The 576,716-nt window shown below is 36.5% G+C and overlaps 3 protein-coding genes, 1 long non-coding RNA gene, 1 other non-coding gene and 3 pseudogenes across 11 annotated transcripts; 4 read left to right on the top strand and 4 right to left on the bottom strand.

Moving 5' to 3' along the window:
• Positions 1-41,905: 41,905 nt before the first annotated feature.
• On the bottom strand, positions 41,906-178,575 carry LOC143644784 (uncharacterized). Of its 4 annotated transcripts, none has more exons than XR_013156869.1 (7): positions 177,306-177,527; positions 171,903-172,040; positions 171,251-171,382; positions 168,845-168,956; positions 127,509-127,645; positions 122,772-122,886; positions 41,906-42,053 (listed from the first exon to the last, which is right to left on the bottom strand). It is a non-coding gene; the product is annotated as an uncharacterized LOC143644784 (long non-coding RNA). The 4 variants fall into 4 exon arrangements; XR_013156870.1 differs by lacking the exon at positions 177,306-177,527 and adding an exon at positions 172,389-172,427; XR_013156867.1 differs by lacking the exons at positions 41,906-42,053; positions 177,306-177,527 and adding an exon at positions 178,226-178,575 and having other exon boundaries at positions 122,614-122,886.
• LOC143643945 (NOP protein chaperone 1-like) lies at positions 128,216-155,818 on the top strand. The gene is made up of 4 exons (XM_077112343.1): positions 128,216-128,230; positions 153,585-153,761; positions 153,938-154,221; positions 155,221-155,818. Exons 1-4 carry the CDS (start codon positions 128,216-128,218, stop codon positions 155,816-155,818), a joined length of 1,074 nt encoding a protein of 357 aa, XP_076968458.1.
• On the top strand, positions 171,895-172,043 carry LOC143645339 (U1 spliceosomal RNA; annotated as a pseudogene).
• On the top strand, positions 177,452-296,970 carry ANO5 (anoctamin 5). 4 transcript variants are annotated; one of them, XM_077114230.1, is made up of 22 exons: positions 177,452-178,365; positions 200,346-200,392; positions 208,732-208,785; positions 217,517-217,558; positions 220,317-220,430; positions 226,591-226,659; positions 231,653-231,937; positions 237,513-237,626; positions 240,487-240,602; positions 255,278-255,412; positions 255,777-255,882; positions 255,981-256,041; positions 261,603-261,754; positions 263,036-263,110; positions 264,672-264,894; positions 265,697-265,866; positions 266,487-266,584; positions 279,791-279,921; positions 285,478-285,683; positions 288,360-288,538; positions 291,225-291,330; positions 294,823-296,970. In XM_077114230.1, exons 1-22 carry the CDS (start codon positions 177,558-177,560, stop codon positions 295,042-295,044), a joined length of 3,513 nt encoding a protein of 1,170 aa, XP_076970345.1. In that variant the 5' UTR covers positions 177,452-177,557; the 3' UTR covers positions 295,045-296,970. The 4 variants fall into 4 exon arrangements, with proteins under 4 accessions (XP_076970345.1, XP_076970346.1, XP_076970348.1 ...); XM_077114231.1 differs by having other exon boundaries at positions 200,346-200,383; XM_077114233.1 differs by lacking the exon at positions 217,517-217,558 and having other exon boundaries at positions 200,346-200,383.
• Positions 282,954-283,060, bottom strand: LOC143645454 (U6 spliceosomal RNA). Its single transcript, XR_013157159.1, has one exon. It is a non-coding gene; the product is annotated as a U6 spliceosomal RNA (small nuclear RNA).
• Positions 296,971-329,942: 32,972 nt separating the features above from the next.
• On the bottom strand, positions 329,943-332,620 carry LOC143643692 (matrin-3 pseudogene; annotated as a pseudogene).
• An 8,435-nt stretch (positions 332,621-341,055) lies between these two features.
• Positions 341,056-378,613, top strand: SLC17A6 (solute carrier family 17 member 6). The gene is made up of 12 exons (XM_077112272.1): positions 341,056-341,141; positions 343,784-344,036; positions 345,745-345,863; positions 364,106-364,220; positions 365,320-365,407; positions 365,900-365,986; positions 368,667-368,809; positions 372,603-372,752; positions 376,238-376,370; positions 376,808-376,918; positions 377,371-377,498; positions 378,219-378,613. Exons 1-12 carry the CDS (start codon positions 341,056-341,058, stop codon positions 378,549-378,551), a joined length of 1,746 nt encoding a protein of 581 aa, XP_076968387.1. The 3' UTR covers positions 378,552-378,613.
• Positions 378,614-507,278: 128,665 nt separating this feature from the next.
• LOC143645250 (centromere protein Q pseudogene) lies at positions 507,279-508,055 on the bottom strand (annotated as a pseudogene).
• Positions 508,056-576,716: the final 68,661 nt, after the last annotated feature.

The following is a 576,716-nucleotide window of genomic DNA, read 5'->3' on the forward strand; positions in this document are numbered from 1 at the left end:
TAAAAGAAATAAAAGAAGACCTAAATTAATGGATGGACATTCTACATTCAAGGATTAGAAGACTAAATATAGTTATGTCAATACCACACAAAGGAATTTATAAATTCAATGCAATCCCAATAAAAATTTCAACAACCTTCCTTGCAGAAATGGAAAAGCCATTATGGAAGTTTAAGGGGTCCCAAATAGTCAAAGAAATCTTAAAAAAGAACAAAGTTGGAGAACTCACACTTGCCAATTTTACAAGTTATTACAATTCTACAGTAATCAAAACAGCAAGGTAATGGCACAAGTACAAGCATATAAACCAATGGAATGAAATGAAGTGTTCAGAAATAAACCCTTACATCTGTGGCCTATAGATTTTTGACAAGGATGCCATGCCCACTCAATGGGGAAAGAATAGTTTCATTAACAAATAGTGCTTGGAATACTGGATGCCCATATGCAAAAGAATGAAGGTGGACCCCTACCCATATAATACACAAAAATTAATTCAAAATGGATCAAAGACATAAATATAAGAATCCAAAATATAAAACTCTTAAAAGAAAAAAAACACATAGGGTAGCATCATCATAACTTTGTTAAGTAGTGGTTTCTTAAACTTTACACCAAAAGCATGAACAACATATACAAAATAGACTTCATGAAAGTTCAAAAAAACATTTTTGCTTCAAAGGACTTCATCATAAAAGTAAAATCAAAACCTATAGAATGGAACAAAATATTTGGAAACTGCATATACATTAAGGGTTTGATACCCAAAATACAACTGAACAACAAAAAGACAAATAATCCAATAAAAAAATAGACATTTCTTCAAAGAAGACATTTAAATGGCCAATAAGCACATGATAAAATGCTCAACATCATTAGCCATTAGGCAAATGCAAATCACAATCACAGTGAAATACTATTTCACACCCACTTAAATAATTACTATTAAAAAATGGAAAGTGCATGGGTAGTTTAGTGTTAGAATGCTCACCTTTCATGTTGGAGACCCGGGTTCAATTCATGGACCATGCACCTTCCAAAAAAGGAAAATAACAAGTGTCAGAGCAGATATGGAAAAATAGGAGCACTGGTCTTTGTTGTGAGAGTGTAAAATAGTGCAGTAGCTGGGGGAATAATTGCAAGTTCCTCAGAAACTTAAGTATAGAATTACCATTTGAACTGGAAATACCACTTCTAGGTATATATCCAAAATAACCAAAAGCAAAGACTCAGACACTCACACATCAGTCTTCTTAGTGGCGTTATTCACAATTGCCAAAAGATAGTAACAACCCAAATGTCCTTGAACAGATGAATGGATAAACAACATGTGGTATACACATACAATGGAATGTTCTTCAGAATGAAGTTCTGATACATGTGACAATATGGATGAACCATAAAGACATTATGTTGAGTGCAGTAAGATAAAAACAAAAGCTCAATATTGTGTGATCTCATTGATATGAAGTAATTAGAATAAGCAAATTCATTTAGTCAGAAACTAAGGCACAGGTTACCAGTGGCCAGGAAAAGTGTGGTAGCCTGAAGTTGTCATGTACCCCAGAAAAGGCCATATTCTTTTAATTCATTTAGGTGGGTACAGACCTACTATGGGTGGGAAATTTTGATTAGGTTACTTCAGTTGAGATTAGGTTATTTGGTTCAAGGGATGGGTCTTAATCCACTTACTAGAGTCCTTTATAAGAGGATAAAATACATAGAGAAGCTAAGAGATGAAATTAAGAGAAGCTCATAGAGAAACGCCCTGGAGAACCTAAGAGAGGACCCACAGAAGCTCACAGAGGAAGCCACTGGAACCTGAAGCTGAAAGCAATGAAACAAGGGAAGATATGTCTTCCTAAGTAATAAAAGTGTACCATACGCTAACAGCCTGTCTTCAGAGTCCAAGTATCATCCTGTTGATGCCTTGAGTTGGACATTTTTATGGCCTAAGAAACATAAATTGCAAATTAATAAATGCCCATTGCAAAAGCCAACCCATTTCTGGTACACTGCATTCTGGCAGCTTTAGCAAACCAAAACAGTAAGGAATCAGGAGTTAATTCCTAATTGGTATAGAGTTTCTGTTTGTGGTAATGGAAAATTTTCATATCAGTTAATGGTAATGGCAACACAACATTGTAAATGCATTATGCTATATTATATTATATTATATTATATTATATTATATTATATTATATACTTAATTTTATACTATAATGGAGTTACTAGGGGACATTTTAGGTTGTTTATAAGTTTCTTAAATAAAATTTTTAAAAAAACCATAGGAGTGTGCAATACAGTGAATCCTATTATAAACTATGGACTATAGTTAAGAGTATAATTACATTAATACTGGTTCATCAGTTGTAAGAAAGGTATCACTAATGCAAAGTGTTAACACCAGGAAAACTGAGTATGGGAGGAGTGTATATTGGAACTTAGTATTTTCTGCAAGATTTTTCTGTTAACCTACAACTTCTCTAATAAAATAAATTCACAATTGCTCTGCCTCAGCTTAAGACTTCTATAATCTGTTTATCATAGCTGATTGCTTCAGTGAAGGAGAGGATGTTAAAACTTTGTTTAAAATATTTATATAAGCCTTTTTATAAGCTCTTTCTGAATTTACCTTCTGCTCCTCCTTACAGATCCCTCCTACTTCTAGATACCCAATTGCAAACAATATCACACATAGGCGGGTGGCAACCCCACTTAACATCTGAACTAAACTCAGTTTGGGACCCACTGTCTGAGGCCACCACCGTAGGCCCCAATTTATTTGGGAAAGGCAGATTAGAAATTACTTAAAATATCTTTTGATATTTTCTAAACTTCAAACTCCTACCTATTAGATTTTAGATTTCTACCTAAAATGCTTTCTCCCTGCCAAAATCTCTGAGGCCAATTGTCAACTTTACTTATTATTTTCACCCCTCACTCATATATATGAGCATGTCAAAATTGATACAAACATTGATAACAAAAATAACAGGCAATTAAATAGAGCCTCAAGATGGCAATTTATGGATGACATGAAGCTTAAAACAGAACTTTCATAAAAACATCATTTTCTAACACAGAAGAACAATTGAGACACAAAAGCAGTTAGGAAAAATTGTATGTTTTGGAGAAAAGTGATTGCACTATGAGTGACAATAGCAAAAAATTGTGGACTATGTATACAATCACACTTAAAACTGGGGGAAATTGCTGCTGTTATTGGAATTGACATGTGACTTAAGGACATATGTGATTAAGACATGATAATAATTCTTCCACTGGAATTATCCACTCACAGTCCCTTGAGCAGCCTTGGCCAGGATCACATTTTAGAATATGACCTATATATTCCCATTCAGGCCACACTTATTTGTTTTTCCTCTTCTGGTTTCGTAATTTAAAGAAACAGTCCCAACCACTTGTCAATTAAGCTTGTGGAGAGTTATTATTGTAACAAAAAAGACACCAGTACATTAAAAATACCATACTGTATGCAAGGACAGAAATGGATCCCAGCTTGCCATGGCTTCAGGCAATTGTCATGTCTCCCTTTACACAACCTACTCCTTGCCCTTTGCTGCCCGGTCCTCAATGGTCCATTATTTGTTCCCGGAAAAGCAGCCAAGAAAGAAAATTCAACCTAAGTACTCTGGTGGTAAGAAAACAGCTGTAGTTCCTGAACCCCACAACAGTTATTTTGTTTCAGACGGTTTCAACAGAACTAAAACGGTGTCACTCAATATAATCTCTATCTTTTCCCATATTACTTGGCCAATACGAGTAGAAGATATGACCTCTTCATCTACTTGCTATTATAGTAGGTACAGGTCTCAGTTCTCTCAAAAGATAACTTTCTTTATTTTACTCTGTTAACCTAAGGTCCAGATTTAGTATTCTGACATGTTAATTTGTACAAAAAGTTATATATTTTTGTACAAACAGAACCAAAAGGGTACTGTTTTACCCTGTAGGATATTAACTAGTTTTATATCTAATCCAGAAATGTTATCCAAACAATTTATTTTTACATTGTCTATAAATGCTCTTTGAACTGGTTTTAATATCTTACTGGTTCTCTAATGAGTTGAGTAAAATTTTTGACATGTTTTCATTTTATAATATCCCTTAAATTAAAAGAGTGTGGCTCTCATGGTTTTCAGAGATAAATAAGTGTTTATATAAATATAATGTTCAAAAAATTCAGAGTAAAAACAAAATTAAACTTCTAATAGTTTAAAGGTTCTAGATTCTAAAAAGCCTATCTTAAACTGCTCAGAAACATTTGTATGTAATAATATAAGTTGACATCATTAAGGTGAATCTTTGGACACATTAGACTGGTTTAATAATTCTAATTTAAAAAATAAATAATACATATATTTGTTGTGTCCTTGAGTTCATTGATATGGAGTATAATAAACCTTATATTTAATTTTTTAAGATTTGAGTTTGTTTTCTTATGAACAGATTAGTTACTGTGATCTTTCTAACCTTCTTATACTATTTATTGCTAAGATAAGCCAACATTACTGATATTTAATAATTTAGGAATAGAGTGAATTGGCCTTGTGAAGGAGATGCTATGCTTACGTGTGTGTGTGAGCTAAGTACTTGATATAGGTTTCATGGCCTATAATGGATATGATGCTTTCGAGATAACAAAATGTTTCCCAATAATAATGATAAATGAAATATATCATTTAGAGGAGACAAATATGGAGAGTTTCTGAAGGGCAGAAAATAAAATTTCTTACTTTGATCCTAAACAAGCATGATAAACATTACACCCATTTTATTGAGATAAAGGCTAAGAATTTAGAAAGGTTAAGTGACTGAGTTCACAAGACTAATAAATAATAGATCTAGAAAATGTTATATCTGGCACCCATGCTCCCAGACAAATGTTTTCCCCACTCTGCCAGTGGTTTCCATATTTTGTGGACCACACAAACATAACAATAACCACATTCTACAGGTGCATCTCCAATATTTAAATATTTATTCACATATTATACATGTACTGCTAAATTCATACATCATGTACATGACAAAAGAAGAAAATATGCATTTTTAAAAGTTGAGATACAAAATATAAATAGAATTTCTAATATTTTCTTGCCATATCAATTGGATTATCTTTCCTAAATACCACCAGGAGTATATGCTAGACATTAATTTGCAATTTGCAATTTGTATTAGTGTTGATTAAGGACCTATCATATGAACTTACAACTAGTTTTGGGCCCCCCAAATCAAGGGAAATATGGAGAAACTGAGAAAAATGGATTTTCCTTTCTTAAACCTATCTCTTCTGCAGTGACCTTCTCAGAAATGCAATCCTTATTTTTACCCAGAGGTCCAGGGTCCAACATAATCTTGTCTCCCTTCTCCTTGCTTAATGTGCTCAAAGGAAACATACCATCACATTCCTATGCTCATTGTCTGTGAATAAATAACTTTATAAAAGAAGTTTTCACAAATTACCCAGAGTTATATAAGGACAATCAGTGTTTTTGCAATCAGAAAGGAGCTTGAATATGGAAATGAAGCATGCCTTCTGAATTGAATATGTTTATTGCTTATGTTTATCTTCAAACTACCCCATGAGAAATGCAAATAAGATATTATTTTCCATAAACAGTCAAGAGAGCTGTCATGGTACATACTGGGTTATAAACAAAATTGAGTTGAATGAATGAATGAGTCTAAGTTCATGGAGCAGAACTAGTTCAGTAAGTTGAAAAGTGATTAGACTTTGACTAGAGATATGAATGAAGCTGATCTGGATAGGATTAAGTAAGCCAGAATACAGGGTAAAGGATGATATGGTCCATATTTTAAAACTTCAACTTCTGTATGAGACCAAAGGGAGAGATGTTTATTTGTTTCAAAATTTATATTTTGGGTAGCACATTATTTGATTTAACTTATATGGTCAGTTTACTTAGCACCATAATTACATGGAATCTTGAATAGGGCATGAGATCTTGTTGATTTGTACAGGTTAGTGTGATGCTCCAATATATCCCAGAGTAATTTGGGCAGAGAAAAAGAAAGTATTTGCCAAGTTCTCTTAGGGGAGTGGGGAGAAAAGTGGAATTCTCTGGGGAATTCCTGATATTCTCTCAAGGTGTGGGAAAACCAATTCAATAACCTGAGCCCTTGTTCCTAAGGTTTGCCCCTATGAAACTTATTCCTGCTAAGGAGAGGCTAAGCCTACTTAAAATTATGCCTAGGAGTCACCCCCATAGAACCTCTTCTGTTGCTCACATGTGGCCTCTCTCTCTAAACCAACTTGGCAGGTAAACTCATTGCCCTCCCCTTATGTGGGGACATGACTCCCTGGGGTGTAAATTTTCCTGGCAATGTGGGACAGGACTCCCGGGATGAGCCAGGACCTGGCATCATGGGATTGAAAAAGCCTTCTTGACCAAAATGGAGAAGAAAGAAATGAGACAAAATAAAGTTCAGTGGCTGAGAGATTTCAGAGTTGAGAGGTTACCCTGGAGGTTATTCCTATGCATTATATTGATATCCCTTTTTAGTTCATGGAGTATTGGAGTGACTGGAGGGAAGTACCTGAAACTGTTGTGCTGTGTTCCAGTAGCCTTGATTCTTGAAGACAACTGTATAATGATATAGCTTTTACAATTTGACTGTGTGATTGTGAAAATCTGGTGTCTGAAGTTCCTTTTATATGGATAGATGAGTAAAAAATATAAATAAAAATAAATAAATCATAGGGTGTTCTAGTTTGCTAGCTGTCAGAATGCAATATACCAGAAACAGAATGGCTTTTAAAAAGGGGAATTTAATAAGTTGCTAGTTTACTGTTCTAAGACTGAGAAAATGTCCAATTAAAACAAGTCTATAGAAATAACCAACCAAAGGTATCCAAGGAAAGATACCTTGGTTCAAGAAGGCCAATGACGTTCAGGGTTTCTCTCTCATCTGGAAAGGCACATGGCAAGCACACTCACAGTTTCTCTCTTGGTTGGAAGGGCACATAGTGAGCACGGCATCATCTGCTACTTTCCCTCCTGGCTTCCTGCTTCATGAACCTCCCCAGGAGGCATCTTCCTTCTTCAATTCCAAAGGTCACTAGCTTGTGGGGTCTCTGCTTCTTGTGGCTATGTCATTCTGCTCTGGTCTCTCTGAATCTCCTTCATTCTCCAAAATGTTTCCTCTTTTATAGGACTCCAGAAACTTATCAAGACCCACCCAAATGGGTGGAGACATGTCGTCACTTAATCCAGTTTAACAATCACTCTTGATTAAATCATATCTCCAGGGAGATGATCTAATTACAGATTCAAACATACAGTATTGAATAGGGATTATTCTGCTGTTATATAATGGGATTTTGATTAAAACGTGGCTTTTCTAGGGGACATACATCCTCTCAAACCAGCACAAAGAGGGAACAAATGTTAAAATAAATTTAGTAGAATGAAATGCTAGTGATCAGTGAAAGGGAGTGGTAAGGGGGTATAGAAAAAAATAGGGGAAACAAAGGCTAAAATATATTGGAAACAAAGGCTAACATACTAGCAGTCAATGAGAGGGATATATGATTTTTTTCTTTTGTCTTTTTATATCATTTTCTAGAGTGACACAAATGTTCTAAAAAGGATCATGGTGATGAATACACAATTATGTGATGATATTGTGAGCCACTGAGTTCATATGATGGATGAACTGTATGTGTGTGAAGATTTCTTAATAAAAATGTGTTTAAAAATAGCTTAAATCTTAAAAATTAAAAAAAAAAGCTAACTTGCTTAAAAAAAAGACGTAATATGAACAAAACATGACACCAAAACTATGAAGAAGTACAAGAAGAAGGTGGTCTCTTCAAGGAGCCTGCAATCTAATTCTGAAGGAAACATAATCTAAAACTGCATATGAAAAAGAGGTGTAGAAAACTATATATATAGTTTATATATATATATATAAAACTATGCTATATAAATTCTGAGAAAGAACATTTACAAAGCACAGAAGCCCCTGAAAACTTCTTGGAGGAAATGAAATCTGTGCTGGACATTGCAGTGAAAAGGAATAGGGTGTCGGAGCTACCCATAGGAAGGATAATGTGAACATTTGATAGAAACAAGGGGATAACTGATGTGCTTGCAAAGCATGGCTTATCTGCCCTTACTGCTCCTCATGATACTAAAGGCATTCACTACTGTGATGACACTCCGGTTTATAAAATACTTTAGTTTATATTTTCTCATTTGATCTTAGCATTAACTTCATAATAACCTATGGTAGACAGATACTATAATCTAGGTGCAGGAACTCCAAATGCAAGTTCTTGCCACTATGTAGTCGTGCCCTAAAATTGGAAGTATTCAAAGAATACTTGTTCTTCCAGTTTTTCTTCTTCAGAATAGAGGAGATCTGGGTGATAAACATCAGGAAAGAAAGAAACCAGAATGAACCAAATGGTGGGAGGTGGGGGATCAATTCAAAAGACTTATGAACAAGTCCTTTTTTATTTAGCTGAAAACACAATAGGCTTCCAATTATTATGTTGTGTGTATTAAGGGGTAATTAGTGTTTTCCTTCATGCTTTTCTCTATGTATTTATCTCTATGTATGTATTCTAAAGAATCCAAGTTATTCTGAAAGAAGTCATTCCTGCCAGTTACCAGCTGTTCTGGATAATGTTTAATCAACTGATTGAGTTGGGTGCATATCTTAAGGTATAAAATTTTGTCTGATTTAAGATTCCACATATTATCTATATATCATATACTGTTTTGTATTCTGCCCCAGGAATACACTTATAAATTCTTTCTTAAGTGACAGTTATGATTCTTTAAAAACTCAAATCTTAAAATATTTAACTAGCGTGAAAAAGATGTGAAGCAATCAGACAGCTGGAATAAAATGTTATTTAAGGCATTATTAAAAATGTCTTGGTACAGAAAGCCACATGGTCTTTAGGCAGGAAAAGATGGAAAGATGGAATAACAGAAAATAACCTCAACAAAGAGCTCATCCAAAAATTCTTGCCAATTTAGGAATATATTCTAAAATGTATAATAAAATGTGTACCTTTGGAAAATCAATTTTACTTCCAGTAATATATTCTAAAAATAAATAAATAAAATAACCTAAAGTATACATGGATATTTATATACTAGGAGGTTTATTAGAGTGCAGTTTACAATATCGAAGTGGGAGCATATTTCCAACAATTTGGAATTTATTACCTAAATTATGATACATCCATACACTAAAATTTTAAACCAGAGGCTTGCACAAATTCTCATCTACAATTTCAATGTTCTTTCACCATATAGCACCAGGGCCTTGCTGCTCAAAAAGTGTGCAGATCACCTTCATCAGCATTAGCTGGAAGCTTATTGGAAATGCAGAGCTACTGGGTCAGAATTAGCATTTGAGTAAGAATTCCAGGTGATTCCTACACACATTAAAGTTTGAAAGCCCTGGTCTAGAAGTTAAGTCAGTGTCACACACCACTGCTTTACAGAATGACAGACAGTAAGTCACAAAAATATCCACAGAGAGAAGCAGAGATGGGGCTACTTCCAATCATCTTTTACAATGACAATTTGCCTGTGATAACGCAAGGGGTTTGTTGATTTTATTTTGGTGGTACTCTTCCTGTGGTCAGACAAGAATTCACCTACAAACAGAACAGAGATCTGGGTGAAAAAGAATGGGTTAAAGCATTTATCAACTAGTCTGTCTTTGGTATCTCTAGCTTAAACCTTCTCTCTAATCTTACCTTAGAAAATATTTGAATCCTATAGCAATGGTGCAACACAAAACAAAAACAAAAAGAAAAAAAAAAAAAAACCCAGCTGTAAACCCTTGTCAGGTATAAAAAAAGATTTCTTGGGATAAGGATGAGCTTAACTTTGATGGATCATGTAACTACACAGCATCCTGAAACAAAAAGCCATTTATTATAAAAGTTAAACCTGAGACCATTACAATGTTATGTACATCTGAATTTTCAGAGAGATTTTCCAATGCTTCCCCTGAGATCTCATATGCAGTTCCTTTCAAATGTTTAATAAACATAGGATCAAGACAAATACTGACTCATAAGAGAGCTCTGAGAATTACATGACTCTGCCATTTTATTCATGTTATACATTCAATTATTTATTCATCATTTTTGAGCACCAATGATTTGCCAAATACTATGGATTTAAGATTGAACACTAAATGGTCTCTATTTTCCAAAGGCTCGCAGTCTAGGAAGTAAAGCAGCAAAATTACTAAATTAAGTTTAATGCGGGATGTGCCATACAGGTACATGATCCAAATACTTAGAGTAGGTGTTTATTTCTGAAACAGGAGGAAGTTAAGGTTTCCCAAGGACAGGAACACTTTGCTTTGGTTTTCATTCCCACCAATTTTATACTCTTTGTCAAGAATAGCAGAATCATATGATATTCTATACCCTAAGGTACAGAATTAATAGCTACCATTCCCTGAATGACTGATACATGTGTTAGACGTTTTAGGTTTTAACATATTCTTTACTCAATCTCTTGCATCTTACTTAATGGCACCAACATCTATCTAGTTGGCTATGTTAAAATCCTGGGAGTCACCCTTGAATCTTTTCTTTCTCTCACCTGCACACAAATCCATCAGCCAGTGCTACTGTTTCTCCAACATATATCCCCAATGCCCACTTTCTCCCTTTCCACTGCCACCAGCCTAGTCCAAGCCACCATCTTCACTCAGCTGGTCCACTGCAATAGCTTCCTGAATGACCTGTCCACTTTCTTTCTCCTTAACAAACTATTTTTTTTCTAACAGTAGCCAGATAAATTGTTGTATGATACTGATCAAATAATGCTGAAAGCTAGTTGATAACTTTGCATTCTCACTTAGAATAAACAGAAAGCTTGTCCTCATATCCTTTAAGAGCCTTCATAACGTATTTCTGTAACCTCAACTTACTTCATCCCCCCATTCCACACAGGTCACATTTCTGTTTCTGATGTACTTTCCCATTTCTGAGCCTTTTTTATGCCTGATTCTCTTTGTCTGGAACTCTATTACTTCGTCTCTTTACTTATGGGACATTCTCATTCTTCTGGCATTAGTCTAAAAGTTACCCTTTCAAGGAGATCTTTCTGAGATTTTGCCCTGCCCCATTATCATCTCAATTATTTCCTTTATAAAATTTATCATCAAAGTATCAAAAAATGATGGCTTCAGGTGATCTCATCAACACAGTGAAGAAAGATTCCCCTAGAAAAGTCTCCCCTCAGAATCAGCTAAACAAAGGTCAAATCTCAATTGCTTGGAACACTGGAGGGTGATAGAGACTGGAGAGGGACTCCACAATACTGAGTCAAAGAAAGAAAAAATAATCAGCAAGATCAGGTAGGAGATCTTTATCCCGGAACTGCCAGTCCAGACCCATCTGCTTCACTGGGGCCCTCACACCTTGGAAGATGCACACGGGCAGCACATCCAGGGTCCCTCCTGTTGCAGTTGCAGACTACAGAGCCACACAGAGCAGCGACTTAGAACTCCACACCCCAGGCATAGGGATGCACAGCCTCAGAGACCCAGGGCAGAACACAAGGCAACTGAGGAATGCCACATACAAAACGGCCCCCAGGAGTGGGGGGAAGAGACACCATGGCAGATCTGTTGGTAAGAGATATGCACACTCAAGCCAGTATCAGTTTACTGGACCAATTAAAATCAAAATGGAGCTTTCTGGATTGACCCAATTTCTTGGTTGACCAAATCTGGGTCTCCAGGGTGGGATACCCTAGGGGCAAAGAAACCAGAGGCAGAAAAGCCTCATAGCAAAAAAAAGGGGGCACTGAAATGCTGTAAAACAAGATGGGTCCCAAAACTGCAAGGTGTAAAAGAAAGGGAGCAGTTGCTGAGGGAGAGAATTTAAACAAATCATAGGAGCTGGGAAGAAAATTCTGCACCAAACCTAACAGAGCAAGTTTCCAGGATTTTAGGAGAAGGAACAAAAAGAGGGGATTTTCTCTTGGAGGTAAAACAATCACACAAAGAGTAAAATCTTAAAAATTATACTGCATATTCAGAGCAAGAATAGAAAGAAGAAGAGCTGAGAAAATCTGAGCACTTAATACAGGCTATTGAAAACGTCCAGAATAAATGGGACCAAGCCAATCAACAATAAAACCTTGTGAAAGAGAGAGAAATTGACCTTCAGAATTAACACATCAAAATAAACAAATATCCAGATATCAGCAAAAATTTACAAGCCTTACTAAGAAACAGTAAGATATGGCTCAGTTAATGGAACAAATTAAAACTTCAGAGGAGACACAAAATTAATAATAACTAATTAAAGAAGTTCAAACAAATCTCCTAACTTAACTCAGTGAGATGAAGGAAAATAGGAATATATAGCTAAAGGATGTTAAGAAGACAATGTGTGAGCATAAAGAACAATTTGAAAATTGTAAAAGAAACCTATATATTATGGGGCTGAAAGGCACAAACATGGGATCTAAAAATTAATTAGAGATGTACAACAGCAGATTTGAATAGGCAGAAAAAAAAGAACCTGTGAACTAGAATACAGGACAACTAAATCATGCAGTCAGAAAAACAGATAGACAAAAGAATAGTAGAAGATAATGAGCAGTGTCTCACGGATTTGAATGATAGCATGCAGCATACAAACATTCCTACATGGGTGACTCAGAAGGAGAGAAGGGAAAAGGTGCAGAAAGAATATTTGAAGAAATAAAGGCCAAAAAATTCTGCAACTCTTTTAAGAGGTAAATATACATTTCTAAGAAGTGTAACGGACTCCAAACAGGATAAATCCTAATAGACCATGCAGAGTCACATACTAATCAGACTGTCAAATGCCAAAGATAAAGGGAATTCTAAAAGCAGAAAGAGAAAAGCAATTTATCACATACAAATGACCATTAATAAAACTGAATGCCAATTTCTCATTAGAAGTCATGGAAGCAAGAAGGCAGTGGTATGATATATTTAAGGTACTGAAAAAGAAAAACTGCCCATCCAGTTTTCTGGATATCCAGAAAAACTATCCTTAACAATTGGAAGATGATTTAAAATATTCACAGATAAACACAAACTGAAAGAATTTGTAAAAAGAAAAACAAAAAAATGGTCCACCCACAAGAATTACCAAAGGGATTTCTGGAGCTCAAAAGAAAAAGACAAGAGATAGTGGTTTGGAGTAGAAATGAAGAAACGAAGAAGTTCAATAAGGGTAATTAAAAGGGTAAATGCAAAACCTAGTAATACACCCTCATTATACAACTCTACTCTTTAATGCTTATGAGTCAGAATACAATAGAACAAGTAAAAGGCATATTTCCTGATAATGGGCATGCAAAATATGATGTGGTGAAGTGGTACAAAAACAATACAAAAAAGAGGAATCAGAGGAATATGAGAGCACTGAACATGTATGCTATTAAAGCTAAGTTGGTATCTTTTCGAATTAGTATGTATCTCTAGCACCATATCTATATCTATACGTATATCTATATCTATATCTATTCACAAACCCCAGGGTACCACAAATACAAAGAAAGAAAGAAAAATAAAACAAAAGAGAAATGAGAAAGCGATCAGTCAGATACATCACAAAAGATCAACTCTACAGGAAAGGAGGTTGCAATAAATGGAAAGAGAGACAACATAGAAATATAACATATACAACCCACTGGACAAAATAGCTGAAGTACTGCCTTTATAGTAATAACACTGAATGTTAATGGTTTTGACTCCCCTATTTTTCTAGTTTGCTAGCTTCCAGAATGATATACCAGAACTGGAATGGCTTTTAAAAAGGGACCCGTAAAGTTGCTAGTTTACAGTTCTAAGGCCCTGAAAATGTCCCAATTAAAGCAAATTATAAAAATGTCCAAATTAAGTCACCAACAAGAGGTTACCTTCATTCAAGAAAGGCCAATGAAGTTCAGGATCTCTCCCTCACTTGGGAAAGCACATGGTGAACATGGCGATGTCTGCTAGCTTTCTCTCCAGGCCTCTTGCTTCATGAAGCTCTCCCAGGGGCATTTTCCTTCTTCAACTCCAAAGGTCTCTGGCTGGTGGACTCTGTGGTTCTCATGACACTGCTTTGTTGCTCTCCAGTCGTTCTGAAGCTTTCTCCAAAAGCTTCCTCCTTTAAAGGATTCCAGTAAACTAATCAAGATCCACCTGGAATGGGTGGAGTCATATCTTCCTCTAATTCAAGGTTAATACCTACAATTGCGTAATTCACATCTCTATCGAGATAACCTAATCAGGTTTCCCACATACAGTACTGAATAGGGACTAAAAGAAACTAATGCTCCCACAAGATGAATTAGGATTAAAACATGCTCTTTTTAGGGTACATAAGTCTTTTCAAACTGGCACACCCATCAAAAGACACAAATTGGCAGAATGGATAAAAAAGCATGATCCAACTATTCATTGTTTACAAGAGTTTCACCTTAGACTCAAAGACCCAAATAGGTTGAAAGTGAAATGATGAAAAAAGATACTCCATGTCAATTGTAAGAAAAAAAAAGAACTGGGGTAGCTATACTAATATTATACAAAATAGACTTAAGACAACATAGGTTACAAGAGACAAAGAAGAGCACAATATATTAATAAAAGGAGCAATCTACCAGGAAGAAATAACAATCATGAATATTTATTCACATAACCATAGCGCCCCAATATATATGAGGTAAACACAGGCAAAACTGAAGGGAGAAATAGACACTTTTTTAAAAAATTTATCATAAATAAATAAAGACCTAACAGATATACAGAACATTGTACTCAAAAACAGCAGGATAAATCTTCTTTACAAGTGCGCGTGGATCATTTTCCAGGATAGACACCATTTTGCGTCACAACATAATTCTCAATAAATTTACGAAGATTGAAATTATACAAAGCATCTTCTCTGATCATATAGAATGAAAGTACAAATCAATAACAGGAAGAGTATAGGAAAATCCACAATATATGGAAGATAAATAGCACACTCAATCAGTGGGACAAAGAAGAAATTGCAAGAGTAATGAGTAAATATCTTGAGAAGAATGAAAATGAGAATAAAACATATCAAAAGTGATGGTATACAGCGAAGGAAGTATTGACAGGAATATTTATAGCCATAAATGTTTACATTAAAAAAGAAGAAAGAGCCAGAATCAAAGACCTAACTATACAGCTGGAGAAAAGAGAAAAGAACAGAAAACTAATCCCAAAGCATGCAGAAGGAAAGAAATTTAAAAGATTGGCACAGAAATAAATGAAATAGAGAATAATAAAACAATAGAGAGAATTAACAAAACAAAAGTTGGTTCTTTGAGAAGATCAATAACATTAACAAACCCTTAGCTAGACTAACAAAGAAAAAAGGGAGAAGATTCGAATAAATAAAATCAATTACTATTGAGCCCACGAAATAAAAAAGGAATATAAAAGGACACTATGAACAACTGCATGTCAATATTAGGCAACCTAGATAAAATGGAAAAATTTCTAGAAACACACCCACAGCCTGTACTGACTCTAGGAGAAAAAAAAAGATCATAAAAAACGAAATACAAGGAAAGATACTGAATCAGTCATCAAAAACCTCCCCAAAAAAAGACCTCATGACCAAATAGCTTCACCGGTGAAGTCTACCAAGCATTCCAAGAAAAATTAATAGCAACCTTGCTTGAATCCATCCAAAACATTGAATAGGACGAAACACTCCCCAATTCATTTCCTGATGTCAACATCACACTAAAACCAAAGCCAGATAAAGGAACTAAAAGAAAAGAAAATTACAAAACAATTTTTTAATGATTATATCCTCAAAAAGTACTAGTCCATCATATCTTTAAAGAGTTGCAGAATTTTGTGGCCATTTTTTCCTCAAATAATCATACACCATTATCTGTATGAATAAAACTGATTTTAAAAATTAACAGAAAGATACTAGTGCTGGAGAAATTGTGGAGAAAGGGATGTACTATTTCCTATTCAATGTCAGTTGGGAAGTAGAATTGTGCAGCCCATTTGGAGGCAGTGTTGTGGTTCCACAGGAGGCTAAATAAAGGATTACCATATGGTCCTGCAACTTCATTATCAGGAATGTACTCGGAAGAACTGAAAGCAGGGACAGGCATGGACATTTGTACACTGATATTTACGGCAGCATGATTTGAAATGGATGGGGGTGGCTTAAGGGTACATCAACTGATGAATAGAGGGGCAAATTGTGGTGTATACATATAATGGAATACAGAGTGGCTGCAAGAAAGAATGAACTTGTGAGACACTCAACTAGGTGAATGGACTTTGAGGACAGTACATTGAGTGAAATAAACTAGAAATGAAAAGACAAACATCAAAACACCTCACTAATGTGGACTAACTATAATGTGCAAATTCTGAGAATTGAATCTGAGAGCATAAGTTATCAGGGGAAGGATTAAAGTAAGAGCAACTATTTAAAAACCTGAAAAGAAGACCAGGCTTCAATTACAGATATGAGTGAAGCTGATCTGGGTAGGACTAAGGTTAATCAGACTAAAGGGTAAAGGATGATACTGACTGTGTTTTCAAACTTTAACTTCTGTGTGAGACTAAAGGAAGAGATATTAATTTGGTGAAAAATGTATATTTTCTGTAGCACACTATCTAATTTATCTTGTATGGCCAGTTTATTGGACACCATGATAATATGGAACATTGAATAGGGTGTGTGATCTTGTTGGTTTGTACAGGTCAGTGTGATGCCCCAACAAATCACAGAGCAATCTGGGCAGGAAATAAAAAAAAACTATTACAAAGTTCCCTTAAGGGACTGGGGGGAAAAGGTAGAAATATTAAACTTCCCTACCTGGGGAATTCCTGATATTCTCCCAAATTGGGCACTACCAGTTTAATAGACCAAGTCCTCAAATCTTGGGGTGTGCCCTTATGAAACTTATTTCTACAAAGAGAAGCTAAACCTACTTATAATTACATCTAAAAGCCACCCCCAGAGAACCTCTTCTGTTGCTCAGATGTGGCCTCTCTCTTGAAGCCCACTCAGCAGATAAATTTACCACTCTCCCCCCTACATGGGACATGACTCCCAAGAGTATAAATCTTCCTGGCAAAATGGGACATGACTCCCAGGGATAAGCCTGGACCTGACATTGTGAGAAAACCTTCTTGATCAAAAGGGGAAGGAAGAAGAAAAAAAATAAAGCTTCAGTGGCTGAGCGAATTCATGGAGAGTTGAGAGATCATTCTGGAGGTTATTTTTATGCATTATGTGTGCATTACACATTTTTAGTTTTTAGTGGATTATAATAGCTAGAAGGAAATACTTGAAACTGTTTAACTGTATTCCAGTAACTTTGATTCTTGAAGACATTTGTATAACTATATAGCTCTTACAGTGTGACTGTATGATTGTGATAATCTTGTGACTGATACTCCCTTTATCCGGTGTATGGACAGAGAAGTAAAAAAATAAGGACAAATACTATATAAATAATAGTGAGGAGGTAAGGGAAATGGGATAATTGGATTTTCCATTTTTATTCTCATATATATGTATTTTTTAATTATATTCTCATATATATGTATATACTTCTTTTTTTTTTTGTTTTGCTTGGGCAGGCACTCGGAATCAAACCCGGGTCTCTGGCATGACAGAAGAGAACTCTTCCTGCTGAGCCACCATGGGCCACTCTCTCATATATTTTTTTAATAATGAAAATGTTCAAAAATTGATTGTGTTGAAAGCACAACTATATGATGAGAATGTGAACCACTGATTGCATAATTTGGATGATTATATATGTGGTTATATTTCAATAAATTTGCATTAAAAAAAGAATTATACACCCTGATCAAATGTGTTTTATCCCAGGTATGCAAGGACGGTTCAACATAAGAAAATCAATTAATATAATATACCATATTAACAAAACAAAGGGACAAAATTACATGATCATCTCAATTAATGCAGAAAAAGTATATAGTAAAATCTACCATCCTTTCTTAAGAAAAAACAACTTGAAAAACAGGAATAGAGGGAACTTCCTCAACATGATACAGGCATATATTAAAAACCCACAGCTAATATCATACTCAATGGTGGAAGATTGGAAGCTTTCCCTCTTAAGATGCTGTGCCAATTTGAATCTGTGGTATATCCCAGAAAAGCCATGCCCTTAGATCCTCATTCAACATTGCTGGATGGGAGCTTTTTGATTGTTTCCATGGAAACATGACCCACCCGGTTGTGGGTGGTAACTTTTGATTAGATGATTTCAATGGAGCTGTATCTCCACTCATTCAAGGTGGGGCTGCTTACTAGAGCCCTTTAAGAGGGAACCATTTTGGAGAAAGCTTTAGAGTCATGAGAGCCCATGCAGCCAGAGATCTTTGGAGATGAAGAAGGAAGATGGCCCCAGGGGAGCATCATGAAACAAAAAGCCAGGAGAGAAACCCAGTAGACTTCACCACGTGCCCTTCCAGCTGAGAGAGATCCCCGAACTTTATCCGCCTTTCTCAAGTGAAGTAACCTCTTGCTGATGCCTTAATTTGGACATTTTCATAGCCTTAAAACTTGCAACTTAATACATTCCCCTTTTTAAAAGCCGTTCCATTTCTGGTATATTGCATTCCAGCAGCTTTCAAACTAGAACAGATTTTGGTACTGTCAGAGTAGGTGCTGCTGCAGTTTTCAAATACCAAACATGCTAGAATGGCTTTTTAAATGGATAAGGGGAAGATTCTTGAAGAGTTGTGAGGAGCTTGATAGAGTCGGCCTAAAATGCTTTGAAGAGCTGTTGGTAGAAATATGAACTCTAAAGATACCTCTGACAAGGTTCTAGATAGAAATGAGGTTTGTGTTATTGCAAACTGGAAGGATGGTGATCCTTATTTTAAAATGGCAGATAATCTGGCAAAATTGACTAGAGGCTTTGGCTGATAGGCATATTTTAAAAGCCATGACCTTGGATATTTAATAGATGAGATTTCTAAATTAAGTGTGGAAAGTGCAGCCTGGTTTCTCCTTGCAGCGTATAGCAAAATGTGACAGGAAAGAGATAAAACTGAGAACTGAACTCTTGGGTACAAAAAAACTAGAAGTTGATGTTTTGGAAAATTCTGGGCTTCCAGGGAGGGAGACTCCAGAGAATGGTGCACCATGTGAGGATTGGCCAAATGTGGAAAAGTCAGCCATTTCAGAGAAAGCAAGGATTGGAGATGAAGTTATCCGCAATGGAGTTGGAAGCTCTTACTGTCTGATGGGCATGATCCTCGCTTACTACGTAGAAAGTCAACAAGAGTGCTGTGGGACCTATATAAACAGAACCACTGCCAGTCTGGACTAAAAGCCTCAGGAGAGGGACAAAGTGAAAGTAAAATGTTTTCAGAGGCAGAACTATGGAGGCTAAAGTATGAGGTCAGGAGACCTAGGGCAAGGAGAATGGTCACACCCACATACTTGGAAGGGTGAGTTTGCCGCAAAGGTAGAGTGTGGGCCTCCCACCTTGTTGCAGTAGAAGAGTTGTACCCCTCAGGACTTGGAGGGAGTGGAGCATATTCCTTGGGGATTGGGGAGAGCTTGGCTACCACCACATGGAGGTATTGAGCATGTGCCTCAGAGGTGGCAGAGAGCCCAGGGTGCTTGGAGAGAGTGGAACCGAGAAAAAGGTGATCTCCCCAATGTCCCCCAAGGTTACATTTGGAGGGAGGTGGGCATCTGCATAAGCCCTTGGAAAGAGTAGGATTACTGCTTTCTAAAGCCCTAAAGATAAATGACTCTCAGACTGTGAAATCTGCTGGAAATTGCCCTGCATGTTTTTGAAACTGCTTTAATTTGGTGACCCTTGTGTTCCTTCCAAATTCTCCCTATGGAAATGGGCATATGTATCCTATGACTGTCCCTCCTTTGTATACTGGCAGCAAATAACTTGTTCTGAGTTTTACAGGTCCAGAGCCAGAAAAGAATTTTGCCTTAAGGCAGGCCATGCCTGAAACTAACTTTGATGAGATTTTGCACTGTTTCTGACATTGTATCTTATATGTATTGTTACTGAAATGGGTTAAGGTTTTCTGATATCATTATAGAATGAACATATTTTGCATATGGAAAGAACATGTCTTTCCAAATGTTCTTTCCAAAGGGTGGAATATGCCAGTTGAGTCTGTGGTGAACTCCAGAAAAGGCATGTCCTTTGATCCTCATTCAATACTGCTGGATGGGAGCTTTTTTGATTGTTCTCATGGAGATGTGATCCATCCAATTGTGGGTGGTAACTTTAGATTAAATGGTTTTAATGGAGATGTTTCTCCACTTCTTCAAGGTGGGGTTGCTTACTGGAGTCCTTTAAAAGGGAACCATTTTGGAGAAAGCTTTAGAGCTACGAGAGCCCATGCAGCAGCCAGAGACCTTTGGAGGAGAAGGAAAATGCCCCCAGGGGAGCTTTATGAAACAAGCTTAATTTATACATTTTCACAGCCTTAGAACTGTAAACTTGCAACTTAATGAATTCCCCTTTTTAAAAGCCATTGCATTTCTGGTATATCACATTCCAACAGCTTTCATACTAGAACAGATGCATACTGTTACCCTTTGTACTGGAAGTTCTAGCCAGTACAATTATATTTAATATAAATTCTAACCAGACTGGTTAGATAAGAAGAAGAAACAAATAGTATCCAAATTGGAAAGGAAGAAGTAAAACTTTAATTTAATTTGCAGATGATATGATCCTATATATTGAAAGTCTTGAAAAACCATAACAAAGGTACTAAACCTAATAAATGAGTTCAGCGTAGTGGTGGGATATATGATCAATCTTCAAAAATCAGTCGTTTTACTATACACTGTTAATGGGCAATCGGAAGAGGATATCAAGAAAAATTACATTTACAATGGCAAATAAAAGAATTAAATATCTAGGAATAAAATTAACCAAGATTGTGAAGGATTTATACAAAGAAAAATTTAAAAACTTTGCTAAAATAAATTAAAGATCTAAATAAATGGAAGGACAATCCATACTCATGAATTAGAAGTTTTAATATTCTCAAAATCTTAATTCTATCCAAAGTGATTTACAGATTCAAAATAGCTCCAATTAATTCCAAAAGCCTACTTAGCAGAAATGGAAAAGCCAATTATCAAATTTGTTTGGAAGGGTGAGGGCCTCATATAGCCAAACCATTTTGAAAATGAATGAAGTTGGTAGACTAATTCTTCTGACTTTACAGCTTTTTGTAAAGATAAAGTGATCAAAACAACACAGTATTGGCACAAGGATAGATATCTTGACCAAAGGAATGGATTTTGTATAAGGGTTCCAAGTCCACTCAATTGGGAAAGAATAATTTCTTCAACAAGTAATGCTGGGAGAACTGGATATTCATATGCCAAAGAAAGGAGAAGTGACATCTACCTCAGACCACATACAAAAATTAGTTCAATGTGGCTCAAAGACCTAAATAGAAGAACCAGGACTATAAAACTCCTAGAAGAAAATGTAGGAGGCATCTTCAGTACCTTATGTTAAGCAGTAATTTCTTAGACTTTACACCATAGCACATGCAATAACAACAACAAAAATAGATTAATTGGGCCTCATCAAAATTTAAACTTTTGTGTATCAATGAATATTATCAAGAAAGCAAAAAGACAACATACTCAAGGGGAGAAAATATTTAAAAACCACATGTGCTACTTTGAAAGGATGTAAGTACCCTAGAAAAGCAATGTTTTAATCCTAATCCCGATTTGTAAAGGCAGTCATTACTTCTAATCCCTATTCAGTATTGTATGTTTGAAACTGTAATTAGATCATCTCCTCGGAGATGTGATTTATTCAAGAGTGGTTGTTAAGATGGTTTAAGTGGAGGCATGTCTCCACTCATTTGGGTGGGTCTTGATTATTTACTGGAATCCTATAAAAGAGGAAACATTTTGGAGAAAGAGAGATTCAGAGGGAGCAGAGAATGTTGCAGCACCATGAAGCAGAGAGATTCAGAGAGAGCAGAGCAGAATGACATAGCCACAAGAAGCAGAGTCCACCAACCAGTGACCTTTGAAAAATGCCTCCCGGGGAGCTTCATGAAACAGGAAGCCAGGAGAGGAAGCTAGCAGATGATGCCATATTCTCCACATGCCTTTCCAGATGAGAGAGAAACCTGACTGTGTTCACCATGTGCCTTTCCTCTTGAGAGAGAAACCCTGCCTGTTTTTGCCATGTGCCTTCTCACTTGAGAGAGAAACCCTGAACTTCATCGGCTTTCTTGAAACAAGGTATCTTTCCCTGGATGCCTTTGATTGGAGTGATTTCTATAGACTTGTTTTAATTGGGACATTTTCTTGGCCTTAGAACTGTAAACTAGCAACTTATTAAACTCCCTTTATAAAACCATTCCATTTCTGGTATATTGCATTCCATCAGTGAGCAAACTAGAATACCATATTTCCAAAAACAATTTAATATCTACAATATATAAGGAAATCCTGCAACACAACAGGAAAAAGATAAACAACAAAATTTTTTAAATAGGCAAAAGACTTGAACAGACATTTCTCCAAAGAACATGTATAATGGCCAAGAAGCACATGAAAAGATGCTCAACATCATTAGCTAATAGGGAAATGCAAGTCACAATCACAATGAGATACCATTCTGCTCTCACTAGAATGACTAGTATTAAAAAAAAATTGCAAGTGTTGGAGAGGTTGTAGAGAAACAGTAACGATCATTCATTGCTGGTGGGAATTTAAAATGGTGTAGCTGCTGTGGAAGATAGTTTACTGTTCCTCAGAAAGTTATATATAATATTACCATATTACCTGGCAATCCCTCTACTATGTAGATACCAAAAAAAATTGAAAGCAAAGACTAGAACAGATATTTTCATGCTGATGTTCATAGTGGCATTATTACTAATTGCTAAAAGATGGAAGCAACCCAAGTGTCCAGTAACCAATGAACAGCTAAGCAAAATATAGTTTATCCATACAGTGGAATATTATGCAGTCATGAAAAGAAGCAATGTTCTGATACATGTGACAACATGGATGAACTTTGAAGACATTATATTGAATGAAATAAGCCAGACACAAAAGTACAAATATTGCATGAAATGATATGAAATATTTAGAATAGTCAAACTCACAGAGTTACACTCTAGAATATAGGGATCAAGGGACAATGCTAGGAACAGGGAAAGGGGAGTTAATGTTTAATTTGTGCAGAATTTCTATTTATGTTGAATGAAAATGTTTGGAAATGGATGATGGTGATGGCAGGACAACATTGTGAATATAATTAACAGTACTGCATAGTTAAAGGGGAAAATTTTAGGTCTTGTATGTTACCAGAATAAAAATTAAAAGGTAAAAAAATGTGATGGTTCAGGGAGGAGGATTTATGCTTTTGCTCTCTCTATAATCTTCACATTTAAAGCCACCATCAAACAAGTGTAAAAATTAGGCCTAAGAGTCACCCTCAAGAGAACCTCTTTTGTTGCTCAGATGTGGCCTCTCTCTCCAGCCTACACAACAAGCAGACTCACCACCCTCCCCCTGTCTATGTGGGACATGACTCCCAGGGGTGTGGACCTTCCTGGCAATGTGGGACAGAAATCCCAGAATGAGCTGAGATTCAGCATCAAGGGATTGAGAAAAACTCTAGAATGAGCTGAGACCTAGCATCAAGGGATTGAGAAAACCTTCTCGACCAAAAGGGGGAAGAGTGAAATGAGACAAGTGTCAATGGTTGAGAGATTCCAAACAGAGTTGAGAGGTTATCCTGGAGGTTATTCTTATGCATTAAGTAGATATCACCTTGTTATCCAAGATGTAATACAGAGGCTGGAGGGAACTGCCTGAAAATGTAGAGCTGTGTTCCAGTAGCCATGTTTCTTGATGATGATTGTATAATGATATAGCTTTCACAATGTGACTGTGTGATTATGAAAACCTTGTGTCTGATGCTCCTTTTATCTATCTTGTAAACAGATGAGTACAACATATAGAATAAAAACAAATAATAGGGGGAACAAATGTTAAAATAAATTTAGTTTGAAATGCTAGTGATCAGTGAAAAGGAGGGGTAAGGGGTATGGTACGTAAATTTTTTTTCTTTTTTTGTTTTATTTCTCTGTTGTCTTTTTATTTCTTTTTCTGAATTGATGAAAATATTCTAAGAAGTTATCATGATGACGAATATGCAACTATGTGATGATATTGTGGATTACTAATTGTATATGTAGAACAGAATGAGCATATATTAAGAATGTTTGCATTTATTTCTTGTAATTTTTCAATTAATAAAAATTATTTTAAAAAATGAATAGGGCGAACAAATGTTAAAATCAATTCAGTTGGAAATGCTAGTTATCCAAGAAAGGGAGGGGTAAGGGGTATGGTATGCATACATTTTTTTCTCTTTATTTTTTATATCTCCTGGATAGATGCAAATGTTCTAAGAAATGATCATGATGATGAATATGCAACTATGTGATAATATTGTGAATACTGATTATATATGTAGAACGAAATGAGCATATATTAAGAATATTTGTGTTTCTTGTAATTTTTTTAAATTAATAAAAAATTTAAAATAAATAAATAAATATAAAAACTATGACTACCATAGAAACACAATTTCAGGATAATATCCCCAGAAGTTCCACTGTATTCCAAACAAGTTGCGGTACCTAACACTTCCTAGATTAAGTTCTGGGGGTATCAGTGATTATCTCCAAATGTGTTTCTTTAATTCATTGTTTTATTTGTTTCTCATCTGTTTCCTCCATTAGGAGATAAGCTTCTTAATGTTCCCAATATGTAGCACAGTGCATGGTGCAATAAATATTAATTAGGTAAATAAATGAATCAACTATATAAGCACTGCTAGAACGACAGTATCAATAGAATGTGATATCTATGATATTCAATGCTCTTTGTCCTCTCATTTATTAAGATGCATCTTTCTCTAGAGAAGCAGAACCACAGGAGATACCTGTAAATACAAGATTTATAAAGGTGTCTCATGTAACCCTGGAAATGGGTGAGTCCAAAATCCACAGGACAGGCTGTGAAGCTGGCAGCTCTGATGAAGAGTCTGAACAAACTTTACAGGAAGAACTCACTGGCTGAAGAAGCAGTGAAAAAAAGTCTCTTCCTCTTTAAAATGCTTCAATTGATTGGATTATCTCTTCGGTAGAAGACGCAGCTTAGTTGATTGCAAGTGTAATCAGTCACAGATGAAATCAACTGCCTGATTATTTAATGCACCAGCCTTTTGATTTATCAGCCATTCACGAAATATCCTTGCAACAATGGTCAGGCCAGTTCTTGCTTGACCACACAACTGGGCATCAACATTTGGCCAAGTTAATATCAGAACCTAATCATCACACCTCACCTCTCAATTATTCATTCATTCCTTCATTCATTTACTCAACAAATATTTAATGAAGGATTACATGTCTAGGTTCTGTGGACATAGAAGTGAACAAAACAAACAAAAACCTTACTTTTATGAAACATATTTAGTTGCAGGGTAAAGAAAATAAATATAGCAGTTAAGTAAACTGTATATTATGTTAGAAGAGATGTGTCTTTGTAAAAAATAAATTAGCACAAGGCAATGAGAGTATCTAGGGAGGGTGGCAAATTTAAGTAGGGCATTCATCAGTATTGACAACTGAGCATAGAGTCAAAAGATGTACATAGCAGATGTAATTTTGAGAGCCTATTTCACTAATAGTCATAGTTTGCTTGGATCATAATCATAGAACGTGGCCCAGGAAGGAGTCTAGAGATCTCTGTATAGTGGGGTCTCCCAAATGGAAACAAAGCTACAACTTTCTCAAGGATTCAAATACAATTGAGAATGTCTGGGTGAGCCTGAATGTGCTTGAAGTCGATTCACATGCACCATTTCTTTATGGTTTGTTAGTTTGCTTGCTGTACATTCTTCTGTTGCATTTTGTTTTGTTTGGTGCATGAGCACCAATTGCTACTATTCAAAACAATGTATTATTACCATGGTGACCATAGATTGAGGGGTGAAATGTCAATGCAATAGAGGGGACAGTATAGAATAGTGGCATGTGAGAGGCCACACAGCATAGTGGTTATGAGCATAGACTCTGGAGCTAGATAGCCTGGGATTGAATAATGGCTCTGTTATCTAATAGCTCTGAGACTTTCTGCAATGCAAGCTACTTAAAGTTTACACGCTTCAATGTTTTCATCTTTAAAAATAAAAATAATACTCTACTCCATTCAGTTACTGAAAGAATTAAGTCAGCAATTTAATATAATTCTTTAGAATGATGCTGGGCAAATAGTAAGGGTCAACAAATCTTTTGTATTATAATCAATAATTTTTTTTTCTGATGTATGACTCTTCATATCCTGTCTGTCCTTCAATTTCTTTGGGGAAACCAAGATAGTTAACCAGACTCAAAATGAGCCACACCAATAATGAGATGGAGAAACATTCACAAGAGTTCTTCTCAGATAAAGAAAGCTCCATCTTTGACTCCAAGAATGAGATGCAATATATGCTTGGTGTAAAATCTACATCTTCCCCATCCCCAGAGGGTTGGGGGCAGGTGTTGGCTGGCACAAGGTCGCTTCAGAAGGGAGATAAAGCTATTCTATGTAAGAGAAAATGTGGAATTCTATTGTGAGGAATTCACAGATGAAGACCTGTGGATATGAAGAAGGAAGGGAGAGCAATCAGAAAAATCAAGGGATGCTTGGGGAAAGGATGAGAGTAAAAGAAGTTCCCAGGAACCACGGCAGAAAAGAAAGTTTGAGAAAAAAAAATTGTCTAAGAAGAGATTTTTAAGTTGTGTGTTAAAACTGACCCCCATCCTCATTACCCTAAAAAATGTAAGTAAAGTCCTTATTGCTCACTAATGCTTTTGTGTAAGGAAATTCTTCTTGGAAATTCAAAAGGATGTCCACTCCTTAGTTCAGGTGGATGGCAGAATTCCAACAAATGAACAAACAAATAAGAAGAGGCAGGAACTAGAGACAAGAAGGTTGTGAGAGTAGAAGTTCTAAGTATTAGCAAAAATTGTGCCAACATTTCAGACATACAAGACCATGGACTTAGTTGCAATCTTAGTCAGATCTCCAGCAGGCATAGAGAATAACCTGTGGATTATATCCATTTATTTTAGCCACTTTAATGATGTTTTAAAGCCTAGATAAGATCATGACATTTAAAATTTTTATTACTGTATTTTTTTAATTGCAACATCTTAACCAGAAGGGCATATAATCTCTTAGAAAACATTTAGCAGATATATGATAACATATAGGGTCAAGATTATAGACTGAGAGGATTCCACAGGTGAGAAAAATGAAAGAAAGCATTGCGGATAGAGATCAATGGGACGCTTTATGGAAATGAGGCAAGTTAAAAAACTGATGGTTAATTAAAACTAATCTCAATTAATAATAGGCATTTTAAAATCTCATAAATGCATTCACATCCATTAACTCACTTAATCTTTATACTAAGTCTATTGTGAAAATGGGTGAAGAGTTATTCTTGCTATTTCTTTGAAGGAGACCCATCTACTTTTAATATGATACATCTACAAAAGCAGAACAAACTGGGATGCAAATCCAAGTTGTCTGGCTACTGATCCATAGGCCATTTTTTCTTTTACTCAAGAAGTTTTATTAAAGTTTTAGCTTTAGTAGATTTACTAGTAAGGAGTCTTGTGACTGCAAACTACGCCTTTTTGCAAATAGTGAACAAGAGAGCCAAGAATTCACAAATGTCTAGCTATTGTAGGAGGTAGACAAGTTGTGTGTTCAGGACTTCTTACTACTTTTTGTACCCTATATATCAAATATATTCTTGCAATAGACATGGTTTTATGCTACCACCCCTACCAGATTCAGACACTTAATGCTAGGAGATTCTTGGTTATATGTGGCCTGATGCATGCTCTAGACTCTACATTATCATGGTTACTATGCCCAGGTGCTGCTTGTTCTTTAACCACTGAATAATGCTGCTTAATTTCAAAGATCCATATCATTGATTCTGACAGGTTTAAGCAAATATAATTACCATGTTCCCTGTGCTACATGGGGCATTAGAGGCTAATTTCTACAGAATTTGAAACAACTCTAATATAAGTCAATCCAAGTCTTCTGATGGTCAGTTTACTGATCTATAAAATGGGACTGAAAATAGTAGTCAATTGATAGTATTACTGGAACAGCAGATAAGTATATATAGGATTACTTAACATTGGTAAATGTTTAATAAATGCTCCTTATGTTTAATATAATTACTATTATTATTCTGTGAGAAGATTAATTATCCAACCAAGATCACAGAGCTAGTAATGAGTGGATTTGAATCCAGGCCTATCTGTTTCCAACCAAGATCACAGAGCTAGTAAGGAGTGGATTTGAATCCAGGCCTATCTGATTCCTGATTCAGGGTTTTTAACCACTAACCTATCCTAAGGCAGAAATGTAGTTATGTCTGGCAATGAGACTAAAGCAGAAGGTCAATGAAAATGAAGTTGGAATGGTGAGCATGAGAAAGGGAAAAAAATAAAAATGAAAAATTCTTTAGAATAACTTGACTTGATGAAAGCAATGACTAGAACCAGTGAGAAAAAAAAAAGCAAGCTAATGAGCCTCAGGCAAAAAAGTAAGAACTGGGCTTATCATTTTAATGGCTCATTTGCTTCCAAACATTAAACCAGTGAAGGATAGAAGGAATATTGGTGGCTAACTCACACCAGAAACCTGCACTTTTAAGAAATCTGAAAGAACATGGAGAAGTTCACTATTTGCAGATATGATTAAGCTAACACAGCAAAAGCAAGCAAATTTACAGTAGACATTTTCACATGAAAGCTAGAAGGAAACTTAAATACATACAAATGGAAAAAAAAGAAAAGAATGGTCTTTTAGATAGTGTTCAGAGTTAAAAATCAGTACATATATAGTATATATATAGAGAGAATATGTAGTATATGTAGCATATATATATAGTATATATATGAAAATAACATAATGAAATGTCCTATTGACTACCATAATTTTACCAAATTAATCAAATACATGAGGTTTCAGTATACCTTAGCAACGACAATTTTTAATATATTTTTTCTAATAATGTGATTACTAGTCAAAAGGTAGATCTATCAGAGTGTATCAGTTACTTGTTACATACCATTTTAGGTATTAATATCTATTTCACTTGCTTATTGCTGTGCAATACTATAACAATGCTTTAAAGCAACAATGATTTATTATTTCTCACAATACTTTGGGTTGATTGGTAGTTCCTGTGCTGGTCTTGTTTGCATTCACTTACGTGTTGCATGAAGCTGGGCACTCAGGTGTATAGATGGGCTTAGCTAGCACAGCTAGGATGCCTGCATCTCTCATCCTCAGTGGTCTATTATCTTTGGCGTTTTTCTCGAACACAGTAACCTCAGGCCAATGTTTCCAGGGTGAAGAGTGGAAACACAAAGATAAGACAGTGACCCAGCACCCAAGGAGAAAGAGAAAAAATAGCTAAGTGAGGTGCCACTTTCACAAAGGAAAGGAAGAGATGAGAGTGGATGGACACTGAGAACAAAGTCTTGAGGAATGAGGTGCTAAATGGATGAATATTTTGCCCTTGAATGTATTTGTCCTCCAAGGTTCATTATCTTGTTAAATGTCTACTACCTGCCCAGCTGCCCAGGCCTAAGAGCACCCCTTAATTTCCTCTCTTTCCCACAGAGCCTATCATTCCCTAAGCACTGTCAATACACTTTCTTAATAGTTCCTACAATCAGCTTCTTCCTCTTCATAGAGATAGAGAGAAAGTGCTTAGACATTGTCTTAGTTCAGGACTAAATTTCTGCTATGGACTCATATCTGGTCTATCTATCTCCCACCTTGTTGCCCTTTATATGTAGCTAATGTACTAGTTTTTACCCAAACCAGTGGGCACTTTTGAAAGAGAAGGGGTTGCTGTTAGCTATTACTTTAGGATAACAGGTGTAGAGCAGGACTATTCAAGGCAAATCAGGACATCTGTGGTCTCCCTTCAGTAGCTTTTATAAAATACAATCCTGATTGTCATTCTTCTGCCAAATATCACCAATAGCTTCCTGTGATCTTTCAAGATCAAGTTCAAATGTCTTCACATGGAATATGACTGGCCCATGCACAGTCTTGGGCATCATCTGTTCCTGCCTCTTCCCTCTGTGCTTCATGCTGTGTTATTGGTAAAACCCTAATTTTCCATGCCTCCATCTCTAGACTTCCACACATTCTGATAATGCACTTGTTGCCTTCTCTTAACCTCTACACTTTGACTACCTCCTTTGTCCTTCATGAATGTAGTATTTCAGGAGTAATCTCCTCCAGGAATATTTTCTGGTTCTTTACACTAGCATATATATCTTTGTTTGGCTATTACAGCATTCTAGGAATGCCATTGTAATAGCATTAATCATACAATATTATAATAATTTGTTTCCTTGGCATTTCCCCCACTAAAACACGAGTCTTTGTGATGTTTAAGTTTACGTATCAAGTTGGTGAGATTATGGTGTTCAGTTGTTTGGTGAAGCAAGAACAGGCTTGATTGTTACTGTGAGGATATTTCATGGATTTAAATTGTCAGACAGTTTATTGCTTTTGTGGCTGATTACATCAACAATCAACAAAGAAGATTTGCTTTCAGCAATAAGAGATATCTAATCAGTTAAAAGCCTTAAAGGGAGAACTGATTATTTCAGCAGTCAGAAAGATGAATTTCTATCTCTACTTTAGCCAGCCAGTTTTAACTAGGGAATTCATCAAAACCTTCATCAGAGTTCCCAACTTTTGGCCTACCCTGAGGAATTAGGTACCCAACCTCCAGTTTGCTCTGAGAAGTTCAGCCATCCAGTCTTCCCTTGAATAGATTAACCTGTTACGCCTAATAAACCTGGAGCCTCCTCTCCTGAGGAAACAGCCCTCACATTTCCATCAGAAGAGATTAACTTTATTTCACCAGTTGAAACCGTAATGGAATGCCCTGAGGTAGCTAGCTTGCAAGACATTGCTAATTCCTCTCACAATCCACACCCACCACCCCTCATTTCTTCCAGACCTATAACTTGACTGAAGTCCCAACAGACCCCAAAAGGTGAAGTACAAAGTGTGACCCATGAAGAGGTGTGCTAAACTCTAAAAAACACTGCATTATTTTTCCAATTTATATAGACAGAAATCAGGGGGATATATGTGGGGATGAATATTTAAGGGTATGGTATAATAGTTTGGAAGGAGCATAAAGTTGGGTCAGGGTGAATTTATTAATATGGGCCCCCTAAGCAGAGATTCTGGAGTCAAGGTTATAGCTCAAAGGGTTAGGAAGGGCTCTAACAGTTTGTTCAGGTGGTTGGCTGGAACATGAACCAAAAGGTAGCCTACATCGTCTGAAGTCAAAATGCCAGACTGCCCTGGTATAATGTACATGAAGGGATACAAAGGCTTAGAGAGATTGGAAAGAAAGTGGATTTAACACGTAAAAACTGTTCACTGCTCCTCGCTACCCCCCACCACCACCACCACACACACACACAGGATAGCCCAGAGGGCATACCTCTGACCAGGACAGTGAGGAATAAATTTGTTTGAGCAGTCCCCTTATTCCTGAGGAGCTCTGAGGTCACTCTTCTATGTAGGTCAGATATTACTGTGGAGACTGATGCCATTGAACTTTGACCCTTAAATATAATGGGGATGATATTAAATATAACGGGGTTGATAGGAAGCAAGTGGCAGCACTTAATTACCAAGGTCAAGGTGAGCATGGCTACCACAATGGATAGTGAAGTCAAAGCAGTAATCAGAGTAATCTGACTCTCAGAGACCTATAACATTGACTAGTTTTTCACGGGGTACCTAGAAGTGAATAGTTTCTCTCCACTCTTGGATCTCATAAAGGACTCTAGCAAGTGGACTAAGGCCCATCTTAAATGGGAGGGGTCACATCTTTTGAGAAATGAATATATTAGAGAGACTTGTCTACATGGTGCATTTATGCCTCAGTGATCTGTGGTATTAAGAATTCTGCTCTGCAGTCTATGCATCCAATGTTACTCTTACATATGTTGTCCTAGTATTTAGAAAAAATTCCTTTGACTTAATTTAGATATTTTTACGTCAATTGAGCTGCTGTTGAAGTTAACCTCTTCTGATTTATGAGTACCAGTTGGCTGTTTGTTTATATTTTTTAACAAATGCAACAGGATCAAATTACTTAGTAAGAACATTCTTGAATAGGATCATTTTTAGATATGAGACTCATTTGCACTCTATAATTGTCTCTGGATATTTGCTACTATATTTGGTTTCTACTTTCAAAGTGGCAGCTGACTGCATTTGTTGGGAAAGTTGACTTACTGAAAATGCAATTGTAGCATAACCTTAGGGTAGCCACATTTTCCTCATTCAAAGGGATTTTAGATTTTCATAAAACATACCTTAACTATTTTCATCTTTACTTTTCTTAAGGATTTTTGCTAGTTTAGGCTAGTCCAACAAGGAAACACATACATCAACCTATGGAAGATTTCTTATTCACATAACAGATAGAAAAATATGATTATGTTGACATTTGTCTATTTGAATAATTGCAATTAAAAATGATGAATTATTGTCAATGTGTTTTATTTATTTATATTAAATGGCTACTTAGGCAGATTATATAATTCATCCCATGGAAAAATAAAAGGTAATAAATCCATTTTAGGACCTGATAACCTGACTATAAATAATTTAAAGTGTGCAAAGTCTCTTTTAGAAAATAACCACAATTCAAGATAATTAGAATCCATTTGTTTTTTTTTCTACTTCTAATCAGTCACACAATGATTCATTTGAGGAATAAAACAAGTAGGCTAATTTGAAAAACAATATTAAGGTCTCAAGTTTTTAAATTAGCCTATTGTCATTCAAAATAAAAAGTCAAAATTTTATAACATTTGTAATTATTTTTAACTTGAATATGGGTTTACCACATGCCAAGAAAATTTTTCTATTCGTCTGAAATTTACATTCTTTAACTGAATGGTGAAATGCTTTATCCAAAAGAAACATGTCTTGTTTATAAAATGTGATCAAAAGACAGCTTCTGGATAAGGTATTTAGTTTATTATAAAGCCAATATCTCTTTTTTATACTTTTCAAAGAGAGTTCAGTTTATTTTGTTATAAAAATTAACCTCTCAAAGTAATATAGATCATGAAATATTGAAGTAGTGCAATAAAAATAAAAGAAATTTTAAATTGTTGCTTGTCTACAGAATATTACAAATGATAAAATTATATGATAACTTTTCTGCTTGTCTCTCAGGACCATATCTTTAACGGTTTTTTCTTTGTCATATTTTTCGTGTTCAGATTTCTTTGAAATTTGGCTTTCCTTTCTGAAAAATCTTTTTGACAAAAGGTCTGGCCTTTCAATTCATCTGACTCCAGTTTCCTTATATATGTTATCTTTGCTGATGTTCTTTATTTCTTCATGTGGATTTGAGTTACTGTCCAGTGTCCTTTTATTTTATACTGATGGACTCCTGTAGTAATTCTTATAAGGCACGTCTATTAGCAATAAAATATTTCAACTTATCTGGAAATATTTTGATTTCTCCTTAATTTTTGAAGTGCAGTTTTGGTGTATACAGAATTTTCTTTGACAGATATCTTTCCATTTCATTTCATGAATATATTATCCCACTGCCTTCTATAACCTCCATGATTTTTTTATTAAAAAACAGCTCTTGATCTTACTGAGGATCACTTTTATATGATGAGCTATTTTTCTCTTCTTGCTTTGAAGATTCTCTTTTTGTCTTTGACTTTCAAAATTTTGACTATGATATATCTAGTTGGGATGTTTCTGGATTTATGCTATTTGGAGTTTGTTGAGCTTGCTAGATGTTAATTTAATGGCTTTCATCAAATTTGAGAAGTTTTCAACCATATTTTCTTTGAATACTTTTTCTACCCTCTCCTCTCCTTCTGGGACTCTGATATGTTGGTGTGCTTATAGTGTCCTACAGGTCTCTGAGGATCTGTACATTTTTCTTCTTTTCTTCCTTTTTTTCATTTTGTTACTCAAATGGAATAATATAAATCAACCTAGCTTCAAACTCACTGATTCTTTCTTCTGCCAGAACAAATCTGCTGTTGAGCACCTCTGGTGAATTTCTCATTTCAGTTATTTTACTTTTCAACTATAGAATTTTTATTTAGTTCTTTTCAAATGTATATCTCTTTATTCATATTATCTATTTTATGAAACATCATTCTTATACTTTCCTTAATTATTTTGACATGTTTCCTTTAGTTCTCTAGATATATTTACAACAGATGATTTAAAGTCTTAGTCTAGTAAAACCCATATCTGGGCTTTCTCAGGGATTGTTTCTATTGACTGCATTTTCCCCTATGTATGGACCAAACTTACCTGTTTTTCTTTTTTTTGCTTTCTCATAATGCTTTGGGAAAATTGGACACTTTAAATAATTTAAAGTGGCAAATCTGGAAATCAGATTCTTTCCCTCCTCATGATTTGTTGTTATTGGTGTTTGTTGCTGCTGTTTATTTGTTTAGTGACTTCTCTGAATTAGTTATATAACTCTGTATTCTTTGTTGTATGTCACCGCTCTGCTTGGTTAGTTTATTGGTCAGCTAATGATTGTAAAGAGATTTCTTAAATACCTTGAACCAGTAAAGCTCCCACTCTTTGCCAAAGGGCTCTGCGTGTATGTTACTGCATGCTTTTAATGTTTTAGCTCTTTTAAAATCCACTTTACCTTTCACTTTCTGCTTGTAAAGAGAGTCAATATCCATCAGAAATTAGAGATTAGGGCCTTCTAAGTACTTCCCTGGGCATGCACACAGCACTGTTCATGCATGTGGCCTTCTAGATTAGTAGGAATACGTCAGGAACTTCTCAGAGCCTGTAAGGAAATCTCATCTCCAAATTTTCCTTTCAAGTTTTTTGGTCAGCCTCTTGTTTGTCCCTACTTGTACTGCTACCTCCTGTGGCTGTGATGTTAAATAAATGCTATCGATTGTTTTCAACAAAAGCCCAGGAAATAGTGCTTTTCTCATTGAATGAGCTCTGAATCTGATCGAATAAAGCAAACACTGTGAATGAGGCTTTTTCAGTGAGCTACCAGACTGGTCAAACAATGGCAGTACTCTGGGGTGGGGCTTTTGGGAGAACTTCAAACTCATTCTTCATCCCCAGTGGTTGCTAGGCTGTTGGTTCTCCCAGCTACCATGACTGTGAAGCTGCTTAATTTCAAGCCTGTATCAGAGCTGGGTATTGGGGAATGGGAATATAGTTAGAATCTTACTAAGTTTGCTTGCTATTATTTTTCCTTTTTTTTTTTTTTTTACATGGGCAGGCACCGGGAATCAAACCCGGGTCCTCTGGCATGGCAGGCAAGCATTCTTGCCTGCTGAGCCACCGTAGCCCACCCTGCTTGCTATTTTTACAGATATTCTGCCATCTTTCTTGACTCAAGTCCCTGGGCGTTGAAAGCCTTCAGTTTATTGCCACAATTCTGAAAATGATGACTTTGATATTCCTTCAGCAAATGTTTTTGTTTTTTCAATGGAGAAATGGATTTTAAGACATCCTTACACCAACATCCTGGAAGGGCTTCTTCCATCCCTTCTTTAATTAAGAATACATTTTTTAAATAAAAAAAATGTGATTGCATTCTCTTCTAAGACTTTGTTTATATTTCTCCAATATTTGATCAGTAAAGTCATATTTCTTTAAGTAAGTCTTTTCATTTGATGTTTTAACCATAGTAACATTTCCAAGTTTCTGAACCTAACCAATAATCAGCCATACTGACAAAAGCTTAAATGACTTTATTGAATACGTCTTATAAGGGACTCAACATAAAATGCCATAGTATGAACGCTCAATTTTGCAAACTTTTGCTACTAAAAGACAATAAGCTAGATTTCGTAACTCAAGCTAAACAGAGGATAAAATTCTGTTATTGTAGTTTCTTTGTTACAGAGCATTATCAAAATATTAATAATCTTCAAGTTTTATGTGAATAATGGAAATGATCAATTTCTTAAATAAACTGGAGTGAGATTTAGGAGATGTTTACTATAGTCCAAGTAAGAGTTTATAGAATCAAAACAAAGGTAGTTGTTCGACGCATTGAACAAAAGGGATAAAGACCTTGAAATATTGATAATCAGAGTTGATCCTCTATCAATACTGAAGCCAGATATCTTTCACTTTCTTAAATGTTAACAGACATGTGGGATTCAAATTATAGCTTATTAAAATATTCTTTACTTTTCCCTATGATTTTTTCTGATTTTCCTTAACAGTACCAGCTTCTTTTTTCTAAACCTTGCAAGTTTTTCTATACATAGAGCTGGAGTTCCTTCATTTTCCTCTAAGCTTGACTATATGAAAAGAAGGAAAAAACAACTTGGTTAATGTGACTTTTTTTTTTTTTTTTTTACTAAATTTTAAATTATTTTAGTTCAGGTGACCTAACGTGGAAAAATTATAATAATAGTGTTGGAAAAGAGCTTAGAGCACATCTATTCCAACCTATCGCCCAATGGCTAAAACTCCTCAACAACAAGTTTACTTGGTAGTCATCCAGCCTGCATTTGGATATGTAGAGTCATGGGGAATTCACTGGCTTGCTTGTTTTACACTGGGATAAATAGATAGTTGGAAAGGACTTTTTAAAGTTTACCCTAAATGTCCTTCACTACAGTATCTGGTATGGTTCTGCACTCTAAAGCAGGAACTCTCAATTTCAGTATCATTGACATTTGGGGGCAGATAATTGTTGTGGGACTGTTTTGTGCACATAGGGTTTTTGGTAGCATCTTTGGTTCTATCCAATAGATGTCATTAGAACACCTTACTCATATTGGTGATTGGTGGTTATCAAAAATATCTCCAGACATTTCCAAGGGTGCTCTGGGTGGAGATATCACTCCCATTAGAGAACCAGTGCCCTAGATTAACCCCAAAAACATATGCTAGGATCTAATAATTACCTAATTTCGAAATCCAATTCTGCTATTTTACTATGCCAAGTTACCTTGAGCAAGTTTATCTTAGCTCTCTGAGACTTGGTTGTATTTTTTAAATGAGGCTAATAATATCTACCTCATAAATATAAAGTCAGATTCTGTGAATGCAGATGCAAAACACAAAACACAGTCAATGATCAATAAAGGCCTTTTGTGGCCTCAAAAAGTTCTTGCTGGTTGACTGACTCTGGAATAAAGGTAAGTCTCAAACTATACAATTGAAAGGAAAACTTGAGTAGTATACAACTACAGATTTACTCAAACAAGATTAATCATTCCAGAGTTCTTCAGCAGCCCTGGCAACTAGGAGTATTCTCCTCATAAAAATACTCAAAGTGAAAATGGATTTCAACCCATAGACGCACACTGTACTTTTATGGCCTTAAGGACATTGTCAACTGTTAGGGCACTATTATGATTTCCCTGAATCTATTCTCAATAAATGTTATATTGCAATTAAACATAAAGAGAGACAGACAGAGAGAGAGAAAGAGAGAGACAAGAAGAAAGAGGGAGAGGAGAAACATAAAGGAAGAATGGGAAAAATGTATTTCTATGAGTCAAAAATCCACGAAAGTTTTCAGAGAAAGTTGCATTGTTACATCAATATCAGAATTAATTACATTCAATTGAAACAGGGCATATTGATGCAATTTAACTTGAACTTGCACACATTTCTACAGTTTAGGAAATGATGTTGCTGCATTCAGAGATAAAGTTAGACTAATTGTCAATTTTATAACTCTTTTCTTCAGTCCCATAGTATGAGAGTTAACATAAAAAATACAGGCTATCATAACATTTGTATTTTAGGTGAACCACAAATACATTTTAGTATAAATATGTCACAAATGTTGCATGGAACATTGTATACTTAAAAAAAATCATTTACTTGAAATTCAAATTTAACAGGGCATCTTGTTTCTGTTTGTTTTTAAATCTGGAAACCATATACAATATGCAGTACATTCAACATAATCCAGTTTTTTATATAATTTTTTTCCCTGGACTTCAGGGAATGTTCCAGACTTTCTTACTCAGCCTTCCTACACCAAACTGTACAGAAAAATGTGTTGCTCTCCAAGGGCAGAAGATAATGTCATTCATAGCATCTTTTACAACAATGTCGCTTAACCTGCTTTTATTGCTTTAACTAGTCTGTCTTTCCTAACACTCATAAATAAACATATTTCTCCCTCTGGCAATCTGTGCTCCAACCACATCATGGCTTTTGCATTGTGTTCCTTCTGCTTGCAACAAGCTTTCCTTTCTGCAACTTTCCACCATCTGCCTACTTTAGCCTACTCAAGTATCAAGGCCAAACTTAAATGCAACATTTTTTCTGTAACCTCCAGTCAGAGTGAGGGAGTGTGTCCTGTATAGAATGTATGGAATTGTGCTTTCACTAAACCATGTAACTATTCCTATTGAAGAACTCATACTCTATCCTAAGTATAGTGAAATCCCAAATAGCAAGGAACTTGATAATACCCCATTAGTGATTAACTCTTATCCTTCAGCTTCACTTTGTTCTTATAGTGTTACAGAATGTGATTAAACATTTCACTATGACATAGGGGAAGGAACAGATTAGGAAGAGAGGCACATCATTTTGGGAAAGATTGCAGGGAGGTTGAAGGTAGACACCCAAGTCACTTGTGTTCTTTGGGCCCAACAACCCTTGATTTGTGAACAGAATAGGCTCAACTAACTTGGAGAGCCCTCAATTATTGACAGTTCCCAGGAAGGACACAATACCACAATTGTCGCCATCCTTATTTAAGCTGGAACAGATAAGCACAGCCAGGTAATACCATATCACAACTGGGAATGGAAATGTGTAGGCTGAATCCTGGAATATGAGGAACGCTATCTCCATACAGAGTTGCATTTCAGTAACCTTGCAGTGCTACCTTATTTTTTATGAGATTTTTTTGTGAACCCATTTATCAATTTAAGGTGGGGTTTTCTGCATTATTTTTCTCCAGGTATTTTCTTTATTGAACAAAGAGTTCCGTAAGTGCGATGACTAGGGTTTACTCATCTCTGTAATACCAGAGTCAACCACAATGCCAGGTTCAGAGCAAATGATTCATAAATGAATACAGGCATTCATTTTGTGAATAAATTAAACAGAGTAGATCACTTGCTTTAACAAAACTTGCTTTAACAAAAGCAGGAAAATATTTGAATTAGGTTTTAGTATAAAAACACAAATTTACCCAACTTGCCCAAACATTTTTATCTCATTGTTTTCAATAAAATTACTAGTGGTTTAGCAAACTTAGTTGTGAACAAGGAAAGAGTTTCAGAGTTTTGTGGTTTTTAAATTTTTTTCTTATCAAATACAGGAAGGAGAGTGAAGTTGAAACTCTGATGAGAAAATATCCAGGAATGTTTATCCAATAACTTCTCAGTAAGTTTTTACATGCAAATTGTGGTAGGCAGAATAATACTCCCTTCTCAAAGTTGTATACATTCCATTCCTTGGAACCTATGAATATGTTAAGTTACTGGGCAAAGGATAAAGTTTGCAGATGGAATTATCATCGCTAATTAACTCATGTTGCGATGGGGAGATTATCCTGGATTATCCAGATGAGCCAGTGGAAACACAGTGTCCTTAAAAATGGAAGAAGAAAGTAGAAGAGTCAATGTTAGACTGACACAATATAAAAAAGACGTTATCAACCATCACTGGTCTTGAAGAAGGAGGCCACGAGTCAAGGAATCCAATAATCTTCCAGAAGTTAGAGAAAACAAGAAAATGAATTCTCACTGAGGACCTCCAGAAAATAATACAGAACATTCTGACAACTTGATTTTAGCTGAGCAAGAACCACCTCAGACTGATGCCCTCTAAAACTGTGAAATAATAAACTCATGATAATTTGTTATAGCAGCAAACGGAAATGAGTATACAAAAATCATGATTGTTTTCTCAGTGATATGAATAATCAATTTTCTCATTTATCTCCTACCTCAAAGTATGTGGTCCATCTCCTTCCCTCCTGCACACTCCTCCTAGCACACACTCTTCCAACTCTTGATATTGAACTTGGAACTTTGAATTTCCTAACTTCCTAGCCTCCATTTTTCTTCTCAGATAAAATTGAGTAACTACTCTGTACAAAATACCATTTAATGTGATATGACATAGTAGAAAGAACTTGGCCCTTGGTGTCTGACTTGGGGTTGAATCCAGTGTTTAGTCTTTGCCAGTTTCATGTCCCTGGACAAAACTCTTAACCCCTTTCTACCTCAGCTTCTCATGTGTAAAATGAAAATTATAATACACACTTGTCTGGCTATGAACTATGAAATAGGGTCTGCCAAAGTTTGATGGGCAGTTAAGACTGAAAATGAAGCAGACCACTCATATAGCTAAACAGTAACAGTTTATTGGGAATTTACAGACTGGGAAGCTTGTCCTGGGCAGCTGCAGAATGGTCAGAGTACTGCTCCACACCACCTGGAGACTTACAGGGGGGTTATAGGGTAAGGACAAGGAAGGCACAGAGTCATGTTGGAATTTGCAAGATCATAAACATTTCTGTGAAGTGTCTGATACGCAGCAGGAGGAGTTCTAGTACAGATAGTTATAGTGTGCAGGAATAGGCATGTGTGCTTTAAGGTGCACTTACAGGGTGGGTGGGGGTGGGGCCTGCCTTACCTAGGAATTTATGGCTTCTCTGGTTTATGGCCTCACACCACTTCAAGGCATTGTGTTCAAGAGTGAACAAACTGATGAATACATAAATCAAATCCTCAAATGGTGTTAAGCAGAGATGACAACCAGGAAATTATACCTCCTTCTGAATCAAGGGCCTTTAATACCACAGAGCCATACATATATAGAAAGCAGAGACAATATTGTGTAATTAAACATATTTGCTGACTAAAAAATTAATATATTTTATTATATATATTATATAATATTTATTAAAATATTAATATAATAGATTAATATTTTCAGCATCTTTTTCATATCTTAAGCACTTAAAAGTAAAAGATTTGAATGACAAATTCTTTTAAATATGGGTTCTGCCATTCATTGGCTATGTAAACCTCCATTTCCTCCTTTATAAAATGGGAGAGGTAATTATCTATTAGGGCCTCTGTGAGAATACAAAGTATGTTGAATTAGTTAGCATAATGTCCACTCTACAATAAACTCTCAGTAAAAGGTGATTGTTGTTACCATTGTTATTGTTAATTTAAAATGGTTTAAAAATTGAGACAACTGCAAAAAAGACTTTCCTTTGGTTTCCTTCCATTCCATATATTGCAATTTTCTTTTATTATTATTATTACTTTATTATTAATTTGCATTTCACCTACACATTTTACAGTCCTGACAGAAATCTAGATTCCTTTCTACAATATCATTGTTAGATTAAAAATCTGGGGTTTCCAAAAGCATAATGTAGTCTTGGTTCAAGAAGTTAATGATGTTTGAAAATTTTTCTTTGCAAAGATTAACCTAAAGAATATAAAATTTTGACAAAAGTAGACTTACAAATTTCTTGATGTTCTCCACAATGTTGAGAAGGTGTTGCAGTGCTCAGGATTTACCTAGGTCAGGAAGTTCTTGGATATAAGGTCTAAGTATTTCATTAGTCTCTCATGTGCATTACTTATTACAGGGGAAAGCATTTCAGGCAAGGAGAAAGGCTTTAAACTGGGTATAAAGTTGGTACGCGGGGATGCCATGTAACTGAGCATAATGAACAAAAGGGAAAGTTAAAGGAGGTAATATTGGAGGTTAGGAAAGTAACTGAGTCAAGTAATTAACCATTCAGATCTGGTGAGGCCTGGAACATATTTCCGTGATGAAGATATTCATTTAAGTTCCACTTTTCCTATTCTTTGGATCTCGAAAGGCAGCTGCAATATTAATTTACCTGGGGAGAAATTTATTAAAGTCAATAGAAATTTTTAAAAATGAATCTATATAATAAAGTTATATATAGTAATAAGTTATTCTGAAGGAAGATTGGGGGAAAAGAAGCAAATATTAAAATCAGTACTTCAATACTGTCCATAAGACAATTAATAGAAGCGCTCTAGGAAAACCTTGGTCCTTGTTAGATGTGGTTTGTGAATGGGAAAAGTTTTAAGTCTTTGAATGTATCTTTAGTTCACTATCACTCTTAAATAAGAAGTTTAGTTAGATATTACATTCTAGATGAGTTATGTCTTAATAACACATAAATCTAGTGTTTCACCATCTTCTGGCTTCAATTTTTACTGAAGAAGATAAGACTGCCTGCCGTTCCTTTGTAAGCATTCTGCTTTTCCTCTCTTGATGTTTTTATTATTTCCTCATTTCCTTTGTTTTCTGAATTTTCACTATGATGTGCCTTAATTGGATTTTTTTCATCTTCCAAAAAATTCAGTATGATTTTCAAACTGAGGATACATCTTAATTATTATTATTTCTGAAAAGAAAAACTCTACTAATGCTTTAAATATTGCCTCTTCCACATTCTCCATTTCTGAACTCCTTCCTGTTAGGTGTATGTTGGCCCTTTTTTATTGTATCTTCTATATCTTTTAATTTAGATATCATTTAACTTTTTCTATTACAATATAGGTAACTCTGTCTGTCTGTTTTACCTTCAAGTTCAGTATATCTATCTTCTACTAATAATAAATAGCAACTAAGATTAGCAAACAATTTTATAGAGCTCACTTGGTGTCAGGCACTCTTTGAACCCCTTTTTACTCATTAATTCATTTAATCCTCACAACAATCTTATGGGGTTTGCACTATTATTTTATCTATTCTATAGATGAGGACATGGTATCTAATTTTCTGTTTAATGCTTGAACACTTGCACTGGGTTTTTAATTTCATTGACTACCTTCTTTCATGTTCTCCTGTAGCACTAATTCCTAACCACAGCCACCTTCCTTCCATAGTCACCATACTGTATTTAAGGGATGCCCTTTATGAAAAAATATATAGTGTTGTTGTGTGTGCAGTTTTGAATTTAAATAAATGATATACTCTTTATATCTCGTAGTTTCCTACTTCTATCCAATTCATACAGCTCAGCTCATCATTGCTTCTGAAGGATACATTGTAGTCCACCACACACATATAGCACATTTTACTTATTTCATCAATCAGGAGGGTTAAATTATGCTACAGTTACAAATGACCCTGTTGCAGCTGCTTACAACAAAGATTTATTTCTCAACATGCTATAGTCTTCTCTTCAAGCAGTCTTTAATTGGAATGTTGGTAGTTGTCACATTTCATTTGCTAAAGTATATAATGTAGATAAACCTGATTTTATTGGAGTGTTGAAATATAAACCTTCCCATGGAGGGTAAAGATATTGGAAAATTGTTACTCAATCTTTCAGTCTGTCTTTCAGATTAACAAATATTTTAATTCTTCCACCTTCAATATGTAGAACTCACTCACTCATTCTCCAAAGGAGACAAGCTCCAGGCCCCATCAAGTCTCTGCTCTAAGAACAAATCCAGAATCACTAAGTGATGCTTAGTTTCTACCATTTCTGGAGATTAATATTCTTTATTTAAAAACCTCTGATATAAAATGAAAAGTTAGTGGCTTTACATACTCTCACAATACAATGCTAGCACAGAGAGAGGCTCACTGAGAAAGTGAAAGAATGGGAAAATATCTTCAAAGCCTTCAAAGTGTTTCCCTTAGAAATATTTAGGATTAAGGATATAATCCAGCTGGGATTATGGTTAGGATTAGGTTAGAGTTAGGTTATTGATTTTATCTGTGCTCTGCTACACAGGTGTGTAGCAATTTCAAAACCTTGCTGGACAGAAATTTCGAGGAATCACTACCCTCAGGGTGAGGAACATTCCTTTGGGCACCTAGATTCTTACAAATATTTCGAAGTCCATTTTTCCGTTGTTATATCATATTATTACTGGTATTGAGAAATGCCATTAATTTTTGGTGTGTTGATCTTATAATCAACAACTTTGCAAACTGTCTTATTACTTCTTAAAAATTATTACTGATTCTATTGGGTTGTCTATGCAAATGATGTCATCCTTAAATAATGACAATTTGAATCTTCTGTTCTAATTCTTTTTTTTCCCTTATTTCTTTTTTCTTGTGTGATTCTATTGCATACATTTCTCAAGTCCTCTAGTACTTTGATGAAAATAGAATTGACAGGGGAATCATTGCCTTAACACTAGCTTCGAAGGGAATGTGTGCCAAGTTAAGGAAGATGTTTACATAGGCTTTCTTCAGAGTCTTTCTATTCTTAGTCATCAAAGACTATCATAAGTAAGTGTGCAGCTCTTTCAAGTGCATTTTCCGAATCTTTAATGCTGGTCATTTGAATTTTTCTCCCTAAGTACATAAATGTGGTAAATTGTAATCATGTCATTGCATTATTTTTCCCTCAAGGCTAGAGTTTTCCAAGTCATGCTTAAGAAATTTTCCCCACTAAGATTTCTTAGAGATTATTTCCTATTATATATTTTATTGGCTTTATAGTTTTACTTTTCACGTTTTGGGCTTGACAGATTTTCCAATGTTAAGACATATATACATACATATTTGATAAGGCAGGTTGGTTTGGGCTTGTAATGTTTTGTTTAGGATATTTCCATATATGAGTGAATTTGGTCATTTCTTTTTTTCATATTGTCCTTACCCAATTTTAGGATCAAGATTATATCATCCACATACAATAGACTGAATAATTTCCCCTCTTTTATTTCCTAGAATGATTTATATTAGATAAATCTAATATATTCCTTGAACACATCTGAATGTAAAGATTATTCTGGAGGAGGGTATTATAATTTCACTTGCATCGTTACTGTTTTATTTTCCTTTTTTCTTATATCAATAATTTTTATTTTATAATTGTCTATTTATCTCTCAAATGTACTGACTAATGCTTTAGAGCATTCTTTACAATTATTAATCTCTTAATATAAATTTATTTCTTCTTTGCCAATATGTATTTTTTTAAAGGGGACAGAGACAGTTTCTATCTTTTTTCTTCTTGCCTCCTCATATACTTTTTTCCACTAGGTCTTATAAGGGGGTTATCAAACAATACAGTTTTCAAAGAACCATGATTTTGTTAATGGTATCATTTTAATCCTCTACTTCATTGATTCCTGTCCTTAACTTTATTATTTATTTTTTCCTGATTCCCTGGGTTTAATCTATTCCAATTTTCCTAGCTACTTGTCTAAAATTCTTTGCTCACTTGTTTTCAATCACTGCTGTTTCCTAATAAATACAATCAAATTTATTTAATTTTTTTAAAACAAGTACTGCTTTAAACTCAGTTCACAAATTTCCATATATGCGGATTTCATTCTCATTCAATTCTAAGTATATCATCTTCTCCTCTTTAATCAAGTGATAATATAATTATCTGTCTTGTATTGTTTTTAGGTTTCAAGACATAGTCTTTTAAGCTATTCTTGGCTATTGATTTCTAATTTAATACATTGTTACTTTGATACCAGAGAACACAGCCTGAGTGATGGTCATTCTTTGAAATATATTGAAGCTTCCTTTGTGACCATTTGTAGTGGATACTGCAGTGCACCATTCAGATAATTTCTCTAGGGCTAACTCACCTGTCCCCCACTTCTGGGAGTATCAGCATGTACCTCACTGGGAATTACCCTCAGTTGAAGGGAAACACCTCCTACAAGGCTATGTTCCTTCCTAGACAAAAGTATGCATGCAGAGACTAGATATGGTGAGCATGCAAAATTCCCTTTCCTCAGCTTGGAACCATTTTCAGGGGTCTTCCCAGGCCCAGAGCTCATATCAAGATTGACTAAGCCTCAGTTGCAACCTCATTGAACGTTGGCTACCCCCTCTGCCCAATCCTGCGAGTCTTACTCATAAACAGGTGTATCTTCCCAGAGCAGTACCTAATAAGTGTTTTACATACAACTCCCCACTATAGATTCTGTTTTCAGGGAAACCCACCCTAAGACATTGGTAAACATTTCAATATTGTGTCTGTGACGTGTGTGCTGAAAGAATGTGTATTTTGCATATGTTGTACATTCCTATAGGCCTTTTTTATTTTGAGCTGAAAATATTTTATTTTTATCATCTTTATCATGTTTTGAAAGGAGTTAAAATACTTCCACTACAATTATTGCATTATATATTTCTCCCCTTTATTATCTAGGTTGCAACTTTGTATATTTTGAGACTCTATTGTTAATTGCATATGTATTCAGGAACTCTGATATTCTTGATAATATTCAGTATATAATAGTTTTCATTCATGCTTTAGCATTTTATGCCGCTGGTTCTTTTTGTCTGATATCACAATTGTACAAACTTTCATTTAGCTTCTATTAGCATGTTATACCTTTTTTCAATCTTTTTGTGTGTTATGGCTTTAAATGTGAGGGATGGTTAGTATAAATTGAAGACATTCAACAGTTAAAGAGACTTGCCCTATCATAAGGGAAAAGAATGGCCTAGACTGAATGAAAGCCAGGCATAGCTATCTATTTTCTCTCTTCCAGGTATATCAATGACATGCCCCATATTATCCTGATGGATCATTCCATACCCTGTTGCTGTAATGGAGCAGGAGGGGCAGTGCCACAATCACCCACAGATGTGGGGTGACATCAGGCCAGCACTGGAGATCTCCTGAGTGAGCAGTCAACAGCAATGAACAGAGGTCAAACTGGATGAATGAGACTGTGAAAGTAGTCCCTATTAATATATATAATGGGCCAACCAGTGTAAACCAGGACTGACCTGGGCATGTATGATCACCCTGATTCTTCCCCCACCTCCTGCCTCCACCCTATGGGCTACATAATTATAACAGTATTGTAAAGGAAGAAATCCAAAGGGACAGAACAAAAGAAAAAAATTTAAAACACTCCACACAACTGAAGAGAATTTTCCTCAGCTTAAAAAATATATAAAACCTAAATATATAGAACTCAATATATTACAAGAAAAATTAATAAAGCACAAGACATATATATAGACATCCCAGCAAATCTTTGAATTGGATGAATAAAAAAGAATCCTTCAAGTATCTATGCAGAACAAAGTCAACCTACAAAGAAACAAGAACCATGCTTGCCTCAGACCCTATCTTGAAATGCTTTAATGCCAGAAAACAATGAAATGATTTATAGAGAATCTGAAAAGGGAAATGTGATCTTTTGAGGTTATAATCAGCCAACTTATCTTTTGTGTATTAGAATCAAATATACAAGAGTTAAGATTATGGCAGTTACTAATTAGCCAGCCAAAAAGTAAATCAAAATAGGAAAGAATGAGTGAGAAATACATAGAATTTTTTTTTAAAAGCTTGGATAATATTCCTCTGGGACTTTAAAAAATATATAACATCCAAAATCTTCAGAAGAATGCTGATACCTGTCAATATCATAACAGACTAAAACAAAAGCACCACTGAACCTGCAAGAAAGCAGCAAGATTCAGAATTCCTTTCACAAAGAGAACAAAATGAGACTTAAAAGTAAATAACCCCACAATAAATTATTATTCTGTTCAATATATTCTGTGTGTGGTTATCACCACACAAAGAATTCTCCTAGAAAAGATTTTTTCTGAGGTTGCTTTATCAATAAAATAAAAAAACCAATTAAGTATGATTATAGCTCCTTTACTGAAGAACTTAGGTCATTTGTGGGGAAAAAAAAGCCTACAAAAAAATTAGCTAAAATACTGATGCAAATTTCTGTGGCATACTCCCTCATTATACTTTTCTGTAATTTAATATTTTAATAAATGTTGTATTATAAATGAAAAAAATAAACTGCATAAAAAATAACCAAATTCCTGCATCTAGACTGGCCCAGAGAAACATAAATTTGTAAATAAAAGCACAGATGACCATTTCCCTCATCCCCATCATATTCTCCTGAACTATGTTTCTAGGAATTGCCTTTATCTATTAAAAAAATCAAGAATGCCTAATTCCCGACTTTCTCAGGCAACAGAAGATTGACAGAACAAGCAAAGTAGAAGGGAACTTAGAAATATTTGTGCTCAATAGTTCAAAACCAGGAGCAATTTTGTCCCCAGAGAACGTATGGCAAATCCCAGAGATATCTTGGGTTGTAATGCAACTTAAGGGACAGTGCTACTTCCATCTAAGTGGGTAGAGGCCTGGGATGCTGCTAAAGACTGTCCCCTACAATGTGAAGTATCCAGCCTAAAATGCCAATAGTACCAAGACTGAGCAAACATGATCACATTCAGTGCTTTGATTTTACATATAAGAAAACAGGCTCAAATAAATTTAAACTTGTGTCCAATGTTGAACAATTAGTATGTGGTGAAGAGAGTACACAGTAAGTGACACAGAATGTGACAAAGAGGAAACTACAAGTTATTATGTAAGAAGTCAGCTGTTTTTACTCTAGCAGCAGGGAAATGGCCAAAGTGAGGCTACAACTCATTCATATAGACAACTTTCACCTTTCCCTTAGGCAAGGAAACAAGCAGTTCCAAAACTCAGCAACACGGTTTTTTTGCTGTTTATCATTCAGCCAGTCCACTGCCTCTGCAAAGTGGATGTCCTGGTTTAAATTTATGAAAGGGAAGATTGGTTTCTGGCCATATTTAATGAGAACCTTAAAAAGGGTGCAGATTTTTAGTCTCTGCCAGGTGTTGTTTAATAATATCATCGCTCAGTCTTTGAGGAGACTGAATTCTGTCTGCAGCCTGCCAGGTCATAGTCCTTAAAAGTTTATAGTTTCATTAATTTTCTTTATGTGGATGTAGACAAGACATAACCCTCAACCCTCACTTGCTCTTTATAAGTACATTTTCTGAGGCCATTAGATTCAAGCAGATAAAACTTATTTGAAGCCATTTTGGTCTAGAGTCATATAAGAATTTTAATTTTCTGGATGTCAAAAAATTATACAGAGTCTCTTATTAGAACTATCAACTTTGATCATGTTACATTAACTCAGGGATTATGAGTTTATGTGGCTGGAGTAAATTGTGTGAATGTGATACTCATAGGCAAGTACCAGCTTATGAAGGCTTCAAGAAGTCATATATTTATTCAAGTGATTCAAAAGCTTTGTGTTTCCTCGCCTTTGAAGCATGGGCAAAAGGTCACATTTGAGAAGAAGGATTAAAAACTGGGATGGGCAGCTCAGGGTTTCTTTTAAGCTCTAAAGTTTAAGGAATTTTAAGTTAAAGTTTATACAGACTCTAGTTCTACCTAAAAGGAATAGGAAGGTTAGAGAAGCAAAGTAGAAAGCATGCAAGTTTTAGAACAAGATAGATCTAGGTTTCAATTTCAGCTTTTTCCCTTAATAGTTTCTATTCCCTTCTTCACCAGCAGATTTCTCATCTGTGTAATGGAGAAATAAATACAAACACCTATCAGAGTGCCTGGCCCACATTAGGAGCTCAGTAAATGAAGTTATTTCATTATGTTGCCGTTAAAATGTACATCCTACTTCATGCTTATGGTTCATGGACATAACTTCCAATCTTAAATGACACTCTTCATTTTAGCTCCTCAGCCTTTTTGCTATTGTACTGAGGGGAATTATTAATCCCCTACTTCTCAGCCATCATTCAGTTTGATATATATTCTAGTCTCCCCTAGATACTAAATTCATCCCTCTCCTTAGCTATATTTTTAATGTCTTCCTCAACTCAGCATATTCCCAGAGAACGCTAATGGTGATAACCTTTCCAGTTTGACCCAGGCCTCATAACTAGAGTAACCATACATCCAGTTTACCTAGAACTGTCTTCATTGATGTGTCTGACTTGCTATCCAGTTATGCATTTGTCCCAGATTTTTCATTTTTGATGATTTTTTAAAATTGTACTAAAGTACACTGGAATGGGTTAGGTAGACCTTCATGCTGTACTCCCAGCTTCTGCCATGGTTTCTTCCAGCAGTGTATGAAACACATGGGCAGTTAACAGATTAATTACTACACTTGTAGGTTAAATCAAGCTGACTGGAAATGATCCTTTCTGGTATCATGATCTTTATCAGAAGTTCCCTTTTAAGGACAGCATACAGGACAGTCCATAAAACAAAGTGATCTCCAATCCAAGAAGCCAGACACAGCTAACTCCTCTGATTTGAAGTAGCCATGGGATAAAGATTTGAGTATTTTACCTGCCAGCTACAGCACATACTAGCCAATCTTACTATGTTTTGGCCTACAAGGTATATGAATTTGCCAGACCACCAGTTGATGGGGCTAGTGGGAAACGAGATATTATAGTTGAGAAGTACGTGAAAAAGTATAGGATATAAAAGCTGATCATTTTACAATAGACGGGGATAGGGAGTAGTCAGAGTGCTCTTGGTCCAGTGGTTTTGTCATTTATTGAACCACACAAACCTGAAACTATTTAATTTGTTGATTAATAACACATTTATTTTTCAACAAACTCTTTGACAGCAATGAGTTAAAAATGAAAGTGGGTTTGTAAGACAATTATAAGGACTGAATTTTCTTTTCTCACAGAAGTTGATGAGGATCATGTTATGTACACAAAATATCTGTCAAAATTTATAATCAGTTGTGGGGGCCAGAGTGATATCACTGACCACAGTAAGATGTAAATCTGCTGAAGAAGTATCTGTGTCTACTTCAAAGCTAGTTGTAATTTTAAGAGGAATGTGTCCCAAAATGGCAATTTCACATGGACAGCTGCATGTTAACACATCACTCTATGATACAGGATTATTCAATTAGATCAAATGACTATTCTTCTAAATTAATTTGTTCATTTTCAGTTCCAAATTTTATTGGGCTTGTTTAAAAACTAAGTAAAATCTAATGAGTTGGCTCTGTTAGCAGAAGAATTCTGCTGAAAGTTTTAAGTGATGGCAGTTTTATATCAATGTCATAAGATACATTGAATAGAAAATATATTAAGTACAATAATATTGCAGTTATTTCAACCATTTCATGAAATCAAAGTAAAGCTTTTGAGAATTTGTTCTAGCAAAGATGAAATATCTGAAATTACTTGAATGCTATTACAAATTCAGTTTAAAAGTCTAACATTTAAGAAAAAAACTTATTTTAATGATAATATGAATGAAAATTTTGGTGGAGTACAATATTATGATTAAAACAATATTTTTATAGATCTATGGAACAGAAATATATGGAACTAGTTGTACTAAAATGTAATTCACATTTGTATTAAACAAAGTATATTATTTTACTAATTCAAAAGAGTTTGCCCACTTTACAAATTTACTTACACATACATGCAGATTATGAGTGACTAAACTACAGCATTTTTAAGAAAAATCTGATGTTAAATGTAAAAACACTTCAGGATGGCAGAACATACTTTCTTTATATATTGCCCATCGATTGGATTTGAGAAATACTTAAGCCTTTTAGGAACTATTTTGTAAATCAACATAAGATCCTTTTATGTTATTGAATGTTTCTATAAAAAAATCTTAAAGTATTGTTTCTTATTTGTTTCAGAATCATTTAGAAATCTTTAATCAAAGTATTCAACAAATGGAGATCAAAACAATCATGTCAAAAACAGTGCTAACAAGGAATTGGGCAAATTAAACAAGAACTCAAATGATGCACAAATATAAATTTTAAATTTTATAATTGTGCTTTGAAATATTTTTACTTTTGGGAAAAACCTTTTGATGGCTTATTATTTTCAATTGGACATATGAATATTCCTTGCCAGACTCAAATGAAACTGAGAGAGCATGCCACTTTATAAAATCTGATTTTGATTAAACTTGCAAAAAAATTCATAGATAGAAATAACTACCTGGACTCATTTGTCTTTAAAAAGTATGTAAGGGAGAGAAGTACTAAGAATGTACAATGAGGGTACAGTGAAAATATTTGGACTAAAGTATTTACACATATCAATATAAAACAAAAATTAGAATTGGGAATATGCTTCATTTAGAAAAATTTGCTATGAGCCTATCAAGTACCACTGCACACGGCAGAAAGACTATTTTTTTCTATTAAAAATATGATCCACAGAGTAGAGCCAATTTAAGTTGTCAGCACTTCAAATTTATAAACCAGAAGATTACAAGCAATTCTATGAAAACCTTAAAATAAAACATCATATTAAAATACATTTCTTGGAAGAATATAAGTGCCTTATTGAGAGCTATGGCTAAGAAATCGATATAAGTATATATAAATGTACTAAGAAAAACTATTATGTTAATGCTATTTTTAACATTCAATATAAATAAGGATTGGATATTTATTTATTCATTCATTTATTATTTTGCTTTGACATTCATAGATTTACTTTTTTATTTTATACAACTTTATTTTTGAAAATAGGTTTTGAACATAGCAATTTTATAAGTGTTAAAGAAATATTTCAAATACATATACATACATGTATGTATATAAAAAGTTTTAAAGTATCCTTACATTCTCAGAAGGGTTCGAGTGTGTGGACAATAAATTACATGGCTATGTTCCCTAGGATAATTGTCTTTAGGTCATCCTCTTCTCTTAAACTGAGTTCAGTCAATCAATGCAAAACTCACCTATATAAGATCCTAGTTAGCATCTTATAAATAGTGAAAAGGAGAGGGAGGAGGAGGGAGAGAGAGGGGGGAATGTGTGTGTGTGTGTGTGTGTGTGTGAGAGAGAGAGAGAGAGAGAGAGAGAGAGAGAGAGACCTCAACTACACACACATAAGCCCCTGGGGCAGGGGGTGGGGTAGAGAGAGAGAGAGAGAGAGAGAGAGAGAGAGAGAGAGAGAGAGAGAGAGAGAGAGAGAGAGAGAGAGAGAGAGAGAGAGACCTCAACTACACACACATAGGCCCCTGGGGCAGGGGGGAGGGTAGCGAGCCAAAGTTTACCACAGTCACTGTTGCATAGTTTGAAATTTCCAATCTAAATTGTCTCTTTTAAAAGTCTTTTTAATGGAGGTATAGTTTACATATAGTCAATGTCCTAGTTTTCCAGATTCCTATGACAAATACCACAAACTGGTTTTGGCTTAATTACAGGAATTTATTGGCCCACATTTTTGAGGCTAGGAGAAGTACAAAACTGAGGCATCAGTAAGGCAAGTTTCATCCCAGTGTCTGAAACACTTTAGTTCTGGGTGCTGGTGATCCTTGGGGTTCCTAAACTTATGTTCCTGCCTCCAGTTGCATAGTATATCCTCTCCATTCACTTCTGGTTCTGCTGACTTCCCATTTCCGACTTCCAACTTCTGGAATCTTGCTCCTCCTTGTGGCTTTCTTTCACTACGTTTGAATTTGTTCTTCCTTCAAAGACTCCAGTAATCGAAATTAAGAGCCAGCCTCATTCAGCTGGGCCACACCTTAACTTAAAATAACATCTTCAGAATGTCCTATTTACAGTGGATTCACAACCCTAGGAATGTGGATTAAGATTAAGAACACTTCTAAACTGAATTACATAAATTCAGTCTTTCACAGTCAAATAAAAAATCTTAAGTGTGTGGGCCTATTAATTTTTACCTATGTATACGCCATTTGACAATCACCAGATCAAGATATAGAATATGTCCCTTCACAGTCAATGACCACCTCCCCTCACCTAGCAGAGGGAGCCACAGTTATGATTTCTATCACCATAGATTAGTTTTGTCTGTTCTTGAAAATCATATTAATGGAATAATACAGTATGTACCCTTTGGGGACTGAATTATTTTGCTCAAAATAAAGTTTTTGACATTTTTCCATATTGAGATTTATTCTTACTCTGGAATTTGCCATTGTAGGAATACACTGCCATTTATTTATCCTTGTGTTGACAGACATTCATGTTGTTTTCGTTGGGGGGTGCATTATAAATTAAAAGCTTCTATGAACAATTTTTATAAGACTTTCTGGGAGCACATTAACTTTTTTTTCTTTTGGACATATGCCTAGGAGCAGAATGCCTGGATCATAGAGTAGCTATATATTTAACTTTACAAGAAATTGCCAGAAAGTTTTTCAAATTGGGCCATTTTATAATTTCACTAGAAATGTGTAAGGGTTTCAAACCCTCACAAATATTTAGTATAGCCAATTTGTTTATTTTTTTAATTTTTAGCCACTCTAATAGAAATGTAGTGATAATCAAACTGATTTTATTTTGCACTTAAGCACTATTTTCATGTATTTATTATCCATTTGGATATTTACTTTTCTAAGGTGCCTGTTTAAATCTTCTGCCATTTGTGGTAAGTAGTATCTTTTCCTTATTGAACTCTAGGAGTTTTATATATGTTATAGATATGAACCCTTTGTCAAATACATGCATTGCAAATTATATTATGAATATTTTCTCCTGGTCTGAAGCTTGCTTTTCCCTATTTCTTAATGGCGATTTTGGATGAGTGGTAGTTTTTTATTTTTATGAAGTCCAATTCATAGCATTTTTTTCCTTTTTTGATTAGTGCTTTAGGTATCATACCAAAGATAACTCTTCCCAACCCAATGCCACAATAGTATCCTCCTATTTTCCTACAGCCCTCACATTCAGATATCTGATCTGCCTCAAATTAATTTATGTGCATGGTGTGAGGAAGGTGGCAAAGTTCATTTCTTTTTCCTGAACATCTACTGTCTCCACTGTCATGTATTTAAACGACCTTCCTTTCCCTACTGGATTTCATTGGTATCAGTCAAAATAATTATTTTTCTTTTACACTAAAACAGAGATCATTTGTTAAATATCATTATGCAATTCAGCACAAAATGTCCTTCCTGGATGCCAGAGAGAAGGGAAATTTGAGGTCACTGTAAGAATTAAAGTAATTTGGACCTAGATTGATTTTATAATCAAAAGCCAGCTTCATTGTTTTCTCCATCAATTTTTGTAACCATTTCTCATTCACGCCAGCTTCAAGGAATGCCCAATTTCTATTTTAATAAAATGGATTCCTTGATCAAAACAATTATTTTCAGATGTAACTAATCATCTGGTTTCTACATCACCTTGACCTGAAAATCTTTTTCGCTTGTTCCTAGGCTTAGTGATTGTCCCATTTCCTCAAAAAACGAGACAATCATTCAGCTACAATCATGTATATTTGGAAAGAGTTCTATGGGAAATTGGAGACAGTCCCTGTCCTGAATTGGTACTGTGGGTGACCCTGAACATATTATTTTTTGGAACTTGGTCTTAGAGTCTCCATAGGTCAAATAATGGTGTTAGGTGGTTGTTCTTAAAAAAAAAAAAAAAACTTTTGACTCTGGGATTCAATGATAGAACTAGATGTTTTACCTTAACTACCTATGCTTCATCCATTAGTGCACTTCATAGTCATGAAAATAATGACAGTTTTTTTTTCCACTCCTTTTATTTAACTACCCAATCTAATTGAATACAATTAAAATTTGTGGTTTCAAATAGTTTTTCTCTGGGTTAAAAAAAAAACCTCATAAATGTAAATCCTTGCCCTCCCTTTTTCAGACTTGACACCAGTCTTATTCCTTTTGATTTGAGTTCCTCTGACCCATTTGCACCATCTGATTCATTATTCTTTGTTCTTGTTATTGATTGTCTCTTTTATTTCTCTTCTCTTTATAGTGATAACTATTTGTTTAAACAAAATTTTAGGAGGAGAGTCAAACATTTTAAATTGCATGTAACCTATTTCATTAATGGGAGTGTTAAGTATTGTTAAAGGATTTCTAGCCAAGTTGAAATATGTCAGCATCTCAGACACATTTTGAACCAGACAGTGTATCACACATCATTCTCTTATAATCTGCTGAAACTGCCACCCAATTTATATGTTCTGAGGAGCTCCAGAAAAAGTCCTCACACCCAAGAATGTTTCCCAGAGTTGTACCTGGCCACTGATGTTTAGCTTTATAAATTTTATCTTCATTTATTTTCATTTTAACATATTTTTTCTTAATCAGATTATATATAATAGGAATCTAAGTTTCATGAGGACAAGGATTTGTTTGCTAATGCAATGTCCCTAACACATTAAATAACAATGCAAAATAACAGATGCTTATTACGTACTTAAAGAATTAAAAAATTAAATTTATAAATTAAAAAAATGAATTAATAAAATAATACATTTATTACATAGACTGTGCAATGTTATTTTACTTCAAAAGTCTTGCTCTCAATTATTAATGGTTTACTATGATGACAACATAATTTGAGCATTTACTATTTGCCAGCTAAAATGTTCAGAGTTTTACTGGTCATTCCTTCACCTATTCCCCCAAACAATTATATGATAGATTTATTATTTTTATTTTCATTTTTATATTATTAAATTAAGGCTTAGAAAGAATAAACAACCTATTCAACATATCAAAATAAGCAAGCGGTATAATGAGGATTATGAATCAATTACAAATAACAAAGAGAAAAATTTAGACTCAAGACAAGATAAAAAATATCTCCCCAATTTTCAAACCATAATACAACCACCATGAGAATTGTAGCACAAATCTGAAGTTTTGGTTTTAGGTAACTGTAAAAGAATATAAAATGATTTTTCATGTTCTAGTCCTTATGCTGGAGGTGCCCTGTCTTTATAACTATCTTTTTAATGGTTACATATGCCATCATTTATCTCTCAGAGCTCCACAGAAGGGCACTACTTCAAGGAATAATTCCTTCTCCTTTTGGCTAAAAATCATTCTTACACAAAAGGCAATGATAACAAAACAATTACGCTGTATTGTCTGTTATTGCTCTTACTATTACCAATAGTAACAGCTAAACACACTGTAAGTTTATCATGAGCTAGGCATTGTGCTAAATGCTTTTCATCAGCATCTTATTGAGTAAAATATGTTTTTATGCTTTATAACTGCTTTATTTATTAGTATGTTTGTCAGCTCTTTCTCCAGAACAAATTTTTGGGAAAGGAAAAAAAAGAAGAGGAGGGTCCTAGACAGAAAAGTTAGAAGAATGAAGTATCCTAAATTTCAATTTTGCTGACAACATAATCAAGAAGCTCTTTATTATGAAGAACTATATTGGGCAGAAGCTTAATACAAATACTATTTACCTACCTTTGCATCCACTATATCCTTTCCATACTCGAGCCATACTCTAGCACCTTATTTCCAATGAAACAGACTTTTACAGCAGCCTCCAGCGTATCTCCTATTTCATAACAAGCTATTGCCACATTATTGTCTGTAGTGGTTAGGTTCAGGTGGCAACTTGGCCAGGTGATGGTACTCAATTGTTCTGCTGCTGTGGACTTAAATCATCAGCAGGTGAAATTCCTATATGGTTGATAACATCTACAGTCTGCTAAGGGGAGTGCCTTCCTCAATGAGTGACATTTGATTTATTTAGCTAGAGGCTTAAAAGGAGAGGTCAGAAGAGAGCTCAGCAGCTCCGACCCAGACATTTGGAATCACTCTGGGGAAAGATGTTTGAACCCAGAAACCAGGAGGGAAAGCCAGCAGATGTTGCTGTGTGTCTTCCCACATGACAGAGAAAGTCAGAGGATAGCCAGCTGCCTCTCCTCAGAAGAAATAAATCCCTTTTATATAAAAGCCAGTCCATTTCTGATGTATTGAATTCCGGCAGCATTAGCAAATGAAAATAATGTCCCTGAAAAATAATTCTGTTTTACTGAGTCACCACCCCAAATTACCTTAAAAGATCACTACTTCGCAGTGAACCATGTAAAAACTCTTTTCCCTCGCATAAAAGGGCAATTCAAGTCATTCGTATTAACATAAGAAAATGCAATGTCCCAGTCTTTTCACAAATTACATTTCCATATTCTCTTCTATGTGTATGCCAACACATGCATCACGTCCTGCTGTATATTTTTCCAGATATTAGTATATGAGTAATAATCCACATGTTCCTATTCTGTGTCATGCCTTCACTACTCCTTCCCGTCACCATGCATATCCAGGCATCACACAAAGGAGTTGCTACAGCACAGCCTTGTCAGCCACCGTCTGGGGATAGCTGAGGAGAACACAGGAGGGAAAGAGCTGACATTTCCTCAGTGCTAAGGTTTGTTGAGTGGCAAGAACTATAAGTCAGGCAGTATTTTATCACAATTTCATTTATGAAAAACTACACTTAAATAAATAGATCTAAGTCACACATCGAAAGGTGAGATATCATAAATTTGAATCCCAGTCCATGAAAGAATTGAGCCTTTTCTCATTTATACTTGTGTCTGCCTTACTCCTTACTCTCCTGGATCCAACCTTGCTCTTTCTTCTCCCTTTGCCTCTTTGTCTTGCTTGGAACTATGTTTTCAGCCATGGCCTTAAACTACTACTGATTATAATTCTGATTTTTACAATCAAGCTGAGAGGACTGCTTAATGTGATACCTTGAGCCCTGGCAGAGATCTTGATTTCCCTTTATTTTTCAGCCTAGCCATCCCAAGAAACAAACAGATAAACACACTAATTATACATCCACAAACTTCTCAATGTAAATTAATCCAGATTTCTTTAACCTTTCCAGGGATAACTAAGCTAGACTCTAAGCAGGTTTCTTTTAAGTAATATTAAGTAAAAAAGGGTGAAAGAGAAGTGTGTTTATGGGTGCCTGTGCTGGTTTGAAAGCATTAGGACTCCAGAAAAGTCATGTTTTAACCCTGATCCAATTTTGTGGGAGTAGCCATTTCTTTTAATCCTGATTCAATACTGTAGGTTGAAAACTTTCAATTCGATTATCTCCACGGAGATGTGACACACCCAATTGTGAGTGTGACATTTGATTAAATGGAGATTGACTGTACCCATTCCAGGTGGGTCTTGATTAAATTTCCCCCTTAAAATAGGAAATGTTTTGGAGAGAGTTAGAAATAACAGGAACAATAGTGTGAAAGAAGCTTCAGAGTCAGCAGAAACCAGAACAGAGCCAACACATGGAGAACAGAGACTTGGATGTTTGGAGATACTTGCAGCCCAGCAGACATTGCCATGAGATGTTAAGCAAGCCACAACCTGGAGAAAGTCAAGGGAAGCCAAGAGATGAAAACCAGCCCTGGAGAAGCAAAGTGAGGATACCCAACAAGAACAGAAGCCGAAGGCATTGGAGCCCAGGAGCAAGGGACCAGCAAATGCCAGCCACGTGACTACCCAGCTGACAGAGCTGCTGTGGACTAGTGTCAGCCTTTCTTGAGTGAAGGTAAATTCTAGTTGGTACCTTAATTTGCACACTTTCACTTCCTTAGAACTGTAAACATTTAACTTACTAAATTTCCCTTTTGAAAAGCCGTTCCAGGGTACACAGGTGGTTCAGTGGTAGGATGCTCACCGTTCATGTGGGAGACCCGGGTTCGATTCCCGGACCATACAACCCCCAAAAAAACAAAAACAAAAAGCTGTTCCAGTTGTGGTATATCACATTCTGGCAGCTTGCAAATTAATGCAGTGCCATATCTGTAGAGCATATATAGTATATATAGTGACCTTCTGTCACTAGTTATAAGACACCTCATCCCAAAGTAAAAGGGTTTCTCCTGTCACTTTAGGATATTTCTGATCACTGACTTTTTGGGTATAAAAATATACAAATTTCCAGCCTTCCTTTATTCAATCATTATAGTTTTGTTCTGAAACTTTTCCTAAACTATTTCCTCCATGTCAGAAGGCAGGAATTGTGTTGCTTCTTGTATTTGCTGGATAAGTGTTGGATCAAAAAATAAGGTGGCTATAAAACATGCCCAATTCATGAACATTTCCCATTTTTATAACTTTTCCCATTTTTATTAAATTCTCAAGCATTTAGCAAACCCAGCATAAAGATACTAATGCATGTAAAGGACATTTATTAAGAGTTTATCATATTCTAGGCATTGGTGTAAGTGACTAACATATATTAACACTTTTATTTCCTATAGCAAATCTATAATGTAAGGTACTTTTCTGGTCAAGATTTTACCAATAAGGATATTAAAGGATAGGTTATCAAAGCTATTAAATGGCAGAGTCTGGGTCTGAACTCACACAACCTACTTTCAAAGCATAGGCAATTAACCATCATACTATAGCAACCTCCTTTATATATTTAACCTATTCTTATCAAATAAAGGCACGTAGCTGTTTTTCTTTTTTTTTGCCTGGGCAGGCACTGGGAAACGAACTCGGGTATCCTGCATGGCAGGTGAGAATTCTGCCACTGAGCCGCTGTTGCACTGCCCTGTTTTTATTTTTTATGCAGTTTTATTGAGATATATTCACACACTACACAAACTATCTGAAGTATACAATTAATGTCTCACACTATCATCACAGTTGTGCATGATCACTTTTCGAATATTTTCATTACTCCAGAAAAGAAACAAAAAAACCCAAAACATCCAATACCACATCTCGCCCCCCATTATTGATCCATAATATTGGTGTGGTACATTTGTTACTGTTGGTGAAAGAATATTAAAATATTACCATTAACTATATTCCATAGTTTACAATATGTATATTTTTTCTTATATACCCCTCTATTATTAAATTCTTGTAATTTGTTCTAGTTCATCAAAGAACTTTTATAAATTTGTACAGTTAATCACAATCATTGTTCATCACAAGATTCACTGTTTTATATCTTCCCATATTTTAACCTCCAACTTTCTTTCTGGTGACATACCTGACTCTAAACTTCCCCTTGCCATCACATTCACATACAATGCAGTACTGTTAATTAATTAATAACATTCCAGATGACATTTTCCTATGAAAAATTTCTTGCCCTTAGAAAGTTTAACTGATTAAGCAGAGAATCACGAGTTATTCAGATATTCTATCCCAAGTCATTCATATTTTCTAAATAACTAATGAGGCCATTTCAATGAAAAATATTTTCTCTTAATCATAAGACTTTAATTGAACAGTGATAAATATGTCCTTTCAAGTTTTTATTTTGTTGTTCATACTACATTATCACAATGAAATTAACAATCACCAGGAACCCAAAGGACCTGAGCCAGTCACCAGAGTATTGGGTAGGGGAAATCAAATAAGATATTGTAAGTCATTTTTTCTCTACCATAAAGGAATGTATCATTGAACTCCAAGGCCTCAACTTTTTCTTGTGGACCTCCTGAGAAAGACTCCCCATTTAGCAAGATAAAGATATTGTAGCCTAAAATATATTTGACAGTCCATAGTTATTACAAGTTAGTTTCTTAATCTATCTAATGTTGTCTTTATCACATGATGCTATCACTTTTTATATGCAGAAACATTATGAATAAATGTTTTAAATACTTATCTGATAGTGAATAATGGAGCCTAAAACATTAGAAATAGCCTCAAGTTTGAACTCACATATGATATCTTGTTAAAGGAACCTAGTAACCTAGCCTAGACAAATTATTTAAATTAGTCCTGTCTCCAGTAAAATGAGAGAGGAAGTATCTATCTCATACAGTTGTTGGTATGAGGATTAAAGGTAGGTGTGGACGTGTAACATTGAGCACATGCTCACAAAATCTTGACATACTTTTCCTTAGGGAAAAAAAAAATTAAAAACATTTAAATATTCCAAAACAATGTAATGCTTGAGTTTTTCATCATACTCTTTAAATATGTCTAATAGTAGTGCTCTTGATATTTAAAATTTTTGATATTGTTAAAATTATTCCAGAATTGTCAAATTTTTCATTTAAAATCAAGTCTTTTTTTCCCTCTATATCCTATTCTTGATCCATAAGAGTAAAGAGTATCCAGGGATGTTGTACTCTCTATACCCCATTTAGATTATCTCAAAAGCTTATAATAAAGGAAAGAAGCTCATACGTGAATTCATCTGGTTGAACATCAAATGCCCAGAGCTAAGGTTATTGGAAAACATTTCTTTTAGATTTCAGACACAAAGGCAATTTTGGATACTCTACTTTTCTTTTCTACTATAAAGGCCAGTGAGCTCATTACACAGACCTTTCTGGACCTTATTGAATTCTGCTTCAGGCAAGTTGCTCATATTTGAGAAGGTTCACAGTAATATCTGCTATTCCATTGTCCATGTTTGTCTGAGGTTTCTTAAGCACTTGGCATCACTTACAGACATGCACCTGCCTTGTATCCTCCAGCATAGATATGTTCTTTTGTCAGAGGTATGGGGGATTTCAACACTCCAAGTTTCACATGTAGTATAGACTGTCCTCACAGGAGCTGCCTTCCTCTAATCCCCTCCTCAAATAACCATGTTGTTTGGCAAATGGCATTCAACAGGTGTGCATCGTGTCTTACAAAGTCTGTGGCTGCCAAAGGAATGTAACTAGAAAAGATCTAACACTTGTGTTGATCTGTAAGCCTCTGTAATGGCCTGGCAGCCATGGCTATAGGAAAAAATCCAAATACAAAACAAGTAGGCATGTTGCCATCTTAGCAGATGGACATGTTGTGAAGTAGCTGAAAGACTGTAACAAGTGCCACGGTTGTGGCTGAAGGACAGGATGTGCAGCCAATAATAGTCACTTGGCTTTTTACCTGAAACTTAAAATCCTCAGGTTCAGGAGCAATGTCATTTCTAATTGTGGCTTGAGCTTGGGACATTCCCACCATAAGAACTAGGGTCTGTTACTGTCATAAGTAAATACTGGGCCCTAGGAGACCAGCTGGATCTTTGAAGCTGCCAACAGGGCCAGCAATGGCATTAGCACTTAGGATGAGAAATGCCTCTCCTAGAGCTAAGTCAGCAAATGCAATCTGATTGTCAGAATTGGTAGGGAATAAAGATAGATCATTGCATGTTGGTGTTCTTTTGCCCTGTTTTCACTCTGAGTGAACAGGAAAATTAGATAAAGCACAGAATGGTCAGAGAATAAATCCTGCCTGCACTGGCAACTTAGACCAGGCTGGCCTAAGCCAGGGCTGGAAAGAAAGGAAAAACAACAGAGAGAAAACTGGACTCTAGATCAAAACTGGTTAAAGAAGTCACAGTATTACAGTAGAAGATGATGTTAAGTGCTTGGACTGAGAAGTCAGATCACCCTACATCCAAACTCCATATCCCACTTACTAGTTTTATAATTATGGCAATGTAACTAGCCTCAATTTCCTCATCCAGAAGACAGTAGTAAAAGTGCACTGCCTCAAAGTCAGTTGTTAGGATTAAATGGGTTAATGTGCATAAAACACCTATATCAATGCCTAGAACATTTTAAGTACCAGAAGGTCTTAGCTTCTTATTATCACATATGAGAGCTAAGGCTGTCACAGGAAAGCTTAAGATCTATTGTATTTGAGTTCCACAAAAAATCTGTCTTTTGTTCCAAGCTGTTTAGTTGTATACTCCTAGTCTCCTTTATGTTACTGTATTGAATTTTCCCAATAGAACTGCTATTATATATTGTTAATTGTCACTGTACAGCACAAACCATCCCCAACTCCCACAAACAAGACATACATAAAAGGACAATGTTGTTAATAATCTGCCCTCAGTCCACTGCTTGTCTCATTCTGTAAGTATTTTCGGGTCTTATATATCCATATCCATCATTTCAGATACTTCTTGTTGAACAATCTGAAATCCAGATGACTGCTCCTTATTCTAGACATATTTTTCCAATGATATATTGGATTTTCCATAGCCTTCCAACTCTATGTGTCCATGACTGAAGTTTTCATGTTCATGCCTCTGGCACATTTGCTGCTGTTTCTGTTCCTATATCCCTCCATTATCCATTTGCATTGGGTGCCCCAAATTTACTTTTAAAAGTGTTCTAGTTTGCTGGCTGCCAGAATGCAACACAACAGAGACTGACTGGCTTTTAATAAAAGAGGATTCATTTCATTAGTTCTCTAGAGGAAAGGCAGCTAACTTGCAACTGAGGTTCTTTCTTACGTGGGAAGACACAGGGTGATCTCTGCTGGCCTTCTCTCCAGGCCTCTGGGTTCCAACAACTTTCCCCGGGGTGATTTCTCTCTGTATCTCCAAAGGCCTGGGTTGAGCTTCCAGTGCTGAGATGAGGTATACTGAGCTGCTTCGGCTGTGCTACACTGAGCTCTCTCATTTAAGCACCAGCCAATTAAATCAAACATCATTCATTATAGCAGGCACACCTCTTAGCCGAGTGCTGATGTAATGAGCAACAGATGAGGTTCACGTACCACTGGCTCATGTCCACAGCAACAGAACTAGGCACCTTCACCTGGCCAAGTTGACAACTGAATCTAACAACCATATGTCCACCCCTTGTCAACTTGGCAACTACATGCATCAATTTAAACAATATTAAGGTGCAAGAAATTCTCTTCTGGCTGTGGACTTGTGAATCTCAAAACAAGTTGTCTGGTGCCAATATGCAAAGAGGGACAGTCACAGGATCCACAGGGAGAAATTGGAAGGAAAAACTGCAGGGCGAACACCATTGGATTTCAAAGTCTGAAAGTCATTTATCCTTCAGCTTTAGAAAGTGGCAGTCCCACACTTTCCAAGGGCCTACATAGTGGCCAACCTCTTTCTGAATCAACTTCAGGGAACATCGAGGAGACCATCTTTTTCTCAGCTCCACTCTCTCCAGGCATCAGGGCCAAACCTGGGCTCTTTGCCATTTCCAGGGCACATGCTCAACCCCTCCATGTGGTGGCACCCAGGCTCTCTCCAGTCTCCAAGGAGCATGCCATACCTTTTCCAAGGCCTGAGGCTGCAAAACTCTTCCACTGCAACGAGATGGGAGACTCATCCTCTGCCGTCAGAGCAAACTCACCTTCTCCATGTATATGGGTTGGTCCACTCTCCTGGTCGAGGTTTCTTGGCTTCAGACCCAAGCTTCCATGGTTCTCACTCTGCAAACTCCAATTGTCCCTTTGTGTCGCCCTTTGTCCAGATTGGCAGTGGTTCTGATTACACCTACAGTCTCTTCAAGCACTCCAGGACTTCTCCAGCATTCTCTTCAGAGTTCCTCCAAAATCTTCCCCTTAGCCATCCAAAAAACTGTTCCAACATATCTGGTATTTGCAAACTGCAGTAGCACCCCCACTCTCCAGTGCCAAAATGTATTAGTTAGGGTTCTCTAGAGAAACAGAATCAATAGGGAACACTCGCAAATATAAAATTTATAAAAGTGTCTCACGTGACAGTGGGAATGCAGAGTCCAAAATCTGCAGGGCAGGCTGTTTCTGATGGAGGGTCTGGACAAACTCCACAGGAGAGGCTCACCAGCTGAAGCAGGAAGAGAGCCTGTCTCTTCTGAATCCTCCTTAAAAGGCTTCCCGTGATTAGACTGAGCATCACTCATTGCAGAAGACACACCCCTTGGCTGATTACAAATGGAATCAGCTGTGGATGCAGCTGACGTGATCATGATCTAATCTATGAAATGTCCTCATTGCAGCAGACAGGCCAGCACTTGTCCAACCAGACAAACAGGTACCACCACTTGGCCAAGTTGACACATGAATTTAACCATGACAAAAAGTGTCACAAATTGGAAGATAAATTATATGATTATTATATGACCACCCTGTGTATCTCCCTTCTCATTGAACCAACCATAAAGTTGTTTCAGTTAAAAATCCTGTACTGTCCTTTCAAATAACATCACCAATTTCTAATCTGTTACCTAGACTGGCTAATTACAGCTCTTAATTATATATCCAATCTATTCATCCTCTACAATCACCCTTCTACTGCCTTAGCATAATACCTCATTTTTAAAATAGTTTTGTCTAAATCGTCTCTCTACATTCTATTTTATCCCAAACATATCATTCTCAAGACCACCCTAACAGATTTTTATAAAAACTAAACCTAACCATGCAATTTTCCAACTTAAAATTTCTTCAATAGCTCTATCAAACAAAAACAAAATTCAAGCTTCTACCACAAATGGGAATTTTAGTATTTATGTACATTAATGACTTCCAAATGTATATCCTTTCCCCTAAATAATAGACTTGAATGTTCAATTGCCTATTCCATATCTACATTTTAATAAGCATCTCACAGGCCAGAGAATACTTTGTGTAACCAGCAATCAGAGTAGAAATATCTCAAGATAGAAAAGCATCAAGTTATAGTCTTCAGAAAGGTATTGCCTTCATAGTACGGGCATATTTCCTAGACTGCACTTGACCAACCCTAGGAAAGTTTAAATTCAAGCCTCATAAGAACCAAACTAATTCTTAGTAACTGTGTGCCAGATTAAACTCTGAAACTTTTTAAAGGCATACAAGAATTTCCAGCACACAATAACATAACATTCACAATAGCTGGCATTCCAATCAAAATTAGCAAGCACACAAAGAAGCATGAAAATATGACCTACAACTGGGAGAAAAATGAATGAACAGAAACTGACCCAGAAATGACAGAAAGAACGAACTTAGCAAACAAGAACATTAAAATAGCTATTTTAAATATGCTCCCTATTTCTCTCCATGATGAGGAAAGAAATGAAAGATAGACAAAAAGACTCAAATTGAACTTCTAGAAATTAAAAATACAATATCTGAAATGAAAGATACACTGGGCAGAATTAATTTCACATTCAACACTGTGAAGACAAGGTTACTGAAACAGAAAACATAGAAGCAGAAATGACCTAAAATATAATACACATGAAAAAGACTGAAAAAATAAATAAAATGCTTGTGAAATAGCAACAAATTATTTAGCATGCCTGTAATTGGAGTACATGAAAAAGAAGTGAGAAAAGAAGAAATATTTGAATTAATAATGGCTGAAAAAAATTTCAAATTTGATGAAAACTATAAACCCACATATCCAAGAAGTTCAATGATCCTCAAACAGACCAAATGCAAAGAAAAGTACACCAAAGCACCCCATAATCAAATTCTTTATCCTGTTTATCCTATTTTATTTTTCTCATATCATTCAGGGACCATGTGACATATTATGTATTTGTGCATTTATTATTTTATTGTCTCTTGCTTCTCTCAGTCACTAAACTCTAAGCTCTATGAAAGCAGAAGCTTCATTTTTGTAGTTTGTCAACTTTATTCACAATGTCTAGGATATAATAGAAGTCAATTAGTATTTCTTGAATGAACAACCAATGACTGAATTAACTGATCCCTGATGATTTCTCCAACCTGATATTCTACACCCCAGTAAAATAAAACTACTGTCAGCTTTTTAAAACACAATTTTAAACTTCATGCCTCCAATCATTGCCTGTTCTGTCCCCTTAACATAAGCATCTCTCCTCTCCTTCCTTCCCTGTCATCCTCCAAGATTCAGCCCAACTATTACTTCCTCCAGAAAGCTTTTCCTAACAATTTAAACTGATAAAATGTCCCTTCTCTGTTTCCCTTATATCTTATGCATAGGTTGTAAATAACGAATGGAAATTGTTTACATATATTTCTCTTCAACTAAACTGTTCCTCAAAATGCTTAAGTAACCTGTCCAATATCACAGAGAGTAAAATATCTTTACTCAACATCATAGTTCCAGAATAAATATGACTATCCACACAGAAAACAAAGAAGAAAAAGAAAGAAGGCTGCTTATTTTGAGGAAGCTGTGAGATACTCAATTTTAGATAACAACAACATATTTAGAAATATACCTGGAGTCTAGCACAGGTCTAAAGAGGAATTAGAAATTTGGACAGAATTTTCTAAACTAGCTTCTAAGTAATATCAGTCCTCCAAGCTGATCTCCCAAGACAGGTTTCATGGTTAAATAAGTTTGAATAGGCTACACTCTGGGTCTACATCTTAGTGATTCACAGCACCCATTATCACATTGAATACTTCGAAAAGTTTCACTGATAAGAATCCAGTGTTTTCTCAATTAATGTGAATACAACATTTGTTTATCATCAACAGTCCTCCTAATATCCCTCACGATATTATATTTGGAATTCATCAGCATTTAGATCAAAGGTAAACAGTGAGTATGAACAATATTCTCCAGGGAGAGTGGGAGAACTGAGATGGTAAGAATCAATTCCAAAGATTTTCCCAGATTTTTATTTTGATTAAATTGAGATCGAATAAAGTGAGGCCTTTCAATTGGCATATTCTAACAGAGGGAAGGTAAGGACAGTAATGACAAAATACAGAGAAAAACCGGGCATAAAGAAGGGAATAGCTGCCCCCTAGGCACATGTCTTAGTTTTCCAGGTCTGCTATAACAAGTACCACAAACTAGTTAGTTTCAACAACAGAGGTTAATTGTCTCCAAGTTTCAGAGGCTAGAATTCCAAAATCAAGGTGTCGTTGGGATCATGCCTTCTCTGAATTCCATAGTGTTCTGGAGGTGGCTTGCCAGTAATCCGTAAATCAATCTTTACCTCTATCATGTGGAGTCTAGTCCTCCTCAGGTCCAAGTGTCCTCCGCTTATAAGTGTTTCAATCATATCGGATTAAGGCCAACCCTAAATTAGTTTGGCCTCACCTTGACTAATAACATGTTCAAAGAGCCTACTTAAAATGGGTTCATATCTGTAAGACAAGGGGTTAGGATTTGACCATATCTTTGTGGGGATATGATTCAATCCATGACAAGGCATTCCTGCCACAACCATCTTTTATGAAGTAATTGACAAGTGATACCAGAAAGCAGCTGCTATGAATTAGGAATTCAGAATCTCAAAGTGTTTAAGAGCTCAGGCTCTCAAAGAATGACTTTAATCAAGTCTCCTGAACTTGTAGAATAAGAATGGTCCCTAGGTTATAGAGTTACAGCCAGAATTAAATGACACGAGTGTTAAGCATTTCACATACAGTTTGGCATATTGTCAACACATTAAATCATTAGTTCATTATCGTTTTACAAAGAAATACAGGAGACACAAAAGAAAGGGAAACCTATGGTTTTGAGTGATGAAAGGTTTTACTAGAAAGGAAAGGGGTATATAGAGTAACTGTAAAACTTAAAGGAAAGAAAGACACAGGCACTGTGTCAAGAGTACAGAGATAGAAGTTTAGGTCCTGCACCTTTCCATGTTACTCTGGGGTTTTTAAAGAAGTCACTTCACTTCTGTAGATCTGTTTCTTCCTTTAAAAGTTGGAATAAAAATATTCACCTGGCTGGCTGTTAAAAAGATCAAATGATATAGTAGATGTGAAAAGTCTTTGGAAAGATATATATATCATGTAAGAAATGTTAGATAATATTATTAATGGAAAAATTATACCCACAAATTAAAATAACAGCAATGTTTTAGACCAAACTCTCAGAGAACTGCATCATCATTTTCATATCAAATATGGAGGAAAGTGATGCAGAAAAATGTCCAGTGGATAAGCTAGACATTCATTCTGTGAAAAAGTCAGGGCTAGAATTTCAGTTTTGTGGCCTCAGATCCAGTTCTTCCTATACAAGCTCAGAACTATTAGAGACCTCCCTAAATGTAGATCATAGATGCCACTTTACACTGTGGTCATAAGAAAAATCCTCTGCACTGCTGTTTGCTGCTTTGCTGCTTTGTTGCTGGTTGAAAAGCCCTAACTGTGCTGGGCAAAAATTACATATCCCCCTTGAGGTCAAGATATTAACATTTTCTGTATGGTTTGCTGGTGCTTTATCCATAAGCTATAGTAAATATCATTTAGTCTTATTCTCTATGTCATTGATAATTCTGACTTTGGCAGAAGCATGTATCATTCCAAAGAAATAAAGTGAGAAGATGAACTAGATTCTGAGATAATAGTTTGATATATGATGAAACTTTCTGCAGTTCAGTTCTTGCATTGTTTTTTTTTCCATTTGCTTGTTTGTTTTTCCACCTAGAATAAGGTTACCTCCAAAGGAACTTGGAAGTAATTTTTTAAAAATTCACAGGATCAAATCTCACCCAAACAGCTATTCGTTACTAAATAGCCTGTTCAAATAACTGTGCAAACCTACCACATTTTATGATAACATAGGATCAAGGTGGAAGTGGGAGGAGAAAATTAAAATGTCTTAATGAGAAAATCTATGTACTGTCTAAAGACTAGATGAAAATCCAGTTCGAAGACAATGAAATGGGCATTGTATTTTCCCATAAGGTGCTTTGCATTTTATGGGTCTCTAGTTATAGTGTGTGGACCATCATAGATGTGGACATGCCCCCAAATCCAGGCTTGGAAGGAAGCAAAGAGTACCTTAGCCTTTCTTCTCGCCCCATTTGCATTGGAAATATGTTTCATTGTTGTAGTCCTTCTCACATTTTCTGATTTTTCTATCAGGAGTCAATGCTTCCATATCTCATGTGGTTCTAGTGAAACTGTAAGTTATAGTGATCTCTACTTCCTCATATCTAAGATCTTGTGATTCAGGCTAACCAAACAGAGTACTTCATCCCCCTAGATATAGTAATTTTAGTTCAAAAATGGATACAATTCCCAAAGAAATCCAAGTATTCCCTGATATTTGATATTTGGAGTCAGAAGTCTTTTTGGATCATAAGCTCTAAAGATCCAAGATTGGTGATCTCTCCTACTGCAGAAAGTCTGTCTGACAATGGAACCTAAATTGAGAAGGTAAAAGATTTTCTTCCTAACTGGAAGAAATTCAGAGGGAAATGAAGAATGTTGAAAAAGTTGGTGAGATTCCTAAAAAGGGGCTATCAGAAACTCTAATGTAGTGTGTGGTTTATGCCTGACACAGCCTGAACTGCTGCAAAAGTTTCCCCAGTATCAAGGCAGAGAGCACAAACTATGGTTTTCCAGGCTCCCAGGTAGGGCTCCAAGGCAGCAGACAGAGGCAGACCTGGAGACAAGCAAAAGATAGCACAGCAGCAATATGAAAGGTTTGATGACCCAGGATCAAATCAGATGACTGATATCACAGGAGACTGCTATGTGGACAAATGACAATCAAGAACCAGACCTTGCTGTGCCCGGCAACATGAGCCTCAAAACTCAGCTGCTTTCCTAGGAGAAAGGGGCAGGACCTTAAATTGATTGAGATTTAAGTTCCTGCCATCAGGGGGATAAGGCTTTGAAACAGAAGTTATATTGAGTTAAAGAAAAACAAAGATTACAGTGCTTAAGCACTAGAGTTTGTGTGTGGACAGAGATTTTCACTATCAGTTTAGAAAATGCCTTTCAGGGTAAAATAAAAAAAAATTAAAATATTTTGTTTGCATTTGAAGTTACAGATCACTAAGCTTAACATTTTGTGTTAAGTATATTTTTTTAAAAAAATAAGATTTTTACAGCCAGTCAGCATATAACTCCTCATCAGCTGTGACCTCCAGATGCCTGCTTCGCTTCCACTTGTGCCTGGGGATATTTCTGTTTCACCTCATCAAAGAATTCTTCTATCCTACACCAGCTATAACATAAAGGTGAGCTGTTAATCACAAGGAAGGCTTGGCTAAAGAATGTGGCCCACTCAGCATTCTGTTATAAGATCTTCGACTTCAAGCCAGTTCTTTCTCACAAAGGTTGACAGCATCCCATCTGTATGCAAAACAAAGCACTGAGAAGTATTAGAAGCAATTCCCCATGCTGCAGATTAGCATTGTTTGCTACACAGAAAAGATAGATTTTGTCTTATTCAACATTTTCCTCTCCTTCATTTTAGAAGAAAGGAATAATATTTACTGAACACAAAATATGTGTCAGGAGACATACTAGCTCCTTTATGTATGAGATCTCATTTAATCCTCACAACAACACTGTTTAGAATGTTTCATTACTCCCATTTTCAAATGAGGAAAATGAAGCTCAAAGAGGTTTAGTGGCTAATCTTAGGTTATACAACTGATAAGGGAAAAATTGGGAATTGAAATAAATTTAGCCTGGCCCATGTACTTCAATTATACCACACACCTACCAAATTTGAACTACATTAAAAGCGCCTTGATGGTTCAATGTTGACTAAAGATCCATTAAGCGCTGTCTGTGTGATCTATTTGAGCAATACTCACCCTTGTCGATTCCCTCAGCCAAGAATCCTCTGTCCCCTCATAAGTATATCAATGGCTTTTTCTCATCTTTGGCTCTAAGATAAAATGTTACCCTGATGAACTTATCTAAAGTACAGCTCAGTTCCCAGTCTTCTGTCATATGGGTACTGTTGTCTGTCCTCTGTGCTTGCCACTTCCTAAAATGATCCTTTTTTGACCTGTGTTCTATTTCCTCCAACTAGAAACCCCCTGTGTGCCTTTAAGCAGTTTTCTGACTTCACTGTGTCCCTACCCTGATATTACCACAGTAGTCAGGATGATCTTTCTAAAAAGTAAGTCAGATTATCACATTACCAAACTCCTGAAAGCCTCCCTATCTCGCTCAGAGTAAAATACTACATCCTTACTCAGCTTGGTATCCACGACCTTTCTGCAAATTTTTCCCTCTACCCTCCCAACTCACTCTGCCCCATGCACTGCAATTGAGCACACTTCAGGGTCTATATCCTTGCAGATCATCTGCCTGGAATGGTATTTATCATATATCCTCACTCTCTCACTTCCCTCAAGTCTCTACTCATTCTACCTGATTGCTTAAAATAACGAAGTAATATATCTTCACTTTTCTATTTAACAAAAGTCATTTTACAGGCATCCGTACAAGACTAATTGCTTCTACTGACCATTAACAATACAAGCTTCTAAAGAAAAGTAAAAATGTGCTTATCTTGCTGTGCCAGTTTGAAGCTATTATGTACCCCAGAAAAGCCATGTCCTTTAATCCTCATTCAATATTGCTGGGCGGAATCTTTTGTTTCCATGAGATATGACCTACCCATTGTGGGTGGTAACTTTTGATTAGATGGTTTCCATGGAGATGTGCTTCTACCATTCAAGGTGGGGTTGCTTACTGGAGCCCTTTAAGAGGGAACCATTTTGCAAAAAGCTTCAGAGCCACCAGAAACAACAGAGCCCACACAGACAGAGACCTTTGAAGCAGAAGGAAAATGTCCCTGGGGAAGACTTATGAAATGAGGAAGGAAAGCTAACAGATGTCGCCATGTGCCCTCCCAGCTGACAGAGAAACCCCAAATTTCATCGGCCCTTTCTTTGGACTTAATGTATCTTTCCCTCAATGCCTTAATTTGGACATTTTCATGGCCTTCGAATTGTAAACTTGCAACTTAATAAATTCCCCTTTTTAAAAGCCATTTGGTTTCTGGTATATCACATTCTGGCAACTTACAATCTAGAACACTTGCTATGTCCAGAAAAACAAAAATCTAACCTTTACTGATCAAAGATTTAAATGATCTTATGTAGCTTTTCTTTCTATTCTACTTTTCTTCCATTTCTACAAGTTGGCATTTATTTATTTCCTTCATTGGTCCATTTATTCATTCAATGTACTTTTTTGAGCACCAGCTAAGTATTCAGAGCACAAAAGGAGTAAGACCCAGTCCCTCTCCTCAAAGGCCTCCAGAGTCTGCAAACCATTAAGAAGGACACTGTGACATGTACCACTCAGTTGTCCTTATGGGCAAGTGTGCCATTAAACCATTCCAGAGTGTCACTCTCAAGAATTATAAAAAGAAAAAGAGCAATCTGGAATCTCATTTGTGGATGGCCAGTATAACAAGACACATATAATACATTGATGAAAGTATTCATACCAAATAGAATATTTATATTTCTAAGTGCCCTGGCAATGCGAAGAGATTTTTTTATAACTCCATACTTTCTTAATTCAGTGTTCAAAGCCAACAAGCACATTGCTTAGTGATATCTTTGGATGGGAAAAAAAGTAGAAAAGTCAAGAAACTAATTTGATATTTATTTGCTTATCATACTAGGTAGCTAAATGTTAATTTTCCTCTGCTGATTCCCACTCCTGCCTTACCCCCACTCTAACAATTCCCCCTGGTTATGAAGAATAGGGAAACAATGGAATAATGAATGAGGTATGATTCAGAAGAAGCAATGGCACATAATTTCATTTTAATTTTAATTTGTTGATGTCAAAAATTGCATTTAATGTTAATGGAGAAGGACTATAGTAGAGTGCATTCAGGAACTCAGTTTGTTTGCATTATAAACAAGAGTACACTCAGTTATGGATATATAGAGGAGGCAATACTCAATTCTATGCTAGTAAAAGTGGATATAACTATAAAGAATTTTGCAATATGGGATTCTGTGAAATATGATTTTATTGCCATGTTATAATTTCCCCATAGCAGTTTACTTTAAAATAATTCCACATAAATAATGGGATATTGTATATGGATGTGTATGTGTTTATGGGTGCATGTGAATTAACTTTAATTTATACCCTAGAGACAGTCAGTTAGTACTTTAAGTACTGTAATCAAGAATCCACATTTCAGAGATGATTATGTGAGCATTTCATTTACTATTTACTCTCAATCTACTCTAGAAGATGTTAATTTGCAAAAGGCGTGCTTATTTCCAACCTATTGGTAAAAATAAGTGATGTTTAAGACCTGTGGTTGGCATGATCAGATAATAAATCTGAGAATATTTTATGCTAAGGCAGCCTATTTTCAAGGAGGCAATCAATTCTCAAAGTTCAGGGGAGAAGAGAAAGGAGAAAAGCTTAAACAAAATTTGGTCTACTAGTATTTTGTTCTCATAGATGAGTGCGGACTAGTTCAATAAATCATTTATAAGATGAGGAATGGGAATGTGGAAGGGCTGTGTCCAGTCTTGTCATAGGTAAGCAACACACACACAAAAAACCCAGGTAGCATTTATTCAAGGAAGAGAGCTAAATCTTGATAACAACAGTAAGTTTTGTATCATTTTAACTTGCCCCATTCTCATTCCCTGCCTCCACATGGATTGCCTTGGAAAAATAACACTGTGCATTCCCTGTACCAGAGAAGGAAGCTGGAGCTCTTGCAAAGCCTAATTCCTAAAGAATGATCAATATTTAATCTGTCGGCTGGCCCCCTGGAACACCCCACATGAAAGATTTGTCTTCATTTGACGTGACTTAAAATTCATCCAGTGCTAAAAAGCCTCATGAGGGGCATTTATCAAAAAACATTTAGAGGTAAGTGGTTCAAGATTACAGTTTCCTAAAGTTAAGTGGTTCAAGATTACAGCATCCTAAAGTTATGGATAACTGTTATGGGGCAAACAATAAACTAATCATAAAGCTTAAAAGGAAACATTGAGGAATGAGATGTCAATCCGGGCTATGAAAACTTTCCAACTTATTCCTGGGAATCGAAAAGGCCACATAATCCTGGGAATTAAGAAAGATCTGAAAAGGCCCTTACATCTCACTTCTGGCTAACCTTGAGGTTCTGAGGAAGTAAGAAGTAAAGGCTAAGGCAGAGCTGTAAACTGCTTGACTGAGTGTTGAAGACATGCCCCAACAAATACCCAGAGCCCCTTGGCAAAAGCTAAGAGATTTATTAGTTCCAGATATTTAAGGAAATCTGTGTCCAATCATTATTTAACCATTAAGTGGCAACTATAATGACTATATAAGACCTATTAGGCAAAGACTTTAAATAGGCCCTTTAAATATGTCCAAAGAGTTAAGGAAACCATATCTGAAGAACTAGAGGAAAATATGAGAATGATGTCTCACAAAATAGAGAATATCAATAAAGAGAAAGAAGCTATAAAGGAATGGAATAGAAAATCCAGAGTTGAAAATAACATAACTGAAATGAAACATTCCCAAGAGGGCCTGTCTTAGTTTGCCTATGGCTGCTGTTACAGATACCACTGTCTGGTTGTTTTAAAACAAATTTTATCGAGTAGAAGTTCAAAATCATGATTTCAGCAAAACTGTGTTTTCTCTGAAGGCTGTAGTGTTTTGGTTGTGGCCTCAATCCGTATGAAATCTGCAACTCAATCTCTGCCTCCATCACATAAGCACCATCTCTGTCTCCTTTTATCTTCTACCATGTCCATCTGCATATACAAAATCCAATTGGCCCAGCCTGATTCAGTTTTGGCTCATCTTAATTGGATCTTCAAGATCATATTTCCAAAGGAGTTCAAATTCACAGGACCAGGGGTTAGGACTGGGCCATGTTTCTGTGGGAAATATAATTCAATCCACAACTAGGACTCAAGAGATTCTTTGAGTAGACAGAAGAAATAGTCAGTGAATTTGAACATAGGTCAAATGAGTTATCCAATCTGAGTAAGAGAAGTAAAATATAGAATTACTAATAAATAAACAAACAGAACCTCTTAGACCTGTGTGACACCATAAAGCATGCCAACACATAAATAATGGGAGTTCCAGAATGAATATTTGAAGAAACAATTTGGCCTAAAATTTCCAAAATTTGATGAAAAGACATTAATCTGTATAACCAAGAGGCCCAATAAACTCCAAGATATATTGAATAAGATCCACAACTAGACACATTAACATACAGTAAAAATCAAAAGACAGAATATTAAAATCAGTAAGAGAAAGAAGTCACTCATCACACACAAAATATCCTCAATAATATCAAGACCCAATTTCTTATTATAAACCATGGATACCAGAAAGCAGTAAGATGACATATTAAACATGCTAAGAGATAAAACTATAAACTAAGGTTCTGATACTGGCAAAACTATACTACAAATATGAAGGAGAAGTGAAAACATTTCTAGATTTAAAAAAAAAAAAAAAACCTGGAAATTTTTCTATGTACTGGCCTGAACTAAAAAAATTACTAAAGGGTGTCCTTCAGAATGAAAAGAAAGGATACTAGACAATAACTGGAATCCACATAAAAGAAAAAAGAGCACATAGTTAAATATAAAAGCCAACATAAATATACTTTTATTTGCAACTTCTTTTTCTCCCCTCTGATTTAAAAGACAATTGCAAAAAGCAATAATTAGAATGTTCTGTTTATACTGTACAATGTATACAGATATACATTATGTGACAATTAAGAGCATACAAGGAGTAAAGTGGAGCTAAATAGGAGCAAAGTTTTTGTACAGTATTTAAATTAAATTGGAATTAATCCAAAATAACATTATGATAAATTAATATTTTAATGTTAATTTCTACAAAATGACTCAAAATGCATAGTACATTATATAACAAAAGATAAATAGCAAAAAATGTTAAAAGAATTAAAATGGTACAATAGAAAATATTTATTTAAAAACAGAAGGCAGTAATGGAAGAACTGAGGGACAAAATGACAAGAGATATTTAGAAAAAAACATTACAAAATGGGAAACATAAATCCTACCTTACCAGTAATTACATTAAATGTATATGGGCTAAGCTCTTCAATAAAAGGCAGGTATTGGCAGAATGAATAAAAATATACATAATGCAATGATGTGCTATGTAGAAATAACTTTAGATTAAAAGGCACAAACATGAAGTAATCAGAAAGAAGATAATAAATATTAGAGCAAAATTAAATGAAAGGGAATTTAGAAAAGTAGAGAAATATCAACAAAACCAAAAGTTGTTTCTTTCAAAAGATGTGCAAAATTTATAAACCTTTAGTTAAACTGACCAAGAAAAAATGACAGAAGACTTAAGTTACTAAAATCAGGTATTATTACTTATCTTACAGAAATAAAAAGGATGATAAGGGAACATTATTAAAAAATTGTATGGAAATCAAGATTACCAAGATGACTTGGACAGAGCCCTCAAAAGGCATAAACTCATATTTGATATAAGAAGAAATAGAAAATCTGAATAGACATATAATGGCTAAAAAGATTGAGTCAGTAATAAAAAGACCTCCTGCAAAGAAAAGTCCAGAACCAAATAGATTCATTGGTGATTTCTACCAAACATTTGAAGAAGAATTAATGCCAATCCTTCACAAACTCTTCAAAAATAAAGATGAGGAGGGAACAATTTCTAACTTATTATATAACAACATCAAAAATAATGAAATTTAAGCTAAGAAGCATAAAAGTTGTACACTGAAAATTATAAAGCATTGGCACAGGAAATTAAACAAGACCCAAATATATGGAATTATAGTTCGTGTTTTTGGACAGGAAGGCCTAATATTGTTAAGATGTCAATACTTTCCAAATTGACCAGATTCAATGAAATCAAAATAAAATTTCAACTGCCTTCTTTGCATAATTGGACAAGTGATCCATAAATTCATACACAAAAGGCAGTGCCCGAGAAAACCCAAAACAATCTTGAAAAATGAAGAACAAAGTTAGAGGGACTACATGTTCCCATTTCAAAATTTATTACAAAGTTCCATCAATCAAGACGATGTGATACTGATATAAGAATAAACAAAGAATAAACTGAATATAATTGAGAGATCAGAAATAAACTCATACATCTATGGTCAATAGATTTTTTTTTTTTTACGAAAGTGTCAAGACCATTTAGTGGGGAAAAAATGGTATTTTCAGAAAATGGTGCTGAAACAACTGGATATTCACTGGCAAAAGAATGAATTTGGAACCATACCTTCTTTTTGAGACAGATATATTATTAATGGTACATTTGAGGGTAAGTCTCTTGGGCCATAGGCATCAGTGGAAACCAAGAAAAACAAAGGTACAGCTCTCTCACTCTGAAAAGAAAATCAAATGTATATGGTTTCTCCCTGAAGTGGAATGGGGAAGCATGGAGGTGGTATGGAGAAGAAGCCAGAAGATGGTTTTAATTTATAAAAATTAACTTATACTAGGGTAGGTAGCCAAATACAAATCCCAGTGATATAGTGGCTGGAAGACTTTTTTTTTTATCTTTTTACTTTTAAATACTTTCAAACTTATGAGACAGTTATGCAAATAACACAAACCCCATACAGAGATCTCCAAATACTCCTATCTGCCCAGATACCCACATCCACTAATTTTAACATTTTGCCACATTTGGCATATCATTCCATCTGTCTGTCTGTGTCTACCTATCTATTTATCAATCCATTTTCTGAAAACTTGGGGTTTGGTTGTATGCATCATGCTCCTTGAACACTTAAATACTATTATGCACATTTCCTAAGAACAATGATATTCACTTATGTAACCACTTTAACTGCAGTTATCAAATTCAAGAAATTTAACTTCAACATAAAGCTTATAATCTATATTCAAATTTTCATGTGCCCTTTTATTTTCAATAAAATATTGTCCATTATTTTCAACAATATCCTTTCAAACCTTTTCTCCTACTTTGTTAGATTCCATCCAGTTGTCAAATATTGTATGCAACTGTCATTATCTCATTAGATGCTCAGGAAAACATTTAAGAACAAGAATATCCAATGCTGACTTTCCTTATCCTTAAGGTATCTTCAATTTTCATTGAGAGCTCAATAAGATTACACTCAAATTTAGGTCTTAAAAAGTAGGCGTTTAGGATCAGCAAAGAAAAAGAGAACTTAATTTGATAAAGAATTAGACCTAACAGACCTATATAGGTCATTACACCCCAAAACACCAGGATATAAATTCTTCTCTAGTGTTCATGGAATATTCTCCAGGATAGACCATAAGCTGGGACACAAAACAAGTCATTATAAATTTAAAAACATTGAAATTATTCAAAACACTTTCTCTGATCACAATGGAATGAAGCTGGAAATCAGTAACTAACACAGAACCAGAACTTTCACAAATATATGGAGATTAAATAATGCACTTTTAAACAATCAGTGGGTCAAAGAAGAAATTGCTAGAGTAATCAGTAAATATCTAGAGAGAAATTAAAATGAGGATACAACATAACAAAACTTATAGGATGCAGCAAAGGCAGTCCTGAAGGGGAAATTTATGGCCCTAAATGTCTATATTAAAAAAGAAGAAAGAGCAAAAATCGAGGATTTAACTGCTTACCTGGAGAAATAAGACAAAGGATAGGAAACTAACCCCAAAGCAAATAGAAGAAGAGAAATAACAGAGATTAAAACAGAGGTAAATGAATAGGGGAACAAAAGAACAATAGAAAGAATCAATAAAACCAAAAGTTGGTTCTTTGAGATAATAAATAAAATCAATAGATCACTAGCAAGGCTGACAAAGAAAAAAAGAGAGAGGATGTAAATAAATAAAATCAGAAATGGGGGGTGGGGGTCATTACCACAGACCCTGAAGAAATAAAAAAAAAAATCATAAGAAATTACTATGAACAACTATATGCTAACAAACTAGACAATCTAGACAAAATGGACAAGTTCCTGGAAACACATGAATAAGCTATATCAACTAAAGAAGAAATAGAAATCTCAACAAACCAATCACAAGTAAAAAGATGCAATCAGTCATGAAAAATCTTCCTACAAAGAAAAGCCCAAGGCCAGATGGTTTCACAGGGGAATTTTATCAAACATTTCAGAAAGAACTATCACTAATCATGCTCAAACTTTTCCCAAAAAATTGAGGAAAAAGGAACATTACCTAATTCATATTATGAAGCTAATAACATCACTTGAATGCCAAAACTGGGTAAAGATGCTACAAGAAAGGAAAACTACAGGCCTATCTCTCTAATGAACATAGATGTAAAATTCTCAACCAAATACTAGCAAATCAAATCCAACAACACATTAAAAGAATTATACACCATGACCAAGTGGGATTTATACCAGGAATACAAGAATGGTTCAACACAAGAAAATCAATTAATGTAATACAGAACATTAACAAAACAAAAGGAAAAAAATCACGTGATCATCTCGATTGATGCTGAAAAAACATTTGACAAAATTCAACATCCTTTTCTGATAAAAACATTTCAAAAGGTAAGGATCAAAGGTAACTTCTTCAATGTGATAAAGGGCTTCTATGAAAATCCCATAGCCAGCATTGTATGCAATAGAGAGAGACTGAAAGCTCTCACCCTATAATTGGGAATAAGACAGGATGCCCTCTGTCACCGCTATTATTCCACATTGTACTAGAAGTTCTAGCCAGAATCAGGCAGGAAAAAGAAATAAAAGCACCCAAATTGGAAAGGAGGAAGCAAAACTTTCACTATTTGCAGATGACATGATACTATACTTGGAAAATCCTGAGAAATCTCCAACAGTTACTTGAGCTAATAAACAAATTCAGCAAGGTGGCGGGATATAAAATTAATGTGCAAAGGTCATTAATGTTTCTATACATAAGTGATCACCTAACTAAGGGGTCAATTAAGGAAAAAATTCCACTCAAATTAGTAACTAAAAGAATCAAGTATCTAGGAATGAATTTAACTAAGGAGGTAAAAGACTTGTATACAGAAAGCTACATAAGATTGTTAAAAAAAAATTAAAGAAGATCTAAAAACACTTCTTGCTCATGAATAGAAAGGTTAAATATAGTTAAGATGTCAATTCTACCCAATCTGATCTACAGATTCAATGCAGTACCAATCAAGATTCCAACAACCTACTTTGAAGACTTGGAAAAGCTAGTTACCAAATTCATCTGGAAGGGAAAGAGGCCTCAAATAACTAAAATCATCCTAAAAAAGAACAAAGTGGGAGGTTTAACACTATCTGGTTTTAAAACTTATTATAAAGCCACAATGGCCAAAACAGCATGTTACTGGAACAAATCTAGATGTATTGGCCAATGGAGTTGAATTGAGAGTGAAGAAATAGACTACCAAATCTATGGTCAACTGATCTTCAATAAGACCCTCAAATCCACTGAACTGGGACAAAATAGTCTTTTCAATAAGTGGGCATGGGAGATCTGGATAGGAATAGTCAAAAGAATGAAAGAAGACCCTTACCTTACACCAAAAACAAAAATTAACTCAAGGTTGATCAAACACCTAAATATAGGAACCAGTACCATAAAACTCCTAGAAGAAAATGTAGGGAAACATCTTCAAGACCTAGTAATTAGGAGGCAGCTTGCTTAACTTTACATCCAAACCACAAGCAACAAAAGAAAAAATAGATAAATGGGAACTCCTCAAAGTCAAATGCTTTTGTATGTCAAAAGAGTTGGTCAAAAAGGTGAAGGGGCAGCCAACTCAGTGGGAGAAAATATTTGGAAATCACACATCAGATAAAGGCTTGATATTCTGTATACATAAAGAAATCATACAACTCAACAATAAAAGAATAAGCAACCCAATTTTAAAGTGGGCTAGAGATATGAATAGGCATTTTTCTAAAGAGCAAATACAGATGGCTAAAAAGCATATAAAGAGATGCTCATTCTCATTAGCTATAAAGGAAATGCAGATCAAGACTACAGTAAGTACCACCTCACACCTATAAGAATGGCTGCTATTAAACAAAGAGTAAACAAATGTTGGAGAGGATGTGGAGAATTGGGACACTTATGAACTGCCGGTGGGAAAATATAATGGTATCACTGCTGTGGAATATAGTTTGGCAGTTCCTTAGGAAACTAAATATCAAGTTGCCCTATAACCTGGCAATGCCACTACTCGATATATACCAGAAGAGCTGAAAGCAGTAACACAAACAGACATTTGCACACCGATGTTCATAGCAGCACTACTCACAATTGCCAAAAGATGGAAGCAATCCACATTCCCATCAACAGATGAATGGATTAACAAAATGTGGTATATACATACAATGGATTATTATGTAGTAGTAAGACAAAATGACATCCTGAACCACATGACAAGATGAATTAGCCTTGAATATATAATACTGAGTGAAATAAGCTATACACAAAAAAGATAGATACCGTATGATTTCACTTTTATGACCATAGTAAGGTTAAAATCAGAAGCTTATAAATCAGAATATAGGGGACCTAGAGATACACAGAAGATAACTGGGTGAACAGTTAGCTAATGAGGTTAAACTTAACTGAAAGGGAATATATAGAAGTGAAGGTGGTTCACTAGTCTATAAGTAATATTACCATATTGAAGGTGAACATGATTGAAAGGGGTTGTGTAGACTCATGTGTCACACTGATTAACACTACAAATATGAATAAATTCTTGAATGAACTACTGCAAAGGTATGAATCTTCTACAAAGAATGTACGGTTTTGGATATAAGGGGAACAACACTATTGCATGCTATAGGCTACATTTAACAGGTAAACATCAAGAGTACTGCAGCAATACCAGGGATACACAATGCAGGGAAGGTCAAAGGAGTTAGAGGCAAGTTTGGATTTTCTATATGGTGAGGGCGTGTGTTTATTGGCTATATTTCTGTTGGGAACAATGAAATTATCTAAAATTGATGGACTGTTGATTTTGGATGTTATACATGAGGCCCAGTAGATGGAGGTGGCTGAAAGACTCAGTGACAGAGGAGTAGATTATCAAACAATGGTGTACACATATGATTGGAAATTGTGCTGCTACAAACAGGAAGGAAATTGTGAGGCATGCAACGATGTGAATGAACACATGGGACATTTGGCAAGGCAAAATAAGCAGAAACAAAAGAGCAAATATTGTATGATCTCATTTATAAAATACTTATAAGAAAACTGGGGCCTAGACTATAAGCTCGTATAACAGTCACATTTAGTCTGGAGTGGTACTTGTTATTTCTGGACTTTGAGGGACTGTTTTATGTATGTGTAACCTGGTATATAGAGATAAGACCAAAGCTGATCAGGTCAGGATTAAGGAAACTCAGAATACAGGGGTAAGGAAGATGTTGCCTGTATTTTAGAACTTCACCTACTTTTTTGAGGCCAAAGGAAGAAAAGTTTATTTTGTCCAGAACCTAAATTTTCAGTAGCACATAATCTTTTTTTTTTTTTCCATTGAACCCAGGTTTGTGGCATGGCAGGCGAGAAGTCTACCTGCTGAGCCACCGTGGCCTGCCCAGTAGCACATAATCTAACTCAACCTGTCTGGATACGTCATTTAAACAATCCAAACACAGGGAGCCCAGAATAAGAGTGAGAGCCTTTAATTCTGTATAGCTTAATGTAATGCCTGGATATATCCCCCAGTATATTAAGCAGATAATCAAAAAGTAGTGGCAAAGTCCCTTGAGGGATGGGAGAGACAATATGGAACAATTAAACTTTACCACTGGGGAAACCCCAGGTTCCGTGCAGTTCTAGTTTGCTAGCTTCCAAAATCCAATATACCAGAAATGGAATGGTTTTTAAAAAGGGGAATTTAATTTAAGTTGCTAGTTTACAGTTCTAAGGCCAAGAAAATGTCCTAATTAAATCAAGTTTATAGAAATGTTCAATCTAAAGCATCCAGGGAAAGATACCTTGGTTCAAGAAGGCCGATGGCATTCAGCATTTCTCTCTTAGCTGGAAGGGCACATGGCAAACATGGCAGCTTTCTGCTGGCTTTCTCTCCAGGCCTCTTGTTTCATGAAGCTTCCCTGGAGCATTTTCCTTCTTCATCTCCAAAAGTTGATGGCTGGTGGACTCTCTGCTTCATGTTCTGTGGCATTCTGCAGTGGCTTTCTCGTGGCTCTAAAAAGGGACTTTCTCCAAAATGTTTCCTTTTCTAAAGGATTAATGGGTGGAGTCACAAATCCATGGAAGCTATCTGATCAAAAGTTACCACCACAATTGGGTAGGTCACATCTCCATGGGAACAATCACAATGCTCTCAGCCAGCAATATTGAATGAGATTAAAGGACATGGCTTTTCTCGGGTCCACCACAAATTCAAACTGGCACATGTGCCAAACATTAGGGACACCCAATCAATCTTCAGGTTTGCTCTTGTGAAGTTTATGTAGCAGAGAAGGTTAGCCTGCCTATAGGTATGCCTAAGAGTCACCACCAGAGGAACTCTTTTGTTGCTCAGATGTGGCCTCTTTCTCTCTAAGCCCAACTCTGTAAGTGAAACCATTGCCCTCGCCCCGACATGGGACATGACACCCAGGAATGAAGGTCTCCCTGGCGGTGCAGGAGATAAACCCCAGGGATGAGCCTGGCCCTGCACTGTGGGATCAACAATGCCATCCTGACCAAAAGGGGGAAAATAAGTATAACAAATAAGGTGTCAGTGGCTGAGAGAGTTCAAATAAAGTCAAGAGGCTATGCTGGAGGTGACTGTTACTCAAGCTTCAGTTAGACATTACTCTACCGTAACTTGCCAACCCCCAACCAAAACCATTCCTGCCAATTTAAGAATACCTAGGGTAGTATATAAGATTATACAAAGGTTCCATGCACTAGGGTAACTTTCCAGACACCTACAACTTCCAGATGGGTTCCTGGACGAGATAAGTCCCGAAATGCAAAGGGGCCAGACTTTCCAGAACATCAACTAGTTCCTTCCCCCATCCCATATTATTGACAGCCTCTTTTAACATGAAAAAGTTAGAAGGGTCATAGCCCAAATATCCCTAAAGAGTGAGAGAAAGATCAACGGTGATGGTGGAGTTATACAGAGAAGGTCAGGTTTAACAAATGAATATGAGTGCTGAATAAGTATATTGATATTTCTTTTAGTCTCCAGTACCTTAGAGCAGTTACAAATAAAAACCTAAAATTGTGGAATTTTAACCCATACCAAACTCTGAAATCTATTCTATTACTAATTGTTGCAATGTACTTTGAAAATTATTGCTTTTTTGTATATATGTTATTTTTCACAAAAAAAAGAGAATGAAGGATATAATAGGGAAGATAGGATTTAACAAGTGAATATGACTGCTGAATCAATATATTAATATTCATTTTGGTCTCCAGTGTCTTGGAACAACTAGAAGAAAAAATGAAAAATAATGAAACTGTAACTCATACCAAACTTTAAAATCTGTTGTATAACTACTTGTTAAAATGTACTTGGAAATTTATTGCTTCTTTGTATATATGTTATATTTCACAATTTTAAAAAAAGGTTAAAAAAAAGGTAGGAGTTTAGTTGACATTTGGGATTTCCAACATTTTCTCATAAAAAATAAAGTCAACTAACATTTATTAAACTTTTACTATGAGTCAAGCACACTAAGTTATTTTAATGCAGTATCCCATTAATTTTCAACATTAAATGGACACTTAGGGGAACTAAATATTATATAATTAGTGAGAGTAAGGATTCAAAACTACAGAATTGGCTCTACTACTCATCATCTTAATCATAATACAAATTGAAATTATGAAGTCATGGTCAAAGGTAGACTTGACTGTAAAAGTGGGATGAGGGGGTTCATAAACTTAAAATTCTAACAGCATCAAGAGGAATATTCAAATTGTAAATAAGCAGGTATATTGTCTTCAAACTGACTCCACAAGAAATGTTCTGATAAGATCAAATTTTGAAAAGACCGTAAATCAAAGTTGAAGGAAAAGACATGCAACCCAGGTAATATAAAACAGAGTCACAAAGAAACAGACTAAAGTAGATAAACTCAAGTCCAGAAAAGATACAACTTGGGGAAAATATTCAAGACAAATAATTAAGTTACATGCTTTAAATTTAAAGGAAGCCAAACAAGGAAAGAATACCCATTCCTTATGGATGATACAATAGCAACAGTTGACAGGGTGAAGAAAATTAACCATACATGTCTGATACATTTTTATCCTTTCCAGTTCAGAATAGAGTAAGGATAACTAACATTTAATGAGCACTACTATATGATAGTCCTATCTCAGACCTACTATATATATTATATATCTTAGTTTATATGTACTATATATATGCATTATACATATTCTCTCTTTACATAGAGAATAGATTATAGATATTATACACATACATAAATGTATCAGTATATACCTATATGCCTCAGCTCCTAAACTAGTTAGAAAATCACACAAGTATGTATACTTATCTCAGTTTTACACATAAAGAAGTTGAGATTTGGAAAATATTATTTACCCAAAATTAAAGCAGTACAGTACACTGTGGGAATTGCACCCAAATTAATCTTGTGCCAAATCCACAATTTCTTTCATAAAAGATGTGACAGAGAAATATTAATGAGCTAGGATTACAGAAAGTTGATACTAAGGAGATTTAAGTTAACTATATGAGGATCTAATATTCAAACTGAATTAGAGTGCACACACAGGAAGAAATCCTGTTAGTTCTGACATTCCTACCCCAAAGATAAATGTGCTTAGATAATGGTTTTCTTTTCTTCCATTTTTATCCTAGTTAATTTCTAGTTAATGTCTTAATTAGTTATATCCACATATCCTACATATACAGCTCCCTCCTGCCCAGCACATTAACACTGCACAAAAACTGTGCAGTTTTAAATTTTAGGCAACTCAAAGGAAACCACGAGTTGTTTCCCTATGTCAAAGGCATAGTAAGTGAACCTTAAGCACACAAGGTAAATACTTGAAATCTCCTCTTTAGCAGTATTCATCAATGGAATGTGGTTATCATTGTTACAGAGAAGATATAATAACAGGGCTGTATCAGTTATCTATTGCTGCATTATAACCACCCTAAAGTTAGAGCTTCAAAACAATGAGCATTTCTCTTCCACAATCCTGTGGATTAACAGTTTGGGCTGGGTTCAGCTGGCTAGTTCTTCTTTTGGTCTTGCCTGAGGTCACGAATTTGGTTGCAGCCATTTGGCAATTTATCTGAGGATGGATGATGTTTCAGTTTGCTAAAAGTGACAAAATGCAATATACCAGAAATGGGTTGGCTTTTAACTTACAAGTTTACAATTCTGAGGCCGTGAAAATGTGCAAATCAAGGCATCATCTGGATGGTACCTTCTCCCTCAAGAAAGGCTGCTGGTCAACAGAGACTCCTTTGTTACATGGGAAGGCACATGACAACCTCTGCTGGTCTCTCCCTTCTCTTACAAGTTTCATTGCTTCCAGTGGCTTTCTCTCTGACTTCAGTGGCTTTCTCTCTGAGCCTCTATTTGTTTCTCTCTTTTAGCTTCGGTCTTTCTTAGCTTCTATGTGGCTCTTTTCTGTATCTTCTCTCCGTCTTCACCCTCTTAAAAAGGACTCCAGTAAGAGGATAAGACACACCTGGGACTGAAAAAAACTAATCAAGATGTCCTACCCACAGAGGTCTACACCTGAAGGAATGGATTAGCTTTAAAAACATGCTTTTCTGGGGTACATACAACTTCAAATCATCACAAATGGTCTATGATGGTTTTGTTCATATGTCTGGCAGTTGGTGCAACCTATCAGTTGTTTCTCACTCTTTGTACGTTCTCTCATTCTAAAGAGGCTAGCTGTGGCTTCTTCATATGATGGTCCAAAGGAATCCAAGAGAAAAAAGGCAAAAGATGCATGGCCTCTTGAAGCCTATGTATGGAAGATGCACACCATTAATTCTACTACTTTCTGCTGCTCAAAGAAAGTCACGTGGCCGGTCCAAATATGTCTTGATAGGGAGAAGGAGACAAGTCACAGTGCACATTTTAAGCATTAACTCCCCATTCTCTACCCCCAAGCCAGGCCCTGGTAAACAATATTCTTGATTTTAACAATATGACTTGCTTATTCTAATTATTTCAGATCAATGAGATCATAAAATATATGTTCCTTTTGTGTCTTGCTTATTTCACTCAGCATAGTGTCTTCCAGATTCACCCGTGTTAGCGCATGTAACATGACTTCATTCCTTTCTACGGCTGAATAATATTCCATTGTATGTATATACCACATTTTGTTTATCCATTCATCAGTTGATGGAACATGGGTTATTTCCATCCTCTGACAATTGCACTGCTTTGAACATCACTGTGCAGATATCTGTTTGAATCCCTGCTTTCAATTCTTTGGGGTATACACCTAGTAAGGAATTGCCAGGTCATATGGTAATTCTAAACAGCTTCCTGATGAACTGCCAAACTGTCTTCCACAGCAGCTGCACCATTTTACATTCCCACAGCAATAAAATGGGTCTTCGTATTTCTCTACATCCTCCCCAATATTTGTAAATTTCTGGTTTTGAATACTAGCCATTCTAGTAGGTGTGCATGGTATCTCATTATGGTTTTGATTTGCATTTCGCTAATATCTAGTGAAGCTGAGCATCTTTTCATGTCCTTTTTAGCTATCTGTATTTCCTCTTTGGAGAAATCTCTATTCATGTTTTTTGTCCATTTTTTAATTGGGTTGTCTTTTATTTGTTGAGTTGTGGGATTTCTATATATATTCTGGATAATAAGCCCTTATCATATATGTGGTTTCCAAATATTGTTTCCCATTGGGCAGGTTATATTTTCACTTTTGTGATAAAGTCCTTTGATGAACAAGTTTTTAATTTTGATAAGGTCCCATTTATTTATTTTTTCTTTTGTTGCTTGTGTTTTGGGTGTAAACTCTACGAAACTGTTACCTAACAGAAGATCCTGAACATATTTCCCTACATTTTCCTCTAGGAGTTTTAACTTCCTGGTTTTTATAAATAGGTCACTGATCCATTTTGGATAAACTGTGAGGTAGGGGTCCTCTTTCATTCATTCTTTTGGATTTGGGTATTCAGGTCTCTCAGCATCACATGTTGAAGAGATTGCTCTGTCCCAGTTGGGTGGGCTTGGCAACTTTATTAAATGTCAATTAGCCACAGATGTAAGGGTCTATGTCTGAACTCTCAATTCAATTCCATTGGTCAGTATATTTATTTTTATGCTAGTAACATACTGTTTTAACCACTATAGCTTTGAAGTACCTTGAAATCAGGAACTGTGAGTCTTCCAAACTCATTCTTCTTTTTCAAGAGGTTTCTGGCTATTCAGGGACCCTTACCCTTCCAAATAAATTTGATAATTGGCTTTTCCAATTCTGAAGCAGGCTGTTGGAATTTTGATCAGAATTGAGTTGAATCTGTAAGTCATTTTGGGTAGAATTGACATCTTTATGATATTTAGTCTTCCAATCCATGAAAATGCAATGACCTTCCATTTATTTAGAACTTCTTTGATATCTTTAAGCAATGTTTTGTAGTTTTCTGCATGTAGGTCCTTTACATCCTTGTTTAAATTTATTCATAAATATTTCATTATTTTAGTTGCCATTATAAATGGAATTATTTTCTTGATTTCTCCTTCAGATTGCCCATTACTTGTGTATCGAAACACTACCAATTTTTGCATCTTCATCCTGTACCCTGCCACTTTACTGAATTCATTCATTAGCTCTAGTAGCTTTGATGTAGATTTTGGGGGACTTTCTAATATAGGATCATGTCAATTGTAATAAATGAAAGTTTTACTTCTTTGTAATGTGGAAGCTTTTCATTTCTTTTTCTTGCCTAACACTCTGGCTAGAACTTCTACCACAATACTGAATAACAGTGGTGACAGTGAGTACTCGTTTTTTGTTCTAAATCTTAGAGAGAAAATTCTTAGTCTTTCACCATTGCGTATGATGTCAGTTGTCATATTTTCATATATGCCCTTTATCATTGAGCAAGTTTCCTTCAATTCTTATTCTTCCTAGTGTTTTTATCAAGAATGCATGATGGACTTTGTTAAAGGCCTTTTCTGTGTCAATTGAGATAACTATGTGATTTTTCACTTCATTTTGTTAATGTGGTATTTTACATTAATTGATTTTTTATGTTGAACCACTTCCTGCATACCTGGGATAAAACCCATGTGATCATGGTATATAATTCATTTAATATGCTATTGGATTCTATCAATTATTTTGTTGAGCATTTATATCTATACAGGAAATTGTTCTGAATTTAACTTCTTGTCATACTTTTATCTGGCTTTAGTATTACGGTATATTGGACTTATAGAATGATTAGGCAGTATTTCCTACCGTTCAATTTTTTGGAAGATTTTGAGCAGGATTGGTACTAATTCTTCTTGGAATGTTTGGTAGATTTCACCTATGAAGCATCTGCTACTGGGCTTTTCTTTGTTGAGAGGGTTTTGCTGACTGATTCTCTCTTTGAGTGGAATTGGTCCATTGAGATCCTCTATTTCTTCTAGAGTCAATGTAGGTTATTCATGTGTTCTTATGAATCTGTGCATTTCTTCTAGATTGTTTAATATGTGGCATGCAGTTGTTCATAGTATCCTATTATGATCCTTTTCATTTCTGTGGGGTCAGTAGTAATGTTTCCCATCTCATTTCTGATTTTATTTATTTGAGTCTTCTTATTTTTCTTTGTCATCTAGCTAAAGGTTTGTCAATTTCATTGATCTTTTCATAGAACCAAATTTTTTTTAATACTTTCCCTGCTTTTTTTAATTCCCAATTTCATTTATTACTACTCCAATCTTTGCAATTACTTTTCATCTGCATACTTTGGTTTTAGTTTGCTGTCTTTTACCAGTTCCTCCAGGTGTGCACTTAGGTCTTTGATTCTAGGTCTTTCTTTCTTTTCAGTGTGAGAGTTTGGGGCTATAAATTTCCTTCTCAGCACTGACTTTGCTTTGTCCCATAAGTTTTGATATGTTGTGTTCTTGTTTTCATTTGTCTCAAGATTTCTACTGATATCTCTTGCAATGTCTTCTTTGATCCACTGAACATTCAAGAGTATGCTAATTTACTGCCTTATAGTTTTGAATTTTCCAGTTTTCTGCCTGTTATTGATTTTCAGCTTCATTCTGTTATGGTCAGAGAAGATGCTTGGTATAATTTCAATCATTTTAAATAATTGAAACATGTCTTATGACCCAAATATGGTCTGTCCTGGAGAATAAACCATGTGGACTTGAGAAGAATGTATATCCTGATTTTTTTTTTTTTTTTTTTTTTTTGGTGCTTTGCTCTGTATATGTCTGTTAGGTCTAGTTCATTTATCATATTATTCAGGTTCTGTTTCCTTACTGATCTGTCCGGATGATCTATCTATTCATAAAAATGGGTATTGAAGTCTCTAGCTATTGTTGTAAAGGTGTCTATTTCTCCCTTCAGTTTTGCCGCTGTTTGCCTAGTGTATTTTGGGGTACTGTTACTAGGTGCATTAAAGTTTATGATTGTTATTTCTTGTTGGTGGGTTTCCCCTTTTATTAATATATAGTATACTTCTTTGTTGCTCATAATAGGTTTTGAGTTAAATTCTATTTTGTCTCATATTAGTATAGCTACTCCAGCTTTTTTAAAAATTACTATTCTCGTGGAATACCTTTTTCTATCCTTTAACTTTCAATTGGTTTATGTCTTTGGGTCTGAAGTGAGTCTCTTGTAAACACTATATAGTTGGATCATGCTTTATTTTTTATTTTTGCCTATTCTGCCAATCTGTGTCTCCTGTTTGGGGAGTTTAACCTATTAACATTCAGTGTGATCAGTGTAAAGGCAGTACTTATCCATTTTATTCTTTGGTCTTAATATGTTATATCTTTTTTGTGTGTATGTGTCTTTTTTCCTTTATTGAAACTTCATTTTCTGTATAGTTGATCATTTGTGATATATCTGATTGGTTGCTTTCTAGTTTCTGTTTCTTTATATTTTTAAACTACTTTCATTGTGGTTACCCTGGGGTTTATATTATACAACATACATCTATAACTTACTAATTTGAAAGGATAGCAACTTCATTTCAGTAGCATACACATTCACTGCTCCCTCCTTTTCCCCTCTTTATGTTGTTTTTATCTCATTTTACCACTTTATATTATGCATGTATGCCTTTTCTTTGTTCCATTGTATTCTGAATCTTATAGGAATTAAAGAGTATTGGTGTATATTCAGGATACAGTACTCTCGGGTTTTGCATTTACCCTTTTAGTTACTCTTAATGAAGATCTTCATTTCTTCATAGTACTTCCAAGCCAGTCTCTCTTGTCTTCTTTCAACTTGTAGAATGCCTTTTAATAATACCTGGAGAGTAGGTCTTTTTTTTTTTTTTTTTTTTTTTTTATGAACTCTCTGTGTTTATCTGTGAATATTTTAAGCACCCCCTCATTTTTTAAGTACAGTACTGCCAGATAAAGGATTTGGGGCTGGCAGTTTTTCTCTTTTAGTAACTTACATATATTATACCACAGCCTTCTTGTCTCTTCGGTTCCTGATAAGAAATTGGCACCTAGTTTTATTGAAGATCAGTGTATGTGATGAAGCAGTTTTCTTCAGCTGTTTTCAAAATTCTCTCTTTATCTTTGGACTTTGATATTATGATTAGTATGGTTCTTTGAATAGGTCTATTAAAACTTATTCTATTGGGAGTAAGCTGCAATTTTGGACAAGCATACTTTTATCTTTCACAGGAGATGGGACATTTTCCTTTATTATTTCTTCAAATATTCTTCCTGTCCCTTCTCCCTTCCCTTCCCCTTCTGGACACCCATGAGGCATATGTTTTTGCACTATATGCTGTCATCCAAATCCCTGAGACACTGTTCAATTTTTTCTATTCTTTTCTCTATCTTTTCTTCAGTCTATATGATTCAATTGTTTTCTAGTTCTCTGATTCTTTCCTCTGTCTGTTTAAATCTGCTGTTGTATGCTTTTGGTGTACTTTAAATCTCTGTTATTGTGCTTTTCATTCCATAATTTCTTTTATGTTTCTTTTTATACTTCCAAATTCTTCTTTATGAATACACATTGTCTTCTTAACATACTTTTCTCTTTAACCATATTTTCCTCTAACTCCTTGATTTAGGGGATTCGTTTGAACTTCTTTGATTAGTTGTTCCAAATTATGGCTCTCCTCTGAAAGTTTTAATTTGTTCCCTTGACTGAGCCACAGTTTCCTGTTTCTTAGTATCACTTGTAATTTTTTACTGATGTCTAGACATCTGATTATCTTGAGTTAACCATGAAGGTCAATTTGTTACTCTTGTCTAAGGTTTTATTTTTGGTTGTCTTTGTTTTAAGGTTTTCCTTTGATGCTTGATTCAACTAATTGTAGACCTGTAGAGTAGCCCATGTTTAAGTGTTCAGATTTTCCCAGCTCTTCTTCATCTGATTCTTGCCCTGGATATGCAGTGCAGTTTTTAAGACTGTACTTTTTGTGCAATTATTTCACCTCCAAGAGAAAGTGTCCTTTCTCTGTTCCTTCTCTGGTCATTCTGTTCTGTTCCATTTGTTTTTGAGGAAAACTTTCTAGCTCCTAGGATTTGCCTAAATTCTCTCCCTCACTCACTACCTATCTTCCTTACATTTTCAATTCTGGGACCCATTCTACCTTACAGCAATTCAGTTTAACATTCTCCCGCTTTTTTAAAATTTTCTTTTGTTATGCTTTTTTTTTTTACTGAGAGTGTGCTGGGATTTTATGGATGGTTTATTCACCTCTGTTATTATCTCCTGTGGGGGGTAGGGCCGAGTACTAAAGAGCCCTTATTTTAACGTTTCCCAGTTGCAACTTTTTCCTTGGCAATTTATATCAGTAAGAGACAACCCTGACAACTATGGCGGAGATGAACAGTTTAAAAGCGCTATTTGTATTTTGTCTCGTTTAATCCCCTCGGAAGGTGAGATTAAGTTCCTCCCTCAAAATTTACAGGACTGGATAGTAGTGATCTGGGATACAAATCTACTATGCTTGATCCCAGCTCCTAGGCTTGCCCTCTACACATCCTGCCTCCTCTGCTTGCCCTACTCCTTGGTTCTGCTGGTTAAGATGTCTGTGTTATGCTTTTTTGTCTCCAGTTTCTTCCCCATTAAGATATCTCACCCCAGGGAGCCAAATGGGGTCAATATAGAAAAGGTGAGTCACTACAGAACAGTTCATTTTGCATTTAGGTCATCCAGCCAACAGAAATTTGATGTTGTATGTGCATTTCATCTCCACAGTTCTGCCATGGTCTCCAATCCTTCTCTCACTTCTACTTGCTTTGGTAGCAATTTTTCTTTTTCTTCAATTCAGCACTTATGGAGCCTTCTCTAGTCTGTATCATCCTCCAGAGTTCTAAGCAATTGGGATTTGGCTTTTATTGTCTGATTCTGAGGGAAGACTTTTAAAGGAACATTGATGATGTCACTCAGGAGGAATTATTGATTTACAAAATTGTGTTTTCTTTGAATTGAGCTTAGACAATGGCAAAGCTTATTTATAATATGGCAGCTCCAAAGATTCTGCCACCCAAGTGGTATTTATCTCCTTAGAGCTAACTTTCTCCTGTACTGTGTCTGCTTCCTTAATAGTTTTCAACCTAAAAGGATTAAACCACAAATTTGGAATACTAAGCAATCCTCTGATTTTTAAATAAAATATAGTCTATAGAATAGTAAGCAGTTGTCAAAAATAATGCATTAGAGATGTACACAGCAAAGAAGAGAGATTTTCAAAGCAACGGAGTGACTAAAGAAAAATATATATATATAACACTGAAGTGGATGTGGGGAGTGGTGTTGGGAGTAAGGAGTGGAAGTGAGGATCAAGTATAATGGACAAAAGATTTAAAAAATAAGATAAAAGAGGATAAAAAATAATTATGTGTCATATACTGAGGAATATGGTTTACTTAGTGCATCCAAGACCCAAAAGAACAAAATAATTTAATAAGATAGATATATATACTGATCTGAAAAGATGTCTGAGTTATAAGGTAAAACAGTAGTTGCAATTTTATTCCATTTTTGTAAACATAAATACACATACATATGCACACATACCTATGCTAGTGTATGTTCAGAACATTCCTAGCGATACATAAAATAAATTCTTAATACTTATGTCTGGTGATAATTGGGAGACAAAAGTTGTTGAAGGCCATTTCTATTATATTCATATAATCTTCTGATTGCTTTTTTAATGTAATTTTTTTTTGTATGCTGTATGGCGGGGTCACATTTCATTCTATTTCCATGTGAGTACCCCGTTATTACAGCACCATTTGTAGAATTTCTTGTTTGCTTGTTTTTTTGTTTGTTTTGGGAAGTGCATGGGTTGGGAATCAAACCTCAGTCTCCTGCATGGCAGGTGAGAATTCTACCACTGAACTACTCTCATACCCCACTTTTTTAATGTAACTTTACTGAGATATATTCTCACACCATAGAAACCATCTGAAGTATACAATCACTGGCTAACAGTATTATCATATAGTTGTGTATACATCCCCATGATTAAATTTAGAACATTTTGATTACTCCAGAAATGAAAGAGAAAGAAAAAAGAAAACACTTAATCCTCCCTTACTCCTTATCTCCCCCTATTATTGACCCATAGAATTGATGTGGTATATTTGTTACTGTTAATGAAAGAATGTTAAAATATCACTGTTAACTATAGTCCATAGTTGGCAATTTTCCCCAGATATCCTGCTATCATTAACTCCTTTGTAACAGTGTTGTACATTTGCTGTAGTTCATGAAATAACTTTTATATATTTGTAGAGTTAATCACAGTCATTGCTCACCACAAGATTCACTATGTTATACATTCCCATGTTTTAACCTCCAACTTTCCTTCTGGTGACATACATGACTGTAAACTTCCCCTTTCAACCACACTCACACACCACTCAGCACTGTTAATTATTCTCACAATAACATGCTACCATCACCTCTGTCCATTCCCAAATGTTTAAGTTCAACCTAGTTAAACATTTGCACATATTAAGTAACCACTTCCCGTTATTTAGCCTCATTCTATATCCTGGTAACCTATATTTTATATTTTATGTCTATGGGTTTACATATTATAATTAGCTCATATGAGTGAGAAAATATGATATTTGTCCTTTTGTATCTGACTTATTTTAATTATTATAATGTCTGCAAGTTTCATCCATGTTGTCATGTGCATCAGAACTTCACTCTTTCTTACTGCTGAATAATATTCCATTGCTTGTGTGTGTTCATATTTATGCACACATTTTTTTATCCTTTTATCTGTTGATGGACACTTAGGATGTTTCCATCTTTTTTCCAATTGTGAATAATGCTGCTTTGAACATTGGTGTGCAAATGTCTGTTCATGTCCATGATTTCAGGTCTTATGGGTAATATCCCAAGTAGCAGAATTGCTTGGTCATAAGGGAACTCTATTAACTTCCTGAGGAACTATCCAATCATCCTCCACAGTGGCTGTAACATTTTATATTCCCACCAGCAATGAATAAGTGTTCCAATTTTTCCACATCCTCTGCAACATCTGCAGTTTTCTGTTTGTGTAATGGTGGCAATTCTAGTAAGTGTGAATTGATACCTCATTGTGGTTTTGACTTGCATTTCCCTAATAGTTTGTGAAGCTTAGCATATTTTCTGGTGCTTTTTAGCCATTTGCACTTCCTTTTTGGAAAAATGTCTATACATGTCTTTTGTCCATTTTTTAATTGTTGTTTTTTTATGGTTGACTTGTAGGATTCCTTTATATATTTTGGATATCAAACCCTTATCAGATATGTAGTTTCTAAGTATTTCTCCAATTGAGTCGGTTGCCCTCTAACCCTTTTTACAAAGTCCTTTGAAGCACTGAAGTATTTGAATTTGAGGAGTTCCCATTTATCTATGTTTTCTTTCATTGTTTGTGCTTTTGATGTAAGTCTACGAAATTACTATCTACTACTAGATCTTGAAAATGATTCCTTACATTTTCTTCTAGCAGTTTGATGGTACTGGTCCTCATATTTAGGTCTTTTATAAATTTTGAGTTAATTTTTGTATAGGGTATGAGATGGGGGGGTCCTCTTTCAGTCTTCAGGTTATGGATATCTAGTTATTGAAGAGACTGTTCCTTCCCAGTTGAGTGGATTTGGAAGCATTGTCAAAAATGAATTAACCATAGATCTGAGGGTTTATTTTTGATCAATATATCTATCATTATGCCAGTATCATGCTGTTTCAATGCTTTAAAGTCAGGACATGTGATACCTCCCACTTCATTCTTCATTTTCAAGATGATTTGGCTATTCAAGGGCCCTACCCCCATAAAATTGATAATTTGCTTTTCCATTTCTGCAAAGTAGGCTTTTGGAATTTTGAATGGATTGTACTGAATCTGTAGATTAATCTGGGTAAATTTGACATTTTAACAACATTTAGGCTTCCCATCCATAAACACGGAAGTCCATCAATTTATTCAGGTCTTTTTAAATTTCTTTTAGCAATGCTTTTGCAGTTTTCTGTGTACAAGTCCTTTACATCCTTGGTTAAATTTATTTCTAGATATTTTATTCTTTTTTTTTTTTTTTTTTTTTTTTTTTTTAAAGACAGAGAGAAGGAAGGAAGGATAGAAGGAAGGAAGGAAGGAAGAAAGGGAAACATTTTTAAACATTTTCTTGTTTTTATTGTATTCTGTTTCTCCGTTTTTGTTACATGGGCTGGGGCCGGGAATCGAACCGAGGTCCTCCGGCATAGCAGGCAAGCACTTTGCCCGCTGAGCCACCGCGGCCCGCCGATATTTTATTCTTTTAAGTGCTATGCTAAATGGAAATGTTTTCCTGATTACTTCCACAAGTATCACATTGCTAATGTATAGAAACATCACTGATTTTTCATGTTGATCTTGTATCCTGCCACTTTGCTGAACTTGCTTATTAACTAAAGTAGCTTTGTTGTCAGTTCTTCTGAGTTTTCTAAATATGGGAACATGTCATCTGAAACAGAATTCCTTTCCAATTTGGATGGCTTTTATTTCTCTTTCTTGCTTAATTGCTCTAGCAAGAACTTCTAGCACAATGTTGTATAGTAGCAGTGACAGTAGGCATCTTTGTCTTGTTCCCACTCTTGGAATGCTTTCAGCTTCTCAGCACTGAGTATGATGTTAGCTGTGGGTTTTTCATATATGCCCTTTATCGTGTCGAGGAAGTTTCCTGTGATTCCAACCATTTGAAGTGTTTTTATCATGAAAGAATGCTGAATTTTGTCAAATGCCTTTTCTGTGTCAATTGATATGATCATGTGATTTTTTTAAAATTTATTAATGTGGTGTATTATTTCTTATATTGAGCCACCCTGCATTCCTGGAATAAAGCCCACTTGGTCCAGGTGTATAATTCTTTTAATATGCTGTTGAATTCTATTTCCAAGAATTTTGTTGAGGAATTTTGCATCTATATTCATTAGAGAGATTCATCTGAAGTTTTCCTTTTTGTAGTATTTTTATCTACATATATCCTAAGTTATACCTAAACTTTGGTATTAGGGTGATATTGGCTTCATTGAATGAGTTAGGTAGCTTTTGCTCTTCTTCAACTTTTTTAGAAGAGTTTGAGAAGGAAGGGTATTAATTCTTCTTGGAATGTGTGGTAAGACTCGCCTGTGAAGCCATCCAGTCCTTGGCTTTTCTTTATTTGTATGTTTTTGATGACTGATTCATTCTCTTTACTTGTGATTGGCTTGTTTGTTGAGGTCTTCTATTTCTTCTTGAGTCAGTGTAGACTGTTTATGAATTTCTAGGAAATTGTTTATTTCATCTAAGTTGTCTGGCTTGTTGGCATACAGTTGGTCATAATAACCACATATGATCTTTTTTATTTCCTTGGGGTCCATGGTAATACCCCCCATTTTGTTTCTGATTTTATTAATTTTTAGTTTTTCTCTTTTTGTTTTTGTAAGTCTAGCTAAGGGCTTGATTTTATTTATTTTTAGTTTTTCTCTTTTTGTCTTTGTCAGTCGGTAAGGGCTTGTTGATTTTATTGATCTTTTAAAAAAATAATTTTTGGTTTTATCAATTTTCTCTATTGTTTTTTTACCTTCCATTTCATTAATTTCCACTCCAATTTTTGTTATTCCTTTCTTCTGCTTGCTTTGGGATTAGTTTGCTATTCTTTCTCCAGATTCTCCAGTTGTTCAATTAGGGCATTAGTTTTAGCTCTTTCTTCCTTTTTTACTGTAGACAATTAGGAGTATAAATTTCCCTTTCAATACTGCTGCCTTCTTACCTCCATGGTGTTTGATGTGAAGCCTTATTTGACTTCCCTTGCATGTGATGAATCACTTTTCTCTTGCTGCTTTCAGAATTTTCTCCTTCACGTTGACATTTGACATCTGATTACTATGTATCTTGGAGTGGGTCAATTTGGAATTATTCTGTTTGGAGTTTACTGGGCTTCTTGGACTTGCATATTTATGTCTTTTTTTAAGGACTGGGAAATTTTCAGCCATTATTTCCCTGAATATTCTCCTTGGCTCTTTTCTCTTCTCTTCTCCTTCTGTGAAAACATGATCTGTATGTTTGGGCACTTAGTACTTTCAATCATTTTCTTGAGACTCTGCTCAAATGTTTCCACTTTTTTCTCCATTTGTTCTTTCATCTGTTCAAATTCAGTTGATCTGTCTTCTAGCTCACTGATTCTTTCTTCTGCCTCTTTAAATCTACTGCTGTCTGTCTCCAGTATACTTCTTATTTCACCTATGGTGTGTTTTATTTCCATAATGTCTGCTATTTTTTAATGTATTCTTTCAAATTCTTCTTTATGCTCTTCTAGTGTCTTCTTAATATCCTTTATGTATTTATACACATTTTCTTTCATTTCTATGAATTGATTCAGGAGACTTGTCTGCACATCTTGGACCAGATTCTATATTTCTTACAATTTTTTGATCTGTTTCATTTACTGGGCCATTTCTTCTTGAGTTTTAGTATGCCTTGTGATTTTTTGCTGATATCTGGTCAACTGATTATCTTGATGGGTATATTCTGGAGGCCAATTTCTATCTCTTGTCTAGGATTTAATTGTTGCTTGGTTTGTATTAAGATACTGCTTTGACTGTTGGGTTGTCCATATTTCTCAGCCAAATGAGGGCAAGTCCATGCAGTTGGTGCTGACCAGTCTGATGGTCTCTGAACTTTCTCAATTTCATCTCTTATAAAAAAGGACTCCAGTAAGGGGATTTTGACCCATCCTGAGTGAGGCAGGTCACATCTCAAGTAAAATAACTTAATCAAAAAGTCCCACCTACAACAAACCTACACCCACAGGAATGGATTAAAAGGGCATAACCTTTTTGGGAGCACATGACAGCTTCAAATCACCATGGTAAACTAGGGGAATTTGAAGCCCAAGATAACTAGGAAGACAGAGAATCTTTTTTTTAAGCAGTTTTATTGAGATAAATTCACATACCTCATAATCTGATGGAGAATCTTGCTTCATTTAAACCTTTAGAGACTCAAATAAGTGAGAATTCAATACAATGTTTGGGAAAGTAGAGGTAAAATAACATGTGCTGATTAGCAAGAAAGAGTGGTTATATGTTGGGGAGTTATTACTAGTTTAAAAGCAGAAGATATTTGTATTAATGAGGAGGCTGAAAAGTACAAAAGATTACTATCTTAAGTAACTTAAGAAAACTGTGCATACTTTCTCCACACTTTCGGGGTCATGTAGGCTAAGCTGACAAATTACATATAAGGGTATATGTGAACCCAGAATTGTATTCCTCTTTGCAAACTTTCTCTCCCAAACACATTAAGAAATACCTTGGCAAACATGGAAAACCATGTTATATGGAGTAAACACCATATTCTAGAGGTAGGACTGGAGAACCTATGGAGTTCTATGAAACTACAACAACAGAAACACTCTGGGATATGGAAGTTTAGCACAGCTTTTGAGCATGTATGTTACTCATATCTAACAGCAAAGCTTGTGCTGAATCTGTGTTTGCTCTAAAATGTTTTTAATATCCTTACCTCCATTTCTAATGCAAGAATACGTGAAAAACACTTTAAGAAGTTCCTGGCATATAAAAAGTGATCAATAAATTTAATTGCTATGCTTAATATATATTGAATGTCACCATGTGTCAAGTATTGTTTGAGGTCATGCAGAAAGTAAAGTGAACCAAAAAATAGACAAAGATCAATAATCTCATGAAACTTACATTTTAGTGGGAAAACAGACATAAACAATTAATAAGCAAAATATAGATGATGATAAGTATTATGAAGTAAAACAACAGCAGATAATAAGGCTATAGCAAGTAGGGAGTCAGGGTGGCAATTGCAATTTAAATAGAATGGTCAGTGATGCCCTCACTGAGAGTGACTTTTGAACAGAAACCTAAAGAAGATGAGACAGAAAGTCATACAATTATCTGCTGAGAAAGTGTTCGTAGTGCCCAAAACATTTAACCATGTCTATTGAACATATGCTAATCTATAACACTCTTACAAGTCTTGTTTGGGAAAACAAAAAACAAAAAACAACTACCAATCATTGAAGATTTCCTATGTACCCAGTACTTCACTTGCCTTATCTCACTTAATCTTCACAAAAATGATTTTACAGATGAGAGAAGTAGGATTTAGCAAGGTTAAATATCTTGAACACAATTAATCTGTAGCAACTCTGAGCTTTGCATTTAGGGCTTGACTTAACTCTGAGACTTAGATTTGACCTTTAGTCTATTGTCTGAATCTTGTGTTCATTTATTGAGCACCAGACAATTGTATGCTTTCACAGGGTCTTGTATTTTTCCTTTATAGCACTTAACATTGTATTTAAATTATTATTCACGCAGTTATTTGTTTCATGCATTTTTCACAATGGACATCACATTCTGGGAAGGAGGAAACTAATCAAGTTTTTCCCTTTCACCACTAAATCTGAAGTGCCTAACATACCATCAAAGCACACGGGAGAGGTTCATTCATATTTTCTGAATGAATCAATATGACATCCTCAAACCAAATGGACAGTGTATTCTCTTTCTAGCAGGGAAATTTTATTGAGAACTAAGTTAATGTCAGAAACTTTCTTGTTAACTACAGAGATGAAGAAAAGGAAATACAATGATATTAATGAATTTATAATTAATTGCTTTCTCTTCTGTGTGTCTATAGCACTTGACTTATACCTCTCTTTTTGTTCATTCTACAAACATTTACTCAGCATCATCTATGTGCTCTGCCCCCTATTACTTGCTGAGGAATGCAAAAATAAATAAAACCTCATCTCTGTCATCAGTAAGAGGACAAATGTGGAACTAATATTAGTCAAGGAGCTAATAAGTATCAGTTCCTATACTAGGTAATTATGTCCATATCTCACTGAATTTCCATCACAAACCCTGTGAGGATTTTAGAATTTATTTCACCCCTTTTAAAATGAGGAAAATTCAAAAATGGAGAAAAATTCTATTTCAATGACGTCCATGGGTCACAGAGGTAAATTGTTCAATTATTATGCATTTGACAAAACTCATCAAATACTATAATTAACATCCTTGAATTGCATTGTATATAAATTATACCTTAATAAAGCTAAATAAAGGCAACCATATTGGACAGTGAAGAGAATTCATGAAGTTATTTTTTTAAAGAAAGTTGTTACATGTTGTGTGTTTCTACCCCCAAAGGTAAGAAGGGAAGTAGAATGCTACCCACCTTACCTCAGGAATACTAAGGGGGGTTCCATGGTACCACCAAGAAACCTAAATTATGTTTTTTTCAACTGCCCAGGTAATTAGATCTGATGCAGATATAAGGATGCAAAGCAGGCTAGATTTGCAGGTCTGAGTGCATTTGACCTGCATTTCCAATTTGTTGGGCCAGAAATGTTTTTTTCTATGTATCAGATGAGTCACTTGAGGTCATTTTGGTTACATAGGGCTACATAGAGGGACTGAAGCATCCCAACAGCAAGAAGCTGGAGTGGACACTGGGATTGCAAGGGTAGGGGAAGGAATCACTAGTTACAATCCAGAAAACTTAAATGCATCTGCTCAGATCAAGGGAATTATTGACAAGAGGTCCCTAGCAATGGCAATATTTTTAATGAAAACACATCACTAAAGTCAATTCACAAATATTTATTGTATTCTAGATAATGTTAAGCACTGTTTTAAGTTCAGGGGATACATCAGCACATGATATAAATAAAAATCATTGCCCTCATAGAACTTATATTCTAGGGAGACAGTAAATATAAAATGGTGAGACTAGGAGGGATCAGGAACTCCAGGATAAAGGCATCATTGAGAAAGTAACAACTTGAGCAAAGATATAACGGAAATGAAGCAAGCTACAGATATATGGAAGTGCTGAGGACAGACCAGGCTCTTCCTACAGAAAACAGTCAGTACAAAGGCACAGAAGGTAAAAAAAAATGCTTGGCATATTTAAAGAACAAGAAGAAGATCAATGTGGCTGTTGTTAACTTATCAGAAATGAAATCAGAGAGATAATGGGGATCACATTACACAGGATCTTGTAAACCATTAGAAAAGCTTTGGCTTTTTTGTGAGTAAAAGGAGGAGTCATTTTAGGGTTTTAAGCCAAGATCACAGTGGCCACTCATTGAGAATAGAACAAAGGGTAAAGAGTGTAAATGGGGAGATAAGAGACTACGCAATCTGAATAAGGGATGATATCGAGTTGGACTCTACTAGTAACAGTGGAAGTGGTGAATTCTGGATGTATATTTAAGGTAGAGTCAACAGTATGTCCAAACAAACAAGAGGTATAATATAAAAAGAAAAAAGATATCAAGAATGACTCCAAAGATTTGAACCTTAATAATTGGAAAGATGATTTCTTATAATTGAAAGAAGTTTTAGAAGAAAATTGAGCTTTGGACATGTTAAGTTTGAGAGGAGTATTAGAAATCCAAATAAGCATCTTAACAGGCAACTAGAAATATGAATTTATAGACTAAGGAAATCAAAGTCAATCATACAAAGTTAGGATTCATCATCAAAAATATGTTTCACACAGGAGAAAGGGATAAGTTTTTTTCTAAATTCAAAGAGTACAAAATCGCTATATGGTTAAAAAACTAACAGATCCCTTTACCTCTGTCTCAATTTGCCAGGGCTGCTATGATAAATAACAAGGATGAGCTTAAATAACTGGAATTTTATTCTCTTACTGTTTTGGAGAAGTCCAAAGGTCTCAATACAACCATGATTTCTCATTAGGTATGCAGCATTCTGGTGCAAGGAATCCTTGGGATTCCTTGGCTTGCATAACTGCCTCCTAACATGGCAATCTGTCTCCTTATTCTCCTCCGGGGTCTTTCACTGACTTCTACTTACTAACTGCATCTGAATTTCCTTTGCTTATAAAGACTCGTCATATGAATTATGGCCAATTTTGATTAAATTTGGCCTCATCTAAACAGAATCTTCAAAGATCCTATTCAAAAATGAATCCACACCTTAATTAATAATAATATCTCCAAAAGTCCTTTTTATACATTGGTTCACACCCACAGGAACACGAATTAAGAATTGAGTATTATGTGTGGGGTATATTGCTCAATATCAAATCCCCGCCGCCTCTCACTCCTTTCCACTGTTGTGTGAAAGTCAAAAGAGTGAGAAGAATAAAGGAGCAAAAGCTTACTGTATCTCCATCACTGAGGGCTACCTGTCGCTACAACAAAACAAAGACAAAAATAAACTTGTTAGTCATTATTTCAGCATAGTAATTTAATTTCATTAGCAATTAGTTTATGCATTATAATATTTTCCAATTACCCATTTCGCTTAATCCTTCTTTCCACAACCACATGAAAAAAAAAATCTATTGGCTGTTTAATTGCAAAGAACTTCCAGTTATAAATGAGTTTGGTAAAGGATGAGGCTTTTATGAATGCATGGATGAGTGAAGCTTAAAATCCCTGCAAGCTACCCTGCTTAACACTGAGCAAATTGTAATAACCAATTGTTCTCCATTGATATTTCCATTTTTCCTCTAACCACAGGACATAAATGCCCTGATTAGGTGCTCAGAAAAATAGACTATGAAAAGTCAAGCAGCTTACAAAAGTATTTGCCTAGTTTGATACCCCTTACTTTTATGCAGACACAGCTCATCAGGTCAGTTGATAAGCTTCAGCACCAAGTTGTGGGTTGAAATGTCATGGTGGTGTACAACATTTTACTTGATGGCTTGAAAAGCTCCCTGGCTTAATTTACTTCAATTTTCCCATTTTATAGCAGAGTTCTCTTCTGAAAAGGCACATCAGATTTTTTATGACTCTATTAGAAGAGGAAATTATAAACATTGCTTATACAAAGCACTCAGAGAAAGCATCAGGTGTAGCTATCTAAAAAGGGTTGTCAGGATGATGTTACATTGAATGGTGTTCTGGATGCTTGAAGGAGCCTAAAAATATTCACCAGAATGCAAGCCCAATTGCCCAGACATACATAAAGGGATGAAGCAGAGTCAGAGGCCAGCTACTTGTTGTTTAAATAGAGCATTAATGTAAGAAAAGGTACTTGCTTGTTTCAGCAAGACTATTATCATAAACTTTGCAGAGTAATACCTTGCCTTTGATAGCACAACTCAGGAATCATTACAGGCAGTAGGCACAATATGTCTCATATAGTAATGGATGGCAGTTGAAACCAGAATTTCCCATCAGAAATGATCAATTTAGGAAGTTTTGTAAAGGTGATTTGAAACAGACAAAAGTCTCAAATATCCATAGCACTTTGCATTCAAAATTAAATAGGTTTGGGAAGATGGTGTAGTAGGAAGCTACACAATTAAGTATCTCCATCAGAACAACTATTAAACAGGCAGGAACTGTCAGAAACAACTATTTTGTAACTCCAGAGACCAGCAGAACTCTGTATAGAATTTAAGGAAGGGCAGGAGGAAAAGGCTGGTAAAAGTACAGTAAAGACTAATAAATTGTTCTCTCTGTGTGTCAGTTGCCAATGTTCATTCCCCATTCTCATGGTAAGCCATGGTGGGGTAAAGTCCATGGCTAGCTTGCTGGTGATAGAAAGGGATGCAAAAATCTACTCTCCCAAGATCAGGAATGGTCACAGCTGATTGCTGATCAATTCAAGGCCTGCAATTGTTAGGTAGGTCAAAAAAATGAAGCTTTGAAGAGCTCAGGAAAAAGCTCCTGGAACCTTCATGATCCCCTATGCAGGGTAGTTTGGACCAGGCCTGTCCTCCCTTTAGGTCTCTGGCATTGGTTTTGAGGCTAAAAGAAAGTACAAATTAAGGCATCATCAAGGAGATGCTTTCCTCTTAAAGACCAGCATCCTGGGGCTGGCTGCCAGAGATCCCTGGCTTCTCTGTCACGTGGTGGCATCTGCTGATCTCTCCCTTTTCTTTTGGGTTTAATTTATTTCAGTTTCTTGCTGCCATGTCTTATCTCATAATTTATCTCACCCATGAAGCTCACCAGTAATTGGATTAAGACACATTCTGACTGAACAGGGCCATGGCCACCTTAATTGAAGTAACCTCATCATAAGGTCCCACTTACAATGGATTCATACCACAGAAATGGATTAGATTTAGAAAATGTATTTCAGGGTTTGCAGGTTCAAACCACTACAATGAATAATGTGAGAAATTTAGTAAAAAGATAGAAATGTTTAAAGAGGAACCAAATAGAACTGATGGAATTGACAATTACAATAAGTGAAATGAAAAATTTCCAAGAGAGTTTCAAAAGCAGATTGGAGCAGGCAGAATAAATAATCAGCAAACTGGAAGACAAGACAGTTTAAATGAGTCAGAATGAGGATAAGAAAGAAAAAAGAATTACAAAAAGTGAAAACAGCCTAAAAGCCCTCTGGGACATCAAACCAACAAGTATATGCATTATGGGAGTTCCAAAAGAAGAGAGAGAGAAAGGGGCAGAAGGAATATTCAAAGAAATAGGGTTAGAGAACTTTCCAAACTTAGCACAATATGTGAATATCACATCTAGAAACCCAGACAACACCACAGAATAAACATGAAGGAAAACACACTCCATTACATATTGATCAAACTGTCAAAATCACAGGAGGAGAGAGTTCTGAAAGCCACAAGAGAAAAGCAGCATTACAAGGAAGTGCCAATCAGATTGATGTCAATTTCTCATCAGAAGTCATGGAGGCAAGAAGGTAGTAGGTTGAAATACATCAAGTGTGGAAGAAAACAACTATAACTATGAACCAAGAATTTAAATTTGTTGAGAGTTTCTTTTAAAAATGCAGGACAAATTAAGGCATTTCCATATAAACCAAAAGTGAGGGAGTTCATCACCACTACACCTGCTCTACAAGCAATGCTAAAGGCCATTCCTCAGACTAAAAGGTAAAGACACTGGACAGTGATTCCAAGCATCACAAAGAAATAACGAAATACAATAAACCCAGTGATTTTGATAATTATAAGTTCCAATACTATTATTTTGTAATTTTTGGTATGTAACTCTACTTATTTCCTACAGGTGCATTTTAATGCAAATTCATAAAAGTTATGATAAATCTATGGTTTTGGATGTACAAGGTACAAAGATATAAATAATAAAAGCATATAAAAAGTGAGGGGGTGGAGAAGAATAGGAAAAGTATATGTGTATGCTATCGAAGTTATCAAACTAAATGTGATTGTTATATATTTAGAATGTTTAATTTTAGTCTCATGGTAACCACAAGGAAAATAGATGAAAGATATATTCAGATAGAAATGAGAAGGCAATCAATACGTTACAACAAACAAAAATAAATAAATAAATAAATAAAAATTAACAGATGAATTGAGGGACAGGAGAGGTATAAGAATTACAAATAAAAAATAGCAAATAAGGCAGAAGAAAATCATGCTTTATCAGTAACGACTTTAAATGCAAAGTTTATGGATTTTCCATTTCAAAGTTTATGGATTTTCCATTAATCTATTAATGGATTAAACTCTTCAGTTAGAAGGCAGACATTGGCAGGAAGGATTAAAAAGCATGAACCAGCTATATTCTGTCTACAGAGGCACACCTTAAAGTCAAAGATACAAGTAGGTTAAGGGTGAAAGGATGGAAAATAATAGACCATCCAAGTAGCAGCCAAAGAGAGCTGGGGTGCCAATACTAGTATCAGATAAAATAACTCAAAATCAAAAACTGGTATAAGGGGAAAAGGTGGTCATTATATATCCATAAAGGGGTGAATTTAACAAAAAGACATAACAATTGTATATATACCTAACAGTAGAGCCTCAAAATATATGAAGCAAAAACGGACAGATTTGAAAGTATAAATTGATGGCTATACAGTAGTAGGACCCTACCTAGTTGGAGACTTCAGCCACTTTCAATAAAGGATAGAACATCTAGACAGAAGATTAATAAGCAAATACAAGACTGAACAATACTGTAAAATAACTAGACCTAACTAACAGACATACGATGAACACTTCACCCAATTAGAGAACACAATTCTAATTGAATGCACGTTGATCATTCTCCAGGATAGACCATACATTTTAATTTGCCAAAGCTGAAGAAATGCAATATCAGCCAAGAAAATGGGTTGACTTTTGCAATGGGGATTTATTAACTTATAAGCTTATGTTTCTTAGGCTGTGAAAACATCCAAATCAAGGCATCAACAGGCAATGCTTTCTCGTTGAAGATCAGAGACTGGCTCCTCTGTCACATGGTTAGGCACATGGCGACATCTGCTGGTCTTTCCCTTCTGTCCTGGGTTTCATTGCCTCCAGTTTCTAGCTTCAACGCTTCCTCTCTCAGCTTCTCTGGGGTTTTGTTCTCTGAATTAAAAGACTCCAGTAAGAGGATTAAGACCCACTTTAATCCACTGCATGCATCAACTGAAATAGCCTATTCAAAAGGTCCCATCCACAGTAGTTCTATACCACAGGAATTGATTAGTCTTAAGTTCATCATCTTTTCTGGGGGACATACAACTTTAAACCATAACATTATAGCTTATCTTTTCAGACCACAGCAGAATGAAACTAGAAGTCAATAACAGAGGGATAAATGGAAAATTTGTAGGAATTAAGCAACGTGTTCATTAATGAACAATGGGTCAATGAAGAAATCACAAGGGAGAGGAGGAAATAATATGAATAGAATGAAAATGAAAATATCACATACCAAAACTGGTTGTAGCAAATGCAGTATTGAGAAGGAAATTTGTAGTCCTAAATGCTTACATTAAAAAATGAAGAAAGCTTACAAATCAGAGACATAACCTAAAAACTGGAAGAAATAAAAGAGCAAACTAAGCTCAAAGCAAGCAGAAGGAAAGAAGTTACAATAATTGGAACAGAGATAAATGAAATAGAGAGGAAAGAAAGAGAGAGAGTGAGAGAATCAACAACCAAAAGATGATTCTTTGAAAAGATCCATAAAATTGACAAGGTTTAGCTAGACTGGTGAAGAAAAAATGAAAAAGGACACAAATATCTAAAACCAGAAATGAAAAGGGGACATTATAATGACCCCACTGAAATGAAAAAAATACTATAAGAGAATACTCTAAACAACTGTACACTGATAAATTAGATAACTTTGATGAAATGGACAAATTCTTAGAAACATACAAGCTATACTGACTCACAAAGAAAGAGATCTCAATAAAGTAATATGTGAAAAGATTGAATCAGAAGTTTCCCAACAAAGAAAAGCCCAGGACCAAATGTCTTCACAAGGCATTTTATCAAACATTTAAAGAAGACTTAACGCCAATCCTGTACAAGCTCTTCTAAAAAAATATGAACAGGAGGGAACACTCCCTGATTCGTTCTATGAGGCCAACAGGACACTCACACCAAAGCCAGACAAAGACACCACAAGGAAAGAACACTACAGAGCAATATCTCATACAAATATAGTTGCAAAAATTCTCACCAAATACTATCAAACCAAACCCCACAGCACAAAAAAAAGAACTGTACATTGGGATCAAGTGGGAGTTATATCAGGCAGGCAAGGATGGTGTAATATTGAAAAATCACTTAATGTAATACCCTACATTAACAGAATAAAAGGAAAAAAATCACATGATTATCTCAATTGATGCAGAAAAGGAATTTGACAAAATTCAGCACCGCTTCTTGATAAAAACACTTAGAAAAATAGGAATAGGAGGTAACTTCCTCAACATAATATGAAGAACCCACAACTAACATCATACTCAATGGTGAAAATCTGAAAACTTTACCTCTAACATCCAGGAACTGGACAAAGATTCCCATTATCCACACTGTTATTGAACATTGTACTAGAAGTTATTTCCAGAGCAATTAGTCAAGAAAAAGAAATAACAGATGTCCAAATTTGAAAATAAGAAAAACTTTTCATTATTTGCAGATAACATGATCCTATATACAAAAAAAATCCTGAAAAAAAATGCAACAAAGCTTGCAGAGCTAAAAAAAAAAAAATGAATTCAGCAAAGTGATGGGTATAAATTCAACGCTCACAAATCACTAGTGTTTATATACACAAACAATGAAAAAGTTGGGAAGAAGAAGTTTTAAAAATCCATTTACAATAGCAATTGAAAGAATTAAATATCTAGGAATAAATTTAACCAAGGATATAAAGGACTTATATATAGAAAACTTAAAACATAGCTAAAATAAATCAAAGAAGACCTAGATAAATGGAGGTACATTCTGTGTTTATGGATGGGAAAACTAAATAATGTTAAGATGTTAATTTGACCCAAAGTGATTTATAGATTCAATGTAATTCAAATTAAAATTCCAAAAGCATTCTTTGTAGAAATGGAAAAGCCAATCACCAAATTTACTTGGAAGTGTAAGCATCCCTGATTCATCTTGAAAAACAAGAATGAATTTGGAGGGCTCACACTTACAGATATTAAAACTTATTACAAAGCCCCAGTAATCAAAGCAAAATGGAACTGGCACAGGGAAAGTCACATACATCAGTGGAATCAAATTGAGAACTAAGGAATCAACGCTTATCTTTATGGTCAAATGATTTTTGAGAAGGGGGCAAAGAAGACTCAATTGGGAAAGAATAGTCTCCTCAATAAATGGTGCTGAGAAAATTGTATTTTCATCTGCAAAAGAATGAAGGATGACCCCTACTTCATACCTCATACAAAAATCACAAAATGGATCAAAGACTTAAAGATAAGAGCCAGAACTATCAAACTTCTAGAGTACAACGTAGGGAAGCATTTTCAGGATTTTGTGGTAGGGAGGCAATGGTTTCTTAGACTTTACATATGAATTACAAGGAAAAAAAGAAAAAAAACAGATAAATGGAACTTCATTATAATTAAAATCTTGTGCCTCAAAAAGACTTTATCACAGAAGTGAAAATACAACCTACTCAATGGGAGAAAATATTTGGAAACCACATTCCTCATAAAGGTTTAATATCCAGAAGATATAAAGAAACCCTTCAATTAACAACAAAAGATAAACAACCCAATTAAACATGGACAAAGTGGGGGGTGCAAGGGTAATTCAGTGGAAGAATTCTCATCTGCCATGTGGAGACCCAGGTTCGATTCCTGGCCCATGAACTTCCCCCAAACAAACAAGCCAAGCAAAGAAGCAAACAAAAATTCAACAAGTGGTGCTGCAATAACTGGACACTCACATGGAAAAAGAATGAAATGTGACCCCTGCCATAGAGCATAACAAAACATAAATGGGCAAATGACTTGAAAGAAGAGATACAAATAGTCAAAAAGCACAAGAAAAAGGCCCAACATCATTAGCCATAAGGGAAATCCAAATCAAACTACAATGAGACACCATTTCACACACACTAGAATAACTACTATTAAAAAGATAGAAAATTACAAGTGTTGGAGAAGATGTAGAGAAAGAACAATCATTCATTGCTAGTGGCAACATGAAATGGTGCATTCTATGGAAGACAGTTTTGCAGTTCCTGTGAATGTTAAGTATAGAATTATCATATGACTTGCCAATCCCACTTCTAGATAAATACCCAAAAGAAGTGAAAGCAGGTGCTCAAACAAATATTTCCACACCGATGGTCATAGTGGCATTATCCACAACTGCCAAAACAAGAAAGCAATGCAAGTGTCCATCAACTGATGAATGGATAAACAAAATGTGATGCATACATACAATGGAATATTATTCAGACATAAAAAGGAATGAAATTCTGATACATACAACAACTAGGATAAGCACTGAAGATATTATGTTGAATGAAATAAACCAGACACAAAAGCACAAATACTGTATGATCTCATGAAATAATTAGAATAAGCAAACTCACAGAACCAGTATCTAGAATATAATTTACCAGGAGACAGGGAAGAGATAGGACAGAGGGAGTTAAGGCTTAAAATGTACAAAATTCCTGTTTGGAACAAGGACAATGTTTTGGGAATGGATGATGGTAATGGTAGCACAACACTGTGAATATAATTAACAGCACTGAAATATATACCTGAATGTTAAAAGGGGAAATGTTAGCTCATATAATTTTTTAAAAAATCTATGAAACTGCCCCAAATAGTGAATGCTAAGTTAAACCATTGAATGTAGTTAACAGTATAATTATAAAAATGTGCTTTCATCAATTTTAACAAATGTACCACATCAATCCAAGGTGTTAATAATAGGGTGGCTTATGGGAATCTGCATTTTATGCGCGGTTGTTCTGTAAACCTAGAACTTCTCTATTTAAAAAAACAAACAAAAAACATTAAAACCAGCAGAAGTGACGCAATTACCCAGGACATTAGCAGGCTGCTACTCCAGGCACAATTCCTACAACCCACCCAAGTCTTTGCTGTTTAATCCCAGCTCTTCTTGCTCTCAGATTACAGAAAATCATGCGCAGTCATTCCTTCAAGGAGGCTCTACATCTCTGTTCTCAAAGTTAAACATGTGCAAGATCTAGAGTTCCAAGATAGGAAATCAGTGTAAATAAATATGAATGCTGAAGGTATACCGATGACCTTTAGTGTCCACTGTCACTAGAATTGCTCCTGCTCTCTCTCTTTTTCAAAGAATCTTTGCTTCCTAATATTTTAAGTTAATACATTCTGCTTGTAAAAAATACAAAAATTCAAAAAGAAAAGATAAGTTTCCTATAATCCCTCCAACCCAAGAAAGCCACTCTTAGTATTTTCATTTATTGTCCTCAGTATTCAACATAAATAAAATAAATGATACATATTGATATACCACATATATTCATGCTATATACATATATATTTACATATGAAAAAATTATAACATTGTATCTACTAACTTCTCCTTTTCATATTATAATGATTACACCCATTGAAAATCCAAATCTATATCATATTTTAAATGTTTTTATGATATCACATCCTATACATATATTATCCTTTGTCTAACCAAGCTCTAAATGTTGTAATTTATATTGTTTCTAATTTGGGCATTGTAAGTAATGTAATAAATATCCTTTAATAGATAAATGATTGTTCACATCTCTGATTATTTCCTCAATTTAGATTCCTAAAAATGACATCATTACCTCAGAAAATATAAGTTATTTTAATCACCTAGACACAGAAAACTGAATGACATTCCAGAAGTGTTTTTCTCATGTATGTTTCCTATAGCAATATATGAGAATAGCTATAGTATTAACCTCAGAATAGCCATCTTTTGAAAAGTATTTGCAAATTTGACAATTGCATAAGGAACATTGCTTTCTTTCAAAATTCATTCATTTGATTTCAATAAATTTAAACATGTAAAAATATATTTATTAGACAGGCATCAGAATTTTGTTGTGTCAAGCATTTATCTGTTTCTAACAATATCTGCAAGGGTTCTTTAATTTGGATTCCAAAATATGCAATGCATATTATATAGTTGCTATTTTGCTATTTTTACAGCAAGTAAGGAAACTACTCAAAGTCTAAAACCTATGAAATGGGAAGTCACTATAAACTTCCATTAAAAGAAAGAGTTTGGCATGTTTGAAGAATTGAAATACTTATATCCAATACGAAGCCTGGCCCCCAGGCAGTCAGTTGAGCTTTCCTTCTTTCACAGCTATAGTAATGATTCATCTGAAGTTCTCAGTCTTTGATTACACACTTGCTTAATTTTTTACTAGCTATGATGTTGAAAACTGATTTCCATCGAAGGTAACTCTTACGATTTTGGCTCTCTGATTTTTTCTGGCAGGCCAGAGATAGTTTTATGGAACTGCCACTCTCTCTATCACATGATCATACTTTCTGCTTTGTATTCCCAATATATACATGTCTGTAGTATTTAATGATGTGCACTTTTAAACTCCTAAATGGCACCCACTTTGCCTGGAATCCTAAGTGAAAATGTCTTTCCTCTTGAGTCTTGCCCACTTCCATGACATTTTCCTTATATTACTATACAAGTGATAGCTCAGGGGTATTTTTCCTTCATACTCAAGGCTCAGTATGTGACTAGCTATCCAGGTGTGATTTTTTAAAGAACATCTGCAATGTACAGTAATATATATACACAAAAATTGGTAAAAATGCTTCATATGGATAAGGCCAAATGTTGTGAATCTATAAACACCTAAAATAATATTTGTGGATATCCCCAGAGGCAGTTGTTCAAATATGATTAGAGAAAGAGAAGACGAGAGAAAGGAAAAGATAAAGAGCAAGAAAAATATATGAGATGCTGAACTTACTTTGGATATATTTAGCTTTTGATAAAATAAAATCTGAATTTAAAGTGGTAAACTTGTTCTAGAGAATGAAAAGGAGTTATTTGTCAAATACTTACTAAGTGCCCGGTACTGTACGTTATCTAACTGACAATAAGCTAGTGCTAAAATAAGGATACCTTCTATTTATTCAGTCAGGCACTGTGTTAAATACTCTACAAACGCTACTACATTAATCCACATAATACTCCTATGTAATATATATTATGCTGCCTTTTTATAGATGAGAAAACTTAGATTTATACATTCTCAAGATTAAATTGCTAAGAAAGTGGTAAACCTTAAGATTATGGACAGAAATTTGTCTGATTCACAGCTACATGCACTCAATTACTATGCTTTACTATCTCCCTGTGAGGTATATATAACTACCAATCTTAGAGTTCAAAAATTGAGGGTCAAATCCATTAAGCAATTTAGCCAGGAACCCAGAGCTCTTTTGCTTTGAAGCTCTAGATTATCCCCAAATAAAGGGAAATATATAAATAAATACTAAGTTGTTAAGAACAACTGGAAATGCATATGGCTAATGAATAGTAAAGGTGCCTCTGATTACTCTTACAGGCAAGAAAAGCAAGGGTCTTCACCAATCCTAAATCACAAAGAATTTTTTTTTTACATTCCAAAAAGATGTCCTTAAAAAATACCTCCTTTTTAAGTCAGGATGCTAAATGTAATTGATTATCTCTACTTTGATGTGAATAATTAGAACACACACCTCATCAACAGGGCAAGCCTTTTGAAACAAATTGTTTGGAAACGCCAATGAAAGGAGGAATTCTACTCAGAGCAACCCTCTGAATTTCCCTAATTCTCTGAAACATTAATTCTATAACAAGTGATGTTTCACCATGGAAATTCTAATTTGCAGGTTTCAGAACAGCTAGAGCCTATCTCAGTAAAAACACAAGCCATACTATCTCTCCCAAGTCAGAATAAAATGGCCATCAGAGTTTACTTTGTTAAACTTGAGATCATTATGATATATGCATAAATTCAAAGAAATTAAAGTGTAAAGGCCACTTGTCAACTAATTGTTGAAAAGACTGACAACAAATGAATTAGTGCCTGCTCCTCTTTCTCAGAGGTATTGTTCATTATGAATCATGTACACTAATTTTAAACCCGCTGATAGAGCATAATGATGTAGTTTGTTCAGAACTGGCTAGAGTCACTGCAGGCAAATCCAAAGTGGACACAGCATGCCAGAAGAAGAAACCACACACAAATGACATTGCCTGTAGATCACCTATAAAAGGTGATTATTCCTAATAACCTCAGTCCTTCCCTTTCACAATAACAGCCATCACCTTCACATTTCTATATATTTCTGAAAAAGTGTTTCATACATGAAATTAGGATGAAATTCAGCATCGCCTTAAAGTATGTTATCTTGTAGTAAGTTGAAGACGTGTACTAAAATGGCTGTTACAGATTAGAGAATATCTCTTTCCCTAGAAGTCTTCCAATGCAGATATAATGTAGGATAATTACAGAGTGTCAGGATCAGATTTTGTTTCAATTTAACATAACTAAAAATAGTTCTACCAAATTTAGCATCTTTTTTTTTCAGTAGCAGGAATAATGTAATGTCTTCTTCTTGTTGTTGAAAAACTACAAATCTAATGAAGTATTGCTGCTTCAAATTAAAATGCCATGTTTATGAAAGATATGTCAAAATCCAATGTCAAGGCTTTTATTAATTATGTTATGACAATTGAGTAATAGCTTTACAATTTAGGAAGCAAGTAAATACCATATTTTGAGAGGAATTTCTAAAGAATTGAAATCTAAGACATATACAGCTTTTTCAAGCACAATGTATGATTATGGCATCTGGCAGATTTTATCACCCAAAATTTCAGTCTACTCTATGCAGCTCCAGTAAATGGTCATCCAATCTCAGTTTCAAAACTTTCTTGAAAAGTACCTTACTCTTTGTTGGACAATTTGGGTGCAATACCTGCTTTCCTCCTTTCCTTCCTGCCTTCCTTCCTTTATATCTTATTTCCTACCTTCCTTCCTATATTAATGAATAATAGTTTGTGGACAAGTTTTGTGCTACTAGGTCTATGGATATAATAATGAAAAAAGATACAACTCCTGCCCTCAAGTAGCTTGCACTTTAAAATAAGGCACAATAAAGTAAAAAATTAATTGCAATGTAGGATGAAAGTGCTCAGACAGAGATAAACCCAGGTGAAAAGGAAGAAGAAATCAACAAATATTCAGTGGGCACTTATCATGCTCTAGGCACTGTGCCTAGTGCTTGGGAGTTCATAAGACAATTCATATTTATGAAGTAAACCTGCACCTGCGTAACTTTCACTCAGTCTATTTCTGCCCTCTGAAAACATGCAGAGTAATTCTAATCCTTCTGACATGTTCAATAGTCTTGTCAAATAATCTAGAGGCTTTTCCTCCTTTCCTAGCAGTACTAAGGCAAACTCGGCTTATGCCTATACCGAAGATGAGAGATAAGTCTTTGAAAGTTTCCTATTATGGGAAAATAAAGAGGAAATATTGTCTGGAATTTTCCACCCTTGTTGATTTCAGTTGTGAATAAATACCTAAGACAAAGCACTAAAAATTGTGACCCTCTGCAATTTCACTTGTCCAGAATTTGTTCTTCAGTGTTATTGATGAGTCAGCATCACCATCAACACAAAAGTCAATGCTCAGGTTAGCATTCCAGACTGCACTTGCCTTTCAGATGGCAAAGTCCTCAGAGGAGCAGTGCTATCAAAACTTTATTTTCCTAATAGTATACAATAGAGACTTAATTTCCCTTCATTACCTTTCCTTTTGTAAAAATGTTTTGAAGCATAATAAGTAATTTAAGATTGATAAATAATTATTAAGAAACAGGAAGTATGAATTAACTGAATAAAGCTTTGGTTTAATAATCAGGAGGGAGCCTTGGATTCCAGTTCCAGTTCTACCACTAATTAGTTATGTGACCTTGGGAAAGTCACTTAAGTATTCCAGATCTGTTATCATCAACTGACTAATCATAAAATGAACTTAATCTTCCCTTATACCAACTTTATTTATAACTTTCTATAATTTTGAAAGGACTTTATTGAAATAGTAAGAAATCTGTGGAGCATACAAAAAATGGATCTATAAATATTCCCCACCCCCCACTAATTGTCCCAGTACAGTAAATCTAAGGAATCTGTATTGACGACATATAAAATTTGCATATTAAATGTAAAGGTCAAAGAGTGAGGACAGCTCAGACTAAAACAAAAATAATTGTTTTTTAAGCATGAGGCAATATTCCAGATTCTTGACATGTTTTTGCTTACTACATCTTATAGTAACTCATCATATATGCCTTTATCACACCTTCCCCTTTCCTCCTCCTTATACTGAATAAGAGGACTTGGACTGTGTCTTTTTAAAAAATCACCTCAATACCTTCATCTTGATACAATAATAATAAATAATTGTTGAGTTTTGACTATGTGCCAGGAGATGTGCTAAGTGTTTTACATGATCTAACTCAGTAGCTGGCATATTTTACATATTCAGTAAATTTGTGTCAAATATTTGAATTCATAAATAAATTTAAAATGATTCCTAAATAATTATTGCATCATATGACAACTCTATCACCTGTTGTCTCTGTGGTCTGCTAATTTTAGGCCTTGAACCAGTCTACTTTTTACTGGTTCTCATTTTCCACTTAGAAAAGGAGGAAAGTAACTTATAAAGTGGTTGGGATCAAATGGGATTAGAACAAACAAATATTGTTTTGATAAATTTAGCATGGGTTTAATTACTTATTGCTTATTCTCATATTTAGGATATCTGATCAGCATTATAAATCTCAGACATTGTAGCAAAACAAAAAGAAGAATGCAGAGCTGGACACTGAGAAAGGTATACCTGCCTTACAAACCACTCATTTCCTACACCATCAACATCAAAGTCATCATCATCATCTTCATCTTTGTCAGCACTCCAAACACGAATGGCAAACATCCTAAAGCAGGGGTCACAAATGCAAATGCTTACAGAGCAGATACGAGAAGAGGGACAGATAGAGAATACAATAAAGTATGGAACATATCACTCATTTTAATTGAGTTGCCATTACTCAGCTCTAACAATTCCTTTTGGAAATTCAGGGCCAGGATTAGCAGACCTTCCAAGTATTAAAGAGGAGATGGAAATCCAATTTTTTATCTGAAACTTATGATTTTAAAAAATATTTTTATTGAGATATCTTCACACACCACAGGGTCCATCCGAAGTATACAATCAGTGGCTCACAATATCATCACAGAGTTCTGTATTCATCACCACCATCATTTTTTAGAACATCTGCATCACACCAGAAAAAGCAAAAAAAAGTAAAAAGTAAAACCTCATACATCCCATACCCCTTACCCCTCCTTCTCATTTCTGCTAGCATTATACTCTACCCAATTTTTTATGCTCCTTATCCCCCCTCTATTATTGATTTATTTTTTGTCCTTATTTTTTCACTAATTTGTCCATACCCTGGATAAAGGGAGCATCAGCCACAAGGTTTTCACAATCATATGTTCACACTGTTAAAGTTATATAGTTACACAATCATCTTCAAGAATCAAAGTCTCTGGAATTCAGTTCAACAATTTCAGATATTTCCTTCTAGCTATTCTAATACCCTAAAAACTAAAAAGAGCTATCAACATGATGAGTAAGAATAACCTTCCCCGGTAGGGAAGTTTAATATTTCCTCCTTTCTCCCAGTCCCTCAAATGTTCTTTGCAAATACTTTTTAATTCTCTGCCCACATTACTCTGGGACATATCAGGGCATCACACTGATATCTCTCTATTCAAGATTCCATGTAATTATGGTGCTTGAATAAACTGACCATAAAAGTTAAACTAGATAGTGTGTTACAGAAAATAAAAATTTTGTACCAAATAAACATCTCCTTGTTTGGTCTCACAAAAGTTGAAGTTTTAATATACACCAATATCACCCTTTACCCTTTAGTCTGATTTACCTTAGTCCTACCAAGATCAGCTTCATTCACATCTCTAGTTGAAGGCTAATCACTTTTTCAACTTTTAAAACAGTTTCTGTATGGGGTAATGCTGACTTTCATAGCTTCAGAGCTCTAACTCTGAGTCTCAGGTGTCACACAAATGCCCAAAGGTCCAGAGAATAAGCAGGTTATGCACAAATAGCTCAGCATCTTAGAATTTAGAAATAACAGTTACAACTTCCAAATAGATGTGACTGCTGGAAGAGCTTATAATCTATGAACCTTCACTATAGGCCTTAACCTGATTATCTATACTCTTGATTTCAATTTTTCTGAGTTTGTATATTACAGTTAGTCCATATGAATGAGGCATAGTATTTGACTTTTTGTTTCTGACATTTCATGCAACATACTGTTCTCAAGGTTCATTTACCTAGCTGCACGCCTCATAACTTCGTTTCTTCTTGCAGCTGCTGAGTAGTCAGCTGTATGTATACACTACAGTTTCCTATTCTATTCCTCAGTCAATGTACCCTTAGGCCACATCCATCCCTTGCAAATTACTAACATTGCCACCATAAACACCAGTGTGCAAATGTCCATCCGTGGTCCCACTCACAGTTCCTCTAAGTATATACCGAACAATGGGGTTGCAGGATCATATGGCAACCCCACCCTTAACTCCTGTGGAGCCACCACTCTGCTCTCCAGAGAAGCTCCACCATTCTTCTTTCCTACCAACAGTGAATAGGTGAATCTTTCTTCCACATTTTCTCCAGCATTTGTATCTCTGCTCATTTAAAAAAAAAAAAAAGCTTTATTCACATATCATACAATCAAACCTAAATTAAATATCATTAGTCCTTGGTATAAACATATAACCATACCTTCACCACCACAATCTATATGAGGACATGAAATTCATGATTAAAAAAAAATTCATGTAAACCAAACATACAGATTATAAATCGTATCTGTCCTGAGGGCCTCCTTTATTTATATCAGGACTAACGCCTTTCTGAGTCTCTTTTTTTTTTCAGTCCCTCTACTGAATAAATAATCATTTCCTATATCTTTTCTCTCCATCTCCCCACCAAATTTGAAGTTTTAAGCCCTCATCATCTGGTGCCTGGATTACTGCAATGATCTTCTAATTGGTTTCATTGCTTCTTTGCCAGATTAATTTTAATGAAATGCCACTTTAATCTGTTTAATCCCATGTTCAATAATCTATAACGCTTCTACAGCCCTTTCACATTAATTCCACACCCTTCTGCCTGAGTTGAAAGACTCTTATTATTTCATTTCAATTTATTTATCTAATTTTCCTCTTCCACTTATTCCAAAAGACATATATGGAGCCCACCCAGGCTCATCTTCTCCTGTCCTCGTAGCCACCATTTATTATTCCCTATGCTTTTGCTCTTTTTAGTCCCCCAACCTGTAATATACCCATCTGAACTCTCCATACCCATCGCACTCATGTTCTATTCATGAAGTCTTCCTTGACAACCCAGTCCATACTAAACAGACATTACTCTCTGAATTTCTATTTCATACATATTCAACAATAAATAGTTTAACACTAAGTTATTTTCTAACTATATCATATGTTAGTCTTATATATCTAAAGGATTGTAATACCTTTAAGGGTAAAGATCATATTTTATTATTATTGGGGTTTTCCATTGTATCTAGTTTGTGCTGAGTACCTTAGGAAAGCCTCAAAATGTTAAAAAGGATAATGTACTTGAACAAGCATAGAAGCCTGGTAAAAATTTTTGATGAGTTTATCCATATGTCTGATATCAATTTCAAGTTCAGGAATCCCCAAGACCACCCTTAGGTTTAATAATTCACTAAAAGGACTCAAAAGTTTACTTTCAGTTTAGTAAAGGAAAAAGTTGCATCTTAAAATCATCCAAGGATAGAAGGACACAAGGCAGAGTGCAGGGAAGTATGGAGCGTTCATTACCCTCTCCTCATGTCACAGGACAAGTTATTTTCCAACAACAATGTATGGGAACATGTGCAGAGTTCTGCCACCAGTGAAGCTCACCCAAGCCTTGGGGTCTAGACTTTTTGTTAAGGATTTAACACATAAGCATAACTCACTGCCTATGTGGCTGACCTAGGTCTCCAGCCTCTCCTGATGTTGAGCTGATATTACTTGACCCAAAGTCCCCACAATAAATTACATTGTCTTTGTGACTTAACACCACCCACCCACCCCACCATCACCACCCCTACCCCAAATCACACTGTTGCTTATCTGGTTGGCCAAAGATCCCAAGGCAACAGACACTCCAATCAGGCTTGACATTCCAAGGTTTAGAGTTTACCTCCAAGTAGATTTAGGCAAAGGTTAAACCTCATTTTGGGCAAGGCTAAATTCTTTACTACTGACCTTTGAAGTGAAACAAGAGTCTGGATAGAATCTTTAATTGTTATACAGGTCTATATCTAAATCTGGGCTATACCATATGAGAGCTGTGGACCTTGGGTTTTGAAAATCAATATTCTTATTTGAAATAATAATAATAATTTATGTTTATTGAAAATTTATCATTTCAGACACTGCTGTAATTAATACTAATCTATTATTCAAAGTCATCACAGTAACCCTCAAACTAGATACTATTTTATTACCACTTAATAGATGACGGAAAACTGAGGCATGGAGGATAAAGTTAAGCAGCTTTCTCAAATCCAGAGTCAGTACAGGTTAGAATCAGGATTTGAACTCAAAGCCATCGATCTATGTCAAGAGCCCACATACATAACCACAGTGCTATGAAAATGATATAGTACCTACCAAGTGGTGGAGATGGTGATCAGATAAGTAGTATCTGCTTCTCTTTTAGAAAATCACTGAGAGTGATTTTCTGGTCTTCAGTTTTCTTTCTGCCCTACCCACTTCATTGGAGCTGCTGAAATACAAAAATGAGATAATAAAACTGTGATACTAAATTTACTATTGTTTTTGTTCTTCCTATATGTGAAAGACTTTTCAGCCTCTCCATCACTAATAAATCCCTGTATTTTTTATTTCTTTATGAACCACTATAATCAATGCCATCCATAGCTAATCAGGGCTTCTGACCTGCCACAGGTAATAGATATTATAGATAACTAAGCAGATAAAATCCCAGGCCAAAGCAAGGGAACTTAAATTTTATGTCATTATTTTGCCCTAAGTCTATGGGGTATTAACATGTAAATGTGAAATTTCTACTGTGTTTTAAAAAACATTTGGAGGAAAGCAAACAAACAAAACCATCCACATTATTTGCCTCACAGAACACAGGTTGGCAATTATTACGCTAGTCAGTAGAGAGGCTGTGCAGGAGACTCACTTATTTCCCATCTTCCCTCCTTGTTGATTCAGAGATCTCAGATGGCCTTCAGCTCACTCAAGAAAGGTTTTATTGACTGTTTTCTGGTCTATCTGCAATCAATATTTATACGTAATTTTTTTATTCTTCCTACAATAACTGCTCTCTCCTTTGACTTGGGAGTTATAAAATCTTGTTGTAGATCTGTTTCGATTGGTGATCCAAGAGAGATGAGTAATACTTCCTCAAGTGAGGAGTTTGGAGGCAGCCAGCATGAATAGTCCATAGGAGACAATTAAATGAGGCAAACCTTTCTTCTGGAATGCAAACAGGCTGACTTTGTAGGAGCCACTAGAGTAGATTTTCCTAAAATAAAAAATTAAAATTCCAAATAGGCTATAACTAAAAATTTTGGCAGCTCATGTTAAAAAGCAAATATCCAAAATCGTATGTTTGTTATCTCAAACTGGTGAAAGTTTCTTCACATTTCCACTTCTATTTCTATTTATAGAGAGCTATGTGTAGGTATGAATTATGAAAGCAAATCTGTTTAATAGGTATAATATAACTTGATTATCTATGAAGGAAAACGATAAAAGGAGAACTATTGTACAACACTGTGGTCATTGAATACTGTTCTGCATAAAGATGAATGATATCAATCCACTCTTACACTAATATCTATAACATTAGACTTCAATATGTTTGATTATAATTCAACCTTACTATATTCCAAAATAGTAGCAGCCTAGTACTTAAAAAAAAAAAAAAGACCCAACTGCTAATATAGAGGGGATACTCATTAAGCTTTCATTTAGGAATAATATTAATGCCAGTGATGACCTTGTTTGCTCTCCTTTTTTCCTGTCTGCTGACCCCTCTTCCCTCAAAATAATAGTGCAACCAAAAGCGAGTGAGCCAAACAAGGCAAAATTAACTCTTAAAGGAGGATGAGCCTTTGTTTGAAAAGAAACTTCATCATGTCTAGAGATAAGATGCATCATTCTTAGAACTTTGGAAAAGGGGGAAAGTTTTCTGGGAAACCAAATCTTTAACTTCATCCTAGATTTTCAAAGTCATGGAAAATGGCAAAAGGCTTTTTTTTTTTTTTTTTTTTTTGACAAATGTCATGAGAAATCACTATATCAAAATTAGAAAAAAAGAAAAAGTTAAAAGGAAAATCATGAAAAATATGCCACTATTTTCCTCTTCCCTCCCTTACTTGCTGTAGCAGAGCCTCCGAACTTGTGTTCCATAGACTCTGGCATGTCATGAGTGGGTCAAAGTTCTACCCAGACTCCTGAGCTGTTCATCCTTTAAACATAATCATTAAGTTTCCCCAATATGCCTACAAATATGATTTTACCCATATGACTGTCAAAATTAAGCTTAGAAAGCACTGACCTATGGGAATCCTATTGAAGTCTTCCCCACAGAACACACCACACTAATCTAGCCAATTTGCATATGTATGTGTGTGCAAACTTTCACAATTAGCTTCTACTTCCTATTTCTTTAAAGTGGTGAATTAATATTATAAACGTTCTCCATATTTATGGTGCCTCATACATTCTTCCATAGACAGTGAGAGCTCAATAATAAAATGCTGGTTGTTCAGTCCATTTTATGTGAAAATGAGTACAGCAGAACCTATTACCCATTCATCCAAATGAGCCACCATTCAGAGAGATCCAGAGGGGGTACTGTGTCCTACTTTCAGCATTTAGGCCACATTCCATATGTTGAGCAAAATCCTAGAGAAGAGTTTGCGTTTGATGTTTCCAATTATATAAATGGTGAGTAGCATAATGATATTTTATTAGTTGAGTAACAGCAGGGATTTGAGGTAAGCCACAACTTAAATTACTGGCTATATGACTACGGGCTGATTGCTGGTCTTCAAAATTGCTTTAAAATAAAAAGTCCATGCATAATACTTTTTTCATCTATTCCTTTAGTTATATTATCAGTCACATAGACTGTGGGTTCCCCCTACTGGTTCTTAAATTGTAAGGATTTTGAAGGTAAAGATCTTACGATACCAATGAACTGAAAATCAACTTCAGAGAAAGGAATAGCATCAGAATGCTGTGAAGGTTCTGGTTTGGAAGGGCAGAGAGATGAGAAGTTAAGACTAAGGCTATTTGACCAAGAAGCAGTGAGATTTAGCCAATTCTTACTTGACATGTCAATTCATAGAATGTTTTTTATTAATTTTATTAGCCAATATTTGAAATCTGGATTTCAAGTTTCCCTTGAAAGGCTGCCAGTAGTTAGCCAATATTCTGACATGGCTATGGTAAAGTAGTGATTGCCCCTCTTAGATAGGGCATATCTACTAGTTTGCCACAACTACCAGTTCTCCCTATCAACTGATTCTGAGGCCTAGTGTTAGGTGCTCATTATCATCAGGCGTGAATAGTTATTATTACTTTTTTATATACTTGGCTCATTTCGTTCAATATTATTTTTTAATTATTATTTCATGACCAAGTTCCACAAGGCATATGGGTCTTAGACTGATGCTTTTGAAGCAAAGTCCAAATACTACTTTCTCCAGAAAACATACTGCTTCCTTTGTACCCATTTACTTCAACGCCTTTCAAAATGTAATATTTTTGTTATTTTGGTATTAAAAATAGAGCAAGTAGGCCTGAGAAAAGTATGATATGATAATTGTTTATAATGAGATAACTCTTATCAGTTAAACATTAGAACAGTACATATTAATAATATAGCTACCAAAAGAGTATAATTTAGAGTAACTGTTTCATTTCTGAACTCACCGCTACAGCTGCAACAGGAGCAAAAATAGAGTGCATATCCAAAAGACTTTATCTACCAAATAATAGAAGAAAAAATATAGTGTGACTCAGAAAGGAATCAGAGGAACATAAGAAACCCAAACCTCCTTTTACACCATATTTGTATAAAAGCAAAGGTTTATTTGGTCTGCCATCTACCCCCAAGAAACATGAACTTGCCACCTGTGTGCACTGCTCCTTAGTAATAGAGATTCCATGTGCTAGTGATTAACCAAAGTTGCAGTTGTTAAATTTGGTTCTGCTTATACATTTGGCATGAAATGAAGGGTTTTTTTCCCTGTCTTTTTTGTTTGTTTGGTGTAGGAGCAAGGGTTAAAACAAGACCCACAGAATTTGGGGGAGCAGCTGGCATCAGGGTGGTGGCAGCAGTAAACTGTGGATATTGTTATGTAGAACAGTCTGGGAGGAACAGAATGTCTACCCCAAATGGTTATGTTAAATATGAAGGAAGAGAGCACTGAAAAATAAGCACTCTGTTCCCTCTGGAAATGCATGCATGCCTTTTGTCACCCTGCAGTATATAGGCTGGATCTGGTTAAGAATGAAGTTGTCTGTTGTTTGTTATGGCTGATCTTCAGACCCCCTGATCCCATCTGTCTTTCTTTCTCATCATTCCTTAATATCCTTCGAGCTCCATTCCATAGGAAGCAACATTTGGGGCTTTGTTTTTAGCACTGGAGTGGTCACATAGTGCTTTCCTAAGGACTTTCTGTTTATTAGTCCTCCCATACAAGTTTGCTTTCCTCCCTTCATCCAGCTCTTGCTCCAAATGCCTCACTTTCCACATATCATGAGTTCCAATTCTGTTAAGAGATTACATAATAGATTAGTATGAAGAATATCGCCTGGGAGTCAGTATTTCTGTGTTCAAATCACATTTCTTCCATTGACCAGTTTTTGGGCCAGTTTCTCGTCTTAGCAAAATACAGATATAGAATACAGAAAAATGCATTCTGTTTTTATTTGATGATTACTACATTATTTGACATCAATGTACATGTAGTTACCTAGTTTAATCTTTTTGACTGAAAACAAAGCCAAGTCAAAGGGTCCACAGTTGATGTATAAGAACTGCACATGATCCAAACATGATTTAAGAGCATATGGATACCTTAGTCACACCTATTTTTCTTTTAGCAGGAATTTTGAAATGATCCCATGTTATGACAAAATGCAAACAAAATGAAAGATGAACAACCGAAACTGTACAATGAATTATTATAAGCATTAAATAAAAAGGCTCAATAATCCAAGCCAGCTAGTCTGGCACCTGGGAAGTTAGTCTCACAGAGAAGAAAATGATTAGGTCCCAATGGCTCAAAAGATCATGAGTGATAACCATTTTTATAAAACAGAAAATGTTTAAACTTCCCAGGGCTAAGTTGGCCATACCTGGCTCATGGGTTGAATAGTGGGCACCAGATATTAGGTGATGATTTGTTCGTCTTCACATTCTATTATTCTATCTTTGGACCTTCTTGATAAGGAGTATTTTCCAAAAGAGCATTCTATGGGACACCCTCAGTGTTCTAGAGAAAAACAAAGCAGAGAGGGAGTCCAAAGTTATTTAGGATATTCTGAACAGAACAAAATACAGTAAAAAGGAATTTGAAGAGTCTTCAATACACCAATGTGCTATATGCTTTGTGAATTTGAATGAGATATAGCTCTATTAGTTCTCAACTAGGTTTGGTACCATCCCCCAAGGATGATTTAGAAATGTATTATGGAAATTTTTATTCTTATGATGGCTGGAGACTTCCACTTGCATTTAAAGGCCAGGTACCATGGATACTAAATGTTCTACAATACTTGGAACAATCCCACACAACGCAGACTTTTCTTGTTCAAAATGCTGGTAGCCTCTGGTAGAAGGCTTGACTGGTAGAAAATGCAGCATTACCCATAAGAGATTGACAACAGATCCTTAATTTGGAGCACAATTTCTGACACTAATATTCCCATTTTGGGAAAGATAACCTAAGGTATATACTTAGTATTAGTTTGTAGCACTAACCAAGCTCCACCTCCCCCATTTATGAATTTCTCTCTTTAATGGGGACTTGTTGAAGATCAAAATTATTTCAATCCCTCTAACCATGGTGAAATGGAAGGTAGTGGAAGGGAGATGGGTATCTACAAGCAGAAATCCTGTCTCAAATCTATTGAGTGGGAAAGCCAGCCTTGTCTCTTTATGGCATTCATAACTCATTCAGCTTTAAGCATTAGAATGAATCTATCTTCAAAGTCCTGCCATACCCTAGGACAAATTGCTGAACTGGAGGCAAGTGGTCTTGGGACTAGTTTCAGGATGCTGGCCATAGAAGAGAAGATAATGATTTTAGAAATTGATTTTTCTTTTAATCTGACCTTTATATGTGATCACATAATCAGCTCTGGCACTTCTCCCAACTCCACATCAAGAAGTCTGTTTCTGTCCATTTGTGTAGAGACCCTCTCAAATTGTTTCTCTTTTGAGACTTTTCCCACTTTCACTACTGCTTGGATATACTCATCATATAATTCACCTCTAAGGGTTGAAGGGATTTTCAGGAGAGGAGAGTGGGGAAGAAACAAAGGATATGATGACCATTTTCTTTGCATCTTCTCCCCTGATAATAACATTAATTTTTTTAGCATTGCAAAGCTACTTAACTGGGTCATCTTGAGTAAATATCATTAATACACTTGAAGTCTCAGTTTTACTGTCTCTAAAATAGAACTACAAAAAGACCAACATCAAAGGGTTGTTATACAAAGGAAAGTCCTTGTCCCTGGCATACAGTTATATACTCACCATACAGTTAAAGCTGCTATTTTAAAAATTAATAATAATCAAGCAGAAGTTCTGGCTCTTAGCCCACAGTTCTTTGGCTATCTGCAATGTTCAAGAGAACGTTGTTGCTTCCCAGTGGGACTGAGTCGGTGGCTTTTCCATGCAGCTCAAACAATGCTGGTATTAGCAGACAGCTGCTACAGTCCACTAGCCTGGTTTCTCAGACAACTCCCCAGGCTTCCTCTTTCCATTCCCTCTCTTATCATTTAAAATTTCAGTCAGGAAAGCACAGCAGTAGAGGCTACAAAATTAGCAACATCTCCAATATTCAGCTCTGTGGGATTTACTACTCCCTTTTCAATCTTAACAAATCTCCAGGGTAATTTCTAAATAGCATTTTATTTATTAGTCTTTATTAGCTGGCCCATTTGGCAGCTTGTTGGAAATATGTGAATAACATGACTCAGTGTAAGAGAGTGAAGGGATCCACAGTTTTCAGAATCCACAGTAACCAGTACACATCCCTCATTTTTACAAATGGGAAAGCGAGGACCAGAGGGCAGTGTTACTTGTCAAGACTTCACAGTGGATACGCTATTGAACTGGGGTTAGAATCTAGTTATCCTGGTTCCTCCAGAGGACAGAGAATACCTGCTTTGATTTTAGATTGGTGCTTTTGTAGCCATAGCCAAAATAGCTGAAAAATTAAGCTCTAAGGTCCTTAATGAACTAGTAAGGTGTTTAGCTTAAATTCAGAATGTAGGTATCTCATGTAAGGGATTATGATTAAGAGTATTAATGGACTAAATAGAACTATCTCAACAAACCAAAACTTAGATCCATCTATATTTGTCTACAGAAGGAACATCAAGGAAAGAAAGTGGCCTAAAAGGTCTTGAGATTCACATTCCTCTTGGATGAAGAGAACGTCTCTCAATCTGATTCTAACATGGAACCTCCTCTTTAATCCCTGCCTCTTATACCATCTCCTCTTGACTACTGTATTTAAAAAGGTCAAAAGCTATCCATCTCACCCTCACCCCCATCTGCTTGCTGTCCACAGTGGATTTATGGGGAGAAATTTTCAGTGTTCACTCACATATTGAGGTAACTTCCTCAGATGGACCACAAACCTATCATTCTCTTCTGAGGTTTTACTTTATCTCCTGCTACTTCCAGGAGTGAGCACCACAACCCCAGGACTTTGACTCCTCTCTCTCGTCCCCTTAGCCCTGGGCTGAGGGAAGCCTATCTATGCCTCAATTTCTCCCATACATTCAGCCTGTCTCATTAAACCCTAACCTTCCTTCCCATTTTTCTCAATTGACTTTCAAGGCCCACTAAACCCAGACTCTAAATCATTCCTTTTTCCTTGAGATAAGACAGAACTTATACTTCAAACCCTTCCAGGGAGTGAGGGGAAATACACATGTTTTAGTTTGTAAAAACTGCCAGAATGCAATATACCAGAAACGGAATGGCTTTTAAAAAGGGGAGTTTATTAAGTTGCAAGTTTACCATCCTAAGGCCACGAAAATGTCCAAACTAAAGCATCTCTTGATTCAAGAGAGGGCAATGGGTCCAGAACACCTCTGTCAGCTAGTAATCACATGGCTGCTAGCTTTCTATCCAGGGTTCTTCAATGACTTCCCCGGGGGCATTTTCCTCCAAGGATCTCTGGCTGGGAGGGCTCTCGGTTCTCTTGGCTCTTGCCAAAAATGGTTCCTTCTTAAAGACTCCAGTAAGCAAGCCCCACCTTGAATGGGTGGAGACATATGTCCATGGAAACCTTCTAATCAAATGTTACCACCCACAATTAGGTGGGTCACATCTCCATAGAAACAATCAGAAAGTTCTCACCCAACATTACTGAATGAGGATTAAAGGACATGGCTTTTTTTGCGCTACTCAGCAGATTCAAACTGGCACAACACAAAATTTAGTTTTCACAGGATAGTAAAGAAAGGCAAGAAAAGCAAACCAATCAAGTGCCCCTCTTAAAATCATATGAATATTTATATTCTGCCATCATAGTAAATATTTGGAAGGTGAGGGGACACAAAATCCAAATCCAAATTCCTTACTCTGCTACAACTAACTCTCGGTGCTCAGTTTCTGTTCTTTCATTAGGATTTCTGCCTGAGAAATCTTCTTGCTTCCACTTAATCCTTAAACTCTTCCTCTTTTTATTTAATTTTAGTTACCCATTCCAGTTTTTAAGCTCTTAGAGTAGAAAAAAAAAATCCTTAAACTCTTCTTCTTTTTATTCCTTCTTAGAATTATCCATTTCAGCCTTTAAGCTCTTAGAGTAGGAAAAAGTGGGACATGGAGAACGACCCAACAACACAGTCCAGGACCAGAGCCATCTCTTCTGTAAATTCGGGATATTAGGATCTAACCGATAGTGTCATTGGGAAGATTAAAACAAGATTCTTCATATAAAGTATTTAGCACAGCCATTGACACATGATAGTGTCTAATAAATGTTTACTATTATTATACTTTTACAACAAAATCACCCCCAGAAAATAGCAGTATGTTTATTCCCTTTCAATAAAAATTCTATTCCCTAGCAGCCCCTCCCTGTAACACTATGCACTTGGCATCCTTAGGAGAAAAAAAATCAATTAATCATTTTTCTTTGGTTTCACAAGCTATGTATCTAAAATGAAATTAATAATAGGCAATCTCTTCTATCCACTTAATTAAAGAGATTGTGAACCAAGCATTGTTCTAGGCTCAGGAGAATAAAACAAAAAGATAAGCTTATTGAAATAGGAATTTACAATCTCCTAGAAAATTAACAACATTTAACCTCTTCTTTTGGCTGACTTGAAGTTAATGTTTCCACTTCTTTACATGTCATCTATATTTGTATTCAGCAGAATTACAGGAAAATTATTATTTATAAAACTTCCTTCCCTGGTGTCACTTGCTAAGAATGAGGTTTCCAGTCATTTGACTAATTCAGGTACTAATCACCAAACATTGATTTACATGGTTTCTGTTTCCCATATAATCTTATCTGAATGTAACTACCCTGGCTATAAAGTTTCTATCCCAGTAAACATTTTCCAATAAATGTGTTATTACCAAAAACTAGAATCAGACAAATGTTCCAAAAAGTATAAATACACTCAGAAGGCCATTCAAGAAAAACTGTTTTGAGTTTCAGTGAGCACATGCATATCTCATATTTCAGTGAGCACATGCATATGAAGCATTACCTAAAACTATGTTAAATTTATCTATATTGTCAAATGGCTACTACCAATACAAACAACAATAATGATAATGAAACATATCTCCACACATGTAGGTAAAGCCAAAAGAAAAACATATATTTCCAAAAACTACTTCCTCCAAAATAAATAAATTCAAGGGGACATTTACAGAAATAAAATCTTAACTATACAGTCATAAACCATAAGGAAAAAACAAGTGAGGCATTCAGAGAACCCAAAGGGGGTCTACATAGAGCATTTAGATGACTTCTGATTTTGAAAACAAGTGTAGAAAAGATAGGCCATAACGTCCTTTTGCACATACATGTTGCAAAAACATGTCAGGAGACTGCAGGAATTGCTTTCAAAAAGCTAGAATCTAGACAGGAACAACAGATGTCCACTACAGAAAGATAGCTAATATATTAGAAAAGCATTTGGCTAGCTTCAATAGCAGTAAGGGTAAAATCCACACTTCAGATTCAAAAACAAACACATTTTCAAGAATGCAGAAATTTTACCTAACATAATTTCAGGTGAATAAAACTTAGGGTTTTAATTTACCCAAGCTCAGTATATGCCAAGCATTTGACCTGGCTTCCTAAAATAACTAATTAAATTCACACTCGGTAAAATAGAAGTATGAAGTGAATGCCTCATTCCATCTGAACTGTAATTGAATTATGTGCCCACATTTTAGAAGAGGCAGGATTTCTGAAGTCTCCCTCAAACGGAATAAGCAAAAACAAAGGAAAACTTAAAGACAATGTGGTTGAATCCTACAAATATGTTTTGAATAATTGGTGCTTACATATAACTCCTTAATTTCTCTGTAATGGAAGTACATGGTCTGACTTTTAGTACTCATTCAACAAATGATTATTGAGTGGTTAGCATGTTCAGACACTCTTCTTGTTTATCTAAGTTTTATTTTCTCATGGTGCTTATACTTTATTAGGTGGATATAGACCAAAAAAACAGGCATATGATTATATAAAGTCAAATGATTATAAGCGCTAAGAAGAAAAATAAAAAAGATAAGGTAGGAGAGAGGGACTGAAGCAGAAGTGAGGGGGTGGGGGCAGTAACCCATTAGTTCCTCCCTTCATGAAAGCTATCTTATTCTGGACATTCCATGCAGCCACCTCTTCCTTTCTTCACTCCTCATTACATGAATGTCCCATATTCTGTTTACTGCCTCTGAAAAACAAATTTTTGCTCTGATAATACAAGGTTACACTAAGAACATAATTTGAAATGATAATTTCAGAATGATAAAAGTCTGCTATTTACCTGTCCCTAAAATAGATGAAGCCATAGACCGATTTCCTCACAAGGAACAGTGACTGCTCTTCCCTGCAATGTGGACTCCTACCTATTCACAACTCATTCTTTGTGGATTTGCCTTAAATGCTGCATCATTTTGTATGAAGGTGAGATCTTATAAAATTTGAGTTTTCGTGCATGCAAGTAAAAGCTGTACTCAGTGCTCAAATATATCTAGCAGTTTTATTTTGAAATGACAAAAACAATAATACTTATGTTGCTTTTGTATTTTAGTATGCTATGTTATAGTTATTAATATAAGTATATAGTATTTCATAGTTGGATACTACATTTCTATTAATTCATTTAAGAATAATTATTCCGATATTACTAAAGTTTTATTCCTAACAAATGGCAGAGCTACCAACAAAAATCAGGAGAAATAATTTATATTAATAGTGTGCATCCTTTGCCAATTTAGAAACGAGGAGTTTGACTAGGTAAAGTTTAGCCCCCTTTCAGCTCTAGGATTGTGGTTTTGCTACTATGGTTTTCCTAAGTAGAAGTTCAACTCTGTGTCCATATGGTAGCATCCCATGGTAATATATCTGCATTATTGAAAGGCCATCTGAAGGCAAAGTTGTCTATTAAAGGAAAAACTCAACTCTCGTGTTCCCCTTCTGTGAAATTAAGAGGCTGGATGAGAATATTTCTGAGGTATTTTCCAATTCTGTTATTCTACAATATGTTCTGTAGGGCTTTACGTTTTTTCCTCATCTCTTTCTACTACAAATATGCTTGCCAACATTTGTGAATTTTTTTTGTAAATTCACATGAAAATCTATTTATATTCCCTAAGCACACAAGCATATGTGATTTCAGAGACCCAGAAGCAATCTGAGCCCCCAAAACAACAATGAATAGGAGTCTGATTTAATTGGACAGGCTGATTTAAACATAGCTGACTCAAGAACATTAAGGCTTTCTTTTCCTAATCACAAATGACAGATGAATCAGCTCACAAAAAAAAAAAAAAAAAAAAAAAAAAAAAAAAAAATTCTGGCTAAGGACTTAAATGAGATTATGTTTAATGGGAGGATGCTCTCTGAAAAAAATTGTATTTCTAATGCACATACTCTGAAGCACTTGGCAAAATTTCTGGGGCCTTTTCCACTGAGAGTGGGGTTTGTGGTGGCACTACAAAACCAAAGTAACTGCTCAAAATCCTTACCCTTCCCTTATTTAAATGATGTAGCCAGGCACTTCCATATTTAAAAAATATATATTATAGTACATAGCTAAAGAAGTAAGCCAGGTTTGGGGGACATCATGACGAGACCACCATGGTACATCAGTCTGGAATGGGGGGAAGGGCTGAGATCACAGCACAGAACCATAAGCAAAGCCCATAAACTGTAGAGGCTGGGACCCCTCCCCACTGGCAAGGCAGGCTATGCTGGAGACATGTCCCTGTGGGAAAATGAAGCCATCTGTACCAGGAGCAAGTGAACGTAGCTCAGTCAAGCTCCAAATGTGGTTTTAATTAACTAATTTGGACTGCTGAATACAAGCTCTGAGCACAGATAAACCCAGAGAAAGCAAGAAAGGAACACTGAGGTCTCTCTCTCAGCAGAAAGAAGACCTGGCTGATGAAGAAAAACAAAACAAAACTGAGGCTTCTGCAGCCAGCCACACTCAGAATACTGGAAAACGGCTGTACCCTTTATAGAGCTGGGTACCAATTTCAGCTGTTGACTGGAAAACCTTGGGGGCTGAGGCCTGGCTCTGAAAAGAGATTTTATTTTATAGTATTCTAAGTAGCTCATTAGACAAAGCCTCAGGGATTCTCAATTGTCAGCACACAGAAACAGGCAAGTGTGGAGTTAGGATAGTTTGGGAGACAAAGTAACAAGTCAATGGAGGAGATAATTCCCTAAAGGGTGCATCATCCCCAAGAAAAAGTGTGTGTGCATGTGTGTATGGGGAGGTGGGGTGCTGTACCCAGCTAAGTGGAGGCCCTCCTTCAGAGAAATCACAGAAACAGCTTAAGCTTTCCTTCCACTTCAGCCTGTCTCAACCACCAGAATTAAAGGCTCCATATCACTTTATGTACACCAATTTTCCAACACTGCTGGGCAGGATAGGAAAAATAGAGTATAGATGCTCCACAGGAAAGTCAGCCTGTTGGATCTTATCCTCAGGGAAAGTTGATGCTGATTACACATGCCTCCTAAGATGTGAACCTACCTTGTTTGGGAAAATCTGACAGAGGCCAATCAAATCTGGGGAGACCCTCCTCAAAAAATGGTTCCAAAAGAATGAAATGTGACCACATTCAAGAAAAAGAGGATGGGAAAAATTGTAGCTATTGAAGTGGTGTGCTTGCATGTTTTAGTACCTTGCAAATTGAGTGGTTAAAAGTAAATAGATGTTGTTCCTCTGTAAATGCCTCACTGTTAACATGAACCAGTTTCAATGAAAAGGATTAAGGGGAGATAACAAAGCTCATCAGAATTTCCTGGGTCTAAAAATACCAAAAATACTATGTTGATCAGTTTTCAAAATATATAGGCGAGTGAAATAAGCCTTGGTTGCACTAGTATTGTGCTTGCTTAGGCAGGAGATTTCATTGCAATAAACAGACCAGTGTATGGATTAGCAAAATTTGATGGGTTTGTAACTAGTGGATCAATCTTTAATCAGCAAAAAAAAAAAAAAAAAAAAAAAAAGGGAGCAATTCCCTGTGTTAAATGCCTGGAATTTTAGGTAATGATTTTTTAATCTTCAAGGCTATATATGAATTGCTAGTTTTGTCCTTGGAAATAATCAAGTACAATCCCACAAAGTTTTCAAGTGTGAAATTTTTAATGACCAATTCTTTAAGACTAGGTTACATAATAGCAGCAATGCAGAGGCTGTAGAATTTAATAGTAATAACATTATCTGGAATATTTTATTTTACCAAATACAGTTTATGCTCTTGGAAGACAAGAATTTATATAAGCTTATATATTTCTTTTTTATTTCAATTAACACAGTGCTCTGTTCATAAAGGGAGCTCAATAAACTTTTACTTATGAAATTAAAAAAAAAAATGGTTCCATATAGGCAAAGCAAGAACAGAAAAACAAGAGCTAAAAAATTCTGAACAATTAAATAGAAGTTATGCTAGAAGTCTAGAACAAGTTGAACTGAACACCAAAGAACAGATAGAGAACAAAGCCAACCAAAAGGAAAACCCTAGGTAAAAGACTGAAAATGACATCCAGAATAAATTAATCAAGGAACTCAGGTGCTGTGTCACCAACAAAAATTACAAGTCATACTAGAAAAATGAGGATATGGTCTAGTCAAATGAACAAACTAACACTTCAAATGAGATACAGAAGTTGAAACAAAGTGTTCAATCAAACATGCTAAATCAAGTCCAAAATAAAATCAAAATATAAGGCAAAAGAGATGAAAGATATAAAGAAGACATTGGGCGACCATATAGAAGAACTCAAAAGCTTGAAAAAACAAATGGCTTTGAGGAATAAATGGCACAATAGAACAGATGAAAAACACAACAGAGACTTAAAACAGCAGCTTTGAAGAGGGAGAAGAAAGGATTAGTGAACTAGAGGACAGGACATCTGAAATCCTACATATAAAAGAACAGATACAGAAAAGAATGGAAAAATGTGTGAGCAAGGTCTCAGAGAACTGAATGACAATATGAAGCACATGTTGTTAAGAAAATAAATGTCTGTTAAGACTAGTTCATCATGTTATTAAATATGGGCAAAACACATAGACAGACATTTTTCCAAACAGAAAATACAAATGGCTCAAAATCATATGAAACAATGCTCAATTTCACTGACTATTAGGGAAATACAAATCAAAACCACAATGACGGGTGGGCCACAGTCCAGAGTTCTAGCCTGCCAGCCAGAGACCCAGGTTTGATTCCCGGTGCCTGCCCATGCAAAAAAAAAAAAAAAAAATCATAATGAGACATCATCTCACACCTACCAGAATGACCATTAGCAATTAAAAAAAACAAACAGAGAACTACAGAGAGGATGGGAAGAGACACACATTCTCTGTTGGTTGGAATGTATGATAGTGCAACCACTCTGGAATGCAGTCTGGAGGTTCCTCAGGAAGCTAAGTGTAGACTTGCCATATGATACAGCAGTCCCATTACTAGGTATATATTCAAAGGAACTGACTACAAGGACACAAATGGACATTTTCACACTAATGTTTATAGCAGCATTATTTACAATTGCCAAGAGTTGGAAATAGCCCAAATGTCCATCAACAAATGAGTGGCTATAAAATTGTGATGTATCCATATGATGGAATATACATATAATGGAATATTACACAGCTTTAGGACAGAATAAAATCATGAAGCATGTGACCAAAAGAAATTAGCCAGAAACAAAATGACAAATACTGCATGGTCTCACTAATATGAACTAGCATTAATGAGTTAACTTTGAGAGTTAAATTTGAGAACACAGGTTATCAGAAGATAGAAAGTGGGTAGAGACTGGGAATTCAAATCTGAAGGAGTACAGAATGTTTGGCAGGACTGATTATAAAGATATAGAAATGGAGAGCACAATACTCTCTGATGGTGGCACAATATTCTAACTGCATTCAACAAATTTGAGTGTGAGTATGGTTGAGGGAGGAATGCTGGGTGCATGAATGACAACAGAAGGAAAGATAGAGGATAAAGACTGAGATGGTATAACTTAGTGATGCCTAGACTGAACAATGATGGTGATTAAATGTACAAATAGAAGAATATTTTTGTATGAGAGAGAAGAGATGAATGTCAATATTGCAAGATGTTGAAAATGGGATGGTAATCAGGGGAAATCAATCAACACACACTAGGGTTATTTCAACACACACAGTGTTAACAGTAACACTGTAATATACTTCCAGTGAATGTTACAGAGGTAATATGCCAAAACTAAATATCAATAAGCAGTGGATATGGGGGAGGGGTATGGGATTTGTTTCAGAAGAAATGGAAATGTCCTCTCATAGATTGTGGTGGTAAAGTCATGGTTATGTGATTATACTTGGAACCACTGATTTTTTTTTACCTAGGTTTGATTGCATGAAGTAGAAATAAAACTGTTTACAAATAAATAGAGAGGGCCATGCAAAGGTGGTTCAGTGGCTGGAGACCCGGGTTCAATCCCCAGAGCCTGCCCATGCAAAAAAAAAGAATAGAGAAATACAAGTGCTAGAGAAAACGCGGAGAGACCACTGTTCCTAGTCACTTTGGTAGAGAGGCAAGATGGTGCAGACCCTCAGTGTTGTAGCTCCATAAGAGGCTAGGAGTGGGGTGGCCTTATGATCCTGCAATCCTGTAGTTAGGTGCACAATGAAGGAACTGAGAGCAGGGACAGGAATGGCCATTTGCAAACTGGTGTTTATGCAGCAGTGTTCCTAATTTGCAATCGATGGAAGTTACATAAGGGTACATCCACTGAGGAATGGAAGGGGGAACTGTGATGGATACATAAAAGGGACTACTGAGCAGGTGCAAGAAGGAATGAAATTGTGGGGCATGTAATTAGGCGAACTTGAGGGCACTATGTTGAGTGAAATAAGCCAGAAATGAAAAGATAAATATTATAACACCTTACTAATATGGACTAACTATAATGTGCAAACTCTGAGAACTGAGTCAAGAGCATAGATCATCAGGTGAACTTGTTGTAAAGGTTCCTAGATTTAAGCTCTTACAGCAGTCACATCTATTCCAGAGTCATAACTGCTATTTCTAAATTCTGAGATGCTGAGCTCTTTGTTTATAACCTAGTCTTTCCCTGGAACTTTGGGTATTTGTGTGACATCTGAGACCCAGAGTTAGAGTTCTGTAGCTACAGAAGTCACTGTTACCCCATACGGTAACTGTTAAAAAACACTAAAAAAAATTCAATTAGAGATATGAAAGAAGCTGATCTGGGTAGGACTAAAGTAAATCAGACTAAAGGGTAAAGGATGATACTGACTGTATTTCAAGTTCTGTGTGAGAACAAAGAAGAGGAAAATTTATATTTTTCATAGCATACTATCTAATTTACCTTGTATGGTCAACTTATTCGAATGCCATAATTACATGGAACCTTGAATAGGGAGTAAGATCTTGTTGGTTTGAACAGATTGTTGTGATGCCCTGATACATCACAGTAATGTGGGCAGAAGATTAAAAGGTATTTGCAAAGTCCCCTTGGGAGACTGGGGAAAAAAGGTGGAAATATTAAAATTCTCCACCTGGGAAAACCTGATATTCTCACAAGCATTGGGGAATGCCAATTTGATGGGCCAGGCCCTGAATCTTGGAGCTTGCCCTTATGAAACTTATTCCTGCAGAGGAGAAGCCAAGCCTACTTATGATAATGGCTAAAATTCACCCGCAGAGAACTTTTGTTGCTCAGATGTGGCCACTTTCTCTTTTTTTTTTTTTTTCAGGAGACAAAAAAGGACAATTTTTATTAATAAAAAAGGGTCAATCCATCAAGATATAACAATCCCAACCTTAATGCAGCTATTCACAGTGTTCCAAAATATATGAGGCAAACAATGACAAAACTGGAGGGAGAACTATTACGTTACAGACATACTACATCAATAGTTGGAGACTTCAGTATATCCCTTTCTTTTTTTCTTTAAAATTTATTTATTTATTAATTTAAAAAAATTAACAACAAACGAACTAAAACATTAACACATGATTATTCTGTTCTACACATATAATCAGTAGTTCACAATATCACCACATAGTTGCATATTCATCATTTCTTAGAACATTTTCATCAATTCAGAAAAAGAAATAAAAAGACAACAGAAAAAGAAATAAAATGAAAACAGAAAAAAAAAAGATTATACATACCATATCTCTTACTCCTCGCTTTCATTGATCACTAGCATTTCAAACTAAATTTATTTTAACATTTGTTCCCCCTATTGTTTATTTTTATTCCATATGTTCTACTCATCTGTTGACAAGGTAGGTAAAAGGAGCATCAGACACAAGGTTTTCACAATCACACAGTCACATTGTGAAAGCTATATCATTATACATCATCATCAAGAAACATGGCTACTGGAACACAGCTCTACATTTTCAGGCAGTTCCCTCCAGCCTCTCCATTACATCTTTTTTTTTTTTTTTTGTAACAATAGAAACTTTTTTTTTATTAATTAAAGAAAAAAAAGAAATTAACACAACATTTAGAAATCATTCCATTCTACATATGCAATCAGTAATTCTTAACATCATCACATAGATGCATGATCATCATTTCTTAGTACATTTGCATCGATTTAGGAAAAGACTAGCAAAACAACAGAAAAAGATATAGAATGTTAATATAGAGAAAAAAATAAAAATAATAATAATAATAATAAAAGAAAAGGAAAAAGAAAAAAACCTAAGACACAAACAAACAAACAAAAAACTATAGCTCAGATGCAGCTTCATTCAATGTTTTAACATAATTACATTACAATTAGGTAGCATTGTGCTGTCCATTTTTGAGTTTTTGTATCTAGTCCTGTTGCACAGTCTGTATCCCTTCAGTTCCAATTACCCATTATCTTACCCTGTTTCTAACTCCTGATGGTCTCTGTTACCAATGACATATTCCAAGTTTATTCTCGAATGTCGGTTCACATCAGTGGGACCATACAGTATTTGTCCTTTAGTTTTTGGCTAGACACACTCAGCATAATGTTCTCTAGGTCCATCCATGTTATTACATGCTTCATAAGTTTATTCTGTCTTAAAGCTGCATAATATTCCATCGTATGTATATATCACAGTTTGTTTAGCCACTCGTCTGTTGATGGACATTTTGGCTGTTTCCATCTCGTTGCAATTGTAAATAATGCTGCTATAAACACTGGTGTGCAAATGTTCGTTTGTGTCTTTGCCCTAAAGTCCTCTGAGTAGATACCTAGCAATGGTATTGCTGGGTCGTATGGCAATTCTATATTCAGTTTTTTGAGGAACCGCCAAACTGCCTTCCACAGTGGTTGCACCCTTTGACATTCCCACCAACAGTGGATAAGTGTGCCTCTTTCTCTGCATCCTCTCCAGCACTTGCCATTTTCTGTTTTGTTGATAATGGCCATTCTGGTGGGTGTGAGATGATATCTCATTGTGGTTTTGATATGCATTTCTCTAATGGCCAGGGACATTGAGCATCTCTTCATGTGCCTCTTGGCCATGCGTATTTCCTCTTCTGAGAGGTGTCTGTTCAAGTCTTTTTCCCATTTTGTAATTGGGTTGGCTGTCTTTCTGTTGTTGAGTTGAACAATCTCTTTATAGATTCTGGAGACTAGACCTTTATCTGATATGTCGTTTCCAAATATTGTCTCCCATTGTGAAGGCTGTCTTTCTACTTTCTTGATGAAGTTCTTTGATGCACAAAAGTGTTTAATTTTGAGGAGCTCCCATTTATTTATTTATTTCTTCAGTGCTCTTGCTTTAGGTGTAAGGTCCATAAAACCGCCTCCAATTGTAAGTTTCATAAGATATCTCCCTACATTTTCCTCTGACTGCTTTATGGTCTTAGACCTAATGTTTAGATCTTTGATCCATTTTGAGTTAACTTTTGTATAGGGTGTGAGATACGGGTCCTCTTTCATTCTTTTGCATATGGATATCCAGTTCTCTAGGCACCATTTATTGAAGAGACTGTTCTGTCCCAGGTGAGTTGGCTTGACTGCCTTATCAAAGATCAAATGTCCATAGATGAGAGGGTCTATATCTGAGCACTCTATTCGATTCCATTGGTCGATATATCTATCTTTATGCCAATACCATGCTGTTTTGACCACTGTGGCTTCATAATATGCCTTAAAGTCCGGCAGCTTGAGAACTCCAGCTTCATTTTTTTTCCTCAAGATACTTTTAGCTATTCGGGGCACCCTGCTCTTCCAGATAAACTTGCTTATTGGTTTTTCTATTGCTGAAAAATAAGTTGTTGGGATTTTCATTGGTATTGCATTGAATCTGTAAATCAATTTAGGTAGGATTGACATCTTAACTATATTTAGTCTTCCAATCCATGAACATGGTATGCCCTTCCATCTATTTAGGTCTTCTGAGATTTCTTTTAACAGTTTTTTGTAGTTTTCTTTGTATAGGTTTTTTGTCTTTAGTTAAATTTATTCCTAGGTATTTGATTCTTTTAGTTGCAATTGTAAATGGGATTCGTTTCTTGATTTCCCTCTCAGCTTGTTCATTGCTAGTGTATAGAAATGCTACACATTTTTTGAATGTTGATCTTGTAACCTGCTACTTTGGTGTACTCATTTATTAGCTCTAGTAGTTTTGTTGTGGATTTTTCCGGGTTTTCGACGTATAGTATCATATCGTCTGCAAACAGTGATAGTTTTACTTCTTCCTTTCCAATTTTCATGCCTTGTATTTCTTTTTCTTGTCTAATTGCTCTGGCTAGAACCTCCAACACGATATTGAATAATAGTGGTGATAGTGGACATCCTTGTCTTGTTCCTGATCTTAGGGGGAAAGTTTTCAATTTTTCCCCATTGAGGATGATATTAGCTGTGGGTTTTTCATATATTCTCTCTATCATTTTAAGGAAGTTCCCTTGTATTCCTATCTTTTGAAGTGTTTTCAACAGGAAAGGATGTTGAATCTTGTCAAATGCCTTCTCTGCATCAATTGAGATGATCATGTGATTTTTCTGCTTTGATTTGTTGATGTGGTGTATTACATTCATTGATTTTCTTATGTTGAACCATCCTTGCATACCTGGGATGAATCCTACTTGGTCATGATGTGTAATTCTTTTAATGTGTTGTTGGATTCAATTTGCTAGAATTTTGTTGAGGATTTTTGCATCTATATTCATTAGAGAGATTGGTCTGTAGTTTTCTTTTTTTGTAATATCTTTGCCTGGTTTTGGTATGAGGGTGATGTTGGCTTCATAGAATGAATTAGGTAGCTTTCCCTCCACTTCGATTTTTTTGAAGAGTTTGAGGAGAGTTGGTAATAATTCTTTTTGGAATGTTTGGTAGGATTCACATGTGAAGCCGTCTGGTCCTGGACTTTTCTTTTTAGGAAGCTTTTGATTGACTGATTCAATTTCTTTACTTGTGATTGGTTTGTTGAGGTCATCTATTTCTTCTTGAGTCAAAGTTGGTTGTTCATGTCTTTCCAGGAACCCGTCCATTTCATCTAAATTGTTGTATTTATTAGCGTAAAGTGGTTCATAGTATCCTGTTATTACCTCCTTTATTTCTGTGAGGTCAGTGGTTATGTCTCCTCTTCCATTTCTGATCTTATTTATTTGCATCCTCTCTCTTCTTCTTTTTGTCAGTCTTGCTAAGGGCCCATCAATCTTATTGATTTTCTCATAGAACCAACTTCTGGTCTTACTGATTTTCTCTATTGTTTTCATGTTTTCAATGTCATTTATTTCTGCTCTAATCTTTGTTATTTCTTTCCTTTTGCTTGCTTTGGGATTAGTTTGCTGTTCTTTCTCCAGTTCTTCCAAGTGGACAGTTAATTCCTGAATTTTTGCCTTTTCTTCTTTTCTGATATAGGCATTTAGGGCAATAAATTTCCCTCTTAGCACTGCCTTTGCTGCGTCCCATAGGTTTTGATTTGTTGTGTTTTCGTTTTCATTTGCCTCAAGATATTTCCTAATTTCTCTTGCAATTTCTTCCTTGACCCACTCGTTGTTTAAGCATGTGTTGTTGAGCCTCCATGTATTTGTGAAATTTCTGGCACTCTGCCTATTATTGATTTCCAACTTCATTCCTTTATGATCCGAGAAAGCGTTGTGCATGATTTCAGTCTTTTTAAATTTGTTAAGACTTGCTTTGTGACCCAGCATATGGTCTATCTTTGAGAATGATCCATGAGCACTTGAGAAAAAGGTGTATCCTGCTGTTGTGGGATGTAATGTCCTATAAATGTCTGTTAAGTCTAGCTCATTTATAGTAATATTCAAATTCTCTATTTCTTTATTGATCCTCTGTCTAGATGTTCTGTCCATTGATGAGAGTGGTGAATTGAAGTCCCCAACTATTATGATATATGTGTCTATTTCCCTTTTCAGTGTTTGCAGTGTATTCCCCACGTACCTTGGGACATTCTGGTTCGGTGCATAAATTTTATGATTGTTATGTCTTCTTGTTTAATTGTTCCTTTTATTAGTAGGTAGTGTCCTTCTTTGTCTCTTTTAACTGTTTTACATTTGAAGTCTAATTTGTTGGATATTAGTATAGCTACTCTTGCTATTTTCTGGTTGTTATTTGCATGAAATATCTTTTCCCAACCTTTCACTTTCAACCTATGTTTATCTTTGGGTCTAAGATGTTTTTCCTGTAGACAGCATATAGAAGGATCCTGTTTTTTAATACATTCTGCCAGTCTATGTCTTTTGATTGGGTAATTCAGTCCACTAACTGTTATTACTGTTTGGATAATATTTTCCTCTACCATTTTGCCTTTTGTATTATATATATCATATCTGATTTTCCTTCTTTCTACACTCTTCTCCATACCTCTCTCTTCTGTCTTTTCATATCTGACTCTAGTGCTCCCTTTAGTAATTCTTGCAGAGCTGGTCTCTTGGTCACAAATTCTCTCAGTGACTTTTTGTCTGAAAATGTTTTAATTTCTCCCTCATTTTTGAAGGACAATTTTGCTGGATATAGAATTCTTGGTTGGCAGTTTTTCTCTTTTAGTAATTTAAATATATCATCCCACTGTCTTCTTGCCTCCATGGTTTCTGCTGAGAAATCTACACATAGTCTTATTGGGTTTCCCTTGTATGTGATGGATTGTTTTTCTCTTGCTGCTTTCAAGATCCTCTCTTTCTCTTTGACCGCTGACATTCTAACTAGTAAGTGTCTTGGAGAACGTCTATTTGGATCTAATCTCTTTGGGGTGCGCTGCACTTCTTGGATCTGTAATTTTAGGTCTTTCATAAGGGTTGGGAAATTTTCAGTGATAATTTCTTCCATTAGTTTTTCTCCTCCTTTTCCCTTCTCTTCTCCTTCTGGGACACCCACAACATGTATATTTGTGCACTTCATATTGTCATTCAGTTCCCTGATCCCCTGCTCAAATTTTTCTATTCTTTTCCCTATAGTTTCTGTTTCTTTTTGGAATTCAGATGTTCCATCCTCCAATTCACTAATTCTAGCTTCTGTCTCTTTAAATCTACCATTGTAGGTATCCATTGTTTTTTCCATCTTTTCTACTTTGTCCTTCACTCCCATAAGTTCTGTGATTTGTTTTTCAGCTTTTCTATTTCTTCTTTTTGTTCAGCCCATGTCTTCTTCATGTCCTCCCTCAATTTATTGATTTGGTTTTTGAAGAGGTTTTCCATTTCTGTTCGTATATTCAGCATTAGTTGTCTCAGCTCCTGTATCTCATTTGAACTATTTGTTTGTTCCTTTGACTGGGCCATATATTCAATTTTCTGAGCGTGATCCGTTATTTTCTGTTGGCGTCTGGGCATTTAATCAGATTTCCCTGGGTGTGGGACCCAGCAGGTTGAAAGATTTTTCTGTGAAATCTCTGGGCTCTGTTTTTCTTATCCTGCCCAGTAGGTGGCACTCGTGGCGCTCGTCTGTCTGTGGGTCCCACCAGTAAAAGATGCTGTGGCTCCTTTAACTTTGGAAAACTCTCACTGTGGGGGAGGGTCGTCAGCCAAAGCGGCTTGGGGGAGTGCCAATCCGAATCTCCCAGCCGGCCCGTGAATCCGCGCGTGGGTAGGGTCGCCGGCCTCCGCGGCTTGGGGGAGCGCCTGTCCAAATTTCCCAGCCAGGCCAGGGTGCCAAGCATGGTGGGGGGGCTCCGGCCTCTGCGGCTTGGGGGAGCGCCTGTCCAAATTTCCCATCCGGCCCGGGGAGCCAAGTGTGGCAGGGGGGCGCTGGCCGCCGTGGCTTGGGGGAGTGCCTATCCACCATTCCCAGCCGGACCGGGAAGCCATGTGTTTGGAAGGGACCCCGGTCGCCGGTCTCCATGGCTTGGGGGATCTCTGATCCAATTCTCCCAGCTGGTTCGGGGGGCCGCGCGTTGGGGGGGGGCGCCAGCCACCGCGGCTTGAGGGAATTGCCTGTCCAATTCTCCCAGTCGGCCCGGGAAGGAGGGAGGGAGGGACTCCGGCCGCCTGCCGCCCTGGCCCGGGGAAGCGCGCGCCCCTCAGTGATCTCACCGCAGCAGGTTCTCCCAGCCAGTCAGCTGTTCCAGAATGGGGTACGCCGTCTTCTTGGTCTCTGTCGTGGCTCCGGGAGCTGTTCTGTACTGTTTCTACTTCCCTAGTAGCTGTTCTGGAGGAGGAACCCGCGCGTCTTACTAAGCCGCCATCTTCTCCGGAAGTCCCAATTTCTCTTTAAACCAACTCTGTATGTGAACTCATTGCCCTCCCATCTGTGTGGGCCATGATTCCCATGGGTGTAAATCTCCCTGGCAATGTGAGACATGACTTCTGGGGATGAGCTTGACCTTGGCCATGTGGGATTAAGAAAGCCTTCTGGACCAAAAGGGGGAAGAGAAATGAAACAAAATGAGTTTCAGTGGCTGAGAGATTTCAAATAGAGTCAAGAGATCATTCTAGAGCTTATTCTTACACAGTATATAGATATCCCTTTTTAGTTTTTAGTATATTGGAAAGCTAGAGGGAAACACCTTAAACTGTTGAACTGTAATCCAAGAGTCTTTATTCTTGAAGAAGACTGAATAACTATAGAACTTTTAAGGTGTTTTGTGTGATTGTGAAAACCTTGTGACTGACACTCTCTTTATCCAGGGTATGGACAGATTAATAAGAAGAAAAGACAAAAATAAATAAGCAACAGGGGTATTGGGGAAATGGGGTATTTTGGGTGTTTGCTTTTACTTTTATTTTTATATATTTGGAATAATGAAAATGTTCAACCATCGAATGTGATGGTGAATGTACAGCAATATGATGATACTGTGAACCACTGATTGTACACTTTGGATTATTATACGGTATGAGAATATATAATACATTGCAATAAAAATAAAAAAGAAAGCAAGGCCAAAAGAAAGGTGAATTTTATCTTATGGATTAAAAAGAAACACGAAGATGGTATTATTGATCTGTAAAGGCCTCCTGCCTCCTGCCTCCTACAGTCCTACCCTAGCCCGTTACTCAGAGCCCACCAGGTTCTGCCCAGCTGCTAAGAAATTATTTCCCTCAGCATACACTTAACTATATCCCCTCCATCCATACTCCAAAACCCCCATACAAGTAAGTAGTCCATCCATGCTGGTATATTTTTGCTTCATAATTGTTTTTTCTTTCTCATTTCCTTTTCCCTAACCTTTGAGCATTCTTGTTCTTACTTAGGTAAGATTTGTCTATAATTAAAATAATATTTGAGTCAACATGTATACTGTTTAAGAGCCAGGTGTTGGAATCAAACAAAACTACTCTGCTACTTTCTGATTGACTAGTATTAAGAAAATTACTCAACCTTTATAAGCCTCACTTCTTTCATCTGTAAAATGGGAATAATATTGCCTTCTCAAAGGTATTTTTGCAAGCATATAATTTCTACCCCATAAATATAGCTCTGCTTTGTTATTTTCACATTAAAGAGAGAGAGAGAGATAATCCTTTCAGAGGAATATAACTTGGAGGGTAAAAGACAAAGCTGTTTGCATAATCTCAGAGTAACAGACGTATTATATTGGACTGGATATTGGGAGATCTAGGATCCAGCCTTAGCCCCACCGCCTTGTAGCCACAGGCAAGCCCCTTACCACCCAGTTAGAAAAATAAACTATCATGTTAGGTTTTGCCAGTTATTAATTTATTTCTTCTCAACTATAAATTCATAGTTAATTTCCTGATCTGTGAAAATAGATATGGGCCCTTTAAATATTTTTCCTTTGCCAGCTGGCACAATGCTAAACTTTGTCAGTAGAGGGTGCTAGAGAGACAAGTAGAAAGAGGGATTTTCTTTCTGGTTCGTTGTGCCAGCCCAGCACGCTTCTGCAGCACACTGCTTTACCAGTGCCCAGCTCTTTCAGTGAATGACCTCTCCAGGACCCAGCTCCTGCAGCATGTGTGGCTTTCCCATCACCTGGCTTGAGTAATGCACAGTATTTTCTTTCTCTTGACCAAGCTGCCAGCCTTACTCCTTGCATGCCCCTACATTCTGTGTAATTCTCATTACTTCTCACTTGCCAATCCCTCATCACTCCAATCCAATTCTTCAAATTGTTTCTGGTCAAATTACTGCGTAGTGTTTGTCTTCTGAGTAGGCCATGACTGATACATAGATTTAGAATTTCAAGGCCCCAAATTACTGTGATTTCAGTGGTTATGTTATTAGGAAAAGAGTCTTCCAATTTCATTCTTAAGACTGCCTTGGAAGCATTATTTCTGGAGTATGATATCAGTAAAGGATGACAAGGCTTTTGGAAGAGGAGAACCACATTTGGAAGACCTGTAAACCTTCATTTAGGATGCAAAAGAGTCCAAATCCATGTAAATAATCAAGAAGTACATTCTAAAGCTTTGAACTGATTCTGCACCAAGTACATTGAAGTAAATGAAGCAAAATAAGTTATAGCAGTTATACCTAAAGCCAGATTTAATTAGAAACAAAAAGCCACTTACATGAGGTCTGTTTTATCAGAAGAATAATAGATTGCACATAAAAGAGAAGGAGAAGAAAAAGCAAAATGTTATAGAACTAACCATCTCACTCTTTTATTTGTTCTTTCAGCCTTGGGACCCAAGGTTTCATATAACGGCATGAAAAACTGATTTGGAAGTCACCTTATACCATGTCCTTCCTCTTACATAGCAATATTTTCATCTGCTTACACTTGTATTTTCCATCTCATTATATATTTGCTCGATAAGCATCCTGTAAGTATAAAGAAACCATTCTAATACTCTTTCCTACCTCCCCAACCCCAGAAATGGTTTGTATATCCATGTCACCGCACCATTAGGTTCTGGGATCATGTGGTCTCTTATGTCCTCTTGATTCTTGTTCTAAGTATTTTCATGTGCTTGGCTTTAGATCACTATTTTATATTTGCACATATACAATTATATTCACAAGAGATCTGGGATATTTAAAATACTATTATAAAACTATATTATTATAGTGAATGGGCAGGAAGCCAGGCAGACAGTCTGCAGTTGACATAAAATGTTATTTCCATGGTTGCTTTCATATTATAGTTGGTCCATTAAACTGCATGTGAGAAAAAGAAAAAGAAAACAAAAGTGAGTAAGCCAATGAAAGCAGATTAGATATCCTGTAAATTCTTTTTTATCAACCCTGATATACTCTCAGTACTGCCAGACCATCCTTCTATTTGCCAAATATACATAAGTAAGCTGACAATGCCTGCCCCTGGTTAGAGTAGAAATGTAACCCCTTCTTTTATTTGAGGACAGCACCTTCCTCTATATTTTTTGTTTGTTTCCTATATACTTTTAATTTCATGATATTCATTTTTCTTTGAAAAAGTACACTATTAATTATCCCTCTAACTCCTCTTTTCTTACATATTGCAACATCTCTTCCCTTGGTGTTTAAACAACCTCAAGCCTCTCCCATTTAAAAATAAAAATCCGTCCCTGGTGCCACATATTGCACTCACCTTTAAGACAAAAAATTCTATGTAAAAAAATTTCAACTTACTTCCAACATCACAAATCGAGTTAATCCTATCCCTTAATAATTTCTTAAATACATCCACTCTTACTATCTCCATTCACACATACAGATCCAAGGCAGTATCATCTCTACCAAACAACTGCAAAAGTCTCCTCAAAAGTATTCCTACATATATGCTTATCTTCTTACCCACCCCCATATCAATACATTCGCCATACTATAGCCAGAGTGATCTGATGATGTCACCTCTGCTTAAAACACTTTAGTAGCTTTCCATTTTTCTTAGAATATTGCCTTAGTCAGGCTATTATGATAAATACCACAAAATGGGTTGGCTTAAACAATGGGAATTTATTGTCTCTCAGTTTCAGACACCAGAGCCAAGGTATTGGCAAGAAAGATTGCTTCTGCCCAGGTTTGGGAGCATTCTTGCTGAATGGCAATCCTTGGGTTCCTTAGCTTTCCTAGTCACATAGCAATGCCCTCTCTTTTCTCCTCCAGATTCCTGCTGACTTCCAGCTTTTGGCTCCTCCTGGTAGCTTTCTCTGACTATGCCTGAGTTTCTTCTGCTTATAAAGGACCGCAGGCATCCTGATTAGGGCCCACCCTCATTCATTTGGGCCACACTTAGGATAACATCTTCAAGGTATCTATTCACAATGGGCTTGCATCCACAGGAATGTGAATCAAGACAAGAGCTTGCCTAAAATGGACTGTGTAATCCTCTCCAACACAAATCTAGATCAAAATCCTTGAGTGACTTAGAGGGTTCTGTTTGTCTTGGGTCTACTCATCCCACTCCCCTGAAGCTTGCTTTCCCTGTTTTAGCCACATTGGCCACGTTTTAATTAATCAGTACCATACTGTTTCTTAGCATGCATTTCACACGGAATCCTCTTACTTCCTTGTTTCATTCACGTAACTTCTAATTTATCTCTTAGATTCCACCTCACACTTCACCTCCCTAAGAGGCTTTCTTGATATCCCCATCTAGATCAAATCTTCCTAGCCTACGTTTGATTGCAACATTTACCTCTTCTTCATTAAATTTATAACCTCTGTAATGTTATATTTATTCATGTACTCATTTAATTAATCTTTAAATCCTCTAAAAGATTATATACTTATGGAGAGCAGGAATATACCCGTTTATTACACCCCTGGAACCTAATATAAGGCCTTAGTAAAAATATCACGAAATATTTATTAAGCACGTTAATAAATGAGTGAAATTTTACTGGATTTGCAGTACAGAATCACTGAGAGAGAAGAGACTTTCTGCCTTTGAGAGCAACATTTAACCACTTACAGGTAGAAGCGTTTTTAGAATTTCTCTTTTCCTGCACTTATTGATCAAAATGTGTTCCTCAGGAACTTGGGAAGCCCAGAGGTCAGCTGTGGTGGGGGTGGGGAGGTAGACAAGTGGCACAGTTCAATGGCAGGCATCCAAAACTCCTCCCAAACTCTTGGCCTCACTTTAGCCAGATTCGCATTGTGGCCTGTGTTATCTATTAGAGTTCCATGGCATATTTTGTTTGAATGAATGTCTACTTTCACTCCTTCCAGCAAAGCCAAACCAAACCAAAACAAAGAAAAAAATTTTTTGAAAACTATTGAATTAGGTAAATGTCACTGTACCAATGAGAAAACTGAGGCCCACATTAAATAAGAGGAAAAAAAAAAAAGAATAAAAGAAAAACAAAGCTGGAGAAGTGTCTCATGTAGAATCCCTATACTGGAAATAAAAACGAAAAGTCCCCAAGAACAGGAAAATCCCCTGGAAAGGATAAAGTACTTCTTTAATAACAAAGAGGGATAACTCCCCCCCTCCTCCATTTTAAATTCCCTTATCTTCTTACTGCCCTTATTCTCACAATATTTGCTGCATTATCAAGAAACGTATTTCACAAGTAAGTGTAAATATTTAATTTTCTGACTCTGTAAAAGAAAGCCACTCTTCTAACTAAGTTTCCAAGGCACTTTTCCTTCTGTCTTTTTTGTCATATAGAAATTCCCAAATAACTAATTGGCTGTCACTCATTTTAATTTCTGAATTCAATTTGAAAATATTCAAGTATGAGCTCAATCTGCACAGATACAATTCATTTAAGCTCAGGAATCCTAATAAAACAGGAGTAAAATATGTTTTTTCCCTTTTTTGTAAACACCAGAGGGCACTAAATACTGAAGAAAAAGAAATTTTACAAAGTGCACATAACAAATAGATTGTCTCACTAGAGGGAGCTAAGAAAAAGTTAAAATAATATACTATATACTCTTTCTAAATAAAATATATATGTTAGCTTGAAACAGGAGAGAAGAGTATTAATTATAATATACAGAAATATTATCATGAGGATTATAAGGAGAACAATTCAGGATAGATATTCTCTTGCTCAGCAATCCTAATGCGATAGAAAAGCTGTATCACATACAACCTAGCCATTCCCAGCCTACTCTCTCTTTCTTCCTTTCTCCCTCCTTCTCTCCCTCACTTTCTCCCTATCCTTCTACCTTTATTTCTATCTCCAGCTCTAGTTCTTTCCCTATAGCTAAGTAAATTCATATGTATGTTTAATATTTTATAAATTATAAAAAGGTCTAAGACTCCAAGAGAAAAGCTGATAAAAGGATGGCAGCAGAGAATTCACAGAAATAGACTTGTTTATGGCAAAAAAAAAAAAATTTCAAATTTATTAGTAAACAAGTAATGTAATTTTAAACAAAAACAAAATTATAATATTCAGTGCTGGTAAGTATATAGGGAAAAAAGGCACTCATACACTACTGCAGAAGTGTTAAATTGGTAAAATTTTTCTGGCACTGGCAAGCAAAGTAGAGACACATGTAGATAGAAGGATGGAGAGAAAGAGAAAGAGAGACAGAAAAAGAGAAAGGTAGAGATATATTTTAACCTGAAAATTTTCACCTCTTTAAATATAGCTTAGTGAAATAAACAGATATGTAAAATATGGGTGTACAAAGACATTTGCTAGCGCACTGTGACAGCAAAAATGTGAATAAACCTAATCTCCTACAGAGGAGACAATGGTAAATAAATTACTTATAGCCATAGATATGAATATGAAAGAAAGAATATTTTGCTTTCATTAAAATACAGGTCAAAAAAATTATTCAATTATATGGAAAAACATTGTGATATATGTTAAATTGATTAAAAACAGAAAATCGAATATATACACAACATATTCACAATATTTATAAAAACATTACCTTTATTAATAGTGTTTAGATCTATCTAGCAGATTATGGGTACCTTTTATTTTTCAATTTTTCTATATTTTCTATAATAGTAACATACTGCTCTTAGAGAAATATTTTTAACTTTTTATTTTGAAAAAAATCAAACACTGAAAAGATTTAAGAACAATAAAAATAAATCCTACTAGGAACAGAATAGGATATGCTGCTCCAAGGAGCAACTAAAGAAGTGACAAAATAATGACTGGGACAGCAGTTCCAGGGTGCAAGTGACCTGAAAGGGTCTTCTATACCACATAGGCAGGCTTGGACGAAAAACCTGAGGACTTGGGAGTCAGCGAATGGGATGAGTGGGCTTCCTCAGGACACCACCGGGGACAAGAGGCCATGCCTAGGATAGTGCCTGCCCGCAGCTATCTTGAGATATCAGACTCCTCAGCTCACAACCCAGAGCAACCTTGGGAAACCCGGAAGCTGGTAAACTAACTTTCTCTGATGACAGAGACCAACCAGCTTACTGCAAAGACCTTACTGGTCTCATTTCCATATGGAGGCCCCAGCCCTAGGAGGGCACAGACAGGGAGGTGGGGGCAAGGAAGAAACCACCGCACACCCCACGCCCTGCATCATACCTGTATTCGCCAAGCCCACAGGTGCCGCCATCCGGCCCCCAGGCCCCTAGTACCCCACGAGCTGCCCTAAGCCCCCACTCCCCGGCATCCCCGTGCCCTGCACACCCATACTGCACCCTGTGCATCTGCGCACTACAGCGCCCACATCACGCCCTGCCCCACCTGCCCTGCGACCTGCCTCGCTCTGAGACTTGCTCCACACCCAATGCCCCGCCCCCTGCAACACGTTCCGTGCTATGTCGTGTGCCTCATGCCCACATTGCCCCAAAACCTGCACCTTGCCCCAACACCTCAACCCCTGTGCAGTGCCCTGCCCCACACAGCCCCACCCTGCTTCGCCCATCAGCCCGCCCCCACGCCCTATGTTGCACTCTCTGACACAACATGTCCCCGCAACCTCCTCCCCCATGTCCTGTCCCATGCCCTCCGCCCCCATCACATGCTGCCTCCCATATGATACACATCCCATGCCACACCCTCCCCTTTGTCTTCCCCTTGCCCCATGCTCCATGCCACCTCCCCTACACACTCCATGCACTGTGCCGGGTGCTACACCCATGCCACATCCCATACCCCCTGCTTTCCACACCTTACACCCCCATGTCCCGCCCTGTGCACTGCTGCACCACTGAGCCACACCCGGCAGCACACTAACCAACGGGCATTTCCAGGTTGCTGGGTACAGAGCCAGCTGACATACCCAGTCCCACAGTCTAAAGTCATTCCAAGTAGCAGCCAGTCTCATCAGGCCTATAAGCAGAATCTCCACTGAGGTGCACATTGCCCACCTCCCAGCTCCGGGGTTGCTGCTTTTAGCCAGAATTGCACCAGGTCGCCATCCAGTTCACCTGGCTGCCCAGCTGAGAAGTGGGTCTGAGGGGAAGAGGAGGCCTAAGAGCGCCCTCTGCTGGGAAGAAACAGAAAGTGTAATCTGGGAAACTGCCTAGCTGCATTGCTTCAAACAGATCCTCTAGTCGAGTTGGATCCCCTGCATAAGGTCCAGGCCTTATTTGGCAGGGAATTAAGGATAAACCAAGTGCAAAAAGAGACCTTCAATGAAAACCCAACATAACACAGAAAACCCTTCGATGACTGAAGGAAATCAACTTTCAAAATAACCCTATCAAGTTAATAAAATGCCTTGAAGCCAACAAAAAATCACAAAAAAGAAGATGCAGGCAGGTATGGTCCAGTCAAATGACAAAATTAAAATACTGAAGGAGATACAGACTTTGGAACAATTAATCAAAAATGTTCATACAACTCCCCTAAATAAATGCAATGGATTGGCTAATGACATAAAGGATATCAAGAAGACATAGAAGAGGGGTGTGGAAGACTCGTGAGAGCATAGAGCTGTGTGGCAGGTCCCAGCGCAGACTGAGCTGCTTGCCTCCAACCTGGGGCTGTGCGGGGGTTTCAGCATCCAAAGAGCTGCTGGCGGCAGGGAGCAGTGGTGGAACAGGCATATTGGACAGATTGTTCATCAACTCCAGGCCTAATTCCAAAAAGAACACTCTTCAAACACTTCAAGTTGAGAGGAGTCCCTTATTGGGCCAAGTTCAGACCTTTCTTCCAAAGATGGTCCAGACAAATGAAAAGCTGATAAAAGAGATGGCAACTGTGCCACATGCTCATTTTGATACTAAAAATGTTGATGGGACTCCTAGAAAAGTTATACAAATGAATGTGGCCTTATTTGAGATGAATTGGCCTGATTTAAAAGAAGACATTTCAGAGGAGAATATACAAAACAGTTCAGAGGTGTGTTCAAAATCTGAGGATGAAGATGAAAGCACTCCATATGAAGCCAACATAGATCCCATTAAGCTTCCTAATTCAGAAGGTAGAAAAGGCAAGACAGAAGTTTTGGACAGTCCTGCAAGTAAAAAACTGAAATAGTGGAATAAATGATCTGCAAAGAACAGGTAATATATGCTTGCTAATTCTGTGAAAAAGAATATGATTCACATTATTATGCATTTCAGGTCTCTATGGTGCTTTTTTGTCATATTGGGTATACAGAGAAACAAAAACTGGCTTATAAGGAATTGGTGATCTTCCAGGGATAGACTTATCTTTGATCTCATGCTAAAGAGACTTAACATTTAGAAAGCTTAACTTTGTACAGGGTGGTACATGAACTTATTGGCATCTTATTGTTTTTATATTAAATTTAACACCTGGATGAAACAACCTAATTTTTTTAGGTTATTATAAAGTCAAATTTGACAGTCACCATCAAAGTGGATTCAATGAGGGAGAAATTTTTTTAAGGGAAAAAGTTTTTGCAAAGAAAAACATTACTTATATTTATCCTCAGCCAAATCTATTTACATTAAAAAAATTTTTCTTTCCAATTTGAACCTGGAAAACCAATGCTCTGTGATTTGATCATTGCGAGTGACTGCAACCGCTGAATACATGTAGAATTTACTGGTTGGGAGTGATTTTTGTTTTGTTTTCTCTTTTTTTTCATAAAGCAACACTCTCTGTCTGAGTTATTAAAAGTGTTTCACACAGTTGCTCGCAGTTTGAAAGCTATCAAATGCAGAAAACAGAAACACAGGAAAAGTAGTAGGCATGGGACAGTGAAAGGCAATGTCTAATTTTCCTTTCAAAGCTCAAAGTGGTCCCAAACTGAAGTTGCCTTTCTGCCTCATCCTTGATCCTATTAAACTGTTTGGGAATTCATCTGCCATCCTGATTTTTACTCAGGAAATTGATCTGAAAATTTAAAGGACTACCTATGAGTCTGTGGAACTCATGTAACCATTGCCTAATGTCTTTGGAATTCTTTTTGAAATGCTTTAATTACTCCTTACATTAGCCTGAGACATCTTGTAAATACCATGAAGATAGTTCTCAAGACCTTCATGGCCATTCTCATTGGAAATTACAACTGAACACAATTCACCAGTTCCCCTGGACTGGGCTTCACAAAATGTGTGAAGATGAACAGATCTAGAATCAGAATTTCTCAGCTGGAAAGGGGATCATGCTATGATTTGTAGCACCCAACACAACTTTAGCAAATGGTTGGTGTAAATAGTTAAAGATTTCCTTCCACTGGATATTGTGCTACATCGTGGGAAGAACTGCACTGACTAGTTCGTGGTGTGTGGCATAGTAGGCACTGAATAGTGTTAATGGACGTCTGAAAGTATGAGGTATACAGGGCATTTAAACCATGGTAGACTGCTCCAGGTAGCAAGATAGAGAAGTAACTTAACAGGAATTACTGAAATATCCATGTAGAAATAGCTGAGTTATCACTGAAAGGTTAGTTAGTCCAGAAACAGATACATAAAGATTTTAATATTGATCTTCAGCTAGCTCAGATGAATACAACTAGGCTTCCTGTAAGTTAAGTGAGTCAACTAAATTCAGGTCTTTTGGACATTCTTGTGACACATAGGAAAATAAAAAAACACAAAAATTTTATATATGCTAAGATGTGATTTAAAGTAAGTGTAAAATAGATGAATTATTCAGTATGTGATATCATGACTGGCTAACTACTTGGCTAACTACCATGTGCCAAAATACAATATATCTATGAACCAAAATTCAAATGTAAAAAATAAAGTTATAGGAGTTCCATAATAAAATATGGGTAAGTATTTAATAATGAAACCAGGAAACATTTTTTAGAAGGCATAAAATCAGATCCTGAAATCACTAAGGGACAAGAGGATAAAATTTTAACCACATAAAAATTAAAAAACAGTGGGTGGCAAAGAAATTTAAAAGGTAAGGACAAGCTGACATTATCAGGGTGCATATCAATATATAAAGAGCACTTATAAGTTAGTAAAAAGGACTAATACCTCAATAGTTGGACATGAAGAAATAATTCACATGAAAAAAATATGTTCAACCCCATTTATCAAAGAAATGCAAATGAGACCAAGATGGTATTTTTTTTAATCTGTCAACTTGGCAGGTAAAACAATAGCTAGTTCTGAGCACTTTCTGCATGTCAGATACTATCAGTGTTTTTCATTTAAGAATTGACACCACTCATACATGTATGTAAAATTCATCAAGCTCTATATTTAATTTAACATTTGTGCATTTTGTTAAGATATTTCAGTAATATCTTAATGAAAAAGTTGTTTTTAAACAGTTTACACTATAGTCTATTACAAAGTAAATCACTCTTGCACATTTGGATAGTCCAAATCTTCTTGCTCTGGCTGATGGCTAAGGTGTCATTTGGTCCTATTCTTACTGAGATTGATGAAGTCTTCCCTTCAAACATGTGGGTTTCCTCTTTTCTATGGCTTTATGGCAATCGTATATGAGAAACTTAGGTGTAATGGTCTTTCAGGCAAAATTTTCAATCTGAATGAATCTTCCATCTGTTCCCATAATATTTTAATTGTTCATCAAATATGGTACTTCAGAAGAACTGCCTTACAAAGTACTTTGTATAATTGTGCCTGTATCCATTACTGTGGTTCTAAAAAGTAAAGAAAAGAGGTCTTATTTTTATTTGTATTTCCCACAGTACCCAGCATAGCATGCCTTTCACTCAGTTGAAATATACCATAAATATTCTTTAAACCAAAAAAAAAAGAAGGCATAGAAGAGCATAGAGAAGGATTTGAAAGAAATCATAGAAAAATAATGGATATCAAAGAGATGAACAATACTGTAGACCAAATTAAAAATATACTAGAGACCCACAGCAGCAGATTTCAAAAGGTAGAAAAAAGAATAGGTGAACTAGAGAACAGGACAATTGAATTCAAATGCACAAATGGCAAAAAAAGATGGAAAATTTTCAATTGCATCTCAGAAAAATAATAGACAAAAATAGTGCACAAATATAAGAATGACTGGTGTCCCAAAAGGAAAAGAACAAGTAAAGGGCTAGGGAGATTAGCTGAGGAGATAATTGGGGAAAACTTCCCATCCCTTAAAAAAGGCATGGATATGCAAATCAAAGAAACCCAACAAACCCCAAATAGAATAAATCCAAATAGGTCTACTCCAAGATATACACTAATCAGGCTATCAAATGTTGAAAAGAAGCAGAGCATGAGGGAGGGGTATGGATTCTTTGTGGTAAAAAAGGAAATGTCTTCATATAGATTATATTGGTGAAGGTATGTCTATATACTTAGGTTGGATTTTATGATGTGTGAATAAAACTGTTTAGAAATGAACAGAGAGAAGGCGGGTCATGGAGGCTCAGCAGGCAGAGTTCTCTCCTGTCATGCCGGAGACCCAGATTCGATTACCAGTGCCTGCCCATGTACTTTTAAAGAGGTAAAATATTTCAGGTTGAAAGATACAATCTTCATCTTCCTATATATCTAGCCATATACAAACAAGTCATGTATGACAGTGCCTATTTTGCTTGCCAGCATTTAATCATATGATTTGGGTTTTGCATTGCTTGATTACTGTTTAAGCTGAACATAATTTTCTTTTTTCTTCACCATTATTAATTCTACTACTTTTTTAAATTATCTGACATATTCAAATTTCATTTACTATACCAATAATTTCCTTTATAGAAATTTTTCCTCCAATCAGCAAACTTCAGGATTACACATTACATTTATTTGTTATATGTCTTCAGGTTCCCCTAATCTGGAACATTCCCAAAGCTTTCTTTGTCTCTGACACTGACACTTTTGAAGAATATAATCCAGTTACTTTGTAGAATGTCTCTAGGTTTGTGTTAGTTTCCTTTTAATTCAATTCAGGTTATTATTGAACTGTTTTGGATATTAGTGAATCACATCAGGATATCTCATTTTGGTGATTAAAAAGCAATTTGCAGGAAGATGCTTTAAGATGATGCGTATGTATCCTGCTCCTCATCAAAGTTTACACTGCAGATTTATCATCCTTTGATGAGTCCTGCCTTAATAAATTATTACTATGATAATCACAAGATGGTGATTTTCTAGCTCTATCATTCCTTCTACTTTGAATCATTTGTATTCTCATATTTAAAAAGTTTTCCTTTTTCTTCTATTTACATTCATTTATTAGCCATACAGGCACATAGATTTTTCTTTTAGTCAGTGGTTATAATCCACTACTATTATTATTTATTTTGATGCTCCAGTCATCCCAGATTTGATCTTGGGAACCATTCAGTCTAGTGTCCATATCCTTTCGTCATGATCCCATCATTTTATTTTGCTTGTTTTGTTTTGTTTTTGAGCACTTCCTTACTTTCTGTCATCAGAAAATGTTCTTGTGCTTTTCCTGCCTCAACCCTGGAAAATTCCAGTCTAAAACTATAGGGTCTTCCTAACCTTCTTCTATTCCAGATTCGTATGTCCCTCTCCAAAAGTGAAAATCCTGTCTTGCAACATCACTAATGTATTTATTCATTTACTCAAACCTATTATACATAGAAAGTAGTTTCAGAATTTCTGCACTCATACCACTGTGAGGAAGCAATTTAATAAGCAGAGTTCAAGATTAAAATTCTTTTTGTCTTTAGACTAAGGGTATATATTGAAGTACAGTGTTCAAAAATTATTTTTTGAAAACTTTGTTCCCTTCAGTGTGGTTATGTTACTTGAAACACTTTTTACAAAGATCATTATAGTTGGTTAAATTTAGTCCACTTGAAAAAAGACAAAATGTGGGTTCTTATGGGCTTAATAATGCATTTCTCTTTATTGCAAACTTGGAATATTTTCAATATTTAGTTTTTCAAAATTTTTCCTGAAAGGTCAAAGGCAAAATATAACTTAAAATATAAAATAAATGCCCATGAATCCATATGGGTATAAATAAATGATTCAGTAAATAAATAAATGGGGTAAAGAGACAAATCTCCCGTGAAGAACACTTCCACATAATTTTGAAGATTCCTTGCCCTCTGAGAAATTAAGCATAATTCCCCACTCCTTAAATGTAAACTGTACATTGTGACTTCCTTCCAAAACGTAAATTATGGAAAGAGTGATAAACAGAATAATCTTATGGTGTAGAAACATGACACACTGCCCAAGTCAGGTGATCAAGGTCGATATCAGCAGTGACAAGTTGTCTTGATAATATGTGCCTTTAATATGATGTGATGAAATGGCACTTCACCTCTGTGAACGCTTCCCAAAAATCTATAACCCAATTTTCATCATGAGAATACCATCAGACCAGTTTCAGTTGAGGGACATTCTGGACATTCTCTAAAATACCTGACTATATTCCTCAAAACTATCAAAGTCAGAAGAAAGAAGGAAGCCTCAGTAAGTGTCAAAACCAAAAGGTGCCTAAGGAGATAGCATAAGTAAATTTAATATAGTATTCTGGATAGGATCCTGGAACAACAAAAAAAATCAAGTAAAACTAAAGAAATATAAACAAAGTATGGACTTGCAGTAAAAATAGTATCTCAATATTATTTTTTAAAGTACGATACTAAAGTTAAATGTTAATAATAGGGGAAATTGGATGAGGGGGTTATTTGAATTCCCTATATTATTTTTTAAACTCTTCTATAAATCTAAAACCATTCTAAAATTAAATGTTAATTTAAAGATAATATATATTGAGTATAAATTATTTGGAAAATGTAAAATATATGAAGATGGAAATTTAAGTCATCTTTCCCACAATTCCTATATTTTAGTATGTTCCTCTGTCTCTTTCTCTGTCTCTTTCTGTACCACCATCTCTATCTCTTCCTATCTTTCCTGTTATTTTTATATACTTTTTCTGTTTTTTTCTTGTCAAAGTCACTGACTTTCTTGGTGTGTGGGTGTGTGTGTGATTTGACCAGGATTCCAAAGTAAAAGAGATGTGAAATTTCAGTTATTGAATGCCTCATCCAGTTCAAAAATATAAAAGAACTGGAAAGTAGACAGAAGAATTGGTGAAAAGATTTCCTTGGAGAGAGCTATTTCTACAGTGTGAGTCCTCACTCCCTCCACCCGATATTAGATAAATTGTCTTTACTTCAAGTTTATTGAGGCAGGGCAGGGAAGTATTCATAGGACCACTACTCAGATGCTTCTTTCTGAAATTGAAAAACCCTGAAGACTAGTAACTTATTTGTGTTATAGAAAGCCAAAGTAGTTTGATGTATGATAATATGCATATGACTTCAGTGAAAGCCACAAGCTGGTGAGCACTTAAGTTTGGATGTATCTTACACTGAAGAAGTTAAATGAAGCAAACATGTACCATATAACTTCAAAGGTTGACATACTAAGCTGGAACCTGAATGAAATGTGCAAATGTTTCAGGTGCCAAAGTTTATAAGAAATGATAATAGTATTACAAAGCCATTTTGTATATGTGCTTTTAAGAGAAAGGTCAAAGGGAAAATAAGTAATAATCAGAGCTCAAAAATGTATATATGAGGGAATTTTGAGGGGACACTGTAGTTTGAAAATGAGACTAGAAGACTCATCTTGAAGCGGCATTTTCACAAGAAGCATTTTTTTTAATCTTAGATTTCAGCTTCCTTAGAGAACTTATGGATATTGGGAAGATAAAGCTCTTTCCTTGAGCCAAACCTTAGTGCCACCATTGTTGGTTTTCCAAATTAAATAAAATATAAGATGTGTCATTCCTGGAGTCAGACACTCCAAGTTCTATTACTGAATTTTCCATTCACTAATCATTTGAGCATACAGGGTCTAAATGTCCCATCTGTTTGAGAAAGAAGAGAACAGTGAAAGAGAGAGAGTTTGACTGGTGGGTTGTAAAGTAAATTTAATGACTATTACCAGCATATATAAATGAATGAAAATAAAATAGAACAGAAAAATATCACAATGCATTCCAATGTAAAGAGATTACTATGTGATGAAATTTTGATTTCAGATGGATATATGCAGATATATAAATATAAAACGTGTATGCATATTCTGATGCATAAACATGTGGGTCAAAATCAAAATATTTGAAAGTCATGGGAGTATATAATCTTTCAAATTCTGTAATTGTGGCTGCATGCTAATTTTTTGTCTTAAAATGCCAACTGCTAACTTCTGACACAGCTGTAATCAGGTTGCACATTGTGCTGGTTTGAAAACGTTATGTACTCCAGAAAAGCCATGATCTTTTAATCCTGATCCAGTACTGTAGGGTAGAACCTGTTGATTAGGTTGTTCCCATGGAGATGTGACACAGCCAGTTGTGTGTATGACCTTTCAATTAGATGGAAATGTGACACTGCCCATTCATAGTAGGTCTTGATTAACTTACTGGAATCCTTAAAAGAGCCAACAGAGAGCAAATGTAGACTTCTGGAGATCGAGACAGAAAAAGCCAGGGTGCTAAGCAAGGACTCACAGAAATGGCCAGAATCTGAAGAGAAGAAATCTCTGGTCTCAGGAGATACTAAGCTAAGAGATGAATCCCAAAGTTTTGCACTGGAGCAGCTAAGTGAGAGTCCACCAGATGCTTAGAGAGGAAGCCACTGGAATCAGAAGCTGGAAGAAACAGAACTGGGAATTAGCACCAGTAGATGCCAGCCACATGCCTTCCCATGTAACAGACATCGACCGTTCTTCGTAGTCAAGGTATCTTTTTCTGGATGCCTGTGTTTGGACATTTGTAAGTCCTTAGAACTATAAACTTGTAACTTCATAAATCCCCTTTATAAAAGCCAGCCCATTTTGGTATACTGCATTCTGGCAGCATTAGTAAACTAAAACACACATTGAATCCATTTTTAAGAACATAGTATGCTTCATTCTTCTCAATTAAAAAAAAACAGAATATTGAACAGTAGTTCATGAACTTTTCCATGACCGCAATGATCTCACTACCCATTTCCCCTTGAAATTTTCTGAGGTGCTCAGAGCTTGACTGATAATATTTTACCTTCTCTTAGGTATTCACAACTATAGTATACATCTACAAGGTGCCAACTATTGGGTGGGAATATGGAGAATTGAGGACTGCTTCTACCTTGAAGCAGTAGACAGACAAATGGAGTGAGACAAATGCAATACAACTACAATAAAATAAGTTATTATCCCAACACAACCAGAACCTTCCTTCTAACACTCATCACGATCCAACTTTTTGTATATTTACTTATGTATATACCACTCTCTTTAACGGGTGGAAACTATGCTCCACTTCCCTGAAGGTGGAGTGTATACATAAATTAATTGGAATTCTTCTGCACAGGATCTTTGTGTATTTTCTCCCCCATTTATTTATTCACTCAGTCTTCATTTTATATCAGTATGGACTCATGGATATTTATTTTATACTTTAGGTTATAACCAAACTATTTATTACTTTTTGTTACTCAAGTTGTTCCAGCTTTAGCTATTGGGAGCTCTTTCAGTTTACACCTGAGTCTCTTTGACATATGCCATCATTGCACTTATTTTTTAGGCAGTTCTTTACTTTGTGGCATTATAAGACATTTCTGGTTTGACTTGTGTATTCCCTGCTCCAGTTCTAGGACCAGCTATTTCTCCAAGGATTCTTAGTTCCTTTCATTAGAGAATGATATCAGAAACCAAGATCTTAGTAGTAGATGTGCTTGATGCTATTCGAGTTTTGTTGCTTTTAGGCCGTTTCAGCTGACAGCAAAAAAGTATATGTATGTATACTAATCATTGCATATATACATAACTATAAATATTTATATGAATCCTATTATGCTGATTTCTCTATCTCTATCTCAACATGGAACATACATCATTCTAGCCTTCTTCTTTTGTTCGTCTGTAACCTCCCATTAAACAGTGAGAAACCTATTTCTCACCATCCACTATTTATTAATAAATTGTTCAGTTCCAGGATACATGTACAGTGGCTTCATAATTGCTCACTATGCCTCATGTGTATGAACTAGAATACAGTGCTATATACAGTTCCTCCTGCTTTGGGATTTACAGACTCCACTTATTTGAAAAGTTACTTAGGTAAGCTCATCTCACCCAGCCAAGATGATTTTTGTCCAGCTTTATTTTCCAGAGTTTATATTATCAAAAGCTGAATTTTTTAATTTTCTAGGAAAAAATCATAATTTGCATTTGAATTTCATTTTGCAAAATATATCTGCTTTTTACCCACTCACCATCACTATGGGGTAGAAAGCCTCAACATGCCTGCCAGTTATTGTTCTCCATTGCTACTTACAAAAAAAGGCAGGTAAAATCAATTCATTATTTAGTTAATGGAACTAGTTCTCTTTCTTCTTGGGCACCATCCAGTCTATAGTTTCCAGTCTACTTTTTTATTTAAGTGTGGCCACGCAACTGGGTTTTACCCAAAGGGATGCTGCTCATCATTTCTGGGTTGGACCATCAAACCCTCCCATAAGATCTTACATTCACTTCTTTTCCCACATTCTCTAACCCACCCCCAGCCTGGGTTCTTATATTCAGAGCAAACTTTAAAGCCATTTGCTAATGATGGTGAGTCTTTGATCAGTCTGGGTGCCTGAAGGATAGGGTTAAATAGATTTAACACTGATAGGGAATACCCATTATAGACTTTAGTAAAAGGAGAAATACATTTCTCTTCCAATCAGTGTTAAACCACTGAGATTTTGAAGATTATTTGTTATATTAGTAATCTGTCCACTTAGATCCCTTATAGCTAGAAGTCTGAAATTCAGACACACAGTATAGGAGGACGGTTCGTGAAAAATGAAAGAGAATTAAATCTAAACTTCTCAAAGTGACTCCTTATGCCTACATGAAAGGGCCCCCACTTCTCCCACCTATCTCATCTTCTGCCATTCAGTTCACTCACTCAATTGCTGTCATTTGTTCTCTAGCCTAGTCCTTAAACAGACTAAGCCCATTCCTACTTCAGGATGTTTACTTATTCTATTCTCTCTGCCTGTATTATTCTTCCCTCAGTTCTTTGGAAGATTAGTTTCTTCTCATCCAGACCTCAGCTTAAACATCATCTTCCCAGAGAAGCCTTCCTGATGTCCGTATATAAACTATGTGTGAAGTAGCCTTTCTCATACCTACAACTCAATCATCCTCTACCACATTACTCTGTTTCTATGCATGTAACTCTCTGGAATGATCTTTCAAATAGTTTTACTTATTTATTTACCCTTCCCCCACTAGAAATTTCAGTAGACTTTGTCTTCTTCACTCTTGTGCCAGTATGTAGGACCATGCCAAGCAACACAAAAGATCTTCAGTGATATTTGTTGAATGAATGAATGAGATGAAAAAAAGAGACAAAGGAGAGAAACATATAAATTGTAGAGCACCATAGAAGAGCACTTGTTGCATCCTTCCAACAAACTTCCTTTAGTAAAGCCCTGGCTATATCTTCTTCTTTGTACTGTAAAAGATCCTAACATATAATATACTATAAAATAGATACTATACTGTATTATACTATAAAAACTATACTCTCAGAGAATAATACTGATTTAAATTCTTTCTCTGTATTTTCCAATGTATCTGGGATAATAACCAGCACATTGCATAGAGAAGGGAGTAAGTAATTCTCTTTAAGGATACCAGGAAACACTGTCAAGAACATGTCTTCACACAGTTTGAGGACAGAGAACATATACAATTAGCTTTTTTTTCTGGTTATAAGCAACAGAGGGTGACTTAGTGAAAGACCATCAGGGCTCAACAATTCAATACTTAACAGGAAGTCCAGGTTTGGGAAAGAAACAGGAATCAAAGGACCTAGAAGCAGAAAGCACATTTACCATCTTTGGGGAATAATGGTCTAGCCGGGGCACCCTGCCTTCCTGGATATTGCTGCTTCCACCACGACATGATTGAGCATGATCACTCTGTTAGACACTGGCATGGTGAATCAATTCTAATCTTCTTTTCCTTTTGTGTCACTTGCTCAAGTTTCATAAAAACTAAATAGGAGTTTCTAATTGGCCAAGACACTAGACAGTTCCTTAGATACTGCTTCCATAGTGTCTATGCATTCCAGAAAGCTGTACTTAAAAAGGACCAAGATGTTGAATATTATTGGAGAACTGGCAGTTGAAGTTGAACAGAGAAGGAGAATGACTTGAGGGGAGTAGGGAAGGCTGTGATCCAACTGGGAAGAGCCTTGAACATTAGGCACATGTATTTGGACTTTATCCAACAGCAATGTGCATATTAATTCTCTAACTGGATCATAAATTCATTGAAAGCATGAAGGATAAAATATTTATCCCTCCATCCCCACCTCCTCCTCACATTGCCTACTGTAGACATACACAGTACCAAGCATAGTGCTTTGTACATTCAATTAATAGAATCCTTTCAGTTGAGTCACAATATAAGGGGTTGCAAGCTGATATCAATGTATAATAAAAAAATATAAATAAAAAGTCAAAGAGCAGATTGATCTTTAGAAAGTTAGATGGTGGGGTAATTTTCTCCTCCATACTCTTTTATTTCCCCTTCTAGGAACCTGATGATACTTCATCCTCTTATCCTCTTCCCTAGAAGACATCCAGGGTAATAGAGGGAATATCACTTGAGTTTAAGGTCAATTAGATGCAACTTCTAATCTGTGCTCGGTTATATATCAACTATGTGACCATGGACAAGTCCTTGATCTCTCTGAGCGTCCACTTCCCATTCAGAAATCAGAACTCATATTAACTATCTCACTATTGTGACAGTTTCACCTGATAGAGAATTTCCCTTTCTCTCCCTTTGCCTTTCCCTTACTGAGGTACACATCCCAGCCCTGCACCTCGCAGCAATTCTCTAATGCTTTCTCCTTCTCTCTTCCTTATGCCCAGCCTAATGTTCTCATTCACTGGTATGTATCTTTGAAGAAGAAACTTATGATACAAATGAATAAAACTTTAATGGTACAATTAGAGAGTTATATTTGTAGGGCATCCCCCAGAGACATTTCCATAACATTAGCTGGTAATAATTTATGCATAATACCACATCTGCTAAGTAAGTTTCAGTTGTGATGTATAAAATTAATAAAACATTAGGAGGGAGAATAGCAAAAAGAATGAGAGCATCCGTAATAGGTTAGAGTCTTGAAAGTTCTCATCTCATCTTATCCTCAAAACAACCTTATAGAAGTCATTATACTCATTTTACAACTGAGGAAAATGAGGCCCAACAAGAATCTTTAAGAAAGAGCAGAAAGATACTAAGTGGCAGAACTAGAATTTAAACTCTGCAGTTTGCCTACCCATAATGCCATCTTCATTTCTTGGTTTCTCAACATTTACCACTTTCCAGTAGTTAGACAGAATCAGATGAAATTGACATGAAATTTTTAAGTAAAAAATGCTCAAATATTGGCAATTATATATGGCTCAATGTATACCTAGAGATATTCTGTGTAGAAATCATTAAATCTCTTACTACTACTCTAACTTTCCTATCTTTTCCTTTACTTTCTTCCACAATTTTCAACTTAACATTTTATAGGTAGAGATGAAGTGACATTGATTTGAATAGAATAGCACTGGGAAGATTTAGGAGGAGTATAAAGTTACAGTCTGTTCTCCAATGACCTAAAATCTAGGTGGGGAACTGAAATAGCTTCACAGAAAAATTATTTGCATGAGTTTTGTAGGACTGCTGTAACAAATTACCACAAAATTGATGACTCAAAACTGACAAAAATGTATTCACTCACAGTTCTAGAGGCTAGAACTCTGAAATCAAAGTCTAAGACTCCTTCTGAAGGCTCTAAGGGAAATCCTTCCTTACCTTTACCAAGTTCTAGTGGATTCTGGTGTCCTTGGCTTGTGGCAGTATAACTCCAAGCTCTACTTTTATCTTCATATGCCTTCTTTTTACTGGTCTCTGTGTGCCCTTTTCTGTCTCTTAGAAAGACATCCTCATTGAATATAGGACCTACTGTAATCTAATAGGCTCTTATCTATCTCCAACTTACCTTAATTACATCTGCAGAGACGCTGTTTCCAAATAAAGTCTCATTCTGAGGCTCTGGATAGACATACATTTTGGGGGGAGGGGGTGGGGGGGACATGGTTTAACAGCTTACCGTATCAAAGAGGAAAACAATGAAGAATGGATTGATTGGTCATTGATCAAGAAATATTCATGTGTCAAGTTCTGTGCTAGACTCTGGTGGATGCAGTGACAACTTTCTTGCCCTCATGAAAAAATGACAAAAATTATAGCAAACAATTAAATAATCACAGATGTAAAATATGCTCAGAGTGCCCGCCCATCAATACTTTTCTATTCTGAGTAAACACCCTACTGGGACAAGTCCTGGTCCTTCAAACCCTGCCCTGGAATTTATCTGCATGGCCTTCCTTGGTCTCAGTGGAGGAGATTTTGACAGATTAATTTTAGAAACAGCTTATTTTACAGGCTCCTATTTCTTTGCTGTTTTTTTTTTCTTTTTGAAGATGACTTTTTTTGGAAATTCAGGATTAGACCCCTTCCTTTGATGTAAAGCAAATATGTCATCAAGTAGGGTGGACTCATTTTCTCTGGGAATGACTGCTTATAATTACAAATAAGTATCTGGCTTTGGGCTACAAAATAAATAATGTGATTTAACAACTTTCTTTTAAAACATGAAATTACACACCACAAACAGGCTCAGTTACAGGCATGCTCATGATTTGGGGGGAGTCAAATATATTCTTGATGCTTCTTATGCCACTGGGTGGAGCACACAAAAGTGAACTTAATTAGTGGGATAAAACCTTACATACAATCTTTGAGGCAATGGAACTCTCTAATCACACTCTTTTTGTACTCATGGTTGAAACTGTAACCAAATTAGATACTTTGAAAATATCCTGTGTTTTCACGAACATGTTTAATAAAAGGTCTGACCAACTTTAGTGTACATAATTATACGCTTTCACTAACTTGAAGCTCTTGCATTGCAATGATTTGGTTTCCTATTTAATCCAAGTTTTAGAGACCCCTTTAAAAATGCAGTAGTGTATATAATGTTTTAGGGAATATGAATCAGCCAACAGTAAATTTGAATCCAAGCATTAAATCACCTTTTAATGGGAATCTACTATTTCTGAGAAGCTCTTATTTCATTGCCACAGCACTAAAAGATCATCTGAACACTGCATAATGGAGCACTTTCATCAATATATAAATGCATTGGGTCCTAAGGGTTTCTTCCAATGTTTTAAGAACATCTGTATTGGCATTTTTATGCATCAGATACTTGATTTCAAAGCTCAGAAATTTCTGGGTTGGCTTTATATATTTCTAAAAGTATTACACACTAACAAAAATCAATATTTTCTTGTACATTAAAGAATGAATGCATCTTTTAAAAATAAAGGCTCCAGGTTTCAAAAACAATCTACCACTTAAAATCAATTCAATGATGAAAATAATTTGTTATATAACACACACACACACACATACATACATATATATATATACATATATATGTCATATATGTATATATCTTATTTGCTATAGTATGAAAATGGTAACTCATCATTTAATATTTGAACAATGTAAACATGAGTTATTACATTTAATCTCCAAACAGTTCTGTAAGGTAGAAATTATTTTATCCTTTTCATAATAAAGAAACTGAGGCTCAGAGAAGTTAAGAGACTCACCAAATAGCACAGATACAAGAACAGAGGGAGCTAGGATTTGAAATCAGTTCCATCAATCTCCAAAGCCACAGACTTTCTACTAAGAAATATTGCCTGGTTGGATGGAAGGAAAGAACAAAGAGGCTGTTGTAGAAATAAAGGGGTGACAGTAAAGTAAAAGCAATAGAAATGGAGAGGAAGCAGTGAAATTTGAATGACTGCCAAAAATTACCCACTGTGGCTTCCATGTAGAAGAAATAATTTTCAATAATTGATGAATGAGACATGTAAAAAGAAGATACAGCAGGAAACTAGTTGTTTAGATATACAACATAAAAATATTGGACAAAGTCAAAGCTAATTTTAGTTTCTACCTTAAAAAGCAATATACTATGGTAGTTAGGATCATCAACTGTGAAGTCAGTAATTCAGAGTTAAGCCTTTGCTGTCTTTTAGTAGCTATGTAATCCTGAGCAGTCAACCTCTTTTAGCCTGATTCCTCAGCCAGAAAAAAAATAAAATAAAATATATATATATAGGGACTTAATAATAGTGCTCTCTTCATCTGGATTTCCTATTACAGCAGAGCCTGAGATAAGATTTGTGTGCAGGAAGATTATTTAGGGACATGATCCCAAGGAAAAGGGGACTGGAAAGAGTGAAACATGAAAAAAAGGAAAGCTAATTGAAGGCTTTCATTGTGGGAAAGTGGGGGTAAAACCATTCGGGAAATCTCTGAGGAGCTATATAGAATGTACCTCAGAAGTGTCCCTTCAAAGAATGGAAAGAGGAATATTTATCAATCATCCTGCATTGATTAAGGGCCACCCATGTTGCCCTAACTCCCTCCTACTTACAGGTTTATGCATGTGTCAGAATAAAGAAGAGTGGATACCCTTAAGCAACCCACACTGTGGCAGTGGAGAAGCCCCAGGGCAAAAAGCTTTAGATGCTCAGTAGAGTTGATGCAAGATATTCTCAGATTATACCTGTGCCAAAAAACAATAGTGAGAGAAAGTATATTAGTGGTTGCCAGGGGCAGTGGATGGGGAGAGGGAACGACGTGTAAAGGGGCACAAGAGATTATTTGAAAATATTGTATAACATGATTGTGGTGCTGGTTATATGACTATATACATGTCATAAAATGTATCTAATTGCACACCTCAAATTGATTAATTTTATTAATGTAGTTAAAGTTATTAATATAAATTATGTCCCAATAAAACTGATTTTTTTAAAATGTAAGCCAAGATGTGCGACAGGTATAAGAGGTGTCTGATAAAAGTACCTACCTTCATATCAAAACCAAAACTCAGTGCAGTGATAGAGGCAAAGCATACTATTCAAAGCTTAGCAAGTACTCAAATAATAATAGTATGAGAGCTAGTAATCACTAACTTGAGGTAATTCTGGTAACTATGAAAGAAGCAGGAGTTCGGAAGTTGAACTACTTTGAGAGAAGATAGATTTAGACTTGGACTTGTTAAATTTGGGCAATTTACTTACACGGCAGGGGGCATACCTCCCTCCTAGGGTGAGGCTCATTCACTGCATACCGGGTGTGCTGAACCTTGCGATTTCTTCAAATGCCAGAAACTCGACTGCATAATTTTTGGTAGTGGGGGACTGCTCTTGTGTTTTCCCCTGAAAAAAAAACATTAGGGTAATGTTAGAAATAAAAGCATCTTACAAATTTCATTAAGGATTTAGAAATGTTCAACAAAAGGTAGGTGTAGAGCTGGATATTTGAGTGAGAGTCTCAAAGAAGTAATGTTTAACGGAAAAGGATAAATTAAAATAACAAGAGAGACTTTGATGGAAGGTGAAAAAGCTGAGGAAATAATTGTGGGTACAAAAGAAAGGTGAAAATTAACATTCATTTAATGATTGCTATGTGTCAAGGTTTTACTATTATTATTCACAACCACCCCACCTGATGGATTTAAAATTTCCATTAAATTAGGAAATTAATGTTTAGAGGGGTTAACTGACCATCTCAATGTTACTCAGCCATTAGGTAGCCAAGTGGGGGTTCAAATCTGGGGCAGATGATTATGATCCAGAACACCTGACTTAAAAGCCCAATGCTTTCTTCCACATCACAGTGCCTGAAGAATGGGATGGGCGGGGACTCAGGATGATGCAGGTCTTGATAGCTATAGTAGGTGGTTTACAAAAGGATGGAGAAGCATAGGATTTAACGACAGAAGTGGGGCAGTTAAGGATGACCTTTAAGGGAATGATTTCTTTCAGTGGCATGGTAGGGACTGAAAAAGATTTGATGGTAAAGAAAATATAGAGTCAAAGTGTGTAGACTTCCAGTGGGAAAAGCTTATCTGTGAACGATCTCTCGGAAATTGTGACACAGATGTATTCACTCAAGGTCCAGGGATCCAGATTCTTGTTATGTGATCTAGCCAGTCTTAACCACACAGGTTCATTTTTCACCTTATTTATATGTTTGCCAAAGAAAAATAACAATTCTAAGCAACTGTCATTTTAAAAAAGAGGACATGATTGTTTTAAACTAAACGGCACATGTCACTACAGGGATATAATAGCATTAAAGCAGATGTGGGTCTTAGCTTGCAGGGAGATGGAGGAGAGAAGAGGAAAATGGTCCTTAGAAAACATTCTACATTGCCTATTCTTGCCAATGCTTACCAAAGGTCCAGCATCTGTTACAGAGAGAAGATAAGAGGCTGATGCTTAGATGTTTAGGCGACATTCCAAGTGACTCTCTAACTCTGCTAACTCTAATAGATTTTTTTAGGTAAATTTTATGGTTTCTTCAGAACTAGAGCCATCTCTCAGAATGACACTTGGACACTTCAGTGGTTAGTCCACTTGTGTAATACAATTAATATCCCAGCTGTCAGGAAGTAAGGGGCATTAGAGAAGTCTGCTGCTGTGTGAACTCAGGCAGTAGGAAATTTGAAGGTAGACCTTGGTCATGTCATATTATTCATTTACTCATTCATATGACAAATATTTATTGAAAACCACTCTGTCGGACACTATTCTTGTACCACAGATACAATACAGAAAACAGACAAAAGCTTGACCTTCATGGATTTTATAAACAAATATGTATAAACAAATACATACACAAAGTCAGAAAGTGATAACTGCTATGACAAAATTAAGGCAGGGTAAGAGGACAGTGATGTGGGTTGCTACCTTAGGGTGGTCAGCAAAGTCCTTTCCAAAGAAGTGATAGCTGCATAGAAACTTGTAAGACAGTGAGCCATCAAGCACCTGTGTGAAGATCTTTATGGGAGGGGAACAGCAAGTGCAGAGGCCCTGTGATGGGAATGTGTTCCCTGTGCTTGAGGAACAGCAATGAAATGGAGGCTGGAGCATTAAGCAAGAGAAAGAGGGAGGTAGAAAATAATAGGGATTTAACCAGAAGATTTAGCCAGAGTCAAATCATGTAAACATAGCTTTGCAATCCATGGCAAGGAAGGTGTTTGGATATTTTTCTATGTGTGAGAGAAATCTGTTTGATGATCGAAAGTAGTAGGGGAGTGCTATTTATAATATTAATTGATGTCACAAGCAGACATGAGAAAAAATAAGGAAGAATAACGCATCTTTGTTCTCTATCTTCTGTGAAGATAGTTTTCCATTATCTCTTTAGTTTGGGAGCCAATGCCATTTTCCTAGTGAGAAGGCAGGGTGGCCATGCCATCCTGGGAATTTAGATTTGTAGACAGCAAGTATGCACATGTATGCTAAACATAAAACCTGCTTTTTTGATCATGGCAATGGTTCTAGAGGTCAGCCTGTAAAGTCAGTTTTTTCTAGGAGATAGAAGAATGCAAGCTGGTAGAAAAGGTGAAGGTGATAATAAAGAGGACTAGGGTTGATTATCACTAATGGAATAATAAAGAGGACTAGGGTTTAAACGACCAGGATCCAGAAAAATACAGGACTCAAAGTGATCAATTTTGCAAATAAAGACACTTGGTGCCTCCTTGAAGCCAGGAGTTAGTGAATAAGGAATCTGTGCAGAGTCATAAGGTGCCAGGAATCCAAAGAAATGGTTGAAGCAACATTTTGTAAGAGGAAACACACTTGGTCCCACAACTAGTATTAACATATACTTGCAAATCTATTAATTTACCTCTTCCAGTCTATAAAATTTCTCACATTTGTTATATTTTTATTGTTTCCAAAGTCCCTTCATATATATGATTAATTCAGCTTTCACAACAACCTTGAGTAATGGGTAGAGCAAGTAAGAGTCTTAATATACACAAATGGGGGACCTGCAACTCAAAGAGGCAAAATAACTTGTATATGGTACTCATGTTGTCCTGCTCATTAAGAAGCAGAGTCAAGGATTGAACATATATCCGTTGACTCTGGTAAAGAGCTCTCTAGAACTCTGTGAATGGCAGTGATATGAAAATACATGGAATAAATGAATTTTTTTAGGAGCAAAAAACACTGAATGCTAGTAGTCCAAAAAGAAGAAACTTATTCTAGGAGAAAAATCAAGAAAGCACACAGATGTAGATTACAGACTGGAGGTATCATATCCTTGCTTTAGCTACCAGAAAGAGGATTCATTAGATGACTTTCTTTTTTGGCCTTCAGAGTCTAGCTTATGAACTTTTTCTCTTGAACCTAAGTTAAATCCATCTTCTCAATTATGTTCCTAGAATAAAAATATTCAAAAGCTGCCCAAGTGTAACACATTCAAATTTTATATAGCTCAGTCTGTCATACATAATATACCGACACTCCTAAAGTACCTGTCTATACGTGAATTCAGGCTTTCTTTCATCAGCTGACAAAGATTTCGAGTTGATAGATGAAAGTTTCATTTCCAAAGCATTGCCATGTATATATTTACAGCTCTATTTCTACAGTCATTAAAATTTTTTGCATACTACCTGTCTTAGTTTCCCAGGCTGCTATGACAAACACCACAGAATGGGCTGACTTAAAAAACAGGAACTTACTGGCTCAGTTTCAGAGCCTAGATGGCTGTAGTCTTCCCAGGATCGGTAGTGTTCTGGCTGGCTAGCAGTCTTTGGGTCCCTTGGCTTTCCTGTCACATGTTAATGTCCTCTCCTTTCTATTCCTGGTTCTGTTAACTTCTAGCATCTGGCTCCTTCCCCTGGCTTTCTTATTCTATGTCTGAATTTCTTCTTATAAAAAGTTGCAGTAATCAGATTAAGGCCCATTCTCATTTAATTGGGCTACAATCTAACCAAAATATCTTCAAGATATTCCATTTTCAGTGGGTTCATTCCACAGGAATGCAGATGAAGACCAGGAGCATGTGTTTTCTTTATGTACATAATTCATCCTTCTACATGACCATTAGTATAAAACATAAAAGTGAAAAATAAAAAAGATGCTACTGGATACTTGCACAAGCAGACTTTGAAACTAAGACCTGAAATCTTTCAGAGAACTGAAAAAGATAACTTCTTGGGCCCAATCATATACTTAAGTAGTGTGTTCCATTACTGAAAGAATGAATATGTAATTCTGTAAATGTATAGTTGAAGACTATGTCTAAAGAAGTAGTATAGAGTAATGGAGAAAATGGACAGATCCTAAAATTATGAATAGGGAAGTAGCACAAAATATGTCAGTGATAAAAATATGAGAAAATTTCTCAAAATTTAAAGAACTGTGGATAAGATATCGACGTTCATTAAAAGAACACAACTTGGCCTTCAACTTTTTGTTAACAAAATCCTAAAACAATTGGTAAACAGCAAGTTCAGCATAAAAACATGCCACTTGATTAGGGGCAAAATCATCAACATTTAATCTCTTATAACAGTCACTTCAAATATGATGCAAAACAAGAAAAATATAACATAATAGAAAATGATTGATTACCTTTATTTTGTTTAATCTATATAAAGCAAAGTTGCATCTACTTGTTTAATCACAATACCCAGAGCACTGAGCACAATACCTGGTATAGAGAAAGAACATAGAACATTCATATTTACAAAAATTAGATTTGAACCGAATACTGATTAATATTGAAGAGGTAAAAACAAAATAAATTATCATAATTTGTAATTTATTATAATTACATGTAAATATAATTATTTACATGTTTGTTCACATGTTTGTTCACCTTCCAAATACAATTTCAAAATACGCCATGTCTGTAAGTAAGGAATTGCCCACAGTTTCAAACCACTTGACTATAATGATCAACCTATCCCTAAAGGTTTCAGTAGGAAGCGGTATCAAGATACAGAGGAAAACGACTATTTCTTGTTCAGCTTTCACTATGGATTAGATAGACCTTCACCAAAACACTTCTCTCCAGGTTTCAGTTTCCTGATCTGTACAAAGTGATTTTTGGTTCTAAAATATCAATAGAAACGAAAATAAATAGAGTAGCAAAAAATAAATAAGGGCTGTCTTCCTTAATCACCATCTCCTTATTCTCAAATCATCCCATCCCAGCTTCAAATTCTTAAGACATTCTTTCCTCAGCACAAAGCTCTCTTAGCAAAGACTTTTACCTCACCAGTTAGTTCACTCATCTGTTTTGCCTCCTCTGTTAGACAGCAATTCCTCTTACTGTCTCAATTATTACGAGCAGGCAGTTGAGTTTTCCAAAAAAAACATACAATTCACAGTGGCCGATAAGGAGTGGGACTACCCACTCTGTGGTTGAAGCTCTCAGCACACTAAGCGACCCTTAGAGTCCGTGGAGCAGGGCTCAATGTAATTAAGGTTACTTTTAATAGCAGCTAAAATTTTAATACCTTATTGTGCTCCTCACAACTCTAGGAGGTGGACGCTATTATTATTCTCATTTCAAATATGATGAAACGGAAGCTTATAGTAACTCGTCCCACTCTTCCAACTTCTAAACGTCAAAGGCTGAATTCGAACTAAGGCCACAATGAATGATTTTACCTTCCCCTAACTCTAGAAGACAGACGTCCTGTTTCGCTTCAGGGAAGCAGGCGAGGCGCAAGGAAAGATTGCTATCCGCGCGCCGGAAGTGAGGGGGGGCTGGAGCAACCTAAGAGACCACCCGCCGGCTTTAAGGAGGGGGTCCCTTTAAGGAAGTAGGAGGCCCTTTTTCTCACCCGACAAAAATTAACTCCCGAGCCAGGCGGGAGTTCCCCTCAGGTGCCAACCGAGGTAGGCAAAGGGCCAGACAGGATGGACGAGGACCAGGACAAGTGGCCATGGGAGCAGCAGACTGGTGAATGGGGATCAGAGGAGGATCCGGAGAGAAGGGAGACAGCACGCCCGGGGGGAGAGGAGCCCTGGATGTGGGTCGACCCGATGGATGGGAACCTGGAAAGCCAGTTGGGAATGGAACTGACTAGCCAAGAGAGCCAGGAGCTGGCGGGCTCCGAAGAGGGGAGGGAGGAAGCGGAGGCGACGCCAGGCGGCTCCGCCGATAGGAAGGGAGATGAGCTGGCAGGCTCCGAGCCAGCCCGGCCGGGGGGCGGGGAGATGGCGATCCCCGAGGGTGGGGCGACCTGGAGCTCTGAAGCCGGGAGGCGGGGAGAAAGGCGGAGAAAGGACGGAGCGAACGGGAAAGGACAGCTGCGGGAAAGCAGTAGTAGAAAGGACCGGGTGAAGCTCCGTAAGGTGAGGAAGCCGGGTGACTGGCATCCGGACAAGTATCGGGAGAAGTACTGGGAGAAATCCCAGGAGCGCTACCGAGAGAGGGCAGTGAAGCTGAGGGACAAGGGCGCTGAGCAGGTGTTGAATCTCTACAAGCTGGAAAAGAAGCCCAGGGAGCTGAAGGGTCTAAGGGCAGTGGATTCTGCGGAGGAAGACGAGGACAGGCGAGAGAAAGAAAAGTTGCGGCGACCCACAGTCAGATTCAGCCTCCACCCCAGATCTTCTCGCCTCCATTCGTTGGCTTCCACTGCCTGCTGCCCCTCGGGCATCAGTGTCATTAACGAGCTGGCCAAGATGGGCGACCCGAATGTCTTCGAAATGGTGGAGGCGGAAGGTAGGAGCCCTTGAAGCGGCACGGGAGATAGGACTGGGCTGGGTGCGGAACTCGGCAACCTCACGTGCAGCGACCCTGGGGGACGTTGGCGACCTTAGGGACCGGGTCCGGGGGATGTTTGCAGCGGGCGCGCCCAGCGCAGGGCAGGGACCGCGGAACGGACAGCCAGTCCCCAAAGCGGGAGGGTGGGTGTCGAAGCCCCTCTCTATTCTCTGCTGCTCCAGCGCTCCCTGGGCCTGGGTCCTACGCCTCCTACAGTTCCGGGGACCACCCTCATGATGTCCTTGTGCGCGGTTTAGCCAAGAAGGTGCGGGCGGCTGGGCAAGTGCGCTGCGGCGAGGGTATGGGAACCCCCAGGCACAGGAAAGGAAGGTTTCCCAAAGAGAGCCGCAGCTTAAAGAACAAGACAATTCCCCAACAGTAGGGAGCTACTCCCTTGAGGCCTTTTGCCTCCCTTTCTTGGCTAGTTACTACTCCGGCTTTGAGTTGCCAATTAATTATGAAAGGGCCGGACCATAAAGTCTATCCGGTTGACAGTCTTAAGCCTTTGCGAATGTTGCTGCTTTAAACCTTTAGTTCTGTTCAGAAATATTTGGCCATTGTTTGCTGAGGCCTTTGCTCAGACATATTCTGTAGACCTGTTTTACATAAACACATTTTCCTAAAAATGCAAATAGTTTTCTGCTGCTATCACCAGGACCTCAGCTCCCTTAATGACACTCTGTTCTCTTTGTCTTGTTTAATTATTAGATCTAAACATGGAAACTATTTTTTCAAATGACGGGAGATCTCAGCATAATCACCAAGAAGCAGTGCATCTTCCCTTTTTTTTTTAACAACCTTGAGATATAATTTACATTGCATAAAATATCACCCATTTAAAGTGTACAATTCAATGATTTTTAATGTATTTACAGAGTTTTGCAACCATCCCCATAATCTAATTTCAAAACGTTTTCATCATCCCAAATAGAAACCTTAGTAGTCACTTCCCATCACCCCACCTCCCCCAAACCCCAACCCCAATCCTGGCAGCCACTGATCTAACTACTGTATCTGTAGATTTTGCTATTCCGGACATTTCATAAAAAGAAATCATACAAAATGTGGTCTTTCATGACTGGCTTCTTTCTCTTAGCATAATGTTTTTGAGATTTATCCATACTGTAACCTTTGTCAGCTCATCATTCCTTTTCATTGCCAAATAATATTCCATGGTGTGACTATATTGCATGTTATCCATTCATCAGTTGATGGATATTTGGGTTGTTTTCTTTTTTTTTGGCCATTATAAATAATACTGCTATGAACATTCATTTACATACATTTTTGCGTGGACATATGTTTTTAACTTTGCGATGAATTCCTAGGAGTGGAATTGCTGGATCATATGGTAACCCTATGTTTAACATTTTAAGAAACTGCCAACTATTTTCCAAGTGGCAGCATCGTTTTATATTCACACCAGCAGTGTATAGGGTACCAATTTCTCCACATCCTCATTTGCTTATTATTATCTTTCTTTTTTATTATAGCCATCTTGGTGGATGTGAAGTGATAATTTCACTGTATGGTTGGTTTGCATTTCACTAAGGACTATTGATGGCCAGCATCTTTTTATATACTTATTGCATTATGTTTCTGATAAATGTTTATTCAAATCTTGTGCCCATTTTTAAAAATTAGGTTATTTGTCTTTTGGCTATTGAGTTGTAAGAGTTCATGGATTCTGTGATACAAGTCCTTTATCAGATTCATGATTTGCAAATAATTTCACCCCATTGTGTAATTTCTCTTTCCATGTTCTTGAAGGGGTTGCTTGAAGCAAAGGCACGCCTTTTTTTTTTTTAATCAGAAATAATTTGAGAATAGAAGAAAATGAAGTGAAGCCAATGGAAATTTTAAGGTTTGATTAATGACTCCACTTAATGGTGCAACACATTTATTTGTTAGGAAAACAGTTTTCAGTGATGCACAAGAAATTATTTTTAGAAGTAAAAATTGCAAGTCCCTTTATACAGCGCTTTTGATGGTTTTCTCCTTTACTGAGAATTATTTTCCATTGTAACTTCATTAATTCCAAGGTCTAAATCTACATATTATTTTTATTTAAGGCACTCAAATAATTCCTTAAGTCAGTTCTTCTGAAGTAAAGCCGTGAGAAGAAAGAGAAATATATTCCTCACTGAAGGATGAATGGGAGAAAATGTGGAGTACATAATACTCCATGTATAGTGAAAAAAAATTCAGTGTAGAGTTACAGAGATTGACCATTATCCTCCTTCATATGTTAGAAGTATGATCTAATTTAGCCTCAGGATCATTTTACTTACAGGAATCTATACTTAAATTAGTATCACTTTGGCGTGAGGTCATATTGCAGCTTGAGTCCATCCCGGGGAGGTTTTAAAACTTCTCTCAAAATGATTTTTCAGTTTTCCTTTTTCTTGGCAAAGTTTTCTGTAATTTCTTAACACTCCCTCTTGGGTGATTTGGGTGTAGGTGGGAGAGAATGATGTTGTGGAAGAATACCATGTATTTGATGATTGGGCTTAATAACTGCTTCCTGCCTAAATTTCTGCCTCAAATTTGTTCTGAGAACTAAAACAAAAGCAGCAGAAGGGTTGACATTGGTGAGAGCAAGGCCTAAAGAGCAGGGTGGACCAAACCACTCAGATGACTTTTTTGTGTGTGTGTTTTTTTTAATATGTCAGTTGTTTCGCTGGGATAGTTTCACTGCCCATTACTGAGACCTCTGTTATTACTAGGGCTGTAGGAAAAGTGCATCATTATAATCATTATAAGCGTGTGGTTTTTTGGGTTTTTTTTTTTTTCTTGCATGGGCAGGCACTGGGAATCAAACCCAGGTCTGTGGCATGGCAGACAAGAATTCTGCCATTGAGCCACCATCGCACCACTCACCGTGTGTGTGTGTGTGTGTGTGTGTGTGTGTGTGTGTGTGTGTGTGTGTGTGTGTGTTTTACCATAGACAATCCAATGGGATTTAGAGCCCGCGTCCAAATATAATTGTTTCCTCCTAGAATTCAGTGACAACAATGAGGAAAACCAGGTATTGATTGAAGAGGGCTGAAAAAGACTTCATTCCATAGCATTGATTTTTTTCGGCACTAGTTTTATTTCTGCAGATTTCCTAGAGTAAGTTTACTGGATACATGTGTACCTCTGTCTGTTTATAATGTATTTCCCAAATCACCTTTAATTATTGAGTATAAGAAATTCAAACAATTTATTTACGTTGGATAAGGAAGATTTCTTCCCAGAGAGAGAGAAGGTTAATATTTTGCCATTTAGGCATAATAGTTAATATTTCTAGGATTTTCTACATGTTCTTTGAATCTATTTTCTTCCCAATTGTACACATAAGCAATCAGTGATCTCCAATTTGCTATTTTCCCACTATCTAGTAATTCTTGAAAAGATATTCCAAGGACAGAATGTAACAGAACACTTAAATTTATTATGTTAATAAATCTGCTAATAAAATATGTCAATGTTGCTGAAGTTGGACTATTAACTGGTAGATATTGTAAGAAAGTTGTGATTTGAAATGTTCATTCTGTAATTGAATTATGATATATATAGCATTGTAAAAGGCAGTTTAGGGATGTTAAAATGCTTATAGTTTAAAAGTTAAATGTTTGTAGAGAAAATCATAAAATCCAATGCTTCTGCATACTGTGTTATGTTACAGTTCAGTTCTGTGTACGTTGCTACATAGCTTGGTTACAGGACTTCTGTGCACTGTAAACATAAACAGCATGGAAAAAGTTAAATACTTCTATTCAGATTGTAAGTCCTAGTCTGTCTGGACTTGCTGTGTATATTGCAATGTTAAATGAAAAACAAACACCCCCCCCCCCCCCACTTTGTATTATAGTCATGCGGTCTTATGCATGCTAAACAGTTGGATAATTTGTTAAAAAAATAAGTTAAATGATTGAAAGTCAAGGATTGATCGCATCTTTACAACTACACTAAGTTCTACATTAAATGAAATCGGCTATCCTCTAGTAATACAGATATTTTGATTGATATATTTTATTTTATGCTACTTTTAGGAGTGTAAACTGAGAGGATGCTTTGGTAAATGCAAGGGCTATTTTTAGATGCTGGGTCTGCTGGAGTGTGTATTCTTAGTAATGTATTCCAACAGAAACTCAAAGTTCAATCTTTGGGTTGGCTTTACTTTTAACTCATATTTGATGATCCTCCACAGTAATTACTTCCAAGATCTTCTTATTTCTGGTTCCTTGTCTACAGAAAAAAGTATAGTCATAGAGCATTTCTATTTGTTCTGGAGGAAGCTGGAGGAATAACAAGAGACCGGCTTAGAGGTGTTGGCTTCAATTCTGCCTCTTCAAATAGGCCACTGTTTTGACTGAGGTCTGGTGTTTATGCATCTGTTTCCATTTACTAAAGCTGCCAGAATGCAATATACCAGAAATGGGTTGGCTCTTTCAAATGAGGATATATTAACTTAATAATTTGCAGTTCTAAAACTGTGAAAATATCTCAATTAAGGCATCAACAGGACAATACCCTCCCTGAAGTCAGACCACCAGGTTCCAGAACACTTCTAACATGAGAAGGTACACGGCGATGTCTGCTGGTCCTTCTCTCTATGAGTGTCTCTTAAATTCATCTCTATTAGAAGACTCCAGTAAAAGAATTGAGACCCAGCTTGAAAGGGATGGGTTGCATCTCAGTTGAAATAACCTAACCAAAAGGTCCCACCAACGATAGGTCTGCCACCCACAGGAGTGGATTAAAAGAACATGGCCTTTTCTAAGGTACATAACAGATTCAAACCACAGCATCTTTGTTAAAACTATACTATGTGAATAAGTGTGCAAGTGTGGCTGATTCTGTGGCATGCACAGCATCTGATTGTGTGTGTGAGAGAGAAAGCAAACAATGTGTAAGAGGAAGCATAATGTATGAGGAAGTAAATAGATTGTCTTCAATCTTGCTGCTTTTCAGAAATATTCAGGCACCGTGCCTAGGTAGACTCTCAGTGAGCTTGTACTTATGGAAGGTTCCCAGAGAGAGGTACATTCATCAGTGTGTGGGAGCAGGTAGGAGGCCAACCACTGGTACAAGCGAGGGGCTTCAGGTGAGTTTTCTTGGAGACGGGTGTTTAAACTGCTACAATGTAAAATGTAAGCAAGAATTAGCCAAGGAAGAAAACCAGTTATTCATTCTAGGCAAAGGGCGCCACAAACGCCCTTTGGGAGCTAGTAGGAATAGGAGGTCATCTGGCCGTTCTATACTGTTCCTTTTCCACATTCTGGAATAAACCCATTGTACCAGGTTTTGATAGGAGTTTTAAAATATGTCAGTTCTTTTATTTTAAATGAAACAAAAATAACTGGGAAGGGAGATGTTAGTGCTTGCTGTTTTTCAACTTTCTCATCTTAAAAATGAGATTATAAAATATGCTGATCAAGGCTTAGATCTGCACTTGGAGCTCTATTTTGTTTGGTATATTATTCTGCATAATACTGACTGTTTTTGCTGTCAAGAAAATAAAACCTTTAATTCAATGTTTAAGTACCATACTTTGAGCAGTATGTTGATCTCGAGTTGTTTGTACTCCAGAAAAACATGTCCTTAAACTTAATCCGTTTCTGTGGGTGTGAACCCCATTGTCAGTAGGACCTTTTACTGCAGTTAAGGTGTGGCTCACCTCAATCAGGATAGGTCTTAATTCCTATTACTGAAGTCCTTCATAAGCAAAATGAAATTCAGACCAAGGAAAAAGCCACAGAGGGAGTAACCAGAAGCTGAACATCATCTGAAACTAGAAGAGAAGGGAGAGACCAGGAGAACCCACCATATGCCTAAGAACCAAGGATTGATGGAGGTGAACCCCACAATGCCTCAGTCTTTGAGAAGAAAGCATCACTTTGATAATGCTTGATTTGGCATGATATTGCAGTCTAAAATTGCATCCTGGACTCAAAATCATCAGCTAATAAATTGCCATGTTTAACCCAACTTATTTCATGGCGTTTACTTGAGCATCCAGGGAACGAAAACAAAGGACAAAGCATGTTTGTCTTAGAATCCTATTCATTAACCATTTATTATAAGTATTTGCAAGATTGTTCTCCATTCTATTAAAAAAATCCAATGAGAGATGGTCAGAACATTGTGGAGTTTTGAGCTGTACTATTATTCATGAGTAAAACAGTTTTTTTTATTTATTAAATTCTTTTTTTAAAATTTTTTATTAATAAAACAACATACAAACACGCATTCTTTTTTTTTTTTTTTAAATGGTGATTTTAGAGTTGGTACATACTTGTGGAAGCCAAATGTAAAATAGAAAGAAATGTCTGGAATGTATCAGTGTGCGAAATATACATCTGGAGTAATAATGGAATATATGTGTATGTCGGATATTTCAGAACTGCCTCAAATCCTTTTTAGGTTTAATAATATTGAACACTGGAAAGACTGGTTGAATTGAAGCTAGATTAGATTTGCTGCATTTGCAAAACTTTTTGATGGGCTCTGTAATGGATTTTTAAAAAATTTTTTTAATTTACTTTTTAAACATAACAATCAAACACGAACATTCTTACCATGTGATCATTCCATTCTTGGTATATAATCAATAACTCACATAGTTGTATATTCATCATCATGATCATTTCTTAGAGCATTTGCATCAATTCAGAAAAAGAAATAAAAAGAAAAAAGAAAAAAATCATACATACCATACCCCTTTCCCCTCCCTTTCATTGATCACTAGCATTTCAATCTACTGAAATTATTTTAACATTTGTTCCCCCATTATTTACTCATTTTTAATCCATATGTTTTACTTATCTGTCCATAAAGTAGATAAAAGGAGTACCAGACACAAGGTTTTCACCATCACACCGTCATATTGCAAAAGCTAAGTCATTATACAATCATCTTCAAGAAACATGGCTACTGGAACACAGCTCTACATTTTCAGGCACTTCCTTAACAGACGAATGTACATTTTTAACATACAAACATTTCATACAAGGGATACAATCAATGGCTCATAGTATCATCATATAGTTGTGTATTCATTGCCATAATCATTTTTTGAACATTTGCATTACTCCAGGAAAAAGAAGTAAAAAAGAATAAAGAAAAAAACTTATACATTCCATACTCTGTACCCCTCCCTCTCATTGACCACTAGTATTTACATCTACCCAATTTATTTTAACCTTTGTTCCCCATATTATTTGCTTATTTTTTTATTCATATTTTTTACTCATCTGTCCATACCCTACTTAAAAGGAGCATCAGGCACCAGGTTTTCACAATCACACAGTCACATTGTAAAAGCTGTATCAATATACAATCATCTTCAAGAAGCAAGGCTATTGGAACACAGCTCTACAGTTCAGGTACTTCCCTTCAGCCACTCCAATACACCATAAACTAAAAAGTGGATATCTATTTAATGCAAAAGAATAACCTCTCGACTCTGTTTGAAATCTCTCAGCCACTGATACTTTATTTTGTCTCATTTCTCTCTTCCCCGTTTTGGTCAAGAAGATTTTCTCAGTCCCTTGATGCTGAACCCCATCTCATCCCGGGATTTCTGTCGCACGTTGGCCAGGGACGTTTACACCCCTGGGAGTTAGGTCCCACATAGAGGGGGCGGGCAGTGAGTTCACTCGCTTTGTTGGCTGAGAGAGAGAGACGCCACATGTGAACAACAAAAGAGGTTCTCTGGGGGTGACTCTTAGGCCTCATTTTAAGTAGGCTTAGCCTATCTTTTGCAGGAATAAGGTTTCATAGGGGCGACCCCCAAGATCAAGGACTTGGCCTATTGATCTGGTTATCCCCACTGCTTGTGAGAATATCAGAAATTCTCCAAATGGGAAGTTGAATATTGCCCCCTTTCTCCACATTCCCCTAAGGGGACTTTGCAAATTCTTCTTTATTCACTGTCCCGTTCTCTCTGGAATTTATCCAGACATTACGCTAACCAGGACAAACCAACAAAATCTCATGCCCTATTCAAGATTCCATGTATTTATGGTGTTAACTAAACTGACCATACAAGTTAAATTAGGAAATGCACCACCCAAAATATAAATTTTGCACCAAATAAACATCTCTCCTTTTAGTCTTACACAGAACTTGAAATTTTAAAACATGGATGATATCATCCTTTACCCAGTCTTCTGATATACCTTAGTCCTATCAAGAACAGCTTCGGGCGGGCCGCGGTGGCTCAGCGGGCAAGAGTGCTTGCCTGCCATGCCGGAGGACCCCGGTTCGATTCCCGGCCCCAGCCCATGTAAAAAACAAAAAACAAACAAACAAAATATAATAAAATAAAGATGTTTCCCTTTCTTCCTTCCATCCTTCCTTCCTTCTCTGTCTTTCCTTCCCTTCCTCCCTCTCTCTTTAAAAAAAAAAAAAAAAAAGAACAGCTTCATTCATGTCTCTACTCAATGTTTGATCACTTTTTCAACTTTTAAACAGTTTCTGTATGGGATACTGCTGACGTCTGTAGCCTCAGAACTCACTCTGTGTCTCAGGTATCACATAAATATCCAAAATTTCCAGGAAAGACCATGTTATATGCAAACAGCTCAGTATCTCAGAATTTAGAATTGACAATTACAACTCCTGAATATATGTGACTTGCTGTAAGAGTTTACAATCCAGGACCCTTTACAATAAGCCCCAACCTGATAACCTAAGCTCTCAACTTCAGTTCACCGAATTTTTATTTTATAGTTAGTACATATGATTGAGGCATGATAATATTTGCGTTTTTGTTCCTAACATTTCCTTCAAAATACAGCTCTTAAGCTTCATTCTTCAAGTTGCTTGCACCACAACTTCATTCCTTCTTGCGGCCACTCAGTAGTCCATTGTATATATACACCATAGTTTCCCCTTCCATTTCTCAGTCTTTGTACTCTTCGGTCACCTCCATTCATTGTGGATCATGAACACTGCTGCCAGAAACACCAGTGTGCAAATATCCATTCATGTCCTCATACTCAGTTCCTCCAGGTACACATTGAACAACTGGGCTTCAGGATCATATGGCAGCCCCACCCCTAGCCTCCTGTAGAACCACCACACTACTCTCCAAGGGCCTAGACCTCTCATTTCCCTACCAGTAGTAATTAACATCTCTCTCTCTCTCTGCATTCTTTCTAGCACTTGTTTCTCTCTGTTCATTTTTAGACATCACACATTTTCACACATCATATAATCCAGCCTAATTGTATAGACATGCCTTTGCTACCAGACTGTGTCTGAACACATATCCTTTTCTTCCACGCAGAATCCATACTCCTTTCCTAATCCCCCAGCCTGTTGACATTCAATTTTGGCATAATGTCTTTGTTAAATTCAGTGGAAGCAGTTATTGATGATACTAGACCCTACCTTACATCGATTGTACTTTTTCCCATATGCTATTTTCAGTACCCTGCAATACTGACATTCATTTCTTCTCCCACATACAAAAACATTTTTTAATTTGTATATTTAATCACCATCATTGTACGTAATGAGTAGAGCAATCTGATGGTAGTATACTGTATGATGTTTTATATTTTTCGAATCATTTTTTACTTATATTTTCATCTTTTTACTTTTATACACTCAGAAATCTGTCTTATAGCATTATTTATTATTTCATGCTTGGCTTTCAATAACAACATTTTTAGAGCAGATTCTGCAACAGAAAGATATGAAAATAAAAAGAATTCTTCTAACTCTATTCTGCTACTCGGAAACTTATCCCAAAGAATTTACAACATTTTTGAAAATTAAACTAGAATAGATTATGTTGTAGTAATAATAATACTGTTTGTTCCTTAGTAGTATTTATCATAATTTTTCCAGTCTCCTTCACAGATTTAAAAAGGTTAGTAATTATCATCATCATTTTCATTTTTATATTAATGCTTATTGTCAAGAATTATGAAAGCTCTGTTTGCTAATTAACAAAGTAGCCTTTTCTGGTTTCATGGATACTGGTAGAAGACATGAGACACCTGGGTCAGAGATGAAGGGCAGTTATTACTTACAGCAGTAACAGGAACCATAGTATCAGCTTTTTTTTTTGTGCCAGTTCCCTGAGTCCTAGTTGTTCCAAAACAAAGGGCAGTCAGTGTCTCCACTCACAAGATGTGCAGAAAAATGAGAGATCATGAAGTATTGTCACTCAACAATCTCTACCCCTAAATAATCACTCTTAAAAATAGACTTTGATTTTGCATATTGAACTTCATGTACTTGGAATGTTGCCCAACTAACTAGTATTAAATGGTGTTTCATTTAATTTATCTATTGGTTTTGGATTTCCTCTTTATGTAAAATATTTATAAATATTTTAAATTTTAAAAATTTTTCCTATTTAAAAAACAATTTCTGTCCTCTTTTCTTTCTGGATTTTAGCAATTCTGAACATATTGAAAATCTTCTCTAGCTCTGTGGATTGCGTTTTCAATCTTCATGGTGTTATTTAATGAAATGAAGTTCTTTTAGTACAGTCAACTTTGTCTATTAGGGTTAGCTTTTTTTGGTCCATTTTCTATAGATGTTTTTTTCTACTGTGAAATTATTAAGGTGGTTTCCTCTGGTCTTCTTCTATTTCATCATTTTTTCTTTTATATATAGATCTGTGGACCACCTGAAATTGATTTTGTATGTAACATGTGTTAGGGTGTCAAAATAACCTTTTTTTGCCCATTTCAAATAGATATCTAGCTCTCTTGTAGTATTTTAGTGAAGAGTCTAATCTATTGCTACTGGTTTACACTGTCAACTTTGTTAAGGTGCCATCCGTGTGAGAGTCTGTTTCTGTGTAGTTTTTCTTCTAGCATCATTCTTCATCTTTATGAGTATATAGGCTATTCTTAGCTCTTCACATTTCCTTATAAATTTTAGAATCAATTTTCTTCACATTCTTTCTTAAAAACGTGTTGCATTTAGATTGGAATTTAATTAAGTCAATAGATAATTGCTGGAGCATTTATGTCTTTATACTATCGAGTTTTCCAATACATGAACCTGTTATATCTCTCCACAGTTTTTTTTTTAAGTTTAATTTCCATTTGATGTTTTTTCCAGAGACTACTTTTTAATCATTCTTGAGGGACTCATCTTCTTACAGTGCTTTGGTTTAGGTTGTGCAACAGCACCTGCAGGTCTTCCTTGGTGTGGAATGTTTGGTCCTTCCAGACTTCACGAGAACAGTTTCTGAGAGTCTTGCTGTGAATGGCACAACTCATGCGGTATTGTAGTTTCACATGCAGGTTAGGAAGTACATAGGTGTTGAAGACATGCTTTGGAAATGCCCCTGTGAGCCACAGCTTCTACTATATTTTGAATGACAAACTTGTTAAGGGCCTAATCCTCGGGCACCCTGCAGGCACAGTTCCTGCAGGCAACAAGTTGCATAGAGCCACAACCTTTTTTGGCACCACCATTGTTCCTTCTTTTCTTTGTCATCTTAGAAGTGAGCATCTGAGAGATCCATACTCTTTTTCTGCAATAGATTTTAATAAATTTGATTATATTTGGCTTAAATTATGCTTGTGATTTGAGAAAATGTATAGTTTAATACATATAATGTGAAGGGAAAAATTGAAAGAGTAAGGAAGAGAGTGTCCCAGAGATTGTTTTGATTTTTTTAAAGTCCATTTTTAATCAAAGACATGGTATTTGGGTTTTTTTAACAAGCAGCATCTTTGAGAATATTTACTGTTCTTTTCGTCATCTCATGTCTACATCCTCTAGATGAATCCTTTAAAGATAACCATATCACCTTTCCAGCAGGGGACCTATGTGTTTTTTTAATGTTATTTTGTTTATATAAATTGTACGTTCACAGATTTTTTTTTTATGACCACAAAGTCTAATGGTGAAGTCAGAGTTTTTATATAAACCTTATAGATGACAGAAAGAATTTTTTCTTAATATATGCACTTAAACATGCTCTGGACTTTTTAAAAGCCACCCTGGAAGAAAGAAGACAATAGGCATTTCTCAAAAGCTTATGAAAGAAATAGAAATTTCCTTTTTCTTCTCTATTTTGATGACTACCGATTCAACATGATTCTGGGAGAGAAAGAAAAATGTAGTCTAAAGAGTCAGTGTTTGGGTTGTGCACCGGTGGCTCAGTGGCAGAGTTCTCGCCTGTTATGCTAGAGACCCAGGTTCGATTCCCAGACCCTGCTCATGCCCAAAAAAGAAAAAGAACAGAGAGGAGGTGCAAGAGGGTAGTTCAGTGATAGAATTCTCTCGGCTGCCATTCTGGAGACCTGGGTTTGATTTCCAGCCCTTGCACTTCCCAAAACAAATGAACAAACCAAAAGTGAATGTATATAGCATTTTTATATACATTGTTTTTATAAATGTATTTTTTTTAATTAGCAGGTTTTATAAAACACTGCTTTGAACTCTTAGTTTTATTCTGCTATTCCGGTGTTTTACACAGCAAGAGAAATGATATTTTCCTAAGGGTATTCTGATAAATATAAACACAGCAAGGACTGAGTTAGGGTATCTTTTCCCTTTAGAGTTGTTGTTGTGATGCTCACTAATTTAAAGCCAGTTAACACAGAGGGTTTTGTACTAATTGGAAAAATGTTTTTTAAACTATGTTTCTACTCAGTTGGCTGTTTGCATTCTATGACATGAAGTTTTGTGAGTTCTTATTGTCATAATCTTCCCTCCTCTTTCTTTAGTAAAACTCATTGCAGTCATTCAAAGCTTAGTTATTTGGAGTAGCTTGGCTAGGGAATAATGTAGGAGTAATGGAAAATCCACATCTCCTTTTTTTTGAGTAGGTTATGAAGAGATAAAAAAACAAATTTTCTTATTTGGAGGCCTAATTAGCTTAATTCATTTTACCTTAAGCAAGAATCAGTTCCTCTTTACATCAGAGAGGGTTGAGATCTCTTTCTATGTAAATTAGGGGGCATTCCCTTAAGTGACACTTTTGTTAAGAGCTCAAATGCCTTGACAGACAAGAACATGGACATTGTCTCGGGGACCTCAGAAAAGTGACATCAAGAGCTACCTGTTCTTTGGGACTTTTAGAAATGTTGGCTATCAAAACATCCACATCAAAGCCAGAGTAGTAAGCTCACTGATTATTAAGGAGTAAATCACAGAGTCAGAGCTGGTTGAAACCTTAGGAAACTTTTTGTTCCGTGGTTACAAACTAATTGCTTGTCAGCTGAACCTAGCACAAAGATATCTGATTGGGCCTTCTTGGCATTTTTTTAAAAATAAGTTGCATTTAAAAATTGGATTATTTCACATTAAAAACAATAAACAGAAAATATTTTTAGCTTATCTTGAAAAATAAGGAGCTATTTTGAGGCTGGGCCCATTTTCTTGCTTGGCGATGGTCACTGAGAGCTGAGTAACTGCTATCATGTCTCACCCTTCTCTGGACACACAATCAATGTATACATTTGTACTTCCCTTGTATTCATGGCCCCTTTGAACATCTGAATTTGAGAATCCTGCTGTAGTTCAACTCCCTCACCTTACATACTAAAAACTTGACTCCTGGAAAGGATAATTTGCCAAAGGGCACACAACTAACTTTCATTACATGAAAGTACATGTACATGGCACATTCTCAGCATAAGTTGGCATAGCAGTAGCAGCAACAATGGTAGAACTCTATTCCCTCATTGGCCTGCTCATTCGTATACTCAGTAAATATTAATCAAGCAGTTTTGATTTTCCAGGTATTGTGCCAAAAGAGCAAAGTCAGACTCTTTCAAGAGAAAGGGCACTGGGAGAAAAGAAAAAAATTACTAATCAAAAAGCACACCTAGGGTGACATCATCAGTATGGCAACCCGAGATATCCCCTGAAAAAGCCACTCCAGAGATTCAATGAAAAAAGTACAAATCTCACTTCTTTAGAACTCTGGAGGAAGGCAGAGACTAGAGAATGATGCTAAGAATGCTGAATCAAAGAAAGAGACAAATATCAGGTAGGAAACTTCCATCCTGAACTGGCCAGTCTTCTTCCGTCCCCCTCACTTAGACTCACACAGCTTGGGAAGAATACAGAGGCAGCAGCCAGATCTCCTACCTCCCACTGGAGACCTGGACCATAAAACACTCACAGCAGTGAGTTAGATCTCCATGCATGTCCAGAAACAGGGACCCAAGTCTACAGAGTCCCAGGGCAAAACACAAGCTGCCAAGGAGTGCTGAATACAAAAGGGTGCCAAGGAGTAGTTTCCAAAATGGAGATTAGGGAGGAAACAACAGAACCTACTTCTATCCCAAACATGGTGAATACCAGGCAGAAACTCTCTGAATCAACTGTTTAGGGATCCAAAAAACAGGGGAGTTCAGTACAATGCCCAAAAAAGTCTGGGATGAAGAGAATGAGAAAACATGGTCAGAGACTGTAATTCCCTCCATGGCTCCAGCACCCTTTTCCCACTCTGGAGGGAAGCAGGGATGGGCATCCTGATCTTTGCCTGGGGGGTGGCTGTGTACTGGAAAGACTATTGGAGTCCTAATACAGAGAGGACACAGCCCAATATGGGCCAAATACTGGCCGGCAAAGTGAGAACAGAGGACCCCTGCAGATTCAGTTCCTCCGGCCAGATGCTACCCACCACCACTGTTTCAATAACTTCAGATGGGACATTGCAGGGAAATAGATAGCTGAAGAGTGCCATTTGCTAGGCAGGAAAGAAAGCTCAGAAGAAAAAAGGTCTTGAGGGTTTTATTGAAGTCTTTTCAGACCCGATCTCAGGCCCCATTGGATCTGTTCGATGCCTCCCACCCAGATGCTGGTCTTGTTTTGGCTGGGAAATGCTGACAATCCAACTGTCAAAGAAGTGCCTTAATACAAATCCAAGTAATGACAGAGTTTTAGACAAGAGAGGAAAACCAACCTTCAGTATAAATCCATCAAGATAATCAGATGGCCAGATAGCAGCAAAAAATCACAAGACATATAAAGCACAGTAAGATATGGCTCAGTGAAAGGAACAAACTAAAATGTTGGAGGAGCCACAGAATTTGGAACAACTAATCAAAGATGTTCAAACAAATCTCATAAAAAAATTCACTGAGATGGCTAAAGAGCTAAAGGATGTTAAGATGACACTAGGTGAGCATAAAGAATAATTTGAAACATAGGAAAATAGCATCTTACAGAAATAAAAGACACTATGATGAAATTAAAAATATGCTAGAGACACAACAACAGATTTGAAGAAGCAGAAGAAAGCTAGAGATAGTAACTGAATTCAAACAGACAAAAGAACAAATTGAGAAAATATGGAAACATTTGAGCAGGGTATCAGGGAGATGGTTGACAACGTGAAGTGCACAAACATACACATCTTGCATGTTCCAGAAGAAGAAGAGAAGGGAAAAGGGCCAGGAAGAATACTTGGGGAAATGATGGCTAAAAATTTCCCAACCCTTATAAAGACATAAATATGAAAATCCAAGAAGTCCAGCAAACTTCAAACAGAATAAATCCAAATAGATGCACTCCAGAGCACATACTAATGAGACTGTCACATGCTAAAGAGAAAGATAATTTTGAAAGCAGAAAGAGAAAAGTGATTCACCACATTCAAGCAAAGCTGAATAATACTATATTCCAACTTATCAGAAACCATGGAAGTAAGAAGGCAATGGTATTATATATTCATGATATTGTAAGACAAAAATTGCCTTATCCAGTAAGCAGTACTTCAAAAATGAGGGAGAGTTTCAAATATTCACAAATACACAGAAGCTAAGAGAGTTTGTTACCAAGATACCTGCCCTACAAGAAATAACTAAAGGAAGTTAAAGACAAGAAAAAGAGGCTTGAAGGAGAGTATAGAAATGCAAACCATGAATAAGAGTAATTAAAAGGATAAAAAGAGAAAAAATAGATCTGAGAAATAAAAGCCAAAGGATAAAATGGTTTAAGTACTGCTTTTACACTAATAACATTAAGTATTTATGGATGAAACTCCCCAATGAAAAGACAGTTTGGCAGAATGGATAAAAAATAATAATCCTTCTATCTGCTATATATTAGAGACTCATTTCAGACCCAAGGATACAAATAGCTTAAAAATGAAAGGACAGAAAACTATGTTCTATACAAGTAACAACAACAAAAGCTGGGGTAGCTATACTAATATCAGGCAAAATAAACATTAAATGTAAAAATGTCATAAAAGACAAAGGACAGAATATATTAATAAAAGGGGCAATTCACCAAAAGGATATAACAATTATAAATATATATGCACCTAATCAAGGTACTCCAAAGAACATGAGGCAAACACTGGCAAAACCGAAGGGAGAATAGACATCTCTACAATAATAGTGCCAGATTTCAACACACTGCAGTAGATAGAACATATAAAAAGAGGACCAATAAGGAAACAACCTGAATAACATAAATGAACTAGACCTAACAAACATATGTAGAGCCTTGCACCCCAACACAGCAGGATATACATTTTTCTCAAGTGCTTATGGAACATTATCCAGGATAGACCACATGCTGGGGCACAAAACAGGTCTTAATAAACACAAAAATCCTGAAATTATGAAAGGCACTTTCTCTGATCATAATGAAATGAAGCAGGGAATCTATACAGCTGGAAAACTGGAAAATTCACAAATATATGAAGGTTAAACAGCATGCTCTTAAACAGCCGTTGGTTCAAAGAATAAATTGCAAAGGAAATCAGTAACTATCTCAAGACAAAATGAGAATACAACATAACAAAACTTCTGGAATGCAGTGAAGAGAGTGCTGAGAAGGAAATTTATAGCCCTAAACATCTAGCTTACAAAGGAAGAGAAAGTAAAATCAATCCTAACTGGATATATGGAGAAATTAGAAAAAGGACAAAGATCAATCCCAAAGCAAGCAGAAGTATCAGATAGGAAATAAATGAAACTGAGAACAAAAACAACAAACAATAGAGTGAATCAATAAAACCAAAAGTTGGTTCTTTAAGAAGATCAATAAAATTGACTAAGCTTTAGCTTGAATGACAAAGACAAAAAGAGAGAAGATGCAAACAATTAAAATTAGAAATGAGAGGGGCATTATTTCTACAGACCCCAAAGAAATAAAAAAAGATCATAAGAAGTTACTATGAACAATTCTATGCCAACAAACTATACAACTTAGGTGAAATGGCCAAATACATGAACAACCTATACTGATTGAGAAGAAATAAATGACTTCAACAAACCAGCCACAAGTGAAGAGTTTGAATCAGTCATCAAAACCCTCCCTACAAAGAAAAGCCCAGAACAAGATGGCTTCACAGGTGAATTTTTCCACACATTTCCAGAAGAATTAATACCACTTCTGCTGAAAATCTTCCAAACAATTGAAGAAGAGGGAACACTGTCTAACTCGTCCTATGAAGCCAACATCCCTCTAATATCAAAGCCTGATGAAGATATTACAAGAAAAGAAAATTACAGACCAATTTCTCTAGTGAATATAGAAGCAAAAAAAACCTCAACAAAATACTTGCAAATCAAATCTGACAGCACATTAAAAGAATTATACACCATGACAAGTGTATTTTATTGCACGAAAATCAATTATTGTAATTGTATATTACAATTACTGTAATACAGCACCTTAACAAATCAAAAGGGAAGAACCACATGATCATCTCCATTGATGCAGAAAAGACATTTAACAAAATTCAGCATCCCTTCCTGATAAAAAAGTTTCAAATTGTATGAATAGAAGGAAATTTCCTCAACACAATAAAGGGCATATGTGTAAAACCCATAATTAACATCTTGCTGTATGGTGAGAGACTGAAAGCTTTCCCTCTGAGATTGGGAACAAGACAAAGATGCCCACTGTTATTCAACATTGTGCTAGAAGTTCTAGCTAGAACAATTAGGTAGGAAAAAGAAATCAAAGTCATCCAGATTGGAAACGAAGTAAAACTTTCAGATTGCAGACAATATGGTCCTATATTTAGAAAGCCCTGAAAAACTACAATAAATCTGTTAGAGCTAATAAATGAGTTCAGCAAAGTGGCACGATACAAGATCGACATACAGAAGTCAGTTTATCTCCATACATTAGTAATGAGCAATCCAAGGAGGTAATCCAGAAAAACAAAAATTCCATTTACAGTTGCAATTAAAAGAATCAAATATCTAGGAATATATATAACTGAGGATGTAAAGGACCTATATTCAGAAAACTGCAAACATTACTTAAAGAAATCAAAAAAGACCTAAACAAATGGATGGGCATTTGTGTTCATGGATTGAAAGGCTGAATATCATTAAGATGTCAAGTTTACTCAAATTGATCTGCATAATCAATGCAATCCCAATCAAAATACCAACAATGTACTTTGCAGAAATGGAAAAGATAATTATCAAATTTATTTGGAAGGGTAAGAGACCTTGAATAACCAAAAAATATCTTTCAAAGTAAGAGCAAAGTGGGAAATGGACTCATGCTTCCTGACTTTAAAGCATATTACAAAGCTACAGTGGTCAAAATAGCATGGTACTGGCATAAAGACATACTGATCAATGGAATTGAATTGAGAGTTCAGAAATAGACCCTCAGATCTTTGGTTAATTGATATTTGACAATTTTCCCAAGTCCATTCAGCTGAGACAGAACAGTCTTTTAAATAAATGGTGCTGGGAGAAAGGGATATCCATTTCCAAAGCAACGAAAAAGGACCCCTATCTCATAACTGATACAAAAATTAGTTGAAAATGGATTAGAGACCTAAATTTAAGAACCAGTATTTTAAAACTCCTGGAAGAAAATGTACGGAAATATCCTTAGAATCTAGTGATAGGCAGTAGGTTTTTAAATGTTACATCCAAAGCACAAGCAATGAAAGAAAAAATAGATAAATGGGATCTCCTAAAAACTGAATACTTGTATGTTTCAAAGGACTTTTTCAAAAGGGTAAAAAGGCAACCAACACAATGGGAAAAAATATTTGGAAACCCCATATCTGATAAGGATTTGATATCCAGAATACATAAAGAAATCCTACAACTCACAATAAAAAAACTAACAACCCAATTAAAAAATGGATGAAAAAAAGAATAGACATTTTTCCAAAGAGGAAATGCAGATGGCTCCAAAGCACCAGAAAAGATGCTCAGCTTCAATGACTATTAAACCCTCAATGAGATATCATTTCATACCTACTAGAATTGTCACTATTAGCAAGCAGAAAACTACAAGTGTTGGAGAGGATGTGGAGAAATAGGAATTCTTAGTCATTGCTTATAGGAATGTAAAATTGTACAGCTGCCGTGGAAGACAGTATGACAGTTCCTCAGAAAGCTAAGTAGAGAGTTACCTTATGATCTGGCAATCCCACCACTCCATATATACCCAGAACTGAAAGCAGGGACATGAACAGACATTTGCACACCAAGTTTTCATAGCAGCCTTATTCACAATGGCCAAAAGATAGAAACAACCCGACTCTCCATAAAATGATGAATGGATAAAAAAAAAATGTGGTATACACTTACGGTGGACTGTTATTCAGCAGTAAGAAGGAATGAAGTCCTGAAGCATGCAACAAAATGGATGAATCCTGAAGACATTATGTTTATGAAATAATTTAGACACAAAAGAACAAACATCGTGTGATCTCACTGATATGACTTAATTTTAATATATAAACTCATTGACATAAAAACTAGAATATATGTTACCAGGAGATAGAATTAGCCTAGAGAATGGGGAATGTTGCTTAATATGTGCAGAATGTTTCGTTGGGTTGGATTTATTTATTTTTTGCATGAGCAGGCACTGGGAATCAAACCTGGGTCTCCGGCATGGCAGGCAAGAACTCTGCTACTGAGCCACTATTGCTGCCCTTGGGTTGGATTTAAATGTTTAGAAATGGATAGAGGTGATGGTAGCACATTACTTTAAGTACAATTAACTGTGCTGAATTGTGTGTGTGTGTGTGGATGAAAGGCGAAGCTTAGAGTCATGTATGTCACCAGAAGGAAAGCTAGACATTAAAGCATGGAACTGTGTAACAGTGAATTTTGTTGTGTATGTTGACTGATTAACAGTACAAATATAAAAAGTTCTTTCATGAACTTGGACAAATATATAAAACTATTACAAGGAGTTAGTAATAGAGTGGTGTATTGGAAAAATGCATTATTGTAACTATGGACTTCAGTTAAAAGTATTATTTTTATAGTCCGTCATCAGCAGGAATAAATGTACCACACTAATGGGGAGATAAGAGGTGTGGGATGTTTGGGGTTTTCTTTTTAATTTTTTTTTTTTTGAAGTAATGAAATGTTCTGGAATTGATTGTGGTGATGAATGCACAACTATGTGATGATACTGTGAGGCACTAATTGTATACTTTGGATGGATTGTATGGTGCATGAATATATCTCAAAATTGCATTAAATATATATATATATATGTAGGAAAAAAGCACTCTTATTCATGAAAAATCAAAACTCTGACAAGGGACATGAAGTAAAGATATATAAGATTACTTGAACTAAGTATGTAGGTGAGAGAAAGCTTTCCTGAGGATAAAGTGACTTTCAAGATGCAATCTGAAGGATATAAGTAGTTACTCAGGTAAAGGGAGAAAAGAAAGAGCATTTTTTGCAGAGGGAAAAATATGTGCAAATAGGTGACAGTGAAAAGTAGCATGAAGCTGAAAGAAAAGGTGTAATGTACTCAAAGAAAACTAGTGAGGTGGTCTTAAGAGAGTAAGAAAATGAGGCTAGAGAGGTAGGCTCTTTTTAGTAAATGTTAAAGAGTTTTGCTAAAGCCAATATCAAGAATGATTCTTGTCTGTTGTTATCAAAGCTATGAACCATTCATTTGCATTTTTAAAATAACATACTTTTCAAAAACTAAATCTTTCTTACAGTATTTATTTCACATTAATCTTGCTTTAACAAATGAACAAATAGAAAGAAAATGGCTTCCCTATTGAAAAATCTAGAACCTTATCCCCCAGCTGACTTATACTAGTTGATTTTGTGTTAAGTATAGTTTCATCCATGCAATGGATTTAATGATTAGGGAGAATTATGGAGTGATTTGCATAGTCTATGAGGATAATTTGCTCTGTTAAAATTATGTACAATTAACTTTATTTAACATTTGCTTAATATTGTTTGTGACATGTATTTTGCATAAGTTAAACAAGTGATAGATTTATGTTTTCTATATTTTTCAGAATATATACTAACACCTGCTAGAAGGATAGTTTGATAAATGATCCTTAATATGGTAACTATGTTTTATTCCCATTCCCAATGTGATATTTTCTCCAAAATTATTTTTATATAGAAAATTTCTACTTGAGAAATATTTCTGTTTTTCAAAATGGGAGTCGCTAGAGAATAAGAAACTGAATTCTATATTTGGCATTTTTTAGTGTCAGAAACTTGTTTGAACATCTGTTTCAGTCCAAATAACTAAACACATAATCATCACTAAGTTATCGGTATGGCAGGAAAGTGATTTGCCATGTTTAGGACCTGATAGTGCTATGTTAGTACTTTACTTGCAGCCAGTATTATTCAATTTCAGGGAAACATGGGGAGGAAATAGTAAATCTCACACTGAAAACTAAGAGATCCCCATAAGCATCCCTAGGGGAGGTTTCCTTCTTAGAGGTTTTGTTACTATGAATTAATAACTGTATTGGTCAGAGTTAAGTTTGTTTCTAATGGACAAGATTATATCTCATGTACAGTATTTGATGCTTTACACCTAGATTATAGACAGTTTTTCATGGTGACTTCTTTGGGAGGGAATTTTGAACAACTTAATTCCAGGAAGATCCAGTGTCTTTTTTTTTTAATTTTTTTCTCTTTGATTATTCCTTTTTTACTCTTCGCACAGACTTTTGAACATATGCTTATCAGTTGGCTAATTTAACATAGCTTTCCCTTTCTTATTTCATTTAGCAATAAATGCCACTAGAGAAGAAGACTCCGAATTCCAAGTAAGTGAGGTAAGTTAAATAAATATATATACGCAATATCTTCCTCATAAATCAGAACAAAAAAATCGAGGCAAGATTGGAAATATACTTCTTATGGATGCATAGTCTTTGTACTCCAGATGTTTACATTCAACCTATTTTGTCCTCTAACCTTCATTTTTTTAGTCAGTAAAGCAAAATCCTTGCTTCATGTAGATTTAATGTTGGATCTTTTAGACACAATAATAAGTGGACATCAGTTTGGATTTGTTTTGAGGTTCTCTGTGAAATAAACTCAGATATTCTCAGCTTTGATATTGAAGATAATATTATTTATCTTTAATGTTTACCTTTAAACATTTAGTTTAATGTTTTGCAGAAGTATAATGCAGTATAATATATAGCTTCTTTTTATGTTACAATTAATAATATGCAGTTAGTGCTTATCAGCGACTGTGCTGGGGTTGGTTTACATGACTCCAGTGGAATTAAGTTACATACTTTGTAAAACAGAATTATTTTAGCCAACGGCCTTATTTTATTTATATAAACTTTCAAAAACAAACTTAGACATTAAATTACTTCTATGCAGAGTATAAGCATTCTAATGGTATTGTCAGATAAAATAATCTCCCTGGTAGGTGCTACTCAATCCAGAACAGGTCTCTTAAAGGTAGATGTCTATGTATTCCATTAGCCAAGGTATAAATAAGGTCTTCAAAAAGTGATAAATTATCTGGGAAAATTTCTAGGAATGACTAAAATTCCCACTCTGGTAAGTGCTTACTGCTAGAATAGCTTAGCTGTGTGCTAGTTGGCTAGATAAAGCTTGAAGGATACAATGATTAGTTTCCCACAATTCTAGGATTAGTTTAAGACCACATGACCAAAATGCTGAGAAAAACAGTAGAATATCAGAACTGGAATAGACTATGGAAATCACCTAATCCAGTAATTTTTACAATGTAGTTTGTGCAGAACAACCAAGTAAAAATTAAGTGAAACATTTCTTAAAGATGCAGGCTCTTGGGCCTAACCTTAGACTACTAATCAGAATCATTGAGAATGAGACTAAGAAGCTGTGATTTTGAAAAAGGGTCCCAAGTGATTCTTATTGCCACTAATGTTTGAGAACCACTGTTATAAAGCAGAGTCACTAAAACTGAAGTGGCACAGAGAACATGTGCCAACATATTTATTAAATGAGTAAGAGAATTAAGAAAATATCTGGAGAATAAAGGACAAGAAAAATGAAAGTATTTGTGTCTTTGGAGCAGAACTGAAGAAAGGTTGTTCTTATGAGATTGAGTTGATCCAATTTAAATGATAATAAGTTTATTCTCATTTTTATTTTGTTCATATTAACATAATTTTCTCGTTACTGATCTTTATATGTCTAACTCAAGTTATGTCAATTTCAGTTCATAGTCTATGCTTCTATGTTCATCTTTCATTTTTATATAAATTCCAGATTTAAACGTCTAAAAGAGAAAAACCATTTAATTTCTTGCCCCTTTGTACAGTTCAAGAATGCATGTTACTTCAGGTATATCCCATCTCATCAGTTTTAGTAGATTTTTTTGTTTTAATTTTAGTTTTGCTTTTATAGGAAGGTAACAAGTAACAGGTAGGATTCAACCCTAGTAAGATAGCACTGTAATACCTTCTTCTTGAGAGAAGAAGGCAGAGAGAGACTGGCTAGGGTCCTCAGGACTGAAGAAAAAGACATTATAGCTAGTTTCCTATGGCTTTTTTATTTTGCTTTTATTTTGCCTCATATATTACATACTGGGTACTGGAGAAGCCAGTAACCCAGAAATACCAATTGACACAGGCAAATACAGCCCAAAGAAAAATCTACTCTCTCTAGCTTTTTGACCAGCAAAGGGGCAACCTGAGAATATAGAAAACTTTCAGTTAATAACTGTTCTACTGTAGCCACACATTCCAGAAAGATATCATGGCCACATGTGCTGGTTTGAAAGTGTTGTGTACCTCAGAAAGGCTATGACCTTTAATCCTGATTCAATATTGTAGGGTGGAAATCTTGGATTAGATTGCTCCTTGGAAATGTGACACACCCAATTCTGGGTGTGATCTTGATTAGATGGAGATTTGACTCCACCCATTCAAAATGGTCTTGATTTATTTATTAGAGTCTCTTAAAAAGAGAAACATTTTGGAGATACCTCAGATACAGATTCTTGGAGAGCAGTTGCTTCAGAGCCAACAGAGACACAGACATTTGGAAATGCAGAGCTCGGTAGACATCTGCAGGTGCTTTTCCATGAGATGCTAAGCAAGCCAGAACACAGAGTTGTGTCCCAGCAGAGCTAAGTAAAGGCCCACAGATGCTTAAAGGCGTACGCTGGCATCAGAAGCTGGAAGCTATGGAACTGAGAACAAGGACCAACAGATATCAATCATGTGCCTTCCTCTGTGAGAAACATCAGCCTTTCCTTAAGTCAAGGTATCTGTCTCTGGATCAGCAATGAGTTAGAAAATTTCAGCAAAAATGAAATGGAAATATTTAGGAAAAATGAAATGGAAATATTAGAACTGAAAAAACAAATAATTAAAGCTAAAAAGTCAGGCTCAACAGCAGAGTGGAAGGGATAAAGGAAAGAATAACTCAATATGAAAATAGAAGAGAAGAATTAGCTATTCAAAACAACTGAGGAAAACAGACTGAAAAAAATATGAATAGAATTTTAGATGCCTGTGGGGCAATAACAAAAGATATGCTATTTGCCTTGTCAGAGTCCTAGAAGGAGATGAGAAAAAAATGTGAAGCTGAAAAAGTATTTGAAGAAATAATAGCTAGAATTATCCCAATTTCTCAAAAGACATAAACGTACATATTCAAGAAACTGAGGGAGACATAAACAGGATAAACCTAAAGAAGTTTACTCCAAGACACATCATAACCAAACTAAAACTAGTTCTGAAAACTAAAGGAAAAAAATCTTGAAAACAATGACGAAGGTAAAATATTTTAACTACAGAGGGAGAGTAACTAGAATGACATCAGATTTCTAATCAGAAAGCATGGAGGCCAGAAGGAAGGAGCATAGAATTTTTCAAGTGCCCAAAGAACTGTCAATCCAGAATTGCATATACGATGAAAATATCCTTCAGGAATGAAGGAGAAATTAAAACATTCTCAGATACCAGTAGTTATGCTGGTAAAAAAAACTTTACCTACTTTTAGAGCATACCTACTCTAAAATATTGGCTAAAGAAGTTCTCTAACAGAAAGAAAATGATAAGTGAAGGTTTGTTATAACATCAGGAAGGAAGAAATAACAATGAAATGAGTAAAAATATAGGTGAATATATTTTTCTTCCCTTGAGTTTTCTAAATTATGTTTGATGATTGAAGCAAACAGTTTAAAACTTCTTCATGCGGCAGTCAATGTATAGAGAAACAATTAAGACAAATATATTATGTCATGTTCAGGTTCACGTGTCAGCTTGGCTGAGTGGTGGTACCTGTTTTTCTGTTTGGAGAAGTGCTGTCCTGTCTGTTGCTATGAGGACATTTCATACAATTAAATCATGAGCACATTGGCTGCATCCACAGCTGATTCCATTTGTAATCAGCCAAAGGAGTGTCTTCTGCAATGAGTGATGCTTAATCTAATCACTGGAAGCCTTTTAAGGAGAATTCAGAAGAGGCAGGCTCTCTCCTCTTCCTACTTTGGCTGGTGAGTCTCTCCTGTGGAGTTCATCCAGACCCTCCATTGGGTTCGTCAGCTTCACAGCCTGCTGTATGGATTTTTGGACTCTATGTTCTAACAGTTACATGAGACACTTTTATAAATTTTCTATTTATGGATATTTCCTGTTGATTCTGTTACTCCAGAAAACCCTAACCAATACATATTATAAACCAGGAAGGTTTATATGGGAACGGAAGTGAGATTTTTCTCCTTCAGTTGACTGGAAAATATGTACACCCATGTTTTATTTTACTGAGGTGCCAGAATGCAATACACCAGAAATGGACTGACTTTTATAAAGGGGATTTATTTAGTCACCAATTTACAGTTCTTTGGAAGAAAGGTAGCTGGCTTTACTCTCACTTTCTCTGTCACATGAGAAGACACATGATAACATCTGCTGGATTTCTCTCCCAGCTTCTGGGATCAAATGGCTCTTTGTGCTTGATTTCTTCTGTATCTCCAACTGTCTGGGTCTGTGTCGGCTCTGAGCTCTGATCTGAGTTGTGTTGGACTGTGCTGAACTCCTGAGCTCTTTAATGACCTCTCTCTTTTAACCCTCCAGCTAATTAAATTAAACATCACTTATTGTTCATCCCCTTAGCTGAACTCAGATGCAATCAGACAAAGATGAATTTCACGTGCTGATTATTTAAGTCCACAGCAACAGAACAACTGGGCACCATCACCAGGCCATGTTGACACCTGAACCTAACTACTGCAACCCATAAACTCTGATTATATGTATATATAATCTAATATCAAGATCAACCACAAAAAGTGAAATACACTCAAAATCTCTGTATATACAATTCAAATGAAATTGTAGAAATGTTCAAGTAGCTCACAGAAAGTTGGAAAAAATAAAATGTGGAGACAAAAGGCAAAGGGAACAAAAAGAAATGAAAAATAACATGGTAGATTTAATCCCTAATATATAAAAAATGATGTTAAATGTAAAAAGTATAAACACACCAATTAAAACATGCCTTTGGAGTGGATAGAAACAAAATAACTAGATGAGGAAGATATACAATGCAAACAGTATTCAAAAAGAGAGCACGTATGGCTATATTAATATCATATAAAGTATACATAAAAAAAAGGAAAATGACCAGGAATAGAGAAAAACATTACAGAATTTAAAAAAAGATCAGTCCATCAAGAAGATTGTGGGATTCCTAAAGGTGTATGCACCATTAAAAGAAGCTGATAGAATGAAAGAAGTTGTAGATTAATCTACAATTAAAATCGGAGACTTTGAAACCTCTTTCTTAACGATAGTTAGGACAACTAGATAAACATCAGAAAAAATGTAGAAGAACTCAACAATACAATTGACCAACAGGATGTAATAGACATTTATAGAATACTCAGCAAAAGCAAAATGCGTGTTCATTTTCAGAGAACATATATTAAGATAGACCATATCATGGACCATAAAACAAACTTCAAAAATTGAAGAGAGTGTGGAGCATGTTCTCCAACCACAGTGGAATAAAACTAGAAATTGATCATAGGAAGGTACCAATAAAATTTCCAACAATTGGAAACTAAACAGCATACTTCTAAGTAATCCATTGGTCAGGAAAGAAGTCATAAAATAAATAATAATAATAGTTCATTGAACTGAATGAAAATTTAAAATGTTACTTATCAAAATTTGAGGCCATAAGTAATGCTGAGAGGGGAACTTGTAGCACTTATTGCCTATATTAATAAAGAGGAAAAGTCTGAAATGAGTAATAAGCTCTCACCTCAAGAAACTAGAGCAAAATAAACCCAAAGCAAGCAGAAGGAAGGAAATATAAAGATAATAGCAGAAATCAAAGAAGTTAAAAACAGGGAAACATTAGACAAGATCACTTAAACTAAAAGCTCGTTCTTTGAAAAGATCAATAAAATTGACAAACTTCTAGCTAGTCTGAACAAAAACAAAAAAGAAGGCACAAAAACTAATATCAAGAATGAAACAGGGCTTGTCACAAATGATGGTATATAATATATATCAATCAAATGGATACTAAAGGGGGACTACAAACAACTCTACACACATATTTGACAACTTAGATGAAATGAAACTGCTTTCTCAAAAGCACAAACTACCACAATTCATCCAATAGAAATTAGACAATTTGAGTAGTCCTACATTAAGAAGTAACTCGAATATGTAATTTTAAAATCCCCCCGAAAAAAAATCTCCAGGGTCAAATGGTTTCACTGTAGAATTCTACCAAATATTTAAAGAAGAATTAATATGTTTTACACAATCTCCTCCAGAAAATACAAAAATGAACACTTCTCAATTCGTTTATTGAGGATTACTTTACTCTGATCTCCTAACTAGACAAAGACCACACAAAACAAGAAAACTACAGGTCAATATTCCTCATGAATATAGACACAGAATCCTGAGCAAAATATCAGCAAATATAATTCAATAATTTATAAAAATAATAATACACCATGACCGAGTGAGGTTTATTCCAGAGATATAAGGCCTGTTCATTATTTGAAAATCTATTGATGTACCTCACCATATTAAATGTGTAAATAATAAAAGTCACATGACTTCATCAATGTAATTAGTTTTTTGTTATTCAGAAGAAAAAGTTATGAGGTGTCTATTAAGTGGGACTCTGATGGATTTGTTTATTGTTAGATTTGTCTGCTAAATGTTGGAGCTGAGATTTGAACCTAGATGATTTGATTCTAGAGCTTTCTCTCTTAAGCACTTTACAATGATTTCTAAAAATATTGTTTTAAGAACCCCATCTGGAGGTATCTTTTTCTCTGAATTTCAATCTTTAAATCATTGCTTTGGAAGTCCAGAATATTCACGATAGTTATTCAGCTGCTATGATGATCCAGTTAGAACCTTTGAATACTGCGTCATCTTCTTGCAAGTGGAAGCTTGTGTCATTCATTCACTTCATTCCATCTTGTATTTTTCCTTCCATTCCATAATGATTGGGATCAGGGAAGAAGGCAACCTAGAATACAAAAGCCATGGCCATGGAAGATGTTTAGAAGGAAATACAGAATTGAGAATAGTATAGATTCTCCTGTTACCTAAGCCTGAGGTGGTTGAGAAATAAGACAATTAAGTGCTCAGAAAACATATGAAGGAAAGTTATTTTATTTTACATTTTGCAATCTGAAGATGTAACCCAGTTTTTTATTAGAAAGTCAGAACAAACTCATTTTTTCTAAAATGAGAGATTGTAAGTGCTTAGCCTGGTTGCTTTTGGAAAATTTCATAGATGATTTTCTTGTACCCTCCTATAAGGAAAACAACTGACCTTTCTCTAAGATAATTTTAAAAAATTATATTATGAGGAGTCTATATAAAATGAATCTTTAATTTTTATTGCATTAAAAGAAGAAAGGCACATGCATAATTTATTATCAGAGGCACTGATTTAGAATTGAATGATCAAAATATTCATTAACTTTTTTGATAGCTGATGTATTTGGATCTGTTTAAGGAATTTATTCAAGGTCCATACATAGAAATCAATAGGGTTCTGAGCATGTATTAACTCATATTCACTCATTTTTCCTAGAATTCTTCCCACCTGTTTCAGTATAACTTTAATACCATAGATACTTTCTTTTAATGTATGTTGTATCAAATACAATAGTGTGAAAGTTAATATGTGTTCAAAATTGTTTCTTCTTCATACTCCTTTAGGACAGAAAGATTATTGTCTCTTTGTAGTACTTTCTACCATGTAACTTTTGGAGCTTTTGATGTATTTACAAAGTGCTCTTTCAGTATGTTTAAAATATTTTTAAAATATGTCCTTAATACCTTTTTGTGCTGCTTTCCAAAACTAATTTATCGAGCATCATCTGGAGATAACTGAATGCTGGTCATGATTTACCAAGGGCCATTTAAGTGAATTCCCAGTCTGGGCCTGCCTTGTAGGTCATTTTGAGTTATCTGTTACCTCTACATAGAAAGCTTTACCTATCACTAGGGACTGCTGAGAAGTGACAGGTTGTGATCCCAGAAACTTGTTCTGTGGTATGCTGGTTATCATGGAGCAAGAAGATTTGAAATCCCCTCATAAACTGAGGAAGGTATTGATCAGTATTGCTTTAATCACAAAGTGGTTTTGTATGTTTATTTGCAAATATGACTTTTTTCTAGGTTTAAAGTACCGATTCTAAGAATATAGTGCTGCATCTTCTGAGGTATTCACTTTAGTAATTTCAAGCAAATGTTGAAATACATAAATAGCCAATTCTACCCTTTCTTTTGTTCCTGTTCTGAATTTCACAAGTTAAAAGGATCCAACTCTTTATTATTTCTCTGTAACATAATAATTCTTTGCCATTTCTTGAGTCACAAATTTTTTAATAAATAATCTGATAAAGCTACTTCCAAAATTATCATTCTCTCTCAGTCTCTCTTTCCACATACACACATACAAACACATTAATGGCACACATGAGTATATACATTTATACACACGTATGCATGCACAGGTTTGCATCCAATTTCATAGCTACCCTGAGTTCCAAGTTTAGTATATCTGCATAGAAAACCTAGAGTTTTTGTTATTGAAAGTTAAATGTTCCTTCCCCACCATCTGCATCATTATTAACAGCATTATATCTTCCCCCTGGTGCTAATTGCAGAACCTGAGCACGGGCACCGGAGAGACCAGCTTTCTCATCAGAGAACCATCAAAGGTAAGCGGCAATTAGTATTATATTTCCTTATTTATAGAAACAAATGGAGTATCTTTTTATAATGTGCAGTGGTGATTTTTTTTTCCCAGTTCACAATTATTTTTCAGATCCTCATACATGGTATTTGAGAATTGACTAAATTGGTAAAAAAAAAAAAAAAAATCAGTCTCTTATTGAGAAAAGAAATAATATCAGATATATTAATGACACATAAAGTGAAGCACATTGTTTTTAGTGTAACTTCCCAGTTTTACAAGTGAGGAAATGAAGGTTTTAAGAGGTTTAATGAGGTAATCAAAATTACTCATATGTTCAAGGGACACACATTGGACTAGAATTGAAATTTCTGAGATCTAGTTCAGTATTCTTTTCCCCTTACATCACCATTTGTTATCTGTAAGTGCATGCCTAACTAGTATCATGAAGAAGTAAGACTTGTTTAAAAATCAAATTGGAGTATCAATTGAAAGATAGTAAAGAAATTTTGAAAATTTCTTCAGTTGCTTATTAATTTTTTTTTTTTTTTTTTTTTTTTGCATGGGCAGGCACCGGGAAATGAACCCGGATTGTTTATTAATTAAAAGATGCTGTTTAGAAAACGGGGAAGAAAGTACAGTTATATTCTTATATTGACAATGTTAACATAGATGACGTTACTTATCTTTAATGTTCTGGTATGAAGTTTGTAGGGTTGATCAAATTATAGTAATTGAAATTTTGTTATTTTTGGCTTTTTATTTTTTCGTTTTGATCATGTAAAACATTTACATAATTCCAAAGTTAAAAACCATGTATCAAGTAAGATTTTGTGAAGAAGCCTGACACTTACACAATTTTGGTGTCACTTTTTTAGAAATTAAAGTAAAAATATTTTACATTTAAAATTTACAAAAATACTTGTCTCTGAAAGCACATTGCAAGAGGCCCTCCTAAATCCTCAGAAGGCATCAATGCAAGTAAAAATACCTGAAGTTTAGACTTCATTAGCTTAAAGGTAAATGCATCTCAGATTGAAACTATGAAACAAAGCATATTCAGAGAAAACTTCCTTCCTTCCTTGACCTCTCAATCCTTCTGTGGTAAAATTTTTTATTTGATTTATTCTTCTAATGCTTCCTTTCTTTTTCCACGTATAATTAAATATAGATGTGTGGGTGTGTAGATACATTTTTGTACTCATCTGTTCTCACACTGAAGGTACCATACCTTCTATCATCTGTGCCATGGTTTTTTACTTAAAAACATATCCTAATGCCAGAGACCTTGGTTCGATTCTCGGTGCCTGCCCATGTAAAAAAAAAAAAAAAACCACAAAATTATCTTAGGGGTGCATGGGTGTTTCAGTGGTACAATGCTCACCTTCCATGCAGGAGACCTGGGTTTGATTCCTGGACCATGCACCTGAAACAAAAAAAGAAAGAAAGAACAAAAAACACATCCTGGAGTTCACACTGTATTGTGGATAGATTTGTTTCTCATTCATTACTATGTTGCATAATATTCCATTGTCTAGATGTAGTGTAGTGTATTTAGTCCTTTAATTGATGGACATTTGGGTTGGTTTTAATCTTTTGCTACTGCAAATACTGCTGCAGTAAATACCCTTGGATATCAGTCTTATAACTTTTTTGCCAGTGTACCTTTGTAGTAGAATCCTTCTAAATGGAATATCTAAACAAAGAATAAATGCACATGTAATTTTGACGTATACTTCCAAATTCTCCTCTATTTTGCATGTCTAGTAAATGTATGAGAATGCCTGTTTCCCACAGCTTCACCAACAAAGTATGTTGTCAGGTGTTTCAATTTCTTCCTCTCTGATAGTGAGAAATAGTAGCTCAGTATATTTAAATTTATATTTTTCTCATTATGAGTGAGGTATGATTGTTTTTATAGGTTGAATGGTCATTTTTATTTATTTTGCTGGCTCATCCTGTTCATATAGTTTGTCCATTTTTTTGTCAAGCTGTTAGGTTTTTCTTTATTTTCTTTATTTTTAGATGCTTCTTATATATTAGGGATATTTCCTCTTGCTTGTGCTATAAGTTGCAAGAAGTTCCCTAATTATGTCATATGCCAATAACTAAAACTTAAAATATATATATATATATATATTGACAAATCTCTATACCCAACAAGCAAAAACTCCTCCTTACTACCTCCATCCCCTAGTAATCTTTAAATTTACTTTCTTTCTCTGCAAATTTATTACTTCTGGCATCTCATATAAGTGACATTATTCAAGAATTATACTGAGTACACGTGCAGCACTTTGGCTACCATCAACATACATTATGGAAGGTATAATGTAGGCAGTGAGCACTGGCCTCCTGATCTTGAGGGAGGGGTTGGATAAGCTTTCTGGCCATAAAGAAAGAAAATGCCATCATCCAGATTGAGGGAGGCATAAAAAACAAAAGAAGCCACTAGTTTTCCTCTACCCATCTCTGTGACCCCACAGCGGGATTTCTGTTGGGCTAGTACTGTTTAGTTTTTTAGGATTAGATGAGCAGCCATGAAAGCTGAGATGCAGGGACTTTGATGCCTATGAAATAAGATACCTCATTGTCTGTCCCATGTGACATTGGGGTCAGAAATGCCATAGAAGAAAATGGTACAACAGGGTCGGTTTCACTTCCCAAGCGGTGTTGAGAAGGATAGAACCACAGGTACCACTGGGATATCTTTGACAGAATTGGGTGTCTGATGAGCAGTCTGCTCCCATGGGCCATTTGGCCTTTGTGGGGTCAGTTGTATTACTTAGCTTAAGAGCTTAGCTTTGGTGATGTTGGACTGAGATGAAGGCGGGGAGTTCTTCTCTTGTGACAGGGATATTAGGCCCTATGCTAAATTATTTGTCTTTAATCAGGTTGTGTATTGCTGGGGGCTGGGGAGATATCCAGAAAATCAGGTTGCAGGGACTATGATTTGGGCTCCCAAAAGGCTTGCATGATGATAAGTTATTGTTAGGGTAGACACAAAAGGGGAAAATGGCATTCTTAGGTATTTTGACTTAAAATAAAGAGTCCCTGAGACAGGGATAGGTGGGTGGGAAATTTTGACGGTGCTATTTGCAAGGTTCTGTAGGACAGCAGGAAGGAGGAGTGGATAATAATTAGACTACTCTTCTTTGGAGATGATAAGGGTTATAGATGGAGAGGCTAAAGCTGGTGGTGGGCTGCTGCTGGCCATGCTAGCAATTTCTTGACCTGATTGTTGCATATCCAGCCGTGGCTGCCATTAAGAAGACAGGCTGCAGAATGAGCTAGGTGGGTGAATAATGGCTAGTATTATAGAGACAAGAGGAGGTAGAAGGCAGAGGAAAAGTAAGGGTGTTCATTCTTTGGAATGTCACATCTTTTCGGGGCTGATTTCTTAAAGATGAACCTGAGGTCGCTTACAGGCTGACAGGTATATGACGTTTGTGCCAATGCCAGCTCTGGAGCATCTGCAGGAACAAGTTTGACATGATAAGTGCACCCAACTGGTGAGTCTTTCCACTTTAATTGCTACCATGTTGAGTGTCACCTGAGGCTCCTCTATAATACTCAGATGTGAATTCAGCAGAGTCACACATGGTCTTGGGTACCCTCAGTCTTCTTCATTTGCCACAAACAGGATTTTAGGAACTGTCCTGCACCCCGTCGAGAAACAGTGCAGTTCCTGGCCCAGTGCCCATGTTGATGGCACTAGGTGAGGGACCTGGTGGATCCCAAAAGGATTTCTGGCACTCTTTTCTCCAGTGACCCTCTGACCCACATTGAAGTAAGACCTTTGAGTGTTGGAGCCATGATGAGGGTGACCTCAAGGAAACAAGGTGCTTTTAACAGTGACTGCAATAAGCTGAGCCTGCTCTATGTTATTTTGCTTACCTCTCATTGCCTTTTTCTCATCCTCAGCCTTGTACCTAATGTTAAAAACAGAAAAGACAGTTTCTAACAGGTCGTTAGTGGGAGTTTGCAGGTTCATGGAAAGTTTTTGCAGCTTTCTCTGAATGTCAGGGGCAAACTGGCTGGTGAAACGAGTGCCCAACAAAATCTGACCTTCTTGGGAATCTAGGTTTACATTAGTATGCATTTTTAGGACTTCTACTTACCAGGAAAAGAGCCGCATTTTCCTTATTTCCCTGAGTGATCTCCCTTAGCTTACTATAATTAACTTACTTGGTGATAAATTTTCTCATGCCTTCTAGCAAAGAGGTAACCATATTGTCCCTATTCCTGAGGTTGGCCTACCCTCACTTATAGTTCCAATTTGGGTTGTTATTGGGCACTGCCATTGCCCTTACTGAATACTGGTTGGGTTTTGCTGCTGCAAGCTTATCAACATGTGCCCGAGCTTCTGTCCAAATTCTGAGTTTCTCCTCTGGAGTGCAGCAAGTAGAAAGTGCAATGTGAATGTCACTCCAGGTTAGCTCAAAAGACAGGGCTAGATTTTGGAACTGCTCAGTAAACTTAATAAAGTTTTTTTAAAAATCAGTCAAATTAATTCTTACATTGGGAGAGGTCAGTTATAGAGAAGGGTACATGTACTAGATTGTCCCAGCATCTCCATTTGCTACTTTCCACAAGGGATGCAAGCCACTAATTCTGTCAGGTGGATGGAATGAAGCTCTACCCCATATAAGCCCAGCTGGGCTTGCTGGTGGGGGGGCATACGGTGGCAGTGAAGGTGCTGGGGTCCTGTCTGTTTTTTCTGGGATTTCTAGCTGCAAAGGTAGCTCTAATGGAGCTTCATTCCTGGGAGCAAGAGTTTTGCTTAGAAGGGGCTCAAGATCTTCTCCTCTAACGGAAATTGAGACATGGACATAAGACAGGCAAAAGTCCCTCTCAGGCCCTTGCCTTGATAACAAGCCACAAACATCAGGGCATAGGAAGTCTCTGACCACTTTCCTTGTAGGTTATAGTGCTAACTGGAGGATGGTTTTGTAGTTGAGTTCCATTAAAGAGCCATGCCTCCCCATTTTCCAGCTTATATTGAGGCCATGCAGCATAACAGAAGAAGATGAGTTTTTCTTTCTTAGGCCTCCTGTGGGACAATGATCCCAGTTTTTTAAGAGGCAACTGAGGAGATAATCCTCAGGGATACTGTTGGCATTTCCTATTCTCTCTGGAAAGGAAACGAGAGAAGCCTCACTAACACCAGTGTGACTGGAAATTTCCCTCTCCACTGGCCTAATCTTTTGGGAACATGGAAAGTACAGTCACTGAGAGTTCCCCAGGACACTTTTCCTGAGAGATGTTTCTAGGCCTTGCCTGGAAAATTCCAGGACAGTATTCTCAAGGAGTCGTTCCTCTCTGCCAGTCCAATCTCTTGGGAACACAGGGAATAACATCATTGAGCATCCTCAGGTCAGGTCACCAGGTGTCCCCAGGACATTCCTCCCCAGGAGATGTCCAGACATATGCTCCTGAAGAGAAGTCTAGGACAATGCTCTCAGGAATAACTTTGACCTTTAAGTTTCCTCATTCCTAGGGGCTACAAAAGTGAGCATAATCTCAAAGGGAAGCTTTGTATTTGGCTCCAGTGGGTCTCAATAGAGTCTAAATGATCAAGGCCTGAAGGGGAGGCACTCTCATTGGAAAATGCCCAATTCCCATGGGCCTAAACCAGAGGTGACTCCCTAGAATATTAAAGGCAGCACCTTGTTAGGTACAGGAATCCTTATTAGGTACAGGAATCCTTAGCCAGAATCCTGTGTTACAAAAGAGTGGAATGTCTCAGAAGGCATTGAAAGCCAGCAGAAGAGAAAGAAGGAGAATCTCATGGAGGCAGGGGTGAGGACCTCTATAGAAGAGGTGAAAAGAAGAACACATTCATCAGAGAGAAGGGTCTGAGTCCCCAAAGGGGAAAAAAGAGAGGCGTGGGGGTGCCTCAGACAACCGAGGAGAAAGAGAGAGAAATGGGGGGGAGGCAGGCAGTCATGGAGACTTGATTTGGCTCCCATTAGACTCCTGTTCAATATGAGGAGAAGCCCCCAGTCAGGTCCCAAGGGCGGTATCACCTGCCACCCTAAGCCTACTTGGATCTGCATGGTGTGGAGACAGACTGCTACCACCTCTAACGAGGGACCCAGAGGGTTAGAGTGGACCAAATTTATGTCCTCAGGGAGCCAGATCAGAGCTCCTAGATTCCTAGAGAGACAGAGTTGCATGAGGACATAGAAAAGGATAGCAGTGGGCCAAATGAGAAGAAAAACAAAAGCAGGCAGCCAAGCCTCCCCATCAATAGCCATGACTTACTAGTCCAGATAGTTGGAGAGAAGTGTGTCCTGGCTGCCTCATCTAAATATGTTGCTAATTCAGCTTGCAGGTCCTTGGCTGCACCACAAGAAAGAATTCAAGGGCGCAGCACAGATAAAACCATTAGATAGAATGGTTATTAAGTAAATATGTAGAGAGGGAGCATGTGGGTACTCTCTCAAGATGATAGAGGCAAGAGGCATCCAAAAGGCTTGTAGCCAGCCATCTAGTAGTTTTTTACATGTCGCTGTATGAAGTAATGCTGACTTTGAGAGCTGGAGAACAGTAACTCTGAGTCGTGGGTGTTACACAAATACTTAAAGTTCTAGGGAACTACTAGTTTATACAAAGAGCAAACATTTCCAAATTTAAAAATAACAGTTAAAGCTGTCTTGATAGAGAGCTGTAAATATCTAGGCATAGGGAATTTCTGACTACTTTCCCTGGTTTTTTTAGACTGGAGGATGGTATTGTAATTGAGAGTCACAATGGAGGACTGTGTTTTCCATCTTTTAGCTTATATTGACTGTTATAATTTCCCATTTTCTCTGGAAAAGGAAAAAGAGGAGACCTTTTGTCCTCTCAGTTTCCTGTTTCCTGGGGGCTAAAAAGAGAGCATAATTTAAAAGAACTTTCTGTTCAGCCACAGTGGGTTTTAATAGAGACTAAATGAGCATTGGTGAGGGGTGAGGGAAAGCTATTTAAAAGAGGATTATTTAAAATATTGCCTCCTTCTGCAAAGGAGAATTATAAGGAAGAAGTTTTGACAAAATTTGCAAGACCTTTATGGGTTTGTCCTGATATAAGGCAATCAAAGCTTTATATAAAGAATTTCTTGCCACTTTTCTTCCTTTATTAAAAACGTTTAATTATAAGAAAGGGTTAAGACTGACTGTCTTATTTGTGGGCCAATATTAGTCAACTTCCAAGTGATATTGTGGCCAGGCAGAATGCGTAGAAAATACTAGAGGCACCATCCATTTTTAAGGGAAAGAGATAAAAAGGCAGATTTCCATACCAGTGCCCAACATTCCAGGTCATCAGCTTGCCATTCTGAGTGCTGATCCCTTGGTCCCGTGGGATTAACCTCCCCATCTCCAGGTGTCCCCAGGGTTCTTGAAGACTCAGGAGATAGATGGGGTGCTACCATCCCAAATCTTCCTGGGTGTCTGTGCTGTTAACTTACTGCCTAATGTACTGCTTAAGAGAATAGTTGACATAAACAAAGAAATTTTAGGGAGGGGATTTCCTAGGTACCAGTCCCAAGTATTGCCATGATTGAACTAGAAGAAAAGAACACTTGGCATAGAAATTGAGTTCCTTCTAAGAACATGGCTTAGTATGTTTTTCAGGCAATTAAAAGGGTCTAGGTATGGATAATTGTAGGACAGTGCCAGGAGTGAGGCTTCCTCCATCCCTTATAGCACATATCTTAGAAAGTGAAAGCAAATGTACAACCAAAAGCCTATTCTTCCCAGCCAATGGTTTCTTTCTGCCCTGGATGATAACCTTTAGGACAGCCAATAGCAAAATATGTTGGGACTCAAGACATAGCAGATGAAGAGATGGAAAGACCCAGAAGAAGGATAGTCAGGGTTTTCGTTTAACCTGCAAACTTCGCTTCTGGTTTCCAAGGGAGAGATATTCCCATTAGAAAGTACCCAATTCCCATGGGCGTAAACCAGAGGTAACTCCCTAGAACATTAAAAACCTTGTTTGGTATAAGAATCCTTAGCCCAGAATTTTGTGTTACAATAGATGGGCATGTTTTAGAAGGCATTGAAAGCCTGACAGAGGAGAAAGAGGGATATTTTTTATGGAAACAGTTTTTTTACTGGACTCCTGCTTGACGTGGGGAAAAGTCTGCAGTCAGGTCCCACAGGCAGTTATCGCCTGCCACCTTGAGACTCCTTGGATCTCCACGGTATGGAGACGGGGCTCCTGCCACCTCCGAAGAGGGAGCCGGTAGCTCATGATGAAGCAAGTTTATGTCCTGTGGGAGCCTCATTTGAGACCCTGGATTCCTAGAGAGCAGTGTAAATGAGGACGTAGGAGAGGGTAAGAGTGAGCCAAGTGAGAAGAAAAAGCAACACCATATGACCAAGCCTCTCAGTATTCACTAGTCAGACAATCAGAGAGAAGTACCTCCTGGCTGACTCACCAAAATATGTTGCTGGATTTCAGCTTCCAGGTTCTTAGCCATGCTGCTAGAAAGAATTCAAGAGCACAGCATAGAGTAAGCAGACAGAAAATTTATTGAAAACACATAAAAGAGGACATGTGGGCACTCATGCAAAGACAGAGATCAGGGAAGTGAGAGGCCCCTCTCCCCAAACTTAAAGTGTTACACATACACACACACTCACACACACATCCACCCCATGCATTCATTGAGTGATGATATTGAGGGTTTCTTTGTGTGTCTGTGTTTTGGAATCTTTGTTTTAATCCTGGACAAGACTGCTAACTCTCTGTTGGTTACTTCACAGCCTGCAAAGCGATTCAATTTGTTCCTGAAGCGACGTCTTATGGTAAAACTGGTGCTGGATGATGATGCTCATGCTTTGAATGGCTGAAGTGATAGCGTGGGTCATTTCTGTTCTAATAAATATTGTTAATTTAGGATGATTTTGTCACTGATTCCTAGTCTCCAGTCAATTGAGGCTTTAGAATGGTGATTCTTAATCTTTTTTGGATCTGATAAATGCTCTGGATCCTCTTCCTAAAAAATGTACATACACATGTACACTATATATGGGTATATATGTGTACCTACAGGTATATATCTTATTTGCAGAGGTTTATGAACTCCCATCAGGAGCTCTGGTCTATGAACCTCAAATTAAGAACATCATACAAAGAGAAGTCGTCCAGATGTTTGCCTCATGACAAACAGACATTTCTAAGAACAAACCAAATATAAACACTCCCAAACACACATACACAGAAAAGATTGATCTCGGTGTTTTGCCTTGAGCAAAACAAAACAGTGATGTGTTTTAATAGTATTCGATTATATGTAGCAATGTAGCGAAATTATCAGGTTTTTTGGCTTCAATCAATTTTCATTTACAGCTCTGAGACTTTGGTGATATACAAGGCCACCAGGGATTTTTTTTTTTTTTACTTTTTTTTTTTTTTAATTTACAGTTTATGGTCAAGGCATAGCATATTGATAGAAATTTTGATTTTCTTAGTTAGCCGTTGGCTTCCAGTAGAAGGGAAGCATGTATGCCCATTTTGACTAAGCACTCAAGAAAATAATCGGAGTCACTAATCTTTTATATCTCTAGTCCTCCAACATTCAGAACATGAGTGTTGTTGCTTTTCCTGTGTATGGCTTCTGCCACCAGAACTGTTCTTGTGGGTTTAAATTTAGATTATCTTAGCTAAGCACCATGAACACTTCTACATGTACAATAGGATCTTGTTTTGTTCAGACTCAACACACGCGATTTCAGGTACACACGAATTCAGGTGTATACAATTGGTAATCAAAAAAAAAGGAAAGGCAGAGAAAGAGAACTAAAATTTTCTGAAGTTATTTCTATGACTAATTTTGTTTTCTTATTTTTACTAGAGTGTCTATTTGCCTTATTTATAAAATGATAGGTGATAAGTATGTTTGTGTAAGAAACACAAACATAATGATAAGTATATTGTGTAAGAAACATAATGATAAGTATGTTGTGTAAGCAACACAACATAGGTTTGCTATTATGTGTGATTTTCAACTTATGCAAAGGGATTTTTTTTTTTAATTTTTAATTTTTTTTTTATGCAAAGGGTTTTGAAGCATGTTGGTCACATAAAACGAGGTCCTACTGAATTAGTAATTATAAAACCACAATTCTACCATACAAAATATGACTATCTTAGGGCAAAAAGGCTGCTGTTTTCTTCACTTATTTTGTGCTTTGATTTATCTAATTAGAATTTTTTTCTTGCTGCAGTTGGCTTCCACCATTTTGATGAATTGTGAGAAGATAATGTTTATGCTATGATAATTTACAAGAATGCCAAAGATTTTTCCCTTTCTTTTTTAATGATTTATAATCAAGCTATAATAAGATAATAGTTTGACTTTGGTCAGTTTCTTTTACTTTCTTTTAGGAAAGTAAAAGGAATGTGAATGTGCATCCTTTAGTTGGATGCACAGGACTCCGAGGTAACATTTAAGTTATTATACTTTGCTACTTAATCTGTACACTCCTTGTATGTTTTTTGCTTCTTGTTCATTTTTCAGCCAATTCCTCCTGTGCTTTGGGAACTAGTACTTTCTGAGATACATCACAGGCTACAGATCAAATGATATTTTTGTCTTATTCGTGTATGATTAATCTAAATCTAGTTCCTTTTATGAGAAACCTGTCTAGCCTTACTTGGGTGAAAAACAACATAAAGTACCTTAAAAGAAGTTCATAAACTGATAAAAATACTGGTTATAAATTTAAATCCATCCCAGTTCCCCATTCACAGGTTGAATAAAGCAATTAGAAAGTTGTCTACTTTGTATCACAAAGTGAGAGAGCCCATTGGCATCCACTGAATCATCTCTGTTTGGGTCATTCTAAATATTACACATGGGCCATTCCTAGTATTAAGTATAACATATTTACATAAACTCTAAAGATTTCCATGTCAGTCAAACATGAAATTTCTTTCTGAAGCTATCTTTAATGTTTCTGTTATGTTGAAAGTGAAGGAATTAATGAACTCCACAGCATGTAGAAGTTGAATTTTTCTATTATAGTGAGAGAATTGATAATATCACCCTAAACAAAAGATTGATTTTGTCTCACCTGGGAAACTGATGCTGAATGAGGCTTTGCATGAGAGCCCGCTGACAAGCCACCTGCTTTCTAATTTTTAACTGCACCTCGATTTTCGTTAACTCCTTAAAAATTGAATTAGAAAATTGTGATTTTGTGAAACATTTATAAGCATTAATCATTAGTGCATTTTTCTTACAGTGAGATTCCATTAATCATCCTCTAATTAATTATACCCCTCAGAGTAGTATGTAACCATGGATTACACACTGAACTTATTGGTATGTTGTTGTATAAAGATAACAAATCTCTAATTATGTTTCAGGACCAATGTAGAAATATGTTCTTTTTCTATTTTGGTACAACTGCATCAGTTTCATTGTGTATACATGTAGTTAAAATACATTTCAATTCTGAAAAAAATTAAACAGTGAGAATATTTTAGATAATTCTTTTCATGTTTTTGCCACTTGAGAATAAAATTGTGTTAAAGTTATATTATTTATGTCTCCTGCAGTTTCAAAAACATAGACAAAGCAAGGATTCTATTTTCTTTCGAGATGGGATTAGGCAAATTGATTTCGTGCTTTCCTATGTGGATGATGTAAAAAAAGATGCAGACCTAAAAATGGTGAGTATTTAGCTAAATGAGAAATGGAAAAAATAAAAAGAAGCACATTCTGCAGCTTGACATAGATGTCTCCACTGTATCGTGTCGTGAGAGTCAGGTACCTCCAAAATGATACCAAAAGCTGAAAATGAGTGAGGATACTACAAGATAGTCAGGCAGCCTAAGAATGGAAGTGTGTAATCAGTTTTATTTTTTGAACATCTTGGAGACTAATTTCTTTTTCTTCTTCTTCCATGTGGCTTATGAATTTCTTATATAGTTCAACTTAGATATTAAATAAGACTACAATAATTGAGGTACATGTCTGAATCTATTCATCTTATGTGTGTAACTTTCACTTTGAAAATGTATGACTAATCTATTCTCTGTGAAATTGCCTTTGCATTATGCTATATCCCCTTTATTCTAATCCGTTTTCATTATAACACTTAGCATTTTCTAAACTTACATTTTATTTGTTATTGTACTTGGTTATCTCTCTCCATTATGATTAATTAAGCTCCATGAGTCCAAGAATTCTGTCTTGCTTATTCTTATGTATGCAAATGCTTAGGACAGAGATTGAAGCATAATATTAATTAGTTAATTAATCTATATGTATAAACATACATATACATGTGTATGTGTGTACATATATAAATACACATTTGCATACACGCATATGTACATTTCTTTTACAAAGTAAAATAATGATCTTAGTCTGTATCCTAAGGCAGCCATTCACTCCCCTAGACCTTACATAGGAAATAAGTGCCATGCAAGTTTAAAAAAATATATAGGTATTATCCCCAAAATACCTGTACATATCCAGGTTTGCCCCTTTCTTCCATCCTCTGTATGGAATCCCTTCCAACAAGCCTCTAAAACTCAAGGTGTGTCATCATCACTTCTCTGAATGTCCCCTTCAAACCTGGCTCTTCATTGTGATTTACTCCTTTCCTTACAGCCCTCTCAAGAAGCAGTTGTTTTTCTCTGAAATTGGGCTGTCTGCTCTCCCTACATTTGTTGTTGATTATAGGCCAGTCTCCCTTTCTTCTACCTAGAATCCCTGAGCTTTAAATCTAATTTTTTACTAGTATCACAACCTTGAACTTTTGATGTCATCTACTGGTCCCTGCATCTTATTTTCTATTTCTCAACAATTTTAGCTTTAAACTCATCATCACTCTTTCTACCAATACTCCTTTTATAATTATTGATAATTTCAATATACACATAGGTGATTATTTGAGCACTCTGGCTTCTCTGTTCCTTGAACTCCCCTTTTCTACTGTTAGCCTCTATCCTAATGCAGCCATTCACCCCCCTAGAACTTACCATTAATAATAAATGAAACCTCCTGATAATCCCATTCCATACTCACCTTCCTGTCAACACCTTAAAATCATTGCAGTCCATACCCTCCATCCTTCAACCCCCTCAAGTCCTTTGTACAATTATCTCATCACCTTTCGACTGTCCCTTGTCCCTTTTTTCCTAACCTTATCCAGCATAAGGCCTTCCTATGGCCATTAATTGTAACTGTTCTTTTACATATGTCATCAAGTCTCTTGACCCTCTTTCAGTTGTACTTCCTTGGCAAAACCACACCCCTAGTTAGATCAAAACTCTCCAACTACTACCTACCAGCAGTCATGCATAAAGGAAAACACAGAACCCACTGCCGAATTTTACCTTATATTTGTGCCCATGGAATTCAACTTAGTCCTAAATGTTGCCTAATATTTATAATCTACCTTCCTATTCTATTCCAGCCTCCTAATCTCCTGGATGAGTGTTATAACTTCTTTCTTCTCATACCTCCAGTACCTTGTCCCCATCTTCAAGCTTAGCTGACCACACTTTTCTGCTTCATTGACAAAATTGAAGCAAATAGAAGAGAAATTCTATAAATTTCTCTTACCACCACATCTAGTCATCATATCTTCACCAGTGCAATCTACTAATCTGTTACTATGGATGAAATATTGTTCCTATTTAAAGCCAACCCCTCCATTTAGGCACTGGATCCCATTCCTTCTTTTCAACTCTTTGAGGGTTCTCAACACTACACCCAGATGCAGTGACTCACTAGTAGGACTCAAGGGCTCAGCATATAGTCATACTGATGACTATGATTTATTACAACAAAAGGACACAAACCAAAGCCAATAAAGGGAAAAGACACATAGGACGAAGTCAAGTGGAACCATGGACAAGCTTACAAGAGTCCTTTCCAAGTGAAGCCACACAAGATGCGCTTAAAGCCCCCAGGAATCATGCATGTCAGCACATGTAAAGTGTTGCCTAGCGGGGGAGCTTATTAGAGACTCAGTGCCTTAGGTTTTTACTAGGAGTCATCTAATCACTTTGTGCTTACCATGTGCCAAAATTGCATACTCATCAGAAGGAAAGCAGTATTCAGCATAAATCTTATTGTTTGTGCAAACGGTTTAGGCACAATGAACTTATAAGTTGCGGAAATGGTGGAAACCTTACAAAGTCCAAGTTTCCAGGGGACAGCTAAGGACCAACCCTGCAAAGTAGGCCTTTCTAAGGACAGCAGTCTCAGGCCTGCTATGTTAACTGTTTTCTGCATACCTCCTCAAGGGTAGCACTCCAGAAATTTGTACCTCTCTGCCCTAAATAATATTCTGTGGTGTTATTGTTTACTAGAACATTTTCTGCAAAGAAACCAAATGTGTTATTAATTCTCCCATCTTAGATAAATATTCTGATCTGTTTCCCTGTCAGCTACTGCCCATTTCATAAATTAAAATCCCTTTCCTCTGACTCTCTCTTAAAACTTTTCCTATCAGACCTTCACCCCAATCACTCTGCTAATCTGTAGATAACTCAAATGTTCAAGTCTGAGTCCCATCTTACTTGATGTAGAACAGAATTTGACAATTTAAAATTCCCTTCTTCATTATGTATACTTGGCTTTTATAGGTCTCCACATTGTCCTAGTTTTTCTCCTAGCTCACTGCTTGTTCCTTTTCAAACTCCTTTTGTAATCCCTTGTCTAATTATTATGATTCCTCAAAGCCTAGTCTTTGAACCTATTGTTTTTATAACCTATCTTCATTTTTTGATGAAATTATCTTGCCTCACAATTTTGAACCATGTATTTACACTAATTCCAAAGTTTACCTTTCCAATTCATATATCTCTTCCAAGTGTGCATAATGAAATGACTGTCCCACATCACTATTTAGAAATCTTATAGACATATCAGATTCAGCATGTCCAAATGAACTTCTGAATTTTACCTGAAAACCTGATTCCCCTGCAGTCTTCCCAATATGCAATTATTCATCATACATTTAATAGTTGCAAAAGTTATTCTTTACAATATGTTGTAAGTGATCCAGTTAAATCATTTTTAGCCAATATTCGGTAAAACATAAATGCCATGAAAATTTGACACTCACAATAACTTAAAAATATATAAAATCCATAGACAAACCCTTCTTTAACAATTTGAAATTTTATGTAATTTCTTTTTCTCCTTAAACTCAAATTTCCATTCCATTTCCCCATGCAATTATATCGTGTTGTAATGATTTTATATTTACTAGTCTTTTATTTTTCCTTCAATCATAACTTCTCTACAATAAGAAGTTTCCTTTAACCTTTAACTCTATCAAAACCTTTTCTTTTATGTTGGATTATTTTTACATTTGTATAGGTACATGTTCTAGTTTGCTAGCTGCCAGAATGCAATATACCAGAAACAGAATGGCTATTTAAAAGGGGAATTTAATGAGTTGCTAATTTACTGTTCTAAGGCCGAGAAAATGTCCCAGTTACAACAAGTCTATAGAAATGTCCAGTCACAGGCATCCAAGGAAAGATACCTTGATTCAAGAAGGCCGATGAAGTTCAGGGTTTCTCTCTCAAGTGATAAGGCACATGGCAAACACAGTCAGGGCTTCTCTCTCAGCTGGTAGGACATAACGGCAAATACAACATCATCTGCTAGCATCTTCTCTCCTGGCTTCAGGTTTCATGAAGCTCCCCGGGAGGCGTTTTCCTTCTTCATCTCCAGAGGTCACTGGCTGGTGGACTCTCTGCTTCGTGGTGCTGCAGCATCCTTTGCTCTCTCTGAGTCTCTCATTCTTCAAAATATTTCCTCTTTTATAGGACTTCAGAAACTAATCAAGACCCACTCAAAAGGGTGGAGACATGTCATCCCCTAATCCAGTTTAACAAACACTCTTGACTAAATCACATCATCCAGGGAGATAATCCCATTACAGTTTCAAACATACAGTATCGACTAGAGATTATTCTACCTTTATGAAATGGAATTTATATTAAAACATGGCTTTTCTTAGGGGGCATGCTTCCTTTCAGACCAGCACAGTATATAATTGATAGACATATTTAAAATTTGATAAGTAATTATCAAATAGAAAAAATAAACTCTTTTCAAAGATGTATTACTTAGTGAAATGGAAGTAGGATATATTAGTTTTCCAGCTACTAAAACAAATGCCATACAAAGGGTTGGCTTAAACAATGGGAATTTATTGGCTCATAAATTTGAGCCTAGGAGAAGTCCAAAATCATGATGTCAACAAGGTGAGGCTTTCTCTTCCAAAGGCTGTAGCATTTTAGTGCTGGCTGCTGGTGATCCTGGTCCTTGACTTTTCTGTCACCTGGGAATACACATGGTGGCATCTTCTTTCTCTTCCAGGCTCCATTGACTTCCAGCTTCTGGCTGCTCCTCGGGGCTTCTTTCTTTTGTGTCCACTTTCTTGCTTTTAATGACTTCAGCCACATTGGGCCAAGACCCATCTTCATTCAGTTTGAGTACATCTTAACTAATAACATCTTCAAAGGTCCTATAAACAAATGGGTTCACACCTAGAGCACTAGGGGTTGGGACCTGAACACTCCTCTTGTGGGGGACATGATTCAATTCCCAACAGAGGGTCTTATAAAAATATTTTCTGTATTCATGGATGAATAAGATTTATTCCTAGAATTATGTGGTTCAGCTTCAATCATATTCCCTCTTTGTTTTTATGTATGTAAGTGCAGATGAAACTTGTTCAGATAAATAAGTAGATTGGAATAGGAGAATTATTATAGAAGCTTCAATCTTTTTTGAACTCTTGAATTATATTCGAAATTACCAAATGAGTTATAGAAATAATGTTTAATGGTTCTTTAAACTGACAAATCTATTTCTGAATCTTCAGTTTTGTTGAACTCGGAGAACTGATGACCACCTGATTTGCGAAAGCATTTGTTTCTATAGTTAGTAGAGTTATACTTTTTCAGTACTGGTAAAAATATTTTATTTGTCTATTCCTCCTTTTTATGGTTTCCTAGAAGTTTGTAGACTGCCTGACTTTGGTAACAAGAAAACAGCAATTATGAAAGAGTGGATGAGAAAGGAGAACTTTTGCATCACTGCTATAGGCCTATTCTCATTTGAAGCAAACATTGGAAGTGTAAAACCTAGAAAATGTACTCATTAGAATTATTTTGTATTCTTTATAAAGTTTGTAGATACCTCAATGTAGTCATACCCATTTGAAGACGAGTGTTCTGGAATATCGTAGTGAAGCCTTTTAAAATTTAGGTGTTGTTTTGAAGTTTCTCACACTAAAACCATGATTAAATCCAAATTATTTTTCACCATCATTGCATTATTTTAAAATCACTTGTAATTTGCAGGGAGTCCATTACATTTAATTTTACTTTTCTAAATGCAGCCAATCTATTCTTCAAGTTTAAAATAAAATAAAAGATATTTTAATTTAAAATTGCATTAAACATGTAACGTATTTGAGAAGAATTGATATCTTTATAATACTGTGACTTCCCAAATAGGAACATGATATGTTTCTGTAGTTATCCAAGGGTTTTTTTGGTGTGTTTTTTAATGTTATTCAGGAAGTTTTGTACATTTCCTCAGATAGAGCCACTGCACTTCCTGGAGATTATTCCTAGATATATTGACTTTTATATTTATCATGAATTATAGCCCAAGTGAAAAGCAATATATGACTCCAGATGGGGGCAATTCATAGAATACTTTTTTATGCAACCATGGGAGGGGCAGAGAACCCCATCCAGAGGAGCAGTCATTGTGCAATGAGTCTAGTTATCACCAGATTAAAAAAAAAAATCTTCTGCATAATTTTATTGATCTGTTTTGCCATAGGAAAGAAGAAAAGAGTTTCAGCTAAATCTCTGTAAAGCAGGTCTTGAATTGGAAATTGAAGACAAACAGGTAAATGTAGTGGTTAATTTATACCATAATCTTTGAGTTTTAAGTGTTGTTTTCTCCTCTTCTGGCCTTTGACTACATAGACTTTCTGTTTTGGGAAGAATAGCTTGTTTGGCTACAGATATGTGCGGTGGGTATGGTAAGCCTGTGGTCTTCCCAGTGAGTAGATAAGTTACTTGACTATGAGACCATCAGTGGGACACTTTAGAAATAAGTATATATACTTTCTATTCAGGACACAAAATAAAATGAAAAAGTGATCTTTGTTTCAAATCTGTCTCATTCTGAAGGCTGCCTGTAGGCTGGCACCCTAGGTAATTAATATGAATAACTTGTAGCATAATGCACTATTTATGAATGTGCCAAGCTCTTTTTACTTATTTTTACCTCATGCCATTTACTGATTTTCTAGAATTTCCTCCTAAATTGTTTTTAAAGCTCTAGTTCAGTTTCTGCTTTGTTCATGAAATCTCTACTACTCTATAGTTCTAAATTAATGCTCCTTAGTTCTTATTTATCCTCTTTTATTTCTGAACTAAAATGTATTATACCGTGCAATTTCTAACTTATTTATTTTCTTATGTAATGAACTCTTACTACTTAAAGTTCTCCCTCTATGTATAGGTTATACATAGAAGCTGGGTAAGAAGAGTGAGTACATCTTATACTTTGTATATATCCCTCATAAACCCAGAGCACAGTTATGAGCTCATAGCTAGTCTCTCAAAACTTAGTGATTGCCCAGAACTACATGTGTAGCTGTGGATTTGAGACTGAGCCTACACTGACCATAAAATATATATTCTTAAAAATTCTCTGTCTCTCTCTGTATGTATGTGTATGTGTGGGTGTGGTTATGTGTACATATACACACACACATTTTGGGAGATAATCCTCATTATTCGAGGATTCTATGTTTGAAAATTTGCATACTAACTAAAATGTACTTGGAACCCCCAAATCAGTATTTGTACACTCGTGATCATCTGCAGAGGTACAGAATGGCAAAAAGTTTGAATTGCCCAATGCATGTGTTTGTAGTTAAGGTTAAGAAAGACAGTGCTTTGCCTTTTTTTCCCAGCTTTTATAGCACCACCAAGTGTCTGTTTCATGGATTATTCATTGCTACTTTTTTGTGTTTTTGTGTTTGTAGTTGGTGATTTCACTGTTTAAAATGGCCCACAAGTGTTGTGCTGCAGTGCATTCTAGTGTTTCTAAGTGCAAGAAGACTGTAATTTGCCATACAGAGAAAATATACATTAAATGAGTTTCATTTAGTCATAGTTATAGTGCTGTTGGCTATGCTTTCAATGTTAATGAACCAATGGGATATATTAAATAAGGTGTCTTTAAACAGAAACACATAAAACCAGGTTTTGAATTGACCAGTTGATGAAAATGTGGTCAGACGTCTTTGCAGAGAGTTCCCACAGTTTCCTGCTTCAACAGTGCTTGAACAAAACCAAGCACTCGCCCCCTAGCCAGCCAGTCTAAGCCAGTCCTCCACCATCTCCTCACAGCAAATCTGGACCACTACAAGGCCCCTGTCACCACTCCACTACAATGTAGCCACTGCTGTCACTTCTCCTCAGCCACCCATCATGACAAGTACACCAGGGGATTCAGAGGCCACTCTGATGGTTTGGAGTTGTATGTCCCAGAAAAACATGTTCTTAAGTTTAATCCATTTCTGTGGGTGTGAACCCATTGTAAGAAGGAGGTTACTTCATTTAAGGTGTGGCCCAGGATGGATCTTAATCCTACTGTTGTTGTCATTTTAAGAGAAGGAAATTCAGACCAGAAAGATGAAATACCAATCCTCAGAGGAAGCAACCAAAAGCTGAACATCAGTGGAATCCAGAAGAGATGGGATAGAACCAGAAATGCCACTTGATGCTTTGCCATGTGACAAAAAATTGATGATTGCCCACCACCAGCTCCAGAACACCAGTCTTCAGAAAGAAACCATCACCTTCATGATGCCTTGGTTTGGACATTTTCCCAGCCTGAAAACCAAGAGTGAATAAATTCCCATTGTTTAAGCCAAACCATTTCATAGTATTTGCTGGAAGCAACCTAGGAAACCAAAACATATTTTGGTACCAGAAGTGGGGTGCTGCTATTGCAAATACCAAAAATGTGGAAACCATTTAGAAATTGGATAATGGTAAAGGCTGAAAGAATTGTGAGGTGCTTTGTAGAAAACCTTTGAAGAGACTGTTGGTAGAAATATGGATGCTAATGATGCCTCTGATAAGGTCTTAGACAGAAAATGATGATTGTTAATGGAAACTGGAAGACAGGTGATCCTTGTAAAACAGGTGATCCTTGTTTTAAAGTGGCACAGAATGTGACAAAATTAAGCTCTGATACCACATAGAAGGCAGAACTTGAGAGTGATGAACTTGTATATTTATCTGAGGACATTCCCAAGCTAAGTATAGAAAATGCAGCCTGGTTTCTCCTTGAAGCTTATAATAAAATGTGTGAGGAAAGGGATAAGCTGAAAACTTAACTCCTGGGCACAAAGAAGCAAGAAATTGATGGTTTGGCAAATTCTGAGCTTGGGAAGGTGAGTCTCCAAAAACTAATGCTTCTTGTGAGGGTTTAATGGAACCAGTCAGCCATTTCTATGCAAATCATGATTGAACGTGTAATATAAAAGAAGGATTTGTGGATTGTTCTTTTGTGTGATGCTTTGAACCCCGGTGTACTATATACAAAACTGACAGGTTTTTTTTTGCAAGATCTATATGAATCAAACTGCTGCCAGCCTGGACTAACAGGGACAGAAAAAAGGACAGATTGAAGGAAAGATCAATTCAAGGGCAGAACCAGGGAAGCTGAGGTCTAGATTGAAGACATCTTCTCAGGCTAAGAGAGTGGGCCCACCCATTTGTGCAGAAAAAGTGAGTCTGCCTTGACACTTGAAGAGGGCCAGCTTTCCACCCAGTTGATCTGGATGAGTGCCACCATCCCTATGTTCTGAGAGGGTGAAGCCTGTGTCCTGGGATTTGTGAAGAAAGGCTGACCAATACACTGATGCTTGGAGAGCGTGGATCAGAGTCTTCACCACAGTGTTTGGGGAGGGCATAGCTATTCAAACAGCATTTGAAAAGGGTGAGGCTGCCCCATCATGGGGCTTGGAAGACAAAATGTCATTCCGCAGTTGATTCTCAGGCAATGAAAACTAATGGCATATGCTCTGCAGGGTTTTGAAATTGTTTGGGACCCCTGCCCCCTGTTTTCCTTCCATATTCTCCCTATGGGAATGGAAGTATTTATCATTTGCCTGTCTCTCCATTTTATATTAGAGGCAGGTAACTTGTCTCCGTGCTTCACAGGTCCATGGATTGAGGGAAATTGGGCCCCAAGCCATTCCAACACATAAAAATTTTGATGATACTTTTTATTAAATATTGCTTCTGAAATGACTTAAAGTCTTTGGGGATATTGTGATGAAATTAATGCATTTTACATATAGAAATTACATGTCTTTGGGGGTCCAGAGGGTAGAATGTGGTGGTTTGGAGCTGTGGTACACCAGAAAAACCTGTTCTTAAATTTAATCCATTCCCATGACTGTGTACCCATTGTAAGTAGGGCCTTTTGATGAGGCTAGTTCAGTTAAGATGTGCCCCATCTCAATCAAGATGGGTCTTAATCCTATTATTGTAGTCCTTTATGAGAGAATTAAATTCAGATTAAAAAAAAATCTCAGAGGTAGCAGCCAAAAGCTGACCTCATGTAACCCAGAAGAGAAGGGAGACCTAGAAATGCAGCTGTGTGCCTTGCCTTGTGACAAATAAAGAACTAATGATTCCTGGAAACCAACAGCAAAATGGGAAGAAAGCATCACCTTGATGATGATGACTTGATTTGGACAATTTCCCAGCCTAGAAACCATGAGTGAATAAATACAAATTGTTTCAGCCAAAACATTTCATGGTGTTTTCTTGAGCAGCCAAAGGAACTAAAACAACCACCACCAACCTTTAGATCAGCCTGGTGCTCTATATCCCTTACACCAACCTGCTGATACCTTACTACTTTGACAGTGAAAAAGTCAAAGTTTGAAGAACTTTGACAAATATTTTTTTTCATTCATGAGGAGAGGGAACATGCTGAGAAACTTACAAAGCTGCAGAACCAACTATGGAGCAGAATCTTCCTTCTAGATATAAAAAAAAACAACAACAACAACCAGAAAATGAGGACTGGAAGAGCAGGCTTGATACATTAGGTGTCATTACTGCACAATATGGCCAGTACTGAACTGCATAAAGTGGGTACTGGCAAACACAACTCCCACTCATGTGACTTCATTGAGACTTATTACTTGAATGAGGAAGTGAAATCCATCAAAGAATTGGGTGATTACATAACTAAGTTGTGTAAGATGGGGGCCCTATACGCTGACTTGGTAAAGTATCTCTTTGATAAGCCCACCTTTCCTCAATTATGAGGAAAGCAAACCATTAGGTTGGTTTCCCCATAGCCATGGGAGTGGCTTCTGTGGTTACCATGGCAATGCATGCATGTTGGGTTTACCTTTACCTTTTCTATAAGTTGCATCAAAACATCCAGTATTTTCATTTGTACCATTCCTTCAAGTAAAATTATTAACCCATTAAAAAAAAGGTTGTGACCAGAGCCTTGCAGGAATCTAACCCTATATTTCCTTAGGGAATAGTTGTTCAGTGTTCACTATGTGAAAAGTTTATAGAACTTTACTACCACGAATGACAAGAAATGACTATGTAAAAACATATACCTATATGTACATATGAACATATATGCATATATATATGCAAGAATAAATATGTATCTGTTCTGAGCATTTGCTCTTCTAAATGTTTTGCTACAAAAATTTCAATTAAGAAATTGAAAGTGCTGTGACATCTTTTTGTTTGATATTTTATAAAAAGTTTTAATTATCAGTTTGATATTAAACATATCAGTGTGCTTTCTGTCATCTTGCCTCCATTTTCTACAGGACTCTGAAGATGGAAAAACTTATTTTGTCAAGATCCATGCCCCTTGGGAGGTATTAGCTACTTACGCTGAAGTGTTGGGAATCAAAATGCCCATTAAGGAGAGTGATATTCCCCCACCTGAACATAGCTCCTGTAATTGTATACTTGAACCTCTGAAACTCCCAAGGAATGTGAGCCATCCTCATCCTGAATATTTCACTGCACAATTCAACAGACATCGGCAGGAGCTCTTCCTCATTGAAGATGAAACAACTTTCTTTCCATCCTCATCAAGAAACAGAATTGTAGGTAGAAAAGACCTTTGGGCACATATCTTCCAGTAAGGGATATTTGCTTATTAGTGATTTTCTATATAGGCATGTGCAGTACTATATCTGCAGGGTGTTTCTGAGTCAATTTTGATAATTATTTGGTATTGTTGGGCAGTTTTGAAAATCCATTTGGACCATTTAAACCCGTTAACCATCCTTTCTCAAATTGTTTGAAAAACAATGCTTTAAGTTTAACAGTTCCTCAATAAGTTAAACAGAATTACTCTATATTCCATTCCTAAATGAATTCAAAACTGGTATTCAACAAATATTCATATATGAATGTTCATAGCAGTGCTAGTCACAACAGCCAAAAGGTAGAAACAGCTCAGATATCCATAAACTGAGGCATGGATAATCAAAATGAAGTATATGTATATATACTGAAATACCATTCATCCTTAAAAAAATAATGAAGTACTAATACATGCTAGAACATGCATGGACCTCAAACATTATGCTAAGTGAAGTAGTCAGATACAAAAGTTAAATATTACGATTCCATTAACATGAAATAATCAAAATTGGTGGATCCTCAGAGCCCAAAGCATGCAATTGTTTGCCAGGGCTTGTGGGAAAAGGAGACTAGGGAAAGACTGAAATGGGTATAGGTTATCCTTTTGGGAGAAAGAAAATGTTTTGGAACTAGATAGTGGTAATAGTTGCACAATATCTGAACATACTTAATGCCATTGAATTGTTCAACTTAAAATGGTTAATTCTGTTATGTGAATTTACTGATATGAATTTAATGGGTTTATCAAAACTAAAGGATAGCGACCAAAAGTCTGAATAAATTGAGTTATAAAAATAATTATGTTATGTGAATTTTACTTCGGTAGAAAATGAATAATTTTTATAGTGTGGCTACAGTAAAGAAAGGCATCATGCAATATCAGAAAAAGAGCTTAATTGAGTGCTAGAGGACTTTGGATTTATAAAATATTTATAAAATGGTTTTATATATTTAAGATTTTGGTTATAAATTCAGGACATTGTAGGAGGAATATTGGTTATTCTAGCATTGAAACACATAGTATTTAGGAACCCTCAGAATTCCTTTTACCTTTATTTAAAACAATTTTCAGCCTTTTATTTAATATTTCTTCTCCATTTATAGTCCCAGGATCTTTGAATTTCACATTAAAACTTGTCTCCTAAAATATCATAGTTTCTGTACCACTATCTCTCCATGTTATGATAGGGATAATATCTGCCTCATAGGCTACACTGAAAATTAAATGATTTAACATATAAAGGCTTTTAACAGGGCCTGGAACAGTGTACGTGCTCAATATGCATTAGCTATTACTATTTATTATTGATCTGACTCTAGAGGAAAAATAATCAAGTTCTAATAATTTTACCACCAGAGATCTAAGATCAGAAAGATTCTTCTTGAGATTACTTCTTCTCTCTTCCTGAGAGACTTTATTGATTCCCTTTTTGTTCAGCATTCTTAAGTATCTAGAAAGGATTTTGAAATAATCTTTTTTGAAGTGTGTAAATATATATTTGAAAAATTCACTGACAGGTATATTAAACAAAATGTAATTCATAGAATTTAATTATAAAACCTGAATGCAGAAACTAAAATATTCTTCCTTTTCTTACCAACAAAACCCAATCAAATTAAAAAAAACACACATTTCTAACTATAAACTTATACCCATTCCAAATCTAAGAGACAACCTTTTAGACTATAAAGAAGACATAAGATGGAATCAGAAGACCTGGTTTCAAGTCATAACTTGAAACTTGTATCTCTTAAAACAGAGATAATTATAAAACTGGCATTATTGTGGGAATCAAATGAAAGTATATGAAGCACTGCGAACTTGCAAAGTATTTCATATACACTTGTTAACTTTAAAAGTTGCTAATTAAAGGCCAAAGGAATAAATTAGGAACTTGATCAGGAACAAAATGTCAGTATTCATTTATCTTACTTCGTCTTTATATACATTGTGCTGATATCTTAAGTTAATTAATCATTAAAGCACAGTTTCCCCCTCCTTTGCAGTGGAGCAATACCGTTCTTGAACTTTTAAGGAAGTTTTCCAAAAGATTAATAATAGATAAAATTCCTTCTTTCCTATCTTCACCTAAAACATTTTGGTTTATATATGTATAAATTGAATGGAATTACTGGAACACTTTCATTCTTTTCAAAACACATTTACAAACATTAGGGCTATAGAGCCTCTAAATACCTCTAAAATAAAGATCCTTATGAACAGTACATGCTTTATTGAATTTATGAGAAATATCTTCATTGTTACTATACTGAACAGTTCTTACTTCAGCCCAATACTCTAGAAGAGAGGTCTGCAAATTACAGTCCGTGGGCCGAATCTTGTCTACAACTTATTTTTGTAAATAAAGTTTTATTGGAACACAGCTACACACTTTTGTTTTTGTATTGTCCCTGGTGACTTTCTCTTTTAAAAAGCAGGGTCAAGTAGTTGTGACAAAGACCACGTAGCCTCAAAGCCCAAGGTACTTACTATTTTTAGAGAAAGAGTTTACTGATCCTGACTTAGATGAGTAGCAATCAAGGAGTTTGGGGGAGAAGATAAAAACAATACTGTCACTTCCATTTGTAAGTGGTCTTAAGTTTTAACTTATTTTGAAATAACTAGTAACAGTAAAGGAAAGCATGATATTTAACATTTTTATATTTATCAAAAGGATTATAAATTTTTAAAAAGGTGAGAAACACTACAGAGCAGAAACTAATGCCTCACAAAAGTAATATCACAGACATATTGGGATAAAAGAAAAAAAAAACCTAAGCCACATGTATTTTTAAACTTCATCCTATATTTTAAGAGCTCTTTACCTACCAATATTACTCAAAGACCAACCTTTCACATCCCTTATGAGAGACATTTTATGTAGTTCCTGAGAAATTTTGTTCAATAGTAAGAGGGGAAATGGAGCCAATGACTATGTCACATATATAATAAGTTTACTTTGGTTGTTTCCTCGAGACAGTTCATATGCTCTTTTAAAAGCACAGTACTACTGTCTGCTTATGAGCAAACTTTATTGCCAATTTTTATTATCTGAATTCTATATTTCCTAGGCAAATATTTCAGATACCTTAAAAGTCCATCCCACCTCACATCATCACCACATCAGCTGTTGGAAGGAACTTCCATATGCATGCAAAAAAATCTTTGAAATCAGTATTACTCAGTAGCACAAAGTCTGGATGATTTTTTTAGATTGTATGTGAAAATTGTTTTTACCATCAACAAAAGAATAAAAGTTTTAGTATACAATGGCTCCCTACCTTCTTTATCTCATAGTATGATTGCCGAGCAGATTTTTATGGATGGATGGATAAATAGATAGATAAGTAGATAGATAAGATAGATAGATAGATAGATAGATAGGTGATAGGTAGATAGATGATAGATAGATAAATAGATAGATAGATAGATAGATAGATAGATAGATAGATAGATAGATAGATAGATAGATATTGATATGGTTAGACATAGACATGCATGAGTCATACATATATATATATGACAAATCATTTGAAAAAAAATCACACTCCTTAAATACAAGCAAAATTCTTGGTTTATCCTGCTGGTTAGGTGGGATGGCTCACACTATCATTTTGAGATTCAGATTGAACATATTGGGAGGAATGTGTACCAGATTGAAAAACAGATAACAAGCATCTGATCATTTAAATTATCCTCTAGGACAAAAAGCCACTTCTAATGATAGTGTACTGTTGCCAAGAAATCAGACCATTTACAGAGGTTGACAATCTAGTTTATGAACCAAATAGTGCAGTTGGAACATTTTCTTTTGTACTAATAATGTCATAAGATGTGGAACCATGTCAGTATCTTTCTCATCAAAGAATATTTCACAAATGGATTTCTCACTTTATAAGTGTGCTCCTTCCCAACACAGTTGCTTCTTGACAGTTTTTAAAAATTCTTTTGTCTTACATTTACTTTTTTACATTGTTCCAAATGTTTCAGATCCATATAACCAACTGCCTACAAGACATCTCTATGTCTAGTGCATATCTCAAAGGGACAAATCAACAATTTATAAATACATGTTCCATAAAGGAAATATTATAAAGGAGGGAAAGAAGTTTCTTTCCGCTTTGGCACCAGGAAAAATTCCATTTTTTCTTAGATTTGTATTTATGCTTATGATTTTTCCCTTTTGTTACTATTTATAGTAATACAGATCCTCCAAATTCCTATTTTTTTTGTTTTATAAATGGTTGGCTGAATTATTTTTCTCCACTGATCCACTGGAACGAAGTGCATGTTAGCTAGCTTGACCAATCTTTAATTAGGCTTCTCTCCATTCCATAGGACCCTGAACTTTAACCCATTGTCATCCTGAGTTTACTCTTTTTTTGAACACAAAGAAAGTCCTGGAACCTTGCTTACTCTATAAAAGAAAAGCCCTTTTCTGCCTGGTCTTTCAGATGTTTTTTGCTGATCTCATTCTGAGCCTTTTCCCTATTGCAGTAGTGCCCCTTGCCCTATTGCAATGGTCATTTTCCCCCTTTAACAGTGATCTTCTTAAATAAAGTCTCTCCTTTTGTTTATATTTGACAGTACCATGCCATATTTATTACCATAACTTTATAATAAGTCTTATGGGCTGGTGGAGTAAACCTTTCTACTTTATTAATATCCCAAAACAGAGTTCTTATTTTGGATGAAATTTTCCTAAAGACATAATCCATAGATGTAAAATAGTTGATATTCATCATATTATTATAAAAATTAAAATAAACTTGTCCAAGATGGAATATTAAACTGCTATTAAAATGATTGGCCAGATTGGGAAAAATGATGATTCAAGGACAATAACCATTCCAATCAACCAATTCCTTGGAATGATGAAGTACAAAAAAGAGGGCAGGGAAGTAAATCTAAAACAATGCCAAAAAAAAGACTAAAAAGAAAGTAAACAGAAAAGTAGAAATTCTGAAAGTATCTGGAAGATAAAGAGCTTATTAGATTGAATTGAGAGGAATATAAGCAGAGGACACCAAAGCCCCAGTTATATGCAGCAGAAAACTATTATAAAGATATAAGAGGTCTCAGAAATATGATAATCATGAGTTAGGAGCAGAACCTATATAAATGATCAGAGTAACTAATTGAAGAAGTATTCAGCACAACTTGACTATGTACCAAGTGTCAATTCTACCTCATATTCCCCTAACTGAATTGTTAGTAGTAGTGATAATAGACCCCAACTTGAAGTGCTGACTATAGTAAGAATTCCTGCATATGGGACATGAGAAGCAAAATAACTTGTGATCCAGCCTTGGAATGGAGAGCTCTCACACCTTGGAGCTAAAATATCTGAAAATTTCATAAATCCCAAACTCCACAACTTTCCCCCTAACACCAAATGGAAAATTTCTTTTATAATCCAAACATGTATCCATATTCAGACAAAGTAGACACTGTTGAACTGTCATTGAAGCACAATGTGAAAAGTATAAAGTTCTGAAATGTGATAAGGCCTATTTTTACCTGCCTTGTAGGTTTACTATATTCTCTCACGGTGTCCTTTTGGCACAGAAGAGGGGAAGAAAAGATTTGGGATTGAAAGACTGCTATCTTCTAACACTTACTTATCTGCCTACCCACTCCATGATGTAAGTATAGGTTTGATTTTGAAAAACAGCCCTTTTTTTCTGGTCACTTTCAAAGGTTGTAATGTTGGGAGGAAGAATTTTTCATTTGTTTCCACTTTTATGACAGCTTGCTAAATTCTCTCTGACGTTGAGAAAATCCCCCCCCACCACCAAAAATACCCTAACTCCAAGCTGAGAACTTTACCTACTCTACTGAAATGGAAGACATAGTTAATGCATGAGCTTCCGAATAAAAATTCATTTTAAAATTACTACATTTTCAGATGAATTTTCTTAAAAATCCCCTTTGAAAATAGCAATCTTATTCTAAAAGAACACTTGGAACATATTTGAAAATCTCATCTTCCTGGATTTAAAAAATTTTGAAGCCATAAAGGATTTAAGTATATTCATTCATTTGTTCATTCACCAAAATTATAATTAGTTTCTATTACATGCAAAGCATTCTGATAGATATTGTTGGAATACAACCATGAATCAAAGTACACAGTCTAGGAATTTCCTGGAAACAAAACATGTGTACAACTGCAATACAAACTAAAGTCTCTAGTCCATAAGATGCAGATAAACAACTGAGATTCAAAAGATTTTATTTGGGGCTGAAAGATCAAAGAAAACTGCATGTCAGGGTGATGGCATTATTATTTAAAGATTTCCATTATTTATTTTGAACAGAAAAAAACACTCCCATATTTTTCCTGCAAGTGTCTATAAAATCTATCAGTGTACAAAAACATCTTAAACAAGAAGTGGTGGTGTTTTTCACTTATTGAACCAAATCTGAAAACTTGGTTTAACAACTGTGATTCAGCCTAGTTTCTAGGGTGACTAGAGGGAAACCTTCCCACTTGGATATTGAGTTTAAATTTCACTATCTGTCGTGAAGTCATGTGGCTGAATCTCTATATATTACTATGTCATCATCACTTGGAATTTTATTTATTTTGTTCCTGTTTTACTCTTCCATATTTATAAAAGGCTTTTTGATAGTGTAATGCAAATGTTGCAAGTGTAATGCAAGTATTGGAACATTTAGCTTAGGAATATGAAAGAAATAAATATTCACATTGAAACAAGTGGCAGCTAAATCCTTCTCCATGTTTTTGAAGGTATTTGCTGCTGTAATGGTTTCTAAAAACCCAAAACGGAACTCTCTCTTTTCCAGGAGTTACATTATTTTGCCAGTTTGCTTCTTGTCAATATTTATTTGACAGTAGGAAAATTGACTGTAGGTAACTTAAACACTAGTCAATTGATTACTTTTCTATGTTTCCTTAAGGGTACAGCACATTTTCCCAAAATGAGCGGCAATTTTTAAAAGGAGTGTCAATTCAGGTGTATTCAACTTGTGTTAGAGAACCCATCCCCCCAATTCCCTCCACATTTTTCCCCTGGGCAAAATAACTCTAAGGGGATTATGAATGTGAAATAATGCCATGGGCATTTGGTTAATTAGAAAGATATCAATTGGATTAATAAACACTTTGCAGTCTGTTCTTTGTCAATTTATTTTTCACCTGAGGGCTTATTCTTAGGTTTTGAGTGTGGGATTTTTAGGGAAGGTTGGGGGTGGGGGGTAGGTGGGAGGGCTGGGGGTGGTTAGGCACTAATTCTCTTACTGTTACCAGGTCCTAAAGCCAAACTAATAGCCTCAGTAAACAGCAATTTTAATCTACACATCTAGGTTTCCAATAGTGTCATGCTCACTGGGAATTTAATGTTAATGAGTGTCCTAGTTTGCTAGCTGCTGGAATGCAATATACTAGAATGGAACAACTTTTAAAAAGGGAGATTTATTAAGTTGCGAGGCTACAGTTCTACGTCTGTGAAAATATCCAAATTAAAACAAAGCTATAGAAATGTCCAATCTAAGGCATCCAGGGAAAGATACCTTGGTTCAAGAAGGCCGATGACCTTTAGGGTTTCTCTCTCAACTGGAAAGGCACATGGTGATCATGGCTACATCTGCTAGCTTTCTCTCTAGGCTTCTTGTTTCATGAAGCTCCCCCAGGGGCATCTTCCTTCTTCATCTCTAGAGGTCTCTGGCTGCTTCAGCTCTCCTGTTTCTCATGGTTCTGTTGCTCTCTCCAAAATGTTTCTGCTTTTAAAGGATTCTGGTAAATTAATCAAGACCCATAAGGAATGGGTGGAGTCACATCTCCCTCTAACCAAAGGTTAATACCCACAATTGAGTGTGTCACATCTCTATGGAGATAATCTAATCAAGTTTCCACCCTACAGTAGTGACTAGAGATAAAAAGATACGTCTGCCTCCACAGAATGGATCAGGATTAAAACACGGATTTTCTAGGGCACATAATCCTTTCAAACCAGCACACTGAGCTGTCACTAGAGATAGTTATATTTATTTTTTACTTCATTTCTTCTCTTCTGAATGCAAGTTTGGGAATTAATTTTTACATCACTGTCTGAAAGAATCATTTTTACAAGATACCCAAGTAAGTATATTTCTCAAGATTTAGTGGAATTAGCTAGAGAGTCAAAAATGGTGAAATCTAAATGATTTAAAAATCTTAACAGTTTATCACATGGAAATTTTTCACATGTGCTAAATTTTAAAGTGGATACTCATTCAGTGTATCAGCAGTTCCCTTGCCTAAATGAACAGTTTAAATGAATATATTGAACAGCCTGTACTCTGCTAAATCCTGAAGGGATAATTATTATAATAGTTTATTACAGATTTTATTAACTGTTTTCATATTAATGGAATATTCAAATCTAAATGTAAAAGACAGTATTAACTTCATTCACTAACCTTCTTGTAAAATCGGTCTTCATTTACTTTACCTTGTCTTTTGTTTTGTCCTTCATGCACCGTCTTCTTGACTATCTGCAGGGCCAGTATTGGAAGCCATCAGAACCTTCCAATCCTGTCAATGAAAGGTATATACTTCACCAGAATTGGGCTCGGTTTTCCTATTTTTACAAGGAGCAGCCTTTAAATTTAATTAGGTAAGTTTTTTTACACAAGGGTCAGACCGAATTAAAACTTGAAAATGTGATTTTTATTCAAAATGGCATCATATTCTATAACTCCTATTTTTACACACTAAATTTCATAACTTCTTAGTTTCGTATCTATTCCTCTGTGTACTTCATTTAAGGGCCAAATGTTGTTGCTCAAATCCCTATGAGAGGCAATAGTGGTCAAGAAATTAAGTTTGGTATTTAGCTAGGCTGAGTTCATATCCAAGTACTGCCTCTTAAAAGGTATGTTTGAGCAAGGAGTTAGCCTCTATAAGGCTCACTTTTGTCTTCTATAAAATTGGAAATTGAATAACAATAGTACTTACCTCATGGGTTATTTGATTATTAAATGAGATATGCATTTTTTAAGCACAGGAGCTAGCACTTAGTGTTTCATAAATACTAGCTTTGTTTTGTTTTCTTTGTGATTTTTTCTTTTCTCTTAAAATCCGAGAATTTGAAAGATAGCAGTAATGCTATGTATGGATGTTTGTATGTATTTGAGATCAGAGCGCTCTGCAGACAATTGTTCTGTTACCCCTAGTTTCTTTAGACTGTTTCATTAGCTAAGGAAAAAGACTATGATGAGAGGTCCCTGCTTTGAGCCATAACAATACTGTGTTAGGAGACTCTGGCCATTATTCCGATAAAGGGACAATCAGATTACATATTTTCTGCAGTTTCCAACTCAGTGATAACACAGTGTTTTCTTTTTTGACTTTACAGTTATCTAATTACAACTTTATACCTGGTTATCAATTCTTTACTTTAAATTTTCTGTTAAAAATGTAAATTTATTTATAAAAAATTATCTCACGTAGAAAATCAGTATAATTTACTATTAATAGAAATTAATTAAAGCAATAGGTTTAAAATGTTTAAAAAGTTGTTACATTTTTGCTAGATACTGTCATCTAATGAAATATTTGTGCTTCCTTTTTATCATAAAAGAAAATAAGCAAGTGAAATGTAGGCAAAACATAAATAAACCAAGACTAAACTGAGAGTTAACGTGTTTGTATATCAAGAGAGTTATGTAATGGAATAAAAATAAATAATAGGGGAAACAAATGTTAAAATAAATTTAGTTTGAAATGCTAGTCATAAATAAAAGTGAGGGGTAAGGGGTGTGGTATGTATAATCTTTTTTTTTCTATTATTGTATTATTTCTTTTTCTGTTGTCTTTTTATTTCTGAATTGATGCAAATGTTCTAAGAAATGATGAATATGTGACTATGTGATGATATTGAGAATTACTGATTATATATGTAGAATGGAATGAGATGTTAATGTTTTTGTTTGTTAATTTTTTAATTAATAAATAAAAAATATATACATAAAAAAGAGGAAGAGTTATGTAATCACCTTTTGGAGGGATACTTATAGAAGAAACACCTGTAGGCGGTTAAATAATGTTAGTTGAATAAATACTCTCAATATATTTTGATCAATGTAAATCATGCAAACCTTTATTCTGACAACTTTGCTTCTTTGAAAATATCCTATGGAAATATTCTCCAGTGGCATATTGTTAAATGTTTGCACTTGTTCTTAGCAACATGGGAGGGGTTAACATCAAAGGGGCACAAGGAAATTTCTGAAGTGGTGGCTATCTTAATTTATGATAGTGGATACATGGATGTGTACATTTGGACTCATCAAACTTTACACTTAAACTGGTATATTTTTTGTATGTGCAGTACACCCCCCAATAAATTTGACTAAAAGAAACACTCCTCTAGTAGGATTTATCTTCTTGGGAGTCCAAGGGGAAAACTCATAAGGAGAGTTTCTTCCAAGAGAAATGAGCACTGTTGGCCTAGAAATGCCAAGATCCTTGCACAGCGGCACTGTTAAAAGCTGCCTCCCAGAGAGTTTCCTAGTATAGGGGAGATGTATCTGTGGACTTCTCAAGAGACCAGGAAGAAAAATCAACCTAGAGATGGGAGCTAAATCCTGCAGTGATGGAAGTAGGAAGTAGCAATTGAAGTGTTGGATTAGCGTTTAATGTGATCTCATTTTTAGCTTTTTCCAGTTATTGAGCTATTGTTCCCTCCTTTCTAACTTGCTTGGTGAAACTAAGGCTAGGACGGTCAATACTACACACATGTTTTGCCAGTTGGCTTGCTGTTAGGTTTTGCCAAAAGGAGGCACAGAGAAAGACTGAAAGTCTGGAGGAGGAAAAAAGATTTTTCTTTTCTTCCCCATTGTTTTGTATAGATTTCCTATTTGTGTCCTGTCTGCTTCCTATGAGCATGACATGCTTCTTCGCCTGACTGTGGTAGTTTCTTCCTGTCGCAGCTCAATGGTTGGCATTTTTCCATGCTTACAGAACAGTTCTCTGAGACCAGTCAGCCGGTGCCCCTCATCAGAGATCTGGGTCCCAATACTGGGAACACCACCTCTGCAGTTGGAGATACCAGCTCCAGATACACTCATCCCCCTCATAAAAGATGGTTCAGCTTCATGGGTCCTCAGCTTTTTTGTGATCATTTGATCATCTAATCAAAGTATGGTCCTACTTCTCCAATCTATAGCTAATATTTTTTCCATTGCTTTCACTTTTTATTTTTATTTACCTCATTAAGACTGGCCTGATTTCTCCACATTTTTTTTGCCGTGCTACTAATAAGCAATCTGTAGGAAATTACTTTAAGATGATGCAAATATTCTGCTCAACGAAATTTCCCTCTTAGATTTACCTCATGGAATGAGTCTTATAATGAATCTTTACTGTGTTGCCTGCAAAATGACCTACCAACTCTAGCATCCCATCCACATTTACAAGTTGATACTCAGTGATCTTTTACAAGCTCCATTGGGAACCTTTGAAGCTGGAACCTGTATCCTTGTGACATGCTCCTATTATTTATCTCGCCACTCCTCCTTTAAATTTCTGGCATGTTCCAGGCTCATCTTGTTTTCCTATTCCAGCCCTGGGACAGACATTTCTCCTAGGAGTGCTGATTTCTTTAAGTGGGAGATGGTAATAGAATCCAAGATGTGGCGCTAAGTGTGATCATTGTTACTGAAGTGTCTTTCTTATAGCCCCTTTCTGCAGACAGAGCTAAGAAAGATATGCATGCATATGCATACATGAACATAATTACATATATACACATACATGCACATACATCTCTTAGAAATCTCGAATCCACACTGATAATGTCTAATTCCAGTCCATCCCCTCAGTCATACTCTCTTTCCTGTATTTCATGTTTGTATTTTCCTTATTCCAAAGTGAGAAACCTGGTACCCAACAACATCAGCACATTTACTTATCCACTCAGTTTTATGGGGCATCTGAAATGGTTTCTAAATTGCTTTACCTGTACCACTACAAAAACAAACATACTGAAGAATTCAGTATTTCTTTTCACTCTTCTCCCTGCAGCCTCTACCCAAGACTTAGAATAGTTTAATTCTAGCTCGTAAGTTACTTCTAAAGATTCTTATTACGTCCCCTACCCTCACCCAGTTTGGCTGTTATTTACTTGAAGTACGGTTAGGCTCATTTGTTCAGTTTGTTTTCAATTTTAGTATTTATTTTCTCTTCTCATCCTTATAGATTCTGTTATATTTGTGAATATACACTATGTTAATATATTTTAAAAGTTCAAACTTTATAAAGAAGGTATATGTAGGGAAGTGGCATTTCCTCTCATATTCCTTCCACTCCATTCCTTGCCTTCTTCTCCCACTAATCCCCCATTACCATTGTAGCAAACCAGCATTTTACACAAACAGTAGCAGTGTATTTTTGTACTTTGCTGTTTTCACTTAACAATATATCCTGAAGATCAATCCGAAGGTCTGGAGACCAATTAATAGAGCTATTCCTCATTCGCTTTACACACCTTTGTGTGTATTTACGTTTGTCCAACATTTGGGCATTTATGTAGTTTTCTGAAGTTTTAAGTTTAATCCTGAGTGTTCTTTTTGCTGCTATTGTAAATTATGTTTTCTCTTATACCTTCTAACTGGTTCCTGCTTGTATATTGAATGCTATTGATTTTTGCACATTCATTTTATAATTTTCTGCCTTCATAAATTCTTTATTGAGGTAGTTTTGTCATTGAATCTGTAAAGTTTTCAGGTACACTAGCATGTCATCTTTAGATAGTTATAGTTTATTTATTATCAGTTCTTATGTCACTAATTATTTTCTGTTGTTAAATATCATAGGTTAATAATTCCAGAACAATCTGTACATGTAAACAGTAGTAGAGAGTTGGGATTGAAGTGTATGTATTTTTATTATTTTAAGAAAGTACCCTACCGTTCCTATTTATTAAAGAAATTTTTTATTAGGACTGGCTATTATAGTTTCTCAAGAGCTTTTTCTTCCTCTGTAGAGATAATTTATCTCTTTGTGCCTACTCGCTTGGTGAATTATATTAATGATTTCCTAATATTAATAATTTGTACATTCTAACGGTACTTGTATTAGAGTGTGTTCACTACTATTGTATTTAGAATTTTTATTACATTAGTAATGACATTTGTTCTAGTTTGCTAGCTGCTGGAATGCAATATACCAAGAATGGAATGGCTTTTCAAAAGGGGAATTTAATAAGTTACTAGTTTACAATTCTAAGGCCGAGAAAATGTCCTAATTAAAACAAGTCTATAGAAATGTCCAACCTAAGGCACCCAGGGAAGGATACCTTGGTTCAAGAAGGCTGACGAAGTTCAGGGTTTCTCTCTCAAGTGGAAGGGCACATGGCAAACACAATCAGAGTTTCTCTCTCATCAGGAAAGGCACATGGTGAACACCGTTAGGGTTCCTCTCTCGTCTGGAAGGGCACATGGCAAGCACGGCATCATCTGCTAGCTTCTTTTCCTGGCTTCCTGTTTCATGCCTGGCTTCCTGTTTCATGAAGCTCCTCGGGAGGCATTTCTCTTCTTCATCTCTACAGGTTGCTGACTGGTGGGCTCTGCTTTTCGTGGCTACGTCATTCTGCTCTGCTCTCTCTGAATCTCCCATTCTCCAAAATGTTTCCCCTTTTATAGGGGAAACATTTCAGAAACTAATCAAGACCCACCCAAATGAGTGGAGACACGCTTCCAGCTAACCAGTTGAACAACCACTCTTAGTTAAATCACATCTTCAGGGAGATGATGTAATTACAGTTTCAAACATTCAATACTGAATAGGGATTAGAAGAAACGGCTGCCTTTACAAAATGGGATTAGGATTAAAACATGACTTGTCTAGGGTACATACATCCTTTCAAACCAGCACAACATTCATGAAAAAATTTTTGACCTGTTCTTATTAGGTATCAATAATTTGGAAGTTTTCCTTCATTTTATGTATTCCTCAACCAATTTTTGCAGCATTAATGCTACCTGGACCCTAAAGGTATGGCAGAATTCCCCTGTGAAACTATTTGGGTCCGGTATTATTTTATGGTAATTCCATAATAAACTTTCTTTAGTTCTTTTATGAACAGTGATCTATTTAACTTTCTCTCTCTGGTAGTATAAGTTTTGGTAACTATTTTTCTACAATATTATTTGTTTAATCTAGGATTCCAAATTAATTTTCATGGAGTATGCACAGTAGTTGGTTGTGATTATTTGTTGTTGTTGTTGTACTCTCTGAATCAAGAGTCATTTCCCTCTTGCCATTTTTTAATTTGTGCTTTCTCTTTTTTCTTTAAGATTAGCAATTATTTGTATATTTTAATGAATTTTTTTCAGAGAACCAGCTCTTTGAAATCAATTTAGTTATTATTTTTCTGCACTCTAATTTGATAATTTCTGATTTTATAATAGAATTTTCTCTTTCTTATCCTTTATTTTGTTTTAATTTGTTGCTCTTCTCTAACTTTTTGTAAAGAATTTAATTTATTTTCATTTTTTCATTTTATTGACATAGGTAAGTTGGGCCATGAATTTTCCTCTAATCACTGTTTTAAAAGTACTCCATATATTCTGGTAGGTAGTATTTATTTGGACTTTATATTTTCACTGTGAAATGTAGCTTTCAACATTTTAAGGTATCTTTCTTGTCTTGTTAAATGTTTTTTGTTTGAATTTCACTTTGTCTATATATCACATCACAATCTCTGTTTTCTTATATTTCCATTTAGATGTTGAATCTTTGCCCATTCTTTATTTTTCTAGACTTTTGAAATCACTGTACTTTAGTTGTCACTTGTGTATGGGTAAAGTTGAATTTGCTTTACTTTATGAGTTAATAGCTAAATTAAGTCTGTTCACATTTGCATCCACTAGGATTAGTTGCCTGAAAAGAGATTGTAATTCAGGAATCATTAATTAATGTTATTGATTATGCTTCGTCTCAATTCTTTCAATTGTGTGGCAAGTATTGCATTATTATATTTGTTCACTATTTATTTCTCTGTTTGGTGTGTCTTTTTGTTCTTTTTTTAGTTTATTTTGCTATTTAGGAAGATTTATGTTTTTGTTATAGAGTTTACCTTTATACCTTTGATGCCTTAATCCCTTTATTTTATTACTTGACTTTTTACTGTCTAGTCTTTCAATTTTAAATATTATCTTCTACTCTCACCCACCCTTCCCCCATTACCTTTACAGAAGTCTAGGAACTTATTGTTCTTTCCTTTTTCTCTCTCCCTTTGTATCCTGTTTTTTTTTTAAGTTGCATACTTTTTACTTTGTCAGGACATATAATTGTCACATGCAATTTTTTCTATATAGATTCCAACCTTTGTTTTAGTCTTAACTCTACAAATAAATATAGGAAACGCTAACTATGAGTCATTTTACTGAAGCTTCTCCAGTCACACCTTAGTAAATTTCTCAGGAAGAGCACTTTTACAGAGAATTCCCTGATTCGTTACGTGATCACAACTGTTTTTTCCATGGCCTTGACACTTGAATGATATCTTGGCTGAATACAAACTCCTTGTTTTGTTCTTCTTTATGATACTTGAAAATGTTGCTTCACTGCTATATTGTTTTCTACGTTGTTTTTGAAATTTAGTACTGTCTAATCTGATCTAATACAGTCTAATTCTCTTGCCCATGTATATTATTTTATGATTTTGCCAGGGAGCTCTGAGAGTTCTGTTTGTTTGTTTTAAAGTCTGCTTGTCTTACTACATTTTATCTTGGAGTTGCTTGTTCTAAGTCAATTTTCTCTGGTACTTGGTGGATCCTTTCAATATGTGGCCTCTGTTTTTTTATTTCTGGAAAGTTTTCTTGTATTATAATTTTAAGCATTAGTTTTCCGTTTATGGCCTCTTATGCCTACCTTCATTTCAAGCAGTTTTTCTATGACCCTTTTTACTTGTTTATCTCATTTTTATTCTTTTGATAATTTCCCCATTTCTTTGATGCATTTTATTAGTTTCTCACTTATTATAATCTATTCTCTATTGGATAACTCATGATTAAAGCATCATTTCTGAGATGAGCTACCATTATTTGTATTTTTCTTCTATTTCTTTCTGGAGTTCAATTGACACTTGTTTTATTTCTTCCTTTATTTTGCCCATTTCTCTTAGTTTTTATATTCCTTCTGTTTTTCATATCTGAAATGTTTGAGAACGTTTCATTCAGTTTTTAGTGTTTTTTACAGTATTCTTCAGTGTCATGTTCTGTTGGAAGGAGAATTTTCATTATTTTAAGTAATTTGTTTCAGATTTTCTGTTTTTGTTGTTGTTTTATATGGCTTTGGATGAATGTGGTTTCCCTTTTTCTAGTTAGTCAATTTGCGGACAGTTTCTAGTGTAAGGGTGCCCTCTTCTGTCAATTCTTTTCCATTCAGCTTCTTTGATAGATGACGGTATGCGGGGCATATCCTGTTTCCCTTCCATTTCTGCAGAATTTTTAATAATCCCTTCTTATTTTCATCATTCTTTTTATTTCCACATCTTCAAGCAGTAAATCTTTCTCTTTATATCTGATTCTTCCCCAGAAACATTTGTTCTCTAAGGCTGCAACTACTGGTCTCATTCGCTTTCACATTTCTTCTTTACTGCTAGTGCTGTTAAATACTAACTTCTGTGTTCAAATTGTGGCATTTAGTTAGGTTTTCTTTTGTTAGGGTTATTTCATCTGTGTTCGTCTGTATTCTCCACCATGCTTTATATTTTTCTCCTGGAATTTCTTAAGTATCTTATTCTCTGTTCTCTATAGCTGGTGGGAATAGATGACAAGTGCTCTGTTGAAATTTGAATTATTTCTTGACCTACAGACAATTTGAAGATCGTGGTTGTCTCTGTCATTATGTCTGAAGGTCTATATCATGTGTGGTTTTATTTCTTGTCCCTGATTTTATGATTGATTTGATGGTTTTTAGTAAAATGTTCTGTGGGGAGATTTGATAAAACATAAACATATCCTTAAATGAAAAGATTTGTCAATGGATGCATAATTACAATGCACATATTCCTTTAATGAACATTTATTAAGCATTGCTATGTATCAGACAAGGGTCTAGGGCTACAAAAATAACCATGACAAATAGAAAAATTTTCAGGAAGCCACAAAAATGCATAATACTTATAGCAAACTGATATTCATGAAAGAACAGAGCACAGAGGAAAAATCACCTACCTTTATGACAACATAGAGAAAGTTTCACTGCACTTATCCTTGAGGTGTGTCTTGAAAGATAAGTAGCAGTTTACTAGGTAAACAAGTTGGATAAGAATATCCCAGGCAGAAGGAACAAGTGCAGGAGCATTGGGCTGAGAAAGAACACTTATTGGACCTAGTGGGTAATTGGATATGGAAAGATAAAGGAAAGGAAGACACCTGGCATGATTTGTGGTGCTTAGAAAGAGATTTAGAATATAGAAATTCAAATTCAGAGAGTTCACCATATTATATTATTTCTACCTCAAGCTTCAATTCTGTGTCCAAATACTGGCAAATCATTTTCTGCCCTTCAGACATTGACCATTTTTTTGTCATGTTAAATTATATTGTTCATATATAAGATTCCACAAGGGTTCCATGCACTAGTGGAACTTTCCAGAAACCTAAAGCCTCCAGATGGGTCCCTGGACCAGATAAGTCTTGAAACCTAGAGGGCCCAGTCTCTCCAGAACATCAGACAGTTCCATCTCCCTACCCACTGTCAGTGACAGACCCTTCCAACATGAAAAAGTTAGAATGGCCATAGCCCAAACACCACTAAAGAAAGGGATAGAAAGATCAAAGGTGATGGTGGAGTTATACAGAGAAGATACAATTTAACAAATGAATATGATTGTTGAATCATTAAATTGATATCTCTTTTAGTCTCCAATCTTAGAGCAGCTAGAAGTAAAAACTTAAAATCGTGGAATTGTAATCCACATCAAACTCTGAAATATGTGCTACAACCAATTGTGGTGCTATGCTTTGAAATCTATTGCTTTTTTGTATATATGTTATTTTTCACAAAAAAAAAGATAGAAAAAAGTCGATTGTGGGGATAAAATACTTAAACCTTCTAGCCTCCTATAATCTGGAGCAGCCAGGAGGAAAAATCTGAAAGGATCATATGGTAGCCCATGACAGACTCTGGGATCTGTCCTGTAACTACTTGTTGAAGAGTGCTTTGAAAACTATTTTTTTTCCTTTGCTTTGTATATATGTTATACAATGCAATAAAAAAATTAAATAAAAAAAAGAGAAAGAAGGGAGTTAATGCATGGAAAAATTGAAGATACCTTACCAAGGGCATGTATTAAGACTTAAGAGATCTAAGATCTCAATTCTCTTTTAATAAACTGATTTGGAGCAAGGCAAAAAAAAAAAAAATTATATTGTTCAGGGAAAATGGAAATACCAAGGTTGCCATCATTGACATATTACTCTCCTGAGCCCATTTTTTATTTCCAGTTTAACAACTCCATGTAAGTTTTCCTTTGTTATCAGCTATTTTGGATGTCTTTATAAGCAGAAATGAAACTGATATACTGTTACATGCAAAATAGCTTGGAATAAATGCAATGATAATGAATATAATGGTGTAATTGCAACTCCAAAGTAACATGATAGCTAAACTAAGTCTCTCAGATGATGACTTCACTATAATAACCAATCTCTTTGGATTCAGATGTTTGCATTTATTCATTTATTCCTCAAGCTTGCATTTAATTCAATTCTATAATCATTCTTTTGATTACTTACTACATCTTTGGCTAAGTCCCAAGTCTAAGGATACAAAATAGTAAGACAAATCTCTTTACACAATAGTTCAGAACCAGTATTACTGAATCTCTTCTATTTTAGATTCCATGGGGTCCTAAATGAGTTCTAAGTAATAAATAATATGGACAAGTTAAGAAAGCCATAGTTGTGCAAATAAAAGGCAAATTTTTACTAAGAAAAGAATATTTAAAAGAAAATTTCTCCTTACATTTGAGTCTTGATAAAATGTCTCATTTTATTGACTTTCCCTCATTTTCCTTATTTTTAATAATAAAGTAGTTTAACATCTCAAACTACTTTTTTTTTCAATTATCTATTTACACTGTTGACCATAATACAAGTCTGTGACATGTCTTTAGCTTTTTATCATTCTAAGAAATAGTTCAGTTTTTAATCTCTTATTGTTATGCATTTGTCACAAATCCAAAGTTTAGTAAAGTAATTCTACACTTCCACATATAATAAATGTTCATCTGAGAACTTCTCTTTTGTGAATCTTTTTAAAAATAGTTACAGATCCAGGGTTTTTTGAGGGCTTATTTTTCCTCCTATAAATTATCAAGAAATAATATTCTTGAATCCAGGCTGTAGCAATGGGCCAACAGGCTGGAGAAGGGGTGGGCCTCGCCATGGGGATGGGGGCGGTGCCAAGCTCAGGAGCCAGTCCCAGTTCTGCCACCAAACAGGGAGAGTGTGTAGGGTGACGTCAGGTGACCCCCTGCCTTCTCTGAGCCTCAGCTCTGGAAGCTCATGTGTGGAGAGGTGAAGTGAGTTGTGGGGTGGGGATTGCTGAACTTGGTGTCCTTTCATAAAGGTCCCTTTTGGTTTCCAGGCCTTTTGTTCTAGAGCCCAATATTCATCGTCCTTTGGGTTCAGTTGCCACTGTGAGGGGTGTCACCCTTCCAACCCCACCCCAGGTGGCCACATCCATCCTGAAATTGGAATCTGCTGAACATGTGTTTTAGGTTGCTACATTTTTATCCAAAAGTTCTTAGCAATATGTCAGTGTTTTTTAAAAAAAAGTGCCTTTTCATTTTTTTTCTTGAAACAAGAGAAAACAGAATACATACTACTAATTTTTTTTTTTAAGAAGCATACTAAATGCATGACTGCAGAGCGGTAGAGTAGTATATTTTTCATAATGTGGAGAGAAGTATTTGTACTGCTTTCTGGGAATGGGCTGGCCAGGCAGCTACTGTCCTGCCCTGGCAGCTGCACTCTATTTTCTGTAGAATGTGACACAGGCGAGAACCAGAGCCAACCCCACCTCCCACTCCAGGCCCTATAAGGAACAGGAGGCCCCTTAGCCTCTTGTGCCTGTTTCTACCTACTTTTGAATCTCTTTGATTTGGGGAGAGAAAAAGAAATATAACTTTTTGATAGTGTGATAAAAACATTCATTTGAGCTGCTGTTGTAAAAGGAGTAGAAGACTGTGATAGTATATGCTTTGCACTAGATAAATAAGGGTCTTTTTGGACGCCTCCATAGCAGGTGCTGTGCTTGTTTGGGTTGTGGGACCCCTGGGAGCACCTCTCATTGGGCCTGGCCATGCGCTCCATCCCTCCCATGGACAGTGAGGTCTGGTTCCTCGAGATGACTGTGAAGACAGGTAAATGCTGTTCCCTGGGCCTCTACAGACTCGCTAGCCAGGGCCAAGCTGAGCCCTTTCTAGGGTGTGAGCATGTGTGCTGTGGAGGATCACCTGCAGGTTTCAGGTTATTTTGCAATCAATCTGTCCCGCCAAAGGAAACCGAGGCAGGCTTAGGCTGAGGTGCTGCAGCTGCTGGTATGTGTGTGTGTGTGTGTGTGTGTGTGTGTGTGTGTGTGTGTGTGTGTGTGTGTGTGTGTGTGTGTGTGTGTGTGAGAGAGAGAGAGAGAGAGAGAGAGAGAGAGAGAGAGAGTGCGCGTGCGGGGGTGCACATTCCCAGGCTAACTTGCCAGGTGGTAAAGGGGCTGCCCCAGATTACTGGGAACATGCTCTGGGAAGCAGTGTGATGTGGTCTAGCTGACTGGGAAAGCATGACTGGGAAGCCCAGGCCTCTCCTGGACACTGTTTCTCCATTTCTTGGCAGTATGGAAAAGGCAAGGCATCCTCTTCCAATAACCAACAAGAGATAGTTGAGAACTGATTTTCTTTGGATAACTGACTGAAGGAGTCTTGTCTGTAACCAAGGTGAAATTCATAGTATGTTGTCACAGTCACACTTAAAATATATATCTCTATGTACAGGAATTTGCAAAGACATGTAAGCATTCTTTACTTTCCAAGTACATTTCTTCCCTACTCCCTGGAGAAAAAAGAAAAAAGCCATCCAACAAGGCAATCCTTTCAAAGTAATTTTAATATAATGGAAATAAATATACAGAAATTTAAAAAGTGGTTCTTCTGACCTCCTGGGTGTCATGGGAGAACATCACTGCATAGAAATGATGAGAGCAGTGTGACTTCAGATGGAACTGAACTATATAAAATTGAGTTCCTAGGGAAAATAGGCACTGACTTCTAGAAGGAAAGTCACTCCTTACTCAGCGACTGAGTGAGCCAATATGGCTGGTGAAGCTTCCTTTTCACTTGCATAAAGTGGCCCAGTCCAGGACTCCCAGTTTCAGCTGAAATCCAGTGTGCAGTCAGACTGCATAGCTGCTGCCACTGCAGCTGTACAGAAAGCCAGTGCATTCCCATTCTCCAGATGGGGAGGGCCACCCCAATTTCATTTCACCAGTCCCTTTCTTTCCATACTGCAGCTGTCTAGCATTTTACAGGATACACTGCTGCTTACCGTTTAGACGGCTATTCAGGTTGAATTGAAAAGCTTTTTAAAAAAGAAACATGATTCTTGAAATGTGAAAGGGAAAAGAAAGTAGTTCTTGAAAATGAGGTGGCTGAAATATCACTACCTTATGAATTTTTTTGAAAAACGTTTAAGTTAAACCTATAGCAGTAATACCGATGTTAATATCTTCTAAAATTATTGACTCTATAGTTTTTTTGAGGTTTTAAGGAGGTATTGTTCTTTTCCTGACAAGATAAATTATTTTTCCAATTTTATTTATTTTGTCCTCTGGAATGGGCTCTGTCTGTGAACCCTAACTTGTCCCCATGTGAGGGACTTGTAGGGACATCATCAGAGTCATCCGAATGTGATTCTATAATTTTGAAAAGCATTACATGGAAATAGACATACTTATTAATAAATTCCACAAAATCAAATTTTTGTATATAGATAGATATAGACAGATTTTTACGTTATGCAGTACTACAGTAACTGCTGTAGATTTTCAGTGAGAAAACTGGGAAGAAAACGAATATACTCACCCCACATGTGAGGGAACCTAAGGAAGTTGTGAATGGCAGGTTGTCAAGGGGATATGGTGAAATTAGAATTTACATTTCAACTTTAACGGGATATGGAAAGCAGAAGGGAAAACAACAATGAAAACACGCTTAGTTTCACTAAAAATAATGAAAGAAGATAGTACAAACAGAAATACACCCATTCAATTAAAAAGGAGTTTTGAAAATTGAAGAAGGGATGGTTCAATAAAATTAATATTTAGTATGTAAAATGTAATAGTCTCATTGGGAAATGAAGATTATACCCTCTGTGTTCAGAGTTGCCTTCTTTTTGTATGGAAATTACAATTTAATATTAAGTGCCTAAGGAATAATGGTATTATCTCCCAAGGGAATTTTAAAAAGGCTTCACAGATTTGGTGAGCTGAGCACATATGAATAAGGAGTAGGTTTAACCAGGTTTTAAAATATAAAAATAAAACTAGTACTCTGAGGTAGAGAAAATTATATTCTCTTCCTTGAAGTTGGGGGCAGGGTGGCATAGGGAACATGGAGATTCAGTTTGAAAAAAATGAAAAAAAATCTTGATTGTGATACTTGAACATTTATGCCAAGTAATGCTGTTACTTTTCAACTCTGTGAAAGGCAGTTGCTGAGCTGCAAACTTTATGGAACTTTTATTAAGTAGTTTTTATGGATTTTTTAGTCTGCTCCCTATCTCAGAATTCTCTGAGCATCCGTTGCATATCCAAACTTGGGAAAAAAAGGAAATAGATACATATAGACATCCCACCTAATGTGGTCAGAGTAACTTCTTCAATTTTAGAAACAGATAAAGCAAAATTCCAGGTTGATTTGTTAGGTTAATTTCTAAAAATTCCACTGTAGAATATTCTGCAATTTACTTCAGGAACATTTAAACCATCTCTAAAATTTAGAAGCTTTTCAGAGTACTGTATTACTTCAAAATTAAAACTTAAATTCCACTCAATCAACTTCGTACTTTTATTACATCTTTTAATCCTTCTACCATTCTATGAAGTAGACAACGTCCTGTGTTTTAGGATGAAACTAAGCTTAGAGAATATAGTAACTTTCCCAAAATTACATGGCTAGAAAGCAGTGGAGCCAAAATTAGAACCTAGGCCTGTCTGAATAAAAAACCAAGGCTCTTTGGACTACATCATTTTTCCATACTGATTCTAATTTTACCCTCTTTACAGGAGATATTATGGAGAAAAAATTGGCATCTATTTTGTCTTCCTTGGATTTTACACGGAAATGTTGTCCTTTGCAGCTGTAGTTGGCTTAGCTTGTTTTATTTACGGCTTATTATCAATGAAAAATAACACAAGCAGGTAAGTGTAACTGAATTGCCCAAATGGAGAAAATATTTCAATCTTATGCTAACAGAAGCTATTATAATAAGTTCCCTGGTATTTGCTTCATGGTGTTTGCTTGTGGCAGTGGAAAATTGATATTTCTATGGCCACTGGTTGTTCACTATGAAAAAGAGCCAAACAAAATGGCTGCTTCTCAACTGGTACTTTAAGGGAAGTCTATTTTTAATGATTGGCTTCAAAAATTGTGTACCTCAGAGCTTGACTTGAACTACTATCATTGCCCATGTGAGAAAGGGTATAAAGTTATTCTCATAAGAACAGCTTTGGATTTTTACCCAAACATACATCACTTTTAAAATAACTCCTCTTTCCCCTGCAGCCGTGAAATTTGTGACCCTGAAATTGGAGGTCAAATTATAATGTGTCCACTCTGTGACCAAGTATGTGATTATTGGAGACTAAATAGTACATGTTTGGCCTCAAAGGTATGTGTGAAGTAGGGTGTGTTGAAGAGATTTGGAATTTTTCTCTTTTGGTATTGCATTTGTACTCAGTGGTCTTTGTGATGTTATTATTTTTACAGTTCTCCCATTTATTTGATAACGAGTCAACAGTGTTCTTTGCAATATTCATGGGGATTTGGGGTGAGTACCTAGTCCCTATATAAACCAGCTTTCTTTATGTCATATGTTATTCAGCCCTTCAGTAGAATATATGTGGATTGCATTTCTTATATACTAAAGGTGATTTTAAGTCATTTTGCCTTTGTTGGCATCAGTAGTACATTGATGGAATATGGCCTAAACCTCAGTCCTCAAAGGTCTCTATTAAAACATCTGTACATTTTTCTCAGCGATAGTATAAATTTTGAATCTTCAAATGTTTTCAGCTCACCCTACTTCCATAGTAAAAACAGGCTCAGTAAGTAATTCTGGAGAGACAAAACATAAATATTTAAGTGCTAGAAGATATTCAGTTGTGGGTACAATTTGGAAAAAAGGTTAGAAACTAGCAATGGCTAAAAGATCAATTCTTGAGTCTAGACTCCCTGTGTTTAGTTTTAGTTCTAGCTTGCAGCTCCATGTGATCATATTCTTTCATATAAAGTGGAATTCCCCTAATTTTGAAAATACCCCTTGTTCTAGTTTGCTAGCTGCTGGAATGCAACGTACCAGAAACAGAATAGCTTTTGAAAGGGGGAATTTATTAAGTTGCAAGTTTACAGTTCTAAGCCTGTGAAAATGTCCAAATTAAAGCAAGGCTCTAGAAATGTCCAAATTAAGGCACCAACTAGAGGTACCTTCAATAAGAAAGGCCCGTGAAGTTCAGGGTTTCTTTCTCTACTGGAAATACAATAGTGAACATGGTGACATCTGCTAGCTTTCTCTCCAGACTTCTAGTTTCATGCAGCTCCTCCAGGGGCATATTCCTTCTTCATCTCCAGAGATTTCTGGCTGCATGAGCTCTCCTGGTTCTTGTAGCACTTTCCAAAATAGTTTCCTCTTTTAAAGGATTCCAGTAAACTAATCAAGACCCACCTGGAATGGGTGGAGTCATATCTCCCTCTAATCAAAGGTTAATTAACCACAATTGGGTGTGTCCCATCTCCATGGAGATAATCTAATCAAGTTTCCAACCTACAGTGCTGGATAAGGATTAAAAGAAATGGCTGCCTCCACAAAATGGATCAGGATTAAAACATGAGTTTTCTTGGGGTACAGATCCTTTCAAACCAGCAAACTCCAGTACTTCACCTTTTCATTTCAGAAGTGTCGTGAATTATTTCCTGTCATCAATTAGGAAAGTGTTTTCTATAAGAATAATTCAGCAAGGAGAGGCCTAAAGACTCATCTGAAAATACATCCCAAATCCCAATATAGACCTTTATCTTTCTACTTATAGTTTTTTTTTAACACTCACTAATCTGTCATATCAAAACTTGGCAAGGGTAGCCATAATCAAGCCAAAAAGACACCGAAACGTATGTGTATTGGGGGAGGTGGTATGTGAAAAGCAAAGAAATGTATGGGTTTCTGGCACTTCTACTTGACTTCTGTGATCTAAAGGGAGGAGCCTAGTGAGTTTTGTGGAGCAAAAACTGTAAATTTAAAAAGAGAACAGAGAATTGAGAAAATACTGAGAATTTGCCAGCACCCCCAAATTTAATGAGTTCATATGTATCTCTTCATTATGAGGTTGACAGATGTTGACTCTGTCATTACTTGGAAACAAATGTGTATAGTAGATGCAATTAATAAATAAATGCAATATTTTCAGTTGTTTACATTTAGAAAGATTGAGTACCAAAACCAGTCTTGTATTTTATTGCAAATAAAGGATCAGGAAAATGTGACACACCTAGCAACACTATAAGGTGAAATTTTGAAGAGGTGTTGGCAAACTTTTACTTTCAGGAAAGTTTGTTAGTAGTGAATTGATTGAATTTTTGCTTTTGAGTTTCTTAGCCAAGGTCTATGAAAACAGAACGTCAAGGACATTTAAGTATAACTTCTGATAAACAACTGAGCTGAATCAAAGAATAAGTGGGCAGAGTAGGTGTAAGGACAAAATTAAACCTGATTAAAGGAAGAACACTAGTCCAAGAGACTGAGGCCTAAAAATAGTGAATTCTGTTTTGTGCCGAAAAGTGGGAAATGCTTTTTTTTTTAACTTATTAGTTTGTTTATAATGAAAATACATACCCATCATAAAGAAATGTAAGTATTGTATAGAAGGGGGAAGAAAATCTTTTAAAATATCTTGGAATTTAACCTATATTTGGCAATCATTTCTCAGGCTATTTCACTCTATGTATGTGGCATTTGTGTACCCATAATTGTATATAAATGGCATAATATTATACATGATTTTAAGCCTGCTTTTTTAATTTAACAAACAATGAGTGTTGGAACCCCCTTAATTATAGAGGGGTGCATGTGGGTATGTACATGCATATTTATGACTAGAAAGTATTGCATTTTTAAAATTTATTATATGTTAACAAGTTCCCTATTGATGGACATTTATGTCACTTCCAATTTTTGACCATTATAAGTGGTGCTCAGATAAACATTCTTTTATATTCATACAGTTATCTTCTAAGAATAAATTCCCAGCTGATAAATGGCTATGAAAAGTTATATTTACAATTTTAAGTCTTTAATGTGTATTTCCAAATAGCCCTGCAGAAAAGTTGTACCAATTTATACTCCCATAAACATTCTTTGAGATTTCCGGTTTTCCACACTCTGGCAAAGCCTGGTTATTGGCATAGTTTTTGTCATTTACAATTTGATAGCTCAGAAATACTATCTCGTTATGATTTTTACTTGTATTTATTTGATTATAAGTGAGATTGAACATGTTAATACTTATAAAGCATGGGCTCTCCATGCCTATTGAAATCTTTGATATTTATAATAATTCACAGGTGCTTTTACATAATAAACATTGTAACCATTTGTCTGATGTGCAAATTGTACATATTTTCTCAATTTGTCCTTTGCATTTCATTTGTCCATACTCAATAAGAGTTTTAATTTCTTTGAAATCAGATCATAAAACTTTCCATTAGCCCTTTTTTTTGTCTCACATGTTTCTTTAGGTAAATCTTCTCCACTCCAAAATAATGTAAAATGTTTACCCATTTTTATTTTTCTACATTGTTAATCTAATTCAGGATATATTTTTAAGTATCTTTCTGTGACAGGCTTTGTCCTAGACAAAATGGTTATTCAAATATGCACATAAAGTCAATACTCTTGACTTTAAGGCATTTTTAGTGTACATGTCTCCATGGTGATAATTGTTCATAAGCCAATCTCAGTACTGAATTACATGCTCTTCTAGGGCAGTTAACATGTATTTAATCTCTATACTTCCAGTGCTAGGCATATGGTATACATTCAAATATCTGTTGAATGATAATTTGAATTCTAGCTGCATTTCTTCTTAATATGTAAAAAAGTCAAATCTATTCAAGCAAAATCTATAAGACCCAAACAAAGGGTCTCTTTATTTTCAGAAATCCTTTTCAGGAAATACCTGAACCCCATGATTCTTGTGTACCAAAGTACAGGAAACCTATAGTAAAAAAATTTTGAGTACCTATATCTTCTCTCTCCTTACATCACTGTTTTAACCAACTACTTTACACAATAATTATTTTCCTTCAAAATTTTATCTATATTGCCAGTGTTCTTCTTTCAACTTCAGAATTTCAAATTTTTATGGGCACTGTTATGATGCAAATCTGTTATATATTTGGTGGTTTGTGAACTGAATAATTAACAGCACCACTTGTATTACGCACAGTTACTCAGAGCTACTATAGCATGCTAACTGAAATCTGAGTAATGTTGTTGGGGGACTGGTGTGATTTAATCAATTTGTGGAAACTGAAATCCATAATTTGAATATTCCATGGATTGGAATCTTGCAAAGTAAGTATATTTAAATGTTTTAAGGAATTAAAAATGAACAAAAGAAGATTATAATTAATACATTAGCAAATGAACAAGGAAAAAACCATTAGCAGACAGGTAATAGATATATTCTCATTGAAAAGAAAGATATTGGAAGCAGAAGTCCCATTAGGATATTAGGACTATTTAGATAATTTTTAGAAGATATAGTTAGGGCTTTATAGTGTACAGATAGCATCCATAATTATTTGTATTATTTAAGAGATTTGGAGTAAAAAGAAAGATTCAATATTGAGTCTTTCATACTTAATATAAATATAGATTCATATTGATTATGTTAGTATTATATTCCTAAACAGGTACTCAACAAAAAGGTATACATATACCCACCAAAAGACGTTACAATAATGCTCACATCAGTAACATTTGTAATAAACCAGAAACAACTCACATGTCCATCAAACAGGAAATAAACAGAATTGTGATTTAGTCATCCAGTGGATATTTTAAAGTAATGAGAATAAATAAATGTTTACCACACGCAGTGCCATGACTGCAATTTACAAACTTAAAGGAAAAGAGAAAGCTTGACACACACAAAACTATATACCGTATGATACCATTTATGTACATTTAAAGACAGACAAAACTAACCTATAATCTTAGAAACCAGTATACTGGTTATCTATATGTCTTGGAAGAGTCTCAGGGTGGGCTTCTGGGGTACTGGGCATACTCTGTTTCTTGATATGGGTACTGGTTACATAGGTGTGCTCTCTTTGTAAAAATTTTTTGAGCTGTGCACTTATGTTTTATGCTTTTCTGTGAATATGTTATCCTTCAATTAAAAGTTTATGAAAGGTTAAAATGAGAGATTATTCTTGGGGATGGCTCTTTTGTTTTCCTTAAATATGCTTCTTAGATAACATTTCCCCACGCCTGTGAAAGTACTATAGTCCCAGTAAAATATACATGCATGCAAAATCTAGTTATGTAGTAAAAAGTTAAGCTTTAAATATGACCTCAAATTATTGGAATGAAGAGGATAATAATCCTGAAAAACAATTCTTGCTTAGATTCCTGTTTTAGTTTGCTAACGCTGAAGAAATTTAATATACCAGAAAAGGATTGGCTTTTGACAATGGGGATTTATTAGCTGACAAGTTTACAGTTCTAAGGCCATGAAAATATCCAAATTAAAGCATCCAACAGGAAGGTAACTTCTCCCCGAAGATGCGTTATCAGCAAGCCTGGGTTACTCTGTCAGATATTAAGGCACAGGGTGGCGTCTTCTCTCTCAGGTTTCATTGCTTCCAGCTTCTGGCTTCAGTGACTTCCTCTCAGAGCTTCTATGTGTTTCTCTCTTTTAGCTTCTCTGGCGCTTTTTTCTTTCTTTTATCCTCTTATAAAGGATTCAGGTGAGAGGACTAAGACTCACATTGAATGAAGTGGGTCACATCTAGACTTAAAATAAGTCTAGACCCACAGGAATCTTTTCTGGGGTACATTTAGCTTCAAACCATCACAATCAGTGTGTTAAGAAATTAACTCAAATTTTTATAAATTAGTTATTTTAAAATATTATTACATATTATTATGCCAAGCTTAATAATTCTGTAATTTTGTCATCAAACATAGCAATGACAAAGTAATCACCTGAGAAATGTGAATCACCATGCAACAAAAATGATTCAAAATGTACAGGTAGAGAAAATGATCTTTATTTCCTTAAGTTTCATTCTCCATCTGTTGATTGTTTTCACATATCTCTTTGCCTATAGTGACGTTGTTTTTGGAGTTTTGGAAACAGCGACAAGCCAAACTGGAATATGAGTGGGACATGGTGGACTTCGAAGAGGAACAGCAGCAGCTTCAGCTGAGACCTGAATTTGAAGCTATGTGTAAACACAGGAAAATGAATGAAGTGACTAAGGTAGTTTAGGAAACAAAACATTTCTCAATAAATGTGGTGCTATAGTTTCCCTCTCAAAAAATGATGCATATTTTAATTTGCTTTTAAAATTTCTCCCAACCTATAAATCATATGAACTTTTTAACTTGTTCCTCAAAAAATATATGTAGATACACACACACATGCATATCTATAATGTATATATACAAATAGCCAGATAAGTGTATATATATATCTATGTCTGTCTACAAGCATACCTTGGAGTTACTGTGTGTTCAATACCAGACCACCATAATAAAGTGAATATTGGTTTCCCAGTGCATATAAAAGTTTTATTTACACCATACTGGAATATATTATTGTGCAATAGCATTATGTCTAAAAAATGTACATACCTTAATTAAAATGTGACACAGACATTAAGTGAGTATATGTTTTTGGAAGAATGTCCCTGATGGTCTTGCTGGATGCAGGGTTGCCACAAAACCCAAATTTGTAAAAAGCACAAAATCTGCAAAGTACAATAAAGCAAAGTGCAATAAAATGAAGTACACCTGTATATGAAAAATTTTTATTACATATAAAAGTAGATAAAAAAATATAATGAACATCATGTGTCCATCAACCAGCTTCAATAATTAGTAATTCATGGCCAGTGTTGTTTCATTTATATTCCCATTCCTTCTTGCCACTAGGTTATTTTGAATCAATGTTAGATAGAAACACATGATTTAAGATTTCTGTTGTCAGCTATTTTTCATAGCATGGCAGTCTTCTTTTAGGGAAGATCTAACTGGATCTCAATGAAGCAAAGAATGTCAGCTGTTTTAATTAACATTTTCCATTAACTACTTAAAAACCTGAAGGTGGGAAAGGTTGGGCTTCCATATTGTGGAAGAACAGAATATATCCTAAAAATATAAAGAAGATACCCTATTAATGTCATGTGGAACAATTAACAGAGCAATTCATTAAAATAAAATTGCAACATCATTAAAGCATGTCCATTTAAGCAGCAACCCTCAGGTTTTGACTTTCTTTTGTGTCTCCCGGGCCCTGAGTACTACTCTAATTCAGCCCTCAGAAAACAGTGTCTCATGTCATGTATAAGATATTTCATCAAGGAGGCCCAAAAGTTACTACTTGAAAAGAAAGTACCATTGCTAGAATTTGGCTTTCCATGAGCTGTAGTGAGCCAGCCCTCTTGGGAAGTTTCTGCTAACTGGGCTCTAGGACTTTATTACCTGGAGTATCCTCTAGGAGGGGATTTTGACTTTTGCTGTGCTTCCTCCAAAATTATAGGAGATGGAACCTTTCATGCCTCTATATAATCGTATTCCATGGTATGTTTTCTCAGGAGCCACAGTGACATTTTGGGTGAGCATTTCTTATCATCTCTTTAACATGGGATCAGTTTAGGTTAATTTCAGTATTTGCTTTTATCAATGATGGCTCTTGATTCTTGGATCTCTCCTGTTTTTGCTTGTACCTCCTGTATAAAATAGACTGTAATTTACATGGATTTGCTGTAATTGAACCTTGGAGAAAAGAGCTAAAAAGAGAGAGATGCTTTTATCTTGAGGCAGTCTTCCCTCCCCCACCCCCTATACTCTGCCTGTAATTACGTCATAACCTGAAATCAGAATAGAGTAACAAAGCTACTTTGATTATGCTTGGCTAGTACAAGAATTCATTTATCTTCACTCCAAATATCTGTCCAAAATAAAGCAACAACCCATACAATTAAATTTCATTATCTTGCTGAGATACATGGAAGGAAATGTTTCTTCTCATAATTTATTGAAAACTTAATTAACATATCCCATTGTGAGAGTATCAAGGCTTCTCCACCCCTTTAACAGATAGAGTCTTTCAATCACCACAATTTATTTCCTTCCTTCCCCTTTCCAAATGTGTGGCCTCTTGAAGTTGACCCTTCAAGAGTTATGTTACCTTAGATGTCTTAGCATGTTGAGGTATAAATTATTAGCTATTGTAGAATAAGTTTAATCTCAGGAGTTTCTGTTGTCCCATATTTTTTTCCTTTATCAATTCTGTTAAATCTACTAATTTTCCTATTTTAAAAGCATTAGGGCAAATGTGTTTTCTTAGATGTTTAGCATCAATGAGTAGAAGTGATAGCATAAAAGGGGGCATTAATCAATTCAGGACATTTCTTAAAAAACATTCTGGACTGCAGTCCCAGAAGCATTATCTGTTTTGGATTTTTAGTTCTTATTCAACTCAGTTTCTCAACTTTTAGAATAAAATTCTCCAATCATTGATATAAAGCCATCCCTAGATCTTTGAGCTTTTGCAAAATAGTAAGTGTACAAAATGGATGCAGAATCTATACAAATATCTTACCTTAAGCTTGGTATATCAGAACACTTAAGACAATTTGAAGGGAAATTAAGTAGAATCTACAATTTGTTTTTCTTGAGAAAGCAAATGATCTTCATGTTATATGTTTTTAGCCTCGATCGAGATTTGTCATGCTTTTTCTATAAAGGACCAGATATAATTTAGGCTTCATGGGATGCTTATTCTCTGGCACATAGTCTTCTGTATTTTTCTTTAAATCCTTTAAAAATATAAAAACTATTCTTAACTCACAGCCATACAAAAATAGATGACAGGCAGCATTTTTGCAGCATTTGGCCTTCTGGCCATAGTTTACCAATCTCTTTCAAAGGATGGGCCTAGAGGATGGGCAATGGATACTTTTCTATTTTAGACATAACCAACTGCTTCCACGTACCTTGTCACTCCCTAATCCTTATACATTACCAGTGTTCATTATCTGCCATCTATAGTGAGAAAGAGCGGCTTGGTTTACTTTAAAGAGCTTCTAAACTTGAAATAATGAAACTGAGAGAGTTGTATATAACTTTAAGGTACAGGAACGAGAGTGACTAATTCTGTTTTCTTTACCTAGATGTCTCTTGTCATTGCCTCAATGGTAGCTGTAATTGTATACCGTCTATCAGTCTATGCTACAGTAGCTAGCTTCATGGAAAGTGAAACATCCTTGAAGCCTGTCAAAAGTGTCCTTACTCCCCAGCTGACCACATCACTTACAGGATCATGCTTGAACTTTATTGTCATCTTGATCTTGAATTTCTTCTATGAAAAGATATCTATCTGGATCACAAAAATGGGTAAGTTGTTTAGTTCTGTCCTCCAAAGAGATCTATGCAAGTTCTAATACCTGTACTACTGAATGCAACATTTGGTTATAGGGTCTTTGCCAGTATCATCAGGTTAAGATGAAGGAATGCTGGATTTGACTACATAGCTCATGCTGTGGGTAGAGCATCAGTTTAAAAAACACATTTTTCATTTTTTTTTTATGTCTCCTGATGTTCTGTTGTGATGTAAAGAGAATCTAATATTTTCTTATCTTGGGAATTCTTTAAATTAGAGCCTATGTTCAGGTATTTTAAGTAAAAGAAAGGAAAGATCATAAGCTGTCACACAGTTTTCAAAATTGATCAATTAATCTATGAGAGAAAAACACAATTCAGTTTGGAAATCAACTTGGCGATAACCTACTTTGTTTAATCTTGACTGAAAAAAAACAGTATTTTTTCCATTTTCTTGAAATGGGAAAGATCTGACATATTTTGGGGCAATCACCTAGTGTGTTGGAATGAGTGTAGACTCTTCAGTCTGATATGGATTTGAATTCTACATTTTGACTGCGTTGCTTCAGGCAAGTATTCTGCCCCCTCTAAATATTTAAATGCCTCTTAGATTTTTCCAGTAGTAAAATGAATATATAGCGTCTATCAGAAAGCTTGGCACAAATCCATATTTATTTAGTATCGGTTTTGGCCAGAGTAGGGAGCATTTCAAAACACTCTCAGAATAATGTAACAAGATATCAACTTGCCCCAGGTTGTACAAAATGCAAGAAAAAACAGAAAATTGCATTAAACCTTGATGTTTTTTACTTACCAGAAATTCCTCGAACTCACCAAGAGTATGAGAGCAGTCTTACCTTGAAAATGTTCCTGTTTCAGTTTGTAAACTATTACTCGTCTTGCTTCTACGTAGCTTTCTTTAAAGGGAAGTTTGTGGGCTATCCAGGAGAATACACTTATCTGTTTAATGTGTGGAGAAGTGAAGAGGTAAGATTTCTTTTAAGAAATGTGGTTTGCGGCTTTAATAACTCAGTGTTGTGTACCTTTTCTGTACTCAGCACTATCCCAGATACTAGTCAAAGAGCAAGAGAAGTCCAAGACGTTTACTTTGTGCACAGAATGAGTTTTAGAATCCTAGCATTTGAGAGACTTTCCAGTGCCTTTTAAGCAGTAAATTATATTGTGCTATTCTTTAGTAGTAAAATACGAGCTTCACAATGAGATAAGTGAGTTCCTCATTCTTTGGAGACTTCGGGTAAAGGATGAATTATTAGTTCCTCTATAGTTGGACTAGATAAATAGTTTCCAGACCTGGCTGAGCATTCAAAGCACATGGGCAAAATACCAACTTCCAACCCTAACCCAGCCATAAAGACTCAGATTTTCTAAGAATGAGACCCAGAAATCTGTTTTTAAAACAGACTCAGTTAAATCTAATGGTCAGCCTGGCACTGGTCCACAATTTTTGAAACTATTTGGTCAGTGTTCTTTAATATCCCTACCAACCAATATCTTGAGCTTCTAATTCTCTGGTTTGGTTTCTTTTAGTTGTTGCAAAAGTCATCTTTCATCTTTCACTTTTTTTCTCCCCTTTTGTTTCTGACTAGTGTGATCCTGCAGGCTGCTTAATAGAATTGACAACACAATTAACTATCATAATGACTGGAAAACAGATCTTTGGAAACATAAAAGAAGCCATTTATCCGTATGTATGGCTTACAAGTATTTTTTTTTTTATTTAAATAATCATGAGAGAGTTCCTCTAGAATAAGTTGGAGCTCTTTGATTTTCATGGTGCCTTTGAGGTAAATGTTTAAGCAACAAAAACTTTGCTTTTAATCAATAGTCAAGGATGCATGTAATAGAAGCTTTGAAACTTGCATCACTATTGCTTGAGTGAAGTTTAGGGGAAAATAATTATATCCTCTCCTCTGTAGATTCCATGGGTAAATCTAAATGTTATAACTTCTGTAAATTATTCTACATGTTACATATTATTTTTCAGGATTGCTAAAATTTCAACTTTCTTTGTAAAAATATTCATATGTGATAGACACATCTAGGCAAACATTGGTTGTAAATGAAATGCTAGAAAACCTTTAGCCCCAATATATTAAGGGGTTCTTTCTGTTCCAAAAGCATAGCAATAATGAATACATTATTAAAAGAGAAAACTAAAATGATGGTTAATCTTAAATATGAAATTAATATCTTCTTGGATAAAAAGATATAGAATCACAAAATCGTAAGTCAGTGATCTTTCAGGATTCTGAGTTAGTAAGTGATAGTGTCAGAATTTGCCACCTGTGGGGTAAAGTAGATTCAAGATCTAATTGAGACAGTGGACCTCACACTAAAGGCCAATTGACCTCAGTTCCTTTTACCCTATACATCATGTCTGGCTTTCAACAAAAAAGTACAAGGCACACTTTCAGGCAAAAAACATGATCTGAAAAGATGAAGCAAGTATAAGAACTGGACTCAGGTAAGGCAGATATTTTGGAATTAACAGACTGGAAGTATAAATAACTGTATTAATAATGTTAAAGGACTAACAGGAAAAGTGAACAATGTGCAATAACAGATGTGTAATACAACAGAGAGAGATGGAAACTAAGAATCAGAAGGAAATACTAGAAATAAACAATACTGTAACAGAAATGAAGAATGTTTTTGGCCACATTAGACTAGACTGGTCAAGAAAAGAACCAGTGAACTTGAAGATATATCAACAGAAACTTCTCAAACTGAAAAAAAAGAGGAAAAAAGACTGAAAAAAAATGGAGCAGAATATTGAAGAGCTGTGAGACAATTAAAAAAGGTTTTACCTGCACTTAACAGGAATACTACTAGAAGTAGAAGAAAGAGAAAGAACAAAAGAAATGATTTTAAAGTTATCATTACTGAAACTTTTCCAAAAGTAATGATACACATAATACCAGAGATCCTCTAAGTTCAAAAAACAGCAAACAGGATAAATACCAAAAGATTCACAGCTAGGCATGTCTTATTAAAACTCTAGAAAAATAAAAGGCAAAGAGAAAACCACAAGAAGCTAGAGAACAAGACACCTTAGCTATACAGGAGCAAGATTAAGAATTATGATAAACAAAACCAAGCAAGCAAGAAGATATGAAATGAAGTACTTAAAATATTAAAAGAAAAAAAAAATCCCACCAACCTAAAATTCTTTATCCATAAAAATTACCCTTTGATAGGGAAAGAGAAATAAGACCTTTCCAGGTGAACAAAAATTAAGGGAATTTGTAGCCAGAAATGTGCCTTACAAGAAATGTTAAAAGAAGACCTTGGGTGGGCCACAGTGGCTCAATGGCAGCTTTCTCTCCTCCCATGCTAGAGACCCGGATTTAATTCCCGGTGCCTGCTCATGCAAAAAAAAAACTGTATTAGAAAGAAGGGAAGTGACATAGATCAGAAACTCATATCTGCATAAAGAAAGGAAGTGTATTAGAGAACGAATAAGTGAATCTAAAATAAAATATTTCTGTATTTCTTATACTTAAATGGCCTAACAGATAACAAGTTTTTTTCAAAATAATAGTATCAACAATGTGTTGAGTGAGTATAGCTATGAATAAGTGAAATGAATAACAGCAACATAGTAAGGATGGGAGGAAGGAATTGAGAATACTTTTAAGATAACAGCACTACCAGTTACACTGCTTCTTTGCACACTTATTGCAAACTCTTGAGAAACCACTTAAACATTTTAAAAAGAAGTATAATTGGTATGTTGAGAGGAGATACAATGGAATTATAGAAAATGCTCCTTTAAAACCGAAGAAGGAATAAAAAGAATGGAAGATTTAAAAAAAAAAAGAAGTGAAGAATAAGGCTGTGCTGGTTTGAATCTGTTATGTACCCTAGAAGAGACTATGTTCTTTTTATCCAATCTTGTGGGGGCTAAACTATTGTTAGGTGGGACCTTTTAATTAGATTGTTTCCATGGAGATGTGACCCCACACATTCAAGGCGACTCTTAATCCTTTCCTAGAGCCCTTTATGAAAGAGTGCTGAGAGAAGCTAAGAAAGAAAACACCTCGGGGAGAGGCAAGAAGGACCCACTGGAGCTGAGAGAGCAATTTTGTAACCAGAAGCCAGGAGAGAAGGACAGCAGACGCCATCATGTCCCTTCCCATATGACAGAAGAACCCTGATGTCAGTTGCCTTTCTTCTGAGAAGGTATCCTCGTATTGGTGCCTTAACTTGAACATTTTCACAGCCTTAGAATTGTAACTTTCAACTTAATACATCCTGTCCTGGTTTGCTAGCTGCCAGAATGCAATATACCAGAAACGGAATGGCATTTATAAAGGAGAATTTAATGAGTTGCTAGTTTACAGTTCTAAGGCCGAGAAAATGTCCATAGAAGTCTATAGAAATGTCCAATCAAAGGTATCCAGGGAAAGATACCTTGGTTCAAGAAGGTCAATGAAGTTCAGGGTTTCTCTCTCAAGTGGAAGGGCACATGGTGAACATAGTCAGAGTTTCTCTCTCATCTGGAAGGGCACGTGGCGAACACAGCATCATCTGCTAATTTCTCCTGGCTTCCTGTTTCATAAAGCTCCCCAGTAGGCATTTTCTTTCTTCATCTCTAAAGGTCACTGGCTGGTGGATTCTGCTTCCTGTGGCTACATCATTCTGCTCTGCTCTCTCTGAATCACCTTCATTCTCCAAAATGTTTCCTCTTTTATAGGACTCCAGAAACTAATCAAGACCCACCCAAATGGGTGGAGACATGTTTCCACCTAATCCAGTTGAACATTCACTCTTGATTAAATCATATCTCCGGGGAGATGATCTAATTACAGTTTCAAACATACAATACTGAATAGGGATTAGAAGAAATGGTTGCCTTTACAAAATGGGATTAGGATTAAAACATGGCTTTTCTAGAGTGCATACATCATTTCAAACTAGCACACATCCCCTTTGCAAAAAGCCGGTCCATTTCCAGTTTATTACATTCTGGTAGCTTTAGCAAACTGAAACAAAGGCAAGGAATAAAATACAGTTGCAAATATTGTAGATACTAATCCAGCTATATCAATAATCAATTTAAGTGTAAATGGTCAAGATGCATCAATTAAAAAAGAGCAAATGTGAGAATGGACTTTTAAAAAAGAACTAGATATAAGCTATCTACAAGAAACCCACTTTAAATATAAAGACACAGATTAAAAGTAAAGAGATGGAGAAAGATATACTATGCTAACAATAATCAAAAGATTTCAGGAGTAGCTATATTAATTTCAGATGAAGCAGACTTCAGAGCAAGGGACATTATCAGAGATAGTTTTCAGATGGAAATTATATAATTGTATAATGGTTACATAATGATAAATGAGTCAATTATTCAAGAACATGTAACAATCTTTAATGCATATGTGCTTAACCATAGAGCATCAAAAATGTTGGTACACTATTGTAGTTGGAGACAGGCTATCAGTAACTAAAGAAAATCAGTAAGGATATAGTTGAGTAAACAGTACCATCAATCAACTGGACCTAATTAACATTAGAGAATATTTCATCCATTGTCAGGAAAATACATATTCTTCTCTAGCCCACATGGAACATTCACCAAGCTAGAACACGTTATGGACCACAAGACACACCTTAACAAATTTTGAATAATAAATATCATACAAAGTATACTAGCAGACTAGATATAACTAGAAATGACAGAAAGATGCTATACAATCCCAAAATATTTGGAAATTAAACAACATATTTCCAAATAACACATAGCTCAAATAAAATTTTCAAGAGAAATTTAAAAATATTTTGAACCAAGTTAAGATGAAAATACAACTTAGTCATATTGACACAGCAAAAGCAATTCTTAGAGAGAAATATATAGCATTGAATGCATACATTAGAAAAGAAGATCAAAAGTCTAAAATCTAAACCCCATAATAACCACAAAGAAAATATTTGTGGAAAGAAATGATAAGGGACCCAAAACGATACAATAAAAAATCGAATATATATGACAGTAAGCATTTATAGGAGAATTAATAGCAAAAGAAGGTATAAGATTTACAAAGACCAATTTGGAAAATAGGAGAAAGAAGACCTAGATTATCAGTAGTTACTTTAAATATAAAATGGATTAAATCCTCCAGTCAGAAGACAGAGATTTGCAGATTGAATAAAGCAGCATAACTCAAATTTATATTGTTTACAAGAACCTCACCTTAAATTCAAAGACACAAAAAGGTTGAAAGTGAATAGATAGAAAAATTGACCATCTAAACAGAAGATCAATAATATTTCAATTAGGAAATAGAACATGTGATAGAGAGTATAAATAAACTAGAGTGAGAGAGAGAGAAGAGAGGCGGAGAGTGAACACTTCACCAGACTGCCACAGGGTACATAGATCTTCTACGTACATGTAGATCACTCTCCAGGACAGACCATATACTAGATCAAAAGCCAAATCTCAACAAATTAAAAATATTGAAATCATACAGTGTATTTTCTCTAACCACAATGGAATGAATCTAGAAATAAATAACAAAGGTAGAACAGAAAAATCCACAAATAGGTGGAAATTAAACAATACACTCTTAACAATCAATAGGTCAAAGGAGAAATTAGGAAATATACTGAGGCAAACGAAAATGAAAACATAACATACCAAAACCTATGGGGTGCAGCAAAGGCTGAGCCTAGAGGCAAATTTATTACTCTAAATGTTTACATAAAGAAGGAAAAAGATCTCAAAAGACCTGACTTCAAAACTGGAGGATCTAGAAAAAGAAGAGCAAACCAAACACAAAGCAAGCAGAAGGAAAAAAATTGCAAAGATTAGAGTAGATATAAATGAAATTATAAAATAAAAAACAAGACAGAGAATCAGTCATATCAAAAGTTGGTTCTTTGAAAAGATCAGTGATGTTGGCAAACCTTTATCTGCACTGACAAGGTAAAAAGAGAGGGCATGCAAGTAACTAAATCAGAAATGAAAGAGAACTGTTACAGCCAACCCCACAGAAATAAAAAGGATTATAAATATATGCTATGACAAACTGAATGCCGAAAAATTAGATAACCTAGATGAAATAGAGAAATTCCTAGAAACGTGCAAGCTATACTGATTCAAGAAAAAAAAAAAGATCTCAACTGACAAGTAGCAAGTAAAGAAATTGAATCAGTAATCAAAAACCCCAGGATCAGATGGCTTTATGGGTGAATTTTACCAAACATTCCAAGAAAAATTAATATCACCCCTGCTCAAATTTTTCCACAATATTGAAGGAGTGGGAACACTTCCATTCACCCTATTTCCAAAGCCATATAAAGGTACTGTAAGAAAAGAAATTTACACACCAATATCCCTTATGATTATAGACACAAAAATCTTCAATAAAATTCTAGCAAACTGAATCCAACAGCACATTAAAAGAATTATACACCATGATCAAGTGGGACTTATACCACATATGCAAGACTGGCACAATATAAGAAAATCAATTAATTGTAATGTACCGCATTAATGGAACAAAGGGAAAAGATCACATGATCATCTCAATCAATGCAGAAAAAGCATTTGACAGAATCTAGCAGTACTTCTTGATAAAAATACTTAGAAAACTAGGACTACAAAGAAACTTCTTCAAAATGATAAAGGGCATATATGAAAAACCCACAGTTGGCATCATACTCAATGGTAAAAGACTGAAAGCTTTCCCTTTAAGTTCATGAACAAGATGAAGATGACCACTGTGGCCACTGTTGTTCAAAATTGTACTGGAATTTAAAGCCAGAGCAGTTAAGCAAGAAAACGAAATAAATGGCATTCAAACTGGAAAGGAAGAAGTAAAACTTTCTCTGTTTGCCAGTGGCAGGCTCATGTATACAGAAAATTCTGAAAAATCCAGAAGAAAGCTCTTAGAGCTAAAACATACTTCTGCAATGGGTCAGGATAGAAAAGCAATATACAAAAATCACTAGTGTAACTATACACTAGTAACGGACAATTTAAAGAAGAAATAAAGAAAAAAATCCATTTATAATAGCATATAAAGGTATCAAATATCTAGGAATAAATTTAACCAAAGATTTAAGGACTTACACTTGTGAAACAAAAAAATTGCTAAAAGAAATCACAGGAACCTAAATAAATTGAAAAATATTTTGTGTTCAGTGATTGGAAGTCTAAATGTTGGTAAGATGTCAGTTCTACCCAAAGTTATTTATTAATTCAACACAATCCCAACCAAAATTCCAACATTCTTCTTTGCAAAAATGGAAAAGCCCATCAACGAATTTATATGGAAGTATTAGGGACCCCAAAGAACCAAAACCATCTTTAAAAAGGAGAACAAAGTTGCAGGACTCCAACCGTGTGACGGTGGCTCAGTGGCAGAATTCTTGCCTGCATGAAGGAGAACATTCCCAGTGCCTGACCATGCAAAAAAAACAAAACAAAAGCAAAAAAACAGCTGTCAAAACAGCATGGTACTGAAGCAAAACACATATGCCAAAGTAATGGAACTGAGAGCTCAGCAATCAACCCTCACATGTATGCCCAACTGATTTTTGACGAAGATATAAAAACCACTCAACAGGGAAACAATAGCCTCTTCAACAAATGGTGCTGGGAAAGCTGGATATCCATATGCAACAGAATGAAGGTGGACCCCTTCCTCATTCCGTATACAAAAATAACTCAGTATATAAAGAAAACTACAAAAAACTGCTAAAAGAAATCACAGAAGACCTAAATAGATGGAAGGGCATACCGTGTTCATGGATTGGAAGACTAAATATAGTTAAGATGTCAATCCTACCTAAATTGATTTACAGATTCAATGCAATACCAATCAAAATCCCAACAACTTATTTTTCAGAAATAGAAAAACCAATAAGCAAATTTATCTGGAAGGGCAGGGTGCCCCGAATTGCTAAAAACATCTTGAGGAAAAAAAACGAAGCTGGAGGTCTCGCGCTGCCTGACTTTAAGGCATATTATGAAGCCACAGTGGTCAAAACAGCATGGTATTGGCATAAAGATAGATATATCGACCAATGGAATCGAATAGAGTGCTCAGATATAGACCCTCTCATCTATGGACATTTGATCTTTGATAAGGCAGTCAAGCCAACTCACCTGGGACAGAGCAGTCTCTTCAATAAATGGTGCCTAGAGAACTGGATATCCATATGCAAAAGAATGAAAGAAGACCCATCTCTCACACCCTATACAAAAGTTAACTCAAAATGGATCAAAGATCTAAACATTAGGTCTAAGACCATAAAACAGTTAGAGGAAAATGTTGGGAGATATCTTATGGATCTTACAACTGGAGGCGGTTTTATGGACCTTAAACCTAAAGCAAGAGCACTGAAGAAGGAAATAAATAAATGGGAACTCCTCAAAATTAAACACTTTTGTGCATCAAAGAACTTCATCAAGAAAGTAGAAAGACAGCCTTCACAATGGGAGACAATATTTGGAAATGATATATCAGATAAAGGTCTAGTATCCAGAATTTATAAAGAGATTGTTCATCTCAACAACAAAAAGACAGCCAACCCAATTACAAAATGGGAAAAAGACTTGAACAGACACCTCTCAGAAGAGGAAATACGGATGGCCAAGAGGCACATGAAGAGATGCTCAATGTCCCTGGCCATTAGAGAAATGCAAATCAAAACCACAATGAGATATCATCTCACACCCACCAGAATGGCCATTATCAACAAAACAGAAAATGACAAGTGCTGGAGAGGATGCAGAGAAAGAGGCACACTTATCCACTGTTGGTGGGAATGTCAAAGGGTGCAACCACTGTGGAAGGCAGTTTGGCGGTTCCTCAAAAAGCTGAATATAGAATTGCCATACGACCCAGCAATACCATTGCTAGGTATCTACTCAAAGGACTTAAGGGCAAAGACACAAACGGACATTTGCACACCAATGTTTATAGCAGCATTATTTACAATTGCAAAGAGATGGAAACAGCCAAAATCTCCATCAACAGAAGAGTGGCTAAACAAACTGTGGTATATACATACGATGGAATATTATGCAGCTTTAAGACAAGATAAACTTATGAACCATGTAATAACATGGATGGACCTAGAGAATATTATGCTGAGTGAATCCAGCCAAAAACTAAAGGACAAATACTGTATGGTCCCACTGATGTGAACGGACATTCGAGAATAAACGTGAAATATGTCATTGGTAACAGAGTTCAGCAGGAGTTAGAAACAGGGTAAGACAATGGGTAATTGAAGCTGAAGGGATACAGACTGTGCAACAGGACTAGATACAAAAACTCAAAAATGGACAGCACAATAATACCTAATTGTAAAGTAATCATGTTAAAACACTGAATGAAGCTGCATCTGAGCTATAGGTTTTTGTTTTGTTTTGTGTTGTTTTGTTTTGATTTTACTATTATTACTTTTATTTTTTTCTCTATATTAACATTCTATATCTTTTTCGGTTATGTTGCTAGTTCTTCTAAACCAATGCAAATGTACTAAGAAATGATGATCATGCATCTATGTGATGATGTTAAGAATTAATGATTGCATGTGTAGAATGGTATGATCTCTAAATGTTGGGTTAATTTCTTTTTTTCCGTTAATTAAAAAAAAAAAAAGAGAGAAGGGATAATTGGAGATGAAGGGATACAGACTGTACAACGGGACTGGATATAAAAACTCAGAAATGGACAGCACAATACTACCCAATTGTAATGCAATTATGTTAAAACACTGAATGAAGCTGCATGTGAGGTATAGGTTTTTTGTTTTTGTTTTTTTTCTTTCTATTATTGTTTTAATTCTTATTCTGTTGTCTTTTTATTTCTTTTTCTAAATCGATGCAAATGTACTAAGAAATGATGAATATGCAACTATGTGATGTTATTAAGAATTACTGATTGTACATGTAGATTGGAATGATTTCTAATTGTTTTGTTAATTCTTTTTTTAATTAATAAAAAAAAAAAGAATTACTGATTGTATATGTAGAATGGAATGATATCTTAATGTTTTGTTTGTTAATTTTTTTTTAATTAATAAAAAAAGTTAAAAAAAAAAAAAAAAAAATAACTCAGAATGGATCAAAGACCTAAATATAAGAACCAAACTGTAGAACTCCTAGAAGGAAACATAGGGAAGCATCTTCAGGACCTTGCATAAGGAAATGGTTTCTTAAACTTTACTCCAAAAATACAGCAACAAAAGAAAAAAATCAATAAATAGGGTTTCATCAAAATTTGAAACTTTGGAGCATCAAAGTACTTCATAATGAAAATAAAAAGACAACCTACACAGCAGAAGAAAATATTTGGAAACTATATATCTGATAAGGGTTTAATATCCCAAATGTATAAAAAACTCTTAAACTCAACAACAAAATGAACATCCCATTTTTTTAAATGTGCAAAAGTATTGTACATCATTTCTCCAAAAAGATGTACAAATAGCCAAAAAGCACATGAAAAAATGGTCAACATTATTAGCCATTACAGAAAAGCAAATCAAAACTACAGTGAAATACCATTTCACCCCCACTAGAAAAGTTACTACTATATCCTCTGATGGAGCTGGACAAAGTAAATTGAAAACCTGGGAAGTATTCACCATTCTAGGTGTCATTAAGAACATTCGTAATTCATGGGAGGAAGTAAAAATATCAACATTTAACAAGAGTTGGAAGAAGTTGATTCCAGTCTTCATGGATGACTTCGAGTGATTCAAAACTTCAGTGAAGTAACTACAGATGTGGTAGAAATAGCAAGAGACCTGGAATGAGAAATAGAGCCTAAAGTTGTGACTGAAAGGCGGCAATCTCACGATAAAACTTTAATGGATGAGGAGTTGCTTCATACAGATGAGCAAAGAGAATGGTTTCTTGAATTGAAATCTACTGGTGAAGATGCTATGAACATAGTTGAAATGACAACAAAGGATTTAGAATAGTTCATAAACTCAGTTGATAAAGCAGTGGCATGATTTGAAAGGCTTGACTCCAATTTTGAAATAAGTTCTGCTCTAGGTACAATGCTATCAAAATGCAATCTTTCATGAAAGAAAGAGTCAATTTGATGGAGCAAACTTCATTTTCTTTTCTTATTTTAAGAAATTGTCACAGCCACCCCAACTTCAGCCACAATTCTTATCAGTCAGAAGCCATCAGCATTGAGGCAAGACCCTCCACCATCAAAAAGATTACTACTCTTTGAAGGCTCAGATGATAGTTAGCATTTTCTAGCAACAAAGTATTTTAAAATTAAGGGATGTACATAGTTTTTTTAGACATAATGCTAGTGCACACTTAATAGACTACAGTATAGGGTAAACATAACTGGAAAACCAAAAGAATTCATGTGACTCACTTTTTTACAATACTCTCTTTATTGCAGTGGTCTAGAACCAAACCTGCAATATCTTTGAAGTATGCCTGTACAGTTCTTAGTAAGTCTGATATACATAAAACAAAATGCATTTTAAGTGTTTAGCTCTGTAAATTTTGACAATTATATACACCCATGTAATCACTACTTAAAAGAAAATGTAGAGTATTTATTGCTGCAGAATATTCCCTTGTGCCCTTTTCCAATTCCTCTCAAGACAAACATTTTCTGATTTCTATCACTATAGATTAATTTGTTCATACTTAGATTTCATACAAATGGTATTTCATACAAATAGGTATCCTTTTGCTGTCTTTTTACTTTTATACAACATAATCCATCTATTTGATGTTTGTATCAGTTGTTTGTTTCTTCTTATAGCAGAGTTGTATTCCATTGTATTTGCATACCACAATATGTCCATTCTCCAATTGATGGACATTTAGCTTATTTTCAGGTTGGGGCTATTATGAAGCAGGCTGCTTAGAACATTTTTGTATGTCTTTTTGTGGAAATATATTTTCTTTTTTTTCTTTTTATGAAGAGCCTGATAGTAATTATGATAGAGACCCTGCATGTCACAGGGTCTCTGTCATAATTGCTCATTTCTGCCATGGCAGCACAAAAGCACAAATGGACAAAATGATTGAATGTGGCTTTATTCCCATTAAACTTTATTTACCAAAAATGAACTGTAGACCCAATTTGTTCATGGGGATTTAACTTGCCAACTTGTAGTCCCAGGTAAATACAAAGGAGTGGAAATACAGCCTATATTAAATATATATATAACTTTTAACATTATTAGCATTACTGCCTTTCATATTTAATTCTAAATATATATATGAAAGATTTTTGTGTTTGATACAAGATAAAAATCCAATTTCTTACAGATATACATAAATACATATAGGTATATATATATATCATTGTCATAGTATCATTTATTTATAAATTTTCTCTCCAAGGTCTACAAAACCACTTCTCCTGTGTAGCAAGCGTGAGGCTATTTCTAGATTTCTGTTCTGTTCCACTAGTCAATTTCTCTGTCCCCGTATCAATATAACTCTCTCTTAAGTAATACAGCTTTATAATAATTTGATACCTGACAAGTTTTCCCACCTTATTCTTTTTTTCTAGAAATGTCTTGACTATCCTTGATCTTTTGATTTTCTGTATAAAATTTAGAAAATCTTGGTATATTTCACATATAAAAATATTTTGATTGAAATTACATTGAATATGAATCAATTGCAGAATTATTAATATTTTCATAATACTAAGTCTTCTTATTCATGAATATTTTATTAGGACTTTAATGGCTTTAAATGTTTAAATTTCTGCATATAGGTCTTATAAATCTTTTGTCAAGTCAATTTCTATGTACTTTAATTTTAGTTGCATTTGCAAATGGTATCTTTTTTTTTGGAAATGGTATATTTTTAAAATATTATGTGCTACATGACTGTTTTGGGCGTATAGGCATGAAATATATTGATCTAATAGACAACTACCTTGATAAATCTTTATTATTTCTAACAATTTTTAAATTTATTAATTTTTTGTACATAATCATATCCATTAGAATATTTCCAGTTATTTTGCCCTTATATTTTTCCTCTCCTAGTATGTAAAGATCTCCAGTAGAATCATAAATGCACTCATGCACATTCATATTTTCTTTTTTATTTTAAAGGCAATACTTTTAACTTTTCCCTATTAAAAGTAATTTTGGTCCCAGGTTTTTGGTAGATTCTTTTGATCAGATTGAGGTAATTTTCTTCTATTTCTAGTTTTCTGTAATCATTAAGTTTTGAATAAATATTTGAAATATATCAAATGTTTTTTTCTCCTCATTTGAGATTATTTTATCTTTTTTTTCTTAAATCTGTTAACGTGGTCGTTGCATTAATTGATTTTCAAATGTGAAGCAACCTATGCATTCCTCCAAGTAATCTTATTTTTGTCATGATACATTATCTTTGTACATCCTCTGGAATTTAGTTAGTTAATATTTTGCTTGGGACTGTTGTATCTATTTTCACATGTTAGTTACGCTTCTACATGTCCCTTTCTCTTATATTTTTCTAATGTAACCAATGTCCCATTTTCTTAAATAACCCAAATATATTATCTATTCTGAGTATCATCGAAGCCTAAACATTAATAAATTTAATAGGAAAAAAACGCTCCTCATGCTGTCCCCTCCCCATAGGAGCTGTCCCCATGATCTTTAACAGAACTGCCTCTGAGTAAATATATTTCCATGAAGACAAAGTTGTCTTATTTTCTTAATCACCTTAATAAAGAATTCATGACCATAATATGTGTCATGATAAGGAAACTAAACTGTGACTTGGACCTAAACTGACCAGGTAGCTCTATTTGCTTTGCAACCTTACTTAGCCTCTCCCTACTGTCAATTTCTAGATCTCCTACTCTGATTCTCTGACTCTTTTCTCTTTAACTCTATTTCAATTTTTTATTTTTATCACTTCCAACAGCTTTATTTTGAATTGGTGGAGACGCCGTAAAGCTCGGACCAACTCTGAGAAGTTATACAGTCGATGGGAGCAGGATCATGACCTTGAAAGTTTTGGATCCCTTGGACTGTTCTATGAGTACTTAGAAACAGGTAATTTTTATCCAGTGCCCTTAAATAAATAGTCAGGCTGAGTAAAATAAGTGTTTTTCAGCATTTAGTATTTTTTCATGCTTTGCAAATCGTTGGTGTTCAGTACGTCATTGGATGGTAGTATGAAAAGATGGATGGATAGATATGGAAAAGATTAATTCGCTAATTCTCTGTTCCTTCATGTAGAATGCAAAACAAAGTTAGTTACAAATCACCAATATTAGAGTTATTTTTATCAATTTAATGTTAATATTCTTGAGCCCAATCAAGTAAAGTTCACTGTGCTAGTTTGAAATGATGTATGTACCCTAGAAAAGCCATGTTTTAATCCTAATCCCATTTTGTAAAGACAACCATTTCTTCTAATTCCTATTCAGTCAAGAATGGTCGTTAAGATGGATTAGGTAGAGGTATGTCTCCACCCATTTGGGTGGGTCTTGATTAGTTTTTCAAGTCCTATAAAAGAGGAAACATGTTGGAGAATGAGAGATTCAGAGAGAGCAAAGCAGGATGGCATAGCCACGAGAAGCAGAGTCCACCAGCCAGTGACCTTTGGAGATGAAGAAGGAAAATGCCTCCCGGGAAGCTTCATGAAATAGGAAGCCAGGAGAAGAAGCCAGCAGATGACGCCATGTTTGCCATGTGCCCTTCCAGATGAGAGGAATGCTGACTGTGTTCACCATGTGCCTTTCCAGATGAGAGAGAAATCCTGACTGTGTTCACCATGTGCCTTCTCGCTTGAGAGAGAGAGAGACCCTGAACTTCACTGGCCTTCTTGAACCAAGGTATCTTTCCCTGGATACCTTTGATTGGGCATTTCTATAGGCTTGCTTTAATTAGGACATTATCTTGGCCTTAGAACTGTAAACTAGCAACTTATTAAATTCCCCTTTTTAAAAGCCATTCCATTTCTGGTATATTGCATTAGGCAGCTAGCAAACTAGAACAGATTTTGGTACCAGGAGTGGGGTGCTGCTGTGGTTTGCAAATACCAAACATATCGGAACGGTTTTCTAAATGGATAAGGGGAAGAATCTGAAGGATTTGTGAGGAGCTTGATAGAGAAGGCCTAGAATGTTTTCAAGAGAATCTTGATAGAAATGTGTACTCTAAAGATATCTCTGACCAGGCTCTAGACAGAAATGAGATGTGCGTCATTACAGACTGGAAGGAAGGCGATCCTTGTTTTAAAATGGCAGATAATGTGGCAAAGTTGATGAGTGGCTTTGGCTGGAAGGCAGATCTTAAAAGCCATGAACTTGGATATTTAGCAGAAAAGATTTCCAAATTAAATGTGGAGCATGTAGCCTGGTTTCTCCTCACAGCTTATACTGAAATGTGACAGGAAAGAGATAAGCTGAGAACTGAACTCTTAGATACAAAGTAACCAGAAATTAAAGTTCTGGAAAATTCTGGGCCTCCAGAAAGGAAGACCCCAGAGGAAATTACCCCACATGAGGATTTAACCAAATGTGGAACCAGCCAGCCATTTCAGAGAAAGCCAGGATCAGACATGGAGTTATCCAGGAAGGATTTGTGGAAACTCCTTATGTCTGGTGGGCAGGAGCCAAGACTACTGCATAAAAATCCAATGAGAGTGCTGTGGGATCTGGATAAACAGAGCTGGTGCCAGTCTGGACTTGGGGGTTCAGAGAAGGGACACTGTGAAGGTAAAATAACTTCAGAGGCAAAGCCATGGAAGCTGAGGTCTGAAATCAGTAAGCCTTGGGCCAGGAGAGCGGACCCACCCAAGTCCATGGAGAGGGTAATTTTGCCCCAAAGGCAGAGGATGGGCCTTCGACCTCAATTGCAGTGGAAGAGTCATGCCACCTCAGGCCTTGGAGAAGGTGAAGCACATTCTTTGGGATTTGGGAAGAGCCTGGCTGCCACCACATGGAGGAGTTGAGCATATACCCCGGAGATGGCAGAGAGCCCAGGTGCAGCCCCAATCCTTGGAGAGGGTGGAGCCAAGAAAAAGGTGGTCTCCCCAGTGTCCCTCAAGGTTGCATTTGGAGAAAGGCAAGCCACTGTGTAGGCCCTTGCAAAAGGTGGAATTGCCACTTTCTAAAGCCCCGAAGATAAATGACTCTCATACTTGAAATCTAATGGACTTTGCCCTGTAGGTTTTTCGAAACTACTTGGGTCTGGTGACCCCTGTGTTACTTCCTCCCTATGGAAATGGGTATATATATATATATCCTATGAATGTTCCTCCTTTGTATGTTGGCAGCAAATGACTTGCTTTGAGTTTTTTTAGGTCCAGAGCCAGAGGACAACTTTGCCTTAGAATATATTATGCCTGTAACTAACTTTAATAGGAGTTTGTACTGTTTCTAACTTTGTATTTCATTTGTATTGCTACTGAAATGGTTAAGGATTTCTGCTATTTTTATGAAATTAATGTATTTTATATATGGGGAAAACATGTCTTTTTTAGGGTCCAGAGGGTGGAATGTGCTGGTTTGAAATGATGTGTGTACCCTAGAAAAGCCATGTTTTAATCCTAATCCCATTTTGTAAAGACAGCCATTTCTTCTAATTCCTATTCAATCAAGAGTGATCATTAAAATGGATTAGGTAGAGGTGTGTCTCCACCCATTTGGATGGGTCTTGATTAGTTTCTGAAGTCCTATAAAAGAGGAAACATTTTGGAGAATGAGAGATTCAGAGAGAGCAAAGCAGTATGGCATGGCCACAAGAAGCAGAGTCCACAGCCAGCGACCTTTGGAGATGAAGAAGGAAAATGCCTCCCGGGGAGCTTCATGAAACCGGAAGCCAGGAGAAGCCAGCAGATGATGCCATGTTTGCCATGTGCCCTTCCAGATGAGAGAGAAACCCTGACTGTGTTCGCCATGTGCCTTCTCACTAGAGAGAGAGACCCTGAACTTCATCAGCCTTCTTGAACCAAGGTATCTTTCCCTGGATACCTTTGATTGGACATTTCTTTTTTTTTCTTTTGGCTTTTAATAAAAGGGGATTTATTTTGTTGGTTCTTCAGAGGAAAGGCAGCTAACTTTCCACTGAGGTTCTTTAAAAATATGGAATGCTTCACGAATTTGCGTGTCATCCTTGCGCAGGGGCCATGCTAATCTTCTCTGTATCGTTCTAATTTTAGTATATGTGCTGCCGAAGCGAGCACTGATTGGACATTTCTATAGGCTTGCTTTAATTGGGACATTATCTCGGCCTTAGAACTGTAAACCAGCAACTTATTAAATTCCCCTTTTTAAAAGCCATTCTATTTCTGGTATATTGCATTCAGGCAGCTAGCAAACTAGAACTTTCACTTTTTAACATTTGCCTCAAATTAGCTATAATACTATTTCTCCTTTTGTCTGCCTCAGTGACAGTTTAGAGTGAAAAATATGTTGAAAAGAATTTCTAGAATCTGACATACATTTAGTGTATTTCCTTAATTTTCAGGATAAAAAGAAGAAAACTAAAAGTAGTTCTGAAAAGAAAGCCCAAACTGAACTTTAAAATACATAAAATATTCCAAGGATTGAACAGATAAGAGATATTGAGGGGAAAATTTTGGAGTGATAACACTGGGGACTCTGCATAGTTTACTCAAAGTGTTTCCTCACAAACAACTTTCTCTGCTTACCTATTGACATTAAGGAGGATGACTTCCTTTACTCATTTTCAAGTACCATAAAATCATGGTGATATTAATAAGATGAATCTGAAGTTATTAGTAATTCCCCAGTGTAATACATATCTGTGATATCTGGATAGGTAGAATACTTAATAGAATGAAATATTAGTTTAGATAGCTAGTTGTCAAATTAAGACAGTCCTTGCTTTATAGAGTGATAAAATTGTAATTTTTAATCAATTTTCGTAAGTTTCCACTGAATTTGTACATAAGTGCATCAGAGATTTTTACTGAAATTATAAGATAAAATCGTGGTTTCCTAACAAAATTGACTACCACTTATTGAGATACAACTAAGAGTTTGTGCTGGATACTCTACATCCATTATCTCTAATCTTGGAATAATGTGGAGTAGGAAACTGAGAGTTCAATAGATTAATTTGCCATGGGCCATGCAGATTTAGGCACAGATCTGGGATTTGAACCTAAAGCTTTGTGGCCCTAAATTTATGTTGTTTCTATGCAATGCTTCCTCTTCTTTTCATACCTCTGGTTTTCAACACAGAAAGCAGGAGAGTACATATTTATTCACTTGGTTTAGTATATATGGCAAGACTGGTCCAATATTATGAGAAAAGCTGAAATCCAGAAATACTCTGGATTCATCTGAAAATAGAGAACCAGTGAAAGATTTTTTGCTTCCTTTAATAGAAAGCCATTCCTGTATCTCTTGTTTTATTTTCCTTTTCTTGTTTGGGAAACCCAGACTGCCAGTTGCATGTTTTTTGTTTGTTTTATTATTTTGGTTATTAACCCTAAGCATTGTTGGAAACAAGCAAACAAAAATGGGAAGAGAAGCCAGCCCAAATAGGGTAGTACCCTAAGTTTTAATGAGGTGAGTAAAACTTGTTTAGAAAGATGTCAAGATAAGGTAGAAGATTAAGACTTATACAAATAACTTATTCCAGAAAATGTATATTTCCTTTGCCCATATTTAATTCCTTTATGATTAATTGAGATGATTCATTTTATGCTTTATCCTCAAATATCTTGTTTTGTACTGTCTTGAATCTGTTAGCTATTTCAAATTTTGCTTAATGCATTTATTCATAAGGGTCATACTTGACTACCTTTATATGCCCAGCAAATGGTGAGTATAGGAAGCAAACAAATAAATAAGTCATCATCCCAGCTCTCAAAAAGCACATCGATTAGCCAGATAAAAAAATGTGATTACCCCACTATTGTGCTAATACAAATGTCAAGGCTAGACCTAGACGTAAGCTTAAGTCTATAAGGAAAGGCAAAGAAAAATAGCTGCTTCCTTCAGATAAGCAGATTTCAAAAAGGAAGAGCAAGTATTCTGAGCTAAGCTAAGCATGACCAGTGATTACCATACCTCCTATGTGGAGGTGGGTATTAATTTTAGAGTGTTGTGTCACCATCACTGCAACTTATTACCAAAACATTCTGTCACTCCCAACAGAAACTCTGTTCTAATTCAGCATTAACTCCCCAACCCCACCCCTAGCTCAGCTCATGGTAAACCATGTTCTAGTTTCTGACTCTATGAATTTGCACCTTATCTAATATAAGTGAGATACACAATATGAAACAGGTCTTCTTTAGAAGCATTTGAGTAGATGTGTTTTGCCCTAATATGTTATGTAATTTTAAAGAAATTCAGGTTAGCTTATTAATTTTACATGCAGAATCTCAATAAGTGGAAAGTGTGTTTCAATTTGAAGAGCTAAATAATTTCTTATTTAGATTGTCACGTTTGATTAATGAAATGTGCTTTACACATTTGTAAAATGTGTAAATGGAAATGGAAAGAGGCCTCGAGTACTTTTCCCTTGAAGATTACTCCAAAGTGAAGGATATGGCAGAAGCTGACAGTGTACCGACTCCCCTGCCCCACCCACAATAATGAGTTCATGCTTTTTTTTTCTCTACAGTTATCCAATTTGGATTTGTTACATTATTTGTAGCCTCTTTTCCTCTGGCTCCTCTTCTTGCCCTCTTGAATAATATCATAGAGATCCGAGTTGATGCTTGGAAACTGACTACTCAGTACAAGAGACCTGTAGCTGCTAAAGCTCATAGCATAGGAGTTTGGCAAGACATTCTTTATGGAATGGCTGTACTTTCCGTTGCAACTAATGTAAGTGGACCTATTTCAGTGAGGTAACTTTGTATTATATTTTGTTTCCTTGGAACTGAGGTATGAGTGATATTTAACTCTGTTGTTATTTACCTGGATTTCATCTTAATGGCAGTTCATAAAGATAAAACATTACTAAATGTTTATGCACTAAACACCATAGAGAAATTCATGGCACTTAATTCTTAGAAAATTTCTAAAACCAACCTTGTCATTAAAATACTAAGATAGAGAGAAAACAAATACTAAGTAATGGCATAGAAGATTTCAATAATACTGATTATCCATAAACTTATAGTCTACAAGAAGAAAATACACCAGATTACCCTATTATTGTTTATGGAGAATTTATTTTAAAATAAGAAAACCAAATTCCCCAAAGTAGAAATTTTGGAGTGCATATTTACCTAAAATAATGTTTTAAAAATAGAAATTGATACTAAGATATTCAAAAAAGAAGATCTAATTGCTTACAGTCACTTGTCTAAGTAAGCTTTGCATTAAGAGGAAAGAAATGAAATTATGGAGAGAACTTAATTACAATGAGAACCTACAGGAATTAGCTAAAACCAGTTACAGGAAAAATCAGATTTTCAAATTTATTATTTAGAACAGGAAGTTGGAATTAATAAAGATATAAGCAGAAGTAATTAAATTAGAAAAAAAATGTGACTGTGAGATAAATCTAGAGTTGGTTCGTTGAAAACACAAATAAGTAAAATCCTGTTAATCTCGAATAAGAAAAAAAATTATGTGATACAAGTGAGATTAAAAAAAATTAAAAGAGACTACTAGTACTGATTTATTCCAATATGTTTAAAAATCTATTTGATATTGTCACTTTTTTTGAAAATAAAACTGTCAACATGCATTCAGTAAGTGATATCACCTGAATAGACCAATAGCCATGGAAGTAATATTGAAGATACAGTTGATCCTCATTGTTCATGGATCCCCTATTTGAAAACTCCTCTACATACTGAAATTTATTTGTAACCCCAAAATCAGTACTCTAGTGATTTCACTTTCACTTGTGGACATACACATAGCGGCCAAACAGTTTGGTCACTGATGTGTATATTTCCAGCTATGGTTGTTAGGGTCAGGCGTCAAGTTGGCCAGGTGATGGATGTCCCGTAATTCTGTTGCTGTGGACTTGAATCATTAGCATGTGAAATTCATCTATGGCTGCTTATACCTGCAGTCGGCTAAGGGGCGTGCCTTCTGCAAGGAGTGATGTTTAATTAGCTGGAGGCTTAAACGAGAGAGCGCAGCACAGCACAGCCCTAGCAGCTCAGCATACCTCATCTCAGCATTCGCAGCTCAGCCCAGATGTTTGGAGATGCGGAAAGGAATTGCCCCAGGGAAAGTCATTGGAACCCAGGAGAGAAGGAACATGTCGTGTGTGCCTTCTCATATATCAAAGAACCTCAGATAAACTTAACTGTCTTTCCTCTGAAGGACTATAAACTTTTAACTAAATAAGTCCCCTTTTATTAAAAGCTGATCCATCTCTGGTGTATTGCATTCTGACAGCTTTGGCAGAATGAAGCATCAGCTGAAGTAGAAGAAGTTGTGCCTTCTTGTTTTAACCCTCATAGAGTAAACAAGTATACTATCCACACTAAATTTAGTGGCATGTATTTTGCATTTCTGTGCTTTTCATTGGTGATATTATGTTTAAAATGGCCCCCAAGGGCAGGCCGCGGTGGACCAACAAGCAGTTTTCGCCTGCCATGCTGGAGACCAGGGTTCGATTCCCAATGCCTGCCCATATATATATATATATATATATATATGGCCCCCAAGCAAAATGTTGAACTGCTACTTAGTATTCCTAAGTGCAAGAATACTGCGGTGTGCTATACAGAGAAAATATGTGTTAAATAAGCTTTGTTCAGGCTTGAGTTATAGTGAATATATATTAAAAAGATAAAACTACACATAAAATAGTTGACTGATTTATGAAAATATTGTGAACAGAAGCTCACAGTAAGTTAACACTTTGGACACCCTAAGAACAATGATCAGATATTCTCCAATTCATGTTTGCAACTGATTTTATAGACCATAACTACTGCGAATAATGAGAATTGACTGTATTTTAAAATCTACCCCTAAAAATATATATGCCAGAATCAAATTGATTTTAAAAGCAACTTATCTAACCTGAAAGAAGCATGCTGTCAGAGTTCAACAAAGAATGGGGAGATTCCATTCCTGTAGGATCAACTACTGAGATTAGTCAGAACAGTGAGAAATTTACCTGTACATAATCTTCTATCTTTCCATTCCTTTCCTCCCAAATTCTTCCACACACACACTCAGTCCTAGCTTGTGAAGTTGGTCCAGGCAGGTGAACTCTATTAAGTACAGTAGCACTCTGTTATGAAATAAGAAGAAATAGCAAGGCATGGTAGAAAGAACATGGTTCTTGGAGACAGATACATTTAGGTTCGAGTCTCAATTGAGCCACCTTCAAAATATGAGATATGGAATATTAGTCACAGTGTGTACATGAGATATGTTTCACATTTTAGGCCAAAGACTCATATACTCAGATGCTTTATAATAGGGTTTTTACTACTTTTGAAGCATGGAGCTAAAATGTATACAAATTAGAAATTTTTAAAGCTGGATTTGCAGCTCATGTTCTCTCTCTTGCTTTGTCCTCAGGCCTTTATTGTTGCATTTACATCAGACATCATTCCACGTTTAGTTTACTACTATGCCTACCCAACAGATGCCATGGAGCCTTTGAAAGGATTTATTAATAACAGCCTGTCAGTATTCCTGATATCCGATTTTCCAAACCGCACTGCACCTTCAGAGAAACGAGACTTCACCACTTGCAGGTTTCCTTTTGTTTGTTAAGGTTTTAATTGTACACTTTAAATGGATTTCTTAACTTCCCTATTCCTTTCATTTCCTGTAATATAAAACATTTACTTGAGAGAATAAAAATCCTGGATAAACAAAATGCATCAACTCTAGAATTCACAGATTAAATGATTCTGATTTGGAAATGTAAAATGCCTAGAAATATGAGAACTTTATGGATAAAGAAAATGTCAATTTCTAATTGTTTCTTATTTTCTAAATTGATTCAGAAGATTTCTTTACCAAAAAAATGCCCTTGGTTCCTAAACTGTAATATCTCTAGAGCAGACAGCATAGTCATTTAATATGTATAATTAAGTTAACTTGAATTTAACATGACACTTTAAAAAAGATTAAGAAGGAGAAGTAACAATATGATAATATGATCAGCCATCCCACTTAAAGTGTATCTTCCCTCCAAGGAGTACAGAATTGAATATGAAGCCTATTTCCAAAATCAGTGCCTATGTAGTATGAGGCTCTTCTTATTTGAAGATTTAAAGAATATATATGTTTATATGTCAAGTCTCCTTAATTAAACCAACTGCTTCATCTGGAACTGCATCAAAGCAGCAGCCAAGTTTGCAACACAGGAAGGAAGAATCGTTATATTCCATATTTGAGTAGAGAGAAATAACATCATAGTGTTTTTTTTTAAGCACATCGTTTAGTTTAATATTTAAACTATCTAATTTGAACCCCAAGCACTATTTCTAACCTTGTTTCTTTTAGTCCTGGTAAGAGAAAGACTGAATCGAGGTCTGATTAGAACTCAGATTAATTTTTAACTCAAAATTTTTATTAAAAGGCAATTGTTTTTATTTTTCTTTCAAGGGAACAAAAGAGCCATAAGCATTAGCAAAGAATGAATTATCTTTGAAATTTCTCGTGTTTGAACCAAATTTGGCTCATCAAATCGTTGATGGTCCCTTGTGATAAGCTTATTCCTTCTACATAAACATCGTAATGTTGAAGAGCATGGACACTGGTGTCAGATATCTTGATGTCCTCACTCCCAACTGTATGATTTTATATACTAGCTTACAGTAAATACTATATAACTGATATCTATTATTACTTCATGAGAAATTTGAGTTCATAAGGTTAATTTCTTACCACATTTTCTTTTTATCTCAAACACCGACATTAGATCTTAATGTTACATAAAATGATGAGTCTTACCACCACGTAGTAAGCAGCTTAATGACAGCTTACTATAGGTTAGGAAGAGAAGAAACTCAATGTCATAGATATTTTATATAATTCACTTATAAATAATTAAGCATTAACAATACATCTCTTACTTGACCATGATAGTTCTGAATGATGTAATAGAAAGTGCCCCAGACTAGAAATCAAGAATCTTAGCTTCTTATCCTTCCTCTGGCTCTGGTCAGTTTTGTGACCTTGAGCAAATAATGTAACCTGTAAGGACCTAAATATCCTGTTCTGTAAGATGAAAGTTGATGGATTTTTTTTTTACATAGATAAAATAAAAATAATAGAGGAAACTAATTTATATGATGAGTTCCAAGAAAAAATTCTTTGACTTTCTTTCACTTACTTACAAAACTTTTTATTAGTAGTTATAATTCAACACAGCAAAAATTTAACATCTATCCTGTTTCAGGCATTATGAACTGACAATTTTTTAAAATGAGTACCATATGGCTCTTGCTCAAGAAGCTCATTATAACATTATAACAAGGAAATTATTTTCAACCACCATGTACTAAGTTATTAATCTCTGTCAGTCCCATGGGTATGGGTGTCAAGAATTTTTAAATTCTTTACATCTTCTTTACTCATTGTACTTCACTGATATAAGGAGCTTGGGATGAGGGCTATATTAGGTGGGGGTGGGGGTGTCATATCTCAAATTCTATAATAGACCCATTAATTGTGAATATCTTTGAAATATTCAAGTGTAAATATCAAGTAAACCAGGGGATAGACAGTTCCTTATGCTTATAAGAGAAGTTCTAGGATCAGGATTTCATTTGTTAATATTTTTTATTTAAATAGCATTTGAAATGAATTAAAGCATTTAGGGAAAGAATTTAGAATAAGAATAGAAGAGACCCCTGGATTAAGGCTTTTAAGAGTGTGATTATTTAATGAGTCTGTAGAAGAGAATGAGCTTACAAAGAGTACAAGAAAACTCCAGAAAGGTGGTAAGAAAACCAAAACAATGTAGTGTCCTAAAACCCCAAAGAAGAGAGAGTTTCAAGACATTAGAAGTGGCCAACTATGGCTACTCTTAGAGATCAAGGAAGATGAAAATTAAAATGCCCCTTGAAGGAATGACAGTAGACAGTTGGCTTCAGTGGATCAATGGAAAGAACCAATTGAGTTAAGAAATAGGAAGAAAGAAAATGGAGACAACAAAGTTGGCTAATTGTTTTGAGAAGTTTGTCTTCAAAGGGAAAGAGAGAAGTTTCATTTGTATGTCTCCTGCTAAACCTGTGCTGCATTTATGTATCATGAGGCTGTGATTTTAGTGCATAAAAAAATGAAAGCAAGTTTCTTAATGGCAATTATTTCCACATGACCTGACTTTTGTGGTCAACTCAAATGATACCTTAAGAGAAAATAGAGGATTATGCTGCATCTCTTCAAGTTGAAGCTATACCTAATTTTTGCATTAATTTAATTTTTCAGATACAGAGATTACAGATATCCTCCTAATCATGACAAGAAATATTTTCATACTATACAGTTCTGGCATGTCCTTGCTGCCAAGATGACCTTCATCATAATTATGGAAGTAAGCCTTTCTTAGCCCTCAATCCAGTTAAACTCATTTCTCTCTTTAGACAGATATTTCTAAAGCTATCTGCTCATCAGAAAATTCACGTTATCCTAATAAATTGTTTTGAAGGAAGTATTTGTTGTTATGAAAAGCAATTTAAGGATATTTTCAATACAGTGAGTGTTAAATGCCTTTTCTGTACTTAAAATTGTTGACTATATCATGGTGTCAGAAAAGAGAAAGAAAAAATATGGCATCTTCTCTTGATGTTAGAAAAAGAGAATTCATTGATTTTAAAGAATACTGACTATTTACTGGTTCCAGAGGCTATTTTAGGTCTTCTGTCTATATCCAGTTTCCATATTATCTCATTTATTTCTCATAGCACCTTTTAAATGATATTTGATTATTCACCTTTGGCAAATGAATTGGTAACTCAGTAAAAACAAAGCAGTTTGCTTAAAGTTACTCAGCTAATATTAGCTGGATTTCAGCGCTAAATTTGCCTCACTCCTAAGCCTATGCTCTGTCCATTACCTTATGCTTCCCACCCTTGTACAATATCTAATGTATTTAAGGAGGTAGGACATGCAAGAAAAGATAGACAATACAAAGGAGGAATTTGACTAACCTACAAATAGAGCACTGCAAATCACAAGACATGGCTTCATAAGGGAGGGATAAATAAATATAAGGTACCTTATATTTATCCTACATAAAGCCCAATAATAGACAAATCTTACCCAGTCATGCACAAATTCCAATCAGCTTCTGTTTATTTTATTTTATTCTTAGTTTTGTAAAGCTTGCGGTGTAAATGATTTAAAAAGTCAAATATTTCTACATGGCTAATAAAAGAGTTCAATTTTATGTACTATTCCTCTCACTCCTCAAATCCCGATCTCCAAAGATAACTATTTGAACATTTTAAACTCATTCTTCTGGTAGTTTAAATTAAATTACCAGAAGGTAGATTAGAGTAGTTAAAATAAATTCATATTATATATGATTATAATATAATCATCCATATTATATAGCAATATGCTGCCATTTCTTCAATTTTTAATTTTATCTATTATTGAGTTTCTACTATGACAAATCACAGGTACTCACAGAAACTTTTATCCTCCTCCCACCTCTCAATATAATTACAACATAACTTTTGTTTATACAGATCCACAGTTCCTTTTTCTAAAATAAGGAAAACTGAACTGTTTTAGTATTTAACTGTGACCTCTGATCGGATACGAGTTAAGGCTACTTATAACTTTTTGTAATTATATTTAAATTAACTGTTCACTTATTTTGCTACAGAAATATCTAAGTGGTTGACTATAGAACGCCACTTCTAACTGTGTTGGAGCAGATAGATAGTATACAGTTTATGAACTAAATTATATATTTTTAATATTTAATAATTCTGAATTCTGAAAGGTTTTTGGCCCTGAGCATTTTGGATAAGGGATTATAGAAATATATCAATATCTGGGGTTTATAAATTGTGAAAAAATAAATATTAATCATTTCTGTTTCATGTATTATACTCTGCATATAGTTCTCTTATTATATTTTTGTTTGTTTTTCCTCTCTGTCTCTGTCTTTGTCATAGTTCCTTCTGAATTCATCACGCTTTAATTTCCATACTTACCATCAGAAGTTTAAATCCCCTTTCAGTCTGGGTACATTACATCAGGAATTCTATTGTATGATTTGAGAGGATTTGTTTGTTTTTTGTGTCATCCTGGACTGCTCCTCACCATCATCCTGGGACTTCTCTCCACCTTTGCTTGTACTGAAAACGATATTTCCTGGAATTGAAGTTTTCCCCATTTTTAGGTTAATTCCATATTTTAGTGGAGTACCGTTTAGTAATTTTCTGAAGAACAATTTGGGCAATTTTTTGAGACCTTGAATATTGACAAATTATTTTATTTCTTCATGTATGATTAATTGGGTAGAATTAAAGTTTAGAAATAATTTTTCCTGAAAAATTTCCAATCAACTTTATTTAGGTATTCCTGAAATTTTGGAAGACAATACTCCATTTTCTTTCTTCTTCCAATGTTTTTGATATAAAATGTGATACTATTCTGATTCTCCTATGTGTTTTTAGTTTTCTTTTTTTAAGTCAATACCATCCCTACTTTTACAAAACTTTACCAGACAATTCCTTGACATTGAGCTACATTCATTGATCTAGAATCTTAACTGAGCCCCCCAGGTTTGAAAACTTACCTTCTTTGCAATTTAATAAAATGTGTTTGTTTTATCTCTTAGATAATTTTCTTCCTTTGTCAGTTCTATCTTTCTGGAACTTCTATTATTCAGATAATAGAAGGGATAAACCTCTCGTTTTGGAACTCTGTAATCTATTTTCTCATCTACAAAGTAATGGATTAATATATTTGTCTTTTTCTCTACCATTTCTTTGTCCCTTTATCTCTGTTTCCTCTTAGTTCCTGTGTGTGTTTTTCAGTCTTTACCTTTCGTATTAGAGACTTTCCCACATATTTGGTTGCAATCTGCTCATATTTAAGTGAAGCACCAAAAAACTGAACATAAGGTTGTTGAGTGTATGAGGGGATGTGACTTGGTGAGTTTCACTGTAGAATGATAAGGCAATGTGCTCAACTTCTCATTGGGGATCTAAAAAATTATTTTAATATCTGTAGTTTTTGTTTCATAGGCTAGTTATTCTCCTCAGAGAAAAATCCTCCAGTCTTCTACTTCTTGAAATATTTTATGACTGCCTGTGTTCTGAGAGCTGAGCAAGGCAGGGGACTAGGGATCTCATGATATAGTAGGATTGAGTTTCAATCCTGTTTTGAACATGGGGCATTACCCCCATCCTTTGCTATGTCTGCTAACCCTGGAGACACAATTTTATGGTGCAATTTCTCCAGAAAATGAACCTCTCAGCTGCTTCCAGAGTAGAGTGTTGAGGAAGGTCCCTGGATATGGATGGGGAAGAAGCGCTACGAATTTAACTGCTCTTTATACCGAATTTTACCTAATCCTCTTGTTTACTACTCCACCCCGTAGTTGTACCTTCAAAAGTCCTTTGGATCTTATTTCCTGATCTTCTCTGATGATCTAAAATACATTTTATTTTTTTCTTGATGGTATCACCAATTGCAAGCTTAAGTGCCAGCTTTCTTCTCTCTATTGAGTCTCCCATTTCTTTGTATCTTTGTGGGTCGTAATTTTTAATTTTATTCTCTTATATATGTTTTTTAAGTTTTTAAGAGGGAGCACAGATATAAAGAGTGTGCAAGAACTGTGTATGACTGGAAGCTCTCTAATGGCATATTTTAGTGTATGTTCATCTGTTTAATGTCAAGCTTTGTATGACAGTTCCAGGAAAAGGACATGTATGCCTATTTGCCTGCATACCTCCCATGTTGAGCACAGTTTATTGAATGAACGAAATGGTTTTTAAAAGTGACTTCTTGCGGAATATCTGGCAATTCTAATAATGTCTGTGATTTTCTTTTATGTTTCCCCTAGCATGTTGTATTTTTGTTTAAATTTTTGGTGGCCTGGATGATCCCTGATGTTCCAAAAGATGTTACTGAGCGAATCAAGCGAGAAAAGTTAATGACTATCAAGATTCTCCATGATTTTGAGCTCAACAAACTAAGAGAGAATTTGAGAGTGAATTCTAATCTGTTCGCCAAGGAAGTCATGATTCAGGAAAACAAATTACAGCTGGCTAGTTCAACAATGTAATCAGCGTGAAGAGCTAGCAGCTGGTTGCCAGTTTCACTTCCTTTTTTACCCCACACTTAGGGCCAGGGGCCAGAAGCCATGTGTCAATTTTAATCCCTTGTTTTCTAAACTGAAAGTTTTTATATTCTTTTTAGAAACCAAAATTATAATATTGGAAGCGTACCAATTGTTGCTTAATTGACCTGGTCTTCTCCAGATATTGTTTGCTGGGTTCCTGTAAACGACTGTCAAAAGTGCAGGTAGAATCAGAATATTGGATAATCATGGGAAGCTGCAGTTTAAAATGAGACACTGGACTGGGACTGTCCATCATCTTCCGGTGCATCTGCACATTTTCATGGTCTTCAATTGGATTGTTTTGTATGAACTTCCATCAAGAAGAAAAAAAGGGAGTGGAGAGGCCTATTGAGCCACATATATCCTGCCATTTTAATATATGCAATGAAAAAAGCAAAATCAGATGACATAAGAAAACTCACATATTAAAGAATAGTGGGTAAAATATCATGCTATGGGTTTGTTCCTGAAATCGTGCTAAGTTAAACTGCCATCAGAATCCCAGAAAGTCCTTCCAGGTAAATGCAAAATTGATTTTTCAAGTGGCTCAACTGTTGGTTTTCAAGAAAAGACTTACAAGTTAGTTCTTTAAAGATAACATTTTGGTAACAGTAATTTCAAGTCTGTGGATTGTCTTAAGCTGGAAAACAGCATTATAAAGGTATTAGATTGTTCTTTTTCTTCAAGTAAATGAAAGATATTATATAAAAGTGTGTTTTCTTAGTATTTAAGGAATGCAAGACGATGTATATTGATTAATTTATCAATCTTAGAAAATTGTTGGATTAATTTTTTTAAATCATTTTTCTTCTAGAATGCCTGTTTTACATCATGAAGCCTTTTTTGAGCACTAGCTATTTGTATAAGTTACAAATTGTTTATAAAATGCAGTCTTTTTGCTCTAAAGCAATCTCAGATATTTTTATGAGTTTAAAATGTTTACTATGAATACATCAACTCATCCGTTGCTCAGTGCCTTGTTCCTATGCCTTTTACATATGAGAAGTGGTATTGTTGGCTGTTGATTTGATGTGATGCAGCATCACAAATGTAAGTTTGTTTTGAAAACTTGCCAGTTTAACGCCAACTGCAAAATTTAACACAAAAAAGGATAAATCAAGTAAGAAAGAAAAGATGGAGGTAATTGCTAAGTGAACAAGTGTATTTGTTTAATTATTCCTCTCAACGATAGGCCCATGGATATATACACCAATTCTTGTTCTTTTATGTTAAAAAATGCTATATATACATATATATGCACACATACATATATAATATACCACTATAGAGTGAGAATTATAGTCCACTTATACAGTAATTGGATCTCTAATTTCAAATTACACTTCAGTTCCAAAAGAATACTGTTTTTTTAATTACACACACAGAAGAAATTTTATTACCAGTTTTTTTAATCTGATGCTATTAAACTTTTGTAGAATTGATAGTATTGAGTAGATGGCAGATGGTATTTATTAATGATTGATAGTAAACTTTTATAACTGGGGATTATGAATTTTATAAACCACGAGACAGTTGCCCCAGTAATAGCAGTACTTATTTTGTCACCCACTGGAAAGATTTTAGGAACGTTTTTTCGTAATTTGAAGTGATCTCATTATTTAAGGATGATTTCACATATAGGAAAGGTATCTTTCTTGCTTTAGTAAACCAGTCTAGGTTACCATGCAATAAGTTACAGATATTGTATCTTTGGTTTGTCATATCAAACTTTTACTATGATGTTGTACATTGCACACAGTTCATATTGCTTCCTTCTTGGGTGCTGATAAAAATAAAGAAGAGTATGGAATTGTTTTTTGGACATAAGCCTTAATTTTTATTTCTTAAAAGTAGTTATTTTTTAAAAAGTAGTTATATAGCTAGATTGTATGATAAATAAAAACAAATTTAACTCAAAATTGTCTGTACACTGCCCTTTTAAAATAAATCAATTCAAGTATTGGGTTTCTAGAATGTATGGAAGAGAAATCATTTTAATATAAGCTAATAATTCCAATAATTGGTTGATATTTTCCTTCTAAAAGGTTATGGGAAATTACTTTGTATTTATCTTTCAGTTTTCTACCCAGATGTTTCTCCTTGTTTCACAGATTATAAAATGAAATGGAGGTATTTCACTTCCCTGAAAGTTTGCTAACCAAAATCTCTAGATAGAGAAATAGACTCAGATAAATTTGTCTCCTCTCGTTAAGCTGACTGGATATTACAGGCTGGCCAAAATGAGAGCATTTGACCACCAAAAATGAGTTGATATTTATCAGCGTGGCACATGTTTTATTTTATTTTTTTCAGAAATATTCTGGGAAGCATTTGAGATTTTATTTGAAATTATTTTAAATGCCAAAGCCAAATATACATAACTTTTTTTCAATTGTTCTCTTTCAACTTTGCTTTCATCAATTTTTCTGTGTATTCAAGAAGCAGAAGTCCCTTCCAAAAATTTTATTTTGGTTGTATCCATCAAGAAGGGAGTGTGAATGAAATGATGTCTTATTTTCATTGCACCTCTTGACTCCTCCAAACCTTCAAGTTCTTTTCACCAAGCCCTTAAGCAAGCCATAAAAGAAAAGGCGAGCAAGGAAGTGATGTTGAAGAAGAAGAAGAAGAAAGAAGGAGAAGAAATGGGGCGAGAGAAGAAGAAGAGAGTCCTGTCCTCACGAATCCTGTGTATTTCTGCATGGGAGGGAATTGTGTGGTGTGGAGATTTGGTGAAGTTGTGGGGAGTAAGTGGAATGTCTCTTTCAAACCCATCTAATGAGGGAGAGAGAGAAACTAAAGAAATTTCTATTTAAATACTATTATGTGTCAAAGGTAAAACTCTGATTCCCAAAGTGAGTTTTGTAGTGATGGGTCCTGTCTCTGCCCTAATCTCTCTTTATTGACCCTATTAAATGGTGAGGAATTTGTGCTGATCATTCAAAAGGTGAATCTGTTGTTTTGAAGAAAGCTCTCTAAGAGCTGTTTTTACATGGTAATGTAATGTTATTAAAGAATTTTACTAAGAAAAATAGCATGGCAAAAGCACCATTGTCCAGGCTAAGAAGTTTGTTACCATGAATCACCAAATCTATTATGTTCTTTTTTCTAGACAGATTTTTAATTTTCTACTTTTGTGTGTAATAGATCAAGTATATCAGTTATTCCAACATTATGTAAAAATTGATGAAAATATTTTTAAAATGGTATGGTTTAATGTGTATGAGATTCCTGCTTCCAACCCAGCGAAACTGTATGACAAGGTGTATCTTTCCCTTGAGTAATTATGTGCTGTTGTGTTAATCTAGAAAATAAGTAGTCCTTTTTACTTTTCTTGGTTTTTTACATTTATTTTGGGGAGAATATGCAGGAAAAAGTTGCTCTTTAGCAACATGTAAATAAAACCCAAGAAATTCAAATTCACATAGTGAATAAAGTAATACTTAATTATAATTACATTTTGACAACAACTCTATTTGTTCTAAGAGCAAAACATGGGTATAATTTTTCTGAGTTTGCATGCTCATAAGTTTATAAGACATTAGTTTGTTTAAAAACATTAAAATGCATTATGTATAAATGTTTCATTCATAAACTACACGTTTGGCACATTTAGAGATGTAAATCCTTGATATAAGAGTTAGAGGGTGTAAAAATTAGAGAAGATGGTAGTTTTTGTTTTATTTGTTTCTATTGTCTATTTTGGAAGGTGTTCTTAAGCGTGAACAGAAAAGCGCAAAGAGATAAACAGCATACTGAAATATTTTTTCTTAACAAATTTTTTTTCTAGTCCCATCTCCAAAGAAGTACACAACAATCTTCATTAGAATTCTCTGGGATGCTTGTTAGAAATGAACATTACTAAATCCTACCACAGACCTCTGAAAACAGTCTCAGAGGTGGAGTTTTTTAAAGCTCCAGGGTTACCTTTCTTGGGAGGGTAGTGGTGAGGAACAGGAGCTAAAACTGATGAAAGTTTCATAAAAATGTCAAATTCCCTATCTTAAACCATTTTTTTATAGCTCTCAAACATTCATTTATTTCACCCTGTCTTGGATGTATGTCAAGACACATAGGATAAAAAATTCCACATTTTTTAGAACTGCTGTGAGTAATTGAAATGTTGACAGCCTAGGAACCCTAGACCTGCAGTTCTTACTTAGTTTAAAAAAAGAAAAAAGAAGGGATTAAGTGTATTTGCTTCTTACAATCTAGCCAATAAAAGAAAAGTACAGACTGGCCAAAAATAAAGGTAAACACACCACACACAACTACCATGAATATCATGGAATAAGGTATTTGTTATAGAAAATAGGCCTTGTGAAATTATAGAAGGAACCAAGAAGTAATTAGTCCGGCAGGAAGAGTTGGAGGGTAAGAGAAAGTTTACTCTTTAACTCTCCTCACATGCTGGCATGGGAGGGCAAATTGTAGCTTGCAGGGACATCAGATGCTGAAGTAAAGCTAAGAATGAAAGCTAGTGGAGAAGTCTATGGAAAGCTGTTTCTTCTGTATAGCTACTGCTTCTGTGAATCTGCAGCCAATCTTCACTCATGGGCCTGGGACCACTGCTGGTCAGAAAGGCAAGTAAGTCAGGAAGAGCTAAATGTAGGGTAGAAAAAAGCAAGGACAAGCAAGAACCACTGGACACCTTTGTGCATCATATCTGACCTCAAAGAGTAATGGCTGCTGCTTCACTTGTGTCTTACTCTTTTGGCAAATCTAATCTGATACCAAAAAAGAAAAGATGTCTGGGAAAGGAGCTCTGGCTAAACCAAGTTGACATAGCAAAAAAATACCATACAGACAAAAAAAAAAAAAAAAAAAGAGTAAGACTTGTGACCATTTGAACTACATGATTAACAAAATAGACTTTATATGCAAGTATGAAACACTATACTCAATAATGGAAGAAAAAAATATCTTTTCAATCACATACTAAACATTCACAAAAATTGACCAAATGCCAGGCCATTTAAAAAACAAATACCTCAACAAATTTCAAAGGACTGAAATCAGTTGGATGATTTTCTGTATCCACAGTAAAAAAATGATGACTAGGAAAATTACTAAACAAAATTGAAATAACTCATGGAGCCAAAAAGTTATCAAAATGAAATTTTAAAAATACTTTTAATTAATGGTGTGCTTGTTTGAAACTGTTGTATACCTCAGAAAAGGCATGTTCTTTAATTCTGATTCAATATTGTTGGGTGGGATCTTTTTTATTAGGTTGTTTCCACGGAGATGTGACCCACCCAATTGTGAATGGGACCTTTTGATTAGGTGGTTTCGATGAAAATACCCATTCAAGGTGGGTAGCTTACTAGAGTTCTTTAAGAGGGAACCATCTTGGAAAAAGCTTCAAAGCTGACACAGAGACATGAGATGCAGAAAGAAAATGCCCCTAGTGAAGCCATTTGAAATAAGAAGCCAGGAGAGAAAGATGCCACCATGTACTTTCCCAATTGACACAGAAACCCAGAACCCTTTCTTGAGTCAAGTTATCTTTAGTTTGGACATACTTATGAGCTCAGAACTGTAAACTTGAAGCTTAATAAATTCCGTTGAGCATCAACTCATTTTTGGTATATTGTGTTCTTAGCAACATTAACAAACTAAAACACATGGTATCAAAAATAACTCAAATTTTGTTAGATGCACTAAATACTTCTTACAAGTTGTTATGGGGGAAATTATAACCTGTAATTAAGTTATTCCAAAGGGGGAAAAAACAGCACAATAATTAGTCTAAGCGTATATCTGAAGAAGCTAAATAGAAAATTGAACAAAAAAGAAAGGAAAAGGGAGGAAATCATCAATTTAACAGCAGAAATTAATGAATTAAAAGATATAAGAGAACATTGGTACTTCCAAAAGTTCATTGTTGGAAAAATAGTGAGTTCTAGTGAGACTAATCAAGAAAGAAATAGAAAATATAGAAATTCCCAAAATTAGGAAAAAGAAGATTCTTCAGTGCAGAGTTTTCACACATTAAAATAAGAAAATTTTAGAAGAAATGGACATGTGTGGAAAAGTGAGATTCAAAAATGAACTTAGGAAGAAATAGAAATTCTGAATAGCCCCCATAACTATGTAAGAAATTGAATCTGAATAAAAAATCTTCTACCAAAATAAAATCTACTAATTCAACTACTTCAATAGCAATTTCTAAAATCACTCAAGAACAAGTAATACCAGTCTTACGAATTGTTCTAGTTTGCTAGCTGCCGGAATGTAACACACCAGAAACGGATTGGCTTTTATTAAAAGGGGATTTATTTTGTCAGTTCTTCAGAGGAAAGTCAGCTAACTTTCCACTGAGGTTCTTTCTTACGTGGGAAGGCACAGGATAGTCTCTGCTGGCCTTCTCTCCAGGTCCCTGGGTTCCAACAGCTTTCCCTGGGGTAACTTCTTTCTCCATCTCCAAAGGCCTGGGCTGAGCTGCGAGTGCTGAGATGAGGAATGCTAAGCTGCTTAGGCTGTGCTACGTTGTGGTCTCTCATTTAAGCATCAGCCAGTTAAGTCAAATGTCCTTCATTACAGCAGGTATGCCTCCTAGCCGACTGCAGATGTATATCAGCAACAGATGAGGTTCACGTACCATTGGCTCACATCCGTAGCAACAAAACTAGGTATGCTCACCTGGCCAAGTTGACAACTGAATCTAAGTACCACACGAATATTCCACATAGTAGAAAAAGAGGAATCATTTGTTGAGACCCAAGAGAAATGAGGAGTCATCAACATAGAAAGGGTAAGGGTAATTGGTTACTTAAAAGGAGATTAATCAAATATGTAAGTATAGTAAGAGTAATAGTTAGTTGGAGAAAGGAGTTGCAAATATTTAAAAGGAGAAAACTAGAATCTACCCAGTCATGTTATATTATAATTAGATGTATTGGACAGAACTCATTGTTTTCAAATATAGATGAATAAATATAGATAAAACTGTGTGACACACACACAATACACATATATATTACCTAGTTCTGTCTACTGAAAAAGCTTGGGAGCAATAATATCTCCATTGTTCTTGGGATAATTATCACTAGCTCTGTCAATATTGAAATTAGCCATAGCCCGTATGAAAGGCAGCTCAAAGGCCCTGATCTGAAGAGGTGTAGGTAGGAACAGACATGTGAACTGACCAGCTGACCTCAGACACTCTCCTCTGCCTTTTTCCTCTTTAACCCCTAGTGCTTGTTTTTCCTGAAGATTTAAGAAAAGAATTGCTTGTTGATTGAGAGAACAGGGGAGTCTTTGTTAATGATTCTGTGTTGCCTGAGACTATGTTGCACTTGCTTTGTTCCAATTGACATTTCCATATGGAGGAGGTGATTCATCTAGAGGAGTTCACAGAATGCTATAATGATGTTACTGAGTACCAGCTCTCCAAAGGGAGGCAAACTGAGAACATGTCTTCCAAAATGGAAGTGTTCAAACAAATGGGTAATGGATTGAAAATAAACTTGATTAATTTGCCTAAGAAGTTAAGGGTGAATATAACAAATGAAAGAAAAATTATAAAGTCTAAAAAAGGAAAAAGCATTAATATTATCTAATTAGGATGTTGAGTGATATTGAGATTTATTTTTATTTAATAGGATCTTAAAAAGGAATGGCCATCTCATGTCCTCAGAATTGAAACTGTCAGACTTAGGTGTGTGAGAGATTATAAAATTCAAGAAATCATAGTGTTGGGGAATGTATCAAACAAGAGAGCTCATACACAATATGGCATATTCATCTCCAGGCTCAGGCTTTTTGATTCTTTTCCACACAATTGCCACAAAATTTCTAACAATGTACTTCTAGACCCACTCCCTTACTCTGCCAAAACCTGAGTCCTTCCTAGAAATTTCCATCCTAAGGAAGGTGGGGATCAGGAGGGGGAAATTAGCAGTTGATTATGTACTGGGCACTGTTAGTCACTTCACATATATCATCACTTATTTCTCAACATGACTTTATAAAATGGGGATTGTTATCTGATCTCACACGTAAGGAATCTGAGGCTCATAGGGGTGAAATGACTTCCCAAAGGTACAATATAACCTGTGTGTTTGTTTTTAAACTTGCTCAAACATTCAGTGAAGTCGCTATCTGCTGAAAATTAGTGCACATAGTTCAGTGTTACAGTTGCAATGTTAATTATTTTTGAAGGCTTCCCTGGAAGATTTGTCATAGAGATTGGCATCCTGAGTCAACAATGATGAATTTTCCTTGTCACATTCTGCACACAAGAAGCAGGATGCTGTACAAAGCAAGCAAAGTAGAAGCAAAGATACCAACCAAGGGCCATGATAAGAGTGACTTCAGTGTCCTGATGCCAAAAGACACGACTCCATTATGTCAGCTGAAGGTCTCTTTGATAAGTCTCTAACGAATCCTGGATCCTAAGAAAACAGGGCTTGTTGAGTGGAAGCAAGATGTCTGCAGCAAGTGTCATAGCAACAGGAAGATTCCAGGGGTAAAGGAGACATAGGTTGAAAGACCTGGGCCTGACTTAAAGTTCTTGTCTTGGCAAAATGCTCTAGCTTAGAGGTTACTTTGTTTCTTATGGAATCACTAACACATTGAAGGTAGGATAAGGGGTTAATCTAAAGAGTTTTTAAATAGGGTAACAAATGAGGAACAGCTCATAAGCAAGTCATGTGATGTCTGTTCATAATCATTTTCACAGTGGCACTCCAGTTTGGTGTACTCTTTTCTTTCTTTCATCCTTCATTATAATTGTTTATTCTTTCTCACTCACTCCTTGTTTCCTTCTTTATTCCCTTCCTTCTTCCTTTTCTACATTTTTCTTGCTTTTAATCATCTAATCACAGCTAAAACCTTTCACAACTAAAACCTGTCCGATTTCTTGTTTGGAAGAGATATCCGATGTTCTAGGATATTATATCTAGGAATTATTCTGCAGAGTCAGGACAAAAATGTTTTGAAGGAACAGAAAAGACAGATGGAAAAATTCCTTGGTTCTGCAGAAATTGAGCTGCTACAGAAATGAGCAGGAACTATCCAAGAACTTTACATAGCGAATTCTTAATCATTCTTTTAATCATGTTATATCTAATGTTTATCAAAGCATTCAAATATTTATTTTAACTTTTAGCAAGTAACATAATAAAGAAGCATGAAAATATAAAATAGCTCGGTACAGATGAATAAGGCATTGTGGGAAAAGTATATGGCGCATCCCCAAAATCTAAGGTTATAGTTTGTATAGAGATGCTGTCAATCTTCATTATTGGCAGAGAAATATGGAAATCATACACTATTGAGTGAGAGAAAAAAGCAGGTTACATAACATGAATTAGCCCTATCAATTAAAATTTCTTATTTAACTGGAGTACAAATGACTTTAAAAAGGCATTTATTAACCCAGGTCATAAGAAGTTTTACAGATAGGAAGTTTCAGGACTAGTTCATTGACTCAATTATGCCATCAAAGACAGCTCGCCCTTCCTTCCTTCCTTCCTTCCTTCCTCCCTCCCTCCCTCCTTCCCTCCCTCCCTCCCTCCCTTCCTCTCTCCCTCCCTCTCTTCCTTCCTTTTCTGCTATCCTTCATCCAATTGGCTTTTATCTTCATTCTCATCATTTCATATTACAAGACAGCTGCTATAGCTCCAGCTTCACAGCAGTATTTGAGGAAGGAAGAAGGTGCATCAATCAGGGAGCTTAAGTTGAAAATGACAAATTCACTCTTGCCAGTTTAAACTCAAAAGTGATTTATAGTATATTCTGGGCTCATGAAACCGTCCCTAGGGTAAAAAGAAAAGGTAGACTAGGTTTTCAGTAGAAAATTCCCAAATCCCACTGCAGAACAGGTCAGATGAAACTGCAGCCAGCCACTTGCCACTGCTTGGCACAACATTCTAAGAACTTGGTTTTATTGCAACTTGAGTTTATGTTCACTTCTGCATCAGAAGTGTCACCTAGCCATGGGTGACAAACCATCCAGATTTGTGTGGGGCTGAGGAAGTTCCTGAAACATGGGGGTTTCTGGGTACTGAAGGGTGTCTGGAGACACAAGACTTTCAGTGGCAAAATCTTGAAAGTTCTGGGCAAACCAAGATGAATAGATCACCCTATCTTCCCTCCCGTTGGGAACTATCATTTTCAATGATGCATCAACCACCAGCCATCTATGCTAACAAAATGCTAACAGGTGTGCAGAACCTGATTCCTAACAATGCTCATTTCCAAATCAGTCTCATTTAGAGTAGGTCTGATAGATGGAACTTACATCAAGTGCCTGTCGAGTTACAGGATTATGACATCTATGCAGGTGAATTCAAAAGATAGCATGAAAAATGTATACTTCAAATAGTGAGGGGGCAGCGAGAACCAGTTTGCCTCTTGTACCTTCCATTCTGCCAGGAAACATATTAGCTTCTTAGAAGCTCTCATTGGCTAGAATTGGTTCACACAGCACAGGGGAGATGGAAAAGGAGTAGTGGGCTTCTTAGCCTTTATAGTATAAAGCCACAAGGGAGGAATGAGCTGAAAATTGTACTGGAAGAGTCAACCAACCACGTCTGTGGCAAGAACATTTAGGTAAAGCCACATACTTCTTTCAAGATTGACACAAGGTATTGTTAGCAGCAATAAAGTTGTGTTTTGTTTTGTTTTTTTCCTACTTCAATGTATGGTCTGCAAACCATCTGCATTTAAATCCCCTCAGATGTTTAAAAATCTGATATTTTACATTCATAATCCTGGGTCTACCCTGTATAAACTAAGCTATAATTCCTGGGAGTTAAGGCTTGGGGGAATATGCATTGTTAACAAATTTCCAAAGTAATTTTGATACAAATTAAAATCTGAGAGCTACCAATATGTAGAGACATTTCCCAAAATGTAAGAAAAGTTATATCTGGGGGGTAGGATTTTTAGTGAATTAAAATTTGTATTCCCTTGTTTTACTGTTTGAATTTTTATAATAAGCAAAGATTTTTAAAATCTGTTTTTTTAAAAAAAGAAGCAAGCAAAAATATTCATAATTTGTTCCAAGTTAAATGAAAGAAAGAATGAATGACTGAATGTGTGAACAAATGAATGAATGGCATGCCATGGAGAAGCAGAATATAAAATCCTAAAAGAATAATGGCAAATTCCATATATTGATGACCCGCTTTGGAAAAGCGATAGCATAGGCCCAAAACAGGTCACATGTAAAGGGTTGTAATCAAACCATGTGAAGAGACACTATGGACTTTGATTTGGCCTAGAAAAGAAAAGGTTCAAAAGTGAGGAAATGGTTTGATCCGACTAAGTAATCTTTGCAAACATGCTGCTTCACATTTTTACCGTATTTATTTTTATAAAGCCATCCCTCACTTTTTATGTTATTTAGAGCACACAGCAACTGCATTCTAGAAATGGGATAGTATCGTTAACTCCATTGTTATACATGAAAAAAGATGGCATTAGACAGTTCAATGCAGTTTCTCATGCTGCGGGTTACTAACAGAGTTTGATCTAGAAAACTGGTGACTTGTCTCCCGTCACCATGTATCTTCCACCATAATCAAATAACTGCCTAGATACTTAATGCAATGGCATCAAGAAGAAAAAGGCTATTGTACACAGTGAAGGGTGCAGCTCCAGTGCCCTTTCCTCTGTGAAGCATGCTTGTCACCATCTAAAAAGAACCAATTTTGTCCTCCCACTGCCACCTTTACAATCCTCTGCCTTGGTTCTCATGACACATCAGTGCAGGTGTTTCTGTCTATTTCCTCTACCAGATGGAAATGTCTTAACAGTTGAAGCAGTCTTACTCATCTTCATATTTATAATATTTATCATAGTACCCAGAACACTGTGATTTCTTAGTATTGGTAAATGAAAGGATGGAAATTTGTGCATATCCATGCTCCTTGAATCCACATTTAGGTTATACCTCAGACATTTAAGGACTGTGGGTCTTGCAAATGCAGTTTTGTCATCTGAAAAATATTGTATCACTATACTACTTCATACTATATGATACTGTACCATATCATATCATACTATACACTAATTCGTAATAAGGTAATAAAAAATGAAATATCACATATAAAGCACTTCAAACACTGCCTAGACCTTAATAAATGGTCAATGATATATAATGCTGTACAAAATTGAGTGTCATATTGATATGGTTTTTTATTTTTGTTCTTGTTTGTCATTGTGATATTTACTGATTTTCAGTGTTCTGATTTTTTTCTCCAACTAGAATGTAAGTTCCATCAAGATGAAAAGTTGTCTATCTTGGTTGCCCTGTTATTCCAGTGCCTGCAGTAGAGGTTGGCACATAACAGGTACTTAATACACACTTTTTGAGTAAATAAATGAATTGAAATTTCATGGAAATATGTTAAGGAATCCAAGAGTGCCTAATTTTTTATTTCTTCTGTGAGTTCACTGAGGGAATTTTATACATAAGGATTCCAAGATGAACCAAAGGACTTCTTTATTAAAAGTTTTATAAGTGCCAGATATCCTGATATAGACAGGAGGGTCATATCTGCCTAACTTACTCCCTCAGTTGCATTAATGAAGGAGTTGGAAAGGGACAACACAAAGAGTGGCCTGAGGCTTTAACACGATATTCAGTCCATCCACAAATGTGGCCTGATTGATGTTATGGATTTCATCTGGGCAATCAATCTTCCTTTATAGGAGTAATGAGGAGGGAATACAGCAAAGGAAGTGAAGGTCTCCACTTAAAAAAGAACATATATATATATATATATATATACACACACATATATATACACACACGTGTATGTATATGTATAAATATAGTGTGTGTGTTTATAAATAAGCTGTGTTCATTTATCCCTCCCAGTCATTAAACATACAGTTTTTTACTAAGAGAGCAAGAGTACATATTCTTCCTAGAACACCAAACAAAAGGCATCCAAGGATAGACTCTTACATGTTGGGATAAAAGAACTCTGGCCCTGGTGAAACAAATTCTCAAAGCCCTTCTCATTCAGGCATTTCATGATACTGCATCTTAATCTTAAATGGAACAGCTTCCTCTAGTAAGGTAATTCAAGCAAGGGAATCTCTGGTACATGTGAAATAGATCTAGTTTTCAATTCTGATTCCAAAGTTTGAATTTGCAGTGTGATGCTAGGAAATCCAACCTATCTTCTCTAGTCCTTGGTTTTCCATCTGTGAACTAAGGGCTTTTGACTAAATAATGTTTTTATTCTAAAAGAATAAAAGTACTTTTATTTCTAAAAAGTATTCTAATATTCTGTGCTTTGTGGCTCAGCAAAAATTGTTGCCGTTTCAGCTCTTCCTATTTAAGGAAATAGAAAGGACTTCAGCTATCAAACTGTCAGTCCTAAAAAGTAGATTTAAAACCTGTGTGAGTCATGATTCACTTTAAAGTGACATATCCACCTGGGTTTTAAACCAGGACAGTCTGATTGCAAAGTTGTGCCACTGAATTGTCTCAAATGCTGTAAAAGCGATGCAGAAATAAATCTTGCATGCCCTTCAAAGGACATATTTGTTCCAGAACACCAATTTATTCTAAAGGTAGTAAATGATTCCTTAAAAGAAGTTTAATGCTGTTTATGTTCATTGAACAGTTTTATTTTTCTTAGACTGTAGACAGCCACATTACATAGCTGAAAAGTTCTAATGAGTTTCTGTCCATCTTCACACTAAAATATTGTTGCCCCAAGTCACGCTTCACCTAAGGAGCAAGACTTGCCTTGACTTGATCTTTTCCACTACCCTAGAAGCCTTTCTCTATTTCTAAAAGACCACCCTAGGGAAAAACAAATTGAATTCGCTGAGCTTTTATTTTTTTTTTCAAATTCTGGTTCTAAATTGGATTGTAACAGCCATGATAGAGGAAATTAGTTGAGGGCAGTGATGTTAGGCATCTCTTCCCTGGGGTTTTCTTTCCTTTGATTCAAGAACATCTCTAACGAGGACATGGTCACCTGCACCTAGTAAATTTTCACACTCTTCCATGACATATACCATATTTCTAGATTTGGCCAAGGACCTGGGTAATTTGTTCTCTTATTCATTCATTAACTCAACTAACTAGATGTTAGGCACTGAGAAAAATATTAATACTAATTAGTAATTTTTGAGTACTTCTTAGGTGCTAGGTACTGTATGCTATATATTTTATATAGAGAATTTCTTTCAATCCCTACAGCAATTGCTTGGGGTAATAATGTTATTTTGTAATTTTCACATGAGAAAATTGAGATTTAGACAGATTAAGGAACTCATCCAAGGCAGAAATAAAAAGGAGCTGGATTCAACCTAAGGCAATCTGGGTCCAAATCAAACTAATTGGAGTTCTTGTTTTCATGGAATGTAGAGCTCCATCCCCAGGATAATGGGGTATTCAAATGATAAGTACCTAAAGTGCATTCAATAATTATTTGATAGTAGTTAATCAATCATTACACATTGGTGGTAAGGCCTGATAAAAAGATATTGGCTATAAAAAGATTCTATTGAGGGTTGTGATGATTAATTTCATGTGTCAACTTAGCTAGTACAGTTGTTTGGCTGTTTGGTTAACTTGTTTGGTTAAGCCCTGGCCTACTTGCTATTGTGAAGGTCTTTCATAGATGGGGTTTTCATCTATAATTAGTTGAGTGCATCTACAATCAGTTTATTGCATCTAGAGTCAACAAAGGAATTCATCCTCAGATATGCAGGTGGTCTCCTTACCTAATTAGTAAGAGGTATTAAAAGTCAGAACTGAGAATTTTAGAGGTCAGAAACTCCACTTCAGCATTGGTTCTTGTCAGAATTTCAAGCAGCCAAATTCCTCTGGGGTATTCAGACTAAAAACTTAAACATCAGAGTTTCCAGCTTGTGATCTGAAATACAGAATTTGGACTTGCCAGCCCCCATGACCATCTGAGCCAATTCCTGGATGGTTCTGTTTCTCTGAAGAACCCTGACTAATACAATGTTGTCAGAGAATGCCTCCCTAAGGAAATGACACCTAAAAACTGAGACACAAAGTTGAGAAAGAATTAGCCAGGTAAAAAGTGAAAAAAGGTTGTGCTTTTTAGGCAGAGGTTTCTGCCCAATAAAAAGGAAATAATAAATACAAGAAGCCAGAATTTATTGGTTAACTACGAGAACCAGGTTATACGAAGCCCTTTATAAAGATTATCTCTTTTAATCCTTACAGAAACTTTTAAGATAGTTATTACTAGTATCTTCATTTCAAGTATGGAGAATGTAAAACTGGCATTGTTAAATAACATAACCAATGCTGTACATGCAGTAAGAGCAGGGCAGGGGCTGACATACTATTTAGGTCTAAATTTTATGTTTTTAATTACAATTTGCCGTAAGTGGGAAGGAGCCTGGTAACAAAGTTTAGGAAGATTATGTATTATATAAATACATTTAAATTTGTACTAGATGTCAGGTATTTTGGCAAAGGTTATGGGAACTGCATATGATGTAAACATGGACTCCATAGTTTCATGGCTGCAAGGTAAAAAAAGTGGCAAGTGTCATAAAAGAGGTTTAGATAAATAATAGTAGTAGTAGTAATAGTAATTCTCATGTGTTCCAGGCTCTGTGATGGGGGCCTACATATATTCTTTAATTTAATCCTCAAAATATATTCACTCTATTTAACAAGTAAACTTAGATTTAAAGAAATTTAATTACCTTCTCCAAGGTTGTACATTTCTGCCAATGAACGTTAAAGTTGGAGCCCAGTTTCCAGGGAGGAGATAAAGAAAGGCAGCATTAAAGAGAAGGCATTTGATCTGACTCTTGAGCTCTGAGTAAAGTTTGGCTGTTAGTGGTTGAAGGGGAAGAGAAATGGCCTTGTAAGTGAGAGCAGTAGTTGCATAAAGGCAGAGGGGTTGGGCCAGGGCCTCTGTGCGGAACAAAGAGCTCAGATTTGTTGGAGTATGTACAACACTAATAGGGAAAAATAGGAAATCAATTTCGAAAGTTAGATTCAGTCCAATTCTTGGCAAATGAGAAAATATCAGGAAGAACTGGAAATTATTCATTAGAGCTTGAGGTTCTGAAAGATTTTGCTAAAACAGAGGGAATAACCAGAGGATTGCTTCAGGAAGATGAATCCCACATAACTGATTCCAGTAATCCAGATGAAGATACAACCTCATTCAACTGGGCCACATCTTACCTACAATAATATCTTCAAGAGATCCTATTTACAATGGGTTCATGCCCACAGTAGTGTGGGTCAAGACCAAGAACATGTGTAAATTGGGACACAGAATTCAATCCACCATAGGACACAAGTGCCGTGAGAGATAAATAAAATCCATTCCTCTTTCCTAGGAAAACAACTCTAAATATGAACCCTGACTATTCATTTATTCAAATGTATCTATTGAGTACATCCTTTGTAGCAAGGGGAACTCTAGGGCCTGGAAATAGAGTTGTGAATAAGATAGATACAGTTTCCTGACATTCAGGAGTTTTCTATAGTGGAATGAGAAAAGACAACACACAACAATCACACACACCAAAAGACCAACAGATACCGGGCTAGGCAGAATGATATCCAAAGACGTTCATGTCAAAATCCCCAGAACCTGTGGATACATTCCCTTATTTGACAAAAGAAACTTTGCAGATGTAATTAAGTTAAAGTTCTTGAGATGGGGAGATTGTCCTGGATTACAATGAACTCTTCTAAAGGAAAGAGGGAAGAAGGAGTCAGAGAAAGAGATGAGACAGTGAAAGCAAACACCAGAGGAATGTGATTGCTGATTGGAGGCCACTGCCAAGGAATGCAGACAGCCTCGAGAAGTTGGAAAGGGCCAGGAACAGATTCTCCCTAAGATCCTGCAGAGGGTCACAGCACTGCCAATACCTTGAGACCCGTGTCAGACTTCTCACCACAGAACATTAAGATCATATTTGTGCTCTGACAATCCACTAAGTCTATGGTAACTTGTTAACAACCTCAAGAGGAAATCAAGGTGCTCTGTTTACATTTTGTAAACAGAAAACAAACAAGGTATTTTTAGATAGCAGTATACTCTATGAAAGAAGAAAAATTTCAAAGGATAATATAACAGTGAGCCAGTGAAAAGGCCCTAACACAAAGAAACACTTGGCTTTTGTTCATGTTGTGTAGCGAGCCAGAGTGAGAACAGTTTCAGCTAGAGAGGAGGTCTCACTAGAGAGGAAATGCTTTAAAATTTTGCATGTTATTATCTTACTTTGTTCAGAATAGAGAAATTTAAAACTGGTATAAATTTTAAAATTAGGAATTTTTCTGCAGTGAATATTGCTATGGTTCTACCTTTGAAAAGAGAGACATAGCTTCTGCTTCAAGGTTTACATGGTAAAGATAAATTTGTTTTAATTACAAAATGAATAAATTTTCCATTAAAACTGGAAGACTGAGCAAATGGGTTATATCTGCTCCCTCCTGGAATCTCACTAAATGATATTTAAACGTTTTTTTTTAAAGCTATAAACCCCAAAGGATAAAGAGAATGAGAGAAGGGATGCTGGTTTGAATCTGTAGTGGACCCCAGAAAAGTCATGTCCTTTAATCCTCATTCAGTATTGCTGGCTGGCTAGGAGCTTTTTGATTGCTCTCATGGAAATGTGAATCACCCGATTGTGGGTATTAACTTTTGATTAGAGGTAGATGTGACTCCACCCGTTCCAGGTGGGTCTTGATTGGTTTATTGGAATCCTTTAAAAGAAGAAGCATTTTGGAAAAGGTGGGAGATTCTGGAGAGCAGAAAATGATGATGAGAATGATGAAACAAAGACCCCATGTCACCAGAGAAATTTGGAGATGAAGAAGGAAAATTGACCTGGGGAGCTTCAAGAAGCAACAGGCCTGGAGAGGAAGCTAGCAGACATTGCCATGTTCGCCATGTGCCTTTTCAGCTGAGAGAGAAGCCCTGAACTTCATCAGCCTTTCTTGAGTGAAGGTAACCTCTTGGTGGTGCCTTAATTTGGGCATTTTTATAGAGTTGATTTAATTGGACATTTCCACCATCTTAGAACTGCAAACTTGCAACTTTCTAAATTCCCCCATTTAAAAGCCATTCCAGTACTGGTATATCGCATTCCAGCAGCTAGCAAACTAGAACATGAGGCCACAGCATTCAGGAGGATGCCCACTGTTATTCAATATTGTGCTGGAAATTCTAGCTAGAGCAATTAGGCAAAAAAAAAAAAAAAAAAAGCATGCAAATTGGAAAGAAAGAGGTAAAGCTTTTAGTTTGCAGATGACATGATACTATATGTAGAAAATCCTGAAAAATCTACATCAAAGCTGCTAAAGCTAATAAATGAGTACAGCAAAGTAGCAGAGTTCAAGAACAACACAAAATAATCAGTAGTGTTTCTATGCATTAATAATAAGCAGTCTGAAAATTGGAGGAGGAATTCAAGACAAAATTCCATCTACAATAACAATCAAAAGAATTAAATATTTAGGAATAAATTTAACCAAGGCCACAAAAGACCTATACATAGAAACCATAATAAATTACTAAAAGAAATCAAAGAAGGGCCAAACAGAGTAGCTTGAAATTAGCCCTGCTCTACGGAAGACTTAGAGAAGGGACAGGAGGGCTTCTGATGTGGCAATTCGGGAGTGCAGCTGACCTGGGAGAGCCTTCTGCAGCACATGGGGCAGCCCTGGTTGCAGAGGCCGAGGAACCAAGAGGCAGAAAGCTGGTGCCTGGTGTGGAAGTGCAGAGTCTGTGGGAGTGCACAGATGGGAGCTTGGGACTAGGAAATAAGCTACAGGTAATGTTCCTTGGGCATGCTACCTTCACCAGCACAGCCCCATGACCGGTGACTCACACCACACGGCATGCACCTGAACCCTGTCACCTGCGCCCATTCCCTGTGCTCCAGGTACCCCCATCCCACCAGCCCCCAGTGCACCTACCTGCCCCACACCCCCATCCCAAGTGCACCCCAACCCACCTCTCCTGCACCCCTCCTGAGCACTACCACCGTGTTCCCTGCAGGCTGTTACCAGCACATAAAGGCTGCAAGCACTAACCTCTATACCTAGGCAACCCCTGCCCCCCTCCCCCTGCCCATAGTGTCAGACAGCCTCACTCCACCCCGCCTGAGCTCTGCATATCCATTTATGGCACTCCCAGGCACACACGTGCTCACGGGCCCCTAACCACTTCATTCAGCTCTGGAAACTGCGCTTTACAGCAGTCCTAGAACCACGCATGTACACAGCCCTCGGCCACAATTCCTACCTCTGAGAAAGTACTGACCTGCGCAGCTGGGTCACATCTGTCCCCAATCCATGAAGGCATAACACCGACCTACTGCCACAGCTCTATGCATGCACCCAAAGGGCCCTGTGCCTTAGGCTAGTGTGCCCCCCAGACCGGTATACCTGGACAGCTACAACCTCCCTGGGTGCTGGGCACCCACAATCACAAGCATCAGTGTCATATCCTCAAACTGCACCTATACCTGCCCTGAAATAAATCACCACACTGAGTGCCCCACTGCATGACCTGCTCCCTGCTGTACCATCATTGGGCAAACACAAGGCCTTAGACTACTGAAAGAAATCAACTACCAGAGTAAATCAATCAAGATATTTACATGCCACAAAGACAGTAGAAGATCACTAAGCATATCACAATGCAGACAGATATAACCCTGCCTAATGACCAAATTAAAACACCAGAAGAGACACAGATGTTGGAACAACTAATCAAAGATGTTCATACAACTCTGCTTAATAAAATAAGCTGGATAGCAAATGACATAAAGGAATCAAGAAAATAGTAGAAGAGCATAAAGAGAAATTTGAAAGAATAAAAAGAAAAATAGTGGATATCACAGAGATTAAAGACTCTGTTGACCAAATAAAAAACATACCAGAGGCATACAACACCAGATTTGAAGGGACAGAAAAAAGAATAAGTGACATAGAGGACAGGATAATTGACTTTGAAGACTCAAAACAGCAAATGGTAAAAAAAAAAAAAAAAAAAAAAAAATGGAAAAAATTGAATGGGAACTCAGGGAAATAATAGACAAAGCAAAGCTCACAAATATAAGAATCACTGGTGTCCCAGAAGGAGACAAGAAGAGTAAAGGGCTTGGAAAAGTAGTTGAAGATATAATGGGGGAAAACTTCCCAACCCATGTAAAGGATATTTATGTCCAAGTCAAAGAAGCCCAACAAACTCCAAACAGAATAAATACAAATAGGCCTTCCCCAAGGCACATACTAATCAGTCTGTCAAGTGTTGATGACAGGCAGAAAATCCTGAAAGTGGCAAGACAAAAACAATCTACTATATACAAAGGAAATCAAATAAGACTGAGTTCAGACTACACAACTAGCACCCTGGGGGCGAGAAGGCAGTGGTAAGATATATTCAAGATCTTGAAAGAGAAAGACTTCCAGCCAAGAGTTCTGTACCCAGCCAAATTGTCCTTCAAAATTGAGGGAGAGATTAAAGTTTTCACAGACAAAGAAGTCTTGAAAGAATTTGTCAACAAGAGCCTGGCCCTACAAGAAATACTAAAAGGAGTTCTGCTGGCTAAAAAAAAAAAAAAGACAGGAGGGTGAGGTCTGGAGGAGGGCACTGAATTGAAGAGTACCACTAAGGGTAATTTAAAGAGTACAAAGAGAAAGAGGGAAAAGAATATATAGATCTGACAAAAAAGAAAAAAAATAAGATGGTGGAATCAAGAAACACATTTTCGGTAGTAACTTTGAATGTTAACAGACAATTTACCAATTAAAAGATACAGATAGGCAGAATGGATTAAGAAGCATAATCCAGCTATATGCTGCTTACAAGAGATTCATCTTAGACACAAGCATACAAATAAATTGAAAGTGAAAGGATGGAAAAAGATTTTCCACATAAGTTGTAACCAAAAGAAAGATGGAGTATACTATCATCAGACAAAATAGACTTTAAATGTAAAGCCATCAAAAGAGACAAAGAAGGACACTATATACTAATTAAAGGGTCAATTCACCAAGAAGATATAACAATCATAAATCTTTATGCTCCCAATTAAGGGGCTCCAAAGTACATGAGATAGACATTGCCAAAACTGAAGGGAGCAATACATGTTTCAACAATAACAGTAGGAAACTTCAATACACCACTCTCCTCTATAGATAGAACAACCAGACAGAAGATCAACAAGGAAATAAAGAAGTTAAATAATTTGATAAGTGAATTAGAACTAACAGACATATATAGGTCATTGCACCCAAAGTACAAGGTTATACATTCTTTTCTAGTACTCATGGAACATTCTTCAGGGTAACATCATATGCTAGGGTACAAAACAGGTCTTTATAAACTTAAAAACATTGAAATTAATCAAAGCATTTTCTCTGATCACAATGGGATGAAGCTGGATCTCAGTAACCACCAAAGATTGAGAACATTCACAAATATATGGAGTTTAAACAACACTCTCTTAAACAACTAGTGGGTCAAAGAAGAAATTGCTACAGAAATCAGTAGCTACCTGGAGATGAAAGAAAATGAGAATACAACTTATCAGAACTTATGGGATGTGGCAAAGGTTGTGCTGAGAGGGAAATTTATTGCCTTAAAAGCCTATATTAAAAAACAAGACAGAGCAAAAATCAAGGACTTAACAGCATACCTGGAGGAACTTGAGAAAGAACAGCAAACTAACCCCAAAGCAAATTGGACAAGAGAAATAACGAAGATTAAAGCAGAAATAAACAAATGGGAGAACAAAAGAACAATACAAAGAATCAATAAAACTAAAAGTTGGTTCTTTGAGAAAATCAATAAAATTGATGGGCCACTTGCAAGACTGACAAAGAAAAAAAGAGAGAATGCAAATAAACAAAATCAGAAATGAGAAGGTGTGCGTTACCACAAACCCCGAAGACATAAAAGAAATCATCAGAGGATACTATGAACAACTCTATGCCAACAAACTAGACAGCTTAGATGAAATGGATAAATTCCTGGAGACACACAAACAAGCTCCACTGACTCAGGAAGAAATAGAAGATCTCAACAAACCAATCACAATCACAAGCATAGAGATTCAATCAATCATCAAAAATCTTACAAAGAAAAGCCCAGGGCCAGATGGCTTCACAAGGGAATTTTATCAAACATTCCAGAAAGAACTAACACCAATCCTACTCAAACTTTTCCAAAGAATTGTGGAAAAAGGAACTCTACCTAACTCATTTTATGAAGCTAATACCATTTTAATACCAAAACCTGGTAAAGATGCTATAAGAAAGCAAAAATACAGGCCACACTCTCTAGTGAACATATATGCAAAAATTCTCAATAAAATATTAGCAAATTGAATGAAACATCACATTAAAAGAATTATACACCATGACCAAGTGCGGTGTTCTAGTTTGCTAGCTGCTGGAATGCAATATACCAGAAACAGAATGGCTTTTAACAAAGGGAATTTAATGAGTTGCTAGTTTACAGATCTAAGGCCGAGAAAATGTCCCAATTAAAACAAGTCTATAGAAATGTCCAATCAAAGGCATCCGGGGAAAGATACCTTGGTTCAAGAAGGCCGATGAAGTTCAGGGTTTCTCTCTCATCTGGAAAGGCACATGGCGAACGCAGTCAGGGCTTCTCTCTCGGCTGGAAGGGCACATGGTAGACACGGCGTCATCTGCTAGCTTACTCTCCTGGCTTCTGGTTTCATGAAGCTCCCCGGGAGGCATTTCCCTTCTTCATCTCCAAAGGTTGCTGGCTGGTGGACTCTGCTTCATGGTGCTGCAGCATTCTCTGCTCTCTCTGAGTCTCTCATTCTCCAAAATGTTTCCTCTTTTATAGGACTTCAGAAACTAATCAAGACCCACTCAGATGGGTGGAGACATGTCATCCCCTAATCCAGTTTAACAACCGTTCTTAACTAAATCTCATCAACCAGGGAGATGATCTCATTACAGTTTCAAATATACAGTATTGAATAAAGATTATTCTACCTTTTAGAAATGGGATTTATATCAAAACATGGCTTTTCTTAGGGGGCATACTTCCTTTCAAACCAGCACATTCCACCCTCTGGCCCCTAAAAAAGACATGTTTTTCCCATATACAAAATACATTAATTTCATAACAATGTCAGAAATCCTTAAACCTATCAGTAGCAATACAATGAAGTAAAAAATTAGAGACAGTATAAAATCTCATCAAGTCAGTTACAGGCATGGTCTATCCTAAGGCAAAATTTTCTCCATTTGCTCTGGACCTTTTAAAACTCATAACAAGTTATTTGCTGCCAACATACAAAGGAGGAACATTCATAGGATATATATATACATTTCCATAGGGAGGAAGGAACACAGGGGTCACCGGACCCATACAGTTTCGAAAACCTGCAGGGCAAAGTCCATTAGATTTCAAAGTCTGACAGTCATTTATCCTCAGGGCTTTAGAAAGCGGCAGTCCCACCCTATCCAAATGCCTACGCCTGCCTCTCTCTGAATGCAACCTTGGGGGATATTGGGGAGACCACCTTTCTCTCAGCTCCACCCTCTCCAAGCATTGGGGCCACACCCGGGCTCTCTGCCATCTCCGGGGCACACGCTCAACCCCTCCATGTGGTGGCAGCCAGGCTCTCCCCAAACCCCAAGGAATGTGCTTCACCTTCTCCAAGGCCTGAGGCGGCATGACTCTTCCACTGCAATGAGGTGGAAGGCCCATTCTCTGCCTTTGGGGCAAACTCACCCTCTCCACGGGCTTGGGTGGGTCCACTCTCCTGGCCTGAGGCTTCTTGACTTCAGACCTCAGCCTCCACGGTTTTGCCTCTGAAGTTATTTTTCCTCCAATGTGTCCCTTCTCTGAACCCCTCAGTCCAGACTGGCAGCGGCTCTGTTTATACAGGTCCCACAGCACTCTCGTTGGCTTTCTATGCAGTAGCCTTGGATCATGCCCATCAGACATAAGGAGTTTCCACAAATCTTTCCTGGATAACTCCATGTCCGATCCTGACTTTCTCTGAAATGGCTGGCTGGTTCCACATTTAGTTAAATCCACACTATACTCTGTAGTCTCCCTTTCTGTAGGCCCAGAATTTTCCGGGACCTCAACTTCTGGTTTCTTTTTACTCAAGAGTTCAGTTTTCAGCTTATCTCTTTCCTGTCGCATTTCACTATAAGCTGCAAGGAGAAACCAGACTGCACTTTCGACATTTAATTTGGAGATCTCTTCTGCTAAATATCCAAGTTCATGGCTCTTAAAATCTGCCTTCCAGCCAAAACTACCAGTCAATTTTGCCAGATTATCTGCCATTTTAAAACAAGGATCGCCTTCCTTCCAGTCTACAATAACACGGACCTCATTTCTGTCTAAGGCCTCATCAGAAGTGTCTTTAGAGTCCACATTTCTACCAACAGTCTCTTCAAAACATTCTAGGTCTTCTCTATCAAGCTTTTCACAACTCTTCCAGAATCTTCCCCATATCCATTTAAAAAGCCGTTCCAACATGTTTGGTATTTGCAAACTGCAGCAGCAGCACTCCACTCTCCGGTACCAAAATCTGTTCTAGTTTGCTAGCTGCTGGAATGCAATATACCAGAAACAGAATGGCTTTTAACAAAGGGAATTTAATGAGTTGCTAGTTTACAGATCTAAGGCCGAGAAAATGTCCCAATTAAAACAAGTCTATAGAAATGTTCAATCAAAGGCATCCGGGGAAAGATACCTTGGTTCAAGAAGGCCGATGAAGTTCAGGGTTTCTCTCTCATCTGGAAAGGCACATGGCGAACGCAGTCAGGGCTTCTCTCTCGGCTGGAAGGGCACATGGTAGACACGGCATCATCTGCTAGCTTACTCTCCTGGCTTCTGGTTTCATGAAGCTCCCCGGGAGGCATTTCCCTTCTTCATCTCCAAAGGTTGCTGGCTGGTGGACTCTGCTTCATGGTGCTGCAGCATTCTCTGCTCTCTCTGAGTCTCTCATTCTCCAAAATGTTTCCTCTTTTATAGGACTTCAGAAACTAATCAAGACCCACTCAGATGGGTGGAGACATGTCATCCCCTAATCCAGTTTAACAACCGTTCTTAACTAAATCTCATCAACCAGGGAGATGATCTCATTACAGTTTCAAATATACAGTATTGAATAAAGATTATTCTACCTTTTAGAAATGGGATTTATATCAAAACATGGCTTTTCTTAGGGGGCATACTTCCTTTCAAACCAGCACATGCGGTTTATACCAGGGATGCAAGAATGGTTCAACACAAGAAAATAAATTAATGTAATACAGCACATTATCAAATTGAAAGGGAAAAATCACATGATCATCTCGATTGATGCTGGGAAAGCATACAACAAAATTCAGGATCCTTTTCTGATAAAAGCACTCCAAAAGATTGGCATCAAAGGCAAGCGCCTCAATATGATAAGGGGAATATATGAAAAAACAATAGCCAGCATCATACTCAATAGAAAGAAACTGTAAACTTTCCCCCTAAGATAGGGTACAAGACAAGTATGCCCACTGTCACTACTATTATTCAACACTGTGCTACAAGTTCTGGCTAGAGCAATCAGGCAGGACAAAGAAATAAAAGGCATCCAAATTGGAAAGGAAGAAATAAAACTCTCATTATTTACAGATGATATGATACTATACTTGGAAGATCCTTATAAATCTACAGCAAAGTTACTTGAGCTAATAAACAGATTCAGCAAGGTGGCAGGATATAAAATTAATGTGCAAAATCAGTAGCATTTCTATACACATGCAATAACCTAGCTTAGGAGTCATTTAAGGAAAAAAATCCATTCAAAATAGCAACTAAAAGAATTAAATACTTAGGAATGAACTTAAATAGGGACGTAAAAGATTTGTACACAGAAAGCTACAAGCATTGCTAAAAGAAATCAAAGGGGATCTAAATAGGTATAAAAACATTCCCTGCTTATGGATAGGATGGCTAAATATAGTTAAGATGTCAATTCTCCCCAAATTGATTTACAGATTCAACACAATACCAATCAAATTCCCAACAACCTACTTTGAAGATTTGGAAAAGCTAACTACCAAATTTATCTGGAAGGGAAAATGACCCCAAATTGCTAAAAGCATCCTAGAAAAGAAGAACAAAGTGGGCTGATTAACACTTTCTCACCTATTATAAAGCCATAGTGGTCAAGACAGCATGGTACTGGCATAAAGACAGAAGCACTGACCAATGGAATTGAATTGAGAGTGCAGAAATAGAAAGCTTCTAGAAGAAAATGTAGGGAAACATCTTCAAGACCTAATAATAGGAGGTAGCTTTCTAAACTTTACACCTAAAGCACAAGCAACAAAAGAAAAAATAGATAAATGGAAACCCCTCAAAATCAAATGCTTCTGCACTTCAAAAGACTGTCTAAACGGTGAAGAGGAAGTCAACTCAATGGGAGAAAATATTTGGAAATCACATATTGGACAAAAGCTTGATTTCCTATATACATACAAAGAAATCTTACAACTCAACAACAAAAGAACAAACAACCCCATTATAAAATGGGCTAAAGGTATGAATGGGCATTTTTCTGAAGAGCAAGTACAGATGGCTCAAAAGCGCATGAAGACATGCTCATCTTCATTGGCTATAAGGGAAATGCAGATCAAGACTACAGTGAAATACCACCTCACACCTATAAGAATGGCTGCTATTAAACAAACAGGAAACTATAAATGTTGGAGAGGGGATGTGGAGAAACTGGGATAGTTATGCACTGCTGGTGGGAATGAATAATGGTGCAGCCACTATGCAATACTGTTTCGTGGTTCCTTAGGAAACTAAATATCAAGTCACCCTATGACTCAGCAATAGCACTACTTGGTGTATATGCAGAAGAGCTGAAAGCAGTGATACAAACAGACATTTGCTCACCGATGTTCATTGCAGTATTATTCACAATCACCAAAAGATGGAAACGAACCAAATGCCCATCAACAAATGAGTGGATCAACAAAATATTGTATATGCATATGATGGAATATTATGCAGCAGTAAGACAAAATGACGTCCTGAAGCACATGACAAGGCAGATGAGCCTTGAGGACATAATGCTGAGTGAAATTAGCTAGACAAAAAAAGGATAGATTCTATTTTTATGACCAGCGTAAAAGTATAATCAGAGGCTTGTAATACAAAATATAGGGGACTTAGAGATACGTAGAAGCTAGAGATGGATGAACCATTAGCTATTGAGGTTGAACGCCACTGTAAGGAAATAAAAGTGAAGTTGATTCTCTAGTGGGTCTATACGTAATATTACCATATTGAAGATGAACAAGATGGAAAGGATTTGTATAGACCTACATGTCCCACTGATTCACACTAGAAATATGAATTAGTTCTTGCAAGAATTACTTCAAAGATATAATTCTTGTATAAAGACTGTTTAAGTCCAGGGTACAGGGGGAAAACTGCTATTGCATGCTATGAGCTATGTTCAAAAGGAAACCATCAGCACTACCACAACAACAGAGGTAAATAATTGGGGGAGGGACAAGAGTTAAGGGGAAGTTTAGCTCTCCTATTTGGTGAGGGTGTGTTTATTGGTTTTCTTTCTCTTGGGAACACTGGAATTATCTAAAACTGAGAATGTTGATGGACTGTGGACTTTGGGCCTTCTATATGATGCCCGATAAATGCAGGTGACTGAAGGATGCACCGTCAGAGAAATAGATTGGCGAACACTGGTGTATACTTATGAACTAAGGTTGTGGGGCTACAAAAAGAATCAAAGTCATGAGGCATGCAATAATGTGAATGAACACGTGGGACATTTGGTGAGACAAAATAAGCAAGAAACAAAAGAACAACAATGGTATGGTCACCTTTAGAAAATGTTTATAAGGAAATAGAGAAATAGAGACCTGGATTGTAAGCTTTCAGAGCAGACACATCAACTCCAGAGTGGTGATTATTATTTCTGGATTTTAAGAGGCTGTTCTAAATATATAACCTGATATTTAGAGATAAGAATGAAACCAAACATGTTACAGAACCAAACATGTTACAGCTAAAGTAATTCAGAGCATAGGGGTAAGGAAGACAGTATCTGTATTTTAGAACCATACATACTCTTTGAGACCAATGGAAGAAAGGTTTATTTGATCTGGAACTAAAATTTTCTGTAGTGCATAATCTAATTCAACCTATCTGTATAGTTCATTTGAACAACTGAAACACAGGGAGCACAGAATAAGAAAGAGGTCCTTTAATCCTGTATAGATTATTGTAATGCCTGGAAACATCCTAGAGTATATTAAGCAGATAATCAAAAAGTATTGGCAAAGTCCCCCGAGGGAGGGGAGAAAGACTATGAAACTATTAAACCTTACCATCAGGGAATCCTCTGATACTGTGTCAAACTTTAGGAACACCCAATTCAATAGCCCATGCCCTCAATCATGAGGCTTACTCTTGTGAAGCTTATGTAGTAGCATAGAAGCTTAGACTACCTATAGGCATGCCTAAGAGTTACTTCTGGAGGACCTCTGTTGTTGCTCAGATGTGGCCTCGGTCTCTCTAAGCCCAACTCTGCAAGTGAAATCATTGCCTTCCCCCCTATGTAGGACAAGACATCCAAGGGTGAAAGTCTCACTGGCAACGTGGGAGATGACTCCCAGGGATGAATCCAGACCTGGCACTGTGGGATCAACATTCCATTCTGCCCAAAAGTAGGGGAAAAAAGTGTAATTAATAAAGTATCAGTGGCAGAGAGAGTTCAAATAGAGCTGAGAGGCTACTCTGGGGTTGCTCTTATGCAAGCTTTAGTTAGACCTTGCTACCTATCAGAACCTGCCAACCCCCAACCAGGACCTGATTCCAGCCAATCCTAAAGAACACCTAAGGCAATATATAAGATCCCACAAGGGTTCCATGCACTAGAGTAACTTTCCAGAAACCTACAACCTCTAGATGGGTCTCTGGTCCAGATAAATCCTGATACCTAGCCCAGCCTCTCCAGAACATCAGATAGTTTCATCTCCTCACCCCGTATTAGTGACCGATCCTTCCAATATCAAAAATTTAGAATTGCCATAGCCCAAACGTTCCTGAAGAGAGGTATGGAAAGATCAAAGAGATATGGAAAGAGGTATGGATGATCTTTTCATACCTCTGGAGTTATACATAGAAGATAGGATTTAACAAATGGATCTGAATTCTGAATCATTAAATTGATATCTTTTAGTCTCCAGTATTATAGAGCCGCTAGAAGTAAAAACCTAAAATTGTGAAATTGGAACCCATGTCAAACTCTGAAATATTTTCTACAACTAATTGTGGTACTGTGCTTTGAAATTTAGAGGTTTCTTTGCATATATATTATTTTTCACAAAAAAAAGAAGGAAAAAAATTGATTGTAATGATAAAAAAATATTTAAGCCCTCTAGCCTCCTATATTCTGGAGCAGCTAGAAGGAAAACTATGAGAGGATCGTATGGTAGCCCATGATAAACTCTAGGATCTGTTCTGTTGTTGAAGAGTGCTTTGAAAACTATTGCTTTTTTATTTCTTTGCTTTGTATAAATGTTATACTATAGAATAAAAAAAGTTAAAAAAAAAAAGAAGAAAGAAAGAAATCAAAGAAAACCTAAATAAATGGAAGGAATTTTCATGGATTGGAACACTAAACTAGTAACAAACTAGTGTTCTGCAGCTATGAAAGTCATCATTACCCCATATAGCAACCATTTAAGAAGCTGGGGGAAAAATCAGACTTCAACTAGAGATATGAATGAAGCTGATCTGGATAGGACTAAGGTAAATCAGACCACAGGGTAAAGGATGATATTGACTGTATTTCTTTTTTTTTTTTTTTTTTTTATCATCACAATTGACTTTTTTTCTTTTTTGTGAAAAATAACATATATACAAAAAAGCACACCACAACAATTAGTTGTAGAACAGATTTCAGAGTTTAGTATGGGTTACAATTCCACAATTTTAGGCTTTTACTTCTAGCTTTTTAAAAATACTGGAAACTAAAAGAAATATCAATATAATGACTTAGCAATCATACTTGTTTGTTAAACCCTGTATATAACTCCACCATCAACTTTGATCTTTTTCCCACTCTTTAGGATTATTTGGGCTATGTCCATTCCAACTTTTTCATGTTGAAAGGGGCTGTCGATAATATGAGAAGGGGGATGGAACTAGTTGATATTCTGGAGAGGCTGACCCCTCTGTATTTCAGGACTTACCTAGTCCAGGGACCCATGTACAACCCTAGTACATGGAACTTTTGTAGTATCTTATATAATGCCCTAGGTATTCTTTAGGATTGTTAGGAATGGTTTTGGTTAAGGGTTGACAAGTTATAAGCTGTAGCAAAGGATATTGACTGTATTTTAAAACTTTAGCTTCTGGGTGAGACCAAAGGAAAATATATTTATTTGATGCAAAGTTTATATTATCTGTTGCACACCATCTAATTTACTTTGTATGGTCAGTTTATTCAAACACCATAATTACATGGAAATTTAAATAGGGAGCGAGTTCTTATTGATTTGTACAGAGTAGTGTGATGCCCCAATGATAAAAAAGTACTTGCAAAGTCCCCTTGAGGTATTGTGGAAAAGGTAGAAATATTAAACTTCCTCACCTGAAGAATCCCTGATATTCTTGCAAGCATTGTGTACTACCAATTTAAAAAATCAAATCCTCAATCTTGGATCTTGCCCTTATGAACCTAGAAGCTAAGTCTAGTTTTAATTATGCCTAAGCGTCAACCTCAGAGAACCCCTTTTCTGCACAGATATGGCCTCTCTCTCTAAGCCAGCTCTGCAGGTAAACTCACTGCCCTCTCCCCAACAGGGGACATGACTCCTGGGGACAGAGTTGTAAATCTCCCTGGTAACATGGCACATGACTCCTGGGGATGAGCCTGGCCCTGGCATTGTGGGATTGAGAAATCTTTCTTCATCAAAAGGCAGAAGAGAAATGAATCAAAATAAAGTTTCAGTGGCTGAGAGATTTCAAATAGAGTCAAGAGGTCATTTTGGAGGCTATTCTTATGCATGTTATAGATATCTCTTTTTAGTTTTCAGTGTATTCAAATAGCTAGAAGGAAATACCTTAAACTGTTGCACTGTAATCCATTAGTCTTGATTCTTGAAGATGATTGTATAATTATATATATTTTACAGAGTGACCATGTGATTATGAAAACCTTGTGACTGAGACTCTCTTTATCTAATATATGGACAGATGAGGAGAAAAATAAAGACAAAAAAAAAATCTAACCTCTCTGAGATCAAGAGCTGTGTCTTATTTATCTCTGTTTTCATGGCACCTAGTAACAGATCTGGCACATGGTCATAACATATAAATGTTGAATCAAAATTTAAATGAATTCAATGTTTTCTTTTCTTTTTTTGTTTTTTTGGCAAGGAATGTGATAGAGATACTACTTTTTTTTTTTGGCTTGGGCAGTAACTGGGAATCGGTCCCGGGTCACCGGTATGGCAGGCAAGAACTCTGCTGAGCCATCATGGCCTGCCCAGAGATACTATTTTTGTGTGATTTAGATGTAATGTGAACATAAAATAAATGTTCACTTGACAGGAAAGATAATCATGAGAAGTAATATACGTGCAGTTTTTTCTAACTTTCCTTAGACATGACAGAAATATTTGTGAGCTCATTCAGTTCACAAATCTTTATTGAAGCAGTCTGCTGCTCAATAGAAATATAGAGTTAATCAAAATAAATAAGGTTTTTGCTTTCACTTACTTAGTCTAGTTAGGCAACACATTTAACAATTTAATACCAAAATAAATGTTATGCATGTAATAAAGGAAAAGAAGAGGTCTCTGTGACTTTGTGGGAGACCTAAATCTGGTAGGAAGTTCAATTTGTTTACCAATTATTATTAGACAAGGCTACTGATGAGCCTTGGCCAATGATGAGCAAAGCAATCAAGTAAAGAGGACAGATTCATAAGAAAAAAAAAAAAAGAAAAATCCATTATAAATCATGAGAGCTATGCTCCCAAAATCCGTTTACATAACTAATTAATTACATAACTCTATGATGAAAGCAGTCCAGTTTCTATGAATGCAGTGTGAGTTTTTGTCTTAGCCCAGTGAGGCTCCACCATCTCTATATCTGCATGTGTGATTTTGTGTGAGGTGGGACTCTGATCAGCACATGATGGTTTGTCTAACTCACTTCTCCCTTCCACTAACACTGTCTTCTGTAACAAAACTTTAGTTTCAATCTGCTGTATTGATTTTCCAGTGCTGTGATTTTCTTTTATTGGAATTGTCTATTGGCACACTGTGTGTCCTAAGTTAGGTTGAAGTTCAGAGAGGGCTTTCTGATATACGACATTTAATCTGATATATTATAAATAAGAAACAGTTGGAAAGACAAAAAAAAAAAGTGATGTTTTTAACAAAGGAATCATTTTGTGGTGAGACCCTGAAGTGGGAAAAAGCATCACATGGTTTATGAACTCCAGATGGTCTTTTAGTAATGTAGTGAGAGGAGAGTGGCAAGAGGAGTCTTTCAAAGACTTTTTAGGACAGATTAGTGCTTTTTGCATTCTATCCAAAGTATGATGGGAAGCAAGGGGTTTAATTATGACTATGGCACATTCACACACACATGCAAACACATATTTTTAAGGAACTCTGGCTCCAGTGAGGAAAATTGAATCGAGAGTAAAATTGTAGAAATCATCTTACAGGCTATCATAATAATTAAAATGAGTGACGATGTCTTTAGGAAACTAAATGGATTCTAGATATATTATAGAGGAAGAAGTAACTGGACCTGGAAGAAAGATAGGAAATAATATTAAACTAATGAAATGTTTAGGACAGTGTTTCCATAAACATATTCTATAACATACTTGTTATGTGTATGCTGATAGATGTTCTGTGAAATAACAAAAAGTGATTCTGTGGTTGTGCTGATTTGAAAGGAAGTACGCCCCTTAGAAAAGCCATGTTTTAATCAAAATCCCATTTCATAAAGGTAGAATAATCCCTATTCAATATTGTATGTTTGAAACTGTAATCAGATCATCTCCCTGGATGATGTGATTTAGTCAAGAGTGGTTGTTAAACTGGATTAGGTGATGACATGTCTCCACCCATTTGGGTGGGTCTTGATTGGTTTATTGGAGTCCTTAAAAGAGGAAACATTTTGGAGAATGGGAGATTCAGAGAGAGCAGAGCAGAATGACATAGCCACGAGAAGCAGAGTCCACCAGCCAGTGACCTTTGGAGATGAAGAAGGAAAATGTCTCCCGGGGAGCTTCATGCAACAGGAAGCCAGGAGAAGAACCTAGCAGATGATGCCATGTTCACCATGTGCCCTTCCAGATGAGAGAGGAACCCTGACTGTGTTTGCCATGTGCCTTCTCACTTGAGAGAGAAACCCTGAACTTCATCAGCCTTCTTGAACCAAGGTATCTGTCCTTGGATGCCTTTGATTGGACATTTCTATAGACTTGTTTTAATTGGGACATTTTCTCGGCCTTAAAACTGTAAACTAGCAACTTATTAAATTCCCCTCTTTAAAAGCCAAAAAAAAAAAATTTAAATGAGTTAACTTAAATTCAAGGTCTTCTTTAGTCCAAACCTATTCTGCCTTTTTAATATTCTGTCCTGTGATTACTCTTATAATCCTTCTCCCTTCCCAGGGTTTGAAATATATATCCTAAACCTTGAATCCATCTACCCATCCTTCTTCCATCTATATGTTTATCCACCCATTCAATACTTTTCAGGCGATATATCAAGATGCCCTTCAGTGGCAAGCAATGCAAACCCAAACTCAAACTGGATTTAAAGTTAATGTAAAGGGAATCATTTTTTCACCATTTCTTTTCTTTAATCATTCCAAACACGTAAAACCAATGAATATGGCCTAGGTTTTTTATTTGTATTCACTTAAGTAACTTGACTCCGCAGATATAAGCAGAAAGTTACAAGTAAACACAGATTATACATGAAAATTTCTTTTCACAAAGGTCACATGTGCAGGTACATGTATTAGAAGCATCCATCTAGAATTATTACAAAAATTTTTTACCTGCAGAAATGTAAAATTATATCTTGAAATATGAAGAGATGGTCTACACATTTCAAAATTCAAATTTTGCTTATACCGGAGATGTATGACGGTTCCAGCATTCAATTGACAAGAAATAAATACTGATTTAAGAGAAGGGGAATATTCTTTACATTTCACTGAAAATATATTGACTACTAGAATATGAAATCTAGCAGGAAAGTAGGGGAAAAATTACAAAATCTAAAGCCAATTACCTAACATTTCTTATTACCTAAAGAACAACATGACATTCAGAGAAAACTGTACCTGCATCTTAATTGCTGATCTCACATTAACGAAGTTCTACAAAAATGAAATTCAGTGAAGCTTCAAAATCCAAATAAAATGTCTGCAAGATTCAGATTAAAATGTGGAATGTTTCAGATAAAAGTAATAATAAAAATGCAATTGATTTTGTTCTTTATTGAATGGAATCCAAAGTTTTTGACATTACTTTGAAGTGATTTTGGAACTACTAAATTTAATTTCTTCGAATGTTTCTACATTTTTTCTTAGTGGGGCAAGTTATCTTAAATAGCTTATGGAGCCAGTCTCTACAAAGTACTTCTGTCTGTTGCCATTCTGATAAAACAAAAACTATCTCCATTAACTTACCCATATATATTCTAACACTTAAATGCATGAACAGATATCTATAATTTTTCCACTAAAACAAAAGAGTACAATATTTTTTCATCAGTACTGTATTTTAAAAAGGTTAATATTAAGAACAAAGAACCATTATCTTCTTTTAAATCGTTAAGTTTCTTGAATATCTTAAGCTTCCCTCTTCTGCCTGCATTCTTCTGCCAGTTTATTGAGAAATTTCTTCAATTTCAGATAATGAGGAATGCTGCTGCAATGAGGATTCTTTCAAACTTTTTCATTTGTATAAAAGACTGAACACAGCTTACAGCAAAACCCTGTTTTAGGTACCACATAGTCTGTACCAGCAGGGACCTTGGGCTGATACTGTCCAACTCCGTGCTCATCTGGGCTTGTAGAGTCTTCCTTGTTTTCATCACTTTAGCCATCTGCATTTCCACTTCCCATCTTCGTTGGGATCATCAGCACTCTCAGCAGATTCAGCCCCTAGTTCTGTATTTCCTCTTTTTAATTCCATTTTCCAGTGCTGCTTCATTTTCTTGATCAAGTTCTTCCATCTTATCCACCTTAATTTCAATCAAACTGTCATCATTTTTGTCACCAGATTGAAATGCCATGCCCGATTCATGAAGTTTCTGATGTTCCAACTCTTCCACATCACCAGTCTAGAGTGACAAAACCTTCCATATTCCTTGGGGAACAACACCTTTTAAGCTTTTTCTTTGCTGCTGCTGAAGAACTCATGTTTGCCTATTTTTTTCACAGCTTTGTCTGAAGACTTATCTTTCCCTTCAGTGCCAGATCACCTAAATTTTCAAGACTGGTCTCATCTTCCACTGAATTCCCACTTTCTCACAGTGCTGTTGCTGCTTCTTCATCTACAGTTAGCTCATCTTCAGATTCAAGAGAATGTTAGGTTCTTGGTTTGTCTGGTCATCGTTTATATCTTTCTCTCCATCTTCACCTGACTTCTCTTCTTGTTCTTTGCCTTTACCTGTAGTCTCTGTCTTCTGGGAACCACCAGTTTGGGATTTCTTATCACTTGGAGATTCTTTGCCATCAGGAAAATAAGATCTTTTGGGGGGGATTTATCTTTTTTCAGTAAGTCACTGCCTCTATTGGGAATCCCCAGTACCAGTTTTTTATATTTCTCAGACAGATCAATCTTTACACAACTGCCCTGAAACCAAAGGGCATTTTTCAAACAGTGATCAACAATTGCTATTGCATCTTCTCTGGTCTCCATCTCAATAAAGGCCTGACTTTTAATTCTCATCAGTATATAATTCTTTATTTTCCCATAGGGCTCAGCAAGTTTGAGGACAGCACTGTCAGAACAGTCAGAATGAGGCACTGCTGAGATGTATCACATATCCGAGCTCTTGCTTTTGATGAAAGTTTTGACCTAGCTTCCCATCAGGTTTCTTTATTCTTTTATACTTCTGGGGCAAAGGAACTTTCACTGGCTTGCCAAATACTAATGCTGGTGTGGTTCTATAAAACTCACCTGCAGCCTGAGCATCTTCTGTGGTTGTCATTTCAATAAATGCCTCATTAATTTTATTTAGAATCAGTAATTTGAAATAATCACAAATAATTCCACCAGTTGTAACAGTTGGTACCTCAGGTTTTTCCCTCACTGAAAATCCATGATGTGAACAGCTCTGCTAGTTTCCAGTCTGCCTTTTTGCATGTGTCTTGGCCCTTGCAGGTTTCCATTTCCAGCACACAGATTTCCTCTTGGTTCAACTGCTGTTCCCCCAAGATGAAATGAGGGAAGTGGAGGTCCCAGAATTCCTGGTAATGGGTTTGTAGATTGCTGCCACATGAATGGATCCCCCATTGTATGTCCTCTATCATTGTCAGGATTCCATTCTGCGTAGATTTCAAGAAGAAGCCGGCATCGATGACTGTGACTTGCTGTATTGATATGTTGATTCCACTCCTTATTAGAATAAACTGGCAAATCATTCTAATAACAAGCACAGATGGGGATAACCCTTTGGTAAGCATCCATGGAAGTCTTCAATATTGCTACTTGGAGGAGCACCTCTCTTTTTCTCAAAGAGGGATCTCTCTTGAAAGGGGCTAGGATGATGTCCCATTCTCTCATTCTCACTGTCAAATTTATGGTAGTTATGCAAGGTCGCACTAAAAACAAATCATCCCTATACCTTTCTCCATCTCTTAATCTGTCATCTTCATAGTCCATTCTGTCATAATAACCAGATTCTTGAGAAAGACTTCCATGGTCATAATTAAGCACTGGGTTGAGACCAGGACCATAATCATCAAAACTATCTTTTCTAAAGTGCCTATTTTTTCTTCCCAGTCATCCCTAAGCACAGTGTATGGTGGCTTGTGTGTAGCAGATCTGCCATTTCTACCACAACTGAATGTAGGTCCTTCTTCAGATATCCTCCTTTTAAGCTGTAGAAGGATTTGGGGCAAATTCTCAGGTGTAATCTTATCCTCTAGATAATAATCAGTTCATCTAAATCTCTAGCAGACCAACCAAAGCTGGCCAAAATGTTACTGGCCTAGTCTGCATCTCCACATTGTTGAGAAGACAAAGGGAGTGGACCTCTACTCTAAAGTTAAATATACACTGAAACTTACAGGCAGAAGACAGTGTACTATGAGCTCCCTGTTGAGTCAATGAAAAACTCCTTCTAAGATTCATTAAACTAGCAAGACGTGCACTACCCTGGTTCATCCTTCCAGGAGAAGCTGCCATACTTAAAGACTCAGATAGCACTAGCAGGAAAGCCTATTCCTGCTGCAAACAGGTCATGCCCTTGAGCCTGAGAATCCCTACTGAGACATGACTGTTGCAATGACTTGGACATTTAATACTATCTCATGCCTAGTTTATAGATTAAAAAATTATTTTAAGATGGCCGAAAAGAAAGCTCACACTAGAAAGCTAGGTTAACTTTGCCTCAAAAAATGGTAATGCCAAGAGAAAGTTTCAATAAGAACTGTAGAATCTTGTTCAGGCTGAGAACCAGCAGACAACTCCTTGATATGTGATGAGAATGGCACTGTACATCTGTTCGTCTTCCAACGAAGCCACAACCCCAACCTAATGGACCACTCCTTCTCAAAATTGTCATAGCCCAGAGGAGCACAAAGAGATGGTGGAACTTAATGTAATGTGCTATCTTTACTTATCTTGGTGTCACACATGTCTGTCAGACATCTGAGATACCCATGAAGGCAGGTTTCTCATTCAGATCAGGGCACGTGAAAACTCCACATAAAGACTGCCCGCCTGTCACTATTTCCTCTTTTCAGGAGGAAGCCAAGGATGCCCTCCTTTAAATCAGCCAGGGTTGCATCTCCCAAAATCCATAACTAGTTCCTTACATGTTTCTGGAGCTATGGTGAGGGATTCCTTTCTGGGCAGAGGCTGCAGGGGAAAGGCCAGCCAAGAGCCACGGAGAGCCCTGCCCCACTTGTTCAACATTTCTAATGTCAGAATAGTTAGGCAGCAGGTTTGAGGTGTGGTTTACTCTGGTCTCTGACTCTTTCTCTGCAATAAATAACTGAAAGGATTTGCATTCAATATCAAGGAACTCCAATGAATGGCCAAGGCTGCCCCATTCTACATAATAAAGACCACCCACTCAGCACAACATAACGGTGTCTTTACATTGTTATAACCCCATATGCAAGCAATAAAAATGGGTAAGTGGTGGCACATTCTTTCAATAACTATCAGTATCCTTTTCTTTGTACTGAGAGAAAACACAAATAACATTATTAGTATTTGAAACATTTACTGCAACTTTCAAATGGATAATTTAAAGCCACCTGCTGTAGACTGGCCTTTTAAATCAAAGAACTCTTTTTCTCCTTTTACCACTAGAGGGCAGCAGTTAGAAAACAGTTACTATTGCGCTGTTTGGTTTTACTGTCTATTGCATTACCTTGTAGTTGTTGTTGCTCCTCCAAAATTACGATTAGAGTGTGCTTACAGCAGTGAAATACTTCAGATTTAAATATTCTTCCTTATTGTCAAATTAATATACAGAGCTTTGCTTTCGAATATAAAACTTTATCATAGGACTGAAATTCCCCACTCTGTTAGAGTCCGATCCTGCCTCTGACAGAATAAATAGCTTAGAAAGCAACCTGAAGAATTTAAAGAGAAAATCCCCAGGTATTTCAATAATTTTATAATCCTTTTTTCAAGGAAGATAACATTCCACAAACTGGAGTGACAAACGAATGAGTGGTCCCCAGAGGACAGTCAAAATAAGGGGCGCAAAATAGGATCCCTATATGGCCCAGAGAAAGATATCTTAATCAGGTAAGATTTCATTTATTTATCATTTATCATATATTTACCTCTAAAATACCTTAAATCATGATGACCTTTGCCTTGGCCTCATTCATATTGAAACTGTTTTTCCTTTTATTCTTTTTACAAGTTGCAACTGTTTTTAAGTTTTATATTTTTTCCCAATCTTCCTTTATGCTTTCACTTTACATTTTTGTTGTATGTACAGAGTTGTGTTCACAGTGGGAAAGAAAAAACTGGAAATTATAAATGCCCACCTAGAGGGAAATGGTTGAATACATTATTATACCATCATGAACTATGATTCAGCCATCCAGAAGAATGAACTGGAGAGATTTCCATGAGAAAGCTTTGTGTTAGAGAAAAACAAGTTACAGAAGATTAGATAGGGCAATCCAATTTTGTAAAACAATGACAGAATACTCTGTATTTTGTGTGTCTTCATTTGTGTATATGCTTATAAGCACATGGTCATTTAATTACAGAGAGCAGGATGGAAGGTTACAAATATGTAACATGCTGTCTAGTGGGGATGGGGGTGAGGATATATATGGAGGAAGGTTCCCCAAAAAGAAATTCAAGGAAAGCTAATATTTCACTTCAAAAAATTAAGCATTTATGACCACATTTAAGCTTGTATATAAAATCTATATAAAGTTTATAAAGAAAAAACAAACAGGGATTGGATAGAGGATAGAGAGAAAAACAGACCGAGAAGTGTTTGGGATGGAAAAAAATCTTAAGATGTAGGAAGCAAGTCAGGAAAAAGAAAAAAAAATCCAAATTGAAAACATAAAAATAATAGAGAAAATCAATGAAACCAAAAGCTAATTCTTTAAGAAGTTCAATTAAACTGATAAAATCTGTAGCTGAGCAAACCAAAAAGAAGAGACAAGATACAAATGGCCAGTATCTCAAATGAAAGAAACTACTATGGATCAATGAGGGTAGTGATGACCTCTCCTTTTTAAAATATTTTTATTGAGAAATATCCCCACACATGCATTACAACCATATTGTACAATCAGTCGACCACAATATCGTCTTATAGTTGTGTACTCTTCACCATGATCATTTTTAGAATACTTGCATCACTCCACAAAAAAAATAAAAAGAAAGAAAAAAAAAGAACTCATACATCCCATACCCCTCACTCACTTTACATTTTTTACTTTAAAAAAAATTGGATTTTGTGTTTTTATTTTTGTTTTAAGAATTGAGAGAGGATAATAATTTCAAAGTCCTTCTGTCATTAACCATGTTACTCTATGTGCATTGTGTGGAATTCAAAATTAAAAATATTTATCTGACATTGGAAAAGCAGTATGTGATTACCCTTCATTTTTAAATATGGATTTTGCCAAGGTGTAATGGTGTGTAATGATAAGGATTTTTTTCTCTTTGGGTGTAGGGAAAAAAAGGCTGTAATATGATATATAAATCACTCTAATGATAAATTCAAATACATAGTAGATGTACACACAAAGAACACTTTGTATATATGATTACATACATGAAATGTTAGTGGTTAAAACAGAAACTTAAGGTAACAACATGCATTTCTTTAAAATTCCCTGCTTCTGGTTTTCCAACAGACAAATCATAGAGAAATCAAAAGACATCTTATACTATGCCATTAAATATAGCAGTGCAGCATATTGGGTTATGTACACAGCTGTGGTTCTCAAGACAAACTAAATTACTTCTTCTTTCTCTGGCTTTCAAGAAATTGTATAATAATAATTTCTTGGAAATGTCTCTGAGGCTAACCCTGTGAAGTAAAGTCAAATAGAGCTGAACTGAAAACTCTCCACTTAAAAACCCTCGATAAGAAAAAGCCACAGATGAAATCTCAAGCTTATTTGTATAGCCTGAAACTGAAAGAAGTGTGTAATTATTAAAGTGAAAACTGATTTAGGAGTTCTAGGTAAAATAAAGCCATACTGTCAAACAGGTTTTAAAGCAGTTTTCTCTTCATGAATGTGCATCTATACCTACTATAAAATGCTACGTAACTGCGCTGCCTTACTCAATTTACTATACCCCAGAAAAAGACTATCCCACAGTAGGTGCAATTATCTATTGAATGAATACTTGTTGAAATAATGAATCAGCTTCAGAATTAGATACCAAGACATATATACATATATTTTGTTTTTTTGCATGGGCAGGCATCGGGAATCAAACCCTGGTCTCTGGCATAGCAGGTGAGAACCCTGCCTGCTGAGCCACCATGGCTCGCCCAGGACATATTTTTTTTAATAAATTTGCCTTAAAAGCATCCTAGCAGTGATTTGTGCATAGCCTTAAATGTGATGCCTTTAAAATATTTTTCCAATGGTAGGGAAGAAAACTTATGGAACTTATATTACTATTTCAAAGTATTTGTAAAATTAATATGATTTATTCTATTGGTATTAGAATCTTTAATTCTTGATTAAATGATTACTACTCCTCTCTAAATCTTACACAGTGAAGTTTCCTTATAACTCTGGTTATCTGGGGAATTCTCCATCAGCTTATTTCTGAAGACATTCAGCACTCTGTCAGGAAGTTGTAAATGCATGACTCCTAAAGACACTTTTTATTTTTCCATGTGGATTTTGATAGAACAAACATGCAAAAGAAAGGAAAAGAAAACAGGTAGTTTTAATTACATAAAGAGCATAATTGCTTCTAAGGTATTAACATAGACTTCCACCAGAGGGCAACATTTGCAAGACATTTAAATGATCCTTTCAATTGAAAGACTGCTCACACAGGAATGTAAATAAATACATACCTGTCACGTTGTTGGGGAGTATCTTATGTAAATTTCAAGGAATACTATGAAAACAAAATAATCATGACCTATTAATACAATTATTTAAACAAATGTATATACAATTTAACACCTATTCCTCATTTAAGGAAAAAAACAAACAAAAAAAAACCTCTTTAAATATATGAAGATAGAAACTTGCAGAAAGGGGCATATTTCCGTATATTTATTGGTGTATTTTCTTTCCAATTCATTATAAACCATTTAGCTTTGATATAATGGAAAATCTTAGGGTGGGGGAAATCAAGGAAAAGTGAACAAACTTTTTAAAAATAAACAAACTAATTAAAAAGTCCTGGAATTTTAAAAGTCAAAGAGGTGATAGAGATCACCTTCTATAAACCCTTATTTGTAATTAGGAAACCGAAGTTTATTAAAGTTTAGGGACTAAGAGCTACACTGATGATAATTAGCCGAATCAGAATCCAAAACCAGGTCAGCTGACTCCAGATTCCAGAACCTAAGAAGCCATTGATACTCCATGTACGTTCCAGGTCCAAGCAACCCTGGAAACTTGTTAGAATCTTGGGCTCCACTCAAGACTTACTGAATCAGAATCTGTTGAATCAGAATCCGTGTTTTAGCAAGACTTGAACTTGTGAGAAGTACTGCTCTAACACAGATTGCTTCCTCATCACTGGTTGCAATAGTTCAAGAAATTAATTGTTGCATTTTTCTACTCAATACAGTTGGAACAAAACTTTCATTTTAAAGAATAATTATAAAGAATAAATGTGACCATGTAAATGAAAGTCATTCATAAATTATAATATGCTAAACACATTCGGTGTATTCAATGAGTATCCACTCCTTTTATTGCTATGAGTACTTGGGAAGAGGGAACAGTTCTTCACTTGGAGGAAAAGTTGTCCAAGGATGCAATCTTCAGCACTGTTAAAATTGCTTGGGAAATACTGGGATTTGGAAGGGTGTCCACAAAAAGGAAATTTCTCTTGATATCCTTAAATTAATAAATACATGTGATAACTAATATTTCTGTTAATTACAATAAACCTGGTGAATTTATGGTTACAAAACTACCTGCTCAGTGTTTAAGATATAAGAGCAAACATGAAGAAAATCTGTTGGGTTGGCAAATGGTGCCTGAATACATGTCTCCCATTATATTGGGAGAAGTCATTAATTTAATGATGCCCTATATGACATCTTTCAACTTCAGATGACTTTGTAAAACTCCTGTAACTTTCCATGTACAACATCCTTTCCCCCTTTTTCATCTATTTCACCAAGATGCCCTCTCTGGCGAAAGTGCTCCCCACATATACCATTTTCACTTCCCACCCAAGTCTACTGGGATGCCATCAACTTCACAAAGCCCAATTTTTAAAAAAATATTAAGACACATCACCTCCTAAATCCTTTTTGGACACTTTGTCTCCCAGGCTGGGTTTTATTGAACTTGTCTAATTTTACCCATAATGATTTGTAATTGTCCTAATGTATCTATTTCCCAAGTAGCTTGTGAGATCGTTGAAAGGGCATTCCCAGAACCAAATGCAAATTCTTAATACTCAATGAATATTTTTAGAATGAATAAATCATTATTAGGCATTATTCAAATTCAGATGCTCATTCTGGTATCAACAAAATGTGAGAGAGCGCCAGACGATATTTATTTCAATAAAGCTGAATATAATGTAATTACACTCTAGAAACAATGCCTTTGTGTTGGATTTTTATTTCTTGGGTGTTCCCTTAGATTAAAAAAAATGGAGGTATAGTAATCAGGTTTACTAATGATTTAGATCTCTTATCATTTGGGGTGAAATTTAAGCAGAAGTACATGGGAGAATCATTTTCATACCGTTATCCCATCTCCACAGATATGATTATAACTTTCCAAAACTTTTTGCCATGGATGTACCCAAACAAATTAAAGTTAATGAATTTTGTCCCTAAAGGTATGAAAAACACAGATATTTTGAAAAGTACCTAGAAGAGGCAAGCCCTAATTAACCTGAAACTTTTTTTTGGAAGAAGGAAGCTCATTGAATTTTTCTTTTGCTCATACTTGATGTCCTTTGTAGATGAATATTATTTCGAATCATTTGAGAGTTTTAGGAAAATCTGGTTCCATTTTTTTCTTAGGGATATGTATTTTAATGCATATTTATTAAAATAAGAGAAAGACATCTCCAGTATCCTTTTCCTTATCATCATTCATAATGCAATATAGTTGGACAACTATCAAATTTACTAGTGGCAGATGGCTTTATCTACTTTTGATCATTTCCTGCAGCTATCCATTCAGAGTATGCATATCCATCATATCATTTTGCCCATTCAGGGAACATTCTTACATGATTCTGTATTTAGATCCATGCTTCTGAGATTTGGTCCAGAGTCCCTAAGTAAAACCTACTCCCCCTGTTGGCTTAAATTAAATCCAAGGGTTTTGACCTTGAGAATGTGGTTCAAGGGCAATCTGTTTTGTAATCTTTTGCCTGAATTGCATTGAAGAGGTCTGTGAGTCATATGAAATGCATTAATAATTGATATCAAGCTAGTATAGTTTTCTTGATTTGCTTAATGAAACAGATCCATTGATGCTAGCCAAAGTCTTACATGAATGTCTCTGTAAAACTCTTACTTAAGATAAGTTGGTACAAAGAAAAAGATTTATCAGATTTTAACAAAATATAAGACTTCAAGTTAAAATAATTCTGAAAACATCATAAATGATGGGATTCAGAATATGACAATTCGCTAAGTACATGGTGTGGCCACAAATTCCACTCACACATTGATATTTCAGTAGTGTTCTATAAATCAGTTAACTGAAGAAACTTAAAATTTGCAAGGAATTTATATTAAACCGCCTGTTTCACAATTAACTGACTGCACTGAGTTAAGTCTTCCTTCTTTCCTGCCTCCTTCCTTCCCTCCCTCCCTCTGTCCCTCCCTCCTTCCCCCCCTCCTTCTTTCCTTTCTTCCTTCTCTTTTTTTTCTTTGTCTCCTCTCTCTCTTTTCCTATCGGGGTTAAAAAAATGAACAATTATGCACTTCAGTTGTATACAGTGTGTACGCAACCAAGCCCTGGTCCCTTGAAATACCACAAACATAAATGAAATACAGTGTAATCTTCCTTCTGTGCAGCACTGTTAGAGCTGGCGTCAGGGTGCTGAGTGAAACGTGGGATACTAGAAGTAAACTGTCAATTTTTAAAGTCTTCCTCCTTTGCAGAGCCAAATGCACCATTCTCCCTGCAAACCCTGAAGATGATGGCACAGTTCCTCTTGGTTTCCATAGTATCAATTCTTGAAGCGCCCCAGAATGGTCCTTGGTCTGGGCGATCAGCCCAGCTGCCCTAGAAAGTTTGCCACCCCTCCAGCCGAAAGAAATGTCTATTTCTCGGTAACTTACTCTGTCCGTGGTGCTGAACCATTCCGCCGAGACCCGCCCTGGCGGGCTCTGTCAGCCGTGCTGAAAAACCAGCCACTGCCCATCAGAACTGTGTATCTGTTATTTACTCACATCCTCAAAGAGCAGCAAGCCTTCTCCATCTTAATTCGACTTTACCGCAGAGCAGAGTTGCGCCGGCGTGAAGGGAGGAGACCATGGGCAGGCAGGAAACCTAACAGCAGCATTGAGACCTGAGATGCTCCCATGAGTTTTGGAAGTATTCTGCACCTTAGAACAAAGACAACATTTTTTTAAAAGTACTATTTTTGTGACTTTGCCCTTGCACAAGGGTTCTGTGATATTTCCGACTCCTTTTTAAAGCCAGCAGATTCTGAGCGCACTAAACCCTTCAAAGCCGAGAATTTACTTTTTATTTTTTTTTTCCAGTGGCCCGACTTCCAGGACAAGGACTTCTCTGCACCCGCCCAAATACCATGGCACTGCATGCGCCCTTTGCCACCGGATCCTCCCCTTCCAATGAGACTTTCTGATTGTGTCTACCAACTCTCCTATTAGGAAATCCGTGGGTTGCATGCAGCTATTCTGTTGTATTCTCGTTTCCACTCTCCCTCCACTCTCTCACACGATCTCTTACTGAAGGCACACCAATACCATTTTGCTGAGAAGAAAAAGCCCATAACTACCTTAATCGACTAAGACAATATGCGCAACCCTCACCTTTCATAGTGATCACTCTTTAAATCTGGCAAGACCGGACACCAGTTTTTGCAAGAATGGAGTCGGTAAAACAAAGGATTTTGACCCCAGGAAAAGAAGGACTAAAGAATTTTGCTGGGAAATCCCTCGGCCAGATCTACAGGTAAGAGAAAGTGAATCCATGCCTGCCTGGGACTCAGCATGAAAAAAAAAAAAAATCTTCAGGTCCATTTCCATAACCCCAGTAGCTTGGAGAGATTGTAATATGATCGGTATATCTTGTTTTGCTGCTCATTACTGGACTTCTCTGGAAACCCGTTTATTAATTCAGGATTATTGCACTAAATGCACCTGTCTGGTGTGTGTGTGTGTGTGTGTGTGTGTGTGTGTGTGCGATTTTTGTTTTGGTATCTGCAGAATCTCATCCTTTTCTACCCAGAATTTATTCTCTTTACAATTGAGAAATGGCCAGCATCTGGTCCAAGAACCCTTTGTTTGGTGCTTAAAGATATCCAGAATTAAACTCCTTTAGTCCATTAAATGAATAAAAAATACAAATCTCTGAAAAAAAACAGAGAAAATTCAGAGTAATAGAAAAAAGAAATGTAGATGCTAGCTTCAAAACCACTTGAATAGAGTGGGATCTTCCTTCTATACTAAAGGAAGAGGAACCAAAATTTATCAATAATTGATATCTAAAGCAATTCCTCTCTCTGTACCCGAAACAATGTGTATGCATTTTAAATTATTTATTCTCTGCTAGAAGTCTGTTTCTTGCATGGGAAGTGCTTCAACAGTTCTAGGAAAAACCGTGCTAATGGCCATCAAAATGAGTTTGAAAAGACTAGAAATGATTTTTTAAAAATATTTTACCCTTCTGGTAGTCACTACTAATTATGCTGGAAATTTCACAACTTTAAATCGTTTCAATTATGTTGCATGAATGTACTTTTTCTTTACATTTTAAGCAAAATCAAGGAAAGAGGGCAGATGCAAAAGGATAAACGATTCCAAGAGGGCACTAATTTACACGTTTGGGAAATTGTACGGGAAGTATAAAGAAAATGACTAATATGCCTTCAAATTTTCCAAATCTCTTTGTTTCCGGTGGGCTTCACTTAAGCAAGATCATGCACCTATGCGGCAGTAGATACCGCAACGGCCCTGCAGTCAGTCCCAGAATTGCCCAGGAAAGGACTATTCTTTCCCAGCCCAACTGCTTTTAGGTGCAGAGTTCAGCTCTGCATGCACGGGGATATGAAGACAATGTAAAAAAAAAAAATTACATTGGCTGATTTTTTTGTTTGTTTGGTTTTTGTCCCCAGAAAAAACTGCAATGTTTTCTAACACTGGGATTGGGATTTTGGAATAAACATTAAATTAGTCGCAAATGCTTTTATGACCTATTCTCCAGGTGATATTTTGTGGAATTTGAAAGTTTGGCATTCCTTTCTCAAATTGCTTGGCAGCAATATCACAAGCTATGCATTCTTGGAATTGTTCTACAATTTTCACTTGCTTCATCTGTGTGTATTAAAGCAATTGTGCCTCTATCATTTCAAAGAGCACACAAAAATATAAATTACACGGTGGATTGGAAACAATCTGCAAATTGTAAACCGAAAGAAAGGTTCTTTGTTTAAATATTGAAAGTGTCAATCCCAAGGGTCCAGGGAAATGTTACCTAACATATTTTTCATTTTTAGAATAGAAACTTCACGGATCTAGTGTAGACTAGAACAACACTACCATCCTTAAGTAAAACCATTCCTTCACTTCCATGCCCCCTTCCCCCAAGGACGAAAGTCCGAAAGGAATTGAATCATTGGAGTGAAATCGTTTGAAATGCTCTGCAAATTATCTATCCATCTATCTGCATGCATATTTGTGGGAGCCTCTACTTTAGTGTGAAAGATCTGACAGAGTTGATTTGGGAACGCGTTTGTGTTTCTCCGAGTCGCATTTTTCAGTTTTGGAAATGGGCCCATGACATTTTTCGATGTTTGTAACTGAGATAGTAATGACGCAAGATTGTGAATAATTAATTATTCATGTTCTGGCAGTAGGAAGCTTAGGTGTCGGCCATATGTTGCCGAGGTCTTTGTTTCAAACTCGAGTAAAAAGAAGAAGAAAAAAAAGTAAGATGTGTAATAGGGGGATTAAGCATTGCATTAGCACCCTGGCGCGCGGGAGGAAGGGGAGGTACAGCGGTCACAAGTCCTCTTTCGCGTGGGCACCGGCCACGAGAGGCCTTGGTCCCCGGGGCCCACGGGCTCAGCTGCTGGGCGGGAACCCGATGTTCTCTGCCCCGAAAAGCTGAAATTGTTCCGCGAAGGAAGGGGCAGCGCCGTGGCGGCGCCCGTCCGCAGCGCAGCAGCCTGCAGCAGGCTGGGTAGCTTGGTGACACTGGCTATCGCCCGGGTAAAAAAGCACTGCCGGAGGGAGGCGTCTACACTGGCGCTGAGGAAGCTCCTCTAGCTTAACACCTTGCCTCACGAATTGCTGATCCCCAAGAAAACTAGGCCCGAGCGGCCTGTGCATTGGAATTAAGGCGCTACGAGGTGGACCCCGAGGAAATGGGGACTAGGTACCTTAGGCCTGAAGGTATTAAAGTTGAAGAGACGCTGCTGCGGGGAGGGGGGATGGCCAGACTGCCAGAGGGCCTTAGGGTGCCCTGAAGCCCGGCGTCTGCAGTGCACTAGACCCTGAGTGAGGACTTAGAAAGTCGGTGCCCGTCCCCCAGCCCTAAGAGTTCCCGGGTGTCTAACCCGCGGCGTCCTTGCCTCCCCCTGCTCTGCCGCGCAGGGTGCTGGAGAAGAAGCAGGACACCGGGGAGACCATCGAGCTGACAGAGGATGGGAAGCCCTTGGAGATGCCCGAGAAGAAGGCGCCGATGTGCGACTGCACGTGCTTCGGCCTGCCACGCCGGTACATCATCGCCATCATGAGCGGCCTGGGCTTCTGCATCTCCTTCGGCATCCGCTGCAACCTGGGCGTGGCGATCGTGGACATGGTCAACAACAGCACCATCCACCGCGGGGGCAAGGTCATCAAGGAGGTGGGCCACATCACCTGTCCCAGCCCCAGTTTCCTCAACTGAAAGCGCATGGATGCTCCCTGACCCTGCCCAGCTCTCCATTCTAGAGTGGATCGTGACACGGAGCACCCCACTCCCCACCCCTACTTTCTGCTTTTGGGGGCAGGTCGCTTTTCTTCCCCGGGCCCTCCTTTCCTCATCTGTAAAGTCGAAGCTAGCCCTTGGTCGCTAAGATTTTCAGGAGAGTGACTTCATGCGAGAAGGTGTACTCGCCTAGCTTAGCAGCTAGCCGGGCACCAAGCCGGTGCCTAATACCGCTCGCTAAATAGCAATCGAAATCTGTTTCTTTTACCGAAAAAATAGAGCAGCGTGCTACTTATAATTTCTCCCTGACCTCCTCAAATTGCCGCCAAAATATTCTTAATAATCAAAATAAAATGGAAAAGAGAAATCAAATGTGCTCTGCGCATCTCAGCCATCCCCGCGGCAGGAGGGTGAAAGGGGTGGGTTCCTTTAGCGGTCTAGTGTCAGGGCGCGGGGAGGAGCCACCGCGCAGGAGAATTCTAGGGTCACGGAGATTCCAGCCCCAGGATATTACTGCGTGTGTGTCCCGGGGTGCGGATGGGGGCGGGGGGGGGGCTAGGGAGGGAAGAATATGACAAGGGCAGAGAAATCCGAGGGTCCCGGTTTCCTGTTTAGGGACCAAAGTAGCTATCAGCCAGGCGGAAGAGCAGAGGTTGGAGGAGAAATTCCTGGGGTGGGGGGAAGGGAAGATGCCTCTGGGCTCTGGTGAGTCCGACAGACCCTAGAAGTGCATTCATTTTGCAATTGCATTCAAGGGGGCGTGAGGAGGTTCCCTCTTCCCCGGACGGTACAAGCCCTCTTTCACCCTTCCGAAACAGATATTTCTGTCCCAGTTTAATTTGAGGTTCACTACTTGGGGCCCGGAAGATGAATAAAAGACCCAGTCTGGCCTGGAGTTAGCCCCGACCTTCAGGCACTTCCCTCGCCAGCACTCGGAGCAGCGCCTCCTTCCTCTGCGGACTCTCCAAGCTGCTCCAGCAGCTCCAAATCATTCCCGCCCCACTCACATATCCCAAATTGCCGGGGACATTGTCTAGCTGGCCACAAACCTCCGCAACTTCCCTCCCATATTGGGTCCCCAGAATGTCCCCATTTGGGTCGGGAGGGTTGGGTTCCATTCCGAAAGCGACTGTACGTCTGCATCTGCCCTGGCCGGCGTCGGTCAAAGGGACCCCAAGCCGGGCGTTTCTCCTCCCGACCCCGCAAACGGAAACTCTTACAGGGCGGGTCCAAATTCCCCAGGGCTGGACATTTTTATAATCTTCGGATCTGAGTTTCAGGACTGCTAGCTATCCCGGGGCCTTTCAGATCCCTCACTCACTGAGGCGATCAGACCTGCGGGAAAGGAAGGCGGGAGCAAAGCCAGGGCGCCCAGCCCCAGCAGGTTGGTTATTTGGGCCCTGCGCTATTGATCAGGTGTTTCGTTAACGAGCATCGCATTCAGTTAAAAGAGGCATTTTTTTTCTCCATTAAAAGGTATGGATTTAATTTGTTAGAAACTAAAATGTAGCCACCTCCATCCCGGGGATTCAGGGAGTGCTCTGGGCTGAGGGCACTTTGGCCTGCGAACCGCTGAACGTTGAGTCCCCAGACCAAGCACTGACCCTTCTCTGTCCCTCTACCCTGTTTTTTCCCTACCCCATAGAAAGCCAAATTCAACTGGGATCCAGAAACCGTGGGGATGATCCACGGTTCCTTCTTTTGGGGCTACATCATCACCCAGATTCCAGGTGGTTACATCGCATCTCGGCTGGCAGCCAACAGGTAACCCGCGGGGCCGGGAGGCAGAGGGGACAGCGGAGGCTGGGGGCAGGGGCCGCAGCCGGAGGGCCTCGACCACCCCGGGCGCAGTCTTCTAGTCCCTTGACACCAACCCCCAATTCCGAGGCTGGGGCTACTGGTCCCTCTTTCCAAAAGAAGTCTCCTAAAGGGATTTGGGGCGCGCCAGGAAGAGAGCATGCGGCCGCGCCCTAGGCAGTAGCTGCCGTGGTGCTTGTGGTGAAATGGTCAACGCGCCCTGCGGCGGGGTAGAGGCTGGGACCCGGCGAAGGGCCCGCAGAGCAGGGACGCGCGCGGGGTGGCTCAAGGCCCGCGGGTGTCCAAACGCCTTCACCGCAGCGCGCGGCGATCGCCCAGATGGTGCTCTGGGTCTGAAGGATTTGTTTCTATGGAGGCAGGAGGGATTTCCAGCGCCCGGGGGTGCGATTTCACCTGTTAATGAGCTCTGCAGAAAAGGGGTGGGCAGGGGGGACTGGGGTGGTGCTCAGCTGCAGCCCGAGATCTCCCGCTCGGCCTTGGTGGCTGCAGCCCAGGTCCTAGCGCCAGCCCCCAGGAGTGGCCTGAACCCCGCCTGCTGAGACGGCTTGAGGCAAGGTGCCCAAAGATTGATGGGCTGGAGAAGTTCAGGGAGCACAGCCTCCGCACGCTTGCGCCAGCCCTCCAGGTCTTGCTGGTGAGAGACCCCAAATAATGACTTCAGATCGTTCTTTAGATCTTGTACATATAACTTCACCCCTATCCGTTCCCCCAAAGTCCCATTTTAGAGGGAAAAAGACTAGAACTGGGCATCTCTTTAGTTATGGTCACTTTTCTCCCTTGTCACCTGGCCTCTCACCTCTCTTTAAAATTTCCCAGGTCCCATCTGGCAACTTTTGTCATCTACAATCCATTTATCAGAAAAAGAAAAGATGTCTTCCCTCCTGAGACTTGTCAGTTGTCCTCAGGGCCCTGAGAGGAATTACTGAAAATTTATTTCAGGCTTAGCGACCCTATGGCAGGATTTTTTGGAGAGTCCTTCAAAATGTCCAGAGGAGAGTGCCACACATTGGATAGAGGCTTTTTTTTAAAATGTCACCCTTTACCTGGTGACAGGGAGGGGTTACCACTCGGATTCAGCAGAAGAAAAAATAGGATTTTCAAAAAAGAAGTCAGTTTATCAGTTTAAAAATCATTAACTGGGTAGAGAAACCAATCTTATGGATGGCTCAATCAAAGAAAAAAATTGAATTAGGCAGAAAAATTTAAACAGAATATTCCCATAAATATTATTGATTATGAACATATTACTTTTTGGCTTTCAAATCCTTCATGCATAGTGTCTTGAATACTTTTTTTTCCTTTAAGGACAAATTATTTTCTAAAACAAAACCCCCAGAAAGAAACTCCAAACATGCACATATAAAATGTTTTTTACTTCAGGGAATAAATATCTACCAAGTCCTCACATAGGAAAATGCTAAAAAAAAACTCGATATAATGTCAATGAAAATGTCATGGCTGTGTCTTTAAGTCTTTACTCTGAATCAAAACCTTCAGCTTGCCAAATGTTAAAATGCTAACATTTTCCTGCCAGGAGAAAACACCAGGGATGCCCCAGCTTTCCCTCTTTGTAACACTGGGCAGCCAATAAACAGGTTTTCCTGGTTAAAAAAAAAAAAAAAGCAAGCTCATTGCTTTCATCTGTGTTGTGTTTAGTAATGAAAAGAGTACTGCTGACTCAGGTTCTAATTTATTTGTTAGATTTTCCTCAAAGGAAAAATTTCTGACTTTAAAATTCTTATTTGGATCTGAATTCATTTTCACCTTAAATGGAATTCAGTAAAGGAGTAAAAATGTTTTCACATACAATGTCTTGTACTTTAAAGGACTAAGAAAATCAAGTTAAAATTGATTTTAGTGGATGAGGAACGTGAAAAAATGATAGCAAGTAACTTCTTTATCATATGTTCGGATTTTGACATATTCGTTTCTCTTTTATTTTAATACAGTGAGACATTATAAATACACCAAATTCCCATATGAAAACAGGTTTTAAAAATCTATAACATTTCTTGTCATGATTACAAAAGTTGTGGCATACTAAACAAAAATACATGAAAAAGAAAGGACAATAAGATCATTTACAATTTAATCACCCAGTGACACCTATTATGATCATGTTGGTGAATTTCCTGCTGGCCCAAGAATTTTGCTACATCAAATTTTAGTTTATAATATCTTTTTAAACTTAAAATTTGGGAGTTGTTAGAGGTGTTGGAGCAATATGCTGTCAGGTGCGGGGGTGGGGGGGAGGCAGGGAAGGAAGTGCAGAGAGAAGGGGTCTATGCCTGTGAATTGTTAGACAAGTTCAGATGTTTGACCATTGTTCAATGTAGATGTTTTAGTTAATGCTGTATAGTAAATAAAGGACAAGTCCTAAAATCCAAAGTATATTAAAAATAGAGGTAGTAACATAATTCCAGTATAAATGTTCTTGTGTTAGTTTATGGGAAGAACTGTCTCCTGGGAATAACCTTTGTCAATCCACCTCTTGGAGAGTATTTCTGTAGTAATTGAAATGGTAGAGGAGGAAGAAGAGGAGGAGCAAAGGAAAATGTTCTTTGCTAGTATCTCTATATCTAAAAGATAGTTTTAGATTATAACCACCATGGTTCTATGTGCATTGTTTTGGTAGAATACCTCGGTTTATTGCAGTTAAGTCTCATTCGTTATTTCACAACACCCAAGTTTTTTTAGATATCCTGAGGTGACACTGTATAATAAAAAGTAGAGCTAGTCAATTAACACATGTATAAATATCTTTTTTTAAATTAGTAGAAAAGAAGCATCTTTGATATAGCATTATTAAGCCACCTCTGAGCAGTATGCATCAGGGCTGTTCATTAGGTTGTCTGCAGAGGGGCAGAAGGAAGTGCAGGGGAAGGAATGGATGAAGATGGGTTCATATTTCCATTTTGATGTAACCATCGTATATGCACATATCTTGGCTATACCATAGGAAAACATTGTTTAAAAATTCAATAGAAACTCACGTTCTTGCTAATATTTCAATATAGATCTGATAATGACTTTTCTTAGATGCATTATACTTATTACTCTTGTTTTATGTCTCATTTTAAATTGAGCATTAAAGGAATGCAGTGTTTGTAACCCCGCCAGTATCTATAGAGGCCCGTTGCCATTTTTGTCTTTTATGAAATTTTTGTCCCCAAGATCTTACTTAAAACAGAAATACATTTCCCCCCCAATTGAGTTGGTATCTTATATTCCTGGTTATCACAATACTCGTGGCTTTGGGAATTTAAATTTGATAAATATTGATGAAAAAGCATAATACATTCTGTGTGATCTCAACCACATAAAAATGTATGCTCAATTGTGCATATACACATAAAGGACCTGGAAGGATATCTCAAGTGTAAACTGTGATTCTAGATGACTTTTGGGCTCTTCGCGTGTTGTGTTTTCCAGTTTTCTATATTGCACAATTAACTTTAAAGTTTTTAAAATATATTATTTTAAGAACCTTCAAAAAAATTAAGAGTTTTTAGAACGAGTTTGAAAGATGCAGATTTCCTATTATGGTAGTTTTTTAAAAACAGTAAAAGCAACACAACAGGATCAGATTTCAACCTACAAGTGTTCTATGTCCATTCCAATAACTTTCTCCCTATAGATCATCTAATAGTAGAACAAGATTTCCCTTGGGTGGGATACTGGGGACAGATCCTTTCCCTCTAGGTGTAAAAGGAGCTCCCTTTGGGAAATCTTTGCCATGGAGTCACCATGATGTGTGGGACTAGAGTAGAGGAACTGAAATGTGTGGAGACAGCCCCTCGAGAGAGCATAGCTCCTGGTCACACCCCCTGACTATTTTCTCAATGAAAACAAACGGCAATGACTTGGATCTCCATTATTTTATTTATTTGGTTAAGCAAAAACAGCTTGGTCAGAATACAGATTCTTGGTCCCTTTTCTGGTCAGATTCTAAGTGTTTTTGCTTTCCTGCTCATTGAGAAGCCGGAGGAGCCTGGGGGAGAGTGAGCTCAGCCCCAGAGGAGAGGCTTGCGTCATTTTTTCCTCTTTGTCTTCCTTAAAGGGCTATTACACACCACGGCAGAAGAGTTTAGTGACTCCCATGGAGGACCTTAGGAAGGGGAGTCAAAGGAGGACTCTTCACAAAATCAAAAATGTTTTAAGATGAAAACATATTTAATATAGTGATAAAAGGGTAATGAGGCAAATTAATTTTGTCTAAATAATTCAGGGCATGGGGCTTATAGCAATTCAGATATTTACAAACATGAACTTGTTAAAGAATATTTAAACCTTACATTTAAAGAGTTGCGAGAAACCTGGACAAGTATTTAAGGGGAAAAACAACAGAATTTTTTTGCAGGGCATGACCAATGAAGGTCAGATACATTAAAAGAAGTTTGGCCAACATTGTGTTTTTAATATATGACATTGTATCCACAGAAACTGTTAGTTTTATTTAGATGGCAATATTATTTAAAATCGATTTAAAAAATTTTCTCAATCCTGCTTTAATTTTTGCGTAGCACTTACCATCATCTGTCATACCACCATTTTACTATCTATTTGTTTAATATCTCTCTTACTCCAATGAAATGTAAGCCCCATTAGGGCAAATAGTTCTATCCATGTTTTTTCATCACTATGCTTTTAGCATCCTAATGAGTGCCTGGCCCATGAGAGGTCTTTGTCAAATAAAGAAAATGAACATCAAAACAGTGTTAGGGGCTTTGAAAAAGACAGTGTACTAAAATGGTTAATATGTAGACTCTAAAGCCAAATTGTGTGGTTTCAGACTCCTGACTGTGCTACTTAATAGCTGAATGACATAAAATGTTATTAAACTCTCTGAGCCTCAGTTGATATTTCTGTGAAAGGGAACTAGTGAAAGTTCCTACCTCATATGGCTATTATGACAAATAAATAAGATAATATGTGTAACATACTTTACACTGTCTAGTATTTGAAAATTGTTGGCCCTTATTTGTTACTAATGAAATCTTAAACTTAGAAGAAACTGGAAGGAAAAAATCCCTTGTGACCATTCAGTATCACATGTGTTTAAATTTGACTTAAATATTAGAAATGGAAGCGTATTATTTCTGTTATGATAATGCCTCTTTCCATGTCATATTTCTGTCTTTTAAAATTATTTTCCTATATACATTATTCAAATTGAAATTATCAATCACCAAAAATGACACGTCTTATTTGAAGGCTTTTAAAGAACTCTTTTAAAATATGTTTTTAACCAAGAGTATAACAGAGAAATACATTTGAGCTTGAAGTTAAACTTTACTGTCAAAAGCTAAAATTTGTTTTTCCCTGCCCCATCCTTTATTTAAAGAAGCTTCAGTTTCTGCTACAATATTTTATCTCTTTTACGTATTGCTTGAGTTTCTAGCTTGGTTTTTAGTAAAGAAATAAAAAACAGTTATTTGAATAAAAGACTGAGCTGTACCACGTGGTGAGCTCCCTTTAGCTTGAAGAGCTGGACAGAGCTCTTTTAATCTAACCCTTCCATTTTACAGATGAGGAAGTAGAGAATCAGGGTGGTGTAACTTGCCCAAGGTCAAAAAAGAGCTCTGGCTAGAACTTGACTGTCAAGCAATCCATCACCACAGGCTACCTCAACTCTGAATTTTAACATCTCTTTGTGAAACTGTTCATTACCAAGTTCACTGTAAAGCAGCCAGTTGAGCCATCTGCTCTCTGAATGAATGACTACAATTTATCATACACCAAATCCAGGGGAGAAATCCACGAATTAGAGAGTGAAGCCTTTAGCAGGCCCAAGGGATTCTTAGATTTTTGTGGCAGGAGAAAATATTGTGCCTCCGTGTGTATGTGTACTAGCTCCCAAACTATCTGGCCTCAATACAGGTGATTCTCTTCTTCTTTCTGCAAAAGGCAAAATCAAAATCTGATGATAACTTAGAAATATAATATAACTTCTCTATGGCAGAAAATATGGTTTTTAGAGCTTCTCCTCTCTCCCCACCTCGCCCCTTTGGCAGTTTGGCCTCCTGAAAAAATTGCAGAGGTTTGAGCAGGACAGGGGCCAAAAAGAAGAGATTCTTCAGTGGAATTTTGATGGACACAACTCCAATGATAACTACAGATAGATCTAAAGGGCTAACATTTAAAAAAATGAACAAATTCAGGTGCATTGGTCTTAAAACTTGTGGATTTGATTTTGTAAAAATGAATTCTGATAAGGTTTAGATAAATATTCTTGCATGGCTGATAATTAAAAGTACTCTTGTGAGAATGATTTTCACAAAGAGATGAACAAAGGGGTTTTAAGACCAGCACCATTAGGTATTTTAAGTCCAGAAAGGAGTGATTTTACTGAAATTTTTTGTCTTTTTCTTTCACAAGAAAAGAATAGTAGAGATGTGTTTTATTTATTTTTTGGAATACTTCTTGAAAATCAATTCTTTCACCCCACCAGCAAGCACTCTCTACCCACCACCTCTCTGTCTACCCTCCCTATATAATTGAACTATCTATAATTTTTAGCCCTTTCTACTTACATATCCATTGCAACTTCCATTGTAAGGAGGAATTCCTTAACACTTCCACTAAAAAGAAAAAAAAAAAAAGCAAATTCCTTTTGTGTGAGAAGATAATTCAGGCAATGAACTTGAACAAAGCCTGCTTCGAGGGACCTACCGTCCTGCTATCCAGTAAATGGTTTTTAGAAGTCCAGTCTTAAAGGACCAGAGATAGCTATCTCTGTTCGCTCCTCTAACTGCTTATCAAACTTCTAGCTGCCTCCTTCCTATTGTGGACGCTATAGGTTAGGTGTCTGGGGTAATACAAAGAGGCCTTCCTTCTCCCAACTAAAAGAAAAAAAAAAAAAAGCCTTTACTACAAGATGAATAGATGAGTTGAGGGGGAGGGTCTCCAAGGGCTGGCATATGCTTTGTGCTCTCCTTCCATCCTCCTCTCCCCTCACCCTTTCTTTAACTCTGGCTTTTCCTGAAGCTGAAGCAACCTGCAACCGCAGTGCGACAGTTTCTAGAGAGGAGGGACACGATTTTGAGGGAGGAGAGAGTCAGAAGGGCAGCTGGTGGAGTGATTCTCCCCCTGCCATATGCCAGTGTTGGGGCTGTCTAATTTCTCTGTCATGAGTGATGAAGTCATTTTTACAACTTAATGATGTGCCATGGGACCCAGAGGGCTGGCTGGTGCCTGTGTATTCCCTTTTAATATGGGAGTAGGGGCATCAGATGTGAAAGAGGGAGGCACCCAGGCCCGGGCTTGATTAGATTAAATAGATTAAGCATCCTGGATCAGTCTGCTCCTGCGGACCCTTCCGGAGAAGATTAATCCCACACCTGGGGTGAGGGACAGTAGTCCTCTGTTAAGTGACAAGCCACTGCCCAAATGGAAATTGATTGATAGAGTCATGGAAAAGGGATATCATCTGTAGAATTCACAGAAGGCAATGATGTTGTTCCTGGCACCTCTTGAGGACAAATCCTTGTGGGGTGGGCTCTGCATGTGGGATATTTGTGGCTGTGGGTCATGGAAGAATCTGACTGGGAATGACACAGCTGACTCACTGTGCGCTACACTGAACGTCAATTATCAGACAGGGTGTGACGCAGGTTTTCAGCAACCATATTTGCTTTCCCAAACGTTCTTGTGTCATGAAGACAATTATGCTTTTCAGTTTCACTAATCCCTTTAGTGATACACAGCCACCAACCACACACACACACACGCACACACACGTACACATTCCTATCCTCTTTTCTTACAATTTGAAATGATAACTCACAATCACTTTAGGAACACTGGTATGTTTGTGTGTGTCTGACACGTAGAGCAAAAACAAATAGAAATTAGTTTCTAACTCAAAAATAATCAAATTGAGTTCATTTTAGAATGTCATTTGCTGCAGAGGAAATCATGAGGATAACAATTTTAAGTGGATTTAAAGTACCCTGTCATGTTATAAAGCTACTTTAATAAGCAAATGGCCCTTATTTTATTCTACAGATATTATAATGTTTCTTGATCAATTGAGATCACCCATCAGATTTTAGTCCTGTTTTTAAGGGACAGAAGAGTTTAAATTTTACATATTAGTTTGCACATTGTTTTTTCCTTTTCCCCCGTGGTCCAATTACTGCTGGGCTACATATGACATATATTCACACAAGAACTGGGTTTTCTCAGCTAGCTGCCAATTATTTCTTTAGCTTCCAATTATAAGAAGGACTTCAGACAGAAATGAAATAGCAATCTGATGGAGATTCAGCTTACTGTTTGGAAGTTCAAGCTTAGCAACATATATTAATAACTATACAGTTTGATTATTTGTTCAGAGAAAGCAATGCTTCAGTTAAGTTCTTACCTGAAAAAAAATTTGTATGGCTTGCTATAATTTTCCATTGATTGTTTACTTTAAAATAAAATACTGATATAAGCATAGGTCCTGCTGTTAGACAGAACCTGGCTTTAAAATTGAAAAAAAAAATCCAAAAGATCTAAATAATGGATAAGTATTTATTTAGGCAAATTAATTCATTTCCAGGAAATTCTTTTTTATTCAAAGTCTAGTTTTTCTTTTTTTTTCCTGCTTATTATTCACCTTTATTTGAAGAAGTAGTGATCAGTTCTTAAGGTTCTTTATTGAAATGGATTATAAAGAAAAGAGAGAGAAACAAAATATAAATTAGGAGACAAAGATTAATTTTCTAATTTCATAGCTGCATAATTACAGTGAACAGTCTTAAATTTATTTTCTATAATCAACAATTCATTTAAACATTCAATGATAACATAGGATATAATTATTTGATATATTAGCAAATTTAATGTTTAGCATAGAGAGAAACATTGAAAACATGCCTGTAAAATCCACAATGGGATATGAAATGAGAAAAGAATTATAAGAATAAACCTGAAAACAATCAACTGTTTGCTTCAGGAATCCTGAAATCGAGCAGTAGTATGATTTTTACATTTATGCGATGAGTGGGGGGCAGCCTTCTCTACATCCCCAAAATGAAATAAAAAAAGCCTACGAATTTGATTTTCAAGCTGAAGTGGGGAGAAATAGAAAGCCAACTCAGCTGAGTTGAACAACAGAGGAAATTCTCTAGCCATGCAAAGTGGAGAGGAATGAGTGAAAATCAGAAAAGCTTCTCAGGCATTGTGGAGCAGCTCATTCAGCCATACTAATTTTACCTCTCCCTAAATAATAGATTTGGAATAGAGAAAGAGAGAGAGTGGCAATGAATTACAAATTATCTTCATAATTGCCCTAGCTTTCCATTTCAGGAGGCAAGTAAAATTAGAAATGAATGTAATCATTAATACATATATCACTAAACTTTTTACATACATCATCTTTCTTCCTCTCAGCAACTCGATAAGTCAGGCTTTCTCATACTTGTTTCACTGATGAAGACTCTGAACACTGAATAGCAGTTATTTTCCTAAAGACCACGGGCTGATAAGAAGCGGACCTTGGATATGAACCAGTATGTCTGATTTCAAATGATGGCTTTTTTATTAAACACATTTCTCCTACTGAATAGTTATTGTGTATTGTCGTTTAAAAATCTATTTTTAAATTCCTTAACCGATCATTTTCAATCATCACATTATTTAGCACTGGTCTAGGTCCACAGGAAAGAGCAAATACCTGGTTGTGAAATAATTTTAAAGATTTATTTATTTGCATGGTTTTGATTGCTAGGCAAGTCTTTCATTCAGAGGATAAATGTGAAAAATCGATAATGGTGGATATTATTTTCAAAGCAGTAGTTTTGTGAAATCCCTCTACATGCATCAAAATCTAGACCAGTACTAAGGATAATAAAATTCATATGAATATTAAATTCTTCCTAGTATGCAGTCTATTTTCCTCTATCTTTTGAATATCAAAAATGTATTCAAGGGCGGGCCACGGTGGCTCAGCAGGCAAGAACACTTGCCTGCCATGCCAGAGGACCCGGGTTCGATTCCCGGTGCATGCCCATGTATAAAAAAAAAAAAAATGTATTCAATGCTTACAGTTTTTGTTTTGCTTTGTTGTGACTTTGGTAGCATCAAGAAAAACAAAAGCGATGACTGTGAAATAAATTTAATATACTATACACAACTACATTAAATATTGATAAATGGAGAGGTTCTTTAAGAGAACTATCTATATATCTGTACATCTATGTATCAGTGTTACCACCCGATTTAATTTTGAAGGCACAGCTTCAGAGAGATCGGTTTCAAAGGATGATAAGTTTCCTGCGATAAAAAACGCACTGTAAGGGCACTTGATTTCTGGAGATTCCACAGCATTGTTTGGAGGAATAAAGGATGAGGCCAGACTGGGCCTGGTACTTGAACTTTCAGCAACTATCTCAAGTGAGGACTTATCCACAGGAGTACTCTAAATTCTAGCACATACATGCCAACCTGCAGTTATTCTATGAGAGTAATTTAGCATCTTAGGATTGTTAGGACATCTAGAACAGCAGTTTGTTCCCATTAAAATCTCAAGAAAAAAGAAATGGTCAAGTGATTAAAATGGATATTAGGATAAAGAAGGTTCAAAGGAGAAAGATCTGTAAGTGCATACATTTATTGCAGGAAGGGAAGTTATTATTACCCACTGTTTAAAGTCTTTATATAAAAATAATTGGGTGCTCATTTCCTAAGAACACACCATATGCAAAGTATTTATTAGTATCATGGGGTTTAAATAAATGAAATACGACGGGGACCCTATTCTACAAGAGTCACAAATAAAGCCAGGGGTGGGAGACACGTGACCTCTTGGGGTAAACCTTATAAAATTGGTCTAGAGTGCCTTAGAAATACATAAAAGAGACATGCGTTGGCAAAGAGGTGTGTGTGTTTGTGGGGGTTGCGTAGGTATGGGGGTTTGGAGTTGGGGAGATCCTAAGACAGGTATAATTGACTTATACAATTATGTTAATTTTTCTTCATGTGTGTCCCAACAGATATTTCAGATGGTCTATTAGGGCACAGATAATGAAGCTGATGCCTTAGGGAATTTCGGTGTGACTTCAGAGTGGCAGATAGAAACCCCACCACATGGCTTCCTGTACTTTAAACTGCCCGCATTTCAGGATGGTGTGGCGCAAGTCCGACCACATGCTCACAGAATCCACATTATTTAATCAGGGTATAACATTCTGAAGAAAAAAAAAAAACCCAAGGAATAACAATTCTCTGAAAATTCTTTTGAATTTTAGGGAATTTCTATACAATGATAGGTGATATTTATAAGCCATTTACTAGGAATCAAACACTGTACTCTTTCATAATTGATTCATTTAGACTTCATGATTATCCTTTAAGGTATGGAAACATTATTTCCATTTTCAGATGGAGAAACTGAGGCTTAGGGAATTTAATAACAACTGCCCCAAGGTCATAATAAAAATTAGAGTTGGAATTTGAATTCTCACAGTATAACCACAGAGCTTATATCGTTAATCAATACTGTGTTGTGCTGTTTATATGGTCCTCAAAACGATATGGCAGTTGCTTAATTTGGTCAATAAGGACAACCAAAATCAAACCAGAGAACATTACTTTGGGCTTTTTCAAATGACCTATTTAAATTTGCTGTTGTCAAATGGCAGCTTCCTTTTCAGCAGATGTTTCCATTCTATCCCTTCCCTTATCGTCTAAAGTAGTCGAAGGCAGCTCCCTATTTTGCCTATGTCCAGCCCTGTAAGTGTGAGCCCCAGGAAGCAATTAGTGTATATTGTTAAAGCAAGGGTCCCAAGGCAGGACCAACGACATTAGTAGTATTACCTGGAAACTTGTTCGATATGCAAGTCTTAGGTCCTATGCAGACCTAGTGAATTAGAAACTCTTGGACACAGAAATCTGTGTTTTAAGGAGCTCCATGCCCCCAGGTGATTCTCATGTTTGATAAAGTCTAGAAACTGCTATGCTGAATTTCTTTTCCATATTTAATTTTACTGCCTCTCTGATTTCTTCATTGAAAGCCAGATTCCTCTTCACAAAACCTTAGAAAAACCCTCCCCAAATTAGCTCATTCATTTACTGCTGTGACCACCCATCTTTCTATAACACTTTTCCTCTTTCAAAGGTTTTGTTATGCTTTTATTTGCTACTACTGGCACTATTAGTGCTAGTACTAGTTCAACTGCTACTAGAGTATGTAGAGCTTAGTGGTTAGGTATCGAGAGTCTACAACCAGACTGAATAAATGTAAACCACAATCCTGCCAATTACTATCTATGTGACCACGTAAAGTTAAACTCATTGAAACTTGGTTTCTCAATCTTTGAAAAAGAGATATTAGTGGTATCTTTCTAATAGTATTGCTAGGTTAAAATGAGAATGTGGAACAGTGGCTGGTGTATCCTAACAATTCAGTAACCATTGGCTGCATTATTTCTATTCGTATGGCTCACGTTAAAAAATAAATCCATTATTTTTGTGTGCCAGGTCCCAGACTAAGCACTTTAGGTGCATAAGTCTATTTAGCATCACAGCAGTCCTATGAAATACAATACATTAGTATCATCATTGTATAAGTTCTAACACACTTAAATGCCTAGGATACACCAGTGTTTTATTTGTAATAACCATAGGTTCTAATAATATACCCATTTTATAGATAAGGAAAGAAGTGAAGAAAGTTAAATTGTCTGCCCAAAGTCACCCAAGTAATAAGTGCTAGAGACGGACTTTGAACCAAGGTGGTCTGTCTCCAGAATCCATGCTCTTATTCTTACACAGTGCCTCCCTTTGTATACAAGAATCTGAAGCCGAGACGCTATGTAACTTGCCAGTCACATAATTATTAAGCGACAGAACTAGAGTCTCGTGAAAATTTCTTTTTTTCCCCCTTCTAACACCATCAGTGCCTTTGACTCTTTGCTCCTCTGCAAGCCATCATCTTCCTTGAACTTAAATCTGTCCTATTCACCTTCTGATTCCCTAGCTTCATAGATTTCTCTCCCTTCAACTCCGGTAAGCTTCACATTCACTTCACTTTAGGGGCACAAACATCACTGATCCTCTATGTTCACTCTGAGCCCCATTTCCAAGATTTTGTGGACTTCTGGCTTCTGTTCTTCACCCTCTTGTCCTACGTGCATTTCCTCAAACCCTCCTCCTTCATCATTGCACTCTAACTTTTCCTACTTCTCCTACTCACTTGTACCAAAATGTCCAGCCATTTTCAATAATGCCCTAGTTTCTCGTACATAAAGTAGCCTCTTCTGTCTTTGAATCTTGCTGATTCATTCCCTTTTTTGGAATTTCTTTCTTCTCCTCTCTATTCATTTTCCAAGGCCCACCTTGTAAGTGTTCCCTATGAAGGACGTGCTTCTTGGTTACCCTGGATGGAGTGGCTTTATCCCTTCTCTGCTCTCCCTTTGTGTACCTGTGCCTTTGTCGTATGTTGTCTCTTGGTTGTTTGACTAGACTGAGAGCCATGTTTGTCTTCTGAGTGTGAGTAGCTTCATGTAAATGAACAGCAGAGATTTTCATGTGAGAAACACCTAGATTCAATCTCAGCTTTCCTAGTTCCTTTTTTTTTTTCTTGGTCAATCTTTCTGTCTCATTTTCCTTATTTGTAAAGTGAGAGTAAAGTCTACCTCCGAGAGTTTAAATGACTTAAGGTAGGTGGATAAACTATAGTAAGTGCTCTGTAAATCTGAGCCTTCTCCTTAGTACAGTACTATTCTCTAAACACAGTCTCAGAAAGGTTTGGAGTGGGAATGCATAAATGAATGTTGAATGAGGTGGCTGCTTCAATGCTGATTATGTGTGCAGTAAGAGAAGAATGTAGAGCTGTCCCAGATAGAACAAGAATTTTAATAACTTGAATATTGATTTAATAGCAACTGTAAACAATTAAAGATGAGATTCTGAAAAGGTTGATGGATATTATCTTCACTAGTGAGAATAAGGTCAATGTTTTTTTCAGAATGCAATGGCCCACTAATAATAAAAAAGGATGATGTGAAGAATTAAGGAACTTAAAATTAAGAAGCCTTTAGAAATGCCACAAGACGATATAATTAGAGACACCATTCAGGGCCAGAGCTGAAAGTAAACATTGAAATTGATCTAATTATTCCAGGGATAGCAGTGTGATTTCAAGTAACTTTGCTAGGATTATTATTTATGTTTAGAATCTTGAAATATACTCCTAACTATATAGTATATGCATACTCGGTATATGCATGCTTTGGAAACCATTGGCTTTGGAATGAGAGAGAGAACAGGATTTGAAATATGATGCCTCTACTTAGAACTGAATAACAACATAAGCAAGTCATTTCATTTCTCTCATCTATGAAATGGGTATATCAATAAGGTCCCCAACATTGGGTTGTTAGGTCTTTGTGGCATTTCTGCCATGTAAAGTGGTTAGCAGGGTGTCTAGTGAGTTGTATAAGCACTCATTCAATTTAGCTCTGATTATAGTGAACACTCAACAAATATTTTATAATTGATTCATCTTCACTGGGGAATAGTAAATGTCCCCCTCACCCCCAAGGACATTTGGCAGTGTCTGAAAACATCTCTGGCTTTCCCAGAAGCGGGGAGGAACATTGTTACTGGTCTCTAGAGGCCAGGGATGCTCAGGACAGACCCTTAACGGCAAAGATGATCTGATCCAAAATGTCAGATTTTGAGATTTTGACATTTTGAGATTTTGAGTACAGAGGTTGAGAAACCCTGAGCGAAAGAATAGGTAAAATTCAGCTCTCCAGCTTAACTAGACAGAGTAGTATTTACAACCTCTCAAAAAGGAAGAGACAAAGCAATGAACGAAAGTTATATTCATAAAAATTAAAATCCACGCATAATACTGCCAAACTAATGATAAGGAAAGAAGACACAAATATCAGATAAACTCAGATGAAAATGCTAAACTAAGGTGTTTGTTGTCAAACCTTAATAAACAAAATTAGCACCTGGACTATTTATTAAAACATAAATCTGCATTAAAAAAAATATACTCCGAGGAATTTTGATGCAGCTTGGGCCATGGACCATGGTTTGTAGATATTCTCCCTAAAGGCTCAATGAGGGTAGGTACATAACTTACACGAACGCTTTTAAATATCCTTTAACATCATCTGGCTCTGCTTCTCTTCATCCTTAAAACCTTAAGCGTTCTCAGTCTCATCCCTGGAAGACACTAAGCAAAGTGTGATGGAGCTGTACAAAGATACAGTCTGAACAGGTTTGCCAGCATCCAGGTAGCCCGTCCTGGTGACCAAAACTCCTGCGTCCTTCAACCTCTCCATTTTCAGCCCTTCTGGTGCATAAGTACAACATTCAAACACCTATTACAATGGAAAAAAAATGTTTGCCTCACTGACCCTTTGGGAACATGCTCCATTCACCACATAAGCCAGGAAACATGCCCCATATACTCCCTCCCATTTCCTCCAGTCCTAAAGGAAATCTCCAGAGTGTTCTGGAGGTTTGCACACAAGAACATTCAGATTGCAGCTTAAAAGATATTAAAATTCTTTCAACTTCAAAGTAATAATCAATCATTAGAAGGCATTTAAAATCATTTTATAATAATTGTATATAATTTTGAATTCTTATTTTATAGGCAGGTTATAAAAAATAATTCATATTTGGCAGAAGCTTAATAGCACTGGGTATGTGCCATATTATTGGGAATAATTATTCTCTAGTGAAAGTTTTGGTCTTGAGTAAAATAAATTATTCTTTTTGAAAAAATATTTTTATTGGGTGGGCTATGGTGGCGCAGTGGCAGAGTTCTTGCCTGCCATGCCAGAGACCCGGGTTCGATTTCGGGTGCCTGCCCATGCAAAAATATACGTATAAATGTTTTTATTGAGATATCTTCACACACATGCAGTCCATCCAAAGTATACAATCAATGGCTCACAATATCATCACATAGTTGTTCTCTCATCACCATGATTATTTTTAGAATATTTGCATCACAATAAGTTATTCTTTAGTCCAAAAACAAAGATGCCTATTCAGCACAGGGAAAGAATGGAGCTTAAAATTCACCCAGTGAACCTTACAGTGAAATTGACAGTTTAATTTTTTGCTCACAAAGGAGGATCTATACATATGAGTGAAATTCTCTTTTAGAAATGCATTTATTTATTTCATGTAATTAATATGTCACAAAAAATCATAGTAATAAGTCAGATTCGGGAAAAAAAAAGCTTCTTAATTTGTGTTACTTTGAGTCTAGATTGTCACAAACTATTATTTTATTCCTTGTGTAATATGTTTTTTTTTTTAACTTTGTTAACATCTGTCTCTTCTTTATCCATTATAAATGAATTTTGTGGAAGATCTATTTTCTTATATAGAGAGAATGATTTTCTATTTGGGAATTCATTGTTTTAGAGAATCAAGTCAGCCTGATAAATTATCCTAATGTTACGTCATTAAGACTAATCTTGGAAAAAGAGAAACTTAATCAGTGTATTTACCTTATAAGGTGGAAAAAAAGAGTTGTTGACAACTATGTTAAGTCCAATTCATATGAGGAAGATGTTGCAAAGAATTGGTATTTTATAAATCACAGGGGGATATGAATAAAGGTCTCTATTTTTCCTTAACTTTTCCTCCTGAACACTTGCATCTTAGCAAGTGATCAACAGGCTGATTTCAAAGCCTAATTATCGATAAATTATTAAGGCATAGAAAAAATGTTAATATCCACTTTTTGCCATCATGTTCTTTGAAATAGAAGTGACCGTGTATATTACCTGGCTTGAAGAAGTCTAATAAAAAAGCAATATCTTCTATTTGTAAATTTTCTTGTTCCAAAGAAAGCAGTTATATTCCATAAATTATGTAAATAAAAGTTATTTTATATAAAAAAATTCACCTAATGAACAACTTTTTACCTCAGTGGAGAGAAGCCACTGAGAAAGGTGAATTTTAGACTGTATCAAGCAAACAAAATGCAGCTGACCAGGTATATGAATGATAAAGAAGTATTGCTCCCCATCAGCCTTTCTTAAAGAAGTTTCTCAAATTTCAGTAGCAGATTAATAACAACCAAGAACCCATTCATAAATCCAAATCTTTAAACAGTTACATTTAAATACATCCCTGGAAGAATTACCTTCTATGAGGCAACCAACCGTTACTGAATTCAAAGTTCAGTGTTCATCTTGAAAAAACTTGCCCAGAACACTAGGGTTAGCTCATTCAAGATGGTGTATCCCAAAACATCTCTGCAGGAGACTCTAAACTTACCAGTTAAGGTTTTTTTTTGTTTTTTTTTTTCTCAGCATGGACATTGTTGAAGTTTTTAAAAAAATGATGGACAACAGCTTCCACATTTTTCACATGGACCATTCATAACAAAGATTCTATAAAAAAATAAAGTGATGGAGTGGATTTTTTACTTGCAGATAGATAAGATGTTAACACTGAATTTCCAGCAATTTCTCCTTGATGATCTTTGTGTGTGTATGCTGCTACAGATGTACTTTAAACAGAATACCCCACCCTTCCCCCCAAAAAAGAAAAACCTGAAACAAATATGTTAAGCAATAGTTGTTTGTATTATGAAAGCATGTGCTATAGGTTCTAACTGCAAACTTTCTTGGAGCATTTAAAATACAATTCCTCTAATATAGCGTCTGTATATGCAGCATCTAGGGGAGTTGCAAATAGTTGTATGATGTGAGGCACAAATCTATTCATTCATAAATTCATTATTTTTTTTCAACAACTCTTCAATGAGTATCTATTATGTGTCAGGCATATGTGTTACATGCTGGGCTATAAAAGTGGACATGAAAAACAAATTCTTATCTTTATGCAGCTTACATTGTAGATGGTGATAGAGACCAAAATCGTATAGAGTGATATGCTATGTATTTGTAATTTGTAATTGTAATTAGATTCTTTGAAGAAAATGAGGACACTTAAGTATAACTGGTTTTATTGGATCCTTTTATTTCTTGAGTATTAAATAATGTGGAATTTCAAGAGAATCCAATATTTCTTTGCAATAGCTAACCAATCAATAGATCTATCAAAAGATACAACATATTCTATTCTTTTAGAAAAATAATCTACCTTAAAATTGCCTGTGATTGTCGATTGTGCTAAAAGTTTAACTTGATCTAAGAATTTTACCTCTGTGTAGTCTAAACAGTGTTACTAACCTTAACTCCTTTCTGTTTCAGGGTTTTTGGAGCTGCCATACTTCTTACCTCTACCTTGAATATGCTAATCCCATCAGCCGCTAGAGTGCATTATGGGTGTGTCATCTTTGTCAGAATTTTGCAGGGACTTGTTGAGGTATGGAACTGCAGGACAATATTGTCTTAAAAGTGTCATGGAATAATAGCCAGCAGATTAACTTTGTCATTTTCTACAGGCACATTTATATTTATTTCATTAGTTTGTGTCCATTTGGTATTAAAATTTTTAAAAGAAGAAACACTGGAAAAGATAGGCAATTTAATACTTTGCCTGTATACGAAGTTAAACTACAGACTTGACTGCTTACTTCCCTGTCTCCAGGACTGAATGGGATTAAAGAAATTATGACTTTGAAAAAAGTTTTTAAAGGGTACTTTTGTTAATGCGCTGTAATAAGAATGTTTGAGTCCATCCTTGGACTCAATTAACCTTGAATTAATACTACTTGGGAGTTTATAGCAAGTCCTCATTGGCTTTGACTCGTGCCATTTGTTTTCACTGACCTATTTCATTGACTGTACTCTTTTGAGTGTCCATTCATAATGATCAATCTTAAGACTTTTAAAAGATATAATTTAAAAATTTGAGTTTGGCCAACCTATTGCTGCTTCTCTTTCCATGGATTGTCATGGTAGTCGATAAATCAGAAAAAGATGTCAGGCACTGTAAACAACTCCAACACTGAAAAAAAGAAAGAAAAATACAATAGGATAAAAATATTAGAAAAAGGTTGATTATTTTAAAGTTTTTGAGGTCTAGAGACTACTTTCAGTAAGTATCAGCTGCAAGGATTTATCTTTATCTTATGGAGGCCTGATAGATGAGAATCACTGAGTTTAATGCCTCACTAAGGGTGACTCACATTCTTCAAGATACTCGAATTGCATATAAATTGAGTAATATGGGGTCCTTTTCTGTTTGTTTGTTTGCCTTAATCTAGAAGACAATGGAGGTAGAAGGAAGTCCTGAAGGGTGGGGAGAATTTAAACAGGTCACTAAAAAAGAGGCCGTGTCTTACCTGGCCTGGGTTGAAAGCTTTTGAAGTAGCATTTTAGGGAAGGAGGGCCATGTGGGGCAAGCTTTCCTCAGCACCTTGTTCCCATATTCTGTTGGATGCATCATCAGAGAAAGGAATGTGCTTATTTTCCAGTGACCCTGAATCCTTATGGTGATATATGCGTTTCCCTTCCCACAGGGTGTCACCTACCCAGCATGCCATGGAATATGGAGCAAATGGGCTCCTCCTCTAGAGAGGAGTAGACTGGCAACCACTTCCTTTTGTGGTGAGTATTGCGAGTACATACAGTTATGGTGGGTAAATTTGGAGAACAACTTGGATAACTGAAAGTTTGGTGAAGCACACTTGTAAAGTCATCTGTGTGTGTGTGTGTATAAAGGTTTTTGAGCACTATTTCATTTCTTTAATTCTTATTGATCTCTTTAAGTCCTCTATTTCTTCTTGTGCCCAATTTTGGAGTTTTGTTTTTTTCTAAGAATTTATCCATTTCCTCTAGTTTTTCATATATACTCATGGATGCTTTTAAGAATACTTTTATTGTTTTTTAATCTTTGTTATGTCTTGCATAGGTAAATGATACCTATTTGTGTAGTCCTATGTTTCTGTTTGGAGAAGGGAGGTTTGTTTTGGGGTGTCAGTGCGCATACACCCAAGTGTGCAAATGCGTGTTTGTGTGAGCCAGCCAAGGATCATAAGATGAAGTCAAGAGTTTCCATTGGTTTCACTTGCCTTCCTCCCATTCTCCCTGCTGCTTTAGGTTCCTATGCTGGAGCTGTGATTGCAATGCCTTTAGCTGGCATTCTTGTACAGTACACTGGCTGGTCTTCAGTATTTTATGTCTATGGTATGTTGCTTTTCTATATTATAGAGTTCAAAGAAATGTACACAAACTAAAAGAAAAGTGGTTGCAGACACTGAGATAGATCACTGAATATATTTCTGTGTTTACTCGCTTATTTTCTTCCCTTAGGAACCATTTCCCTATATTCTGAGAGTGTTAAGGAAACATTTTCCTTCTATTTTCTCTATGTTTCTATCTCTCATTTTAAAAAGCAACCACATGGCCAATGGGAAGTTTGTGATGCATGACATATATTATCCTTGGTTATGAAGAAAAAATTAAATTAGATCTTGGCTACAACCTGTTTAGGAGAGAAGAGCTAGATATTACCTGCCTCTTTTCTTCAATACGGTTTTTCTAGTAAACCCCCTGATCCTACATCCTCAAAACTTAATGGAGGTGGAAAGCATGAAAGGTGACCATCGCCTAATGCAAAAATTCAATTGTGTGATACAATATTAGCAGTTTTTTTTTTAATGGAACATATCCACATACAAACACAAACATTCTTACCATATGACATTCCCTTTCTGTTTGCTTTCTAACCAGAAGCTGAAAGCTTACCACTTCAATGTGTGCCTGCAGCCTTTCTCTCTAAGGGCACTTTTTAATGAGGAGGAAAGGGAAAATATGAGAGAGCTATATTCTTATTGACATTGTCACTGATTACTATCATCTTTGGACACAGGCACAAGAATCTGAGAGATTTATGAGATCATGCAGTGGAACAGTGTTTGGTGGCTTCCAAGTTTGCCCTTTATCTGTTCCTATTTTGAAATATTCTTAGTGAAAATTCTTATATCTTCAGAATGTTGTTAAATGTTACTTTCTAGTAGGAATTATTAACCTGGCTCAAAGTCATGGATGGATTTTGGAAACGAATGCCCTAAATTGCCAGACATGTATTTGTGCATGCTTTTTTTTAACTTGGGGGCCTTTTTTAAAAAACAGATTTTCATCCATACTTTCATTAGATTTTCAAAAGGGTCCAGAATTCATAGTTTTTAAAAGCACCTATTTACAAGATATACGTACGAGTTTGGATTACCATACATTAAATCTTCTGATTTGTGGCTTTGTCCATTCATTACTTCATTGAAGATATGATGTGACTTTAAAATAAGGATACTAATTTCTAAAAGATACTCAAGAAAAGCAATCTCATTATTTGAAGTTATACATCATTTAATATTTTTCAACAGATGGTTAAAAGTCAAAGTGTAAACCTCAGATGACCTGAAAATATCACATCAGAATTCTTGCTATGTTTAGCAAAAATTAGGTTTTTAAGCCACATATTCGCAACTCAATATTCATATTTTAAAGGGAATGAATAAGTCCTGTATTGTGAGTTAAGTTATAAAAAAAAAAGGTAATGTGTATAGAGCAATTAGCAGAGTACCTGGCACTTTAGATATGTTCAATAAATGGCAATAATTATTTTTACTAAATTATACGAACTCTCATTTAGTGAATGCTTGTTCTATGACAAGCACTGTGTTGACTGTTTTATACATCATCTAGTTAATTTTTTTGCCACAATTTTATGTAAAAAGAATGATTATACCATTTTATAGTGGAAGTTTAGAGAGATTCAGTTGGTGATTTTATCATATAGCTAATGAGTTGACACAGCCAAGTTTTGAGGCTGAGAGAATGATGTTCCATAAATATTACACTATCCCAAATTTTCACACCCTATCTGTCCCCAAATAGTGTTTTCTGCCATCTTCAGTATTTAATAGGAGCACAACACATTAGAAGCTCTGATATTAAGGAATGCGCAGAAAAGGTATTATAAAGATCAGAGGCATTTAGGTTGTAACCAAAGGAGAAAAGAGACCAGTGTGAGAGAAAAAGGAAATGTCCAACTGCTGGGAAACCAGAATAAATCACTTGAAATTCTTTCTATTATTAATGCCCATGGATTTATATTACAGAATAAGGGCATGTTTTAATGGCAAGAATGCTAAATAAAGAAGGGATAAAAAAGGACTTGCAAAAAATGCATTGCATTAGTATTTAAACTTTCATCGGCCCAAAAAAATGATCCAAAGGGAATAGTATGCACTGAAAATAATTACATAAATTGTTAAATGTTACTACATTAATTGCAGTAGTCCATCTTTCCATGTAACATAGCCATTCCAGCTGAAAGAACCTGCTAGATTTTATTCAATAGTCTATTTACTAGATCTGGAGAGGGAAATGCGCATTTTCCCCTTCTAGAAATTCATACTGTCCTCATATATACAAGGTAGGGCAATTAATAGATTTGCCTTCAGTGTGTCTGATGTCAATAATTGTGCATTATTAATGAGATTTCCCACCTTTACCAGAATGCCTGTGTCAGTAGCTGCTTGGTAAATGTTTGTTGGATGTGTGAATTTGTTCCAAATTACCTAATTCATTCAATAATTGTTTATTGGAGATTCTTATGTATAAGACATTGTTTAATAGAGAAAGAGAGACCACAGGACCAGCCTTCAAGAAGCTTGAAGTCTAGTGGCAAAAGACAAGAGACAGCTAAAGGCAATAGGGAAAGCATGAATTCCCCCATCATATAGAATGTTTATCATGTGAACTTTGCAGCCTTAGAGCAATTACTGGAATGTTGTAAATGGAAGTTACTAGTAAATGGTCGGCTTTCTTTGACTTCCTCCTTTTGAACTCTTGCTTGCAGGAAGCTTTGGAATGGTTTGGTACATGTTTTGGCTTTTGGTGTCTTATGAGAGTCCGGCAAAACATCCTACTATTACAGATGAAGAACGTAGGTACATAGAAGAAAGCATTGGAGAAAGTGCAAATCTTTTAGGTGCAATGGAAGTAAGAACTTTATTATGGTGTACATTCTTATTCTTATTCCCCATTCCATCCCCCTTTTGACCAACCAAACGATTTATATGAGTCTGTATACAAGCAAAGCTAATTTGGTATCAAACATGATCTTTTTTGTTTGTTCTACCAATATTCTCTAAGTTACTTAAGAATGATTACCATTTCCTCTATCTGATATTTCTATTTTCCTTTATCTTTTCTAAAGACTTCCAAATCTGCCCTGGATTATAGTTATGACTGGAAACCAAAGCAAGTTTTTAAACTGTTCACTATGGTCCATTATTTAAGCAAATCCAACCAATATTTGCTAATTTTAAATTGTACGAAATTCCAAATCACACAGCATAGTCATGAAAATGGCTATTTTTATTAATTACATATTCTAAATGTGAGTTTTATTTATGCTTATTTATATTATATGTGGTTTAGAGAATATTTAAACATTAGAATTACAATAATAGACAGCTGACACAAAAGAAGTCTTAAATAATTTAATCATTTTCTTGATAAAATGCCATCATATTTTAGGGGTATTAACATAATGGATGTCAAATTTGGTGTTTTCACAACAAAGATAATATTCTGAAGCCATTTTTGGATTATATTGTACAGGATCTTTATATGGAGAGAAAATACAGTTCTATTTCAATAAAGCAAATATTTTTCCACACAATATATCTTAAATGTTAATTAATGAATAACCATCTTATTTTATTAAACAAGAAAAATATGATAAGCAAAAGTAGTGTATTTAGAGAGATTCTGTACTTCAGCAACTAATCAGTAACTAAATTTTATGCTGAGAGTTGGAAGGTTCATGCACTCATTGAGGAAACAATGCTCCTTACATATTATGATTCTATTCTTTCTTTTAAAGATTCCTCCTCACCATTCTAAATGTATTTGATTCCAGCTTTCATTTTCCATTTCACTGTTTTAGTGAAATTTTCTATTTCACTGTCTCTGAAATGTCATCCTAGGTAAAAAGGTCTATGATTTATCATGGCAGAATATATCTTGACTTTTAATAATAAGAAAAATCGTATATTGAATAGCATTCAGAAGTTAAACTTCAGTGGCTAATAAAAAATCCTTACATTGTGCTCATTTTATAAGTTGGATAGGCTAGTATCAGACCTTTCCCTTTCCTATTTTTTCCATAAATGCATTGGTAATTTCTTTGTAATAGTGATTACTCAAGAAACAGGTGATGATGTTGCTTGAGGAGTTTGGGGGTGTGGGTTAAGGCAGGGGGGATTTGTTGGCATTGGGATCTGGTACCCATTAGCTGCAGTTGCTATGAGCAGAAGCTAATATAGACTGGTCTATGGTGAATGAATTCAAAATGCAGTCTGTATTTCTAACCCAAATATTATCTGATCAGTCTATGTGCTCTGTTAGTTCAATATGTTCTTTTATTGACCAGCTCTTGAGATGTGATGTGTCTAGGTCAGACATTAAAAAAAAATTGTAAATTTAATGAAAACCAATTTCTGGAAATGACCACAACAAAAACAGTGAGGAGGTTGATGAAACAGCCTAGATAATCTCAACATCCCCACTTCCAAAATCTTTCTGTTTTTCTAAATGCAGTGTTTTACTTCTTACTGATGTCTCATACTCTTCTATAGTTTCAAGGTAAATTTAAAATGAGGTAGGGTGTAATTGCATTTTAGTTATTTTGAATTTTTTTATTGAGAACAAATTCAATACCTAGCAAAGCAGAAACCATAGTAAATGAATATCCATAGAGTCAACAATTGTTAGCATTTTGCCATATTTACTTCACATTTTTTTGCTGAGCCATTTCAAAATAAATGAGATATCATGACACTAAATACTTCACATGCACCCTAGAAAAACACACATAAGAGTATTCTCCTTCATAATATTCAGACTGCTCTCACACCTAAAAAGTTAAAAATAATTCCCTAATATCATCTAATATCCAGATCACATTCAAATTTCTGATACCTTGTCCAAAGTATAATACCTCATCTGTATTCAACTTTTATGTAGCTGTTTTTTTTAATTTAATTTAAATTTATTTTGAATGAGTATTCTATTCACATGGTGTAACTATCTGTTTTTAATCTGGATCCAATTAAGTATATCACACATTGTAGTTGAATGTAATGTCTCTTTAAGCTCTCTCATTTTTCTTTAAACATTTTTATTTAAATGAAACACAGATACAGAAAAATGTACAAATCATAAGTGAACATTTTGCCAAACTGTTATAAACTAAACACACCTATGAAACCAACACCCGATTCAATAAATAGAAAGTTATTAGAATACCATACACCTCACACAAATTCCCTGTAATTTTTAAGAGAAAAATTAGATACCTTTCTCTTACATTTTATGAACTGAAGAATAAAATTCCTGGCAGAGATGACCCTGCGTGAATAAAAGAAATACCTTCCCAGCAGGGGATATTTATTTACTTCTAATAACATTTTGAAGTCATTTCTTATAGAAGTAAAATACTATAATGCAGACTTCTCTGCTTTTGGCCACTTTTATTATCTTTGACATAGGTTTATTCATCTGGTACCATTTTTCCAGAACATATTGCTTTTGTTTTGAGAAACAGCACTTTTTAAATCCATCTATGATTCTGCCACTGGAAATTTTTATCCCAGGCCACAGTGCATATTTGCATATCATAAGAACAAATTTGTTTTTTCTTTTTTGTCTTATAATTTTTGTGACCACCACAATTTAAGTTCTTACTATATTGCTTTTGAAGTGATATTTCAAAGGCTCAATTACAGTCACAATATAATCCTAACAATTATGAGTTTCTAACTCTGGGAATAATTACTATACTTATGCCAAAAATGTTTGCCTTCTGTTTCACTAATTTGGTCGGGTCAGGTATCCAAAGCTAACACTAAATAGTTATTCTAGGCTATTGTTTGTTCACCTAACAGTATTTTGCTGTCTAAAATAAAGTAATTCAGAAAGTATTCAGGAATGTAAGAGACATTTCAAGGTCTAAAAATACTAGTCTTGGGAAAGATACTTGCTTATATATGGGCATATACAAGAACTTTATGTAAACTAGGCCTGATTTTGTAAAGGATTTCATAACCAAAGTCAATCATATTTAGGTTGTTAACTCCAAATATCTTCAATATCATAAGTAATTAGTTATGGCATTCTCAGGGTATCCTGGTGGCCAAATGCTATAACCTTGCTGTGTTTACTTATAAGTTTTAAAGAACCTTGCACTCCAGTGTTACAGAATTTATATTGACAACTTCTGGCTATCAAGAAAATTAGTAGATGGATAGTGAAATCATTGAATTCAGGTAGGGCCTGGGATACTACACTCTTAATTTTTCTTACCTTTCTCCCCTCAAGTACAATGAATTCTCAGAAAGTTTGGGTCAAATGTTTTTGATGCCAACAAAGTCACTGATTTGGCAGTGAGTTATCTGAGGCATGATCACTGCCAAAAAAAAATCTTAGAAACTAAAGTCTACAACTTTGGGATTTATTTTCTATAAATATATAATCTTGTACATTTCTAAAGCTGAAACAATTTAATCAGAAGGAGGGATTTATAACTTAATTTTTTCTCTTCCAGTGATTATTGATACAGTTAAGTTTAACTGGACTAGAACTGTTGCAATTAATGATTTCCTACCTTCTCTTCCCCTCTTCCTCATGGTCCCTTATATATATCATTAAATGCAAAGTACCCCATTATTCCCATTTAAACCAGAAAATATTTTAAATGGCTGGTATGGCCTTCTTTTTGGGATTTCAGAAATTCAAGACTCCATGGAGGAAATTTTTTACATCTATGCCAGTCTATGCAATAATTGTTGCAAACTTCTGCAGAAGCTGGACTTTTTATTTACTGCTTATTAGTCAGCCAGCGTATTTTGAGGAAGTCTTTGGATTTGAAATCAGCAAGGTATGTAAAAATTATCATTATTTAATAGTGGAAGTTTCATGTGTTAAGTGAATATTAAGTTCCTTTTCTAAGGTTTTATCTTCTAAATTTCATGTCATTCATCTATTCTTTTGTTTATTGATTCAAGAAATGAATGGCAGGAAACAGATGGGAGTTGAGGCTTTTGAGTATTTATTATATTCTGCTACCTGCCAGAAACTGCTCTCTAGTCCTGGATATACAGACAAAACAGACCTAGTCTCTGCTCTCATGGAACAGAGTGGGCAGCAATATAGCATTCTCCTTGAAAATAAACATAATCTCCTTTAAGTATGAGGTCAGTAACAACACATCAGTGTAGGAAAAATGTATTATATTTAAATGAAACTGAAGTTATATGATGACCAATCTAGCTCTTCTTCATTGCTCTCAGAAATTTGTCCAGCTGAAAGACATGAGAATAGCAAAAACTATACAAAAAATAATCATATATTTTGTTCATCCAATTTATTCACTTAACAAGCATTCATTGAACACAATATGTTAAGTTTTGTGTTAGATTCAGAAATTAAAAACATGGCTTCTCTCCTCAAAGCATTCAGTTTGGTGATGTAGAGGAAAAAATTTTACCAATTACAGCATAGCATGCTAAGTGCCATGGACACATCTTGGCTGTGGAAACATGATCATTTCAAAATTTTTCTATAAGAATAAAGTGATCTTAAAATTTTACCTAATTTCTATATAGGGGGTTGGAATTTTTAAGATCTTCTCAGATCTACTAACAACATCAATTCAATAGAATTGAATTATGTTTCCCCATCACAATTTATGTGATGGGGAAACATAAATTAGGATAGGTATTCAAATTTCCCAAGGTCATGCTGCTAATTACAGAGTCAAGTTTAGGGCCAGGTTCTTTCATTCATGATTCAATTCAATTTCCTTTACTACATCATTCATTCAAATTCAGGGAAACCAGAAATCCATTCAAACATTTAGCAAGCATTTAGAATGCCATCTGTGCACCAGCTCCTCAGCTCAATCTTGAATACACTTCCCTGGGCTGGCAATGGTCTTGCCATTTCTCTCCATGTCATTACGTAAGTCCACCTGAGCTGGCTACGCATACCATGGCTCGACTTGAAAGGCTCTCTGAGGAAAGCCTGAGTTTAAGAGTAGCTATTCTAAGAGCTCTTTTGTAATCCCTGTTTCTAGGGAAACTGTTTCCTCCATCCCTGAGAAGAATGGCTGCTTCAATCAGGGTTCTTCTCTCTGGAGCTGATCAAACGTTGCAGAGTAGGCTTTGGAAGCACTGAGAGGTGTTAGGCTTCGCAACAAAGGCTGCTGCAGGTGCAAGTCCGTTTTCATAATCTAGGACGAATATGACACTGAGAGGCTATTAATAAAGTCGGGCTCCATGGGGAAAGTGACGGAGCCAACTGTTGTTAATAGAGCTGTGTGGCCACTTTGGTCCTGTAGCTCCAGTTAATTGAAAATGCTTCAGTGAAAGCAATACCATTACCAAATTTTTGTAAGTCCTGAATTTTTGTAGGACTAATAAGACAATTTGGCGAAAAAAAAAAAAAAAAGCCATGCCATTTTCCAAAAACTAAATGTACTGACCAGATGGATTCATTTAATTTTCCTGTTTTATTTTTAACTAAAATTGTGGCTAAATTCTACACACACAGATTGGTTTGAATATATATATAAAAAAGAAACGTCTCTCAATCACCTGAAATGTCTCGAGGAAGTAACGGAGGAAAGAGTGTGAGCTTTGGATCTAGGCAGACTGGGTTTTGAATACAAACTCCACAACGAACTATCAGTGCATAACTTAGGGCCAGTTTCTGAATAATTTTCAGCCTCTGTTTTTTTTTGTTTTTTGTTTTTTGTTTTTTTACAGATAATGGTATTAATACCTTCTTCCAGAATTTAACAAAACTTAAAATGAGGTATAATATAAACAGAAGCTAGTTTGCATCTTCCTTAGTTGTATTGGGTATCCTACAGATAAAATCACAAGTGCAATGGCTTCATCATCATTCTATGTGTATTGGCTCAGTTAAGTCAGAACTGGAGATACACACCTCAGCCTATGCTCATGTATGAAAATTTTCAGTCCCTTGAAAATGAGATTTCCAGGAAAGGCCAAAGCTAGGATTAACAAGGAAAAAGTTTGAGGTCAGATTACAGGCGCCAGCCAAATGAGAGGACAGCTTCCTTCCCTTTCAGCCTCACATTTGGAGAAGGGATAGAGCAGTGTTGAGTGGCCGTTCTTTTCTTCTGAGCAGCCTCCTGGTTTCTGAACAGGATATAGGTCAGGTGGAGTGAGAGGAAATCCACTGTCACCCAAAGTAGTAAAGAGGAAGGTGGAGTAAAGTTTAATGACCTGGGATATCTAAGAAGACTTAATTAGTTTAGACTCAAAACCTTTACTCTTATAAAACCTTAAAATAATGAGCAAACTGCTATGCAATTATCATGAATAATAATACTGTAAGAAGATTTTGATTATTCTGATCATGTGGCAAATATCTACTCATATATCACCAAAAGCTAAGAAGAGAATTGAATCATTTTCTTGAAGTTCTGAAACTCTTGTGGCCCTGCTGAGGTCATTTGCAGAATATGCCCACATATTGCCAAAGGAATTGGAAGATTCAGTACCCCCAGAAGTCAAGTCAGTATGCTAAAATATCCTGAAACTTCTGCCTCTAAAATGTTACCTTCTGCATTTCACTCGATACTTTGTATATACCCTTTGCTGAGAGAGTGAATAGATAATAGCCTTGGTTATATTCTCTGCTTATCCAAACTAATCAAATGTCTCTTTGAGAAGATAGCAAATTAATAGTTAAAAATAATTTGTCAAATTCATGTTGGTGGGTTAAGCTGTGTTACATTAGGCTATTTGATGTGAAATTAATAGAGAAAATACCCCTCAGTATAATAATGTGATCAAATATTGCTATATGCTATAGAAAAGGCCTGCAATCGAAGACTTGATCTGAATTTTCTAGGTTCTTAATCTATAGAAACTAAAACCATGCCATAAGACTCATAAGATATATATATTTAAAATGCAATTATTTTTAGCTTTTTAATGAAATTTTAAAGTGCATTTTAAAATAGTCTCTTAAAAATTTGTTGAGTGTATTTCTGCTCCCCATTGTCTCATTAATGGTGAATTTGTGCAAGAGTGAAGATATAAAATAAACACAAATACAAATCACTCTATGGTGAGATTCAGAATGATTGATTCATAGACTCAAAATTTACTAACTCATAAGGGTAAAAATATGTATTTTCTTCTAGGGATAAAATTTACTCAGCTTTTTTTTTGTTTATTCTGTGGAAGTTATTACTTATTCTACAAAGAGTGATTATTTGGACATAGTTTTTTTTTTTTCCTTTGCTTGTCCATGACCAGTTTATGAGGGATTCAGAAAACCAAGACCATTTTTGTCACATATATTTCTCCCCTTCTTGTTTTTTATCAGGTCGGCATGCTTTCTGCTGTTCCACACTTAGTTATGACAATTATTGTGCCTATCGGAGGACAAATTGCAGATTTTCTAAGAAGTAAGCAAATTCTTTCAACTACGACAGTGAGAAAGATCATGAATTGTGGAGGTGAGTATATAAGTGCATTAAGGACTCGTTTTTAGTTCTCATCTACTTAAGTGAATAACGTTTTGTTACTCATCTTAAATTAGTGCTGTTAAATTTGTGCCTTCATTGCTCATTTATAATCATTCTCCCTTCTTCCTTCAAAGTCATGGCTCCAGTTTTAAAGATCTCTGTAATGACCTGTCATTTGCATGTATTGTAACGAACTTGGTCCTTCCCACCAGTGAAACTTGAGGTTATTTTAGATGTTTATTGCCACAGTTAAGGCTTCAGCAATCATCGCTATGCATAAATTATTACTATTAGTAGTATGTTTTAATTTACTGCCTGAAGTGGAATTGCTAGGTCAGTACATATGAGCATTTTTAGCTCTTTTGGTTCATTGACACAATTTGCATGAATTTCTGAAGTGTTTCCTTTCCATATGTTTGTTTCTGAAGGTTTTGGCATGGAAGCAACGCTGCTTTTGGTTGTCGGCTATTCTCATACTAGAGGGGTAGCTATTTCGTTCTTGGTACTTGCAGTGGGATTCAGTGGCTTTGCTATATCTGGTAAGACATTTTTTTGTTTTTCACTTAGACGTTCTTTTATTTTAGCTTGTGACAACATATCTATTTTCTACTTTCCTCTTTGATATTTTGATTTTAGGAAACTTTTCTCCACACATTTGCACTGAAAAATAAAAATAATAAAACATCTAAAAATATAATTTGAACTTGTTACTTCTTTCCTCTGCTTACTCTTTTTCTTTTTTGCTTAAAGTAGATTGAGAACATTTTCTCCTGTCTGCAGAGTGAGCATCACATATTAAGTACCAATTGAGAATTAATATCTCATTCCACTCCCTTAATATCCCTGAGTTGTCATCAAAATATAATTTTTTGGTACATGCTACATACCCAGTAGCTTGTAAAGAGTTGTGGTGAGTATAGTAGAGAATAATCTATAGATATTTATTATAGCTTTATGAATCTCTGAGTCAAAGCTTCTGTGTGTATTTCAGGTTTCAATGTTAACCACTTGGATATTGCTCCAAGATATGCCAGTATTTTAATGGGCATTTCGAATGGTGTGGGCACATTGTCAGGAATGGTTTGCCCTATCATTGTTGGTGCAATGACAAAGAATAAGGTAAGATGGAGCAAAACGGATGTTCTGTTGTAGAAGATTCACTCTCATGGTTGGGAAAAGAGTTCCAATGTCCTGTTTGGCATTCTCTTTCTGGTCCAGTCACCACACTTATGAATAGAGAAGATAATTGAGGCTCAAAAGAAAATATCTCCTTAGGAACTCTGAGGAAGCCCACTTCCCCAGACAATGAGCAATATGCTTCTCGATGCCTTTTAACTTTACTGATATCCCTGCAGAGGCAAATACTCTTTTTACTCCTTACTTATTAGAAATAGCAAACAGGGATCTTCTGAGCTTTATTTTGTAACTTCTTGACAGTTATCCCTGGAAGGGTATTATTATGAGCTGTTTGTCCTTATGTGTAGTGTTTCAAAATAAAGTTTTACCTGAAGGAAAAGGAACAAAGGTTGTGGGAGAAAAAAGATAATTAAATCAATGAAACTGAAAATAAAGAATACAAGCTTTTTATTTTATTAAGGAGACTATAGATATATTTGGAATTTTATTTCAGAACTTTTAGATTAAAAAATTTTAAATAATGGAAATCGTAGTATCTTAGAAAGTTTCTATCAGAGTATTTGCTTTGTCTAATTAGACCATATGTTTCCCTTGAAGATGGTATTTTTTATGAAAAGCTTGATAGTGGAATACTCAGTGACGTTGTTAAGCTTTTCAACCATGGGAAGGTGGTTGTCACAGTGTCACTTTTTGTCACTGCAGTCACGCGAGGAGTGGCAGTATGTCTTCCTGATTGCTGCCCTAGTCCATTATGGCGGAGTCATATTTTATGCAATATTTGCCTCGGGAGAGAAGCAACCCTGGGCAGACCCTGAGGAAACAAGTGAAGAAAAATGTGGATTTATCCATGAAGATGAACTTGATGAAGAAACAGGGGACATAACTCAAAATTACATCAATTATGGTACCACCAAGTCCTATGGTGCCACAACACAGGCCAATGGAGGTTGGCCCAATGGGTGGGAAAAGAAAGAAGAATTTGTACAAGAAGTACAAGACTCATACACCTACAAGGACCGGGATGATTATTCATAACAAAGCTACTGGCTGAATTATTTTTAGCATTTGTGATTAAATTAATTGTGATTGCACACAAACCTGTGTGGTGTAAACATGTAAACATATTAACCTGACAAAGTCTTGCTGTAAAAATGAAATCAAAACAAACCCACGAAGTTACCATCAAGTGCAATCTGTAGCAGTTGTGAAATTAAAAACCATTGCCATTGAGGTCATCCATTCTTGTGTTTGTGATTTAAAGGCTGACTGATCAAAATTGTAGAAGCAACTAGTTACTCATTGGATTCATATGAGCTAAAACTCACCACCATTTACTAAAGCACAACTGAAGCAGTTGGCACATTCCATCCTACAAAGGTTAGGAAGCCAAAGCTACTTGATCATGAAAAATGCACTTATGTATTTGTTACACTGTATTGCAAGATATCACTCAGAAGTCCTGTTTTTGTTTTTGTCTTTGTTTTTTTTTTCAAAGAGTAAAACTGTCCTGTTGCTGCATCAGATTTGGCAACGTTTATTATGTGTAAAGCATGAAATTGGGTTATCTCTCAATTGGAGAAGTATGTTGTGAGCTAGCAACTAGCAAGTTGTATTGAATACTTACTGGGATTACATAGTGTGGGCTATTTTGCTGGACCTCGAATGGAATATCCGGCAGTGTTTTATATGAAATGCTTGGACACAAACACCTATTTCTGTGAAAGACCTTGTAGAGTGAGGGGTATGCTTCCTGTTCTTCCATTCATTTACCAAACAGTACGAAACATGTCACATTTCAATAAAATCTGACTTTTCATGTAGCATATCAGATAACTTTTTTGCAAAAAAAATATATAAATGAAATAGACTTCAGTGTATTTTTTATTACAACTTTTTACTGGTTGTAACTTGCATTAGAAAAAATGATGTATACACCTTTAAGAATCTAATAAGCTATTTGCTATGGAGATATAGCCCTTAAAATGCAATATCAATACAGGATATAGAAAATTGTTTAGAAACCCTTCTTCCCTAAAAATCAAATGTATATGAAACTTGTGCCACAGAGCTATATATAGTGTGAAAAGATAAACTTAATAGAGATATTGTAAGTAGAAAATTTTTATTATTTTAAAGGCCCACTTAAAATATATTTGTCTTAAATACATAGGACAATAAATTATATGAAAATTATATCTATGTATCTGTATAGCTTATGCATATCCATGCACAGAAACATAAGAACCAATCTTCACACAAAACCAAAAATAGCATACACCTAATGTTGGGTTAGGGGACTGCAATTTCTACTTTCATAGAGTTATAGAATTTTAGACGGGGAAGAGGCAATTTGCTTGTTATTTCTTAATATAACTAAACAGGAATTGCAACATTTGTGTACCAAGCAATAAGTGCAATGCGTAAAATTTCCTGTCTGCATATTATATTCATTTTTGCTTATAGTAGCTGTCTGGGTGGTTAAAATGACTTTTTCTTCTTAAAGAGATAACATCAGCCCTCTTAATGTTCTAAAATGATAACAATGCATTTCCCAATTCAAATCAAAACATTATTGGTGTTTTTAAATGTCTCTTCTGGATATTTGATCTGTTCATTGTATTGTGCTAGTGACTGGAGGCCCTGCTACTGCAAATATAAAACAAAGTTTGTTTCAAAAAATGCAAACCATTCCTGACCTTAAGAAAAATAAAAAAATCTTTTGCTTTGTCTCAAAGTGATGTAATGTGATTATAGCTTTTATTGTGTTGAATGAAAAGATGTGGAATGTTATTTTGTTGCTGCAAAAAAGTGTTAATAAAATGCTCTATTTATCCTTTTGTAAAAAATACATTAATCTGGGTTTATTTCATTTAGTGTGTAGTTGTAATGTGAATTTAGCTGGTGTATAACCCCCTCCCCGCCCCCCACAAAATCTATGCTTTGAAATATCATCCCTTATAGCCACTTAATTTTTAATGGAAGAATGGGGTATTCTTTAGATTGCATGGGAATTGGTTCCACAGAAAGAGTTTTAAATCAAGAATTATGTCTCTAAGTTAAACTCCATGTTTTCATTGATAGTCTTCTCACAACTGCTGCTTTGTTTAAAGAATAATTTAGTGAGAAACATCAAATTAATCATTTTATGAAAGCATCTTATGAATTCCACAAGGACCCTACCCTCCCAAGAAAATATCTTTTTACTCCCAGCTTACAAGTGAAGAAACTGAAACTCAGAGAAGTAACATTCCCAAGAGAAAATAGAGTAATGAGATATGTTTCAGTCAAACTATCAAGCAGTGAGAAAAGTTTATCAAGGTAGTAAATGTCTTTGTAGCTGAAAAGAGCACCATTTAGTTCGGATTTAACAGATGTATGGAAAGGGAAGGTTATAACTAGGTAGTTGTTCTAGTTTGCTAGCTGCCAGAATGCAACACACCAGAGATGGATTGGCTTTCAATAAAAGAGGATTTATTTAGTTACTGTATAGTTCTTCAGATGAAAGGCAGCTAACTTTCAACTGAGGTTCTTTCTTAAGTGGGAAGGCACAGGGCAATCTTTGCTGGCCTTCTCTCCAGGCCTCTGGGTTCCAACAACTTTCCCTTGGTGATTTCTTTCTGCATCTCCAAAGGCCTGGGCTGAGCTGCGAGTGCTGAGATGAGGTATGCTGAGCTGCTTGGGCTGTGCTACCTTAAGTGCTCTCATTTAAGCATCAGCCAATTAAATCAAACATCATTCATTGCAGCAGGCACGCCTCCTAGCTGACTGCAGATGTAATCAGCAACAGATGAGGCTCACATGCCATTGGCTCATGTCCACAGCAATGGAACTAGGCACCTTCACCTGGCCAATTGACACCTGACTCTAACTACCATAGTAGCCTTAGAATCTGAAACTGATAGAATTTAGTGGCTGAAAAGGATTCATGATATGATCATTTGATTTCCCTTATTTAACAAATGAAGACACTGGAGATCAATAAGGAGAATGGACCTGCTTGTGGGAACACAGAGAGAATGCTATGGATTTGGAACTATTATGATTAGCTGTGCCTTTGCTGTTTATTCTTTTTAAATCAGAGTTTTCATTTAAGGAAGTAATTAAGTGGATTTAATTTATTTATTGCTTTGGCCACTGCCCCACCCACACGACTGTACCCACAGAATGTGTGGAAGGTGGGAGGTGAGGGAACACGTTTTCTCTTCCAAGAACCCTCTGCATAAAGAAACACTAGTCTGAGACCCAGCCAAAGTATTAAAAAATCATATATCATCTCTGCATAACTCAATGACAGGAATGAAAATGTCTTCACTTGAATATTCATGATTTCCAAAATTCCATAACCTGCACGTTCACATTTCCTGTAAGAAAATTGTTCTAATGATGTCTCTAAGTATTTCCACTGGCCACATTCATTTCCTCTTATCGTGATCATACAAAGTCATCTTCTCCTTCCCCTCCTCTCTTTTCCTTTCTCATTTTCCACCTTCTCATCCTAATGCTTATTCCCATCTGGATCTTTATGTATATCTAGTATTTTGTAATTTGCAATATGATTTCCCATGCATTACCCTATTTTATCCTCCCATCTGCCTTATAAAAGAGAAGGCCATGTATCGTTATCAGTATTTCTTTTTCCAAGTAAAATGTCTGGGACTAACAGAGTAAAATTACCTCCCTAAAGTTTCCCCAGGCAGGGCTGGAACTAGAATACTGATCTTGTCACAGCAAGTAGCATTTTCCTTTTATTTTTAAATCCTTTTATTGCTCTTCTAATTATAAACATAATATTTGCTTATGGGAGGAGAAAGAGGAAAGCTTCATTAGGTCAAGAATAGTATTTTTAACAAAAGAGAGAACAAAGGTAAGCAATAATCCTGCTTTCCAAAGATAAGCACTTTTAATATTGTTAGAAACTTTCTATGAAAAATACACATAAAACTCACATATATTTTGTGATTTACAAATTTCAAATCTTCCTTGATCTAATTTTGCAATCCACTTTTTCCATTTACATTATATCATGTTCATTTTCCTTTCTGAATGATAAACTCTCTGTAGCTAATATTCTATTGCATATAATGAACTATGTCATAACCTACTTATTTAACCCACACCTTATTTATGAACATGTTAGTCATTTCCAATCTTTAGCTACTATGAACACTGGTGTTACAAATATTCTTGTATGTTCATCTTTGCACCCCTCTCCCTTTATCTTTCTGCTCGTGTGGATCTTTTGGAAAATACACAAATGCATGGCACATATACCCACTTTTTTTTCTTTTTGTAAAAATGGGTCCATAATGATTTATTAATACTTTGAGATCTCACACACCTATATATATATATATAATACACATTCCCTTTTTTATACCATGTTAACATCTATGGCATCCTCACTACATGCCAAGGAATACTGATAACATTTAAACAACATAGTATGTGCCATACCCAGTACTATTTCAAATAAATTAACTATTTATCCTCACAAAACCCCTTCAAAAGTTCGTATTGAAATTAGTCATATTGCATAGATGCAAGATGTGGTAGTGAGGTTCAGGTGTCAGCTTGTCCAGGTGACAATGCCCCATTGTTCTGTTGCTGTGGACTTAAATCATCAGCATGTGAAATTCATCTGTGACTGATTACACCTGCGGTCAGCTAAGGGGAGTGCCTTCCACAATGAGTGAGGTTTAATTTAATTAGCTGGAGGCTTAAAAGAGAGAGGTCAGAAGGGCGCTCAACACAGCATAGCCCAAGCAGCTCAGCTCAGACATATGGAGAGGCAGAAAAGACTCACCCCAGAGAAAGCCTTTGGAACCCAGAAGCCAGGAGAGAAGCCAGCCGTCATCGCCCTGTGCCTTCCCATCTAACAGAGAACCTCAGGTGAAAGTTAGCTGACTTTCCTCTGAAGAACTATATTTTTAACCAAACAAATCCCCTTATTAAAAGTCAATCCATCTCTGGTGTGTTGCATTCTGTCAGCTTTGGCAGACTACAACACAAGAACTAAGATGTCACTCAGTTGTGTTTTGATTCATTTAACCTTCACATCAGTCCTGTAATATCTGTGCATCTTTTTACAAATGGGGAAATTTAGACAGAAAAATTTAGTACCTTGTACCTCTTGATGGCCTAGTTAGGTGGGTGATACATGGATTCAGGTCATATCAGCCCTTTTAACCTCCTTGCCTGCTTTTCTTTTTTCTCTGATGGCTAATGAGCAATTTGTGAGAATACACTGTGAAAATATCCTGACCCTCAACAAACCTTGTTCTCTAGTTTTAACATTATTGAGGCTTCTTGCCCAAGCCAGTGTATAAAATGATGGCTACAAACTTTCCAACTCCACCACTTCTTCCACTGTATTATTTTAATATTTTTTACATGGGCGGGCACCAGGAATTGAACCCAGGTCTCTGGCATGGCAGGCAAGATCTCTGCCTGCTGAGCCACCATGCCCCCCCCCCTCCACTTTATGTCGTCATTGGCATAAAACAAAAATAAACCTCCCCAACTTATAATAATAAAACATGGGAAACTGCCATATAAAATCACAGGACAAATGAAAAGCATCAGATTGTTCCCAAAATTCGCATGACAATAAATTTGGTTAGTACATAAAAAAAGTGAATCATGATAAGAAAAAATCATGCATTTTGCTTTAACACTTCTTTGAGCTATGAACATTAATAATTTGCATGCAATGACCATGGCCTACTAAATACAATGAGTGATGAATTATTACTATTATTTTACATATTTTTTTTTGCATGGACAGGCTTTGGGAAATGAACACTGGCATCTGGCAAGGCAGGTGAGAACAATGCCACTGAGCCACCATTGCCCGCCAGATGAATTATTTTATATGTACATTTCTAATTCAATATATAAAGACTAGGGGAGGACAGTTTTGATCCCAGAGCCAAATCACAGAAGCTTAAAGAATAACTTTTTTGAAAAATGCTATTTTGTCTATTAAGAATCATGTTTTTGGCAGGGAGGGGGCAATAATAGCTTTCCTATCAGCTTTAAATATTCAACAGTTGGAAATCACTAACCTTACAATTAAAAAGGAGCATTTCCCAAAGCAGTCAGTATTCTGCGTCAGGAAGTCCAGTACCCCAGGAAATTTCTGTTATCCCTTCACCCAACTCCACAATGCTCTACCGAAGAAGGTTCCACTGAAAAGAGCTGTTTTAGTCAGTTCTGTTTCGGAGGGGAGATATTTGGGAGCATAGACAACTTTTTCATCTATTAAACTAGAAGGAATAGTAATTTGCAAAGTGTTTTCTCATATTCCAATCCACAAAAGAGCAGGCACTGTTGGGACCTGAGGGTAAAAATCTGCAACATTACCAGTCTGTGTGCCCTGTAAGCAGGAAACATGGAGAACGTGGTGAGACCCATGCTCAGGGGTCCGTGGCACCATAGAGCCGATTGTGCACCAGGTCCATCATTAATTGCAATCACGGAGGAGCCCTTTTGTTGATATTGCATTCTCATCAAAGGCTTTTCATTAAGACCTTGTTCCTCTGAACACATGTGGGGCACCACATGCTGTCCTTCAGGTATGGGGGTGGAAAACTGCAGGCAGCTAACAAGAAGAGCACACCCTTGGTTTTCAGAGGCTCAGGCTTGTCCAGCATGAAATTGCAGGTGAACCCAGCCACCTGTGTTTGCACGGAGACTTCTTCCATGGACCGCATACCACCTGACACCTCAGGCCCCTTGTGGCGATTCCACTGCCTCTTTCCTCCTGGCCCTGGCTGCACTTCTCATCCAGAAGGTCAACTTAGCCTCCTGGACAGAAGCCCATATCCACACCTTTAACCTCTGCAATCACATGAATATTCAAGTCACCATCTCTGGTTTATTCTTCCCGCGTTTAGCTATGGGAGTGGCACGACTGGCATTTGGCTTTCTGGGGATTCATTTACTAGTTCACTTAATAAAAGGCCGTGCGAGGCACTGAGGTACAGTGGTGAGAAGGCCAACCCAATCCTGATTTTGTGGAATCTGAATTCCAGTCCACTCCCTGAGGTGTTTGCAGTGCCCCCCGCTGCGCGGTCAGACCCTGCAGAGGTTACCTAGAGAGAAGGCTCCCGGACATGGGGTTTCTCTAACTTAAGCAAGAAAGGATTTTTCTTAACCCAAAAACTCCCAAAGGGGGCAGTCTTCAAGATGCTCCCCATGTCGATGATTTATTTACGTGTTTGTTTGTCTGCTTGTTTTGTTTCAGGTGAGGAAGATTTTCTCACCCTCAGATACCCCCAGGCTGTATGGAGTTTCCGCAGTGAGGAGGGATAAGCATCTATTATCTCCAGGACCTGAGTCCCTGCAGAAGGGGAAGTGGTCTGAAGTTATAAACGCATTTCCCATTTCTCCTTCAAATTGCTTTTTCTGCTTGTGTTTCTCTCCTGCTTTTCCCATGAATTATGTATTTTCTCTTTCCATCTTTTCCTTTGTTTATATGCTGCCTCCCTGAGTTTTAATCACAGTAACTACTAACATGTAATTCTTTATTTATATAATGATAAAAATTGCATGATTTTTGCTTTTCTCTCTCTCTGGGTCCTCATGCAAGACCTCAAACCATACTTTCATTGGCTTGCTGTCTACAATACTTTTTCTGAGGAGGGTGATCTAATGCTATTCAGTCCATTAAAATGCTTAAGCTTCTCCAAGCTTTCCTCTTAAGGCAGTCAGACACCCAAAAAGCTATATAGTTTGAACATACCACTCATCACCCTCATAAATTCAGTAGCTTTATTGAACGAAACCCTCAGCTTTCACAGAATGAAAAGAAAGAAAAAAAACCCTTCCATTTTTGTTAAATCACTTCTGAGGATATGTTTTATTACTTTCACTGACAGGCATGAGGTAAAGATTTTTGTGATCTTGAGAGTCTGAGGAATACTTTTCCTGATGCATTAGTGATGCTTAGATATGAAAGGACATGGAGCCCCTCATGCTTCTTTCTTTCTCCCATAGTCTAAAAATTCTCAAACACACATTTTTTTTTTGCCGTAATTGTTGTTTTTACCTCTCTTTTGTATTTGAATTTGTTTTCTTTTACTCTTTGTTTGTATAGATGTTATTTGGCATTGATTTTGTTTTAAAGGAGGATGTGGAAGAATAATATAATAGTAATAAGAATAGTATAATAGTAATAATAATAATAATAATATGATTATTTATATAGGGTTTATGAAATGCCAGCCGCTGTTCTCAGAGTTTATACATATCAAATCAATTAATCTTCAAAATAATCCTGTGGGGCAGATAATATTTTAAGCTTCTTTATGTAAATGAGGAAATTTAGGTATAGAGAAGTTAAGTAACTTATCCAAAGTCACACAGCTAATAGGGGGTGAAGTCAGATGTGAATGCAAACATTCTGGTTCTAGATTTTAAACTAGCGCTACAGTTCATGGCCTCTAAATATGATTTGTAGTTGGATTTGATGGTTAAATCAAATAATATATGTAAAATGTTTAACATAGCACCCTTCGTATTAATAGATATTTAACAAAGGTAGTTTCTCTTTCTCCTTTTCCCATGATGCTAAGTAAATCCTCAAGTATGACTTCAATGTCAAATTCATTACATTGAAAATGTAATGTAATGAATACATTGGGAAACATCCCTAAATATTTTTATTTTGACCACGTTAAATTACCTAGAATGGTTACCTAAATTATTTTTCAACTTATATTTAGTGATTTTTATATGACAAAAAGGAAGTACAGTACAATAGGCACTACACACTGCTATTATATAAAATATAAATATATATTTATAAAAATATAAAATGCTATATATATAAAATATAAATATGTATTTATAAAAATATAAAATAATATATACTGTATAGTAAGAGTACAAAGACGTGGATTGCATCTGGAGAGGACATTCAAGAAGCTAACTTGTTAAGCAACAAATATTTATTGAGAATCTATTATGTGACAAGTGCTGGAATACATGGGGAGAAAGACTAAATGGGTCTCACCTTCATAGAGTTCTGAATATAGTGGGATAATAGAAAAGAAATGAATAGAAAAATCTGTTACAATTTTGATGGAAGCTATAAAAGAGAAGCATAGATACAATAGGAAGTTTCAATTGGGGAAATTACCTGGTCTTTGAGTTGAGGAACAGTTTCTCAGGGATGTGACATTCAACATGAGACCTCAAAAATGAATATGAATTAGTGTGGCAGAGAGTGATAGAAGAGTGCCTCAGAGGAAATAGCATTGTAGAGACCCCAGTGTGGGAAAGAGCTTGGTAAGTAATTATTTTAATTATTTGAGCATTAGCACTACCCAAATACTAGTAAGTATACATATAGAGTAACTTGTTCAATATGTTTAAATTCTAATCAGCTACACTTCAGTCTAGCACACTAAAACATTTTTCAAGAACTACAATATTTGCCCATTTATTTCTTCATTCCACATCTGTTGAACCGTGTGCTGGCCCATTACTACACTCTGACTATACAAAAATATATGAGGCATGATCTCTGTCGTTGATAAACTCACAGTTTAGTGGAGAAGATGGACAGATAATCAGAGATGGGAATAGAATGTCATCAAAACAAAGAGAAGGAAATTTCTTGTTCAGAATCTCCCATTTGGATGGCAAATTCCACATGTCAACATTCATATGCTGAATCATTTATTACAAAGGCACACCCCTTTACAGGTTCAGAGAACTTTTACATACCATTGTTCATAATTTGCTGGTAAGCATTTATGTATGTTTAGGTATTTAACATCTAATTCTCTTGCTAAACTTTAAATGCCATGAGAGGAAAGAACCATGTATCTTGTTCTCCATGCCATATCCAGAGCCTGGAATTAATTAAGAGTTCAAAAATATTATTGAGTGAATGGAAGAAAGAATGGTCATATTTGATATGTATGGCAGATTCTGGAGTAAACAGAGTACTATTATGCTTGCCATTAATGGAATTCTTTTGAAAAAAAAGGGAGGTCAAAGAAACATTGATGATGCTGAGCCAAACTTTGAAAGAGGAATAGATGTTTGTTTACCATATAAGGGGAAGAAAGGCATAGACGCAGAGGCCAAACATTAGCAAGTCATGGAAATGTGTCAACCATTGGGTATTTGGAGAGGAGTTAGCTGAGTGCTGTGGTCAGAGTATCAAATGTTCTTAGGAACAGATATCAGGCTGAGTAGGGCAGTTAAAGTAGCTGCACAGCACCTTTGATGCCACACTAGGATGTTCAGAATTATCAAATAATTGAAGAACTTTTAAAAGTGGAAATCTGAGATGATCAGATCTAGCTTATTGATAATGCATGGGAGTGGGGAGAGACTGGAAGCAGGTTCTGCATGAGAGCACCAAGGGAGTCACAGAGTGGGAGGATTGTGTGCCTGTGACTGTGGTGTCTTTCCAGCTGAAGGCAAAAGCTTGCTGTATGTTTCTTCCATATCTACCCACTCGCAACTCAAAACCAAAAGCAGGATGTGAACAATCAAAAGGGGTTGACAAATGCATGATTCACAATTTCTGCATCTCATGGTGCAATTTGAAGTCAGAGTAACTCACTTGTTCCTGACCTCTACAAATATTCTAGACCAAGAGAACCATGCACAATATCTACCACGTGCATATAACTGTTCTTATCTCTCTCTCTCTTTCTTCTCTTTAGAAATCCTGTCTGACGCATTAAGGATCTTCACAAGGAGAAAAGGAAGTGTCTCAGTTTTTACTTTATTTTCCCCTCTCATATCCAGGGGCATATTTATGCCAGAGGTATCCTCAAGTCAGTTTCTCTCTTCAAGAAAATAAATGAATTCAACCCAAAGAACAATAGACTCTTCTTAGTGGAAGAGTCAATTTAAGCTTATGAATACAAAATCATCATTCTTCTGTGCTTTTCTTTATTCAATTTCTTTCTTTCTTTTCTTCATTTCTTGACAGAGCATGATTCTGTATCATGTGCCTAGAAATAGAAATGAAAGTTGATGAATTACCTGAGGACTTTCCATGTAAGAATGTCACTTGAAGATCAGTAATGATGAACTGTATGCTTGCTTGTATTAAGAACCATATAAAGTGGTGGCTGATTTCAAATACCCTCTTCACTAGGGGTTGCCTAGTGTAATGGGAAAACCAGTGGACTTGGCTTCACATCATACTGCTAGCCGTTTGTGCACAAACCACTTAAATTCTCTAAGCCTCATATTTTCATCTGCAGAATGTGTATGTCAATGTATAACTCACTAATTAAAAAATATTAAGTGAGATGATTTTTTTTAAAAGCTTTGTAAATTTTTATAAAGTGCCAAACAAATGTAGGGATTTAGTGAAGATAGTAGGTCTTCCATAAGCTTCTAGTAGAAGGGAACTATTTAACTGGATGCAAAACTATTATGCCATCAGTAACTAAGAATATTTTATGATATAGTACAGGTTTCAAAATGCATCCGAACTTTCTCATTTACTTGATTTTCATCATATTGTGAGGTAAAATGGAGAAGGGAGACTTAGGAAGAGTCTTCTATCTATCAAGTTTGGGTTTAGAACCAAGAAATAGTGCTAATTCAGATATACCACAGTTCTTGTTTTGAGATGGGCCAGACCCAAGTGATATCAGAGGGGTGGTATTTGGAAAAAAGCTTGTGCCAGTTTGAAACTATTGTGCACTCCAGAAAAGCTATGTTCTTTAATCCGCATTCAATATTTCTGGGTGGGATCATTTTTATTGTTTCCGTGGAGATGTGATCCACCCCATTGTGGATGGCACCTTTTGATTAGGTAGTTTCCATGGAACAGTGTGTTTCCACACGTTCAAGGTGGGGTCACTAACTGGAGCCCTTTAAGAGGGAACCATTTTGAAAAAGATTCAGTGCTAACAGAGCCCACATAGGCAGAGACCCTTGCAGATGCAGAAGGAAAATATCCCCAGGGAAGTCCTTTGAAACAAGAAGCCAGAGACCCCAGCTGACAGAGGTGCTCCAGACCCATCAGCCTTTCTTGAACCAAGGTATCTTTCTCTGGATGACTTAGTTTGGACATTTTTATAGCCTTAGAACTGTAAACTTGCAACTTGATTAATTCCCTTTTTATAAGCCATTTCATTTCTGGTATATCACATTCTAGCAGCTTAAACAAACTAAAACAGAGCTGCTCTCTAGGAAGGGTGGGCTCAGTGGAGACACCCTTAGGGTGAAGGGAACATGAGCAGGCACATGACTGCATGCAAACCATCAGAAGGGATGGGGAGAAAGGTGACACTAAGAAGGAAAGGAATGGGCATAGAAGGGTCATATACCATGCTTTTCACTGCTTACTGACAGCATGTAACTTTTATTTCCATGTAGCCCTGATATGTTATTACTTTATTATTTGTGTTTTTACTTGTGCTTTCCAGCTAACTCATTGAAGGGTGGGGGCATATTTGCTCTTCATATTTTCTGATACTGTCCCAAATTGCACCTCCCATCTAATAAACTACTAATTGAGTGGAGGGGAATGGTATTCCCCTCAGGTATTAGGAGACCTTAAGGCTGAGAACAGGTTTTAAGATCTTTTTTAGTTATAAGTTTCTCCTTTAGTGGTTTTTCCTTTATTTCAGTCTTTTCTTATAGGGAAAAAGGATCTTGAAAAATACTGTTACATTTGCCTTAGTGTGAACATTTGTTTCCCAGCATTTTCTCCAAGAAATGCAGGAACGTGCTCTCCTGATCTCACCACTAACAAGGCAGCAACAGGAAAAATGAACACACATTCTGGACTGTGAGGAAGACATCAAAGGGATGTCGCATTGCCATTCTGCTGACAAGGAGTTGGTCTGACAAGACACGTTGTTGGTCCCCTCAAGGATCAAATGGCAGAAGCCCTATCTAAAAGGGCAAGAAATAAAATGCGCACAGGAGACAGGGACAGGAAACAAGTGTACTTGGCTGTGTGACTGGCATCCCAAATCACTCAACAGCCTGATTTCTACCACATGGCAGTTTGTGTCTTAGTCTATACTTAACAGCAATCTGAAAATTCAATAGAGCTAGTCCATAAAATTTGAACATCAGTCACTGCTGAAGACAGAACTATTATCTGGAGTAATGTGGTCTTTTTTTTTTTTTTAAAATCAGCAACTTTATATATATATCAATGTGATATCTGCAGAGAATGTGCAACTCTGAAAAGTTACCTGAAAATCAAATAAAGCAGAATCATTCTGGATTGCTCTGCTTCTGAGTTCTAATAAGGTCACATAGCAGTTAAAAGTGAAGTCTACTCCTAACTCTGTATCAAGCTTCCATTTTGGGGACCTTCCCTTGGGTTGCCATATCCAGCTGAGTCTCTGACTAGACGTCTGCTATTTGGTGCCCTAGAGAGCTGATCCACCCCAAGCTTGTGTCTGTGCTACTAATAAATGCTTCCATCTCTTGAGAATGTTTCTGCTACTACCACGCTTGTTGAAGGGTATTAATACTTCTCCCACTTATGATCTACCCTTGCCAATAAATTACAAAGAAGATGAGTTTTGAAAGGGACTCCCCTTTCTTCAGGTCGAGGCTGCCTCTTGCCAGGGAACATTGTTTGGCATGCAGAGTTCTGCCTGGGACTCAGCCCCTGATGGCACTGGAGGGGCACAGTTGCTCAAATGTATGGGGCTACCCTTTAGCATTCTAATTCTACCTTTAATTATTCACAGCAGCGTTGAGGATAAAGCTGACATTTTTAACAAATATATATCAAAGAAAGGATCCAGGATTGTAGAAGATTCCAGTACAGAGATGTTCCAATGGCCCATATGGAGGTTACAAACTTTAAGACCTGCAGGTACCAAGCGTATTATGCAACTGAAAGAGGAAGGCTAGTTGGGATGTGGTGACATGGAAAAACTCATGCCCAGCCTGAAGGGGGCAGTAACTACTCAATTCCAGAAGGTGGCTGCCTTATGGGAATGACGCCAGTTTTTCAAGACAGTCTGAAAATCCAGATATTGCTGTGACATCTAACATTTTTTTTTAAATGTTGGCAAATATAATGGCAACCTAAAAAGCAATGCAAGTGGCACAAAACGTCTCCAGGCTAACTGGCTCTCAGTCTCACAATTTGAAACCTCTGGGCCTGCAGTTTTAGAGGCTCTATGTCTTGGACCTTCCTCAGGCATTTCTGTAGGATGCTGTGCATTCATTAACAGGGCTAATTTCCTGGCAAGCTCTAAAGATAACCACCTGCCTTGCACTGGCTTTTCCTCTCCAACTGCAGCTATGCTCAAAAACATCTACCCACCTCTGAGGCTACTCTCAGGGGATTGAAGTCCCAAGTAAGAATGCATTTCCCTTGCCTCTAAGTTTGAGGTTTGCATTTATTCATTCAACAAGTATTTTCTCTATGACCACATATTGGCAAGTATAGTTCCAACTGTTCGTGTGATGCAGTTAATTACTTATCTCAGAGAAAGATTTTTTAAAAAGCAAATAAAGAAATATAATTTCAGAATGCTATGTGTTAGGGCACAAATAAGGGAAAGTGGTACAGTAGAGAAGGCCAGTGGGGACTTGGGCTCTACCATAGATTGGGTTGTCAAGAAAACCTCTGTGAGGAAGAAGCTTAAGTAGGGTTTCTTAGATACAGAAGCTGAGATGGAGATTCTTTGCTGCAAGTTTGCTCTCAGGAGAAAGGACACTAGGGGATAAAGGGAGGGCAGGGGAAGAATGTTAAGTAGGCATGTGGCCTCAATTAGACGCTCCCTTCATCCTAGGAGCTCAAGAGGATGAATAGCACTTGAGTTGGTCCCACCTTTAGACAAGAAGGCTGGTCTTTTGTATCCCTCTGTCAGTTGGTCTTTGGCTGCAGGCTGTCCCGTGGTGGTGGGGGGAGCAGGAATGATGGGGTTGGGACACAACTCTTAGGCAAGGCACCTAAGGGCAATTCTTTGAAAAAGATGTTAGCTGTGAGCTGTTAATAACCACTGCTCCTGTCCACTGGGGAACAGGTGCACCAGCACAGCAAAGGAGATATGGCTGGTGTACCAACAATATCTATGAAAGGAGGTGATATTTGATGTGGGACTGGGAAGATAAGAAGAGCCATTTGTGCAAATATCTGGAGAAAGTGTTGGCAAGTGTCCCTCCCTGGCCTGGGAATGAGCTTGGTTAATACTTCTAGAGCTCAGGGGGATATAGCTGCTCACTCAGTGGAAGATGTGGACACATGAGATGAAATGTAATTGAAGAAGTAGATAGTGTCTTAGTTTTGCCAGGGCTGCTGTAACAATAAAAAATAATAATAATAAAAAATAATAATTAAAAAAAAACACAGACTAACTGGAAGAAACAAAAGAATTTATTTTCTCATAGTTTGGGAAGCTAGAAGTCCAAAATTGAGGTGTCTGCAAACTTTCTCTGAAGTTTGTAGAGTTCTAGTGGTTACTTGCAGGCAACCCAAAACTTAGTTTCTGTTTCTGCCACATGGCTTTCTCTTTCCCTGTCTCCTTCTGGTATGCCCAGATTTCCTCTGCTTATAAGGACTCCAGTCATATTAGAGTAAGGCCCAAACTGATTCCATTTGTGATCACCTTAATTAATAAGATCTTCAAAGATCCTATTTGCAAATGGTTTCACATCCACAGGGTTGGGGGTTAGAACTTGAAAAATCTTTGTGGGGGTCATAATTCAATCCATAACAGTGGGTAATAAAGACCTATGCAGATTTTTTTTCTAAGTGTGAGGACAGCCATTATAAAATTTTAGAAGGCAATGACACAATCTGGAGTTCAGTTGGGATTGACTCCATCCCATCTTCAGAGAGGCTTGGGATTAGTGTGAACCTGTTGTACTGGGTTTAGGCAACCCTGGCTTAAGTCAGTATTGTATTCTCTTGACTACATTTCCATTTGAGGCTGTTCCAGTCAATAGGAAGCCCAGGATTTTATTTTTCCATAGTTGAAAAAAACCTCTATTCTTTTCTTCTCGGTTGCAAATGAGGAAGCAATTAGCCCTAACTGTGACGGGCAGCTAGCTATTTTATAATCATAAAGAACACATCTAAGAATGAAGCAGACTTTTGAAGAAGGGCAGAACAAAAGAGCTGTGTTGAAATGGAGACAGAGCCTGGACCAAACTGAACCTGAATCCATTACACATCACCTCTGAACTTTTCATATTTGCATAAGTCAATAAATCCCACCTGAAGGGTCCCTTGCAGAGGACCGATTTTAGGGGATGCAAAACTAGAGGCAATGAGACCAGTTAGGCTACTGCAGTGTCCAGTTGATGGATAATGGGGCTTGGACTAGAACAGTAGCTGTAGAAAAGATGAGACATGGCCCCAAATATGAAACATTATGAAGGAAATACTGTCAGGTTTTCTTGTGGATTGGATTGTAGCATGAGGGAAAAAGAGGAATCAGGGATGATCACTAGAACTTTTGACATTTGGGTTGCTGCTGGTACTAATAAATAAAATAGAGTGGGCAGGAGAAAGAGTAAGTTTAAATTAGAGAAACGAATGATTTCATTTTGTGCCTGCTAAATATGAGATATCTAGCAGATCTTTAAGGGCATGGGTGTTGAAGATGGAATCACACACCTCCCCCAAAACCTGTTTAAGTCTTAATCTGCATTTCTGTGGGTGTGACTCCATTTGTAAATAGAATCTTTGAAGATGCTACTGGCTAAGGTGTGGTCTCATTTGTGAATAGCATCTTCCAAGATCTTATTTTGGATAAAGCCAAAGTGAATCAGCGTGGGCCTTAACCCATATGACTAGGCACCTTATAAAGAAAGAAAATGTGGATGCAGTTGTCAGAAGAAGTAGAAGTCTGAAGTCAGAAGCCATAGATGAAAGAAATGGTCAAGTGATGTAGGTCTGCTATCACCAGGAAGAGGAAAGGGCTTGCTGATATCTTGATTTTGGACTTCTAGCCTCTTTCAAACAGTGAGACAACAAATGCTTGCTGTTTAAGCCCCCCGTCATGTGGACTTTGTCATAGCAGCCCTGGCAACTAAACTAAGGTGGTGAATAAAAAGTTGGATAAATAAGTCTAGTGCTCAAGGGTGAGGTGAGGCTTAGAGAAATAAATTTGAGTCATTTACCAATAGATATTATTAAAAGTCATGAGAGAGAGTGAGATCAGATTGGGAGAGAATATAGAGTATAGAGAAGAGGGTCAAGCGTCGAGCTCTGGAGCACCCGACATTTACATGTGGGGTAAAGGAGAGGCAGTCATGAAGGATAACAAGATGCACAGAAAAACAAGAAAAACAAAGCTGTGGTTTTTTCCACAGTTATGATGGGCCTTGAAATTGACTAGCCCTCACCCATTTTACCTCTTATTCTTGGTGCAGCAACTCTGGAGTTCGGTTGGGATTGACTCCATCCCATCTTCAGAGAGGCTTCTGATTAGTGTGAACCTGTTGTACTGGGTTTAGGCAACCCTGGCTTAAGTCAGTATTGTATTCTCTTGACTACATTTCCATATGAGGCTGTTCCAATTAATAGGAAGCCCAGGATTTTATTTTTCCATAGTTGAAAAAAAACCTCTTTTTTTTCTTCTCGGTTGCAAATGAGGAAGCAATTAGCCCTAACTGTGACGGGCAGCTAGCTATTTTATAATCATAAAGAACACATCTAAGAATGAAGCAGACTTTTGAAGAAGGGCAGAACAAAAGAGCTGTGTTGAAATGGAGACAGAGCCTGGACCAAACTGAACCTGAATCCATTACACATCACCTCTGAACTTTTCATATTTGCATAAGTCAATAAATCCCTTTTACTTTTCAAGCCAAAGTTAGTAATGTTTATATAACTTGCAATCCAAGGCACTTTAATTGTGGCAGAATTCCGAAATGTATTTCAGGAAGGAAGTGGGGACCACAGTGTCAAATACTGCTGCAAGTTATTTAAAGGAGGATAGAAATTAATGCTTGGATTTTGCAACAGGGAGAGTATCTGTGACCTTGATAAGTGTTTCTCTTGTGACAAAGTAGTCAAAAGAGAGCATATGTAACTCTGCAAGATAAATTATATTTGGAGGCACACCATTCTAAATCCATACTTGGAAAATAAACTTTCTGTGAAGGAAACACAGTATTCAGAGGTGCTTCTCTGCCCAACATCGACAAACATTCAAATTAGCACCTCAAGCAGTTTTGCACCTTAAATCCAACAGTTTCTCAGACACCTCCATTTCTGATCATAGTCTCTACCAAACAGTTGTACAAGTAAATGACCCATTTGTGTGGTTTTCCAAGAACTAAGAAACGTCTACCATGAAGTCATAGTTAAGTTCCCACCTCTTGTGTTTCGACAATTTCTCCAGCTTCTCCCAGTCTTATCAAGGGTTCAACAAACTAAGAAGTATCAACCAAAATTTAAATGTAAATTATCATTTATTTCCCTTTCATCTAGTAATCTATATAAGAGGAAAACCCTTCCCAAAGCCCCAAACCAAGATGATGGTAATGAAGAATCCATTTTGATTTTCTACATCTTTTCCCTGGGCATTTTGTAGCTGCCCTTGCCAAGTCCACATCAAATCTCCACTCAAGTTGAGTTTGAACATCCTGTTAAAACATGTAATCTGAGACATAAGATCTGATTCTTGCAAAAATGTATAGAATGGCTATTTTGACATGTTAGGAATACTCCTGTTTCATCCTGTGAAGCTCACCTATCTTAAAAGGATACCTTAACAGAGGCTCAGTATTCTTGGAATTAATTACTAAACCAGCTCTGCAACATTAGCTAAGCTACAACAGATTTGCTTTGGACTCTCTTCATTATTTTATTCCTCTTTTGCTTTATACTTCCAGTTTTACTGAGTTGCTAAACATGAATGTTTCCTTCCATTTTTGATATGTTCTGTTTTTCTCCTAGATATCAATTTGTTTTCTTTTCCTGGGGTGGTATATACTTGAACTGATAAAATAGGAACATTTCCCATGTCTCAATACCTATTATTTGTTAGTACTCTTCATTGAAAGAAACAGAAACCTAAACCAGCTTGGCTAATATAAAAGTTAAAAATCCATTGGTATATGGGTTTCAAGAATTGATTTATCCAATCATTCAAACGTTGTTGCTACTACGAATCTGTCTTTCTACATCTCTGATTTGCTTTCTTCTAAATTTCAGCCACAGTCACAGGGACTCTCCTTTCCCTGAAATAACCACACTGCTGTTCTAATTAGCCAGACCTGGAAACTCAGTCCTAGCCCTGGGATTAGTTCCTAATCTGAGAGCAGTGAAGGGGATGATTTCCCCAAAGAAAACAAACAAACTATGATGAGTGGCCACTAGGCCCTAAATGACCCCATTCTTCCACAAGAAAATCAGTTTTGGTAGTTGATTAGGGTTCTGCGAATTTCAGGTTTAAAGTAGAACATTCCTCACTGTCTTAGAATGAAAAATTCTTCATTGTCTTCAATGGAAATGCCAAAGCAAGAAGAGGGAATAGAACTAAGAAATAGATAGAAAAACAAAAGGGAAGTTTAATGAGATACATCCAAAGACAGAAAAAGAAACAAGGGTATGCACTCAAGAATCTGAGAACCAGGGACATTGGTATTACTGTAGGCAAAGACCATCCATGATATTTAAAAGCCATGTTTTCTGTGCTATTGTCAATTGTAACAAATGTTCTACATCAATGCAACATGGTAATAGTAAGGTGGTATATAGGAATCCTGTATTTTATGCATGACTGTTCTGTAAACCCACAACTTCTCTGAAAAAAAAAACAAAATCAAGTTTTCATGAATATTTCCTGACATGGGAAAATACAGCGTTGCGTTAATTAATGGGATTATTACCCCGACCTCTCCTTCCTCAGCACACAGTTAAATTGTGTTTCCAGACTCTTGCCACTAAGTTTTCCCTTATATCTGAGTTCAGTCAATAAAATGTTGGCCTGATTCCTGAAATCCTCCATGCCTCCATACTATTTCTTCTCTTAATGATCAGCCAGATCCAGGGGATTCTATGTAGGACTGTGAAGCACCAAAAAATGGCGCAGTCACGGGATGGAAGTAGTTTGGGTTTCTGATAGTCTGCATGGAGTAAATGCCCCAACTGAGCCATTTTCAACCATTGGTTAGGTCAGAGATACACATTTATTGTGTTAAGCACTGCAACTGGCATTGTTTGTTATAGCAGTTAGCATACCCTGACTAATAAATATAATTTAGAGCTGAGTTGCTCTTTTTAACATGAAAATTGTATGTTATAACAAATTTATTTTGTATTTGCTTTTGTATGCTGTGTGGCAGAGTCACATTTCATTATTTTTCCATGTGAGTATCCCAGTACTGTTGAATTTTTGTTTGTTTGTTTTTGTTTGATTTGCTTATTTGTTTGTTTTTTGGGAAATGCATGGACTGGGAATTGAACAACAAATTTATTTTGAAAAGTGATAGCTAAAAAAGAGCAAAATAGGGCAGTGTGACGGTGGCTCAGCAGGCAGAATTCTCGCCTGCCATGCCCAAGACCTGGGTTTGATTCCCGGTGCCTGCAAAATACAAACCAAAATATTATGAATGGTTACTGTGTGGTAACCATTGGATTATTGGCAGTTTTTAAATTATTTTTTTCTGGGATTTAAAACAATCTTCTAAAATGAAAATCAGCTAATGTTACATATACTAAACAAAGACTATTTTAATAAAAGTTAAAGAGAAAAGGCATTTGGAAAATTGTTTAAACTTTTCTTTTGTTTATTTATTCATTTTTACTATCTGGAAAATAGGGCGTGTGTTGTATGTTTTCTTTTGTGCTGTCTGGAATATAGGGCATGGACAGGGTGATTAAATATAAAAGACCAGGGATGGTAAAGACAAATGCTTCCCAAAGAATCTCCATTTGCATCTTCAGGGAATTGTATAGCTGCAAACTGTCAGTGGATCTATGATAATAAGGATGACTTCCTACGTATGAAGCAGGTACACTGTAATGAAAGAAATCCTACTTAAAGATGTTTGTTAGCAACTCTAAAACCCAAGATTTGGGCAATTACAAAACTAAGAGCTTGATCAATGGTAAGGACTCTGACACAATGAGTGACAAGTCCAAAGAACAATGGTGTGGAACAAGAACACAGAACAGTGTATCAGATGCAGATTTGTAAGTTGTAGCAAAAGACCTCACAATTCAATGGTTCAAATGGATTGTGGGAAGATGGTGGAGTAGGAAGCTCCCAGACTCGTAACAGCTATTAAACAAGAGGAACTGTCTGAATTAACCCTTTCAGAACTCCAGAGTCCAGTAGAGCAGGGAAAAGTGGGAGAAAGAGGCTGGTAAATTATTGTAAATAAGCAAACTGTTCTCTCTGCACAGTGGGTACTGCCATCCATCCTCTACACTCACTGCGGTGGGGTCCAGCCCCTGGCATAGCTGGCTGGTGCCAGAGAGGAACATAAAAATCCATTTCCCCATGATCTGGGGCAAGTGTAAAGATGTTATAGACCAATCACTGATTACTGCTTTTTATTGACTTCTTTGGACTACTAGAGGCCCAGCTCTGAAGGCAGCAGATAGGACCTAAAGACAGTACAGTCCCTCAGAACTGCAGGGGAGAGCTAAAGGGCTGCATTTGCAGCGCAGGGTCCAGGTTAAGAAAGTAAAGCCTTGGGGAGACATGGAAGAAGCTCTTGACACCCCTCCCATATTCTCCTTCTTCCCGTACCCTAGGGCAGTTTGTAGATCCTGGCCTTATTCTAGCTGGGAAAGAATGACTTGGGAAATTCCCAAGCCCATCCCTCCCAGAATTTACCCTCACGGCAAAAGCAACTTGAAACAACAAAAACAATGTAAGAAACGATTGAGGCCCATGTCCTGGGACAAAGGCTCACCAGCTTTAAGTCCTGCAATAGAACAGAGAAGAAGAAAGTCTGTTTCCTGGGAAGTAAAGGAGGCATTCAAATTCCTGTAAACAGGAAAATTCTTAAGACCACTCTTAAGCAAAGCCCCAGGACAAGACTCAGGCCCCCAAGGAAGACAGGGAGGATTTTGCACTTTGTGTTCACCTTGGCCTGATCTTCCAGAGAGGAGGGCTGAGCTCTGATGGAGAGCACCAGCAATGCAAAGCCAAAATTATACAATTGAATGAACATTTGGAAGAAGAAATTGAGAAAAAAATTAATTTACAATAGCACTAAAAGAATCAAATATCTAAGAATGAATTTAACCAAGGATATATAGAATTTGTAAACAGAAAACTACAAAACGTTGCTAAAAGAAATCAAGAAGACCTAAATAAATGAAAGGAGTATGTTTAAAGATTAGAAGACTAAATATTATTAAGATGTCATTCCTACCCAAAGTGATTTACTAATTCAATGCAATCCTAATCAAAATTGCAACGATCTTCTTTGTAGCAATTGAAAAGCCCATTATCATATATATATATATATGTATATATGTTATATACAACTTATATATAGCCAAAGCCTTCTTGAAAAAAGAACAAAGTTGAAGGACTCAGATTTCCCAATCTTAAAACTTATTACAAAGCCACAGTAATCAAAAGAGTATCATGTTGGACCAAGGATAGACACATAAACAAATGCAATTGATAAGATTTTAGAAATCAAGCCTGACAATTTATGGCATACTGAATTTTGTAAAAGGGGAAGTCCACTCAATTGGAAAATGTTAATCTCTTCAATAATTGGTGCTGAAAAAACTGGATCTCCATTTGCAAAAGAATGAAGGTGGACCCTGTATTAGTTTGTTAAATGCTGCTGGAATGCAACATACCAGAAATGGGTTAGCTTTAATAAAGAGATTTTTATTAAGTTGTAAGTTTACAGTTCTACGGCCATAAAAATGTACAAAATAAGGCATCCAGAGAAAGATACCTTGACTCAAGAAAAGTCATTATCTGTCACATGGGAAGGTACATGGCTAGCATCTGCTGGTCCTTCTTCCTGGTTCCATTGCTTCCAACTTCTGATGCCAGTGGTTTTCTCTCTAGGCATCTATGGGCCTTCACTTAGCTCTTCTAGGACACAACTCTGAGTTCTGACTTGCTTAGCATCTTTATGAGGAGGCACATGGTGATGTCTGCTGGGCTCCACATCTCCAAACGTCCCTATCTAGACATCTGCTCTCCCTGTCGGCATCTCCAAATGTTTGCATCTCTGTTGGCTCTGAAGGAACTCCAAAATATTTCCCCTTTTAAAGGACTCCAATAAACTAATCAAAACCCACCTTAAATGCATGGAGTTATATCTCCTCCTGACCAAAAGGCCATATCTGCAATTGGGTGCATCACATCTCCATGGAAGTAATGTAATCAAAAGATCCCATCCACAACTGAGTGGGTCAATCTACATGGAAACAATCTAATCAAAATTTCCACTTGAGAATACTGAATCATGAATGAAGGGCATGGCTTTTCTGGTATATACACTTTCAAACCAGTACAGACCCCAACCTCACATCATATACAAAAGTCAACTAGAGATGGATTAATGACATAAATAAAAGATCCAGAACAATAAAACTCCTGGAAGAAAAAACGTAGAGAAGCATCTTCAGATCCATGATTTAGGCAATGGTTTCTTAGACTTTATAGTCAAAGCACAAAGAAGAAGAGATAAAGTGGATAAATGGGGCTTTGTCAAAATTAAAAACTTTTGTTCATCAAAGAATTTTATCACTTAAGTAACACAACCACCTACACAATGGAAGAAAATATTTGTAAACCACTTAACTGATAAGGTTTTAATATCTAGAATATAAAAGAAACCATTCAATGCAACAACAAAAAGACAAACAACCCAATTAAAAAATGAGCAAAAAGTTTGAAAAGATATTTCTCCAAAGACGATACATTAATGGCCAAAAAGTACATGAGATGATGCCCAACATTAGCCATTAGGGAAATCCAAAATCAAAATCTCGATGAGATACCATTTCACACTCACTAGAATGGCTGCTGTTAAAAAATGGAAAATTAAAAGTATTGGGGAGGATGTGAAGAAATAGCAACACTAATTCATTGCTGGTGGTGATGTAAAATGAAGCAGCTGTTGTGGAAGATATTTCAACAGTTCCTCAGATAAGTATAGAATTTCCATATGACTCAGAAATTCCACTTCAAGACATGTAGTCAAAAGAATTGAAAGCACAGACTCTAACAGACATTTGTACACCCATTATTCACAATTGCAGAAGATGGAAGTAATGCAAGTGTCCATCAACCAATGAATGAATAAACAAAATGTGGGATATATATACCATGCAGTACTATTTAGCCATAAAAAAGGAATGAAGTTCTTATACATGCTGTAATGTAGATGAACCTTGAAGACATTATGTTGAGTGAAATAAGCCAGACACAAGAGGACAAAATATTGTATAACCTCACTGATATGAAATAATTAGAATAAGCAAACTCATTGAATCAGAATCTAGAATATAGGTTACCAGGGAATGGGGTGGTGGTAGAGAATAGGGAATTAAAGCTTAAAATGTACAAATTTTCTATTTGGGATGATGGAAAATTTTAGCCATAAATGGTGGGAATGGTAGCAAAATTAAGAGCACTGAATTTTACCTTTGAGTGTTGCTTAAAGGGGAAATGTTAAGTTGTATATGTTACTAGAAAAAAAGTTTTTTAAAAATCCATGAACTGTGTAACATCAACAGTCAACCTAAGTTAAACCTAGTCATAGTCAATTGCACAATTATAAAAATGTGCTTCCAGTGATTATAACAAATATACCATACCAATGCAAGGCATTAATAATAAGGCAGTTTATGGAACCTTGCATTTTGTGAATACTTTTTCTGTTAACCCACAACTTCTTTAATAAAAAAATGCAATGGCTTAAACAAGATAAAATGTTACTTCTTTTTCACCTCTGAAAAGGGAATCCAGGTGGTTAAATACCTTGGCTGTATTGAAGACCCAGATTCTTCATTTTTTCACTCTATTATTTTGTGGTAAACTAAGGGCATTAACTACATCCTTGGGTCCACAGACTGGCTCTCCTCTACTTTCATATTCCAGTGTAGAGGAAGAGGCAGGACCCCAAAATTGAAATACCACTGTGCTGCTATTCTTTTGGCCCCTGGCTAATGACATGGCCATACAGATCTGTAACAGAAGTTGGAGAGTTTGGTCTCTATCTGGGGAATCACATGTCCAGCTAAACTTTCTCTTATAGATAAGAGATGAATGGATATTAGAGTTTGTGCTGATTTGAAAGGATTTATGTACCCTATAAAAGCCATGTTTTAATCCTAATCAATCTCGCGGGAGCAACCATTTCTTCCAATTTCCATTCAGTACTCTAGGTTGGAAACTTGATTAGGTTGTCTCCACAGAGAGGTGACTCACCCACTTGTCGGTATTAACTTTTGAAAAGAAGGAAATGTGACCCCACCGAGTCCAGATGGACCTTGATTACTTTACTGGAGTCCTTTAAAAGAGGAAGAATTTTGGAGGAAGTTTGAGAATGATGAGAGCAGCGGAGACCCAAGAACTAGAGTCCACCAGCCAGTGACCTTTGGAGATGAAGGAGAACGCCCCTGGGGGAGCTTCATGAAGCCAGAGGCCTGGAGAGGAAGCTAGAAGATGTCACCATGTTCGCCATGTGCCTTTCCAGTTGAGAGAGAAACCCTGAACTCATGGCCTTTCTTGAGTGAAGGTAACCTCTTGTTGGTAACTTAATTTGGACATTTTTATAGACTGGTTCTAACTGGGACATTTTCTTGGCCTTAGAACTATAAATTAGCAACTTATTAAATTCCTCTTTTTAAAAGCTATTCCATTTCTGGTGTATTGCATTCTGGCAGCTAGCAAACTAGAACAGAGTTTAACTAACATTGTGCCACATAAAGAGAAAGATCCTGTGCAATGAGAGAAGAGAAAAAAACTGACAAGACCAGAACTAACGGTAGTGGGGAGGAAAGACAGATGCACTGTGTATTATTTATAGTTTACTATATAGAGTTGTGTTTAATTATCTTTCTTGTTAAAAAAAAAAAGACATTTCACAGGGTAGACTAAGTAATTTTTGAAGTGCTGAGTGAGTGAAGGAAATCTTCAGGATATGGATATACACTGGTAAATGGAGCTGCTTGGACTACACTGAATCTTGTTATACATTCTGAGGTTGTTATGTATATTGGGCAAACAGAACTTTGTGCAGGGATAGAAGCTGATGTGAAAGTGGTCAAAATGCTCCAGGGAAAAGTCATTAGATAGGAAATTGAGAGGAACAAAGAAATAATAGTAAAGGATGACAAGGAAGGTAAACCAAGGAAAAGATCCTGACACCAAGACTGCTGTTTTCCAGTCTCTGTGTTTTTATTCAGATCCTCTCATCCTGGTTAGATGCAATACCCTCTACAGGAGACCTAGTCTGGCAGGTGGCAGTAGGACCTGAGAGATTCAGGCTGTTTTCAGATAAGATATTTTCCTAGATTCTAATGTTCGGAGGAATGGTGCATTAGATCGGCCCTTTGCACACCTACAAAGATGAGCATATATAGAAATTAGACTACTTTCCTCCTTACATTCATCAACCCTGGCTATTACTGCTGATCCAAATGCCTTCAGGTCGATTCTGCTGTTTCCCTCTGCCACAAATCCCAACCCCCTTTTCCATTCCATTTCCCTCCTCTTACACTTACAATTTATCTCCATGTGACCTTTTGATAAGCTTATGAACCACAACAGTATGTGCTCTTCAAATACTAGAGAAGAGTGTATATTTAAGAGAAAGGTTTGATTGAGACAGACAGCTTAAAGTTCAGTCCTTTCTCAAACTCACTTGATGTGAATGGTAATTCCTGTAAAATCATGACTGAGAGAAATTAGTCCTTTGAATCACAAGGTGTTTTGACTCTTCTTTGCAAAGACAACCAGAATGAAGAAGAGAAACGCAGGTCCGATTAGAACAGAAAATGTTTTCTAGCTGAGTTTCCACTGATTTCACTTTCGAATGTGTGGTAGTTGATATTAGAATCCATGTATTATGCAGACATTCATTGAACACCTCTTAAGGGCCGTGAGAAAACCCAGAACTTAAGTGCACAATCTCTCATTTTAAGCAGACTTGGGTCCCTTAACCAGCTCAGCCACCTTAAAACTGTGTAACTTGAGCAAGGAACCTCTCTAGCACCTCGGACACCTCATCCAAACATCAGGGATAATGAGAGTATCTACAACATAGGGGTTATGAGGATTAAAAGAAGAACACGGCATAAAGAATTTATGGCAGTGCCTGGCACATAGTAGGTACTCAAAAAACAAAGGTTATTAGGATAAAATTGTATTTTGGCCTGGGAATTAAGTAATGAATAAGTGATGATGACTCTTGGTTTTAAGTGTTTTTGCTGGACTTTCATAAAGAGGATTCAAGGATATAGGGGACAGTTAGTTGTGGGTTAAGTTGTTTAAGGTGGGATTTCAAGTTTTATCAGTTAATATGATCTGAATGGGAATGAAAAGTAAAAGAGCAGATTTTGATAAAAGGTAGAGAAAGAAAAATAGCATGCTAGGCACTTGATGGGAGGATGCTTATTTCTGAGCTGAGAAGATGGTCAAACTCAATGCTGCTGCAGGCCAACCCCGCACAGCTGTGAAAATGATTTTCTTCTATTTCTTGTCTTTTCCTTTCTCTGTTCTTCTGTAAGATTCCAGATCTGCAGACAGTGTCAGAGGTAATGAAACACCAGAACGAATCTATTCTTTGAATTTATAGAGAAAGGGTTTAACAAAATCATAGAAATTCAATAAATCAGATATTCTGCACTGGGTGATATACATAGAGAGAAAATATTTAAGCACCTGAGTATTTTTAATGTTCAGAACAGTGCTTCTGATTAACACTGTGATGTCTACATTTAATTCTTGGGCTTAATCTCTAAAATGTAGGAGCTAACCTCAGAGAAACCTACTATTTGACTTTGTTATAAATCAAATATATTTCTTACCAGTTGAATAATCAGTTTTAAATTTTCAGCTTATCCATCAAAATGTGGAATGTGAAATAAACATTTTTTTCATTAGTGAAGTTGTAGGTTTACAGAAAAACCATTTAAAATATACAGAGTTCACATATACCCCCCAACATTTGTTTTTTCTTTTTAATATGGGCAGGCACTGGGAATTGAACCCGGGTCTCCTGCATGGCAGGCGAGAACTCTGCCTGCTGAGCCACTGTGGTCTGCCCCATTTGCTTTTATTTACCAATCATTTCCAGATGCCTCTATTCATTGCTTTAAATATATGCTTATATTTAAAATGTATGCTTATATGTGTATAGACAGAGACAGGTTCTCGTTAAGAAACAGCACAATCAAACAGGGAAATTAAAAGGACTTAATATAGGGTTTATTTACAAAGTGTCAGCTTGGTTAAAGGAAACCACCAAAAGATGGTGAAGCATTCTTGAGTCAGTAACTTCAGAGAGCCAGGAACTCATTGCCACCCTTAGATCCAAAGGGACAAGATAAAGGAGCAGTTAATTAAACTGGAGAAAGTAGCTGTAGCTTTAAGCGTGGGCTTGGTGAGAAGGGCTGCCTGTCTGCAGTAATAGGCATGGCTGCTGGTAGAGAAACACAGCTGATTCATTGCATACCCATATGGCGGAAGCAAGGGTAAAAAGAAAACACACACACACAAAAGCCTATATTACTCCCTTCCTACCCTCCTACCCACTGTCACTTTCTTCTTTTTCCATATTTGTCATGGTCAGGTTCATGTGTCAACTTGGTCAAGTGGTGGTACCTGCTTGTCTGGTTGGGCAAGTGCTGGCCTGTCTGTTGCATTGAGGACATTTCATAGAACTAGATCATGATCACGTCAGCTGCATCCACAGCTGATTCCACTTGTAATCAGCCAAAGGGAGTGTCTTCTGCAATGAGTAATGCTTAATCTAATCATGGGAAGCCTTTTGAGGAGGATTCAGAAGAGACAGGCTCTTCCTGTTTCAGCTGGTGAGTCTCTCCTGTGGAGTTCATCCAGACCCTCCATCGGAATTGCCGGCTTCACAGCCTACCCTGAGAATTTTGGACTCTGAATTCCTGTGGTCACGTGAGACACTTTCATAAATTTTATATTTGCAAGTGTTCCCTGTTGATTCTGTTTCTCCAGAGAACCCTAACTAATACAATACTCAACTGGAAGCTATAGGTAGGGAAGCATATTGCTGCAGTCCTTAGAAGTGCCATCTCCTTGTTGCCTTGTACCTTTGAAAATAAATTGGTTTACTCAGTTAATATTTTCCTTCTGAATTATGTTATTGTGATATTAATATTGCCGGCTCCATTTTCTGTTTGTTAGCATTAGTCTAGTATATCGTTTCTCTGTTCCTTATTCCCAGACTTTGTTTACTTTTATTGAATTTCCTAGATATATGTATACCTAATTTTTAACACAAAATTTGAGCTTTGAGTTTAATTGGGAAAATCTAACCTACTCAAAATTATTATTCCTGATATTTTTTGAAGGCTACTATCATATTTTTATATTTTTACCCATCTGTCTTTTATACTGTTTCTCTTTGTGTTGTTATTCTTATTGCCTGTCTTTATGATTAATTAAGTTTTGGAGGAAAGTTCCTTTTCTATTTTTCAATAGTTATAATAAAAAATTAACAATAATAATATTTAATCTTTATTGTTCTACAGTATTTGGGATTCATCAGTTTAAAAGAGGGCTAGTATATTTAAAGACTTTGGGACAGATAGAACTTTGCGCATTTTATGAGTTAAAAGAAGGTAAGTGTTAGTGCAAACTGCCGAAATGTGATATACCAGAACTGGAACAGCTTTTATAATGGGGGATTTAATAAATTACAAGTTTACAGTCCCAAGGAAGTGTCTAATTAGGTACCAACAAGAGGTTACCTTCCACTCAAGAAAGGCTGATGTGTCAGGAACACCTCTGTCAGCTGTATAGTCATGTGGCTGGCATCTGCTGTCCTTTGCTCCTGGGTCCTATTGCTTTTAGTCTCTGACCATGTAGGGGTTCCTCATTTTGCTTCTCTGGGGCTGGCTTTCATCTCTTGGCTTCCCCTGGCTCTCTCCAGGTTCTAGCTTGCTTAACATCTCATGGTGATGTCTGCTGAGCTCCAAGTATCTCAACATCCTTGACTCTGTTCTCCAAGTGTTGACATAGGTGTCAGATCTGTGCTGAAGTTTCTATAGGCTCTCTGTCTGTCGACTCTGTGGCTTCTGTCATTTTTGACTCTCTCCAAAATGTTTCCCCTTTTAAAGGATCCCAGTAAACTAATCAAGACCCACCCTGGAATGGGTGGAGTTACATTTCCATCTAATCAAAGGGCCCCACCCCAAAAATGGTGTGTCACATCACCCTGGAGATAATCTAATCAAAAGTTTCCAACATACAGCACTGAGTTAGTATTAATTCCTCCTCCGCAAGATTGAACCAGGATTAAAACATGGCTTTTCTCAGGAACGTAATATTTTCAAACTGGCACAGTCAGTATGATTGGGACATAGACCCAAGGAAAGGCTGATATGAAACAAGAATATCCGGGTAGATAAGGACAATAGCAGTAATTGCCAGTCACCCTAATAATTTTGCCTATCAAACAGCCCTAAAATCTCAATGGCATACAATGACAAACATTTACTTTTGGCTCATGGCTCAGTGAATCAACTGAGGATTCTGTTTTGTGCTGAAGGTCAGCTGGGAGGATATGCACCACATATCTCTCCTCCTGGAACCAGCAAGGTCATGGTGATGGCAGAAATACAAGAGAACAGGCCCACTGCCTACACACATTTTAAGCACCATCACATCTACTAACATCTCAATGGAAAAAGCAAGTTACATCATTAGGCCTAAGACAAAGTGGAGTACACTCCAACATCTGTGGAAGGAACTCCAAAATTACATGGTAAAAGGCATGGGTAAGGGATGGGTGAAGAAACAGGCCAATAATTCAACATAACACACCCTATGATTTTCATTATCCCCTTCTTATTCTTGACATTTTACCAATCCTTTATAAGTTTTATACAAGCAGATCAAAACAGATCATGAATCCTACATCAAAGTCCTTCCTATAGTATTTCTGGAACTACTGTAGGCCAGGTGACGAATCATATAAAGCACTTTGGGCCAAGTCAAAATGTTATAATTTATCTTAAGTTCAATGGGGAGCAATTGAAGAATTTTAAACCAAGTAACAAGACGAATTTACATTTTTAAATGATCACCTTGGCTACTGGATTAGAAGAAGGGTAAGAATGGAATTATTATAGAGATATATCAGTGTTGAGGTGGCATTGTATATGGAAGATTGTGTATGCGTGCATTTTCTTTTTAATGACATATGACTGACACACAGAAAAAAATACACAGCACAATGATTTTAGCATATATGTATATACAATATATAAACCAGCCAGAGAAACATAGAATATTTTCAATACCACAGGATAACCCTTCATACTCCCTACCACACAGTAATATTACAAAGTTAATGACTATTTGACAGCTAATACCATAGATTAGTTTTTCCTATTTTTGAGCTTCATATAAATGGTACCGTATAGCATGCCCTAATTTGTGTCTGTCTTATTTGCTCACCATTACGTATGTGAGACTCACCCATATTATTAAATGTGCCAGTACATTCTTTTCATTACTGTATAGTATTCCATTGTGTGGATAAACAGTGTTTATTTATTCATTCTATTATTTGTGAACCTTTTTGTTGTTTTCAACTTTTAGCAATATGGACCCCCCCAAAATTATGTTCTTAAAGCTAATTCATTCCTATGGGTGTAGACCCATTGTAAGTAGGGTTTTTCAGTGAGTAGGATCTTTTTTTTTTTTCTTTTCACATGGGCAGGCACTGGGAAGCAAACCTGGGTCAGTGAGGAGACCTTAAGTTAGATGTGATCCATATTATTCAGGGCGGGACTTAATCCTCTTACTGAAGTCCTTTATAAGAATGAAATTCAGACAGAGAGAAAGATATAGAAGCCAAGAAAGAAGGCCACAGAAACAGAGAAAAGCCACAGCAATAAGAAGCTGAAGTCAATGGAACCTGGAAGAGAAGGGAGAGACCAGCAGATATCACCAGGTGCCTTGCCATCTGAAAGAGGAGCCCAGAATCACTGGCAGCCTGTCTTTAAGATGAAAGTATTGTCTTGATGGTGTCTTGATTTGGACATTTTCAGGGCCTCAGAACTATAAGCTTGTAAACTAATAAGTTCCCTTTGTTAAAAGCAAGCCCATTTCTGGTGTACAGCATTTCAGCAACTTAGCATACTAAAACACTTCTCTTGAATTTTTTGGAAGAGTTTGGACAGAATGGGTGTTTAGTCTTTTCAGAATGTTTGGTAGAATTTCCCTGTGAAGCTATCTGGTGCTGGGTTTTTCTTTATTGGGAGGTTTTTGATTCCTGTTTCAATCTCCTTATTAGTAATTATTTGTTGAGATCTTCTATTTCTTTTTGAGTCAATGTAGGTAATTTCTGTGTTTCTAAGAATTTTTCCATTTCATGTAGGTTATCTAATTCATTGGCATATAGTTGTTCATAGTATCCTCTTATAGTCCTCTTTATTTCAGTGGTGTCAGCAGTAATACCCCCTTTTCATTTCTGATTTTCATTATTTGTATTCTCAATTTTTTTCTTTGTTAGTCTAACTAAATATTTGCCAATTTTGTTGATCTTTTCTTTTTAATTTTTTTTGGCTTTTAAAAGGAAACTTATTAAGTTGCAAGTTTATAGTTCTAAGGTCATAAAAATGTACAAATTAAGGCATCAACAGTAGGTTACCTCCACTCAAGAAAGGCTGATGCCATCCAGAACACCTCTGTCAGGTTGGGAAGACATATGGCTGGCATATGCTGGAGTCTTTGACTTCCGAACAGTTCTGTCAACTGGAAAGGCACATAGCGACCTCTGCTAGCTTTTTCTCCCTGCTTCTCATTTCATAAAGCTTCCTCTGGAGCATTTTCCTTCTGCATTTCCAAAGGTCACTGGATTGTGTGCTCTCAAGCTTTATCTAAAATGGTTACCTCTTAAAGGATTCCAGTAAATGACCCCACCTTGAATGTGTGGAGACATCTCTCTGTGGAAACCACCTAACCAATAGGTGCCACCCACAATTGGGTAGGTCACATCTCCATGGAAACAACTTAATTGAAAAGATCTCATCCAGCAATTTTGAAACAAGATTAAAGAACATGGCTTTTCTGAGGTACACAATACTTTCAAACTTGCACACCCATTGTGTTAAGGATTCCAGCGCAGTGACAACAGTTCCCACAGTAATATTTGATGTACAGAGATGGGCAAATACAGAGCTCTTCAGGGATGATGGAGTTAGTCTCACAAATGTATTTCTCATACTCTTGGTAAAAGGTGTGTCCTCTGGACATTACAGGGGTGTATAAGCAGGTCTTCCATGAAAAATCCACAGTAACATTCCAATCTTTCTGTTTTTGGATCCCCTCGTCTACACTATATTAGGGCCGTTCTTGCATTTCAAGTTCAGGTAATGTTGGCCACCATCTGATCCAGGTTTTAAGCCAGTAAAATAAAACAAACTGTTAATGCCCTTTCTAACCCTTTGAGCTGCAACACTGAATCAAGAATCTCTGCTTAGTGGGCCAATATCAACAAACTCTCCCTGATCCAGCTTTATGCTCCTTCCAACATTTTCCATTCCCACACATATTCCTATTATTTCTGCCTATATAAATTGTGAAACTGTGCAATTCTTTTGGAGAATAGCACACCTCCTCATGGCCACACTTTGTACCTTGACCTTTAGGGCCTGTTAGGACTTTAGTCTAGTTATAAGCCTGGAAGAAAAGAGGTAGTGGTGTTGTTGGGTCATGAAAAGAATTAAAAGTGTCTTTCAAACAAATTTTCTCAGCGTATTCTATTGCAGTCTCATCTGGTGCAACAGGATTAATCTCGCGAGACAGAGGAAGGAGGCTGTTTCCTCAGAGGATGCAGTTACAGGGTTAGCAGGGACTGAAAGGTTCATCTCTTCAGGTGGAGGTTTGAGGGCACACCCCTTGGGCAGAATGGAGGTCATGAATCTGTTTCTTCAAGGCAGGCTGGAGGTGGGGAGGACATAGCCTTCACAATGTCTGTCATTTTCTAGTTGGCTCACCAATTGTCCTGCTGTAACCTACAGTGCTACCAAATCAGGATACATGTTGCTGGTGTCTTTGCTGAGAGGACCAAATAATGCCTTTGAACCAGCTTTATTCCAAGCAGATCCAGGGAAGCCTCTGACGTCAGTGATTTGTGCAACCATATTCTTACTCCTCACCAGAGCTTAAAGGGAGCCAGAGTTGTTAGACTTCCTTCAACTTTCTTCTCTGGTTCCCCATATCCCTTTTACAACTCTCTCAAAACTTCTTCATTGCAAAAGTTGGAGCATGATAATCTGCTGGAAAGTTAAGGTTTAATACACAGGGGAGAGGTCTGGAGTGACTTGGCCTTTCTATGCTGTCCTTTTCCACTCAGAGCTGTGACCGCTGTCACCATCTTGTGTCCATCACTGCTGCCTTGTGAACCCCAGGATGCTACTCCCTTTGTTGTCTCAAGTGAGCTGGGCACTGGCTGAAGCCCTTGTTGATCTTTTCAAAGAACAGCTTTTGGTTTTGTTGATTCTATTATTTTATTTTTGTTGCTGTTGTCTTCTATTTCATTTATCTCTGCTCTAATCTTTGTTATTTCTTTCCTTTGCTTGCTTTGGGTTTAGTTTTATCTTCTTTTTCTTGTTCTTTCAGTGTTGAAGATAGGTCTCTGATTTGAAGACTTTCTTCTGTTTTTTAGTGTAAGTATACAGAACTATAAATTTTCCTCTCAACACTGCTTTTGCTGCATCCTATAAGTTTTGCTATGTTTTATTTTCTTTTTCATTCACCTCAAGATATTTCCTAATTTTGCTTCTCATTTCCTCTTAAACCCATTGCTTGTTAAAGAATATGATGTTTACTTTCCATATATTTGTGAATTTTCCATTTCTCCCTCAATTGTTGGTTTCTAGCTTCATTCTGTTGTGGTTGGAGAATATACAGTGTATGATTTCAATGTTTTTGAATTTACTAGATTTTTTATAAAACCTAAGATATGATCTATCCTAGAGAATTATCCATGTGACTTAATAAATATGTATTTTATTTTCATTGAGTGCAGTGCTCTATATATGTCTATTTTAGTGTACCAAGTCCTGTGCTTCCTTAATGATCTTCTGAGTAGATGTTCCAGCCATTATTGAGAATTAAAGTCTTCTACTATTAATGTAGAACCGTCAATTTTTCCCTTTAAATCTGTCAGTATTTGCTTCATATATTTTAGGGCTTGGCTGTTTAATAAATACATATATACAATTGCTATATCTTCCTATTGAATTGTCCCCTTTATCAGTATATAATAACCATCTTTGTCCCCCATGATGGCTTTTGACTTAAAGTCTATTTTATCCAATATTAGTATGGCTACCCCAGCTGTCTTTTGGTTACTACTTTCATGGTATATTTTTTCCATCCTTTCACCCTCAACCTGTTTGTGCCTTTGACTTTAAGATGCGTCTGTTATAATTGACATATAGTTGGATCATGCTTTTTTTAATCCAGTCTACCAATCTCTTGCTTTTGACTAGAACGCTTAGTCCATTTACATTTAAAGTCACTATTGATAATACCAGACTTTCTCCTGACATTTTGTTGTTTAGCTTTTGTAAGCCCTTATCATTTTTGCCTCTCACTTCCATTAATGCCTACTTTGATATTTTTTGCTTTTTTTGTGTTGTACCATATTGTGTGCCTTCTCATTTCTATCGGGATATATTTTTCATCTGTTTTCCCTGTGGTTATCACAGGATTAAAAATGGGGGTGCACAGGTAGTTCAGTGGTTAGAATTCCTGCCTTCCATGTGGGAGACCTGGGTTCAATTCCTATACCATATACCCCCCCCACACACACACCACACACAAAAATTAACATCCTAAATATATAACAGTTTTATTTGTTCTGATGCCAACAACTTCAACAGCATGCCTACATTCTTTCCTCCTACTTGTTTTGGGTTTAGTTTTACCTTTTTCTAGTTCTTCCAGTATTGAAGATAGATATATCCTTTTGCCCCCAACATTTTTTTTTTACTCACTTTCACTTAATCTTTGTACACTGCATGTCCTACAATCTAGATTTATCATTACATTTTATAAATTTGTATTTTTATTACCTGTAAAAATAAGTAAGAAATGGAGTTACCTGCCAACTAATACTATACAATAACACTGGCATTTATCATTACCCAAGTGGTTATATTTACAAAAAGGTCTTTATTTCTTTATGCTGCTTTGAACCATTGTCTAGTGTCCTTTCCTTTCATTATGAAGAACTTCCTTTAGCATTGCATATAGGACAGATCTAGTGGTGATGTGCTCCATCAGCTTTTGTTTATCTGAGGATGTCTTAATCTCTTCCTCATTTTTGATAGAAAGTCTAGCCAGATATAAAATTCTTGGCTGGCAGTTGTTTTCCTTCAGCACTTTTATGTATTTCAATCCACTGCCCTCTTGTCACCAAGGTTTCGGATGAAAAATCAGCACTCAATCTAATTGGGACTCTCTTGTATGTTACTTTTCTCTTACAGCTTTCAGAACACTCTCCTTATCCTTTGCATTTGATAATGTAGTCAATATATGATGGGGTGTATTTTCCTTCATGTTTATCCTGTTAGGTATTTTCTGTGCTTCTTGGATGTGCTTATTCACATTTTTTTTTGCTAAGTTTGGGAAGTTTTCTCTCGTTATATCTTTAACTATTCCTTCTTTTCCTTTCTCTCTTTCTTCTATTTCCGGGACTCCCATATGCATACCATGGTGTGTTCGATGGTGTTCCATGGCTGACTTTGGCCATCTTTACTTTGTACTTTTTTCTTTCTGCTCCTCAGCCTGACTCATTTCAAGTGTCTTGTCTGTAAGTTCTTTGTTCTTTCTTCAAGTTCTTTCTTCTGCCAGCTCCAATCTGCTCTTGAACCCTCCTGGGCAATTTTTTTTTTTTTTTTAAGTTACTGTGGTCTTCAACTCCAGTGGTTTTGTTTCGTTCCTTTTGAAAATTTCAATCTCTTTACTTAGACTCTCATATAGTTTATTCATTATTTTCTTGATCTCCTTTAAGTCTTTCTCTGTACTTTCCTTCATCTCCAAGAGCATTTTTTTTTTTTACATGGGCAGCACCGGGTATTGAACCCGGGTCCTCTGGCATGGCAGGCGAGCATTCTTGCCTGCTGAGCCACCGTGACCCACCCTCCAAGAGCATTTTTAAGATAATTTTTAAAGGCTTTGTTTGGTATGTGCAAATTCTCATCTTCTTTGTTGGTGTTTTCTGTATTTTTATCTTCTTTCTTTGGATGGGCCATCGTTTCCTGTGTCTTTGTTGGCCTTGTACTCTTTTGTGGCACACTGTAAATTTTAATATTTTAAAATGTTAACTTTGATATTTACTCCCTGAGCAAATGTTTCTTGGTTTTGAAACCAGCTGATAAGATGGAGATTTCTTGAACTTCAGGTCTCTATCAGGAAGGTCTCTCCAAGGTAAAAGCAGTGTGCAGGGTTTTCCCTGGCCTTTGTCTTGTCCTGGGCTTTTGCCTGTCGGTTACTTTGGAGTCTCCAATTTAACAGGAGTTCGGTTGTCCTCTCTGTTTCCCAGGAGACAGGCATCCCTCCCCCAGGTTTGAAGCCAGCAGGCCTTACTCGCAGTGTCCACCTCTATGGTTTTTTCACTCCTTTCTTTGTCTCATGCTCCTTTTGCCTGGAAGGCAAATTCTAGGAGGAGGGTCACCCCTGACAGGACTTTCCAAAGTCAGTCTTTTCCAGCCAAAACAGAGCCAGGGCCCCAGGAAAAGTGCACAGACTGGCTCCAAAGTGCCCTGGAGAGGGGATCAGGAAGGGTACAAAGTGCTTCTCTGATGGTTCCCTAAAGCTAAAGTTTCCTGGCCTCTCCAGGAAATGCAGCCCTTCAGTTAACTGGCCACCACAGCCCTCAGGAAGCACTGTATCTTTAAATGTATACTGCCTCTGCCTCTGTCCAGGGAGAGTTGAAACAATGACTGCCTCTGCCTTTGTACAGGGTAGCTTGAAATAACAGTTGCCCTCTGAGTCAGGACCCAGAAATCCAAGTTTGCTAATCAAAATCTGTGATCAGTGATCAGTCATGCCAATCCCTGTTCATGGGGAAGAGGATTTTTGTCCCTAGGGACTGGACCCCATGACTGCCTGGTCTGTAAGTGGGGAAAGGGTGCCACTAGCCAATGCATAGAGAGAGCAATTTATGGTTGTTTACTGTAATTTATTAGTCACTGATCCCTGTCTTCTGGAGTTTCTGTCTTCTGGAGTTTCAAAATAGTTGTTTCAACAGTTCCTATTTAACAGTTTCAGTGACAAGACTGAGTTCTGGAGCCTCCTACTCTGCCATCTTTCTTAGAAATTCTCCTCCATACCAATTTTTCAGTAGGAGTCCATTTTGTCTTAGGACATAGCTCAGAGAGAGAGAGAGAGAGAGAACAGTTTTCAGACAAAATTTTGGTCACTCTAGGACAATTGATTTGCATTTTTTGTCCTTACTTGCTTGCAGGATTGCTTCTTATATCCTTATTCTAACCTCTATTTTACCTATCTTAGTTTGAGTGACTTTCTATTCATGATAATTAAATGATTCTTGATTATGACATCAGTTGACTCTTCCTCTGCCATACCCTATGGGCCTTGTAAAATATTGATACCTCTTCCCTCAGCTCATAAGTGGTCTTTATTGATTGATTTTATTAAATTTTCATTCTGGTATACCCAAGAATGACTGTTCCTTGCTAAAGGAAACTACTAATTATTGTTGGTGATATAAAAATAATAATTACCCAGACAGTAGATAAAGCTAAATCACAAGAAATATCTGACTCATTTGTTCCCAGAGCTAAGAGTGTGAAAAATGTAGAGACCATGTCACTGGCACTGAAATGCTACTGCCCTCTTGGGAAACGTGTTAGAGTTATTCTTTTTGGCTGTCAAGGTTGCTGTTAATTTTGTCTGCAATTGCCAGCCATGTGCAGGAAGATGTATGAGGATGAATTATTGATTTTCACTTGGGTTCTGATTAAGGACAAATTTGCAGCTCTTTTCCAAGTAACTCTTTTCATTTCATATCCATAAATACAAAAATCATTTAAATTTATCTCTTTGAGTTAGAGCCTTTCATGATAAATTTTATTTGTAAAACACCTAACCCTTTCTCTATTATAATCAGCAAATGAAGATCTACAACTGAATAGAGTATTCCATCACAACAAAGTTCAGAAATACCAAGTTTCAGTTTTAAAAGATTCACTGAAGGTGAATTCTGCTTCAGAAAGTTTTTAATACAATAAATCTTGTGGGCTTGAGAACCAAAAAGCTTCCTGTGGAAGACATTGATGGAGGAACATGTCCCTTTAGTAAAATTTGATTCCCCACATTATGAGAGATTTCGTTTAATATTGTCGAACTGTTGTGTCTCTGTGATCTGTACCCCATCCCCCATCCTCCCAACTCTACAAGCTAAGAGGCAATATCTCACAGGGTTTAGAGGTAAGCTGCGCTGCTCTGAAAGCACTCCATTTCATATCTTTTTGTTTGCTGTGTCCTCTGTAGTGCTGAAGAGCTCTCATCCCTTTCCTTCCATTTGCTTAGGAGACAATGCTTTCAAAGGACTCCTGGACGTCTGTTGGTCACAAAGTAGGCACCTCACTATTCAGCAGCTGTTTGAAAACTTCTAGTCCCAACCTCTATGAGGATTTGATCTTTCAGTATTTTATTTAATGAGAATGTGACAGGCTCACAGCTTCAGAATAGTTCACCTGTCCGAAATAGGCACATTTTACCAGAAGTCATAATAATTCAAAGCCATTTCTGTATGGTTTCTATACAAAAAAGCCATGCTATCTTCTCTATCAAGCTGAGAAATGAGGCTCACCAACTTAAACACCAAAAAAAAAAGAAAAAAATCTCATATCTGATAGCTCATTTTAGCATCCATTCCAATGGCTCTTCTTTTGCTTGGGAATCTTTCTGGGGAAAAAGTTTAATTAGGTACAGATCATGTTCGTTAAAATTCATCATTTGAAATATTACTCATTTAGTTTTATCCCTTATGGTTTATTTTATTTTAAGAATCTATGAAAATATAATAATTATTTTTAATTTTAATTATTTTATTTAAAAATATATATTCTATCACTTTCCTCCTCATCATCATTTCTCTCTTGCTCTTATTTTCTAAGTACAGTGTTTATGCATTTATTTCCTTGAGTGTCAAAGAGAATGTAAGAACCAGATAATTTATGACAGTCTAGGTAAAACTTAATGAAAAAATAGCTTCTATTCCTGGAGATTACAGGGACAGCATGCCTGAATTGAAAGCCAGAAATTGAATGAACATTATTAGCCCAAGACACATTTTTCCATGCTGTAGAACTGCCATGAGATGGCTCACAGTGTTTAAATAGTTTTTAGTTTATTTATTATCCTCACTCTCACTTCTCAATTAGAGACAGAGCTGTCAAGCTGCAGGGAATTGGGAGGGGAAGATGGGACTGGTGTGCAAAAGGATGACGTGTATGATTATAGTTTATAGGAAATGATTTTCAAGCCCAGGAAGGGCTTTGAGGCCTGTTTAAATCTTCTGCATGAGAAAGTGGGTGACACCATCGGTTGTATGATTTTGGAGACATAGAGGACTCCCCTTCTTTCTCCCAGAAGCATGTCCTTTAGTCTTTTATTCAAAATACATGTAGAGAGACCCTCTATGTGCTAAGGGCTGCACCAAGTATGAGATGCAATGATGAAAAGAGATCCCACTTGCCTTTAGATAGTTTATAGTCCAGCAGAGCATACGGAAAAGAAGAGAGACACTTAATACACAAAGTGATAAATGTGGTGGCAGTGGGAAGCAAAAAGCCTATGCAGCATTGAACAGAAGCACTGACCTAGTTACAGGAGTCAAGGAAAGGTTCCCAAAGATATGATGATAGTCTGACACTTGAAAGACCAGCAGAATTTAGTTAAGGGAAGGGAGAAAGGAGGACAGAAAAGAAAGACAAAAACATGGTGGACAGAGGGGAGAGTAGGAACAAAGGGCAGAAGGCAGAAGGATCACATCCAATCCTCGTTCCACCATTCATTAGTGGTTTGACCTTGGGCAGCCATTTATTTTCTTTGAACTTTAATTTCCTCATCTGTAAAATGTTTATGGTAATAGTTCTCTTTCAGCATTATTGAAAAGTAAATGTGGTAATATATCTAAAGGGACTCCATTGTTAGCAAGTGATAGAAACCCATCTTCAAATAGTTTAAGTATGAATGGCAGTATGTTGAAAGAATATTATGTATGCCATATGGAACATGAAGACCTTATGGAAGGCAGGGATGTGATTGAATCTCAGGAGCAGCCGCAATCAGAAATTCAAATGCCATCAGGCCACTACTGCCTTTCATCTGCATGTGTATATTAATCTTCCTTCCCATGTAACACGAGCTTTTATTCATGATAGATGATAATAGACTCGGAAGAAGAAGTCAGTTTCTGAGTTTTACACCTTTGGCAGCAACTACTCAAAGAACATATGCCTCCTTCAGTTCTAGTTTCAAGAGCCTCAGGAAGTGACTCTAACTGGTTGGGTGCCCACCCCCACACAATTAAGGGCTGCCCATGAAGTCATAATGGATTCATCTGGTGGTTCCGGAAGTGACATCGATAGTGAGAGTAGAAGTATAAAGGAGATAGAGAAGCAGTCCAGTACCTTGTTCTGAACATTACTAATAAAAATTATGTACTTTTGATGAACAGTTATGTTCCATGCTCTGTGCCAAGTACCTTAGAAATAATATCTAATTAAATGGTCAGCTAGTGAGGTAGGTTCTATTATTAACTTCATATCAAAAATGAAGAAACTATGTTTTAGAGAAGGGTTAACTTAAGGTTCATTCAGCTAGTAAGGTGAGGCGCCAGCATACCAAAGCAGGTTTGCGTGGTTCTGGGTTTGAGCTGTTGGCTATTGTGCACATTTAATTTAATAAAGTCTCCTTTCAGCTACAGACTAGACTTCTATCTCCCTTCGCCAAACAGAAGAATGCTGCGGTGGGGTCCGGTGTGGAACAGCTCGTTCCTCTCTCCCGCCAGTGTTCAGTGCCAGTCGGGGGTTGCAAGCAATTCTTCTATGAACAGAAAAACCAGAGCAGAACTCAAAGAGATGGATTCTTTAGATGCTGTAGGTCACATAACTTTGATGTTATTCTGTTACTCATGTCTATATCATCTTCCTCTTCCCCACAGATATAAAATATCACACCTTTAATGCTAAAAAATGATTTTTCACAAATGGATGCTGATTTTTCATAACCTCTGGTGGTGTCAGTGTTCACCCAAACCTAGAAATTAAAGAGAAGTGCTTCTGAGTCTAAAAATGGATTTGGAGAGATTCTGATAGCAATTTTTAAAATACAGATGCATCCAGTGCCTGCAAATTTATAATAGAATAAGGAATAGAGTTGATTCAAGATTTTTATTATCAGGGTTTCATAACAATTGAATGTATTGCACAATGACATTCTTTGACACCTTGGGTGGATCAGAATATTCACCTCAAGTGCCTTCACTCAAATCTGCAGGGTGTGTTTATTTACAGGCGTTCTAGTTGCACAGGGAATGGTAGCACTTCTGACTTTGTTTGGAAGGAAAGATGGAGATGTATGGCTGTGTACAATTGCATGTACATTCATTAATTCACCAAATTATTGAGAGGGAGACAAATGTGATTGAAGAGGAGATTCAATTTTCAATGGTGGCTTAACTTTCAACAGTAGCATTTCATTTTAAAATTCTGGAGCACATATGGCATAATATTGAGAATTATTGATGATTATTGTGGCTTACAAGAATGTCTGTTTAGAACCAAGTTTCTTGGATATAATATTTAGTTGGGAATGAGGAGGAAGAAAGAAGGATATGTGCTTTAATTTCCACCAGTTCTGAAACCACTCCATCTTGTTTCATTTTTTTCACGCACTATTATAATTTTGTGCACATAATTCCTAATACAGCAGCACCATGAGGGTTTCAATGTCATTTCTGGGGATGCTTTTGATTACATAGTGCTTTGTTTCCTTGTGTTCTGTGTTTGATCAGGGGTGATGTGGTACACTTTGGAGCTTGAAACTTAAAAGAAACCTCAAATTAGAAGACACAGATCTCTTAGAATTGTCTCTCTTCAACCCAAGATAGAAACTTCCTGTCTGAGATGTTACCAAGTATACTTTTACTGTAAAGCGCCCTTAGCCTCAAGCATGACCTATCATTTATCCTAGAATTTTACATTGCACCATCCTGAGCTCTAAGATATGGAACAAGTCATTCTTCTAAATATCATTTTCCTTATATGTAAGTTGGGAAAAATAAAAATAATAGTATTAAAATCAATGAAAAAAGAAAAAAGTAATATAAAAAGGAAAATAAAGGTACTTAACTCACAGGTTGTTGTAAGAAGAGATGGATTTACCAAAGCACTAATAAAAGTTCAGCTTCAAGATCCTTCCCTCATTTGTACAAATGTTCTCCAGAGTCAGTACATAATTTTTTTTGTAGTTTTGTGTTCTTTTTCTTAAAAAGGTCTCCCAGAATTGATTAACATAAGACCTCATAATACCTGAATCTGTCTGTGATTACAGGGACTAAATAAGATATTAAGTAAATAGGATAAGTGTTCATTGAAGTAAAGTGCTGTGCAATGTCTAATTAATTTTACTTCTTTGTTTTTTGCCTCAATATAACTTCAGCTTCCAGTACAGTATCTGACATTTTAAATGTTTTCAATAAATATCTTGTGATGAGTGTCAAAAAATGCAAGAATGGATGAATAAAAATAAAAATGTAGTTCTTAACAACCAGAAGATAAATGGATCCTTTAATATATCTACTATGGTTAAACCCAGTGATTTTGGCTGAATGGAATATCAGCATATAACAAAGTGTGTGTCCTGTGTTTTTAGGGCTAATCCGTGTGTTTAGATCTTAACACATGCTTATGAAATAAAGTTTGGAGACTGAAGAATCAGTGGTAAATGCTATTTTATCTATATAATTACCTAACTTGCACAGGACAGAAATACCTTTAGCATATCCTATATTTTCACCTTAATTATTAGTCCGTGAGTGTTGCTAAAATTAAGGACGGACTTTGTTAAAGCTGATACAAGTATGTTCCTCCTAATTTGGATTTTCCACAACATAAAGCAGCATATAGTCACATATTTTATCTTTGTCTTTCTGACTTTTTCCCATGTTTAAAGGTATCAGCCCAATTTTCACCTTTCTCTCAATCTTGCCTGTCTCTTTATTCAAGAGTTCATTCTTCATGAGAGATTCAGAGTGGGAGGTGGCAGGCAGAAGAAATATGTCTTAAATTTCTCTTTTATGCATGGGAAATTTGTAGGCTTGGCTGAAGAGGCATGAGGCAAAATGGATGTATTGCTCAGAGTTTTCCAGGCAAACAGAAAAGATTAAATATATATATACATATATGTGTAACTATTATGAAATTTATTATAGAAATTGGCTCATGTGACTGTGGAGATTGGCAAATCCAAATTCTGTAGGGCAGGCCATTAGCTGGGAATGCCAATGAAGGTTTTGACATATTCCCCAGGAGAAGCTGATTAGCAGAACTAGAGATGGAAAATTCTTCCTTCTGACTGATAAAATAATCTGTTCTCCCTTTTAGGCCTTCAACTGATTGGATGAGAATTCTCTCATGGCTGAAGGCAATCTCCTTTGTTGATTGTAGATGTAATCAGCCATAAAAGTAATCACAATAATGATGATTTAAATCCACAAAATATCCTTGCAATAACTATCAGGCCAGTGCTTGGTTGACCTAGCCAAGCTGACACATGAATTTAATCATCACAATGAATGAAAACAAATCCACTTTCCTGGTCTTTCCATGACCATATTTCAATACCTCTGCTAAACTGGAAATCTAATAATTCTGTTTCCTACACTCTTAATAAATCAAGCTTATCCTGAAGTCAAGGTTGAAAGTGGTGTTTGTGTCTCAGCTTCAATCTCTGCTCAGTAGTCAGCTTCAAAACATTTCTTCCTGGGAACATGCGTATCCTAATCAAAATGCCAATTACATTTGCTCCTTCTGAGTCCTTCACAGAAGACTTCTTACCTTTCTCTGGCAAATGCTTGTATATTCGACTTACTATTTATATAGAGGAGACATTCACTCAACATAAGTCCACTGGAGAGTGAAGTCTTACTAGTGACCAATGATAAGGCAAACTCTCCACATATTTCTGGGACAAATCTCCGTCCCCAATCTACTTTCCACTGTTTTTAGATGACGTGGTTAAGGGAAATCAACTTAGATCTGAAAAATCAAAGCTGTCATTGAAGCTAGATTCTCCACTTCTCCATATATTAGACCTCGGCCTTGGGAGGTAGATGCATTTTTAAATATCTGTTCATTCCTTTCTTGCCCTACATTTTCCGAAAACTCTACCTCTTCCCTCCCATATACAAACAGAGGTAAACTCCAAAGCCATCTGTAACCACAACCTCTGACCATGCATGTTTAGAACACAGGTAAATATTTGACCTGATTGGGTCAATCAGATTTTCTCTACAAGAATTTAGAGATTTGATTCTCAGACACTAGTTACTCTCTTTTGATTGCAGAACTGCAAATTGATATAAAGGCAGGGTTGAAGTAACCGTTGCTTGAAAATCTAGAGAGGACTGATCTGGAGAGAAATCATACTCCTTAGAAGCCACATTACATGATTATTTTCTACTTCTTGGTTCCAAGTCCCTGGGAGGTCGTGGCCATACTTTCTGTCCCTGCACCTATGAGATGTCATCTTTGTCCTTACAGTGATTCTCATCTTTGTTAGATGGATTGAAGTTAGTATGGATTAATTTCTGTTACTTGTTACCAAAAAATCTTTGGTTGAAAATTTTCTACTAAATCCATACTGACCAAATTTAGTGGCCATGTATCATGGAGTCATTAGTTTGATTCAATAAATAATTATTGGGTGTATACTATTTCTAGAAACTATGCTAGGTTGTGAGGATACTAGAAGGAAATATTATATCTTTCCAAATGTAAGAGAAAAGATAAACAACATTTTTTGAGTGTCTGTGATGTACCAGGGTATTTCAAATGCATTTTTAAAAGTTCTCACAGAAGTATGTAAAGACTTACTCTCTTTATTCAACAAGTATTAATATCTACTATTTGCTATGCTTTGCTTTACAAGCTGGGAATAGAATATTGAGCAAGATGTATGAGACCTCTGCACTCGTGGATGTATATACTAGGTGGGACAGATATAATTTTAAACAAAGCAAATTGTAAAAGGGCCAGGCAAAAAAAGCAGAGTAGTGTGATGGAGAGTGAATGGAGGTATGCATGTAGGGTGTGTGGGGAGTAGGAAGGAGAAGCAACTTAAGAAAGAACGGAAAGATAGCATATAAGGTGAGATCTGAATTATGATAAAGCCTAACCACATGAACAGCATTCCAAATAGAGAGAATAGCAAGTGCAAAAACCAGGAGGCAATAACAGGCCTGATATGTTCAAGGAATGTTATGCAGTACCGTGTGGCTAAGGCATAAGAATAAAAGAAAAATCCTGATTGTAGTGATGCGTCAAGATTGTATACATCTATTGAAATGTATCAAACTGCCTACTTCAAATATGTGCACTTTATGACACATCAATCATAATGCAATAAAGCTGTTTTTTTTTTAAAAAGGAAGGAACAAAGGGAAGAACAATAGGAGGTGAGGTTGCAGGAAGGGAAGGAGGCACAGAGACTATGTGAGCCTTTGTAGACAGCTGCAGGAATTTGGGCTTCATTCTAGTGTAGTGGAAAGCAATGAAAGGGCTTGAAGCAGAGGAGTAATAAAATCATTTCTATTTTTAAAACATTCTAGCTTCTATATAGAGAATAGATTGAAAAATCCAAGAGGAGAAGCAGGAAGAACAGTCAGAATTGTTGGCATATGATGAGGGAAGATGGTGGCCTGGGAAAGGGTAGTAGAAGTGGAATTGTAAAAATGCATGTGGATTTGATGCAAGCTTCTGGCAGCTGAAAAGACTTGCTAATGGATTTAAAAAGCAGTGAGGGGAAAAAGGAAACAAGGATGATTCAAAATTACTGATTTGAGTGACGTTGTTAAGCAGTGTTATAAATACAGGAAAAAAGGGAGTGAAGCAAGGTTTATGTGTACTGTTGGGCATGTTGAGTTTGAAGATGTCAGGAAGACAGTAAGATATATGAGAAGAGAGGACAATAAAGAGATTAAGTAGAAGAAATCAATATGAAAAGCTTCTGAAAGGAAAGCAGGGAATGTATCAACAGATGCTGAAAGTATGATAGAGTTGGTAGTAGGAAGCTAAGTGAACACCCAAGTGATTTTCTTTCTCTCTCTTTTGCTCTTTGTGATGTATATTATGAAAAGAGGTCATCATCTAGGAGAGTGATAAAGTGAATGAATCAGAAAAAATAAGTGGGACTGATGACTAATATCCAGTACCCATATGAGATATATAGTCATGAATAAAAAATAATAGTGTCAGTATGTCTGGGTGATTTGCTTTGCTCAAGTGCCAGGTCCAGGTGGGCAGATATTGACCAAAGTATGGATTTTTCCAGTTGAGTAATTTGAAGTGGGAATTAGAAAAAAGAGTTCATAATGTTACAAAAGAGCACCTATAATAATGGACTACGAAATCCAGTTTGGTTAGCAGGGAGTGTTATACATTGTTCTAGTAATGCCCCCCAATTTGTCCAAGGCTCTCTGTATTCATGCCCTTTGGTAGTTACTTCCCATCCTAATTCTGAGTTGGCCATTTAACTTGTTAAGGAGATATTAACAAATGCTGTATGAACAGAAACTTGAAAAACATTTGTGCTTTGGGACTTTCTTCTAGGTGCTTTCAGGATCCTGCCATCACTGCTGTATGACTAAGCTTGGGTTATCCTATTCATAGGGTGAAAGACATTTGACCCAGTCACTCTTGTCATCACTGCCAATAGCCAGTCTACTCTGAAACATGTGAGTGAGGCCATTTGAGGTCATCCCACCAGCTGACCTCAGACTCATGAGCAAGCCCGGCCACGTTCATTTTAGTCCATGTGAGACCCGAAGGACCACCTGAAATTGTGAGCTCAATAAGTAGCTTGTTATACAACAATAGATAACCGATTGAAGGCAGGTGGTGGATGATGAGAATAAATAAATAAATTAGGGTCTACAGGAGAGGGAAGGAGTAGTGGAATGGGAGTATAGAAATAAATGGGAGTGAAGAGATTATTATTACTATTATTATTATTATTATTTTGCCAGCCAATAGTTTAAACCTCAATATAAAGAATAAATTTGACCGAAGTCAGATGAGCCATGGTGGCTCAATGGCAGAATTCTAGCTTGGCAAGCCGGAGACTGGGTTCGATTCCCGGTGCCTGCCCATGCGAAAAAAATAAAAAAAAGTTAAATTTGAATGAAGTCACACAAAAGGTAGTAGAGGAATTCAATTAGCAACAAGACAAGACTACTTTGACACTGTGGCATAGTGAAAAGAACAACTGACTTATCAAGCAGTCATAGTTTTTTTTTTTTTAAGCTAGAAATTTTGAAGATCATCTAGTCTAACCTCTCATTTTCTAAATGAAACAATACATATATTCATGTAGCTGCATGTCTCTTAAATTTTAATTTTTAAAATGCCTATTGAATAGCCTCTATACTCTTGGCCTGTGCTGGGCAGTGGAGACCCAGGTCATACTGCCTTATGGAGCTTTTATTTGTGGTGGCAACAGATTCTAAACCAAAAAGTCATGAAAATTCAATTTTATAATTTCAAATTTTGCTAAGCACTATAAAGGACAAATGCAGGGGGATTTGTGAATATATAATAGGCAGTGGTAGGAATCAGGGAAGGTTCCCTTGTAGGCCAAGACTAGAAGAATTAGTATGGTTGAATAAGGAAAAGTCTCTCTATGCCTCAATTTCCTCATCTTTTATATGACAGAAGTGAACTTTATTTCCTTCCAGCTCCAAAATTGAATTGTTCATCAAATTTAGAGATAGGGGATTTAAATTTGAGTGGAAAACAGATGGGACCATTATTCAGGAATCTGGTTTTTACATTCATGTGGATTGTTTACCATATAGTTCAGCTAGAAAAGATACTTAAAACTGGTATTTGGGCACCCAATCTTTTTTCAATATGCTCAATTCAAAGCCTCTACCTTGGACTGAGCTCTCAAGGGATTTGCATGGATTCTTTTAATCGAAAACTTAAACATAAACTATGTAATGGCTCCAGATTTCTCTTTCTATACACAAAGGGACTAAGGGAGTTATTTCCTTTTCCATATACAATCATTTCTCTAATGGAAAATATGTTCTAAATTAGAGATCTATTCCATGAATGAGTGCAGCATGAATGCTCTATGTCAACATTTAAAAGATTGTTAAAAACGAGAAATGTGCATTTTATGTATTTATGCTGAACTCTGGGTTCATTCGCTTTGCAAATATTAACATCTCAATTCCCATCTGAGTAAAACCATTAACTTGAAGTTCACTTTAAGGGGAAATAGTTGCTTTAGAGGGTAGTCATGGGATGTGAGCATAGTGGTTTTGAAACTATACTTGCATGGAATTTTGAAGTTCCTTGAACTAAGCTGGAGTATTCCGCTTCTAAAACTGAGAAATAATGTTTTTGAGAAGAGTAATGTCTCAAATTTTAAAATTCATTTTACATATTTATATTTCTTGATATTTGGAACCTTCTATCTTTGTCTTTTTAAAAAAGTGAGGGTGGGCAATAATTGAGGAACCTGTGGGATGACTCAGAAATGGAAATTCATGCTTGCTTCTCCATTCATACATTTTTTTCTCCCCACCTTTACTTGATTTCTCACTTTTCCCTCCAACTACTCGGGGCACTTATGGTTGTGAATTATGACAGACATATAATAGTCATATTTTCACTAAAAACCTTTCTAGTTCATATGATATGATTTATTAAATGAATATTTCATGCCATTTTACACACATGCATACACATACCACACACTAAAACCCCATCAAGATAGATGTTAAAGATCGAGATGGTATAATCTAGGAATGCCTAGAATGTATGATAATAGTGAAATGTACAGTGTACAAATTTTAAAAATGTTTTTGCATGAGGAAGAACAAAGGATTGTCATTATTGCAGGGTGCTGAAAATAGATGATAACTAATACTTTAAAATGTCACGTTATGTGTGAGACTAAAGCAAAAAATGTTTATTTGTTACAAAATTTAGATTTTGACTAGAGCATTTCCTAATATAACTCATGTAGATAGTTTGATTGAATGTCATAAGCACTTGGAATCTCAGGTAGCACATGAGATTTTGTTGGTTTGTCCAGAGTGATCCCCTGATGAATCCCAGAATGATTTGATCAGTGACTGGAAAAGTATTTGCAAGCCCCCTTCGGGGAATGGTGAGAGTGGGGAGAAATTCAACTTCCCCAAGTTGAATTCTTGATATTCTCACAAGCAGTGTGGACAACCAAAGCTATAGGCTGAGCCCCCAGTCTTGGGGTTTGTTCACATGAAACTTAACCCCAAAAGATAGGTCAAGTCTACTTAAAATTTAGGCCTAAGAGTCACCCCCAAGAGAGCCTCTTTTGTTGCTCAGATGTGGCCTCTCTCTCCAGCCAATATGATGAGCGGTCTCACCACCCTCCCCCTCTCTGTGTGGGACATGACTCCCAGGGGTGTGGACCTTCCTGGCAACGTGGGACAAAGATCTTGGAATGAGCTGAGACTCAGCATCAAAGGACTGAGAAAAACCCTAGAATGAGCTGAGAATTAACATCAAGAGACTAAGAGAACCTTCTCGATCCAAAGGGGGAAGTGTAAAATGAGACAAAGTGTCAATGGCTAAGAGATTCCAAACAGAGTCAAGAGGTTATCCTGGAGGTTATTCTTACACATTAAGTAGATATCACCTTGTTGTTCAAGATGTAGTGGAGAGGCTGAAGGGAATTGCCTGAAAATGTGGTGCTGTGTTCCAGTAGCCATGTTTCTTGATGATGATTGAACAATGATATCGCTTTCACAATGAGACTCTGTGAATGTGAAAACCTTATGTCTGATGCTCCTTTTAGCAACTATATCAACAGAAGAGTAGAACATATGGAATAAAAATAAATAATGGGGGAACAAATGTTAAAATAAATTCAGTTTGAAATAGTGGTAAATGAAAGCGAGGGGTAAGGGGTATGGTACGTATAGTTTTTTTTTCTCTATTATTATTTTATTTCTTTTTCTGTTGTCTTTTTATTTCTTTTTCTAAATCGATGCAAATGTACTAAGAAATGATGAATATGCAACTATGTGATGATATTAAGAATTACTGATTATATATGTAGAATGGAATGATTTCTAAATGTTTTGTTTGTTAATTTTTTCAATTAATAAAAAAAGTTAAAAAAAAAAACCATCAAGACTTCCTCATGTTCCACCAAATGAAAATTGGAGAGAATTATTATTTTAGCATACAGAGGTCTTTATAATTCTACTATATTTCTTTACAAACAAAACCTAATCTAGATTCCTCTTCAGGAGATGACTGTTTCTATCGTCAATTTTGTGTAGTGATATTAAGACACAAAAGGTAACTGCCTTGCCTGTGTACACTGATGAATATAAGTACAGATTGAAATTCAGGAAATGCTAAAACCACATTTTTCCCCATTCAAAGTTCATTGTAAATTGCTGACCATAAAAATTGGTCAAGAGTCAACTGGATTCTTATCATAGGGAAACTGCTCATGTATTTGCAATGGCAAAGAGGAATAACAAACTTAAAGTTTTTCCTGTTTAATCCCTCTGCCTTCCCGCTCACCTTGGAGGAAGTTGGAGAGTAGTCCAGGCAAGGCTGAAAGTCCCCTGGAAGCTGGAGTACCGTCATTGCCAGAGGCAATAGGAATGTCAAAGGTTAAGGAGGAAATAAAGCCAAACTATTCCTGACTACTGAAGTCCTAAATGCCAGGAAAAGAGAATGAATGTTTGTAAAACATGAGGGAGCAAAGGTGATATCAAGTCAGGATATGGAACCAGAAGTTGAGATTTGGATCATCAAAATGATATAGTATTTTGATTGGGAATGAATAAGTAGGAGGTTCTTGGATTAACCTCCAAAAAAGGTTAATCAGTTTTGGTATAGAAAAACCTTCATATTGGTGACATACTCATCAAGCACAGCATAGCAAATGACAGTACCTTCCCCCAAATTACTGAATTATAATATCTATATGCACTTCCAAAATAGACTTTTTCTCTAGGTTTAGAAATTCTGTTGGATTAATATTTGGAAAAATAGCAGTTATAACCTATGTATATCCTTGTATGACAAATTATCTGGAATTCTACATCCAGCTAGCCATAACTATTTATTAAATTCCTATGATGTCCCCAATCATCATAATAGTAAAAATTATTTAATTAAGGGGAAATTAAAACTGTGTTTAGTGGGCTTCTCCTATACTTCATATTTTCCATGATACGATGGTTCTTTGATAACATGCATGGTATAGGTAGTTTCTTATATGGTGTTTTAGTTTCCTAGGCTGCTCAAAGCTAATACCATGAAATGGGTGGGATTAACAATGGGAATTTATTTGTTCACATTTTTGAGACTGGGACAATGTCCAAATCAAGGCTTCATAAAGGTGATACTTTCTTCCTGAAAACCAGCTGCCAGTAACCCTCGGCCCCTCTGTCACTTGACAAGATACATGATGGTGTCTGCTGATCTCTTCCTTCTCTTCTGGGTTTCATTGATTTCAGCTTCTTGCTTCCAGCTTTTTTTCTCAGGTATAAATTCATTCTGATTATAAAGGACTCCAGTAATAGAATTAAGATTCATCCCGAATGAGGTGGGTCACATCTTAACTGAAGAAGCTTCATGAAAAGGTCTTATTTAGGTTGGGTTCACACCCATGGGAAAGGATTAACTTTAAAAACATGCTTTTCTGGGGTACATACATTTCCAAATCACCACACATGGATTATCTGTTTAACCTAGAATATCCTATCATAAACTGAATTGAGTTTATTGAACTTTGGAAATGTTTTAACTTTCCAATCTATTGAGTAATTGTTTAATTCATCAACACACATATGTTGTATGCTTAAAGTACCAGATAGGAACTGAAGTTTAAAGACAAATAATTGAATGCAGTTTAATGACTCAAGTAATTTAGTGCCAGAAAGATGTAAACCAGCAGTATAACACAGATCGAAATGCGCGATGTCAGAGATTTGCCCTTTAGTGCCAGAAAGATGTAAGCCAACAGTATAATACAGATCGAAATGTGCTATGTCAGAGACGGACACAGGCTGCTTTAGAACTCTGAAGGGGGAGTAGGGATATTGGGTTCATCTACTGTGAGTCTAGTTAATGGAAAGTTGAATTGAATACATTTTTCTTGAGGTGATTAAGCAAAAAATGTAGACAAATAAGAAAGGGTATTTTGAGCAGAGAGAAAAGCAAATGTAAACTCTAGTAAGCATGATGTGTAAATAACTCATGATGTATGGAGCATAAGGGGGTACAATTTAGAAGAGATGAGACTAAGAGGCAAACTAGGCCAGATTGAATACATTTTATATTCCCAGAAAATTTAGTTTGTTGTAAGTAGAAAATGTGCAAAATGTTCCTCATGATGTTGGTTTAATCGAAAAGTTAATATTTTAGATTAACTTTATAGATCTCTTCATATTATTATCTATTTTTCTCCTGTCCTTATTTACTTGAAAAATAATGCATCTCTGAATACTGAAAGATCAAGCATAATGGAGGACATTAAGAGAAAGATTGGCCTTTAAAAGCAAATGGACTTAGGTTTGCATTTCATCTTCTTTACTTCTAGGTTTGTAACCTTGAGAAAATTACTTAATTTTTTGAGTCTAAATATAGTGCTGTTGTGCGTTGTCTATAAAATAATACATAGGAAGCTTTTACTCTAAGGTTTGTAGTATGTTAATTGTTAAACATTTTTCAGTGTCCTGCACCTTCAAACACTACCCTTGTTCTTGGAAGTAATCGGGTGGATACTAAAGGATTTGCTGGAAAAGAGTGATAAATTGGTAAAGAATGATAAATTGACTTCATATTAATTTGGGTTTAGAACTCGTGGCAAGAAAATTTACCTCACCTTTGGAGTTACCACAACACATTTTCACAACTCCACCTCCAATAACTTGGGCCATTCGGCATTCTTAGGCCAGCATGAACATTAAAGTCATCTCCTAAATGGTCACCTTATTCTTGCCTGCCCTCGTAGAACACCGCTGTATTTTCTAGACTTGTGAAAACCCTGGTAAAACTTTTGCCCCATTTCTTATTTCCTGGTAAACTCAATGTTAAAGGCTGAGAATATGTCATCCTTGGCAGTTTATATATTTTATTTTGACTAAAGGATTATATGAATTAGATTTTGTTATATTTCAAGCAATATTAAACCAACTTTGGCTAATTTTTTTTGGTAACAGTTTTATTGATATATATTTCATATGCCGAGCAATTCACACATTTAACGTATAATGGTTTTTGGTTTACTTAGAGAGTGGTATGACTGTTTCCACAATCAATTTTAGAATCCAGCTATTTCTTTTTTAAAAGAGAATATATTTGAAGGAAATTAGGAAAGCCAAGAGATGATGGAAAGGCTGAAGAACTAGCCTTGAAATCAGGCAAGATCCAAGGCTGCCCTGTAGGTTGAGATGGCCTCGTGGCCAGAAGAGTCTGGCAGGGTGCCAGTGCTTCAAAGGCAGTCTCAAATGAGCCTCTCAGGTTCTTGATCATTACATAAGATTCAGTGTCCTGGGAGAAGTTATCTAGTGGCTTTGATATAGACCCAACCGTACTGAAACTTCAGAGTAGGAATTGGGCAATTAGTTTTACCATCCCACAAAAATGTAAGCACAAGGTACAGGAAGTAGTTCCACAAAAGGCAATTGGGGTACTGTTAGGGCAAAAGAGTAGGTACTGGGTCCCAAACAACAAATGTTTACTGCTAAAATTATTAAAAATTAAAAATATAAAGTAATGATGAGATTTCAGAGTAATGGAGAGATTGGGTTTCTTATGAGTGCAAGATTTTAGACACCCCTCACCATACTTGGAATATTGAATACTTGCCTCCAAATAAAACCTACTCTGTCATAAGGATCTAGTTTCATCCATACAATTCCAGTGGGCATCACAGACTTTAGCTAACGTGAAATCCCCTTCTCTACCTCTTTTACGTTCATTCTGAGCCCTGTTGAAATGATTACCTCTATGGCAAAATCCCAGGAAAATTGCAACATGGTTAGTAAGTGTAGCTCACCAATAGAGGAGAAGAGATGGAGGTAGTAACCCAAAAGAAACCTTCTTGTTCCTGGAGATTTTCAACCCTCTTTCACGGCTATTGCAAAACAGATTCCTAACTGAGTGGATGTTGGCATTAAATACTTCTATTGTCCTTTCAACTCTGAGATTCTATGATTTCTTGACTTTTCAGTGAATTGCTGCATGTAGAGAGAAAACTCCACAAGGAGTCACTAGATGCCTAGGAGAACTTTGGAATACTTTTTAAAAGTATGTGCAATAGTGCTATAACACTAAAATTTCCAACAGTGGTCAATAGGACCTCTAAACAGACAGAGCTCAAGTTTTGTAGTTGAATGCAGAAAATATTTTGAGGTAAATTGTTTTATTTCCTGCCAAAAGAATGCACATGATACCCACTGGGGTTTTGACCCCTTCAAATGATTTGTTTTGGTATCTGTGAGGATACTCTAGATTCCCTTAGACATGTGATCACAAATAAACCTAGAAGTCTAAAGTAAACTGCAAATCAAATCCTCAAAGTAAATCAACAATATGTTTATTTTTATCTTATGTACTTGTTTATTCCCAGGTTTGATCTAAAAGGTATTTGAGGCAACTTAATAAAAATGCAGGTGCAACAGCAAATTAATGCAAATAGTAAAAACGATGCAAACAGAAATATGTCTTTACGTTAAACATTCACTACCAATCTAAATGCATAAATATTAGTTATCTTCCATTACTTAAACCAGCAAGAATAACTTTTGACTATTAAAGAAAGCTGACATGGACAGACCGTGACTTTCAGTCCTGTCTAGGTGAAATCGATGAGATAAGAAATGTGTGAACTGCCAAAGACACCCAGAGTATTTGTGCTATTCTCAGCTACCCACTCACTATAGGGCCCCATCAAGGCGTGCCCTTGCTTGGCAACATGCTGAGTTCCAAACCCTTTATCTTACTCAGCCATCCTCTGCACTACCTTTTGAGGGCCTCCTTCCTAATAGAATAACTGGCAAATTGGCTAAAATAATCCCTGATAATAGTCTTAATGTGTCCTCTTAATAGTCTCTCTCGGCTCCCTAATGATATGTCCACATTTTTTTCAGAGACCAGCAAGGCAAAGATGGTACTTTAGGTTTAATGCTAACATTACACTGGTCTTCTGGCTACTAGTCCGGTGTTGGTCTTACATAGCACCTACCCTAAAAGGGAGACAGTGACTGTTGTGATAGAACATTACCATGTTTTGGGGCTACATGGTACTTTTCCCAATCATGCATACATGCAACCATTCTTATGTCCCTCTTCTGCATCAGGCGTTGTGTGGCATGTGCGAGGGGCACTGGAGATATAAAGATGAATCGAAATTTGAACCCTAGTTTTCAAGGGCTTATATATCAATGGTGGAGGGATATAGGTAAATCTCCCTTATGGCAATGGGATAAGTACCATATCTGAGGTAAATTTGAGAACACAGAGGAAAACCCTTAAACCAGCCTAGGGTGATTGAAGAAGACTTTTCAAAAGAGACATAGTATACCTGTATTGTTAAAGATGAGTCCATGTTTGACCAGCAAAGTGGAAGGACCTTACATAGATGGAAGAGCCAGAGCCAAGGCAGAGAGTCACTGAAGCTGCTAAGGACTTATTTGGGAAACGATTGCATCTTGGTGGCAGAACAACTGTTAACAGGCTTTTTGGGTCCAGACTCTAAATGCTTATTAACTGTGGATGATGGGAACAGTGTTTAACTTCTTTGTGCCCCAGTTCATCCATCAGTAAAATGGGAAAAAGAATATTAGAGTAATACTCCATTTGGTGTGGTGGGAGAATTAGAATAATGTTCAGCACAACAAGGCTGAATTAGTGGAGCTGCTGGAGTCTCAGTGAGGCTGAGCACTGGGGGTGAGGAGGTTGGAGTGGTAAACAGGGACCAGGTAATAAAGAGCCTGCAGGGCTATGCTGAAAAGCTTGGCCACGCACCCTGACTGGGGAGTTCATGTGGATTTTCAATCAGAGAGTCATGTGGTCAACTGCTTCTCCTTTTGTAAATTAGTAGTTTATGGAAAATGAGGTCAGAATTCATAGCATGTATGCACACTGAGAACGCATAGAATTTGCTTATGTGGGACCTGGACAACCTTTAGCTTGATTTAATCTTTTTAGCAGATGTCCTCAGGTGAATGGTGTCATATCTGCTCTAAAATTTAGGTTGGAAAGAAAGACAGGGTCCTCGAACTTTCGTCTGGATGAATGATATGTAATGTGAGCAATGGATCATCCCTTAATTACTGGGTTTATAAAATGTGCAGTTTTGAAAGAGTTTCCAGGTGCCTGCAAAAACAGACCTGAAAAGTCATCAGAGTTTGCAGTCTCTTTCCCTGGCTTCTAATAAAATACACTTTTTCCCATTAATACTTTATTTATAATCACATAGCCATTGATAGTTTACTATTAATGGACTTAAAGAAGATAAGTGAAAATAGAAATAATTGGCAATACATCATTTTGGAATTTAAGTTGGCAGTTCTGTATATAATATATTAACTATGTGCATATAAGAATTTTATAAAATGAGGTCATACCATACATTCTATTTTTAATATGCCTTTGCTTTAACTTAATACTACACTGTGAGCACTTTCCTGCATCATTAAATATTCTTAATAGCTTCACTTTTGAAGGCTGCATAAAGTTTTACCCTCCAGCTGTAACATAATTTCTTTAACTTTTGGACATCTAGGTGGATTCTAAAATTTTACTGTTATAAATACTGCAAAAACAAACATTCTTTAGCTTTATCTTTGCCCAGGTCTACGAATTTTTTTATTCTAAGGATAATTTACAGCCAACAGTTGTCAAGTCTTTAAAGTCCCCAATTTAATTTGTCACCATAGGCCAGGCCTGGTTTCTCTCTGAGTTTTTTCAGAAACGAGTGCCCCAGTGTAGCAACGCTTCTCCCAAGCTACACAGAGCCATCACGCTTGCTGTCAGGGTGGGAACAGAGCCCTTTCCCCAAGCAGCAAGGAGTCTTGTGTGAATGAGATGACAGGACATTCCCTGCATCCTGGGACTTGGAGTAAGGACCACAGAGAAGGTGGTTTTGAACACTTTGAGCACAGTCTGGCTGGTCCAGGAGCCAGATCCTCTCATCACTCATGGATTTCCATTTTAAATCAACAACTGTTTTTCGAGTTTAAAATCTCTAGGCACAGAACAACAACAACAAAATGAATGTCTTAATCCCAAATGGAGGTTTATCACACTAAAAGGTTTTATGAACATTCCTTGATATCATTATATTTTCAATGGAACTTATCTTTGTTTCCTTTGGTAGAATGCAAAAAATTAAAGAAATATTTCCTTTCCAAACGAAATGCAAGTGCTTGAATATGTGAGAGGAATAACAGAGGATCGGAGGGATCAAGAATTCTTTTCTCTATTAAAATCTTCATACTTTCCTACGAGGAAAATATATTTAATTTTTTATCTATTTGTAAACATATTATACGGTTATAAATGAATATATTTGTTTGTTAAATACACACAGTGTATAAATTACACTGTTGACACAATAAAGAACAAAACAAATTTTTAGCTTTTATTGTTATGTAAAATAATGCTTGTAACAGTCAGAGAAAGAATAAGGGCAAAAAGAAAAAATCCTCTGTAATCCCACTACCCAGAGATAAATATTGTCAGCACTTTTCTTGCAGCAGACACTTAAAATAAAAATGGGATCCGATTAGTCACTATTTTATATCCATTTCTCCCTTAGCAATAAATCATTTAAATAATCTTTCAAGCAATTATGTAGCCTCTCATTTCATTTTTAAGGGATTCACAGTATCCCATTGAATTAATTCCTTTACCAAAGTCTCTATTTTTGACATTTAGCTTGATAGGGGAAAAAAACCTATTATAAACATTACCATTATGAGCATCTTTGCACCCATAGTTTGTTCAAACCTCTAAATTGTTTCTTAAAAAAAACAGCCTCCAGGAAGATTGTATGAACTCACCATCTCGACAGCCACATATGAATATTTTGCCACACCTGTGTCAACACCGGTTATTATTAAAAGACAGCAACAACAAAAATGCTTGCCAAATATCCTGCTTATGTTATTTTAATTTATGTTGTTAATACAAGTTTACACTATCTTGTCCTTTGGAGTTTTTTAATTATTCACAATTAAAAGGAATAATTGTTGGTCAGTTTACTTCCTGAAATGCCATTATTATTGGATATGCTTTTAGGCCATCTCTAAAGAGATGTAAATAAAACCTTCCATCATTAATTGTAGGTGGGAGTCGAAGAGGGAGGGAAGGTAGCTGTAGAACTATTAACTGCTTATATACTGAGAAACTGAAGCCTCCAAATGTCAAAATGATTACAAGGTTAGAGTCTGGGAATTAAGGTTGGAATTGCATCCTTCTGTTTTGTCAGTTTATTCGGCTGCACCGCCTTACATGCTTGCAAGGCGCTGGCCTGGGAACGGTGGGGAGAACGTTTGAAACACGCGAGTTAGGTTTTTCTAGCTTCAAGCAGCAGTCGGTTGCGCAAAGAACAATAGTTAGGAAACCAAGCTCTCGGAGGACTGCATTAACTAGTGCAGTAACACGTTCAGGGACGCTCGCTGTCTCAGCTGTTCAATAATGAGAGAGCGGGAGAAAGGAGGTTGCCATGGCGATGCCTCACCGCACGTGCCGCGTAGGGGAGGGCGGTGCGGACGTGGCTTTCTACAGCGTTCAAAGAAGCCGCTGCATTCGCTTCGCCTGGTCCTTGGGCAGTGCCCCCAAACGGGGAGCGCCTCGGATGCTGCCCGGAGGCGGGTGCGCCTGGGTGGCGTGGGGAGGGCAGCTTGCTCGGGGCACAAAGCAGTTCGCCTCGCAGCAGCTATGCTGCTGGCAGCCATTTTAGCGCAGCCCTGGTTGCCCGGCCCTTTCCCGACCAGGTCCCGGGAGCTCAGCCCAGGCCAGGACTAGCGACGCGAGGGGCGCCCGCTCACCCACGCTCTCCCTGAGCCGTGCGCCTCGCCCGGGCAGCTTCGCGGGCGGCGGGGTGGGTTTTCCACGGTCGTTTGTCTGGCGTTGGGAAGGATCTGGAAATTGAATTCCTAGCAGACTGGGATAGGATTTCACATCTCGCCCTGGCTGCCGGCGCGGGAAGAGAAAGGAGACGCAGATGTGATTTGAAAGTGTCTTGGAGCACTTGGCAAGGGCCTTTTATTTCATACTTCATTTGCATTTTGCCGCAGTGATTTCGGAGGCAAAGCACATGCGGACTTGCCTGACACCAAGACTGATAATTCACACACACTTAAGGACAGCGAGCAGATTACTAACTAATTTGCGATATTTGCACAGGAAAGAGAAAATGGTCAAGCAGCACATGCTTCCCATATAACTCTGTGGCTGTAGGGAGATGCAAAGCAGGGACCAGGTTAACAGTTTGCTTTATTAAATTCAGTCGCATTTCATGCCAGCTTTAGGGATTTCATTTTCCACCTGATGGATGGAGTGACCCTAAACGGTGGCATTTGTTGATTTTCACCGTGTTTTTACGTCTGTTGCATGGCATATGGTTTAGTCCAGAACTGATCTGGGTTTCTTGTTTATTTGTTTTTGACAATTGGAAGTAGTGACTTCTGTAACTGTAGTGATATAGTCGAATGGTAAATCCTTTTGGGATCAGGCGTTCAGAAGGAAAAGATTTTTAATGACAGCAATGATATGGTTTGGAAGTACGAAAATGATGATAAAGCAAAAACATTTCTGCTTTCAAACTAGGAGCAAAGCTCATTAATAATTCTCATACAGAATCTAAGGAGTTAGAAAAAAAGGTTCATTGAGGTCATTTTGTCTAGCATTGTCTTTTTGCAAATAGAGGAATAAAGATTTGAAGACAGTAAATGAATTAATTTCCCAGGGTCACACAAACAGGAATTCAAACCTGCTCTTCTAGTTTCACTACACAAAGTCAAACACACAGATGTGAATGCAATGTGTGTGTGTGTGTGTGTGTGTGTGTGTGTGTAGAGCCAACATAAAAATAGAGATGTAAATCAGAGTAAGTTGGGATGGAATATATGAATGAGATTTATTCTTTATTAATCAGTTCTCAACCTTTTGATCTTAGGACCTCTTTACCTTCTTAAAAAAATTGTTGAGGATATCAAAGAACTTTTGTTTATGTGGGTTTTATCTATCAAACTTTACCGTATTATAATTTAAGACAGAGAAATTGAAAAAATAGTTAAAATTAACAAAAAAATTACATGTTAACACAAATAAGACATTCTTATGAAAAAGGAAAAACTTAGTGAGATGCAGGGGAATAGTTTTACATTTTTGAAAATTGCTTTAATATCTGACTTATAGTAGTCTCATATCTGTTTCTGCATTCAATATGTTTCAGTATGTTGTTTTGGCTAACATATATGAATAAAATCTTATCTCACACAGATCTATAGTTGAAAAGAAAGGACCTAGCTCTCTCCAAAAGGTCTAGGGAGCCCCCAGAAAGTGGTATACTGGTAAATGTTTTAATAACCAGCTCATCAGGGGAGAAAACACCTAATTTATAGCATCTGTTGATTTCTGCGGTGCAAATATTCTGATTATAGCTGATAATGCACAATTGGGAAGAGATTCACAGTGGCATACCAATATATAGTATTTCTACCTTACAAATACAATAGATTTAAGTAATTTCAAGAGCATAAGTAATAGTAAAATGTAAGAAAATAATTAAGTGATGGGTTTTGAATATTTATCACCTTTATTCTAATTCAGTTTAATTGAAAGTTTTTGTGATTTGAATTTTAATAATGGTTGTGTTTAATAAATGACTTGCAGAATTCTTGAAAATTAGATGACTTGCCCTTGCTAGATGATAGAAGCCAGCTCTACCACATCATTGCTGGCCAGGAGTCCTCAGACCTGACTTTGAGAACCACTGTATTTAAAATTAATTCAACAAAAATGAATTAAGCACTTTGTGCTGACGTAGATATTACATAGATGGAATATAGAAATAAAATAAGTAGTATCAAGGTGTAGTAGTCAGGGTTCTGTGAGGAAACAGAACCAACAGGAGATATCTATAAATGTGAAATTTTATAAAAGTGTATCACTCAACTGTAGGGGTGCATGAGTCCAAATTCCATAGGGCAGACCACAAACAGGCAACTCCAATGAAGATCTTCAATGAACTCCCCAGAAGAGTCTGGCTGGCTGAAGTGGAGAGAGATTCTCTCTTCTGATTCCACCTTTAAAGCCTTCAACTGATTAGATTTAACATCACTTATTGTGGAAGAGACTCCCTGTAGCTGGCTGCAGATGTAATCAGCCATAGATGCTATCAACGTGTTGATGATTTAAGTCCACGAAATGTCCTCACAGCATTAGATAGCCCAGTGCTTGCTTGACCAGACAACTGGACACCATCACCTAGCCAAGTTGACGCATGAACTCAACCATCACACAAGGGAAGGGAAAAATATTTAGCAAAGGATTTATAAACCTTTTCCTATTAACTCGATTATTTTGAACTTAATTCTCTGGCTTCTTTAATGCCATTGCCTGCCCTGCCACCCCCTTCCCCCGCCCCCCAATAAAATATAAGCTATTTGAATTTCCTTTGGAAGAGATAGATGTTACTATTTTATGTTTTGTGGTAGGCAAAGTCAATATTTTCATCTGACAGCTGAAATCTGAACATAAGATCTCTCTAAAGGTAAAATATCATTCCTACCAACAGAAGAATATAAACTACCCTGATTTATGAATTTAACCTGCCCTGCTAAAGATAGCAGTATTTGTTTGGTTTTCCTTACAGCCATAGTGTTTTCAAATTAGAGGAACCATACTCATGGTGAATGCTTGCAATATGTATTGGCATGGCAGAAAATTAGTCATTCAGTGAGCATTTGTTGCTCATCCACTATGTGCTAAAAATTGGGGAGCTTATCACTCTAAGCTTAGTGATAGCTAAGAGTGATCACTTAAGCTACTAAGCACTTAAGACCAACACTGATCATGACTACTTCCCTGGGCATTGGAATTGGTGTGAAACTGGTACTTCCCTGAGCACTGTTAGGGCAAAGTGTAGGAGACATGGCGCCCCTTTTCTTTCAGTTCCTCACCTATGTTGTTACCTGCGAGTACACATGAACATTTCTTTTACTGACAGCTTGCTTCACATTTGCTTTGGTTTCTGCCTTGCAGCATTCGAAATGATTTGCTAAGAAAGTATTTCTGTTTATTGGTTTGTTTTGTGTGTCAAAAGAAAAGTAATTAAATTACGAGAGAGACTTGTAAAGGGTCTTTCCAGAGACCTGGTTTTCTAAAGGCTTGTAGGCTGTGCCTCTGCACATACTGGAATTGCCAGCTCATGCTTCTACTTCATAAGTCCCAGTCTCTCATCAGGCAGGGCCTGCTTTGTGAAGCCGCGTACCATTCATCAAGGTGCACCCCTAAAAGAGGTCTAGGCTATAAGTTAAGGTGTCAACTACAGAAAAAAAATACATCTGCAGTGATCAGAAAGCCAATGCTTTTAACTTGACCTGCTAGGCCCCATTTCTTCCTCTCCTCTCCTCATCATCTGGGGTTTTAGAAAAGAAAGAGCTGGGGGTGAGGAGAAGAAATGAAAACCACATCATGTGATTTCCAAGTCTCGGTTCCATATACATTGCCCTTATGGGAACTAGTGGGAGCTCAGGGGCTCAGGTCCTCAGGTGTATGAATAATTCACTCTGGGTCCCTGGGTAGGTCTATGTTTTAGTTTTCCAACTGCTGAAACAAATCTCATGCAAATGGTTGGCTTAAACCCTGGGAAGTTATTGGCTCAGGGTTTTGAGGCTAAGAGAAGGCTAAAATTGAGGCATTAGCAAAGCGATGCCTTCTTCTGAAACACTGCGGCATTCTGAGCTGGCGGGCTGCTGGTCATCCTTGGTCCTTGGCTTTTCTGTCACACGGCAGTGCACGTGGCAGCCTCTCGGTCTGACTTTCACTCTGCCTATAAAGCACTCCAGTAATCTGGACTGTAGCCCAACCTGAATCAGTGAGGGTGCACCGTAGCTGATGGAATATTTTGAAGAGAGCTTATTTATGATGGACCACATCCACTAGTATGCGTCCCAAACCAGGAACATGTCCAAGCTGGAGTAGACAGGTCAATCCCCTATAGTCTGCAAGCAGTTGGCCTAATTCCTTTTAAGGTTCCCTGTAATGCTAGAATAATTTCATGTCAAACATAAAATACTATAAATAAAAGTGCTTAAGAGCTAGAAATTTGTTGATTTTAAAGCTAGATGTTGCTGTCACAGTGTTAATGGACAAAGGGCAGGGATTCTTTCACCCGATGCTCTCAATAACCAATTCCTGAGACACTGGGTTCAAAGAAAGAGTTTATTAATAGGTGCTTGGTAGCACAGCAGATGGCCTAGTGGCCCAAAGTCTGTCTCTCTAAACTGCAGTAATTCTGATAGTTTTATTAGAGAAAAGATGGGTAAGGTTTCAGATAATGAACACAGTGGCCCCAGATGAGGTGATTAGAGGTGATGTAATTATTGAGCAGGAGCAGACTGATTACATGCGTAGTCACAGAACATGTGTAAGAAAATGGCTGGCAGAATGAGGTATAGGTGACTTGCAGGCAAACATCTAAACTACTGTGCATGTCGGGTAGGCCTGTTTTGGTTAGATCCAAGTCTCTGTTTTCAAGATTGCTTTGGATTTGGGGTGGATTAATTCAGGGCTGACCCAAAACCCTTCGTTAATGAACATTAGGGTCTTTAGTCATTACAAGACTCTAAAGTTGAAAAACTGGGTAGCGGGATACAAATGAAGGTGGGTCACAAGGTTTTTACAATCACAGGGCCAGAATATAAGGGTTATACAATTTATCAAGGATCAAGGCAGCTGAATTACAATTTAGAGATTTCAAGGATTTTCCTCTGTCTACTCCAATATACCAAAAAGCAAAAAGTAATATCTATACAATGATTCAGAAATCAAAATCATCCCATAATCCTGATTTCTCAGTTACAACAGAACACCTCTAAATCTTCACTGCAAAGGAAGTTTGGTGGAGTAATTTAATTAAAAACATGAGATTTTAAAGGACAAAGTGGAGTTTGAATTCTAGCTCTGCCAGTTATTAATTGTGTGACCTTAGGCACATAATTCAACCTCTTTTAAACTTTTTCTTCATTTAAAAAATTGCAAGTCATCTATGCAGCCAATATCTATTGAGCACCTAGTATTTGCCAGTTTACTTTTTTAGGTGCAGGATACATCAGTGAATAAGTCTTGTCTAGATCTTCTCATGTTTTAACAATCTGATAGATGGAGATAAACAAGAAACAAATAACCAATTAAAAAAATAATAGAATGCAAACTCTTGATAAAGGCTGTGCAAAGGAGGTTCTTAAGTGTCTTGCATCAGGAAATTTTTCAATTTTAAATTTGATACTGGAGAAAGGCCATGGATTCTTTTGCCCCACACCCTCAATAACCAATTCCTAGGACACTGGGATTTCAAAGAGAGAAAGAATTTATTACATGGCGCGTAGTAGCAGAGCAGATGGTCTAGTGGCCCAAAATCTGTCTCTCCGAGTTTAGGGGGTTCAAGGTTTTTAAGGACTTTAGCAAGGGGAGGTGAATAGCATTCATAGCTATCATATAGCATTTCGAATAGCAAGCTCAAAGAAGGAAAGGAGACAGTGTTACTATTATCATTTCAATAGGAGAATATAAACTGAAAGGAGAGGAGGCAGAGCTATCATTTCAGTACTAAGGGTATAAGTGGAAAGAAAGGGAGACAACTTTTCTTTCACTAGCAGAGTCTAGCTGGTGTGATTTACAAAAGTCTGGGGCTGAAACTAGTTAATGGCCAACTTCCAATTCTTCATTAGCATTAGGGCCTTTGCCCTACAAGAAAATGACCAGATAAAGGAAGTGACAGCTCTTACAGTCACAAAGGTACATGGTGAGGGCTTCTACAACTATTTCAGAAATCAGGGCAACTGAATTATAGTTAAGGGATTTCAGATATTCCCCCTCTATCTACTCCAGTATACCAGAAAGCAAAAATGTCTATATAGTGATTCAGTAATCAAAATCATCCCTTAAATCTTAATTTCTGTTACAATTTTGTTTATGTAGGTTATATCTATCAAAACTTATCATATTAGAAGCTAAAACCTAAATTAAAAAAAATTAATTTATCTGCATGTAACAACAATCATTATCCTGTTACATTTTGACACAAAAGCATATTTTATGAAATTCACTATATTTTCTAATTTAAAAATACAGTGAGACAAAGGTCATTGTTTTATATTTTTGCACACTTTATTCATGCACACTTATGCGTATAAATCGCATTTGCCCCTCCCATTTTACAAGGGAGTAAACTGGGTCTTAGAGATTAGCATAACCAAGGTTGCATAATAGTGTTAAGAGCTGAACTGAGCTGAGCTGATCTGCCAGGTGTCAAACATAGCAATTAAAAGAATCAAAGGCAAAAATGGAAATAATGTGAAGTCTTGAATTACTTACTACCATGGTATAAGCAATCAGTTAACTGGAAGAACAACCTGCCCAGGGTTCCCTGCTGTTTGGTTTGCCCGGATGAAACAGCCACAGACTTGTGGTTCCCTGCGGAGGGAGCCCTGAACAAATGGCCCCTGCAGCTTTATAGACCTAAGGATTTAGGAGAAGAAGTCGGTGTGGGAAAGTACTGACCATTGTGTTAGAGTGGAGAAAAGTATCTTCAAGGTCTTCCCTTCCTCTGCCTGGTAAGGAAACTCAGCAGTAATCCCCGAGGAAGACCATGGACTAAGAATGCAGAGATGGGTAAGTGGAGGACAGGCCTGGGGTCCTTGACTGCAACTCCCCTCAGAGACTGCAATGTACTGGCTGTGCATTCTGTCTGGGTGGGAAGGGCAGCTTTCCTCTGTGAGGCCTGTAGGTAAAGGCTTTGCAATTGCCTGTGGTCGAGTCTGAAAAAAATCACAAAAATAGGATTTTGCCGAGGAGCTGGAATCTTCAACTAGAGCTGGGATTTGAACCCTGCTCATCTTATTCCAGATTGGGTAGCCTTAACCACTCTTACAATACTGTTATCCAGGAAGAGGAAGTAGTATGCCAAAGTACTGGGGTGTGAAAGAGCAGTTGAGATGCTGTAGGTCTTTCCCGTTGCTGAGGCTATGCAACCCAGGTACAAGAATGGCAGAATATGTGTTTTGAGACACAGGAGTTATTTGCTGGCTCAACTAATTTGAGCTTTATGCTGAAAGTGAGGCTCATTATTGAAAACTGTCAAAAACAAAGAAGAGATATGATGAGAGTTTATTTTAGTTGAACCACCTTTGGCAGCGGTTAGATGAGACGTGCTTAGCCAAAGGCGGGAGAAGCTGTTAGGAGGGCTTCCAAAGCCAATGTGCGGAGGAAAAGCTTCATCAGTGGCAAGGGGAGGGAGGGGGTGGTGACCCTTCTCAGATATTGATAAAGTTGGGTGAACAGGTTTGGTTATTGTACAAAGTAGAGGAGAGAGGAATCTCCCATGACGTTGTCCTTGGAGGTTTGGATGCGATGTAGCACCATTAACTGAGACATCAGGTTTGGAGGGAAGAGTATTATATTGATAGGAAAGATGAACTCAGTTTCTGATACAGTGAGTCTTGAGACATTGAAAGAAAAATTGTCAATAGGTGATTGAATATATAGGCCTGGAGTTCAAGAGAGTGGCTGCAGATGCAGGGATGGGAGGCTTCAGCAAGTGTTGAAGAGTGTCACAGCATTTCACAGTTTACACAGGGTGGAGAGAAGAAAAGGAGCCCGTGATAGAGACTTGGAAGGAGAGTTCAGAAAGGTAGATATAAAATTAGGAACCAGAGGTACCTTGGAACAACTAAACTAGAAACCAGTGCTCCCCATTCTCTAATATGTACACGAATCACCAGCTTGTTAAAATGTAGTGGTCAGGGGTGGGCCTGAGACTCGGCATTTCTAACAAAGTCCCTAGTAACAACACTGCTACTGATTCATGCTTTGACTAACAAAGCTCCGGGGCGGAGGAAAGACTAGAAAGTTTATTTTATTTTTTTTTGCTTAGGAAACTGAATGAGTGAGTATTTATACTTCTGCTGGTTGATAAGAGAAACAAACCAGTATTTAAAGTTGTGGCAACACTTCCCTGAGAATATTTAATGAGTGCCCACATTCAGAGCCATCTTTTTTGAAATGTATCTGATCTGTTGTGGGGAACAGATTTATTTCCCAACATTTTGCTATGACAACTTCAAATATACAGCAAAGCCCAAAGAAATTTGTACTTTTTGTGTATATTTTGCACTTAACACTGGCATTCATACCTGCTTTTTATAACTTATCTATCCACTTGCCCACCCCTCTGTCCATCCATCAATCTCATTTTTCAAAGCATTTAAATGTAAATTGCAGATATTAGTACACTTCCCCCTAAATACTTCAGCATGCATAAAATTGAATACTTTAATATTTGCTTACAGATCTTTTCTTTTGATATAAAATTTATGCACGTAAAATGCAGAAATTCCAAGGGTACATACATTGAGTTTTGACAAATGTACACATCCGTTCAACTCAAAACCCTATGGACATATACAAAATTTTATGAAGATTACCATCACCTCAGAAAGTTCTCTTTTGCCCTTTCCCAACTGCTCTACCCCCATTTCCAAGAAGAGTTCTAGACTTTAATATAAATGGAATCAGACAGTGTAATCTTTCATTCAAGGCTTCTTTCAATCACCATAATACTTTTGAGATGTATGTATGTTGTTGCGCATATATTACTGAGTAGTATCCCATTGTATGAATATATCCGTATATCCAATTTTTATTCCTTCTCTTATTGATAGATACCTGGGCTATTTCCAGATTTTAGCTATTATGAATAAAGCTCCTATGAACTATCTTTAGAAAGGCATTTTGTGAACATATGTTTTCACTTAGCTTGGGTAAATAGGAGTGGAATTTTTGGGTCATGGCATAAATGCATGTTCAACTTTTTTTTTTTTCTTTTTGGTATGGTCAGGCACTGGGAATCGAACCCAGGTCTCCAGCATGGCAGGCGAGAATTCTGCCACTGAGCCACCACTGCACCTCCCCGAATTTTATAAGAAGGTATCAGACCTTCTTTTCCTTAGAGTGATTGTACCATTTTCTATCCCAGCAACATTAAGAGAGTTCTGATTGTTCTACATCCTCATCAAAACTTTGTTTGGTCAGTCTTTTTTATTTTGGACTTTCTTGTGGGTAGACAATAGCATCTCATTGTTTAATTTCTGTTTCTCTGATGACTAACTCCTTCACGTGTCCCTATTGCTGTTGAGAAATCCTCCTGTGATGTGTCTCTTCAAAATCCCTGTCAACTCCTCCACTGTGTTGCATTTCTCCATACCACTGGGCTACAAGAGCTCTGGCCCATTGCCAAATACATAGCTACCCTCTCTCAAGATCGACTTTTATCAATACCTTGCTTTGAGGACTGATAAAGTTACTGTCTTTTACCGTGTGGTCATGTAACAGGGATATATTACAGGTTTGAAGATAAGACTGTAGATTTTGTTTTCAAAGCAGTAACTCCTTTCCCCCTAAAGTCTAGAGTGGTTTTATGATACAGGATAAGTTAACTAACACTGCATAGCCCTATATATACTTTCTCGGGTTCACATTTGCAGGACAATCATTTCTCAATTGTTGTTAACTTAAACTGACATCTTATTTCTCAGGTCAACTCTTTAGTCTATTCTGCTGTCACTTTTTCTGAGTTGTATTTTTTTTTTAATATAAAATATTCCAGTCATTTGTTTATTACTTCTATTTCTATTTCTGCAGCAGTATACAAACTTCCAGCCAACATATGCATGAGAACTGTTTGTGCCAAAGGAAATACCAAAGATCACATTCTGTATAGACTTAAAAAAGTCCATCTGTCATTCTTACGCTGATCATTACTGCCTTACTCTAGTAATGAAAATACATTATCGCAAAGCAATTCCATTTCCCTGTGTGAGAAATGTAAAGAGAACAATTTCTTTATCACTATTAATCAGTTTTTACAGTATAGTTCTACTTTCATTTCTCTTTCCAAGCTGCAAAACATAGGCTGTCTTTGAGAAAATTAGCTTTGCTCACCTTACATATTTAGAATCATTATAAGATGAGTGGGTTCAGGAGGAGGTCCCATTAGCAATACTGACACTGTTCAGTTTTTGTTGTGGCCCAAAGACAGTCCCTCCCATTTCTTTCTGCAGTACATGTCATTTCTGAAGGATTATTTTTCTTCTTCGGGATATATTGATTGAGAAAAAAGCATAGATTCCTCATTCTTTTATGTATTTGTTTTTTAAGAACCAGGAAATTAGCAGCTCCTTGATTAGATCTAAAAGACAGCTCCTTGATTAGATCTAAAAGACATTAGATCTCTTATGTCTCTTTATGTACTTTTCTTGGTACCTACTGAAGGAGTCAGACCTTGACCATCCCCAACTGGAAATCAATACACTCACTGGCTAATGAAGCCCTAGTCCATGGCACCTGACTGCTTAGAGAGTTTTTGGCCAATGAGACACAAACCTAAACTTTATTGGAGTTATTGGTCTGAAGCTTTTGCTTAAAGTGTCAAAAGTTTTCAAGTTCACAAAGTTATTGAGATATTTAGCAGGAGTGTGTGTTTCAAATAGTAGACTATAGAGCCAGGTGTGCCTGTGCTTGGAGCTATGGACTAGATAGTCTTGGAGATATTTTTATGACTTCATTCTCTTGAACTGGGTTGGACAGTGTTCTAATTTGCTGCTTGCCAGAATGCTATATCCCAGAAATGGAATGGCTTTTAAAAAGGGGAATTTAATAAGTTGCAAGTTAACAGTTTTTAGGCCATGAAAATGTCCCAATTAAAGTAAATCTATAGAAATGTCCAATCTCAGGCGTCCAGGGAAAGATACCTTGATTCAAGAAGGTTGATGAAGTTCAGGGTTTCTCTCCCGAGTGGAGAGGCACATGGTGAACACAGTCAGGGTTTCTCTTTCATCTGGAAGGCACATGACGAACACAGTGGCATCTGCTGGCTTTCTCTTCAGGCCTCTTGTTCCATGAAGCTCCCCAGGAGGCATTTTCCTTCTTCACCTCCAAAGGTCACTGGCTGGTGGACTCTCTGCTTCTTGTGTCTATGTCATTCTGAAACTTTCTCCAAAAATGGTTCCTCTTTTGAAGGATTCCAGTAAGGTAATCAAGACCCATCTGGAATGGGTGGAGACATGTCTCCACCTAGTCAAGTTTAATATCCACACTTGATTGAGTCAGATCTCCATAGAAATAATCTGATTAAAGTTCCCAACATACAGTACTAATAGGGATTAGAAGAAATGGCTGTCTTTACAAAATGGGATTAGGATTAAAACACGGCTTTTCTAGGGTACATAAATCCTTTCAAACCAGCACAGACACCTTGTTGCAAAGTCTCTAGTGTCTTCTAGGATTCCTAATTGTTGAGAGCCAATGGGCTTGTTTGATCTTGATTGAGAATCCCTCCAGTTGCTGCCACCACTACATCAAGGCAGCGTCACAGATGTTCTCTGTAGATGCGAAATACAGAAAGCTTGTGCATCCTAACAAGCAAAAAGGGAAATGGTAGATTAGAGCCCTCATTTATTCATTGATTAAATATTAATGAAATGCCTACAGTTTTCCAGATGCTCCTATTCATTGCTGGAGAGAAAACGGTACATGGTCAATTACAGTCTATTTGATACCAGGTATAGAGATGTGCATAGAGAACTATGGACTCTCAAGGAAGAATCTATCAGCATGTGTGGCTGTGCTTGTTTATGTATATATGTTGCATGTGGCTGTGCTTGTTTATGTAATATGTTGCATGGGTTTTAGTGGTGTTTAGGGAAGTTTCCTAGAGAACTTGATATCATTATCTAAATTTTGAAAGGAGAGATGGCAATTAGCCGGGGCAGTAGGGCAGAGGGGGCATTTCTGGCCGAAGTTTTTGCAATGACAGAAAGACGTGTGAGAACATGGCCAATTTGAGGAAGGTCAAGTAGCTTAGTCTAATTGGAGTCTGAACAGTGAGACAGGGTGAAGGGAGATTAAGCTTGAGAACTTTGCCATCATCATTAAGGTTCTTGTATCTCATGTAAGTAATAGGTGGACGATCAAAGAATTTTTAAGCAAGGGAATGTCATTATCAGATCTAAGGTTTAGAATATCACTTTTGCAAGTTAATTAATGGATCTAAAAGGCACAGAATATAATAACAGTAATAAAATAAAATGCTTGGCTGGTGTTCAGTATGTGCCAGAACTTTTCAATATGCTTCACATGTATGAACTCGTGTAGACCTCATGACAACTTTATGTGTTGGGTACTGTGGTGTTTGGAGCCATGTACCTCTGAAAATCATGTTCTTAATCCTTTCCATTGGGTATGACCCACTGTAAGTAGAGCCTTTTGATGAGGTTACTTCAGTGAAAGTGTGCCCAACTCAAGCAGGGTGGGTCTTAATCCTATTACTGAAGTCTTTTATAAGCAGAAAGAAATTCAGACAGCCCCAGAACACCAGTCTTTAGGGAGAAAGCATCACCTTGATGATGCCTTGATATGGATTTCTCCTAGCCTCAAAACCGTGAGCCAGTAACTTCCCATTGTTGAAGCCAACCCATTGTGTGCTCATTTGCTCTAGCAATGAGGAACTAAAATAAAAGTTGCTATTATCTTCATTTTACAGATGAAGCACAGAGCAGTAAAGTAACTTGCCCAGGTTCAATTATATAGTTACTGACAGAATAAGAATTCAAACCCAACAAGTTGGCTTTTCAGACCCTTAACACTATTGCTTGACAGCCTTTCAATTATCACTAACATTTATTGACAGTTTTCTATGTTCCAGGCAGTGTCCTCTATGTGGTATATGGATCAGCTAATATACCAAAAACTGCCCTATGAAGTAAGTACTATTATTATCCTCATTTTATAAATGAGGAAAACAAAGGTGGAGGGGTTAATTAATCTGTCCAGTGTCATGGCACTAGTAAGTGACAGCAGTATCGTTCGAAGTAGGCGGTCTGAAATCAAAAGATATCCTCAGTGCCTTCTACGTCTATATTGTATGGATCTGGGTAGACAGGTTAGGAGGATATTGAAATAATCACGGCAGAAATAATGATGGCCCTAACCAAGGGAGTAAGAATGGATATAAAGAATATAGACCCGTATTTAGGAGATGGATTTTATGGGTTTTTAAAAGATGATTAGAAGAAAATGGGGAATGAGAGGGAGAAACTGAAGCACAGATGATGATAGTAGAGAAAAAATATATATATATTTATATTAAATATAAATATATATATATATATTTATATACATATATATATATGTATATATATATTTTTTGGCTTGTGCAGGTTCCAGGAATTGAACCAAGAACGGTCTCATGTCAGATGTGAATTTTACCACTGAGCTACTCTTGCACTGCTCAGAAAAAAAAGATTTTGCAAGAAAGTTTATAAGTTCAGTTTTGGGCATAGTCATTTTCAAGTGTCTTTGGAACATTCAAATGGAAATGGCCTAGGGTCGGTGAAGCCCTGGAATATGCCTTTGGACACTATAATATATAGGGGAGGTAGCACTGATATGGAAATAGGTGTGGTTTCTAAGGGAAAATGGGTAAAGTGAGAAGATAAATAGGCCAAGGGTGGAACCCTTAAAACCAACAACATTTAGGACATTGGTTTTCAAACTAATTTTTAGTGTGGAAACAGTTGCGCAAATGAGATTGTGTGAGAAATGTCAATGTACAGGAGAGATGAAAACAGAACCGCTCTGGTTGAATGGTTCCAGTAGTGGAAAGTACAGGGGATTATGGCAGGGGTGACGGGATGCTGCAGATAAGGACTGGAGTGGTGGGGAGAGGGAGCTTGTTTTACGATTAACATTTATTACCTCTCAGTTTCTGTGAGGTCAAAATCTATGAGGGGCTTAGCTGGGTGCCTGTGGCTCAGGGACTCTCATTACGTTGCTGCCTACTGGTTGGTTCTGGCTGTGGTCTCATCTGAAGGCTTGACTGGAGGGGCACCTCTTTCAAACTCATTCATATGGTGTTGGCAGACCTCTGTCCCTCCTTACATGGGCCTCTACATAGGGCTGTTTTATGACATGATGTCTGACTTCCCCAGGGTGAGTAATCCAAGAGAAAGCAAGAGAGAACACTCCCAAAATGGACGCCACAATCATTTTATAGCTTCATTTCAGTAATGGCATCCTATCATGTCTGGTACTCTGTTCATGAGATGAGTCAAATCCAGTTCATACTCAAAGAGAGGGGATCTGTAAAACCCTGTTTTAAATCACTGATTTAAAATGATTGCAGTGAAATCAGAGCTCAGAAAGAAAGCTGAGAGAAAAGGAACTATCGAGATAAGAAGGAAACCATGAGAGGGTGATGCCCTCCAAAGCATCAAAACAATGAGTTTCAAGGAGGAGGGATGAACAGTGTCAAACACTATCCAATTAGCAGGAGTCATCCTTGATGTATCATTGGTAATTTAGGAAATAGCAATTGTAGTACATTGTTGGATTAGAAGGCAAATGACTGGTAGAAAATTGAAGTCAAGGAGTAAAAATAGCGAGAAGAGGCTACCTTTTAAAGAATGTGAAGGAAAGAAAGTGTGTTCTAAATAGAGGCAATCTATGCTTAAAAGAGATGTGTGTTTTTTTTTTTAATGATTATGTAACATGTAAACCCCTTTTGATGATTAGGTAATTCTGTATTATCAGTTAGGAAGATAGAAATAAGGCAGTTTGGGACATGATGCCTCAATGCTTCACGCAGTGAACCAGGCTTCTGCAGTCACCTGTCTGGGTTGCAAAGGAGCAGACAATAGAGTTTATGTCATACTAATGTGGAGAAAAAATATTTGAAAAGCAAGTCCAACCAAAGGGAAATGAAAAAAAAGCGCTTCCTGTCATTTAATTCCCAACATCCCCCAGATAATTTTTTGCAGTGTCGTAAGGCATTATATAGCTGTGATATTGGGTAGCATTTATCCTGTTCATTTGGATTTCTAGGAGATATTTCTTAGGGAGTCAGTTATTTTCCTAATGCATCTCATATAATTCAGATGCTGAAGTAAGGGCTAGGAAGCATATCCCTTTGCATATGTTTCCAGTCAAGTTCATTTCCCTTTCTTCATTATCTTTTACCCTGATAGGACTTCCATTGGGTTCTCTTAGTTGAAGATAGTACCAATCTTTTTCTTAGAGTGGCAGCTGTAGTATAGTGGTTGAAATCACAGGCTCTCGAGTTGGGTGACCCACCTTCACTTTCCAGCTCTCACACTGATTAGCTGTGTGACTGTGTTAATCTCTCTGTGCCTCAGTAGATGGTAAGTGCTTTACCAGCTGCAAAATGACAAAACCTCTCACTAGAGTTATTAATTACCAGCATCTAGAAATTGCCTAGCATCTAGGAAGCACTCAACAAATGTTAGCTGTTTTCATCATCATCATCCTATCTCCCCTACTGGAAACGTGAGTCATCGACGACTCCATCTCCCTTCATCCTTCCACTTCTGACTGCCTGCTCAGTCTATGTTACTTTTGAAGTAGCCAGTGTACTTGTTTTTACCAAGAAGATTCTAGTTAGAGATATTGAGCCTACTTGCTTGAACTGTGACAGTTGGGTTATCCCTGACCTTTGTCTCAGAACTGGTCGATGGCATCGATTACTAATAGACTTTTGTAGACTCCTTAGCATAGAATTTAGTAACCTCCATGATCTAGCCTTTTGCGCTCTGGCCAGATTCTGCTTTTAAGTTTAGGCCTTTTGTCTACCACTTGTGCTGTTGTCTCAGCCCAGAGTGCCTGTATACCCCTCCCTCTCCATCTGTGAAAACTCTACTCATACTTCAAGGCCTGAATCAGTGCTTCCTCTTCATTAAACTTTTCCAAGTCTTCCTAATGACAAGTATTTGTTCCTTTCTCTGTATTCTACAGTATGTTGTTATTAGCTCTATCATATATCTTATAGCTTTCTGCTATGAATAAGTGCAGTGCTCTGCTTATCAGAGTTCATAACATGTTTGTTACATGAATGAATCAGTGAGCAAATGAATGAAACTGGTGTGTATCAAGCTCTCTATTTAAGGACTTTTAGTCCTTGTGCTGGTTTGAAAAGAAGTATGCCCCCTAAGAAAAACCATGTTTTAATATAAATCCCATTTCATAAAGGTAGAATAATCCCTATTCAATACTGTATATTTGAAACTGTAATGAGATCATCTCCCTGGTTGATGTGATTTAGTCAAGAGTGGATGTTAAACTGGATTAAGGGATGACATGTCTCCACCAATTTGGGTGGGTCTTGATTGGCTTATTGGAGTCCTATAAAAGAGGAAATATTTTGGAGAATGAGAGACTCAGAGAGAGCAGAGAAATCTGCAGCACCACGAAGCAGAGAGTCCATTGGAGATGAAGAAGGAAAACGCCTCCCGGGGAGCTTCATGAAACAGGAAGCCAGGAAAGGAAGCTAGCAGATGACGCCATATTCACCATGTGCCCTTCCAGCCGAGAGAGAAACTGTGACTGTGTTCGCCATGAGCCTTTCCAGATGAGAGAGAAACCCTGAACTTCATCGGCCTTCTTGAACCAAGGTATCTTTCCCTGGATGCCTTTGACTGGACATTTCTATAGACTTGTTTTAATTGGGACATTTTCTCGGCCTTAGAACTGTAAACTGGCAACTCATTAAATTCCCCCTTTTAAAAGCTGTTCTGTTTAGGGTATATTGCATTCTGGCACCTAGCAAACTAGAACAGTCCTTTAGGGTTCTCTTTCTCTCTATTATTTTCTGGCAATGAGTCTAGAAAGTCATCATAAGAGATTCATGAATTTGTGTGATCATGGTTCTCGTTATCTCTGTAGAAGCTACAGCTCTGGAAATAATAATTTATTAACTGTGGAATGTTTTCCTGTTAATGAATTTATCAAATCAAAAGACATGGAGACAATCAAGTAACTGGGCCACAAAGAAGACAAGATGGTGGCATGAAAATAACGTTCTGTTTGTCATGCCTCAGTGAAACTCAGAGATCAAGTTTGGAATTGCTATGAAAGGAAACTTCTTATTCTTGGAGCTTTTAATAATCTATCATCTTATTATAATAGTCATGAAGCAGTTTGCTTTTTTTTTTCCTCTCAAGCTTTTACTTCTTTCCTCCAATATCATGATTAAATTCAAATGATGTTTAAGTAAATTTGTACTCCCTGTCATTCTGACAACTATGATTCTGTGAAGAAAAAAGGAAATTCTAAGCCCTCTAGCACCATTTAAAATAAATTATTTTAAAGGCGAGAGGTGTCTTTAGTGGCTTAACGGCAAGCTCAATGAATCACATATCCTCTACCTCATATCAGGCTGAAATCTCATTTTGGCCAAAACCAAGGGAGACGGAGTCCAATATGTCCTCAAGGTTCTCACTGCCATATTTCTAGCAAGAAAACTGATATTTTGCAGAGGGCTATACAGCTGTTTCAGAATATCCAGCCAAGAGATTAGTTTCCCTCCCAACTCCAAGAAGTGTTAACCCTGTTAATCCTGCTTTTGTCTTGGTTGAGAAATTTAGCTTTTCCTATGGGTATTTCTTTGTTGCAATTCTCTATAGGCAAAGGGTAACTTGGTTTTATTTTTAATTTGCATAGTAAGCATGGATGGTAATTCCGTTTGACTTGCTCATTAGTAAACATTTAGGAAAAATTAGTAAACATTTGACTCGTTGTATCTATCCCAGGTTGTCAGATCAAGGACCTGGACATAAGATATCAGCTCCTATTTCTGCTACTAACTGACCACTGAGTATGACCTTGGACAAGGCTACTCACTCCTTAGTACTATTTATATGTCTCTTTTGTAAACTGTGGGGATTGGACCATTGGTGTTTCCCTAATTGCCCTGTGGAACACTGACATGCTGATTGGTGTCCCAGGCAGCAACACATGCAAAATGAAAACAAAACAAGGCACAAACTTCCGTGGCCAAATAGCTGTGAGAAGTGCTTCCGAATATATTTCTCCCTGGACATTTCCTATTAGCATTTTAAAGCCTTTGAAAATTTCCGTGAAGAAATTCCTTTCTGTAAAGAAACCTTTGTAAATCAATGTGCTTTAAATTTTACTATCAATCAGGATAGATTGGCTTATCCTATAACAAAACATCCAAATCTTATCATAAGATTTGGCATAACATAAGAAAGTCTGCCCCCACCCCCAACCCCTTCAGTTTACTTGTTTGATAAACATCCCTGGCTCAGTGGTTTGATGGCAGAGAACAGTGGAGGGAAGGGAAGCACTTTTCTTCTTATTCACTCAGGGATACCCGCAGCCACCATCCTGAAAATCGCAGGTTATTGTGGCAGAAGGGAAGAGGAAGTTAAAGAGATCTCAACCCAGCTCCAGCCCAGATATGGGGTTTTTGTTTCCATCGACAGCTCATGCCCAGAAGTAGTCACATTACCCCAACAACCTCAGAGGGGGCTGGCATGGTGTGTCAGGGTCACTATGAAAAATGCAGCACATTGGTTGGTTTAACAAAAGGAATTGGTCTCACGATTGAAGGCTAGAAATCCAAGATCAAGACGCTGGCAAGTCCATGCTTTTCTCCCAGAGTCAGCAATATTCTGGTGATGGCAGTTCTCCATCACGTGATGGTTTCTTTCTGTCCTCCTTGGCTTTTCCTGACTCTGGTTTCTTCCTGTAGCTTCTCTAGCTGACAGTATCTGGATTTCTTCTCTTTATAAGACCTCTAGTCATAAGGATTAAGATTCACTCTGATTCAACTTGACCACACTTTTTAATAATATATCTTCCAAAGAGCCTATTTATAAATGGGTTCATGCCCACAGGAATGCCCATTAAGACTTGAACATGTCTTATGTGGGGGACATGATTCAATCCCCAAGACAGCCAAAAGTGGCCAGAAGGAGAGGGGCTCTTTACATATTTCCTGTGACTTTTCTTTGCCATGAAACCTCTTGGTTGCCTAAGGAAATTAAAAGGAGATGGTGGTGAGCAAAACTAATGACAACTTTGGGACCTTTCCTCATTGTGAAAAGCTGTTAAGTATCTTGTAGAGTTACATTCTGAAAAACTCTGTCATGGATGAGATTTTTAAGACCTTCCAGTACTGAATGTCTACAATTTTATGATCTAGCCACTGAAAACCTTTTCTCTTTCTAGTCAGCATGCATGCTTCTCTAGCTGCAAAGACCTTATTTTATAAATTAAAAGTTTCAGATGAAGGGTGCACAGGTTGTTCAATGGTTAGAATGCCTGCCTTTCATGCCCTTTAAGGATGGAAGCATATTTTCATACCTATTATGAAGAATAAAAATCATATGCATTTTGAGCCCAAGTGTGTGTCTTTAGATTGAGAGAGAAAAATGGTGTTTGTCTGTCAGTAAATTCTATCGAAAACCAGAATCTAGGTAGTCATCTCTTGGGTGGATTCAGGGAAATTTGTGAGTACTTTACTTGGGGAACCCTCTTATATCCACTTACTGGTGCTCATGAGTGTTCCAAAGATAAGAAAGGAAAGAATTCATCAGAAGAAGCAGAATAGATATATCAACTAATTCAAACCTGCCCTACCCCCACCCTCAGTATCCCCACAAATCCTCAGGTGCTGTGGCTACAAATAAGGTAACGTCTCCACCATCCCTCATTGAACTTCACCTTTTTCTCTTGACGTTTCTTTGCCATGATACCTCTTTGTTGTCTGAGGAAATCATAAGACTATGGTCTTGTAGAAATAATAGAGGCTTTCCTTTAGCATGATGTAATTTTCCTTCTAGTGTGGGAGATACAATTTATAATGTTGATGAGTTGCTGACTTGTCTCCGATAAGAGGGGTTCAATCTATCTGACCAACTGCCTAGTAGGGACCTCAGTGGCCGGGTGATATTTAATTTGTCACACAACAGCCTGAGGCTGTGATAAATTCATAACCTTCTAACTCCTTTTCCTCCATACACACTCGATTTGTTGATGTGTTTATAGAGCAATCGGGGAATAGAGGCAGATTTATAAACATTTTGCAATGCAGAATGGAGTTGAGTGAAGCACTGTACACAGTCATGGTTTGTGAATTGCTAATAGGCCATGCATCTAGCTTAAATATACATCACATCTCGAGGCATTAATCAATTCCTAGAGCTGAGTGAACACAAGGCTTGTCCTTCAGGGATACAAGTGCCTATTTTGAAGAAAGGAATTATAATAAGGAGCACATAGGCATTCTAGACCTTGAAGCTCTTAGCAGCAGCACATCTTTTGTTTCATTTTTGAATAGAAAACATTTACAACAGTACGCTTGTTGTAGCTTCAGCTGGCTTTTTTTTTTTTTTAATAGATATTGTGGCTTTGCCTCTATGTGAAATATCCAATTGTTTGGCAACTATTGATTCCCAAACATTTGGCCCTTAGACTACAAAATGAAAATTTCCTCTTATGTGTAGAAATCTCTCCAAGGCTGAATTCATCATGAAAAATTAATGGATTTATAAGTGGGAGGAATCAGGATCTCTTTTCTTTTCTCTTTGTGTTTTGCTGTCGCATACTGTTAAAACACTGATGGTTTCCTTTCGTTTGTATGTGTTTTCAAGATACAGGACCCTTTTATTTCTCAGTCAAATCAAAATATTTTTGAAGCCCTTGAAGATGCCATTCTTCCGTGCACAAAACCTTCAAAATGCTTTTGCATATCTTCTTTGATGATCTGAACAGCACCTGTGAAAATTTTTAAGCTGCCTCTAGTATCCTTCCTATTTTATTTTTTGCATGGGCAGGCACCGAAAATTGAACCCAGCTCTCCGGCATGGCAGGCGAGAATCATTCCTATTTTGAAGAGGTGATAACTGAGATTTTGACTGACAGTTAAAATTACTAGTCAAGGACATTTATCCAGAAAGTGGGTTGAATTGGGATTGAAAATCAAGTCTAGGGCTTTCCCTGATTGTGGTCATTCTTAATTATATTATGTGCTTAACACATTATTTGCTTGTAAAATAATTTCTCCTTCTTCAAGAAGGTAATATATTTCTCAGTAAATATATATGCAAAAAAATGAAAACACATCACTAAAACCAAAAATTTGTTATAGAGTATATACTACATCACACCTAGAGAATTTAGGAACTTTTGAATTGTTTTTTGGGGTTTCTGTGCCTATACCCAATGTTCTGGCTAGTTGAGACTTGACCTGGGTTTTGGGGGACATTTCTCAGAATTTCTATATGAAACTACTATTATGGGGGAGCTACTTCTCTCCCCTTCTAGATCTTTCTTCCATGTAAAAGGAGCTCAGTATGTGTATCTCCTCCCTTTCTTCTCTCCTCTTCTTTATTCTGACCTAAAGGAGGAGTGACTTACCTGGTGACTACATTTAGGAAGAATGAACTGTGTGTAGTCATACTCAGCTCAGCCGCTCCCTTGTTATTTGGAAGTGGACTTTCTGTGCTGCTCCTCCAGGAGCTGGCTCTGCCCCTGTGAAGGACAGGGTAGGAGGCTTGTTCCGGTTTAGTATGGCTATGACTGAGTGGCTAAGCTGCCTAATTCCGTGGTGCACACATTAGCTGGCCCAACTAAATGTTTACCTGCCAAATATGATATTTATAGGGATGGGGAAGGTGAGAGGGATTGAATGGTAACTGCTGAGAAGTATGATGTTTTTCTTTTAGGAATAGCAAAAAATGTTCTAAAATTGATTGTGCTGATGAATGCACAACTCTGAATATTTTAAAAGCCATTGATTGTATATTTTGGATAGATTGTATGGTATATGATTATATCTTGATAAAACTGCCTGAAAATATATGATATTTGGGCCTCCATCTGCCACTTTTTGGCCTTTTTTATTTGTTCAAATCCCGGGTGATTACAAATGTGCCCTTTATTGGACATGCTTAAAGAGCTCAATGACCATATAAATTTTAAAAGATTTATAAATCTTTTAAAAACTACATATTCACTTTTAATTTTGGCACATTCCCCTAGAATAATGAGTTCCAAAAGCCTACAATATAGTTAATAATATAATAACAATAGTAATAATAATTTCAGCTGACACTGTGTCTGATAGAGTGCTTGCTGAAAATGTGCTAAATTATTGCTGTGTCTGACATGTGCTAAATACTTTATTTGGCTTTATCTCATGTAACCTTTATTATAATAATTTTGGTAGATGTTTATGTTATCTTCAGCTATCGTTAAGTGGCTGAGATTTGTTCAATATCTTGTAAAAATTAGAACATGGTTCTTATAGACATAGCAGCATAAAAACAGTGCTGCATAAAGCAGTGAAGGATGATTGGAGAGGGGAAAAGGATCCTGTACATTCCCACTTGGATTCCCCTATAGAACTGAAGAACTTATTTCCCAAGTGCCGGAGGCTTTGGCTGTCAACCCTCAACTTTTACCTCTCTCGCTCATTAGTCAGTAGGCAGTAGTTTGCCCATATCTGCTCTGGAAAATGGAAGGCAGTGAAGGCTTTTACACAAAACTGTGAGACCATTATTCTCCCTTGCACACAGAGTAGCATTTCGCCTGCACCATCCTTTCCCCTCTTTTATATTTAAGACTTCTTTTCTTTCTCTCCCCCTTCTTCTTTCCTCCTTTCCTCTCTCTCTCCAAACTATTTATTTTATTAACATCTTGCTGACATCTTTTCTTGCCTTTTACTGAAGCCATGATCTGGATCATTGCCTCTACCCCCTTCTGCTCTGACTTACTCAATAACTGCAATTTTACCCCTTAGTAAATTAAGCTAAAGCCATTGTTGGCAGAAAAGCAGCTCTTAAATGACAGTGTAAGTTATTTCTCAGCGGGGCTCTTTTTCCCCCTTGCATTTATGAGATAATTGGAAATAAATCTGAGAGCATAAAAAAATAGAAGGAGTGGAAAAGATATTAAGATAGTTTTATACCAGACTCTTTTGGAATCACTTAGAACTTTTAACCATCCTGGTTAAATAAATAGCCACATTTCTGAAATTCTTAACTTAAATATTTTTAAAAGTATTCTGCTGGGATTGTTATATAAGAATGAAGTATAACCCATACAGCAAAATATTATAGACTACATGTTTACCTAATGTTACAATTGATCCTAAAACATAAGCCATAAATTCTTATTTAGTCTTGTCAGAAAGTTATATTTTGATTAATCCAAATTTATGTTTATTGAAGTATTGCAAAATAGTCTAAACCAAGATTATCAATTGCAAAGAAAAATATTAAAACATTTACTAAACTCTGAAATGGTGGAATGGTAGCCCATGACAAACTCTGGGATGTGTCCTGTAGCTACTTGTTGAAGCGTGCTTGGAAAATTATTGCTTTTTTTCTTTCTTTGCTTTGTATATATGTTATATTTTACAATAAAAAGCATTTTAAAAAGCATATTTACTAAAGGAAATTAATCTTTTGTTGATGATCCAAGTGTTTTGGCTCTGGATTCCAACTGTCTGGTCTCAAATCCCAGCTCTACTGCTTCCTGGAATGAATATCTTCAATTTTATAAGTCTCAGTTATCTCATCTATAAAATGGGGGAGTATAATAATTCCTAATGTCATGGAGTATGGTGAGAACAAAATTAGAATAACCTATGTGACAAACTTAGAGTTTTTTCTAGCATATGATAAATGCTAGATTTCAAATATGTCCACAAATTCTTTGATGTTCCTCTCTTTAAGAGGTGGAGCTCAGTTCCCATCCACTTGAAAGTGAAACGGATTTGTGAATAGAAGGATTAGAATATGGCAGAAGGGATGGTGTGTCATTTCTGATCCTGGGCCATTGTGTCTTGGTTACTTTTTTGGATCACTTGCTCTGGGTGAAGCTGACTGCCAGGTTACTAGGACGATTAAACTACGCTATGAAGAGGCCCATGAGGTAAGGAGCCAGGGCCTTCAGTTACCAGGTAGCAAGCACCTGATTCATAAGCAGGTCCTCCAGCCTTCAGATGAATGGAACACCCACTGACAGTTTGACTGCAACCTTGTAAGAGACCCTGAGCCAGAATTACTCAAGTAGCTGCTTCTGTATTCCTGACTCTCAGAGACAATGCAAGAAAATACATATTTCCTGCTTTAAGTTAAGTTTTGGGATACTTTGTCATGCAGCAATAGATAAGTAATACAGTAAGCACTTAAGAAATGTGAGCTATTGTTATTACTCATTCATTCTCAGTAGCTGTGAAAGTTGTTTTGAGGCCCATGAACACATTAGCCCTTTAATTAGGGTCTTATAAGACTAGAGTTGGCAAAAGCTGGACAAAACATTTCATGTCACTGTGTTACCTGGCTGTGAAGTGTTTTCTAAATTCAGAACTAGTTGCGAGTTAAATACTCTCACTTAAAAAAGAACAGAGCAATAGTATTTTTTAAAAATGGAAAATAAAGTGTTGGCAAGGATGTGGAGAAATTGGAACCCTCGTTCATTGAAGGTGGGTATGTAAAATGGTGCAGCAGCTGTGGAAACAGTTTGACAGTTCCTCAGAAAGTTAAACATAGAATTACCATATGACCCACCAGTTCCACTTCTAGGTATATACTCAAAAGAATAAAAAATGGGGACTCAAACAGATAATTGTACACTGATGTTCATAGCAGCATTATTCACAGTAACCCAAAGGTGGAAGCAACCCAAGTGATTCATAAACAGGTGAATGGATAATTTATTTCAAATGCAAATTATCCCTATAAAGGAGTAAAGTTCCCATTCATGCTACAACATAATTGAAAACATTATGTTGAATGAATTAAGATAGAAGCAAGAGATATGATTTCACATATATGAAATATTTAGAAAAAACAAATTCACAGAGAAATGAAGTTGATTAGTAGCTACCAGGTGCTGGAGTGAGGGGTGGGGAGGGGAAACATGGAGCTATTGCTTAAAGCATGCAACATTTCCATTTGGGATGATGAAAATGTTTTTGTAATGAATGGTGGTGATGGTAGCACAACACTGGGATTGGAATGCCATCAAATTGTATACTTACAAGGAGGAAAAATGGGTTATTTTGTGATATATATATATGCATACATACATACATATATGTATATGTATGATATTACATTAAAAAATCTTAAAAAGAGCAGTTTCATAACCTTATTTTCTAGAGCAGGACAATAGTGTTAAAGGAAGTGACATAAGATATTACTGCTCAAGCTTCACTGATGCCCAAAATAAATGGGTAAGCATGTGCGTACTTGCTGTATGGAGACATTTCCATTGTTATAAATATATTTATTCTGCTTGGCCAGGTGAGAACACTAAAGCCCAGAGAGTGTAAATGCTCTCCTAACATAATTTAGGAATGAGAATACAGAATGAGAGTTGGAACCCATATATCTGATTCTAAACTGTGTGCTTCTGTTACTTTATACGATTGAGAAAGGAAAGATGGGATCACAGTCCAGGTTTAATTCATCAGGCCACTCATTTCAGTAGACTGTTCGGTTAATATAATGGGAACCCTAGGCTTGTCTCCCATGGGGCTAGTGGTTCTGCACAGAAGAGCAATAAATCACATTTAGAGGAATATGGTCTAAATGTGAGATTCCTTCCAAAGGTATGAGGTAGATCCTAGGTAAACGGGGGGGGGCGGGGGGGCTTAGATAAAGCTATGGGTGACTCAGCACAGCCTATCACTACTTTTTAGGAAATCTAACTCTAAGGCATACCTGCCTTGCTGAAAACTTTACAGATTTACCTGAAGTGGTCAGGTTGTCACAGGGAATGGAAAGTCATATGAATAACGAAAGTAGTCCAAGAAAGGTATAAAAGTATTCTGGTATACATTTAGCATGGATATTTAGTATCATTTTTCTATATTCCCCATGAAGATTTTCCAGTGTGATTTTCTGTGAACAAAGCGGTAAACCTGTAGCTTAAACTTGTATGTATGCCTTTTTGGGTGTGTGGGTGGGAATTCAAATGAATTGCTTTGCAAAGGCATGACCTCTGTAAATTCTTTCTGTATACTAAGGAGTTTGATTGATTCCCTCTCTTCTTTAATAAATGGCTTGACATTTCTCTTTTATGGATTTATTTTTTAAAAAAGCACCATCTCAGCCACGAGTCACTCAAACAGAAAAAGTTATATTATTTCTCACCAAATACATGCTTGCTGTATCAAAGATGATACAAAAGTTCCAATTCTGCCCATTCACTGAAGATCTGGAATCTGACCTTAAGAGTATGACCAAAAGAGGAAACTCAGAGGTTGGTGATTATCTGGTGATGTGATTTCAGAAATACTAGCTAAAAACCTTATTTAAGTCAGGTTTTCAGCCCCAAGGAATGGGAGGTTGCTTCTCAAATGGTTCCCAGCCACTTCCAGGCTGTCTGATCATGAGATACTGTTGTTTTAGTAGTAGTTAAGAAGGGGATGGCAAGGTCAGCTCTTGCCTAGATTTTACTTATCAGGAAAACTCTGGGGCCCTTTCCAGATAACCCAACCCTGTTGGGAGTCACAAAGAGGAACAGGAGGTAGCAGAGAGTTCAGAGACATGTTTTATGCAAAGAACAGGAAATTTAGGAGAAATGAACATTTCTGTTCTAATTTGTTATATGCAGGCCTTGGAGGTAGACCCTAGGTTTTGAAAACAGACTCTGCCTCTGTGCTGGTTTGAAGCTATTATGTATTCCAGAAAAGCCAGTCAGAAGGTGTCATGAGGATTTAACAAAATTATATATAAAAACAATGGTTAAAATAATACCTAGCCTGTGCTAATCAATCAATATAAGCAGTTGATAAGAAAGCAATGGTAATATTAACAATTAGTGCCATCTTCCTGGTTACAAAGCCCTCTTGACTTAATAGAAAAATAACAAGGTAAGCCTGTCATTCTTTGCATTTAGAATGACAAATGCCAGGATTGTCTGTTTGTGTGTTTATGGTGGCTGGGAGTGGAGATGTTTCTGTGTGCATTTGAAACAGGCTCTACTCACTATTATCCAGTCAACTCCCTAACTGATTCAACAGAGCTTTTCTGCTGGCCCTTTTATAGTTGACCCAGGCTTCTATATATGTCTGCTCAGGTTTTGCACAGTCTAACTCTAGGTATGCTAATTCATACAAACCACAATGATATGGCAACTCTGGTTGATGCAGGCTCTAAAATAGACTCAGATCCCAAGAAATTTGTTGGGAATTGAGAGTTGACTCAAGTTCTCACCATGTTTGACCTCTCAGCAGCATTCGACATACTCTTTCATTCTTTTTCTCTTTCTTTCTTGTTTGGTACGTAGGCCAGGAATTGAACCCGGGTCACCCACATGGCAGGTTAGCAATCCTACCACTGCACCACCCATACACCCTCACTCACTGTTTCTTGGAGCACTTCCTTCCCTTGGCTTTTGGGGCATGCTGTCTCTTTGTTCTCTTCCTACTTCACTGATCATTCCTTCCCAATCTATTTGTCTGATTATTATCACAATCTCAATCTCTGATTTTTAAAGTGCCCCAGGGCTCAGTATTTGGGTTTCTTCTTTATCTACCTCCACACTCCGGTTGACTCTATCCATTCCTGTGGCTTTAAAAACGTCTCCATCCTGGTCATTCCAAAATATGTCTCTGTATCCCCCAAGGTGTTCCTGAATTCCAGGCTCGTAGAAATATTTTTGATATCTCTTCTTGGATGTTAAAGAGGCATTGCAAACTTACCTTGTAAAAAACCAATCTGCTGAATATTCCTGCCTGGTTCAACCAGCCTCTCCTCCTTCTCCTACAGTCTGCCTCTTTTGCAGGAAGTGCCAACTCCATCTTTCCACTTGCTCAGGCTATAAATAGTGTAGTTTTTAATTCCTCTTTCTTCCACACTGCATGTCTCATCTCTGGGCAATTCTGTCAGCTCTACCTTCAAAATATAAATGGAATCCATCAGCTTCTCACTATCCCCACTTCTTCTCCCCAACTCCAAGCTATTTGCAGTTTTTAATCTGGATTATTATAATAAACTTCTATCTACCCGCTTCAGCTTCGGTGATCATTCTAAAGGGTTGAATCAGATCTTGTCACTTCTTTTGTTTAATTCCTCCATCAGTTTCCCATTAGATTCCATGCTGTGTGCTTACAGTGGATCTCAGGGCCCTATTCATTTGTTTACCCCTTCCCTACCCCACTCTCCTTATCTCTCATTACCTCTCTAACTCTCTGGTGCCGCTCTAACCTCTGTTCCTCTTCAAACAAGTCAGTCATACTCCCATTACAGGCTCTTTTCATATACTATTCCCTCTGCCTGGAAGATTCTTTCATATGACACTCACTTTCTTTCCTCATCTGTCATTTTATAAGTGACACCATCACTGAATATACGGTATAAAGTCACAAAGTTAGCTATTCTTCTACCTTCACCCCAACAGCAGTGTCTTTCCACATGAACTCCTTTTATGTTTTTCCTTTCACTGCATTTATCATTACCTTATTATATGTATATATATATAAAATTTATATATATAAATTCTTTTTGTCATATATTTTATCATATATTTTCCTTATCTTCACAAAAATATAAGCTATATAGGTGGGGTCCATAGTTTGTTTACTGCTGAGTTCCAAAATCATAGAAAAATACCTAGCATCTGGTAGATGGTTAATAAATATTTGTTGGATGAATAAATGGATGAGTTAAATCTCTATTAAATTGCAATTATTCCCATAAGGGGCACTATTCTTAAAAACATTGTCAGCCACAGCATTTTGTCAAGTTGAAAGGGACCTAAGATATTCAGTGTATCCTCCTAATAACTTTACAGCAGAATACCCAGAGGCCCAGAAAGGAAGAGTGATTTGCTCAAGCCTCATAGTAAATTAGTGGAAGATTTGGGAACTGAATGTCAGTTTCCCAACTCTTATTCTGCCTGATGTTCTATTCAAATGAGTTTTAAGGCATGTCAGTAAACTCCAAAAGAAAGCATGAAGGTTGTTGTTGGGAAAAATAGAGACATTTATAGGACAATTTCAGATGTTAACAATGGCTCTTGAACCACTGGTGAGCAGCACAGGTTTACTGGAAAAATAGGGCAAGAAGAATTTCAAATGGGAAATGTGATTCAGAAAGAGAAGAGCATAAGATGCTGAGGGAAGTTTTCAGGTGTGTTCACTTATGATTCATTGCTTAATATAGTTATTCATTCACTTCTTGTGCCAGTTACTGAAATTGCTGTTGAGGAACATAGAAAAATTGTGCCTATTCTGTCAGGGATTCACATTCTTTTGAGCTGGGGAGTAAGAGAAATGGAATAAGGTTTGCATTCGTGGGGGCAGGGGTGGGGCTTCACAGGAGAGGGGACATCCAAGTTGAGTGTTGGAGAACAAGTAGCGTGCAGCAGGTAGAGAAGAAATGGAGAAGTGGGAAGACAGAAGGAACGGCATGGGAAAAGGCATGGTGGTGTGAGAATACATACAATCAAGGAATGAGGACTCATCAAATAGGTCTGGAGCAGTAGGTTATTGGAGAGGGGAGAAAGGACTGGAAAGATGGATGGAGGCCAGATGGTGAATTGGCTGACAGTACTTGGACCCATAAACACCTTGTCAAGAAAGAGAAACATTTTTGCTGAATCTCAGGTCTTTATGCTATTCTCATATTCCATGTAGTTTCTTAGATATTAAATTTTCTATAATTTGCATTTGTAGATTCCAAGCCATTTTTCATGTGCTATTATTGTGAGGAAAAAATTAATAATATTTTTTTCATTAATATGGGCCACATTCACAGATGGACTCTAGTAGAGCCAAAACCTGGTTTTAATGCACAGGCATACTGTGAAAGAAGATTTAAAGAATGAAAAGACATCTTGTGCATTACATTTCAAACTGTAATTCTTTTCAGAGAGGAGAAATATATATATATATATATATATGTATTTATTCTAAACTGAGGTTTAAAAGCAGACAGTGTTTTATATTTATAATTAAAATCTCAGATGAGCAGCCTACCGTGTAATTTTAAAGCACTGAAAGAGAGTTGTTAAGTTTCATGGTGTAAATTACATGCAAGGAAAAGAGAAGTGTTAGATTTCTACCACATACCCTTCCTTTTATAATGCCGTAAAAATGTAGGCAAACAATGGAAACATCCAGAAAATCCTGGAAAGCCAAAGATGCTTTTTAATAAAAGATGAATGTTCTGTGATATTGCTGTGATTAATCAAATAGATAATATTTTATTTGTACTTGTCTAGCAAGATGCAGAAATCTTTTTAGTAGATGCTTTTAAAGATAGGGACACAAAATAATCAGCAGCAGTGCCTCCTTCCCTTTAGTCAGCAAGTAACTAAAAGAGAACAGTCAGAAATAGGAAGAGATCAGAGAAAGTGGATAGATTCCGCCCAAGAAGCATGGGGTCTGCGTTAATGGAATTCTCATCACGTAGTCCAAAGCTCAGACCTGCTTTGTTTTAATCAGCTTGTGAACATTACAGTTGAGTACAGCCATGTTGATCCAAGCCTCTACATACATAATTTATTTTCCCTAAATTAGGTCTCATTTATTTCCCTTTGTTTGACACGTTATATTGAAAGCTGAGATGGTGAGAGTACAGTATCATAACAGGTTAATATGTGTATGTGTCCCTATATGTACTGAAAACACTTGCACACAGAGCTCCAGTGTAAAGGTATGGTCCTCCATCCCTGACATACGATGAATGCAAACCAATTTTGTATTATAAACAGGATTGCAACCCTCTATATTTTGGAAGAATTTGTATGCATTGCTTTGTAGAAAATAGGGCCCAGCTTCCGTTGCAGAATTTAAAAGAGCATGAGGATGCAGCACTAAACTTCCTAGGTTATGAGCGAGTACTACACTCATTCATTAAGCCACAAGTGATGAATTCTGCACTTGACAAGGGCAGACAAGATGAAGAATTAAAACCCAAGAATCCTGGACCCATCCTTACCAGTGCCGTTGACAAAATCCCGTCAAAACACAATTGCTGTTTCCCTACTTTCTGTCCTCAGTTGGAAGAATGAAATTTGAAAGATCATAAGGGCTTAGAGGGATAAGCATCATAAGCAAAGATGAAATACACTATCTTTTTTTTTTAATGACAGTGTGATACTTAAACATCAGTAATTCCATAACCAAACTCAGAGTATGACCGGAGAAATGCTATTTAATTATATTCCAGAGAAATGAAATTTGTTCAAATTCTATCTATGAATTTTAGGACACTTAAAAATAATATTGTAAAGAAAAATATGTTCCTTCAAAATTCTTTTAAGAAGGGCTTCAGAGTGGTGGTATTATTTATGCAAAGCATTATGCTTGTCTGTGACATATACATTTGGTCTCTTCGTCTTCTTTGCTGATTCCTGATGTTGTAAAAGGAGAACCTGGTTTTCTGAGTTGATGGTATTTATAGTTCAGCATCATCAAAAAGCAGTTCTTTGCTTATTTGGGATTCGGGGCCCAGTCGGGTCTCCCTTGTGACTCATTCAGTATTCTTCCGGGGCTCTGAGCCTGCCTGCCTGTGTAGCGGTCTCATGAATCCTTAATTCCATTTGAACTCAGCAACGCCAGAGTCACTTTCCATCAACCCACTCAGCTGAATTGCTCCAGCCTCTTCTGTGCAAAGCATCATGCTGCCTTTGTAAGATTGATTGGGTGTTGGGCCACCACCACAAAGACAAAGGAAGTCAAACTTAGCACCTGTGGTTTGCTAAGACCTGATAGCATCCTCCTCCTTTTTAAGTTGTAGAGCTAATACTGGTGAAATATTCTGGGGTTTACCTCCTTAACCCCATGTCTTGTTGAACGAGCCATATCAACACTTCATCACTAATAATGTAATGCAATATTACTACTCTCAGCCTTTTCTGTGGAGCAAAGCAGACTGCTATGCAGTCAGCCCTCTATTGTGGCATCTTTCTCATTGCCCTCCTTTACTCTTCTTTGGAGTGAAAGGGCAGGCATGGCTGAAATGCTGGCCAGATACCTAACACACAGGGTGTAGCTCTAGGAATGGCAGCTGAGGAAGGCAGGGTAGTGTTTATAGGCATCAGAAGTGGAGAGAGCCAGAGAGTAAGCTCAAACCTAGTCCTCAAGTGAGTGTAGAACTAAAAGCATGTGAACAAGCCAGAGGCTCAAAGGTGGGATAGGGAGATAGACTTAGCATACGAACAAGGGCAGGTGCAGGGATAGAAAAGCTGGATTTAAGACAATCACCAAGAACGGAAATGTGCAATGGTAACTTCTTAATAATTGACTACCCACAAAGTGGGGTGTGTTAAGATTGGCCTGGTTTTAAAGCACAAATTGGGGGGTTGGCAATATGCAATGTACTGGAGAGTGTGGAAACTTATTTAGAGAAAATTGAATTGCATGTCTGATCTTTCCCGGGTGGCCCTTTGCAGTTGGAGCTAGAAATATATTAGATGTGGTTCATGCCTTAAGAAGTTCACCATTTGCAAGAGAAGATGGGAATGCAGGATCAGTGGGGAATAATGGTCTCATTTTACCTGGAGGATAATAATAATAGTTGACATTTACTGAAAGGTCAACATGTACCAGGAACTATGTTAAATGCTATACATATATTAGCGCATTTAATTCTCCAAACTATATAACGCAGTACTATCATGTCTATTTTACAGATCAAATACACTGAGGCTGAGAGGTTAACAGCTGATAAGTGATTAAGTGTGACTGTATGGTTTACATCTTGACCACTACACTATAGTGGTCTGGGAGACACATTTTAAGATCGATATTGAGAAATGTACAACTCGCCAGAAGATACCGAGAATAGTATACAATGATCTAGGGGCAAGGCCTACCTTTCCTCCTTCCAACAAGACTGCTGAGGTTAAACATCAAAGGCTCAAATGGGATGCATGCATTTTGACTTAAGGGGAAGATGAGGGGTGGGCTGTTTTGCTTGGAGTGGAAGGAAGAGAGGTTTACCTGCAAATTCCTGAACCCTGATTAAACTGACATACGTTGCATAGTTCTGCTCATAAGCAACAAAAATAGCAACGTCGACAGTAATGTTTAGCTTAAAGAAAAATTTCATAGAATTCTTTGCACATTTTAAAGGGCTGTCCATGGAACAGCAAATAAAATATTCACTCCATGCAACTTTGATGAATTTATAGCTGGAACCAGTGTTTGGGGATTATAGAAGGCAAATGAAGAAATAATTATTTTCCAACAACTGAACTACCAAAAAAATAGATGTTGGCCTTGTGGAGTATGACTTCTTTATCATTAGTGGTATTCACATGGAGACTGTGTCACTCTCTGTCCAAGGTGGTAGTTTTAAAAATGTAGAGTCTATAAGTATCACTTGGACCATTTGCTAAAAATGCCTATTTCTAGGCCCAGTGGCTAGAGATTCTGTTTTTAATAAGTGAACCAGAGGATTCTGAAACTTATGAGACTATTAACCTGGAGAGTATAAAAGAGATTTCTGCTTTTAGGAGAGAAGTTAGATTACACGATGAAGTTTGCGTCTGGCTCTATATCCAGGCCATGTTGATCTAGCACGAACTATAGCACTTATTTTTTGTATAGTCTTCATCATTTAACTTGATACTTGATTATATTTTGTCTTTGTGTCTAATTTCCCTCATTTATCAGATATTTACTGATTAGCTGCTATGTGTCAGGCACTGGGGATCCACTTGAGAACAAAGGAGCCAAAACCTACTGCCCTCATTGTGCTCTTATTCTAGTGAAGGGAGATAAAGAAAACAAAATAAGTTTGTTTAGAAATGTTTCTTCTATTCAGCCAGATGTGATTTCTTTGGGGAAGGATTAGACCTTACTTAGTATTTTGTACGGTCCCTAGAACAATACTATGCAATAATAGGTATACAAAAGTAAAATTTAAAGTAACAATGACTCTTTAAAATGAGCACATTTTTAGAAAAACTACACAAAATTAAAAATTTTCTACTGGAAGCTAGGCTAATCTAGATGATTTGACTAAGGATTTCTTTGTGATTTATGATGGAAGTTTTTAAAGAGCCAGTGGAATCCCAGAACAAGTGGTACAGGATTCTCAAGTTTGGGAATCACAATCTCAGAAGGATACTGAAAAACCGAGAGGCATCTGGGAAAGAATAAATATGAGGAGGAGTGCTGACACACCATGGTGTAGGACAGGGGTAGGAAAATATATTTTTTAATAAAGGACTACATGATTAAATATTTTCCATTTTACAAGCATTGTAGCACAAAAACAGCCATAGGCGATATATAAATAAATGTAAATGCACTAATAAAAATTTATTTACAAAAACAGGCGGCAGGTTGGATTTAGCTCCCCAGGTCATAGTTTCAGTTCCCTGCTTTAAAAGAAAAAGTCGAAAGGAACTGAGATCTTCGGCTTGGAGAAGACTGAAAAATATCATCACTGTTTTCTGCATGGTTTCTATGCAAAAAACAATTAGATCTATAGTGTATGGCCAGAGAAAAAGAGTGAAAGCTTTATGCTGACGTATTTGGAGAAATAAAACAATAATTTTTCAATAGAATTCCTTAGAGCCATAATGATTTTATGAGTTTGCTTTCACTGTAAGTGTTCGAGCATAGACCAGTTACTTCCCTTGGAATGTTTCAGAGCAGATAAAGGATTCTGATGAACAATCTAACTAATGTTCTGTAAGGTCTTTTTACACCCTGAGCTTCCAAATTTAATACCCAGAGCAAGGCACAAAATGAGCTCAGATTGTCACAGAGGCACAGGTAAATGAGAATCCAGCAATTTCGTGTGTTAAATTTTATCTATAGTAAATTCATTATTTTCTAAAAAAACAAACTGTTCATTGTTAGTTACATTAGTTATAAGAGGACAAGTGGTAAGCAGGTTAAAAATAACCAATTATTAGAAAATTGTTAAAAATCAATTCTGTTACCAGTGAGTATGATTCATAGACAACTGTATTATTTCAGGCAAATGGGCTCATATAAGTAAATGAAAACTAAGTAGATGTCTCTCTCCATTCTACAGATTAAAAAGAGTTCAGATTCTATTCTCCCTTTTCAAACACTCGGGATTTTTAATTTCTGAGTCTCTTTTTGGACTTCTTACAGAATCCCTTTGTGTGCCCTGTGATGTTGTGCATTCATGAGGCTGTAAAGGCTGAAAACAACAGTCCCCCCAGATGGATGTGCAGATCTGTAAAGTTCATAAACACAGTGATTTATTTAGAACCTATTGCCCCACTGACGAAAATGAGAACTAGAACAGAGTCCAAAGGACGAACATGACAAGGAGCTAAATGATTTAAAATTCGTGGCTATCTTTAATGTGCTAGCCATTTGTGCCAAAGAGGCAAATCCTCAATCAGCCTGAACTTGGTGTCCACCTGCCAGTAGAGGGTCAGAAGGGGTGAGTGATTCCAATCAATATCCAGTTGTTAGAGTAACAGCCATGTCGGTTCTGGATGGCCGACTGGGCAAAAACATGTTTGTTCTAGTTAATGTGACAATGTCCTGTCACATTAACAGTCATGATGGCAGGCGCCAGCTTGCTTAATGGGTTGGAGTCAGTTCCACAGAGAATTCATCATCAACATGCAACTGAGAGGGACTCCAAACCTTATTACCAGGGTTTATTTGTAGATAATAACTGAAGGTATACCATGTACTTCCAGCAGGATTTGTCTGCCTTTTTAGCAACTCGGTTGCATGTTCTTTATCAAATGCTGCCCTTTTAACTCCCACAAACTATATGATCATGCTTGGCCTGTGTTTTTTCTTTTTTCTTTTCAGAACACTTCTTTTTTCTTTATAAGAGTAGTTGTGATTTTACAGACCACTCGTGCATAAAATACAAGATTCCCATATACCACCCTATTATTAACACCTTGCATTGGTGCAGAGCATTTGTTAAAATTGATGAAAATATATTTTTTATAATTGTATTATTGACTATAGTGTGTGGTTTAACTTAGGGTTCACTGTGTTGTGCAGTTCATGAATTTTTAAGATTTTCACACTAGTAACATATATACAACCAAACATTTTCCCTTGTAACAACATTCAAATATATAATTCAGTGCTGTTAATTATGTTCCCAATGTTGTGCCACCATCACCACTAACCATGACCAAAACTTTTCCATTATCTCAAATAGAAACTTTGCACAGTTTAAGCCTCAACTCCCTGTTACCTATAACCACCGAGTCCCCTGGTAGCCTGTATGCTAGATTCTGATACTATGAGTTTGCTTTTTCTGAATATTTCATATTAGATCATACAGTATTTGTCCATTTGTATCTGTCTTATTTCACTCAGTATGATGTCTTCAAGGTTCGTCCATGCTGTCACATATATCAGAGCTCCATTCCTTTTCATGGCGAAGGGATAATACATTGTATGTACATATACCACATTTTGTTTAGCCATTGATCAGTTGGTGGATATTTGCATTGCTTTCATCTTCTGGATGAACATCAGTATGAACATCGAAACTGCTATGAACACTGGTGTGCAAACATCTCTTTGAGACCCTGTTTTCCATTCTTTGGAGTATGTACCTAGTAGGGGTATTGCTTTGATGTATTATACCAAACTCTCTCAGGAACCACCAGTGTTTTCTATAGTGGCTGCAACATTTTACTTTGCATTGCTACCAGAAATAAATGAGTATTCCTATTTCTCCACATCCTCTCCAACACTTGTAGTTTTCCATTTATTTATAGTAGTCATTCTAATGAATATGAAATTGTATCTCACTATGTTTTTCAAAACATCTTTTATTGTGAAATATGACATATAAACAAGAAAAAGCAAAATCAAAGTACATTTTAACAAGTAGTTTTGAAACAAATTTCAAAGTATGGTATGGGTTACATTTCTACAACTTCAGGTATTTCCTTCCAGCTGCTATAAGACACTGGGGACTGAAAAGACATATCAATATAATGATTCAATAGTCATATTCATTTGTTAAACCCTATCTTCTCTATTTTAACTCCTTCTCCTCCCCCTCTGATCCTTCCCCCAAGCTTTAGGGATATTTGGACAATGACTGTTCTAACTACTTCATGTTGAAAAGGGGTGTCAACATTATGGGTTAGGAGGATATAACAATTTGATGTTCTTGGAGAGGCTGGTGACTCTGGGTTTCAGGGCTTATCTGGTCTCGGAACCATTTAGAGGTTTTAGGTTTCTGAAAAATAAACTTAGTGAGTGAAACTTTTATAGAGTATTAAGTAGAGCCCTGGGTATTTAGGATTTACAGGGATACTGTTGGTTGGCTCTTGGCCTATCATGGCAATTAACAATAACTAGCTGAAACCTGCATAAGAGTAACCTCTAGCATAGTCTCTTGACTCTACTGGAAATCTCTTAGCCACTGATACATATTTTGTTACATTTCTTTTCCCCCTTTTGGTCGGGAAAGCATTATCAGTTCCAGGGCCAAGTTCATCCTTGCAAGTCATGTCTTCGTTGCCATGGAGACTTTCACCTCTGGGTGTCATGTCCCGTGTAGCAGAGAGGGTAATGATTTTCCTTTCAGAGTTGAGCTTAGAGAGAGAGACAGGCCACATCTGAGCAACAAAAGAGGTTCTCTGAAAGTAACTCTAAGGCATAATCTTAGGTAAGCTTAGCTTCTCTGTTCCAGAAATAAGTGTCATTAGAGCAAACCTCAAGATCAAGGCATTGACCTATTAACTTGGGACTCCGTAATGTTTGAGAGAATATCAGGGATTTCCCAGATGGGAAAGTTTAATAAGTTCCATATTTTCTTCTCCAGTCCCTCAAGGGACTTTGCCAGTTCTTTTAATTATCTGCCCAACATACTATGGAATGTCTTTGGGCATTACATTAAGCTATACAGAAATGTAACACCTCATTCCCAATTCTAGGCTCCATGTGTATAGGTTGTTTAACTTAACTGGCCAGACAGGTTAAGTTAGATTGTGTGTTACAGGAAACTTAGGTTTTAGACAAAATAAACCTCTTTTCCTTTGGTCCCATACAGCAAGTGAAGTTCTGGAATACAGACAAAATCATCCTTTACCTTGTATTTTGAATTACCGTAGTCATAGTCCCAACCAGATCAGCTTAGTTTTTATCTTTAAGTGAAGCCTGATCTCTTTCTCATCTCCTTTAGCAGTTGCTGTATGTAGGAATGCTGACTTTCAGAGCTGCAGAACTCCAACTCTGAATCTCAGGTGTCACACAGGTACTCAACATTCCAGAAAAATACCAGGTTACATGCATATAGCACATCTCAGAATTTAGAAATAACGTTTAAAGCTCAGGAATAAAAGTGACAGCAGTAAGACAGTTTACAATCTAGGTCCCAATTTTCTTATAAGTTTTTTCTAAAAGAGGTATAAAATATTTGTCCTTTCATTCCTGGCTTATTTTGCTTAATATAATGTCCTCAAGGTTCATTCACCTCTTACATGCCTCCTGACTTTGTTCCTTTCTATGGCCACACAATATTCCATCATATGTGTACCCCACAGTTTGCCCGTCTTCTTCTCAATGTCCCCTTTGGCCACCTTCATTCATTGGGTATTGTGCTGGTTTAAAAGGATTTATGCACCATAGAAAAGCATTGTTTTATTCCTACTCAATCTTGGTGGGAGCAACCATTTTTTCTAATCCCTAATCATTACTATAGGCTGAAACTTGATTAGGTTATCTTCACAGAGATGTGACTCAATCAATTGCGGTTATTAAACTTGATTAGATGGAGATGTGTCTCCACCCATTCCAGGTGGTCCTTGATTACTTTACTGGATTTATGAATCTTTGAAAAGAGGAAGCATTTTGGAGAAAGCTTGAGAATGATGAGAGCAGCAGAGACATGAGAACTACAGAGTCCACCAGCCAGCGACCTTTGGAGATGAAGGAAAAGGCCCCTGGGGGGCTTCATGAAGCAAGAGGCCTGGAGAGAAAGCTGGAAGACATCGCCATGTTCGCCATGTGCCTTTCCAGTTGAAAGAGAAACCCTGAACTTCATTGGCCTTTCTTGAGTGAGGGTCTTGATGGTGCCTCACTTTGGATATTTTTATAGACTTCTGTGTGACATTTTCTCGGCCTTAGAACTGTAAACTAGCAACTTATTAAATTTCCCTTTTTAAAAGCCATTCTGTTTCTGGTGTATTGCATTCCAGCAGCTAGCAAACTAGAACAGGTTTCATGAATAATGTCACTGTAAACATCAGTGTGAAGATGTCTATTCGAGTCCTGATTTCGGTTCTTTTGAGTATATTCCCAGTAATGGGATTGCCTAATCATATGGCGACCCTATTTTTAACCTCCTGTAGATCCACCACATTACTCTCCAGAAGAGCTGCTCCATTCTGCTACCCTACCAATGTTGAATAGTTACACCTCTCTCTCCACATTTTTTTCTAGCACTTGAATCTTTCTGTTTATTTATTTTAAATCTGCAGATTTTGTCAAGATATATTCTTATAGCATACATTCTACCCAAAGTAAGCAATCAGTGTTTCACAGTATCCTCACTTAGTTGTACAGTCATCATCACTCTCAATTTTAGACTATTTTCATTGTTCCAAAGAGAAAAATAACAGACATGCCCACACCAAAGAGAAAATCCAAAATTCCCGTTAACTGTTGCTTATTTACCCCTAGTATTATCGTGGTTCTAGTGATGTACTCCTGTTAAATATAGACCATAGCATGCAATGAGTAGTTTTCCCATATATCCCTTGTTCTAGTTTGCTAGCTGCCGGAATACAATATACCAGAAACGAAATGGCTTTTAAAAAGGGGAATTTAATAAGTTGCTAGTTCACAGTTCTAAGGCCGAGAAAATGTCCCAATTAAAACAAGTCTACAGAAATTTCCAATCTAAGGCATCCAGGGAAAGATACCTTGGTTCAAGAGGACTGACGATGTTCAGCGTTTCTCTCTCAGCTGGAAGGGCACATGGTGAACATGGTGGCATCTGCTGGCTTTCTCATGGCTCTACCAAAAAGGAACTCTCTCCAAAATGTTTCCTCTTTTAAAGGATTCCAGCAAGCAACTCCGCCTTCAGTGGGTGGAGACACACCTCCATGGAAATCATCTAATCAAAAGTTACCACCCACATTTGGGTGGGTCACATCTTCATGGAAACAATCAAAATGCTCCCACCCAGTAATATTGAATGAAAATCAAAGGACATGGCTTTTCTGGGGTCCACTGCAGATTCAGACCAGCACACCCCTCTATAATTAACTCTTTGTACAAGTGTCATATCTTTGAAGTAGCTTATACAAGAACATATTTATAATTGTAGTGCTAATCAGTGAGGTACATGGCTCCAAATAACCCCTTTCAATCACATTCACCTTTAATATGACACTATTACTTATAAACCCACTAATGGACTACCATTATCTCTATTGGCTTAAATATTTTTTAAGTTCGACTCATTAACTAGTCTGTACATATTAGGTAACTGTTCCCTCTGTTCTAGCTTCTGTCTATCTTTATGTCCACTATATTCTGCATTTTAAGACCCAGAATTTACATTTTCCAGGGGGTTAATATAAGTTAAATCATATAATATCTATCCTTTTGTATCTGCCTTATTTCACTGAACATTATGTCCTCTAGGTTATTCCAAGTTGTCATATGTTTCAGGACTTCATTTCATCTTACTACTGGATAATATTACAGCATATGTATATACCCAATTTTGTTTATCCACTTGTCTAATGGTGGACATTTGGACTGTTTCCATCTTTTGGCAATTGTGAATAATGCCACTATGGACACTGGTGTGCAAATGTCTGTTCGTGACACTGCTTTCAGCTCTTCTGGTTACATACTGAGTAGTGGTTTTGCCAGATCATAGGGCAACGACATTTAGTTTTCTGAGAAACGGCCAAGTTGTCTTCCACAGTAGCTGTACCACTGTATATTTCCACTAGCAGTGAGTAAGTGTTCCAATTTCTCCACATCCTCACCAACATTTGTAATTTCCTGTTTGTTTAGTGGTAGCCATTCTTGTAAGTGTAAGATGATATCTCATTTTGGTTTTGACTTACATTTCCCTTATAACTAATGAAGATCTTTTCATGTGGTTTTTAGCCATTTTTATTTCCTCTTTGGAAAAATTATTATTCATATCTTTTGCCCATTTTATAACTGGATTGTTTGTTCTTTTGTTGTTCAGTTGTAGGATTTCTTTATATATACTGGATGTTAAACCCTTATCAGATATATGGTTTCTAAACGTTTTCTCCCATTGAATTGGTTGCCTCTTTGCTTTTTTTAAATTAATTTTTAAATTTTTTAGAAAAAATAACAAACACAAACATTCCTAACATATGATCATTCTCTTCTACATTATAATCAGTAATTCACAATATCATCACACAGTTGCATATTCACCAACATGATTATTTCTTAGAATATTTGCCTCAATTCAGAAAAAGAACTAAAAAGACAATAGAAAAAAAATTCATACATACCATAGTCCTTACCTCTCCCTTTCATTGATTACTAGCATTTCAATCTAAATTTATTTTAACATTTTTCCCCCTATTATTTATTTTTATTCCATATGTTCTACTTGTCTGTTGACAAGGTAGATAAAAGGAGCATCAGACACAAGGTTTTCACTATCACACAGTCACATTGTGAATGCTATATCATTATACAATCATCTTCAAGAAACATGGCTACTGGAACACAGCTCTACATTTTCAGGCAGTTCCCTCCAGCCTCTCCATTACGTCTTGACTAACAAGGTGATATCTATTCCTCTTTGCCTTTTTGACAGAGTCCTTTGAGGCACAGAAGGATTTGATTTTGAGGAGTTCCCATTTACCTATTTTTTCTTTCATTGCTTGTGTTTTGAGTGTTAGGTTTAAGAAGCTACATCCTATTTTATGGTTAAATTTTATCCTATTTTATGGTTAAAATCCTTTAAACCAGGATTTAAAGATGTTTCCCTGTATTTTCTTCAGAGTTTTATGGTACTGGCTCTTATATTTAGGTCTTTGCTATACTTTGATTAATTTTTGTATAGATTATGAGGTAAAGGTCCTCTTTCATTTCTTTTCATTCTATGCTATGGCTATCCAGTTTTCACAGGCCCATTTATTGAAAAGACAATTCTGTCCCAATTCAGTGGACTTGGGGGCTTTGTCAAAAGTTAATTGACCATAGATCTGATGGTCTGTTTCTCAGTTCTCAATTTTATTCCATTGAACAATGTGAATATCTTGGTGCCAATATCATGCTGTTTTGATCAATTCACAAGCTTTCACATTAGGCAGTGTAAGTCCTCCCACAGCATTCTTCTTTTTTAGGATGTTTTTGGCTATTTGAGGTGACTTTCCCTTCTAAACAAATATGTAACTAGCTTTTCCAAGTCTTCAAAGTAGGTTGTTGGAATTTTGATTGGTATTTCCCTGAATCTGTTAATCAGTTTGGGTAGAATTGACATCTTAATGACTTTTTTTTTTTTTTGCATGGGCAGGCACCAGTTATCAAACCTGGATAACTGGATAACTCCAGCATAACAGACAAGAACTCTGCCTGCTGAGCCACCATGGCCCACCCAACATCTTAATGACATTTAACCTTCCTATCCGTGAACATGGAGTATTTTCCCACCTTTTTAAGTCTTCTTTGATTTCTTTTAGCAATGTTTGTAGTTTTCTGTGTTCAGGTCCTTTCCTGATTAATTTTACTCCTAGATACTTGATTCTTTTAGTTGCTATTGTTAATGGATTTTTTTTTTCTTAATTGTTAGGTTCTCAGTTAGGTCATTACTTGTGTATAGAAAAGTTACTAGTATATGTTCATTAATCTTGTATCCGTCCAGTTTGCTGAATTTGTTTATTAGCTCAAGTAACTTTGTCATAGATTTTTCAGGATTTTCTAAGTATAGGATGATGTCATTTGTAAATAATGAATGTTTTACTACTTCCTTTCCAATCTGGATGCCTTTTATTTCTTTTTTCCGGTTTGACTGCTCTAGCTAGAACTTCAAGGACAGTGTTGAATAATAGTGGTGACAGTGGGCATCCTTATCTTATTCCAGATCTCAGGGAATAGGCCTTTAATCTCTTATCATTGAATATGATGCTGGCTGTGGGTTTTTCATATATGAATATATATTCATATATTCAAAGGAAACATTTAGGAAGTTTCTTTTGATTTCTATCTCTTGAAGTGTTTTTAACAGAAAAGGGTGTTGAATTTTGTTGAATGGCTTTTTCAGCATCAATTGAGATGATCATGTGATTTTTTTCTCCCTTATGGCTTGTTAATATGTTGCACTACACTGATTGATTTTCTAGTGTTGAACCATTCTGACATGCCTGGAATAAACCCCACTTGGTCATGGTATATGATTCTTTTAATGTGCCATGGATATGATTTGCAACTATTTTGTTGAGAATTTTTGTATCTATATTCAACGAGGGAGATTGGCCTGTAGTTTTCTTTTCATGCAGCATCGTTATCCAGTTTTGGTATTAGAGTGATGTTAGCTTCATAAAATGAGTAAGGTAGTATTCCTTTTTCTTTAGATTTTGGAAGAGTTTTAGAAGGATTGGTGGGAGTCTTTTCGGAATGTTTGATAAAATTTGCCTGTGAAGCCATTCAGCCCTGGGATTTTCTTTGTAGGAAGATTTTATATGACTGGTTGAATCTCTTTACTTGTTATTAGTTTGCTGAGGTCTTCTATTTCTTCTAGAGTCAGTGTAGGTTGTTTGTGTGTTTCTTGGAATTTTTCTATTTCATCTAAGTTGTCTGGCTTTGGGGCATATAGTTGTTCATAGTATCCATCTATGACTTTTTTATTTCTTCAGGGTTCAGTAATGACCCCCCTCTCATTTCTTATTTTATTTATTTGTATTCTCTTTCTTTTTACCTTTGTCAGCCAAGCTAAGGTCCATTGATTTTATTATTTTTTTCAAAGAACAAACTTCTGGTTTTATTGATTCTTTCTATTGTTTTTCATCCTCCAATTCATTTATTTCTGCTTCACTCTTTGTTATTTCTCTACTTCTATTTGCATTGAAGTCAGTTTGCTGTTCTTTCTCTAGTTCCTCTAGATGGGCAGTTAAGTCCTTGATTTTTGTTCTTCCTTCATTTTTTTTGTTTGCTTTTTGGGTCTGGGAATCGAACCCGGGTCTCCTGCGTGGAAGGTGAGCATTCTACCACTGAACCACCCATGCACCCTCTTCCTTCATTTTTGATATAGGCATTTAAAGGCAGTAAGTTTCCCTTGCAGCACTGCCTTTGCCACATCCCCAAAGTTCTGATATACTGTATGCTCATCTTCATTCATCTCCAGATATTTACTGATTTTTCTTCCAATTTCTTCTTTGACCCACGGATTAAGAGTGCAAAATTTAATCTCCATATATATTTTTTGAAAGTTCTGACTCTTTGGTGGTTATTGATTTCCAGTTTCGTTCCATTGTGGTCAGAGAAAATGCTTTGAATAAGTTCAAGTTTTAAAAATTTATTAAGGCCTGTTTTGTGCCATAGCATGTGATCTATCCTGGAGAAGTTCCATGAGTACTAGAGAAGAATGTATATCCTGCTATTTTAGGGTGTGATGACCTATATATGTCTGTTCTGTCTAATTCATTTATCACATTGTTTAGGTTTTCTATTTCCTTGATGATCCTCTGTCTGCTTTTTTCTATCTCTATAGTAAAGTGGTTTATTGAAGTCTTCCACTATTCCTGTTGAAATGTCCATTGCACCCTTCAGTTATGCCAATGTTTGCTTCATGTACTTTGGAGCTCCTTGATTGGGTGCACAAACATTTATTATTGTTATTTCTTCTTGATGAATTGTCCCTTTTACTAATGTGTAGTATATACTTTGTATAGAATAACTTTTTTTCTGTCCTTTCACCTTCACTTTCAATCTATTGTATCTTTGGGTCTAAGGTTAGTCTCATGTAAACAGCATATAGATGGATCATATTTTAAAATCCATTCTGCCAATCTGTATCTTTTAAATGGTGAGTTTAGTCCATTAACACCCAAAGTTATTACTATAAAGGCAGTTCTTGACTCTACTATCTTATCCTTTGGTTTTTATTTGTCAGATCTATATATTTTTCCTTCTCTCTTTTTATCCTATAAGTTACCCTTACTAATACTATTCAATTTGGTTCCCTCCTTCAGACTTCCTTCTCCTGTCTCTCTCTTTTTTCTCAGCTGACAGAACTCCCTTAAGCATTTCTTGCAGGACTGGTAACTTATTAACAAATTCTCTCAGCACTTGTTTTTCTGTGAAAATTTTACTTTCCCCTTCACTTCTGGAGGACAACTTTGCTGGATAAAGAATTCATGGCTGGAAATTTTCTCTTTCAGAATCTTAAATATGTCATACCACTGCCTTCTCACCTCCACGTGCGTGTTGAGAAGTCCAGACTTAGTCTTATGTGGCTTTCCTCGTATGTGGTGAATAGCTTTTCTCTTGCTGCTTTCAGGACTTTCTGCTTCTCTTCAGCATTTGACAGTCTGATTAGTATGTGTCTTGGGGTGTGTCTATTTGGATTTATTCTATTTGCAGTTCATTAGGTCTCTTTGATTTGCACATTTGTGTCTTTTATGACGATTGAGAAGTTTTCCCCAATTATCTCTTCAAATATTCTTCCTAGTCCATACTCTTCTCTTCTTCTTTTGGACACCAATGATTCTTACATTTGTGTGTTTCATGTTATCCATCATTTCCCTGAAATCCAATTCAAATTTTTCCTTTTTTTTTTTTTTTTGCCATTTGTTCTTTTACACATTTGAATTCTGTTGTCCTGTCCTCTAGTTCACATCTTCTTTCTTCTGCCTCTTCAAATCTGAAGTGTGTCTCTAGTATAGTTTTAATTTGATCCAAGGTATCTTCCATTTTTGTAATGTCTGCTATTTTTCTATTTATTCTTTCAAATTCTTCTTTATTCTCTTCTAGTGTCTTCTTGATATCCTTTACATCTTTAACTAACCCACTGAACTTATTTAGGAGATTTGTATGAGGATATTTTATTAGTTGCTCAAAATTCTGTCTTCTCTAGTGTTTCAAATTTGATCATTTGGCTGGGCCATATTTTCTTGCATCTTCATGTACTTTATGCTTTTTTACTGACTTTGAGGCATTTGACTATCTTCATAAGGTTATTTTGAAAGTTGACTTTCCTTGCTTATCTAACATTTTGGAGTAGTTTGGTCACATTCAAGATTTTCTTTTGCCCTCAGTTTGTCAGTAATTTGCACCAAATCAAGGCCAGATCCTCATGTGGCAGTTACAACTCTAATTGAAGATTTGTTAAAAAGCTAGGCAGAAAGGAGTTTGCCAGACAGCACTTTCCATGTTTTCCCAACAGATGCTACTCTTAGGCCATTTATTCTCTTCAGATCCATATCTCCCTAAATCAGCCAGCTGGGCCACTAACCAATCAGGTACAAATCCAGTGAAGGCCGCAGGTGCATGCTAAAAGCCACTTACCATGGGTCTGAGGGGTGGACAGTATGCACCTGGACAGAGAATCCATTTGTGAGCACAATAGTTCTCATGGTCCCCAGGATCCTGCATGGAATAATCTTGGGCTGTGGGACTGAGTAGTAACCTTCCCTCCCCAAGGCCAGCTCAGGAGTACCTGGTGGTACTTCTCTCATCCCTGCCTCTCTACCTATGCATGTAGTAAGTGCTCCAGGCCCCCGTGGAGAATGGATAGGGGTAGCGGGACCCAGGGAATCTCCTTCACAGGCCAATTGCCAGATCAGCTCAACTCTGTGTCCTCTGTCCTCCCAAGGGAAAGGAACCCCTGTCTCAGCCAAAATCAGGCACCCATAGCAGCCTGCCTCAGGGGTGGGGGCTAGTGATTGTGCCCCACAAAGTCTCTATACACAGGTGAATCAAGTCTGCTGGCTTCCTGGGTCCCACAGGGGAGCTCCTGGTTGCAGAGCTGAGAAGAAAGATCTCAGGCTTATACAGAGGTGGGTGTGCAGGGACATGCTGCAGCTTCAGCACCTGTATTGGCCTGCATATTGCATACCACCCCTGATGCAGTTATGACTGAGTAAGCTCATCTTCTCAATGATAATTTCTCTGCTTTTTCATCCAGGCCCTCCCTATGTAATGTAAAAGTCCCTCTCTGGTCACTTGTACCCTAGAACCACTGTTGTGCTCAATTTTCTGTCATGTTTCTCATTGTTCCATGGAGCAGGCACGAACTCAGCCTATCCTATTCCACCATTTTCCACCCATTTTGTTTTTAAGAACCTCACTGTGGATTTGATTTGCATTTCCCTGATGGCTAGATATTGTGCATCCTTTCATGTGCTTTCTGACCTTTTGTATATCTTTGGAGTGATCTACTCAAATATTCTGCCCATTTTAAATTTGGATTGCTTCTCTTTTTGTGTTAAATTGAAGAATTTTTTATTTATGTATTCTGGATATTGAACCTTTATCAGATATGTGGTTTCCATGTATTTTCTCCCATTCTTTAGGATGTCATTTTACTTTTGTGAAAAAGCCCTTCCATCTAAATGTGATGATTGACTTTTCTATTTCTGCAAAGGTTGTGGGGATTTTAATTGGCATTGCATCAAAATTATAAATCACTGTGGATAGGGTTGGCATCTTACGATATTTAGTACTTCAGTCCTTGAACATAGAATGCTCCATTTATTTATATCTTCTTCCATTTATTTATATCTTCTTTGATTTATCTTAGCAATGCTGTGTAGTTTTCTGTGTACATTTCCTTTATATCTTTGGTCAGATAAATTGCTATTTATTTCCTTCTTTTAGTTGCTATTGTGAATGGAATTTTTTTTCTTGATTTCTTCTTCTGATAGTCCATTTCTTTGTATAGAAACACTACTAATTTGGGGGTGTTGATCTTCTACTCCACCACTTTGCCGAATTCATTTATTAGCCCTAAGTGCTTCCTTGTGGATTTCTAAGGATTTTCTGTTTATAGGATCATAGCATCTCTAAATCCATAAAGTTTACTTCTTCCTTTCAGGTTTGGATGCCTTTTAATTATTTTTCTTGCTTAATTGCTTTAGCAAGAACTTTCAGTACAATTTTGAGTGGTGACACTGAACATCCTGGTCTTGTTCCTGATCTCTGAGGGAAAGTTTTCAATCTTTCATCATTAAGTAGGATGTTAGCTATGACCTTTTCATAAATGCCCATTGTCATGTTGAGGAAGTTTCCTTCTTTTCCTAGTCTTACATGTGTTTAAGTGTTTTTATCACATGCCTTTTCTGGATCAATTGAGATGGTCACGTGTTTTTTTTTTCTTCATAGTTTAATTGTGGTGTACTACATTAATTGATTCTCTTAAGTTGAACCTTGCATACCAGGGATAAATCCCATTTGATCATGGTGCATAATTCTTTTAATATGTTGTTGGATTCATTTTGCTAGTATTTTTGCATCTATGTCCACAAGAGATTTGGTCTGTAGTTTTCTTGCATCTTTATATGGCTTTGGTATGAGGGTGATGTTGCCTTCCTATTATGAATTAGGGAATTTTTCTACTCTTCAATTTTTTGGAAGACTGTGAGCAGAATTGGAATTATGTCTTCTTGAAATATTAGGTAGAATTTCCCTGGGAAGCTGTCTGGTCCTGGGCTTTCCATTTTTGGGAGGTTTTTGAGGTTTCAAATCTCTTTACTAGTAATTGACTTGTGGAGATCTTCTATTTCTTCTTGAGGCAATGTAGGTAGTATGTACGTTTCTGATAATTTGTCCTTTTCATCAAGGTTATCTAATTTATTGGCATACAGTTGTTCATACTATCCTATAATTCTTCTATTTCAGCGAGGTTAGTAGTAATGTCCCCTTTTCATTTCTAATGTAATTATTTGTATCCTTTTTTTTCTTTGTCAGTCCAGCTAAAGGGTTATCAATTTGATTGATCTTTACAAAGAACCAAGTTTTTATTTTGTTGATTCTATTTTGTTGTTGTTGTTTTCTGTTTCATTTATCTCAGCTCAAACCTTTGTTATTTCCTTCCTTCTGCTAGTTTTGGGTTTGTATTGCCCTTACTTTTCTAGTTCTTACAGCTTTGAGGTTAGTCTCTGATTTGAAAGCTCTCTCTGTTTTAAAAGTAGACATTGAAAGCTATAAATTTCCCTTTCAACACTGCCTTTATTACATCCTATAAGTTTTAGTATGTTGTATTTTGATTTCCATTTGCCTTAAGATATTTCCTAATTTCCCTTGTGATCTCCTCTTTAGCCCATTTGTCGTTTAAACGTACATTATTTAATATCCACATATTTGTGAATTTTCCATTTCTGCCTCTGTTATTGACTTCTAGCTTCATTGCACTGTGGTCTGAGAAGATACCTTGTGTGATTTAAATATATCTATTTTTAATTTATTTAGACTTGTTTTGTGATCTAAAATATGTTCTATTCTGGAGAATGATCCATGTACACTTGGGAAAAATGTGTATTCTATTTTTGTTGGATGAAGAGTTCTATATAATTCTTTTAAGTGTAGTTGGTTTAGACTATCTTTTTAGTCTAGTATTTATATATTGATCTGCTAAATAGATGCTGTATTCATTATTGAAAATGGTGCATTAAAGTCTCCTAGTATTAGTATAGAATAATTTGTTTCTCCCTTCAAACCTGCCAGTATTTGTTTCCTACATTTCTAAGCTCTGCAGTTAGTTTCATATATTTATCATTGTTTCATCTTCTTGTTGAATTGCCCCTTAATCAGTAAAGATGGTTTTGGTCCATTGTAACTGTTTTTGACAAAGTCTACATTATCTGATATTAATAAAGTTACCCCAGTTCTCTTTTGATTATCATCACTAGCATGATATATATTTTCTCCATCCTTTCACTTTCAAACTCCTTTTATCTTTGAGTTTAATGTGAGTCTCTTGCAGACAGCTTACAGTTGGGTCATTCTTTTTTATCCATTCTGCCTTTTTCTTAGAGAGTTTAGTCTGTTTACATTTAAAGTCACTACTGATAATGCAAGATTTTCTTCTGCCATTGTGCTCTTTAGCCTTTGTATATCTTATAGCTTTTTTGTCCTCCAATTCTTCTGTCAATGCTGACTTTTATATTTATTTGTTTTTTGTGTAGTACCATGTTGAGTATCTTCTCATTTCTGTCTGGATATATTTTCCATCTACTTCCTAATGGCTACTATGAGGTTAAAATTTAACCTACTAAATATATAAAATCATATTTGGTTTAATACCAACTTAGCCTCAATAGCATACATATTGTTCTAGTTAGTAAGCTGCCAGAATGTGATATACCAGAAATGGAACAGCTTTTAAAAAGGAAAATTTATTAATTTGCAAGTTTATACTTTTAATGCCATGAAAATGTCCAAATTAAGGCACCAAAAAGAGGCTACCTTCACTCAAGAAAGGCTAATGAAGTTTGGGGTTTCTCTCTCAGCTGGGAGGGTACATGGTGACATCTGCTGGCTTTCTCTCCCAGCTTCTTATTTCATGAAGCTCACCCAGGAGCATTTTCCTTCTTTATCTCCAAACGTCCCTGGCTGCACAGGATCTGTTGGTTCTAGTGGCTCTAAAGCTTTTTCCAAAATATTTCCCTCTTAAAAAGCAATTCCACCTTGAATGGGTGGAGACACATCTCCATGGAAACCATCTAATCAAAAGTTACCACCTACAATTGGGTGGGTCACATCTCCATGGAAACAATAAAAAAGATTCCACCCAGCAATATTAAATAAATATAGAAGGACATGGCTTTTCTGGGATACACATAAATAGTTTCAAACCAGCACGCACATGTACTTTTCCTATTCCCTCAGCCCCTTACCCTTTATTTTTGTACTTGTTACCACTTACATCTTTGTCCATCATATGTCCAAAAACTGTAGGTTTATCATTACTTTTTATACATTTTTATTTTAGTATCTATAGGAGGTAAGAAGTATTCAAAACAATATACTACAATAATACTGACATTTATAATCACCCTAATGGTTACCTTTGCTAGACGTCTTTATTTCTTTATGCCCTTTTAAACCACCACCTAGAGTCCTTTCCTTTCGGTCTAAAAAGCTCCCTTTTAGCTGTTTGCCAGATTTGTCTCACAGCTAGGTCAAATTTGGTCCACATAGTATTCAAAATAATAAATGTTTGCAATCACTTAAAAATAAGGACATTTCACTCATAATTCTGTATATCTTATTTCAATAAAAAAATCAGAGGAGTTGGTACCATAAGCCAGCTTTTTCACATGGCCATAACTGTGTGCAGCTATGTGGTAGGCCATTCTCTTTAGATGGTGCCCACTGGGCTTGCTTTGCTTATGTTTAATGCAATTTTATTGAGATATATTCACATACCATGTAATAAACCAAAGTATATAATCAGTGGCTCACAGTATCATCATATAGCTGAACATTCATCACCACAATCAATTTTAGAAGTTTTCATTACTGGAAAAAAAGAAAATATAAAAAAACTATACCCCAAACATCCCCACCTCTTATCCCTCCATTATTTACTCATTTTTTGTCTTTATTTTGTTACTACTCATCTGACCATACACTGACTAAATGGAGTATCAGTCACAAGGTTTTCACAATCATATAGTAACACCATAAAAACTATATGGTTATACAATCATCATCAAGAATCAAAGTTAATTGATTACAGTTCAGCAGTTTCTGGTATTTCCTTCTACCTATTCTAATACACTAGAAACTAAAAAGGGATATCTGTATAAATATAAGAATAGCTTCCAGAATTACTTCTTGACTTTATTTGAAATCTCTTTATTTTGTTTCATTTCTTTTCCCCCTTTTGGCCAAGGGAGCTGTCTCAATCCCACATGCCAAAGCTAAGCTCATCCTTGGGAGTCATGCCCCTCATAGTGGGAGGGTATCACGTTTATTGTCAGAGATGCCTTAGAGAAAGAGACCACACCTGAGTAACAAAAGAGGTTCTCTGGGGTTGATTCTTGGCATAATTTTAAGCAGGCTTAACTTCTCCTTTGCAGGAATAGTTTTCATAATGGCAAGCCCCAAGATTGAGGGCTTGGCATATTAAATTAGGAGTCCCTAATGCTTGCGAGAATACTGGGAATTCCACAGGTGGGGATGTAAACAGTTCTACATTTTTCTCCAGTACTTCAAGGGAACTTGACAAATTTTTTATTTTCTGCCTAAATTACTTTGGGATTGTATCAGGATATGACATTAACCTGTAGAAAATAATAAGATCTCATTCCCTATTCTAGGTTACATGTAATTATGTTGTTTGAATAAACTGACCATACCAGTTAAGATAGATGGTGTGCTAAAGAAAATATACATTTTTTACCAAATAAACATCTTTTTCTTTGGTCCCACACAGAAATTGAAGTTTTAAAATACAGTCAATATCATCCTTTACCATGTGTTCTGAATTACCATAGTCCTATCTAGATCTGGATCCTAACTAGATATTCATTTTTATCTCTAATTGGAATCTGATATCTTTTTCAGCTTCTTTAACAGTTGCTGTATGAGGTAATTCTGACTTTCAGAGCAACAGAACTCTAACTCTGAGTTGCATATGTCACACAGGTACCCAGAGTTCCAGGGAATAACCAGGATATACACCAAGTTGCTTTACTCATTTATGTGACCCACCAGCAACTTGAAGTTTTGAAGTTTTCCATTCCTAATCTAAACATTTAATCCTGAGTTCCTTTGGCATACTCGTAAGTGGAAGATGAAATAGTATGGAGTTATCACTCATGGAGATTGCTAGTACCCTCTTCACTTCTTCCTTTCTCTAGCTATCTAATTTTCCACCATTGCCTCTCCAAGGCCTAAATCAGTGGACGCCCAGCTGACAAAGAGGATGGTCCTGCACAAGAGAGCACATGAATGACAAGGAAGAAACCTGAGGATAAATAGGCTCAATAAGCAAACTTGGGAGTCAGAAGGCGTAGATTTTATCCCATTATTCAGGTTTGTGATCTTGGGCAAGTCCTTGAATCTCCTTTGTCCTCAGGATTTCCAGACATAAAAGGAAATATTGAGTTAGATGGTCCCCAAAAGCCCCTAAACTCCATGATTCTATGATGGAGAGGTTGCTATAGCCTTCCCTTCATTGTGCGTTTATACCTGGCGGGTTCTCATGTGAAATGCAATAGTCCATTTTGAGGAGCTTAACGGCTGACGAGGAACTTTCTGTTATGAGACAGTGAGATGCTTTAGGGAAGGCAGAGATTATAGCTTGCCTGATGTCAAGTCTGATGGCAACAATGTCAACTTCCTGGCAGATGAAGGATATATGCAAGTGTTCGCTTTATTGAGCAGCTGCTGATAATGAGAATACTGGCCATCCTGGCAGGTTTTTTGTCCCTCAGGAACCCAAGGATAGCTTATACAAGCACATATACATGCCCCCCACCCCAAACTAAACTAGCAATAACAAAACATTTACACAGCATTTTTTTTTTAGTTTTTATCCAGTTTTGTTGTGATATATTCATACACCATGTAATCATTCAAAGTATAAAACACCCCAAAACATCCCATATCCCCTTATCCCCCTGTTATTTATTTACTGTTTTATATTTATTTTTTTTACCCTTCTGCCCATTTTTTATCATCTGGATAAAGGGAGCGTCAGTATCAAGCTTCTCACAATCACATGGTCACACTATAAAAGCTATATAGTTATATAATCATCTTCAAAAATCAAGTCTACTGGATTACAGTTCAACAGCTTCATACATATCCTTCTGGCTTTTCTTTTTAAAAAAATTATTGACAAATCTCCACACACATATAGTCTAACCATATTTTATCAAATATCATCACGTAGTTATATATTCTTCACCATGATCATTTTTAGAACATTTTCATCACTCCACAAAAAGGCGTAAACAGAAAAAAAGAAAAAGAAAAAACTCATATGCATCCATATCTCTTACTCCTCCCTCTCATTAACCACTAGTAAATATTTCAATCTGCCTATTTTTACCCTTTATCTCCCTCTATTGTTTATTTATTTTTTATCCTTATTATTATATTTTTTTAAGTCATCTGTCCATACTCTGGATAATAAGGACTATCAGACACAAGGTAAGTCACACTGTATGAGCTATATAGTTACAGTCCTCTTCAAGAATCAAGGCTACTGGAACACAGTTCAATAGTTTCAGGTACTTCCCTGCAGCTACTCTAATACACTATAAATTAAAAAGGGATATCTAGGTAATGCATAAGAATAACTTCCAGGGTAACCCCTCAGCTCTGTTTGAAATCTCTCAGCCACTGAGACTTTATTTTGTCTCATTTTTCTCTTCTTCCTTTTGATCAAGAAGACTTTCTCAATCCCATGATGCTGGGTCCTGGCTCATCCCCAGAAGTCAGGTTCCACGTTACCAGGGAGATTTATACCCCTGGGAGTCATGTAAATGACTCCGGGTTGGGGGCAGGGGGAGGGTTGGGGGTGGAAGGGCAGTGAGTTAACCTGCCGAGTTGGCTTAGAGTGAGAGGTCAACTGAGCAACAAAAAAGTCTCTCTGGGAGTGACTCTTAGGCATAATTATCAGTAGGCTTAGTTTCTCCTTTGCAGGAATAAGCTTCATAGGGACAAGCCCAAGACTGAAGGCTCAGCATATTGAATTGTTTGTCTCCACTGCTTGCTAGAATATCAGGAACTTCCCAGAAGGAGAAGTTAAATATTTCCTCCTTTCTCCCCAGTTGTCTAAGAGGACTTTGCAAATACTTTTTATTCTCTGCCCAAATTACTCTGAGATATATCGGGACATCATACTAATCTGTTCAAATCAACAAGATCTCACACCCTATTCAAAATTCCATGTAATTATGGTTAAAGTGTTTTTAAATGTATAAAATGTTTCTGCAAGCCTTACCATTTTTATCATTTGGACTACAAATGAACTTTTCCAGAATTATTGGCCCTAATTTCTTAAGAAATTCCAGAAACTGATTCGATAAAAGATCCAAACCCTCAAATCCTTTATTTGAATCATGTGTTCAGTTCTATTTGCTATCTAGGCGCCTACTGACATGGAATTACAGACGTTGGAAGGCTGATTCTCTTTGTATTAAAGTAACTATGTAATTAGTCAAGATATAATGGCAGCAATTTTTGTATCTCCATTTGCTTAGAACAAACAAATGTTTCCATTCCATTTAATTAAATGTCAAATAACACAATAATGACAAAAATCTAAACCTGCACAATCATGAAAGGATTTTTTTAAAGTATACCAAGTTTGCTAAAAAAGGCAATAATTTAAATAAAGGGGAACATAAACTTCGAAATAAATCCATTATCGAAACCTCAATAATTTTCCTCTGTGAGCATGAGTAATATTCAAAAGTAGATCCAGAATCTTTAATTTTAACCCTCAGTTGGAACTGAGGAGATGAAATGAGGTTGCTTGCTGAAATGATAAATGGAGCAATGGCATTCTCCCAAGACATAGTCATTTTCCATTTCTCTTTGACAGCTTAAAAAAAGCCTTAAACATTAATTGTGGGAACTAATCATGATTCAGCCAAGATCACCCAGTAACTACAAGAGCATTTCCTGTCAAAAGCTTGAAGATGAATCAAGTTTGCTTGTTAAAACATTCAGCAAAGAGCAGCATAAACATGATAATATATTCTACTTTGAATTTTTGAAGTACAGCATACTTCATAGGTATTCATGAAGAAACAAAAGAGAAATTAAAATATTTGAGTTGCAAGAGAACCTGATTTTAATTAGTGGTTTCATTTTTCCAAGTAAAATCTTGATTAAGCAAAAGAATTAAAGAAAAGAAATAGCTGAGAAAGGTAAGTTTCAATTTGCTTGGAGAAAACTATTTTTTTTTTCTTTTAATTATAGGATTACTGCTGAAAATCTTTTGAAAGAGCTGTTTCTCATCCTTTCAATTCACTTGGCCTAGCTATGGTAGAAGATGAAGAAACTACCATATGTTAACAATCCCCTTTGTACTCAAGGAACCCTTACACTCAGTGAGTAGAGCATATTGAACTCCAGCAAGTACTTTTAAATGAATATGTATTCCTAGCATGCTTCAGATTTGTATCTGAGTTGCAGGTTCCATTGCCTCAAGCTAGACATAGAAAGAGAGAAGAATAGGGGGAAAAATCACTGGATTTGGAGGGAGAAAATTTGAAAATAGAGTGAAATAATATATGTAAATGTTTTGGGCATAATAAATGCTACTTCACAAATGTCAACAACATGTATTTATTTATTGTATCAAAGGCATAAGGCAGATTTTTTATATTGATTAGTTCCTTGAAAATAACTTGGAGATGAGGAATTTGGAAATTAGCAACTTTTTAAATCAACCATATATGTATTCTACATCTACCAGAGTAAGTCTAAGTCACTTATGTAGAGTAATACAAACCAGGTTGCTCTAGAAACACATCAAAACCAAATTTGGGATGCCAGGAAATATTTCTTAAGGGAACTGAAATCTCTGAAGAATACTGAGAGGGTGCATTTTTAGATAGATCTTTGCAATTTAGAGCTGTTGTTTCTATGAAATAGGTAAAGGAAACAGTTCCTAAAACTCAGGCAATTAATTCTCTATGATAACTTAAGATGCAATTATTCATAAACTGCCCCCAAAATCCTTTTGTTATGTGAAATACCAGCAGCTGTTAGTTTGAGTTTATCTAGGGTGTCTTGTATGTGATGTAATTATTGAAAAAATGAAATCTTAACATTTTTGTCCTTTAGTGTTAAATAGCAATTAAAGAGCCATTAATTCATCAGAAATATATTGAGCTTCTGTTATATTAATAGAGCAGTCAGATGATGAGGGAATACAAAAGAAAATTCCATGTCATCTGTATCCTCCAGGAACTTACAATCTATTGAGGAATACAAACTTGTAAATAAATAAATAAAATACAAACATAATAAATATAAATATATATTTACATATTAAATATAAAAATAATAAATAAAATGTGTGTTATATTGGTGTATAAAGTAGACAGCAGTTATTTTCTAATATGTTAAATGTGGTGGCTTGGAACTATGTACCCCAGAAAACATGTTCTTAAATTTAACCCATTCCTGTGGGTGTGGACACAGTGTAAATACGATATCTTCAAGGTATTATTTCAGTTTAAGTGTGGCCCAAATGAATCAGATTTTTTTTTAATCCATGTTATTGGAGTCATTTATAAGTAGAGAAAAAGTTAGAGGGAGCAGACAGAAACTGAAGCTCAACAGAATCCAAAAGAGAAAGGAAAAGCCAGGAGAGGTCACAATGCACATTATCATGCGGCAGGAAAGCCAAGGATTAAGGAGCCCTGGCAACCAGTCCCAGAATGCCTTGGTCTTCTGGGAGACAAATTTGCTAAGTTATTTTAAATTGGCTTTGCCTTGATTACACCTTGATTTTGGGCTTCTCCCAACCTCAAAACCATGAGCCCATAAATTCTCATGGTTTAATCCAACTCACTGAATGGCATTTGTTTCAATAGCCAGGAAACTAAGCCATTAAACTCTAGAGGCAAAAATAAAACATAAACTATGAAAATAAGGATTAACAGTTTACAATTCTCTCTCATTCTCCATTTACCTCTGACTATTTGAAGGTCACCTTTAAATGGAATTATTTATATGCCAAGAAATCTGCATATTATCTTACTCTTTGTCCTTTCCACTTATTTGTCTTTTAAGAAATTTCTAAAAATCCTAGCTCTTCTGAATACCCATATTCTTGCCTATGGGTATTTACAACCCTGAGAAGGATGGTTATTCCCCTATGTTCCATCAAACTTGGATAACTTAGGATCTTCAAAATTGAGATATGGGACTCAGTTTCAGAAAGGCTAAAGTAGTTATGAAAGATTGAAAGATACTTTTTGCCATGGATGTCGTGAGGGGTCTGTAACTTCAGAAAGAATGGATCTTGAAGGCTTCCACTACTGCTATACCCTCCAAAGAAGGGATATTATAATTCCATACATATTAGGTTAGGACCTTTATCGACCCACAAAACCCTAGATGATGTGACTCTTATCTTTCACTCTTTTCTCATCCCATTTTTCCTTTGTTTCCTTTTCTCCAGGAAAAATTGGCTTTCCTTATGTTCCCTCAATAACCTGGCAGTTAGTTATTCCTTCCTTAGGGTCTTGAAACTGAACATTCCTAATCCTCCAGCTCTTTAGCCAATCTACTCTTTCTCATGATTTAGATTTCAGTTCAAGTGCCATCTTTTCAAAGAGGTCTTCCCTGACAATCCTGTTTTTTGTATCTTTTATTTTAAGGAATAAATAAAAGAAATGTGGTTCAAATTTACTTAAATAGCAAGAAAATTTATTATTTCACCTGAGAGGAAGACCTGAGATTGGGTAGTTTTGAGTGGTTGACTTAGCAACTCAGCAGTTTCTTTCCTTTTCTCCATTCCGACATCCCCAGAACTGGCTAAGGCTGTTTCCATTTCTGGCTGTGAGATGGCTCCAGGAAAAATCTGAGCTACAAGGTTCCTTGTTACCACCATGATGTAAAGCTATTGATTCCTCATGGCTCTTTCTTAAAAATGCTTTCTCAGAACCCTGCAGCAAACTTATCTCTCATCTCATCTCATTAGGTAAAACCATGTCAAATGCTTCTTCTTGAGCTAATCATTGATAATGCAGATAGGATTATTCATGCTAATCAGATCCACCACCTTTTGAGCTGAAGTTCATTCTCTAAACCAAATATTCCTGCTATATGTCAGTAGAATGTGATGTAGGTGCTGGGGAGTCACCTACATGCCCACACTGTCCTCAAACAAAATCCCTTTTTCTTTTTAAATATTTTCCACTTGCCAAATATTTACATTATATATTTATGTTGTTACATACATTTTTATTCTATTGTTTTCCTTCATAATTAAAGCATCACAGAGTAGGACATTCATCTTCTTCAATGATATAGCTTTACTTAGAACAATAGAATAGTTGTTGCCAATAAAATTGTGTTGAAGTAGTGAGTGAACCTTAAACATCAGGTCAGTTTCTCTTAGGGAATTTCTTGACTTTCTAGGGATAAAAAATTTGCCAAGTTATTCTAAATTGACTTTGCCTACATATTTTGTAGGGTTCCTTACCTACTCAGGATGCCCCCAGATACTGGGTGAAGTTTCCTAAACCATAATTATATCAGTATTGGGAACTTCTGAACTAGGTCTTAAGGAGTTGTGCTAGTTTGAAAAGATTATGAACCCTAGAAAAGACATGTTTTAATCCTGATCCAATCTTGTGGGAGTAGCCGTTTCTTTTAATCCCTATTCAGTACTTTAAGTTAGAAACTTAATTAAGTTAACCTAATTAGGTTATCCCCATGGAGATATGACACACCCAATTGCGGGTCTTAACCTTTGCTTAGAGGGAGATGTGACTCCACCCATTCCAGGTGGGTCTTGATTAGTTTACTGGAATCCTTTAAAGAATCAGCATTTTGGAGAGAGCCATGGCAAGAGTGCCACAAAAACTATGAGAGCCCACATAGTCAGAGACCTTTAGAGGTGAAGAAGGAATATGTTTCCAGGGGAGACAAAGCTAGCAGACATCACCATGAAGCCTGAAGAGAAAGCTAGCAGACACCATCATGTTTGCCATGTGCCTTTCCAGTTAAGAGAGAAACTCTGAACTTCATTGGCCTCTCTAGAGTGAAGGTAACCTCTTGTTGGTGCCTTAATTTGGATATTTTTATAGACTTGCTTTAACTAGGACATTTTGACAGCCTTAGAACTGTAAACTTATGATTTAATAAATTCCCCCTTTTAAAAGCCATTCTGTTCCTGGTATATCACATTCTAGCTGCTAGCAAACTAGAACAGGAGTGAACAAAATCTGATAAATAAATAAATTGCAAACAAAAAGGAAAAAGAAGAAAAGAAGAGGTGTAAAGGAAACAGGAATGGTAACATGGCAGGATGCAATTGCATGGAGAGATGAAAGCAATTTGGTGTGGCTAGAACTAGGATGAATAGAGTGATTGGGTCAGGGTTGAGAGACGTGAGGTGAGGTTAATGTCCTCCAGAGAGTCTTTCTCAGTATTTCTACCATTCTACCATTCTGATCATCTTGTTGCTACCTGATTAATCACAGCACATTTTGTTTTACATTAAGTTATTTTACACATACTCCTGTTTATTTGTACTTGGTCTCAGGCATATTTTGCTTTTTTGTAAATTCACTAATGACAATGAATATTTTTTTACCATGTGTTAGAATAGAAGTTACCTGACATAGATGTAAGGTAAGCTTTATGAAAGCAAGGACATTGAGTGACTATATTCACTATTTTATCCCCAGTGCACATGGAAAGAACCTAATAATACAGTAGAAAAATGAATGAAAGAGGGAACTGGTCAGAAAACTTGTTGTTTTTTAAGTCAGACTTCCCCTTCATGAATTATGTGATCTCTGCCCCCCTTGTAAGTTTTGCCTTCCTCATCAGTGAAGTGGGGATGATGTTGCTGATGAAAAAGATTTCTAGGAGGGACTAGTGAAATGAAAATACCAAACAAATATAAGATCTTTGTACCACTGGTGCTGGACAATATTCTGAAATCAGTAGATGCACTCCTGGAAGCAGGGTGGGAAAGGAACAAGATAAGACTGTCAGTTTGGCAACCAAATGAGAAAACCTAATTGTTTGACAATTTTTTGGCCCATCTTGAAGGCTTTAAGCTGCATGCTCATTGTGCTGGTTTGAAACTGTGGTGGACCCCAGAAAAGTCATGTCCTTTAGTCCTCATTCAATATTGCTGGGTGAGAGCTTTTTGATTGTTCCCATGGAGATGTGACTCACCCCACTGTGGGTGGTAACTTTTGATTAGATGGGTTCCAAGGAGATGTGTCTCCACCCATTCAGGGTAGGTTGCTTACTGGAACCCTTTAAGAGGGAACCATCTTGAAAAAAGCTACAGAGCCCACACAGCCAGAGACCTTTGGAGATGAAGAAGGAAAATGCCCCTGGGGGAGCTTCATGAGTCAAGAAGCCTAGAGAGAAGCCTAGCAGACATCACCATGTTCACCATGTACCTTTCCAGTTGAGACAGAAACCCTGAACATCATCAGCCTTCTTGAATCAAGGTATCTTTCCCTGGATGCCTCAGATTGGACGTTTTCATATCCTGCCTTAATATGGACATTTTCACAGCCTTAGAACTGCAAACTTGCAACTTAATAATATTTCCCCTTTTAAAAGCCATTCCATTTCTGGTATATCACATTCTGGCAGCTAGCAAACTAGAACACTCACTATCAAAAAAAGTTTCACCTTTCACTTTAAGAAATGAAGATATAAAATCAGCTAAAAAAGAACACCGCTTTAGAGTTCCAAGTTCAACAAATTCCAAGTTTTCAAAATATTATATTAAGTAAATATTTTAGAGTTAGAATGGTTTCCCTGGTATGTCAGTAGGTATCTTTGGGATTGGTAGCTATGTCAGATGCCTCTTTTCTTTCCATTTCATCTTCTTCTGAGTTAGAAGGAAGAAATCCTTCTGCCTTGATGTGGAGAAAAAGATTCCTGCATCAGAGCTCAGGAAACCTGAATTATAGTACCAACTCTCCACTAATTATTTATGTAAACATATATTATCCACTTATTTGGTATTCCTTTCTAAAATAAAAGAACCATATAGGATAAATCTTTAGATTTTCTACTCTTTAACATTTTAAACTCCCTAAGCATCCAAAAGAAACAATGAGTCTGAATCCCAGGCAACTTTCCATGATCGTCCAGCTTCTGAACCCCTTATTCTAACAATGTCTGTCCCATCTGCACATATTTCTATAGAATACTTTTATTCTGGTTTTGGCAGGCTTTGAGGAGTCATTTTCCTGGCTAATTAGGTCATGCCCTGTTATCCAGCTATATCATAGTAATAATACCTACGGTTTATATAACACTACATGCTGGAAACTATTTTAAGAACTTTAATATATGAACTCATTCAGTCCTCATAACAGCTTTATTGTTAGGTTATGTTTCTTTTTATAGATGAGTAAACTGAAGCACAAGAAAGTTATATAATTTAGATATATAAATTATATATCTAAAGTCATACTGCCATTAAATGGCAGAGTTGTGATTCAAATCTGTACCTGCCTATGACCCTACGTATATGTGTTCAACTAATAGCCTTGACTGACTATGGAAGACAGGAGGAAAGGTAGCAAAATGATGTCTTCAGCTATTTAAAGCAAGGAATCAGCCTCCAAGATAATTATGGCAGGTATGCAAGGACATGTAAGTTGTCAAACAAAGGCGGGAAAACATACAGAAATCTGAATTCTATCCCATAGGCCAGTTTGCTCTCAGAATTTTGTCTTTTGGATTGCCTGCCAAAAATGTGACTTTAAATATGAAACCAGCAAAATGAAATCATTTCTTGGAAAACATTTCTGTGGTCCACTCTGGCATGCCAAGTTAAGAATATCTGTCTTACATTTTCAGGCACATGTGTTGTAGTAATTTTATGGAGTAATGAGTTGGCGTCCATTAAATATAATTTATTTTTGCAGAGACGAGGGCTGGAGAAACGTTATGTGGCAGACAGTGAAATATCTTACTTTTTCAAATCGATTTAGTTAATCACCTACAGGTGAATTGTCTAGGAACTTTGGATTTAACCATTTGATCGCTATGAATTTCAGTGTTTGGACCGTGACTGAAGGCTTCGCACATAATGGAATGGGGCGCAGTAGTGAGGAATGGATGGAATATCATGAAAGAAGTATGGGGCTTTCAGCTCAACTTTAACGCTAGAATAGGACAAAATCCATCCATTGGATTCAGTAGAAAATAATTGAAAATTCAACAAAAGCTAATAAATGGAGGAAAATATAATTTATTAGATCTGGTATAGTCACCACTTCACAGTTTAGATGCCACTAATTATCTGGTCAACATACATTCTTTCCTTTTTATTTACTAAGGGAAGCCTAATTTTGCTACTAAAATATTCTGCACCCCAGGCTTTCTAGCAACTGAAAGTGGCCCTATGACACTATTATGGCCAGTAAGAAGATACTGTCTCAGTCTTCTAAGGGTATTTTCTATATCACATCCTTGAAATGTATTCTGGAACAAAGTAGCCAGTGCCTCTGCTCTTAAGCAGAAGGAAAATGAGAGAGACCCATGGAAAATTGTCTCCCAGCAGTGTCTACCTTTTTTGTCGTTTTTCCGCAATCTTTCCACCCTTATTCTCTGCTATTCCTCACCCTTGCCCGGGCTAGCATGTCCCGTTATCCTATCAACTTCTTAAGTCCCCCCTGTCTTGAAAGAAAAGTTTTTTAAAACTCAGTTTAGGTAATAAAAATTTAGAATATATCCCACAGGGTTTTTACCTGAACTTTTTCAGTCACCAAAATTTTAAACATTAATTCATTAGCTCATTTATTATTAAATATTTATCGTATGCTATTATATGGCAGGTATTAGGTAATTTTCATTCTAGAGAGGGCAGGCTGTAAGAAGTAAACAAATTAACCATTCACATACTGGCAAGTGAAAAAAAAAGTAAAGTATCAAGTGGAACAGAGGAAATGAGGGTGAGGTTTGTGATTTTATGTTGTATCATCTGGAAAACCTTCTTTAAAGAGGTGACATTTGAGCTGCAAATTCAAGGATAAGAAAGGGTCAATCATAAAAACACCTTGAAAGAGGATATTTCATACAAAAGCAGAAGTAAGAGCAAAGACCTTGAAGGGCAAGTCCTTAACCTATTAGGTTGAGCTAAACTGCTAATTTTGTATATCAGAACAACTGAATCTTGAAAATTTCAGGTAGTTCAGCCTCTAAACGTTAGCAGGCAAGTATTGGCTACTATAAGAATTGTGTGCATTTCTCAACTTAATTTACGTCATCTTGTTGAAAATAAGTTACAAAATTCTACATGTTATTAACCTGGAACTTAATTCAATGCATAAAAAAGTTTTAAATTTTTGTAATTTCTTAATTTTCAGGGGTCTTATCTATTAACCAATAGTTTAAAAGTTTTAAGAAGTATAAAAAATGCTGAGTTATTTGCAAGAACTCTGAAAAATCTATAAAAATATTAATGTAATCTTAGAGGGCAGAGCAAATAGCCTACTAGATCAAAATGAAACTCTACAAAAATAGCAACTGGAAATGACAGGAGGAGAAAGCCATAGGAAAACACAAATATAAGTACTGGATATCAGTAAGTTCTAACCAGTATGAACGAATTTAATGTAAGCGGTATGTGTTTCAATTGTGAATTTGATAAGGCCGAATATTGGAAATAAGTGAAATATTTTATTAATAACCACCTAACTATGCTAAGAATTATTATATTACACCTAGGAATAACTATTTCATAATATTTTGCTAGTAACTTAACATGTTACTTCTATTAGGAATATAAGCATTTAAAATAAATATTTGAGTCATTACAAGAATACATTAGTAATGGCGGAATTTTCAAACACAATATTTTATGATTGGAATAACCTTTGTGATTCCAATTATAGAACCTAAAATCAAACTGCCTCCTTGAGTAATTGAAATCAATCTGAATTTGAATCTTGGCTCCAAGATCTGATTGCTGTGATAGGAATAAGTAAATTAACCTAGCTCAGCTTAATTTCCTCATCTGTAAAATGGTCATAACTTCTATCTGAAACAATTATTGCAAGGATTAAGCCATTTTTTTTTACATAAAAGTTAGAGTATAATGACTTGACACATAGTAATTCAGTAAATTTTAGCGGTCGTTATTTTCCTCTATATAAGGCAAAGCTGAATTTTTGAAACTATTCCAGTCACTGCCAGTGTATTCAAATTTTTTATCTTAATACTCCAAAATTTGTGAGGCAATAAAAGAATATAGGAGCAGAATCTCCTGATGTGTAGAGAAAATATCATTATCTTTTAGGCAAAATAGTGAGCTTAAGAAATTTCACATTTCCGCAATTAACAGCATCATCTCCAGTAAAAGACTGGGGCAAGCATAGCAAATCATAAATGAAGCTGTGGGTTCTCTGGGTAAATTATATAAATAAACTTCATTAGACTGAGCTCCTAAGTGCAGGGTTCAGATCTTTATTTTCAAGGTTTACCGTGAGCCAGGCATGTTTCATATCCCTGTTTAGAATAACTCTCTTACATGGATATTATTGGGCCCAATTTAGAGGCAAAGAAACTGAAGTACAAATGGGTTAAGCGACTTGTCCAAAGTCACAGGCAGTAAGCCTGGGATCCAGGGATCAAATACAGCCACTCTACATCCAAAGGTCACATTTTTTACCTCAAAGTTGTACTGCTTCTCATTGTTTATTGAATGCATCTGCACACGGGTTGTGAAAAAGGCTTATGCATGAAATCTTATTCTGTTTACAAACTTAATCTGCTTAATTGGTTCAGTAAAAGAATAAAATAGACTTTCGATGTCATGAAAATCTAACTTTTTTTTTCTTTGAGAATCTAAACATATTCTAATGTGAAATTAACCAGCCTAATATGAAAATGTCACGGGTGCTGGCAGCCACCTCCACCCTTGGCCCTGGAGGCGAGGTCCTTTCTCTGTCTGCACTTGTGTGTTATCTATGAACCCTGAATGGGTGTTTCTTGCATTCTGTCCTTATTCTCTTGGCTTATTTCTTGAAGATTGTATAATGATACAGCTTTAACAATGTGACTGTGTGATTGTGAAAACCTTATGTCTGATGCTCCTTTTATCTACAGTATGGACAGAGGAGTGAAAAATATGGATAAGAAATAAGCAAAAAATAGGGGGAACAAAGGTTAAAATAAATGGAGTAGATTGAAATACTAGTGGTTAGTGAGAGGGAGGGGTAAGGGGTATGGTGTGAATGAGTTTTTTCTTTTTTCTTTCTTTTGCTGAAGAGATGCAGATGTTCAAAAAAATGATCGTGGTGATGAATACACAACCATGTGATGATATTGTGAGCCATTGATTGTAACCATGTCAAGAATGCTTGTATGTCAAGAATATTTGTATGTTTGTTGTTCACAATAAAAACATTTTTAAAAAGTTATCAGCCAGCTAATATTTACCAAGCATCTGTGTATTCCATCTGAGTGATTCTTGAGCACGCAAACCCCTTTGAGAACTTATGAAAACTGTGACTACTCTACATACAAAAATTCTCTTGCAGTCTTGGAAATTACCTTGAAAGTGATTCAAGTATCTTTAAGTAAATATAAAATAATTTTCCCATAGTCTCATTCTTAATGGGAAGCAGCATTAAACCTATGCCATGTCACTCTGGATCCTAGTTTGCTCTATTTCAGTTACACATACTGCTTCAAATCTAGACCCTTTTTTTTTTTTTAACTTATCACTTGGCTTCTGATATTTTTTACTTGAAATTAAGAGAAATTAAAAAAAAAAGAAAGATCTGATTCCTCATGTTGTCCTGAGGCAATCATAATTTGAACTCTGAAACCTAGAGCATAAAAATGAAATTATTAAAAATATCTGTCGGCTAGGAGGTTTTGACTTAAGAAAACAATGCCTCATTAGCTGACATACAAAAGCATTCTTACTGCATGCCATACTTAGATTTTGCAAATTGGGCACCAGTGCTACAGTTGGAAATAGTTGTGGGGTGACACAGCATATGGGAAGTTAATTTAGTTCAAGGGTTGGCTTAAGACAGTAACTAGCTTTATATACAAAATTGTGTCTGAATTTTATGAAATTTTAAGTGGCACTGTACACATCGAAAACTAAACATAAATGCCTGCCATACAGCTGGAAATGACCTTTAGCTCATACAGTGGGGTTTGGCCCAAAGGAATTATGAAGACATTTTGGCTCTGAGAGAGCATTGTGGTAGTATTAGTATTTCCACAACTGGTTGAATAAATCAAAATAGAAATGTCAGTCAAAGAACAAAGAACAGGACAATGTTTATTGTTTTTCCTAGAAGAAAAATTCATAAATGAATGCAATCATGAACAAGCAATTTAAAACTCATTATTTGGTTTGTTAAAGCTGCTAGAATACAATATATCAGAAATGGGTTGGCTTTTCCAAAGGGGATTTATTAATTTACAAAATATAGTTGTTAGGCCATGAAAGTATCCAACTCAAAGCATCAGTAGGCTGGTACCTGGAGCCTAAAGACAGGTTGCTGGCATCTGTGACTCTTCTGTCACATGGGAAGGCACATCACCGGCATCTGTAGTCCTTCATTCCTGGGTTTCATTGCTTCTGAACTTCATCTCTCATTAAGGACTCCAGTATAAGAATTAAGACCCACTTTGGGGACAGTTCCTCAAGAGAAATAACCTACTCCAAAGGTCCCACCTATTATATGTCTGCACCCACAGAGTTGGATTAAAAGAACATGGCCTTTTCTGGGGTACATGATGGCTTCAAACCACCATGCGCAGTATGATTTCTTTTTTTTTTTTAATAACGAAATTGCAGTTATTTTATTTCACAAATGGATAAAGGTAACACGGGTAATGGACTGTAGTTAGTTAGAAATGATGTTTTTGTATACTTAACTGATAATTTAGTTCCATATTTGCATATTTTTATCACAATGAGGTAAAAATGGTTTAGAAAGAAGGGCGATTTGGTCTTTATTGTAAGGGGTTACTAAAGAGAAAAAATGTGCATAATTTCCTTTTCAAAAGTTTTCTGAAGTAAAAGCATGCTTTGATCACAGCGGAGAATAAATATTCAACCTGTACTCACTAATTAGGCCAAAGAAATAAAATGCTGGTGCTCCCTTCACAGTTAAAGCCACCTGGAAAATTACTGAACTATTCCACAAAAAGACCAGGGAGTTATATAAAAGAGTAAAGACATTAGGGGATTTCTCAAGACCTAGATGACCAGATACAAAGTGTAAGCTATTGGTAAATAATAAATAATGACAGCAAATAAAGTATTAGGTGTTATACAAGCACTTCACCTATATTAACTCATAGCATCATATTTTATCTGCGCTAAGCAAAAAATGAGCTGCATTCAGCCATTATTAACCATCAGACTGCGGCTGTTCTCATTTTATGGTTCCAGGCAAATAAGAGAGATGTAGCAATACAACAAATGCTACTTTCCAGACCCGCCACTTGCCAAAAGGAAATCTCTAGGACTATGCTAGATGATTATGCATAGGCATATTTAAAGTGCATGTAATTACTAAGGGACACTAATTGCCACAGAAGCCTTAGCCTCTGAAATATCAATGTAGGGTAACCGTTTTACAAATCCATAAATCTTAAATTAATATGAAACAATCTCATATAAAATCTTAAGAGGCATTCAGTAGACTTCTTCAATGAAAGTTAACATATCCTTCCTCTGGGATGAACTATGAAGAATATCCAAGTTCTTTAGAAAATTGTTCTGGTTTGGAATTAGCATCAAAAATAATTTCTGAAGTATTGGTGTTCTGAGACAATTCTGAGAATATTCTGAGAGTACTCCCGCTATTCTCCGATTGAAACATCCTCTTCTCCTCTTGTTCCGACTCACTTGTCAGGATTGACATTTGTTTTTGAGGCTTTGAATATTCCTAGTCATAGACTCTGCAGTCTCCACTCTTATATCTATTTCTTCCTGTGATAATGCCAGACCTTCTTTAGCGCTGTGCTGTGCTCTTTCCATTTTCAGTAGACTTGACACACTAGTTAAATTTTTCAGCTCTTTGGGAGGAACTTTCAGCATTTCACACAGTTGTAGTAATCTTTTCTTCAGGCAGTTGAGGCGATATTATATTTGTTCATTTTATTTAATACTGTTACTCAAAATTGCTATGATTACCGATTCCATCATGGTTTGCAAATATTCTCTGCTACTCCTTGAAAGAGGTTGCCAGGTGTTTCTCTTGTTGGATTCTGTTTTTATCTGTTTCAGATTAGTGTGCTTTGTTCTTCCTGTTACTTCAGAAGATGGATGTGTTGGTTGTTTTTAAAAATTTTTCATTGCGTTTCTCATCTCTTTCTCTGACAACTCCAATTCTTCCTCAACAACGTATATTTTTGGATTAATTCCTAACCTTTGAGATTTTTTCTTGGAGGTGTGTGCATTGTCAGGCATTCTGATATAAGTGGGAACAATATAGCAGTACTTTAAAATCTTGGTCAAGCCCCTCAGAAGTTCAGAGGTGCTCCTGGGGAGAAGGTGCTTTTACCACCTGAAGAGCAATGCTGCCATCTTCCCTGGCTACCCCAGCACCCCAAAGTGGCCTCGACTGGGGCCACCTCTTAGAAGTGTCTTGCATGATTGGAAGAATCTTCTACAATTCCAGACGGGTGTACTGACTCCATGGCTGCCTCCCTTCTAGAAGGTGACACTTTTTACTGTTATGGTGTTTGTAAGAAGAGTGTAGTATGACTTTTAATGTGGCCTTGATCATCAATAAAACTAAGAACTGTATGTTGTCTTTGGCTCCCAAGTGACCACTAAAAAGATAAAAATGCTTAAAAATATCCTTTTAATTTAAAATTTTGAAAGAAATTTAGCTTTGCGGTTTTGAATCAAAATAAATAATCCTGATAAAACTTCTACCTATCAAATGCTTCCAAGGAAGAAAAGTCTCTTATGTTTGGCTTCTCATGAAAACCAGATCTCATTTAACTTATTTCAAGGGGTTCTTTTTTAAAAATGGCCAGAAAAACTTGGAAAAGGAACATGTCATTTCCAGAAAGGAGTGCCACATATGGGGGAGGAGAAAGTGCTAGAACTCATGAACTAATTCTATCATGAATGCCTTCACTATTTCTTTCTTTAGATTTTTGTTAACAGCTTCATTGAGATATAATTTACATATCATAAAGTTCTCCATTGTGAGTATACACTTCAGTGATCTTTAGTGCATTTCTAGAGTTGTGCAACTTTTGCCTCAAACCAGTTTTAGAACATTTACAACACCCCAGAAGTTCCCTTGTGCCCCTTTGTAAATTCTTCATTCTTCCAGCCTTTGGAAATCATTGATCTGTTCTATGTTCTATATCTTCATAGATTTGTCTTTTCTGGATATGTCAAATAAATATAATTATAAATTATTTAATCTTTTGTATTTAGTTTCTTTAAATGAGCCTGTCTTTTAGGTTAATTCATGTTGTGATGTGATCAATAATTCATTTCTTTTAATTGCAGATACTATGCCATTGGATTGATGTATTTTTTTATACATAGCTATTTACTTACAGCTTAATAGGATTTTAGCACAATCTTGTAAGTAAAACAGGCTTATAATTTTCTTTTCTCTCATTTTTCTTTTCATAATCAGTATCAAGTGGATGAAAGTTTAAAAGATGAATTGAAAAGCTTTTTCGTTTTGTCTTTTTTATTCTATAGGTTTGTTAAAACTCACCTCTGTAACCATCTGGACCTGGTAACTTTTGTGAACAGACATTTTTTTTGTATCCTGTATGGTGAGGTCACATTTCATTCTTTTTCTATGTGGCTATCCCGTTATTGCAGTATAATTTGTTGAAATTTTTTTTTTTTTTTAGTAAATGCACAGCCGGGAATCGAACCCGGGTCTCCCGCATGATAGGAGAGAATTCTACCGCTGAACTATCCTTGCACTCCCAGAGCAGACTTTTGATTATTGATTTACTTTAATAATTCAGAAATTCATTTGAATTTGCTTTTTCCTTCTTGAATCAATTTTGACAACTTAATTTTATTAAAACTTGCCCTAAATTTTCAAATTCACTTGATATTTTATATTTTATTTTATCAAAGCCTTGTTCATGGTATTGTAAACATGTGCCACTGACTCCTTCTCCTCTTCTTCTCTTTCTCTTTCTCCTCCCAACCCCTTCTTTCTCCTCCTCCTTCTCCTTCATCAATCTTTCCAGAAATTAATCTTTATTAAGATTTTTTTTAAAGAAGCAGCTTTTGGATTTATTGAAATCTCTTATGCCCTTAACAAATTCATGTCTGATTCATTAATTTATAATACAGATATCTTAAATTATGGTTGTATATTTGTCATTTTCTACATGTAACACTGACGGTGCTTTCATATTTGGAGGCCATGTTATCAAGACATGGAAGGTCTAGGATAGTTATATCCTCCTGGTGAATGGTTTATTGTATCATCATATAATGACCATATCTTTAGTTCTAAAACTGTTTACTTTAGTATTCTTTTCTTGTTAAATTTAATGTTGCTACCTTTGCTTTGTTTTGGTCAGTTCTAAATTGAATATCAGTTTTGATTCTTTAATTTTCAAACTTTGTGTGCCGATACCTATTATGTTATGGCATATACTTGGATTTATGTCATTCATCTTCTTTGAGTCTTCTATTTCCATATATACCAACCTGAGTCCAGCCAGGAAAAGGTAGATCATGCAAGGGATGTCAAATAGAACAAAGATTTGGTTACAGAGGTGTTATAGAATCAAAGAGGAGAAGGTGGAGGGGTCTGAAAGAATAAGAGGTGCATCCTGGACTCTGGCCTAAGTCCTCCAGGCTGGAGACCATGAATGGACAAGGTGCTGCTATTGATGGGCTGGAATCACAAGGACTTCTGGAGACTACAGCTGCTCCATCCGAACCATAGCGACTGCAGTCTCTGCAGGCATCAGAGGCTGAACATTCTTCTTTTTTCACTCTTCTTGTCTTGTAATCTCCTATTGGCAGAGTCTAACAGGAGGCCAGCTGACTCGGTCATATGGAAAATGTGGGGTGCAAGTCTCTAGCCCCACAGAATAGATGGTAGAGGGCTGAGACAACAGATAACCAGAGCACACTCATTTTTCTCCTTTCTTGCTATTGCTTGGATCGATCACATTTTCTGTGTTATCTTTTCTCCCATTGCTTTGGAATTATGTAAACCATTTCTCTATTATGATTACTTTTAAACTTTTAACATTCATACCCGACTTAAAGTAAAAATTACAATCAATTCTTCTACTACTTTCCAACAAAATGTAGAGTCCAGTTTAATTCTGATCATCCTGTCTCAGCTTCTGTATACCTGTGCCCCATATTTTAGTTTCTGCCGTTTTTTAATACTTCCATGACCCACATTTTCACTATTTTTAAAAAAGTATCCATCATTCCTTCACCTCGGCCTGCCTTCTTCATTCAGTTTAATTCTTAGAGATGTATGCCCCTTAGGAGTTCTTTTAGTGTAAGTCCATAAATGGTAAACTCACTATCTTTGTTTTCTGAATATGTTTTTATTTGTCATGACTCCCAAATGATAGGTTCACTGTATATAACTCTCGATTGACAGTTGTCTTCTCTCATGCTATTAAAGATAGAATTCCCTTGTCTTCTGACTTCTATTCTTGCTGCTGAGAAGTTCAATTTTTTTTTTCTTTTTAGGTAACCAGAAACCTGACATCTTTTTGATTGGTTCTGAGAAGTCCTTTTTCAGCTTGGTATTCTGCAGTATTGTTATGATAAGTTTAGATGGGGATCTATTGTACTTTCCCTAGGTTAGATCAATATAAGGATCATGCCTCTCATTGATTATAACATATTCTCAGTCATTAAAATGCTCCCAATGTCTTTTTTTTTTAACTTTTTAATTGTATTATATAAACAAAGCAAAGAAAGAAAAAGCAATAGTTTTCAAAATACTCTTCAACAAGTAGTTATAGGACAGATCCCAGAGTTTGTCATGGGCTACCATACAATGCTCTCAGAGTTTTCCTTCTAGCTGCTCCAAAATATAGGAGGTTAGAAGGCACAAATATATTTTTTAACCATCACAATTGATGTTTTTTGTGAAAAATAATATATATACAAAAAAGCAATAAATTTCAAAGCACAGCACCACAAGTAGTTGCAGAACATATTTCAGAGTCTGGCATGGGTTACAATTCCACAATTTTAGGTTTTTACTTCTAGCTGCTCTAAGACACTGGAGACTAAAAGAGACATCAATTTAATGATTCACCAATCATATTTATTTGTTAAGTCCTATCTTCTCTGTTTTACTCTACCATCACCTTTGATCTTTCTGTCCTTCTCTTTAAGGGTGTTTGGGCTTCGGCCATTCTAACTTTTTCATGCTGTAAGGGTCTGTCAGTAATAATAATATGAGATGGAACTATCTAATGTTCTGGGTCCTCGAGGTTTCAGGACTTATCTGGTCCAGGGACCCATCTGGAGGTTGTGGGTTTCTGGAAAGTTACTCTGGTGCATGGAACCCCTGTAGAATCTTATATATTGCCCCAGGTGTTCTTTAGGATTGGTTGGAATGGTCCTGGTTGGGGTTTGGCAGGTTATGATAAGTAGCAATGTCTAACTGAAGCTTGTGTAAGAGCAACCTCCAGAGTAACCTTTTGACTCTATTTGAACTCTTTCTGCCACTGATAATTTATTTGTACACTTCTTTTCCCCCTTTTGGTCAGGATAGAAAAGTGATCCCACAGTGCCAGGGCTGGACCCATTCCTGGGAGTCATCTCCCATGCTGTCAGGGAGATTTTCACCCTTGGATGTCATGTCCCACATAGAGGAGAGGGCAATGATTTCACTTTCAGAGCTGGGCTTAGAGAAAGTGAGGCCACATCTGAGCAACAAAAGAGGTCCTCCAGAAGTAATTCTTAGGCATACCAATAGGTGGTCTAAGCTTCTCTGCTACCTAAACAAGCTTCACAAGAGTAAGCCTCAAGATCAAGGGCTTGGCCTATTGATTTGAGTGTCCTTAATGTTTGACACAGTATCAAGGGATTCCCTATTGGTTAAGTTTAATAATTCCATATTTTTTCTCCCATCCCTCAAGGGATGGACTTTGCCAATACTTTTTGATTATATGCTTAATATACTCTAGGATGTATCCAGGCAGTACATTAAGTCATAAAGGATTAAAGGACCTCTTTTTTATTCTGGGTCTCTATGTTTCAGTTGTTCAAATGAGCTATACAGTTAGGATGGGTTAGATTATGTACTATAGAAAATTAAGGTTCCAGATCAAATAAATCTTTCTACCTTTGGTCTCAAAGAGTATGTATGGCTCTAAAATATTGACAGTGTCTTTTTTACCCCTGTGTTCTCAAGTACTTTAACCCTGACCTGATTGGCTTCATTCTTATCTCTAAATATCAGGTTTCATGTATATATATCTATATAGATAGATAGATAGATAGATAGATAGATAGATAGATAGATATAGATATAGATATAGATATAGATATAGATATAGATATAGATATAGATATAGATATAGATATAGATATAGATATAGATATAGATATAGATATAACAGCATCTGGAAATCCGGAAATAATCATTAACACTCCAGACTAAATGTGTCTGCTATAAAAGCTTACAATCTAAGCCCCTGTTTTCTTATAAGCATTTTCTAAAGGAGACCATACCATAATTGTTCTTTTGTTTCTGGCTTATTTTGCCTCACCAAACATCCCACATGTTCATTCACATCGTTGCATGTCTCATGACTTCATTCCTTTTTGTAGTAGCACAATATTCAATTACATGTATACACCATCATTCGCCAATCTACTTCTCAGTCAGTGCGTCCTTCAGACACCTGCATTCATCAGGTATCATGTATGCTGCCCAAAGTCCATAGTCCATCAACACTCTCAACTTAAGATAACTTAGATAATTGTTCCCCCAAAAAAGACAATCAATAAACACACCCTCACCAAATAGGAAATCTAAACCACCTCTTAATTCTTGTTTCTTCCCCATTACTTACCTTAGCTGTTGCTGTGGTAGTGCTGATGTTTTCCTTTTAAAGACAGCACATAGTATGCAAAAGCAGTTTTTCCCCTGTACCCTGGACTTAAACTTTCTTTGTATGTGAATTATACCTTAGTTCTTGCAAGAGCTAATATATTTTTCTGGCATTAATCAGTGAGACACATAGGTCTGTAAAACCCCTTTCAATCTTGTTCATCTTCAGTATGGTAATATTATTTATAGAACCACTAGAAAACCTCCTTTACTTTTATCTATTCCCTTACATTGGAGTTCAACCTCATTAGCTAACTATTCACCCATCTCTAGCTTCTATGTATCTCTAAGTTCCCTATATTCTGTATTCTAAGCCTGTGGTTTTACCTTTACTATGGTCATAAAAGTGAAATCATACAGGGTAGGCCACGGTACCTCAGCAGGCAAGAATGCTTGCCTGCCATGCCAGAGGACCCAGGTTCGATTCCCAGTGTCTGCCCATGTGAAAAAAAAAAGAAAAAAAAGTGAAATCATACAGTATCTATCCTTTTGTGTCTGGTTTATTTCACTCAGCATTATGTTCTCAAGGCTCATCCATCTTTTCATGTGCTTCAGGACATCATTTTGTCTTACTGCTGCATAATATTCCATTGTATGTATATATCACATTTTGGTAATCCACTCGTCTTTTGATGGGCATTTGGTTTTTTTCCATCTTGTGGCAATTGAGAATAATGCTGCTATAATCATTGGTATGAAAATGTCTGTTTGTGTCATTGCTTTCAGCTCTTCTGGGTATATATCAAGTAGTGTTATTGCTGGGTCATAGGACAACTTGATATTTAGTTTCCTAAGAAATCACCAAACTATCTTCCATAGTGGCTGCACCATAACTATTCCCACCAGCGGTGCGTAATTGTCCCAATTTCTCCACATCCTCTCCAACATTTATAGTTTCCTGTTTGTTTAACAGCAGCCATTCTTATCGGTGTAAGGTAGTATCTCACTGCAGTCTTGATCTGCATTTCCCTTATAGCCAATGAAAATAAACATCTCTTCATGTGCTTTTGAGCCATCTATATTTGCTCTTCAGAAAAATGCCTATTCATATCATTAGCCCATTTTATAATTAGGTTGTTTGTTCTTTTGTTGTTGAGTTGTATGATTTCTTTATGTATTCAGGACATCAAACCTCTGTCCAATATGTGATTTCCAAATATTTTCTCCCATTGAGTTGGCTGCCTCTTCACCTTCCTGGCAAAATCTTTTGAGGTGCAGAAGCATTTTATTTTGAGGAGTTCCCATTTATCTATGTTTTCTTTTATTGCTTATGCTTTGGGTGTAAAGTTTAGGAAGTTGCCTCCTATTACTAGGTCTTGAAAATGTTTCCCTACATTTTCTTCTAGAAGCTTTATAGTGTTCATTCTTATATTTAGGTACTTGATCTACTTTGAGTTAATTTTTGTATAGGGTGTAAGGTAGGGGTCCTCTTTAATTCTTTTGGCTACTGATATCCAGTTCTCCCATGCCCATTTATTGAAAAGACTATTTGTCCCAGTTCAGAGGATTTGGGGGCCTTGTCAAAAATCAGTTGACCATAGATTTGGTGGTCTGTTTCTGCACTCTCAATTTAATTTCATTGGTCAATACTTCTGTCTTTGTGCCAGTCTCATGCTGTTTTGAAAATTGTAGCTTTATAATAGGTTTTAAAGTCAGGGAGTGTTAATTCTCCCACTTCATTCTTCTTTTTTAGGATGCTTCTAGCTTTTCAGGGTCTCTTTCCCTTCTATTTGAATTTGGTAACTAGCTTTTCCAAGCCTTCAAAGTAGTTTGTTGGAATTTTGATTGGTACAGTGTTGAATCTGCAGATTAATTTGGGTAGAATTGGCATCTTAACTATATTTAGCCTTCCTATCCATGAGCAGAGGAATGTTTTTCCACCTATTTAGATCTTCTTTGTTTTTTTAGCAATGTTTTATAGTTTTCTGTGTACAAGTCCTTTGCATCCTAGTTAAGTTCATTACTAAGCACTTGATTCTTTTAGTTGCTATTTTGAATGGAATTTTTTCCTTAACTGACTTTTCAGTTAGGTCATCACTTGTGTATAGGAACGTTACTGATTTTTGCATGTTAATTTCATATCCTGCCACCTTGCTGAATTTGTTTATTCATTCAAGCAACTTTGCTGTGGATTTCTCAGAATTTTCCAAGGATAGTGTCATGCCATCTGCAAATAATGAAAGCTTTACTTCTTCCTTTTCAATTTGGATGCCTTTTATTTCTTTGTTCTGCCTGATTGTTCTAGCTAGAACTTCTAGCACAATGTTGAATAATAGCAGTTACAGTGGGCATCCTTGTCTCATTACTGATCTTAGGGGGAAAGCCTTCAATCTCTCTCCATTGAATACAATGTTGGCTATTGGTTTTTCATATATTCCCTTTATCATATTGAGGTAGTTGCCTTTAATTCCTATCTTTTGGAGTGTTTTTATCAGAAAAGGATGTTGAATTTTTCAAATGCTTTTTCAGCATCAATCAAGATGATAATGTGATTTTTTTCCCTTTTGATTTGTTAATGTGCTGTATTACATTAATCAGTTTTCTTGTGTTGAACCATCCTTACATTCCTTGTATAAACCCCATTTGGTCAAGGTTTATACTTCTGTTAATATGTTGTTGGATTCAATTTGCTAATATTTTGTTTAGAATTTGTGCATCTATGTTCATTAGGGAGATTGGCCTGTAGTTTTCCTTTCTTATAGCATCTTTATCAGTTTTGGTATTAAAATATTAGCTTCATAAAATTTGTTAGATGGGGTTTCTTTTTCCTCAATTTTCTGGAAAAATTTGAATGGGATTGGTGTTAGTTCTTTTTGGAATGTTTGATAAAATTCCCCTGTGAAGTCATCTGGCTGTCGGCTTTTCTCTGTAGGAAGATTTTTGGTGAGGGATTGAATCTCTTTACTTGTAATTGGTTTGTTGAGCTCTTCTATTTCTTCCTGAGTCAGTGGAGCTTGTTTGTGCATCTCCAGGAATTTTTCCATTTAATCTAAGTTGTCTAGTTTGTTGGCATATAGTTGTTCATAATATCCTCTTATGATTTCTTTAGTTTCTTCAGGGTCTGTATAACACACCCCTTCTCATTTCTGATTTTGTCTATTTGCATCCTCTCTCTGTTTTTCTTCTTCAGTTTTGCTAGTGGCCCATCAATTATATAGATTTTCTCAAAGAACCAACTTTTGTTTTTATTGATTCTTTCTATTGTTCATTTGTTCTCCCATTCATTTAACTGTGCTTTTATCTTTGTTATTTCTCTTCTTCTATTTGCTTTGCAGTTAGTTTGCTGTTCTTTCTCAAGTTCCTCCAAGTGAGCAGTTAAACCCTCAATTTTTGCTCTTTTTTGTTTATTAATGTAGGCATTTAGGGCAATAAATTTCTCTCTCAGTACAGTTCTTGCTACAACCCATAAGTTCTGATATGTTGTATTCTCATTTTCATTAGTCTCCAGATAGCTACTGATTTCTCTAGCAATTTCTTCTTTGATCCAGTGGTTGTTTAAGAGTATGTTATTTAATCTCCATATATTTGTGAGTATTCTCATTCTTTGGTGGTTATTGAGATCCAGTCTATTCCATAGTGATCAGAGAAAGTACTTTGAATAATTTCAATGTTTTTAAATTTATTAAGACCTGTTTTGTGCTCCCACAAAGGATCTATCATGGAGAATGTTCCATGGGCACTAGAGAAGAATCTATATCCTAATGTTTTGGGGTGCAATGACCTATATATGTCTATTAGGTCTAATTCATTTATCAAGTTATTTAATGTCTCTGTTTTCTTATTGATCTTCTCTCTGGTTGTTCTATCTATAGAGGAGAGTGGCATATTGAAGTCTCCCACTGTTATTGTTGAAACATCTGTTACTCCCTTAAGTTTTACCAATGTCTGTCTCATGTACCTTGGAGCTCCTTGATTGGGAGCATGAACATTTATGATTGTTATTTCTTCTTGCTGAAATTAATTAATATATAGTGTCCTTCTTTGTCTGTTATGATATCTTTACATTTAAAGTCTATTTGTCCGATATTAGGATAGTTACTTCTGCTTTCTTCTGGTTACAACTTGCATGGAAAATCTTTTTCCATCCTTTCACTTTCATTCTATTTGTATTCTTGTGTCTAAGATGAGTCTCTTGTAAGCAGCATATAGCTGGAATATCTTAATTCATTCTGTCAATCTATATCTTTTAATTGTTAAGTTTAATCCATTAACTTTCAAAGTTATTACTGAAAAGGCATTTTTTGAATCTACCATCTTGTCTTTTTATTTTAATTGTCTGATTTATTTATTCTTTTCCCTCTTTTTCTTTTTATCTTCTAAGTTACCCTTACTAGTACTCTTCAATTCTGTGCCCTTCTCCAGAACTCCCTCTCCTGTCTTTTTTTTTTTTTTTCTATTTTTTCAACTGACAGAACTCCCTTTAGTATTTCTTGTAGGGCCAGTCTCTGGTTGACAAATTCTCTCAGGATTTGTCTGGGAAAATTTTAATCTCTCCCTCAGTTTTGAAGGCCAATTTGAATGAGTACAGAATTCTTGGCTGGAAGTCTTGCTCATTCAAGATCTTAAATATATCATACCACTGCTTTCTTACCTTCATGGTGCCGGTTGAGTAGTCTGAACTCAGTATCGTGTGGTTTCCCTTGTATGTAGTAGGTTATTTTTCTCTTGCTGCTTTCAGCATTTTCTGCTTCTCTTCAACATTTGAGATACTGATCAGTAAGTGTCTTGGGGAAGGTCTATTTGGATTTATTCTGTCTGAAGTTCATTGAGCTTCTTTGACTTGTATATTTATATCCTTTATAAATAAAACTTTGAGAAGTTTTCCCCCATTATATCCTCTTCCTCCTTCTGGGACATCAATGATTCTTATCTTTGTGTCCTTTGTTTTCTCCACCATTTCCCTGAGATCCAATTCAAATTTTTCCATTTGCTGTTTTGAGTGTTCAAAATCAGTTATTCTGTCCTCTGTTTGTTTATTCTTTCTTCTGCCTCTTCAAATCTGCTGTTGTTTGTCTCTAGTATGTTTTTTGTTTGGTCAGCAGAATGTTTAATCTCTGTGATATCTGCTATTTTTGTATTTATTCTTTTAAATTCTTTATGTTCTTCGACTGTCTTCTTGAACTCCTTTCTGTCATTAGCTACCCCACTTATTTTATTTAGTAAAGTTCTGTGAACATCTTTGATTAGTTGTTCTAATGTCTGTGTTCTGGTGTTTTAATTTGGTCATTAGACAGGACTATATCTGTGTGCATTGTGATATGTTTAGTGATCTTCTCTAGTTTTCGTCACATGTAAATATCTTGATTGATTTACCAGTTTTTTTTTTATTATTGATTTACTTTTGAAGTAGATCTCCTTCAGTAGTCTAAAGCCTAGTGTGTGTGGAATGGATGGTAGCAGGACACATGATACTGGGCAGGGCACAACAGTGCGGAGATGCATTGTAGTGTGGGTATAGGCACAGGTTGGGAATGTTATGCTAGTGCCTGTGAACATGAGCACCCAGCAGCCAGGGAGCACGTAGCTGTGCAGGTGCACGGGCCTGTGGGGCATAAATCTGATCTAGGGCCTGGGGCCCTTTGTGAACATGCATAGAGCTGTGACAGTGAATCAGGATTATCCCTGCATGGGCTGGGGGCAGTTGTAATCTGGCTGCACAGGTCAGTGCTTTCCCAGAGCTAGGGGGCACGACTGAGTGTCCGTGCACATGTGAGGATCTAGGCGTGCCCTGAACTGATGAGCTCTTGTGTAGAGCTCAGGGTGGATGAGGCTGTGTGACTATATGGGCTGGGGGCAGGTGTAGCCTGGGTATGGAAGTAAGGGCCCACAGCCTTTATGTACTGGTGACGCCTACAGGGAGCAGGGAGGGGGGGTCCTGCTTGGGAGGGGTGCAAGAAAGGTGGGATTGGGCTGCACTGGAGGAAGGGGTAGAGGGCGGGTACGTGCATTGGGGGTTGGTGGGGCAGGGGTCTTGCAGTGCAGGTAGTGGAGGCAGGTGACAGGGTTCAAGTGTGTGGGGTGAGTCACGCGTCACAGGGCTGTGCTGGTGAGGGTATCGCGTTCAAGGAACAGGGCTTGGCTTACTTCCTTGTCCTGTCTCCCTGTCCTTGCACTCCTGTGGGCTCCAGGCTTTTGCCTTAGGCTCCAGTTCTCTGCTTCTCAGTTCCTCAGCTTTTGCCACCAGGGCCGCCCTATATGATACAGAAGACTCTCCTACGCCAGTTATACTCTGGAACCGCTGTCTCAGTCACCCTCCCGTCCCTTCTCCAACTCTTCCTTGGAGCAGGGCTGAATTCTGTCTACTGGATTCTGCCTTCCTCCTGGAACTCCTCCCAATTTCTTTTGATTCATTCCTTCCAGACCTCGTATTAAAAGTATGTTGGATTATCACATTTTCTCCTTCATGTCTCTTAACCTTTCTCTCTCTCTCTCTCTCTCATATTCTCTGCATATTTATCATTGCTTCTCTTTATCTGTATTTTTATCACTACCAACTTTGGGATGTTCCAGTTCTTCTTTAATCTTTATAATGAATCCATAAAAAATTTAACTTCAATTTCAATGTTGTTCATTTCTAGAATGTCTACTTTTAAAAATATCTACTCTTTTTTTTTTCACAATAACCTATAATTTCACTATGGTCTTTATTTATTTTTAAAAATAATCTTTAAAAAATAATAATAATCTTTAATCATTTTATGTACTCTGACATATCTTCAGAATGTTTCATCTATTATATAAATTCTCATGTGACTTCTAATTTTTTATTGTGACCTCATTTTCATCTCGTTCGCCCCTCTCTCCCTCCCCTCCAAGCCCTTCACAGTGGGTATCCCATGTTCACTGAGAGCAGAAATAACCCTACAGTATAGGTATTTTTTGGCTCCTAGCATATGTCCCAGAGGCTTTCCTATTTAGAGGACAGTATTTCTATTAATTATTTTTAGCTTGGAATCACTAAGAGAAGATAACTAAAATTTTACTCCATACCTGTATATGATGTAAGCCCAGAGTTTGGGGTTCTAATAGAAGATTTTTTATTTTTTTTACTCTAAGACCCAATCTGTGTCAGGCTTCTTTGCCTTTTTTTGAACTTCCCATTTATTTTAAGTTCTTTATGAACTTTCAGGGGGTTGGTCTAATAGTGTCCTAGTTTGATGCCACTCTGCCAGTTTCAGCCCCAAGTCATTATTCTTTTGTTCCTGAATAAAGAAAACGCTCTAAGCCTTAAACTATAGAGCTGTACCAAGGTTTGCTATCTCCCAGGATGTTGCAGGCTTAATGCAATTGCTTCCTTTTTCACAGAGTTCCATTCTTGATTTTGAAATCTGGGATTTCCATTCATTCTTCTGAATCCTGCTATTTATTTAGTTTTGATTTGTTTGGGTTAACTTTTATCCATCATTACTATATATATATGTGAGAGGGGTCTGTGTTATATCAGGCATTCACAATGCCAAAATCAGAATTCCCCTTTTAAGTGTTTTTGTATATTGGTTTTGCACAAAAAAATAGCTATAACTGTAATGGGACTTTCCCTGGATTATTTTTTGAGAACTCAGTGGCTAATACTATATACGGTGAGCTTATTTGTCTCATTTTAAATTCACAAACTGCACTAATTTGCCATTTAGAGTTATTATTGAGGAAGCACTTTCATCCCTGACTTTTTTAAAGCTTTTTTTTTAATTTTAGGGGAGAAGCAGAATTTTTCTAAACTAGATTAGATGATATCACCTCAAAGAAGTGGCAGAAGTATTTGCTGCTTTTTGAAGACCATACTTGTATTGATGTCTTCTTAGACAATTTTGTCAGCTTCTGCTGAATTGTAATAATATTCTCCCGGGTCTCTGAGCACTACTAATAGGAAGGGGAAAAGTGAAGAATGTATATAAGGAGGAAAGTCAAGTCATAAATATGCCAGCTTCACATAAGCAGCATTAATTACAGGCACTGTGGATGACAACAAATTAAAATACTCTTCTACAAGTTGCATGAGTTTTAAACCTCCACTCATTTTTCTTATTAAAACATTTCACTGTGTACTCTGGCAAGATCTGCATCACATAATTCTAAAGGTACCTAGAGTTGAAACACCAGATTCAAAAGTCCAACCCTCAAACTTCTCATAAAGAGAAATGCTGGGAGATTGCCATTTCTCTTAAGATCTTTGCAGACCAAATGGCAGTAGATAATTAACTGAGATTTTCTTGGGCTTTTATGTTCTCCTGGAAATGGCCATTATAGATTTATCTTATTCTGCACTTAGGTCTACAATGCAATACGGAATGAATGATTTATTCACTCTAAGTCAGACGTTAGGAGAATAATTCTCATGGGATATGATTTCTTGAGAGCAAGAGAATTCTGTGTGATGGGGCAGAAAGAATATTGGGCTTGAGAGACAGAAAGACAATTGCTTTCATTCATCACTGCATGAACTTTAGGCATGTTACAGGACTTCAGGTTCTGAATAGAGATCTATTTCCCTCACAGGGTCATTGTGAGAATTAAAAAAATAAAACAGGTATGCATCATTGTGCCGAGTGCTATGCGCTAAATAAATTTTAATTTCCTTTCTTGCTTTCCTAAAATTTTGAATAATTCATAGAATTTTACAATGATAAAGTTGGAAAGATCTTTGGAGGCCATCTTATCCAATGCACTTATTTACTAGTGTGGAAACAGGCTAGGAAATACTGAGTTAGTCAAGTTTATTCAAGAAGCTGCCTCAAACTCCAATTCCACTTTTATTATGTAAAAAGCTTGTGGCTTTCTCTATCACTTTTTTTGGTTGTTGTTTAATAAAAAGGTAATTCTGTGTTTCCATATGATATCAGAGAATTGTGTTGTTTTGTGGGGTTTAAGAAAATGTCATTTTCTTTTCCTGATGTTTGTCATGTCTTTGTCTTCTAGTCTCTTGTCTGCCGTTTCCCCATCTCTTGTGAATGGTGTCTGCTATGCTACTTTCTACCTCACAGATTCACCTCTAACCCCTCACATCAGCGCATGTACAAAGGATGCTGTCTAAGGTAAACCTTTCCTGGACACACAAAGAGAACCTGACCTTCTGCATGAGGGGGAACAGCCAGAGATAAGACTGCAAGAGATAAAACAAGAAAACAAAAAGCAGAGGGTGAGGGATATCCTGTAAAAATTCAGCCTTCTACAGACTCGTATAGAGAAAATGTCTTTCATTTTCTATGGAGGCATCAATGAGCTTTTTACCTCAACTAAACTCAGGAAACCAAATAGCTGGAAATCGAAGAATAGTAATAATTTCTCCTTTTAGATGCTGTGACTATAAAATGAAAGAATGAGTCATATTCTGCTGTTTAGTCTATGAAACTAGGAACTGGTCTTTCCTTTTGTTTCTTTTTCTTTCTTCTCCCCAAACAAACACACAAATGATTTAAGCAGCCTTCGATTACAACATACCTAAAATAAGAAAGCAATTGAGAGTAAAAAAAAAAAAAGAAAAAAGAAAAAAAATTAGCTGAAGGTGTAAACTGGCTCCAGGCTGAACGACTGTGGCATATTTCATCCTCTCATTCTAAATCAATGCTCAGCAAAGCACAGAAATGTTTACCTTTGTCTGATCTCTAATTCCCTAAATTTATGTGAAATCATGCACAGATGCGCTGGAAACCAGCCTGGAAAAGCCTGGCATTTTAATTGATCCCAGAGCTTCTTGCCTCACGGCTCCTGCTGTGATGAAGTCTGCTACTTGTTCCAAAGATTCTTCACCGGTTGCCTAGCCACGGGCAGCTGGCCAATCAAGGTGTCCGCAAGCAGCGGAGGAAGTAACCAATCAATTTTTTAATTTCCTTCTGTAAACGGGAATGAATCAGAGTGGATTTGAAATCTCATTAGTCAAAATAAGACGTGTACTGTGCATTTTAACATATGTATTAGTGAATACATTTGGCGTTTAGTCATAAATTCTGATGAATATTTGAAAATACATCTTGGGTTCAGTTGGAGCCTTGAGTTACTTATTCTTTAAAATGTCAGATTCACATACTTTCTACATATAAAATTTCAATAGACTTTTTTTTCCACTTTAAGACTTGCCTCATGAAATCCAGCTTTTATCAAAATTTTCATCTAGAGTTAGTGGCACCTCCCATTTCCCAATCATCCAAATTTGGTATATTAGAGTTGTAGCTCACTAACTTTTTGCCTTCATTCTCTAATCCACGTGCAGTCGTCGCTGCATGGGTTTTGTTTCTTTTTTTCTTTTTTCTTTCATTTTTGACCCTACTTCTCCATTCCCATGACCGATATTCTGGTCCAATGCCCATATTTATTAACATTTGGATTCTGAAACAGCCGCCTTGGCTCTAAAATCTCCAGTCCATTCTATAAACTATCATCAGCTGCTATCACTTCAATCCCTTTGTCAAAAACTTTTACTCAAATGCAGGCGGACATGGGTTGAAGCCAAAACTTATGGATTGACATATTCCAGTATATTGTCCAGCCTCTCTGTTTCTTTATCCATAAAAATAGAGATAATTAAATTAAAGGTGATAAGGTCTGTATGTTGTTAATCGAATTCTTATTATGTGTAGCTTCTATTATTTTTATTTTCATTACTATTATTTAATGACTCCTATCTTCATTAACCTTTACATTAAATTTTCAAGGTTTTTCATAATCTGGCCTCTCTCCCATTCATCTGTCCAATATTATTTTCAATGACATTGTTCCCAAATTCTCTTCCCTATTGCCAGGTACCCACCACTCTGGTAGATAGTCTCCTCACTGAACCTCAAATTAATACTAGTCTTACTCACTTGTGGGGTCCAGTAATGTCTTATGAGCTCTCAGATCGCAAGTTCAAGCATCACTTCTTAGGGAAACTATGTTCCTTTACTTAATGGCACTTTTCTCAGTTTGCAATTATATACTGTGGTATGACTATTTAACTGACTAATGTTTGCCTCTCCTACTACCCATGCAGTTCCAGGACAGCAGGAAGAGAGCACATTTTTGTTTGCCACTCTATTCCCAGGGCCTAATATGGTGCATGGTATAACTATTTATTGAGATAATATTATTGCGTTCTTAGCAACTGAAGTCATCTCTATACTCTTTACCTCCTTTAGATCTCAAAAGTTTTATCTCTTGAAACCCTGTATTAATTACATCTGAGGGAATCCATATCCGAAATAACACTTACTGAAAACATTTTGTGGGCCCTGTATTATGTGGGATATCATAAAGGGATTTTCCCCCTGACTTCATAAGTCCTGGATAGCAAGACAAAAATAAAATTCATTTAAAGCAAGTGTTGAACTCTGTGTGTGTTGAGGGGTGAGGGTAATTAAGTGCAGGATATGAGGAAGGGGTAGCACGTGGCATTTGACCCTGGATAAATGTGGATAAATCACTTCTCTTTTCTTTGGTCTCTGTTTCCTAGTCTGCAAAATGAGTAGATCAGACCAGCATGTCTTTAAGATTTCTCCAAACTCCATAAGTCAAAACAAACAAAAAGTACCATAATAATAAAAATGCGCCATTTTCATATAAAGCAATTTTGCCCTAAATTTGGGTCTGTTGAGGTTTGTCTCATGTCCCCCATAATGGTATGTTCAAATCTTAATCTGCATTCCTGTAGGAGTCAACCCACTGGTAAATAGGAGCCCTGAAGATGTGATTTTTAGTTTAGGTGCAGACACATATGTAAATAAGATCTTCGAAAATTCTATTTAGATGAAGCTAGCTTGAATTCAGGGTGGACCTTAATCCATGTGGCTGTAGGTCCTTATAAGGAGAGGAAATCTGGACAGACACAGACAATAAGCAGAAGCAGAAACCATGTGATAGGAACAGAGATGAAAGCCAAGGGACCCCAAGAGTTGCAGCATGTCAGCACAAGAACACTAGAGAGTCTGGGACAAAGCATGGCAAACCCCAGTTTCGGTTTTGGACTTCTAACCTCCAAAGCTGTGAGACAATGAAAGCTTATTGTTTGCACCGACCTATTGTGTGATATTTGTCATAGCATCCCTGGTAAACTAAGGCAGGGTCTATTTGGATAAATCAGTGTACTCAGTAATCTGTATTTAGAATGTTATATTGTTTTTTTTTTCCCTTGAGCAGAATTACAAACATTTATCATGGTGCTTGCTACAATAGACTTCAACCATCATTCTCGTGCTTTTTCATCAATACCGTAAGTAAGTTTGAAACAAGAACTTTGTGTTAAGACTGTCAGGGGCTGGAGGTGAAATGTAGGGTAAGAGATGTGTACGTAGCCCTCATGGAGCTTACTGACTAATGGGAGCTATATATCCACTTCGTGTAGCTGCATATTTTATTTTAAAAAATTATAAATATAAACCTTAAAAATAGCTGTATAACCTATTTTATATTTGAGATCTCTCAAATGATTATGTGCATCTATTTATTTGTCTTGGTTGTTACTTATGTGAAACTACTGCATTACTATCAAAGTTATAAAGAGGCTGCATTGTGTGTGTGACATCCTAAAGCACAGTTTTTATGTCACTTTCAGCTTTTACATGTTTTGTTCTGTTTCCATAAATACATGTAAAAGTTGTCAATGTATCCTAATATTTGTTCGAAATTTTTATCAACTTACATACTGTTAATGGCTAACACGCACTGAACACTTATTATGTACCATAAGTAGTGTCAAGTCCAAGCACTTGTCAGAAATTATTTTATCTAGTCCTCCCAGTTACGTTATGTGATAAGTACTATTATCAGGAAACCTGAGGCCTAAAAGGTTAAAAAAACTTGCCTATAAGTACATATTGTACACGGTATATGTGGGATTCAAGGCCAGACTCTTTGATCAATATGCCATAGTATCTTTCTCATGCTATACTTTTTCATATACTTTTAAACTTTTTCCTCCCATCATTGAACAAAACATAGCAATTCTTGTCATATAATAAATACTCAAATTCCTATTGAATGGTATTTTTAGTAGAATCATGGAAGATGTTATTTTGAAACCACTTAATATTTTCTTGTTTTCTGATGAGTCCTGGAAGTTTCAATGGAATAGCCCAGGGGTAAAAAGAAGTGGCAGAAAAGAAAGAAAAAAACCCTACAACATTATTACACAAATTTGTTACTGCCAATTATTTTAAATATTTGGAGATTTTCTGAAGGTATCTATTTCCCAAACACTATACTTAGTGCTCTGGATGTTTTGTATTATACAGTGCTCAAAAGCTATTATTATTTGCTTTTAAAGTTTGGGGCAATGAAGGTTTGCAAGATTAAGACGTTTGCCTAAATACATAGTCCTTTAAAAATATCAATTTGCCTTTGCCCACATTTAAATAGTAATATACCTTGTTCATCCCTTTCTCTTCTCATTCGCTTTCCCTGCTTCTCTCCTGAATTTGCAGGCTTCAGCACATGTGGCTTATCATATTCTATTGTTACTCTTTGCTGAAACGAATTATAGTAATAAAGAACAACAGTTAGCATTTATTCAACACTTACTATGTGCCAGGCACTGTTCTAAGCAGTTCACATGTATTAATTTAATCCTTTAATTTTTTTTGTAGGGTAGTGACTTTTGTTTTTCCTATTACAATGTATGGAATGCTTAAAGTGTCTCTTAGTGTAATAATTCAATAAGCTCTCATCCTTATTATTATAAGCGTAAAATTATCACTTAGACTTTGTCATTTGGGCGCAGTTTTGTGTATATCATTCTTTTGCCTCATCACCATGAGGATCCTCTTGCGTGTGTATGTGTGTGTTTAATTGGTATAAAATCATGAAATTTTAGATAAAGGTGGAAGTTTATAAGCCAGTATTTAAACAAGTAGAGTGACACCTTTTCCAGCTTTCTGGATAGCTTCATTCTCTCTGATCTTTGGCTGAATTCTTCTCAGTGAGTTTACTAAGTTTGGAAGACATTTATTCATATGATAGCTCTTATTTTATTTAATTTTTTAAAATAAAGTCCCATACCATATTGAGTTGAACTTAACCTTCCTGGAATAGTAAGTGAATGTACAGAAGAAAGGGTTCCTTCAGGCTTTGAATAAACTAGGTCTGACCTTAAATCCTGATTCTATCTTATAGATTGTGGGTCTAATTTAAGTTACAAAATATCTCAGTACTTGGTTTTCTTTTTCCATAAAAGTGGAAGAGGGGTGGTGGTCATAATCTCTATCACAGGGGTTATTAAGATGCCTGAATGAGATAAGTTCATAAAATTGTTATAAAGTGCACACAGCAGGTTGTTGGTACCCATTCTGTCTGCCCTCATTCTCTTGCATCTGGCGGGCAGTACTTTTTCCTCTGAGCTGTGTAGACTAGCAGGAAGCATCTTAGTTCAAGTAAATGGAGAAGGACTAAGGTGTCTGTCAGGGAAATGTGTGCTGGCTTCATTAGCTGCTATTAGATCCAGTTTGCCACGGTGCTCACAAGCTGGCTTTGTGCTCTATCAAAGAGCAGAAACCCTCACCCAACTATTGACCCTACCTCCAAATGGCTGCAGGGGTTTCACTCAGGCACAAATCAAATCTGGAAACAGTTCCCTAGAGAACTCAGCTACCAGCTATGCAGCAGCCATAGTCACCAGGGAAAGGGAGTGTAGGAGCAGTGATTAGTTATTGCTGACTGGGAGACTGAACAGCCCACAGGCTACATTAGGAATGGTTTGTAGAAGAGTAGTGGATATTGAATGCTTCAAAAAGTCTATCCTTTCAATCTAATGATGTAAATAATATTTCTGGAAAATAATAGTGTACATAGGACATGTTTTGGCCAAAAATGCATGCATAATTGAGTGAATTAATGAGTAAGTAGAGCGTACATAATAATAATCAAGTAGTACATATTAATCATTCATTCATCAAACCAACCATGCATTTGTTTACCAGATTTATTACATGCCAAGCACTATGATAGATGCTGGGAGTACAGATATTAATATGGTACAGTGACTCTTGAATAGTCCTTAATGTAGTTGGAAAGACTGTGCATATGTTGTCATAAAATCATGTGGTAAATGTAATAACATCATAGTAGGCACCATCTTGGAGGCAAGAAATTATTTTTGCTGTTCAATAGGAAACAGAAATGAAAGATCAATCCACAGTGAAGAAGATACTTGAATTGAGTTCTGAGGCACTAGTAGAAGTTTTCCAGGTGGCAGAAGCTTTCCAGGTGGCAAAAAGACATGAAATGCATTCCAGATGGAAGGAATAGTATTTGTAAATGATAAATATATATGCGGTTTTTGGAAAGGGCAATTGTAAGAAAGCTGCAGGGTATAAAGCTTGAAAGGGAGGTTGAAATAGTATTTGGTTGTAATCTCAGTAAAAGAGGGAATCGTTCATGGTAGATGAATAATTCTGACGTTTGTCTATACCTTCTAGATTTTGCTCCCTTCCACCCAAGTGCAACTTATTTATCTGCCTCATTCACTCACTCAGTCATGTGCAATTAATTCATTAAGCAATTATCAAATTTTTTAATGTCTCCCTACACATATCTATTTCTATATCTATACAGACACATACACAGAGGCAGATATATGATATGTATATCATAGGGAATTTTGCTCACAATTCTTTTGGGGGAATGCACTGGTCAGGAATTGAACTCTGGTCTCCAGCATGGCAGGCAAGAATTCTACCACTGAATTACCTGTGCACCCCCTATCAAATGTCTTCGAAGTGCCTATTATGGTCTCTGGACATCATCACATCTCTCCCATGCCCTACATGCCTACTTCATTCTTTCTCAAATACCATTCACCCAATCATCTTTGTGTTTCTTAGCTCAAAAACAAAATTCCTGATACACAGTATCTCTGAGCTATCTCTGCTGGAAATCCACAAATGCCAGGTCCTCAATACCGGAATTTATCTGCCATACTCCTTTAACAAAGAAACAAGCTATAGAAAAAACCTATGGGATTACAAGCAACTTTGAAAATGCCCTGTAAGGAATACCATTGACTCGTTGAAGAATAACTGAACCAACCCGGAATATTTAGTAATTACTTCTGCGAAGGCCAATTCCAAAAGAGTCTGACTACCCACTCCAAGTAAAATAATAAATCTTTTCTTTTGGACTACAAATTATTCATAGAAAAATTTTGTTATATATTTCTGGCAATATCTTTCCATGAAATGAAATTTAATGGTGGAAAAAATAAAGGAAAATTTTGAATGGTTAAAAAAACCCAGAGTTCTAATGAACATTGAATAATTCAAGATCATTATAAAATATAAGACACTTACCCACTTAACAGACTTTTTTTTTTTTTTTTGGCATGAGCAGGCATTGGGAATAGAACCCTGGTGTCAGGTATGACAGGTGAGAACTCTGCCTGCTGAGCTACCATGGTCCGCCCCACTTAGCAGGTTTTTGTAATGTAATATTGGCTATTAATATCTACAAATCTTGCATTTGCTGCCTTTCTATCTTTCTGACAATATTCAAAAGGCTGCTTATAATTGTTTTGTAACCATGGGGAATATGTGACTAAATTATCTTTTGTAGAAGATGATTCAATCATTTAAGAGGACACTTATCTTCCCTCAAGCCTTCTTTTTCCAAGGTTTTGACATATCCAGATTTTTCAACTGTTTATGGAAAATAAAATTTTTCAGTATAGACATTAACCTGGTCACTTATCAGTTTATGGTGAATTCATCAGATGACTTCAGATAAATGTGATCAGTTTAGAGAATACTAGTACTCCTTGCTTATGGCAGAACACACTGTTGCTATCTACTAATGCAACCACTGATGGCTTCTATACATATTTCTGTTGGGCATGGACTATTAAAGTTGTCAGATGCCCAATCCAGTGACAAGTTCTTTTTGGCAGAAATTAGAATAAGAAGTCCAGTTTAATGGACTCACCAAACTTCATTAATTTAGCTAAAATGGATTTTTTTTTTTTTTTTTTTTTTTTTTTTTAAAGACAGAGAAGGAAGGAAGGATAGAAGGAAGGAAGGGAGGAAGAAAGGGAAACATTTTCTTATTTTATTATATTTTGTTTGTTTGTTTGTTTTTTTACATGGGCTGGGGCCGGGAATCGAACCGGGGTCCTCCGGCATGGCAGGCAAGCACTCTTGCCCGCTGAGCCACCGCGGCCCGCCCTAAAATGGATTTTTAATAACATCCGTTTTTTATTTTGTATTTTCATTTTTCTTTTATTTTCAGTTAAATTTTTATTTACTCAAAGTTAGTGACCATGTTTTCAAGTGGCAACATTAAGTGTTTACATAAGAGCTAAAATGGCATTCAAAACCTAGAGTCTAGTCCTAATTCATCTACTAATATGTAACCTTAGCAAGACATTCAAAATCTGAGTCATAATTTTTTCATCTGTAATTCCTCCCCTACAGAACTGCAATGAGAATCATGTGAAATAACACATACAAATGTACTTTAGGGGTTGCAAAATTCTGTACAGGTTATGAGACTATGATGATCCTCATTCATAGAAAGCATCAGTAAATATACATAATTTGTTAGTAAGTAGTGTATTTGTGTTTCCTTAGCACCAAGGAACATTAGACATTTATGTAAATTATACATATATCTTCTTCTAAATAATTCAGTTTATACAGCTGGTATGGAAAAAGTGAGGAATGATAGATAAAATATTTATATTTAAACAAAAGGAATTTTTAAAATCATAATTGTAATAATTTGTTCTTTCTTCTTGGTCTTTATTGTGGAAATATTTTTATAAAAGCTCTGGTAAAATGATTTCTGTAGCTTTTGGCCTGAAATGATCAAGTCCCACAGTGATCACAATGAGCCTGGGCCCTTCCTGCTCCGTGAATTTTACAATCCTGAGTTAAACAGAATACAGATGTCTGCAGATGAAAAGAAAACATATGAAATTCTCACTCTCAAGCCAGAGAGAATTCAAGCCAATCCAAGTGTGAAGGCTAATGTCACAGCTGAAATAGAAGTCAAGAGGGTAGCTTTGAATATAATTAAGAAAGGACAGTTTTATTCAGATCCCAAACCTAGATACCTAAAGCAGGATTTTTCCAAAAGGTGTGAATGTGAAAACAAAACGTTTCTGGGAATTGGGCTATGAGACACAACTAATGAATTTCCCATTGAGTTACTAATTATCTAGAGCCATGATCATCAGACAAGAGATCTGGGAGATAATAATTCCCATTAGACTTATCTGGACCTTCTCTCTCTTTAAGGACTCTGGAAACTATTCTCATGGTAGAGAGGGAAAAAAAGATAAAACAGAGTTTTGAAAGGAACAGAATTCAGATCTTCTCACTTTAACCAAATCCTACGTTCTTGTTACTATTTGTGTTAATTCTGTGTTAAAAGTGCCAGTCTTTATGGGAGGAAAATACCAGTGCTATCAGTTTAATCTTAGATTGTATAATCAAGATACAGATATTTTGTTCTGCCATAGATTGCTCTTTCCCAGGAGGTTTCAGATTTATTAAGGGTCATGTGGAAAATAAACAAAATTAAATCAAATCGAAAAACTTCATTTAGTCATGTGTGTTTTACCACACACATGCACACACACACATAAAAACTATAAAACATTGATTTTTACCTCTTCTTAGATCAGTAGGGCATAATTCAACACAGTCCAGCCCAGAAAATAAAAAATGGAGGAATGAGATTGGGAGAGAAAAATTGATAGCAGATTAGGAAAGAAAAAAAGAAGACAGTGAAAAAAGAGACAGAGAGAGGAAGAAAAAGAGAAGAACCTGGAGACAAAGGAAAGAAAGCAGAAGAAACAGAAATGGAAAAACAGGAAAAGATGAACTTAAATGTGATGTCACTTGTCTATTGCCTGGCTCTTAAAATTTTGATTACATCAAACCAATTAACACAAATTAGACCCCAATTATGTGCCAACTACTATATTATAGACCCAGATGAATAAAATCTGATCCCTGCCATAAGAAATTTACCATCTGCTGAGATGATGAGCGATTAAGTAAGTAGAACCAGTATTTATAAAAACCAACCTTGTCCACACACAAGGATAGGTGCATTAAATACGTCCTTTAATCCCTGCCTGGTCAATATTACATTCTGACTTTACAAATGAAGAAACTAAGCCTCAAAGAGCCCCTGTTATATTCTTACAATACTGAGAAGAATAAAACACATGTTTATTTGATGACAAAGCCAACGCTCTTGCTGCTATACCTGGCTTATAAAAATTAAGATACTATAATTAAGGTATGACCACAATATTATGGGAGAGCAGAGAATAATTTATCCCACCTGGAGAGCATCAATTATCATTGTTTTCAACTCTTTCATTTCTCCAGTTTTGAAAACCTGAATTTAGAGCAGTCTTTAAAATTGTGATTGTTCGAGCTATGGGCCAAGAAAGGTTCAGTGGGCAAAGTATGGAAAACTCAGTACTTCCTGTGGAAATTCTTGATGCACTTGGCCTATTAAAGCCTTTAAGATCAGTCATTGAACTTTGTTCATTGTATTTCCAAAATTTATTTGTCATGGAACATTCTCTTGGAAATGCTGGTAATATCTCACAATAGAAGTATTTTCAGTTGTGATTGAAATTATAGCACAAGTGCTTATTAAAGTGAAGCCAAGGACTTGAAAGCCATGCCTAGGTATTTGGACTTATCTTAAGGCCTTGCAGAAATCATTGAAGACTTCCAGTAAAACATGATTTTAGTGTACATAAGACATATTTTAGTGTACATAAAATGGTTTTCAAACTATGTTTCATAGGAATGTTCAGAGGGAGATTTGGAGGCAGCTCTTCTTTTTATCACTTTTATATATTTTTTTTCTTTTTTTTTATTAATTAAAAAAATTAACTAACACAACATTTAGAAATCATTCCATTCTACATATGCAATCAGTAATTCTTAATATCATCACATAGATGTATGATCATCATTTCTTAGTACATATGCATCGATTTAGAAAAAGAAATAGCAAGACAACAGAAAAAGAAATAAAATAATAATATAGAGAAAAAATAAAAATAAAAATAAAAAATACAAAAATATATAAGAAAAAAAACTATAGCTCAGATGCAGCTTCATTCAGTGTTTTAACATAATTACATTACAATTAGGTAGTATTGTGCTGTCCATTTTTTTTTTTTTTTTTTAGAAATCATACCATTCTACATATGCAATCAGTAATTCTTAACATCATCACATAGATGCATGATCATCGTTTCTTAGTACATTTGCATCGGTTTAGAAGAACTAGCAATACAACCGAAAAAGATATAGAATGTTAATATAGAGAAAAAAAATAAAAGTAATAATAGTAAGAACAAAACAAAACAAAACAAAACAAAACAAAAACCTATAGCTCGGATGCAGCTTCATTCAGTGTTTTAACATGATTACTTCACAATTAGGTATTATTGTGCTGTCCATTTTTGAGTTTTTGTATCTAGTCCTATTGCACAGTCTGTATCCCATCAGCTCCAATTACCCATTATCTTACCCTGTTTCTAACTCCTGCTGAACTCTGTTACCAATGACATATTCCAAGTTTATTCTCGAGTGTCGATTCACATCATTGGGACCATACAGTATTTGTCTTTTAGTTTTTGGCTAGACTCACTCAGCATAATGTTCTCTAGGTCCATCCATGTTATTACATGCTTCATAAGTTTATCCTGCCTTAAAGCTGCATAATATTCCATCGTATGTATATACCACAGTTTGTTTAGCCACTCGTCTGTTGATGGACATTTTGACTGTTTCCATCTCTTTGCAATTGTAAATAACGCTGCTATAAACATTGGTGTGCAAATGTCCATTTGAGTTTTTGCCCTTAATTCCTTTGAGTAGATTCCCAGCAATGGTATTGCTGGGTCGTATGGCAATTCTATATTCAGCTTTTTGAGGAACTGCCAAACTGCCTTCCACAGTGGTTGCACCATTTGACATTCCCACCAACAGTGGATAAGTGTGCCTCTTTCACCGCATCCTCTCCAGCACTTGTCATTTTCTGTTTTGTTGATAATGGCCATTCTGGTGGGTGTGAGATGATATCTCATTGTGGTTTTGATTTGCATTTCTCTAATGGCCAGGGACATTGAGCATCTCTTCATGTGCCTTTTGGCCATTTGTATTTCCTCCTCTGAGAGGTGTCTATTCAAGTCTTTTTCCCATTTTGTAATTGGGTTGGCTGTCTTTTTTTTTTTTTTTTTTTTTTTTTTAAAGGAAAGACAGAGAGAAGGAAGGAAGGATAGAAGGAAGGAAGGAAGGAAGAAAGGGAAACATCTTTAAACATTTTCTTGTTTTATTGTATTCTGTTTCTCCGTTTTTGTTACATGGGCTGGGGCCGGGAATCGAACCGAGGTCCTCCGGCATAGCAGGCAAGCACTTTGCCCGCTGAGCCACCGCGGCCCGCCCTTGGCTGTCTTTTTGCTGTTGAGTTGAACAATCTCATTATAAATTCTGGATACTAGACCTTTATCTGATATGTCGTTTCCAAATATTGATTCCCATTGTGTAGGCTCTCTTTCTACTTTCTTGATGAAGTTCTTTGATGCACAAAAGTGTTTAATTTTGAGGAGTTCCCATTTATTTATTTCCTTCTTCAGTGCTCTTGCTTTAGGTTTAAGGTCCATAAAACTGCCTCCAATTGTAAGATTCATAAGATATCTCCCTACATTTTCCTCTAACTGTTTTATGGTCTTAGACCTAATGTTTAGATCTTTGATCCATTTTGAGTTAACTTTTGTGTAGGGTGTGAGATATGGATCTTCTTTCATTCTTTTGCATATGGATATCCAGTTCTCTAGGCACCATTTGTTGAAGAGACTGTTCTGTCCCAGGTGAGTTGGCTTGACTGCCTTATCAAAGATCAAATGTCCATAGATGAGAGGGTCTATATCTGAGCACTCTATTCTATTCCATTTGTCGATATATCTATCTTTATGCCAATACCATGCTGTTTTGACCACTATGGCTTCATAATATGCCTTAAAGTCCGGCAGTGCAAGACCTCCAGGTTCGTTTTTTTTCCTCAAGATGTTTTTAGCAATTCGGGGCACCCTGCCCTTCCAGATAAATTTGCTTATTGGTTTTTCTATTTCTGAAAAATAAGTTGTTGGGATTTTGATTGGTATTGCATTGAATCTGTAAATCAATTTAGGTAGGATTGACATCTTAACTATATTTAGTCTTCCAATCCATGAACATGGTATGCCCTTCCATCTATTTAGGTCTTCTGTGATTTCTTTTAGCAGTTTTTTGTAGTTTTCTTTATATAGGTTTTTTGTCTCTTTAGTTAAATTTATTCCTAGGTATTTTATTCTTTTAGTTGCAATTGTAAATGGGATTCGTTTCTTGATTTCCCCCTCCGCTTGTTCATTGCTAGTGTATAGAAATGCTACAGATTTTTGAATGTTGATCTTGTAACCTGCTACTTTGCTGTACTCATTTATTAGCTCTAGTAGTTTTGTTGTGGATTTTTCCAGGTTTTCGACGTATAGTATCATATCGTCTGCAAACAGTGATTGTTTTACTTCTTCCTTTCCAATTTTGATGCCTTGTATTTCTTTTTCTTGTCTAATTGCTCTGGCTAGAACCTCCAACACAATGTTGAATAATAGTGGTGATAGTGGACATCCTTGTCTTGTTCCTGATCTTAGGGGGAAAGTTTTCAATTTTTCCCCATTGAGGATGATATTAGCTGTGGGTTTTTCATATATTCCCTCTATCGTTTTAAGGAAGTTCCCTTGTATTCCTATCCTTTGAAGTGTTTTCAACAGGAAAGGATGTTGAATCTTGTCAAATGCCTTCTCTGCATCAATTGAGATGATCATGTGATTTTTCTGCTTTGATTTGTTGATATGGTGTATTACATTAATTGATTTTCTTATGTTGAACCATCCTTGCATACCTGGGATGAATCCTACTTGGTCATGATGCATAATTCTTTTAATGTGTTGTTGGATATGATTTGCTAGAATTTTATTGAGGATTTTTGCATCTATATTCATTATAGAGATTGGCCTGTAGTTTTCTTTTTTTGTAATATCTTTGCCTGGTTTTGGTATGAGGGTGATGTTGGCTTCATAGAATGAATTAGTTAGTTTTCCCTCCGCTTTGATTTTTTTGAAGAGTTTGAGGAGAGTTGGTACTAATTCTTTCTGGGATGTTTGATGGAATTCACATGTGAAGCCGTCTGGTCCTGGACTTTTCTTTTTAGGAAGCTTTTGAATGACTGATTCAATTTCTTTACTTGTGATTGGTTTGTTGAGGTCATCTATGTCTTCTTGAGTCAAAGTTGGTTGTTCATGTCTTTCCAGGAACCCGTCCATTTCCTCTAAGTTGTTGTATTTATTAGCGTAAAGTTGTTCATAGTATCCTGTTATTACCTCCTTTATTTCTGTGAGGTCAGTAGTTATGTCTCCTCTTCCATTTCTGATCTTATTTATTTGCATCCTCTCTCTTCTTCTTTTTGTCAATCTTGCTAAGGGCCCATCAATCTTATTGATTTTCTCATAGAACCAACTTCTGCCCTTATTGATTTTCTCTATTGTTTTCATGTTTTCAATTTCATTTATTTCTGCTCTAATCTTTGTTATTTCTTTCCTTTTGCTTGCTTTGGGACTAGTTTGCTGTTCTTTCTCCAGTTCTTCCAAATGGATAGTTAATTCCTAAATTTTTGTCTTTTCTTCTTTTCTGATATAGGCATTTAGGGCAATAAATTTCCCTCTTAGCACTGCCTTTGCTGCATCCCATAAGTTTTGATATGTTGTGCTTTCATTTTCATTCACCTCGAGGTATTTGCTAATTTCTCTAGCAATTTCTTCTTTGACCCACTCATTGTTTAGGAGTGTGTTGTTGAGCCTCCACGTATTTGTGAATTTTCTGGCACTCCGCCTATTATTGATTTCCAACTTCATTCCTTCATGATCCGAGAAAGTGTTGCATATGATTTCAATCTTTTTAAATTTGTTAAGACTTGCTTTGTGACCCAGCATATGGTCTATCTTTGAGAATGATCCATGAGCACTTGAGAAAAAGGTGTATCCTGCTGTTGTGGGATGTAATGTCCTATAAATGTCTTTTAAGTCTAGCTCATTTATAGTAATATTCAGATTCTCTATTTCTTTATTGATCCTCTGTCTAGATGTTCTGTCCATTGATGAGAGTGGTGAATTGAAGTCTCCAACTATTATGGTATATGAGTCTATTTCCCTTTTCAGTGTTTGCAGTGTATTCCTCACGTATTTTGGGGCATTCTGGTTCGGTGCGTAAATATTTATGATTGTTATGTCTTCTTGTTTAATTGTTCCTTTTATTAGTATATAGTGTCCTTCTTTGTCTCTTTTAACTGCTTTACATTTGAAGTCTAATTTGTTGGATATTAGTGTAGCCACTCCTGCTCTTTTCTGGTTGTTATTTGCATGAAATATCTTTTCCCAACCTTTCACTTTCAACCTATGTTTATCTTTGGGTCTAAGATGTGTTTCCTGTAGACAGCATATAGAAGGATCCTGTTTTTTAATCCATTCTGCCAATCTATGTCTTTTGATTGGGGAATTCAATCCATTGACATTAAGTGTTATTACTGTTTGGATAATATTTTCCTCTAACATTTTGCCTTTTGTATTATATATATATCATATTTTGTTTTCCTTCTTTCTACACTTTTCTCCATACCTCTCTCTTCTGTCTTTTCATATCTGACTCTAGTAGATAGAGTCTGTCTTTTCATATCTGACTCTACTAGTTAGTAGTTCTTGCAGAGCTGGTCTCTTGGTCACAAATTCTCTCAGTGACTTTTAGTCTGAGAATGTTTTAATTTCTCCCTCATTTTTGAAGGATAATTTTGCTGGATATAGGAGTCTTGGTTGGCAGTTTTTCTCTTTTAGTAATTTAAATATATCATCCCACTGTCTTCTAGCTTCCATGGTTTCTGCTGAGAAATCTACACATAGTCTTATTGGGTTTCCCTTGTATGTGATGGATTGTTTTTCTCTTGCTGCTTTCAAGATCCTCTCTTTCTCTTTGACCTCTGACATTCTAACTAGGAAGTGTCTTGGAGAACGCCTATTTAGGTCTAATCTCTTTGGGGTGCGCTGCACTTCTTGGATCTGTAATTTTAGGTCTTTCATAAGAGTTGGCAAATTTTCAGTGATAATTTCTTCCATTAGTTTTTCTCCTCCTTTTCCCTTCTCTTCTCCTTCTGGGACACCCACAACACGTATATTTGTGCGGTTCATATTGTCCTTGAGTTCCCTGATACCCTGTTCAAATTTTTCCATTCTTTTCCCGATAGTTTCTGTTTCTTTTTGGAATTCAGATGTTCCATCCTCCAAATCACTAATTCTATCTTCTGTCTCTTTAAATCTATCATTGTAGGTATCCATTGTTTTTTCCATCTTTTCTACTTTATCCTTCACTCCCATAAGTTCTGTGATTTGTTTTTTCAGTTTTTCTATTTCTTCTTTATGTTCAGCCCATGTCCTCTTCATGTCCTCCCTCAATTTATCGATTTCATTTTTGAAGAGGTTTTCCATTTCTGTTCGTATATTCAGCATTAGTTGTCTCAGCTCTTGTATCTCATTTGAACTATTGGTTTGTTCCTTTGACTGGGCCACATTCTCAATCTTCTGAGCGTGGACAGTTATCTTCTGCTGCTGGCGTCTGGGCATTTAGTCAGATTTCCCTGGGTGTCGGACCCAACAAGGTTGTAAGATTTTTCTGTGAAATCTCTGGGTTCTGTTTTTCTTATCCTGGCCAGTAGGTGGCGCTCGTGGCACACGTTTGTCTGTGGGTCCCACCAGTAAAAGGTGCTGTGGGTCCTTTAACTTTGGAAAACTCTCGCCGTCCGGGAGGTTCGCTAGCCGAAGCGGCTTGGAAGAGTGCCAGCCGGCCCGGGGTCCGAACGCGGGGAGGGTCACTGGCCGCTGCAGCCCGGGAAAGCACCCATCCGAATTTCCTAGTCGGCCCGGGGCGCCAAGCATGGCGGGAGGGCGCCAGCCACAGCTGCCCGCCCGGGAGAGTGCACGTTCCCGGGGAGTCACAGGTTTGGAAGGCCCCCCCCCTGTCACCATTCTCCGCGGCCTGGGGATTTCCGATCTAATTCTCTCAAATGGTCCGGGGGGCCGTGCGTGGTGTGGGCGCCAGCTACCGCGGTTTGAGGGGACCACCTGTCCAATTCTCCCAGCCGGCCCGGGAAGGGGGAAGGGAGTGACTCTGGCCGCTTGCCGCCCCGCCCGGTGAAGCCCGCGCCCCTCGGCGATCTCACCAGAGCGGGTTCTCTCAGCCAGCCAGCCGTTCCAGGATGGGGTGCGCTGTCTTTTTTATCTCTGTCGTGGCTTTGGGAGCTGTTCTGTATCGTTTCTACTCCCCTAGTAGCTGTCCTGGAGGAGAAACTAAGATCCGCGCGTCTTACTAAGCCGCCACCTTCTCCGGAAGTCACTTTTATATATTGAGCTTCCATATGAGATTTTATTTGTGGATAAAGTTCCATGACTTCTAAAAATTATTTGAAAATCAGTACCATATGTAGTGATTATAGGTACTCTTTTCTTATTGCTTTATCTATATTTTAGTTGTTGTAGAATGTGATCACAATCCATAATAAAACTTGTAATTGTTGGGATTCTTATTTTTGAAACAAAATAATTATTAGATCTTAGGAATCCAAAGAGCTTGCTTCTGAGACATCATCTTCATCAAGTACTCACCAACTCAGGAAACTTCATTTATATCCTCATGGCCCACAGAAGAATCTACATTCTTTACCATGATTTTTGAGGTTTTGCTGAATTCTCTCTTCCTCCTAAAAGACTTAACTTGCCTCTCCTAGCTGTCAGTGTTCCTTTCTTTCTTTGATTCTTCCACACTTCTATATTTGGTTTCTGGTTCATGCATTGTTAGTGCATGTCTTAGTTGCTTGATCAGATATGGGGAAAGAAAGCTTGGAGTAATAAAAAGCACATGGGCCTTGGGCTCAAGTCAACCAAATCTGAACACATACTCAATTGCTTCCTCTCCGTGTGAACATGAGCAGGTCATTTGAATAATTTGAGTCGCACTGATTGTTCAGGAGGCTTCTAAGATCATTAATGATATATCCACCATAACACTTGCCACAGAATAGATATTAGTGAATGCTAATTCTTCTTCTACCTTCGTTGAAGCCAAAATTTTTTCTACCCACCATGGGGTCCATTACAGAACATTATCCTTAGAAAGAATGCCACAAGTTATAACTTGTTGAACTGAATCAGATTGAATTATACCAAGAAGTCAAAACCTGAATGAATTTCTTTCATTGATATGATTCAGTAGTCAATTGGAAAAAACAGTTTTAGGAACTTCATTCATGTAGCAAGAATATTTTTGGTTTGCTTCTGTACATGTTAGACACCTTTCTAAGCTCTGGGAGGATACAATAGTGAATGAAAAAAAAATCTCTACCTTCTTAGAGCATGTATATTTAAGGAATGATGAGTACTTTGCATCACCCTGGATACTAGTGGTCTGCCTGGCTTTGCTTTATACGTACCTAATCTTTTATTGAAAAAATATTTTTAATGATAAAACAACATACAAATATTTCATACATGGTGTACAATCAATTATTCACAATATCATCACATAGTTGTGTATTCATTACCATGATCATTTTTTTTTACATTTGCATCACTCCATTAAAAAAAATAAAAAAGGAAAAAACTCATACATACTGTACCCCTTACCCCTCCCTCTCATTGACCACTAGCATTTACATCTACCCAATTTATTTTAACCTTTGTTTCCCCTATTATTTATTTTTATCTATTTTTTTTTTACTCATCTGCCCATACCCTAGATAAAAGGAGCATCAGACACAAGATTTTCACAATCACATAGTCACATTGTAAAAGCTATATCACCATACAATCATCTTCAAGTAACAAGGCTACTGGAACACAGCTCTAATTTCAGGTACTTCCCTCTAGTTGCTCTAAGACACCATAAACGTAAAAGGAAATATCTATATGATGTGTAAGAATAACCTCCAGGATAGCCTCTTAACTCTGTTTGAAATCTTTCAGCCACTGAAACTTTATTTTGTCTCATTTCTCTCTTCCCCCTTTTGGTCAAGAGGGCTTTCTCAATCTCATGATACCAGGTCCTGACTCATCCCAGGAGTTCTGTCCCATGTCGCCAGGGAGATTTACATCCATGGGAGTCATGTCCCACGTAGTGGGGAGGGCAGTGAGTTCACCTGCCAAGTTGGCTTAGAGAGAGAGGCCACATCTAAGTAACAAAAGAGGTTCTCTGAGGGTGACTCCTAGGCTTAAATTTAAGAAGGTTTAACCTATCCTTTGCAGGCTCTGGGGGATACAATACTGAATGAAACAAAAATCCCTACCCTCTTAGAGCATATGTGTTTAGGGAACATCACACTGGATACTAGTGATCTGCCTAGGTTTGCCATTATGTACCTATTTGATCTTAGGATAAAAGGTCAGAAAGCTGCCTATTGCTATGTGAAATACATCTGAGCTTTAACATTTTGGTTGCTAAAGTCAATGCCAATTTTCTTAATGACATTAACATATAAATAAATAGTTTTTTAAAAAATCAACTTTCTCTACAACATCTAATAAAATACATATTTTTTCCATTTTGAATGAAAAGTTATCTTCAAAACACTTTAATTTTTTCTGAATTAGTCTTTATGCAAAAATGATGGGTTACTTGTTTATTAAGCCAGAAATTAATGGAATTTAATATGGAAAATGTTTGATTTGTCATAAATCAACACTCACTGTGCTTGCTTTGCAATACCCAAGGGTGTTTCCAACTGTGCTAAGAGAGTTTCTAAATCATAGAAATCATAATTCATTTTAATGAAAATAAATATGATCCATACTTCTGATTACCATATATTTCTCTTGGGATAATCCTTGCTTCACACCTTCCACTTAGTCCATATGATCTGATTTTTAATTTCAAAAATATGATCTTGGCATTAAAATGAGTCACTTGTTTTTCATGTTTAATTAATTTATATTTTATTATTAAAGTAATACACGCTCAGGGCAAGAAGAAATTCAAACAATATTGAAGAGAATGAGATGGAAAATTTTAAAAGTCCCCTTTCCTACCCTCAAATTCTACTTTCATACCCCAGAAATAATTACCTGTTCTGGTTTATACTGCTAGAAAGGCATCTCTCCCTGTCTCTCTCCCTCTCTCCATATATATATTTATATACACACACATATACATATGCATGTACACATATGTACACATAAATATTCATATAGACATTTCTTAAATGGATTCATTATACATGTTTCTGTAATGACTGACAATTCTGTATCTTGATTTTCTTTTTTTACCTTGTTTGAAAATCAGCTTTATTGAGATAATTTATATACAGTGAAATTCACCAATTGTAAGTGTATACTTTGATGAGTTTTGATATATGTGTACAGCTATGTAGCCACCCACACAATCATATTTGTATATTCTAAAAGTTTCCCCTTGAATGCCCCTGCAATCAATCTCCTCCCCCCTAGCCCCGCCCGGCCCTTTAAAAACTTCTCTTCTGCTTTGTATGTCTATAGGGTTTATCTTTTCTGGTGATTAAAATAAATAAAATAAAATAAACAAACATTTGTAGCTGCATTTTTTTCACTCAGCAAAATTCCCTTGGTTCTATCCAAGTTGTTGCATGTATCCACAGTTCAATTCTATTTACTGCTAAATGTTATTCCATTGTATGAATATATCAGTTTTTTTATCCTCTTGGACTCTGCCAGTTGAGGCTATTATAAATAAAGGAACTTTGAACACTGAAGTACAAATCTTTGTGGGAATATATGTTTTCATTTCTCTTCGATAAACAGCAACAAGTGGAATTGCTGCCTCACATGGTAAATGTATGCTTTTGAGAAACTTCCAAACTTTTCCACCAAATTGCATCTCTACCATCAGTGTATGAGAGATCTAATTGGTCCACATCATTGCCAAAATCCTTTCAATTTTAGCTATTCTAGTGGATGGGTAGGGATTTTTCATTATGGTGGTTTTAATTTGCATTTCTCAATGACTTTGAGCATTTTTATATGCTTATCTGCTGTTTGCACATCTTCTTGGTGAAATGCTCATTCAATATTTTGCCTATTTTATAACTGGGTTATTTTTATTGTTATTACTGAGTTATAAGATTTCTTTATTATTCTGAATACAAATCCTTTATCAGATATGTTTAACAAATATTATTCCCAGTCTGTGACTTGTCTTTTAATTCTTATAACGGTGTCATTTGAAGGGCAAAATATTTTTTATTTGGATTAGATATAATTTATCATTTTTCCCGTTATTAATTAGTGTTTTTTGTGTCCCAACTAAGATCTCTTTGCTCAACCCAGGTTCACAAAAATTTTCTATTGTATTTTCTTCTAGAAGTTTTATATGTGCAGCTCTTACATTTAGGTTTATGATCCATTTCAAATTAGTTTTTGATTGTGGTGTTAGGTAAGGAAGAAGGCTCACTGTTTTGTATTGTACTATCCAGTTGTCCCAATACAATTTGTTGAAAAGATTACATTTTTTTATTGCTTTGACTTCTTTGTTGAAAAGCAGTTGAAGTGGGGCCTATTTCTGGACTCTCTGTTGTGTTTCATTTATGTATATGACTATTGATTACTGGAGCTGTAGCTCAGTATTGTCTTTGATTCAGTGGTGTAGGTCCTCCAACTTTCCTCATTTGTTTCAAACTTAGTTTTGCTATTGTAGGTCTTTCACAGTTTCCAATAAATTTTAGGTTTAGCTTACCAGTTTCTACAAGAAAGTCAGATGAGAGCTTATTCAAGATTATGTAGACCAATTTGAGGAAAACTGTTCTCTTAACAATGTAGAATCTTCAGATTCCTGAATATGGGATCTCTTCATTTACTTATATCTTCTTTAATTTTTCTCAGCAATATTTGGTAGTTTTCCGTGTACAGGTTTTATACGTATTTTGTTAAAGACATTCCTATTTCATAATTTGATGCTATTGTAAATGCTATTGCTTTTAACATCAATTTCTGCCTATTACTAGCATAGAAAAATATAACCGATATTTGTGTATTTGCCTTGTATCTGGTGGCCTCAATGAACCCATTTCTAGTTCTAATACCTTTTTTGTAGATTCCTAAGTAAACATTCATATCAATTACATATAAATGTAGTTTTCTGTCTTCTTCTTGCCTTTAGTCCATTGGCTAAGACTTCCAACACAACGTTAAAAGTGGGCACACTGAAGTCTTTGTCTTGCTCCTGGTCTGGGGAAAGCATTCAGTCTTTCCACCAGTAATTATGATGTTAGCTGTAGGTTTTTCATATGCTGTTTGGCAGATTGAGGATGTTCCTTTTTGTTCCTAGCTTGTTCTGAGGTTTTTTGTTTGTTTTTAATCAACATTGGGTATTGGATTTTGTCAACTACTTCTGTGACATCTGTTGTGATGATAATATAGATGTTCCTTTTTAATCTGAGTATATGATTTATATATGTATAAACTGTTGAAATTTTAAATATAATTCATGCATTTTTTTGTATATTGCCCTATGTCTTGGTTTGACACATCTATATCAACTTTTCATAATCGATGCATAAAGACCTAACTTACTTTTTAACATTACTTAAAATCTCCTTGTATGGCTGGATCATAATTTATATGAGTTATCACATTGATCATAATTTATTTGACGCATCACATTGATTGAACATTTAAGTCATTTCCAGTAATTTTTTTGCTATTATAAACAATGCTATGTTAAATTCCCAAAAATATAGCATAGCGTACTTGTCTAAGTAATAACTTCTTAAGAAATATTTCTGTAAGTGGAATTCCTGGGTCCAAGTTTATGTGCATTTGATTTTGTGTCAGATATTGCCAAATTGCCTTCCAAAAGGGTTTCAATAAACATCACTACCTATAATTATTGAGAGTATCTTTACTTTCACCAACAGTGAGTATACGCAAAAATTTAAATATTTGCTAGCATTACTGGTATTGCAATTCCTTGTTTAATTTGCATTTCTTTAATTATGCACTTAGGAATGGAATGGAGAATAATGTTATGATATCGAACAAGTACTCATATCAACTCCAGAAGGTTAGGCCTCAGTGAGCTGTATGTACAAGAAAAATAACAGCTGCCATTTGTGAGGCATTGCCATGTGCACTTTTCTCATACTATATCAAAAAATTGTCATGAAACTCTGACATAGGTAATATTATAATTCTAATTTTTTGGATGAAGGGATGAATATAGAAATTAAGATTTTTTTCCTAACTTCCCATCTATAGGAAGAGACCGCCCATATTTATCACATGTTGAAACCTGTCAAACCCAAACTAAAATCCCAATCCCAAGCAATAGAATAGGAATCCAAATTCCAGCTTCAAATCTTCCTAAGAGCAAATTAAGTAGGCAAATAATTTCTCTAGTAATTCACTGTTTCTTAGGGGCAAGCATATTTACTCATATTTTCTAAACACAGGTGAGACCTCTATTGACGGAGTTCTATGTTTCATTACTAAGTTTTCAAAACAAGTGCTCAATCAAATATCTAATAAGAGTGTTGCAATGATAAATGGTTTCATTTACCAGGACTTGGTACTTCCCCAAACCTAACTCATTAGGTTTGAACTGGTACAATTAGAGCAGTGTGGGGCCTGGTCTGGGAAGGTGAGAACCAGAGAACTCACGGGAATTGTAATTGTAATTTTAATTTGTGGGACTTCGCTTTCGATTTCTTCTCTTTTCACTTCCAATCAGAGCTGAAACTACCTTTAACATGCTTTCTACAGCATTCTCTGGCTTCCCTGAGGAACTTACACTTGTTTTCCTCTTTATTAATGTGCGATTTCTCCTCCTGTTCCATTGTGTACAGCTACAGAGGTGAAATAATTGAAAGCGCCCCTTTCTTTTCACTCTGGTAAATAAGGAAATCTTTTTCATGCTGACAGTGGGGTCTCAGAGGCCAGACTGTGTTCATACCAGAAACTTGCTTTCCCAACCCTCAAAACACTTCACCATATGTTCAGCTCACACATTCTCCTGGCTGGTTAACTTAACCCATGCAAGGTTCCTCTCTGCTTGGGGCAAGGACCAGAGACATAACCTGCTTGTGAATTATTGTTTATGGGATTATAAATTCACAGGTCACTTGTGATGACCTTCAAGAGCTTCACTGAACTGTGAAAGGTACCTCTGTTGAGAGATTACAGATGAAAGGTATTTGGAATTTAAAGATGAAATGCAATAGCCAGGTCTGACGCCTACAGTTTTATTCAGGTCATAAATACTGAAAGCAAAAAAAAGCTAAACTAAAACAATCAAATATGTTGTATGTATTGATTAACATTCAATCTATATCAAAATATCAGTTTATACAAATATGTATAATGCCACAGGAACATAAATGTTCGGCAAATAAATAGGGGATACAGAAAAGTTAGAATAAGAAGTAAGAAAAAGAGTGGTTCCCCAAATATATGTCATATGATCTAACATTATTGCCAGAGATAGGTCATATATTTGACTCTGAACTTCCTATCAGCCAGAGTAAAAACTTAAACAAAGCAAGTTTAAAAATACACTGTAGATACAAGATATAACCTATCCAGTTTCTAGCAGTATAAATTTATTTTGTGCTGAGAACTATGATAAATCTCCCTTTGAGCCACATGTTTAGGTGTTCTCATAAGAGGGGGCTCTGTGAGATTATAATGATCAGCATCCTCAACCATAACTGATTATTTTTAAAGAATAAGAAGTCTATATCCGTGCAGTCTAATATCTTTAACACCAGTTGCAATTTAGTTAAAAGCAATTTTAAGAGAGGTTAAAGCAATCTATCCAGGTGCTTATCCCTCCGAATGATAGTTTGTTCAATATCAACTATTTAGAAGAAAGTTTATGGAAAATTACTAACATAATCCTCCATAAATATTATTTCTTACAAGCAGGCTTTTGATTGTAACTAGAGGGCAGAGGCAGATACGTCTTGAGACACAACTGAATAGAGTGTAGAACTGATATTCTAAAAGACTGCTAGTAAGGAATGTGCTGTTTATTTTTGTTTTTGTTCATTGCTTCCAGGCCTGAAGCTACAGCAGCCGAAGTGGAGCAGGAAATAGCCTTTATATTGCTCAAGCTGGGAAAAGCCATGTAGCAGAAGAGACAGAAGAAATATGGTAAGGGCCCAAACAAAGACTGCTGGAGTTGTAATAGTCCTGAGACTGTCTGGACCATAAATTATGCTCATTCTACCTTCTTTCTTGCCCCAGGATAAGTCAGGGTTGAGACCGGCAGAGCACCATTGCTATAGCCATCACCTCCACATTCTATCAAAAACTCAGGACGTTCTAGAATGTTTAAAAAGATTTGAGAGATCCCCTCAACTCCAAGTTCCTTTTGAATCCACTCTCCCCAGGAAGCTATAGAATGGAAAATGAATCTTACTATGCTAGTCATTTTCTTAAGTCATGGGGATGTTGAGAACCTGAAGGAAAGCTGTGAGCCTTCTACACTACCTGCACCCCCATCCTGCTCATTGCCAGAAACACCTCAAACACATTATTTTGTGCAATTTTGGAGGGTTTGTATAATTTCTGTAGCCAGACTAAGAACCTGGTTTTTAAATCCCACTATTAACAAGGAGATCCAGATCTTTGAAATGGCCTACAAGTTCCTCTGGATGGGTTGTGTCCCTGTCTGCCATTTCCTCTACCCCAAGATCCCAAAGGTTCCAGTTTCTTAAAACAGGTCATGCTGTTTCATGCCACAGATATTTGATTATTCTCTTCTATCTGTCCTTACTTGTCTCATCTTTTGGAATCTTCCAGAGACAACTGAAAATTAGTCCTCATTAGTTGTCTCCAGAGTTGCTCACTTTCCTTCTTGGCCCAGATATTATATAACCTTCTATATAGCACTGATCACTCTCTATTGTAGTTATTCATTTATACATGGGTCTCCTATATTGGAAAGTAACTTTTTAAAACATTTCTTAGTCAGTTCTGTGTCCTTAGCCTATGATGTAAATCCTAAAACACGGTTGTTGTTTAGGAAGCTTTACTGTTTTCCAGAAAATATGCAGAGCCTTACAGTCTTCTCACTGCCATGGAGGCAGAGGCTCTGAGAAGCATTCATGATAGCAAACGTTTTTAGAGATCCCAAGGCTAAGAAGATTTATGGTTTTTGGAGCATGTCCCTGTGCAGAAAATTGGTTTGGCCAAATAGTTCAACGTGTTAAAGAGGAATATTTATAAAGGAATATAATTTAACTAAGTTACATTCCCCATGATTAACTGCTAGTCACTGTAATTACTAGTTTGAAACTATTATAGGAATGTCTAATACCATAAGATTTGGTAGAATAACTTCTTTCCCATTTTCAAAATACACAATTATCATTAAATTTGTTGAAATATTTGGCAAGTGGATCATGAACTGATTATTTTCTTCTGGACTTGAGGAATGAGCATCTTTGCTGAAAATACTGCAGTGTTATGTTTTGTAACAGAAAGAGGAAGAACATATCAGTGTATCAACTAGTATGAATTTTTAAATTCTTGGGGTCCTCAGTTATATAATGAGCTCAGATATGATGAGGAATAAATGAGATTTTAGACGTATAACAAGTTTCAGACAGAAAGGACCAATGAAAGTTATCTTCCCTGATTCCTGTATCCTGTTCTTTCTTTCCTACGTGTTGACTAAGATTAAGAAAGGCTGGGTTAGAAAGGTTTGGACGGGAGATGTGAAATTGAGATCACATTGGGTGGCTGAATTTTGGGTAAAATTTAATCAGTCTTGCAATTTCTGCCCTCTGATTCTACCTCCTGTTTTTAGCTCTTGATTCTACTTCTCAAATGTTGATGCTTAAGAAAAAGTGTGACTTTAACTCATACCATGTAATGAGACAGCAAGTTGGTTTACATGTGAACTATCTGGCCTCCAAATATATTGCAATTTAGTGTGAGGTAACCACAAAGCAAACAATCTCTGACACTGGTTGTAATCCCCTGCAATCTTATATACATGGCCCCATTTTAATGATCAAATTTAAGATATTTTTCCTATGAATTTGTCTCCTTAACTTGGAGACAGTTATACCCTCTGCCAACCTGAGATACACTGGTGTCTAAGGAAATGACCAACATTTTACAGAAATTCAATATTCAATTTCAATCTCACTAATCTCTTGGAGGCTCACGCAATTCATAAATGTAATAAATAAATAAATAAATAAATAAGAAGTGTGAACCCATTACCTTTTCATTTAAGACACTTGTGAATAGACCTTAGCTTATTTCTTAGTTCTCCAGTGTTCCCAGCCTATGATCTATCCAAACAGAAGTACTTACTTTTCTGTCCTCAGTTTGCTCAAGTTGCTACATATGATCTTCTCTCTGCCCAGAGCAAAGGGAAAGGATGGCTTCCCCCATCACACAGTGGATCTTAATCCTATTCACCAGTTCAGGATTCAGTTTAGACCACCTCACTTCTTGAGAAAGCCTTCCCTGATCCCATAAGGTGGGGTTTTGCATGCCAGGTATTATCCCAAAGTATCCTGTACTTAATTCTACCTTAGCCTCTATCACACTTGTATAGTAATCAGCTATTTCTCCTTAATGAATAGTAAACCTCTGGAAGACAGGGGAAGTGTCAGAGTTCACTGAAATTTAGTGAAAGAATAAGCACAATATTTTTCCTTTGATATTCTCAATGATAAAGAGGCTTGATCATAAGAGGCAAAATTGTTATACTCTAATAATGACACTGAACAAATATGTAACAGATGCTTACAGAGTTTCATTAACCTATTTAGGTCAGAGAGAGGAGGTAATGTTTGTTGAGCACCTATTACAATATGCCATAAACTGGGACAAGTTATTCAATATTTATGACACCCCTAGAAGGTGGATTTGATTATCCTCATTTTACAGAGAGAAATTGAGGTTCCAAAAGACTCAGTAGCTTGTATGTAGAAAATTCAGGCTTGAACGGAGGTTAACCTAAGCCTAAATATTTTGTTTCTTCTGCTTCACTGCCTAGATTCCCATTCATCATCTCTGAATTTCCCCAGTAGCCCCCCAACCAGTTCACACTGAATTGCTGTCGGTGGACTAATAGTTAAAAATCTGGAAAATCCATGAAAAAAAATGAGAAAACATAAAAATCTAAATGTTAAGGGAATGGATGCTGGATAGGCAAAACCAAGATTTTCCTTTCATATTGGCCATTGCTCTCTACACACCTTTTTTTGAGTTTTGGTTTGGACAAGTTGAAAAGGAAGGGAGAAAGAAAGGTTTAAGTTTTGCCTGTGTGCCCAAACTCCATCAGAGGGAACTAAGTAAAGTCCATGAAACAACTGTCCATCCAAGAAGATGTCCGACATGGGTCCCTGGGACTGGAGCTGGTTTGAACATCAGCAGATAACTCAGTTGGCCATGGGCCATTAGAAACAAATAAACCAAGTGCCACCCCAGGCCCAAGGAGAATTCCAAGGGTAATTCTTAATGGGATCGCTCATATGAAATGTAAGATGCTCAATAAATAAGATGTGAATCCAGAATTCAGAGTTGGGTACATGGAGAAGGGGGATAAGGCCCCGTGAAAAGGGTGAAGGGGGATGCCAGACTTGGTTGTGCACAGGTCTGGGAAACCAGCCTTCCTAGTAGAGATCATCTGTAGAACCCAGTTAATGAACCATGAACTTGGTTCATTAACTGGGTTCAAAGCTGAGGGTCAAGGTAGACATTATGTGTCAGACACCCTGCTCAGTATGGTTTTCCAGATAAAGAAACAGCTTTGACAGTTAAGAAAATTACTCAAAAGCCATACAGTTCACTATTGATGAAGGTAGGAGAGGAAAAGATAAGGGATGCGGGCAGGAGGGAAGTGTTTAGCAGAAATAGTTGAGAGGCATTCTTTAGAGATGGGGCATGCAGGGAGCCCAGGTTACCTGCCACAAGAAAAGATAGACAGTGCTCCTGAGGAGGCACCAAAGGGGACAAATCTGACACTTGCCTGTGAGAGCAGAGCAGTCACCAACTGTTTGAAGAGTTATTTCATTGCGTTAAAGTCTTCCTAGAAATGTAAAGCGGTTAGAGAGGAGTCAATAGGGTGTAGTGAATAGAGCGTTGCTTTGGAATGAGTTCTTCACTCTGCCTAAAAGTGTTATTTACCAGTTTGTTTTGTTTTGTTTCTTTTTTTTTTTACTATTTACCATTTTGTAAACACTTAATAAGGTGTAATTATATATACGTAGGTGTATATAGAGAGAGGGAGATGGAGGGAAAGAGGCAGAGGGAAAGAGTTCGTTTTATTTCATTCTTGGAACAACACATGTACTGTTGATATGTTTGTGGTTACCATTATTATTTCCATTTTAAAGGTGAGTCGACTGAGGCTTAGGAAGATTAAATTACTTGCCCAAGGTCAAACAGCTAGTATCTGGCACCTGGATGCAAATCCAGTTGTTTAGAATGTAACCACATCCCTATCCTGCCTCTGTGACGTTCAGTAAATTACTTGCCCTTGTTGTATTTTAAATTCCTTGTCATTAAAAATGGATAGTGTAATTTTTCCCCACTCTGTTTATCTCTAAGATTTAAATGAGATAATGTATGAGAAGTCCCTCACCAGGGTGTCTTCCCTGCTCCTCACTGCAGAGTAAGGACGCTTCAGATGGGAGACCAGTCAAATGTCTCCTAGCTTTGGGATCTAGGCAGCTTAGTCAAGATAAAGCCTGATCTCCTGGTCACGTGTGTGTGGTGGGGTTGCAGAGGGGCTTCTTCTCTGAAGACTGAGGAGTGTGACTTTTTTACCTGCTCACAGGGAGATGCTATGTGAATCTGATTGGGGTGAGCAGACTCCCTCAGATCAGGGGTGGTATGGTTGGCTCAGGTCTCCGAAACATGCCAGTATCCCAGCCAGTCAGGTTCTGAGGTGGGGAGCAGATAGCCACAGTTCAGGATGATGAGGCGATGAGAGGGAGTTTGCGCCTACTATTTGTGCCTGTTAAGGAACCTATAAAGAAATCATAAAGAACCTCAAACCTGTTGCCTGAATCTACCCTGTGGGAACATGAGAGATAGGAGCAAGGAACGAATCTGGAATAAAGGACTTGTTTATTCTCTCTCTTTGCTTCATGAATAGCCAAGGCCAGGCTGTTTCTGTGGCTTTTTCCCCCTGGGACTACTTGTTTGGGAAGACAGAAAAGATGGGAAGAAGTAGTACTTGCGTTATTAAAAACCCCAAAATTTTAAGGATTCTCTTTAAATGGTGAGACAAACAAACACATGCCGTGTATAGCTACATAAACAGATGTGAGCATGCTTACACTCACACTGGGTTACTAAAGAATAATTAGGACCCAAATTCCACACCACGACAGACATAACAAGAATTTAATCAGATTTGGCATTACATAGTGGAAAACATATATGTGGTAGTTTGGAGCTATCATGTACCCCAGAAAAGGCCATGTTCTCTTAATCCATTTCTGTGGGTGCAGACCTATTGTGGGTGGGACCTTGTAATCAGGTTGTTTCAATTGAGATGTGACCAACCCAGTTCAAGATGGATCTTAATCTTTTACTGGAGCCCTTTAAGAAAGGATAAAAGGCAGAAACCCTGAGAGAGAGAGAGAGAGAGAGAGAGAGAGAGAGAGAGAGAGAGAGAGAGAGAGAGAGAGAGAGAGAGAGAGAGAGAGAGAGAGAGAGAGAGAGAGAGAGAGAGAGAGAGAGAGAGAGAGAGAGAGAGAGAGAGAGAGAGAGAGAGAGATTAGAGAGAAAGGCCTAGAAATGCTGACAGAGGAGATGCTAAGAGAGGACCCATAGAGAAAGCCCCTGGAATTAGAAGCTGAAAGCAACAGAACCAGCAGGTTCTGTCCATGGCCTTGCCATATGACAGAGGAAACCCGGATGCCAGTAGCCTTATTTTAGAGAATGTATCTTCGTCTTGATGCCTTAATTTGGACATTTCCATGACCTTAGACTGTAAATTTGTAAACTCAGAAATCCCCATTGCGAAAGCCAACTTCCATTTCTGGCACATTGTATTCCAGCAGCTTTAGCAAACTGAAACAATATAAATTTAGCAATCATACATATCTCACATAAAGTCCTAATTCTACTACATATGGCTTTTGACCTTTAATCTCATTTAGCCTTGATTTTTCTCCTCTGTAAAATAGGAGTAATAATATATGTCTTACAGCGTGAATTCACAATGTAAATGAGATGGAGATTATAATGCAGGTAGAAAAGGGTCTGGATCAGCTGTTGCTTTTCCCCTATAATAAGGACTTCAAATAGTTTTCTCTATGATTTTGCCATATTGACCATCACCACCATTTCACTACCCATCACCGACAGTTTTTCTTCTATAATATTTGTTTCAGGATATAACACTGTCCTCTACCTCTAGAGGAAGGAAATCCTTTCCTGCCTTCTTACTTTACCCCACCTATAGCATCCATTTGAAACTCATCTTTAGCCACTGAGGAAGGGAACCGGGCTGTGGCCATGCCATAGAGTTGGTGCCTTTTAAGTGTTCTTCTACTCGCAGCCTAAATCCTGCTTGGTATGAAAAGGGTGACCTATGGCTTGCACTGTGTTTGGACATTTGGTTTCCTGCATGTCTCACTTAACTGTTGCATTTGACATCATTTGCTCCATTTACTCGACTCTTGGTTACCAAGCTTTCATCTCTAGCATTATTCTTGCTCTGTTATTTAGCCCCGAATATGTAGCCATTTCTCTGGGTTGTCAATCTTTGATGTCCTTCTTAGTAAACACCATATTTCTGTTTTATTTGAACTCATGGATCACTGGAATATCTCAAGATATAAAGGAATGCAGTTCCCACATCTGGAAGCTGGGGTCAAGTGAGAAGTTGCAGCAATCAAAGAAGCATGTCAAAAGAGAAGGTGAATGAAGGTAGGATCATCCAAACAGGTCAGCAGTCCAATGAAGATGGGTAGAGAGAATCAAACCCTGAAGCCAAGAGTTCAAGGGGACCAATTAAGAGTGAAGAATAAAGAAAAAGGAATGAAAAGTAAAGGTTTGCTATAGGAGACAGGTGGTACAACCTTGGCCAAATCCCTTCTGAAGGAAATAGTGGCTTTTTATGGGGGTTCTGTGGTCTTCAAATGGTTAGAAATGAAGCAGTTAATATCCATGGCGTTTTCTGACCAATACCCCATCTCTAGGCATTGCTCCTCCACACAACCATATGATTGTAAGGGAAACAGCTATGTTTTAATTTTCCTTTCCCCTTAGCCAGTGTTAATTGGCCCAGGAGAAGAGATCTGATAAATCCCTTCCCCAGGACTTTGGGATTTAAAGTTTAAGAATGATGTTCCACATGCATCTTGGCTATGTGTGTTGTGTTTTATGTATCAGCGAAAAGGAGAAAGAAGACAGTCTTCAGAGAAAGAAAATAATGAAAAAGGAGTAAGGGTGCGAGATAGAGCCCCACTAAGATTGGGTTCTCATTAGATATTATAATATTATTATAATGTTTTTGTTGTTGTTGTTGTTTTGGTTTTTATGTTTTCTTTTGTTGTTTGCTTTGCTTAAAGCTTATTGAAGTTGAGTATTGGTGATTGAAATTAAAAACTGTCTAGCTTTAAACATGGCAAGCAAGCAGACTATCACCTTTTTTTTAACCACATGTTCTGTTTATTCATAATTCAAATTCATGTCTTCTTAGTTCATCAGTTTCTTATTCTTTGGCTTGGTAGGAAGCTATCTTTATCATTTACATCATTTTGTTTTTATTATTTATTTTATCAGACTAATATGCATAAAATTTAACGATGCACTCCTACCGAAGGACTTATAATGAACACCAATAGTCCATTCCACCCTACCCACTCCCTGTCCTATTCTAAAGAAGTGACTACTTATAAATCTATTTTGAGTTTTTTCTGATTAATCCACATCTCTAAATAACATATTTACACTATTATTTTAGTTACTCAGTTCAAGCCATTATCTATTAGCTTCTTGCTATAATGGAAGATTTAACTCATTAGCAAATATCCCTATTTTTCTTCACCTCTCCTCTCCCTTTTATTATGTCACTTGTTTTAGTTTCTTTGTTGGAAAATTTTAATTTGTAATATAAATTGCTTTCTTCTTTCTTCTTTTTAAAAAATATCTTTATTGAGAAATTTCTACACACAAAGTCCATCCATAGCATATAATCAGTGGCTCACAATATAATCACATAGTTGTGTATTCATCACCATGATAATTTTTAAAACATTTGCATTATTCCAGAAAAAAGAAAAATACTCATACATCCCGTACCCCTTACTCCTCCCTCTCACTGACCACTAGATCAATCAACCCAATTTAACCCTTTAGCCACTACCCATTGTTTATTTATTTTTTTTCCTTACTTTTTTTTTTACTCATCTGCCCATGCCGTGGATGAAAGGAGCTTCAGACACAAGGTTTTCACAATCACACAGTCACATTGTAAAAGCTACATAGTCATACAATCATCTTCAAGAATCAAGACTATTGGAACACAGTTCAAAAGTATCAGGTACTTCCCTCCAGCCACTCCAATATACCATACACTGAAAAGGGATCTCTATATAATACATAAGAATAACCTCCAGAATAACTTCTTGATTCTGTTTGAAATCTCTCAACCACTGAAATTTTATTTCTTCTCATTTGTCACTTCCCCCTTTTGGTCAAGAATGCTGTCCTAATCCCATGATGCCAGGTCCTAGCTCATCCTGAGAGTCCTGTCCCACATTGCCAAGGAAATTTACACCCCTGGGAGTCATGTCCCATGTAGAGGGGAGGGCAGTGAGTTCACCTGCTGAGTCGGCTTAGAGAGGCCACATCTGAGCAACAGAGGAGGTTCTTTGGGGGTGACTCTTAGGCATAATTATAAGTAGGCTTAGCTTCTCCTTTGCAGGACAAAGTTTCCTAGGAATGAATCCCAAAATCAAGGGCTCAGTCTATTGAATTGGTTGTCCCCACTGCTTGAGAGACTGTCAGAAATTCACCAGATCGGGAGGTTGAATATATCCTCCTTTCTCCCAAGTCTCCCAAGGGGACTTTGCAAATACTATTTTATTCTTTGCCTGAATTACTCTGGATATATTGGGGCATCACACTAACCTGTACAAACCAACAAAATCTCACACCCTATTCAAGATTCCATGTACTTATGGTGTTCGAATAAACGGACCATACAAGTTAAATTAGAGAATGCACTACCCAAAATGTAAATTTTGTACCGAATAACATCTCCCTCTTTGGTCTCACACAGAAGTTGAAATTTTAAAATATGGATCGTATCATCCTTAACCCTGTATTCTGATTTACCTTAGTCCTATCCAGATCAGCATCATTCACATCTCAAAGTCTGATCACTTTTTCAACTTGTTTTTAGCAGTTGTTGTATGGGGTAAAGCTGAGTTTCATAGCTTCAGTGCCCTAACTTGGAGTCTCAGATGTCACATAAATACCTGATGTTTCAGAGAACGACCAGGTTCATGGTATCACCTTTGAGTCTTTGCGGAAGCCATTCGCATCACTGGGACTGCCTCCCTCCTTCTTTTGCTGTATCAATTGTAGTCCATTCATCAAAATCACTCCTCTGAGAAGGTCCACCAGACCAGTTATCTCTGATGTCGGCTCGCTGGGGTGCCTCCTACATGCACATGTTGATTAAACTCTTGGTGAACTGAAAATAAAATCTTTTGGGGCTTTTTTTTCTTGCAAGGGCAGGCACCAGTAATCGAACCTGGGACTCCAGCATGGCAGGCAAGAATTCTCTTTTTTTGTTTTTCTTTTTTCTTTTTTGAGGTTGGTTATTCCTTCAACTTTCCTAAGCAATTCTGGCTTTTAACTTGGAGTCAGATTAGTTACATATTAAAGCTGCAGAATTCTGTGTCACCAAAAAGCACTTTTTCAATGTTTTATAGTAGAGATCTCCATTATCACAGAACACAGGAACAAAACGTTTTATTAGAAATATTTCCACCTACCCATGAGTATTTCTGCATTAGAAATACTATATGCAAGGTGGGGGTCTAATTTAATGCTTTTGAAAGACACCAAAGGCAAAGAGAACTCAAAAAGTATTCTTGGTCTAATTGGTTAAATAAAGCTCAGAGAAATGTATTCGGATTTCGTATTCTACATGTAGCATTATTCAGGATGGCATTTTAATCTCAGCCAAATTTAGAAATAGTAAAAACACTGGCTTGAAAAAGAGAACGCCTATGCACACACATAAACACATGCACACACACGTGCATATACACGCACACACTCTCACGTTCTGCTCTGGCTGTGTCTGTGGCAGCTGCGGGTGCTCGTGCTAAGTACTGACAATAGGAGAGGAGACGCAGCAGATGGGCAGCACATCAACTCAAATGTCAGGCAGTGGCATCATTAACATAGTGCAGTGTCCAATAACTCCGAGCTCCCCGCGGATGGGGACTGTGGAGGAATAATTACTTGTCCATCGCATGTACTTCATCACTTCCAAATTAGATTTTACTAATCCACCGCTTTATTTTCAGGGTAATCTCATTACAACCATGGTGTTGGATGCTTTTTTTTTTCCTTCGACACCTTGAGAGATTTATTGCTTCAAACCAATAACAAGATTTAGTGGTTGCCAGAGGACATGTTATTTTAAGATTTAGACTGATGTGAGTGGGGCTGTGGAAATCCACTCCTCCTCCTGCCCCCCCTTCCCCCATACCCCAAGAAAGATTTTAGAGTGAAAAGCAGATTGTATCGCCATATCTTGATTTTCCTAGACACATCTTTACAAGGAAAGACTGTGTGAGATTACCAGTTGACCCTACTTCTCCTTTCTAGAGAACCGGCGACAATCTTTAAAATAGTTTTGCTTATATTGTTGTGAAAAGGAAAATCAAGATACGGCGATATAATCTGCTTTTCACTCTAAAATCTTTCTTGGGGTATGAGGGAGGGGGAAGCAGAGGAGGAGTGGATTTCCACAGCCCCACTCACATCAGTCCAAATCTTAAAATAATATGTCACCCTTTCTCAGTGGATACTTCATCATGTATATTCTATTTTTTTCTCCCCCAATAATCAGAAAACATGAGCCTTCCTGATGTGTTTTTCCCATTCGTGTTGGTCCAAAGATGGTGACGTTAAGCAATGTCATATTACTTCTTCCTCAAAGACACTGCACTGTCTCAAAAGCTACAAATTCTAAGTAATGCCAGATAGGAATTATTTTGTTCTTTTATGGGGCTAATCTAACACAGCCTGGTTATTTTAGTTGACTATAATCCTCATATCAAGGAAAGCAAGATAAATTATTATAGAAAACTACCAATAATCAGTGTCTTGCCATTTGATTTCTTTTATTAATTATTCAGAATATTTCCCTATAATGCACACACACATATACAAACCTTATACAGTTTTCACTCCTTATTGTATTTCCATATTAGAGAATCATAAATGTGTGATTAATTAGTGATGGACTAAAATGAATAATAATAGATAGATAATTAGGTTCGATTCTTGGCTCATGCATTTCCCCAAAACAAACAAACAAGCAAAGATAGAAAGAATAAACAAACAAAAATTCAACAAATGGTGCAATAACGGGATTCTCATGTGGGAGAAGAATGAAATGTGACCCCAGGCATATAGTATACGAAAAAAAAAGATAATCAAGATGAGCATGCTTTCTGCCCCAAACGGATTAAAAGTAGTAGGGGAATCAGACAACTAGATGGGCGATAATTATTTACCACAATAAGGGAAGTACAGAGTGCAACAGAAAACTCTCCTTGGAAACATGAGCAGGGTTTATCTTTGAAGAAAGCTTGGTATTTGCTGTCTTCCTAATTCTTTCTTCAGGGGCATACCTGTTATTTGCACCATGTCTTTTCTGCTTATTCCTAAGAATTTGTGAACAAATTACCCCCTATGTCCTTTTCTCAGATATTAGAAAGTATTTCTGTTGCTCAGGAAAGGAATATAGAGCTTTGATTTGGAAGATCTGACTTCTGGTCCTCAGTCTGCCAGTAATTGATCTTTGATCTTGGGAAGAGTTCCCAATGTCTCCAGACTTCAATTTTTATGTCTATACTGTGAAAATTTGAGCTAAAGTATCTTTATGGATGTTTGGAGTTCCAAAAGTTCATGTAAGGTATCTTTCCCGGAATATCTCTTATGCATTTTCAGAAGATATTTTTGAAGAACAATGTGGTGAATTGACTAGGTACCCCTATTTAGATATGTTCTTATTATTAATCATCATTCCTGTGGGTATGAATACATATAAATAGGACTTCTCAAATTTATTATTTTTAGTTATGGTGTGGCCCAATTGAATGAATCCGCCTGAAGGTCTTAAAAGAGGACCCAGAAGTTACAGAAGCAATAAAGGAGGATCTTGCCATGTGAGATGAAGAAGATATGGAAGGAAAGGAACCCCAAGGACTGTGGCAAGCAGCACCAGAATGCTACTGACCCTGGTAGCAATGGTACCGACACCAAGAAACAATACATTCCAGTAGCTTAAACCAAACCATTGTGTGGTATTTATGATAGTACTTGGCAAACTAAGAGAGCAATCAAGTCCCAAGAAAAGGGGAAGAATAAGTGAATTATCAACATACCTGTTGTTTGGCATTGAAACTTCACAAAAAAACCTAGAGGTAGAGATTACATTTCCAGAGTGTTCTACAAGGTTTACTAATTTGCATGCAGTATATATGCATGGTGGGCCTGAGATCCAAACATGATGTCTAAAGATCGAGTCACTAATGATGATGTTTTTAGGTGCCTAGACATAGAAGTAGGGTCAATAATTCAGGACTGCTGTGAGTTGAGTTGTGTTCCCCAGAAAGAAATTCTGGACTCTTCTGGTAGCTGTGAATGTGACCCTATTTGGAAATAGGGCCCTTGTATATGATGAGGTCATACTGAGTTAGGATGGATCTTAGTCCAACATGACTGGAATCCCTATGAGAAGAGGGGAACAGAGACAGGGAAGAAGACCATGTGAGGACAGAAGCAGAGGTTGGAGTAAGGCATCTGCAAGCCAGAGAGTGCCAAGTATTGCCGTAAAATACCAGAAGCTAGAGGAGGCCAGGAAAGATTCTGCCCTACAAGTCTCCGAGGGAGGAGCGCCCTGGCAGTATTGTGAGACCAGCCTCTGGAACTGTGAAAAATGAATTTCTGTTGTTTTAAGCCGCCTACATGGTGGCATTTTGTTACAACAGCCTGGGAAACTAAGACAGGGACAGAGACGTCTTCCTGGAACCTGAAGACAGGCAATTTCTTTATGTCTGACCCTGTGTGTAGGAAACAACCATCTCTGTGAAATAAGAACAAAACAAAATAAAAAATTGAACAAAGAAACAACCAACAACAAGAACCTTGGAAAGCCTTCAGTCCAGGATGTCCCCTCTCATACTGACTAAATGGTTTATAAACTATCAGTGGCCTGCCTACGGTCTGGTGAGGGAGGAAGACCATTCAAACGGGTTAGACATCCCACAGTTTTCTGATACTCTGTAGCCCCAACAAAAGAGTTGACTGGCTTTCATTTCTATCTGGTTGTCATGGCAATACAGCGGAGCTCTTTTATAAACTTCTGCCTTCAATAAAATGTGTTGCATGAAGAGGGTTGTTTTTGCCTAACCTCATGAGTGGTGGTGGCAAATATACGAGCTTTCAGCATTTAAGTAGAGTGGTGAAATCAGAAACAGGGAAGAGGTGAAGGTCAGAGTTCTGTGGAAGGTAGGAGTGATGTTAAATCATAGCTTCTTAGACTTGGCATCTGCTTGAGGTGTCAGAACTGGAGGAGACTGAGCTGTAGGCAGGGCCAAGGAAGCAGGGTTGCTGGACAGAAAGTACACATTTGAAGGTTCAGTGTTCTGTTAATTTGAGGAGTCCTTTGAGTAACTGCAGCCCTGCAAGTATATCTTAACTTTTCTTAAAGATACAGTTTTTCTTTTCTAAGAAACTTTTTATTTTGGAATAATTTGGGAATTATAAAACAGCCGCAAAAGTGATACAGAGAGTTTCGATATTCTGCTTGTATTAAGTTTCTCTGGCTGCCACGGCAAATTACCACAAATTTAGTGACTTGAGGCAACCCAGATCTATTCGTGCAGTTCTGGAGGTCAGAAGTATAAAATGGGTCCCCCTGGGTAAAATCACAGTGTTGACAAGGCTGTGCTCCTCTTGAGAGTCTAGAGAAGAACCTATTTTCTTGCCTTTTTAAGCTTTCAGAGGCTTCCTGCGTTCTTTGACTTGAAGCCTCCTTCCATCTTCAGAACCAGAAAATCATCTTCAATGGCCAGTTGAATCTTTCTCTCGCTACATTAGCTGCCACTGATTCTTCTGACTCATCTAAAGACTCTTGTGATACATTGTGCTCATGTGGATAATCCAAGATTATCTCCCTGTCTTTAAGTTGGTTTATTAACAACCTCGTTTCCATCTGCAACCTTAAATTTCCTTTGCTATGAGATTTAATATATTCACAGACTGTGGGGATTAGGAGATAGATGGGGATTAGGATGTAGATATCTTTGGGAGGTAATTATTCTGCCTGCCACACTCTTTACCCAGTTTGTCCCCTTGTGAACATCATATATTCTCATGGTACTTTGTCAAAATTAAGAAATTGATATTGGTGCTGTTGGGGAGTAAATCATTGTTTTGGTTTGCTAAAGCTGCTGAAATGCAATACACCAAAAATGGATTGGCTTTTACAAAGGGGATTTATTAATTCTAAGCCTATTCTAAGGCTGTGAAAATGTCCAAATGATGGTGTCAAAAAGAAGATATCTTCTCAGAGGAAAGGCAGTTGGCAGCTTGGATACCTCTGTCAGCTGGGAAGGCAAATGGCTGGCATCTGAGACCTTTGCTCCCAGTTCATTGCTTCCAGCTTCTGATTCCAACGGCTTTCTCTCCAAGCATTTGTGGAGCCTCACTTAGCTTCTCTGGGACAAACTCTGGATTTCAACTCTTAGCATCCCTTGGCACTCTCCAAGTTCTGAATATTTCTGCGAGTCCTTGCTTAGCACTTGGAGGTATTTCTGTGTGTATCTGCAAACGTCTGTGTCTGCTCTCTGTATCAGCTCTCCAAGCATCTGTGCATTCTCCAGGAACTCCAGTAAAGTAATTAAGACCAACCGTGAACAGGTGGGATCACATCTCCATGGAAATAATCTAATTTAAAGATCCCACCCAAAATTGGGTGAGTCACATCTCCATAGAAACAGCCTAATCAAAAGACCCCATGGGGTTCAGTGGTAGAATGCTAGCCTTCCATGCAGGAAACCCGGTTTCTAATCGTGGAACATGCACCACACACACACACCCCCAAAAAAGACCCCACTCAAACAATGGGCCTCGCGCCCACAAAATTGGATTAGGATTAAGAGCTTGGCTTTTCTGAGGTACACATGAACAGTTTCAAACCAGCACAATCATATACCCCACAAAAGCCACGTTCAGATCTTAATCAACACACTTGTGTGTGTGAATTGAATTGTAAACAGGACCTTTGAAATTGTCATCATTACTTAAAGTGTGCAAAATTGAGTCAGGGTGGATCTTCATCCTTGTTAAAGAAAGGAAATTTAGGTGCAAAGAAGCCAAAGGCTATAGAAACCAGAAGTCAGAGAAAACCACAAGAGGAGACCATATGATGAAGGCAGAGAGGCAAGCCAAGGAACCCCGAGGATTGCAGCAAGCCTGCCCGAGGACACTACAGACTTCACAGAAAGGATGGCCTTTCAATACCTTCATTTTGGAGCTCTAGCTTTCAAAATTGTGAGAAAAATGCATGTTGTTTAAGCCAGCCCATTGTGTGGTATCTATCATATTAGCCCTAGCAAACTAAGACAAGTGCATTTGTCTTAAACAAACTCCAGAGTTTATTTGGATTTCACCATTTTCCCATTAACCCCCTTTTTTGGTTCCAGGATTCAATCCTGGATATCAAAGTGTATTTAACTGTCATGTTTCCCAGTATCTTCTACCCTGTGACAGTTTTTCAGTGTTTCTTTACTTTGCATGACCTTCATAGTTTTAAGCAGAATGTTTTGACAGCTCTCCCCTATTCTAAGTACATCACATTTCTTCTTTCAGCCTATAAGAAAAAACAAAGCTTTGCTTAATTTTTCAGAGCATTATACACTAGCTTTGCAAGGACACCAGAGTAAGCTGCTATCATTATAATTGGGCTCCTTCAAAACATTGCCAAGTTGCTGGTTATAGAAGAAAAATAGAGACCCAGTGGCCAAAATAAGTCCTCATGGATTCTTCTACATTCCTTTTGGAAATCCACAGATTTATGATTAAACATTTAGCATGGTATAATATAAAGAAAATAGGTTTGGGGGTCAGAATGTTTAAAGTGTTTTGTTGTTATTGCTATTCTCTTTGTTTAAAAAAGTTCATTGAAGAAATATTAGGACATGCAAGTTATAAAAAAAATTTAAAACCAAATGCAAATCACCTCAAAATAAGCCTGCAAAACCTTTGGTTTATATTGTGTCTAAAAGAAATATTATTTTTAAAATTATGATTATATAATACTTAAGGTTTCATAACATTTTCACTTATAATCACTTTGAATTCCTCTCAGTGTCATAACAGTTATCACATTTTATAGATTTACTTTGATTTACTATGATTTATTTGAATATTTTCTGACAAAAGGGCATTTAGTTTATTTTCAAGTTGATTACCATGCAGATGATTATAGCTGAAACTCTGTGAACATAGTTAGTTATTTCTTTAGAATAAATTTTTGGTGGAAAGATTTCTAATATGTTAGATTCTATATGGTCAACAACAACCCTAAAATCTCGGAGGCTTGAGGCAGTGGCTCATGATGTAAGTCATAAGGGGTTGCCTGGGCTCTGCTTTATGTCATCTTCACTTTGGGACAAGGCTCACAGAGAAGTCATTATCATGGACAGCAGTGAGGAGACATCAGTGAAGCCCATGATGGCTCTTAACATTTCTTTTTGGCTCACATTCATTGGCCAAAGCAAGTCATGGGACACATCCATCTTCAACGGGGTAGGGAAGTTTAATCATTCTGTAGAGACCAATAAGTTACCAAAAGGCCCTTCACAATGGTTGTACCAGTTTACATTTCCACCATAATATATGAAGGAGGTGATTTCCCTACACCTTTGTCAATATTGCATATGATCATATTCTTATATTTGCTAATTTGACAGGGGATAAAAAGTACTCATTTTTAAATTTACCTTTAGTTGGTTATTAATGAAGATGAGTGAAATTTAAGTTTAGTTTTCTATTTCATAGATGGTTGAGTCCTTGGACAATTTAACAGACTTATTTACTTATCTATATGATGGGGGAGAATAATAAAAATTTCTATATTATTGAATTATGGTAGAGATTGAATTTGATATTGTAAGAATTTTTGTAACTTATAAAGGTTTTAAGGGAGTAATCTATTTCAGAATCAACTGTGTTGGACTGGACATTAAATCTAGTACAATAACAAAAAGGAGGAGGAGGAGAGGAAGAACAAAAACAATTTTATGTACTGAAATATAAAGGAATGATTAGGGCAGGATAATCAAGAAAATTCATGTCCCATGTGTGCCATTATACTTTCTCAAATTGTGAAATGATCATAATACTGAACCTGCAGGATTGCTGTGAGGATTCAATGAAATGAATTATGCATGACATATAATAGATATTGAAAATATTTATTATTAATGAAAATATAGCAGCAAATAAATATTTTTGGAGTGGATTGTATAATCATTGTCATTTGAAAGCAATCATTAAATTTCTAAAATCATGTTCCAAGGTTTTAAGGTTCTTAAATTTATCTTTATCTTCTGTAGACTCCTCTTTGTCTTGGGGACTATTAAGCCTGTGTTTATAGCTTCATTTAAAGTAGCATTTATTAGGCATTTTGCCAACAGATCTTTGAAGAAGAGGCAAATGATATTAACTAGAGACCTTTCATCCATTAAATGTGTCCTTCAAGGGAAAGACAACGATTGAATTACTCATGCACAATTTGTCCTTGGTAACTTTCCACTGCAGTGCCCAAAGATACATTTTTCATTACAACTTTTCTGATTTTCCTTCCTTTTGATGTTTTAATAAATGTTGGTACAGTTCACAGATGTCAAGGGCAGAAATGGAAAGGAGATCTGTTGACTTTTCTTAATCATTCATTGATTCACTCATTCAGCCCACACATATGGAGTACTTACTCTGTGCCAGACTCTGTTAAACCTTCTGTGTACATTGTCTTATGGAATCTTCCTAATAAATCTGTGAAGGAGGTACTGTAATTATTTTAATTTTTATAATATTTGAAGCAGAGATTTAGTGACTGTAATGATTAGATTATGTGCCCCAATTTAGACATATTCTTGGTCTTGACTCAACTTGATGTCCATGTGTTCCATTGTAAATAGGATCTCTCAATTCTAAATAGGATTTTAGCTCACATGTGGCCCAACTGAATGAGGGTGGGATTTAATCTGGTTATTGGAGTCCTTGGTAAGCAGAAGAAATTCAGAGATGGGCACAGGGAGGAGCTGGGAACTGGAAGTCAGTGGAACCCAGAAGAAAGCAAGGACATTGCCACTGACGTGAGGGAAGGATACCAGCCATGGAAACCCAAGGATTGCAGAAAAAGCAACACCAGAATGTTACAGAATGGAGAGAAAATGCTGCCTTGCCAATGCCTTGTTTTAGACTTCTCCTAGTCTCAAAACCATGAGTCAGCATGGTCATGTTATTTAAATCAAGCCATTTTGTGGCATTTGTCATAGTGGTCTGAGAAATGAAGACAGTTTGAGTAATCTGCCTAAGACTTCAGTTGAGAGGTGGCAGATGCAGGGCTAAGACACGGATCATAGTCACTGTGCAATAACTACTCAAAGACAAAGACACTTTGGGAAAAAGGATAAACAGAATATTGGTAGAGAGTACACATACAGGGTAAGAGAGAGTTAAAATTTTTAAACTGAATAACCTGGAGGATGCAGGTTACTGAAATGAATTTTTATATCACCCATGTTCAATTTAGTACATTTTTCAATATACAGTCTGGGCAGCCATTGCATTCACTCTGTCTATATTATACCCTGAGTATTTGAGTAAAAAGTAAAAACAAAAAACAAGACACAAGCACATACAAACTAGTTGCTGCCATTATGTGTTGGAATTTTATGCTATTTTTTAGATTATTATGGACAAAATATTGTCAGGATTCTGCACTGGAATTAGTGTACTCATTATTAACCCTAATTTGTGGATGCACCCTAATACTGCATAGAGTTGGGATATTTGGATGACAGTTTTAAGCAGTACAAAACCTGAGAACTGTTTTCACTGTTCTCCTTTTGAACATTAATGGCTTGATATTTCTGGATTACAGAGATGCATATTCTACTGCCACCAAGAACAGCAAGATAAATATTTTCTCTATGACAATAATGTGATTATGCAGCCACAAAATAAGCATTGCCTTAGAAGGCGGTTGGTCACACACTATAATTATTCTCAGAAAGAATGCCTCAGGATTCTTAAACCAAAATCATTCTTTATGGCAGATGTCTCCCAATATATATTTTGCTCACATTTATCAGTTTGATGCCTCATATCAAATCTTTCAGCTACCAAGAAAGTATGTTTGGCAACCAGGAGTCATCAGGAAGATTCTCTCTTGTGAATTTTTTTAGATAATGTTGAGCTATTAGCAGCACCTTCTTTAAAAATTTTTCAGTCATTATCATCAGTTGTAAGAAATGGTCCACACCAGTGTAAGGTGTTGGCGGTGGGGTGGTGAATGTGAGTCCTGTATTTTATGGGTGCCTGAAATTGCTCTGTAAACCCACAGCTCTGTAAACCCATTGCTCTAATAAAAGCATATGATGCAAATACACTTTGTATACAGGCATAATCTGTACTTTCCTACTCTTAGTCTCTTTCAGACTGATTTCCTCTGCCTTTAATTTTTATCTTGCTATATTTTATAAAATTTATTCATTTAATATAATTATTTATTAAATCATTTTCACACTGAAAAGTGCATAAATCATTAGATAGAGCTTGAGGAATCTTCCCTAAGTGAATATATCCATGTACACACCACCTAAATGAATAAATACATTGCCAGCACCCTGAAACCAGACTTCGTGCCTCTTTCCAGGCACAGCCTAGCCACACCCTCCTAGTTTTGCCAGATTTTGTGCTTTATATAAATGGACTCATAGTATGCATTCATTTGTGTCTGACATTTATAAAAACCACAATATACATGTGCTGAGATTCTTCTATATTGTTTCATGTTGCTGTTTTTGATGTATAATATTCTACTGTATGACTATATTACAGTTTGTTTAAGCATTCTATGTCTCATTGGCATTTTGGATGATGCTTACAGTTTGGGGTATTAAAATTATACTTCTGTAAACATTCTTGAATATGCCTTTTAGTACATACATTTTTGTTGTTTTGGTTGAATATTTATCTTGTCTAGAAATATTTAAGCTGCTTAAAAATAATTTTTTGGAATGAATGAAGAAGGAAGTAGCTCTAAATGCAAACATACATAACATATTGTGGGATGAGTATGAATTTCTAAGTCAAATATCTAAACTGTTCTGAGAAGGAAAGTAACATAATCAGAAACACATCTTTGTAGACAAATGGTGTAAAGGATGGAATGTAATGGAAAAAGGGACGTGAGTTGGAGGACAGTTGGTATATGATCCAAGGGGAAGCTGATGAGACCCTTGGCTGGGGGCAGGGGCAGTGGGAAAGGCTGAATCATGAAATCTTTGAGAAGATGGATCCTATGGGATCAGGTGACTGATTAGCTCTGAGAGGGTAGTAGAGGGAAGCGATACCTAAGTGGATGGCTATCAGCACTGAGGGTAGAAATGCTGGAGGAAGAGAAAACTTATTTGGGAAGGGCTAAAGATGCTGAAATCAGGAGCTTAGCTTTGAACATCTTGAGCGTGAGAAAAACTTCTGAAAGAGATCGAGCCGAATGTGAAAGAACAAGTTAAACGAGACCGAAGGAGAGTCGAACGACAACTCTTCCATTTCAGCGTCTCAGTAGGAGAGCCCACTTGAGCGTGTGTGTGTGTGTGTGTGTGTGTGTGTGTGTGAATGTATATTGAAGTTTCAGGAGGTGACCCAGCCATTCCCTCACTGAACTAAAGAAGAGGTTAAATGTGGAGGTAAAATGGAAAATAATTTATTTGTATTCATATTGTGCTGAAAGTTCAAAAACCATTATAGAAAGTTTTCCCTCTCTATGCCATAGTTTCCTCTCTCATTGCCACCGCTCCTGTTCAATACCTCCGAATGAGGTATGATTATACAACTATGTTCCTCAAAGGGACTTTAGAGGTTATTCCTTCAAATTTCTTCAATTTTATACCAACAAAACTGACAGTGAAAGAGGCTAAATCATGTGTCCAAAGCTTGAAATTAGGTTGATACGGAGCCAGGATCAGCTTCCTGCTCTAAATCCTTTCTTAAGATACCTACACTGGCTTCTAAATTGGTCTCACCATGGTCACTCTCTCCTTTTTAAAATCTATGTTATTTAAGTCTACTGACATTTTTGAGGATGTTGATCTCTGTACAAAAGCGTTCCCTCCTTTCTCAGTGTCTGAAAAATAAGAGACTAAACTCTTAAGGCTAATATCCAAGGTTTAATACAGAATAACCTCATCTCTCACACCTATAATCCAATCAAACAAAACAAACTTCCATTCCCCAAATACACCCAAGAATTAATGCTGCCAGTTCTTCATCTTTTTCTGGCATATTCTCACTCATTTTCCAAAGCCTGTTCTAAACAGCAACTCCTCTGTGAAGACTTTCCTCAATCCAGTAAATTACTCTCCTTTCTGAGGCTGTTTCCTTATAGTGGAATGGGGGTCATAACGCCAAACACATAGAGTTGTGGTAAGGATTAAATTATATACACAAAAGCTCTGCCAGTGTTGTGGGCTCTCAGTAGCATCTCCTGAAACTTGCTCCTTTGTACCCTTATAGCTTCTGTTACCTTCTTGTTACCTCATATTTTGCAGTTTCTAAAGTTTTGGGCAAGCTTGATTCAATTCCCTAGCTACGTCTTAAATATTTCAGTCATACATTTTTTAGGGCTAGGACTGCGCCTTACTCTTCTGTGTTCTCAGCCTCTTGCACTACCTGGCACTAACTGGGTACTTCAAAATTTTGATATATTGACTTGAATTTACCAAATCCCCAGCACAACATGTCTTCTGTGCTTCTAGTCCTGAGTGCTGAGCATTGCTGGAGGAAAAAGTTACCAAATGGGGAAATTTGGGGGCTGCAAACAATCAATCATCACATAGCGCTGAAAGCTGTGCATTTGCCCCTAGGCAGTACTCTATCCCTTTCTTCCCAGTTGCTGTTTAAATCCTCTCAGCTCTCCTCAAATCTGCTGCTTCGCTATCTTCCTTTCACCTCGCCCTTCATCTGTGATAGATGGCATGCCCTCCTATTTCACAATGAAAACTAAAGCTCTCAGCTTCATGCACCTTCATCCAATTTATCTATATCCCCTGACAATATTCTGCCCCACCCCATTCTTACCTCCAATTTTCCTTTCACAAAATTGCCACTTCTTTATATACATAGCTAATTCCTTCAACTGGTTCTTGATTTCTCAGCTTGCCTACTTCCTCAGTTATATTTTTCTACTAATCTTCCTCTCTTCCTTTTTCTCTACTGACTTATTTCGATCAACATTTGAACATAGATATCTCCAATATTAAAAAATAAATCCTCCCTTGATGCTAAAACCGTCTTAGATACAAACGCATCTCTGCTCTTTTCTTTCTAGGGTTATCTACGCTTATTGCTCCATTTCTTCATGTCTCACTTATCCTATGTGATGGTTAATTTTATATGTCAACTCGATTTGGTAACAGTGTCCAGTCATTTGGTCAAAACTGGCCTAGGTGTTACTGTAGAGATATTTCATAGGTGGGATTAGCTTCTGCAATCAGTTCACTTTAAGTAATGGAAATCACCCTTAGCAACTCAGATGGGCCTCATCCATCCTGTTGGAGCTTTTAAAAGTGAAAATTGAGGGCTTCATGAATCAGAAGGAATTCTGCCTTAAAACTACACTTCCATTTTCCCCTGGCCTCACCTACTGTTCTAGTTTGCTAGCAGCCAGAATGCAATATATCAGAAATGGAATAGCCTTTAAAAAGGGGAATTTAATAAATTGCTTGTTTACAGTTCTAAGGCTGAGAAAATGTCCCAATTAAAACAAGTCTATAGAACTGTTCAATCAGAGGCATCCAGGGAAAGATACCTTGGTTCAAGAAGGCTGATGAAGCTCAGGGTGTCTCTCAAGTGAGATGGCACATGGTGAACACGGTCAGGGGTTCGTTCTCTCATCTGGAAAGGCACATGGAGAACACGGTGTCATCTGCTAGCTTTCTGTCCTGGCTTCCTGTTTCATGAAGCTTCCCGGGAGGCATTTGCCTTTTTTATCTCATCAGAGCTGGTGGACTCTGATTCTCGTGGCTGCGTTGTTCCGCTCTCTCAGAATCTCTCTCATTCTCCAAAATGTTTCCTCTTTTATGGGACTCCAGAAACTAATCAAGATCCCCCCGAATGGGTGGAGACATGCCTCCAGCTAATCTAGTTTAACAACCACTCTTGATTAAATCACATCTCCAGGGAGATGATCTAATTACAGTTTCAAACATAAAATACTAAACAGGGATTAGAAGAAATGGCTGCCTTTACAAAATGGGATTAGGATTAAAATATGGCTTTTCTAGGGTACACACATCCTTTCAAACCAGCACACCTATGTACTCAGACTAAAAGATTTCAACATCACTCCTCTTGTAATTTCTAGCCTCTGACGTGCTGTACAGAATTTGGACTTGCCTATTCTCACAATTGTGTGAGCCAATTTCTTATGATGATCTATCTTTACACACACACATATCTATTGGTTCTATTTCTCTGGAAAACTCTAAGTAATAGAGCTAACAATCTATTTTTGAAGTTGACCTTTTGCCACTACTATTCAATGAAAACATTCTGGCAAAGGATAGCAATGACCTCTTGGTTGCCAGATCTGGTGGATCCTGTCTTTCCGTGGCCCACTCATCATTCTTCCATCTCCTACTGCCACCTTCATGGCCTCCTCTTCCTCAGCCTACTCCTTAGGAATTCGTGTTCCAAAGATACTCAGTCCTCTTCTTTCCTTTCCCTCCAGGTTCTACCAAGGGATCACCCCCTGTGACTCCATAGACTTTCTGTTTACCGATAACTCTAAAAGCTGTCATTCAAGACCTGATCTCACTTCTGAAGTCACAGCAGCCAATGATTTCTACTCACCACAGCACCTCAAACTCACAATAGGCTAAACAGTGAAGTCCACATCTTCCCCTCCCCTTCTTATAGTTCATCCCCCTCCCACTCTTAATGAAAAGCACTACCAGAAACCTAGTTATCCAAATCAGAAATTGTGAGGTCACCAGCGATAACTCCTTTAACTCACCCACCTTCTCACCACATTGATGCAGACAGTTGTATCTGTTCCATCCTGTTGCTAAATCTCAAACCTGGAACTTCTCTCAATCTCCACAGCCACAACCTTATTTCAAGGCCTTGCTTTTCTGTTATTCTTATTGTTTTTCTATAATTCTATATTATCTTTGTTGTTAAATTTCTAGTCTAATAATATACATACAACCTAAAATTTCCCCTTTTAAATTAAATATTCAATTCAATGATGTATATTAAATTCACAATTTGTGGTACCATCACTACCAACTTTATCATTACCCCAAACATAAACTCTGTACCAATTAAATATAATAACCCATTCCTTACCCACAACCCTGTCTCTCATAACCTGCATTCTAGTTTCTGACTCTATGAATTTGCATGTTATTCTAATTATTTCATGGAAGTGAGATCATACTGTGTCTATCCTTTTGTGTCTGGGATTATTTCACACAACATCATGTCTTCAGGGTTCATCCATGTTATCTCACACAACCCTTTTTATGGACAAATAATATTATGTTGCATGTATATATCACAATTTTGCTTATCCATGCATCTATTGATGGGCATTTGGGTTGCCAAATGGTAACCTTTGGGTCACCTTTAGGAAATTGTGAATAATGCCACATGAATATAGGTTTGCAAACACCTGTTCGAATCTCTGCTTTCAGTTCTTTTGGGTATATATAGAGAGAAGTTGGATTGCTGGGTCATATGTTAATTCTATGCTGAACTTTCTGAGGAACTGCCAAATTTTTATGTACAGTGGCTGCATCATTTTACATTCCCACTAAAATGTATGAGTCTTGGTATTTTTCCATACTCTTGCTAACACCTGTTATTTTCTGTTATTTTTTTTTTAATGGTAGAAATTCTGATGAGTGTCAAAGGGTATCCTATTGTAGTTTTGATTTGCATTTTCCTAAAGGCTAATGATGTTGAACACCTTTACATACACTTATTGGCCATCTGTGTATCTTCTTTGCAGAAAGGTCTATTCAAGTTTTTTGCCCATATTTAAATTCGGTTTTTATTGTTTTGTTGAGTTGTAGGATTTCTTTGTATATTCTGGATATTAAACTGGTATCACATATGTGGTTTCCAAATATTTTCTCCTGTTCTGTATGTTGTTACTTAACATTGATGATAAAGTTCTTTGATGAACAAAATTTTCAGTTTTGATGATGTCCCACTTACCATTTTTTCTTTCGTTGCTCATGCTTTCGGTATGAAGTTTAAGAAATCATTGCCTGGTACAAGGTCCTGAAGATGTTTCCCTATGTCTTCTTCTGGGAATCTTATAGTACTGTTTCTTGTATTTTGGTCTTTGAAACATTTAGAATTAATTTTTGTATATAGTGTGAGATATAGGGGTCCACCCTCATTCTTTGGCATATAACTATTCAGTTTTCCCAGCACCATTTATTGAAAAAGCTGTTCTTTCCCAATTATGTGGACTTGGCACTTTTTTAAAAGATCAGCTGACCATAGATGTCAGGGTTTATTTCTGAACCCTCAATCTGATTCCATTGGTTTATCATGTATTTCCTTGTGTCAGTACCATGCTGTTTTAGTTACTGTAACTATAATAAGTTTTAATATCAGAAAGTATGAGTTCTCCTATTTGATTCATCCTTTTCAAAATGGTTTTGGCTATACAAAGCCCCTTAAACCTCCATATAAATTCGATGATTGGCTTTTCCATTTCTGCAATGAAGTCAATTGGAACTTTGATTGAGACTGCATAGAATAGGTTAATCACTTTTGGTAGAATTGACATCTTAACAATATGTAATCTTTCAATCCATGAATGTGGGGTATCTTTTCATTTATTTTGGTCTCTTTCAAATTTTTTCATCAATGTATTATAGCTTTCTATGTTTAAACTTTATATCCTTGGTTAGATTTATTCCTAGATAGTTGATTCTTTTATATGTATTTGTAAATGGATTTTTTCTTGATTTCTGTTCAGATTGTTTTAAAACACTACTGATTTTTGCATATTAATCTTGTACCATACCACATTGTTGAAATTGTTTATTAGCTTTTATAGCTTTGTTGTGGATGTTTCAGGATTTTTCTATATATATAGGATCATGTTTTCTGCAAATAGGGAAAGTTTTATTTCTTCCTTTCCAATTTGGATGTTTTTATTTCATTTTTTTGCCTAATTGCATTGTCAATAACTTCCTGTATAGTGGTTCTCTTTGGATCCTTTTAAAAATTTCTCTCTCTCTTTTTTAGATTCTCATATAGTTAATTTATTGTTTTCTTGTTTTCCTTTAGTTCTTTATCCATGTTTTCCACATCTCTCTGAGCACATTCAGATCATTTATAAATCTTTATTATATCCAAAGTCTCGTCTTCTTCATTGATGGTTCCCAACGTTTTATGTTGTTCATTTGGATGTGCCATCATTTCCTATTCCTTTATTTCTTTTCTAATCATTTCTTCCACACTCTACATTTTACTGTAATCCCTGGGATTGAGTTCCTGAAAAGTCTGTTCCTTAAGTGTGTATCCAAATAGTGATATCACAGAGATTTTCTTGAGTGTCAGGAGCTAACAAAAACAAACAAACCAATGCAAATAATAATAATAATAATATAGGACCTTTCACAGTCTCTGAAGATTTGCTCTGTGCTGGCTGGCACTCTCCTTCAGAGGTCAGCCCTCCTATCAAGAAGATCAGCCTGAGGTGAAGGTGAAGTGGGGGGTCCTCTCCAGCTTTTCTGAGCTTGATAATTCTCTTGGGTTTATGCTCACTCAGGGCCTTAGGAATTCCCCCATTTTCAGAAATTTGAATGCTTCTTCTATTCCCCATGGAAAAGACTTTCCCCTGGTGCTCTATTGTATGACTTCAAGTATTTAATCTTTTGCCCCAGGATTCTTTGGCTCCTGTGTTTCTTATACCATTTTGACTATCTGCTAGCTGCTTCTGCCTAAAAGGAAGTTCTGCAAGGGTGAGCCAGAGATCAGTGCTCTGGTTCAGTCTTTTAGGCTGGCACCCAATTGATTAGTAGCAATGTGTGGTCACACAGGTTTGTGCATATGAGAAATCCTGCTCCCTTCAGAACAAGGCTAGGATCCACAGCGGGAGTACAAGCCAGCGCCACATCACACCAGGGAGAGGTGGGGGCATGTCAGTAAGAGAGCTACAGGCTTCTCCTACCGTTTTTAATTTGCCTTTTTTGATTTGACATTCACCCAGTTACTGAAGCTCTGAAACTGTTTTCCAGATTTTGAGAAAGACAGGTCTGCCGGTTTTTGCTAGTTGTTCAAAGAACCTGAGGGAGAAGAGAACGCCAAAGCATCTTACACAACCATTTTCATCGACTGGAAGCCTGACATTCTTTTTTAAGCTGTTTGCTGTGATAGCTTCTTAACTGGCTTAATTGTCTTCCCTGACCAGCTGCATTCCATTCCTCTTGAATTTATATGACGTCCTGGAATGATCTTTACAAATAAACATCTCATCATGTCACTTGCCAGCTTAAAATCTTTTAGTGGATCCACATATTTTTCATCTCTGGTAATTTACCAGGACATACAAAGCCTCTGTAATCTTTACCCATCCTACATCTCTATCCCCATTTTTTTGTATCACTTTTCTCCATCCTCTCTACACATTATACCAGTTAAAACACCTGATAAGACATATCCTCTTACAGTCACTGCATTCCCTCTGCATTGTTATCTCAGCCAGTCCTTCAGATTCGTCATGTGTTATAATAATCTATTTATTTGTCTGATCAGCCACTAGACTGTCCACACCTTGAAGGTAGGAATTACGCCTTCCTTGTCTTTATGTTATCTCAAGAAAAGCTTATGAAGTGAACATGTGATAGAGATGGCATATTGTTAGCCATAGTTTGCAATTAGGTAAGTGTATTTAACAGAACATAATTTAAGCTGGAATAGACAGTAAATATATGTGGGAAAATGCCAGATTAAACTCATTCCCTATAAAAGGCTGTCATACCAAAGGAACTTTGATAAATATTTCATAAAATATTCTGACATATCAGGGAATGATAATATTTTCAAAGTCATCCAAAAATGTTTCAAAAAGTAAATTCGGGCTCAAAAGCTTGGAGAAACATTTCTGCTTGGAAATTTCAAAACAAAACTGTACCTTGTGCTTTTCAGAGAAATAAATGTCACTTGGTCTTTTTCTCTTGATAAGTTCTTATGAAAGTTTTAAAATCATGGAAATATTAATATTTCAGTCTTGGTTATTTGGAGAGCAAGGAGAGGTAGGGAAATTAAATTTAATGACATTAGGCCCTTATTTCCCAACTACGGCACACATCCATCTTTAGGAAGTGTAATTATACCACTTTATATCAGTTCTTTCCTTAACAAAAATTAATGACCTTGTAATCTAAAACCATCCCCTCTGACTTAAATGAGAACAGCATGAGGACATTTAATAGGCTTC

The sequence above is a fragment of the Tamandua tetradactyla genome, chromosome 8, assembly GCF_023851605.1.
Source record: "Tamandua tetradactyla isolate mTamTet1 chromosome 8, mTamTet1.pri, whole genome shotgun sequence".
Classification (NCBI taxonomy): domain Eukaryota; kingdom Metazoa; phylum Chordata; class Mammalia; order Pilosa; family Myrmecophagidae; genus Tamandua; species Tamandua tetradactyla.

Excerpts from the sequence above, each read along its gene's own strand:
- LOC143643945 (XM_077112343.1), top strand. Across the intron at positions 153,762-153,937 it reads CTTGGGAAACCCGGAAGCTG|GTGCCGCCATCCGGCCCCCA; the intron begins GTAAACTAACTT and ends CCAAGCCCACAG. Across the intron at positions 154,222-155,220 it reads AACACCTCAACCCCTGTGCA|GATATCAAGAAGACATAGAA; the intron begins GTGCCCTGCCCC and ends AATGACATAAAG.
- ANO5 (XM_077114230.1), top strand. The coding sequence starts at position 177,558 with ATGGACGAGGACCAGGACAAGTGGCCATGGGAGCAGCAGACTGGTGAA. Across the intron at positions 256,042-261,602 it reads AATATTCATGGGGATTTGGG|TGACGTTGTTTTTGGAGTTT; the intron begins GTGAGTACCTAG and ends CTTTGCCTATAG. Across the intron at positions 264,895-265,696 it reads TATCTGGATCACAAAAATGG|AAATTCCTCGAACTCACCAA; the intron begins GTAAGTTGTTTA and ends TTTACTTACCAG.
- SLC17A6 (XM_077112272.1), top strand. The coding sequence starts at position 341,056 with ATGGAGTCGGTAAAACAAAGGATTTTGACCCCAGGAAAAGAAGGACTA. Across the intron at positions 365,408-365,899 it reads GGCAACCACTTCCTTTTGTG|GTTCCTATGCTGGAGCTGTG; the intron begins GTGAGTATTGCG and ends CTGCTGCTTTAG. Across the intron at positions 376,371-376,807 it reads AAAGATCATGAATTGTGGAG|GTTTTGGCATGGAAGCAACG; the intron begins GTGAGTATATAA and ends TTGTTTCTGAAG.